General features: G+C 44.8%; 1 protein-coding gene, 1 long non-coding RNA gene and 3 pseudogenes across 4 annotated transcripts; 4 read left to right on the top strand and 1 right to left on the bottom strand.

Moving 5' to 3' along the window:
* Nucleotides 1-58,373: 58,373 nt before the first annotated feature.
* Nucleotides 58,374-58,725, bottom strand: LOC144315220 (peptidyl-prolyl cis-trans isomerase A pseudogene; annotated as a pseudogene).
* A 30,163-nt stretch (nucleotides 58,726-88,888) lies between these two features.
* Nucleotides 88,889-108,425, top strand: LOC144316182 (uncharacterized). 3 transcript variants are annotated; one of them, XR_013382024.1, is made up of 8 exons: nucleotides 88,889-89,056; nucleotides 89,854-90,046; nucleotides 90,822-91,007; nucleotides 101,576-101,795; nucleotides 104,628-106,843; nucleotides 107,141-107,297; nucleotides 107,625-107,685; nucleotides 108,141-108,425. It is a non-coding gene; the product is annotated as an uncharacterized LOC144316182 (long non-coding RNA). The 3 variants fall into 3 exon arrangements; XR_013382023.1 differs by having other exon boundaries at nucleotides 104,628-107,297; XR_013382025.1 differs by having other exon boundaries at nucleotides 88,889-89,119; nucleotides 104,628-107,297.
* A 29,201-nt stretch (nucleotides 108,426-137,626) lies between these two features.
* Nucleotides 137,627-547,117, top strand: TNR (tenascin R). Its single transcript, XM_077901774.1, has 23 exons — nucleotides 137,627-138,071; nucleotides 346,350-346,448; nucleotides 458,506-459,070; nucleotides 462,014-462,490; nucleotides 468,540-468,803; nucleotides 472,056-472,171; nucleotides 474,647-474,797; nucleotides 479,860-480,129; nucleotides 486,865-487,050; nucleotides 499,100-499,189; nucleotides 500,256-500,519; nucleotides 501,123-501,392; nucleotides 502,540-502,659; nucleotides 503,581-503,727; nucleotides 506,322-506,441; nucleotides 509,108-509,251; nucleotides 509,948-510,078; nucleotides 510,988-511,120; nucleotides 527,682-527,833; nucleotides 529,252-529,348; nucleotides 533,532-533,693; nucleotides 537,787-537,950; nucleotides 539,083-547,117. Exons 3-23 carry the CDS (start codon nucleotides 458,569-458,571, stop codon nucleotides 539,200-539,202), a joined length of 4,080 nt encoding a protein of 1,359 aa, XP_077757900.1. The 5' UTR covers nucleotides 137,627-138,071; nucleotides 346,350-346,448; nucleotides 458,506-458,568; the 3' UTR covers nucleotides 539,203-547,117.
* On the top strand, nucleotides 496,385-496,452 carry LOC144316642 (U4 spliceosomal RNA; annotated as a pseudogene).
* On the top strand, nucleotides 537,201-537,675 carry LOC144315322 (NADH dehydrogenase [ubiquinone] 1 alpha subcomplex subunit 3 pseudogene; annotated as a pseudogene).
* Nucleotides 547,118-576,716: the final 29,599 nt, after the last annotated feature.

Raw genomic sequence — 576,716 nt, 5'->3', positions numbered from 1 at the left:
ACCTTGACCTTTACGTAGCAGTCACTGATCCTTGGAAATGGAGCAGAAAGAAGGTAGAGCATCTCTGGAATTTCAGGGCAGGTCCTTGGGGAAAGGTTTTTTTTCAACAGTGATTCGGTGTGAGTAACAACCTTGAAGGATGGTTGCCTCTTGTGCAAAATGAGGGAGCAGACACAACACAGAATGTTGAATCAACCTTGTTGGTGGATTGGCCACTCCTCCCCCAGGGCCTTTGCACTGGCTGCTGCTTCTGCTTAGAAACTCTTCCGCCACATACCTGCCTAGGTGCTCCCTCGCTGCCTTCAGGCTCTATCCAAACTCCAGCTCCTCAGAGAGGTCTTCCCCGGCAAAACCTAAGAGCTCCTCACACATCCTCTCTCTCCAGCACATGTACACGCATGAGCACACCTACAGAGACACACACATACACACATTTTTTCTTGTCAGTGTGTATGTCTCCCAATACTGGAGTGTAAGCTTCCTGAGGCCAGAGACTGTGTGTCTTTTGCTCATCACTGTACCCTCAGCATCCAGAACAGGACCAAGTCTCCAGGAGGAGTTCCAGAAAATGTGTTAAATCAATAGCTGCTGCCAAGGTAGGTTTTTCCTATCAGGAGCTCCACGAGTCGTGTTCTCATGGGTCCCTGCGAGCTTCCACTGAGTGTTAGCCTGTCCCCATCTGGTTTGCCAGCACTCCGTTCTTTATGTCATGCCGTCCTTGGGAAGTCAGAGTTGCTGCCAGTTGCTATAAAGAGACACATGGGTGTCAGTGTCTGATTCCACCACAGCCTGGGAGGGACCAGAGCTGAGGCACCCCGGTCCTGCAGACTCATGGCCCACTAAGCTTCACACTTTGAGGGGAGCTTTCCCTATATACACACTTTGAGGGGAGCTCTCCCTACATACATCACCATTTATTGTCTTGTTTTCTTCCCCCTGCCTGCTGACTGTCGGACTTGGCACAGAGCAAGCACTCACAACCGTTTTGTGAATGAGAACCTACGGGTCCTTCTTATCACACACCAAGAGGTCTGCTCCAGCCAGATTCTGGGAGCACTAGGGCCACACCGATGTCCTGCTGGTCCACACTGTTGGCTCCTCCCCTCCTTCAGAGTGGATGGAGCCTTCAGGAGGAGTCTCTCACCATCCCGCCATGGAACGCCTTGCCTCCCAACACACGTGCCCACACAACATGCACACATGCGCACACATGCACACACTCACCCCTCCCAGGGTTTCCTTCAAGCACCTTCTGTTGGCTGAACTAGCAAACAAGACCTTCCAGATCGGCTCACCCACTTTACAGATGGAACCTAGGCAGGTTAACATCCACTTGCCACAGAGACAGCGTCACTCACAGAGGAGGAACAAGAAGATGTGTCTGTCGGGAGGCCTCCTTCCTCCACACCCCGAGACCAGCACACTGGCCCCTGGAGGCTTCAGGGATGAGAGGTGCGAGGCGGGTCTCCTCAGGCCAGGGCACTTCTTGGGAGGAGTCAGGAGGGAACGTCGGTCTGCCCCTGGCCAGGGCTGGGACCCCTGGGGCCCAGGAGAAAGCAGGTGAGGTCAGCAGGCCCAGAACCCATTTTGGCTCATACCTCCTCATGGGATCTCTCTGACCGAGTCTGATCCACCCGGCAGAAGAGACCACCCTCTCTGTCCGTGTGGGACCACCACCCCAGCTGTGATTTGGTGACCGTTGGGCCAGCTGTGTGGCCTGGTTCAGTCACCTGCAGCAGGGGAATCAGGGTGAGGGTGGAGTCTGGAGACTTCAGGCAAGAGTGGGCCTGTCCCTCTGGGTGCTGAGCACATGGGCTCCCTACCACCCCCAACTCCCGCCTCCCTCTCTCCCTCCTTGACTTAAGGAAAACAGGTTCTGAGCACTTGTCCCCAGTCTCCCAGGCCTGTTTTAGGAGCTCTAAAATGGAAAGAGCCATCTAAAAGTAAACCCAAACTCAAAGCACTCCTGGCTCTGATGATTAATATTCATTGAGGGCTGTCTCAATTTGTAACTCCCAGATCCAGGAACAGCACAGTTTACAAGCGTTGCATGCAAACCCATCATTAGGGCCATTACATCCAGGAATACTCGGCTGCCTTAGAGGAGCGGCAGTGCCATCCGAGTCTGCTCAGGAGCACAGAAGCCGAGCCGGGAAGACAGAGCCCTGCCTCTCTCTGGACCCCGCAGGGGCCCCATGGCTCACCGCCTGCCCTGCCCTCTCACCAGAGCCCCAGATGGGCTCACGGAAGGCTATTTGAAGACCCTCATCATCGTCCCAGCGCCTCCTCAGTGATCCCCACCCTCACCCCATATTGCCCACGGCATCACATGGACAGGCACTCGGCCTTCTCCCTGGACAAGCCGGGACACACTGAGGAAAGGCACCAGAGTAGTGACAGCGACCCCGTTGCACAACCAGGCTGAAGAGGCTCCGATATCTTTTAAAGCAAACTTTGTGTATGTCTGAAATATTTCATAATTTTAAAAACATCATTGCTAACTTGGGCTTTTTTTTTTTAAGATTTTATTTATTTATTTGAGAGAGAGAGAGAGAACACGAGTGGGGGGCGGTGGGGAGGAGCAGAGGGAGAGGGAGAAGCAGACTCCCTGCTGAGTAGGGAGCCCGATGCAGGGCTCGATCCCAGGACCTCAGAGATCATGATCTGAGCTCAGGTCAGACACTTAACCGACTGAGCCACCCAGGCCCCCTAACTTCGTTTCTTTGACAATTTTTAGCAGCTGCTCATTTGGAACACAATTCACAAAGTTGAAGCCTCACAGTTTGGTTGAGAAAGATGCTAGAAAGGATTTCTCGCCCCAAGGACAGAGAGGATACAGTTGAGCTGCATTCATGCTTGTGAGCCTCATGCTCACGAGGTGTTGGTGAGAAAAAGAGAATGAAGACTGTGCCTGCCCTTGGGGGAACGCCCTCCTGAAGTGTGAAGTTTGGTGGGAGGTGTCTTCCCGTGCTCCCAACCATATAGAATTCCAGTTAAGCGACGCTATGCCATAAAATAACAAATAACAAAATGTAAGTCTGCTACAAATGGAGCAGCTTCTTGGAGGGGAGCTCTGGCTTTGCTAGATGCGCATCTTTTTTCAGTAACTCAGCACTGGTCCAGACTGTGGGCTTGTTGGGGCCAGGAAGTGGGGTTGCGAGGCCCTGTGACTCATAGCAGGTCACCTCCCCCAAGGCCTGGCATGTGCCATGTGCTTTCTACATCTTTTTTTTCTTTTTTTAAAGATTGTATTTATTTATTCACGAGAGGCACAGAGAGAGAGAGGCAGAGACAGGCAGAGGGAGAAGCAGGCTCCATGCAGGGAGCCTGATGTGGGACTCGACCCTGGGACTCCAGGATCACAACCTGGGCCAGTGACAGGCACTTAACCACTGAGCCACCCATGTGTCCCTGTGCTCTTTACATCTTTGAGGAATAGAGTTGAACTGATTGCCCCTGAGTGGTTGGAGCTGATGTTGGAGGGGAGATGGGCTGAGAAACCCTCTTCCCATCAGAAACCCATCTTTTTCTCATCTCTGGATGTGAGGAAGTAAGCAGTTACAGAGGGGCTTTGTATTTAACTCATTGGCACATTTGCTGGGCACCTCTTATCAAGGGATGATGTGGCTGGGTTCACCGTGGACCACTGCCACAGTTCAGTTGAAGCAGGACCAGATGCAACATCTCTATCCCCCTCTCTGCTTTCCTACTCTTTGTGGCTTCATCTTAGTCTTGAAAACTTTTGAAACATTCAAGCCTCTGAAGGAGGCAGTGCCTTAAACTTATTAACTTGCACTTTAGGTACAATAACTCCAGCCAGGGTTAGAAGAAGGCACAAAATAGCATGACAAATAATGTAGGGTGGCCGACCCAAACTCTATTTCCAACCAGTGCCCTTTCCCATGGAGGAGTGAGGGGGTGGGCAGACCATGAAACATAGTTCTAGCTAATGAGACGGAAGGAAGGCTGCTGTGAGGTTCTTGATTCTTTCTCTATTCTTCTTGTTGTGAATAAGAATTTGATGGCTGGTACTTCGGCATCCATTTTGTAGTTATGAGGGAATGATTAGGAGAACCTCAGAGGTTTGAGGTCTGACTTCTGAAGTCCCGACTGCATGGTGCCACTGAATCAGTGCCAGCAGCAACTGCTCTCTAGATCTATTGAGAAAAATACATCCCTATTGAGAAAAATATATCCCTATTTAAGCCTCTATCATATGCTTTCCATTATTTTCAATTGAACATTACTGACAAACTTATGTAGGTACCTAGTATGTAGGAGAAGAAGAACTCCCATAGCGATGCTTCCCTATAGGATCCCAAAATAGCCATTCCCAAAGTAGTTTCTTGGTTCAGACTTGCTGGATAAAGGCCAAGGTCCTGAGTGACTCAGATCTCCCCCTTCAGGACCTGGTTTCCAGCCCAGCTTAGTATCCTGGGTGCCTGGGACATAGCTGGTGCCTAAAGATGTATTGCTATGAAGCAACGCTGGGACGCTTACGGTTGGGTTTCTGAGCGGTGTCGCTCACTTTCTTTTTTTGAAGTTGTTGAAGGGAGTTATGTAGACCATAGCAAAAATTCTTAAGTAACTTTTCTTCTCCTCACCTCACTCTCAGGTTCATTTTCTCTTGCCCAACTCTCTTGGGGTTGGGGGGAGGGAGAGTCTACATTTAGCCCCAAGTGGGACTGTTACCCCTGTCCCCGCAGGTCCTTTTTCTCTGTACCCCCTGTAGCCAGGCAGGCCAGTGTTTGGGGAGTGGGGTGGGGGGATGAGTGGGGTGGGGGGACGACTGTGCCCCACGGCAGAGCCAGATTCTCCCTGGAGGGCAGGGGATGGCCGGGTCGGAGGCAGGAAAGGAGAGGCAGGAGAAGGGGACGAAGGAGGAAGGGGGTCTGCTCTCCCAGTGACCCTCGTGAGCCCTGTACTCTTTCATCCTCTCCACAGCTCTCGGGGCAGGTTGAGAAGAGACAGGGACGGTAAGATGCTGGGTTTGGCGTCAGACTGCACGGAGCCAAGTCCTGGTTCCTCCACTTGCTGTGTGACTTCGGACAAGTTCCTGAACTTCTCTGTGCCTCGGTCCTCCTCTGTAAAACAGGGATCTTGTGGCCTTCTTGGGGGACAGGCCACGGAAAGCACAGAGAGCAGCCCAGGAAGCCTCTGTGGGTGCAAGCTCCGACTGATGGACGAGCCGCAGGCTTGAGCTCTCCCCGTTTCCCTAAGGTCTGGGCTGCACCCTCAGCAGGCTCCTGGGGGAGGAAGGGGAGACGCAGCACCAGCTCCACCCTCGACCGGCTGCAGGGGCTGCAGGGGCTGCAGGGGCAGGAAGACCCCTGGTCCCATGAGCAGAGGGGCTGAGCATCTGCGGGGCCAGAGGTAGGAAATCTCTTTTGCAAAAACAAGACAGCCACATTTTGAAGGCTTCCACACGGGCCCTTATCCCCAGAAGGGAAAACGTTCTGTAAAGAAGCATTTTAGAAAAGCCATAAAGTGATCCGTGGGGCCTTGTTTAAATAACCGATTTATCTTGATTATCCTGTCTAATCCAACTTGTCAAAATTTCTGTAAGACAGGAGGAAAATAATAGACAGGAGGCGGACCGGAGGGGGTCCCAGGAAGCCCCTGCTGCTCATTCTGTGCCACACTGGGGGTGAGGACACCCCGGGCTGGCCCCTGAGGTCAGCAGTGGCCGGGGCAAGGTGGGGTCTGTTGGCCCACACATTCACACTACAGTACCAGGTGGCTCCGTGGTGCCAGCCAGGGGCCAAGGCACATCTGGGTCTGACCCTACAGAGCTCACATTCCCATGAGTGGAAACAGACAGGAAGGGACAGTTGCTAACACCCCCGTTAACAAATGCTATAGGGGAATAATACAGTGATACTAGGGGTAAATAGGGCTGGGGAGCTCAAGCCACTGAAAATAGCCCAGTGGAGGAGAAAGGGGGTGGCTTTTGGAAGAGGTGTCCCCCAAGGAACCAAGACGTGGAAGACAAGAGGGAGGAAATCCTTGGGGAAATCTGGAGGAAGAGCTTTCTGGGCTCAGTGAAGGGCAGGTAGCAAGGCCCAGAGGCAGGAATAAGCCTGTGGGGCTGAGGCAGAGACCGTAGGCTGCTAAATGAGCACAGCCTCCCCCTGAGCGGGGCAGGGCAGCTTCCAGGGGACTGCGTACCTTCGGGGACAGGTTCTGTACTGTGACCGCCCCCCGCCGCCTCCCTCCTGCATCCTCAACCTCTCCCTCTGTACAGGTCCTTCCCTCTGTATGGAATTCTCCCCAGATGTCCTGCACCCAGAACAGTAAACACAATAACCAAATTGCTCCGCTTTGGCCCCTGCTCTACTTCTCTTCCCCTGATGGCCACACTTCCTGACAATGTCACCCGCCTCCTGGATCTCTGTTCCCTGCCCTTGGCCTCCAGGGGCCCTCAGGCCAGGAAGCAAGCAGTGGACAGCATGGCTACATCAGGCAGGTGCCTTGCAGGCTTGCCTCCTCAGGCTGTCACCTTCTCGAATGTTCCTCCTCACCATGGCTCCACCGCCCCCACCTGCCTCTGCCCTGTGTGCAGCACTGCTACCGGAACGCACCGAGGCCTACGGTACTCTCCTGGTCTCTGCCACCCAGCCCCGCCACCACGGGCTTGTCAGTCCTGGGATGGGGACCCGTATCCCAGTCTCTAGCATTGCTCCTGGCACATAGTAAGCGCTCAAAAAATGCCTGTGAAATGAATTGTGATGGAAGCCAGGCTCTCTGCTTTAGGGACTTGCCTTAGCCTGGAAGAGACAAGCTGGAAACCCGTTGTTGCAAACGTATGGAGGGGGTCAGAAGTGGTCGGATCCTACACAGGCGCCTGCGGGGTGCGGAGAAGGCAGCCCGGCAGTGGGCCTGACCTGCTCGGGGAGACGGCCCTGTTTCTAGAGGAGGCCGCCTGTTGGTGGCCGTGCACCAAACGTCCCCCAGGACACATGGCACTGGCAGCTGGCTAATGCTCTGTCAGTACTTTGAATGTAAATGTATCTGTGTTTGCATGAATAAATATACAATTCAACGGTTACATAGGACACTGGAGAGGGAACACGGCCCGTTGGCACGGCCCATCTGGCAGCGCCAGCACCAACAAATGCACTTGTGCCATCTTCTTCCCCATATAAGTAGTCCAGGACCCATTTTTAAGGAAAACAAAGCCCATGTCCCAGGCTGGGGACTTGCTTTCCTGCCTGGGCTCGGCCTGGCTCTGCTGCTCCCAGCTGTGTGATCTCACTGCTGTGTGCTTGGGTCCCTCATCAGCCGGGGTGGTAATAGCAGTTCCCCGTGTGGTTGTAAGCATTCAATGCGTTAATATGGGTCACAGAGATCCACACTTAGAATAGTACCCAGCCCAGAGAAAGATCTAGAAGGCACCGAGTGTTAGCTGTGAGTGTGCTTCTACAATTTCAAATCTCTGAGATTTGAGGCATATTTCTTTTAGGAGATGCATTTTACTTTATTATTTTTTCCTTTTAAAATTAAGTTTAATTTTATTTAAATTCAATTAATTAACAGATAGTGGATTATTAGTTTCAGAGGTAAAGGTCTGTGATTCATCAGTCTTATATATGTGCTCATTACATCACATGCGCATTACCCAGTCACCCCATTCCCCTACCCACCTCCCCTCCAGCAACCCTCAGTTCATTTCCTATGATTAGGAGTCACTTTAGTCCTCTTTCCCTATGATCCTCTGTTTTGTTTCTTAAATTCTACATATGAGTAAAATCATATGATTGTTTTTCTCTGACTTATTTTGCTTAGCATAATATCCTCTAGTTCCATCCATGTTGTTGCAAATGGTAAGATTTTGTTTTTTGATGGCTGAGTAATATTCCATATACATGGAATATTATGGTATATGTGATATATATGTTCTTTATCCATTCATCTGTCGATGGACATCTGGGCTCTTTACATAGTTTGGCTACTGTGGACATTGCTGCTATAAACATTGGGGTGCAGTTGCCCCTTGGAATCCCTACTTTTTTTTTATCTTTCAGGGTATTTGTTATATTTCCTGAGCAGCACCTGTCTCTGTACCTATGCAAACACTCTCTATAGCATTTGGAAAATGCAGGCTGGTGGCTTCCTGGGGGAATATGGATTAGGAATGGGTGCCTCTTGAAGGTAAGGTTGCCAGATGTAGCAAATGAAAATACAGGGCATTTAGTTAAAAATTTTTAAAGATTTTATTTATTTGAGAGAGAGAGAGACAGACAGACAGAGTGACCAACCATGGGAGCCACAAAAGAAGAGGGACAAGCAGACTCTCCACTGAGCAGGGAACTCTATGTGAGGCTTGATCCCATGACTCTGAGATCATGACCTGAGCTGAAGTCAGAGGCTTAGCTGACTGAGCCACCCAGACACCTCAAGTTAAATTTTAATTCTAGGTAAATTTTTTAGCGCGCGCGCGCGCGCACACACACACACACACACACACAACACCATGCAGTATTTGAGATCTATTTACACTAAAAAAGCCACATCACTTGCAAGATTTGCTCAGGGCATTGTCCTCTGCCTGGTTGTCTGCAGTCAGCCCAAAGCTGAGGAACAGGTAGGAGCAGGATATAAACCTAATGCTCACCCCAGAGTTTCTTAAGTGGAGCTTCTTGGCCTCTGGCCTTGGCCAGGACCCTTCACTGTGTCTCCCAGCACCCAGAACTACCAGAAGAGACCGTGGAGACACTTTGAGTGAGTGAATGAAGTTGGGGTGGGTCTGAGGCCTGTGCGGTGTGAACAGAGGGGCCTTGGTGCCAGTCCTCAGCATTTCCTGCTCAGGGTTCCCTGGGGGTCTGCAGACTTTACCCAAGGGCACCAGTACTCTGAGCTCTCTGGCCCTGGAGCCTCCTTCAGAGTGGAGTGGCCCTGAAGAGTGGCCTTCTGCATACACCGAAGCCACCACCGACCATCACACAGTGACAGGCCCCAGGAGTCTCGTATGGTGAGGTGGAGCCCTGGAGACTCCAGGTCAGAGATTCTAATCTGGGCCTTTGGGCTCCTGCCTGTAAGTCCCAGCTCCACTCACAGAACTGGCATTTATTCTCCTTGTATTTTCCCATTTCCCATTTCAGCCTGGCGGTCTCAGAAGTTGCTCAAAGCACCTGCTCTACATGCTGTGGTGCATGATTAAACATGTGATGAGCCTGTGCCATTGAGGTGCTGGGAGAAGCAGTGCCCCCAGAGTGGACTGGGCCACAGTGGGGAGCTGGGAGCTAGCTGGTGAAAGCAAATGGGGAAAGATAGCCAGAGCTTAGAGGAGCTTTCTGTCTTCTTCCTGAAGATTCCTGGATCTTAAGAGTGATGTGAGGGACGCTGGGGTGGCTCAGTAATGAAGCATCTGCCTTTGGCTCAGGACATGATCCCAGGTCCAGGAATTGAGTCCCACATCAGGCTCTCTGCAGGGAGCCTGCTTTTCCCTCTGCCTATGTCTCTGCCTCTCTCTGTGTGTCTCTCATGAATAAGAAAATAAAACCTTAAAAAAAAAATAAAAGAGTGACATGAGCCTGGAAAGATCACAAGGGCAGGGAAGTGGTGTCTCAGTAGTAAACAGTACAGACTAATCAACAATACTGGCAACATTGGTTGAGTGTCCTATGCTTGGCGCTCTTCTACATGCCTTAATCATCACTGCATCCTCGCGGCAGCGCCCCTGTCTCCCCTCCAGAAAGCAGAGAGCTCTTCCCTCAGAAGGTCTTCTCTGAAGCCTCGGCCTGTGTCAGACCCTGGGTGAGAGGAGAAGCTGTTCTAATGACTGAGGGTGAACTGATTCAAGCTGGTGGAGAGTAGGACTTGAACTTGGATTGGAGTCAATTTAAAAAAAAAACCAAAGTGATATTCTGAAATTCAAACTCCACATACACTAGGGACACAGATGCTTTAGACTCCGCTTTGCCCCTGCCTGACCTGCAGGGAGACCGCTCTGGCAGCAGAACAGCTTCTCCCTCTCTCCCGCAGGAGGGGCTGGGGAGGGGGGTGTCCTGCTTGGCTCCGTCCGACCCCCCCTGGGCCCGGGAGAGGGTGGCAGCTGCGTTCTTTCCAGCGCCAGCTGGGAGCCCTGCACCCCACAAGGGCTCTGGCACAGCGTCTGCAAAGCCACTAGGGGCAATGTCAGCCTACGGTTGCCGGGCGGCCTCCGCTCCTGCCTGAGACTCTCGGAAGCCGTCCGAAACGTGAAACGCTGGAGATGCTCATGCAGCGGGGCTAGGGCGCAGCTCCGGGCACCTGTATTCTGGAAAGCAGCTCCAGTTGGTTCTGATGAGTTTGGGAAAAATGGATCAAGCCCCCTTTCCAGCAGTTCAGGCTTGCTCTGCCCCTCCCAGCACGCCCCCCCCTCCCGACCCCCCACGAAGGCTGGCCATCCAGCCTCAGCTTGAACACTTCCCACATCAGGGAGCTCACTGCTTCTCCGGCTCCTGTGTCAGGTGTTTCCCCCTGCGCCCCCGGCCCCCAGCACCTGCCCCCTGCCAACCCTTCACCTGCCGGGGTCCAGGTGGGTCACCGCTTTCTGCACAGGATTCCCAGACGGCCGCCAGGTCCCCGTCCACTGGACACGTCTGTTGACGTTCCTGTAAAATACACACCCAGCCAAGTCCGAACCTTACCTCCAAGAGGTCTGGCCAGAAGAAGGGGCAGACACCGTCCTTTCGGTGAGGCATATTTAGGCCGAAAAGCTAATACAATGAAAGAGAAAGTGAAGCACAGAATCTGTCCCAACCTCGCTCCCACACCAGCCTAGTTCCATAGTTGCTTCAGCTTATTTTTAAAAATGACTATAACATTGTTATTCAATGGCAACCAGAGTATGTGTATTGCTTTATACTCCTGCCATGTTCATAAAGCACCATCTTCTTCTTTTTTTTTTTTTTAAGATTTTATTTATTTATTCATGAGAGAGACACACACACAGAGGCAGAGACACAGGCAGAGGGAGAAGCAGGCTCCATGCAGGGAGCCTGATGTGGGACTCGATCCCGGGTCTCCAGGATCATGCCCTGAGCCTAAGGCAGGCGCTAAACCACTGTGTCACCCAGGGATCCCAGCACTGTCTTCTTACATGCCTGCACAGACTTCTTACTTAGCAGTGTCATACCCACACACATGGTGCCCCGTGGCCTGTGTCCCACGCCCCCTCTCCCACCTGGCACTGCTCCTCAGCATCAGCTGGCCACATTCCCACGTGCCTGGCCCTTTGTCCATTCTCTTGTTTTATCGTCAAGCAAGCACCTGTGCTCTTAACCACACATCCTTGCCCCTGGGGGCAGTGGTAGGGTATCACAGCTCATGATACTATACACGGGGGCCCACAGGGACAGTCATCTTAGATGTTACCTGTTAGATCACCCTTTGCCAAGAACCACCGTTCGTGGAGCCAGGCTACCATGAGCCGGCCCGGGGCGGGGCATGTGGCATACGTTATGCAGGCAATTCTCAGGGCAGCCCGTGAGAGCGCCATACAAAGCTCCACATTACAGATGAGAAAATGAGGGCCAGGGAGGTTCAGCAAGTTATCCAAGATTGCACAGCCACGACACGACAGAGCAGAGTTGGGACTCAGATCTGTTTAACTTCTGGGCCTCTGCTTAGGCCACCTCCTACGTTTCAGGAAACATGATCCGGCTCACTGGGTATCTGAGCCCTGGTGGAGATGAGCTTTGATATAATAGAGTTGCAGCAGACCTTGCTCTGTACTTCCCCATGCCAGGCTTAGAGACACGCTTTTTCTCTCCTATGATGTGTGAAAGATGCAGACTTTCTCAACCCACTGTGCAGACTGAGCAACTGAGGCCCAGATATAGGCCACAGGCCAGGGAAGGATGGGGGACCAGACCCACCCCGCACAGGGGCAGGAAGCAGGTGGAAGGCCTGGGAGAATGAGGTCACTGAGGTCATCGTAGAGAGAAGGCCCACCACAGCCAGGTGCATTTGCAGTTCAGCTCCCGAGAGCTCCTGGCACCTGGGCAGCCACCCCACCCCCGGCTCGCTGGGGAATAGCCTGAGCCCAGGCCCTGCCCAGCCCCACGCTGTCCTCGCCGCGGCCTGGCTCACGGGGCCCTCCTCCCGGCCTCTCCTGACCATGCCCGCCCCAGGCGATCATGTGCTCCCCCGAACTCCTCTGCAATTATAATTTCAATAATTCATTTGGCAATTAATCATCCCCTGCCTTGTGACATCTCTCCTATTCCGCGTCGAGCTGTTATTTAGAAGTGCAATTGTTTAACTTCCCAGGAGCAGCATATGCCGCCTCGCTAATCTAGTCGGGGCTTTGGTGGTTTATTTCCTGGCAGTCAATCAACCCCGGAGGAGAGGCTGGAGGCCCACGCTGGGGGTGGGCAGGGGTGCTCACTGAGGGGCAACGGGAGCCGAGGCCCGGGGCCCCCGGACACAGCTTTCTGGGAGAGTTAGCCCATCACACTCCCCGGCCTCCTTCCCTCCCAGCTCCCCGCTTATGAAACAGCTCTGCATACAGCCGGTCCCGGGGATTTTCCGTGCATTTGTGCCGTCTCCTTGACTGCAGTACATTTCCTGTGGGCAGGGACCATTCATTCTATTTTCACCGAGACTGCTTAACATGAGGTGGCAAACTGCAATTAGAGAGAACCGCTCCCGATCGGCCTCTTGGCTCTGCTGCCTCCTAGCTGTCAGCCTGGGGAAGCCGCGTGGCTCCTTGGCCTCTGTCCCTCATCGCTGGACAGGGGTGCAGGTGCCTCTCTCCTGAGACGTGACATGGGAATCACGAAGCGCACACACAGGCGCTCTCACTGTATTCTGGGCGCCTCACAAACACCGACCCCTTTATCTTCACAAAAACCCTTTGAAGTAGATGCTTTCATTATTTCCATTTTACAGAGATGCGGGGTTGAGGAGCAGAGGCCTGGAGGGGGGCTCTGAGAACACAGGGGGGCCCCTAGGAATCACAGTGAAGGCATGAGTTCAGGTCTGCGAGTGTCTGGGTGTGGATGAGGGAGCACGGTGGAGGAAGGAGGGGTGGGTAGGTGGGGGGACAGGTGGGGTGGTCTCTGAATGTTCCCCAGAAGTTTCCAGGCTTCAGGTCAGACATGGATTGTGAGGAGTGGTAGCAAGGAAGGTTCCAGGCTTAAACGAACTCCAAGATCCACAAATTTACTCGAGATAAACTTGACCAGGAGAAGAGGACCAAAGGTCTGGGGAGAGTGAAAATGAAGGAAATGTGGCTGGAGAGGGTTTTTTGGAGCTCATTGCTTTCTGGGCTCCACATCCTCCCAAAGCCAAGGATTAAAAGGGGCCACTGTGATATAGCCCAGGTCTGGATGGGAACCATCACTCTGAGCGTCATGAGGTGTGGAAGCTGCACAAGCAAGAAGGTCATCCTTTTTTTTTTTTTTTTTTTTTTTGAGAGAGAGAGAGGGAATCTCAGGCAGGCTCTGTGCCCTGAGATCATGACCTGAGCTGAAGTCAAGAGTTGGTTGCCTAACCGACTGAGCCACCCAGGCACCCCAAGAAGGTCATTGCCTGCAAAAGACCCTATTACTTTTAGATGTTCTCCTGAGGCCAAGACCAGTTTGGGACCTGCAGCCCCATCTCTGCTCTACCCTCAGGGTTAGAAGTGCTGTATTTTCCCTCCCCAAATGGAGTAACCTAACCAGCCAAGAAGACAGGGACTGCCACCACCTGCCAGGTGCTAGACAGGAGCAGACAGGCTCTCAGAGGAGGAAGAGAAGGGATTAAAAGGAGGAGAGGGCCTGAGGGAGAGGAAGTGGAGAGGGGAGAGGGTGGGAAGGAGAGGGTCTGGGAGAGAGGGGAGGAAGGGATGGGAGATGGGGGGAGAGGGGATGGTGAGAGGTAGGGTAGGGGAAGGGGAAGGGAAAGGATATAGGAAGGTGTCCTGAAGGGAGAGGGTTTGAGGGAGGAGGAGGGTGAAGGAGGGGAGCTATGGAGTTAAAGAGACGAGGAAAACACAACTCCTTGTCTTCTGGGGGCTTACAGTCTGGTGGGGGATGGGTTGAAGCTCATGCAACTGAAACAAGCCTCTGGAAGAAACAACACACAGCTTGGGGCCCCTGGTGGTTGAGAAGCATTTTTACAGGCAGGCGGGATCCAGGTAGGCGGGATTGGAGGGGCCAGGAGGTTGGAATCAGGAGGGAGGAGAGGCGGACCATGTGCTTAGAGCCTCTGGCCTCATATGATCTCCAAGAGAGCACCTGCTGCAGTCCCTGGGGGGTCCAGGCTCCGGAGGGGCAGAGTGAGCCTCAGCAGCAGCAGCGCCCCCCGCACGCCCCCAAGGGCCCTTGCCTCCCTGAAGATGCGCTATTCTCGGGGCTCTTCTCCTGACTGGCTGGTGACCCTGGAAACGTGCAGAACTTTCCTGAGCCTGTCTCCACCTAACTCAAAGGCTATGGCCAGGACTGTATGAGATGGTGAATGGGGAGTGCTTTATAAAGGGAAACCTTAACGCCCTCACGTGCGGCTCTTAGCAGATCCTCCACCATCTGCCACGTGTACCCCTTCCCCATGAGCATCTCCAGCCTGGACCTCTCCTTACTCGCCTTCTCCACTCGGATGTCCAACCTTCATCTTTCCTTTTTCTCTTCTCCACAGTTGACACACAATGTTACATTAATTTCAGGTGCCCGTATAGCATGGTGACTTGACAAGTGTATACATCACTCTGGGCTCGCCACACGTGTGGCGCCCGTCTGTCCCCTCACGGCGCTGTTACAATACCACTGGACCCCTGATGCTCTGCCTTTCATCCTGTGACTTATACATTCCAGAACTGTAAGCCTGTATCTCCTGCTCCCCTCACCCATTTTGCTCATCCCCCCACCCCCTCCTTTCTGGCAATTACCAGTTTGTTCTCCGTGTTTATAGGTTGACTCAGCTTCCAACAGGCATCTTGACAGACTCAAAATTAACCCCTTAATATCCTCTTCCAAACCTGCCCTACCTTCTAGTTGCAAAGGCCAAATCTATGGAAATGTCACTGATTCTTTTTTTTTTTTTTTTTTTGCACCCCTATCTGAGCCACCAGCAAATCCTATTGGCTCCTATCTTCAATATACATCCAGAATCCAACTGCCACTGCCACTGCCACCTTGGCCTGAGCTGCCATTGGCTCTGCCCCAGGCTCCTGGCTTAACTTCTCAGCGGTCTCTCCGCCTCCCCGCCCCCCTTGGCTCCTTGCATATATTCCATGCAGCAGATGCAGGTTGAAAACATACACCAGATCGCGAGCCTTCTAGAACAGTCCACTGGCCCCACAGCACTCGGGGTGCCAGCCAGTCATCCCAGCAGTGTGCAGGCCTGCAGGCTCTGGCCTCTTATCTCCCAGACACCTCATCTCCTGCTACTCAGCTTCAGGTACGTGGGCCTCCCTGCTCTGCCTCAGGTCTGCAGGCACCCTCACCTCGCGCCTTTCACATGCCCGTCACTTTTTTTGGAAGGCTCTGCGCCAGACACCTGCAAGGCTTGAGTGTTCACCTCCAAGTGACATTTAAACTTTTTCCACTGTCCCTACCCCAGGGTTCCCCACCCTCTCTGTTACAGTTTTCTTCAGAATGCTTAGCACTTCCAATGGATTATATAACTACTCTATTCCCCCTCCCCACATCCTCCATCCATAATGCTTAAGAATTTTGTCTGGTTGTTTTCCCCCTATGCCATAACCCTGGTTTTTTACAACAGCGCCTGGCATGTAGGAGGCTTTCGGGATAAGCTTGAATGAATGAATGAGTGAATGAATGAATGAATGAATGAATGAATGAATGAAAGATGAGTGATTGACTGACCTCCCACTAGCTCCCATGTCAACCATGCGGGCGGGAGGGGGGGGTAAGTGAAGGCACTGCAGGCCTGGGAAGGGAGGGCAGGTTGGCTACATTAAAAGCCCCGTTTGCTGCTACTAAAACCCGGAGGTCTTTCTGTTTCATTCTTTATCAGAAACACACATCTTTTCCCTTCCAGCATAATCAGTTCAAAATCAGTAAAATAGAGCTCTTTCTGTCTGTGAGAGCCTCACTCCTGCGGGAGAGGCCGGCTGTCCCCCCAGGCTGGAGGGTCTGCTCCCTCGGTTGAGGCTGGAGGTTTGGGGGACCAGGGGAAGCTTTCCTGCTCCGGTAGGAGCGGGCAGCAGTCTGCTCCCATCCTCAACTGCTAGGAGGAGCAGGGGTCCTGAGAGGGGGGCCTGGGAAGTCAGCGGAGGCCAGCGGCAGAATGGGCCTCGCCGGAGGCCGGGGCGGTGGCGGGGACAGGTGTGAGGAGGTGAGAAGGGAGATGCAGAGATGTCCCCCCACACAGGTAAGACAGTGATAAATTGGGGCCATCTGTGCTGTTGTTAGACATTCTAAGTTGAGAGCCAGACTCCCAGAACAAAGAAAACAGCTCTTCAAAGAGACAGGGAGGGAGGGAGAGAGAAAAACACAAACACAGCGGCCAGCAGCCGGCTCACACACACACACCCCTCATCTAATCATAAAAACATATTCCAAACAGGTTCCAGAGCTGTCCTTGGGAGGGATGTTTGAAATACATATATAGATAGATAGAGATCCCTGAAATTCTAACTGTCAGATCTCTCAGGAAATGGCTCTGCTTGAACAGACTTTCCTGGACCTTCATTTCATGAATGTTGAAAACAGAATTTTTATAAGACAAAGCCAAACAGAACTGGTGACAATTGTGCTTGGAGGGCCTTCCCCATTTTTTCCTCCTCTGCATCTACCCGCACCCTCATGCCCACGCCAGCTACATTTCCCTCATTCCCCAGAGGCCACCATGGCTTCTGGAAGCTCCGAGGGCCTTCCTTTCATGGCTTGGGGTCAGGAGCATGAGGAGGGGGGAGGCTGTGAGGACAGGCCCCACCTCAGGAGCAGGAGGAGAACACAGAAGCGGGGAGCCCAAGGGCCGTAGTCGGGCACCGGGTTCCAGCAGGGCTGCTGTGCTGGGCCCCCAACCATATGGGGCCTCAGTCTTCTCATCCACATAATGGGAATGATGTGCCTACTGCCTGGAGCTATGGTGAAGGATCCTTGGGTCCTTGAGAAAGGCTCTGAGGACTCTCCTTCCTGAGCATGGAGGAAACCCCAGAAGTCTTCCCAGCCAGCCTTCTGTACTTGGGCCATAGTCCCCTGGGATTTCTGTTTCAGAGTCAACTTCTTGACTAAAAAGAGGTGGGCATAGAGGCAGGTTAGAAAAAAAAAAAGCATAGGGGGATGAAATGGAGTTTGGGGCTGTTGGCAGGGAGGAAATAGACCAAGACGAACATGTGTTAAGAGGTCCCTCTGCATCAGACACTGAACATGACCCTTTACGAAATCTTAGCCCCCTGAAGCCTCCCTGCCGGGAAGTGGACACTCTCACCCCACATTCCAGAAAGGGGAGCCAAGGTTCAGACTGGAAATAATTTGCCCAGCATGACAGAGCTGGGGTTCAGTTCTGCCCTTTCTGGATCCTGCTTTCACCGAGCTGGAAGGTCATCGACACACTTGTCTCCACTGATTGCTGTGTGACCTCGGGAGCATCGCCTTCCATCTCTGGGCTTTCTTTCCCACAGCTGTGGAACAAGGGGAGGGGTGGGGGTGGAGGCTGGAGGGCCCTAGGTGTAAGGCTTTATGATGGGGCAGATTACGATACCCATGGTCCTTCCCTGAGGGAAGGTTGTGACTTGGGCTCCGCTGTGGCAGGCTGGCTTGTGACTCACTTTATAAAGCCAGTGACCCACAGAGGAGGTACTGGGTGCCTGGTCCACCCAGAAGCCTGCGGAGCCTCTTCCTGGGCCAGGTGGGGCTGCTCTGCTCGGCCCCGGAGCCAAGCGGGTGTGCGCCAGACCCGCTGTGAACGTGAGGGTGAGCAGGACGGGAATCCTAGCTGTCCTAAGTCCCTGAGATTCGGGGTCATTTGCTGCCGGACTTGGCTTTAACTGACCTATACAATGAGGAAAGGAGGAGGAGGAGGAGGAGAGGGGATTGATCCTACCCCTCCCTGAGCCCATCAAAGGATGGGAAGTGCCTGGGGGTTCCCCTGAGAGGTAAAGGGCCCATGAACTTTGCAGACTATCAGTGCAGGGGCTGGTGGGGGTGGCGGTGGGGGGTCGGTGGTGGTGGTGAGGGTGCTGGTGTCCCAGGGAGAACAGAGCAACCTGGTGAGAGCATTGGCCCCCGCCGCCACTCAGGTTAGAAAAGAGGAAAGAACTAGAAGGAGATACATACTATGGAGGATGTTGCACGATGTTCTGTTTCGAACAGGGAACAATGCTTTCAGGGCAACAGAGACTGTTGCCCCTGCCTTAGGGCCGCCCTCTTACTTCACAGGTGAAGAAACTGAGGATCTGGGTGGTTCAGGGACTCTCTCTTAGTTCAGGTTCAGGTATGGGGTCACGCTGCCAGCGAGTGTTGGGGCTGAGACTTGGGCCCAGGCAGGAGGGGTGCTATCCTGGGTTGGACCTTCTGGTTTCCTTCTGGTGATGAGTAGTAAAACTTATCCCACGGCATAGGGCCAGTTATTTGACTCTGAAGGCTGGCCAGGAAGGTGGGAGGTGCCGGGTTCCCCCAGCCCACCGGGAAAGCGAAGTCACAGAGGACAGATCAAGAGGACACCCTGCCAGTTCCTCCAGCAGGTGAGCATGAGGATTTAGAAGGAGAAAGGGCAGGACCCCTGAGTGGTGGTTCAGCTCCCCCGTGTGGAGGGCCAAGTATGCCCAGGCTTCAGATCACCCACTTACCATATTTCATCTCATGCAGATCCTAAGATGCAATTGGAAGATTCCTGTTTATTATAGGAGTCCCTTGAGGCTTAGGGAAGTTGAACAATTTGCCAAGATCTCTCGGCTTGTAAGTGGCAGAGCTGGGCTTTGCACCGCATCAGTAGGACCTTGCTGAGGGAGGGGGAGGAAAGAGGATGGGGGCGGAGGCCCCCCTGGCCCCCCCGAGCACTGACTCAGAACAGCGGTCAGACTCTCAGCCAGCCAGCAGGTGCCGGCCACGGCCTCCTGGAGCTCGCCTGCAAGGGCTCAAGCCCATGGCCAGACCAGCCTGGGGTCCCTTTGTCGTGTTACCCTGTGTGGCGTGCTGGTGCCCCACCTCCCTTGCAGCAGCTGCGAAGGAATGAGTCAGGTTGTCGGCGTCGTCGTGGCCGTGTGGGAAGATCGTAAGATCCCTGTAGCCCCTGGGGCCACCTGCTCGGGACAGACCCCAGCCTATAGATCCACCGGTACGGGGTCCTGGCGGGAGAGCTTGGCGGAACCTGGCTGTGGCCCAATGCACGTTTGTGGCTGGACATTTCCTCCCAAACTAATAAACAAACAATCATTATTTTTCTCTGGCCAAATGGAAGCTAGTCTCAGAGCACTCAGCAAGAGAGCAATAATAGCGGGTTATTGACAGACAGGGAGAGCTTATTAGGCCACAGACCGATGAGGATCCGAGATTGATGAGGGCTGCGCTATCGATCATTGGAACCCCTCCCGGCCTTCCTGTGGGGCTCCCCGCTCTATTTTCTCTCCCAGGCAGGGCTCCGGCTGTTTCCCCAGCCATTAGCTGGGTGGTGGGGGGGCTGAGGCTGGTCCACTCTAATTCTGAGGGGAAGGAACATATTTATGACCCGAGGAACATGATAACTATCAAGAATACATGGCTTCAGCCACAAATCCTGGACACACAAGCCACGGTTCTATTTTTCTTCTACAGCAGGGCAAACAGCAAACTTCATCAAGATAGAAAACACTGACCCCAGATGTAGGCCACCCCCCTTCTTATGCTCTAGTAGCTGGAGCCAAATCGCCTGAAGGAAGCTCCCTGTTGGCTGGCTGAGCCCAGATTTCTAGGCGTATCCTCTCCCTGGGAGGGGGGCAGAAGGAAAGAGACAGCTGCCCACCCCTGGTCTGCACCTGGTGGCCAGAGCATGCGATGACGAAGTGCACCTGGCAGTCAGAGCATGGAATGACAAAGACAGAGGGAACCAGGGAGGCCAGCCAGCAGGATCTAGGTCCGTGGAGCCCTGGAATTTTGGCCAACCCCTAAAATTGTGGATAAAATCTTGTACATGCGGCCCATTGCATTTATGAGATTTCCAAAGGGGTCAATGCAAGCTAAGTACCGGGACGCTGGCTATGCCTCCGCTTTGCTAACTGGGGTGGCAGCTCCTGTCGGTGCCTATCCGCATGGCCATGAGAGGAGACCCCCAAGTTTCCCCTGCCACCACCCTCTCTCTGCCCCTACTGCCCAGGGAGCAGCTGCACACTTTGTTGTCCGAACATGGGGGATCTCATGCTCAGTCACGGCAGCCTGTAGGGCCCCCTCATTCCACTGGCCCACCAGGCCATGACTTCCTGGCCCTCTTGGGGGTGGGAGGGGAGCTCTGCTCCACCCATTCCCAGTCCACAGCACACACGTGCAGACAGCTGGCCCTGCAAGAGCAGCTCCTGAGGGCCCACTGGGACCCCTGTGAGTGTCCAGCCTCCTCGTGCTGTGGACAGGCGGGGCCTCTGCGAGGTGGGCCATGTGGTCTGCAGGCAGTGTTCCCAGGTGAGGCAATGCCAGTGGCTCTGAGGATGCAGAGGAGGGCTTAGCCCCTGCTCAGGTCTCCTGGAAGGAATCACCAGAATCTCCAGAAGTGAGTTGCCAGGGTGCCTGCATGTGGTGTTGGGGGGAGACGGAGGATACACAATCAGCCTTCAACACCGTGTTGAGAGGAGGACGTCCCCGAGCCCATCTGATAACCTGACGCAGCAGCCTCACGAGGGCCTGGTCTTCCGTGGAGGGTGGAGGTGCTGGCAAAGGCCCAGGAGCTTTCACACGACCTCGCAGGAGGGAAGGGAGAAGACCAGGTGGTGTCCCCTCAGAACTGCTGCCCCGGCTCAGCCCGCACGGAGGGCAGTAGGCAGCAGTCTGCAGCTGGTACAGAGGCTGCTGTTTTCCCCAGGACCCCGAGAGCAGGGGCAAAAGCATCCTCAAAGACAAAGGATGTCTCCCCGAGAGCAGCGCCGTGTAGGGCAGCAGCCTCCACGGCCTGGCTGCATCCTTGCTGGAGGGAGAGCCGGAGAATGTGAGCAGGCTTCTCGTACCAGGTTGAACTTCACAACTTGGGCAGTTTGACAACGCTCAAATCTGTAGACTCTTGTGAGTTAGACCCATAGGTCCTCCTGCCCCTACCTTGTCCTTTCATGTGTGAATTTAATGATTGATTGATTGATTGATTGATTGATTGATTTTGAAGAGATTGAGAGACAGAAGGAGAGCATGCAAGTGATGGGGAGGGGCAGAGGGAGAGGAGAGAGAGAGACTCTGTAGTAGACACCCCGCTGAGTGCAGAGCCCAACACAAGGCTTGATCTCACAGCCCTGAGATGATGATCATGACACTTGAGCTGAAATCAAGTGTCCGTTTCTTAACTGCCTGAGCCATCCAGGTGCCCCACCATGTGGTTCTTTGTCTGAAACTGCCATCATTAGAACCCTTGCCCCATCTCCTGGTCTTGTCCAAGTTGAACAAAGGTTATGCCCTTTTCCAGAGTAGGACTTCTCCCTACCTATCTCGTTCCCAAACCTGAGCTCTGGTGTATGGTTCGAGAAACTCACCAAGAGGTCCAGAGTCAGGTCAAGGCTTCCCAGTTCATCCTTCTGTCCAGTTCTTGCCCTGGGCTTTTGTTCTGATTCCTAGATGCCACCTGGATGCTCCACAGGTGGCCTAATCTGTTATGCACCTGGCTGTCCCAGCAGGGAAGCCATAGCCAGCTTCGATGCCTTGGGGTTCCAGCCACAGCTGCCTCAGGCACCAAGACAAATGCAAGCTCAACATTGAAGCTTTGAGGACCAGAGTTCAAATACAAGAATAAATAGCACCCATTTCTCTTTCCTCCTGGGATCAAAAGGCAGGGACAGGAAGTGCCTGCATCACGCAGAGTCCACACTAGATCCAGGAGCCATGGGTGAGTAGAGCACCCGGCCATTTGTGAGTCACGTCAGGGCAGTCCAAGAGAGCTGTGACCAAGTCTCACCCACTTAATGTTTCCAGGCATGTCTCTCTCTGCAGTGATTGTCTTATCAAAGGTTTATATCTGTCTCGTAAGCATCACTCAGTCCTTGGTCTCTCGTGAGGCCTAAAGCCAAGAATTGACATTTCTTCAATGTAAATAGGAAATATTACAGAATGAGTTGAGATCAGATTTTTTAAAAATTGCTTTCTTGACTTTTAACCCTGCTGTCTTGCCAACGGTTTAATTCTACTTGCAGTCGCTCAAGAACAAGCCTATGATTTTTGTGATGCGACTCCAGGGTTTCAAAACAGACCATCCGCCTCTCCAAATAGTAGCTCAGGTTTGCTGGTCCGAGTCATGAAATGAACCCCAAAGTTCCAAGAGGCAGGAGGATGGGCCTCGAGAGAGGCATGTGGCCGTGGTCAGGTATATGGCGCAGCCTGGGGAATGAGTCTCATTTATGAACCAAAAAATCAAGCTGGGCGCTTGGAAGGCCTTCCCCAGGGAAACCCAGTTAGTGACAGGGTTGCTCTGTGGGCCAGTTCCCAGGTGCATATTAAACCCATGATGTTAAAACAACAACAACAACAACAACAAACCCATGATGTCTTCAAGATGGTGCTGTGCAACTGCAGAGCTTTATTGAACAGCTGCTCTGTGCCAATTTAGAAACATCATCTCTTCTGACACTCACAGCTGCTTGGAGCTGGTCTGAGGAGTCCCCAGTCACAAGGCGGACACGGAGGCATCTGAAGGCCATGCAGCCCCATGGTCAGCTTGACTGTGGTCCTAGGAGCTCGTCCCGGGGAACAGAGGCCCACTCGTGCCCACTGAGAGCCTGGCCATGTGCTGGTGTTCGCATCTGCAGTGGGGAGCTAGGTCCAGGAGATGGGGGTTGAGGGTAGAGGGTGTGTGGGGGGTAGGGTGTGTGTGTGTAAGCACGCAGGCTCTGGTGAGCAGCAAGTTGAGGGGAGAGGGCTCTGTAGGGTGGGAGGAGGAGCAGAGAAGTGAGGGCCACTCCTTTGCCCCTTTGCTTCTCCTTGTCTCCTGCTCCTCCTTCCCTTCCTCTTACTGCCTCTCCAACCCTCAGATGCTGCCCTGCCCAGGGCCAGCTCCCCGGGGTGCCGGGGAATAGGTGGGTGAGGGCCTCTCTGGCACCACCTGTCAGCAGCTGGAATGGCCCAGAGACACAGCCTCCTTCCCAGCTCACGGGTGGTGGAGGCCACCAGAACGTACCAAGGGCAGGGGATTCTTCTCCGATGAGGCCCGAGCCTGGCACGGCTGGCTTCTAGAAACTCACAGATGGGGCAGGTAAGCTGTGGTGTGTGTGTGTGTGTGTGTGTGTACATCTGCCTGTGCAGGAAGTGTGTGTGAGTCTGTGAGCGTGTGTGAGAGTCGGTGTTTATGCACTTGTCTGCATGTGTCCCTGCGTCTCTGTGTGTGAGCGTGTGTGCACGTGTGTGTACAGAGGACACAACCAGCTTCCTCACAGACGAGCTCACCTAGGTGACCTCAAACATGGGAGCTGGCCTGGTGCATTTAGAGTGTCATTCAAATGGCAGACATTCCGTTCGCACGCCCATGTGCAGAGCCGTACAAAGGGAAAGGGAGCTGGGACAGAAGTGAGGAGATACACGGCGGTTTCTTTGCTTTTCTGAGGCCTTTCCCCTTTCCTATCCAGGATCCACTTACCAAGGCCTTCCGGTATTCAGGTTGGATTGAATTGCCTCCTACCTCCCTTCCGAGGCGTCTCCTGGCCTGGCGCACTGCAGGGGGCGGGAGCTCAGAACACAGGGGACCAGCAAGCACTGGCCCTTCCTGCCCTGGCATTGCCCTCTGTCCCCGCCCCCCCCTTCTGTCCACCCCCCACCCCCCTGCTCTGGGACAGTGACTGAATTTTCTGCTTTGCTTCCTCCCTCCCTGCTCCTGGCTCCTGCGGCCTGTGTGGCCTTGGGGACTCCGGTGGGCAGGGGACCCCCGGCCCCGCTCCTGAGGGCCCCAGCCGTGTGCTCCCAGGGCTGCTGACACAGGGGCTGTTTCTGGGTGGGAGGAGAGCGCTACCAAGGCCGACTGGGAGGGTATTTATAGAGCCAACCTTGGAGAAGAGGGATGCTCACATCCCTGGAACCTTCCCTCATTTAGGAAGTTTCTAAAGATAGAGCTGTGTGGCATCTGGCATGAGACAAGGTACACTAATTCCTTTTAAATCCACCAAGAACATTCTCCTAATAAATGCTGACCAGTTTCCTCGGTGCTGACTTCTTCCTTTCCCTCGGCGCCTCCTCCACCCTGCTTCTTGGCTGTCTTGGGTGGATGACCGTCCACTGCCAGGGAAACTGACGGAGCCAGCAGGAGGCGACTTGCTCAGGGTACAGTGACATCTCTGCGATGGTGCCCAGCCAAGGGCTGAACTCAGCAGCAGGGGAAGAAAGGGGATGGCGACTCACAGTTTTTTTTGTCATTTGCAAACACTGTGCCAGGTGACGTTTAACCCTTGCCCGGTCTCTGTGAAGCTGGTGTTAGGACATCCGTTCTGCAGATGAAGAAACTGAGGCTCGAGGACTCGCCTTAAATTGCTCTAAACTGGTGAAGTCGAGATGCTACTCACTCAACTCAGCCGAGGACACTGGGAGGCAGGCAATTAGTGGCACTTGTCTCCAAGCGTCAGATGTGCATTTACAATCATGATCCCCAAAGCAGGCGGCTGTAAGGCTGTACTTGGTGACTACTCTTCCCTCTCATCTTTTGCCCTGGGATGCGAATGCTTTCTGCCCATCGGGCTCAGTGGGGCACAGTTTCTAGGGGGTGACAGATGCCCCCTCTTGCCCCAGTGTGGGATCCCCCCCTCAGGTACCTTATGAACTGTCCCCATCCCACGACCTGCCCATCACCCTTGACAAAATGAGGATATGAAGCGAGTGTTGAGTGCCTACCACGCGATAGATGCCACCTCTGTCTCGTGAGAAGACACAGGGCTCTATCTGCTCCCAGCGTCCTGGCAAGTCCGTGACCCAAGCGTTTTCTCTCTTGTTCACAGGCAAAGCGAGGGCTTCGAGAGGCTAAGCACTGGCTCAGTGTCCCCCAGACAGCACGAATCCCAGCCTAGACGCTGACCTCGGGAACGTCTGCCCCAGTTAGCACCTATTGACTTTCTGGCTCCAGCAGCATCTGGCACGGAAAGCAGATTCAGTAGCTGCCTGGTTGGTTTGGTATTTTTGCCGGGTCTCCATCGACTGCTCCACATCTGACAGCATTGCCTGTGCAGTGGGTAATGGGATTTGACGGCCAAGGTGACCCCTGCTCAGCCAAGCCACGGCCCATCCATCCCTGTTCCGAGCGTAAGCTGCCTTCCAGCTCAGCCTGGGAAGGGGGTCGGGGCAAACATCGACTCCTGTGTTGGGACACGGAGCTCAGCGGCCAGGGCTGCCGGGGCACGTGGCTAGAGGCCTGGGGGGCCCCTCGTGAGGCCTTGACATCCAACATCCACGTGCCTTCTCAACTCTTCTCCTGGGAAGTCAGGAGGGAGAGGCCAGGGCAGCAGGACAACCTTCACAGCTGGTCACACGAGACCACACAGGAGACCACACAGGTGGTCACAGGTTCCCTCACGAGAGGGAACTTGGGGTCTGCTGCCTCCTGGCTGAGAATGTTCCAATCTGTCCCTTCCGATGACTTAAACTCTACTCATCCTTAGGGGCCTGTCTGAGGTTCCTTCTTTCTGAAAACTCATCATTTTTCTACCTACCGGAACACCTGTTTTGTCTTCTACACTTTCTGGAGCTACAAACAGTGAACTTCAGAGAACACTGTCGATCTCCTAGCAGCTCTGGATCTCCTTCCCCGCCATCCCTCTGGCGCCCATTTTCTGCTTGCCTCCCTACTTCTCAGACCCCATTCCTTGCTGAGACAGCCCTTGAGCATTTCCTCTCTTCAAACAGAAATATGCCTCTGGTGGCCCGTCACTGAGACCTGCACTCTGGATTTGGTCTATTGGCAGCCTCCAGATCTTGAAAGAAAACTCAGAGGGCCCCACCAGGTCTTTTCTTTCCCAAACGAGACTGGGAGAACCTCTGCCAAACCCAAACAGGGTGCTTCCTAGAGGCTGTGCTTTTGGAGGACAGTGCCGCATGAGGCCTGCAGGTGCACCGGGGCACATCTATTCAAGAGGTTCAGATGACATCATTTTAGCAGCAACTCACAGAACACAGGGAGAGTCCCATTAGCACTGAAAAAATTACCAAGTTTCATCAAAAGCAAAAGCCAACCTAGGAACATACAAATTTTATCAACCAGAGTTTAAAATCTCCTTTCTTGCTAACATATTACATCGGCTTGTCAGAGGAGGGGGCTGTCCCGCGGCTCAGGTGGCATCTATGTGCAGACCCCTGCAGAGCTCCTCAGAGGCCAGGCAGGGTTGGTGGGGGCCATGCATCTTGGCCTTCCAGGGAGAAGCTGGTGTGAGAGTAACCTGGCGGGGAGGGGGGGGATCATGGGAGTGGGAGGGAGCACTGTGGGCCCGACTGTCCACTCCTCTATATGGTGGGTGCTGCACCTGTCATAGCCCCTGGCCCTGCTCAGGGAAACAGTTATCATCGTCCTCCTGTTAGAAATGAAGGACTGAGGCTCAGTAGCATGAAAGCACAGGGTACAGCAGATCTGTTGACTCCAGACGCATGCTCCCTTCTTCCACCATGGCACCTGCTCCTTCATTCTCTTCCTGTTTCACGTGTGAAAATCTCGGGTCCCCGGGGGGTTATGTGATGTCTGAGGCTCAGACACGGCCTGTAAGCCCTCCCCGCCCTGGCTGCCTACCCATGGGCAGGGCAGGTGAACAGGGCACCCAGGAGAGTGTGCTGAAGCAAAGTGCTATACGATCCCTGGGATGCACGGGAGGGAAAGCAGGGATTGGACTCCTTATCCCGCCTGCCGCCCTGTGGCTGTGGATGCCTGTCCCTGTGCCCAGCTGGACGGGGCCTTCAGAGATGGCAGAAAATGTCCCTGTCCCCTGCACCTCCCTGACCTCCCGGTGATGAAGGCATCCTTTCAATTTTCAAAGAAAGGCACCTGGGTGGCTGAGTGGTTGGGTGTCTGCCTTCAGCTCAGGTCATGATCTCGGGGTCCTGGGATCCAGTCCCACATCAGGCTCCTCACAGGGAGCCTGCTTCTCCCTCTACCTATGTCTCTGCCTCTCTCTATGTGTCTCTCATGAGTAAATAAATAAAATCTTTTTAAAAAAATTAACAAAGAAAGAGTGATCTCTGCCCCCACCCACTCCTCAGGGACTTGAGAGGAGGCTCCTTGAAGACAAGTCCTAGGTATAGTGACATCATTCTTCTTACAGAGAGTCATAATGATCATCTCAGCAGCTACTGATTTTAATGGGGCCCCGTGGTCTCACAGAAGGAGTCCCTCACCCTGGCTCTGGTCTGGAGCCTGCCACCTAGAAGGCTTGCCTGTGCCCTCTGCTTGTGGACAGGAGTCAGATGGTTCAGGAGCTCTCCCAAGAGCATCTCAGGGGGTGATCAGATGTCACCCGAGGAAGCAGATTTAACACTCAGCTCCATTGTCCTACGTGCCGAGTTTCTTTACTTGTCTCTGTCCTCAAATGCCACCCCTGCCCACCTTGGAGAAAAACAAGTGGTGGCACAGAGCCTGATGATTCTGCACCTGCCCCAGCAGAGCCAGGACAAGATCTGGCTCAGTGGTGGAGCATCTGCCTTTGGCTCAGGACATGATCCCGGGTCCAGGAATGGAGTCCCACGTCGGGCTCCCGGTGCATGGAGCCTGCTTCTCCCTCTGCCTGTGTCTCTGCCTCTCTCTCTCTCTGTCTCTCATGAATAAATAAATAATATCTTTTTTTTTTTTAAAAAAAAGATCTTGTCATCCAAGTGTCCCCATAAGCCCAGTGAAGCCAGGGCAGGGGGTTGCCATGGCTGGAGCCCCAGTATGGGTGGGTTAGCACTGCAGGGGGGTGGGCAGCAGCTGGACAAACCTACCAGTCTGGAGCCCTGGTGCCCAAGCAGATTGGGCTGCTTGATAAAAATACACATTTCTAAGCCCCTCTGCCCTAGTATTTGTGAACAACGTCCTCTCTTCCCCGGAGATTTTGCTCTGTGTGGCCTCTTGGGCACATCATCTCAGTTCCCCCAGACAGAGCTCATCTGTTCATCTTGCCCACAGAGCATTGGCTCATCTCTGTGTTCCATTAGCAGGACCGGGCAGGGAGGTGGAGGTGGGCATCTCTGCGGCCGCCCACCCAGCAACTTGTTTTTTAGATGAGAATTTGGAAATGGTCGCCATGTGCCAAGGTGTTTATATAGATTATGTCACTTAATCCTTGCAACAACTTCTATTGCCATTTTACAGATGAGTAGATGGAGGTCAACAGTTGAAAGTAGCCCAACATCATACAGAAAGTACAGGGCGGGGGTTCAAACCCAGGTCTGTGGGATTTCCGGACCTATACATCCAATCCCTACCCCATTTGGCAGGGATCACTGGAGGGCAGTGGGGAAGGGAGGGGGAAGGGAGGGAGGGGGAGGGAAGGAGGATTGCACCTGTACAACCTGAATGACCAGCCACATGCCAGCCCTGACCGGTTGGTGGGAGGTGATTGTAGGGACATATTAGGGGCAGAGACTAGCATGCTCTGGTTTTAGGACAGAGTGCGAAGGCCCTGAGTTTGCTCTGAGTTTGTGAGTCAGTGGAGGTGAGAGGGAAGTAAACTCTGAGGGTGTAGCTGCTCCAAGCACATGCTCCATCCAGCCTTGGCTCTGAAGAATGACCTTCTGGAGAGCACGGCCTATTTTGTGTTTTCTTTCTTTCTTTCTTTCTTTCTTTCTTTCTTTCTTTCTTTCTTTCTCTCTCTCTCTCTCTCTCTTTCTTTTTCTTTCTTTCTTTCTTTCTTTCTTTCTTTCTTTCTTTCTTTCTTTCTTCTTTCTTCCTTTTTCTTCCTTCCTTTCTTTCTTTCTTTCTTTCTTTCTTTCTTTCTTTCTTTCTTTCTTTCTTTCCTTTCTTTCTCTTTCTTCTTTCTTCTTCTTCTCTCTCTCTTTTCTTTCAGTAAGCTCTAGGCCCAAGGTGCAGCTTGAACTCACCACCCCGAGATCAAGAGGTGGATGCTCTACGGATGGACAGAGCCAGCCGGGTACCCCTGCAGTCTCACTTTCCCACTCTCGGAAAGAAGTGGATGCTTAGTGCATGCACACAAAGTTCATTCATTAGATCATTGTTTTCACTCATTGGTTCATTCACAGGAGGCCAGTCCTTGCTTCCACAGGCCAGCTCTTGCACAGAGCTCTCCACTGGCCACACTCCCAGCCTCCCCTTCAGAGACAGACACTCCGGCCCTCGTGTGGAGGGCACCTCCCGCCTCCGGGCATCATTCAGTCTGTGTAAGATCCCACAGTAGACTTGATTCTCGAAGTCCCTCCGGCTCTGACTTCTCCAACCTATGATCAGATGGGTTGGGCTGGGGCTTGTCCAGCTGGCTCTCTGGGCCCCACTGCTGGCCTTCCTGACCCAGCTGGGGCCCTTAGAACCCCGTCCCCAGGCCGTGCCTCCTGCCTCCGGCAGGTGACTCCTGGCACAGCTGGGAGAGTGAGCCGCTTCTTCTGCCCAGACAGCAGGCACTGGAAATTATTCAGGAATAACAAACAGGCCAGAAACATTTGCATAAGGAATCACGCAGAACAATACATGTTATTTAAACCATCTCTGGTTGGCAACAGAAGCAAAAAGCAGCTGAGATAAATCTGCAATGCAAATCAGCCTTATTTGGAGCGGAGGCTCAGCGTGTTTGGGGGTGGGGGGCGCTGCCAGAGAGGGGAAGAAAGCAAGCACCGTTGTCTCCCCTGCCCCCCCAACTCCTCCTTCTCCACCCGCCTCCATTCCCATTTCTCTCTCTCCCTCCCTTCTTCAGAGATTAATGGAAACAATTTGTCTTCTAATGTGACTACAGCTTATGAATTCTTTGTCTCACTCTAATCCTTTAAATTATCCACATAATAAAATATGTATCCAGTGATTTCAGGTCATAATTTGATCTTCCAGGGAAGGTGGGGAGGGGTAGGTGAGCCCAAGCGGGCCCTTCTCAGGCTTTGCTCCTCCTCTCCATTTGTCTGTGCTTGTCATCTTTTTTTTTTTTTTGTTTTGTTTTGTGGTGTTTGCTTAATGATCTTCCTCTTGCTCTCCGCACTCCCCTTAGTGGCCGTGGGGTTGGGATGCAGATGCGTGTGAAGTGGCATCTCAGGACCCTGGGGAGGGGGGGCGGTGGCAGATGGCCTCCTCAGCTGCAGCCACCGATTCCGGACTCCCCAGGCGCAGCCAGCTAGAGAGAACCAGGCTTCGCTGACCTAAGGTCCAGAGGGCCTATAAACTCTGGGTCTCCCTGGTCTGTGGGTGACAATGCAACATTTAGCAGTGTGGGGGCTGCCCCTCGTCTGCATGACATCAAAGGACAACTCCCTGGTAAACACACAGGCTGGTCCTTCCCGGGAGAGTCTCCAGCATTGGCTGCCCTCAAAGCCATTTAAGAGGTGCCTTCTCCACTGTGCATTTGAGAGGAGTGCAGACCCCAGCGCCCGGCCACGCACCTCAAAGCCCCACGTGTCCCACGTGGCAGTCAGGACGCCTCCTTGGGGTCACAGCATGTGATCCTTCGTCTCCTGGCCTGCATCCTAATGAGGAGCCAGGTCTTCTTGCCTGGAAGAGAAGTGTTTTTGTAATCTGTATGAAAGCACCATATGGACAGGTGCGGCCCTGTCCTCATCACCATTTCGGTTTGCACAGGCTTTGTGTCCTGGCCCCAGAGCGGGCTTGTCCCTTGCTCCAGCAACTCAGGGCACCCCGTGGGAGTCTCACCCTCGGGCCTCACTGGGTGCACGCCTGATCCACCAAGCAGGTGGTGCCAGGGATGCTCCAGTGTGCCGAGCATCTTCCCTGGTCTCCTTTGGGGATCCCTCCACTTCGACCCCTGTCTACACGCTGCTGCACCATCACCAGAAAGGTCTCTGTGTCACAGGACAAGTGATCACCCAGTGCCATGCTCTGCAGCATCTGTGCGATGAGAAGCCCCTGTGCTGGTCTGGAGCAGAGCAGCCGAGAGGGGCACGGAGCTGGCACTCTCAGGGGGGCCGGACAAGAGAAGTGGGGCAGCAGTGAAGTCTGCAGATGGAGTGGGGAGGGGACAGCTGGGAGCCGAGAGGGGCATGGCTCAGGTGGATGGTGAGGCCAGGACTAACTAGTCAGGCCCTCACTCCCTTATCCACAGGAACCAGAAAACAGAGAGGCTTTATGTAACTCATTTGGAGGCAAAACCTGCCCCGAACTGAGGCTATTTATAGTCTTTTATTTATCCCCACTTGGCGTGAATATTCATGGCTCTCCCTGCAGAAGTATTAATGTGATTGCTGGGAGTTGGCCCAGACCTGGCTGGGATGTTATATACACCAGAGGGGATAAGCATCCTGTCACCTTCCTAAAATCAGAAACCTTCCAAATTCCAGAACACACCAGGCCCCAGGGGTTTGGGGCAAGGGTTGGGGACTATGATATATGGGAGAGCATGTTCCATGTATGAGTGGGTGGCGTTGGGCACAGAAGGGCAGGTGGGCCAGGCTGTTTGAGAGGATCAGGCAATGAGGGAGAGGATGGAGAGGATGAGAGTGGAGCATGAAGGGTACGGGGTGGGGGTGGGGGGCTCAGGTGAATGGCTGGAGAGTTGGGGCCCTACTTCTGTTTTCCAGCACTGATGATGAGTTTCAAGGCAGACACTTTCTATCAGAGCCTGTCTTTAGAAGGGGTGCCCGAATGCACTGTCTCCCCTGGGAAGACAGGCTCAAGTCAGGTGTCAGGAATAGCTGCTGGGCCAGGTTATGGAACCGTGAATGGTTCGGGCCAGCAGGGTTTGCGTCTGGGGTGCCCGGTGGCTGCAGGCCTCTTGGCCTCTGGTTTCCGGTGTGATGGGGCTGCAGCCTGTGTGGAGCCCAGAGGAAGACAGATGAGCAGGTCAGGACAGCAAAGCCCTCAGGCTCTGCTCAGGGATTCTCTGCACACATGTCTGGGAAAGGCCCAGGGCCTGGGGCTCAAGGGATCCCACTTTGGGAAACAGAGCTCAGGCAATGGCCTTTCCAGAAGCAGAAATTGATCCTTCTCAAGAGCCCCACCTGTCCCCCTTAACCTTCCCCTTCTTGCTGTCCCGGGAAACATCCATGCTAAAGTGGACTGTGACACCGAGAAGCTGAAGCCGCATCATGTGATGGTGAGACCCCAAGGTCTGGTGCCCTCACAGGTGACAGGAATGCCTCAAAGGACTTTTTTTTTTTCTCTGCTTCTCCCTGAAGGACAGACAGCGCCTTGCTGCCTGATGTAAAAGCTTTTCTGGGGCTGATCATAGGGAATATTCAGTTTACTCGCCCCACTTTACAGGTGAGGAAACTGAGGCAAAGGTGGGGATAGTGGGATCTGACTTCTGAGTCCCTTCTCCATCCTGAACCCCGAGCAGTTGCTCCTCCTCAGCCCCTAGCACCCTGTCCCCTCCATTCCAGGCTAAAAAAAAATCTCCTTCCTGAGGACTCACACATTTTAAATATTTGGAGACTGTTGTCACGTCACTCTGTGGTTGTTGCTTCGCCGCACAATCCAGCGATGTATATTTAAATACTTCTTTTTTTTTTTTTTTTATTGGGTCTGATGCAATCTTCCCTGCCTGCCTCCTTCTCTCCTTGCATCCGATGGTCATCTAGCTGGTCGCAGTGCCCTCCTGCTCTGCTCTGGGGTCCTGGGAGGACAGCTGGGCCTCTGGAGAGGGCTTGGGGGAGCTGGGCACAATGGGCAGCCTCTTGCTCCCTCTGAGGAAGCTCTGGAGCCCTAGAGCCCACCTCCCCACACCCTCTACCCACATGCTGAGTAGGGCAGTCCAGGGCTCCCCAGAGGCCATATGTGGCAGCAGAGATGCTGGAGAGATGCATGGACACTGGATCCAGACTAAAGGCGATGGGATCTAGCTCTTGTGTGATCCTGGGCCAGTCACTCACCGTCTGAGCCTCCAGTGTCTCATCTATAAAAGATGATAGCAATCACCACCCCAGGGGGAGGTCAGGACCAGGACTTCTGGGATTACCCTGACCTGTGTGCTGAAGGCATTTGGACCTCCAAAGCAGGAGAGGCCTGACAAGCCAGTTTAGGGGGATCAGGGGAGAAATGATCTGAAATTGGATTTTCCATGAAAAATCTGAAATAAATACACTTTGGATTTTCCATGAAAAAAATCCAGAATGCATCTTTCCATCTGTGATAATATGTATTTAATTATAATTATTAACTAATAAAAGTAATTGCCATTTATTCAGCATGTTTTAGTTTATTTTAGTATACATATTGTGTTTTCATTTAATTCCCACAAGAATTAAGACAAGTACTTATTATTATTATTATTATTATTATTATTATTATTAAGGCTTTATTTATTTATTTATTTATTTATTTATTTATTTATTTATTTATTCCTGAGAGACACAGAGAGAGGCAGAGACATTGGCAGAGGGAGAAACAGGCTCCCTGCAGGGAGCCCAATGTGGGACTTGATCCCAGGACTAGGATGCCCTGAGCCCAAGGCAGGAGCTCAACCGCTGAGCCACTTGATGTCCCAGGTTCCCTTTCTACAGATGAAAAAGCTAAGCTTGGGAAGGCAAGTGATTTTACGGAGGTAATCTAGCAGACAGAATCGCAATCAAATCACTATGTCTTGTCTTCCAGATGAGTTAAGGCTTATTCCATATTACCCCATTCTAAAACTAGGAAGGCAAATTATTTTCTTGCCTACAGAACCCATTCTTATGCCACAATTTTAGGCCTTTCAGAACAGGAATTATCCTGGATATATTGTAGCATATACATACAACAGAATACTATGTATCAGTGCAAATAAGTAAGCTAAAGCTACATGTATCCACATGAATAAGATTGAAGGAACATATGTCCAGGGGGAGGGGAGTTGAATAAACACAGTGTGGTAGCATATGTTTTATTTATTTATTTATTTATTTATTTATTTATTTATTTATTTATTTAAGAAGGAGTACAGGAGTGGGGAGTGGAGAGGCAGAGAGACAGAGAGAGAATGAGAGAGAGAGAGAGAGAGAGAGAGAGAGAGAGAGAGAGAGGAGCCTGATGCCCTAATGTGGGACTCCTTCTCACAACCCTGAGATCATGACCTGAGATGAAACCAATAGTCAGGTGCTCAACTGACTGAGCCACTCAGGTGCCTGTGGTACCAGTATATATTTAAAGAAGTGAACCAGTGCCATATTTCAAAAATAGTAGCATGTGCTTTTCATAAAACTCAGTCATTGCCATCTCAGCCATTCACTTCAGAAGAATGAGAACTTATGTTCCCCAAAGAGCTTCTACACAAATGTTCATAGAAGCTTTATTTGTATTAACCCCAAGCTGGAAACACCCAAAATATTCTTCAATGCATGAATGGTTAAACACACTGTGGTATATCCATATAGTGGAATACTATTCAGCAACAAGGAACAGACTATGTATAGATACAACACTGAATGGATTTCAAGGGCATTCTGTTTATTGAAAGAAGCCCAGTCTAAAATGATTGTACAATTATGTATTCCATTTGTATATTATTCCATTTATAAATGATTACACAGTTATGTATTCCATATGTACATGATTCCATCAATATAACTTAGAATGGCGAAATAACAGAAATGAAGAATAGATTGATGATTGTCAGGGGCCCGAGTGGGAGGGGAAGAGAGTAGAAGGTAGCTTCGTCCATGAGAAGGCCCTTCTTCTTCTGTTTTTCTCTTTAAAGATTTTATTTATTCATGACAGACACACAGAGAGAGGCAGAGACATAGGCAGAGGGAGAAGCAGGCTCCCTGCAGGGAGCCCAAGGTGGGACTCGATCCCAGGACCCCAGGATCACGACCTGAGCCAAAGGCAGATGCTCTACCGCTGAGCCACCCAGGTGCCCCAAGAAGGCCCTTCTGATAGAACTCTCCTGTATCTCACTGTGGTGGTGGTCATATGGATCTTTGCACGAGGAGAACTTGCATGGAGCTAAATGCCCACACTCACAGGCACACGTGCATGGAGAAACACACACAAGTGCATGTAGAACTGGTGAGATCTGGACAAGGTTAGTGGGTTGTATCAATGTCAGCTCTCTGGTGGTGATGGTGCACTATAGTTTTGCAAGATGTTGGCACTAGAGGAAACCGGGTGAAGGGTGTGTGGGCTGTATGGGCTCTATTATTGTTTACCTCTGTGCATGAAGTGACACGTATCTCAAGATAAAAAGTTGACAAAATAGCGTGAAGTATAAAGACACAGGAGGAGGGGAAAGACCCAACTGAGGATGGTGGTTACATCTGAGGTAGGAGAACAGAAAGTGGGATTGGCTTATACTGTGGTTTTCCACACATTTCACTTTTTTTTTTTAAGATTTTATTTATTTATTCATGAGAGACACAGAGAGAGGCAGAGACACAGGCAGAGGGAGAAGCAGGCTCCATGCAGGGAGCCCGACGTGGGACTCGATCCCGGGTCTCCAGGATCACGCCCTGGGCTGAAGCCAGGCGCTAAACCGCTGAGCCACCCGGGCTGCCCCCACACATTCACTTATTTCCCTTTTTAAAGTTAGCTGGTGGATACATAGTTGCTTATGACATTATTTGGCATTTCTTTTGGTCAGTCTGAATTCTTCCATAATTGAGATAATGATACAAAAAAGCCCACCCTCTCTGTTTTAAGAGTATGGAGTATGGAGGACTTAAATCTGGCTGTGAGTTTGTTTCACCTTGTGTCTGTGCAAAGCCTTTCCGAGTGGAGGGCTGCCACCTTTCGCAGTTTGGCAGGTGATATTTGAGGAGCGCAGGCTCCCTGTCCTGTTGCAACGGTGGATCTGCCCCCCCCCCCCCCCCCCCCCCCCCCCCCGCCCAGCCAGGTGAGGCTGTTGCAAGCAGCGCCCGGCAGGGCGGCGCTGGTCAGCTCCCCCGAAGGCTCCCCAGCGGCAGCGGCCAGGCGCGGAGGGGGTTAAGAGGGAGGAAGGCAGCGGCCTCAGGGCCAGGAGCTTGCTGGCTGGGGACCGCTGGCGATCAGTGAGAACCGGCTGAGCAAAGCCCGGGAAGCGATGGAGTGTTTCCCAGGAGCCCTGGGATCGCAGCGGCAAGGTTTTGTTTGGAAATTGCAAGGATTTGGTGTCTGTCAATTGTCATTAGTGCATTGGGAGCTGGGCCGGCCTTGAGAGCCAGGCTCAGGTCTTGCCTTGAAGGCTCGTCAGATAAATGATTGGGGGGTTGAGACCACTGAAGCTGAAATAGCAGCAGCGGCCCCATGGTTTCTCCCTCTGGCTTGTGCTGGGGAGAAAACACCCCATAGGCCCCCGACATCCCTCTTCTGCCTGGTGGCCACTGTAGCCCACCCAGGCCCCCAAGCATCCAGGCTGCACCATATCTCAAAAATCAGCCACTGGCCCTAAAAAATGGCAAGAGACTAAAGATTCAGGTAAAGCTTGAGTGGGGGGAGCAAAGAAAGGAGACTGGCAATCAGTTTTTCCCATACTCCTTCCTGGCTAGCTTATACCCCTGAGACTCTCCACCAGTGGGGTGATTTAGAGCGGGTTTGGGGGGCAGAGCAGGTGAAGGGATGGGAAGGTCAGCTGAGAGTCAAAGGCAGAAGGGATTCCTGGAGTGGTTTGCATTCTGCGCTGAGTAAGGGGCAGGCCCTTGGCAGCCCACCATGTTTGGTGGTCATGTATGGTGGTGCAGGATGTACACTGCCCAAACCCGGGGAGGGCCATGCACATGATCCTCTATGGGCCTGGTGTTTCCTGGGTTGGGGCAGTGCACAGTCTGCATGGCTGTAGGTGAGTGGACCTGGGACGAGTGTGCATGCAGCAATACATCGCCAACATCTGTTAAGTGCTCTCCTGCATCAGGCACCGTGTGAAGTGTTTTCTGTATGTGATTTGATTTTCGCAACAATTTGGCAAGTGGGGATTTTGCCCCCTGTTACGGATGTACCAGGTAAGATGCCAAGTGTTGACTTCCCACATAAAGGTGCTCTGTTTTTCATTGACTTAAGTGCAAGTTTTAAAAGTATGTGTCCAGCTTGTTTAGGTGCCATACAGCTGTCATGTGCACGCATGTATGAGAAAGTAGGTTGAGTCTGAATTCATCTTGGGTGTTGTTTATGAGAAGCCCGAGTCCTCATCTGCTCCGGGCCTAGGAACCCCGAGCAGCTTATCTTTCTCTGGACCTGAGTTTCCTGCCTCCTTTATCCCGCCCCCAATGGCTGTGAAGCTGGGCGAGGTCGTGTCTGATGATGATAGCAGTGTTCTTGGAATCGGGGTGGAGGCCCACAGAAGATGGTCTCATCTTGCTGGGTTTCTGCATGCTCATCCACCCCCAGGAAAGAGAAACCTTCCAGCTGTCGGGCTTTGGCTTTTCTCTGGCAGAGGCTCTGGGGAGCTAACCGGAGGGGGCCGTGGTGCTGTGTATGCTGGCTCGGGCTCCCTGGCTGCCTGCACCATCGGGTCCGGTTGGGGGGCTTTCTTCAGAGACTGCTGGCCTTCCCTCAGGAGCCATGATGACTCTTGTTCCCTAGATGAGGTGACAGGCTTAACTGAAGTTAAGCAACTTGCCTGAGGATATCTAGCTAGCACATGGCAGGGACTGGACCAAATCTGAGTCTGAACCTTTATGACATCTCGCCCCTCTCCGAAGCTGTGCTGGTGGCTCTCATTCCCAAACTAGAAAGACGGAGGAGCTGGACGTTCACTCTGTGTCCCTGGAGCCACCGCCTTGGGATATTAGAACACTTCATTCTTGGAGTAATCACCTGCTTCCACCTGCCCTCCCACCTGTGTTCCCATTTGGAATACTTAAGGGAGGAACCATGTGCAGTAATAGGTTGCTAACACCTGTTAAGCAGTTATTCTGCATCCGGCACAGCGTGAAGAGTTTCATGTAGGTGATTTAATCCTCACAGCAATCCTGCAGGTTGAGATTCTGCTCACCGTAGAGATGCAGCAGGAAGATGCCAAGTGTTTGCTTCCCACTTGGAGAGACTTCCTGACTCAGCCTGCCTGACCCGCTCATAAGATGCTGGGAGACAGACCCGGGGTGCTTCTACCACCTGTCAACTGCAACTCAAAAATCTACCACCCACCAGCAGCCCTTCCTCGAATGTCCTGGAATGTCATCGGAGCCTGTGAGAAACCTTTGGAGATACCCTTAATCCGGAGGATCTCTGCAGTAGTTAGAGGTTCTTGGCACGGGGAGAGCCAAGGAGAAAGAAGGGTTCCCTTCTGCAGAGCCTGTTCCTGGGCCGACACCTTATTCTCACACTCCTTTTCCGGGTGGAGGTACCCCAAATGCTGACCTCTGAGGTGCTACTTGGAAAGCAGGAAGTGTCTACAGAGTCCAGGGAGTCCTGGGCGGGGGCGGGGGGGGGGGGACAGCCACGGGGGCCTAGCAAAGGACAGGCATGTGGAACTATTGACCCATTGGCTCAACTGACATCCCTCTGGAGTTAACCAGTAGGGCTCCCTCTCAGGCTTTTCTAGCAATTCCAGGCCCTTTCTGCCTGCACTCCAGGTGGATCCTGTATAGTCAGAGGGCTGACTGTCCCCTTGCTGGATGCTCGCGGCCTATCTGAGTTTCACAACAGCTCTTCTTTAGCATGTTGTCCTCACAAAGTAACCAAATCCAAACTTCCAGCTGGTCCGTGTCCTCTTGGTCCCACCCACACCTTATCTTGGATTTCAGACACCCCAGGGTGTCTGCTCCTGTCATTCTACCTCCAGTGAGCAAACCGCTCTTCTCATTATGCACACGCAGCGCTTCTCACACCCACAGGACAGTGGCCTCCCACAGTCACAGCTGGCTCTTCCAACGAGTTCAAAACAGCTTCTCCCTGTGAGGTGGGGAGAGGCAGGCAGGAAGGGCCAAGGAAAGATTTGTACTTTTGCAGCCTTGCTTGCCAAAGCATCAGTCAGTTATTTGACTCCAAGTAACATCGTAATTAATAATGTAATACAGTGCAATTTATAGGCACTCATGCCTGAAGGCCTCTGGTCCCCAGGCCCTTGGTAAAAGGTAAAATTAAAAAGCATCCATAATCTCAAAGAGGACATGGTGAGCAGAGCTCACTGCAGCTGAAGATGACAGTGGTCCACACTCCGTGGACAGCCGCCTAGGCGCTCAGCTCCCGGGGCATCGCCGCCCCTTGAACTCTAGACTCAGCAGGGTAGGTGTTGAGCCGTGTGCACTTGCCTGCTGACCTCCCCAGCACAGATTCACAGCAGACCTCCTAAAAAAACCTTCTGCTCTTTCTCTGTCTCATCGGAAGGGGAGGGACAGGAGCGTAATAGGTGGGCATAAGTTAGAGTCCCAGCTCTATGGTTTACTGACTACTGCCCTCGAATCCCTCGGCGTACCTCAGTTTCCACTCTACAGGATCTACAGGGGAGCGTGATGGGGAACAGCTCCGTACTTATTCACCTGCATCATCTCCTGTCATTCTTTAATGACCCTCTGGGGTTTTACAGCCCAAACTACCTGCCCAATATCTGCTCTTATCTACTTCCTTCCTCCTTTTACTCTATGGCAGTGTGCAAGATTAGAAGACATTTCCCAGCCTCGCTTCCCCGACGGCCAGGGATAGTCAATGAGATGTAAGCAAAAGCTTTTGGGAGGGGGAATGGGAAGGAGACCCAGGAAACTCCTTGAAGGGGGCCGCCTCAGCTGGCCAGATGTCCTTTTGTCCATCCCTTCTTCGTTCTAATTTCTACCTGGGATCCAGACACTGTGGCTGGCATTCTGACAGTCCTCTTGGATCATAGGGTGACCTTGAAGTTGGAAGCCACGTGTTCCAGATGGTGAAATAGTAAGATGGAAAGAGCCTGGAGTCTCCCATGGCTGTGGAGCTGCCATGGTCTCTTGGGACAACCTACACATGACAGGATAATAAACCTCTATGTTGTTGAAGTCCAAACCCGCCTTGTATGGTGCAGATGGTTATCCTGCAGCTAGTGAAGTTAAGCAACTTGCCCAACGCCACCCTTTTAAATCAAAGGGGCGACGGTCACATTCCTGAAAGAGAGAGCATTGCCTTTCCCCATTCCGAAACGTTCTTCAGTTTGCAGAGATCTGCAAACACTAAGAATCAGATGCTCTTCTTTTGCTGGAAGATGAAAGCATCTTGCTGCCTTCTGGAGCTGCCATTTCCCGAGGGCTCTTTTTTATCTCTCCGGCTTTCTTTTTTATTTCTCTATCCTCTTTATCCTTGGCTCACTGCTGTTCCATCCTTCCCTAAGCCATTTTACCTACCAGTGGGAGGATACTGTTTGGCAACCCCGAGCCCCGAAGCACAAAGCAAGTGAGGCCTAGGACAGGGGCTTCCCTGCTTCCCCCTGTCCCCGAAAACCCAGACTGAGCCATTCTGTTCTTGGAGCTCTCAGATTTCACAGCCTCGCTCCCCAGGCTTGCCTGCAGGAGCACATGTCTTCTAGCCCTAGACCAGCCTCTTTCCCCACTGAATGAATAGGAGTGGACAGGGATGCTTGAACTTCTGGGAGGTCTGTGAGAAGCTGGCAGGGGGATGACAGGTGGCCTGTCACAGGATGGGGAGCTTGGCTCACTGGGGGCGCTGGTGTGTAGTGGCAGACAGAGGAGCAGAGATTCCATGTCCTGGGGGGATTCACAATTTAAGAAGGAAACACCAAGTTTCACAGTGCCCTCCAAGTGAAGCTGGGACAAAATGGACTTTCGGCTTTTGCCATCCACCAATCCGTATGCTGGTGCAGAGAACCCTGATTGTTGGTCTTTAGTTTGGCAGGATCGATTCACAAGTGCTAAGTCAGACGGGGGTATCCGGAGAGAGCCCCCGAGAGTGGAGCTGACAGTGGGCACCACATGAGGGGGAAGCTCCCATTTCTGGGGCTGTTGGGGGGTTTTTAATTTCCGAGTGAGCAGAGAGGGAGGGATCAGCAGAGATGTCCTCAAGAACTGGGGACCAAGAAGATACAACAAGAGATTTTTTATTTCTTTGTTTGTTTACAAAGTATTCGGAAGGGAGAAAAGAGATTCGTATTAAGTTTCTCACTCCTTCCTCAACCCCAAAGCAGGGGAGCCTGGAAAAAGGCTTCTCTCTCCCCCTGCCCAACCAGCGATAGTGAGAGGCGACACCTCCACACCACCCACCGCACAGGGTGCTGCTGTGTTTCACATATATTAACTCATTTGATTTTTACAATAACTCTCTGTAGTAGGTGCTGCTATTATACCCACTTTGCAAAAGAGCACACGGAGGCACAGAGCAGTTTAGTGACCTGCCCAAGGTCCCAGAGCTGGAGAGTGGTGGAGACCAAGAGACCCTCTGTGTTCTTAGTCATTGCAGCTACTGCTTCTCAACAGGTGCTGAACTTGGGGGTCCCTGGAAAGCGTGGAGACGGAGCCACTTCGGTTCAGCCCCCGGCTCTGTCACTCACTAGACTGGTTTTACAACTAAATATCCTAGGTAAGAGAATTAGGACATTCAAATCTATTTCATATGAGGAATATATGGGAAATGCCTGGCCCCACTTACTCCATGATAATCCATTACTTTTTGAATATGCTGTCTCTCTCTCTCTTCCCTCTCCCTCTCTCTTTTCCCCAAATATGTGTTCATTACTCCTTTAATGTATTCAGTGGAACCTCACCACCTACCTCCAGGTCAGACCAGAACAAGGTCAGGTGCAGTTATTCTCACTTTATATATGAGGAAAATGAAGCCTAGCAATGCTTCCCAAACTCCTTCCAGAACATTTAAGGTCTCTCTTGCCTTTTAAATATTAAGTCTTCTAAATGATTCAAACAGTACAGAAGAATATATGGAGGCTTTCCCAAGTTTTCTTGGCATTTCTCCCTATTAGTATTTTAGTATGTGTCCTTTTAGTCTCTGTTCCAAGCACAAAGCATACTCATGGGTAATTTTGAAGCAGCATGCGTGTGCTCATGCTTATTAATTGCTGCCTGCTATGCTTCACAACATGTCCCTCTCTAGAGGTCCACTCCTTTTTTTCTTTTCTTTTCTTTTCTTTTCTTTTCTTTTCTTTTCTTTTCTTTTCTTTTCTTTTCTTTTCTTTTCTTTTCTTTTCTTTTCTTTTCTTTTCTTTCTTTTCTTTTCTTTTCTTTCTTTTCTTTTCTTTTCTTTTCTTTCTTTTCTTTTCTTTTTTTCTTTCTTTCTTTCTTTCTTTCTTTCTTTCTTTCTTTCTTTCTTTCTTTCTTTCTGTGGCTCCATGACATTCCCTAGTATAGATATATCTTAATTTATTTAGCTGCTCTCTGATTGTTGGACATTTAGGTCATGCCCAGTTTTTTATGATTGTAGTAAATGTTGCAATGATCACTCTTACTCATCTATTTTAGTGCACATGTTCAGTGGGTTTTTAGATTTCTAGACATGTAACTACTGTGACAGTTGATAGGACAGATATTCAAACATTTTACATACTACCATATTGCAATCTAAACAAGTTTTGCCAAATGACATAACCAAGGGGCGCCTGGGTGGTACAGTCAGTTGCATGTCCAACTCTTGGTTTCAGCTCAGGTCCTGATCTCAGGGTTGTGAGATTGAGCCCTGTGTTGGGCTCCATGCTGGGCAGGGAGTCTGCTTGGGGTTCTTTCCTTCTCCTTCTGTCCCTCCCTGCCATGCTCACTCTCTCTCTCTCTATCTCAAATAAATAATCTTTAAAAAATGTCATGTCTATTGACAGAGTCCAGGAGTAACCTTTCTCTCCTCTCTTGCCAAGACTAGGTATGTTCAATTTTCTAAATTTTTATTTTTCTAGTGGGTGAAAAATGAACACTGTATAGTTGTTTTCTTTTTAAAGATTTTATTTATTTATTCACAAGACACACACACACACACACACACACACACACACACACACAGAGGCAGAGACACAGGCAAAGGGAGAAGCAGGCTCCATGCACCGGGAGCCCGACGTGGGATTCGATCCCGGGTCTCCAGGATCGCGCCCTGGGCCAAAGGCAGGCGCCAAGCCGCTGCGCCACCCAGGGTTCCCTCTTTTTTTTTTTTTTTTTTTTTTTTAAGATTTTATTTATTTATTCATGAGAGACACACACACACAGAGGCAGAGACATAGGCAGAGGGAGAAGCAGGCTCCATGCAGGGAGCCCAATGTGGGGCTCGATCCCGGGACTCCAGGATCACGCCCTGGTCCGAAGGCAGATGCTAAACCACTGAGCCACCCAGGGATCCCCCTGTATAGTTGTTTTATATTGAATTTTCCTGATTACAGGATGAGCATCTTTTAAAAATCTTTATTAGCCATTTGTATTTCTTCTTTATCAAAATTTCGTTCATGTCCTTTCCCTCTCTTTCCATTGGTTTTGGCTTTCCAAAAACTTTCCGTAGACTAGATATTGATTTTTTTCCCATTGACTATATCACAAGCATTTCCCCTCTGGTCTTTATCTCTTGCCTTTTCACTTTGTTATGTGATTCTTTTGATGTATAGATGTTTTAAACTTCTAGGTATTGCCTCTCTTAATTTTTCAAATTACCAATTGTTCCAAACTTGGAGACAAATATAAAGAATATATAATGTATACACTCACCACCAGCTTCATAAAACCTTAATATTTTGCCATACTTGAATATTTTCACCATCTTGTAATTTTTACTTGTAGTTTTAGTTTTACCTTTTTAGAAACAAAAAAATAATATTTATTTTTTACAGTACATTGCAGTGGCACTCACAGGCATGTTTTATACCTTGCTGTGGTCCCAGTTGCTCCTTGTGGTCCATATCTTCCCTCTGGGTTTACTTTATTTCTAAATGAAGTACATCCTTGATAATACTTTTAGTGAGAGGCTATAAAATTCGTTTGGTATTTTTAAAAAAGATTTTATTTATTTATTTGAGAGAGAGGGAGAGCCAGAGAGATCACAAAGAGAGAGGCAGAGGGAGAAGCAGACTTGCAGCTAAGTGGGGAGCCCAATGTGGCGGCTCCATCCCAGGACCCTGAGACCCTGACCTGAGCTGAAGGCAGATGCTTAAACGACTGAGCCACCCAAACACCCCTGTTTGGTTTTCTTTATGGCCAGAAATGTCTTTATTTTGCTTACACTCTTAAATAATAGCTTTGGCAGTGACCGCTAGCTTCCCAGCCCACATTCTTGTCCTCCTTCTTCCTTAGAAACAAAATTGGAACACTAATTTTATTTGGGGCAGCTGTGTGCTCAGCAGAAAGACTACATTTTCCAGACAATCATAGTCATGAGTGGCCAAGGAGATGTAAAGCAGGAAACACTGAGTGAGGGAAATCTTACTAATGGGGGTCAACTTAGCTTAGAGGGACACACTCTCACCCTTGTCCTTTGGTGGGACACAGAAGCCTCCATGGGACAAGGAAGAGAGAAGCCATGAGCTAAGGAGAGCAGAGCAGGAAGCAAGGGGAGTGGGGCTCTAGGTTTTGTGACAGCCCAACCCTCTCCTAGGCTGCCCCTTCCACTCCTTTGATTTGAGACAGTGAGCATTTTTTAAAATATTTTATTTATTTATTTGAGAGAGAGAGAGAGAGAGAGAGAGGGAGAGAATGGGGGAGGGGCAGAGAGGAGGAACAGACACCCCGCTGAGCGTGGAGCCCATGGGGCTTGAGATCATGACCCTGAGATCATGACCTGAGCTGAAATCAGGAGTCTTATGCTTAACCGTCTGAGCCACCCAGGCGCCCCAGACAGTGAACTCTTTATTTGATTTGTTTAAGTCTCTGTTCTTAGGTCTTTGATGCTAACAGCAAAATTCAATCCTAGGTTTATATTTATTTTCCTTTTGTCCTTTGAGTGATATTCTACTGTCCTTGGCACCTGCTGTTGTGGAGGACAAGACTGCTATTAGTCTAACTTTTCTATCTTTTCTGGTAATTTTTTTAAAAAAAATTATTTATTTATTCATGAGAGACACAGAGAGAGAGAGTGAGGGGCAGAGACACAGGCAGAGGGAGAAGCAGGCTCCATGCAGGGAGCCTGACGGGGGACTCGATCCCAGGTCTCCAGGATCACGCCCCGGGGCTGAAGGAGGTGCTAAACCGTTGAGCCACCCAGGCTGCCCTTCTCTGGTAATTTTTAAAATTTCCTCTTGATCCTTGTTATTTTTTTAATGTGTCTGTGTCTGGATTTTTTTTTTAAAGATTTTATTTACTTATTTGACAGAGAGAGAGCACAAGTAGGGGAGCCAGCAGGCAGAGGCAGAGGGAGAAGCAGACTCCCTGTTGAACAGGGAGCCTGACTTGGGGCTTGATCCCAGGACCCTGGGATCATGACTTGAGCCAAAGGAAGCTATGTGACAGACTGAGCCACCCAGGTGCCCCTGGATTTGTTTTTATTTATCTTACTAGATACCTTGAATGTATTTTTCATTTAAAGACTCATGTCTTCATCCAAATTTGGAAGGAGTTCAGCAATTATCTCTTCAAATACTGATTCTCTGCCATTCTTTTCATTTTCTCTTTTTCTGGAATTAGATGAATATAAAAACCTCTCTCTCAATTGTTCCTTCTTATCTCTTAACTGCAGTATGTAAATTGTGTATATCTCTGTTTCTGAGTGAATTCCTTGGTTCCATCTTCCAATTTTAGTATATGTGCTGCTGAAGCGAGCACTGGTTCCATCTTCCAGATTATAAATTCTTTCTTTAACAGTGTCCTGGCTGAGTTTTTATCAACTCTTGAGTTTCTAAAATTTCAGTGACATTTTTCTTTAATATCTCAGATTTCTAGTGGGTTCTGTTTCTTAATAATTTTTTTAAAAAGATTTTATTTACTTATTCATGAGAGACACAGAGAGAGAGAGTCAGAGACATAAGCAGAGGGAGAAGCTCCCCACGGGGAGCCTGATACAAGACTCAATCTCAGGCCTCCGGGAACGCAACCTGAGCCAAAGGCAGATCCTCAAACACTGAGCTACTCAGGTGCCCCTGTGGGTTCTTTTTTAAAATTTTACTATCCTTATTTTATTGCTGCCTAGTTTAGTTTAATCATTTCTTATTCTTTTCACTTTGGAAGTTATGGTTTCACTTTTCTCTAAGGAGATAATAAAGATACTGTACTGAAACATCTTTGTCCAACTGTTGTGTAAAATTAACTTTATTTAAAAAGTTCTCATCAAATAAAAAAATTTGTGAATACATGTAGTGATGGATGTTAGCTTGACTTACTGTGCTGATCATTTCACAATATATACACGTAGCATGTCATTATATCATGCACCTGAAACTAATATAATGTTATATGTCAATTACATCTCAATTTTAATTAATATTCACAAAAAAGGAAAGCCATAGCTAATCATTAAAATACTGTTGGAAAAATTCAAATAGATGGATAGTTGCTAAATATATACATCCACTTTTGCTTTAAACGATTTACAGCTCTTTATTACACATAGAATAAAATTACAAACCTAAGTAAGGCTTGCATGAACTGGTTGGCCACTGACAACTGCACTACCTCATATCTCACTGATATCCTCTTCAGTCCAGCGATTCTGGTCTGTATTTAGTTCCTTAAACATAACAAGACCTTTCCTACCACAGGACCTTTGCACATACTGTTCTCTATATTGCTCTTTGGAGAGTGCTTGATAAGACTGACTTTCTTTTTGGTTCTGTCTTTCATATCTTAAGATAAAAGGTACCAAAAAGAGAGTAGTGGTTATCTTTCTCTATATGGTACAACTTGATAGAATTTACTTATATTTCCTTCTTCTTTATTTATTATTTATATTTTGGCTTGAATTTTTAAAATCTTTACTCCATATACATTATTTTCCAAAAGGAAAAAACCAATAAATTATTTTAATCTTTAGCATGCTTGACATGTTTGGTAAGAAACAACATAACTGATATTGCACATCCCCCCAAATAAATATTAGTCTCAACGCTATTTGCCAAAAAAAGAATTTCATCTACGGTGAATCTGTGTTGCAAATGCTTTGCTGGCTTTCTGTGTTAGTTTTTTTTTTTTTTTTTAAGATTTTATTTATTTATTCATACGAGACAGAGAGAGAGAGAGAGAGAGAGGCAGAGACACAGAGGGAGAAGCAGGCTCCATGCAGGGAGCCCGATGTGGGACTGGATCCTGGGCCTTCAGGATCACACCCCTGGGCTGAAGGTGGTGCTAAACCGCTGAGCCACCTGGGCTGCCCTCTGTGTTAGTTTTAATTTCTTTACGTATTTTGAGATTTTGGTTTGAAGACTTATTTTGAGTGGAAAGTTTGGGGTTCTTGTTCTTTTCTCTCTCTCCCTCTTCCTTATCCTTACCCCTCTCTCTATCTAGCTGTTTTGTGGTTGCCCTTACCGGACTAGAGTTGTCAGATAAAATATAGGATGCTCCGTTAAAATTGAATTTCTGCTAAACACCAAATAACTTTTCTTAGTGCATCTCTCAAATATTGAATGAGATGTGCCTATACGATAAAATTATTTGTTGTTTAGCTGAATTCTAAATTTAAATGAGTATTCTCATTTAAATTTAATTAGCATTTTTATTTGCTAAATCTGGCAACCTTATCCCTGACCTTCTGTATTCCCATCCAGATCTTATTACGGGAATTTGGATTGATACTCCATATGATATTTAGGTTACCAACTAAAACAAAACAAAGCAGCTGCCTTTTTTAGGATCACAGAGAAAAATCATGCTACCTGAGATGAGAATTTCCTCTTCTGGGACAGGAGCTTCCTTTCCACTTGCAAAATATGAAAGACCAGTGCTGGAGGTCTAGCCCTCCCTCAGCCCTCCCTCAGTTTTCCCAGTAGCCTCAGGGGAGCACTTTTTCTCTGGTGCCATTGTCCACCCCATCAGCAGAGCATTGATGTGTCTCGTACACAGGTCAGAATAGTTAGATGATGTGAAATCATGATTTACAAAAGAAAGAGAGAAAGCAGTTCCTGTCCCCCAAGAGTTTACATTCTAGTTTGAAGTCAGAGCAAACACAAGAAGAAGCACAAGATAAAGAATTTCAAAGCAGAAGCAACAATAGACAGTACCAACCGGTGAGACTATGGCTGCTAGCTGAGGACTCTGTGACCGGAGATGCCGTTCCAGAAAAGGAAGCAGATGTTTGCTGAGCATTTATTATAAGCTCCCAAGATGATCTCACTAATTCTCAGTACAGTTTTATGAGGCAGAATTGATCAACCTGATTTTTAAAAAAGTTTTATTTATTTATTCATAAGACAGAGAGAGGCAGAGACACAGGCAGAGGGAGAAGCAGGCTCCCTGCAGGGAGCCCAATGCAGGACTCGATCCCAGGACCCCGGGATCATGCCCTGAGCCAGAGGCAGATGCTTAACCACTGAGCCACCCAGCTGACCCAATCATCCTGCTTTTATAGAGGAGGAAATTGAGGCTCAGTATGATGAACTGTCTTGTCCTACATCACATGATTAATAAATAGGTCTTCCATCCGCGCACTCTTTGCCCAAAGCAGTGGGTCAGTGCCACTTAGCTCTGGGGAATGTTGGAAATGAGGTCAAATAATAATGGTCACATTTTAAAACCTTAAAATGCAAAGTTGGAAAAACACTGCAGCAATCTTGTTCTAAAAGGACTCCCTGGCCACATTTTCCATCGGTTTTTCCTCTACTTTCCTGCAGACAGACCTCGGCTGGATCAAAAGATATTGACCAAGGTCGTAGCAGAACAGGAAAGGAGTTCAGAACTATGGCTATTGATGTTTTTGTTAGTCTGTTTCGATGTCTATACCCTGACTTCTTTGAGCCCTGGACGAATTCTGGAGGCCTTATAGTGATGGGAGTCACCACCCCAAACGCCGCGATGACATAAACTGTGGCTGGGTTTTGATGAATTCCTGGGGCAGGTGAGTTATGGGGCTGAGAGAGCGGGATGCTATAAAGTTTTACATCCCCGAGTCGGGGACGGCTATGTTTCCTCGGAGTGGCAGAGACGCCAGTAACTTATTTCTGTCTTCTCAAATATGTGGCAATGAAGTTTACGGCATCACACACCATCAACCTGCACGCACTCACAGCTCTTCTGTAGCATCTTCTCGCCTCTTCCATGGCACTGGGGGGTGTCTGCCATGGGTTGGGTTGAGCTTGCAGCTGCCTGTGAGTAAGAGGGCAACGTCACTGTGCTGCCAGTGCAGAAAGTGACAGGATTTATGTGCATTACTCTGAGCCCTGAAGCGGGGGAGATGGTTCATGGCTGGCACTGGAAAGCAAGTTCGGAGACGCAACCGTGAGTCTGGGTGCCTGAACCGAAAGATTGGGAGAAATTGGGGAGGCGGGGGAATGTGTTCCCCTGAGCCTGCCCCTCCTTCCAAAAGGCCTTGAGAAAAGCGATAGGGAGGAATGGGCCGGCAGAGTGCAGACTAAATTATCCACCCCACTGCTTCTCAGTGTCAGCAAGCATGATCAGGAGATGCGACTGAACCTCATCATCGCTTGCGTAAGGGAATCTTGTGTTTGTGTTCATAATTTTCCACTTCCATACAGCCATTGTCTTGTAAATGCATTTATTCAGTACGTGTTTACTGAGTGTCTACTATGCATTGGGCATAGTAGATTATTGAGCCCTGGGATGCAATAATGAATATATACTAATATGGTCCCTACTCTGACAGTTTGTAGTTCAGTGGGACAGGTGGAGTGTAATCAGTCAAAAGCCACAGTGATATTATTACCAAGAAGAGGTCACTGTCTTCTTTCTATTTTTTTTTAAAGACTTTATTTATAAGTAATCTTCATGCCCAATGTGGGGCTTGAACTCATGACCTTGAGATCAAGAGTCATGTGCTGTCCCAACTGAGACAGCCAGGTGCCCTGAGTTCTGTATTCTGAAGATCCATTCTGTGTGTCAGGCAGTGTTCTCAGGGTTGAAGCCATAGCAGTGAGCACAGTGACATACTACCCTCATGAGACTTGTGTCCTAGCACAGGAGACAAAACACAAGTAAACATGTCCTTTCAAAATAAACATACAATGTAAGCTCAGGTATTTATATGTGCTGTGATAAAAATAAGGCAGGATAATTGGTCAGAATGTGACTGGGTGGCCTCTTTAGGTCAGATGGCCCAGGAGGGCCCCTCTGGAGGGATGAGTCTTGAGCAAGGAACTAGGAGAACTGGAAGAGGATCCCACAGAGATCTGTGGGAAGATCATTCCAGGCCAAGAGAACAGCACGTGCAAAGGTCTTGAGGCAAGAATGGTGGGAATGAGGTCAGCAGGAGGCTGTTGCAGGATCTTAGAGGGGAGACACTGGGCACTTGGACCAGTCGTCGGGGATGGAGGGGGTGAGATGGTGTGTGTTTTTGAGTTTCCTCTATCATAAGAGGATTTGACCTGGCCAGGGAGATCGGGAGAGACTTTCCTGAGGAAGGAACATTTGCATGAAGATCTGAAGTCTGAGTAGAGTAACTAGGTGAAGATAGAAGGATAGAATATTCCAGCACATTAATGAGCAGCCCCTGTGGAGGAACAAGTCAGGCTGGAGACTCTGAAAGGAGATTGGTGGACCTTGGGGAAAAATGAGGAGTGAGGTGAAGCTGGAAAGGTGGGCAGTATAGGTCATGGGGGGCTTTGTGAGCTCTGTGGAGGACACTGGCCTTTTTTCTCAGTGCTGTGGGGGGCTCATGGAAAGGTTTTCAGCAGAAGCAACCTAATCAGGTGTGCGTCTTGAGAGAGTTTCTGAATGCAGTGTCGGGGAAGCTCCATTTTCCTATTTTCACCTTCTGAGGAAGGTTCTCCTAGCCCTAGCCCCATTCTCCAGATAAGGAAACTGAATCTCAGAGAGTTGGTGGCGCTTAGCCAAGCACACGGCCATGACTGACCTTGGAGTCTGGAGCCGTAGCCCTTCGGACCTGTTTACCTTTATTACGCTGCCCCTCTCCTCCCCAGCAATCTGCCCTCTGCCCCCATCCAGGCCACTCCCCAGTGATCAACACAACTGTGGTTGTTTCCACCTGTTCCTTCTTAGACTGAGGGTCACTGTATCCCCCTTTCCATCTTTCCAGGGTTGTGACTTCTTTCTCTGGGTTGGACAGTTTCTAGGATGCACTCGTGGTCTTCATTTCCCTGCCCCAGTTAGCACTTTGGAATTAAGCATTATCTTTCTCACGGAGTCTTGGAAGGGTCACTTATTGCCAACTAACATTCATTTATTTCCATCACATCGTTCCTTCTCTTTCCCTCTCTCCCTCAAACTTGCGGTGGGCTCTACGGACACACTAGGCTCCAGGTTTACAGGAACAATCCTTGGCTATCTGGAAAAAAGAGATACACAAACCAGCCATCACACGCTAAACTGATAAGTTGACTAGATGGATGCTTCCCCTTGCTGGAGACCCAGGGGAGGTCAGGGTGTGTGGAGGGAGGGAAGGCCTGGGCCGTGAAATGGGAACAAGGAGACAGAAAGAGCTGCCCAGAGAAACTTAGCAACTTTCTTGGCCATTCAGTCCAGGAGGAGATCCTGAGTAGGAAAAGCCTCTGTGAAAACGTTCTTGGTCCTTCTGGTCCTCACAGACTGTGCTAACAGGAAGGATGTGAACTGACAGGGAGGCTGACAGTTTTCAATAACTTTGGCAGAAGAGGCCCAGAAATGGGGTCTAGAGCTCCTTGAGACCACCGAAGGGGAGAGACCAATGGATACTCTGGGGGGGGTCCCCATCCTCCCCCCATACCCTGCCTGGCACAGGGGTCAGTCGGTCTATCGGGGTGAGGAGGGCTGCTCGGGTATCATTGTTTTGCCTTGCTCTGCTTTGTGTTTATTTGTTTACTGATTTATTTTGCCTGTCAAACTCGGGTTTATTGACAGGGCTCAGCCTGCCCCTGGGTGCTTCCTGCCGACCGCAGCGCACAGAGAAATAATTAGTTGCTGAGGTGTCGGGAGCAGATGTTGAACTGACATCTTCCCTTTACTAGTGTCAAATTCAGCAGTTTTCCTGCCTCCCTATAAATTACCGGCTGCTTGCTGCCGTCCTCTGGCCGCGGCCTACCTGGTGGGCTTTCCTCTCTCATTAAGAGCAGAGCCGACCCTCTCCACGCTGACCTCGGCCTCTACTGTGCACCCCCCCCCCCCCATCAGCCTTCTGCATTTTATTTTTTCCTTTTTGGTGGACATGGGAGGAGGGATGGGGGGCTTGGGTAGGCTGCTTCCCTCCTGGCTGAGAAAAGCCTCATTGCTCTCGGAGACCTGGGGGGCCCCCCTGGAGCAGGGCAAGCCCATTAACTGCTTCCTATAGGGCGTGACCTTTGTCTCCTTGGGGCAATCGGAGGCCTTTTGTGCAGGTACTCTCAAGGTGGGCGCGCTCTCCAAAGCCTTGCTGGGAGACTTCTGTGTTCCAAAACCGCTGGAGAAGGCAGGGTGAGTGTTAGCGGCGTGTCGGGATGGCCCAGGTCGGGGGCTGGGGGAAGCTACGGAGAACACTTCAGAATACAGAGGTGAGCTAGGCCTTGTGCTTGAGATTGCTGAGTGCGGCTGACACGGGGACTGCTACCAGGGTTGGCCGAAAATGTGTTTATTCATTCACTTGGCTGATACGCAGGGAGGTCTTTTATGTGCCAGCCGGGGTGCTAGGTCCTGGGGGTGCTTCAATGAGCTGTGCATGGTCCCAGCTCTCAAGGAGCCCACAGGGGCTGACTGGGAGGCTGGTGGGCCATACTAAGGAAGCTGACCTTTATCACGAAGATGCTGGGAGCCTCTGAACCATCTGAAGCAGGGTGGTGATGTGATCCAATTTGCATTTTAGAAAGATCACTCTGGAGGCCGAGGGGAAGATGGATCGGGTGGGATGCTGAAGGACACCAAGTGTCTCATTAGAAAACTTGTAATCGTCTGGCTGAGGTATGAGTTGGGTCCAACAGAGGCTGAGACAGTGGGTATGGAGGGAAGAGGAATTTTGGAGGTACAGGTAGTAGGACTTAGGGATTCGGGCTAAAGCAGGTTTAAATCATGATCTCACAGCCTGGAGAAAGATACAGGAGCTATATGCCAGGCCACGTGGCCGAGGTTGGTCCACTATACGGACTGCTTCCTAAGGCTCCCGTTCACTCCTTGCGAGCAGCTACTGCCCCCTCCAGATGGAGACTTGAAAGTTGCCTCACGTCACCTAATCTCACAGAACTTCGGGTTTGGAAGATGGTCTTGAAAGTGATTTTGTCCACCAGCTTATATAATTAGCAATCCATGTATTGTCTTCCCACCAAAGATGAATCCGGCACGTGGACTCAGGGAACTCAGTGTCCCCCGTGCTGCCCACTTTATCCTTGGAGGGCTTCTTCCCCAAATTATACCCCCATCAGTATAATGGTACTGATTATAGCATTATAATGGTATAATCCAATAAGGTCTGTTCACACACCCCCCCCCCCCCCCCCGCCCCGCCACATGCAGCAGAATGGAAAGCTCCCGATGGATAGTGAATTCTCACCCCACAAGCAAAATCTCTCTGGGCGAAGCATGTGAGCTCAGCCTTTGTCAAGCATCAAACATCTGGGGTTGGGGACCATGGGTAAGTCCCACTTCTCGCACCTGTCAGCTGACTGAGCCACTTCTAGCAGTAGGGGAGGACACTTGTCATCTGGGCAGGTCAGGAAACGCACGGATGCTATCTCTCTCTGCAAACCCTGGATCACTAGGTGCCACACCTAGTGTCTCCCATCGCCTGCTCTCCGTGATGTACGTATCGATCCACTGGGAACTGTGAACCACTCGCTCGTTCTCTTCTCTGCAGATGAGGGGTGCGCCCACCCGAGATCTCAGAGCTGCAATCCTGTCCTGTTTCCTAATACTCTGCAAGCAACCTAATTATCTGATTTATCGGCTCCAATACAAATGACCATGAGGCTCCGTGCCTAACTTTTAATTGGCTGTAAAGCAGTGGACCACCGTGACCTCTTACTAAACTCTTCCCATTAAGCTCTCATGTTTACGTAGCACCATAAATTTGGCTCATCAGTCCTCCAGAAATTTCCCCAATTTCCGCCTGTTTCTGTGAAGGCAATTATCTTCCTGTTTGTCTGGCGGATCTGCTTGAAGCCTGAGATTTCTTCAACTACAGACACAGGGTTTGTGAATCTGCTCTTCCCTCTGCCCCCTGCCCTGCCTGGAGATGCTCCGGGTCTCGCCTTTGCCCCAGCCACTTACTGTTGGAACCATCCTCTGGTTTCCTCTTTTTCACGCATCTCTAGTTCAATTAACCCACCTCTCCCTTTGACCACCTACAAATTTGATTTTTTGGACCTCTTCTCAGCCAGGCAATCACACATTACAACATTGGTCAAAGGACCCCATGCCCTCCCTCCTAAAGTACCCCAAATTTATTAATATAATTTTTGCAGCAGAAAAGAAAGCTGTAAAATCCCAGGAAAAACATGATTAGTGACAGAAGTGAAACAAACATACACCCAAGCCACACAGTCCAGGCAATAGAGGAAATATGCCCGGAAAAAATGAAAGAAAATTTAAGGCTTAACAGTAATAATAATAATAATAATAATAATAATAATAAGCAGAAGTAGATCAAAGCTGTAGTTGCCTGATACATATCAGGTCAAAAACTAAATATTATTAGAAATGAAAGAAAGACAAGAACCAACTGGAACAACAAATGAGTGAGATGTAAGTGGAGCTGGAGAATTAAGAACACAGCAAGATTAAATAAACGACAAATGGAAAGACTCACTCTCTGGCCAATAGAAAGCAGGAAAGCTTAATAACCCTGGAAATAGTAAATAAAGACATAATAAGAGAACGTTTCCCAGAACTTTTTAATATAGAATTTAATCTGTATAGAGTCCTTTTCAGAATTAATCACCAGAGAAATATGATCAGAAAATGCCACTACAAAGCTTTAAAGACAAAGAAAGTATATATTAAGGAAAGAGAAAGAGGAGAAATAGAATTTACAGGAGCTGGGATCTTGCAACTCAAACAATAGAAGTAGAGGGGATTAGGGGGAGTGTGTAAGATTCTTACAGTGTCATGTACCTACATTCTCATATTCCAATAAGAAAGAAGAATAACCTCCCCCTGAATGACAAGGCTGTGTTGTCCAGGATTCCCCAAATTATCTTGCATATCTGCTCCTATTAAATAAATAGTGAAAATACTCTATAGAATTAAACAGACGTTATTGCAAATTGTGATACATGGGAATAAAAACAATTTGGAAAGCTTTGTTTATTCCTTCTGCGAACATTTAAAGAGCCTCTAAGGTATGTCACGTACTGGGTCGGTTGCTAGAAATTTGCCCTTCCAGGAATTTTTGTTTCATAGTGACAATTATTAAAATGCTATGGCATTGGCTTAAAAACAGAATATAGGTCATTGAGAGATAATAGAGATTCCAGATGGAGGCTCTAAAGAAGAAATATTTTAAAAATATGTGACAAATGAATTATAAGGAACCACGGAGAAACATATAATTGTATGTTTCCTAGTGATCGCTAGAAGCTACATGGAAAAAAATCAAGACGCATAATTTATACCATAGAGCATTGTAAATCTAGGTGGATTCAAGACACAATATTAAAAATATAATAAAATGGAATCTTATCCTTACTAAAATGCGGAGGGGAGCTAATTTCTTCCTTGTTTGAATTGTAACATTTTCAGTAATAAGGATGACAGGTTAAGATCCAAGATCCATACAGATTTAAAACTTGATGAGAAACAACAGAACCCGATATAAAGGAAATGAATAGGAAATGCGTATTCCAGCTATGACAAAGAAAAGTCTGAATTCAAAGTATATAGAAAGCCTACACATATCAATGGATGAAACCATGTGTCTATTGAACTTGTGTCTGAAGAATGTAGGTAAGTAGCAAATGCAATAATAAAGTTGGTGAGGAAGATAACCCAACTTATATGCAATTTTTAAAAAAAGGAAGAAAGAAAAATAAAGCAACTGTGAGTTCCCACTTCACATTTATTGGCAAAACAAAAACAAAAACAACAAAAAAACCCCAACAAACCAAGCTAAAATAATAAAACCCAGTGCTGGTGCAACTCTCTGCAGACTGGAGTTTTCTCCTATCACCAGTGTCAGCATTAATATTCTGGAGGACAGACCATGAATAAGTAACCCACACAAGAGCACATACTTTGAGGCAGTGTTTCTCCTTCTTGGAGAGTCAAGGAAATATTGCTGTTAGATTAAAATCTGTTTTTTTTTTTTTAAAGATTTTATGTATTTATTCACAAGAGACAGAGAGAGTAGCAGAAAGATAGGCAAAGGGAGAAGCAGGCTCCCTGCAGGGAGCCCAATGCAGGAGTCGATCCTAGGACACCGCTCAACCACTGAGCCACCCAGGATTCCCCTAAAATCTGTTTTAATACCAATGTTCATGGGAGCATTGTTTATAACAGGGAAGGCCAAAATACAAACTGGGGAGGGGGTTAAGTGGCACCTTATCAGTACAAAGGAATATTATAAAACCACTGATCACAAATTACAAGTTATTCACATACATGGAAAGGGTATACACAAAAACTATAAGACGAAAGCACAAAATGTAAGATCAACATAATGAATTACAAATTAAATATATTTGTGGAAAATTTTAGGAGACTCAAAGAACTGGTAAAGGTTATGATGATAATAAAAGCCAGCTTTCAGTGTGTGTGGTGGGCTCAGTTAGTAGAGCATGCGTCTCAGAGTTGAGTTCAAGCCCCACATTGGGTGTAGACCTCACTAAAAACAAAAAACAAAACAAAACAAAAAAACCCAGCCACCTCTCATTGATGAGTTATTTTTACCATGCTCTGTGCTACGTCCATCATGAACATTATCTCATTTAATCTTCTCAACAGCATGTACAGGAGGTATTTTCTCCAGTGAAATCTGATGCATGCCAAGTTAAGTAACTTGCCTCAGGACACACAGCTAGCAAATTGCAAAGGTGGGGTTTGAGCTCCAGAGTCTCAGGTAATACACCACGTAATACAACCTCAATTATTTCTTGAGATCGACATTCTACATGTTCTCTGAATTTTTTCATAGAGCAGCCCCCTGCTGACTTGTGGTGAGCTTTGAGTATGCTCCCCCAGGTGCTAACAGGGCCTCACCTGGATGGGGGTGGGACAGTCTTAGCGGGGCACTGGAACCACTCTCTTAATCCCCTGCAGCACTTATAGCCTAGGTCCACATGGACTAACTGTTCTGCCCTCCCTTGTTTCAGATTGCCCCATGACCATGGAGTTACATGTGGGGTTCATTTGCCTGTGACCGCCTTTTCCCGCCAGGCGACTTCTAGAAAGGGATGGGCTCCACATCATGCCTTTCTAACTCACTTCTCTCTCATACATCTTCTTTCCTGATTTAGCACCAACCTTCCTTAAAATAATTCCAAAAGCATGGTTTTATTTTTATTTTTATAAAATTTTATTTAAATTCAATTAACTTAAAGTATATTATTGGTTTCAGAGGTAGAGTTCAGTGATTCATCAGTCTTATATAATACCCAGTACTTATTATATCAAGTGCCCTCCTTAATGCCCATCACCCAGTTACCCCGTCCCCCGCCTTCCCTTCCAGCGACCCTCAGTTTGTTTCTTATGATTAAGAGTCTTTTGTGGTTTGTTTTCCTCTCTGATTTCATCTTGTTTTATTTTTTCCTCTCTTTTCCTATGATCCTCTGTTTTATTTCTTAAATTCCACATGCGTGAGATCATATAATTGTCTTTCTCTGATTGACTTATTTCACTTAGCATAATATCCTCTAGTTCCATCTATGTCGTTGTAAATGGCAAGATTTCATTTTTGATAGCTGAGTAATATTCCATTGTGTGTGTGTGTGTGTGTGTGTGTGTGTGTATATATAGCTGTCTCTTGGGATCACTACATTTATATCCTTAGGGTAAATACCTATTAGTGCAATAATTGCTGGGTCATAGTAGTTAAAAGTAGCTGTATTTTCAACTTTTTGAGGAATCACCATACTGTTTTCCAGAGTGGCTGCACCAGCTTGCATTCCCACCAACAGTGTAAGAGGGTTCTACTTTCTCCACATCCTTGCCAACATCTGTCATTTCCAGCTCAAGTGCCCACCTTTCCTGACTTATTAATTTTAACCATTCTGGTTGGGGTGAGGTGGTATCTCATTGTGGGGTGTGTGTGTGTGGTTTAGGTTTTATTTCATCATCATAAACTGAACTCTGCAATCCAACTAGACCTGGGGGAAGGAACCATGGAGCCCACAGAACCGCAGTGAGAGTGCAGAGACTGGGCTATTTCAAGCAGGTGGGGGTGGAGGGGTGCTCTCTTGAGCTAAAGGAAGGTCTGGAAGTTCAGATAAAACACGAGTTAGATCTGAACTACCACGAGTTAGATTCATCAGATCTGTCTGCAGTCGGCAATGGGGATCTTCTTGCTGGTCTTGCTGTTCCTGGACCCGGAGCGCTCCATGGCTTCCACGATGTTCATGCCCTCCTTGACCTTGCCAAAGACCACACGCTTGCCGTCCAACCATGCAGTCTTGATGGTGCAGATGAAAAATGAAAAACTGGGAACCATTTGTGTTGGGTCCAACATTGGCCATGGACAAGATGCCAGGCCTCGTGTACCTCAGGATAAAGTTCTCATCATCAAACTTCTCCCCACAGATGGACTTGCCGCCAGTGCCACTGTGGTGCGTGAAGTCCCCACCCTGGCACATAAATCCTGGAATAATCCTGTGAAAGCAGGAACTTTGTAACTAAATCCCTTCTCTCCAGCACTCAGGGCACGAAAGTTCTCTGCTGTCTTTGGAACTTTGCAAACAGCTCGAAGGAGAAGCGACCCAAGGGCTCCCCATCCACGGTGATGTCAAAGAACACTGACCATGGCTGAACGGCAAGGGAGGCTCCGGGGTGGTGGTGTCTGCAAGGCCCTCACTGTGGTTTTGATTTGTATTTCCCTGATGCTGAGTGATGTGGAGCATTTTTCCATGTGTCTGTTGGGCATTTGTGTGTCTTCTCTGGATAAATTTCTGTTCATGTATCTTCACCCATTTTCTGATTGGATTATTTGTTTTTGGGTGCTGAGTATGATAAGTTCTTCACATATTTTGCATACTAGTCCTTTATCTGATTTGTCATTTGCAAATATCTCTCCCATTCTGTCAATTGTCTTTCGGTTTTGTCAATTGCTTCCTTTGCTGTGCAAAAGCTTTTTATCTCGATGAAGTCCCAATAGTTCATTTTTGCCTTTGTTTCCCTTGCCTTTGGAGATGCGTCTAGCAAGAAGTTGCTGCGGCTGAGGTCACAGAGGTTGATGCCTCTGTTCTTTAGGATTTTGATGGATTCTAAATGCATTGTTTTATAATCAGTCTCTGTGTCTGAGCCAAACATCTCCTTGAAGGGCCTTTGTCTCCCTCCCTCCCCTCCCCCATGTTTTAATCACATGCCAACAGGCAGAAGAGAAGAATTTTTGAACACTTACACGTGATTTCCTTGAAATAATATTCCATTTGAGGGATCCCTGGGTGGCGCAGCGGTTTAGCGCCTGCCTTTGGCCCAGGACGCGATCCTGGAGACCCGGGATCGAATCCCACGTCGGGCTCCCGGTGCATGGAGCCTGCTTCTCCCTCTGCCTGTGTCTCTGCCTCTCTCTCTCTCTCTCTCTCTGTGTGACTATCATTAAAAAAAAAAAAAAAATTCCATTTGAGACTAGGTGGCAAAAGAAGGCTGAGCTGTGATGGAGCCCTCCCAGGAATGGCAAGTTGGCCAAGCCCAGTGTTTGGACAGCTCCGTTGTGCATAATAGCAGTTCTGGGCACTGTGCAAGTGCCTGAAAGACTTGGTCATTGAGCCCCGCCTGAAGCAGGGGCTGGAAAACTAAGGCCTGCCACCTGTTGTAATACAATCTGCTAGCTAAGAATTGAAAATAAGGCAAAAAGAGTATTTTTTTAGTGACATGTGAAAATTATGTGAAATCCCCAAATTTTAAGGATTTATAAAGACAGCTTAATTGAAACATGGCCACATCCACCTTTCATCCATGTGACAAGTTATGACAGAGAGGCCCTCAAAGCCTTGAATGTCTACTCTCTGGCCCTTTGCAGATTTGTCTACCCCTTGTCTAAAGGAACATCTCCTTGAAGGCTGCCCTGCCAGACCTATCAGCTCGAGCGCCCACCTTTGCAGGGCAGCAGGAGCCGGAGCTGCTGGGGATTTACTGTGCCCCTGTTCTAAGCCCTCATGGGCAGGGCTCAATGGAAATACTCCTGCTCTCTCAGATCTGCACAAAAGACCTCTCCTCCCATGTGACCTCCTTGTTCATTCTAGGATGATGGAATGAGTCTCTGCAGAGGAAAAATGACATTTGTGACCAATGTGACCAATGTGACCAATATCCATGGCCCAGAGTGGGGGCTGAGGGCATGATGGAAGGGTGAAGGCTATCTTCAGAGGGCTCTGATGTTGTCCCCACTGGTAGAAGCAGAAAGATTCTAGCATATTCTCAGCACTAGAGATATGAACTTGGTCCAATGAGAGCTGAGTCAGAAGCATCAGAACACAGCAAGCCCACTTCCTTCACCATGGCACTGGGTCCACCCACGGGGCTCACTGCACGAGAGGGCCATTCTCTTTTTTGAATCTTCTATCTCCCAACTCCATCCTTAGAACTCTCAAGAAGGAATTTTCACTTAAAAAAAAAGAAAAGAAAAGAAAACCAGTTCATTCTCACTCTCAGCCTAGAGAGTTTATCTTACTAAGTTGTCTCAGTGAGAGAATGGAGAAGTATTATGATTCATTGTAATAAGGTAGATATTGTGACAAGAAAGATGTTAACATCTTAATAAAAGCCCTGAGGGGAAATTTGCATAACACAGTCTCTTTGTTGCTTAAAAAAAAGCCACTGATGCCTTATTAAAAAAAATCAAAACCCAATTTTGTTAAATATTCAGTCTGGGAATGAGTTGGAATATTCCTTTTATCTCTTGGGTGTTTTTTTTTCCTGACAATCACAGATGCTCTGGGTTGGAGACGCCCATCTTCCCTCAGCCCATCTTCCTTGATTCCCTGTCTGCTGCACTGTCTTATTCCTTCCCAGAGCCTCATGCTTTCTGAAGTTCAGGAACAACCAGAAGGTAGAGACTGGAAACTCTGAAAGGGTAACAAGAAATCCCGTTGCTCACGTCTCCCCCTATTCTTAACATTCATCTGTGCCTTTAATTTCGTTAGAAAAATCTCTTAGTTTTGTTGATTGTTTCCTTTGCTGTGCAAAAGCTTTTTATCCTGATGAAGTCTCAATAGTCCATCTTTGCTTTTGTTTCCCAAACCATAAGAGACTCTTAACTCTAGAGAACAAACTGAAGGTTGCTGGAGGGAAGGAGAGTAGGTGGATGGAATGGGCATTAAGGTGGACATATGGTGTAATGAGCACTGGGAGTTATGTGCAACTGATAAATCATTAAATTCTACCTCTGAAATGAAATAATATAGCAGATGTTAACTAAATTAAATTTAAATAAAAAATTAAAAATAAAATAAAAAATATCTCAGTTGAGTCTCCTGAAATCCAATTCTCATCTCGAAATCTGTCCAACATTTCTTGAACACACTCACTGACAGGGAGCTCACCACTTCTTCAGGCAGGATACGCTACACTGGGCTGGAATCTGCCTCCCACTAACCTTCCCTACTGTTCTAGCTTTTCCTTTGAGATTAATAAATGACCTAATCCCTCTTCTTTTTGTCAGCTCTTCACAAGGTTGTAGACAATAACTGTATATATTCTTCGGGTACAATAGCAATTTTTTAAAATCATAGAGTAACATTAAAAAGCTGCACTAAGCCCCACTCCTCTGGCTGGTTTGTGGTGGCGTCACAATGTCAACAGATTTTCCATTAGAGAACATCTCCATCCATGGAGCCAGATGGTACTCTTCTTTATGCTGGTACCTCCAAAAGGAAAGAGCAGGAGCTAGAATTGAATTGCCCTTAACAGTTAAGGCAACTCGTCACAGGGCAAAAGGTTTTAGCTGCAATGACATCAGTTGCTCTTTTTAAGATGCGTTGAATTTAAACTCTGCCCCCTGCTGGGAGATATGTCAAGTTCCACACAGTGTGTGTTCATGCATGTGTGAGTGTGTGTGTTTGTGTGTGTATGTGTGTGCGTGTGCATGTGGTGAGGGGAGCACGAGGTGGACTTGACAGCTCCAGCTGACATCAGGCATGATAGAAGATTTGGAGGAGATGCTTGTATTCTCCTGGGTATATGATACCCAGGAAGGGAGTTTTACTGAATGCCAGGGGATAAGAAGAGCAAAGCATTATGGGGCCACTTGGTCAGTGGGGACTCATTGGATAGGAGGAGGAGGTTCCTAACTTAACCAAGTCAAGGTTACTGGCTTTGCCCAAGGTCACTTAGAAGTGAGTGGTGAGCAGAAGTTTCTTCCCTTATTTGTTCAGCTGACCACATCCCCGTCTCTGCAGTCCAAGGAAGTCTCATGTTCCTCCCCAGAGCAGCAGCAGCACCAATGGCAACCTGAACCCCACAGGCACCCAAAATTTTTGCTGTGTTACCTGCCTCCTCACACTGCAGCAGCCCTGCATCCTGGCCTGTGGCTGCAATCACTATTCTTGGCAGAGACTCTAGTGGGGACAAGAGACAAACAAAACAAATGGCCAGCCCTTTAGTGGCCCAGTTTCCAAGGTAGGGCATCTATATATAGCCGTTGCAGAGCAGGTCAGCTCCAGGGTGAGAGCCCTGTTCCTGAGGCTCAGACCCAGGCAGAATGGAGAGGAGAGGTGAACTCCCAGGGAAATATTCTGGGCCTCACTGGATGTCAAGCCAGCAGCCAATCTCAGAGTGATTTTATGGATAAGAGAAAAAAGCCCTGTAAGAATTGTCTTTTTTCTCCTACGTCATGGCCCTCCTTTGCTCACTATACTGTGAAGAGAGTGCCAGTGCCGTAGTCAGAATTGAGCTTTACACCTCCATTTCTTTCATCCTCCTTTTTATTAAATGAGTATTCGGGGGCTCACAGGGCATGGACGGTTATGCTTTGACAACTATGACTCTAGTGCCCTGAGGGGTGGCTACACTTCAGTGGGCATGGACTCCACCTTGTGTTTTTTCAAACGAGAACAGACTGTGCACACAAGAACAGAGCCTCTTAGATGTTTAGAGAGACCTGGGCCACTTCTATCTTTTGTGGCTCCTCGTGTATTAAAATAAAGGAAGCAATTAAAAATGAATTCTACAAATCGAGGAATATCTTGAATGTTTACATTTTACAAATCAGAACTCTTTACAGAAAAAAAAATGCAGTCCAGTATGTCTTAATATCTTAATCAAAATCTAGAAAAATAGTGGTGTGCTATAGGCAGTGCTGTATAGTCACAAACTTAAGGTTGAATGATGAAGTCTTCTTTCTTCAGTCCCATGTGTCTTTAGGACTGTTTGAGTGACTTTATTTGGGGGAAGGTCAAAGGTCGTATTTGAGGCCACAGTGAATGTGGAGTCTATCTGGCTCTGCTGCCCTCTTTGCCTCTTCTGAGCTCTTCTAGCTGTGTGATCTGGACCGCTCATGTCTTCATCAGGCCAGAGGGCATAACTTTGTGTTTTTTTTTTCTTTGATATTATCTTATTAAAGATCTGCTTGTTTAAAATACATAAAAGTCAAAGCTTTCATTTCATGGTGGAGCCATGAATGAAGCAAATTTAAGGGCAGAATGAAGATCCTGGTCATAGCAACCTACTGGCATTGTGGTAGTCATTTTCAGGATGGCTCCCAATGATGCTCCCCTACATATCCTTCTCTATTGAATAGGGCTAACCTTGCAACCAATAGGATACTGTGGAAATGAGGGAGCGTGACTCCCAAGGCTTGGTCAGTGAAGACATTGTGACTTCTGCCTTGCTTGCTCTTGGACTCTGAATGAACCCAGCTACTGTTTCCTGAGACACTCAAATAGCCCAAGAAGAGGACCATATGGGGAGAAACTGAGGCCTACTACCAACAACTAGCATACAGTGGATCCTCTTGCCTCAGTTGAGCATTCAGATGACTGCAAACTCTTGAGACATCCTGAGTCAGAACCATCCAATGAAGCCACTCCCAGATTCCTGATATTCAGAAATGAGTGTAAAAATAAATGTTTACTGGTGTTATAAGTTGCTAAGTTTTGGAGTAAATCGTGGTTCAGCAATGAATGACTAACGTTGTCATTTTATGTAACAAACATAGTAAAGAACAAACCTGGGTCACCCAGGTCATGGCCTATAGTTATTTACCACCTTCTCCTTGTCTGGCCTGGTGTCTGAAATTCTTGTACTCGAGGGTCATTCTCTTCTAGATACATTTTTCAAGTGTGTCGTCCTAAAAGGCAAAAAGCTCTGTACGTGTTTTTATCTTAACCCTTAAACTGCCAGGTGTTAACCCCTGAATGGACACAGTTCACGGTCAGCTGGGGGGAGAGTACTCCTGAGAGACAGGACTTGTGGGTAAGGGATGGGAACAAACTTTTGCTGTTGATGAGAAAGGCAACAGAATACAGACTCAAAGTTAGAGAGCTCAGCTTGAGTTCTTGCTTCATCTGTGTGATCAGGGGCAAGCTATGTCACCTCATGAGCCTTTGTTTCTTCTTCTGTACAATGGGAATAATACAAGTATCTAATTCACAGTATCACCCTCTCCCAGACCCCAAAGAATAAGTAATAGCAAGACGCACAAAGCAGTTTTTATATTCTATTTTATTTTTTAAAAGATTTTATTTTAACATAATCTCTATACTCAATGTGGGGCTAGAACTTACAACCTTGAGATCAAGAGTCACATGCTCTACTAACTGAACCAGCCAGGCACCTCACACAGAGGCATTGTATGAATCAGAAAGACTTATACAAAAGTTAGCTTGTAAAAAAAAAAAAAAAAAAAAAAAAGTTAGCTTGTTTAAGTACAATCTGTAAACAAAAAAGTCAGCTTCCCAAGAAAGAAATGCGTGGGCTCTCCTCTCATTTGTTCGGTGTCTTTTCTATGCCATGAATTATTAGGAGTGGGGACATACAAATGAATAATATAAGTTTCCCGACCTCGGGGGGTTCACAGTATGTGGAGTGAGAAATAAGAAAACAGGCAATTACGATAAAATGTAAAGGTGCTAAACACAGGGTAATTAATGCCTTTCTTCATCAGACATTTATTGAGTGTCTTTCCCCACAAATCAAAGTGCTGGATGCTATTGATACATAAACAATGACTAGGAAGCCCACTGAGAAGGCTGCCAGGAAGAGGCATCATTGAGCTCACTCACAGAGTCTGAGGAGGAGAGAGTCCAGTGGGAAGTTTAAGAATGAGGGTACAGAGGCAAGGTGCATCAAGGCACAGAGGTGAGCACCAGCATGGTGACTTGGGGGTGCTTCCTCCATCTCAGCACTCTGGGTAAAGTCAACAGTATCAGAAAGGAACCATCCCTCAAGGATGACTGGCTGACCCAGAACTCTGCTTAACCCGTTTATACCAGGTAAACAGTGTGCCGCGTGTCCCCTCGTGGGAGTGCCTGTCAACTCCCAATTACAGTTATCAGTGTTATCCCAGCTCATCTCCGGGTTCTGCTCGGTCATGGGCCCTTTTGCACAGTGAGTGACTTAGAGAATATCAACAAACTTAAATATTAGCCCAACTGATAATTAGGTTAATTAAGCCAATAATTAGGAGGATAAATTTATTGTGCAAGAAGTCATCTAAAGTATGCCAAGGCCAATTAAAATTAAAATTAAAATGAGCTGCCATTTGGGGTTTCCTGTATCCCTGACCTCACTGTTGGCTCAGACCATCCATCCTTGACTGTGCACGGTAAGGAGTCCCTTGTCCTTCATGCTCAAGTCCGTCGCTCTGAGCTCCTGGCTGCTGAGACAAAGCATAGAGAGCAAAGTGTCCTTTGGGGTCACAAGCCTAGAATCTGACGCAGAGAAATATCTCGTTGCCTCAAACGACTAAAGTTAAAGATCAGCTGATTTCATTTCCTCATCAAGATGGAGGATTTCCAAGTGCCGAGACTGATCAACATGCTTAAAGCCGTTTGCTCCCAAGGCCTGGCCCCGGCAGGGTCACCTCCTTCAGCTGCTGTAGCCAGCCCTCGGTGACAAGCAAGATGAGCTCAGTGCGGATGGGCATTTAATTTGATTTCCAGGATAGCATATCCCCCAAAGGTGCAGAATTCCCTAAGGAGGTAAGATGGGCTTATTATTCACTGGGTAGAATTATCTAGACACCCCCTGAGTGTAAGATGGAACAGAAACAAGTCACATCAGTGGGTGCCAGGAGTCTGACATCTTTGCCCCAACAGGCTCACTGTTTTGAGAGTTTGCCCTCTGGGCAGGGAGCCTGAGGATTTTGTGTCACTCCTGCTTGTCTCTCACATGCAGGCCTTTCTCAATCATCACGTCCGGCCAACAAGCCTAGCTCTGCGTCATTTCTATTTAGGATAATAAAAGGGATGTGGGTCGTCATGCTGACAGGAGGAAAGGGTTCACTTGTCTCTTTGGATTGGTTCCTGCCTCGTACCGCACACGATGTCGCTGAGCTTAGCTCAGTGCTGGGTCTCTATCTCAGGCTCAGATCAGCATGTCCTTCAGTCCTCTCGCTTTGTCAAATTTCCCAGTGACCCAGGTCGCAGCCACCAGCCACTCTGCCCCTGGTTCGTCCCCCTCCCTGAGGTTCATTGTGAAGGACTCTGTTTCCTCCACCGCTTCCGCTCCCAGACCCCCTTTGCCTTCAGTTATTTGCTACAAATCCTGAGCTTTGGTCCTTAGTTTTCATTCTTGAGTGTGTGACTCAACAAACCCCATGGTGTTTGGCTCTCTCACCGTCGAATGATTCACTCGCCTCCGCGGCCACATAGCATACATGGTTGAGATTTGTGCCTCTGCAAAATCACACACCTCCACACGTCAAAGATTTTGGGGGCTGCTGGTAAATGGTGAAGGTGATGGTGTTAGCTTCTTGGGTGCTAAGGCCTGCTGAATCAGAGTGCTGCTGGGAATATGAATAGGAAATAAGGATTTAATTGGGAACAGCTACTAGTATTGCTTGTTTATGCAAAGGATAGCTGGTATGAACAGGTACCAATCTTAGAAAACTTCTCTAGTGTACCTTCTGTCCTAGTAGTAATACTCCAATCTTCTTGGGCAGCCAGCAGCATTTCAAGCCTACTTACTTCTGTCTCCAAGTTCTCTATACACTGTATTACCTGGGGTGTACATTTGTCAGGTGGTTCTTTTGTTTTATGATGATGTTGAATGTGGATCTGGTGTTACCTACCTGAGAGAACCAATCATTTGGTCTACGGGGAAAAAAAGGAAATGTTAAATATCAATGGAGAGATTTTTATTTGGAAACCAAAGATGTGAGACAAAATACAGGGAGATCTAGCAAAAGGCCTTTATAAATCCATGGCAGAGACGGGGAGAGCTTGAAATAAGGCAGTCAGTGGTAGTGGGGTTGGAGAGGAGAAGAGGGAAAGGCACTTAGTAAGTCACATAATCAGGGCTTGGGGACTAATAAGCGGGAAGAAGAATAGAAGGAGGTTTTTAGATTTGTTGGTATATTTTTTTTTTTTTTTTTGTTGGTATATTTTGAGATATAGGAGATACAAGAAGGATGAAGGAGTGGTAGGGAAATTTAAGAAGTTTGTGGATGTGGTGAGACAGGAAATTAAAGAAGTTCTGATTAATGATCCTTACATTTTTGCATGTAAATTTTTTTTTTCTGATCAGCTTACTGGACTTCTTCTTTATCTCATTAATAAATTCAGTTTGGGATATGTTTGAGCATCTTTGTCTGCACTTGAGAATTAGAAATCTGGATTGGGAATAACATTTGGAAGTCATTCATGAGTAGAAGACATTAAAGCCATAGATCTGGACTAGATCACCTAGGAAAGGTATAAAGCCTGGAAACAGAAGCAAAAAGAAGCCTGCAGAAGAGGCCCTGGGGGAAGAGGATAAGCACCTGAAAGAAGAAAAAATAAGAAAAACCAGAAGGAAATGCTGTCTTGGAAGATAAAGGAAAAAAAGTTTTAAGGAGCCGATGGCTGAGACTGTTAAATGGTAGAAAAAAATTAAGTAAAGTCAAATTGGGAAAATATGTCACATTTGGTGTTTAGACAGTTTGGGACATCATCAAAGCATTTTCAGGAGATAGCAAAGAAAGAAGTGAAAATGCATTAGGTTGGCTATGAATAGTCAAGAAAATCTTGAATAGGAAATATAAATCTTTTCAATAAGTGATGCTAAGTCAGTTGGATATCCACATAAAAATTAATTTTGGACTCCCCATGCACCAATTTAAAAAAATCAATCACAGATAGATGGTAGAGAAAGCAATAAAGCTTTAAGACATTGGATAAAATCTTCATCACCTTGATGTAAGCAAACATTTCTTAAAAACCCACTAAATATAAAAGAAAAAATGGTAAATTGAACTATAATAAAATCAAGAGCCTTAATTTATCAAAAGGTATTATTAACAGACTGAAAAGACTAGCCACAGAATGAAATAAAATACTTAATCAAATAAAGAACTCATATTTGGTATATACAGAGAACTCTTATGTATCAGTAAGAAAAAGACAAATTGCCCAATTAAAAAAAAAAAGCCCGATTAAAGGTGAGTAAATACCTTAAGAAGTCACTTCCCCAAAGAGGACAACCAAATGGATCAGTAATTGTGAATAGATGCTTAACAGTAATTAACATTCATTAGGAAATTGCAAATTAAAACTACAATAAACTACCACTATACATCCATAAAAACAACTAAAATTAAACACACTGATAATACCAAGTATTGGCAAGGATGTAGAGAAACTGAAACTACTTTACATTTCTACTGGAAGTATATATTAATACAACTATTTTGGAAAACTGTTTGCAGCATATTCTAAAGTTGGTGCCTGAGTGGTGCTGCAGTCAGCTAAGCATCCTACCCTTGGTTTCAGCTCAGGTCACGATCTCAGGGTCCTGGTATGGACACCCATGTCAGGCTCCATGCTCGGCAGGGGATCTGCTTGAAGATTCTTCTTGGCCCTCTCCCTCTTCCCCCCATTCTCTCTCTGAAACAAACAAGTAAGTAAGTAAATAAATAAATCTTTAAAAAAATAAAGTTGAGCACAGGAAGAAGTAAAGTTGAATATGAATACAAATAAGTATGTAGGTATAGTGGGGACTGGAAGTTAAAAGAGATCTTTTTCTTTTTTTAAAAATTTTATTTAATTATTCATGAGAGAGCCAGAGAGGCAGAGACATAGGCAGAGGGAGAAGCAGGCTTCCTGCAGGAAGCTTGATGTACGACTCAATCCTAGCACTCTGGGATCACGCCCTAAGCCAAAGGCACACAACCACTGAGCCACCCAGGCATCCCAAAAGAGTTCTGATTAATTATCTTTAGTTTTTGCATCTAAGTTTTATCCAGCCAATTTAGTAGATATACTTTTTACTTGCACTTAGAGTTTTTTAGTTAATTCCTTTGGATTTTATCAGTAAAGAATCATATTATCTATAGATAATTAAAACTTAGTATTAGATTAGTCAATATTTATACTCTTCAATCTTTTTCTTGTCTAATTGCATTGGCAAGGATGAAAAAAACAATAATGAATAGGAGTATTATTAATGAGAATCTTATTTTGTTCCTGACTTGAGTGCAAAGCTTCAAATGTTTCATCATTAAGTATGATATTGGTTGTAGATTTCTGGTAGATGTACTTCAAATAACAAAGAACTTATTTACATTTCCACTTTACTAAGAATTTTTTATCCATTAATAATGGATGTGGAATTTTATTCATGCCTTTTACCATCTATTGAAATGACATGAGGAGTCATTTTCTTTATTAATGCAATAATTTGCATTACTAGTGTTTTAAGACTTCATAGAATTCATCTTTTTTTTTTTTTAAAGATTTTATTTATTTATTCATTAGAGACACACACACTCACAGAGGCAGAGACACAGGCAGAAGGAGAAGAAGGCTCCATGCAGGAAGACCAACGTGGGACTCGATCCTGGGTCCCGAGGATCATGCCCTGGGCTGAAGGCAGTGCTAAACCACTGAGCCACCCAGACTGCCCCATAGAACTCATCTTTGAAACTATCTGATTGTGCATAGAGACTTCTTTGGAAGGGAATTTTTTTCTTTTTTAATTTCTTTCATGGCTGTTGATCTAATCTGGGCTTCTATTTATTTTTATTATTTTATTTTTTTATTTTTTGACATGGGCTTATATTTAAAAAATAATTTTAGTAATATATGAATTCCTTTTGATCTGAACTTTCATTTAGTGGTAAATATTATACATAATACACCTTTACAGTCTTTATAATTTCCTAAATAGCTGCAGTTATGTGCTTATGTTCATTTATGTTTTCTTTTCTTTCGTGATCATATATGTCATAAATTATCTTTCTTTTTAAAGAACCAGAATGTATTAAGTCTATTTTATCTTTTATTATTATTATTGAAGTATAGCTGACATACAATGTTTGTTACGTTAGTTTCAGGTATACAACATAGTGATTTGACAAGTCTATACATTATGCTATTCTCCACAAGTGTAGTTAACATACATAAACCATACAATGCTCTTATAACACCATTGACTATATTCTGTATGCTATATCTTTTCTTTTTTATTATATTATTTTTGACTATATTCCTTATGCTTTTTCTTTTCTTTTTTTAAAGATTTTATTTATTTATTTTGAGAGACAGAAACATTGAGAGAACAGAAGCAGTGGGGTGGAGCAAAGGGAGAGGGAGAAAGACTCCCTGCTGAGCAAGGAGCTTGATGTGGGGCTCAATCTCAGGACCCTGGGATCATGATCTGAGCCGAAGGCAGATTCGGAACCACCCAGGTGCCCTGTATGCTGTATCTTTCATTCTTGTGAATTATTCATTTCATGGCTGGGAGCCTGTGCCTCCCACCTCCTTCACCCATTTGCCCCTCATTGTTCCCTCTGGTACCATCAGTTTGTTCTCTGTGTTTGTGGTTGACGGCTTTTTTATTTGCTAATTTGTTGTTTTTTAGATTGATTCCACATAGAAATGAAATCATATGGCATGTATCTTTCTCTGACTGACTTATTTCATTTAGCATTATACCCTGTAGATCTGTCCATGTTGTGGCAAATGGCAAGATCTCATTCTTTTATATGGCTGAGTAATATTACTTACATTACTTACATATTCATATATATATATATCACATCTTCATTATTCGTCTATCAATGGATACTTGGTATCTTGACATGGAGATGCATATATCTTTTCAAATTAATATTTTTGTTTTCTTTGGGTAAATACCCAGTAGTGGAATTCCTGAATCATATGAATTTTTATTTTTAATTTTTTTGAGGAACCTCCATACTGTTTTCCACAGTGGTTGCACCAATTTACACTCCCACCAACAGTGCATGAGAGTTGCCTTTTCTTCACATCCTGCCAACACATGTTGTTTCTTGTCTTTTCGATACTATCCATTCTGACAAGTATGAGGATTATTAGGTCTATTTAAAATAATTCATTATTTTTCAATTATATTAATTCCTTCCTTCTGTTGGAAGTTATTTTGCTGTTTTTGTGCTTTCAACACCCTCACTTATTTTTAAAAGTTGAATTGTGTTTTGTATTTGGCTTTTAGCCTTAGCTCAGCATATATACTCAATTTTCTATTACTCTCTATCTTTCATGAACTCAGATAAGATGTACAGACAGTTAAATGAAAATATTTTTAAGGTATAATTTGATAGCCTTTTTGATGATTATGAAAGTCTTTAATTTTTTTTAAGTTTTTTTATTTATTTATGATAGTCACAGAGAGAGAGAGAGAGAGAGAGAGGCAGAGACATAGGCAGAGGGAGAAGCAGGCTCCATGCACGAGGAGCCTGACGTGGGATTCGATCCCGGGTCTCCAGGATTGCGCCCTGGGCCAAAGGCAGGCGCCAAACAGCTGCGCCACCCAGGGATCCCTTGATAGCCTTTTTAAAAAAATATTTTATTTATTTATTTGAGAGAGATAGAGAGAGAACAAATGGGGTGGGTGGGGGCAGAGGGAGAGATATAGAGAAGTTGAGCAGGAAGCCTGATGTGGGGTTCAATCCCAGGACCCAGAGATCATGACCTGGGCCAAAATCAAAAGCTGGGCACTTAACCGACTGAGCCATCCAGGTGTTCCTGATAGGTTTTGATAAATCTCTACAGTCAGGTAAGATATAGAACCTTTTCCCACCTTCTCATTCACAAGTATCCTGATTTCTATTGCTTTACAGTAACTTTACAATAATCTTATTTTCTTACAACAGTAACTTTGACTGTTCTTGAACTTCAGATAAATAGCCAGACAAGCAAATGTTTGAAGTTCCTGGATTAGGTCTCAGTTTTACTCATTCTGGAATTTTATCCTCTGTGGTTCACAGATCTTCCCTCTGGCCTCTTGGTTCCACTTTCTGAGTCACACCTCCTCTTTCATGAAAGGTAACCTATATTTGCAGCTGAGAATTTTCTTAGCTTGTTTCTTGTCAGGAGAATGTTAAGAGTCCAAGATTTCTTTTCATTTTGTATTTTCTCTGTCTTTTCCATCTAAGCTGGCCATGGTTTTGTTGATATAATTCTGCTGAAAGCTTTGTGGATCCCCTGGGAATCTCATCAAAATCTACTCCGTTAAACAAAAGCTACACCCACAAATCTTGAGATAAACTCTTCTCTACTTTGGGATTTTGCTCAGGGGACAACACCCTTAAACTTTTTAGAAGTCCTATTATTTGTTCCAGAAGATCTGTTAGGTGTAGCCTTGAAAATTTTTAGAAAATATTTTATTTATTTATTAATGAGAGACAGAGAGAGAGAGAGAGGCAGAGACATAGGCAAAGGCGGAAGCAGGCTCCATGCAGGGAGCCCGATATGGGACTGGATCCCAGGACTCCAGGATCACGCCCTGGGCCGAAGGCAGGTGCTAAACTGCTGAGCTACCCAGGGATCCCCAAACCTTGGAATTTTTAAAGAGTCTTGTTTGTTTGTTTATTTATTTACTTTTATAGATTTTATTTTTAAGTTATCTCTACACCTGACATGCAGCTCGAGCTTACAACCCTGTGACCAAGAGCTGCAGGCTCCACTGACTGAGCCAGCCAAGGTGCCTCAAAGGGTCTTTTGTAAATGGTATGGTATACTGAGTTACCACATTTGATATTTTGAGGTTTTAACAAAGAACACTATGGCCATAACCTCAGCTCACTTTAGAAGATGTCTTCCTAGTAATGCCCTAGACTTGATCTTTGCTCAGAAGCCATTTCTTAATTTTAACATCCTTTGTGGTCTAGAGAGGCTGAAGCCTTTTCAAAACTAAGATTTCCAGTTTCTTCATGTTTAATAGTCCTTCTTTTAGTGTATATTTCTGCTCTTATACTTCCCATAAATATTAAAAGTATTTTGTCTGTAAATATTTCCAGATAGATCACCCGGTTCATTGAGTATATTTTTTATTTTCCACATTATTGCAAGTGACAGTATTGCTAAACTTCCTGCCACTACATAACAAAGATCCCCTTCCCTTCAATTTCCAATAGCCAATGGACCATATGAAACTGCTACGTTTATACATAAAAAATGATTGGATGTTGGCCAATTTCATACTGTTCAACCTAATAACCCATTTCTGTTAGTTTCATAAGTGGGAAGGATTACTGACAGTTGACTTCTATTTAGCGCATTCCAACTTTGTCTGCACACTAAAATCACCTTAGGAAGCTTTTAAAAATCATGATGCTCAGGCTGCACATCAGAGCAATTAAATCCAACCCTCTAGAGCTTCAAAGTAGGCCTCACTGGTTTCAAAAGCTCCATAGATGATTCCAACATGTGGCCCAATTCTCTCAAATGAGAACCGTGACTTTAGGGTATATATGTAACTTATTTTCTGGGATGAAACTATCCAATGTCACTGGGGCCTTAGGTTATCACAGTACTGTGATTCTCTAGCCCTGACACTGACTTACAAGTTAAAAGTTAAATGTTAGAATTCCAATTTTAGGGGAATCTGACTGAGGTAAACACTAGAATAAGTTGTTCTGAATGTAGGAAGTTAGAAACAGCTGTTCCATCACCCAGTGATTAATTAATTTCTCTTATTTTATACTCTAGTGCCTGTGATTTAAAAGGTCCTCTGGAGAACCAATGGAGGACCCACTTTTTTTTTTTGAGAGCTGTCCTTTTTCACTTGTTGGATTCATAGCTTCCTTAGATTTGTAGGCTTTATTGTCTATCTTTTTCCTCTTATCTTTCAGAAACTTCTGATGTGGAGTGCTAGTTGGCTTCTTGACTTTCCAGTGCTGCTATGGATTTGTTTTACATTTCTTTTGCCATTTCTGTGATTATGGAAGAGAAAAGGGGCAATATTTTATGTTCCATGAGTTAACATTTACTGAGCACTTGGTGTGTGCCAACTCCCTTTCTAAAAGCCCTACATCCATCAGAGTATTGACCCAACTTGTGAAGGAGGTGTCTCAGGGTTCTCCAGAAACGGTAAACCAATAGAGAAAAGATTTGCTATAAAAAATTGGCTCACGTGATTGTGGAGGCTGATGAGTCCCATAATCTGCAGTTGGCAAGCTGGAGACTCAGCAGAGATAATGGTTTAGTTCTCTCTGAGTCTAAAGACCAGGGAACAGGACAGCTTTCCAGTCCCAAAGCTGGCAGGCTCCAGACCCAGAAAGATCCAGTTTTCAGTTTGAATCCAAAGGCAGAAAAAAGCAATGCTCCAGTTCAAAGTCAGTAAGACAATAATAATTCTCTCTTAGGGGAGGGCCAACCTTTGTGTTCCATTCAGGCTTTCAATTGTTTTGATGAGACCTTCTCATATCAAGGAAAACAAACTGCTTTACTCAGTCTACCAGCTGAAATATTAACCTCACCCCAAAATAACCTTGCAGAAACACCCAGAACAATGTTTGACCAAATATCTGGGCACCCTGTGGCCCAGTCGAGTTGACATATAAAGTTTACCATCACATTTTTTATCTTATTTTGTAGATGAAGAAACCAAGGCAGTATGAGTGGTGGAGCTGGGATTCAAACACAGGCTGTCTGGCTTGAGATGCATGTTCTTAACCACTACACAGTTTTGGGAGCACAGATGAGCCTGGAGAGGGCACAAGTGAGCCTAGAGAGAGCACAGGTGAGACTGGAGAGCTGGGATTAGTGGTGCAATTTAGCTTGCCAAGTCACAACTCTCAGGGCTGACCAGACTTCTAAAATGGGGTGGGACACAGTCTCTCTAGCTACTCTCTTCTTTGTGGGTTCTTAAAATAGACCTATAGACCTTTTTTGCTTTAATAGTTTTATTGTCAATACCTAAGGGCAAGGAGAAAGGGGTTGGAGGTATTCAAAAAACCAAACAAACCCCACAACCTAAACTGGGGGGTGGGATTAAAAAGCTTCTAGAAACTTGTAGAGTTCTCATAGGAAATTATCCTGTTTCTGAATCTCTCTCTCTTTTTTTTAAAAGATTTTATTTATTTGAGAGAATGAGAGGGTGTACGAGGTGAGGAGGGGCAGAGGGAGAAGCAGACTCCCTGCTGAGCAGAGAGCCCAACATGAGGCTTGATCCCAGGACCCGAAGGCAGATGCTCAACTGACTTAGGCACCTAGGAGTCTCTCATTTCTGATCCTTTCCTGTGTTAGTAACTGGAAGCCCTGATAATTCCCTGATTTTTTTTTCAGTTTGTGAGAGTGAACTCACCAAACCATTTTTCTTCCTTACTCTGCTGGATTCTTCAGATCAGCAATTTAAAAATATCAAGAGTTTAGGAGTGCCCGAGTGGCTCAGTCAGTCAAGTGTCTGACTCTTGATTTTGGTTCAGGTCATGATATTAGTGTTGTGGGGTTAAGCCCCAGGTTGGGAATCTGTGCTCAGCAGGGAATCTGCTTGAGATTCTCTCTCCCTCTCTCTATGCCCTCCTTCCTCTGTGTACATGCCTGTGCATGTGCACACTTTCTCTCCAAAATAAATAAATGAATCTTAAAAAAAAATCAGGGGACACCTGGGTGGCTCAGCAGTTGAGCGTCTGCCTTCGTCTCATGGCATGATCTCAGTCCAGGGATCGAGTCTCGCATTGGGCTCCCTGTGAGGAGTCTGCTTCTCCCTCTGTGTCTGCTTCTCTCTCTGTATCTCTTGTGAATAAATGAATAAAATCTTAAAAAAAATATCAGTAACTTAGTTTTTTTCCAGAGAAAATTTTATTCAGTATCTCAATATGTTAAACACATAAAAGCAGCATTTTGTTAGTATATATTTATTCAATACATTCATACTTTTACCTTTTCCTGATCATTACAAAGTTAATCAAAGAGAATCCTGTTTATTTTGACGAACACAAAAACAGGAAATCAAGGCTGTAGAAGACATTTGCAGTCTTATACAGGTCTCAATATTCAATTTATTTCTGTAAACTATTTTGGATATACAACATCAAGGAAATCCTGATTCAAACAGATAAGTAGCTTACCTTACAATCTCAAGTTTCTCTTTGATCAAACTGATCCCAAAGCACTAAAAGGGACTTGTAAGATTTTTTTTGTCCCCAAATTGAATCACCAACAATATCTAACAACTAGCTTACTTCCTTATCATAAATATAAAAATCAATCAATACATACCCACATGATAAATGCTAAGCCTATCAATTTTATGACAGTAGCACAATGAAAAGTGTTCTCATTTTACTTGTTATTTCATATTAATTATAGCTCTGTACAGGCTGAGTAAATGTACCTGAACCTTGTTCATAGTTCTATAAAAGTGCCTCAGAAGAGTCTACCACCTAGTAGGCATAAGATAAACGTTTGTGGAATGAATGAATGAATGAACAAACAAACTTTTCCTGGTATCTCGTTAAGTAATGGAGTACACATACACTTTTATTTTTACTTTTTAAATTTTCATGTGTACATTTTTGAATTTTAGAAAGATTAGCGTAATGCTACAAACTTTATAATCAATGATTCATTTACAAGACTTTCAAATATATCCCCAGTTCTAGCAATAGAAGTTCTCTAAGGTTTGCGTGGAAACAAGTTAATGAGGTGGGATGAAGTTAACCCATTGGTTGGTTATTGTCTTCAATATCAAAGTTAGCACTGGACATATTTGAAGTTGTGTTGAGTCTTACTATAGTTAAAAAAATTATGTTATAACCTTGAGTTAAGACATTTGGGAACTCAAAGCATGTCATGGAACTCAGGGTTAGCCCTTGGGTGCCAAAGAACACTTTTGAAAACTGTTCCTGAAGTTTAGGTGGGCCACCTCTTCCATGAGGGCCCCTGTCACCAGCAGGCAGCTCTGAAGGCAGTGAGGGCACACAAAGGGCAGTCATGGGCAACCATTAAAGTGCCCCCCTCGTTGTGAAGAATGTACCTATATCTTACTAAAACCATGACAATTTCATGACTGATTTTTTTCTTTTTCTACCTCTCTGTGTGCCAGACACTATTCTAAGGATTTTACGTTATTTTTTTAAAGATTTTATTTATTTGAAAGAGAGAGTGCGCACAAGCAGGTGGGGTTTCCTGAAGGCAACTTGTTGGACTTAGAGGTAGAAACTATACTTCTTAGAGGCAGTCTATGTTTAATTTATTTCTTTATTTTGACTTCAACGATTAATGACAATAATAGTAATGACAAGGGGTGCCTGAATGGCATAGTCAGTTAAGCGTTGGACTCTTGGTTTCTGCTCAGGTCGTGATCTCAGGGTCATGAGATGGAGGCCCACATCAGACTCTGTCGGGAGTCTGCTGCAGATTCTCTTCCTCTTCCTCTGCCCCTCCTATGCTCTCTCTCTCTCTAAAATAAATTTAAAGATCTTTTAAAAAATAGTAGTAATGACAAGAATACACTTTAATACTTTGGCCCAAATGATATTAGTAAATTCAGGCCTGTGTTTGCTATCTCAGGACAGTCAGATCTCAGAATGGATCAAAATGGCCAGCATGTCAATCTCCAATGCCGGTTTTAATAAGGTGTTATTTAAAAATTCTTTAAAAGTATCTTATTTACTTGAAGAAAAATTTAGTATTACAAATTTTTTTTTAAAGCAGATAAACACAGATTGGATGCACTATTGTGGGAGGGTAGATGTGGTGACTGTTCTTAGCAGCAATTGTTTTGATTTAAATTACTTGGTAACTTTGTGCTCATACAGAATAGAGAGAAACAATTCGACCTTCTGTGAGCACAAGGGTAAACATGAACATGGAATCCCATAATGCTGCTTATAAGATGACCCTTGCATGTAATTTCATTATTTTTAAGGGTGTGCTTTTAAAAAGTAAAAAAAAAAAATCATGTAGAGATTTTGAAGAATACTGAGAAAAATGCAGAAACAGTCCCATAATGAGATATCCTAGGATTCTGGTTTGGGAAGCACAGACATCACAGTGTTTCCTGGTGTCCCAGTTTTCTGCATGATGCACTGACCCCAGGTCCATGGAAAGAGAGGAGAAAAGGCTCCTGTAATGACACATTGAATCTTAATCTCCTTTCTGGGGAGGGAGCAACACTGAGGTTTATCCCCCGCTATGGAAATGGGGGGTGAGAGATGTATGAGTCAGACAGGAGCTGGGAGGTGAAAGCTGGCTGCGTCAAAGCGCTCCATGGGCCCATCTGCTAGACCCAAATGTCAAAGGAAGCTCTGCTTGCTCTACAGCTGCAAGGCGAGAAGGGCACCCTTACTCACCACCCCCAAATCAAAGAGCAGATGCATTTTTGACTTGAAGAGGCAGTGGAGAGGCTCCGAACCTTATTATAAACAAACAAACATACATACATAAATATAAAAATAAATAAATATATTTATTGCTGAGATAACTGGAGAAATTTTAACATGGTCTGAACACAATATTCTGGAATTGTATTCATTGGGATAATGGTTTTGGTATTTTAATTATGTTAAAAAATGGCAAGGAGAATGGGTAGACAGATGAAACCAGCTTGGCAAATGTTAGCAAGCTGGGTGATGAGTATATAGGGATTCAGGGTTTTTTTTTCTCCCTCTACTTTATTTTGTGCCAAATTTTCCATTGTGACGATTTTTTTTTTTAAAGCAGGAATAACTGATCTTTCTATTTGAAAAAGTTGGGAGCCACTCTCATAGAAATGATGCAAATAACTAATTCATATTCAGTGATGGAAAGCTGATTATCCCTGATTTGACAACTTGGTGTGATTCCATTGAAATAAAACCAAAATAAGGAGTCATAAGACACGATTTCCAGTAAAAGCCAGCCCCCCCTGGGCCTCATATGATTCCTCCTCCATGAAGACAGAATAACTTCCCACTTATTTAAATTAAACAGACATTTAAAAAGCCTATAACATTGAATAAGATAATTCACATTAAAACTATTTAAAATATGAAATGCTATATGAAGGGATGTGATTGTTACTGTAGTAGTTATTTTCATGAACATCATTATCATTGTTGAAATATATTTAGTTATAAGAGAGTGACGATGAGTAGATCCAGACTATTTCCTATTGAGGGTAAGCTTGTGTAATGTGTCTGGGTATTTGACAGAGAGGATATGATCAGAACAGGGTTGGATTCTCCTCTACTGGTTTGAGAGACCTACTTATTATAAGCCTCTTGGGCCTCTTGGGCCAAGGCAGCTTTTCATTCATTCATTCATTCATTCATTCATTCATTTATTCATCCATCCATCCATCCATCCATCCATCCATCCATCCATCCAACAAACACATGCCAGGTACTTCCTACTATGTGCCAGACAGTGTGCTGGATGCCAAGAACGGAAAGGAAACAAAGTTGGGTGGGAAGGACAGACATCTAAGAAGATGATTATAACAGAATATGGCATCACGAGAACATGAAATGGAGAAACCAACTCAGTCTTGAAGGGGAAGGGGAAATATTAGACAGGCTTCTTGGAGCTATGTTAGTCAGATAGAAAGAGTAGGGGAAAAACATTCCAGTAGAGATGTATGGCATGACCAAAGACATGGAAGATGTGCCTTAGGAAACGAAAAAGTGGCAGCTATGCTGTTTTTTGCCAGAGGCAGGAAGATACAAAGTTGAAAGTACCTATCAGGGCTGAGACTGAGCAAGATAACGGCTAGAAGCCAGACCAGAGGCTGCGCCAGGCATGGAGAGTGCGATCTTGAAGGATGGAGGGATAAGACTGGAGTGGCAAGGAGGAGTCTATCAAGGGTTGGAAGTGCTCGTTTTAGCAGCACATGTACTAAAGTATTAAGGGTTGGAAGTGGTGAGGAGGGAGCTCCTGGGCATTTCCCTGCATTCTGGCTCAGTTCTATTTAAAGGGCCCCCAAGGTAACACAGCCCACTTTAAGCTGAGGAAGCTGAGGGTACTGCTCAGGTGTAAGCCACTGGCCTGAGGGTGGAATAAACAGCAGCAAACTTTAATCAGAGATGCCACAGAGGAGTGTGTGTGCTGAGTGCACATTAATTTGGGCCTCCCAGGTGACCTAACAGACATACCACTCAGCTAAGTTAAGAAAAATGGTAATTACATGTATATATATAATATTTATTTTTATATTTTAAATTTTATATATAAATTTCACTGTCACTGAATATGAATTAGTTATTTGCATCATTTCTATGAGAGTGGTTCCCAACTTTTTCCAATAAAAAGATCACTTTTCCTGCTTTAAAAAAAATATTCACAATGGAAGAAAATTTGGCACAAAACTCCCCCTCCCCAAATCCGTATGTACTCATCACCCAGCTTGCTAACATTTGCCAAGCTGGTTTCATCTGTCTACTCATCATCCTGCAGTTTTTAAACATAATTAAAATACCAAAGCCATTATCCCGACTAACAGAACTAACAATAATTCCAGAATATATCTAGTGCTCAAACCGTGTTCAGATTTCCTTAGTTCTCTCAAACATTCACTTTTCTGTTTGTTTCGGTATCTTATCAGGGTCCATACACTGCACTGGGTTGACGTGTCTTTAAATGCCTGTAAATTTGCCCTCTTATTTATTTATTTTTTTATTATGCCATTTGTTTGTTGAGAAGACCAGGTCATTTCTTTTTTATTCAAAAGATTTATTTATTTATTTTAGAGAGAGAAAGAAGCACGAGCAGGGGGAGGGGAGAGAGGGAAGAGAGAGGGAGGGAGAGGGAGAGAGAGAGAGAGAATCTCAAGGAGACTCCCTGCCGAGTGTGGAGCCTGATGCAGGGTTTGATCCCAAGGCCCTGCGATCATGACCTGAGCTGAAATCAAGAGTCAGCCACTTAACCAGTTGAACCACCCAGGTGCCTCCAAACCAGGTCATTTCTGTAGCAGAATTTCCTACATTCTAGATATGGCTGATTTAATCTTTCTGCCATTTGGTATGTTCTTCGATCCCTGATTTTTCAGAAACACTTTTTAAATTTATAAACTTTTCTAGATTTTCTTCTCCCCTGTCTTAGTCAGCTCACAGACTGGGTGGCTTAAATTATAGCTATTTATTTTTTCACAGTTCTGGAGACTGGAATTCTAAGGCCAGGATCCCTGTCCAGTTAGGTTCTGGTGAAAGCTCTTTTGCTGGCTTGCAAGTGGCAGCTTTCTTGCTATGCTGCTCACATGGCCTTTCCTTAGTGCATGCATTTGGAGAGAAATCCCTTTTTTCTCTACTAATAAGGCTTCTAATCCCATTCTGTGGGTCCCTCCCTCATAACCTAATCTAAACTTAAAGATTTCCCAAAGGTCTCACCTCAAAATACCATCATGTTAGAGGTGAGGGCTTCAAAATATGAATTTTGGGGGGACACAAATTTTCACCTATAACATCCCCCAAGCCCAGCCCTCAATCTACACACAGATGTGGATGCTTTTTTTTTTTTTTGCATGTTCACTGAGAAAATTCAGAATGACAAAAAATCCCACTGTGAATTCCATAATGCTTACAAAATACAATTGTGTATTATTAATGACCATAGTGTTACATATGTTTGATTTTAACAAAGTCCAGCTTATTAATTCTTTCTTTCATGGATCGTGCCTTTAGTGTGGTATCTACAGTACCTAGAAACTGTCCTTCAAATTCATCATGAGGAATTTTGGGAGGGTCATAGGAACAATCCAGAACCATAGTGCTGAGAAGCACAATGTTGAGCCTACAGAAGAGGAAATGCTGTAAGTTTGGTTGTACAAGAGTTCAAAAGATCTACATGAAGTTGATCTAAAGATTACAGCTGTTTAAAACAACTCTATGGAGAGAAACTCCATGAACTTCCCTGCATTTAGCACCAATGATAGACAGAAAACCTGTAGGTATTTTACCATTGCTTTACTCTATTTATCTATCATCTATCTATCTATCTATCTATGCATATGAACGCTACCTTTTGCAATGCTTATCAGAGGCAATGTAAGTTCTAGAAATGGACTATAGAAAATACTTGTTTTTGCAAAACAGCTGGAGACCAAGGTCATTCTATAAAGGAGTTCTTTCTTTTCTTTTTTAATGGAAATTAGCAATTTATCTTAAGAAAGTTATTGAGAGCCTATTTCATTTATTTGCATAATGATAAAATGTCCCAGTATTTCTCCTCTTTGCTATTATCAATGAATAGAGACACACAAAACCTTAGGAAAAAGGCATAAAAGGCACCCAAGGATTCTTTGGAGCTCCTTTATGAACCAGTCTGCTTTACAAAATGAAACTGGCACCTCTGTAAAAACATATTTCTAAAAAAATCTCATTGTAATCAATAAATCCTGTTTAAAAGCATGCTAGGCAATGTACCATTTCCTTCTTCTTGTGTGGTATCTCCTTATTATGTTATCTCAACATACAGAAACACATGCTCCTCTTCTTCCAATATCTGTGTTTGACTACCCCATAAACAGAACAATATTGCATAGGAAATGGGAGCAGTTCCTGATAACTTATTGGATATGAGATTGAGAAAAAGGAAAAATCTAGGATAATTCTCTGATTCTGGCCTTCATATCTAGAAAAGCCATTGACTGAGATAGGAGAAAGCCCTAAAGCCGAATTGCCTTTTAACATTAAATACTTACAGAACAGAGCAAAATATCAGTGATTGGTTTTAAGATGATATCAAACTGAGCTAAAAGAATTTGTTAAATATTTCTAAAGCTGGCACATAATAAAAAGAACTGTCCTCTAATGGGAACACTGAACACGAAGGTTCAGGTGAGCTTCCCTGATTAACAATACTGTACGCGGGCTGTCATGCATCATTGCTTGGAGAATAGAATGTGCCCCATGTGACTCCACTGGGAGTGGACACTTGGAAGCCTGTGCCTGGTTTCTCCTGGACTTTGCCTCATGTACCTTTTCCCTTTGCTAATTCTAACCTGTGTCTATTTGCTGTGATAAACTATAAACTTGAGTATAACTGCTTTTTTTGGTCTTGTGAGTCTTTCTAGTAACTTAGGGAGCTTGAGGGAGGTCTTGGAGACCCCCTGACATAGAATCTCACAGACAAAAATTTGGATGGAAAAGATAGGTTGAAATAAACTTGAGAGTGCCTGAACGACTCTGAATTGCATAGAAAAGCAGAAGGGTTACAATAGCTCTAGGTATTGAAACAGTTCTTTTGAAATGTATCCTGAAAGTTTATCATGAGAAGATAGGTTGGACTTGAATTTGATCCTATAAGCAAAGAAAGGATGAGTCTGTTGAAAACTCTAGGGAGAGACTCTTCAAAACTTTTAGACAGCATTCAGGAGTAGATCCTGATACAGATATGACCTTGGCTCCCACCTCATGTCTGTGAATGACCTTGAGTCAGAAATAGAATTTTTGACATGTAAGTAGAGACTGGAAAGGGAACTAGCTCCATTGTTGGATCTTCAACATTGCTGCACATTTTCAAAGAGCTTTGGACAAAAGCAGAATAAGGCTAATGTCTTATAGATAAAACAACTAGATATTCCCATCCTAGTCAATAAAATCAGGTAAAGGATCCTTTACACACAAGGATTACACACTTGTAGAAGTTATAAGCAAAAAGGTTATGGGACAAACAATTGTCTTCTGCCAGCTAAGAAACTGTAGGAAAAAAAAAAATAGAGTGGGACATGGAAGGGCCCCAAACTTCAGGTTTCTTTTGAACATCTCCAAATGGATTTCATATTATCCTTCATAATGATTTTGCATATGACTATTGCTTGCTTTTTTTCAGGATGTATAAATTCTTTTCCTTGTAAGAGATTTATGGCTCTGACAAAAATTTCTTGATTTTGTGTTCCCAACCTTGGGAATTTTAATCCATATCTCTAGTAATCTATTTCTCAGGAATATCCACTTTACTGAGGGTATCATAGAAAGTCTTTCTACCTAGGGACTTTACTGTCCACACCATCCCTAGTCTTTGGAAAATTGAAAAATACAAATGGAATTCCAAACTAAAATCAATAAGACTCTCAGACCTGTGGAACATCCTTGGCCTAAGATCTTGCTACTGGTTTTAATGACAATGGAATCAACTTCTAGGGTTCATCAGCTGTCCCTTTATAAGCTAACCCATGTGTCTAAAGATATCACTTCTTTTTTTTTTTTTTTATGATAGTCACAGAGAGAGAGAGAGAGAGAGAGAGAGGCAGAGACACAGGCAGAGGGAGAAGCAGGCTCCATGCAGGGAGCCCGACGTGGGATTCGATCCCGGGTCTCCAGGATCGCGCCCTGGGCCAAAGGCAGGCGCCAAACCGCTGCGCCACCCAGGGATCCCTGAAGATATCACTTCTGATCCTGGACTCCGCTCTATTTCAATCATATTTATCCCAGTATGCAAAAAACTCAAATTACACACCCATTTTTAGCATTAACAGGTATGGGCAGCCTTTCTTCAACATCTTTCTAAACAACATTTGCATGACTTAAACCCTGAAAATGTGGTTTTCTGGAAGAGTAATTGGAGACAGATAGACTTCAAACTTCAACAAAAAGAACCTTATTAGACACTGTCAAAAAGGGTTAGCCTTGGATTTATGTCTCTTAAATAAAAAGACACAAGCCATCCTCCTATCACTGGAAGACTATCCCACTTGGAGCCTATCAACTGAGGATTCTGACAATCTTCAGAAAGGAGGAGACAGCTTCTATCCAATACCTAGATCAAGCAGAAAACAGAGTAAATTGTTCCTGCAAACTTCTACCCAAGACTCACAAAGTAAAATCCAGATTTCCAGAGCCACAGATCATGATACTTTAGTTTTTACTTCTTGCTCTTTGTTTCCCCAGCTAGTTATTCTTTCCTCTCTGCTGCTTTAAAAATCTGCTCACAGGTACTTGTCAACCCTTAAATGTGATGCCCATAATGCCTCTGTCTTTTTTTTTTTTTTTTTAAGATTTTATTTATTTATTTATTTATTTATTTATTTATTTATTTATTTATTTTGAGAGACACAGAGAAAGGCAGAGACATAGGCGGAGGGAGAAGCAGGGTCCCTGTGGGGAGCCTGATGTGGAACTCAATCCTAGGACCCTGAGATCAAAAACGGAGCCAAAGGCAAGATGCTGTGAGGGGGGCACTTGGTGGGATGAGCACTGGGTGTTATGCTAAATGTTAGCAAATTGAACTCCAATAAAAAAATTAAAACAAAACAAACAAAAAACAAAGGCAAGATGCTCAACTACTGAGCCACCCAGGTGCCCCAAGGCCTCTGTCTTAACACTGCTCTCTGTATCCTTAGTCACTTCTTGGTGAGAACCCAATATCTGGCTATGATTTTCTAATGATTTGGCTAACATATACGATAAAATCAACTGTTGGCTTTTTATTCATTTTTCTTTGGTTGCCATCTATCTTTCTTTAGTCTGGGTTCTATGTAATGAATCAGCTGGTTTCCTCAACTGCTTAGTGACTTTTTAGATGGCAAACACCAAAAAAGGCCAAAGAGCCAAAAATCCGAGACTTTCTTTCATATCATACCTTGAAAGGAAACATTCTATTTCCACTGAAACAACACTTGGGAGCCTTTTATAGGAAATGGCCTATGTAACTGAGTGTTCTCAGAAACAGATCTTGGAAAGGGACTGTGAGATATATGGGCTATGGGTCTTAGAACATCTTTGAGCAGCCCTAGTTTTGCAGACCTTAGCAGAGAGACTCACTGTTAAAGCCTAACTTTATACTTCTTTGTTTCAGATGGACGTAATGCTCTGTCTTCTATAAATCTCACTGGCTTGTGCCAAACCACTCTTGTCAAGCACTGCCAAAACCAAATTCAATAACTTCATAGGGATACTTTGGCTGATTACTGATCATTGGGAGGTTCCCAATAACTAGGATTGGATTTGTGGCCAAAAAGCCTACAACTCACAAGCCAGATGGGGATTTGTTATCTCGAAAAACTGATGCCTGCCTTCCAATAGACTCTGATACCACCCAGAATATCTTTTGGCCCATCCATTTTCCCCTTTGGAAAAAGAGATTATTAGATAACTCAAAAAGCTGAGCCTTGATTTGATGTCCCAAATCTTAATCATTAAGGAGAATTCTGAACTATTTCTTCTTCTAATTCAGACTATTTAATGTCTGAAATAAAGGCCCCAAAAGTCTGGAAATTTTTATGTTGTATTGCTCATCCATTGACAGGGGAGCTAGGCAATGCTGCTACAGTGCTGCTATAGAAGTCCTTACTCTAGAAGTTTGTAAGATTGGGCAGATGGTGATTCACAATAGAGCAGCCCCGGGATATAATATTGGCCTTTCAAAGCGGAACATGTGCTATTTTAGGAGGAGAATGTTATACTTAAATTTCTATAGATCTGGAAAACCAGCATAGAAATTAGAAAAGTAGGTAATTTAACTAATATCTCCGTTTATGGTTCTGTAAACTGCTCCCATTGGAATGGAATCTTTTCGCTTGGACATACTGGGCTCCTCACTTTCTGTGGACAACGGAACTCTGATCGCTGCCTCTCTGTTATTATTAGTCATATTGCAGTGCTCAAATACTAGTGTGCACTTGCTGTTCCATCTATAGATCTAACAAATTATCAGCCAGAAAAAAAGCCGTGTATCAGTTTTCTATCACTACCATAACAAATTACCTCTAACTTGGTGGATTTAAAAAATGCAACTTTATCATGTCACTGTTGTATAGATCAGAAGTCTGGGATAGTTTATTTCTTCCACTCAATTTTCAAAAGGCTGAAGTCAAGGCGTTGGCAGACTGGACTCCTACTGGGAGGTTTTGGGAAGAATTTGCTTCCAAGCACATTCAGGTTGTTGCCAAAATTCATTTTCTTGCGGCTGTAAACTAAAGAATTCCATTTCTTTGCTGGCTGTCAGCTGGAGACTACCCTGAGCTCCTATCTGTCCCTTCCTTTGATCCTTGCACATGGGTCCCTACATATCCCAGAGCTGGCAATGACATGTCAAATTCTTTTTGCGCTTGGAATCTTCCTGGCTTCTTCTGCTGTATCTCCTGTGCTAGCCGGAGAGACTTCTTAGCTTTTTAGAGCTCTTGAGATTAGACTGGGCCCACCAGATAACCCAGGATAGTTTTTCTATTTTAGGATCAGTAACCTTAACTATAATTGCAAAGTTCCTTTTGCCATGTAATATAATATGTTCACAGGTTCCAAGGATTAAGGCCTGGCCATCTTTGAAAGGCCATTGTTCTGCCTATCACAAACAGGAAAACCTGATGCATACAGAGGTAGAAACGACTACAATCAGAACCTGACACATGATTGTGACACCGCAAATATCAGTGCAGATCTGGGTTGACCACGACTCTAGCAGGTAATGGTTTATTCTCCAGCTCAGGCTGGAGAATGACCACAAGGGACTGAAACATCTGTGACAACACAGTCTCATAGTCTGCAAGCCAGTTTATGTAGACAAGCAGTTTTATGTGTGTTAACAGCTTTCTTAGCAGAACAATAATTTGCTTACCCAAATAGATAACTTTGTATGTCAAGCACAAGTGTACATATCAAGATTCACACCAAGGTCTTCTCTTTGCTGTATCCACTAAACTTAAACTGTTATGTCAGGAACTGCCTGATTAATCTAGGTCTTTCCCTTAAAAGACCACCTCTTAAATTCTTTGAGCCAAGACCTCAGAGTGCCATAAATATTCTTCCTTAAATTCCCCTGTTGAAACACTACTAAGACTCTGACAAGATGGTGTTCTCTTTTCTGCAGTAAGTTTAATAAACTCAATTTTGCTTGTTCAACAGATGTATCTGATGGGCTCTGAGGGGAAGTTGACCCTCCCTGTGGGCAGCCCATCTTTCCTTGATTCCTGAGTGGTGAGGGGGATACAACAGAGACTCATCCAAGGTCCAGCTGACATTCATAGGTTTAGCTTGTGTCATTGATGAGATGGAATGCCTGAGGGGCTGTGTCTGCACAGCTGATGAAGCTCTGCCATCCTGTGACAGCTCTGCACAAACTCTCAGAATCCATCTTATCAGCACAGCAGTACCGCTTTGGCCCAGAGTGAGCTTTCAATTGTCTGAGGAGAATGGTATTGTGAAACTGTGCCATTCAGGCATGGGGCACTGCTCAAGCATATCTTCCCCCACAAAGCTGAGTGAGTGTCTGAGGGAGAAGAATGAGGGAACAGTTCTGTCTTTGATCCTTTACTCTAGAACAGCACTAAGTTGTGGAGGATTGGGAGGGCATTGCTTACTGGGCTGTGAGAATTTGAAAACCTTATTGTTTCCAGCTTTATGCCCACAGGGAAATATGGGCAAGAGGTCAGAGGGTGAGGCAGAGGGGCTTAGGACAAGGCCTGACAACTTCCTAGAGGTCCGAAGTAAGGAGATAGCCATGTCTGATGGAACTAAGAACTGTTCCTCACCTCTGATGACTTAAGGCTCCAAGTTCTCTTTTAGAATGTTCAGATCTTGGGAGCAGGCCAAGATGGGTGTGTGGGTGAGGGGAGCAAGGATGGCTAGATGCTTGACTTCTGTTTGTGGACTTGAGACTACTCCCTAGAAAAGAGGAAACTTCCATTTCCCTAGTGGCCTATCACTGAGGAAACCCATTTCTTCATCTTCAAATTTCATTAGGGTGAGATTCTGGTCCTGTGGTTCCAGGCATCACAGGCAGCTACCCTGCTGGGATAGGATGGAGGTGGGTGCTGTGTGGGCCCTGCTCTTTGGGGCCTGTTCTAAGAGGACAGGAATTGACATGGCTTCCATAGCATATCTGTTATGGAGGCAGGTTCTCAGGTAGCATTGGCCCTGCACACTCTGTTTGTTACTTCACTATTCCAGAATAAATAGCCCAAAAAGGAAGAAGGAAGAAGACAAAGGAAGCAGCAGTTCAGAGATCTGAAGCTTTGAGGCTGTTATGGGCTGAATTGTATACTCTCCAAATTAAGTTCTAACTTCCACTACCTCAAAATGTGACTGTATTTGGAAGCTGGGTCTTGAGAGGCTGGGAGGAGAGGTATTAAGGTAAAGTGAGGTCATTAGGGTCAGCCCCAATCCAGTCACTGGTGGCTTGATAAGAAGAGGGAATTTGAACACAGAGAAAAGCCCAGATGGAGACTCAGGGAGAAGATAGTCATGTATAAGCAAAAGAGAGAGACCTCAGAAGAAATAACACTGCTGGTGCTTTGATCTCAGACTTCCAGCTTCCAGAACTTGAGACACTAAATCTCTATTGCTTAAGCCACCCAGTCTGTGGTATATGGTTTGGGCAGCCCCAGCAAACAAATGCCAGGGCTTGAGGCTGTGGGTGCTTCGAGGAGATGGGAGCTGAGGGGGCATCATCCAACCATCAATTATTGCTCTATGTGGGGCCTTTGCTTGTGCTATTGTGGCTTTTCTTCCTCCCTCTCCCTTACTCTTTCCTGTTCTCAGTCTCTTCTGTCCTTTTTATTACCAAAGTTCCTACTTCCAGATTTGAATATGCAACTAAGTTTTGACTCAGAGATTCAGAGAACTGATTTATTATTTATTCCTGTGAGTCAAAGGAAATGCAAAAGAAAAAAGAAAAGAAGAAAGAAAGAAAAGCAAGCAAGGAAAAACACAATAAAAGAAAGAAAGGGAAAAGGTAAAATATCACATAAAATCAAACTTAAAACATCACATAAAACTCCCTTTGAGGCTATCATGAGTCCTGGCAAATTGAATGGGTGCAGGGAGAATGGATATTTGGAATGGCAGAGGGGTAACATTCCTCAGTGTTAGCAGAGCATTTCGTTGGAGGGAATCTTAAAGCTATCAGATCAACTTTCTTTTTCTTTCTTTCTTTCTTCTTTCTTTTTCTTTCTTTCTTTCTTTCTTTCTTTCTTTCTTTCTTTCTTTCTTTCTTTCTTCTTTCTTTCTTCTTTCTTTTTTAAAGATTTCATTTATTTATTTGAAAGAGAGTGCAAAAGAACACAAGCAAGGGAGCAGCAAAGGGAGAGGGAGAAGCAGACTCTCCACTGAGCAAGGAGCCCCACCCGGAGATCGGTCCCAGGACCCTGGGATCATTACCTGAGCTGAAGGCAGATGCCTAACCAGCTGAGACACCCAGGCACCCCAGGATCCAACTTTCTTGCATATGAACTGTTGATAGGATTTTCCTCAGGTGGTTGATTGGATTTTCCTCCCTTTCCTCTGGCTTGCTTGGAGGAATACCGGTAGGTGGGTAATAGTGTTTGGAGATGCCAAGCCAGGCCAAGACCGTAGAGGCACTCCAGCCAATCATAGCAGTGCTACACGTCCCCCCAGCACCTTCCTCCATCACTGCTTTGCTCTTGGTGTATCTGAGAAGGGTATGGAAAGGAGTCAAAGGATTTGGGTGTGCTCAACTGCAGGAGTCTCATTTTGCTCTTTGTCCACAGCTGAGAGCAGGAAGACAAGAAGTAGCACTCGATGGGGGCCCAGACTTCCTTCAGTTGACTCTGATGTAAACCAACCACACCACTTTTGAGGACCCCTCCTGCAACACTGGCTAAATTGAAACCATCCTGAACTAGGGCAGGGCAGCTGTGGAATACAGATCTGAGGTCAATGTTTGCTGCTTCTAGGTCTGTCTCTGCTCAGTGTCACCTCTCTAAGCCCACATGTCAATGTCCTCTCCCTTTCCAGGGGCTGCCTTTACTCCTCCCTGGCTTTATTTTTCTTCTGAGTCCTTCATACCACCTGGCGTTTTATGTGTGTGGAGTTTTCTGTTCATTTTGTGAGGACCAGGTGGTTCCCTGAATAGAAGGCAAGTTCCATGAGGATGGGGTCTTTGTTTTATTTGCTGCTATGGTCCTACTATGTGCCTGGGACATAGTAGTTAGGAATATTTCCTGAAGGAATGAATTGACAAAATTGCAACATTTATTCAGGTTATTTCAGCTAGCGTTACAGACAAGTAACCCAAAAGGGAGGAAGGCCTGAAAGACCACACTGTAGAACTAACTCCATTTCCTCCTATCCCACCATAGGAGAGGAAAAAGTTTTCCTTGACCCTCTCAGGGTTTCTGGCTGGGTCTGGAGGTTAAACTGACAAAAGACAGATTAACTGGAGAAAAGTCTACAAATTTTGCTGAATTTGTGCATATACATGGGAGCCTTCGCAAGAGAATGAAGACTTAAAGAAGTGACCTGAACAGGAAGTTTTTACATCTTTTAGACAAAGAAATAATAAATTTGTGAAGAATTGACAAGACAAAGGGGTTTGGTTTCGAGGTAGTGAATGGTGAAGAAGTCACTAGGAAGAGGGGCGCCTGGGTAGCTCAGTCGGTTAAACATCTGCCTTCAGCTCAGGTCAGGATCCTGGGGTCTTGGGATTCTGGGATTGAGCCCCACATGGGGCCCCCTACTCAGATGGGAGCCTGCTTTTCCATCTCCTTCTGCCCCTCCCCCTGCTTGTTCTCTCTCTCTCTCAAATAAATAAAATCTTTTTTTTAAAATAAATTTTTATTTATTTATGATAGTCACACACACACACACACACACACACACACAGAGGCAGAGACACAGGCAGAGGGAGAAGCAGGCTCCATACACCGGGAGCCCGACGTGGGATTCGATCCCGGGTCTCCAGGATCGCGCCCTGGGCCAAAGGCAGGCGCCAAACCGCTGCGCCACCCAGGGATCCCTCAAATAAATAAAATCTTAAAAGAAGAAGAAGAAGTAGCTAGGAAGATAAAGTTAGTTTAACAAAGTTTGTACAGATTTCGAAGCCCCAGATTTCCTGTCTCTGGTGTTGAGAATGTCTCCCTCCCTTCTGGTGCGGAGAGGGTACCTTTTGCATGGGAGATTCATCCTTCTTTCAGGGAACAAGGGTGAAGGGCAGGAGGTCAGAGTGACCTTCCTGTACCTCTTGTTTTCTCAGACTCCTTTAGCTTAAGACACTCACTGTGCCAAGGTACCGTATTTTGGAGTAGCATGTCCTGAACCCTATCCCCACTCTATACAATTTTATGCAGGTTAAATCAAGTTAATTTAATAGTAATAATAACTATGATTCTTTATTTTAAAAAATGAAGGGAATTTTTTTAATATTATGGATCTGCATTCTTCTTGGTTGATTGTTCTTAAGTCTTGACTACAGCTTTCCTACTGACAGTTTACCGACTCATAAAACGAATGAAGGGCAGCATCAAGATTGCACCCCATGATCCGCAGTCTGCGCTCTTCTTGCTGTGTGTCAGGATCGCACCATTGCTGCCCCTCCTGTGCTTGGTCCTTAGATGCTGGAGGACACAGGGCCTGGGAAAAGCCTCATCTCATTCTTTCTTCATTTACTGCAAAATATTTTTTTGAACCTCAACTCCAGGCATAGCTTTTCCAAGAAGGATTTTTTTGTTTTTGAAAATATTTTATTTATTTGAGAGACAGAGAGAGAGAGAGAGAGAGAGAGAGAGTGCATGAGGTGGGGGGAGGGGCAGAGAAAGGGCAGAAGAAGACGGAGAAGCAGATTCCTTGCTGAGCAGGGAGCCAGACACAGGGCTGGATCCCAGGACCCCGAGATCATGACCTGAGTCAAAGGCAGATGCTTAACCACCTGAGTCACCCATGTGCCCCTCCAAGAAGGTTTATCTTTAGATTCCTACTACAATTTTAATGATGAAATGAGGTACTTTTGTGACAGTATCTTATAAACTCCAAAGAACCAATGTCTGACATTTTGGTCATCATAATATATTCAGAAAGCCAGTAGAATGGAGGGTGTGAATAAGATTCTTAGGAGTGGGTGAACAATACTCTCAAGAGAACTTCAGAGGAAAAAAAGTGTAAATGCAACCCAAACAGAGTTGCAGGAAGTGCTAATTTTCCTTCCCTCAGTTTAGGAAATGGATAGAGAAGACACTGTGGTGGTTGGGACTTGAGCCAGGCTCCAAAGTCAGGGTGGGACTTAGAAAGTCAGGGAGGAAGAGAAGAGAATTTCTCATCATGGAACAGCAAGAGAGCATCACAGAGACTATGACATGGACAATGTGTCTAGGGGACACTGAGAAGCACAACTTGGCGGTAGCAGATGGATGTGTTTTGAGGACAAGAGATGGGTATGGAGAGGTGGAGTGGAGTCTTGCTGGGGAATGCTCCTCATACCAGGTAAAGGAGTTTGGTCCTCAAGTGATGGGTAACAGACAACCCTTAAAGCTTGGAGGTGCAGGAGGGACCCTATGGAAGTGACATTATAGCAATCTGACTGCGGAGCTTATGATGGAATGGAAGGAGAAAGGTTATGTGTTAGGACCTCAGTTGCTTGCTCTAGGACTGAGGCCTCCAGAGCCAGCTGCCCTCTGCAGATACTGTTGGAATGGAAAGGGAAGCAAGAAGAGAAAGCACAAAGAAGGAATAGGAGTACTCAGGAACTGCCTCCATTTGGTAGACAGAGAGACGGATTGGGAAGCAAAGCCAAAATGACCTCAAGTCTGAGTGACTGGGTGAATGGTTGGTTTATTAACAGAAACAAGGAAGTTGTCAGGTGGCCCTGATTTGGAACAGTGAGTAATAAAATCCAAAATGAGGGATTTTGAGTTTTAATTTAATATTGGAACATCCAAGTAGAAGGGTCCCATAGGCAGTGGGAGGTGAACTGCTCAGGAGAAAAATTGTCCCTGAAAATAGGGGCTTGGACAGTATTCTTCATGGAGAGTAAGAGATTTTGCGAGAATTAAACATACTTTCTGAGTGTGAAAGTCTGAACACCACTGCTATCTTCTAAAAAAATATTTCCAAGGGAAAGGTATTTTGTATGCCGGATAATTTATAGACAAGGTCAAAATGAAGGCCAAACAGGGCTCCAGGCCCTGTTGAAAGTTGCTCTGATCACCTCACCTTCTAGCCTAGAACTCATGCCCCTGTGCGGGGTCCAGCAGAGAGGGGCTGGCCTGCCAGGGGGTGTCCAGGCTCCCAGGCACATTGAAGCTTGGTCTGTGCCTCAGGATTTGGCGTTCTCCTAAGAAGCGGAAGAGGTGGGAAAGAGGCTAGAATCTTGACATGGTGCAGGGAAGGAGAAGCATAGCAGAATAACCAGAAGCGGGTTTTTTTGTTTTTTGTTTTTTTGGAAGATTTTATTTATTTATTCATGAGAGACATGGAGAGAGAGGCAGAGACAGAGGCAGAGGGAGAAGCAGGCTCCCTGTGGGGAGCCTGATGTGAGACTCGATCCCAGGATCCTGGGATCATGACCTGAGTCGAAGGCAGAGGCTCAACCACTGAGCCATCCAGGTGCCCCAGAAGTGGGGCGTTTAAAGTCAGCACATATGTCCCCCGTGGTTATGCAACCGCCTCAAAATTCCACCCTTTTGAGGATGGGATGCATTATCCATAAGTTATTTTAGGGATAGGTCACACAGGAGTCCGTCCTCAAGACAGTGAAAGCATTTCACTGGAAAGTGGCTAGTTTAATGACAATGTGGAGCGGAGTCCTCAATGAGCAGAAAAAAAAATCAATGGGACAGAAATGACTATTTTCCATTCATTGATTTTGTTGCCCTTCAGAGTCACATTCGAGGCACTCGGTTACTTTTACACTTTCTGGGCTCCTCATGGGAGTCCTGTCAACACGGAGGCCAAGTCAGAGGCATGAGGGCCAGGACTTCTCCCCAGACAGAGTCCCCAGGCAAATGGGTGAGCTGGCCACCAGGCGCCTCTCTGCGTTTCTGAGGAGGAAGGGGCTCTCCCAAGGGATCGCGGGCCCCTCTGCATCCCTGACTTTGCTGCTCTGCTGCTTTGCCTCATCATCCCCTGCTGAGCGTGGTTCTGCTTCCACTCCGGGACACTGGGTGGCCCTGGATCACTGCAGGTGCCCGCACCTTGCTCTCAGGTATCCCCACTGCACTACCTAGCGCCTCCTCTGGCACGTTGGCTCCCTCTGGGGAGGCTTGCAGGGGCCACTCTACATTTTCTCCTTCTTAAGTCTACTATCTTTCTGAGGCCCTTGGGCAAATCAAGACCCTGCTGTGACCTCCTTCATCTCCCTTCCTCTTTACCTGTGCATCTCTGCCACATTCCAGAGGGCGTACTGATAGCAAAACTTGCCTCAAGTCTTTTCCTTCTTGTATCTGTGCCCCCTGCAATGTGACTTTGTGCTTCTTGCAATCGAGAAGAACCTCCCCTGGTCCTTGTGAATGGGAGATGGCTTTGTGACTTGCTTAGCCCAAGAGCACGGGACAGAAGTGATGGTGTGCCCCCTCCAGACTAGGCTTCAAGGCCTCTCATGGCTCCTGCTCTCTCTCTCAGAAACCCTGGGCTGCCTGGGCACAAGCCCTGGCAAGCCTGCTGGGAGCCTGCTGGGGGATGGGGGACCACGGAGAGGGACAGCTCAGGGTGCCTGGCAGAGTGACCTCAGACCAGCCAAACTCCTAGCCAACTCTGCAGCCAAAGGCAGATGTGTGAGCAAACCCAGCTGATGCCGACCAAGCCTGGTTCAGAAAACAGAACCGACCGGCCTGCGTGCGCACCTGTAATACAAATCAAATGCAGTGCTTTAAGTCACTTAGAGGTGACTTGTGACACAGCAATGGCTAATTGAGGCAGAGAATCTTTTCCTTTCTGGGGCCGATTCTGTTCTTAGTCACCTCCTCTTCTATCTCTCGGGGATCCTGGCTTTCCTGCTTCTCTGTTTTTAAACAGCGTTTCCCTGATGGGCTGTGCCTCTGCACATGCCTCCAGGAGATGCAGCTTCTTTGTTCCTTCCTTGCTTCTGTCTGTTGCTGGATTGGGGGAGGCAGTGGCGGTCTCTCCTGTCAGTCTCCTTCATCTCCAGCAGGCAGGCCTTCCTCCCCACTGTCCGCCTGAGGACTCCTCTTGAAATAGGCCTCCAAGGGCCACCACCAGGCCACTTGCTCTCCAGAGGAACTCTCAAGGTCACTGTTGAAGTCAGAGTTTGCAGGCCTCTCTGTGGGCACTGACTCTATAGCACTCCCACTGCCTCTGCTACAACACCTTCCCCGTCTCTTGTCCCCTCTCCCTAGCTATGCCTTCTCTTCTCTCCGGCCAGCCTACATCGTCTACTTCCGTAACCACAGACATCTCCGATTTTCTATCAGATGTTTCCATCTTGCAATTTAATTTACTTCAGGCAAATGGCTCACACACACATCTCAAGTCCTGGCCTTTGACCCAATCCTATAATTTTTAAAGGTCTAATTTGACACTTTTCCTTGGTTGTCTGGCTGCCACCTCTGACTCAGCATTTCTGAAGCTGCTCTTGCCTTCTCCTTTATAACCACACCCCCTTCAGTATTTCCGCCATCACCACCGTGGTCCCTGCCAACCAAGCTCAAAGTCTTTGATTTCTCCCTGTTTCTAGGCCCCGCCTCTAGCCTCTGCAGGGTCACACAGTTTCATTTGTCCCCCTGTCAGCACAGCCACCTTGCTCACTGAGGCAGTCATGATTTCTTGTTTAACTATCACAGAAGCCATCCGATGCTTTTCTGTACATCTAGTCTCTTCACTGGCACTTCACTCTGACACCCAGGCCAGATTATCTGCCTAGAAACCCTCTTTCCTCATGCCAGCCATCTAGAACCTTCCATGGCTCCTATTTTTCTTTCTCGACCAGGCTTGCTAGAACACTCCTTGGAGGGCTATTTAGAACGAGGCTATTGGAGCCCCCTACTTGGGGTAGAAGTGTAGGAAGATGTTAGCTGCCCAGCAACTCCCTGATGCACAGTCAGGTACTGAAGCCTTCTTCCCATTGTACCATCCCAGGGAGCTGAATCTCATGAAGAGGGTGGTGATCTCTGAGCTACAGACCACTGCCCTCCCTATGATGTCCTTTGATAACGAGGTCCCTATACTCTGGGCCCTCTATGTGCTCCACTTTGTCTGGACTCTTGTCTAATATTTGACTTTCCTGTAATCTGCAGGACAGTAAGTGGATCTCCCCAGCCCTCAAGGTCTAGATCCAATTTCCTCCATCTGCCAGTGCACGTTCTGTGGAATTGCAATGCCTGTATCAAGATGGCTCACCTTCTGGGATGTGTAAATTCTCATTGTTGCCTCAGCTCTGAATGTCTGTCTTTGTAGAATGAGCTCATTTTATGGATCACCACATTGTCCCATGGCATCAGCTGCTTCTCTTTGCCCTACATTGACCCAGCTTGGAAATGTGTCTGTTTTCTTTGATTCATGATCTTTGAGCATAAAGCAGACTTTGGTATCAATTTGGAAGGGGAATATGAAGGTGGTTATTTACACTGTAGCAATCCACATCTTCAAATTAAACACTAGATATTTCTGTTCTGAAAGCTTGTTGGCCATCTGCTCCTAAGGCTGTTTTTAAAGCTTGTGTGCCTCTACATAGCATCCTTCCTCACCCCTCACTTCAGATTGAACCCCTGGACCTTGAACTGTTCATTGCTCTGTTTATGCAGTGCCAGAGAGAAGGTGCTAGAGAAGGAAGCCCACCCACCTCCCCACCCATCCCCCGGGGTTTATCCATATCCATCAGATGTTCAGCAAAACTAGAGCTTTCATTTAGCCCATCATGCTGTCCTTAGAAAGCTGTGGGATTTAAATAAGTAACCCTCTCCCTACTACTCAGCAGCTCTTTCCTAGGTTTGGGGGCATTTTCTGCATCTTCCAGTCCCTTCCCTGTTAACCCTATTCCTCATCATTCCAGCCTGGCTAACACTATGGCTCATAGAATCATCTGCTGCTTGGATTCCTTGCTGCTGCCAATTATGAGAATGTTCTGGAAGTTCAAAACTTTTATGTACACCTGGGAATTTGGCCTCATGAACCTCCTCCTGCTCTTGGGCCTTGTGTGTTCCTGAGGCAAACCTGCTGGTAGAGGGGAACATGCCTTCCCATCCATAAGCGTAGTTTACTCAGATTAATTTACTTCGAGTTGATAGCAACTCAGCTCCCTGCCTCTGGCACCTGACATGCTATGTCCCTGGCAATGGGCTTGCAACATGAGCTCTCACCCCTGAGTCCCAGGCAGTGATTTTCCCTACAAGACATAGTAGTGTAGGCTCTTTAGGGTCCTGGGAATTTGGTGAACAGGCTTCTTTCAGAGTGTCCCTATGACATAAGCTTATGTTTTTTTTTTAATTTTTTTTATTTATTTTTATTTATTTTTATGATAGTCACAGAGAGAGAGAGAGAGGCAGAGACACAGGCAGAGGGAGAAGCAGGCTCCATGCACTGGGAGCCCGATGTGGGTCTCGATCCCGGGTCTCCAGGATCGCGCCCTGGGCCAAAGGCAGGTACTAAACCGCTGCGCCACCCAGGGATCCCCTAAGCATACGTTTTTGTCTTGGATTCAAAATAGCCATTCTCTTGGATGAGCTCATCTGAAAAATGGCTACCACCTTTGGAAGGCAAATGGTGTTCTCCTTCGCCGAGGGTACTATCTCATACAGAATGAAAGCCAGTGGGTTCTGAGATGTTTGTTTCCCAGATCATTGGCCTTAAAGTGAGCATTTCTAGCTGCTTTTGAAACTAGTGGTGATGTTGCAAAGGGGAGCTTACAAATTGCATATTGGAGCACGAGCTGTATGTCTGACCAATACTATAGGGGGGATATGGCCTCTGCCCATACCTGGGAGCCAGTGATGCCCTCCTCTTCCTCAGCTCAGGACTGATGGTGGAGAGGCCTAACAGCTAAAAGGTCATGTGGGCAGCTAGTTTGCTGTCTTTCCATGCTTCCCACACTATGAAAAGGATGGAAGCCCTCCTTCTAGACCTTCACGTGGAGCTCTGTATTTTGTGACACGTTTGTCTTTTTGATTCCTGTTGCTCACTCATGGGTCTAAGAAAGGATTGTCATTGAATGAGGAGAAGACTGGAACTGAGAGGGTTTTTTTTTTTTTTAAATCTCTTCAAAGATAGCCACTTATTCAATGAAATGAAGAGTCAAGTGGTCTCAAAATCAGGGACTGTGTGATTGAGCAGAGGCAATGATGCTAATGCAGGGGACATATTCTTTTCTTTGAGCCACTAATTCAGTAGAACACAGTACCAGGTGCCTGGGCACATAAGGCCCAAGGAGAAAGAGGCTCCACCCTTAGGGAGTTCACATGTGACAGGGACCCAGGGATGCAAGGGGATCATTACTGCATAAGGAGGCAAGTATGGTGAACACGCCTATGTGCCTTGTTGGAGTCTCTAGCAAGAGTTTGTAGGAGCAGTGAATTTTTAGTTTAATATTTAAGGATGAGATGAATTTTTCTCACAGAGAAGATTTCTCACACAGAATGTACAAAATTGTGCAAGCATGATGACTGCCAGTAGCCTCTGATGAGAGACAGAGACAGCAGCCTCCGATGGGGAGAACACCATGGATCAGACTGGCACTTAGGCAACAAGGAGGGACTGAAGCATCTAGGATGAAAGGAACAAAGTAAGATGTGTAGGTAGAAAGACAACTGAGGACTGGGCAGGAAGAAGGGGCCGGTGGAAGAGGAAGATGAGTCAGAGTTCAGAATGGAGGCAGTTATAATCGCCTGGCCCAGAGGTGAGGAAAGAAAGAAGGGGACACATGGGAACAGTGTCCGTGAAATTGAGCCCATGGGGCCTATTGACCCCTGGATGTTGTGGGAGAGTGAGGGCAGCGACCCAGGCTCCAGTTTGGATGGCTGACTGGCCTGAGCAAAGGCTTGGATGAGAGAGACCATGGTGTCCTGGGAAGCATGCTGGGAATAGAGAAGGGAGCTCCGCTCAGTGGCGCACTTTGTAGGAGGGAAAGTGACTAGAGGGAGAATTGGGGGCAGATTTTGGAGGGTATTACATGCTTGACTAAAAAAATGTGACATTCATTCTGCAGGCTCTCAAGTGCCACTGAGGGATTTTAAGTAGGAGCAAAATGTGAATGGATTCATGTTTTTGAATTATGGCTGAAGTTTCTAGGTGATGGTGGATAGGGCTACTTTGGAAGCAGTATAGCTTGGAGAAGAGGGTCAATCCTGAACCCTGTGGATATCCTTGTCTATGTTGTGATGTGGGGGAGATAAACAATGAGAACACTGCTGAAAGTCCAGCGTGGTGACTCTGCAAAGGAGAGGGGCATGGGCCAGGTTGGCAGCCAAGACCTGGGGAATGGAAGCAGAGAAGGATATTAATATTCCAGGCATATGGGAGGTGGAAGAGAGTTGGGGTAAGATGTTTAACTCAGGGACTGGGCCTTTTTGCCCATGACAGATAGTGTGGAGGCCTTAGAACCAGCCATCCAGGAGGCTGCCTCACCCATGAGATGATGGGAAGGGCTAACCACAGTGATGCCTCATACACGGTGCTGGATGAGGGTAGGACTTCAGGACTTTCCCAGGGAATTCAAACATCTTTTGCAAAGTAGGCCACTCCCAGCCCTCAGGACTGGCCCAGACAGACATCCTAAGTTGAAATCTCCTCCTGGGAAGACTTGGAAATATAGCAAAGAAGATCAATGATGAGTCCAAGAGAACTCTAGCTTCCCTTCAGCCTCAAGGGATGGAAGCCTGGGGCAGATCTGGGGAATAGGGAGGGGTAGGACCCATGTTATCCAGGTCTCAATTTATCCAGGCTGGTGCTGCTCCCAGGCTGTGTGTGCTCTGGCCTCGTTTGCCCCTGTTGTCTTTGTGACCTGACTCCCCGTTGGCCATTGGCCATTGCAACTCCCTGACTTCACTGCGCAACAGACAATGATGTCATGGGCCATGCTTATTTTTAATAGCTCCTTAACATTCTGGTCCCATCCCAGCACTTACACAGCTATTTCTGCTGAGTGCTTAATCAGTAAGTCCAAGATGTGAGCTGGAGCCATGCACAAAGGAGCAATCCTGTTTGTTGGCTTTTAGATGGGATATGGACCTCTGTGTGCTCCACACCAGCCCATCCCAATACCTGCCTCCCTTTACCTTAGGAGCAACTCAATGCAGCAAATATTTACCAAGAATCCCCACATACCATGGGCTGGCACTAAAAATGTACTCCCTATTGTTTGCCTGTCTTTTAGGAAATTAGAATCTGGGCAGGGAATGAAGACACACAGCTACTAGGAACTCTAGGCCTACCAGCCTCTGTCCCCTATTGTCATAGCCTGAAAAGCTCACTGAGTCTGGTTTTCTGGGTCCCTGGGCATGATTTTTAGCTGAAAAAAAGTGTATGCATATAAACATTTTAAGGAACACACATATATTACACACTTTTTTCTTTTCCTCCAAAGTGATTAGACCTGGAAAGAAAATCCTGTCGCTCAATGAATGATGAAGGAAGTCACTGCTAGAATGATGTCAAATTAGTTTGTGACGTGAGCTGGTTGTCACCTTGAAAAGCAGATGCCTTGGTCTTCAAAGGCAGAAAGATCAGGGTTCAAATCCCAGCTTTGCCAATTACCGACTGGGACGGGGGAGAGTTAACAACCTTGCCAAGCAAATACTGAGGAGGTAATGACCACTGTTATAAGTGCTATCCACAAATCATTGCATTTAATTCCTACAACACCCAACCAGGTGGATACCACAGCACTCACTGGCCTTACTGGATGGTGATGGGGGCTGAAGGTGGTCATGCCAAGAGCACCAACATACCACTTACACACCCATGGTAAACACAGTTGGTCTTCATACCACTAGTGTAGGACATAGGACACAGAAGTTCTGATGATGTACAGAGGATGAGCTGTGGGAGACTGCCACTGGAGCCTGGGTGCTTGGTTACCTCCAAGACCCGGGAGTCTGTCCAGCTTGGTGCCCAGAGGGATGATGGCTGTTGGATCAGTCTGTGCAGGCTGTCATAGCAAAGTACCCCTGGTTAGGTGGCTTAAACAGCAGACTTTTTTTTTTTTTTTTTTTTTTTTACAGTCTGGAGGCCAGAAATTCAAAATCAAAGTGCAGGTTGGTTGATTTGTGGTGAGGCCTCTCCTCCTGGATTGCCTTCTCACTGTGTCCTCACATGGCGCTTCTTCTGTGCACATGTGCACAGAGAGTGCTCTCTGGTACCTCTTCTTTTTTTTTTTTAATATTTAAATTCAATTAATTAACATATAATATTAGTTTCAGAGGTAGAGGTCAGTGATTCATCAGTTGCATATGATACCCACTCATTAAATCCTGAGCCCTCTTTAATGCCTATCACCCAGTTACCCTGGCCCCCCACTCCTCCCTTCCAGTGACCCTCAGTTTGTTTCCTATGATTAAGAGTCTCTTATCATTTGTCTCCCTCTCTGATTTCATTTTGTTTTATTTTTCTCTCCCTTCCCCTATGATCCTCTGTTTTTTTTTTCCCTTAAATTCCACATATGAGGGAGATTGTATGATAATTATCTTTCTCTGATTGACTTACTCCACTTAGCATAATACCCTCTAGTTCCATCCATATCATTGCAAATGATAAGATTTCATTTTTTTGATGGCCGAGTAATAAAGGATACAAATATAGTGATCTGTTATCTTTTCTTATGAGGACACTAGTCTGATTGAATTAGGGCCACACTCAAACTCTCACTTAATCCAATCCCCAAAGGCCCTATCTCCAAACCCCCTGTCGCATTGGGTGTTACAGCCTCAATATATAAGTTTAAGGGACAACAAGCATTCACTCTATAACACCTGGTGGTGTCAGGGACAGACCAGCAGTCAGTACCTACACAGGCTTTGCCTCTTTAGCATAAAGTAGTGGTTAAGAGCAGGGACTCTGGGGTGCCTGGCTGGTTCAGTCAGTGGAGCGTGAGACTCTTGATCTTGGGGTTGTGAATTTGAGCCCCATATTGGGTGTAGAGGTTACTTTAAAAAGAAAAAAAAGGCAGGAACTCTGAGGCTAGACTGCTAGGGTTTGTGTCCCAGCTCTACCAGTTACTCTCTGGGTAAACATGGCTCAGTTTCTTTACTAATTTGTGCCTCAATTTCCCTCATCAGTGAGATGAGGATGACCATATGATAGCCTCACAAAATAATTGTGTGGATTACATGAAATAAAGTGTACAAAAGTTAGAGCCCACCTGGGCACATAGTGAGCACTCTGTAAATGCTTGTCACACCTAAACCCAGGGGAGTGGGTCATTACTGACTCAAATGTCTTCTAACTGTTTGCCCAGCCTGTGTAGCTGCTTGGCTCCATTTTAGACTGTGTGTGTGTGTGTGTGTGTGTGTGTGTGAGATACAGATTAATTTAAAGACACAGGCTTTTACCATTTTTTTAAAGACACAAACTCTTTCCTCAAGAACCTATAGTTTTCATAGGGCCATTTATATTCAGGAAACTATTAAAGAATACTGTTCAGCATCTACGGCATTTCCCTGATGTCGCATCCAAGGGCTTTCTAACTCGGCAGAGGCCACTCTTGCTTGCACTTCCCCCCGCGAGAAAGTTCAATAGGGCTCACTTACAGTTACAGTTGAAGCAATCTTGCATTAACCCCCCGCCAGGATCCTGTGACCCAAATCCTTCCTTTAACAGTTCTTAGCAGAGGCTTTCTTTTTACCTTATTGTTTTGGTATGGACTTTTGCCTATTGCTGCATAAAGATAGTGCATTTCTATTCTAAAACCTTTCCATGGAAGTTGGAAAACTTCCAACTTCTCCACATCTTTCCAACTTTCTTTCTTATGAGGGCCACAGAGCACGGCTATCCTATGCTCACTGCCTGTTGAAATCCTTCTTGTGCTTCTGGTCATTTACTTCACTATCCTCTTTCCCCAGGGGTGAAAACATGAGTATATGGCAATGCCGGGCAATGGTGCATCCTGACTCTTGCCTCCCACTGCACCCCTTACACAACCAGGAATCTTATTCCCCAACAGGCTTATTTCCAATTAATTGATTATATGAGCACATGTTAAGCACCTGTAATGTGTTGGGCATTGTGCTAAAGGATGGGAATACAGAGCTGAATTAGGCAACTGTTACTCAAGATTTGGGGAGAGACATGGGGAGACAGACTAGGTAACAGATACAGAAGAGCATGATAGGCCCTACACTGTATGCTATGGCAAGCTATGTTTGGGGAAGGAGAGCCTAACGAGACCAAGCATTCAAGGAAGCCTCTGGCAGAGTTCATACTTGAGCTAAGTTTTAAAAGATGAGCAGTGGTTTGGTAGCCAAGGAAAGAAGTAGTGGCAGAAGTAATTGCAAATAAGAAAGCTCAGAAACAGGGTATAGGGTAGCATGGCTGAAATCAGAGTGTATGGCAGGGGGAAGAGGGGTGAGTCCGGAGAGATGAGCCCAGACTTCTTTTTATTACTCAGAGGAAGGAAAGCATTGTTCTGTTCTTATTTACAGGTGGAACAAATGAGAGGTTGCCTCTGGCCACAAAGTTGGGTTGTGGCAGAGCTGGATGTAGGCCAGAAGCATAAACCCGGATGGAGCATAAACCAGGATCCAGAAGGAGGAGGAAAAAGGGATTCACACTGCTTCTGCATTTCCATGTTTTTTTGGTGGCCTTTCTTCCCTCCTTACTTGACTTGCTTGGCTTAGAAGCATTCCCCTTGTTCCCTTCTGATTTACTACATTTTTCTCTATAAACTCTGCATCTGGGAAAGTATGAGCCAACCCTTTCTCTAGCTTGTTTTAGGTGCTGCAGACAAAGGCACTAAATATTTTTGGTGGATGTACTTCTGTTACTATGCTCTAGCTCAGCATTTGTCCTCTGGATAAGCTATAAAATTAAGGTCCTAATTGTAGTTTGGTGCTAAGAATCCCCCCTGACGCTGGTCAGTTTCAAGGGCAAATGGGTGCTTTGAATGTTCAAGCAAGGTGCCTAAGTGCCTTCTGTGTTCCCGGAGCTGTGCTAAGAGTTGGGGGTACAGAGATGAGCAAGGCACCTTTGCTTCCCTCGATGAAGCTATAGACAGGCCCATAAACAGATCATGTCCGTAAGACATTCCATCTCTTAGACAGATGGAATCAGATGGGTAGGGCTGGGTGGCAGAGGTAGTCGTGCACTCTGGATTTTGAACAAGTGCACTGGGTAATTTTTCTGCTCTTAGGTTTTGGCATCACTGCTCAAATGGCTGAATTGTCATTCAGTTCTGATTACTTCTCACAGAAGAATTACACACACGTTCTTCACTTGAGATGATGAACGTTTAAGCTCTAAAACAATTCCCAGCTATAAAAATGTTGCTAGTTATTACTTAATTTTGACTATGCTCCATATATTGAATAACAGGCTTTACTTTTCATATGGATTGATTGCTCCAACAATTTCATGACAATCTATGCTATTACCCCATTTCACAGGTGATGATTCATGATGTTAAGTAACTTCCTAGTAAATGTTCACGATTCAAGCTCCTTTATAACCCTGACCAAGGCCCTCATCCTCCTAGAGTTTCTCATCTCTGTTCTATTGACTTCAGGTCAACCACCCACATCTCTTTTCTGTCCCAAGGCCTCCTGGGAAGATGAGCCAATTAGCCTGGAGGTTGCCTGTGTGATGGAGGAACGGCGGAGGGCTCAGTGTGTGGCAGCAGTGGGCTGGAAAGAAAAGGGCCAAGCCAACCCCGGAGAGGGAAATCTAGTGACCCTCAGCTTCCCGCCTTCTCCTGCCCTCTCAGCCTTGTTTGTTGTCTTTCCTATTTCTATGTTTACATTCCACCTTGTAATTAAGCAATCAGCTTTTTCTCAGTGATTATTCACGATCTCAGCTGGCAAAAGTCACTTGATCTTTGGCTCTATGCCTTCCCATCAGAGTGTCGCCCAGTGCATGTGCTAATCACCCAGAACCCCCGCTGCCCTGCTTGGCATGCTCGCTTTGGAGCTAGCTCAAGCCACGTGCCTTCAGTTGCAGCTGCCCCACCTGGCCTGGCTAGGGTGACTGTCACCTGAAGTTTCTCCACAGGACAGCAGGGCTCTGTAGGTTTTGTCAAAATCTGTCCGTGCCCGTTGAATAAGGGGTGAGGGTGGCTGCCTCCTGTTCACACTTGATGGGGACAGCCCTGTCTGCCCCTGACTGAGGAATGAAGCCCACTTGGGAGGAGTTCTGCAAATAGCCCTCCCACTGGTGTGTCCTTGCAGAATCTGCTCTGTTGCTGGGCAAAGAACAGGAGAATAGATGGTGCCAAGTGAGCCCCTGAGAGTAGACTTAATCAGAGCCGTCCACCCTTGACATTTACGAGGTGGTTGAACAAACAGTCTGCAGGCTCAGAGCCGGAGTTTCTCACCTGCTTACTAAATAACTACAAGGTAGAGGGTTTAAAAAAAATATATATATATACACTAAAGTTCATAATGTGAACATTTTATGGCTGCAAAAGTCATTCTTTCCTCTCGGTTCTATTTCTTTTCTCTCTCCTCTCCCTTATCTGTACATTTCATTCTCCACTTTGCCAGTGGAGTCGGCTCTCATCCCTGGGCTTTCTCTCTTTCATCCCCCTTCGTCATCATACTTGGACAATCCCTCCAACCTTGTAAAATGGAGGCAGCAGTTCCATGTGCTCCTGGCCTCCTCAGGGCAGGGGAGCTCTGATAGAAGAAGAGCACCAGGAACAACCGAGGTATCTTAAGATTCTGCTCTGGGCTTCTCTAAGCTCTTTGAGGACACAATTTATTTCTTGATATTCTTTAGATCTCCTTCCTCCCCTCCCCTCCCCTGTTACTAGTATTTCATATGTGTACACTTAATCAGCAGAAGGGTGGACACAGAAGCAAACTGGAGCTCGTGTCTCGTGTACTTGGAACCAGCATTTGTCATCTCTGAAAGGATTGTCTCCAGTGATTTCTCAGGCCCCTCATTGTCTGAGGTTTGCTGGTCATTGAGCAAAGGAGTGTGGTACCTTTCCTCTTCTACGCAGGCTCCTCTCTGTGGCTCAGATAAGCCAATCCTACAGCCTGATGATGCCTTCTCCTGGGGTTTCTGATCAGCCTTCAGTGAACTCCTTGCCCGCATGCTTGTCTGATCCTGTCCCCAGTGGCAGAGGAGGAGAAGGAAAAGGAGCGGGGACAGGCAAGGTGAATGGTGGTTCAGGGGGTACAGAGGAGTTAAGGTGCATCTGGGTAGAGGACACAGTATGTGAAGTCAGAGAGAAAAGCCCACCTAGCTACCCATTCAGTTAATATTTACTGAGCATCTACTATTGGCCAGGCATCGTGGTCAGTGCTGGGACTACAATGGGGCAGAGACAGTCCCAGCACTGGCTGTCTGGAATGCGTCTTCTGATTTAGGGTGGGGTTGCTGATTCTTTAATGTAAACATAGAACAGCTGGGAGCTTGTAATTAGCATTCTGTTGAGTAGGCCTGGGTAGGGCCTGAGATTCTGCATCTCGAACTACTCTCAGGTGGTGCCCATGCCTGTGGTCCAAGGTCAACACACTGAATACCAGGGACCAGGAGAAGAAGGTGAGGCTTGAAGGGGCCAGAAATCCTGGATGGAGGAGGGAAACTCACATGGAGTCAGCAGCCACACTGGACAGGAGAATGGCTTAGAACAAACGGAGTGGTAGGCATTTGAGGAGGCAAGGAAGACGTAAAAGGAAGTGGAGGAAAAAAGGCAGAGATTGAAAAAGGAGCACAGAGAAAGAGATGGGTGGTAGGAGCAGACCAAGAGGTAGAAAGTAGGGGATCCCTGGGTGGCGCGGCAGTTTAGCGCCTGCCTTTGGCCCAGGGCGTGATCCTGGAGACCCGGGATCGAATCCCACGTCGGGCTCCCGGTGCATGGAGCCTGCTTCTCCATCTGCCTGTGTCTCTGCCTCTCTCTCTCTCTCTCTGTGACTATCATAAATAAAAATAAATTAAAAAAAAGAGGTAGAAAGTATGAATTCTAGAGGTAAACGTTCATGCTGCTCTTCCTCCAGAAACAGATTCAGCATAACCTCCAGGCCAGGATGGACGAGACCATCGCCTGCAGCTGCAGGGACTAGGAGGTCAGGAGTGGAAAGGCCCTCTGAATTGGGGGCCACCGCCTTGGGAGAAGAAGATGAGAGACAGAAGATGCGAGTTGGGCACCTGGGTGACTCAGTGGTTGAGCGTCTGCCTTTGGCTCAGGGCATGATCCCAGAATCCCGGGATCGAGTCCCATATCCGGCTCCCTGCATGGACCCTGCTTCTCCCTCTGCCTGTGTCTCTGCTCTCTCTCTGCATCTCATGAATAAATAAATAAAATCTTAAAAAATAAAGAAGATGCAAGTCAATAATACCTAGCTAACATGCACCAATTTTAGGGGAGAGCTGGTGAAGATTAGGGAAAAGTGCCAATTCTAGAGAGGAATGATACGTACTTCTATTGTTGAGGAGATCTTATAACTCAAAGGAGGTGAACAAAGACTAATTCTGAAGGGACCTCCTTAAATGAAGAGGTAAGAATAGTTTGTGGTTAACCTGATAATATACAGGTGCTATGTAAATGGCCCTTTAAGATGGCTAAGGGTGCTTGAAAACAGCTCTTCCTTACACAGCTGAAATATTCTCCTTGCTGTTTACAGCTGTACGTTAGTGATGTCTGAGTCAATGAGGGTTACTTAGAGTGCCCATCCCTGGGGTGGTTGAGCTGAGGGCGGTTCCAGGAATGGATGCACCATGGATGGTTCTGTATGAATCTTCCTTTCAGGGCTTTCCTCTCCCTATCTCACTTCTTCCCCTGCCCCGGCCTTCAATGGACCCTTCCAGCCAACAATCACACGGGGATGAGATGCAGGGTCCTGTGCTTAGCTCTCAATAATCAGAAAAGTCTATGCAACCAAGCGTGGGGTCAGTGGCTTGGAGGCTCTGGTGCCTGAACTCTGTTGCTGTTGAGAATCAGTGCATTGCTGAGATGAGGAAAGGAAATGCCATCTGTTTATGTCTGTGCCTGACCAGTCTGTCTTCCTGGAGCCCTTTGTTGTCTCCCTCCCTTGCCTCACATGTGGATTTTCTCTGGATGTCTTGCTCTTGTGATGCCATTGTCACCAGAAGGGAACCACAGGCAAGAAAGGAAGATGCCAGGAGTTTACTGTGTAGGCTGTGAGACAGGCCTCTCGCAGATGAAAGAGCAGGTGGGCCAGCTTACCTCCATTTTTAAATGAGAGGAAGGAAACCGGACAGAGACAGGTTAGATGAGAGGAAGGGATTCCATGAGACCATGAACTGTTGGGAGCATGAGAGGCCATGAGACCACCCCAGGGATCTAGAAAGACAGAGGGGATTCTCATTGCTCTTGGGGTGTTGGAGTGTGATTCCACACAGAAAATACTGGAGGTTACCTCCTTTTTTTCTGATGCTGGGTTTCTCCTCCCTCTGTCATTTGGGGGAAGATCAGGGATGCTTCACCAGCTGCTGGAATGATGGAGGCCATACTTCCCATGTCAGAGGCTTGCCCAAGTCAGCCCTTGGCCTCCCAGGTATGGAGAAGTGTTCCTTATGGGGCCCACAGTGGTAGTGCATCTAGTCCTGGGCATGGTCCTGATGTGCCTTCTGCTCCAACTGCTGAGGTGGGGCTACGGGTCCCAATGGTGGCTTCTCTGGGTTTGGGTGCCAGCTGGTCACTGAGAACAATTGTCCTTTGTCACTGCTATTGATTCCAGTTCTTCTCCTAAGGAACCCAGGATAATGTACCAACAGGCACAAGGTTTCCTCTGCCAGCCCTCCAGACTGAGTTAGGAATTAATGGGGCCATAGAGGAGCATGAGACCTCATTCTTGTGTGAGCACCTCAACGAGTATTCAGCCTCAACGAGTATTCAGCACCTCAGAGTATTCAAGACCGGAAATACTAATAGACAAAATGTAATCTGCCAAAGATCAGGAGCCCCACATTAGGACAAGATGCGGTCAGCATACGAATGCCTGAGTGGGGCCAGCTCTGGCATGAAGAATGCAGATGCCCTTTGGAGTCATCACACTTCTCTTGTATAAACCAGCTATTGGTTTGGGGCCTCCACACCCCTTGAAGTATAGATGGATTGCTTTGAATGGGCCCCCAACTCCAGGAATTATTAAAGTGAAAGCCTTTTCCAAGATTTCTTTTTTCAGATTTTATTTATTTATTCACGAGAGACACAGATTGAGAGAGGCAGAGACACAGGCAGAGGGAGAAGCAGGCTCCATCCCAGGTCTCCAGGATCACGCCCTGGGCCTAAGTCAGTGGCTTCAGTGGCTAAACCACTGAGCCACCTGGGCCGCCCCTTTTCCAAGATTTTGACTAAGCTCAGAAGCAGTGGGTGGGTAGACTTTTAGTAAAATGAATTTATATTGTCCTTACTTTCTTCACCTGAAAAATTCCATCTTTCTTGAAGGATATCTCTCTCTCCATGCTGAGCCCAATGTGAAACTCAAATCTTTGTAAAACTCTTCCTCGCAAACCAAAAAATGTCACCCTCACTAAGTACTATGCACTGGGTAGTACTGCACTACAGGTCTTGGAAGGCACCAGCAGGCAGGACTACCCTCCTCCCAAACTCCTCTCTGTCTCTGCCTCTGAGGGCTCCAACCCACAACCATCATCCCTCCCCTTCTGTAGAGCTTGCTGTTACTGGATTTCCAGGACGTGGGGAGAAGGGCTTCATTCCTATCATAAACACATGTCAGATTATATTCCCAACAAAGACTGCTCTTTTCTGAAGAGAAACTTGGCTACCAGCTATTACAGTAGGACAAACTTCTCCACCTTGCTACATTATAGTTGGATGGACTTTGGGGACCACCCCTTTTCATAAATGAGGAAGCTGAAACTCAGAGAGTTGAGTGAGATAAGAGCTGACAGCTGTACCAGGTCATGGAAAGGCAGTTTGGGGTCAGGTGGAATTAGTTTAAACCTTAACTCTGACTTCCCTAGTTGTATGACCTTGGGTAGGTAGGTAGGTAATCATTCTGAGCTTTGGTTTCTTCCTCTGTAATTCCTAGTTAGTCATCTTATTGGGAAGACAAAGATAATGCATGTGAGAATGTCTAGTCCAATGCCTGGCATAGGAGAGGTGCTCTGCTTATGGAGTATTTGGCCATGGACTGGTAGTAGAAGGCATGTCTTCTGATGGCCAGGGCACTCTCTGATGGTGGCATCCCACTGTATCAGTCAGGGTCAACCAGACAACCTGACTAGCAGGAGACATATACTAAGTGACTTATTACAAAGAATTGACTTGTCTAATTGTGGGGCTGGCCAGACAAATCTGAAATCCAGAATGCAGACTGTCAGGAAGGGCATAATGGAACCCCCAGACATGGCTTGGAGCTTCTGTCAATGGGAAGAATATCTTCTTTACTGAGGAAACCCCAGCTCTGCTCTTAAGACCTTTTGATTGATTGAATCAGACCCACCCAGCTCATTAAGAATAACCTCCCTCACTTAGAGTTCATTGATTATAGACTTCAATCATACTTACAAAATATCACTGCAGCAACACATAGGTTAATGTTTGAGTGACTAACTGGAGACTGTTACCTAGCCAAGTGTGATGCATAAAACCACATACTCACTAACCTGTGAGCTTCCTAAAGGCAGGAGCCATGAATGTTCAAGCCGCCACAGGCAGGTGCTCAGTCACTGCTAAATGAATCTGTCAGTGGAGACCAGGTTACAGAGTCCCCACAAGGGCCTTCCTAAGGAGGTTGAATTTTATCCTAAAGGCAATGGGGAGCCATTGCAGGATCTTGAGCAGGAGTGGAAGGGATGAAGCCACTGCTTATTGCACTGAAGCCCTATGCCAACAGATAGCTCCTCTCTGAGAAAGGGAGGAATGGAGTCTGATGCCCGCATCCCTTGTGGGTGGATTGCTCCTGCTCGGAAGACATTTCTCTTGAGTTCTTTCTAAAGGGTAGAGACTCCCTGGGGAATGTGTTCCAGACAGGCCGCTAAATATAGTCCTCTGCCTTTTTACAAAAGCAAACCCAAACCATGATATTTTACCCTAAAATTATGCCCAGGCTTGGGAGGAGAGTGAGTTCCCTCAAACGTGACCCTGGGGGCTCCTTTCTTTGACTACTACTTGGGGAGGGGGTTAGTTAGATCATTCCCACTGGTGGCCGGATTGTGACTTGGACAAGGCAGACTGTGGGGCATGCAGGCCTCATATGCACAGAGGAAGCAACAGCAGATGTCAGCTTGACTGGAGTCTCTGCCCTGGAGTCTTCTCTCCCAGTGCAATTAGCCATGCTGCAGTAGACAAGAAGCAAGAGCTTTTTCACATCTTGATTAGAAAACAAAGAACAAGATACCTAATTTACTGCTATGCATCCAAGCCACCGCATGGCTTCCATTGCCTCAGACCCCGGGTAAAACCCCACCAGAAAAATTCCTGCTGCACTGGAGATCCAGGGGTGCCGGCAGCAGAGCTGAGTCCTACATGTTTTTGCTGATTTTCCAAGCAAAGCAAGCTCACCCGGCCCAGGATGGAGCCAGACAAAAGGGCCACCCACAACTTTGGTATTTATTTCTTCTTTCGATGCTCTGATGAGTGAACTGCCTCATATTCTCTCCCCTCACAGAAAGATATCCTTTTTGCTTTTGAAAGAACTTAATATGTATTTTTAATCACATCACGTTATAATCCTGAATGAGATTTTAAAGGGTTTTCCTGCTGCTTCTGGGATTCCTTTAGGATGTCTGAAGATTCCCCACAGACTTCAGAGACCTGTAGAATAGAGCCTCTCACATACTGATCATACTGAACCCAAGGACCAGAAGCCCCTGAGGGGTTGTTCAGTTCATCCTGCAAAGTCCAGGGCTGCCCCAAACTAAGTGAGTTTAGCTCCAGTCAGTTCAATTTATTTATTAAGTCCCTTTCATGTCATTCTTTGTGCATAGAAGGGTGAGTTGGACATGTCCTCAAGGAATACTGCTAAGTTGGGGATACAGACCATAATGACATGGGATGATCCAGGCAACACTAAAGATGTGCCAAGGTGCCAGGTAAGCCTGGAAGAAGGCACTCCATCCACTGTGGCTGGGACAGGCTTCCTTAGGTGGAAATACCTAGACTGAATCTTGAAGGATGAGTAAGACTTTCCACGTGGAAAGAGGATGAGGGTAGAGGAGCAGGGCAGAGAAGGGTATTCAAAGCAGAGAGAATAGAATATGCAAAGTCACAGAGCTGAAAACAGCCTGGGGCAGGGCAGGAAACAAAGACTTGATTGGTGTTGCTGGAAAGCAGAAGTGTGAGGCCACACGGCAGGTATCCTGGCCTGGGAGAGGGATTGGTATGGTCAGACTTGCCTCTGTCTGCTGCAAGGTGGTTACTTTACAAGAAAGCAAAACCAGAGGCAGTTAGAATCAACTCTGCTGTTTAGGTGAAAGATGATGTGTCCTTGACCCTGGGGAAGAGAGGACAGCTTAAAGAGATATTGGAGAAAAATCATTAGGCCTTGAGAATTTGGATACCATTTCCTTAAACATTTTGAAGTAGCACAACTGATAGTGTGAAATTCTTCTCCTACCTTGCCTAAATCCTTCCTGATGCAAGGTAAGTACATTCCCTAGCAGCCTTGACTTCTTTCCAGTGAGTGCTGCCTCTTCTCTGTGTCAGGGAAATCTATCTAGAGCTCAGAGCCTCAGATGCAACCTCCAGGTCACTCTTTTGGATCAGATGCTTGTCTCTAATTCAGTATAACTCAAACAGAATGGGCTAAGCATAGTTGGGAAACTCTGGTTTAGGATTTCTGAGAGCCCTGGACTACTCTCCCAAGTCTTTCATCCCCTGTCTGGAATCCCAGCATTGCCCTCGGAGTCTCAGATGAGCATACCTACAGGTTCCCTTCAGGGTTAGGTTAGGAGGGAGGAGTATCACTCAGATGATCAACAAGACTAAATTGGGGTTCAGAAGCCCCAGTTAGCATGTGACTGCCAAAGACCCCATGCATGATGCAGGTCAAGCTCTTATCCTTGGTGGACATCTGTTTGCTTGTTTGTCAGAAGAGCTAACAATACTCTCATTGCATGATTCTCACTGGAATCTGGAGGAGCCGGAATGTGCCTAGAGATGGCTAGTGCCTAGGTAGGGTGAGCCCTGTGGCATGGGCTGTGGGGACAATGGGCAGAATTTGATCACTTTCAGTTCCATCCCCTAAAGAACCTTTCCCTGTCTCTTACATTTTTGGGAGGCCCTGGAGCTGAAGATACTGGTATAAAGCACCATCCTAAATGCCCCTCATCTCCAGACAAATGAAAAAGGAAGAGTCTGCTTTTCCCCATTTGCCAGTCCCAGCCCTGAGAGAGAGGCCATAGTATTATGAACTTATTTCCTTCCCTTCCCTCAGATGATACCTCACCCTTACTCTTAGAAAGAGTGGCCGCTTGCTTAAAGAGCTGGTCCTATCATGTGCTGTGGTAGCTACTCGTCTTCCCAGGAGGCTAACAATGAGATATAAAGGTAAAGTTTTATGGAGAGAGCTGAGCTCTAAGCAGGCAGCCCTGAGGTACTTAACATAGCTCCTCACAGCCAAACAGTAAGGAAATGGGGCTTTTGAGAATTTCCTGAGAAATCTAAAGCTCCTTTTAAATAGAAAGAAGACATTCTGATGGCAGGGAGGGCACTGTTGGGTTGCTGTGTTTCCTTTGAAGACAGTGAACCTCACTTTCAAGGCACCCACCTGTCCTCCACACCCAGAGTTGGAGACCCTTGTTATAGGAAGCCTAGAGCCTCAGCTTCCCCTTGCATATGTGAAGATGAGGAAGGAATAGTCTGAGCAGGAACAAGGTATGTTGAGAAACATCAAGTACAATTTCCTTACTCCAAGTGCTTTAGGCTCTTCTTTATGTTTTATACCCTGAGGAACCCCCTTGGTAGGTGAAGCAGATATATTTTGGTTCTATCCCTATTTTAAAGAGGAAGAAGCTGAGTCAGAAAATGGCAAACTTTGTGCGAAGAGAAGTGAAATGGGGATGAGGAAACACAAGTCCCTGTCATTAGCATGCTGAGACCTGCAAGTGTCAGACCCCTCATTTGTAGAATGAATGACTAAGGTCAGCAGCTTTCAGAATGGAATTCCTGGGACAGTGAGTGCCTCTGCACTCATGAGAGCATGGAACAGGAGCCCAGAAGCCAGAACTCAAGAATTTCTATGCCACCATCAGTCAGAGCTCTCTACTTTTATCTTTTACATATTGGAATTCCATGTGGAATTTCGTCTGAAGACAGGGTTTCTTAGTTTGAAAGTTTGAATTAGTGTCTAAGTTCCCTTCTTCCAAAAGCTGTGACTCTCTTGAGTCAGGTCCCCTTGGTCATGATCCTATGCACTCTCTACTCTTTCTCCCAGACAGGTGGGTAATGGTGGGGAGGTGGAACTTCTCCCTGAGGTAGGCAGTCTGCCTCAGGCCGGCCACCTTTACTTTGATAAGAGCATCTCCACCATGGAGATGGAGTGGGGACTGAGGGTTTTCATCTTGGCATCTCCAGCACCTGTCATATTGTAGGCAGTCCTAGATGAGGGTGGGACAGCTCCATTCCAAGTAGAAAGACGTTCAGAAGGACCTACTCTCCAAACATTCACTTGACTTGACCCCAGGTCTCTGGAGAAACCTGTGGAGCTGAGGGGAGGAGCCACTAGGGCACTGTTCTTAAGCTCCAAGATTAATGAGTTAACATTAATTGCTCCCAGTCAGTAGGTTACAGTACCATTTGTGGTATTTCTGCTAGTAAAGGAGATATGAATAGGGTAGTGGATAATGAATAGTGCAGTGAGTAGTCAAAGTATCTGCTCATCCGGTGGTTCACTGACTTTAAAATCTTTAAATTTTTTTGCCACTTGCTTTCTTCTCATTTGAATATAAAGGGAGTTATGATAAAGGTGAGATCTTTTAGATATCTTCAGTCATTTGTGACAGGCGGTGAGGGTGTATTGTGATTTCCAAATACATCTCTTTACTTACAGTGCAGTTGTTCCCAGTCTTTTTTTTTTTAACTATAAAGCAAGGCGGTGATTTTTAGATGCTGGAGGTACCCTCATGGCACCATGAAAATAAGGATCAGTGGAGTCATTGAGGACAGAAGTGAAGTGAGAAGCAGAAGTTGTTGAGAAGCAGAAGTGAAGACATCAGCCTAGACTCTGCTATGACACTGGACTGAGCTCTCACTAGAGGCCATCACCACTACCAACTACCACCATGGTGCAGTGAAAATGACTTCCAAGTGCTCTCTTTGTCCTTTGTTGTATCTTTTGTATCTTTTGTTCAAGACTCAAAGTCTGGATAGAAAATATGTGATTGGATTGTTATAGGGTTGGTCCCCATGCCATGCGTGGGGAATGGCATCACTTCCATGCGTGCTCCCATGCATGCTCTTCCATGCTCCTCTCCCTTCCAGCTGGCTGCAGTAAAGATGATCACTCAACATGATCTTGAGAGCCACATGTTGAAGATGACAGATCCACAAGACAGAAGAAGCTTAGGTTTCTGAATGACCTCCTGGAGGAGGAGAGGTGTCTGTCTCAGCTGTTACGGCGAAAAGAAACATGTTCCTTATGTTAAGTCATGGACGTTCGATGTTTGTCTGTTGTAGCTAGCATTGCCTTAAATAAATATTGAGTGCTACTAGGAAAAGGGATAGAAACTGGACAGTAAACCATTTACACATCTCTGCCTTAAAGACAGGCAAGGTCAATAAGGGTGGTTGGGATCAGACTGTGGAGGATCTTGGAGGCCTAGATATCCAAAACATAAACATAAGAAGCTGGATCCTCTTTGGTCATCATAACACCAATTGGAAGATCAACAGTGCTATGGTGGTCTCCTGCAGGAGGGTTCAGATTTATTAACTCACCAAGCAGTGCTCTTCTAAGGCAAGCAAGAGTATCAGCCAGTCACCCATTTGACTTGGCAACTTGAGAATGATCTAATAAGGGTGGAAAGCGGCTCCTGCCGGGGCTGTCAAGGTAATGTTTTGTATGTTTGATGTGTCAGTTTCTTGGTGCCTCATGGGTCTGGCATTCCCTATGCCTCTTGTTCCTGCTTCATCACCATGCATATTTTCCATTCCTGGTCACAGTTCCAGAAAGAGCACTGGATTGGGAGTCAGGGAAACTAGGTTTAAGTCCCCATTCTGCCACAAGCAGTTGTATGGCCTTAGGAAGTTTTGTCACTTCTCTGAGTTAGAAAATGAAGGTGTTGAACTAGTTGTTGTTTGGTGTTTTTTTTTTTTTTTTGTACCTATTCTATCATTCTGCCTACATGGATTTCTAAACATGCTACAGATCTCATGGCCCCAGGGAGGTAAATAAACAAGCACCTTGGCTCTGTGTGATACCTCCTTGGGTGCCTTGACCCTGTGCTTTTCCATAACTTAGTTTGTCAAACTTGCCAATTGGCAGTGCTCCTGAGCTCCTCTCAAGCTTGGCATCATGATGAGTTACAGAAGAGGAAGGCAACTCTCTCTTAGAAGAGCTCGAATTGGATGTGAGTCTCTTGATTTCTAATTGTAGTTTAGGGGGTTAGAGAATGGGCTGGTATTTATGACTATGCCATTTTGGGGGAGGGGAATAGGGATGCAAATCAATTCACCAAGAGCACTGAAACCAAGCCTTTTGGGTCCTAATCAAGCAGGTGGCTGGGTTTTTGCTTGCAGGATTTTTTTTTTTTTTTTTCTTTCTGAGGACCTCTTTAACTTCAAGTGAGCCTAAGCTTTCATGAAGGGGCATGGATGGACTTGAAAGGGAGAGATGAGAGCCTCAGCTGCCAACTTAGGATGGGGGTGGAAGGTGAGAAAGAATCAGGTGTTCATCTGCGTTAGTGGCATCCACCATCCCAGGTTGTTGGACCTGCTATTGGCTTAAGGTATGTGTGGGAGGCAGAGGTGGGGGGCGGCTACCGAGCCTCTGCCAGCTTGGAACAAAGAGATTGCTGAGTCTTTGTCCTCTGTGTCTTCTCCACTCCAGGCTGGCAGCAGTTTGTTCTCTGGGGGCTTCTTTGCTCACTTCTCAGGCACTACTGGGGCATTTCTCCTAAGCTTCTCTGTCGGTCTTAGGGTTACTCTGTCACTGGAGACTTGGCTCAAGGACCAAAGGCCCAGTGCTAAGAATGTGTGTGAATCTTGGTCAGGCAGGAAGCAGCTCCACATTTCAGCTTTAAAACAACTTCTTGTTTTCAGAATACTCTGTGTGTGTGTGTGTGTATGTGGGGGTGAAAGGGGCGGTGGCAGTGGGGGAAAAGTAGAGGTCAGGAGAGTGGAGTCATTCTCTAGGGCTGCTGTCACAAAGTACCACAAACTGGGTTAGGTGGCTTAAAAACATATGAATGTATTCTCTCACAGTTCTGGAGGCTAAAAGTCCAAAATCAGGTGGTCTTCCCCGCCTGCTGTCTCTGAAGGCTGCAGAAGAGGGCCGTGCCTGGTGTCTGGTGGTTGCTGGCAATCCTTGGTGTTCCTTGGCTTGTAGAAGTATCACTCCAATCTCTGCCTCCCATCTTCACATGGTGTTCTCCCTGTGTGTCTCTGTGTCCAAATTTCCCTCTTCTTGTAAGGACATTAGTCATTAGATTAGCAGCCACTCTAATCCTGTATGATCTCATTTTAGCTTGATTACATCTGCAAAGGCCCTACTTCCAAAGAAGGTCGCATGCACAGCTAGCAAGGGTTAGGATTTGAACATTTTTTTTTGGAGGACATATTTCAGCCCACATCAGGAATGTGCCTATCGGAAGTTCTCATCAGTTCAAAGCTTTGAGTAAGGTGGAGTCTGACTCATTGAATTTTTACTTCATATAAGCATTAACAGTGTGCAGTTTCCTGGCGCCCATGCTCTGTAACTCATTCCTCAAGGGGTCATTCACAGTGAATCAAGAATCAGAAAATGAGAATAAAGCGACTTAACTGTTTTTTTTTTTTTTTGCTGAATCAAATTCTTACTAGCACCTGAATGGTGAGTGGCTGGCTTTCCTATCTTTCTCCCTTTTTCATTCATTCTTTTTGGTGTTCCATGGGTACTCTTGGTTATTTCTTCCACTGAAGAAGAATATGGTCCCTGAAGACAAGAGCATGTCTTAAATTTCCTGTATGCCTTAGGCATGGAACCTATTGCTGGAAATGACACAGAGTGGATTCTCCATGCTTTTGAAAGGATAGATTTATTTCAAATTCTTTCCTTTCCTATCTTTGTTGTGCTTTAAAAGCCATTCCCTCCATTCAGAGTGCCCCTTCTGAGTGAAGAACAAGGGCCCCAGAGTCTTCAAGCAGATGCATGGCCCCTGAGTTGAGTGGGGTTGTGGGAGGGGCTGGCTTGAGTTGGGTCCCAACATCAATATTAGACTGCACTCCCCAGAGCTCTTCACATCTTCACAGAGACCTCTAGGCATGTCAGGCTTGGTCCCTCAGATCAGCAAGCATCAGTCCTCAGTTCCAGGCAAGGGCAGCCCAGCCAATCTCTGCATTTCACCCAGCCAAAGAGCCTGCTATAGCCTTGGGATCAGAAACAGACTTGCAGGATACTGGAGCTTCCTTATCAAAAAAAAAAAAAAAAAAAGAAGAAGAAGAAGAAGAAAGTAAATAAAAAGAACTTGATAGAGCAGCCCAGGTGGCTCAGCAGTTTAGTGCCGCCTTCAGCCCAGGGCCTGATCCTGGAGACCCGGGATTGAGTCCCATGTCGGGCTCCCTGCATGGAACCTGCTTCTCCCTCTGTCTATGTCTCTGCCTCTCCCTCTGTGTGTGTGTGTCTCTCATAAATAAATAGATAACGAAAACTTAAAAAAAAAAGAACTTGATAGAGCCAATTGTGTTCAGCCTTGGGGTGGGTTTGGTTTTGGCAAAACCAGTAGGCCACCTGCATTATAGCCTTTTATCTTATTTCACTCAATTTGGGGCATTTCTGATTGTATTAAAGCCCAGGCTCCTGCTCCCCCACACAAGGACTATGGCTGCTGTAAACATATTTGGAGTTCCTAGAAAAGCTAAATGGCAGGGGGAAAGCAAATGGGGTGGCATGGTTTCTTTCTGGTCCATTACTTAGTTCTTGTCAGACCTGTTGGCTGACTCCACCCCGGTGGCTGGTAGGTCCTGCCATTATGCTTTACTTTCATTCCTGGAAAAATACATTTTAGGCAAAAATTAAGTTTTAATTGGCATATTAAAATTTACAGTTTCAGTTTTATCTGAGTTTGCTCTAGTATCAAGCTTGTTGGGACATCTCATGAAGCAAAGCTCTAAGGGGTCTGTGACAGGAAGACTGGAGACCAACTCTTGAGTGGAGAGAGATGCAGGCACTTACACTTAATTCAGGGGCAATAAGCCATCCCCAGAATGGAGGGATAATAGTCTCCATTGAAAAATAGTGATGGTTTTCCACTCATATTGCCTTCATTCAGCCCCCATGGTCTCATGCCTGCACCATGAGGTGAGGAGGCAGCCAAACAAGCATTGTAAGTACCGAGTCATTTCTAGCTCCTCTAAGAGTCACAAAGAGCCCAGTCTGACAGTAGCCTTGGGCTGGTGTTGGCTGCTTTGGCAACAGCTTTGCTAACAGGAGTTGGAGGTCGGGCAGTGGCCTTGGCTTGGTAGGAAGCAGTGCTGGTGACATTGGTGTTGGCCTTGGTATTGTGGTTTGGCTGTGGAAGTCCTGCCCACTGGGATTCTTAATGGGTCCAGTGTTGGTGACAGCCCCTTTGAGCTTATTGGTGCCATTGTCAGAAGTAGCACCTGGGGGATCTTGGGGGACACCAGCAGTCATGAAGTGACAAAAGAGGACATCAGTGGCATTGCTGCCATTTGGGGGCAACTAGAGATACCACCAGAGCAAGTCAAATTTGAAGCTTAGGAAATGGCACAGATATATACAGCTAAGATGTTTTCTGGGAATCCATGAGGCCCCACCAGGCAGTGCCTGGGTGGAGTATAAAAGGAATGAGAATTCCCATAGAATGGAAGGGTGTGAAGTGAAAAGTCCCGTTTATGCCTGTGGTCACTGTGTTACCCAGGAAGACTGGTGGGGAGCCTCACTCTGTAAAGCTGGAGCATTCCAGCAGACAACTTGAGTGGACATAGGCACATGTCAATCAACCAGATTGTCAGTAGCATCAAAGGGAGATGCTATTTTTTTTTTAAAGGGCAGACTTTCTAAAAATGTAGAGAAGATGCTGGACATCTCTCCTTATTGGGAGGACCAGGAGACATAGGATCCTGGAAGAGGTAATGCAGCAGAAGGAGAGCTGGGCATGTCACATTGACATTGCAGGCCCAGCTGGTGGCCTCGTCAGAACCAGAGGGTAATTATTTTCTCTCTATCCCAAGCCTTTGCTCTGCTCTTAACAAACCCCTTTCTTTTTACTTTCCAAAGCCAAAGGAGTATTGGCATGATTTGTTCCCACAACTCAATTTAGTTTCATTCAGTTCAATTCAACAAATATTTATTGAGTGAAACAGTCCTGAGAGCCTGGAATGCAGAGAACACACATATAAGCCAGACATTGTTCTTGTTCCCAATAGGTCTGTAATTTCTGTGGTGATGGAGGTAGAATAAGACAAGTACAACTTGTCAACCTAACGCGCACACACCTGTTGAGGGTCATTTCCCTTGGAGGCATATTGGGAAAGAGAAAGGGTAAATGAGGAAGTCCCAGCGTCCCTCAGGGGGGGGCTTGTCTAGGACACTCTCTCTCCCCACTGTAAAGGGAGGAGTGGGGGGCAGACTAGGCTTATCCTGCTTACTCTGTCCCTTTCTCCTCACAGGGTAACTCAAGGTGTGTGAGGTTACCAGTGGGCTAGGGTAGTCAGATGATATTATGGGTTGAAACAAAAAGATATGTTCAAGACCTAACCCCTGCTACCTATAAATACAACCTTCTGTGGAAATAGAGTCCAGACATAATCAAGTAATCAAGTTAAGATGAAGAGGCCCCTAATCCACTGACTAACATCTTCATAAGAAGAGGGAAATTTGGACACTAACAGACATAGAGAGAGGAATTCCATGTGATGACAGAGGCAGAGGTTGAATTGCTTGCAGCTGTAGGCCAAAGAATACCAAGGAATATTCTGACAGCCTCCGGAAGTTTGGAAGAGGTAAGGAAGGATTTTACCTTACAGGATCCAGGGGGAACATGGCTCTGCTGACATTCTGATTTTGGACTTGTATGAGACAATAAAGTCCCCACCCAGTCTGTTATGGCGGCCAAAGGAAACTAATACGGATGGAATCACCTCATAGAATGGGAAACCTTAAGGCTGGATCCAGGTTTCACTCTTCACTTGGCTGAGGGAAGAAACTTACCCAAGGAGTTTAATCCTTCTTTGAGATTTCATGGTTGGCACACCTCACCCCATTTTCCCCCCTTGTCCTCAGGACTGTCTTTGTGAATGTTCCCCCTTATTTATTTTTCTGTTGATAGTTCTCCACACATTCAAATGTGCCCACAGGGACCCGACTTTCCCCAGGACGTGTCACCACCCCCCAGGAGTTCATTACTTCATGCTTGATATATTCACAGTAGAGTGATCCTGAGCAAGAGCCTTCAGCAAGACCTTTGTGCCTCTTTGGAGCGGGAGAGTGGCTTGGATGGACCTGCACACTCCACGTGTGGCACCTTTGGGCTGGCCCTTCAGCCTCCACTGCAGACCTCTCTCTATTTCCCAGCTGCCCACAGGTCTGTCTGTCTGTCTGTCTCTCTGTTACACACACACACACAGTAATGCTCAGAACCCCTATGTTCTCTCAGCTAAGGGCAGCAAACTCTCGGCCTCAGATTCCGACTGAATTACATATGCAGCGCTATCTCTTGACTCATCTGGAGCCCTGTGCCTCTTATGACATGAGCAACTCACAAAACAAAAAATTGTTAGTGACAGATTTAGAATGGGAGCTCTTTAGAGTAGAAGACCCTGGCAGGGCTTTAGTCTGTATTCAGGTTGTGCATTTCTTCCACTCAGCACGCTTGTGAACTGAGCAGATGCTTGGAGTTGAGCCTGACTGAGAAGTAGGGGATCCTATCATTGGACTTAGTGACCTGGGAATGGAGAGAAAGGGAAATTTTTTTTTCTCATTTTTTAAAAAACTGTGGTTTCTGTTTCCATCTCCTTTCAGGGATGGCACCATACTCAGGATGGCGATCATGGGATACCGTGGCCCCACTGCATGCTTTTCCACAGGGTACAGAATCCCAGAACTGGCAGGCACAGGAGGGAGTGGCCCATCTCCACCTGTCTGCTGTGGCAAGCTGGCTCCCCACCCACACCATGTTAAGAACAAACGCCCTTCCCACCCCCATCCTGTAGTTCAGCTCTGTTCAAACATCTCCTTTTCTTTCCAGGGCCTTCTTACAAATCCTGTTTGTCCTCCTCTTTCTCTCTCCCACTTGTTGACTGGCATATTCTTTCCACTCTGGAGTTTGGGCTCTGGCGCCCACACCTTTCCTTGCATGTGCTTACTATCTACTCAGTTCCTCTTGATACCAGATGATTTAATTATTGATTGTAGGGTATTAGATGGATTTAAAGATGTCAGTTTATCGCTTCCTAGATTACAGTCAATCCCTCTTAATATTCTGTTGTTGACACACACTGCCCCAATTTACCCCAACCAGCCCAGCCTGCTGGAAACTTGGGCCTGGCCACTTTCCTGCTTGCCCACTGCAGGTGCCTTTGGCGCTCCCTTGGCCACCTCCTCTCTCCAGACTCCAAATGGGAGGCAAGCGCAGCCTCCAGCTGAGGGTGCACCCCTGCATCCAGCCCTCTCAAGCTGACTTTTCTGTCTTGTCACTACCAAGCTTAAGATGACACATCCTGGATGACCCAGGAAAATAACATAAGGTTCCTGGAACCTCTTCTGGGCTTTGGTTCAGCTTCTCTTTGGAATAAAGAAAGTGTGCAAGGTGGGAGGTAGTGAGAAAGGGGAAGTCCTCCTTCTCCTGGGGTGGTACAGGAGCAGTGAGCTCTAGCCAGACCCCATAAACTGAGAGCCCAGAGCAAAGTATTGCTGTTGGAATGGAGTTTTGTTCTGAGCTTAGTTTTAACTTCTTTCTCCCTCAGTGTTTTCATCTATGAAATAGGGATGATAGGGCCTAACTTAATAAGGCTGTTATGAAGAATGAATTAAAAAAATATATAAATGTATTTCTTTGGCCGTTCTATATATATATTTCTACACACACACACATACATATATATGTAGATATGAGAGCACATATATAAACATATATATGAATAACTATATCTGGCACCTGGTAAATGCTAAATAAATGTTACTTATTATCCTGACTATAATCATGTAGGAAACACAGCCTTAGAAATATAGGCCCTCAGGCTCCCTAATGTACTTGTATGAATATGGCCAATTATTGATGCTATATTATCATTTATTATTTATATGAAGCTTATATTTTTTTATCATATTATTATTCTTATGGGTTAGGTGTTGTCTTTGAGGCCACACACTCACTAGGAAATGGGGTTGGAAATTACTGCTTGGCATCCTTCATGGTGTCCAGCAAGATGTCAGCGGGTTTTGTGAGAGGTTTGCAAGTACAAGGCAGCACTTCTCCTGGCAGGTATGTGCTGGACAAACAGCTGGCTGCGTGGACTTTGGCTCTTGCCCCACCAAGCCTCCTATGCATCCTCTACCCTCCGTGCCCTTACCGTGAGCCTAGCAATGGCACTCTCCCAGCACCTACCTGTGCTAGGAATCTAGAAGGACTAGTAAACCACAGTGATCACTGCTAGTCCTTTCCTACAGGGAGGGAAGACAGACACTGGCCTAAGTGGTTTTCAACCAGTTGTATCACTTTGAGGAAGTCTTCTCACTGCTCTCTGATTGGTGAGGTTCAGCCAGATGACTCATTGAATCTAAGGTTCTGATGAACATGAACATAAACAGGTTCACAGGACAGATGCCAAGTCTGACTTTCTCCAGCGTTTAGAGACTAATCCTCAATAATGACACCGAGGCCATAATCCTGGGAAAAACCTGCTGGTTGGATTGACTAGCCTGGGTCAGCAAGAGCTTTTGCCATAAGATGAGCCACAAAGACAACACATGCCAATTGCCCATTGATAGGTTAGCAGATGACTAGCAAGGACATGAGCAGTACTTGAGGAGAAACAACCTTCCATCTTGGCTGATGGAGGAATGAGAACACACTGGTAGATTTCCATGAAAGGTCCCTGGCCAAGGAGGGGATACTGGATACATCCACCTATGTCAGAATGTGTCTCTTCCCTTCTTTGGACCTTGGCACCCTCATCTATAAAATGGAACAAGCAGTGCTTGGAAAAGATCAGCTCTGACGCTCTTTCTAGCTCTGACATTCTACAAGTTCATTATTTCCTTTCTTCTAGATGCCTCTGGCTAGCAGCCCAGACTGAGGCTGGTCTCTGTATAGGAGGATCCTTTTACCTACTTTCTTACCAGGACTTTCATTCATCTTTATTCTCTGGTACAAGATAAATGTATGCTCTCACCTACTTAGGAGACTTTTTTCCTCCATTTTTCTTCCTAAACACTTAAATAAATGAAATCTAGTATGTAGAGTGCTTAGCACAATACCTAGCTCATAATAATATATTCACATGTATATGTATATATTCTAATATACGTTTTCCTCCAACTTTTTCCTGTAGCCTAAATATCTGTGTCATTTAAAATACTTTTTATTTTTTAAAATTCAGGGCTACTTAGCTTGTTCCTTGCAATAAAAAGTTCTCTTTCAGAGGCACCTGGGTGGCTAGGTTGGTTAAGTGTCTGACTCTTGATTTTGGCTCAGGCAGTGATCTCAGGGTTGTGAGGTCAAGCTCTTCACAGGGCTCTGTGCTGGTGGAGCCTACTTGAGATTCCCTCTCTCTACCTCTGACTCTCCCCCCTGATCTCTCTTTCTCTAAAAAAAGTTTTCTTTCAAAAGTAGCTCATACATTCAAGGTCACAGCATACTGGACTCCAGTTACTTTGAAGTGCCCAACACTGTATCAGATTCAGAGGCAAGGGTCTGTCTTCTGATTTGACAAAAGCCCCAGGAGCACATGTTTTCTGGAGATGCAGCGCTTGCTCAGTTTCAAGGGGATGTGGGAATTTGGGATGCTGATACACAAAGGAAAGGCTTGCCCATAAGGCCAAAGAAACTCAAAATCTGACTTTGAGTTGTTGAATGTACACTTCCAACAGTGCTTGCTATTCTAAGTAAGAAAATACAAGTTCATCTCAAATGGGGCTGAGTTTGCTTCTCTGAATTTCAGCGACCCTCAAATTGGCAAAAAACCCAGATTACAAGTGATCTGGACCCCCATTTACCTGTGATAACAGTGAGGAAAGCAGGAAGACTTTACCAACTATTTCTGAGGGTCATTCCTTCCCAGATGCCCAGACCCTCCCCTGAAGCCTCACATGTGAGCCTCAGAACACACTATCAGGGGCACAGAGCCTAAAGTAGAGATTATTGTTCTCATTTTTAGGAAGAGGAAATGTAAACTCAAGAGGCTGCTATAAACAGGTGATAAAAGGGAGGAGGATTGGCCTTGAGGAGAGTGTCAGGTCCCTGGTTGGACCCAGGTTAGAACCTGTTTTTGGTGAGCTACCTGTGTGCTACTTACAGAATTTTTACAGACTGACTCTTGAATGGGGGGTAGGAAGACTATAAAATAAACTTAGCTTGGACACAACAACTCTGATCTTCAGAAGCCTCACAGAGAGCATATTGCCTTTCTATTTCTTTTAACATGCAAGATTTTCTGCTTACTAACAGAAGGATGTAAAAAATACCATGGCAGAGCAAACCCAGAGCTTGCACTCTGATAGCTGGAATAGGGAGCAACGGGGAGCCAATAGGCTCAACTGTCTCCCATGACAAGGGTCTAATGATGTTGGGGCTTTCTTCTTCCTCTGTATCTACATCTTGGAATCACACTCTGGCTACTTGGAGAAAGGAAGTCAAAGAGGGTGGGGAGAAGGTGGGAGAAGACTAGAATAAAAAGCACTGGGTGGGGCTTGCCTCTTATGGAAAGAAGAAGAGGGCAAGAGCCATAAAAAGGAGAGAGGTAAAAACAGAAGAGAGAAGGAGAATGACTCCTGACTCAAGAGCAATAGGTATCACATTGATTGATTTGCAAATGTTGAACCCCCCCTCCCCCTTGCAGTCCAGTAATAAATCCCACTTGGTCATGGTGAACAATCCTTTTGGTGTACTGTTGGATCTTATTAGCTAGAATCTTGGTGAGAATTTTTACATTCATGTTCATCAGAGATATATTGGTCTGTAATTTTCTCTACTAGAGGAGAACATAGGCAGCAACGTCTTTGACCTCAGCCACAACAATTTTTTGCTAGACCTGTCTCCAAAGGCAAGAGAAACAAAAGCAAAAATGAAATATTGGGCCTTCAACAAGGTAAAAATCTTTTGAACAGCAAAGGAAAGAGCAAAAAAATCTAAAAGGCAACCTATGGAATGGGAGAAGATATCTGTAAATGTCTTATCTGATAACAGGCTAGTATCCAAAATCTATAAAGAACTTATTAAACTCAGCACTCGAAAAACAAAAAAATCCAGTCAAGAAATGGGCCAAAGACATGAACAGATATTTCTCCAAAGAAGACATACAAATGGCAAAAATGCTCAACATCATTTGACATCAGGGAAATACAAATCAAAACCACAATGACATACTACCTCCCACCAGTCAGAATGGTTAAAATTAACAAATCAGGAAACAACAGATGTTAGCGAAGAAGTGGAGAAAGGGGAACCCTCTTACACTGGTAGTGGGAATGCATCCTGGTGCAGCCGCTCTGGAAAACAGTATGGAGATTCCTCAAAAAGTTAAAAATAGAGCTACCCTACAACCCAGCAATTGCACTAGTCCATATTTACCCAAAGGGAACAACCATAATGCTTGAAAGGGGCACCTGTATCCCAATGTTTATAACAGCAATGTCCATAATGGCTAAACTACAGAATGAGCCCAGATGTCCATCAACAGATGAATGGATAAGGAAGATGTAGTATAATATATTATACACATATATATGTATATAAAATGGAATATTACTCAGCCATCAAAAGAATGAAATCTTGCCATTTGCAATGATATGGATGGAATTAGAGGCTATTATGCCAAGCGAAATAAGTCAGTCAGAGAAAGACAGATACCATATGATTTCACTCATATGTGGAATTTAAGAAACAAAACAAATGAATATAGGGGAAGAGAAGGAAAAATAAAATGAAAATTGAGAGGGAGGCAAACCATAAGAGATGCTGAAATCTAGAAAACAAACTGAGGATTGCTGGAGGGAAGGTGGGTGAGGGGGATGGGGTTATTGGGTGAGGGACATTAAGAAGGGCACGTGATGTAATGAGCACTGGGTGTTATATGCAACTGATGAATCACTAAATTGTACCTCTGAAACTAATAAAAAAAAAAAGATCAAAAGAGATACAGGAAGTAAATAATAAAGGTCTTTTAGGAAAATTTAGCATGAAGCCAAAGTGCCAATGGGTGCTGGTGACACCTTTCTAAAAATTGGAAAAATGTTCTTTTGGCCACTCTGGTGCCTCTGGCAAAATTTGTCCCCTATTTGTGACACTTGAGCTAAACTAGTGGTCGACCCTTGCTTTAAAGGGTAATAACTTCTCAGGCTGATCCAGATTGCTGTTGCCAGCAGGGACACAGAGATACAGACACCCTGTGGCTGAAGGATTAGCAGGAGTCCCAGCGTGCCAGCTTCAGGCAGGGGAAAGAAAGAAAGGAAAGGAGGGAGGACGGAGAGGTTGTAAGTAGGAGATCTGATAAAGGGCCAGTGCCTGTGGTCTTTCCTTCTCCTTCCTTCCATTCCTTTCATTCACAAAGGATTTAATGTACTCTTTCCATCTGTCAATCACTGTTCTAGGCACCATGGTCTCAGTTAATTTTCAAGATAACCCTTTGGTAGAAATATTATTTTCTCCATTTCACAGATGAAAAAAATGGGAGCTCAGAGTACATTTCTTAAGGTAGAAGAGAGACAGTTTAAATTTTGTTCTACCTGATTCAAAACCTTACTGCTTGCAATAAACCACACGATGAGGGGGCTAAAAAAATGGCTAGGGTATAAAATAGGCTCCAAAGCAGCAATATTTACTGTATCTGTTTGCAAGAACCAGGTACTGGTCTAGGCTTCTGGGCACACAACTCAAGCAGAGGTCCTGGCAGAGGTCCTCAAGCCGTAGGTGCCCTGGGGATTGGCCCATAAACGAACAGAAAGATGGACTGGAAGGTGTCAGCTGGTGTTAAGGGAGATGGAACAAAATAATGCCTGGAGGGGGCACGAGAAGGTGGCAACACTGCTCACCGCGTGAGAGGGTGTCAGGAAAGACCTGTCTGAGGGGTTGCATTTGAACAGCAAGGGAGAAAGGTCAGGCACAAGTAGGCAGGTGAGACAGATACTCAACAGGCAGCTGTTGAATTTCTACTGTTTTTCATCCATTGTTTCATTTGATTGATACAACAAAACACAGAGAAAGTCATTAGGATGCCCCCTTTTTTGATAAGGAAATGGAGATGTGGAACTATAAGGGACTAGCTAGAGGCTGCACACTCTCTGAGTAGAAGTTTAAACCAGGTCCAACCCACCCCAAGCCTAGGCTCTTACCTCCTTCAGCCCACGGAGGCCCCTGAAGGCAGAACCTGACGAGGTCCACGGAGCCAAAGTCATCCTGCCCTATCAACTTTCAACTAAGCAGGAGCCAAGGGGGCAGATGCTGCATCCAGAAAGGATATTTATTCATAAAGCCAGGACCAGCCAAAGCTAAAAGCAAGGAGGGCTTTTTTTTTTTTTTTTAAGTGTGTGTATTCAAAAATGTTTGCTGAATAATAGCCACCATGGATGCAGTAATAGCTAGCAGGTGCTGTTCTCTAGAGCTTTCCATGAATGAACTCACACAACCTGAATAGCCACCCTATGATGAAGGTACAATTATTATCCTTGATTTACATATATGAAAACCAAAGAGAAAGGTGCCTTGTTCAAGCTGAGTGTAAGTGCCAGAACAAGGATTCAAATCCAGGCAGGCCTGCAGGGGAACAAGTGTCTACTCTGACTCTCTACTTCCTGTAGCGGAAGTAAGGGCTGAGGAGGGGAAGATATGAGCCAGGCTGTCAGGGTTGGGAAGATTTCAGCTGCTGCAGAGTCAGGCTGAATAACAGAGGATAATGGAGGGTCACTGAAGTGTGACAAGCCAGAGAGGCCCCTGGCCGGCCACCTCTCTATCCCCATATGCTGTTGATAAGGAACTAGGGTGCAAAGCAGAAGGGGACAGATGCTGGTCAAGGTAGGAGACCTAGGCTCTTGGACTAGAGCTCTCTCATAAGAGGGAGGGTTCAGGGAGGAAGTGGGTGGGGAGGACTTGAAGTTTCTAATACGGCTAATTCAAAAGAGGATAAGACCTAAAATAAGGCCTCTATTTCCCAAAGGAAATGAAGACAAAATGAGAGGAAGGAAACCCATGCACCAGACAGAGGGGTGACAGGGCTGGTTTTGACCCGAGGCTGCCCAACCATGATGTGGTCTGTGAACCCCAGGGAAAGGTACCCACCCCAGGACTCGACGCTTGCCCTTGTCTATAGGAAAGGGGAAAGACATGAGCTCTATCCTGTCTAATCCTTTGCTGCACTGAAGGGAGACATCTGCTCTGCTCTTGCTAATTTAGTGTGGGAAGCCTGGCTCACTCTCTGGTGTAGATAACGATTCCCACTGGCTGGCAGGCAGGTTGGGGAGCCAGAGGCCCAGCCGCATCCCTCCCTGGCTAGCATTCCATCACTCATCAGCCTGCTTTCCCCAGGCAGGCTGCAGCTGGTCAGGCAACCTATATGCCAAAGCTGAGACACCGGCAGGAGGAGGGGCAGGGTTCCTGCTTCAGAGTGAGATAGTGCAAACTTGCTCATACAGGTTCAGGGCTGCAGCTTCCCAGAATAGGACTTTGCTTAGAGCCCTATGAACCAGCTGTGCCCAGAGAGAAGCCAAGGGAGTAGGAGACGTTTGGAGGAGGTGCTCCAAACTGGATATGCTAGGGGGTTTGAGGGTGAGGAGGAAAGCAGGTTTGTCAAGGATGAATGGACATGGTCCCTGGACTTGCCACCTTCACCCAAATAGGCACACCACAATCTGGGCAGCAGAGCCCTGTAATGGCCCTGGTAACAGATTTGGGCACAGTGTCTCTCCAACTGGAAAAGCACAGGTAACCAAGAACAAATGTGTGCTCTGGGGTAGACTCACCCCATGCCTCCCATGTTCCAGCATTTTCTACACTCATGGAGCAATGGTTGCCTTATCATTTCACTGGGCCTTTTCTCTACACTCTCTAAAAAAAGAACTTGGACATTATATCTGTCCCCAGCAGACTGATGAAGAAGGAAATGTTTATCTTTCCTCTCCAAGACCTAATGGCATCTTCAATCATGCCCCATCTTGCTCTTGCTCCTATGTTCTAACCATCTATCTGTTCTTATGTTCCCAGTTGGATGCTTCTCACCAGCTGAAGGCATACCCTAAGAGGAATTTGAATTTCCCTGGGAGCCTTAGAGGACTCAAAAGTTAAGCCTGCTTGACAAAAACCCAAAACAAATTAGCTTAAACAAAAAGAGAGTTTAGCAGCTCACCTAACTGGAAGATTCAGGGTTGGTTGGATCTAGGGGTGCAAATGGTGTTATCTGGGCTCTCTTTTTCCCTATCATTGACTGTTTCTTGCTTGATGTTGGCGTCATTGTTTTTAACTGTGAATGTGATTCCTCATTAAGGTCAGTGAAGATGACTATGGTCAATGCCAAGTTTACATGGTCCCTGTTTGACAACCCCATTAGAAAAACAATGTTTCTTTTCCCATTTCTAAGTAAGATTCTGATTGACCCTGCTCATAATTAGCTCATATGCCCAGCCCCAAGCCCATCACTGTACCTAGAGGGGGATCTTGGGTTGGCCAGACCTAGGTTAAGTATCCAGGTTAGTGTCTATGTTGGAGGATGGGTAGGTTCTGATTCCAGAAAACAAAAACAAAAACAAAAAGAATGAGGTTGGGAAGTAATAAATACTACAGTCTACTATAATGATGTCTGCCATCTTGTGACATACAGTAGGAGAAAGATTTGGGGTAGGGATTCCTTTCCACTTACTCTACTAACACACTGGGCAGATCCTAGCTCTTTAGTGGATTGCCACAGAAACTTGAGATTATCTAACACCTCCCCCACTTTTTTTCTCCAGCTCAGGCAACCCCTCCCTCTTCCCCCACCCCTTGCAAGGAAAAGCTCCTTTTATAGGCTTCCTCTATCCATTAGTGCTCTTAAAACTTCTTGGTGCCACTTCCTAATGCTCCCTCTGCCAACCAGTACCTGGCTGAAATTCTAGCCTTCCTGTCTGTATGGAAGTCAGTCAGCACTCCAGGATTCTTTCCAGACATCACCCCTATTGTGCATTGAGGTCACTAACGCCTGCTGAGTCAGTTTGGAACTGAGCCCGAGCCCAGCCCTGGCTTTAAGAGGACAGGGACTCCTCCATCTCCTTGTGAGGGTAAGCTTTGGAGTTATATTAATTACCCTTATGGTCATCGTTAAGAATTCCTCCTTCTACCTCCCAGAAAATGAAGCCCAAATCATGAACTTGTTCTTTGTAAACAAGGCCCTCAGACATTAGGTCAATATAATCCTATATTATCTGAGCTGGAAGGGAATGGAATGGGCAAGTTATTTATTCCAAACACCGAACAAAAGTTTGAATCTCCCTATAATGTCCTACTAAGTGACCATCCTTCCTGACTTGGACCACTTTTAGGAAATTCTCATTATCAGGAAACTCTGTTGGCAACTGTCCCTCCCTTTGCTTTCCATTCTCCATGGACCCTGGATGGAAGCAACACCCTCACTTTAAAGGTCTGGGAGTAAGTCCCCAAAGCAGCTTCTTCAGATAATCTGAGCTCCTAGATGTTGCAGAAGTTCCCTAGTTCCCACATGGCCAGGAGCTATGCCATAGGAGGGGGTACAAAGCTCCATGGGGGTCTTTGGGACATTGTCCAATTGGGACTCTCTGACTGGGTTGAGCTGTTTCTTTACTTTAGGAGAGTCAGTTATTGCCAGGGTTACTATGCCTAACACTCCTGGGCCTCCCTGACCTACAAATTGTCACTGTTGGGCCCTCTACCTACAGAATGTGGAAGTGAATGGTCTTTTAAAATTAGGTGTGAGAGTGCACAGCTTATAGCAGGGCTTTTCTGCCCAGGGAGGATAGAGTCACAATAAGACTACATGAAGTGCCCAGTGTCCTCACCTCTGTAATGGTGAAAAGATTTGGGATGAGAAGGATAAAAGAGGCCATCTGCCTCCCAAATAGTGTCTCTTAATTGGAAGAACCTTTATTCAATACACTGTACTGTCTCCTTCAAACCTAGGAGACTTAGTGGACCTTAGAAGAGCCCCTTGGTATGCGGTCAGATGCTTCCTGAAGGCAATCCATGTCCTAGCTCTCAAGGAGTTTACATCCTTATAGGAGGAAAGGGCAATAACATATAATTCTACATAACTGTGGCCTGGAAATGCACTTTGGGAAAGTGGAGAAGGCAGGGTCAGAAATTATGTAGGAGGGATGGATTGGGAAATAGGAAGATCTGCTCAGGACAAGTTACCTGTATAAAATAGGCTTTGAGAGTGGTGATTAAGAATCTAGATCTTATACATTGCTCCTCTTCTCTCTTTCCTTCTTGACCAGAGTCCTGAGGCCATCACACATCTTATTGATGTTTATGCCAGACATCCTTCCGTTCTATGCTTATTGCATAGATGTTGGCCTAGGTTAGTTTAGGAATTAAGGGCTTCCCCGTGGTTATCCTGGACTTGTCAAGTCCCAAAGCACAATACTAGGTTCTCTTCTCTTTTCTGTCAAAAAGCCACAGCTGCATCTCTTAAGTCCCCATATAGAGACCTCAAATTTAGGAATGGTGAATCCTATGGGACTTCTGGGTGCTGACCAGGGGTAGTTTTCCTTTGGGAAATTATACCATAGTGCTTAACCACCTGATTCTCTGGAGACAGCTCAGTGGTTGAGGGGATGCTTAGTTTGGTATGGCAGCCTAGATGGAGAGTTAATACTGATCCACAGAAGGACTTAGGGGCTGGAGTGCTAGGTAAAAAATCAAAACCAGGGCCAATTATTACCAGCTTCCAGGGGAGGAGATTCTGACAGAGAGGCCTTGTCTTTCACCATAGATTGGAAACTGAAGAACCAACAACTGATCTCAGTTCCAATATTAGCTTCAACTAAGAGATAATTTGAGTTATTATGAACTAATCTACAAGTGTTTGTGGATATCTACTGGATACCAAGCACATTAGCCATAGGACTAAAGAAGTATAAAACTTGGCCCAGAGACCAAGGAAATAGAGTTAGGATTCTGTCTTTAGTTTTACTAGTTTTCTTTCCCATTGATAGTCTCCGTCCAGCAAACTATCATGCAAATGGCTCCAGATCTACATCACCAGCCTCAGCTCCAGAGACATACTCCAACCATTTGCTTAGACATCTCTATTATGATATATAATTATACCCTCCCTCAATTTGACATGTCCAAAACCAAATTCATATATCAACCTGACTTCCCTCATCCCCCCCACCCTTGCTGTCCATTTTCCAAAGTTTAACCTCTTTCTGCCTATACTGATCATTGACACTCTTCTCCCTGGGTCCCACTATTTTTCATGACAACTCAGATTTTCTGCTTTCTATGTGTGAAATGCCTGAGTTCCATGGAGTACATAATTTGGCTAGGCTCGGTTTCCTGAGTCTCCATTATTTAAGGTCCAGATGAAAAGCCACTCTTCTCTGGGCTTCCATAGCACTTAATCTGAATCTCCCTTTTAGTCCTTTCTGCATTCCTTCTTCCTTTCAAATGTGAGTCTATAATGCCTTTGCACCTCTGAGATATTCCTACTTCCCAATACATTGAGTTGTTACAGTTGAAAAAATTCTGCCCTTCTGAATTTCTCCTTTTTTTGTACTGACTACTGCCTTCTTGTGGCCTTCTCATCTAACAGATCACACTTCCAGTTTTCTGCAGATGCCATGTCAGCCCTCAGTTACTATATGCATTTTACAGAAACACCCTATGTCATTGTGTGTGCACTTCTCAGAGATGAGAGAAGACAATGTGGTGCTTCACAAACAGGATGAGTTTAGAGTTAAATAGATGTGCATTTAATTTGGGTTCTACACTTAACTAGATATGTGATCATGATCAAACCACTCAAATCTGAGCTTCAGTTTTCCCTTTATAAAGAAGGGTAATGTTTGCCTTGAAATTTCCACACTGTACTCTCTCTCTTACTTCCAAGTTTGTACATGCTGTGCTTTCTGTTTAACTCTCTTCCCCACTCTTTGCTGAGATAACTTCTCATTCTTCTGGCCTCAGTTTATATGCCGCACTCCTCAGGAAGTACCTTCAATCCTCAAAGATCAGGTTGGCTATTTTCTCTATGTGCTCACTTATTCCATTATATTTGACCATGTCTCAGCACTTACATACCCTGAACTGAATGGTCTTTCGTGCCCCTCTCTCCCACTTTGAGGAGCTGGGAACTCCATGAGGACAGGAACCATGGTTTGTTAACACTCGCATCCCATCTTTGTCCTGCTCCATTCATGTTTGATCTAAAGAAAGTCAGGAAAAAGTGAGCCACATTAGGTAAGGAATTCACAATTATAAAAGTCTGAAGAAAATGTCAACAGCTCACTGAGTGCTTATTAGCCGAGTGCTTTGCAACCATTCAGCTCATCAAATTGCCAGCTCCATCTCAGTACTGTGTTAGGCACTAGGCAATGATCTCCTTTTGGTACAGAAATCAAGGGATGTGTCTTCTGAACTGATTTTAAAGCCCAGTAGTTTCCAACTTCATGAGATTTACAACCAGTTTTGTATATGTGAAACTACTCAAATCACCAAGAGAATTCGTTTTCTTAGAGAATTCTCATCAGTAATAGCAATTTCCACAGTGTGTTGGCACCCGTAGTTGTAAATAACGTATTTTAAAAACTCAGCTGCATATAAATTTATTACAATAATCTAGACACTTTATCTTAAACGAAAATAATGGTAGCTATGGTCCTTTCTTCTGTTTATTTCAGATGCTGTCACTTCTGAAGTATACATTCATTGTATATAGAAGTTAGTAACATAAGCTCCATGGTCAGATGGTCTGTATTTCAGCTCCACCTGTGCTACTCACTGACTGTGTGAGTAGTACACAGTACTACTAATTGGTAACTAATTATACCCCTCTGTGCTTCACTGGGTCCCACTATTTTTCATGACAAATAAAAAAGAACCAACAACTGATCTCAGTTTCCTGGTCTATAAAGCTGTAATAGTAGCACCTGCATTACAGGGTTATAATATATATTAAACGAGCTAATACATATAAGGGATTAGAACAGTGCCTGACACTTTCTAAATAATCTATTAATGCTAGCTATTATTATTTGTTAGGTATAAATTAAACATAAGAAAAGTGTTTTGATATGTTTACCTTTAAATTCCCTGCCAGTTCTATAGTTCTATGTCTCTATACCATTCCAATCCCTCAGCATTTCTATTCAGTAGGGAGGGGGCAGCATTATCCACATTTTACAAATAGTGAAATTGAGCCATAAAGAAGCAAAATGTCCAGTAAGCAAGTGGCGGTCTGAAACTAGAACTCAACTTTGTAGATGTAAGTACTAGGACTCTTTCCAGGAGATTGTGAGACTATACATTTTTAAAAAAGTGTAAGACATTCCTTAGGAGCCTGTGAGAAGTGACCCCTTGATGGCTCTTCTTTGCCACAGTTCTGCATGGATGCTCAAAGAGGTTGCTTCTTTCTCCATCTCTGTGATGATCTCAGGCTGTGGCTTCCAATATATTTTTCTTACCAGCTTTCAGAAAAGCCGTATTAGGGCATCAAATGAGGTGGTGGCTAGATATTTTATCCTTGGTTCCTTCTATTCACTACCTGTTTAAGCACTCCAATTCTGGGTGATCCTAAGTATAGGCATAGCTCATCTGGCTGCAGACTCTGACTATTCAAAGGGTGTCATGCTGAGTCATGACCTTAAAGCACTTGAGACCCCCCACAACTCATCTTTCAAAAAACATTCTCTCCCCAACCACTTCCCCCACCCTCATTCCACCCTTTACTTCTGCAATTTTGTGGACAAAGAATCTGCAAAAGCTCCTGACTTCTCCCTCTCCCTTTGCTTCCCCCTCTCTTCCTATCTGGGTTGGCCAGAAAGAAGACTGGCTATGTAGGACCCTATCTGTGCAAAAGCAGTCCCCAAGAGTTTGTGAGTACGAAGATTGCTCCTGTGTCTGAATCTGCACTGTTCAAGAGGACTCAGGATACTTTTCTTTTCTGTCCACTAGGGGGCTGCTTGTAGGGGGATGGAAAAAACGAAGGCTTAAAAAAAAATATCATGCTGCTGAAATTTCAGCAAGAGGGGAAAAGAGAGAGCGCGTGAGAGAGAGACAGCAAAGCAGTCCCAGGCTTCCTTGTCTCTCACGTCAGAGGCAGGAACCTACTGTGCTAAGGCTGTTGGCTCAACACGCAGAGACGGAGAAAGGCACAGACACAGAAAACGAGAAAAGAGGGGTCCCCCCTGACCCAAGGAATTACCACCAGTGGAGTAAAGCCACCTGACTTTTTAATCTTATTTTTGTTGCCTCCTCTTTCTCCTTCCACTCTAGCCCTGTCAGCTTGGCTTTCATTTCTTTCGTGGAGCCTCCTCTCTTCCTCCCAGAAAAGGAGGAAGGGAAGAAAAGGGAGAGAGGTGGGTTCTCTAGGTGAGCGCATCAGCTGGTTCCAGCCGCACAGACAAGAATTCTCTTCGCAGGAAGCTCCTCTCGCTCCCCTGCCGCCCACCCTCAGCCGGGTAAGTCCAGCGCACTTGCTCTCCTTCGATTTCCCTGCTAGCGTGATTTCAGCACCACGGAGAGCTATGAGATGCATTTTTGGTTCCTGTGTGTCTGTGTGTGTTCCTGCAAGGCGCTTGGCACTAAGGTTACATCTATCTTACAGCTGCCAGTGGAGCCGGGTTCTGCGTAGGTTTCTAACAAATTAAAGGGGGATGTGGACTCTGGCCTTCCGGGGTGTGTGTGTGTGTGTGTGTGTGTGTGTGTCTGTGTGCTGTTGCATAAGATAGGTGAGGGCTGAGTTAAATTGCCAATGGGTTCCTGTGTGTCTCTGTGTAGGGCTGTTCTTTTTCTATGTAGATAAGAGGGAGGGTTTGGGGGAATTAGCCATGCACCTTCTTTAACTCTTTCCGGACAAACCACGGAGGGAAAGTGTTGCAAATGAAGCCTGAGGGGGTTGGGAGTGGGGGTAGAGTTAAAAGTTATGCTCCTCTGTGAGAGCTTGGAAGAGGTGGCTTTTTAAATGTCAATTTCCCTAGGATCTCTGGGTTCTTGTTGTGAAGAGAGCCCAATCTGACCTTTCACTTTCTCTCCTGGTGTAAATCTGTGGTAAGTGGGCAGGTACAACAGGTGAGCATCAGGTTGGGGTAGTTTTGGGGGCTGAGATCCCCCTGACTTCAATGGTTTTAGTAAAGTGTCAATGTCTTGAGCTTTAGAGAGGTGGTCAATGTGGATTATACTACATTTACAAGGAGGCAGGACTTTTTTTTTTTTTTTTTTATCTTTGACTATGTGTGGTTGGAAAGAGGACAAAATCTGTTCTGTCCTTTTTTTTTTCTGCCTGTGAAAGACAGCTCAGGAGACAGGCTTGTCTCCTTACATCTGGGGAAGCAGAAGAGAACCTAGACCAGTCCTGACTCAAAAAGGCTTGATGTAGTGCTATGTCCTCCAGTACTTAGATTCCACAGATGGGCTCATCATTGCTTTAACTTCATTGCTACTTTTTTTTTGGAAAGGTACTGCTCTGTCTCTTCTGCTTCCTGCCCCTCAGAAATATATTAAATCAATTCCCTGCATCTGTTTTGGTTTTGCCTTGGTGACACTATCTGTCTGCACCCCCCTGCCCTTCTGTCTCACCCACAGCTGTTTGGGTGGGGTCATTCAACAAGTGGTGTTGGGGACTTCCTTCAATCATCCATGTTTCCATGAAGCCAGCATGCCAAGGGGAATTTTAAAGAGATGTGGCTTCTGGTAAGAGTAAACTTTGTCTTGAATTGGCCCCTAATCATTTAAACTTCTGGTCACTTTCTTTAAGAGTCAGAATAGGTGGTTTCCCTCCTTCCAACCCCCAGTGAACCCTAAGGTGGTGTCTCTGTGTTTTGCTTTTAATTTAGCATTCTGGGCCCCTCCTCCAAACTGAAAAAAAATACTCTCTGCCTCTGTCTGGTTGGGGAGTCTTCTGGGTGAGACACATAGTTCCGAGTGAAATGACACTGCAGTTGAGTTTTTTCTGACTATGTTTGCCATTGAATCCAGAAATCCCAGCATCTCCCTAGAATGGCAGAAAGTGGAATGCAGTGAGCAAAATAGTGAAATCACATGTTTTAATGGTAGGGAAAAAAGATTGAAATAGACAAAGCAGAGCATCAGAAACCAACATTGACTCATTGATATTTCAACTCTCCCAACTCCTCTCATCCTTGAAATTTTCCAGTTTGAAAAAGAAAGTGGATAGATTTCTGCATGACATATCCCTGAAGGTTTAAAAGAAATTCATGCCCTTGCAGTGGACCCTATCCAAAGCCACCATTTGTTACTGAAGTCACCATACTTAGTGGTCATTATCTCATTAATGCCCTTAAATTCTCTCTGAAAGAAGTGCTCCATGTCATTACTGGGCCCATTTAATAAATGGGGAGACATAGGCATTTAAAGTGCTAGGCTAGAGGGTAGCAAAAGCGGAAATAGAACTTCTGGTCTCCTAATATTTCATCACCTGTGAAATGCAGAGATGCTCATGTGAGGGAGAGCAGAGATGTATTGCTCCCCAGTGGACAGATTTGCAACCAAGACCTTTTAGTGAACTCAGTGTAGAGCAGTGGCTTCTCCCTGGTGAAGAATGAGAATCAAGAGAATCTCAAGGTATTTCTGGCCTTCAGTCCTCAACAAAGAAGATGACTAGGAGCCAGGTGAAGAGCTCTCTGGACTTACTGTAAAAAGAGAACACCCAGCTGGTGGCCTCTAGGCTGGACTGAGGTCATGCACTTGATTGCCACATTCACTTTGTCCTAGTTAAAGGCATCCTTTGAGGACACATTGCCATGGATATTTTGGTTTTAGGTATTTGATGACTTTTCTCTCTTCTGAGCCTTCTCTGGGAGTAGCATGAGTCTTCTGTGGCTCAGAATGTGGGGAGGATGACTAGGGGAGGGCTGAGTTCTGAGCACCTATAGAAACCCCAGGAGAGGAGTGGGAGGCTGGATGCAAGCCCACCCACATCCAAGAATCTCTGCTCCCCTGGTGGCTCTAGTCTTCACATCTGGCCAGCATTTTGGAGAGAAAGCCACTGTGTTTTCATATCTATCCCCCCTCATGGAGCAGAGGAGACTCTGCTGGGTTGCCTTTCAGATCTGGGGGAGATGAGAGATGTCAAGAAAGGTGGAGAAAAAGAAAAGGTTGGCATCCTGCCCTATTCTCCACAACTGTGGGTTGCCATCTTTTACCTGGAGAGTGTCAATATCACATTTTTAAAAATTCAGGTATAGCTTGCATATAATAAAATGTACTGATCTTAAGTATTGATACTAGTAAGTTTTGACAACTGCATACACCTATTTAGCTACTAAACCAAACACAATATATAAGATTTCCCTTGTTCTTCTTTCTCCTCTCTTTCCCTCCCCCAACACCATCACTTTCTGACTTCTCTCACCATGGCTTTCACTGCTACTTTTTGTAGTGGAAATATACATTGCTTAATGTGTTGTTTAATAGATGGTCATGTGGACTATAGTAGAGTTTTAAGAGAACATTTAAGAGGTCTGAGGCTATTGTTACTGGGTGGTTGAGAGAGTGGGAGAAGGGTGCATTCCTCATCCAAATTTATGGTCATGGAGTTAGAAAGTCAAGTGGTCATTTCAAGTGTGTAAGTGTGTGTGGGTGTGTGCAAGCCACAACCAAATCCAAATAGGAACCCTTGCAGGTTTCTGCCTCTGAGCTGACCTGTTATTTGATGGTACAGTGCATGGAGATGGTACAGTACATGGAGATGATGTTGAAATTTCTATTAAAAACTTGGAATTGAGCATTCAGGTGGCTGGTCACCTGATGAGTGGAGCCCATCTGGGCTCAAGGAGGGTGAGGTGAGGAAAGAGTACCTGTGTAAACTTACTAGGGAAAGGGAAAGGAAAGGTCACTGTGATTGTGCTTATGCCATGAAAAATGGATGGCTTATGCCATCCACAAAGGTCTTGGTTGAGGAGGTTGCTGTTCCTCCTTATTCAAGAGTAGTTTTAGGACCAGAAGACTCTGGGGTGACTCATGTACTATGATATCCTTATAGCTTCATTCAGGGATATCCATTCCACTCCCATCCCTGGTTGGTTGTTTTTTTCCTTAGGAGTTTTTTTTTTTTTTTAAGATTTTCTTTATGTATTTCAGAGAGAGTGTGTGTGTGCCCATTTGCAAGCATGAGCAAGCATGAACAAGCATAAGCAGAGGGAGGAGCAGAGGGAGAAGCAGACTCCTTGCTGAGCAAGGAGCCTGACTCAGGGCTTGATCCCAGGACCTTGGGATCAGGACCTGTGCTGATGGCAATGTTTAACCCACTGAAACAGCAAGATGCCCCTCTCATCCCTGATTGTAGGCCAGGGTAAAGAGTCTCTTCTAGTTTTACTATGAAGGAGCAATAAATTATCAGAGATTTTGATGACTTTGGTGGGAAAAAAATACACGCACAGGCATGCACATGCACGCACACACACAAACACACATACCTCCTACATAATTAGTCCTGTCACCCTGCCTGTCCAGTTTTCTCTGACTCTGTATCTGTAGATACTCTATGTTCAGGGAATGTTGACTGATTTTTTTTTAATTTATTTATGATAGTCACAGAGAGAGAGAGAGGCAGAGACATAGGCAGAGGGAGAAGCAGGCTCCATGCACCGGGAGCCTGATGTGGGATTCGATCCCGGGTCTCCAGGATCGCGCCCTGGGCCAAAGGCAGGCGCCAAACCGCTGCGCCACCCAGGGATCCCTGTTCAGGGAATGTTGAATATAGATGGGGCATTAGCACAATATGAATATGAGGTCTTCAACTAACAGATTAGGGTTTCTGGCAGTAAGTTAGGGACTTTAACAGGCCTCAAAATTTGTCTAAGTAGGTCATAGAGCAGTTAACATGTTTAGTGGGCAAACATGTACTTTGCTTTCCTTCACTCAGGGACTCTGTTGAACACCTTCTTCCCAATTCTGCTTGTTTGTGGGATTGCCTACCCACAAAATGCATCCAGCCAGCTCATTTATGGGAAGTCTCCTTCCTGATCGGCTCTCCCAGCCAGGATTCCCACAGGGTGGAGTGTAGGTTGCTAAGCCACTGGCCATGGAAAGTTAGAAGACAATCACAGTGAAGATTTATTAATGTCTAGGTAGAAGTTGTGCAGAAATTCAAAATTTGAATGATTTCCGCAAAGCCAATTCCAGTAGATGATTTGGGAGAAGTGTAGAGACATACCTTTGCCTTGTTAACTAAAGGCCATGTTAAAAAAAGATCAGATGAGATTCCCCACCTAAATGGAGTTTCATCTTAAGAACAAGTTCAGTGGGAAGGGGAATTTGGAATAGGTTTTTAAAAGCTATTTCCAACAGTGTATACGAATCACTACATCTTTACCTTGAAATATGACTTTGGACTAGACCTGTATTGATCTATTTAGAACATAGGAAGTAACCAGTATGTCAGTTGGCAAAAGGAGTTTAAACAGCCTTACCCTCTTCTTTCCCTTTTTTGTTTCCTTGTGATAAAGTATACATGACATAAAACTTACCATTTTAGTCATTTTTGAGTGTACACTTTAGAGGCATTAGGTACATTTACGTCGTTGTACAACCATCACCACCATCCATCTCCAGAATGTTTCCATCTTCCTAAACTGAAACATTATACCCATTGAAGAATGGATCTCCACAATAACTCTCCATCATACCCCTCTTACCCCCAGCCCCTGGCAACCACCACTCTACTTTCTGTCTGCATGAATCGGACATGATACCTCCTATAAATAGAATTATACTGTATTTTTCCTTATGTAACTGGGTTATAACACTTTGCACGATGTCTTCAACATCCATTTATGTTGTAGCATGTGTCAGAACTTCATTCCTTTTTAAGGCTGAATAACATTCCATTTTGTGTATGTAGTATCACATTTTGTTTATCCATTCAGTCACTGATGGACAATTGGGTTGCTTCCTCTTCTGCTTTTTAAATTACAGTCAATTGCTTCTGTTTTACTCTCCAACCAAGTGGGAAGGGAGACTATCTGGTAATAGCTCCCACTGGGGTTGAAATTCTTCCCTTTCCCTCTGAGGACTACACAGGTGGTTTCCTAGAGGAAAATCAAAAAGGATAAATAGAGGGTTGGTGCACAGCACCCCTTCCCCCAGCCCTTTTCAGCTGGGACTGATTTCTACACTCTGGCCCTCACTGTTAAGTGTACAACAGATGCAGTTCAAGCAGACTGGGATCCTAAACTCTCCTCTCTTCACCAGCTAAAGGGCCCTAGTCTTATCCCAGAGAGATATTGGGAGATAGGGGGAAACATAGCCCTCACTCTTATGGGCACATTTCTGGTTCCTTCCTAGCTTATGCATTATAATGGTGAGACTATATGTTGGGAGAAGGAGTTCTGGGGTCAGGGACAAATAAGCCAATAGACTCATTACAATTTCCTAAGGATCTTAGCTCTGATCTCCTAAGGGACCTCTGTCCTTAGAACAGGGCACTTTCAAGCTCACCCCCACTTGGCTCTTATAATAACATCTTATGCTGTAGCTGTAGGTGATTCAATAAAAGGTTATTGCCAGGATTCATAAGGAAGTCATGGTTTTTAAAATCTGGGTGTGTCTTTATCATATTATATGGTATAAAAAAGACAAAAGAGGAAAAGCCTAGAACACTGATCCCAGGACAGTATCAATCCAGATTAGCTAATGCTTGATAACAGTTTAGTAATGTCTCTGGGATGGAATTTGGTTTTTGATTTTAGTTCACCTAAAAATTCATACCTCTGGTCCCTGGCAACTTGGATCTTTCTATTGCTTAATGATAACACCAGCCAACATTGAGTGAGTGTTTTCTATGAGTTTCCACCAAATGCATGACACAGAGAAGACCCTTAATAAATATTTGCTATTATTGCTAACCATAAACACTTTAAACACTTTATATCATTTAGTGGTTAAAACACTGCGACATACACTGTTATCCCCAATTTACAGATGAGAAAACTGAGGCATGGTGACTTGTTCAACTTTTTACAATTAGGTAGTGATAGATCTGGTTCAAAATCTGTGCCTTAATCACTTTCTTATGTTGCCTTTATCATCCCTTTGTGGCAACGAATGATGGCTTCATTGTGATTTCTCTTAAGCATCTTCAGAGGGAGTTTACATCCTGCATTATTGCTAACCCCCCTTCTTTTTTAGTATAGTGTAGTTTTAATGAGTTAAGAATAGGACTATTCCAATATGCTTCTCTCTCTGTTGCTAATCTTTATATGTAAAAATCTAGATGCCTCTCCACCTAGATTTACTGATTCTATTATGGCTGAAAGAGCCCAGCACAGGGCCTGGCATACAGCAAAGCTCAATAAAATCTTGCTCATTTACTGTTGGTTCTGCTCAACCTGTGTATCAGAGTTCCCACATTTGTTTCTCTAGTTCAGTAATAATAATAATAATAATAATAATAATAATAATAATAAACTATTAATGGAAAGTTCACAATAGGCCAGGCACTCTACCAGCTGTACAATATAGTATCTTATTTGATTCTCACAGAAATGGGAAAAAAATAGTTCTCATTTTTGAGAAGGAGGTTGTCATGTGAAGGGCTCTGTGTTAGGTGTTGTATGTACCTTCTCTTATTTAATCCTGAAGAACAGGGGCAAGGAAAACCTCCTCTAGCCAAATGAGAAAGGGAGAACCTGATCATTGCATAACTTGACTTCAAATAGAATACAGAAGACATGAGGGCAAGAAATCTAAATTCAGAGAGTTTGAATAGCTTGCCTGAGGACACACAGCTAGATGGTGGCAGGACTGGTTTTAAACACAATCTTTTTGAAATAGAGCCCAATTCTTTTCACTGTTTTCTGCAGCTTCTGTTTTAGCCATATTCTCCTCCTCGGGGCCATACATGTGCTACAAATAGAAAGACCTGGGACATTATGACCAGGAAACTTGGCTTCAAATTCCTGCTCTACCGTGTCTGACCTTGTGCCTTTGGGCCATTACTTAACCTGTCTTAATCTGAGGTTCCTAATCAGCACCGCCTCTACTATGCTATCCTCCCACCCCCCAAAAGCCTACAGAACTCATCGGATCTTCTTTAAGGACTTCTTATGAAAATTAAATGGGCCAGAAGTACAGTACCTAGGACAGCGCCTGGCCTGAAGCATGAATGATTGAGCCACTTGCAAATTCCTGGGTCCTAGGGCTTGGGTGCAGTCTGGGGTACTTGTGTTTTAACGAGCTAACAATTATCTGGGCTGACCTGGATTTTACATTCTCCTCAAGTGCTAATGGTTGGGGTTGGCCCTTGTTTTACAACACCTTGACCTTAAGAGAGTGTGTTGGCTATTTTTTTTCTCCTCCTCCTTCAGCACCAAGAACTTGGCAGGCTGAGATTTAAAAATATCTGAAAGATGCCTTTTGCCAATTAAATTACCTGGAAATTGTACTGGACTAAAATGAATTCGAGCCTTAAGGAGACACTGGATGTTTGAGCCCCATTCTGCACTCAGCTGGGGATGGTGAACCTTTGGATTCCTTTTCTCTTGCCTTTCCCTCCCTCCAGCTTCTTCTGCCATTCTGAGTTTTATTTATGAAACATTTTCCCTTCCCTTATAATTCTGTTTTCCATAAGAAGAACATCTAACAGCCACCTCCTGGCTGGGCTAGAGTAATTGTTTGAATTTTTTGACGGTATGCAATTTCAAAGGCTTGAGTTTATATAGATTACCTTGAATTTATCTCCGCAAGTGCATCAGGAGAGAAGCTGCTGCCTGCCTCGTGAAGTATTGTAAACCCCGTAGCCACCGTGCGCCGGCATCTGTGAGGATGGTCTGTTTATCTAAATGGATTTCTGTAAAACAGATACCTTAATAAACCAGGTTTTGCCAGCCTTTCCAGCCTATCCCCAGGTCGGCAGTGGGGCCCTTGACCAAGGGACAGATGCGGAGAGGAAATCGGCTCACAGCACCATGCCCCTCCATCTGGCCAGCTGTGAGTGTAGGGGGAGGGTAAAGAGGAGATAGGGAGAGGGCAGGGCCAGGGCCGGGGAGGCCCCCCTGCCAGCAGAAGGGGCGAGGGCAGGAATACCGGATGAGAGCCCTGCAAATGGTCATGTCGGAAAGGGCAGAGGCCACGCTGTCTATAAAGGGGCTGTCTCCTCACGGTGACCCAAGTCTGTGCCACGGGGAGCTAGAACTTATAAACCCAGCCATAAAGCCTCCCGTTCAAAGCCGTCTATATTTATAGAGATATAAATGAAGTTTAATGCTGGTGAAACTCACTATAAAAGCAAAAGACTTCATCTGTATCTATACTTTAGGTGCAGAGGGGCTCAGGGCTTGCTACCTTTCTCCCACTGAGAGCACAGGTGTGCACGTACCTACTGGTGTCCACGCGGCCCGGCTGTAGGCCCAGCCGCGAGGTGGGAGCAACGGGTCTTCTACACACCTGCAAGCGCAGCCCCCAGCAACTGCACGTTCCCCTTATCTCTGAGGGCTGTTTAAAAGCAGAGAGAAAAAAGAGAAAAAGGAAAAAGCACTGCCAAAATCAAGCGGCTTCAAACAGTCAGGAGTCTGGCTTTTAAATAAAACAATTTGAGGAAGGTTGGCTTTTCATCCACCTCGGAAGCTGCCAGATTTCTGCTCCTCGGAGCTCCAGGTGGGATATGGCAACGAGACTGCAAAGCCTGTGCAGACCTGCCCCCTGCCTGGCGTGCCCCCCCTCGCCCCCCACCTGCCTTGTATCCCATCACTGCCCACTCGGGGCTGGCAGAAATGTTCAGCGACATCCTGACAAACCAGCATTTGAATCCTGGCCTTGCCACTTACTGGCTATGTGGCCTTGGGGAAGTCGCTTGACTTCTCTGAGCCTTACTGGCCTGGCCCATGAAATGCGGTAAACAGTTCCTCTTAGAATCCCTGTGTGGGTTAAATGAGATGTCATTTTGTACATCAAGGTTCACAGAGGGTCTTCAGTCCATATAGCTCTCTCTTGATGGAAGTGTCTATAGCAGAAAAGGTACATTTGGAGGGTAAAGGTCAGGTTACTTGGCTACTTTGATATCTATTCTCCCCAGGGATGGGGGAGACATCAGGGGCCTGAGCCTGGCTGCAGGGCCAAGTACATTGGGAAGGTGGGCAGTGACTTGTACCCTCCCCTCTTTTCATCTTGCTGCCAACTTTTCTCAATCTTACATGGGCTTCTGGGTCAGAGTGCCCAGGCACCCTGGGGGAAGGTTAACTGACTAAATACCATTGCCCCTGTAAGTGCGACCTGTCTGTATTCTATAACTGGCTCCCCAGAAAGCTCAGAGGCAAGAATGCTGCTTACCTGGGAGTACAGTTCCCTGGGGAGTATCTTTGGTTGCTGGGGTGCATTTCCAGACTTAACTAACCTCAAGAGATCAGCAAATCATTCCAATGGCGTGGGTCTCATTCCTGGGCCAGTCTCCCTCCAAGAGAGGGACTGAGTGGAATGTTCTGGAGGAGACGAAAGGGTGCTGTTGATCTGGACCCTGATATGTGCCAAGTGGGGGTGGGAAGGAGACCACTATCTGTCAATCTCTTATTAAAAATGGTCTGAGGCACAGTGCAAAAGTTATTAAAATGCAGAGTAAGAGTGTGCCATACGCTCCTCCCCACCCCCGCCCCTTTTTCATTTGTATTTTATCAGCTTAATTTAGTGAGAATGAAAGACTCAGGCAGCCATCCTTGGAGACTAGGAGGGGGAAAAAAAATAAAGTCACCAGAAAAGGACTGATGTGGCTTCCTTGGAAGCAATATCCCTCTGACCCCATAGGGCTCCTCTCTCAGCCCCCTGGAGCACCTCTTCTTTGTGGCTGTAGCTCAGGAGATAATGAACAGTATGGAGCCCCCCCCCGCCCCCCGCTTAGCTGCGGGCCCTTGGAGACCACATCTGACAGGTCAGGAATCCCACCTGACATCCCCAGCTCTGCCACAGTGGAGAATCTGGGAGAAGACCCTACTCCTGCTCCTTGAAATGTTTGCCCTTTCCAAGTTCTTAAAGTCAAATGTGATGAAAGGGATTATTTGCCCATGGCAAAAGGCTGCTAGGAAGGGAAAGAGCCTTTTCATTTCTGAAGATTTGTGCCTCACCCCAGAGTTACACTCAGCAGCTAGCCTGAGCAGACCCTGCCAGTGACAAGGTAGGAATTGTGGGGAGTGGTTAAGATCCGCTTCTAGGATGTTTGGGATCTCCTGGGTTCATAAATCACCAGCTGGATCCAAAAATATCTCCATGCCTATTTTTCAGTGGCATAGTAATTGCTAAAACCCACACGATTAAAACTATTGCCGGGCAATGATCTTAGTACTCCCCACACAGAAACTTAATAGATCTGTATTGTCACCTTTTGAGTGTGGGACGATCATTATCCCCATTTTACAGATGGAAAGAGTAAAGTGCAAAGAGATTACTTAATTTGTCTGAAGATGTACAATAAATGGTAGAGCCGGGATCGGAACCCAAGAACTCTGTGCACTTCATTCTGAGCATCACTCAGAAACCGCCCATGTTCCTCATTGCCAGGGAGAGAGAGAGATACAAAAAGCTGGAGAGTCCTAGTCCTCACCAGCTTTGTTTGAACCACAAAAGTTGGTTTAAAAATAAGACCAAAGCAGTCACTATTTCTCTCGGGGGCTCAGTGTTGTCACTTCTCCCACTCCCCCTCCTTTGGGGAGTCATTCTGTTTTTTCAACAAAGCCTCATCTAACTCCTTCAGGATGAGAAAAGAATCCAGCTTCAAGGCAAGAGAGTTTTCTTAAATGCATTTTCCTTCATCCAATCTCACAAGGTGGCGAAGGTGGTGTCAATTCTCATCTATCCACAAAAGCCTCATTCACTTTGTGGTTTATCCACTTTGGGGATTATCTGGGCCACAGTTGTAACTACCCATTCACTTGTGGGCTACTTCTTTTAACACTGCTTTGCTATTGCACAAGATGAAACTCCTGTAATGGATTCTCAAATATCGGTCCAGCTGGGAGGAGTATGGCAGGCAGACGCAACAAAGCCCAGTTTGTTCCTGTTGAGGTTTCTTGTTCAGCTGTGAGGATGTAAATTGCCCACCAGCTGCGACCAGGACCACCAATGATTGCAGGGGAGGTATGTGGTGGTGGCTGGGGGCGTAGAGCAGCTTGATGTAGGCCAGCTATATCTCTGCTCTGCAGTCACAGATGGGGATGATGGTAGACCATCAGCCAAAGGAGCAGGTGGGCTGTGCAGTGCTTCCCCACCCCCACAATGTACCAGACAGTGTGGTAGACTGAGCCAAGAGGCAGGTTCATCATGGAGCAGAAGCGCTGGGGACAGAGGAGACCTGGGCACTCATATACAGGCCTGGTTAGAGGCTGGTGTTTAGTTCTTGCATGAAGGCTGAGCCAGGAATTTGAGGGGGAACACACATCCCAGCTCTGAGTGAGGTGATTCAGGGCTGAGAGTCTACCCTAAGCATGGGCTGACCATCCACAGGCAGGAAGACACAGAGTTAGGGAGAGGAGGGCTTCAGTTCTGAAGACAGTGGGCCTGAGCTCAGATCCTGGCTCTGCCTAGCCTTTGCATCCTTGGCGAAGTCTCTCAATCTCTCAGAGCTTCTCATTCCTTGACTTTAATATAAGGATGGTAACACCTCTTCGGAATTTTGTGAAAATTGAATAAGGTAACATCTAGAGGGCTGCTGGCACTTTATTAGTATTCAATAAATGTTGATTACTTTTCCCCAATAGCAATAATTTATGTTGTCATTGTACTTCACATTTTTCAAAATATGATTATATATTACTATATGTTAATATATTTGGTCAACCATTTGTGAAGGTAAGCAAAAGGACTCTTATTAATTACTCCTATTTTATTCATGAGGAAATTACTATAGTTTGAGTGGCTTGTCCAAGATAGTAAGTGACAGAACTGAGATCACGAGTCTTGAAGCTTTGGATTTAATAATTTTATAGTCCTCTCTGTTGTGCTGTGATTCGGCTGGTAATTGAAATCACAGAGATCAAGAAGATCCTCTGCCCAGATACCCAGAAGACAAAATCATTTCCCATGGGCTCTGCAACATCTCATGAGAACTAGACAGGGCTTGGGATATCCCTCAGAGGCTTTGGCACCAGGTTCTCAAGTCTTTTCATTTCTACAATGTGTTCTGAGATAGCTCCCTCAGTAGATTAATGCTTAATGTTATGACAGCCAAGTTTCCTGCAGGCGAGATAGTCTTGGCTTTCCTGCCTCTGCCAGCCAGCCATCTTGGGAACCTGAGTCACTCATCACAGCCACTATACAGGGACAAGCTCCCACCTTGTTCTACTACTAACAAAAGAACATAGAGCCTGTGTCTACCAGGCAAGTAGCCTCAAATGTTACCTCCACAGAGAAGCCTGCCCTAAAAATCTTATCTAAAATAGCTCTCCTTGACACCAAAGTGAAGGCAATAAAAGCAAAAATAAACAAGTGGGACTATAAAAAAACTTAGAAGCTTTGCACAGCAAAGGAAACCATCAACAAAATGAAATGGCAACCTATGGAATGAGATCAAATAATTGCAAACCATATATATAAGAGGGGGTTGATATCCAAAATATGCAAGGAACTCCTACAACTCAGTAGCCAAAAAACAAGAAGAAGAAGAAGAAGAGAAAAAACCCAATTAAAAATAGGCACAGGACCTAAACAGACATTTTTCCAAAGAAGACACAGGTGGTCAACAGACACATGAAAAGATGCTCAACATCACTCATCATCATGGAAATGCAAATTGAAACTACAAGGTGATATCATCCCACACCTGTTATGATGGCTATCATCAAAAAGATAAGAGGTAGCAAGTGTTGGTGAGGATGTGGAGAAAAGGGAGCCCTGTGCACTGTTGGTGGGAATGTAACCTGGGGCAGCCACTATAGAAAACAGTATGGAGGTCCCTCAAGGAATTAAAAATAGAATTACCGTATGATCCAGCTATTCCACTTTTGGGTATATATTCAAAGGAAATGAAATCACTATCTCCGAGAGTTATCCGCACTCCCATGCTTACAGCAGCATTAATCACAATACCCAAGGTATAGAAACAACGTATGTGTCTGTTGATAGATGAAAGGATAAAGAAGATGTGAAATACACACCGCCCCCCCCCCCACAGGAATATTATTCAGCTTTAGAAAAGAAGAAAATCCTGTCATTTGTGACAACATGGATGAACCTGAAGGGCATTATGCTAAGTGAAATAAGCCAGACAAAGAGGAATAGTGCATGGTATCACTTATTTATGATATCTTAAAAAAAAAAAGTTGAACTCATAGAAACAAGGAGTAGCAAGGTGGTTACCAAGGGCTGGGAGGTGGAGGAAATAAGGAGAGGTTAAAAAATAAATAAACAGAATAGCTCTCCTTGTCTTTTTTTACCATTTTGTTTCTATTTATCACATTTATCACCAGCCAACATCAGATTTGATTTTTTTTTTCTTGCTGTTGGTCTCTTTCCAATAGAATGCAAACTCTATGAGAATAAGAACTTTGTCTTATTCACAGTTGGATTCCTAGCCTGTTTAGTAAATTAGTCAAATGAATGAATGAATGGGTCTTCATCCAGTATTCTCTGTTTCAACAAGCCATTACCAAAGACCTACTCTGAATCAGGCATTTTATTAATGGCTGGAGTTGAAAGAGACACGGCTCCCTGTCTTTGAGGAGGGTTAGGGCAGAGGCGAAGCCACAGAGATAGGTAACTACCACACAGCTTAATGAAGTGTTAATGTCTACAAACCAGCTGCATTGGGGTATGGAGGTGGGGGTGGAGGGACTGCTTGTGGTACCCCATTAATCAGAGAAGGAACCGCATATGAAAAGGCTGAGAGTCATAGAAGGAGCATGTTGGAGGGTAACTGAGAGATGGGATATGGTGGGATCACAGGGTCACTGGATCATGGTGCCGCCATGTAATAGGATGCAAACTTATTGCCCTATTCATCAGACAATTAAAGGCACAGCCAAACCAAATTTTAATTGCCACTGAGATATTCTTTTTTATTAACCGTATCTTTTACTACAAGCTCTCTAAGCCAGAGAGTGATGGTGGGGACTGGGAGGTGGGTGGGTGGGACTGCTAGACCCCTCATCTCTGCTAGAATTGAGGGATGCTGTTCTGCTCTCATTTTCAAAACATGTGGCCAGGTTCTCAGCCACCCATGCTGCTTTCTCTACTTCTTCCTGTAAAAATGACACCACTCTGATTGCTAATGCAGAGGTTAAAGGCGAGATTGTTTAGTGAGAATGAGGAATGGAGAATGAAAGAAAGAAAAGCCCTGGGACCAGAAACCTTGAATGCTTATTCTGTTTCCTTTAACTGTGGCTTGTTTAAGAAAATTGTCTGTTCTGTTTCTTCAACTCCTTCTCTTCTGGAAAGAGGATGCGGCTGGAAGGCTCCCATGCCAGGGCTCCAGTCCGGGAAAGTGCTTCCCTATTGATTTGTGTGTCAGCAATTCAAATGGGGGTATTTATACTGTGGCTGAGCACCTAATAAAAATTTAAATTATTGTTTAAAAAATCCAGAAGGGAGGAAAAACTCATCAAGGGACAACCTCATAAGGAAAGTAAAAAAACAACCACACACAATTCAAGGTCCTCAGGAAGGGGGCTGGGAGCCTAGGTTTGTGAGGATTGCCAAAATGTGCCTCCTGGCCCTTGCATCTCTCCTTTTAATGCCTCTCTCTTCCATCCAAACACCATTCCTGGGCTCTGCAGCCCTGACTTCAGACACTGGCTTTATCATTCATTAGCTGTGAGGCTTGGGCAAATGACAGAGATTTCTCTCTAAGCCCTCCTATTGCACAAATAGGAAGAAACAATGGCATGTCAAATATTACATAGGCAAAACTCTTGGAACAGAGCTGAACACATACTAGGTACAAAACAGATATTTATATCCATCTTCCCTTCTCTCTTTGCAGAGTCCCTATCCAGATTATTTCTTAAAAGCCATGCCCTACAGCCTATTAAAGTCTGATTGCAGCCAGCTGCTGTCTTACTTGAAAGACCCTGAGCTACTAAATCACACCTATGCATAAATGATTGATAATGATTTAATAGGTTAGGTGGTGGCACTTACGGAAAGCAGAAGGAAAGGAATTAAGGAAGCTTTAATAGCAGAATGTCATAGCCAGTTACATGCCTCTGTAGGGATATTTTGGGCGATAAGGCTCCTGCAGTATCCTTTAAATCATGCCTGTTAGGAAATGACCTCTCTGGTCATTTGTAAGGATAGATAATACATAGGTCAGGAAAGCAGGGAATGGCTCTCTCAAACTTTAATGGCAGCATCAGAGGGCCCACCCACTTGCACAACCATATTCTCGCCCTTGACAGTGCCATTACCTGTACTTTCCTCCAAAGTCCTGCTCTCAAGCTTCTTGACTCTGGCTGCTCATACTTCTCTTCTCTAGTGCTCCAAATGAAGCAACTACAGAATTGCATTGACCTCTCCAAGCCTCTGACCCTGCCTCTTTTTTTCACTATCCATTGCCTCACTTTGCCAGGCTTAGATTCTGTCCTCCATTTTTGCAGTTAATTTCTTATGAAAACGTCTCCAGACTTCTTGCTCTGTACTCACCTTGTCAGCTGTAAAACTGGCTAAACCTACCTACTGGTCATGGTTATATGTCAGAGAAAAGTAGTTGTGCAGACTGTTGTTGCTTTACAATTATGACTGTAAATCTCAAGTGGATACTGAAAACAGTTTGGCAATTCCATGACTTGTCTCTAGTATGTTTACTTTCCCACTGTCCAAAATGACAATTTCATATATCCTTTCTCCAAAGACTGCCTATTCCCTTTTAGATATCTTCCAAGCGATGAGCTTACTGATATTTTTATATTTTTACAGTCAGGAACTCCCTCGTTCTTCTGCCACTGACTCCACACCTTTTGCTATCACTGTGCTATCCTCTTGGTCTTCCCTCCTTATTCCTGGGTGCCATGCCCCTACTCCTTGCAAAGGTCAGTCCCCTCTGTGTTCTGGACCTCATCACCTCATGCTTCCTAAGGACTTCATTCCTGAAATTATCACCACTTCTTTCTTGAATCTTCAGTTTCCCCCTCACCACTTCATTTTCCAGAAGCATGTAAATGTACTATTATCTCCAACCTTAAAAAACGTGAAAGCCCCTCCTGATTCTACTCTCCTTCCAGTTTCTACCCTATTATTTACCTCTCATCAACAGCAAAACTTACTGTAAGCACAGTGACCTCATGTTGCTAAATCTTATCTCATTTCTGTTACTTTTGTACTTGACCTGTCAGCATTGCTAGTCAATTACTCCTTTCCTTAAAGCACTGTCTTCCTTTGCTTTGGTGACATGCACTCTTAGGTTTTCCCTTTGTTTCAAAGGGCACTACTTTGCTGGTTACTCTTTCTGTACTCAATATTCAAAAGTTAGAGGGCTGTAGAGTTCAGTCATGGGCTCCCCTCTCTTCTCCAGCCTCACTTTCACCTCAGGTGGCCACATACCACTTGTACACCAGTGGCTAAACAAATCCATGCCTTTAGCCCGGCCTTTTTTCTGGAACCCAGTTAGAGAACCCAACAGTCTACCTGGTATCTCTACTTTGATATTTTATAAAATCCTCAAATTAACATGTGCAAAAAGAATTAATTCTTGATTCATCGATGCCCTAAACTTGTCTCTTTTAGTTTCTCTATTCTCAGTAAAAGGTATGACACCTAGTTAGTTGCTAAAATGAAAAAACTAGAAGTCATCAGTCATTCCTCTGTCCTCACTCACCACTCCATATTCAATCCATCAGCAAGTGCTATTGACTCTATCTCTAAGGAACTTTTCAAATCCTTCTTTACTACAAATGCCTCAGCTCTTTGGACCACTGCAAAAGACTCCAGCTGTTATTCCAGTTTCTACTCTCCCCCTGGATCCAATCTACACCTAAAACTAAAGTGATCTGTTGAAAATTTGAATCAGATGATTCTCCTTCCTGTCTTAAAATCCCCCAATGATTTCTCTCACACTAAAAATAAAATTAAAATGTTTTATCCTGGTCAATGAAATCTTTTCTATCTTTTTGAGCTCCATTTTGTATCTCTCTCTACTATTCATTCTGTGCCACTCATACTGGTTAATCAAAAATGCCAATCTCAGCACCTAAGGACTTTTGCAATATCTGTTTCCTAGAATTCAGAGAAAACTTAGAAAGCATCTAATTCAATTTTCTCATTTTATAGACAAGGATACTGAGGCCAGAGTAGGGAGGTCTCATAGCAAACACATCTGGAAACCAAGACCAGCCAGATTGCCAACATGGTGCTTTTCCCATTAGAAAATACTGGGTCTTTGCTGCCCTCTGAATTCTTCATTGTTGTGAGTTGCAGAGACCTTCACCTCAGTAGACACATAGATCTGGGATTTGGTTCAGGCTTAGTTGTGATTTTAAGCAGGTATACCTGGCTAACCCTAAAAACTATTGTAAAAATTGCAGTCCTTGGAAGTTAGTATGGAGAAATTTGGGATTTTTATATTTTTAATTTTTTATTTTTTTAAATATTTATTTATTTATTTATTTATTTATTTATTTATTTATTTATGCTAGACATAGAGAGAGAGAGAGAGGCAGAGACACAGGAGGAGGGAGAAGCAGGCTCCATGCCGGGAGCCCTACGTGGGACTCGATCCCGGGACTCCAGGATTGCGCCCTGGGCCAAAGGCAGGCGCTCAACTGCTGAGCCACCCAGGGATCCCCGAAATTTGGGATTTTTAATAAAAATATCATAGATATATTGTTTCTGGGCAATATATGACTTTCTGGAGGAAGATTCATAATTTTTTGACTGCACAAGGACTGTTTAGTTGACAACAGGGTCAAGTTGTCATTAGGGTTCCTTTGTCATTCCTTAAGCAGGTCCCTTATCATGTCCTGGTCCCTTTCTGTAGAATTATTTTTGAGTAGTTTGGGAGAGAAGATATTCATTTCAGCCTAATTTAGATATGTGGCCTCTTAATGCCCTTGTTTTTGCTTGTGTGTGTATGTATGTATATATATATATATATGTATATATATATATATATGAATAAGAATATATATATGTATACACACACACACACACACACACACACAAAGCTTAGTTGTACTTCACTGAGAAACAGCCATTACTTTGAAGGATATTATATCATGTTATCATATAAATTATTTTGGGCAAATAATAATATTTTAAAAATACCCAGTCTTTTTTACAATTTCACATTTCCCCCTGTGCTTTAAAAGCTCATATTATCCTGGTTGAGTAAAGATTAGTTGGATGGCATTGGTTTGGCCATTTATTCCTGGGTAATCTTTGAAGATTGGTGTTTTAGAATACCCAATAGCACTAGTAACTTTATATGTTTTCTTTCATCATATTTACTATCATTTAAATAACCCATTTTCTGCTTCATTTACTTGGCCATTCTATGACAAAAGTGCTGGGTTCCTCAGGGTGGCTTCTAAACACTCAAAGCTTTTTGTCCTCATTGCATTTTTTATGTACTTGGCACCTCAGATGCTTTTTTCCATCACTCCACTTCCATCTCCATAATACATCTGGAATGTAGAAACAAACACATTGAAGAGTGCTCAGGTAAGAGACACCAATAGTCCAGGAACTGTCCTCAGTTCTGAATATCAAACAGTGTTGAAGACCTCTGAGCTCATGAAACATGCATTCTAGGGGAGACATGCAATAAAACCATTGCCAAGTTCTTTTGATGGCCTAACCCATCTTCATCAGTAAATCTCAATTCAGTTGCTTCTTCCTCCCAGGAACCATTTCTGGATCCCCAGAGCATGCCAGCTACCCCTGTTACATGCTTTCATGGAAACTTGCAAGTTTCTCTTTATCATGTAAAGTTTTTAAGTTGTAAAATGTAACATAAATATAGATATGTACACAAAACCTGAACATAAAATGTAATCAATAATAAGTATTCAAGTTTCCTATAACCACCCTCCAGGTCAAGCAATAGAACATCACTAAACCTGTATGTCTCCTGATCATAAACTCTTCCTTCTACCAGAGATAACTGCTTTAACTGATTTCCTGACATTATGGTCACAATTTCCTTATTTTTAGCAGGTTTAGAATTTATCAGCTTAGAAATATATATGCATATGTATGGTTTATATGTTTAATATCATTTTTATCAAATGTGATCAAAATATTAAAGATAAAAATATCAAATTTTATATAAGCATATCAAATTTATCAGTTGAGAAATAGATGTATATTATATATAATACATATTTTGCATACACACACACATATACACATAAAGGCTTAATGAATATCCAGTTTCCCAGTAGTTGGTAAGCTCCAAAAGATCAGAGGTAGTGTTTATTTTGCTCACACTGTATTCCTAGGGTCTTGCCTGGTCCCTGGTCCATGGTACGCCCTCAATAGATATTTGGGGGCTAAGTGAGTGGGGATGGCCCTCTGGTAGACTCTAGATAAGAGCTGAGATATTGCAAGAGTCTTTATAAGGACAGCTTATCAGAAAGGGGGCTACAATTCGGGGTAGGACATCCATTGCATATGAGGAACACAGTTAAAAGCACCTGCCACTTTCCTCCCAGAAACTTGAAATAAATAAGAAAGGTGATTGAGCAAAGTGTATGGGGAAATAATTATGTCTATTTGTCCATCTACTTATTTATATAACTATCCAAGTATATATCTATCTCTCCACTCCTGTCATATTATACAAAAATACAACTCTTGAAATACACTAGAAAGATCGAGCATCGTGGAAGAGCAGAATAGGAAAAATGATAACTGTCTCAAGGCATAAGTATTGGCCTCCATTCATGACCTACAGGAATAAACCCTGTCTCTGTCAGCAACTCAGACCAGAAGATGGTGAGAAAATAAACTGTGTCTCAGGAATTTTATTCATGAGGGAGAAAAAACGTGGCAGGATCATGGAAACACATGAATTATTCACAATTCAAACCAGGTAAAGAGAAGGAGGTGGAGGGAATGGCCAGGAAACACACATCAAGAAAATGAAGCTCTCCACAGCCAGGCAGAGACCCTGGAGGGGGGCAGCAGGAGCAGCCTAGTGTGAGGACTGGAACCAGGAGTAACTGGGGGGCGGGGAGGGGGTCAGCCAGTCCCTTGGAAAGGTGAGCTGAGAACACTTGGTGGGAGTAGGGTGGCTCTACAGTTCTGGGGTGGGTGAACCAAAGGAGTGACCCTACCTCTGGAAGCTAGTTACAGCTGGAGTAGCAACCGGGTGCTCATGATTGAGTTTAAAAATAAATTCTGATGCCAAGTTTATTGTTGTCTTGTGATTGCAAAAGAGGGGAAAGGCGCCATCCAACTGGAGTGGCAGCACGGTAGGTGGAGTGGGGGCATGGGAGCTTCAGGAGCTGAGAGTGGGGACAGAGAGGGATAAGGAGATGGAGGGGTTGATATCCTCTGGGAAGCATTGCTCTGCCCTCTGGCTGTGTGTGTGTGAGGAAGGTGGGAAACTAAGGAGGAAGGACATGGCTTGTTCCTCAGTGTAAAAGAGAGGTTCAGAATGGTGCTAAAGCAAGAGGCAGCCCGCTGTAAGAGACCTGGAAGGGAAGGTGAAGCTGGATGTTGGAGCCAGTTAATGCAAGAGCAGAAGGAATAGAAGCCAAGGTATCTTTAGGAACAGAACTACAGTCAAATTGCTTCAAGTGAGAGTCAAATGAGAGGCATCCAGGTGGCATGTGGGCAGATCCATCTGGTTTAAAGTCCTGGGTGGGGCAAACACAGCCAGGGTGTGTCTTGGTTATCTAGTAAGAACACAGTCGGCATGTCCACACGTATTTACTAAGCACTCCCCATGTGCCTGTCTGCTCTCAGACAGCTTACATTCTAACTCAAGGAGAGGGGTAATAAACAGATGATCAAATAAGATTATTCTAGGTACCTTAAAGTGCTATGAAAACAGGGAAATAGGGTAATGTGTTAGAGACTAACTGGCATGTTGGGAGGGAGAGGGGGATGCTTTAGAGATGGTGGTCAGGAAAGGTCTCCCTGATGAGGAGACATTTGGGTTGAGCCCTGAGAAATGAGCAGGAGTCAGCCTCATGGGCATCTGGTGAAGTACAAAGCAAGCACAATGGAGATAATTACAGACAAGATGATAACTCAAAATCCAGGTCCTGTCCCCAAGCCGAATCTGTTTCCTCAATCTGTAGAATGAGAGGGTTGAGTGAACTGATTGCCAAGTCCTGATTGGTGTGGCACATGATCTCTGGAAGTCCCATGGAATATGTGGGAATTGACCTGGATGTTGAGGGAAGACCCTCAAAGAGCTGGTGATATCGTTTAAACTGGCACCAGAACTATAATGTAGTCTTCTGAAACCTTCAACGAGAGCAAAACAGGGATATCTCCTCTCTCCCTGATTGAGATGGGATCCCCCTTCCTCTACCAGGCAGGAAGCCTTTGTCCTGAGAGGCAGCTCATGCCCAAACTCCAGTGCCTCTGGAAGCTTTGTTGAAACTAAAACCCATTACTTCCTATTCCCATTACAAAATACCTCTCTTTGGCCACTTAGTACATTATGTCTTTTAAAATAATAATCCTACCAATCTATTTATACATCTACTTCTTTTATTTATTTGTGAATGGCTTGTTAGTGTCTGAGCCCTGAGCATAGTGCCCGGCTGGGACTAGTGTCCCTGAGGAGGTTGAAGGGTGAGTGAATTGTGGATGGGGAAGTGCATTAGTCAGCTCAGCCTGCTATAGTGAAATACCATAGACTGGGGTGACTTAACCAATAGGAATTTAGGTCTCACAGTCTTTGGAGGCTCGATGTCCAAAATCAAAGTACTGGCTGATTCAATTCCCAGTGAGGACTCTCTTCCAGGGTTACTGAATCCTCACACGGTGGGGAGACAGAGAGAGAACTCTGGTCTCATTTCCTCTTATAAGGACACTAATTTGATTCCCCTTATGGGCAGAAATGTGCTGTTCAGTGAGGGTGGTCCTGCCTCTTGTCAAGGCTGGGACTTCTTCAGCAGTGTTTTTTCCCTATGACCATGTGGAGATGAGAAGGCTTAAAAGGAAAACACACTTGACTCCATCAGGATCCACCACAGGGCAAGTAAGGAGAAACAGATTCTTGTCTAAACTCTGGTTTTGATAATGGGAAAGAATGGGAGGAGAGGGATGACGAGTGGAGAAATGTAGGAGAAATTAGTCTCTTCTGGGACCATGCATCACATCAGCTCTTCTACTGTGAGATGCTGGGGCTCAGGCAGCTTGGCTGCAAGACTGTAGTCATTCCAGTGAGCAGCCAGGGCCAGGCAAGAAGAACAGCAACATTAATGAACATGTGTTTTGAAGGTTCACGTATCACAGGACTATTCTGACCACTTTCTACGTGTTAACTTATTGCATGCTCATATTGGTTGCCTTATTTTGATGGAAGAACTGAAGGAGGTGAAGTAAGCTGCCTACATTCTCACATTCTCACAGCTGGTAATGACAGCTGTGAAACTCAAATCTGAACTTTGCAGTCAAGACCCTAACTGCTGTCCCATGCCACCCCAGGACTGTGGCATCTGCTGTCATATGCACCTTCCAGTAGGAAGTGCTGCAGAGGGAGCCTAAGGACCTCTGCTAAGCAACAGTAGCTTGGTCTTTTTAGATCATATCTCAATCCCCAATATGCCCCTATCTGCAGCCTAGGAACTAGGTTGCAGCCTGGTCAGAGCTGCTACCTCTTTCTGAGGATGGGAGGCTCTAGACAGGTGGGCTACTGTCTTCCCCACATGCTCTCATTTTGGGCTTTTCCTCACCCAGGCTTCTGTAGGGTGGGAGCCAGAGACAAGGAGGGATATAAGACAGTAGGAGAATGGAGAGAGACACAAGGAAGAGAGAGCACAGAAAAGGGACACCATAGAAAGGCCTGGGTGGCCACAGGTAACCAATGGCTACAGACTCATGTGACCTCTTTCTTTGTGAGTGAGCAGGCTGCAGGCATCAAGAGAAGGGGCAAATAAATGTCCCTGAAAATAAAATCCAGAAAAGCCCTTGGTCAGGAATATTCCTCGTGTCCAGCATCCTAAGGTGTTGATGGAAATGGAAACCTAAACTCTGCTATGGGATGGTCGGCAACCGACAGAGGCACTGGGCAGACTCAGGAGACCTGGATTCTAGATCCACCTCATTCATTAATCTGTGTAACAGACAAATCATAGTCTCCCTGGGCTTCTGGGTAAAGGAAGCAGCCCTGTGATGGATTGCCAAGGACCTTTCAACTCTTACAAGGGTCTGACCCTTCCAGGTACTGGAGTCTCAGTTTATCAGTTTATTCAGGATAGAATGAAAGTGTTAATGGACTCATTAAAGAGAGAAGGAAAGTCTCTGTGGCTTTGCCAAGCCCTCAGGCCAACTCATCTCATGTGCCACTCAGCCTTGAAACCCCCAAGTGACCAGCACTATTATGCCCACTCTACCCCTTCCTTTGCCTCGCTGTGACCTTGGCCACCTCATTTCCCATCCAGGCCTTCAGTTCCTCTGCTTCAAGGAGGCAGTGGTAGTTTTTCCTGCCTGTCGTCCTCTGTCCTCTGTCCTCTCCTGGGTTTTATAGGATGAATAGGATAATGTTTTCTAATTACTTAGTGCTCCTCGGAGCTGCAAGTGCTGTGAGTCAGGATAAAGACTCTGCTAATCTAGTTGCTTTCAGGGATTATTCATCCAGAAACATAAATGAGCATTTAAAGGAGCACAGAGGCTGGGGGGTGTAGGCCTAGAGGTCACAACAAAGAGGTGCCTGGGGAGGGGGAGGGTGGAGCACTGGGGGGTTGCTTGGCAGACACCCCCTGTTCTACATGATATTTTGTTTGACCTGTGATATCAGGCTTCTCAAGTTTGAACTTACTTTGCTCCAGAATTCCCCCAGACTGATGCCCTTATCTTGAAAAATACATTTTGTTAACTCATTAGGTGGCTGGTCCCAGAGGGCAATGGCTGCTACCCACTGACAGTAAGAATTGTTGGTACTTTTAAACAGAGCCCTCGGGGATCCCTGGGTGGCTCAGCGGTTTAGCACCTGCCTTTGGCCCAGGGTGCGATCCTGGAGTCCCGGGATCGAGTCCCACGTCAGGCTCCTGGCATGGAGCCTGCTTCTCCCTCCTCCTGTGTCTCTGCCTCTCTCTCTCTCTATGTCTATCCTAAATAATAATAAATAAATATTAAAAAAAAAGAAAAAAAATAAACAGAGCCCTCTGCCATGTGGCACAGATTTCTAGGCCCAGGCTTTGTCCCTGGAGTCCCGGCTCTGAGAATGTTTGCCTGGGAAGCTGGCTTTCTTGATTATGCAGGTAGCCATGAGAGGGCAGCATAATTTATGAACTGTTTGTGTGTGCGTATGTGTGTGCACGTGTGTGTGTGCACATGTGCTTGCACTCAGCCATGAGGCCAGCCTGCATGAAGACAGTGAAGCTGTAACATCCTGCTCTTGCCTTTGACACCTGACAAAGAGGACATGGTTTAGATGTCACAGCGAGGGCTTGTGCCAAGGGTAGTTAGGAAAGCAGATGTCTTTGTGCTTGACTACACTGTAGGAAGTTGCCGGGCCCATGACCCTGGGTGTCATACTGTAGTGGAGTGATTTTCTAATTTGGAATTATTTTTAGGAGGAATAAAAAAGTCTATGATAAAAATTCAAATATATTCATTCCTTTATTCAATACCCACTTATTAAGTAGTCAATTGGTCTAAGCTACTGTTAAGCAACATGAAAGGCAAAAATTGTTAGGTTAGTTACAATTATGAGCAGTGCTTCCATAAAATAGTTAGGAGTCATGATTCCCACTTTGCAGAACAGAAAATTGAGATTTTTTAAAGAACCCTTCCAAAGTTTCATAGCCAAAGTTTTATTCATGAAGTGTCAGGATGCAAAGTGAGCTCTTCTGGCTCCAAGTCAGGTGGCCCAAGGAATGGCTTTGGTCTTTCAAGGAGGTAATGGTAGACATAGGGAATATAATAAGATCACAGACCATCACACAAGGGAGACCAAGGTGTGTATCATGAGTGTATTATGTGTAAGTACTACAGGAGTTCTGGGGACGGATCTGGAAAGTTCCAAAGAAGAGGTGATATTTGGACTGGGTCTGGAAGGGTAGGGAGCATTTCCATGTTTGGAGAGAAAAGTGGAGGCAGAGGGAGAGCGTGAGCCCAGTTACGGAGAAAGGAGTAGATAGAGGGTATTGTACATAGCAACAGTCCAGCTTGGCTTGTGAAACAGCCATGTTCAACCCTGGCTGTGTATTAGAATCCCCCGAGTAGCCTTTCAGATGACCAGTCCCTAGGTGATTCTATTGTGCAGCTTGGACTGAGACTGTTGGACTAGAACTGAGGAAGGATTGAGGGATTGCAAACAGAGGCTATCCCAAGCACCCACGTTCACATAAACCAGGTCTGAATAAAGACGGAGACAATGAACAGAAAGTGAGAGGTGGACAAGAGGGTTTTGAAAGGCTTGGCCCTCAGGACTGACTGGCCATGGTAGCGTGTTAGTGATGATGAAGGTTGGAGCCTGGGTGCCATTCTCAAGAATGAGAGCTATGGCATGGAAAGCGACATGGTTGGGGGTCGAGGGGATCGGGGAGATGGAGGAGGAGGATGTTTTGTTTTTAGACATCTCATGTATAAGGCTAATAATTATTGGACTGTCAGGTAGGAATGCCCACCTAGAGTCCTGTGAGTGTCAAGTTTGGGTGGAGACCCAGGAATGGGGAATCTTGAGAAGTCATCTCGTGCGGAAGTGGTAGTGAGGCCGAGGGAGTGCCCGAGCTCAGAGAGAGAGAGAGAGAGAGAGAGAGAGAGGAGGGCTCAGGTGGGAACGCCTATGTTTGAGAGGCAGGAGGACATAGAGAAGCTTAGGAGCAATTCCTAATGGAAAATTGTTCCATTTGCATTAACCATGCTGGGGTGGGGTGGGCTGATGGGCAACAGAGTCATTTTTCATGGGCCTGGCTGCCCACGACTCGGAAATTGATCAGCTGAGTCAATAGCTCCGTGCTCAGACTCGAAGCCCAGGCTGATGTATGTGCAGGATGTAGGGCAGTTGCAGCCTCGCTCTCCCTCACCAGGAACACGGCCTGCTCAGGCATCTGGTGGAGCAGCTGAGCTCATTTTGCCACCACCCCTGACGTCTAAGCCCCACTAACATGTAGGAAGAATCAACTCCACACCTACACAGGTTATGGATTTGCCCACCCTAAAGAAGTCCTTTATTCTGAAATGTTCCAAAGATGAACTCCTGTTTTCCTGGGGGAGACAATTCAATCAGCTGTTTTAAGGGGGATCTCAAGAGAACCTTTCTTGTGCTATCCCAGCATCATCCCATGGGACTAACTTGGTGCCTGAGACACACCTGAGGATTTCCCTGGGATCTTTCCTGTAGTCTGTAAGATTCCCGAGATGAGGGATCCCTGGGTGGCGCAGTGGTTTGGCGCCTGCCTTTGGCCCAGGGCGCGATCCGGGAGACCCTGGATCGAATCCCACGTCGGGCTCCCGGTGCATGGGGCCTGCTTCTCCCTCTGCCTGTGTCTCTGCCTCTCTCTCTCTCTCTCTCTCTCTCTCTCTCTCTCTGTGACTATCATAAATAAATAAAAATTAAAAAAAAAAAAAGATTCCCGAGATGAATGAGCTCTGACAACAGAGCTGAGGAGGGTGATCTTTAGGAGTATTTAGGGGGCTTGGGCATGGACCCCTCAGCCTAGGCAGATGGCCAGTCAGGCTTTGTCATGGAGGACAGAGGAGAAAAACTTCCCAGGTAGACAATCTACTTTCAGGTCTCCATCCACCTGTCTTTGGGAAGAGCTGAGGAAGTGGAAGGAAAAGAAGAAAGATGCCATGGAGGGAGAAGGAACATTTTAGCATCTATGGGCCCCTCAAGGCCTAATCTAAAGGAATTCTGGAAAGACTCTGTGGGCAGCATAAAGACAGGCCACAGCAAGAGCACCGAGAACACTGTCCTACCTGCCCACCAGCCCCAGCAAAGCAAACACACAGCAGTGGGATGGTAAAGCAGTGCTTCCAGATCTTTTGTTAAGCACAGAATCTGAGTTCTGGATGCGACTGCATTTCTAACAGTTCCTCGGGGGCTGCTGACACCACTGATCAGCGGACTACACTTTGAGTAGCAAGGTTTTAGAGGCAGTTGACTGAATAAACGCTAGGAGGGAGTGGAAGGCTTGGCCTCGCCACCATGTCCCCACTGGCTCTGTCCTGGGCTCCCTCCTGGGACTGGCTCCCTCACTGCTGACCAGCGCCCAGGGCGGTGAGGGTGCTGGTGGGAAGGGGGGCTGCCCGTCTCTGAAGGCTCCTCCCAGGCTGAGCTGCAGACTCCCACCCCTCGTCATCGTGCACGTTACCCAGTGGCTGGCTGTCTCAGTTTATTGGCTCCTGAGGCTTCTGGCTCGGGCAGAGTAATTACAGTTGAGGCCCTGATGAATTGGGGGCCAGTAATTAAAGTGCCTATTGATTTTCTACTTAGGAGTTCCCTGTAGCTGGAAACAAAAGTGGGGAGGGGAGAGAGATAAACAATCCGGGCAAGGTGTTTTGAAACGGGATTGTTCACTGTGCATTAGCTGGGCTTGGCAGTGACTGGGGAGGGATTGTGGGGTAATCATTTATCACTGACCCATCTATCTAGAATTTGAGAATTGATCAGCTAGTCAATAAGCTTGTGGGGCGTAGTGCCAGCAGAATAAGGGGAAGCAGAACTATCTTGTGCAAAGAGTTCATCCTTAGATCTCCAAACCATTAATCTGTCTTGTTTTGCTGCTTCATTTAGCTTATTTTAATTATGAATCGAAGCAATTGCCTCCTTTATATCATCTGCCTTCATTGGGCAACAATGGGCTTTCTGTCACTAGAAATTTGGCTTCTGGTGGCATCTAAGGCCAGACACCAGAAAGCATGGGCTTGAGAGTGGAGCATGATGGGGAGGAGAAGGCAGGACAGTGCAGGCTTGGGAAGAGGCATGATGGGGAGGAGAAGGTTCTAGAAGGAGAGGGACTGAAGACAAGTAGAGGGAGCTGGAAGGAGGATGGTTCTGGAGGCTGATGGGGGCAGAAGGGTGGGAGGAGTTTCAAAGGTAGGGTAAGGCCTTGGAGAGCAAACACTGGACAAGCAGAGGATGGGCCAGAGAACAAGGGAGACTAGAGGCCAAGAGAAGGGAGAAGGATAGGACCAGAGATCACTGTGAGGGAGAAAGAGGCAAACAAAATGGGAAGAGGGTTTTTGGTGGAAACACAAAGCACATTTAGGTCTTATTTAAAGATTGCTTAAGTTATTTTGGTGCATTTAACTCTTAATTCATCTTCCTTTCACTGAGCTAATGTGAAGTGTGAAAGAAAAACTAATGAGAAGGAGGCCTAACCGGCAATTTTATTTTAGTCAGCTCCGGGAGCTCTCTCTTCCTTCCCTCATGCTGGGTCACTTGATCAGAGATGATTCTTTTGTTTCTCAGAGGAATGTCGCTCTTCTAAGCCTTTTCCTTCTGCCTGTTCTCACTGCTGCAGCTGGTTTGGCTGCTTAATGATGATGAAGTTAGATTAGGATCTGGGTTTTGATAATGATGGAAGCTGGGCAAAGAGAAGCGTTTTAGCATAATGCATGTTGGAACACAATTACCTATTATCCCAGTCAGGGCAGACAATAGGGGTGGTGGGGAGTAGTGAGTTGTGGAGAAGCAAGTGGGCTGTGACTTGTTATAAGTAGGAGTTTTTAAAAAATGCTATAGAAATACTGAATGGATTTATTCAGGTTATTCAACCCAACTGCACAATGTGCTTGCCTCTGAAAAAAAATCTTCTGCAAGTATGCCCAACAAATGGCAAGAAAACCAGGGTGGGGGGCGGTGGTGGTGGAGCAAAAGTATTGTTTGTTGTGTTAAGTAGCTGTTGTGTGTTGATGGTCACACAGGACAATGCACACAGAAACCCAGTTCCCGCTCTCACAAAGCTCGAAGGAGCACGGGACTTGATTCTAATGTGTGGCCCCATTGATCTCGCTCGAATCTCAAATGGCTTCCTAGTCAGAGCAAAGTTAAGCTCCTAAACCTCACAGGAAAGACCTTCCCTGGTCGACCCCAGCCTACCCCTACATCACCATCTGTTCTGCTTCCTCAAATGGTCCTTTGGCACCAGCCTGGCAAGTCTCAACCCCTCTCCTGTGTTTCCTACCTCATCAAAAGGTACCACCCCTTACCCAGTTCCCCCAGAAATCCTTAGACATCATGGATTGTTCTCTCATGTTCCCACTTCAAAGGGTCACCAAACCGTGTCATGATATCTGATCATTTGGACCCTGTTCCCTCCCTCCCATCTCTGCAACCCCAGCTTGAGTTCAGTACATATCACTTCTTGCTTGGACTCTTGGGTCATTGCAGTGGAATGGCCTCCTCACTGGTCTCACCCCATCCCATTCTGACTTCTGTGTTATCCTTGGAGCAATTTACTCAACATTAATAACCTGACAGTGCTCTTCTCAATTTTCAATGGCTCCCCACTCCCTGTAGAATGAAGCTCTCCCAGCTGTGTGAGCTTGGGCAAGTTAGGCAAGCTCTCTAAGCCTGAGATTTCTCATCTGTAGAATGGGGTCTGAAATGTCGCTTCATGAAGACATCATGAGAAGTAAATGAGGTGATGTGAGTAAAGTACTCAGCAGAGTCCTGACGCATGGAAATGACCAAGAGTGGGAGGTGCCAGTGGTAGTAACAGAGAGGAGGAGGCAGCTGGTTTTATTATTATTGTTATTATTAATATTATTATCACAGAGGAAATCTTTATAATCTGTATCCAAATTTATGTTATCAGCTTTGACTTTCCCTCTGAACTCCAGATTTGTGTGTGTGTGTGTGTAACTGGCCACACTGAATTTTTCAGTTGTATGTTTAATGAATATCACAAATTTAAAAGTTCAAAACTTAACTCCTTATATTTGACCTTCCACACATGTCTTACCCTCAGTTTTTCCCTATTCAGTAAATGGTATTTCCTTCCTTCCCACAGCTCAGAGCAATCACCCTGACTGCTCTATTTCCCTCATCCTACATACCCAACCCTTCCACAAATCCCGTTGTCCAGATCATCAGAATCTACTCAGAATCCAACCTCTCTCACCACGTGAGCTGCTTGCACTCTGGTCCAAGTCACTGCCTTTCTGCCTGGATTCCTGCAATGGCCTCCTCCCCAGGCTTCCTGCTCCTGTCCCTACCCCGTTATGATGTATTCTCTCCAGGGAGGCCAGAGGACTGCTTTTACAACAGAAGTTGAATCACTCCTCTGCCCCCTAGCATCCACTGGTGCCCTTTCAAGGCACTTCACCATCTGATCCTCTACCCACTGTGAGTCTCTTACTTCATCTCCTGCTTACCAGGACCTATTCCCTCTGATCAAGCCAAAGTATGCTCCTTCCTCTTTCTTTGAATATGTCAGGTGAACTTCTGCTTGGGGCTTTTGCACTGGCTATTCTTCCCTGTACTTGAAAACAATCTTTCCCAAGACATGCCTCACTCTCTAATCTTCTTCAGGTCTTTGGCTTAGATGACACCTTCTCCATGACTCCTGCTCTGCTGGCTTTAGTATAAAATTCCATCGCTCCCCATCTCATTTACTTGGTTCTCTTTTCCATACAGCACCTTAGTACTTTCTAACACAGTATACTATCTACCTAAGTTTTTCGTCTGGTCTCCTTTCTTTAGAGTGTAGGTTCTGTGAGAGCAATCACTTTTGTCTATTTGTCCAGTTTCATTCAGCATATAGAAGAGTGCCTGGCATATGGTAGAAACTAACAAATCTTACTGAGGCATTTCACACCATCCTTCAGCACCAGTTTCTACCCCAAGTAGCTCTTCTTCATGCACATTGGGACCTTTGTTTATATCTGTTCCTCTACAGGACTTGTAGTTCCATTTTCCCTCTAGGGCTCACTCACAGTGCTTGGTAAATGTTTGTATAGATATTATTGATACATTGGTTGTAAGGAGCTTGTGTAATTAAAGATGCAAACAGAATTTTCTTTCATAAACTTCCTTCAAAGTGGATGAAGGTTCCATTTGTCTGAAGTGGTTGGTTGGCAGTTGAAATGCTTCCCTTCATATTTAAGGGCTGAAGTGTGCTCCCCACGTCTCCCCCACCAAGTCCACAGTTCATTTGTCTGTTCGCATCACAACAACAGATCTTGAAGCCTGGGGAAAAGCGACGTCAGAAGCTAGACATCTGTCTCTGAGCACTGAGGCATGTCCTCTTATTCCATGCAGTAAACCCCTTTGTCGTTTCCCCCATAGGACGTAAGAGATGGAGAAGTAGAGGAGGAGTTTAAAACACTTATGCGAGGGCACGTATATCACCTTGGATGGAGGGCAGAATAAGTAAAGGCCGCAGCAAAGCCAGCTCTTTTGGTCTGAGGCCATCTTACAGAAGGCCTTGAGTCCCAGGGTGAAGCAATTACATGTTATTTGGCAGGAAATGGGGAAACATCAAAGATTTTTGAAAAGAAAGGTAATGAGACAGGAGTCAAAGCTTTAGGCAAATTAGTTTGGCAATGATAAGAAAGGTAAATCGAAAGGAGAGAGTCTGAGACCAGTCTACCGCAGTAGTCTTTAAGAAGTGATTAGTGCCTGAACTTGGGGAGGAGGAATGCAAAGGGGGGCAGGTTGAGGGACCAGCTAGAGCTAAACAATCATTTACAGGGTCTTTGGAGGACTGTCTTGGGAGGGCTGGGGGGGGCGGGGCTCAGTACAAAGGCCTCTTCATTTATCAATATGCACTCTTCTAGAGTGATCTCAGCCATCTCCATGACTTTAGTCATACAGCCACAAATCCCAAATATTTCACCCTAGCTTTGATCCCTCCCTGACCTATGGAGGTTTCTTAAAGCAGCTCCCCATGAGATACCTCACAGAGACCTCATATTCAGCATGCACAGGACTGAATTCATCATCTCTACCCCTTTCACCCTCATGGCTTAGAAAAGGCTTTGCTGTCCAGCCAGGAATTAGGAAGTCATCCTAGGTCCCTCCCTCCCCATCTCTACTCAGTCACCAAGTCCTGCAAGTCATGCTTTATCTACCTACAGGATGCATCCTCTTCCTCTCTGCTGCCCCTACTCCAGGCCTGGCAAGCATTTTCTCTTTCGCAGACAATTGTAGTAACTTCCTACATGATCTTCCAGGGGCCATTCTTGCCACCTTCGAATCCATTCACTCTTACGAAATTTTACTTATTTTTAATCAAGCCCGAATGATATTTACTAATGCAAACCTAGTCAAACTTTTTTTTCTGCTAAAGTATACCAATAGCTTCCTACTGTCCTTGGAATAATTTGCTAAGTCCTTAATATAGCTTCTAAGACCTACCACTACAATTTCAATCTGCATTTGCTTCTTCCTCACTTGGTATTAGAGTGAGTTGCAGAGGTGTTGGTGTCACCTGAAAGTGACACTTAGTGTCTCACATATATATATATCATATGTGATATGATATATATATATCACGATCTGCTTTCTACAAGCTGAGGAACCAAGAAAGTTGGTGGTTTAATTCAGTCCAAGGTCCAAAGGCCTGAGAACCCAGAGTGCCAATGTATGAAAGCAGAATATGGATGTCCCCGCTCAAGAAAGAGAGCAAATTCACGCCTCCTCTACTTTTTTATTCTATCCAGGCCCTCGATGGATTGAATGGTACCCAGCCACATAGATGAGGGAAATCTTTACTCAATCTACTAATACAAATGCTAATCTCTACCGGAAATAGCCTCTCAGACAGATCCAGAAATCATGGTTTGCCAACTCTCTGGGTATCCCTCCTGTCAGTCAGGTTGACACCTAAAATTAATCCTCACAGGAGATGCTAAAGGAGTCACTGAAGGAAGCAGTAGGGTGTTCAGGAGGCTCAAACACTACAGAGCAGTCCAGAAGATAGGGGCTGAGCAAAGGCCCTTGGGCTTGACATGGGAATGGAAAGCAAGTCTGTGTACTGCTGCGCCATCACTGAGCCAGGGAGACCTTACTCACCGGCCATTTTAGGGGAATGAGCATTCTGGCTAACTAATGTGTTTACTCATGGTGAAGGTCCAAGCAAATTTTTTTTCAACCTTTGTTGGCAAAATGATCTCTTTCTACAACAAATATGTTTACTTTTCTCCCCGTTGAAAGTGTATTAACTACAGAAACCCAACTCGTTAATAAATGAGGTATTTTCTGGAATTTTAGGGTCAATTTGGACTCTGGTCATCTATGTTGGAAGCAAAGATAGAGGACACTTCCTAGCTGACATTCTGAATTAATTCCCGATTCCTCTTTGGGGAGTGTGTGTGAAGGTGAGGGAGGGACACCATTTTGGCTGTGTTACAGAGAAGCTACTCAGAATTGGAAAAGTCCTCCCTTTTCTCCCCAGTGAGTTAACACTTGCCACACCAACGTCACGGAACTGTTGTGAGGATCCTATGAGATGACATGCTTGAAGGTGCCCACAGCCTGGCACCTGGCATGTGATGGATGCACACTTCCGGTGTCATAGCAAGGAGCCCAAAAATGTGGGGGAAAATAATGTGAGAGTGCATATCCTTGCGGAGTACAGATGTTTAATGAGGGGGAGTCAGTTTTCTTTCCTGCTCTTAAAAGCTATTGATTCGCATTTTACTCCTAAAGCTTTTATTTTTAGTTCTCTTTCTTTAACATTTTTATTTTATTTTATTTATTCACAAGAGACACACAGAGAGATAGGTAAGATACAGGCAGAGGGAGAAGTAGGCTTCCTGAGGGGAGCCTGATGTGGGACTCGAGCCCAGCACTCCGGAATCACCTCTGAGCAGAAGGCAGATGCTCAACCACTGAGCCACCCAGGCGTCCCTTTACTCCTAAAGCTTAGGAACACACCGAAGAAATAGTTAATTATTAAAGGTGATAGCTAACCCAGGTTTAATTTTTGTTATTCCTCTCCTCATAATTATAAGAGAGAGGTGTTGTGGTTTGAGAAGGGGAGGAAGCTCTGGGGCAAGATCATTACCACTCCCTTCTAACCCAGGAGGGAACAGGGAAGCTGCTGCCAGCAGAACTGGTCCTTCTCGGTGGGAGCTAAAGAGAGAAAGGAAGGAGCTGGAGGCCTCAAGGCCAGAGCGGTTCTCCCAGGAGCCCAAGGCTGGGGCCTGTGGCTACTGCTCTGTCGAAAACTGGGCTTTCTGTGTTGCTGACTCTTGGTAAATGGGAAATAATAATTTATGCTGTGCTAACAAGTTCCCAGCATTGCTGCACTAATCGAGATAGAAAATTATACCTAGAGTTAAAAAAAATTTTTTTTTAAAAAACCAAGCAGGGCTCTTTGTACCTGTTCTTAGTCATTAAAAATGTGTTTCTGAAGTGCTAAATTTATCGTTAATTGCATAGTTAATTCATTATGTAGCACTATTTTCTTCTTTATAAAACACCAAACTAAAGCGAACCCAACCAATTACTTTAAGTCTTAGAGATACCACAAAAGGAATGACTTAATTTAGTAAATAATTTTAACTTAAGTAATTATTTAAGGAAAGAGAGAGTTTGCTGAGTGCCTCGGGAGACTGTTTGCTATTGGCCTCGTAATAAACCTTCCATGTAATTCTTGATTAATTACTTACACAAGCAACATTTTATTTACTTTGAACAAGCTAGGTTTTAAAAAGAGGTTATGAAACATCAATAAAGAGACCTCAGCAGCACTCCGTGTTCTTTTTCAGGTCTATGAACAAAAAGGAGTGGTTTCCATCCCTGTCCCCCTTCGATGGCAAGTGGCCCAAACTCCCCCATATCTCAGTGTTTCTTTGTAAATCAGGGATATTGTTCCAAACAGCTCACCTTCTTTTTGTTGTTGTTGTTGTTTTCTTTTGTTCTTGTTTGCCATGTACCTCAAGATGTTACACCCATGGTAGGCACTCAAATATCAGATAAGTGACAATATGTAGCAATGTCAGCAGCAGCGTTAAAAAAAAAAAATACATGCCTGTCAAATACAGAATAGAAAGGAATCAATAGCAATCGATGCCTTTATTTATTTTTTTTTAAAAAAGGTTAGGTAATTAAAGTATTTTGGAAATAGAAGGAAAATGGCTGAGCCAAAGATTTTCAACTTGTTTGGAATTGAGACCTGGAATTTTGATGGTGTACAAACAATGCTCTAGGGCATATATATATTTAAAAAAATCAATGTGAACTTTAAAAGAGTGTTCTAAGAATTTTGTGTAAACCAGAAATACCTTTAAGAATCAGAAAAGTCATGTGTAGGGATCATTGCTCCAATTTTTGAGCATCTCTTGGCCTCGGATGATAGGCTGGTAGAATAGTAGCAAGGCCAAGCCAACAGAAGCTCCTCTGTTTGCTTCTGAACCATGTAGGGAGGAAGGGATGACAATGGCACCTTCACCTCTGGAATGGACAGACATCTAACCCTTATGGGAAACTAGCTGAGAAAGGATCCAGAGGATTGATCTTTAAAATCAGTCCAGTTTTGGGATGCCTACATGGCTTAGTGGTGAGGCCAAGCCAAGAGAAGCTCCTCTGTTTGCTTCGGAACCATGTAGGGAGGAAGGAATGACAATGGCACCTTCACCTCTGGAATGGACAGATGTCTAATCTTTATGGGAAACTAGCTGAGAAAGGATCCAGAGGATTAATCTTTAAAATCAGTCCAGTTTTGGGATGTCTGGGTGGCTTAGTGGTTGAGCGTCTGCCTTTGGTTCAGATCATGATCCTGGGATCCTGGGACTGAGTCCTGCATTAGGCTCCCCACAGGGAGCCTGCTTCTCCCTCTGCCTATGTCTTTGCCTCTCTCTCTGCGTCTCTCATGAATAAATAAATAAAAATCTTAAAAAAAAAATCAGCCCAGTTTTACTTGGAAGGTTTTCTTGTACTTACTTACTTACTTACTTGAAAGACTATCCTAGAACCTGGAGCAGTAAGTGGAGAAGTCCTAGAGAATGAGGTTTCCATTCAGGGTAAGGATGAAGTTTCTAATAGACCAGGAAATGGTGTTTTCTCATGTGCATATGTTTGGGCAAAGACATACAACCACATTGTGGTGATGCTGTGAAAGAGCTAAGCCAGGTCCACTGAGGTGATAGGCAGGGGATCAGGGTGGGGAGGTAGGCTGACACCCTTTAAGATGTCTTGCTGCCATCTTTCCCTCTTCCTTGGGTGCTTTCAGCTTGTTCATGTTCTTCTTCCTTCTCCTATTCTTCTTCTTATTATTATTTTAAGAATTTATTTATTTGAGAGAGAGAGAGAGAGAGAGAGACCATGTGCAAGCAGTGGGAGATGCAGACTCTGTGCTGATTGCAGAGCCTGACTGGGGGCTTGATTTCATGACCCTGAGATTATGACCTGAGCTGAAATCAAGAGTCAGTTGCTTAGCTGACTGAGTCGCCCAGGTGCCCTGTTCATGTCCTTCTTAATGAATCATGTCCAGTACTGAACGTGGTAGTCCAAATTTAGGGCAGAGTATGGAGTAGGGAAATGATGCTTTTTGGTTTGGACCCCATATTTTATTAATATAGCTAAGTTCATATTAAGTCCTCCTTTGCCCTCAGGCCTGAAATAATGGCATTCTGAAGTTCGATACTGAACTGCCACTGAGATTGATCTCCAATATGCTGACCTTATAGGATGGATTCTTAAAAATTAGAAGTTTATACGGTTACATTTTATCTCATTAGTATCAAACTATGATGTTATTGGCTGAGGAGGGAGGGTAGGTAATTTTGAATGCGGATTCTATCCTCAAAAGCAGTAACTGTTTCTCCCTTTGCGTCTTCTTGGGCTTTGTAAGCATTATCTCCTACCTTTTCATCCAAATTAAGACAGACTTTGGCAAATCTTGGAAGGTCTCTTGGGGACCTTCCTCCAGATGAAACAATCATAGGACGAAGAGGCAGAGAAGACCTTGATGGGTATCTAAATCATCTTCTTGATTTTATAAACAAAGAAACCTAGATTTACAAAATTAATAATCTTGGGGCAATGCTGTTCGGTCAGCTACAAATCAACCTATATTTGTTAAAATCTTGACCATATTTTTCAACTTTGTCCTTGAAACATTAAAAATCTTGTAGATTCTTCAGCCAAATACACACACACACACACACACACACACAGCCATTGGTTTGTTATCTATTTTTGTCTTATGTTGGCTTGAATGGATCAAATTTTTCTTTCCAAAGACTCATAAGCCATCTCCTTATCCTCCTAGAATTTAGATCAATCTTCAGAGTAGAGAATACTTTTACTTTCAATGTCATAAAGTCTAGAAAACAATGTAGCTTCTAGATCAAAGTGGTTTACTGATTGCTTTAAAAATTTTTTTTAGAAAAAAAAAAAAAGAACCCACAACATTAATTCAATTCAAAAAATGTTTTAAACTCTGTACTAGAATTTGGGAATCTACAATACACTTAACCCTTGAATGACATGAGATTAGGGGCACTGAGTCCCCCCACAGTTGAAAATCCATATGTAACTTTTGACTCCCCCAAAACTTCACTAATAGCTTACTGTTCATGGGGAAGCTCAACAATAATATAAACAATCTGCTAACACATATTTTGTATGTTATATGTATCATATACTGTATTCTCACAATAAAGTAAGCTAGAGAAAAGAAAATATTATTAAGAAAACCATCAGGAAGAGAAAATCCATTTGCACTACCCTACCGTATTTACTGGAAAAATCCGCATATAAGTGAACCTATGCAGTTCAAACCGGTGTTGTTCAAGAGTCAACCGTATTTGAGTTCAAGGCTTTATTGTGCCCACCCAAGCTGATGTGTCCTTCTCTAGAGAAAGCCTTTTTCTGCCTTTCTCTGTCCTTCAGTGTGGCCTGGGTATTAGGCTTTACTGGCCAGTATGTAGCAGAAGCCTTGCAACTTGAGTGTTAGTGACCATGGGAAGTTGTTAAATCTGTAGCTTAGGGTGGACCTTGCCTTTCTCAAGCACTGGCCAAGTTCAGCCCTGGTCGGCTTTTGAGACCGTCTTGCTCTTATTCCAGCTGGAGGAGCCTCTAGACTCTTGCTCCAGGTCCACCCCCATTATACCCTTCTCATTTTTGTTATTACTTTGTGGAGGAGATAAAATGCCCTCGAGTCCCCCCACTTTCCTCCCTTGCCCGGACACACTACATAGGAACCTGAAGGAAATAATCCAGAAAAAGGAAGAGAGCCGTTGATAAGACTCTGTGGGCGTCTGCGAGGCACACATCAACTGAATGACAGGTTTGCATGTAAACAGCCGCGACACACGAAAATAGTTTTTAATCTACTTGAAAGGCATATTCTCAGAAAAAAATCAAGTTCTCTCCAGGTGCGTGAAAGCTCTTTGAAAGAGGAGCCTCTGCAGCAAAAATACGAGCAGTTATGAGATTCTACTTTTGATGACCGTTTCTTTTCTTTTCTTTCCTCTCCCCTTCCCCCCTCAGCCCTCCCACCTTGTAAACTTATCTCTGCAGGGCTTCTGGCAGGAGAGAGAGGAGTTAGGATGTTCTCTGTTTTCCAGCAGATAGAGGCCTAATTCCATCACTTGGGCACTGTTGACACTCCACAGAATGTCTAATTGTGTTTCACATCTTTTCTCAAGACTTTGCTTCCCTAGGCACATGGGCCTCCCCTTTGGCTCTCCTTTCCAGATGCGTGTGCGGTTCTCTGACTCTCCCCAGCCAAACTCTGGGCTCCTTTAAAGGCTCCACCTCTGGACTCTATGGCACAGACTCAGCCTTGATTGGAGTCATCCTGTTGTTTCATGTTATCGTATAAAGGATTTTTAAATTAAATTAGAATGTTTATTGTGGTAAAAATAGACTTAGCATGAAATTTTCTACTTTATTGTTTAGTTTTTAAAAGGTTTTATTCATTTACTCACGGGAGACACAGAGAGAGGCAGAGACATAGGCAGAGAGAAAAGCAGGCTCCCTGCAGGGAACCCGATGTGGGACTCGATCCCAGGACCCCGGAATCACAACCTGAGCGGAAGGCAGGCGCTCAACCACTGAGCCACCCAGGTGTCCTGAAATCTTCTACTTTAACCGGTTTTAAACATATGGTTCTGTGACATCATGGACATTCACATTGCTGTGCCACCAACATGACCATCCATCTCCAGAAAGTTATCATCCTCCCAAACTGAAAACTCTGTCCCCATCAAACAATAACACCCTATTCCCTCTTCCCTAAACTGTAATTATATGAGCAATAGAGAAATATATTATAAAAATAATGCAAATAAAGTTCTCTTTGACTATCACACCTCCCTTAGAATTGACTGTACTTACATCCATATATATACCTATATATAATAAAGTTTTGTATGCAGTGTTTACACAAGTGCTGCATAAATATCATGTCTTTTAAAATATCATTATCATAAATGATGTTTACAATGATATCACTGCGCTGATGGTTGCTATTTTTATTCAAGCATATGTCTTGGAGATCATTCCATGTCAATACTCAGAAATATACCTTGTTATCTTTCAGTGCTATATAGTACTCATAATTACACCATAATTAGCTAGTCTGCTATTTCATAGTTTCCAGATATCTTTCATTACATACTGCTGCATAAGAAGGAAACAAATATACTTATTTCTTAGGAGTGAGTACTCAGAAACAACTGTATAGTCACAGGATATGCATATCCTTCCATTTTGACAGAAGCCACTAGGCTAGATTACCTTCCAAAGTGTCTGTACTAATTTATACTTTAACCAACAGTGTGCAGGGGTGTCTGCTTTCTCACATTCCTCAGCACTTGGTGCCAATAACAGATAAATTTATAAGTGCTTACTTTCTGCCAGGCATGGTTCTAAACGCTTTATGTATATGAAATCATTGAATGCTTACAATAAGCCAACAAGGTCGGTATTAATATATTACCTATTTATAGCCCCGGAGAAGTTGAGTCTTATCTTGGGGCACTCACTGGCAAACAATAGAGCCAGCATTTAGACCAAGTTAGCCTGACTTCAGAGCCCTTCCCCTCCGTGCCATCATAGCCAATTGCTGCCCATTTGATGAGGCAAACGTGGTGTCTCCTGGGTGCTTTAATTTGCATTTCCATGATTGCTAGTCAGGAGGAGCATCTTTTCCTATGTTTGTCGGCCAACTGTATTTTCTTTTTTGTGTGTGTATTGCCTGTTCACATCTTTTGTTATTTTTTCCTCTATTGGGTAGTTTGTTGATATGCAGTTTAAAAATGGTTCTATGGGGCATCTGGGTGGCTCAGTCGGTTAAGCATCTGCCTTAGGCTCAGGTCAAGATGTTAGGGTCCTGGGATTGAGCCCGGAGTTAGGCTCCCTGCTCAGTGTAGAGTCTGCTTCTTCCTCTCCCTCTGTCCCTCCCCTCCACTCATTCTTTCTTTCTCTCTCAAATAAATAAATAAATAAATAAATAAATAAATAAATAAAATATTTTAAAAAGTGGTTCTGTGCTGACTTCTGTGTTGAAGTATCCTAATTAAAATGATCAGTACAGCCAAGTATTAACTTAGTCTAGATCCTACCCCAGCTGTGAAAAGTAGAATATGTGAAATTCAAATATTCCTGTAGACAGTCATGAAATTTTTATATAAATATGATCATTTATTCCTTTACTGAATAATTTTTAAAAATTGAATGATACCTCTGAACCAAGCACCGTGCAAAAGAATATCACAAATCATAGAAGGGTTTGTTAGGAGAGATCTTATTCAAAACAAAGAGCCATTAACCTTTACAGTAAATTGATATATAATGAAATCATTACTAATTGTTTTCACCTGCTTTTGCCAGCAGCCCTTTCCTAAAAATATGGAGACCATCAATTAACCAACAAAAGAATCTACCAATGTAAATATTTTTAAAGTTTATCTATTATTAGCTTTCCAGAGAGGAAACTACTTTTAGAGGATAGTTTGATCCTCCCTCCCTCTTTCCCTTCCTTTTTTCTTTCTTTTCTTCCGTCCTTTATTTAAAATATTTTTTCCTAGAATGTCAAAATATGGTGCTCTGTATACAGCAGATGCATAGCATTATGGATGGGTATTTTGGATTACTACACCGAGCAGAAAACTGTCTGTGGTAGCAAACTGAAAACTTCAGGAATAATTGTGCTTTTTAAATGAAGGCAGATCCAAAGGATTTTACGTGTTTCAAGCACATTTTTGCCATGAGCAGAAAGAAGAAATCTACATCCTCATTTGGTATTGATCCAGAACAACCCTGAAATGTAGAACATTTCATGGCTCCAGATGTTTATCTTTGTGTATTGGGCAGGTGCATCCAAATCAAACCTAACATCTCATGGAAATGTGGTGCAGACACTGCCATTCAGATAGAGACAATTTCTTCCTTGAGGCTCAGTATTGGTAACTACCCTGCATGCACACACACCTGCTGTGCCTAGGGGTAAGATTGTTGACAGGGCATTTCTGACCTTTTACATCATTTCAGCATGAGATAACCAGACTTCCCCTTTGTCTATATGAATTTCCCCACCCTCAGCTATCAAGAGGCTCAGGGCAGGCCACCTGGTCTCTTGCCAGTGATGCCTTTCTTCTTCTCTGTGGTCTGGGGGGAATGAAGATGCCCGTGGATCCAAAAATCAATGTTTTGAGGAATTCTCATTCTTTACATTACAAAGAATGCTGGCTGGGTGACAACCCAGAGGCAGCATGTCAGTCCAAGAATAGCTTGGGGCTCTGCACAGGTGTCTCAGTGGGTGGGGCAGAGCAGAGGAGAGAGTCTGTAATGCACCTGTTTGATTACTTCTCACCAAGTCCACTCTTGTGAGCAAAGTGCCACAAATTGTGGGGTCCCGGCATGTGGCCATTTGCACACAATGCAGTAATCACCCAGGAGTGCCTTGGAATCCCCTTTAGAATATCCTCCTTTGAAAATATCCCTGGAAAATGATTAACTTAACCTGCCACTTATGGAAGACAAAAATAATTAAGGGACAGGACTGTTTAATCAGGCTGTCAGCAAAGAAAATTGATTTAGCATCCATCGTGTTACAGAGAGCTCCCTGTACTCCGCTATGAATTACCCACCAAATATCATGTTCTGGAGCTTCTAATCTGAACTAGGGAGGTGTGGCTGAGGGTTTCTGCATTGGTGCTCATGACATGTTAATGTGTGGAGGAGTCACCTGTGGAAGCACAGATGGTGACTCAGTAGGTGTGAGTGGGCCCTAGAGTCTATGTTCCTTTTTTCTTAAAGATTTTAGTTATTCATGAGAGAGTGAGAGAGAGAGAGAGAGAGAGAGGCAGAGACACAGGCAGAGGGAGAAGCAGGCTCCATGCAGGGAGCCCGACATGGGACTTGATCCTGGGACTCCAGGATCACGCCGTGGGCTGAAGACAGCGCTAAACCGCTGAGCCACCTGGGCTGCCCTAGAGTCCATGTTTCTACTGAGCCCCATGGGGCTGTTCCTCCAACCAGCACACTAATGTGGTGGAGAGCCATGATCTCACCCAGGGCTGGGATTTCCTTTTAATTGGAAACATTGTCAATATGCAGTTGAAAGAATATTGGATTGAGGGTCATTCTATCTGGGTTCTAGTTCTGCTCTCCTTAGTGGTAACCTTGAGGAAACCATCTGTTGAATTTTTGCTTGAGAATTTATTATGACTCCAGTTCCAACCCAAATCTTTAAAACTCTTCCTCCTGAGGGTGCATCCAGTGGGGTCTCAGCAGGCCAGCTGGGGGTTAGCGGGGCGGGGGGGGGGTGGAGGGTAAGGCTGGTCAAACTACTGGAAGGAGCATTTTGTTTTGTCTTAAGAGAAGACAGTTTTGAGGCATATGCATTGGGGCCTTTGGGGGCCAGGGGGAGAAGCAGTGGGTGGGGTATGTGGATCCAAGAGGTGAGGGAATTGTGGAGATGGGAGTCCTAAGAGGAGGTGAGAAGGTGGGAAGGAGGAAAAAGGACAGAAGAGGGAACTACGGAGGCAGAAAGCTATGGGTCGTGTTAGCCGAGGAGGACACCTGGAGCCTGAGCCAATGGTCGTGAGCATTCACGGAGGGGCAGGGACACACTTGAGGGCACACGGATGACATATCAAGAGTCATAGAGGGATGTAGGATGGAAGGAAGTGCGGAGGGAAAGAAAAATCAAAGGTGCATGTTATGGTGAAGGTACAAACTGCCAGGGGCTGGAGATGACATTTATTTGGTGAAGAGGCCTGAGGAATTGGGCTGGGGGTTGAGGGCAGAGTGAAGGCTTGAGGCGAAGCTTCTGATGGCTGAGTTTCCAGGTGTCAATGAGCAGAGAAATATGGGGCAGAGAATTGGGCGGGACGTGAGGGATGCCAAACAGATAGAAGGAAACAGCCTTCTCTGGAGACGGGGAGCCTGCTGCTGTCAGTGGAGGAGTGACAAATGGGCTCAACGAGGCCCTGGTTCCACCTCTGTGTCTACTTGCCCTGATGATCTCCGAGTCCAGCTCCTGCTAGGCCACATTAACAGTGGCAGCATGTGCAGTGCAGCTCTCCCAAGGGCCCAGAAACAACTCTGAGGTGAGGACCGTGTGGGGAGCACCGCTGAGTGTGGAGGACACCAGGCAGCTGCACTGTGCTGACCGGCTTCTCTTGTGCAAGTTGTCCTCAGATCTTAGCAAGAAGCCCCAAGTTCAGGACAAGGAGTTTAAAAGCTGTGCCCTCACTCGTGATCTTGGCCCTGCAGCTGGAGTGTTGTGGTGGCCACAGTAATATGCCTCAGGAACCCCCATCTGGGCAGAATGATTGTCCAAGGGCGCCCACTCATGTGCTCTGAGATCCAGTGCTGCACTAGCTCGAGCCCATGCTTCCCCATGCTGCTCCCAGTCAATGACTGGCCGCGTCAGGGGTGCTGAGGCACACCCCTCCCTGGGTCCTCAGCTGGAGGACGTCCTGACAGTTTTCCAGCCTGGAAACCTTTGTTCAATTGCACAGCTCTCTAGATGCTTCCGCCCAGCCTCTCCTCTGTCTCTCTCTTTCTCTCCCTCCCTCCCTCCCTTTAATCTCTCTCTGTCCCTGTCTTTCTCTCCTTCACCTGGGGTTGGGATCGCATGGTGGTCTCACGGCTCTCCCAGCCTTGCCCAGCCCTTCTCCATTTCCTCTTACAGACATTTCCCTTAATAAAATTCTTGCGTGTTTAATCCCATGACCTCTGCTACTCAGGCGACCCAGGCTAACACCAGTGAGGACCAACAGGACAAGGGGAAATGAGCCAGATGTGTATCAGTTAATGACATAAATACCGGAAAGGGAAAGGATTCTTGGAAAATCAAATAGAAGAACAAGAGGGGAGCCCAAGTTGTGGGAGATGTCCCAGCTGATCCTGGGGTCATTCTCCCTCATTCTCTTACCCTTGAGCCTGCTGCAGCAGACTCCCACACCAGATGGCCTCCTACCTAACCTCTGGATGGTCCCGGCTCACTCCCTCTACCAGTACTGTCACCTTTCCTAGATGCACAAACCATCGATCCTGCCTGCTAGAGTCCCCTGTCCTCTACCCTCTGGCTTGCTCCCCTCCTATCTGACTCAGGTAGCACCGACCCTCTTTATCTTCTCTTCCATGAGTAAGCTCGGTGCCCCACACCCGTGCTCCGGTGTGCTGGCCAGAAGTCACACCGGACTTGGTTTGGTTAATCCCACTCCCTGCCTACCCCACACCTGTACAAATGCAGCTTACAAAAGCTAGCTAAAACAAACAAAACGTGGCCATGATGCCACTTTGCATTCACGGCCACAAACTTCTACAGAGCCCGCCCCTCTGCTGGATAATCCTCCGGGGTCTCCCTCCTCTCTTCACTCTCCTTTGTTCCCATGATGGATCCCCCCTTCTGTTTTTCTCAAACCTTCTGGTGTAGTCCCACCTGATTCTTTTCCTCTCATGGTTTTCTCTCTCTCTCTCTCTTTCTCTCTTTCTCGGTAATGGCAACTCCATCTTCTAGTTGTGCAGGCCCAAACCTTGAAGTCAGCCTTGATTCCTCTCCATCTCGAGTCCTACCTCCAAGCCGGCAGCAGCTCTGTTGGCTCTACCTTCTAGATAGCTCCAGACTCTAACCACGCTCGTCACTTCCAGTTGCCACCAGTTTGTGCCTGCGTCACTGCAGACCTCCCTCGTGGGTCTTCCTGTGACTGATCTTGTCTCCCCGCCTTGGTGTGCTCTTAACACAGCAACCAGAGTGATCAGGTTAGACCGTGTCCCTCTGCCAACCCTGCAGTACCTTTCTAACTTGCTTAGCATAAAAACCAAAGCTCTGACACCCGAAGGCCTTCGTGCTATGTTCCCTGTGTCGCTGACCTCGTCTCTTGCTCCGGGCTCACCTTGCTCTTCCACTCTGCTCTCACCTATCACACCTCCTTGACCATTCCCCTCGGCCACACAGCTTCCTTGCTGCTCCTCAGACCCACCAAGAGCTTCAGCACTTTTGTGCATCCTGTTCCTCTACCTAGACCAAATCCCTCCATCTTCTCAGGTCTGCTCTTGAGTGTCACCTTTCACAAGGCCTCCCTGACCTCTCAGCAGAGAAGGGCAGAAAGCCCCCTCCCCATCCCCACGCCCTACCCCCGTGCCTGCCTGTTCTCTCCTCCTCCCTTAGCATCCTCTGAGCATGCGACATACCTGCTGTTTGTTTCCTGTCTTCCTTATCTAGAATGCAAGCTCCGTAGGAGCAGTTCCAGGCTTCACACAAGAGATGCTCAATAAGTAGTTACTGAATTAATAAATTAGTACAGCTAAAAGAGGCAATGGGACATAGCAGATTGGAGAAACACAGGAAGGGGAGATAGCAACAAAGGAAGGTTCTCTGGGGAGAATGCTTGGATGGGGCAAGGCAAGAGCCTCAGTGACCTCATCACGGTGGAAAGGCAGGGCTCCCAAGCCAGGGCTCCTTTCCTGAGCATGAAGTTGTCTCTCTGAGACTCGGTTGGCTTATCTGCAAAATGAGGGTAGGAGTAACCTACCTCCAGGGTGCTTGGGAGGCTTAAGTGAGATGCAGCTGGCCGGAGGCCTGACACTCGGCAGGTGCTCACAGGGGTCAGTAGGCCCAAGTGCCCCTGTCTCGCCCCAAGTGGGATTGAGGCCGAATGTCAGCCACCATCTGCTGCTTGCACAGTTAATTAAATCATGGACACCATCTCAGGTAAGGGGAGAGCCCTGGGTGGAGGCGGAGGCAGGATTTGAAGCCACTGAGCCTGCCGGGGACTATGGGCTGGGCTCTTCTTTCTGTCTGTAGCCAGAGGAAGGAGCAAGCTCAAGGGGAAACAAGTGGCGATATATTTCTGTATTCAGAACACTGACATTGTTCCAGAAAGAAATGAGAGCAGATTATGCAGGAAGGGAATTGAGTCTGTCAGGAGCTTCAAGAAAGAAAGAAAGAAAAAAAAAAAGATGCAGAATGGAGCCGTTTGTTGCTTTTTGTTCAGGTTTTTATCTTGAGAGTCTGTTTATAAAAATGCTCTCTCTTGCCCAGCCTCCTTCACTCCTGCTTGGACACGCTTCCCCCCACCCCCCACCCCGCCCGCCCTCCCCTGCTCTTATTTGAGTTAAGGCTCTTTCCTTGATTAAATAATGAATAAAAGCTCTTCCCAAGTCTGGCCTTCCTGGTCGTAGGGAGAAATTACAGATATATGTACATACATATACATGCAAAATAGCCTGAGATAAAGAGGTCCAGGATAAACAGCCTTCTGGTTGTTTTTGGTTTTTTTTCTTTTAAAGAATTGTCATTCATAAACTACACTTACAGACAACACAAATTCAAACTAGGGCAAACCAGGCTAAATAGCTTGATTTAATAAAGCTCTTGGATTTTAAAGCATCTATTTTTTATTTAAAATTATGATATTTATCTTAAAAAATGGGTTGGGGCTCCCTCTTCCAGGATCACTCTGTCAGTTGCTGAGCCATCCATGCTATTGTCTCTACAAGGAAGATTATTCAATTCATAACCAGTGTTTCTCTTTGGCCTTCTTTTCTCAAGGCTCATCAATTAAGGCAAAGCTGTTTGTAGCGTACCATCTGCATAGCTGCCACATCTTTACTCCAGAAACCTTGGCCTTACACACTCCTCCCCCATATCAAACCACTTGAATCCTGTCCCACAACTGCAAAAAGGAGGAGTGGTAACCATCCTAGATGCCCTGCCCATCTACTTGTGGGAGATTTACCCTTTTACTTGTTCCAGATTTAGAAGAGAATTCCTTTCCTGTCCTCACTTATAAATGGTGTGGTACCTAACCGAATTTTGAAAAGAAATTTTTACAAAGATACTAAAAGAAGGCAAAATAATTTTAATGGCATAAAACGTATAAGCAAACTGTGCAGATTTCTGAGCCCTAATTAACTCATGTTTAGCTACAGATTGGATAATAGTGTTTGTAGGTTTACAGATGACCCTGTAACTAGGAGACTTAACAGAAGGACATTTTTGAAATGTAAGACTTGTTCCCCAAGAACAAGGATGGGCAGATATTGGCTATAATCCATTCATCCATCCATCCAATAATTATTTATTGACTGACTAAATTGTATAGGTACTGGAGACATAGAGGTGAGCAGACAGCACCATCTCTGGCCTCACGTAGCTTGTCGTCTAGTAGAGAAAACAGACATCAATTCAATAATCACCCTGAAGAACAAATAACAAGCTGAGGAAAGTCTTCTAAAGGAAAGGAGCATAGTTTAATGAGAGCATATTACTAGGCTAGTGGTTAGGAAAGATTTCCCTAAGAAATGAGTGCTTGAAATGTAATCAAAGGATGAGACTCAACTAAGGAAGAATGTAGGGGTGCATTTTAGAAATATGGGCTCAGGGAACATGAAGCTTGGTAAGAAAACCAATGGGGCTGGAGCTCAGAATAAGACAAAGTGGAAAGAGGGAAGCCTAGGAGAGGAATTAGAGTCAAGCTGAACTAGTTATCTACAGCTTTGTAACAAATTGCCCCCCAAATTAGCAGCCTGAAAAAAACAAACATTTATTATCTCATAATTTCCATGGATAAGGAATTCAAGAGGAGCTTAGTTGAGTGGCTCTGGCTCAGAGTCTCTCAGGAAGTCACAAATTGAGACAAGAGCTGTGTCACCTGGAGGCTACAGGGCCTGCAGGGTCTGCTTCCAAGATAGCTCGCTTATGCGGCCTCATCCTTAACACATGGACCCCTCCGTGAAGTTTCTTAAGAGTCCTCACGATATGGCAGTTGGTTCCTCAGAGCAATGATCCAAGAGAAAGAGAACAAGAAAGAAGCCATAATGCCTTTTAAATCCTAATCTGGGAAGCCACATCCTATTGCTTCTATCACAGTCTATGTGTTAGAGATGAGCCACTAGCCCACCCTCAAGAGGAAGAAAATTAGGCTCCACCTTTTGAAGGGAGAAATGTCAAAGATTTGTGTACATAATTTAAAACCACCCATGAGCCATGGAGGACATACAATCATTTTCTAGGGCTGGCATAACAAAGCACACAGAATGCATGGATTAAACACTAGAAACTTATCCTCTCACAATTTTGGAGGCCACAATTCAAGACCAAGTATTGGCAGGGTTTGCTTCTCCTTAGGTCCATCTTTGGCTTGTAGATGGCCATCTTCTCTCTCTGAGTTATCACATGGTCTTCTCTCTGCCTGTGTCCAAATTTCTTCTTCTGATAAGAACACTAATCATATTGGATTAGGACCCACCCTAATGACCTAATGACTTCATTTTAACTGAATTACCTCTTTAAAGACACTATGTCTGGGCAGTCTGGGTGGCTCAGCAGTTTAGTGCTGCCTTCAGCATAGGGTGTGGTCCTGGAGACCTGGGGTCGAGTCCCACGTTGGGCTCCCTGCATGGAGTCTGCTTCTCCCTCTGCCTGTGTCTCTGCCTCTCTCTCTCTCTCTCTCTCTCTCCCATGAATAAATAAATAAATTCCTAAAAAAACAATAAAGACACTAAATACAGTCACATTCTGAGGTACTGGGTGGGGGTACAGCTTTGACGTATGAATCTCAGTTCAGCCCATAACATAAGAATTTTGGTATTTATTCTTAGAGAAATGGAAACTATTGAAGTAAATTTAAAGATAGGGAATGGGTAGCTTTCTCAGATTTGGAGTTAGAAATTCCTCAGGTTGCAGTGTGGGAATCTGATTAGAGAGGGAACCAAGTGTAAATTGACTGGAGATCTTCAGTGTTCCAAGTGAGATGGGATGGGTGTTGCGATGAAGGTGGTACCACAGGGACAATGTAAGTTGGTAGATTCAAGAGACACTTAGAACACACACTTGTTAGGACTTTGGATAAATTGAATATAAGGGTAAGAACAAGGAGAGTCAGTGGTGATGCTTGTACTTCCAGCTTGTATCCTGGATAGTGGTGAAACTATTGCTGATGATGGAAGAGGTTGGAGGTGGTGGTAGGAAGGTTTTAAGTTTGTAATGGTTGTATGGTGTTGAGAAACTTGGTAGTAAGCCAAGTAGGGACACCCCTTGAGATGTTATGCGATACTCAGTTGTAAGGCTCAGAGAGGTCTGGGTTGCAAATAGAGGTCAGTGAGTCATCAGCAGAGAGGTGGTATCTGAAGAGAGTACATGGGTGAGACCGGACTGGACCCAGGTATGAGAGAGAAGAGAAAGAGGCCTGGGGCCAAGCCTCAAAGAGCTCTGGTGCATACACACACTGGATTTTTTAGCCTATTCCTCTACTTTCCACATACACTGAGTTTGAAAGTATGGCTTAACTCTGTCTTTACAGAACTTGATATAATACATATGAAAATAACTGAAGGGCAAGAGAGCACTGTCCAAGTGCACTACAGCATGGTTCATGACCTTATTATCTGAGAGTATTTCTGCCCACAGCCCTAGTGCTGGACATGTGGAGGGATGTTGGCTTCTCCATTTCATGCATGTGTGCACATGGGCTGGAAAGGAGATGAAATCAGAGTATATTCAGACCTTTTATATGGTAAATTTTAGAACAGTCACCTGTGGGATACAGGTCAAGATGCACTGTTTGGCTCATCCCCATCTCTCCTTCTGGTTCACGAATAATGAGGAGATGGAGGCACTGTGGGTGAGGGGTAGAGCTGGGGCTCCTGGGAGACCCAAGCAAGAGAGGAATGGGAAGCAGTCATAATAGGAACACGATTTTTCTCTTTTCTTCCCATGTTAGACCAGCCCTCCTCAGATAACCACATTTTTCACAAGTGTCACAGAAGACACAGGGTCTGTGGAAAAGGAACTTTAGTGTAAACAGTTAATGTGTAGAGAAGCTTTCTGTCGGGGAACAGAATTTGTGCTCCCAAACTAGGATGACTAATTCAATGTCACACTTGTGACTGAGCACCTTCTCTGGGTCTAATATGTGCATAGTACAAGTTATGGGCAGAGGAGGGCACTTGGTAGAATAAGAAAGAAGTGAGCAACTTCTAATAATAGAAAACAAAATGTGATTGTACATGATGATGTGCTATTTAAGCTACATATTTAGAGAGAGACCGTCTCTTTTACAGACTTTGCTCTCACTACCTCTAAGATCCCACATACTTTACTGTTCATCATGTTTGTAGCTTACTGTCGGAGTCTCATCACTTGAATGTTAGCACCTAAGTGCAGAGGTCTGTGTCTGTTTTGTTCAATGACCTATTACGAGCACTTAGAATGGTGTCTGCGTATAACAGATGTTCAGTACATACTTGTTGAGTGAATGAATGAAGAGTCTTAAGAATTCCGTGAAGTCGGACTGATGTGGGTCTCCCCACATGTGGTGATGGCTCTGCAGGGCCTCATATATGGACAGAGCAGCGCATAATAAATCTCTCTTTACCCGGTGTGTCTGCATACACTGGAGGAAACAAGGGCCTATTCTGGGGGCTTGCGGAATTCATGACACTTCTCATGTCTCCCGCTGACTTTTTATGAGACCTTCCACTCCCCTCCCCCTCTTATGACCCCATTCAGAGCAGAATCTCACCTGACCACTTCCACTCTCCTTACGCTGGCTTACACCTGCTTACCCCTCAGTGTGACTCACCTTTCCCCGCTGCGCTCCCTGCATTGTGTTTATGGAAATGAGCCTATTTGTTTATAGTTGCAAAATTAAATGCTTTATTCTTCAAGTGTACAGATTTCACACTCTAAGCAGGTGGGAAGACTGGTGAAGGGAACTTGGAGCGCTCTTAAGTTTTATTGCCATTGCTGGAGAAGGGTCCACATGTGGACGTTTGTGGTCCATTTCAGATAGATGTGACAAGAATGGGTCGGAAGGGATGCTGCAGTCGGACTCCCTTCCTAGATGGCACCTGCTTCTCTCTGGAGGCCCAGTCATGGCACAAGATCACATTCCAGGCACTGCTAGTGGTAGAGAGCTGGGTTTTCTTTTCCATGTCTCACCCTAGCCATGTTCACCCTTGCCCCTTCATCCGGGCTCTTCCTGACGCCCCGTTCTTGTATGTCTCTTCCCCAAGGTTAATTGTCACCTAAGATCATTTTTTCTCTCATAGCCCCTTTTCTGACACCAAGGGACACATTTCTCTCCCTTCATTGTTACTTTCACCTCTAGTAATGACGTTTTTGACTGTGAAGTATGTCACGGGAACCCGACTACTTTGCCAATATGAAGTGCAAAATTGAACCTAATTAGGAATGAAAATTAATTATATATGGAATAGTTTCTGAGGGACTGTGGTGATGAATATGGGTAGGTGTCTCAGGGAAACCCGGTCAGAGGAGGTAAGAATCGGATGAGATCTCAAGGAAGAATGTGGAGCAGTTTTGGATGGCAAGGGGCAGCCTGACTACCATACGATGTGTTTAGCCGCCAGTGAGAGGCTGAGCCTGGAGAAAGGTTTGTGTTGGAGAATAGAGCAAAATAGGAAACCTGATTGCCCTCCACAGCTGCAGACTGCTTGTCTGTCGGCTAAGCTAGCAGATTTTCCCTGATCTGAGCATTGAAACCGACAAAGAGATTAATAAACCAAGTTCGGGGCTGAAAAAGGACGGGACCTCTGGTGAACTCAGTCAGGACTTGTTTGAGGCACAGAAGCTGATTTGTAGGGCACAGAAAGAAGGAACTGGGCATTGCTTATTCAGAAGAAAGAGCAGCAATTCACTTTTAGGTACTTTCGCTGAAGCTTAGTCGTCTCACCTATAAAATGAGGGGAATCACAGTGTCTCTGTTCTCCTCCTTCTGTCATCATCATCATCATCATCATCATCATCATCATCATCTCCACCACCATCATCATCATCCCATCACATCATCATCACCTTCACCATCATCATCATCATCATCATCATCATCATCATCACTTTGAAATGCTTTAATCTCTCTGCTTCCCAGGTATGACATTCTCCAGATTTTCTTCCTACCCTGCGGCCTCTCTTTCTCAGCCTTCTCTTCTTCCGCTCTACCTCTGAATGTTAAGATGTGGAAGGGATAGAACTGGACTCCTTCCCATCTATAGCTGTGCATTCTGCATGGTGATAGCCAAAAACTCGTATGCATGTTTAATTAACATCTAGACCTGAAAATAGCCCCAACAGAACTCTTGACTCCTCATCTAACCCTCCTTTCTCATTCCAACAAATGGCACCATGATTTACCAGATTCCTCAGTTTCAAAACCTGGGAGACTTTCTCAATTCTTCACTCTCCCTTACACCTCATCTCCAACCCATCAGCCAGTCAATTTACCCTACGTCCTAAACCTATCTAGCACATGTTCACTTCTTTCCTTCCTTCAGTGACTCCACCTCTCCCTAAGTGACTATTGTAGTAACTTTCTAACTAAGTCCATCTGGTTCTCCTATTGTGTCTCTCCAACACTTCCCTACACAGAGCCAGAGGGAGCTTTAAGAAATTATATTAGATAGTGTCCAGGGAACTTCTTATCACAATGAAATTTAAACACAATGACCTTCTCTGGCACATAAGCCAGGAGGCTTTAGCTCTATACCCTTCTCACCTCTCATGTCTTCCACCTCTCACTCCCTCACCTGCTAGGTTTCAGCCCCTCTGGTCTTCCCTCATTTCCTCATACCCACCCAGTTTGTTCCCACACCATGGGGATTCTCGACTGTGCCTCCTGGGGGTCATGTGGCAGCTCTTCCTTACTATTCTTACTCAGTATGAATATCATCCCCTCAAGAGGACTTAGAGGACTTTCTGGTCACTCCATCTAAAAGTGGCACACAGTCATTCACTTTTAACTCTCTGCATATACTTATGGCGGGTAAGATTCTCTTGGATTTTCTTGTGGATGTATTCATTGTCTTACAATGTCCTTGTCTATCCCTTCAGTATCCTCTACTTCTATGGAACCTGGAACATAGTAGGTACTCAGTAAATATTTATTATACTCATTTAACTTCAAGAACACAAAGCAATATAATTATGTAAAAGAATATAGTATTTGGATCTAGGCATTAACTAAAACTCTGGTTCTTCCTGTGTGACCTTGTTACGCTTCCTGTAACCCTGGTTATGTGTAGCTGTCCCACCTTGAGCTTACTTTTCAACTACTTCAGGGTAGTTGTTAAATAGCAATTTAATGAATTGCATTCGTCTGCTAAATAGCAATACTACTTATGTCGCTGAATTCTGAGATGATCGCATGAGATAATGAATGCATATGAAATAATATCCCTTGATCATATGGATCCCCAACAGGTACTACTTATTTTTATTAACATTGAACCTCTGGGTGGCAAAGGCTACTGAGGCCTAAGGCAATGGAGATAAGGGCTTGGGGAGAGAGGAACCTTCTGGCTCTGGACTAAACAAAAGCAGGGTGAGGGAGAGAAAACACAGCCTGCAGCTTTCTCTCACTCCCTCTGGCTGGCCACCCTGTTGCAATGCTGCTGTTGGCAGTGCTGTTAAAATGTACATAAATATTGGCTCATTCTAATGGGACCAGATCGAGGCTGATAAAGGCAATGAGAGGCAAGGTTATTGATGTCTGTCTGAGGGCCTCCACAGGACCCAAGCCAGGACTATAACAAGGATCCAGAAGTTGCATCAAGCCAATTGATTCTCTATCACCCCAGGAAGACATGCATTCAGGGGAGCTGGCAGCTTGGCTAGCAAGAGTCTGTTTTAATGAAAGCATGCAAATGGCCCTACTCCCAGAGTGGTTTCCCTTCCTGGCAGCCTACAGGCCTCCAGTCTAAGAGGTATTTGGCACCTTGGATTTATATTGATGGAAACAATGAAAGAAAACCAAGGTAGGCAAGGAAGGTATTTGGCCATGCTCTCTGGTGTCCCTATAGAAACAGGATTCTTTGTGGTATGTTCTAGATAGAGGGGAGGTAACAGAGAGGCACTGGAGCACTGCTAGGGATCACCGGGGTGGCCAAGGGGCTGCATAGCCTGGTGGAGGGCAAAGGGCCACAGGCAGGAGCCAGGAGAAGATACCTGAGAAGCTGTGGACCTGGATAGGAAGCTATCTCTGGTCCTCTGTAGGCTTTGAACTTAATGTTGGTGGCAAGGTCCCCGCTGTGGTGCCATGGAGACCTCAGGCTCTGAGGCCTGCAGAGGGCCCAGATCTATAATCATCTGTGAGCCCCTTGAGCTCAGAACCGTGTTTCATTCATCTCAGGCTCCCTAGAGCCCAGCACAATGCCATGCACACTTGCTGATGTTTGTTGGGTGAATGTACAGACTTTGACAATGTTGTCTCTGGTTGTTGTCACAGAAGATGCAGCCTTGGCCTGTGGTGTGGAAACAACTCTCTCTGAGGGCAACAGAAGGAGAGAATACCAGCAACTCAGAGCTAGCATGTGGGTGGGTGGCTACTGGAAAACACTGACAGAAACCAAGGGCCGAGTCCCCACCCCACTCTGACTTTACCATATGACAGAGTGACTTGACCATATGACAAATCCTCAGTCCTGCCTCTGGAATCTGCTCTGGTCAGCCAGCTTTAAGCATTGCTTGTGGCAAAGGCAAGGCCTCCCGGGCCCACCCAATCAAGCTACTGTTTCCTCTCACCTCCCTCTGCTCCATGAACAAAACCAAACAAAATCTGCATCTGCAAAAACAAGAGACATTTGGGGCATTCTCATACTCGTTCCTTTGTCCATTCATCTACTCATCTAATTTCGCTTCTTCTTTGCTCCTGGTCCCCTCTTGAGCAGCCACATGAAAGGGAACAGCAAGCCTCATCAGAGTTAATTAGAAAACTCACCATCTCTTTTCCTCCAAGGCACTTCTCAGAGGCAGGGCTGGTTGTGAAGTGCTCATTCTCCAAGGCTGCAACTCCTGTGGGAAGTGTGTGAGCTGCAGGTGTGCGTGTCTGCTCTGTCCACCTCCAGGACGAAGGCCCCTCCCTGTGTCAGCCTGGAGTGCCCTGGAACCCCAGGAGAGAGCAAAGCAAAGGGCTGATGTGTTACAAAGCATCCAGGGCCTCGTTACTGAAATATTGAAAGGTGCCCATAAGAGTCATCTCTCTGAGATGCCTCTCATGCCTCTCTTTGTTCTTCCATCACGCTAAGAGTGGAAGCTGGGAGAGTAGGCGAGCTCAGCACTCTGGCCCATCTAATTTAATTTATAACTTCTGTCACAGCAGCAATTAGTATGTATTGTTTACATTGCTTCCCTACACTTTCCCCAAATCTCTGGGTGTTTGAGATGGCTGGGGTGTTCACGCCTGACTTGTTGGAAGATTTGAGGGTGTTCTGGGGAAGAGGAGGGGGTAGGGGGAAGGCTGGCATCAGAAGATGGGGAGGGCAGAGAGTCTTCAGCCTGAGCCATATGGGCTGCGTCTTGCTTGAAGCATGGGATCCTGACGAGAGCATCTGCCTCTCATTGTCTGTGGCTCCTGTTTTCCCCGTGCAGGGGAGGAGGGGACTTTGTCTTGACTTCAGTCCCCACCATTGTCTTCCAGAAAAGAGGAAAGCATTCCATATCTCCTATAGGAAATATGCCTGGGGGTGAGGGATCTCAGCCTCTCATGGCTCTGGTTCATTAGGAAGTTAACCCCGATCTGCCTGTGTCTAGCAGGGTTCAGAGGTGGGGGGACGAGGCAAGCTGGAGGTTGCCTGGGACAAAGAAAGGAAGGGAAAGAAAGAATATGTTGCTTTATTTTATTTATTTTATTTTATTTTATTTTATTTTATTTTATTTTATTTTATTTATTTTTTTTTGTTGTTGCTTTATTTTGAATGCAGTGCTCTTTCTATTAGAGCATATAGCTTTATAGCTTATCGAATTAGAGCTTCCTTTCGGCTGGTGTTAAGAGTTGACAGCACTAACGCGAACTGAGCTTTTGGAAAAAGAAGCGTTTGTAACAAGACTGTAATGCAGGGGTGAAGGAAGGGTGGTGGAGCCTGGAGTGGGCAGAGGGGTTCTTGAGGGACTCAAGGTACAAAAGGTGCTGCAGGAGACAAGCCAAGGCTGTGATGGAGAGGAGAGGGAGGCCTGGGCAGGTGGAGGCACCCACCCTGAGCTCCCTCGCACCTGTGCAGGGGGAATCCAGAGTGCTGGTGCTGGAAGTGAGTCTGCAAACTCAGGTTGGTTAGGACTCTCTGTGCCTGTATACAGTCTTTGAAATTAATGGTTGGTATAAATTTTGGTAGTGTTTTCTATGACACTTCTTAATGACTCTGGGGTAAGAGTTATTTGTCTTCTATGTTAGATACCCCCAGGTGTATAGGGAAACAGGAGTAGTAAGCAACATTCCACGAAAATAATTCCCCAAGGATTCCAAAAAAATTTAGGTGGATGATAATATTAACTGAGGGTTCTCTTCCTATACCTTATGTGTGTTGGTGGCGGGGGAAGGAAAGAGAGGGAGAGAGAGAAAATTCAGACCCAGTCACACATTTGGTGGGTAGTCAGTTTCTCGCAAAAAAGAACTATATTGCTGATAAACCTACTGCTGAATAGTAGATATTTTTAAGGCCATTTCTCTCATTTCTTCAGGTCTAAATGAAATCTCTGAGCAACACATATGAACCCACAGTGCCAGAGGGAATAAAGAAATAGACAGTGACTAGAAAAAAAAGATTAGATTTGTTTGAGTAAAAAGAAATAAGAGACAAATGTTAGCTATTTCCTGATGAAATAATTACGGAATTTTGCAGAGGGAGATTGTTTCAGAGATGGTTGAGAACCTGGAAGAAGCAGGTGGGTGGCTGATGTAGGAAGGAACCAAATGTCACTTGGCCATACTTAATGTGATGTTGCCTCCAATCCCAGGGCATGGACTTTGAGTGTTTTTTTCCTTTAAAGGTCACAAATCAGACCAAGCCAAGTCAGCCACATTCCCTTATTCTGTCCCCTTCATGCTCAAGGGCACACATTTGAGAGAATATTGGCCAGGATTCAAGGTCACGGGCAGAATGAAACTAGGGGGCTTAGAAGAGGTCAAACCCATGAACTTAACCTTATTCCCACGGTTCTCTAACCAGTGGAATTAACTAGGCAGAGATTGCTGGGAAAGTGGCTTTCAGTGTGACCTGTACATCAGTGTTCAATAAGTATTGTTCACGTAGATGAATGAACAGTTAGCTGGAGAAGCAAATCATGGTGGAGAAAGGTCACAGGTCAGTTATTGGATTTGTGATTTATGTGTACGAAGATGACTGGTGAGGTTTTGAGTCCTTCCCTTGACCACCTCGGGAAAAGCAAGCTTGAAGTAAATTGAAGATCAATTACTCAGGGAAGGAACAGAATGAGAAGTCCACAGACAGGATTCAGAGAGAACAAGGTGAAGAAAATCCAAGAATTCCAGGGTAGAGGGATTCCCAGAAACGTGGAGAGCTGAAGAGAATACAGAGTCAGATCTAAGGTAGCCTAGAGGGGAGGAACCAAAACTCTTTGATTAAAAAGGAAAATGGGGAAAAAGCCAGCCAGCCAGGGAGGGTGTGATGTCTCAGATTCACAGAACTTTAACGGATTTGGGATTTCCCAAAGTTCTGACGAGTGGCAGCATGTGGTGTTGAGATGTGTTAGGTAAAGAGGCCTCCATGGACGGAGCAGTCTGGAAAATGTCGCGCTAGACGATGATAAACAGAGATCTTGTCCACGGACCTCAGAGCCTTTAATACGATCATATATACTGTCAACCTCCATAAGGAAGACACAGTGCTGGCACTTTCCCAACTTAGTTGACAATAGAACACTTTTTTCATGGAGCATTTGACAGAGCAGGGACTCAAAGAACACACCTCAGGAAATGCTGAGTCTGCCCATCCCCACTGGGGCTCTCTGGATTGTGTGGCAGAGTGTGGTGTGGCAGCAAAAGTGTTAAAAAGGGAAGGGAGGTTCTAATCTTCGCCCCTGGCACCTACTACCTGTGTGACTTTGGACATGTTAGGCAACCTACCTGGACTTCAGTTTCTTCACGCATCAAAGGGTGGTGGGCTAGATGATAGAGACGTCTTATCCTGCTCCGGGCTTTAACCATTCTAGTCAGTTCCCTTGGAGTATTTGGAATCGTTCGCATATTATGGGGCAGATGGGTGAAATCCATTCCTCACTTCATTTTCTGTCTCCCTCGTTAAACTGTAAGTTCTGGGAGGGCAGGGGTCTACAGTTATTTTTATCTGCACTGTTGGAACCATAGCATCAGACCCAGATCCCGAAACACAGCAGAAGCGCAGTATGTCTTGTGGCCAGAATGAATGAGTGGCTTCATCTTTGATGGGCCATCGTGTCATCCCTGCCAGGACGGGAGCCGGAGGGCTCAGACCAGACCTCCAGCCTTCCCCCAGCTTCCCGAGTCAGTCGCACGCACACGTCTAGCACCCGGGTGCCCCATTCTCCGGGGCACTACCCCAGCCGGGCCTTGTGTCCACGGGAGCCCGTGCATCTTTGGGTCCCTGAGCCCCCCACTCCACCCTGACACTGGAGGCAGGCTCTGGCGAGACTTAGCATCTTCCTCTCTGGGAGGGGGTGGCTCCTTCCCCACAGCTGGAGGGGGGGACTGACTCCCACAATCACTCCCCTGTTGGTGCAAGAGCATGGAGCTCACAAATTGCCTTCTCACAGGGCCCAAGCTGCCCGATCGCAGAGCTGACTGCTTCATTGTCAGCTTCTGCACACTTGGTGGCTGGCAGTGAGAATCTATTTTCTCTCACTAAATTAATCACTGTTGGAAGCCGATCTCCTGGGGTTTCCCCAAACCCACACCAGCACATGCTCTCACGTGCTCGCTCCCTTTCTCTGGAGCCCCTTGCCTCCCTCGGTCTGTCCTTTCCTTGCCCCTTCCTACCTTCCTGCCGTCCTTCCAGCGTTTGGGCCTCAGCTTCCAGTGCAGGGATTTGGGCTGAGGTGGGCGACAGCTAGACAGGTGCTGTCACGAACCTGGCCTGGGGCTCCCATGGAAGGTCCAGAATCCTGGCACAGATGCCATCGCATGTGGAAGAGGGAGGAGGCAGCTTGGGAGCTCCATCTGCTTGCCCTTGGCCACTTCTGGTGCTTTCAGGATCTTTTCTGGAGGAGAGCAACGGCAGGAGAATCACTCCCGGAGGACAGTTGTTCTAGCAAAAGCAGCCCTGACTTGGAGCTTGTGGGGTTGGTCACATCCAGACTAAATTCAATCAGTATTGGTAACACATTGCCACTTACTGCCTGTAAGGAGCTGGGTATTAACCTGATTTTTCTAGGACAAGATTTTATTATCTTTCTTGATTAGACCTCTGTGGGTTCCTTACTCTCTTAAGGGAATAAGCTGTGTGTGTGTATGCGCATGTGTGTGTGCGTGTGTGTGTGTGTGCGTGCGTGTATTTGTGTCTGTCTGCTACAGACTGAATACTTGTGTGCTCCCAAATCCATATGTTAGATCTTAACACTCAATACAATGGTACTAGGAGGTGGGACCTTTGAGAGGTGATTAGGTCACAAGAGTGGAGCCCTCCTCAATTGCACTAGTGTCTTTGTAAAAGAGACCCCAGAGACTTCCCTTGCCTCATGTGAGGGCACAGTGAGAAAACAGCATCTATGGACTAGGAAGGAGGCCCTTCTCAGACACTAATCCTGCCAGAGCCTTGATCTTGGACTTCCCAGCTTCCAGAAGTATGAGGAATCAATTTCTGTTGTTTATAAGCCCCCCGCCCCCCCAGGTCTCTGGTATTCTGTTACAGCCGCTCAAATGAACTAAGACACCTATTTTAGGATCCTTTGAGCACTGGATGAAGTCGCTCATGTCAGTAGAGAAGAAAGGAAGCAGGATTAGCTGTCACAGGGATACAGACCCCTATCTAGTTGGTGCTAACTCCTTGTCTCTAAACTCATCCATTGGTCCTGGGAACAGTAGTCTGGAATAGTCTGAGTCTTGTTGCAAACAGAGAAATGGGGCCCTAGTATTTTGTGGGCTCTTCCTATCACTCTAGCTACACCTGCAAAGCTTCTCACAGCCATGTCACTCCATCACCCACATATAGTGTGTGGAGGTCTCTGGGGTGAAGGGGGCCAAGTGCCTGGATGGGTCCCCAGTACAGCCCTCTCCTGCTCTCCGCAGAGGCCCAAGTTGTTCATGAAGAAGGGGAGGAAGGAAGTAGTAGAACTGGTGTCTGTCTCTGAGTGGGCCCTTCCACAAGGCTATTGCTCTGGGCCAGAGTTCTGGGATCATGTCTGACTCATAAGGGCAGTCTCAACAGAGCCCATCATTCCATCCTACAAGGATGGAAGGTAGCAGGAGTTGGGGGGGGGGGGCAGGTACAGCCTTCAGGAGAAACAGAATTTCTTTCTTTCTCCTTCCTTCCTTCCTTCCTTCCTTCCTTCCTTCCTTCCTTCCTTCCTTCCTTCCTTCCTTCCTCCCTCCCTCTCTCTCTCTTTTTCTTTCTTTCTTTCTTTCTTTCTTTCTTTCTTTCTTTCTTTCTTTCTTTCTTTCTTTCTTCTTCTTTCTTTCTTTTTTCCTTTCTTTCTTTCTTTCTTTTCTTTCTTTTCTTTCTTTCTTTCTTTCTTTTCTTTCCTTTCTTTCTTTCTTTCTTTCTTTCTTTCTTTCTTTCTTTCTTTCTTTCTTTCTTTCTTTCTTTTCTTCTTTCTTTCTTCATGAAAGACACACACACACACAGAGGCAGAGACACAGGCAGAGGAAGAATCAAATCAGTCTCCCCTCAGGGAGCCCGATGCAGGACTCGATCCCTGAACCCCAGGATCACACCCTGAGCTGAAAGCAGAGCCTAATCGCTGAGCCATCAAGGCATCCCGAGAAAAGGAATTTAAAGAAGAATCAGACATTAATGGAAATCCATGCTCCCTATGGAAACTCGGGGGAGATTTAGGTGTGGAAAGGGTGGAGGCTCTGAACCCACCTGAGTGTAGGCATTACTCAAGGCTCTGAGCCTCTGTCTTGTCTAGAACAGGGGAATCCCAGTTTCCACTCTGTCGGGTGGTGAGGATTTAGCAGTTTATGGGGAAAAGCACCTGGGCCCTTGAAAGCCTTGCAGTAAGTGATAGCTCTGATCATAATATTCATAACCACAAGTGAGCATTGGCAGTAATTAATACGTTTTAACTTTTTCAATGTGTCCTTATGTTTGTTGCTCCAGGCTCCATTCCAGCACCAAGAGCCTGGTTTAGCAAATGGGAGGTGAAAGATACTGGATTCCTGCATTTTTCTCAGGATTAAAACCCACTTTAGGCAGCTGGAGGGTCTCACCTGATTCAGGAACTATCCCTGGTGATAAACTGCAGCTCAGTGAGTAGCACCTGCTCAGTGCAAGGACTGTGCTCAGGTTTTGCTGGGTCTCTTCTTGCAGTGGCCATACTCTGTTCAGGGAGGGTGGGTGGCAAATAGCGTCAGCCTCAGCTTCCTATCCTTGACCCACCCTGAGATCACCTGAGCCAGCTTGGGGGGCTGCAACAGAGTGAGCTTCGAGTCCCCTCTTTCTCTTCAGATCCCTCCTTCACTTCCCATTCCTGCCCCTGTCTTTTCTCCAGAAGTTGTTCAAGTCTGTAATTCTGCCCACATTCCATTTCTGCACCTGGCTTGCCACAGAGGGTCACCTTTCCCACAGGTGTGCAGGTAGACGTCTCAGTTCCAGAGGAAATCATTTCTAAAGTCCCATATTAGTTCAAGTAGGAAAAGCTTGTCCCCCTGGATGGCAGGAGAGAAGAGCTTGTGGCATGAGAGACTGCTCACTCAGGCTCCTCTGGGTCCCTCTGGCATCCCCCTCAAGTCGGCCTCCTCTCTGCAGGCTTAGAGACTATTATGACACTGACCAGAGTCTCCTTTCCTCTCCTTCTTGGCTTACGCTTCTCCTTGGCCAGCTGGGCTGGTCCACTGCTGGGGGCCCTTTGGTCCTCCTCAGCTCCAGACAGAAAGTGTGTTGACCCAAGATAATAAATGTGAAATAAGAAGTGGGCTGGCCCCTTTCCCACTGTCTTGTCCATGCCCATAGCCCCGAGTTCTTTCCTATGCCCGGGGCACTGTTCTAGGTGCTTCCATACTCTCTCTAAATGACTCTTCAGGCTTCCTGATAATCCTAGGAGGTAGGACTCACATTCTGTTCATTTGCACAGAGAGGAAACAGGTCAGATTGCTTCCTTAGTTTGCCAGAGGTCATGCCACTAGAAATTAGTGCCACCAGGATTCAAACACAGACAGTCTTCCCCCAGGGCCCATGCTCTTTCTTTACACAAGGATGCACACAAGACGGACAAGGCTGCTCATTTGTTTTTAGACACACATGGGCATCTCATCCTCATGCTCAGGCCCCATGTGCGCCCAGGGTCCCTTTATCCCTGCCCCCCAACCTCTGCAGCAGTCCTGCTCCTCTGCTGTCCCACGCCCCCTGCATCTCTACTGCCTGGGCTTGCTCTCTGACTCCCTGGGGCTCTGTCTCGAAGCCCCCTCATTTCTGCAGCCCCAGTGCTTGGCCTCGAGCTGTCTTCGTTTCCCTCTATGCCTAACTTCCCCATCTCCCTTCCCCCTGCCCTGGCTGGATGTCTCAGCTGTCCTTCTGCCAGCATCTCTTCTCTGTCCCTGTCTCTCCCTCCTTGCCTCTTTCCCATCTCAACACCCTCTGCCTTCTCGCTCCCTCCCCGCCACGCTTCTCTTTTGTCTCCCGCTCTTGTTTATTTAGTGGCCCCATTTATTACTTCAGGGCGCAACCAAGAGACTCTTTGTCTCTGTCCCTGCTCCCCACTCCACCCCCTCCGCCTTCGGGCCAAGCCTCTCAGCTGTAGATGGGAACCAGGTTCAATCCACGCTCTGTTCCTCCTCAAAGAATAACAATGAACTCAGGAACCATGGAGGCACAAGACAGAGCATCTCTGTATTTCAAGAGACATCCCGGTCTCTTGGGACAAAATGACTTCTCTTGGTTTATTTATCAACTCTGGGGCCAGGGAGTGCCCTGCATACAGATGGGACAGCTGGCTGGTGATTGGGTTCAGTTGGGGGGCCTCCATGGTGCTCGGTGAGGACCTCCTGTCAGGGCTCAGGCTGAGCTGCATTTAGGTGGAGGCTGCACACCCACGAGGTAACTGTCTTCCTTTGGTGCCCTCAGGCAAACAGAGCATGGTGGTGGAGACCCCACCCCTCCGCCCCGATTTCATGGAGGACAGTGACTATAGATACCATGTCACTTGTGCCCACATCACCGTGGAAGCAGGATGCAGGCTTTCCTGCTCCCCCTGTAGGATTCTGTGTCTCCACATTGCCCTTCCACCCAGGGCTGAGATGGCAGGGAGCTGTACTGAAGCTTGCTTGTATCTCACCTCTTCCAAGAAACCTTTGGATATTCTGGCCTTCACTCCAATCCTTTCCTCAGTAGCCCTTCATGCAGCCTTTGTCTTTAGCCTATGACTTGTTGATTGGGATCTGTGACATCATCTTGGGGGCTGGAGGGCAGCACCTCAGGGTGGAACGGATTTGCAATGGGACATTTGGCCTACTCAGGTGAACTGTAGGTATTTTGATGATGGGTATCATATCTCCTGTTAATGTTGTCCCCTCCCTTCTGCAGCAGCTAATTTAGCATGGAGCACCCAGTAGGTGTTCAGTAAATATGGTGGATGGTCCAGAGGGCCTGCACCAGTGCCCTAGCTATCAGGTCTGGCATCCTGTCCCATTGCTCACGGGGGATGCATACCATCTACCAAGCGTCAGAGAGGGGGAGCCCAGCAGCCTCAAGAGTGCTGTAGCTTTGCTCCCGGACACCAGCAATGTAGGCTGGGGCCATCCAAGCAAGACTGCAAAAAGCCCTCCCTTATTTTACCCTGACCCATAAAGGTCCAGTTTGTCAATAGCAAAATATATACAATTTGCTGGAAGAGGTCTCTTTTCTCAGTTCCTCCCTCATTTCCACCCCCTTCATCCTTAACACTGCCCTTTGGAGCCTGGCTGAGGGTAAGAAAGGAGCAGATTTTGTGTACCAGAATGGGAGTGGGGGTATAATGGAAGGGGCTGCCATGATATCTACCAATCACAGGTGCCACGAGCTGACTCGTAAGTTTTATAATTGATGCCCATTAGGAATAGATTTCCTTTTGTGATCTTCTGGGAAAGAATGAACATTTGAAGGTGCCTAATGCATTTCTCTGTGGGGAAGCATTCATTTCCTCTGGCACTTACTCCTAACCCTCTGGTTCTTTCCTCCTCTTTCTCTGCCACTCTTGATCTTCCTCATTGTACTTAATAAAAATACCTTTGTTTACCTTTCATTCTGTAGCCCTTTATAGCTTTCAAACCTCTTTCCTATGTATGATTTCTTCCTGGCAAGAATCCAGAGAGGTGTGCAGATATTTTTAATTCTCAGTTAATGGATGAGGTTCAAAAGTGCATGATGGCCACTGGGCTAAGGTCGCTTTAGTGACACGTAGGAACTATGCACTCTGTTGGCTTCACCCAAGGCTCTGCCTCCTGCCACGGCTCTGCCTCCTTGAGGCCCTTCCCTGGACTCCTTTCTCTTCCTGCCACCTTGCCTTTTTCATCACCAGATCAAGTTGTCAGACTAGCGACTGTTGAGAGGTTTTCTGCTGCAGTCCAAGGCCTAGGACACAGTGACGGGAGGGCCTGACCCCAGCATGGCCTGGAGCCCGGAGTGGGTGATGTGTTCTGACGTGCTGCCCCAGCCAGGCCATGAGTTTTCCCTCCTGCTGCTGCTGCAAGAGAGAGACAGAGAAAAACCAGAATTTCAAAGAGGGCTACTTTTTCTACTGCCTGGAAGCAGGCAATAGAGAGAAATCAAAGAAAGGCACCTAAGAAGCCAAGGGGAAGGGAGAAGAAAACACACAAGAAAGCCTCACTGGGTGGACTCAGGCCACACTTCTGAAACTCTTGGCAGCTTTGCTTAACAGCTAAGGGGCTGGTGTGGTTCCATTCCTGCCCACATTCCCAGTCTCCTTTCTCGGGGTCCCCTCAGGCCCCAGTGAGGCAGCCTGATGTGGGGAAGTGGGAGGGCACGCCCCTGGGAATCCACAGGCTGAACCCCAAGTTCCATCCCTGTGACTTATGACCTGAGTGGCCTTGGCCGCCTCTGGTCCACTGACCCGCAGAGCCTCGGTGTCTTCCCCAAGGAGAGGAGTGGTAGTCTCATCCCATTGCTGTGGTGGGTGGAAGTGAGATGATGTGCAGAGCAGCTAGTGCTTGTCTGGGATCCAGGAGGTCTGGGGGCTCCACTTCTGATCAGCTCTGTGGGCAGGAATGCCCCAGGGTTTTTCCTGACATGAGTATGTAACAGTTTCATATGTGTGCAAGGTCCTGGGAATGGTAAGTGCCATACAGATGTCAGGTCCATGAGTCTCTTCTGAGTCTTATCAGGAGACCTGTCCTTTGTTTCAGACCCAAAGAGAGAGGCCCTGCCAGCTATCCCAACCAACCCCAGCACCCAGCCCGGTCTGCGTGCCCTGCCCCACTTGCAGATCCTGCTGTTCCCAGGTTGGTACTGAGCGGCCCTGGCTTCTCCATCAGTGGCCAGTTACCACCACTCGGCCTCGAGCCCGAGCCGCTGGAGCTCAGTGTCCTGCCCTCCAGGAGCTGCCGTTCCAGAGGCTCGGCCTTCCCTCTCCTGAGACAGAAGGTAGCTCAGTCCCACCCACCCACCTCCGCTTTGCCGTGGGGATTAAGGCAGACAAACCGTGGCTGAGCCTGCGTGAGATATCAAGTAGCTCCGAACTGCAGAATCATAGCTTTCTTGCCCTAATCTTATCACCTGCCATTAAAGATCAGAATATGAAAGCCCCACATTTGTAAAGCTCAGTGCGGTACCTGCCACTGTGCTGCAACAGAAACACACTCAAAATAGTTCTCCTTCCCAGCAGTTACTATGGCACCACGCAGATCAGAGATTAATATTCCCCCCACTCCACCCCCTTTGAAAGTTAACCCTGACACTGAGCCCTCCCTTTTGCCTCCACCCACAATCAGATGCCATGTCAGCTGCATCCAGAGTTCCCAAGACACCTTTCCCTACCCATTGTTGACATGACTCACCCAAGAACCCAGCCCAGGGGTCTTCCTCAGACCCCTCCTTCCACTCCCATGCGTGGAGCCACCTGCCAGCATGAAGGCGACAGCTGTCTCACAGCTAGGACCCTATCCTATCAGGAAAGTAGGCGTTTAGACTTCAGGAGGCCGGTGGGATGTCTCTGCTCACAAAACAGCAATGCCTGGCAGGAGATCAGCTTCTGTTGCAGACAGGGGGGGTGCCCACTGACCAGCCATGCTTCCCTGGGTGTTGCACGATGCGCTGCATTTGCATATTGGCGCAGATGATTTCATCTCTGTGTGCAGCTCACGTGCATGGGCGTGCACCTCTGCTGGGTGGACCCGTGGGGACACCTCCATGCTCGGGTGGACAGCTGCATGTGGGAGCACGTGTACGCTGCACACTCACGTGATACTTTTGGCAGTGCACCTGTGTGGTGGAGGGGAATGATGAATGTGATATTTGTGTTCCAACTCCTCTCTGCAGGACCCTAGGGGCCCAGAGGGGTAAAGGGGCCTGCCGGCTCTGGGCTGGCGGTGCCGAGCCAAGCTACCCTCTGTGAGGCAGGTTCAGTAAGCGGGATTGTAACACTAGGTGGTTATCTGTACAGCTTTGGAGGATCCACAAAGCCCCGTGCGCTCAGGCATTGCTAACAAGCCGGCGGCGACAATCCGATGAGCACAATGGGACCGAACGAGAGGCTGAGAAGCGAGGTCCTTGTCCGCCTGGCTGCTCTGCAACTTGTCGACATCCTGCTCCTCCCTCTTGAGCTTGATGCAATCTCCCTGTGTCATATGTCTGGAATCCTTTCACCATGAAAAAAAACAAAAACAAAAAAAAACCCAAGACCGATAGTCCTCTTCCAGCTCTAACCACACCAGCTCCCCAAACTCCACTCCCTGCTTGAAGCTCTCCCCACTTTCTTTCTGAGCTGCCACCGAATTAGATTAGTCACATTCTTAATTAACTGTGCTGGTAAGAGCTCTATTAGGTATTAAATGTTTGTCACAATCCAATTAAAAAATCCATCACAGCAGGACAGGTTCTCCAAGGCCTAGTAGATTGATTGGGGGTCCTGTTGCTTTCCTTTCTGCTAGGGGACAGGGAAGAGGAGCAGAGCCTGGGAGGCCAGAGTGGCAGGTGAGCTCAGAAGGCAGGGGCTGCTCGGGAAGGCCACCTGGCCAGGTGCAAGGACAGCACAATCTGAGCATCCCTAATGGATGGAGTCTAAGCAACCCTAATGTACGGAGCACCCAGACTACTATAGGGTGACCAGCTGTTCCAGATTGTCCAGGACTGTCTCAAAAGGGGTGGTTGCTCATAGCCTGTGGTGTCACAGCTTCCCCTGGCCCCATAGGCAGGGAAGGAGGGCCAGTGAGGATGTGCATGGACGCACAGGGGTTGGACTGTGCTAAGATGGGGCGGGGCACGATGGAAGCTTAAGTCTAGTGGGAAGCTTTTTGGCTGGAGTATAAAGAATGAAATTTGATGGAGTTGGGCTATGGTTTCCAGGGGTCCAGCTGTAGGCCAGGGCTGCCATTCAGAACCGTGTCTTTCTATTTCATTTTAAAGAGACTGGCTCAGGAGGGGAGCGGTCTCTGGTAAAAGGAAAAGAAAATGTGCATTCATCCCTAGATCCTAACTTTCCTTCCTGCAGTTCATTGGCCCTTTCTTCTTTTCCTTTAACCTTTTCCAGGGTGTGAGCCCTCCCTGCACCTCCTCCTTGGCCAGGCTGGACACACACAGAGCTATTTGCTACTGGACAGTTGAGTGGACGGCCAGTTTAGATTCCCCTGGTTCCTGGCACACCATAGCGTGTTTCCCCCTGCCTTTTGGCACCAGGATGGGAAAGAGAGGGGGTACTCAGCCTTGTTACTCCAGAGGTGGGCCCTGGGGTGAGACAGGGAGAGGGGGAGCTTGGACTTCGGTGCAGGCCAGTGCGTGGCCACAGTAAATGCAGGGTGCACCCCAGGCTTCATCCTGCCTCGTGCTTTGTCACTTCAAGCGTCCTGATGTGTTCTCTGAGTATCTTGTTTATTGGGTAGATCTTCTGCAGCTTTGTTAACTAGTGATAACCATGTAATTACTGATTCTTATTATAACTGTCTCACCAAAAATGTCTTTTCCATCTCAGTTCTTTCTAGTTCTACCCTCCCATTCCAGCGGATCTTAAAACCCAACCTTCTAAGAAGGCTGAGTTTTAAGATCTGGATTTATGTCGCCCAAGAGAAGCGTTTGCTCCCTTGGTTGTGAGATAAGGGGTAGGAAGGTCTTCTCCGTTGGTACACACCCCAGCGCACAGCAGGGAGCTGAGATTCACAGGTGGTGTTGCAAAGCATTTGTTGATTGACTAAATGGATGAATTCACATTCACAACTCTCCTTTTCACTCTTTTAGGGCCCCAATATACTTGCCCGTTTGCTTCCACATAAAGCAAACGTTTGACTATTGATCAACATCTTCAGAAGGCTTCTACATTCTCTACCAGGCACTTTGTCTGCCTGAACTTGTAAATCCTTGAGGGGCAGGACTCCTGCCTGTTAACTTGTCTCCCCACAAACCATGCTTCTTCTCTGGACAGATGACAGTCCTCGGTGCTGGCCCTTAGTTCTCTCACTTGGCCTCTCACCATCTATTGAGAGCTTTCTCCTAGGTTAGGACAAGCTCAGGCTTGAGGGGGACAGGAAAAGAAATGTCACGTTCTGCTTTTCCTTCCAAGAGTTTGCAATTTGGTTGAGGCAACAAGACATTCAGAGTAAATAGGGAAGTAGCCAATCAAGGCAGATTTGAATTAAGGACCCCCAGAGAATGATGGGGATGCTTGTGCTTTAGCACCCACTGTGGATCCAGTGGTCAGAGGACAGCCTGAACTTTCCCAGCCTGAGCTGGAACTTGGAAGGAGGAGGCTCTGGGTAGTGCTGGGCGGGATGCTATTTCCAGGCTGAGGGAAAAGCATGAGAGATACAGACTTGGAATCAGAAATAAGTGTGTTGATTGTGGGACAAGAATGGAGACTAGCCTAGTGGGAAGCAGCATTTCAGAGGGCATTTCAGAATTGAAAGGGGAATATGAATGGAAGCTGATGACAATGATAAATCAGACCCAAACCCTGCAGGATGCACCTGCTTCATCCTCCTTTGCAAACCTGAGCTAGTTGGGAGCTGAGGGTCACCTGGCATGAGGATAGGTTTGGAAGGTTCTCAAGTGTTGCTGGAGAAAGGAATTATGTGGTGACTTATGACCTGATCAGAATTCAGGTCTCTGAATTCATGGGTTGTGAGCCTGGGCACAGGCTGGCCTTCCTGAGAAGACATGCAGAAACTGCCTTTGGAGGGGCAGTGATGGGCTGTCAGCCAATGGATATTAAATGACAAAGATAATTTATCCTCATGTAGGCAGAAGAGAAACACTTAGGATTGCCCTACCTTCTACTTACTGCATGAAAAAATTAAAATAAAATCAAGCGGTTGAAGTCAGCTCATCTCTTCCCTTATGGCAGCACCAGTCCCAAGATTGTCCCAAATCATAAGCCAAAGGCAGGCAGGTTACAGAATAAGGATGCTAGCCCCATAAAAATCTCCTTCCCATCCACACTGGCCACACAATATGACTGAAGGATGGGAACCAGCAGAGCAGGTGGGCAGGGCAGGCAAGGAGCATTGACACTTGACCAGAGTTATTTCATTAGCTCTTCACAACACATCTGCAGGAAGGATTTATTATCTCCATGTTACTAATGAGGGAATGGAAGCCGCAAAGCTTAAAGGTAAGTAACTTGTCCAAGGTCATTCTGTTTCTGGAGTCCAAATCTTTCCTTCCATCTCTAGTCAAATATTTGAGGGTCTCCTAGGAGCCATCCACTGTGCTAGGCCACTGCACTGATGCCGTTTAGTGGAAGATCAATATTCCCTGCCACATACAAAAGCATAGTTCTCAGGCTTCTTTGGATAAGGAGAATCCATGATAGGGCCAAAAGATCTGTCCAGGACTGCCTTGAGTGCTTACTTTGCTATGAGAATAAGTATACATTTCTGGGCTTAGTAAGGTCAGTATCTGGAAGGGGGTCCTATTTAACCCCCTTGTAGGGTGGCCACATTTAGCAAATAAGAATACAAATTAGAAGTTCAGAAAAAATACTAATTTTTTAGCTTAAGTATAGCCCATGAGGTACTTGGGATATACTTATACCAAAAATGTGCTGTTTATCTGAGATTCAAATTTAACAGGATGTCTTATTTCCCCTAAGGCTATACTAAAAACAGGACTTTAAAGTAATAATAATCAAATAGCAATTCCTGTTTAAGACGATTAAACATTGTCCTCCCAAATAAATGATCAGGCCTTGAGGAAGAGGTCAGTGTACCCCAAGTGCCCCAGCTCTGTGCCCGCTGCTGAGAAAATGTTCCACTGCTGCTGGACACTCAATCGCCCCCTGAACATGATGATGATCAGTTCTTCTTGTTCTTTTTTTTATTAATTTTTAAATTTTATTCCAGTATAGTTAACATACAGTGTAATATTAGTTTCAGGTGTACAATATAGTGACTCAACACTTCCATACAACACCTGGTGCTCATTATGCTAAGAGTACTCTTTAATCCTAGCAGGATATCTTTTTATCTGGCACCCTTACCTCCCTGTCACCTGTCACTGCCACAATGCCGAGTGCAGGACAACGTCTCCATGTCCAGTCAGGAGTCCAGGCCAGATGGTGGAAATGCTAGGGATCCTGAAGAGCCTCTGCCAACTGAGGAGTTGAGAGGGGAGACCACACTCCCTTGCTCTTGGATAATCAGTGCCTCTCAACATGGCCAGCGCTTCTACAAGACAACCAATCTGCTAGGTTGTGCAGTGTTGTGTCCTGGATGGGGCTCTGCTTCTGCTTCTCCAGGCTTCTGAGAACTGAGCATGGGGGAGCTCAGGGGGCACACCACATGGGTGGCCACACCACATGGGTGACCAAAGACTCCTCAAATGGCAAATTCAGCATGTGTAAACTGACCCATTATTGTTTCCTCAAACTCCCACCTCTTACCTCATTGCTTGTAGTAGTGAGTGCCACTTTCTCTTTCTAGAACATCCCCAGATATTCAGGAACCCCGTGCTGTCTTTTTCCCCCTTTATGCCCCCATCCTGTCCTTCTCTGCTCGTGTGCAGGCTTAGCCTGTGTTCCAGCCACCATCATCCCTCACTTGAATTATTTGAATAGCTTCTAACTTATATTCCTTCTCATCCAGCAACTATGGAGGGCTCTCAGGGTGGATTTTCCAAGATGTAAAGCTGATTCTCTACTCACCCGGATCCAGATCGTCACTGGCTCCCCGTCAAAAAAGCATTGAGATCCCTTAGCTTAGCATACAAACCTTGATGATTTGTACCCCCTCACCACTTAGACCCATCCCAATGTTCCCCCATCTACCTGAATGGGAAGTAGTCCCTCTCTCCATCTGCCTGAAACCACTGTACTTTCCCAAACATATCATCCTTCATCCTTCCAAATTGATCTCAGTTGTCCCTCTCCGGAAACCTTCTCCGGCTCAGAGCTTATGTAGAAATTCCTCTGGGTTCCCCAGTACTCTGGGCAGTATGCTCAGCCAATCACTTCTCACACTGTTGACTGAATAAGTAAATGGAAAGTAACTACAAGATTGAAAACTTACTTATTTACCAACTCTCTGAGTTCACAAAATGCCAACTTAAGCTAAAACCACTTCCTTTTCCCTCTGTTCAGATGCAAACCCCTTCTCCTCTTTTTTGACTGCTCTTTTCTAAAAAAAAAAATTATTTATTTATGAGAGTGAGAGAGAGAATGAGATAGGGGAGGGGGAGAGGGAAAGATAGGATCTCAAGAAGACTCTGTACTGAGCACAGAGCCTAAAGTGAGGCTTGGTCTCATGACAGCCTTGATCATGACCTGAGCCAAAACCAAGAGTCAGACGCTTAACTGACTGAGCCACCCAGGTGACCCTTGACTGCCTTCAGTGTGAGGCAGCGGGCCTGCAGCTCAGCAGATTTCTTATACCAGGCTTCATGCTCTGGATTGAGACTCTCAGACCCTGAATGGCTAGATCCTGATGTTATTGCAACCCTCAAATGGGCTTTGATAGCTCTCAGGGGTTAATGATGTAACCAGCTTTGTGTCTCTGGAAATAGGAAATATTGTTGGGGCAGAGGTTGTGGTATAAGTGCGATGAATTTCATGATCTCAATCTGGTGTCCATGCAGACATTTCCCCCTCCTCCTGAAACTCTGAGTGGTATGTTACTGTTGTCTGTGCCCAAGAGAGAGGAGAAGATCACTGGAGGAAGCAGGCTGTAGGGTGGACTAGAAGGTCCAGTAGGCATGCTACTGTGACATGCAGTGCTAGAAGGTCAAGGGCCAGTCCTACCCCTGAGATTGTCCCTCTCTAAGTGCTGGAAGACAGATGCTGGGAGAGTTCCTGAGCAGGAGATGCTCAGATGCAGGAAAAGCAAGAGGCAATGGATCATTCCTTCTGAGAGCATTAAGCCAATGACTCAGATTGCTGTGTTCTAAGGGAATGAGCCCATTCTCCTCTTTTCTTGCCCACCTCCACAGCCAACTGTAAGACTCCACATCAAAGATGGGGGGGGTGGTCTCCTCTCCACCCTCACAGCTTATGCCCTCCCCTCCAGAACCCAGCTCAGCTAGTAGTTGTTAATATTAACACTTCTGTAGAGCCTCTTTTTAAAAACTTAACTTGGGTTTCTAGTAGAAAAAAAAATCCAATGGGGGTGATTCCAAACCCTATGACTGGAGCACCTATAGTTTTACTAAAAAAAGATTGTATTACCCCTGAACCAGGGTGCAGGGTATTGTGTGGAGGAGTGCAGAAGTGGGACATGAGGTGTCCTCACAATGTTGACCACTGCATGGCTACCCTATTTTTATGTGGGGGATGGAGTATGGATTTGGAGGGCAACCAAGAGTGGGATTAGACAGGCTTTGGTATTTTCATTTAGCAAACACGCTGAGTGCCAGACACTGTGCTTGGCAATAGACCTTTCCAGGGAACATTTCCTACTCTCAACTGAAGGGTAGAGGGGGTTCCAGCCGAAGCAATAATTATAGTGGTTACTGCATTTTATCTTTCAAGTGCTTTACTGTCATTATCTTTTTAGCACTCATAGGCCCTAGTGAGATAATTATCACTTACTGCTGCCTGCTGAGAAAATGTGGGGAAACTGAGGAAGAAGCTGGTGTGTTGGCTTCTGACTAAGGGGGAGAGGGCCATGGGAGTGGCTGGCCAAGCTCTTGGGAGGGGCTGACCCCCGTGCAGGCCTTCTCAGCCCTGGGAGCCCCTCTGTTGCAGAGGCTCAATGCTTTGGGACTGAGCACATGGATCTGCCGTGCCAGGGAGGCTTTGTGCACCAGGCCAATGAGGCTAGGGCTGTGGAAGATGTGGAGGCTTTGGTGTAAAGAAAGAGATCTGAGTTCCAAATTTCCACCCTATCTCTTGCTTTCTGCATGAGCCTGTGTTAGTCACTTGCTTCCTTTAACCTCAGCTGTTCACTTTTTAAAAGGAGGTAGTGTTACTTTCTTTGTAGAACGGTTCAGCTCATTAGTGAGAATATGTGTAATATTAGCACAGTGCCGGTCATGGTAGGTGTTCAATAAATGCAGTTATTATGCTGATTACAGCCGTGTCCAGTGTAGATCCCTGACTTTCTGAGATGCTGGGGGCAGCATCCACAACAGCAAGATTTGTTTCCCCCTTTGGTCGGTCCTAGGGCAATGAAGTCACTTTGTCAGGGTAGATTGCATGCCAGGACCCAGTGGGCAAGTCTCAGGACGGCTGTGGTCAGGGAGGGGAGGGGAGGGAAGGGTGAAGGGGAGGTATGCTCTTTGCTGTGGGGATGCCGCATTGGGCATCCAGGAAGCAGATACTGGCCTGATGGTGACACAAGACAGCTCTCCTCAAACAATCAACCTGGAAGTCACCTGATCACTTAAACTGAGGTCCAGCAAAGGGTGGGATCTCCCAGTCCTCCTTGTGCCCCATATTCTCTCTCTTCGTTTCTCGGGTAAGATGTCTCATACATTAATTTCACTTGTACAAACCTCTTCACTACATGGTACAAGCAAGAGGTACCTCCAGACCTATTCCTATGAAGAAGGACCCTGAATCTGCAACCAGGAAGGCATTTTGGAAGGCATGGATCAGACCAGTGGTTTTCAAATGTGAATAGTAAGTATATAATTACCTGGGACTCTTGTTGAAAATACAGCCTCTGGATTTAGTAGGTCCAGGACAGGACCCAAGATCTGCATTTCTAATAAGTTCATGGTGATGTGGATGCTGATCCATGGCCACCTTTTGAGTAGTTATGATGGATGGACTGGGTCTCCTGGGCTGATCTCCTGCTGACTGGTGCTTTCTCTCCAAGTTCCCCTGGTTTGTCCTTCTGTTCCCACAGCTAGGGTGACTGGATCTCTCTGTCATATACAAGAAGTATCCGACCAAGAGTATGTGGGTAGGCAGGAGGGCAGAGGCCCGTGGTGTGCAGGGACAGTCAGGCCAGTGCCAGGGGAGGGAAGTAGGACAGGGAGCTCTCTGTGTGGTGCATCTCGAACATCAGCTGCTGTCAGCAGTTTCCTCAATGTTATTCTCTTCTCTCTCTGCCTCACCTCCCCGGTGTGAGTTGGGGTTGCCTTCTTGGCACTTCTCTATGGGAATTCCTTGTTTACTAGTGTGTCTAGTAAACTAGACTGAGAACCCCTTCAGAGAAGGACCTTATTCAGCCTTGTGTTCCCAGTATGTGGCATAATGCTCAGCATGTAGTAGGTGCTCAAGAAATATCTATGGATGAATAGGGAGGACTCACTCACATACAAGCTGGATGGGCGTCACTTCCTGGCTCTCTATTCACCTATACTCTGTGAACATTGCATGAGAGGTGGGCTGAGATATGTCTCAGAGGCTAAAGCATGGTCGTTGCTGTCACGGGGTCTCCCAGCCAGAGGGAGACTTGCTGTCCATGATGAACCGTCACACAGACCAGACGGTTAAGTGTTGTGTTGTGGGGGTCTTGGGAGGGCACAGAGGATGGAGACACAAGATCTGGCTTGAGGAGTGGAGGAAGAGGTCCCGGTCCGGCTTTGAAGGATGGGCAGATTTTCAAAAGGTGAAGAATAATGGGGAGGATCATTCAGAAAGAAGGAATAGTGTGGTGACAAGCGTGGAGCTGGGCAAATTTTGATTCAAAAGCAGGGCAAGTTTTTGAGATGTGAGTATTCTGGTAAGGGCAACCTCAGGCCCAGCCACCCAGACCCCCTTCCTGCCAGGAATGAGGAAGCAGGCTTGATAGTAGGCACCTCCACTTCCTGATTTCTCAGCTGTACTTGGTTAGGAATGCCAGGCAGCCACAAGCAGCTCTCTGGAGCCATGAGGATCCAAGATGAGGATGGAGGGGAGGGAGCAGAATAACCAGCCTCACTCTGAGGGGCTTGGTGCTTCCTCCAGACACCCAGAGACGTCCTAGAGCAGTGGGCTTTGGAAACTGGGGTTCTAAGAGGAGTTAGGGAGAGACAGGAAGCTGTAGTTCCATGGCAGAACATCTGGAAAGCTCTGATGTTTTACACGCAGCAGGAAACCAGCTAACCCATAGCTGGAGTTTGGACCATTCAACCAGAACATCAGGACCCAAAGAAACTATAGAAATCAAGCAGCCTCCTGCAACATGCTAATGTTAAAAGAAGCCATAAAGGGTAATGCAATTTTCCCAGCATCATGAGGACAGAAAATAGTGCCACAAATATTGCTTAATTTCAAAACAATGTCTCATATTTAGAAGACCAAGCTGGTTAACGTTGACATCACGTCATTAATGCTTCTGCTCTGGTGACCATTAACCATGGCATTTCCTCTCTTAAATCATAGGAAGTTTTAACAACCTGCTTCAAATTCACCCCTTTGACAGTTGTATATTTCTGTCTGGAAGTTTTGTTTATCTTCCCTAACTTAGGTATGTTATCTTTGGGCCATCCCTGGGTGTTTTCTCCTTCCTGTTATATTTTCTCGTTTTTGGTATTTTAGGGCATGCTACCTGTCAACCCCACACTCTAGTTTCTTTGCTTTTGTCTTTGCTTTTTGGTGATTTGTGCCAATAAAATTTACAAAATTATATTCTGAATGCTATAAACAGAGGATATAGGGTTAGTCGAGCCTCTATCATCCATTGATTGTTCATCAAAATGTTGACACCCTTTCCCTGTGCTCATTAGAATAGATGCTTTGTTTGGGAAAAGTTCACACAATTGTAGGGAGCCTTGGTAATTGCAGAAAATAGAAGTCTCACAAAGACTCCAGATGGTCCAAGAAATTCTGAGTGCCCTGATTTCTTCAACATAGCCCACCACACGTCAAAGCAGCTCTGCCCCTACCAACTCACCTTCCCCTCCCACTATTTCCCCGACTCAGAAAGACTCAAATCAGCTGTTAAACCAGTTACTCCTACTGCTCTGTCCTTCTACCCCTGACCCCACCCATGATGTCACCCCTGACACAGTGAGTGTTTGGCAGAGAGGCCCTTCTGGTGTCTTCCTGGACTCCATGCCTCCCCCATCTCGCCCCTTTCTGAAGGAAGCTAATTCCATCCAGGGTAGATAACCAGGGCAGCCTCCTCCCGCAGGGCTGTCTGGTCACCCCACATATGGAGGAAGTCTGGGTCCATGCTTCTGCCCAGAGGCAGGCTGGCTACAGCTGGTCAAAGAAGAAGATAGTCTAAAAAATTAATTGCTAAACAGAAAGCTACTGAGGATTAGGAAGGACTCCTAAAGCTGTGCAGTCAGGCCTCTGGACTCAGAAGCAACCACCTCTCTCTCCTCACCCTAGAGAGGTCCAGGGTCTGTGCACATGCCACCCATGTGAGTCCACTATCTTCCCCAGAACCCCATCCTTAGATGGTTCTAGAGACTGGTGAGTTCACCTTTATTTTGGACAGGGGTCCATCTCTGTTTGGACACCCACCACCCCAAATCAATTTATTGTCTAAGATCCCACAGAAGAGTGAGATCCCTCTCCTAAGGCATCCCTTCAATGATTTAACATGGATGCCCTTGGACTCCAAGTCTACAGCTTCTCAGGCTAGAAATGTTTCATTCCTCCAGCTGGCCCTGTGAGTCACAGTTCCGGGTCCTCTACCATCCTGGGTGCTGTCTCCTGAGCATACTTCATGTTCTCCTCTGCCATTTAAAGGATGAGATCCGGGCTTGAGAACCACAATCCAACACTACTCTGTCACCTTGTTTCTTCTAGTCGCTATAAAACATCCCATCTAGAACCTTCCAAGCTCTCCCCTGTCCATAAGTTATTTTGTACAATATATATATGTTTATGTATATCTATATCTATGTATTTGTCATCACATCATTGGTTCATAGTGAACTTATAGGCAACGAAACCCCTCATGTCCTTTCTATGTGTGCTGTGGACAAGCCTTTATCCTTACTTGAACATTTTGCTTTTCTTTCTTGGACTGCTAGTAAATTAGCAGTCCACAGCAGCTGCCCATGGACGGCAAGAAGCTCCACTAGTAGAATCCCACCCCTGATCCTAGAGCAGTTTTCACTTCTCCTTCATATTCCTCATAGACCAACCCTAGCTATGAACTGGCCTGATTGGTGCTAGAGTCTCACTTGCAATTCTCTGAGAGGTAAGGGAGGGTTGGGGCAATGCTCTGAGGGAAGGGCCAAAGCCCAGATGGAGCAGATCCTCTGCCTGGGTGGCCGCCTGGGGAGTGGGAGACCTCTCCAGCTCCTGGATTCTAATATCCCCTTCACAGTAAGGGCAGGCAGTGTGGAGCCTAGTGAAGAAGACTGGATTAACAGTATCCATCATTTTTCTGAGCCTTTGACAAAAGCCAGGTACTGTGCTGATGGCATCATATAAACTACATCATTTAATTCTTTTAACAAATCAGTGAGGTAGAAATTAAACCCACTTCACAGATGAGAAAAGTGAGGATTGAAGATATTGCTAGTCCAACTGGAATTCGAGCATAGTTCTGTCTGAGACCAAACTTCACATCTTACTCGTTCTACTTGGGACATTGTTAAGTGTTCACTGTGTGACATGACCTCTATTCCAAGTAGCTGAGCAAGGTGAGCCCTTGATGAGTATAGGCATCCTGGAGGAAACCTATCCTAGGCCCTCTTGGCTCCCCCCCCCGCCCCCCCCCGTCCACAACAGCCAGACTGTGGCAAATCTTACAGCATCAATGGAATAAATGCATTCCTTGGATACAGAGAACAGGTAAGAGATACCCCCAGCTCCATTCTGTTCAGCATCATAGTGATAGAAGAATGCCCATCCTGCCTGCCTCACAGTCCTGCATGAGACTTCTAATCAATTGATCAATCATATACTACTGACCCACTACCAGATGCTTAATACAAAGTCAGGCCCAAACCAATTGTATAAAAAGCACTAGGCCAGTCTGGCCCCTGCAAGAGCCCTACTTAGGGTCAAGACTTACACACCAGAAACAGCAAGAGAAAGAGATAATACAGTAAATTATCAGGAGCCAAATTGTGAGAGGTAGATGCTTAGTGCTGTAGGAATTAGTTCATCAGATTTTGTGGAAGGGTTGGGACTCACAGGAGGTCCTCATGGTGGGTGGATTATGATACAAGGACTGGAGAATTGGGGGGTAGATCTTACAGGAACAGGGAAACAGGACATACGTGAGTGGTTTGAACCACTGAAAGAGCTAGGTAGGAAGCACAAAGTGTTACAAAATGTCATCTAGGATCAGGGTTATTCTTGTCCAGATCTGGGTCTTTTGACAACTACCCCAATATTCATGAGCCCAAATCTATCTTCTCTCCTTGCTCACCTGTGGTTTCTGGTTCTAATGCTTCAATCCTGGTCTCCTCCTCCTAAAGCACGGAGAGGGCAAGTCTCAGGAGATGAGGTTCTTCAGGACATTTGCCTGTAGGGCTGGGTGGTATCAGAGGCCGGAGATGGAAGCAGGAATGTCTCCCTGTGGGCTTGTCAGGAAAATTGTCTCACCTGGTCCTAAGCTTATAAACAGTGACAGTATCCCTTCAAGGCCAGAGAGGTGCTATGGAGAAAAAACCTCTGCAGGTGGAATGTGGGGGTGAGACATCGCTGGCAGGGGCAGCAGGAGGCAGGGGAAAGAGAATTGTGGGCAAAGAGGCACAGAGAGGGGAGAGCTGCCTGGGGGGTGAGGGGAGTGGGGAGGCGTGAGAGAGGGACAGAGAGAGGACCTGCAGATGGAGAGGGGAGAGAACAGAGAGAGAGAAAAGTAAAGTCAGAGGGAAGAAAGATCTAGCAGAGGGGAGGAAAGGGGAGACGTGTGCAGCCCAGCAGCTACCTTAATCTCTTTAAATTTTTCCTCATTGATTAGGGATTTGCAGCAAAATCCCTCGCTGTGGGAAGGCATTTGCTTTACTGGGCTCTGCTGTCAGCTGGAGGGAGGCCTCTCCGTGGGTGGGGCTGGCTGTGCAGTGGGAAGCATGGTGAAGAGAAAGCCTGGGAGTTCTGTCTCCAGGCCTGACCCAAATCCCCTTTGTCAGTGAAGTCTTCCTGATGTCCCTGAAATAAAGTGTTTCTCTAATGCCCCACTCGCTGCTCTGAGCACCTCTTTCATGACCTGTTACACCAAAATTTGGTAGCTCAGAACAGGTACTACTTTATCATTTCTCATGAGTCCCATGGTCAGGAATTCAGGCAGGAACAGCAGGAACAGCTCACCTCTGTCCCATGGGATGTCAGCTGGAGCTGGAAGCATGAGATGCTTCTTCACGCACATGCCTGGAGCTTCCAGGAGCATGACCTCCCCAGGTCACATGTGGGGACCTCCACCCCTACAGCTGGCTGCTTCTCTGGTTCTCCTCCATGAACTCTGGTGGCAGCTGGCAGGAGGGCAGAAAGTACAAGCTGGAGGAATGACCAGGTGACAAAGAAAGAGTAAGAAAGAACACTGACCCTTTTGAGGTACCACCCCGATCCAGGGACTCTGAGTGTTGTGAAAATGTCCACGTACACCCTGACTTGGAGATGTCCCAGCTGCAAAGGGAGATGGCTCAGTGTCTTCTGGGCAAGCTGTGGGGGTGAGTGATATCCATGCGTTCCTGAAAGCAGGCCTCTCACATCCGGGGTCTGCACCCTCTGGAGTCTCCTTCCATACCCCCACCACTGGGGCTGATTCTTCTGGAAGCCTCTGCTGAGTCAGCCAAGGAGGGAGTGCTGGGAGCACTCCCCTCCACCTCTGGGAGCACGCTGTGGGCTCGGCACCCCAGTGCTTACCCCTCCCTGCTGGAACCTAACGGGAGCCCCAGGAACCCACCCTCTTCCAGTTCCCTTCCCAATGTCGGTGACAATACTCAGCTTTATTGAGATTCCCATAAATAATGAACAGAAGCCTGCTATGTGTGGAAGGTGCATACATTTTGAAGGTTTTCATTACCATCCTCAAGTGACCACCCTCAACTCAAGTCTTGGGGGTCTGCAGGCATTGTACCCACAGCGCTTGGAGGGCACAGAGAGTACTTGCTCTAGGTCACATGACCCATCCATGACATTCAGGGGATCAATCTCCAGGAGAATTCTCTCCAGGCTGGTTGGGGGGGTGCCCTTCCCATAGGACCCAGGGTGATCCCAGTCCCCAGGGACAGTCCCTGGAGCTATTCCCTATGCACAGGGCTGGCTGGAGGAACCCACTAAACACCTTGTGACTGAGAAGCTGTGAGTGATTTGGTTCAGGACATCCCTGTCTCTAGTGCTGCCTCACGACCCTCGTCTGTCAAGAGGTCTGACTCACAGGTCATGGTTCCTGTCATCAGAGCCTCCTGTGAGTTCAATCTCCTCATTTGAAAGGTGTTGGAAACTGAGTCCAGAGAGGAGTCAAGGCTGGCTCAGGTCACTCAGGCTGTTAGAATTGGTGTCAGGGATCCCTGGGTGGCACAGCGGTTTGGCGCCTGCCTTTGGCCCAGGGCGCGATCCTGGAGACCCGGGATCGAATCCCACATCGGGCTCCCGGTGCATGGAGCCTGCTTCTCCCTCTGCCTGTCTCTGCGCCTCCTCTCTCTCTCTCTCTGTGACTATCATAAATAAATAAAATTAAAAAAAAAAAAAAAAAAAGAATTGGTGTCAGGAGGAGAAGCCAGGTCTCCTGCACACTATGTGCATGTAGGTCAGGAGTCACCAATTTTCTAGCATCCTGTTTCAGTAAGAAGGGACCCCAAATCCACTTCCAATATTAAATGCAGTGAAAGAAAAATTAAGAGTTGCAATGAAGGATAAAAAAAGCTACCAAAAGATTTTATGTATGACTCTAGCTTATTTTTTTCTAGCCAAGCCCCCAGTGGCTTCCCCCTGGAGTTATTACCCAGTGGTATAAAGCTGCTGCAGTGTGGCGCATCTGGGTCTTTCTAATAATCTGAATCCCTTCACCACAAGCACAACCGTTTGGCGCCAGCTCCTTTGGTCCTCACATGACTGCTGTGAGAGAGGCAGGGCAAGGGCCACTCCCACGTGATGGACAGGGGATGGAAGAAGCAGGACTTGACATTCCTGATCTCAACTGGCTTTCACGGAGGGATCAGCCTGGGGATGGGGAGGTGGCAGGTGTTGGCGAGTTGACATGAGCAAGTGGGAATGCAGTGGGGCCTGCGGGGCAGTCTGCCTGGCACCTGCCTCACCCGGAAGAGGGTCTCATTCTGGTTTCTCTGTCCTCACTGGCACACAGGGTGTCTAAAGCGTTTTTCCCTGGCAGATTCACTCATCCTTGGCAGAGCCTTTGGTCTTACCTGCCATCCACAGTGAGTTGAGGAGGATCTGCTGTAGTAGGGTTCTGACCCACTCTTCTGTCCCTGCTTCCTAACCCCTTCCATCCGTCCGGAAGAGCCACAGCCCTGGGCTTCAGAGGGAAACCACATTTCTTTGCCAGTCTGTCTCCCCCAGTATGGGTGGTTGACCTCAGATTCTAATCAGCTCTGCCCAGCTGAGGCCCGAATCAGGGGATTGGTCTTCTGATGGGCTGGGACTTCTGGGGCAAGGCCTGGCATCTTTGAAAGTGGAATGGGAGGTGGGCAGACGCAGAGATGGCTTCCAGCCCCTACCCTTTTCTCTGCCTCTCCCAACATGCAAACACAGTTAAGTTGAGAACCCCTCACTGAACATTGCCAGCTTCCTCTGGTGGTGCTCAGCTCAGGAGCGCCTGGACAAGCTTTGTGAAAGCAGGCAGGACAGCGTCTCGTGCATAGCTGGTGCTTTAGACTTGCTGGGTTTCTTCCCTCTAGTCTGGACTGTTTCCTGAAATGGTCTCCGAGGATTGGCAGTAGAGTGAAGGAGAAATTCTGTCTCCTTTTATCGATTTTGGGGAAAAGAGAGTTCCCCTGTATGTGAGCTTCTGCTTTCGAGGAATCAATGGAAATGTGTTTAGGAGAAAGTCAGCCTGATATGAGCAGGGTTCGAATGATGGAAACCAGTGGAGGAGGAGGAAAACGAAGAGGTGTGGCCAGATCTGGGGCATTGGCTCTAAAAAAATTCTGGGCGCTGAGATCACTTGAGAATGTTAGGTTTATTTGACAGAAGGTTCCACACGTTGCTCAGCATCCCCCTACTTGAATGTCCTGTTCCTGGCCAGGTGTCTGCAGTGCATGATTCAGCAGGTGTGCACCAGTGGGTGGACAGGGATGGGGCTTTACTTTGTCTTCAGCACGGTTCCCCTGGACCTCCTGGCAGTCCACACGGAGCACACAGAGCCGACTTACTGACCTCAGCGCTGGTCTCCCTACTGAGAACCTGAGACCCAAACCCTCTCACCTTTTCATGTACTCAGGGATGACAGAGGAGTTAAGGGCTTCTGGTGAACCTGCTTACCCCCTCTGGGCCTCAGTTTTCCTCCCTGTCAGAGCAGAGGGAAGCAGCATCTCCCTGCTGCACCACGCTGGCCCTGATCCCATGACAGCTGGGTCCCTGGATCTGGAGGGGCAGAGGCAAGCTGTCAGGAGCTGAGTTCCACCACCTGAGGGGCTCTTGACCTGGCCATTTGGGGTCAAGAGTGTGGCAACCTTGGTTCTAAACCCGGAGGTGCAGGGGCATCGGCTGAGAGCCAGAGCCCAGGAGCTGGGGCCTTTGAGCGCAGGGGGCTTGTGACCCCAGTCTTGGAGTGTCAGTAATCTGCATGATGCTGGGGCACCTGAGGGGGGCAGTAGCTTTACTGTCACTTCTGCTTCCCTTCAACCCCTCATTAACCTGGGATCTTAATGAGGACCTCAGAATGTCCACCTGGGAAAGAACATTCTAGCTCTTTGCTTCTGGGAACCAGCCACCCCTAAAGGACAGTCTCTTCTCCTGTAATCACTCCACCTCTTCTACCTGCATCTTTTCTCCTCCTTCCCTGCACCCCCTTACCTTATGTGTCCTCCTCTTTCCCCCCTCCTTCCTCACATGTTCTGTCTCGTCTCACACATAGCACGCACAGCCTCCCACAACACACATATGACAACAAACACACAACCACACATATATTCTCATCTATACTCATATTAATACCTAACCACTTTACATCCTTTTGCACACAACCACACGCATGCACCACATACACACTTCAGGCTCACACAATTACAGGCACATACGCCTCCACTTGCAAACACCCCCTGCCCATGGAGTCTTCATCTCCTTGCCTCTGTCAGCTCCAATGTAAGGCTGACATGACCAACAGCTCTGCGCTGATAAGCTGTCCCAGGACGGCAATGAGTCACACCTCATCCAGTGACACTGTCACCCCCAGCCTGGGTTAATTGGGACAGGAAGGAGGGCAGGCAGCAGCGTGAGTCAGCTCAGAGCATCGCTTAGGTGCCTGAGCAGAGCACTTCAGTGAATACAGGATCCCAACCAGTGGTTCTGCTTTTAGGACCTAACTCTAACCAGGAGCCCGGCCCTCAGGAGGCAGAGTTAATGGAACTAGGAGATTTTTACCGAGATCACTGGTTTAGACTCAGCTCCAGCCAGCAAGAACTGAAAAATATTTTTATCTGCCAGCTTCTGGTCACCATTAGCTGGCAGAGGGTCTCCTGCCTATTCCCCATGCAAGCAAGGTCATCACTGGTCTGTGTGGTATGACATGGTTGGTGCAGGGCTGGCATAAGCTTGGCAAGCTGCTGGAGGCCTGGGACAAATTAGAAAACACACACACACACACACACACACACAGTGTAACCTTCCCCCTCCCTTCCCTCTGCAAGGACAGATTTTTAAAAACATACCCTGTCCAAACAAATAGACTGATAGCTCAAAGCTTTACGGTGATTTTCTCTCTTTCTCTGGGAGGTCGCCATTCCGCACAGGACACATGGCTTAGTGAGCAGAGCACTGCCTGGATTCTAGCACCCTTGATCCCTGGGGCTTGAACAAAAATTGCACACCCCCACACAGCAGCCCGGAGCAGGCACCCCAGACCATCACCCTGGACCCCTCTAATGAGCTGCCTCGTTGTGCTTTTTAATGACATCTCAGAGCCAAAGGGTGACAAATGTCTCCTAGACCTCCCCATTCCTTTGCCCTCACTGGAGAGAGCCCTGGTGAAGTGTAATGCCTGAGCTGCCCCTGCTCAGTGAATGACTAGAGCAATTCACTCATGTAAGGTCACAGCTGGCTCTTTGCTAACAGCAGCGAGAGAAGCCGTGACAATACTCATTATAATAGTTAAACTGCAAATAATTCTTCACAGTTTCCAAAGCACGTGTGCACGCATGTCCCATCCTCCTTGAGAGAAACTGTGAATTGAGGGTTTCCTCCACTCATCGGCTTATTCTATTTTGAGGGACAGCCCAATGTGGAGGCAAGAGAAAGGAGTTAAGAATCAGGCTGATCTGAATGTGAGTCCCAGCTCTTATCTATTACTTTCTGAGTGACAGTTTTATAACCTCTCAGAGCCTTAGTTTATTTGTAAAGTGGGATAATATACCTACCCTATATGCTTTTTTGGAAAAATTAAAGGAAATATATATTTTTTTGTCCTTTGGTTGGACAAAGAATGAGTTAATAAAAATATGGAGCCCAAATAAGGAATTAATTTTCTGGAAGGAGCAGAAATATAACAGGGCAGGTCTAGAAGATAGTACATTGTGCTTCTGACCTACCTCGTGGGACATTCGTGGGACACATGATGCCTATCAAGTACTACGCCGTGCATGGACTATAGCAGTGGGTAAGCCACCACCCTGCACTGCAGGGTCTTAGAACTGACAGTCCCAGCGCACCATAACCCCAAGTCAGTCATCAATGTCCACACAGATGTGGAAGGAGAGACCATATCCACTCAGAGAAAGAAGAAATCGTCAATTGAAAATGGTGGCAGAGATTTATTGAAATCAATCTTAAAAGGCTTGACAAGTGGAGCCTGGATGAGAGGAAGGAGGTAACATTTCAAGAAGAAGCAAGAACATTTTATTTTATTTTATTTTATTTTTTTTAATTTTTTATTTATTTATGATAGTCACACACACACAGAGAGAGAGAGAGAGGCAGAGACATAGGCAGAGGGAGATGCAGGCTCCATGCACCGGGAGCCCGACGTGGGATTCGATCCTGGGTCTCCAGGATCGCGCCCTGGGCCAAAGGCAGGCGCTAAACCGCTGCGCCACCCAGGGATCCCGAAGCAAGAACATTTTAAAAATATTTTATTTAAATTCAATTTGCCAAATATAGTATAACACCCAGTGCTGATCCCATCAAGTGTCCTCCTTAGTGCCCATCACCCGGTTACCCCATCCCCCAACCTCCTCCCTTTCTGCAACCCTTTGTTTGTTTCCCAGAGTTAGGAGTCTCTCATGGTTTGTCTTCCTTTCTAATTTTTCCCCACTCCGTTTCCCTCCTTTGACAGAGGTACTAAATATGGAGGAGGGAAATAGTCCACTTTTGCGAGATCTTGGGGTATGTAGAGCATGTCATGGTCTTCACTGCAGCGACTAGAAACTTGTGGTCCCCATAAAGAGACTAGACAGGAGAGAGCATAGTAACCCCTCAAGTCAGGGTGCAGTATTCTGATCTAGTTTATACAGGCCACTTAATCCCCTTCTCTCCAAGATAGAGTAGGGTTCATCTTTTCTTGCATTCATGCATTCTTTATATTATCCATGGCAAATCCACTCTGAGAGGCTTTCCAAACAGCTAGGACTTTATGTAGCTAAAATTAGCATCTTGCTCTTGAAGAGTCTCATTTGTTTTATTTTTAAAGATTTTATTTATTTATTTGACAGAGAGATAGAGAAAGCCAAAGAGTACAAGTGGGGGGAATAGAAGGAGAGAGAGAAGCAGGCTTCCCGCTGAGCAGGGAGCCCAATGGAGCTCGATCCCAGGACCCTGGGATCATCATCTGAGCTGAAGGCAGACACTTAACCAACTGAGCCACCCAAGTGCCCCTGAAGAGTCTCATTTTAAGACATCCCTTACATGTACACATCAAAGGGGACTTGGGGGCCTCTAGGCCGTGAAAGGCAATAAGAAGGATTTGGGGGAATTCACAGGAATGCTCTAAAATAGTTAAGGAAGGAACAAAAAGAATATCTAGATGTATTGGGGCATCAAACCATCGTGCCTTAAGATAACACTCAAGTCTCTTGAGGTGGTGAAGAGTCATACTCCTCAAGTGGTGTTTCCCATACTAAAGAGAAAATATTCTCTTGTAGCGAAAAATATTCTCAAGGACCCTAATGTGAAATTGCTTTTATTATAATGGTACTTAAATTTATGTAAACATAAAGCTAAGTATACATTCTTAACACTTGGAAATCTTATGTTAATTATAACATTTAAATACATTTATAAATTAAATTTGAAAATGTAAAAACTCACCTTCACATTAATCACATAACTTTCACATGACATGCTCCTGTTTTGCTCAGAATAAATATCTGCTTACAAAGTGAATACCGAGTCTGACTACCAAGTAACACTGCCAATCCTTCTGACTTGAAGGTATCTGTATACATTATAAAATAACCCAATGTTTCTACCACATGTCGTTTTCTCCTGTAAACCCAAGATATGGAAAGCTGAATTAATTACATTACCTAAATCATGGCAAACTATCACAATTTGTCAGTACGAGGCCCCTTTCTGGTATTGTTCCATTACATTCTTCTCCGTCATCCCTCTGCCTCCCCAGGCCCCTCCCATCCCCATAAACACCCACTTGAGTGTGTGTGATATGTGTCCTTGGACATCTGTTTTTTTGTTTGTAAAATGTATAGTGTTGTTTTGTGGTTTGGTTTTAATTTATGATGTTGAGCAATATACTTCATCCAGTTTCTTACCTTTTTCATGCTGCCATGTTTTTATGAATGACCGATGTTGCCAAGCGAATTTCTAACTATTGCTTCTGACTGCACAGTGCCACGGCCGTGCACTGGCTGCATTTTCATTGGCTACTTTCCTCGGGTGAACACACCTCGATTGCCTCTCATTTCCAGCTGCCACAAATGAAGCTGTGCAAATCTCCTCATCTATTTGTGTCAAAGTTTCTCTAGAGCGTGTCTTTGGGCATGGGACTGATGGTTATAAAATCCCTGTACATAGATAACTTTAATAAGGTTGCTCTCCAGAGCCACTGAGCCAATTCCAACGAGACTATTCTGGTTCTCTCTTTTCACTTCCTCACCAAGCCTTGTTGGCGTCTGACTTCAATGTGTTTGCCACTTGGATAGGTGTGACATATTGTACATTGTTTTAACTGGCGTTTTTTTCCAATTAATAAGTGAGTTGACCATCTCTTCAAATATATGTTAGCCAGTTTGTTTTTCTCTGCTATGAATTTTCTACCCATAACTTTTGTCCACTTTTCTATTAGCTTTCCTTTCTTATTGATTTGCAGTGTCCTTTTATATCACATATATCAATTTTTTACTGTTGTTTTCTTTTATGTGTTGAGACCCCACCTCCAAGTTTGTGACCTATCTATTAACTTTGTGAATTTTGTCTATGTGGTCACCATTGAATAGAAATCCTTCATTCTGGGGCACCTGGGTGGCTCAGTCAGTTAAGCGTCTGCCTTTGGCTCAGGTCATGATTCCAGGGTCCTGGGATTGAGCCCCATGTCAGGCTCCTTGCTCATAGGGAGCCTGCTTCTCCCTTTCCTCCCTGGTTGTGCTCTCTCTCACTTATCTCTCTCTCTCTAATAAATTAATTAATTTTTTAAAAAAGACTCATTTTGTGGCAGTTAAAGCTATTAATTTTTTACTTTGTTGCTCATGTTTTTTAAATCTTATTTTAAAAAAGTATGTTCCCAACTAAGTGGCAATTATATTCTCGTGTATTTTGATGTATTAACTTAAAGATATGAGGTTTGCTCTGGGTTTTTAGTATATTGCCTTTATCAGGTTAAGAAAGTTCTATTCTTAGTATTTAAAAGTTATTTCTGGGTAGATTTGTACTTTATTAAACACCTTTTCTGAATATAGTGAAACAACAATATGATCATTATGTGAGTATAGTGTTTTAGAATAAATTTCAGATGTTAAACTATCCTTTCTTTTCTGGCATTAATCTTACTTGACTATAATTTTTTAATTGCTTCAATGCACTATTGTTTCAGTGAATTAATATTTTATCTAGAATTTTTGTTTCCTTGCACAGCAGTGAAATGAATCTATGATTTTGTTCTTGCCCTATCCTTATCCAGTTCTAGGCTCATGGTAATATTAGCCTCAAAATATGAGTTAGGCATTTTTCTTTTTTTTTTTTTTTTAATATTTTATTTATTTATTTATTTATGAGAGAGAGAGAGAGAGAACGGTAGAGACACAGGCAGAGGGAGAGGCAGGCTCCATGCAGGGAGCCCAACATGGGACTCGATCCCGGATCTCCAGGATCAGGCCCTGGGCTGAAGGCGGCGCTAAACCACTGAGCCACCAGGGCTGCCCAGGCATTTTTCTTTTTATATTTTCTGGAACAACTGACATAGTATAAAGTATATCTGTTGCTTGAACACATACAAGAATGTACCTGTGTAAATGACCAGGCCTGGGATTCTTTGGAAGGAGTTCTTTGAATACCTGTTATAAATATTATATTTAACATATTTTAAAGTTTACCCATTTTATGTAGTTTTTTCAATTTTATTAAAACATAGTCATAATATAATTTTATTATTTGAAAAAAATCTCCATTGTGCCTGAATTTGCCTCCTTCACATTATCCATCTATTCATTCATTCATTCATTCGTTCCGCTTAGGGCAAAAAGCCTCTATGTTCCTCTCTGAGTTTGATCCTCCATCTTTGCCACCCCTTTCTTCCTTCCCTGCAAAGGTAATTCTCCTCTCTCAGAGAGTATGCTGAACCCTCTGCCTGAGCAAGGCTCTTTTCCAATAGGTTTTGCTTCCAAGAGCCTAGCCCCAGTCTTTGTGAATGTGGTGCCAGATGAGGAGCTAATAACTAGGTGGGTGAGGGGCAGTAATGAGGTGGGGGAGGGTTAAAAATAAGATGGAGAGGTGTTAGTAATAACAATAATGGAGGGGCAATAATGAGGGGGTGGGTTAGTAATAAGGTGAGGAGGGATAGTTGCTGTGTTGTCTCTACTTATTAGCCTCTGTCCATTAATCCAGCCCAATTTGTTGCCAAGGTTATTGTAAACAATACAAACACAGATACTGCCGTCTCATCAAAGTACTCCCCTATGAGGGGGCCAACTCAATAATCCAGATTTTATGATTTCCTCAATTAGCATGTGTTAAGATTATAAAAAATTTGTATTAAAAATAAACAGAGCAAAGCATATAAGCAAGCAGAAATCCTTCAAAAACAGTGCTTCTCAAACTGAGATCAGCAGAACCTTAGGGAATTCTTAAATTTTGTGCTTTCATTTTGATATCAATCTGTATTTTTTTTCTTTCTTTTTGTAATTGAAGTCTAGCTGACACACAATGTTACATCAATTTTAGGTGTACAACATGGTGATTTGACAACTCTATATATCATGCTGTGCTCCCCACAAGTGTAGCTACCATCTGTCACCATGCAATGCTACTACAATACCACTGACTATATTTCTCATTTTGATACCAATCTTTAAGAAGTAGTTAAGAGAAACATAATCTGGATTAAGCTGACCTGAAGGCAGAGGGAAAACATGAGAAAATGCTTCTGGGTTAGAAGGAACAGCAAGGAAAAAGCCCTGAGATGTAGAGGTGATGGGTGCACTCAAGAGAAAGCTGGAGAGAAGGGAGTGCTTAGAGCGGACAGGTGGGCCTGACTAGGGGGAGCCTGGGTTTGTCCTGGTGTGACCAGGAACCATGGGAGTACATCCGGCAGGGAGGAACATGGCCCACCAGTGCTTTACCATCCCTCTGGTGATGGGATGGGATGTTGATCATGGAGTAAGAGTAGCTCCCACTGTGCTGCTCCAGGCAGGAGATGAGGAGGAGAAAGGTGACAAGCTGTCAAGCAGAGCTGACAAGGATAGGCCACGCATGGGACATGAAGGAAAGGAAGAAAACAAAGATGAACCTGAGGTTTTTAGCCAAGTGACTGGGTATATGATGATATGTTTACTGAGATGGGAGGACTAAGGGTGGCATAGGTTGTGCAGGTAGGCCGAGGAGCCCTGCTAGTGACAAAAAGGAGGATGGTGGCTTTATTTTATTTTTTTTATAAATTTATTTTTTATTGGTGTTCAATTTACCAACATACAGAATAACACCCAGTGCTCATCCCGTCAAGTGCCCCCCTCAGTGCCCGTCACCCATTCACCCCCACCCCCCGCCCTCCTCCCCTTCCACCACCCCTAGTTCTTTTCCAGGATGGTGGCTTTAAGGAAGGGGAAGATTGCTTTCTTGTGGACCAAGACTGACTTTGCTGGCACCCCAAGGAGAATGGCCACTGGGCAGGAAAAGTTGAAGAGGCAAGTGGGAGGAGGGATAGCTGATGGATGAGGGGGAAAGAGGACTGAGGAGTAATCTCTCAAAGACAGGAGCACTCCCTTCTCAGAGATGAAGAAAGAAAGGGGGACAATATGCAATGGTGGAAACTGAAATTGCACCATCTCCATCTTAGGATGCCAAGACATCTGCTGCCACATGATGGTGGAGTGAGGGGCTGGTGTGTGGGCGAGAGGCTCCCTTTGGGTTGTGGGAAGCTGATGGAGAGACCCTGGACTGCGTTCCTATGACTGACTTGCATCTTGTCTTGCTGGTATGACTCCTCACCCAGCAAAGCAGCTAGTTTCTTTAAAAAGTAGAGCCCTATAGTCATTAAACATCGATTGGGGCTTACTATCACAAAAATTCTGAAAGCTGGGGGATCCCTGGGTGGCTCAGTGGTTTAGCGCCTGCCTTTGGCCCAGGGCGTCCTCCTGGAGTCCTGGGATCAAGTCCCACATCAGGCTCCCTGTATGGAGCCTGCTTCTCCCTCCACCTCTGTCTGTGTGTGTGTGTGTGTGTGTGTGTGTGTGTCTCATGAATAAATAAATAAAATCTTAAGAAAAAATTTTTTTACTTATTTTCATGAGAGACACAGAGAGAGAGAGAGAGGCAGAGACACAGGCAGAGGGAGAAGCAGTCTCCACGCAGGGAACCTGATGTGGGACTCGATCCCGGTTCTCCAGGATCAGGCCCTGGGCTGAAGGCGGCGCTAAACTGCTGAGCCACCTGGACTGCCCAAAATAAATAAAATCTTAGAAAAAAAAATTCTGAAAACTGGAAGGTAAAACATAGCTAAGTCACTGTTCCAAGTCTCAAGGAACTCACAATCCAGTTAGGGATGGTGACAGCAAAACCAAGCAGAACAAAGTAAGAATGAGGAAGGAATTACAAGCAATAGCTACCAGGAGAGGAAGTCAAATATAATTCCTATAGGCACAGGGGACCATGGATCAGAGATGGACTCATGGAGAAGAGAATTTGCTGGAACTGTGGCTAAAGGTGGAGGGGAAGGGAGAACCAGGTGAGCAGAAGCCAGTTAGCTGTCGGCACTGCACACACAGTTGGGGAGGGATAGAAGTAGAAAAGATTTGAAAATCAGGCGTTCTGCCTTGGAAAAGATACCAGCCTAGAAGAAGACTGATACGGCTGGCATAGAAGAAGAGGACTGACATGGCTGGCACTTTCCCGGCTACCCTGGGGCTCCTGACCCCCGCACCTGGGATCACATAGCTTCCAGGTTAGGAAGGTCCCCCCACCAAGAACACCTGAGTGTTGGAGGACTCCTGTCTGCTTAGGACTTGACGCTTTCCAAAGCACAGTTGGGACTGATTTAGGGCCATTTTCATTATTGTTACCATCATAATTGGCATTTCATACATTGCCTGTTATCTCCTTCTGGTGTTTAGCAGCTTGGAAATGCTCTGCCTGTGATTTTTTTTTTTTCATCTAGGCAAAACCATTTACTCCAATGTCTCCCTCTTCCTTTACTTTGCTTCTTTCTCCTAAAAGAGAGCTCTAGACCATGAACTTTTTTTTTAAACACAAAATAGTGACAAGCATATTTTCGAATATTATAACAAAGAAAGGCATTATGTGACTGAAAGAAAGGCTCTTAAAGAATTAGATAAAAACCTACATTCCTAAATTTTAAATCTGTCTCTCTCCCAAGAAAATACACTTGAGCAATTTTTTTATGTGTGCAGTGAACAATTCCACTTGTTCATAGGTTAGGAAGAGCTTTAAAGAAAACACAATGCTCCCTTTTTTGCATATGCCAAACATTTTCACTCAAGGCAAAATCAGTTGCTATTTTAAACAAATTGATTTTTCTGGAGGATGCTGTAAAAATATTATTGCAGGCAGAGCCAGCCTGGGGCAAAACAGTGTGAACTGAGCAAAGCTTATCTTTGGTGCTTTCCTGACTCCTCTTCCCTGATCAGGGGTTGACCTCCACTGGCACCCATCCTGTCATGCCTGCTGAAGGCTTAAATCTTCAATGGAGGGAACAGGGGAACATGGGGTCACCTCTGTCTTAGACAGTAACCAGATGTGCAACCTTGAGCAAGTCCCTTCCCCTCATTGGGACATAAATTGAGGGTATTAAGTCCTGAGGGGTTGAAAACTCAGATGACCCCAGGATAAAGCAGGTCATATAAATGGGTGAAACAGTCCTGGCAGAGAACAAAAGGGAGTGGTGAGGACTGGAACAAAGTGGATAGAACCTGTTCCAGCTGATTACTGCCATAGGTAGTGTGAGCCTGGTGTTGCCAGAACTTCTAATTTTGTAAGAAAACTAAGAGATGTGAATTTTATGTGAAAATTTCATTTTTAAAACTGCTCTTCAACACCACACAAACAGATCTGCAGGCTGAATTTGGCTTGCAAGATAGTAAACTTGTGGTCTCTGGGCCAGGTTCTATCTATATATCTAGTTCTATCAGTGTTTGGTCAAGGATTAATGTTCTATTGTCTCTCTTGTATATCTCAATCATGACCCCTTAAAGATGAGAAGCCCAAAAAGTGAGTATCTAATGGTGGATCTGGAGGCTTTATAATGGGTGGTTGGAAAAGTTACATGCAACAAGAATTTTACCTGGTTCTGCACCTGTTCCCCTAGCACATTATGCCATCTTGGCAGCTTGGTGCTCTGCCTACACATAGCACCAGTACTATTTATGTGATTTCTTTCTCATAAAAAGTGACCCAGTCAGTGCAGTCAAACCCACATGCAAAGCTGGCCTTCTGTCTTGAGTAACATTTTGCCGGAATAACTACCTGAGTCAAATGAGAGCCCCTTCAGTGGCTGTGACATCTACAAAGAGATCTGAGTTATGAGGCAGGAGGGGGAAGCTACAGGTGAGTCTTTGATCATGTAATTGTATGCCACTAGAACATCTTTATTTTACCTCACTGCCTCAAATATGTTCACCATATAATATACTACCAAAATTCACCTTCTTGCCCTGGCACCCAGGAATTAGGAAAAATTTAACCCTGTCCAAAGCTCTTCTTGTGGCCTTTAGTCCAGGCAAGAATACTGGTCAGGCTTCTTAACTTTCATAACAAAATTATCAGCATTGTCATGTCTACCGGTCTGATATCTAAAGCATATAACTCTCTCTTCATTCAACATTCTAGTATTTGCCAGTATTCAGCAGTAAAGACACTGCTTTTTAGTTCCAGACAAAAGCTTAGCTGAAATAACTGATACATTTTAAGTTAGATCAACATATATGCCAATCATTTATTGCTTACTGTTTATTGAGTTCTCTCCCTGACTCTTGTTGGGTTGTTCACAAAGCTATATTCCTGGACCACATTAGCTTCATTCCCTGAAGAAATATTTTCACTGAGTCGTGGTGGTTATCATGCCCATGACTTTTATGGAAGGCCATTTTAAGAATCAGCCAAATGAGGAACATTTCTACATTTTCTCTGAAAACTGTTGTGGAAGATATGTCCATTATGTTGTTCAATGTTCCTGATACAATGATCCACATTATAAATTCTTAGAATTTAATACCAGGAAAATGTTTGCTTCTCTTGGCTCCAGAGAATGTTTCCTCTTAAATGATCACAAAGATTCTAGACCTCATAATTCTTCCTTTCTATTTTTGCCTTGGCTGCTAGGAATCTTAAAAGCCTGTCTTTGTGCTGTGGCAGCAGCCACATGTTTCCAATTGGGAGCACAATTATCTTTCTGTTTCATTTTCTTGGTGTTGACTTGTTTTTAATGTTTTCTGCACACACATATATATATGTTTTATTATATGCTGATTAAAATAGTTATGAAAGTAAGCAGTACATAAACTATACATAAATTTCATGCTCATTTAAAAACATATACCATTTTATTGTTTTCAAATTACTTCATTTTTACCTCTTTAACCTTCTGAGCTGGAATTGTAATTTTTTAAAAAAAAAACCTTCAATTGTACTTAACATAGAACTTTACATCCAGTTAGCACTCAATAAATACTTGCTAAGTTTTAAATTCACCATTGACTAATAGCTCATTCCTAAGACACTGAAAGAAGCAAAGAAGCATACACCATATAAAGAATGGAAGTTTATCCATAAATATAAAGTGACCGAATAGACTGGTTTCACATACTTTCTCCTTCCTGTCTAAATGAAGAGGGCATCTGACATAGAAAGTAGAAGTGTATTTTACTGAGTGATTCCTGGATTTCAGTAAAAATTCCTAATGTGCAGGGACACTTGAACACCAGAAAATGGCTTCTACTTGTCTAAAGATTTCCTGTATTTAGAAAACATACATTGAGTATTTACTATGTGCCTGGTGCTATGATGGGGGTGGGGTGGGGTGGGAGACAGAGATGACGGAGACTAGTAGTAGTTTAGTTTCAGAGGTTACATGGAAAAGGAGACAGATATCAGGGCCACAATTCACAAGATGGCTCCAGGACATTGGGTCCATTAGGATCATCTTTCTGTTAGAATTGTCCAGCCTTGTGGAACTGTGTAGCAATGACTACTGGTCTACATAATATGTATTCTCATACAGCTCATCTTTCTTCCAATAGCTGGACCAATGAGTCCAATGCCACCATGTTCTTGACCCTTCTGTCCACAGCCATGATCTGGCTGGACAGAGGTATGATAGAGCTCACACCAGAATTAGAGAGTGCATACTTGCTTGCTTTGGGGGATTATGACGAGGTGGTACTGATTGGTCTGTAATAAACTGTGACCAAGTACCTCAGAGCTAAACAATTTGTATCATCAAAGGAAGAATGGCATGTTGTTGGGCAGTTTGTCTATTTCTACTGGTGCACGTTTACATAAGTTGTTTACTGACCCTGTGGAGTAATGTGACTACTTTGTTGTTAACACATCCCCCAATTTGTGGTAACCGTCTCTTATAACATGCATACTATTAATTCTCTAGGCGATACATATTTCTGTACTTTGACTTTTTTAGTAATAACATTCTTGGGAAAATAGCAAATGATGGTCACAATGTATTTCAAAGGGTGTTTGGTAATTTAGCATGCATCTGTGAAATGTTACTTAATCCTGGGTGGTCTGTGTGCATAATTATGTTTTAATTTGCACATGACTGCTGACTCTCATATCATTTAAACAATCAGGATGCATCAAATGACTGGTTGTTGTCTTATAACATTTTGTTTTCTCCTTTGGTACTATTGGAAAGAGACCATCACATCCCACAACCATCTGCAATATTGCATGTGTATTGCTGAATATTGAATAGATATTATGAGTATTGAATTTGGCAGCACTTCTGTGGCCATATTTGTATGTATTTTTCATTGCATACTGAAAAGAAAATGAAAAGAAGGAGGGAAATGATTAAAAAGTTCTCTGGGCTCTGCAGAACTGCTGTTGTATTTCTAGATCCCTTTCTTACTACCATCCTTTGTTTAGTTTTCCCCTCCTATAGTAATAACTACAGTATCTTACCTTTGCATCCTATACATATTCTAAAAACATTGTCTAATAAAGTACAGTTGACCCTTGAACAACAGGAACTGTGCAGGTCCACTTGGATTTTTTTCAATAAATGCAGTACAGTGCTATAAATGTATTTTTTTCTTATGATTTTCTTAATAACATTTTCCCTCTACCTTACTTTATTATAATACAGTATTAATAGATATAGCATACAAAATATGCATTAGTCAAACATTTATGTCATCAGTAAAGCTTCTGATCAATAGTAAGCTAGTAGATAGGTATTTTTTAAAGATTTTTATTTATTTATTTGAGAGAGACAATGAGTTTGCAGGAGGAACAAAAGGAGAGGGAGAAGCAGACTCTCCACTGAGCAGGGAGCCCAGTGCAGAACTTGATCCCAGGACCCTGGGATCATAACCTGAGCTGGAGGCAGATGCTTAACTGACTGAGCCACACAGGCATCCAGTAGATAGGTTTTCAGAGAGTCAAAAGTTACACATGGATTTTGTATTGCATGCGGCATTGCCCCTAACCTGTGTGTTGTTCAAGGACCAACTGTACTATGTTTAGTTTTTACACTGACTGTGAGATGCATAGACAGGGCTTGTCAAACATCCATTGTACATATGAGAAGACTGGGGCACAGACAGTTGGTGATCAATATTCGTGTTACTCTGAAATAGCTTAGGAGAGGCCACGAACTCCTGATACTAACCTTCAAACACTTCCCATTCATAACACTGCCTTCTAACTAAAGGCTGATGTAGTGGAAGATAATTTCTATCACAACCTAGAGCATTTCTCCAGGATTTTGAGAGTGATTATAGAATCAGGGCATGAGGGGCTAACATCTATCTTAAAATTTACAGGTGAAGGGTCAGAAATATGCACAGGCTCTCATTGATGCATCATCACCCTTTAGAAATAGGAGAAATATCTTAGACTTGTATCCCTCATCCTTTACCCAATAGACTACAAAATTCTGTTAATGTTTCTTTCATGGATTCTCAAAACCATCCCTTTACCCTCTTTCCAATTGTCATTGCCATATTTCAGGTCTCCATCCTTCCCCATAGACCACCAGTCTCCAGGTCTTCACTCTCCTCCTACCCCACTGGCTGCCAACCCCAATCCTTCCTCCACAGCACTTAAAGGGTAATAGAGGATGCAAATATGGTCAAGTCCACCTCAATGACCCCTTGCAGCTTATAGAAAAAGTCCAATCTTTTTTCATGATTTAGCCTCTGGGTACTTCTCCAAATGAATCTCCTGCAACTTCTTATCTCTAATCTTAGATTTCAGTAACATACCAATTTTCTTGCAGTTTCATGCTTGCTTGCTTTTGCATATTCTGTTCCCTGGTTTTCTAGCACCATTTCATTCCAGCATGTACTCCACAGACACTTAAATGCCACCCATATGTACATGCTCATACACTTGTCCCATACTACCTTTTGTGGACTGGGGGCAAGGATAATGGAATTATTCTCCAAGATTCAGTTCATGGATTTCCTCCTCTGGGTTGCTCTTTCTGCTCTCCGTGCTGGGTTAGAGGCCCCTTTACTTTGCTGCCAGAGAAACCTTAAGAGTTGACTGGTCCTGGGTAGTGAGTCTACCTGTCTGCCTCCTCTGATTATGACCTACTTGATAGCAGGGGCAAGGTTTTAATCTTCATGGCATTAGCTTAATAGTTCCTAACACATATTAGGTTTTCAATAAATGTCTATTGAATTGAAGTGAAAAGAATGGGGCACGAAAATTCCATTTTGTTCCTATAGTGATAGACTCCAGCACCTTGGATAGCTCATCTCTTTAACCTGTGCTATGAGGCTTTCCTGACCAATAATTCACTAACACATCCTCCCCTCTGTTTAATACAAAGGACTCTCAGCACAATCTGGAGCCTAGAGCAAAACTATTTGTAACCTAGCTTCATGAACAAAGGGCTACATAAGTAAAAAGCAGTGTTTTATTCCAGTGTCAGACATGAGGAAGATTTTTTTTTTTTAAATCCTAGCAGAAGACAAAAATAGATAAGGAGGGTCACTGTACTGCTGAGCATCCTCCTTTTCCTACCCATGGGGTAAAAACTCCTTGCCCTATGGGTCATTCCACGCCATTATACCCTTCCTACAGTGAGCAATGGAGGATGCTGTTGAGTATGTTAATCCTTATATTACTGTGTTCTACCTAAGAGGATGCTTAGGAGAATTTATTCAGTACTGTCACCTAAATACTTCTCCTGGATAGTTCATTTATTTTTTACCTTATGGACAATGCACACCATAAAACTGATTGTGTCTCTATCTCAAACTGGCTATAAGAAGCTTGAAATCAAACTTATGGTTGGCCTCTTTCTTGTGTATTAGAGCTTAAAACATGAATTTTGTCTATGGTCCTTACTTCTAGACACATCTTTTTCCCTACTTCATTTTCCTTTGACACATCCTTACATTTTATTTTATTTTTTGCTCTATAGTATGTGTCTTTATCAGCTATTTTGGATTCTTTTGTTATCAACTGTGTCAATAAATAAAAGCATAAATAAATATCAATAGTTAGAATGAAAACACATATAATTTAGAAAACAGAATGATGTGGAAGTTCCACATCAAACTACATTGTCATCATCTTTTCAACTCCACCTCAGCCAGTTATATGATCTTATGCAAAGTACCGCTACTTGGTAGAGCAAGGGATCGCATGTTTAATTCTGTGAAGCCTAATTAGCTTATTTTTTGCTCCTGGTGCTTTATGATAATTTCAACTTTTGTCATCCACTTAAAAATATGTATATTCCATTGGTTACAACATACTTTTGATAGGTAAAGTATGTGAACAATTAATACCAAGCTCTGGAATTTTAAGATATGGCTGAGAGCATTATCTTGTGAAGGAGACAATATGTATACAATCTGAGAGCTTCCCTCTCCACCCCCCTCCTATGAACTCAAGGGAAATCAAAGGGATGTCAGAAACCTGATCGTGCACTCTTCCAAATAGCAAAGAACCACTAAATACAGGTCCTTAATGAAGTCTTCTGAAGATTATAGGGCACAGTAAGCTTTAAGAATGAGGATTCTTAGTTAGATGAACATTCAAACTTTGAATCCAATATCTATCAAAAATCTTGGTGGCACTGGTGCTAAGGGTAATGGTGCCTGTACCTGGCATAACAACCAAGTCCCTCTAAATTCTCTCTCACAGGCTGTTGCCCAAATGCTCAGGGAGCTCATTGCCCTTATGCCCCACAGTGAGAATTCCAGAAGGATATGCTCATAGTTTGCCTGGAACACATAGACCATATACAAGAAAGGGAAAAAGGAAGTTTGAGGACCAATGAACTCTTCTTCAATGGCCTCAAATATTCACCTGTATCTAAGCTGAGTAAAATGCATACAAGGATAAAATCTTCATGCTCTCCCTTTAAAGAAAATGTTTATCTCTGGAAGTTCATGTGTATTCTATCACCTTCCAAATATACAAGAAGTTTTATTTCACTGATTTTATTTTTTCAGTCAACATATATTTATTGAGTGTACACTACCTACTAGGTACTGTTCTAGCCACTGGGGATATAACAGTGAAGTGAATTGTAAAAATCCTTACACTACTGAGGTTACATTATTGTGGGGGTGTTAGCTTCTATGGAGAAAAATCAGCAAGGTGAGGGGAGAAAGGAGTTAAATTAGTTAGGAAAGCTTCTCTGATTAAAAAAAAAAAAAAAACATTTGAAAAGAGACCAAAATAAACTGAAGAAGGGAACTAAGTGAATGGTAGGAGAAGAGCATTCCTGACTGAGGGAACAGGTTAAATTTCCCAAGTTGAAAGTGAACCTGGAAGTCAGTGTGGCTGGTATGGAATAAACCAGGGATTCTGGGTGAAGTTGGAAAGTTAGCTTGGACAATATACAAAATGTCACAATGAGGTCCTTGCTTTTCACTTTGCATGAGCTGGAAAGCTAGTAGAGGGGTGATATGATATGACATGAGATTATGGAGAGAATGGACTATAATGAGGCAAGGATGGATACAGGGACATTGATGAGAGATGCTTGCAGTTTAGGCCATGGTCTGTGCAGTGGAGGTAAAGGTATGATCAGATTCTGCATGTATTTTGAAGGTAAACTTGGCAGAATTTACTGATGGATTAGATGAGTTGTTGAAAGAAAGAGGGGAGTCAAAAAGATCATATTTCATGTAATAAAACTGTGTTCTCTAGAAGGAGTAGGTTGAGAGACAAAAATAAGGAAAAGTGATACTTCTGTTTAGAAAAACAATATTCTAGATGCAAACAAATACAGATTGTGGGCTAATATAGCTCTATGGGTGAGTGATTTGCTGAAAGATGGACTTGATCATTAGTTGTTGGAGTCTTCCAATCAATGAGGGGAGAAATCCTGCTAAAATGTGGAAGATGGTTTCGGTGGCATTCTAATCTCAGGTGGAGGTCTTTGATACCATAACTTTCCCTTCCCTCAATGTTCCAATATACCAGCCTTTGTGACCTGTAACCAACTAGGTTCAATACCAGTTTTGCCCCTTTCCCTGGGGCTGAGGTCCAGGAACAGCATTTTGCTAGGTGGTCTTTTTTTTTTTTAATTTTTAATTTTTTTAAAAATTTTTTTGCTAAGACCTAGCCTAAGCTCATATGCACAAGAGCCTAGTCACTGTGAAGCCATCTGAAGAAGAGTTGGTCCAAGTGGGTTTTGGGGTCTTACTACAACAATAAGAGGGGAAAAAAAGAATGAGAGAGAGAGAGAGAGAGCTCATCACTTTCCCAGGAAGGAAATTAGATATTCTCTGGAAGTCATCGAGGAGTATCGCTGCCTAAGAATGTCACAACTGGCTATTGTTAATGACTGAGAGACCTCATGTAATTCATTCTCCTGTCCAGTTAAACAAGATTAGATTTGTGAGACATCTCTTCCATCAAAACTTCCACAAAAAGAAGTTTGTTCTTGCTGTCTCAACTCCATCTGAAGAAGATCTCAGCATCAGGGTCTTAGGGACATTACTAGAAGGTCTGCCCTCCCTGCTCCACAAGAACCCTACTGACAGCAACCTAGCTGCATGAGTTATGCTTCCACAGAGAAGAGCAATTAGATGCTTATATGCAGCCTGACAAGTAATAGAAGAACCCTGGAAACCCGGGAGTCTCTCTTAAGCTTCACTAGAGGTGGGAGTGGGGAGAATGAGCTTGTCACCTCTGTGGAGGATGCTCATTTCCCCCTCATTATATTCAGAATCTCCTTGTCTATAGAGCAATGTCTGATGGTGATCATGAGGCCATATGTACAGATAAGAAGCCTTAGCAAAGAGACCTAATCCAAAGTCACAGCTGAGACCAGCTTTAGACGATGAAAAGTTGTCCAGATTACATTAGATTTGACATTTCCACCTTAGTGGAAGATTTCTTCTTGTAGCCACACAGAAGTTCATCCAACACTTAATTATCAGGCACTGATTAGCTGATGCCTGGCTTATTCTGGCCACTAAAGATGAACCTATCATGAAAATATAAATGTATTACTTCTCACTCATTGTCACCCAGGCATGATTAATCAGGCCTTGGATTACTGAGGGCTTCTCTGTTTTTTTCTTTTGCTACTCTATCTTTTGAGGATTCTATAAATTGGCCCTGTCTCCCTCCATCACAATGTAGGTAAGAGTAAAAAGAAGTGTAGCTCAATGTAGTCCAAATATTTGTGAGTTAGGAGAAAAGATTTTGTGTGGGAGAGACTAAATGGCTTAAAAATGATATTGGATTCTCTTTAAGTTTTAATTATCCATATTATCTCTGCTTTCATTATTATGGATCCCTAAACGTCAGCAGTAATGGCTGCACAGTTGACAACTGACAACTGCACCAAGTAATAACTATGTCTGCACTGTAATCATATTCTAGCATGTTATTTATCAGAGACCATTAGAACTCATGATGTTGGAGAGCAACAGAAATAAGCAGAAGACAAGCCCAGAATGCTGTCTTGAATGTCCCAGTCATCTTTCATTATTGCCCACTTCCTTAAACATCAGATTCATATGGTCTAAGTCTGTTCTTTCTTACCAGTTTTCAGAATTGAGTCTGTAAGATTCGTGATGGAACTGCACTATCATTCTTTTCCTTATTGGTATAAATTGGTTTAAAGCCATACCCAATGCAGGCTAGTTACAGAGGTTCCAAAATGAGCTCATTGTTGGACAATCTTGCCATCTGGGATTATTTTTTCAGACTCTGACCTAAAGCATAAGGTAAAGGCTTGACATGGACCTACCCCAACCAAGCATGGGTTTGCTAGGGCTCGTGAGGTTCAATGCCCAAATAGAGAGGCCATCTTGGTGAGGAATCATACAGCAGAAAGCACTGCAGTTCCAAGGGCAAGGGGCGGGTCTCCAGCAAGCCCTCACAGAGGAGTTTTAGAAATAGGGCAGAAGACAATATTATCATTATCTGGTAATTCTATGCCTGGATGACTGATCCTAGCTCTCAAATTAGGGTTCAAGGGAAAATCTCTAGTCCTAGAAATACTAGAGAATTGGGTAGTTAGCAAAGAATCAAAGGTGCCTGGGATCAGGGGGCTTTCAGAGGTGGACTGTGACTCAGCTGTTAGTGCAAGAGCTTCAATGTGCTTTTAAGTGTAGAGGGCTTAAAACACTGCCCAGAACATAGGGGTCATTTTTAAGTGTTAGTTATTACTATTATCATTAACACCATTATTATTTTAATGCAACTATCCCAGGGATGCTATATCTTGATTCTGATAATAGAGGAGTCAGTGGTCAATGTTGAGCACCTAGATATCAGTTCAGCAAGGTAATGGATGCTAACCACAGCTGTTGCAAGGGAGGCTTTCTAGATTCTATCTTTCATATCTTTGTATTGATCTGGGAATCAGAGCAAGAATGGTCCACTGAGTGGGGGGAACAGAAAGTGCAGTTTTGGGGATCTGTATAGCGAGGAAATGAAGATTGAGGCTGGCACGCATGGGGTGGCCTGACAGTAGCCTAAGTAGGTGACTCCCAGGCAGTAACATGTAATAAATAGCCCTCAAAAACTGAGCATGCCTGATATCTGTGTGGGGAAACATAAATCTGCTTGGATTGAAATTGATTTTTTGTATTTCTAAAATAAACACTCGGGAATCCAAATGTGGATAATGCTAACTCTCTTCTCAGTAATCTATAGGCCTCTAAGGACTGTAATAGTCCAAGATGAATAAACTCTATTATTTGATTGAGGGTTTTCTGCAGCCGAGATGAGCACAGTGTCATACAGAAGGTGAACAATGGGATGATTGCTAAGGGCTCCTGTCATTAATTCAGCCTCTATAGAGTTAATTCAGTCTGAAGCACACACTACCAATTCCACCTATATCAGTATATATAGATTCCAAACTGGAATTTGGGGGAGGTTTTATTAAAAATTCTCAAATCAGTCCAATACAAGAGAATTACCTCTTTGCTATACCATATCTCCTGCCAAGTACTTGATAAAATGTGTTCTACAAATGTCGATATGGAGTCCTGATAAGAAAACTCACTCTTGCTGAATATTGGAATCATTGGGCCGATGTTGCAGGCAAACCTTAAAACCAGGACAAATTCCCACTGGAGAATTTCCAAACTGCTAGCGATCATCCATTGCCCTGGGGCAAAATTTAAAGGGGAAAATGAGAGATTCTTCAGTTTACCCACATGTTGGTGAACATATTCAAGATGGAACTTTCCAGGCTGCCCAAAGTCAAACAACTTCCAGATATGTTAGATCTAATCAAGGCTTCTAAGTCAGGGCTGACCTCTGAGTCAGACCCATCATGTACTAGAATCAGCTTCTTGAGAATAACTGTCTAACATACCTTTAACTTTAGGGTGGGTGGGAGGATGCAGTAGATCTCTTGTGTTCTGGGGAAACATCTTGTTAACAGTCTAAGGGAGCAGACCTCCTGTCCTGGGTGCACATTGCTAGCCTCATCAGCACCGACAAAGGGCCAGAGAGGGTGCTGAGCAGGGAGCAGTGACAACAGGGTATCGGCATGGGAGCATGCCATTGGAGAATAGGGACAACCTAGAATTGCCATGGCAACCTCTTTTTGAGTTTTTTTGTTTGGAGGGGGGGAAGCTGGTAAGAAGTAATATTGTATACAACTGTAATTTGCCATGAAAAAGCAGTGGTTTATCACAAAGAGAGCATCTAGATGAGATTGTGAAACTTAGGACAGGCTTCTGGTGCTGGGTGAGCACAGGCAACTCAATTTCCATTTCTGTGCCTTAGTTTCCTCACCTGTACCTTAGGATGGGGGAGACAGCAAGCACTAGGGATGAGTTAGGACCTTTTCAACTAGAATATTTCAAGTCCATGAGTCCTGCTTATTGACTCAATATACTAAGTCCCAACCAGCACCCACATTTCCACTCCACTGAACACATTTCTCTCTGATGTATTCCACTCTTCACACACGCTTGGGTTATTGAGATAAAACACTTACCTGAGAAGGACAGACACTCATTTAAGCCAGGAAAGCAAAATGTGAAAGAAGATGAAGCCCCATCAGCAGGACAGATGGCTCAGCACACAAGGCAAAGCTGGGCCTCACAGGTGAAACAGAGGGCAGGGCTGATGGAGAAGTGGGATAAGAGGTGTCGGGCAGCTGGGTGGATGGAATGGAGGAAGGAGACTCGGCCGTGACAAGTGGAGCCAGGGTATCATCACCACTGGCATCATCCCACACAGGAAGCTGATCGTTCAGGGGAATCTGAAGTGCAGGGCATACTGCTCTGCCCTCCTCCCCAACTTCCTCCCTGCCCCCAATTTAAAGAGCAAGCAGTTTCCAAAATAAAGAAGGGAATTGACAGTGGCTGAGGGTACTATGGGCTGCTCACAGTGTCAAGTGGTTTACATTTACTAGTTTATTTCATCCACACGGTTGACCTTATTTTTATTATTATTATTCCAGTTCAGTGAATGAAAATAACCAAGTCAGGAAGGTCGCTCAGCTGGTAACTGCCGATGCCGATGCCGGGCTGAACTGGGTCCCGCTGATTCCTAAGCCCACATCCTTTGCACGGTCCCTTGCTGCGCTCAGAACCAGTTCTGGCACATTTCCCTAATTCCTGCCTCTTCTCCCTGGCCCCTCATCCTGAGATAAAGACCCCAGCAACCTGGAGTATCAAGAGGCCTTTGCTTCTTTCTCTTCTCTTCTTTTCTCTGCCTCCCTTCCTCCAATTTCTGGCCAAGAGTTCCATTTATAACATGGAATGTACTGAGAGGCCATCCATTTACTACTTCCCTCATTTTTATGGCATTTGTGATTAAATCAACTCTGAGGTTGTGGGAAGCTTTGGTAATTAAATAATTTGGGTAACAGAATATTTAATTAATTGTAATTACACAAGCCATCTTGAAAGCCGCTTCTATTTTAATTTTAGCACAAGCTAGATTGTACAAAACATGGTTTTTCTTTGCCACCAATATCTCTTGTCTCTTTTTTTTCCCTCCTTTCCCACCATTCTGCTAGCCCTGGAATCTTTACTTCCTCCTTTCCTTGTATTTGGAGGGACAGGCAGACAAAGAGTGCCAGCCATACCGTGGTTCCATGTGCTATGAGTAGGAGGAACACAAAAGGGACATAAGACAAAGTCTTGGCCTACAAGATGCAGATGGTCTCATTGAGGAGACAATCCATAAACACATGAATATATCAATAATACAAAGAGCCCCCCAGATGATAATCCCATGGCCGGCATGGAGGCGTGTTTGAACAGGCCTTGAGATATATGTAGCATTTTTATTGATAAAAACAGGAGCAAGTTCCTAGGAACCTAAAAAGGTGATCATTATTTCTTTTCTCTGTATCCTCTTTTTCGTTTACTCATGCATCCATTCACTCCACAAAGATTTTTGAGCACCTGTGGATGCCAAACAGTGACTACTGAAATGTCTATTCTGGACCCAAGGAGAGCCCCTGCCATACTCCGTGCCTCCTCATCTGAGCTTGGTGAAGACAACAGAGCTATGGCCCGGCTTTCTAGGTGTTTTAGGCTGGCCTAGCACCGCAGAGCCTGGCTATTCATCATGTCAAGCTGAGCATGTCTTCTGCCGGCTGTGACAGTCCTGGCTGTATCCTCACCTGACCGGGCAGGACCCTGCTGAAAGGATGAGGGCTTAAATCATCATATGGGGGACTCAGTAGGGGAAGCCTGCCTAGTGGTCCCCAAGCCTCTTGCTCTTTCCATCCCCTCTGGGGCTCTGATGTTCCAGGACCCCAGAAAGTACCTTTCCCTAGAATGCTAGGAACCTGACTTCACATCTTGGCTGCCATGAATTTCATTTCAAAGTTGGACTTTTAAATCTCCTCTGGGGACTATGTTTTCTGACTTCTATCATATTGTGTCTCTTAAGTCTTTCAATCAGGAGGAATTCTGATTTTACTCTAATAGGGGACCTGAAGGCAGTGGTTATTCATTCATTTGTGGTTTATATTCAGTCATTTGTTCATAAAACATGCATCGAGCAGCTTCTCTGTGTCAAGCATGATGCTAGGCTTTGTGAGACATAAATGAATATATAATTCTGTTCTTGAAACCCTGGTAAACAAATGGAGTTTACCAGATGCAAAAAAAAAATACAACTAAGGTAAGTTCTACAACATAGGAAGTTACAAGTAAGCTAAATTCTGCAATACAGGAAGATGGAAGATTTGTCTCAATTTGAGAAATTGAGCCAAGTCTTGAGATGAGCAGTAAATTACCTTAAAGCAGAGGAGAGAGGTAGGCATAGAGACAGGGGACAGCTTAGGATAGGGAATGATGTGTCTTCCCTATAAGGAGTTACAGGACTGAGAACTATACCCATGACTATTTGTCCTTTTGAGGGAGTCATCATAATCTTATATGGGAAGGCAGCACAGTACACTGAAAAGTCCTAGTTTAGTCTTATATGTTCAAGGTTTGTGTCACGGACACCAGGTGCTCTGGGTTTGAATTCTAGCTGTGCCACATACTGTCTGTACAGCCACAGCAGGTCAAAAGTTTTCCATCTTGTTGCCATCTGCACAACAGATACAATAAGAACTTGCAGAGCTATTCTTGGGACTTAAATGAGATAAGTCCATGCTAAACAGACATGTCACAGAGGTTAAAAATTTATATTGCTTTTATTTTTAATTCAAAAACCTTTATAAACTATTAGTTGTTTCATAAATATAAAGAATTATATTGCCTCTGCAGGGCCCAGCAAAATGTCAACCCTAAATTCATTGTGCCCAGTGTTTGCAGATCTCGGTTTCTTGGTATAGGTTTCTCTTAACCTGATAGACCCAACTTTCAAAGTGAGATAAAACAATCCATTGTTGAAATAAGATGACATCGACAATCATGTAGTAAAAGCCTAGATGTCCTTATTTTTCAGTCTATACCATGGATGCCTGCAAGAATCTTCAGTTCTTTACGGGGAACTGGCCAGTGTCGGAAACTGAGAAACCAGCTCTGCTCACACCATCTTAAATTATCAGGTTTGCTCAGCACTTTTGCCAGAGCTGCTTCTGCTTTGTTGTTAAAGTTGCTTTTTTTGGTTTGCCTTCAAAATTTATCAAGTGAAGTGGCTCTGTGGGTAACGAAGCTGCCCAAGTATGCCCACTACACAGCAAGAACACTGTCAGAGCTTAGGTGATGTTGCCCTTGGAGATCCAGGTGGAGATGCTGTCTCACAGGGTCCATTGGGGCACCTTAGTGCTCATTTACCTCATCCCACCTCGTCTCCTCTAGGGCAAAATTGTGTTAGTGAGGATTATATATTAATATTGCTAGCAAGGATGGGCAATAATGGCCCTACACAGCTCCTGGTTTTTCTAAATAGTGTGAAATATAATTTTATATTTAAAATTTTTTAATCAAAAATTCTATGTAAAACAGTATACAGGTGTATAAAGAAAGTGCTAATAACTTTCTGACCCCTCTAATTCCATGCAACTGAGATGACCAATGTCCACAGCTTAGTGCATACACCCTTCCACTACTTTCTCAATGTTTGCACACACACACATACCTACACACACTCGCGCACATTTTCTTGTTTGTTTGATTTGGTAAATGGAATCATTCACTACATGTTACCCTATAATTTGCTCCCAGTCTATAGAATTGTAGATATAACTGACATATATATATATATACATATATATATTTCTGTAATAAAGACTTATAATCAGGGGTTGCTGATCAGACCCATGCAATTTTAAATTTATCAGGACATTCTAGGTCATGTTCTACAAAGATTGCATTGTCAACATTTGAGAACACCCACTGATCCACATTCTTCCCAGTCCTGGATAGCATCAGTCTTTTTTATTGTTGCCAATCAGAAGAACTAGAAATTAATGAAATTAACTTCCTTGGCCCCATCCCTTTCCTCCAGAGTAACCACCTGACCACTGTCTGGGAGCCAATGTCCTGACCCTCTTGTTGGATAAGAATCGAGCCTGTTATTCACAAGCTGTTCAGCTTACCTTTGTTTTGTCAGCAGAGCTCCACTGAGTTCTCAGGTAGAGTTAGGAGCACAAGTAAATTTAGTGTGAAATAGCCCTGACAGCTCTAAAAGGTTGTGTTTTATTCATTAAAAGGAGGCCTAACAGTGAAGCTAAATACCGTGGTAGGAAAGGGATTCCCTAAGCACCTGAGGAGGTATATTTGAAACAGAGGCCAAAACCCTCTTATCTGACAAACCTTCCTATTTGCAAAAGATGAAAGAGTAAGACAAAGACAGAGCGAAGGAAAGATAGAGAGTCCATGTCTTGAAACCTTGTAGGATGGTTGTAGGGCTAGCAGTGAAGTACACAGAGCACTGCCCCCGTGCCTGCTCCGTGGGGAACACCTCATTATTTTGATGGCTGCTATTATTATCAACTAACAAAAGCAACATAATTTTTGCTAGTGATAGGCACTTCCTTGATAAATTATGATTTCAGGAAAGTTTCCACTAAAAGACTTTACCAGCTTGCAGCTTTTTGGGATAAGACAAGGGTCCCTCTTTTCAGGTATGCCTAAACCAAAGCCTCTCTTCCCCACAAGCAAAATGGGACCTTGCTACTCTTCAGACCTGTCCTCTGAGTCCAAGGTAACCCTTTACTTCAGATATCTGTGCTTGTTTTTTTTTTTTTTTTAAGATTTTATTTATTTATTTGAGAGAGAGAGAGAGGGAGTGAGAGATCACAAGCAGGAGGGAAGGACAGAGGGAGAAACAGACTCCTCGCTGAGCAGGGAGCCCAGTGTGGGACCCTATCCTGGGATGATGATCTGAGCTGAAGACGATGCTTAACCAATTAAGGCACCCAGGTATCCCCAAGTATCTTTATTTTTTGAGCCATGGAACCCCTCGAGACTTCCAGCTCAGAGACCCTGTGCCCACCCTTGGGTATGCAGTTCAGCAGCTGAGGCAGTGATGCTGCCTGGCCCGGGACAGCTCTGAGTGGTGTAGCAGCCCTGGGAAAGGACCTCTGAGCAGAGGCTTTATCAGGAAGTCCCTCTTCCCTAGGACTTAGTATATATCTGAAGTATCTGAAGTTCATCCCTAAGAGCTGGTAACTTATTTACAGGAGGAACTATGTGCTCAACTGCTGTCACTTTTATTCTCTACAGTTTTTATGTGTTTCTCTTCATTCACCTTCCTCCTGATTGCCCCTGCTCTACTTTAGCTCTTTAAAGATCATGTAGCAACAAAGGTAAACTTCTCATACTCCAAGGCCATTTTTTTTTTTTTTTTTTTTTTTTTTTTTTTTTTTTTTTTTTTTTTTTAGCAATCATCTAGCTCTTGCTTCTAATCCTATTTCCAATCTATAAGATTCTTGGCTTCCAAATCTCATCTTTGGCCTGAGCTGACTTTGGTCTCTCCGTGTTAACACTTAGGCTCTCAGATTCTTGCAACCCCTTAGCCCCCTAGCTCTACTCTTCTGATGCTCAGTGCCTGACCCCCATCTCATGGCTGCAGCAGGATGAGCAAGGCCAGTCCCGCCTGTCCCCACCCTCTCTCACCTCCATTTCTCTACAGCAAGGAAAATTGTTCTTGGTGAGAATGCGCATTGACCATTTCACTGTACTTAAGTTTCTGCAGCCCTTCCTCCATATTTCTGTATTTCTTGTGTTCCTTGGTTGCTTACCAGCTGTCCTTTACCATGCACCATATCAGCTTGATGTTCCTGCCTGCTCTTGGAAGCCCCAGATGAGGGCTATGAGCCTGGCATCATTTCCAGTGGTTAGAAACCTTAAAACAACCCAGTTTCCCCTGGGAACCTAGAATAGAAGCATGTTGGCCTACCTCTGTAGGACTTTTCAGTGCTTCAGGCCCACTGACCATATGTTGAAGCCAAGGGATGGCAAGATCCGTTGTAGGAGATGGAGAATAGGCAATTCCTTTCCTCTCAGAGTCCCTGAGCTCTGCAGACAGCTGGGACCGGATGTGCCTGCCACGCGGGAGCTCAGGGCGCTATCAGAATCCAATCTGATCCCTCCAACTGGGCTATTACACTCCAGCCCTGATAGGATCACACTCTCAGAGTACAGAGTAAAATTAAATTTGAGAGAAAATGAGATTTCTTTTGTTTTCTGCAGAGTCCGGTAGATAAGCGTTACGACTTGATCTTGATGGCCATAGAAAGCCTGTTGTGGGCTCAGAGGAATCTGATAGACAAATTGAATGAATGGGCAGTTTCTTTGCTTTCCTCCTTGGCACTGCCCCTGGGGATAGTGGACTCCTCTTTCCATCTCCCTCTAGGGCAGCATGGGGCCAAACTACAAAGCACTAGAGAGGAAGCTTGTCCCCATGCCCTCTCCATCCCCACTCTGTGGCTCCTCCTCCCTCCCCAGTCCCTGCTCTTCAGTGACCAGAGGATGGCTGCAAGCTCCCAATCCTAGCCCTCGCTAGAATCCACATGATCTCATTTGAGCTGAAATGTTAACAGTGGCACAAAAAAAAAAAAAAGGTTAACTCTGTACCTTTTCCATTTAAGCCCTTTTGAGTAGCCTTCCAACAAAGGCACATCTAAGCCACAGATTTCAGAGATCCTGATGAGGCTCTGGGAGATGTTTCCACTGCCCCAAATCACAACACTTGGGCCCACTCCCCTGGGGAGAAAGAAGCTCTGGGAATATGTTTTCCTTGCCGGCTCCTGCCAGCATTTCTGAGCGTGGGCTGCAGAGTCATTGCATCAGAATCACCTGTGATGTAGGTGCCGGGTGTACTTTCAGTCCTCTGCCCAGAATTACTAAGTCAGAATCTCTTCCAGGGCTTCCAGGGAAATAGCCTTTTTAATGTGCATTCTATGAGATTCTCAGGTGCCGTTTGAAAGCCACTGACTAGGAGGCATTTGCCCCAGTGATCCTGGTTCTTTCAGACCATCACATGTCTGATGGGTTATCCCTAGAGTGACAGAGAGAGTCAGCTCCTTTGGCCCTTACTGACCTCCCAGGGGATGTGATGGTCAGGGACAGGGGCTTCTTAGTCCCCTAAGGCGCTCCAGCAAGAAAAGCTGAGTTTTTCCAAAGAACATGTCTGGACATGTAAAAATGTTAGGAGAGTCTCAGGTTAATCTGAATATAGGACTGATCTTACTTATATTATAGGTGGGCAGTGATGAAGGTAATTATAATTTCAACCGCTATCTACTGGAGGTCTTTCAAGTTCTAGGCCAGGTGCAGATTATTCATAGTTATCATTTTATTTAATCCTTTCCATGTTCTTACATGATATCATCTTGCTCTTTTAATGCTTTTTTTAAAAAGTTTTTATTTATTTATTCATGACAGAGAGAGAGAGAGAGAGAGAGAGTGAGAGAGAGAGACAGGCAGAGGGAGAAGCAGGCTCCATGCAGGGAGCCCAACGTGGGACTCGATCCCAGGTCTCCAGGATCACACCCCGGGCTGAAGGAGGTGCCAAACCACTGGGCCACTGGGACTGCCCTCATCTTGCTCTTTTATAGATTAGGACATTGTGGCACAAAGTCATGAAACTAGTGACAGTTACAGTAGTAGAATATGAACTTGAACTCAGCTCCATCTGAATCTACTAACTCCTTCCAGGTTGATGCAAATGTATAGAGCCAAAGCCCTTTCTCATCCACTGTTCTGAGTTTTACACCAACCCTATGAGGAAGACAGAGTAAGTTTACAAATGGGAAAACATGGAATGGAGCCATTCCCCTTTCCAGGCCAGGTGCTGGGAAGAAACATAGTTGGGATTTGACCTTGGCATTTTACTCCTAATTCAGAGCTTTTCTTTCTTGATACTCTGCTCTGACCTCCTGCACCATGCATATCAAGTTACATACAAGAGGAAGCAATACTATTGCCTTGAAGTAATAAGTCTATGAGTTTCCTAGGGCTGTCATAACAAATTACCACAGACTTCATGGCTTAAAACAAAATGTTATTGTCTGAAGGCCAGAAGTTCAAAGTCAAAGTGTTAGGAGGATCTAGCTTCCTCTGCAGACTCTAGAGAAGAATCCTGCCTGGCCTCTTCAGCTTCTAGTGGCTTTGGAAATTCATTCCTTGGCTTATGGACACATCACCCCAGTCTCTCTGTGTTGAGTGGCCTCCTCTTCCTCCTCTATATCTCCACACTCCGGGAGTATAAATACACTAAACTGATAAGAAAGCATACACAGTTCTTCAGTTTGATTGATATCTCAGTTGTTTTCTCCCCAAGTCCTGACTGAGGGCTGCCATGGGGAATGATTTTTGATGAGGGTAAGGAGCAGGAAGGGATACTTTTGGAGGAAAAAATTTTCAGATTAGAGCAACCTGAGTAGGTAACTCTGAAAGGAAGATCAGAACCCAACCAGAAGGTGCAGAAGAGAGGATACAATCTGATATCTCAGGTACCTATGGAAAGGGAGCTGGAGGTGGGTGGAATGGTTTTGGAAGCCTCTAATCCATAGCTATAGCCTGCCTGGGTGGGATTTGGGGGGCTTTTAAACAGTTGTAGGTATTGAAGTCTGTTTCTGTACTGGGGGAGGATCAAGGGAGAAAAGAGAAATATCACCATCTTAGTCCATTTGCAGATCATGTACATCTATGGGGAGATGAACAAGGGTCGGGTTGGGTGCAAACAGGTTAGAAGCCCCAGGAGTCCCAGAAGCCAGTGCTGGGCACAGAACCAGGATCTCCACAGCAGCTTAGAGCTGCTCTGGCTCTGCCCTTGCCTTCTCCACACCCCTCCAGTGAGAAGGCTGGAAGAATGGAGCAGCCCTCTAGCAGCAGAGACATTCTCTAGGGAAAAAGCAAGGTTGCAACTCTCTTGGAGAAGCTCTACTGGGCTCAATGTTGCTCCCACTTCTTGTAGCACCTGCCAAGCACAAAGACTGGGCAAGGACAGGGGGGCAACTTGGTGGCACTGAGGCCTCTGGTAATTCCTGATCCAAGGAAGGGGTGGCCTGCAGGCCAAGAATATTGCTTTCCTTAGATGCTACTGGAGACCCAGCATGAACCCGGGCCAGAGAACATTCCCCACCCCAGCCCAGAGCTGTGTCATCCCTGGGCCCCCTTCACAAGCACTTACACATTCCTACACATTCCCTTTCACCATCCCAGCTTCCAGTTCTGATACAGTTCTTGCATCCATGGTATTTCCTTTTCCTGACACTTGGGAGGGATGTCTTATAGACAGAATGGGCAGAAAAATCACCCTGTTGTTTTTCATCATTGTGGGTTATTTGAGAAGAAATAAAAAGACATCAAAAAGGATTACCAGGGCTGAGGTGGGAATCGTAGAAGCCAGGTTTGCAGCTTCTGGTGGCTCCTGGGAGCTTTCCTAGGTAAACAGTGGTCTCTTCCTCTTAGGGTACAAAGGGTAGTTAACTCCTTGGTGCCAGGGCATCAGTATCTTTGGTCGAGCTGAGGGTGAGACCCCCTGAACTTGCACCCATCTGACATTGCCACAGAAAGCTGGGGAAGTGCTCAGCTGTAGGCTGCTCCCCGCTCAGGACTGGAGAACAGCCATCACACAAGGGGCTCTGCAACTCCATTTCCTCTGTATGCTTCTTGGTGGCTTCCCCCGTTCCCCGCAAGGAACTACTACTGTTCGCTTTAGCTTCCTGTGTGAGCTTCCTGTAACAACCATGTGGCCTCTGATTCCCACCCCACCCCACTCCACCCCACTCCCCCACCCCCCACCCCCAGCCATATTCCTGTTTATATAGTTCTTCTCAACCTGAATGAGCACTAGGGATGCCACCTGTCCCAGTTGGGCCACGCACCTGCAAGTGCCTGATTCCCTGTCACACAGCAGCATTCCTGTAGGAAAATAAGAGCAGGGAAGACTGTTCTGCCTCACATGCTCCTTCCTCATCCTAAGTTTCTAAGACTCGTTTATCCTCCAAATATTTGTTTAGCATTCAAAGTTCTACATGAGGTATGTAGGATACAGAAATGTATAATGACAGTAACACTTAACATTTACCCAACACGTATTATGTACAAAGCACTACGCTTTAGTGCTTTACGTGGGTGATCTCACTCAGTGCTCTTCACAACCTCATGGATCGAACAACATTATTATCCCTATTTGACAGAGGAGGAATCCAAGCCTGAAGAGGCTAAATAGCTTGCCTTCAGTGTTTCAGCCAAGAAGCTGTGGGATGGGGATTTGAACTAGGGCAAAGACTCAATCAGGAACCATACTCTTAACCTCTGGGCAATACAAATCTGTGCCTCCAAGGTGCTTATAATGTAGCAGGAAAAGATATGACAATCACAACTTGGCACATGCTGAGGGTTTCTAAATGCTTAGAGAAGGGATAAGGTGACCTGGGTATTAAGGGTGGGGAGCAGGGAAGGGAGGGTGGCAGGAAAGTTTTAAATGAGGTAAAATTTGAGGAAGACATTGAAGAGTGGGTAGTAATATTAACAAAGACCTTATCAAGCACTTGCTATGTATCTAATGTTGGGTCAATGATTTATATAACAAGCCTGTGAGGTAGGGCTATGATTAACTCATGTAATAGGTTTGGAAATTGAAAGCATAGAAGAGTTGAGTGTAATTTGGATAGATGCATCTGGGAGTAGGGGCAATGAGTGGGTAGGGGTAGGGAAAGTATCCTGAAATTCACAGAGCTGGAAACCTCAGGGGTGAGTTTGAGGGTGGTATGGAGCACAGTTTGGTAAGGATGTCAGCTCCATGCAGGGAAGCAAGAAAGGTCAGATGGCGATGCAGACTAAGGGTTTGGACTTAATTCAGTGGGCAGTGAGGAGGCATCAGAAGATTTTAGTATATATGCTGCCAAAGCGGGCACGGCATCAGAAGATTTTAATCAAGAAGATGAAGCTGGCAGCAGGATTCAGGCTCAAGTGAAGACAGGGAGTGGAGCAGGGGGCCTGTTACAGTAAATCATGTCCATCGTTTGGTCAACAATATATATTGAGTTGCTGCAATGTGCCAGAATAGAGTGGCCAGCCAAGAAGAAGAGTTCTTGGCCCTCTCACAGTTGACAGTTGAGGACAAAGCCAGGGAAGGCCTGAATCAAGGCAGAGCAACAGCAGAGGGAAGAGGGCTGGGTGGTAATAGTATTTCATATTTAGAACCAGCAGGACAGTTGGGACATTCAGGCTGCTCTCAGCAGGTGGAACACGGAACATGCCTGGGGGTTAGGGGCCAAACCATCTGGAAATGACAAGTCAACTTACAAAGCGAGTTAGAGTTTAGAAGAGATTTTTTTTTACTCACACAAACTCATTTGAGGTTGAGTTCACATAAAACGGCATTTCACACACCTGGCAGCCCCGGTGAGGGGCTCTGAGCCCGGGCTGCAGGAACACTGGACACCAGAGGCTAGCCTCGTGCAGAGCATGACCCGTGTGACTGAATTTCATGAGCACATCCTGGGCTCTTAGTCTTTGAACCACCTACTCAACCACCGCTCTGCCAGACTGGGCAGGTGTGGCTCATTCAGCTGCTCTGATTCTCTCCTCTCTCTCTCCTGCTGCTTTGGACTGTGGCTCTGCTTATTAGCAGCTCTGCTGGAGGGTGGGCAAGGGAATAGGAAGAGCTCCAGAATTCAGACTAGTTTCTTTGGCTCATCTTGGTGACTCTGATGAAAGCTGGGTTGCAGGAGCAGAACAGGGCGGGGTGGGGTAACGTTGCTGGGTCAAGCCTGGGTGTTACACATCCTCTGTCAAGTTCTCTCTGCCTGTCTCAGGTCTATCAGACTTCAGGCATCACAGTCCACACCCAGTAGAGGCTCTATAATGGGTTGGTGATAAAGCTGAGAGCAGTCCTCCTAGCTGGAAGTCCACACTCATTGCTCTGAGCTCCTTAGGCTCTTTGCATACATTACTTATTACTCTCATACAAGCCAGGGGGTGAGGCTTCTATGCCAGAAATTCCCTCTGGGCCCCTGAAATCACTTTATGGACTTTGGTGCCTATACAGCCAAAGAGAGAGTTATTAGCAAAAATGACTCCATCAATGTGAAATTGCCCATTGTGACAATTACACAGCACTCTACTTTCCATTTAATCCCCCTGTTTCATTTCATTGGTGAGGTAGCATTTATTAGTCCCATTTTATAGATGGGCAAATTTCAGCTGGATGATTTACACAAGACACTGGGCTACTAGGGAAGAAATGAATTGGAATGAGTGTCTTCTTAATCCGAAGCCACTGTGATTCCCACCCCGACACACAGTTTGTGTGTTTGCACTGTTTTAGTGGTGACTGGCTCTGTTTACTGTATTTTTTCTAAAAGGGCAGAGAAGGGACATGCATTTGATTTCCACCAGTTTCCTGAGTACCACAGACCTGGCTACTCTCCTAGTTCAGCCCTAGGCAGTGTTGGGTCTTGAGAGCAAGTTCCACAACACGCCCAGAGCCTTACCTCCTCATCTGTAAAATGGGATTAGGATTGGATAATCTTCTAAGACTCTTCAGGTTCTGAATGCTGTGCTTTCACGGCTACTATGAGTTCACTCCCTTCTTAGATTCAAAGCTAGTTGTAGCGGGTACTTGTTTTCTCCCCAACCAGGCTGGCCTTCGATAGACTGGTTAGCTCACTTAGATTTCTCCTGTCAATACATCAGATAAATTATCCATGTGACTTTTCTGGTGTCCCCAGACTAAAGAGATCCTGCGGTGAAATGATGATGATGATGATGATGATGATGATGATGATGATGATGTACTTGCGCTCTGAGGAAAGTGCTGGAGGGGCCAATCCTGGGCTGGGGCTCTGCACGGTTTTGTGTGCTACAAGCTGGTAAAGGCTCTATAGGTACTAGATGTTCCCTTTGGCCCTTTAGGCAGCAGGTGTCAAGAGCAGTGGCTGCCAGTGGGGATGCTCTCATGGTTGAGCATTGTGTCTGTCTTCTTTTAGGAAGCCAGACTATCTGAGATGGCCCAAGAAGGATGTGGAGTAGACTACTATGGAGGAGGGGCCTGAAGGGAATGGGTTCTTGGTCGTTACGAGACCCTCCCACCATCCCAGTGCAGCAGGGTCTTCTTTTCATGGAAGCCACTTCTTCTCTAGTTGCAGAAGCAGCTGCCCTTCCAGCCTAACCCAGCTGGGCCATGAGGCCAGTGAGGCACAGCTGTGCACTAATGAACAGCCAGATGGAAAACCAAAGAAGCACGTCAGTGCCTGATGAAATCCTCAGCTCTCTAAGATGAATCACAGCCTGTATGCTGGGTGCTCCTGGGCAGAAGATGAGGGCAGTGTTTGATGAATGGCAACGCCCAAGTGGAGCTTCACATAGTCTTTGCACCCAGGTCAGTGGCTTGCCCAGGCCATATGTTCCTGGAGGTGACAAGCAGCTTTGGGCTTGTCGGTAGACTACAAAGCAGGTGTATTCATGCCAGCCAGGTTGGAGACTCTCACTTCCTGCTGTAAGCAGTGACCCTATGGCTTTGGGAGTGGGTTCTCCTATAGCAGCGCTCCCAGTCTTGAGAAGGGCATCCACTGGCAGGGTGGGCAAAAGTGAACAAATGATTTCCTCTTAACCAGCTGGGATGGAGATCCCCTCGTGAAACAGAGATGCAGTTTAATGGCATGGAACAAAAGCAGCTAAGTGGCTGCCAATACGCATCCAGCTGGCATCCAGTTGAGTCCCAGAACCATAGTAAAAACAAGGGGAAGAGGGGAGAATAACCCGCCCTGCCTGGTTGATTTGTGGCATCTGCAGTGACACGGCATTTGTATTTGCCATTTCTCTAAAGAGGAGGTGGGCTCCAATGATCTCACTTTTAATCTCAAGGCCAGACATGTAATTGCCTGCCATTACTCCTTAATTACATGGTAACTACTACACCATTACTTTCTAACTCCAGTCTAATTGCAACTCACTTCTGATTAGTAGCAATAAAAACACGCAAACAGGGTCCGAGATCGATTTCCATAAAACTTACTGGCAGCCTAAGACAAGGAATGCAAATACACAAATTGGGTGACTGCAGGGAGCCTGCCCCAATAATCATAAAGAACATTGGTTGAGCTTGAACTGTCCTCCCAATTAAGGAATAAGAGTGATTTGCGTGTAGAGGGGAGGCATAGGGACCTGTATTTTAGTAGGCAGAGTGCAGGAGGTGGACATGGAGGTTTGGAGCCCAGGGTCTTGAGATCAGGTTCTAACTCTTTTATTTATGATTGTGTCATCTTCCCTAAGCACTACACCTTCTTAATCTAAAATGGGTAAAATACATAAAAATTACTTCACGAAAGTAAAGATTGAAAAAGATCATATTTATGAAAAAACTGTGAAATAAAAGATGTTGAGTAGTTAACTGCTGCTATTATTTTTAGGAAGAGGAACGCCCCCTTGATAGTGAAAGAATGTGAAGCCATTACTTCGAGGCCCCCAGCCAGTTCTTCTCTGACTTTAACATGCATGCAAATCTCCTGGGGAATCTTAGATTCTGATTCAGTAGGTCTGGGTGGCACTGAGATTCTTCATTTCTAACAAGCTCCCTGGTAATGTTGTTGCTACTGGTCCCAAGATCACACTATGAGTAGAAGGCTCAAGGCCATTCTGACTCAAGGAGCAGCTGTGGCCCATGACAGGAGGTAGGGCAGGATGAACACATGGTCCCTGATGGGAGCCAGCACTTGTGGCAGCCTCTCCTCCTGGCGCAGACAGCAGCATTGTCTGGAAGCACTAACACGTTAACGCAATGTAAGTGCTCCATATCCAGTGGGATAAATCTTCATGGGGAGAAGACAACAGGAAGGTTCTGAAGAAAAGAGGGGTGTTCCTATATCAGAAAACTCTCCACATATGAGACAGCATGGTGATCCTGCTTAGGGGCCCCAGATGGACCTCTCCCTCTTCAGAATCTGACCGCAGAAGGGGGCTCAGGTTACTATTTGATGGAAGGAAGAGGTGAGAAGAGGAAAGAAGAATGGAGGAATGGAAAGAAGAAGATGGGAGGGAAGGAGGAAGACAATTCTTTGGAGGGTAGTGGGAAGAGTATACACTGCCTTCTTCACATTTTTGTTAATGGCTGACACTGAGAAGGATGCCAGAATTATAGATGGTTGAAGCTAGAAGGCATCTGTGAAGTCATCTTTTTCAACCTCTCATTTCACAGTGTAGAAAACAGACAAAGTGCCTTTCCTGCACTCATACAAGGACTCAGTGGCAAAGCTGGACTAGATCCTAGCTTCCCCGGTTCTCAGTGCTGTCTTATTTCTCATGCTCCTCATACCAAATAAATGAAACTTGCTTCATGTAATATCCTTACATGCCAAATGCCCAGGAAGAATGGAGGCATGGCAGCTGGAACACAGTTGGAGCTACCATGGACTGTACCCCCCCACCTTTGACTCTTTGCTGAACCTCTTGATGCCCTCAACTCTGAATACCACCTATTTGACTTCTGAGAGAAGGCTCTGGGTTTCTTCTGTTCCCATACTATATAGAGGAGAGGCCAGTTACCCCAGGACCCCAAACCCTCAAAGTTCTGTTTCAGAATGGTGGCCCCTTTCACATGCCTGGACCCCACAGCATACCTGGAATCACCTGTCAGTATCTGGAAGGCATGGGCACCTGTCAAGGGATAAGGGATAAGGGACAGTGCGAATTTCTCAAGGAGACATCTGGTATCCTTAAGTGTTACGGTACATCTCAGGCAATGCGGTCACAGTGGGCTGGTGGAGGACACAAAGGCAGGGCCAGCAGGAGAAGGAATATATCGGCAGTGAACACAGGGGCAAGGTGAGAATGAGGGGCAAAGTGACCTGATAAAACTGTCCTTCTCGGTTCTTCGGAGCAGAACCCTTAAAATCCAGAAATACCTTTCTGTGTGTGTGGAGAGAGGTGACAGACTTGGAAGCCAGCTGGCCTGTGGCATGTCTCCTGGCAGGCTCTCTGCTCCATATAGGAAGTCAGGAGCCCATGGTGGAGCAAAGTATATCCACATGCCATTCTCTAAGTCATTTTTAAAAATAACCCTAATGTATGACCTATGCTACGTACATTAGGTGAGCAAATTTAATATAAACTCATATTACAACATCAGTTGTGAAACTCCTAGCAGTGAGCATGGAAGTTATTAAATATCCTTTTAGCAAAGACACCGGTGAGATTCCTATTATATAGAATAAAATCTAAATCTACATGAATGTGATGTGTTTTAGAAGCCTAATTTAAGGGTGCATGCTATGTTCATGAGACAGAGTATAAATGAGGTGTTTAATGTCTCAGATTTGTTTCTTATCTCTATTTAGTACCACTAAACATGTCATCATTGGCGAGGCTGGCTTTATGTTGATGCTCCTCTTTATACACTGGCTTCATGGTCAGCTCCTTGCTAAGGAGGATGCTGAAGTCAGAGAGGTTAGGAGACTGTCCAAAGTGACTCAGTAAAACAGGGTTGTCCTGGCCTGGGGCTCCCACATGCCTGGGTTTATACCAGGACATAGACCAACTGAAAATAGAAGTCGATGGCAGACTGTTTAGGCTCTGGGTCACACCAGCCTCATCCAAAGATGAAAGGTTCACGATTCTGTTAGCAACTCTCGTAGCCCTCATTGACCTCTGCTGTCCTTTCTTTGTCTCCATTAATGTAAGCAAGCCATTTCCCTGCTGCCTCTCTTCCTCTCCTGCAGCCTCAGGAAGGCTGGCTTCTCACCGCCCTCGGTTACATGGTGGGGTCCCCTGATGAGTCCAGATGGTCCCACCTCAGCTACACTCCAGGCTGCCTGCTAGAGGAAGGGAGCCCATGGTCCTTTTCTACTCCATATTTTTGCCTGTGGCCCCACTGTGCTGTGCATACTACATAACCTGCAACTACACAAGAAAGCCTGAGTGCTGAGTGTCTGTGTTGCCCACACATGGTCCAGGTGACGGCAGGGTGAGGCGGGATTTATCCTGAGGAGCCCTGTGACAAGGTCTCCCTTCTAAGAGGCAGAAAATACCAAGGAGAGGTATTTAGATAGTGACCTTGCAGAGGGAGGCCTGGAAGACACCTGGTTGCCAGGGCAGCTGCCTCAGGTCCCTGCCAGAAGCAGTGATGATAGTGTGTGCTAGAAAGAGACAAGGATTCAGGCCCTAGGGAAAGAAGAATATTGGGAGAATGTCTCTAGGTGCCCCAACTTTTTAAACTAACCAGATCTGATAATGATGGAGACAAATTCCTGGAAAAGTTGGAAGAAACAATCAAGAAAGAAAAAGCATAAAGAAAAAGAAGATTCCCCAGAGGAAGCAGGAAATTGAAACCTCTTCCAAGATGGTGAGAGGGAGAACATGGCTGAGAGAGGAGGGGAAACAACACCTGCTTCCTCAGGCCAGAGTGTCTGGCTCACTCAGCCCAAGTTCAACATCAGCTCAGTTCGCTCCCCCACCCCCACTCCCAGGCTCACCCCCAGCACACTGGGCAGGATGTTCTTTTCCCCAGGGTCCCCCTCTTCCCCACCATATTGCAGCTGATAACAAAGGGATTTGGGTACAGTATACCAATTCTTTAGTGAGACAAATGACAAAATGAACATAATATGTGAGATGTAACAACGAACACTGAGTATGCCTGCTACGTACATCATCTCTAATAGTAACGGCGGTCATGCAGGTGAGGTTTGGAAAAGTTAAGTAATTTGCCCAAGACCACACAGCTAGAAAGTGACAGAGTAGGTTTGACTGGGTTCATGTTTCCTGGGCACTTGCTTTCTTGTAATACAATAAAAATCTCTCCGATGGAGGTGGTGGAAATTGAAAATGGGCACAGGTAGTCATGTTCATCTCTGTAGGTTTGGGTATAGACTGAACATGCAGGATGCCTGATTCCGTTCCAGTCTCTCTTGGCTTGGCCGACATTGTTTACTCCAGAAAGGGAGAGAGTACTGGTCTGACTCGAAGTCCCTAAGTGGACGTCAGAGGGCCACCTGGCCAGGAGCTGGTAATGAGACTGCAGTAATGGCAACAAAGCAAGCAACTGGACAGAGAAATAGGACCTCCAGCCCCAGAGAACACAAGAGCAGGCAGGCCGTGCAGGATAGGCCCAGTGGTGACAACGATATCAGCTGCTTGGTTGAGGCAGCTCTGCTGCCTCGCCGGCTCTGGAGCAGGGTTGGCAGGGAGGGGTTATGTGTACTGACTTAGAGGATTTGCCAGTTCCCACATAAATGGTAAATGCTCCCATCATGGTCAGTTTCAAGCTACCAATGTGATGTCAACTGGCTCACAAAGTGTCCCCCAAATTTGGCAGTTGGCTTTTACCACTGGACCCAGGAAATGCTTCATGAAGGACTTAAACCCTGGGCAGCAAAACAGAACCTACCTACAGAGACTCCGAAGTCTGGACCGGAATCATGGGAATTTGGAGAGATCATGCCTCTGTATTAGAGCACCATTCTAGAAAGATAGTTCTACTTAAACAATGCCCAGGGGAGATCCTTGCAAAGTTTCTCCTGGCAGCTCTTTCACTGGTTTCCAACTCTTATCAACATACATACAGATCTAGGTATGCAAACTGAATACCTCCAGTCACAAATTATCGATCAATCCATTTGCTTATCAAACATTTTTTAAAGACTTCCCAAGTGCCAGTCCACTGTGTGGACCCATAGATTCTCAACTATGCACGTCTTGAGGGAGGGGTCATGTTCATACCTCAGCACACACCACAGTGCCAGGCACATAAGAAACATTTGTATATCTGTTGAGTAAATGATTGGGATGAAGCTCATTAATGGAAAACATAATTTAAAGAAAAACAACGTATCTTTAGAGAATGAAAGAGATTTTATTTCCCTCACACTGACTCTTCTCCTGTCTTTCTCAGCCTTTGTCTCATCTCATAAGTGGTTTGGGATTTTAAAGACATCACAGAAAGATTAAAGATACATTTGTCAAGGTCAGGAGGTCCTTAATTCATTTGTAAAATAGCTGCATTATTTTATATGTTGAGAAAGGTGGGCTTTTTTTTTTTTTTTTTCCTAATTGAAAAAAAAAATCCATCAATTCCAGCAGTAGAATGCTCAGGGGGATGGAAAGTCCCAGTGTTTGGCCCTGCCTGTGGATCCAGCCTTTGAATAAAAGGGCAGAGGTTGGACCCATTGACTGGTGCTGGTCCCTGCAGGGCATTTTTGAGAGAAGGCCATTACCCATGACCCAAACTTCCCCTATGGAGTTCCTAAAAAGTCACCAGATATGCAAAGACAGGGGATCCTATAAGAAAGAGACTCAGATATCCTGAGTAAAATTATGGGGTAGTTTAGAGCCTTAGGACCATCTTTGCTGGAGCATCCTTTAAGACAGAAGAAACCAATGGGTAGGGAGAGGTGGGGTGGGGTCCAAAGGTGACCCCCTGGCTGGTATCTCTGTGCTCTCAGGAACCTCAGGAAAGACAAGGGTGGATGGTAAGGTACCTAGAGCTCCCCCTGTCCCCAAAACCCACCCTGGAGGCTGCTTCTCCAAAATCAAGATTGAGAGTGTTTATCAAGCTCCTTCCTAGGAAGGACTCTAGCTGGTGCCTAACAGATGAAGAACTATATTATGTAGTCTGTGACCTCTAAGGAAAGAATTATCTCAGGGCCCCAAGGAAGGTTGGGTATTAGATATAAAACATGAAACATTTTCAATTGCTGCTTGTCTGCTCTTTGTCGTCGTCTCCCCCACACACATTGATTTAAACTCAATCTACGGCACTATTATTTTCCTCATATCGCTATTACAGGATTAATCGTGTTGTGCTATATTACTTTGTATGTCTGTCTCCACTGCTGTCTGTGAGCTACTCAGGGGCAGGAACTGTGCGCTGATGTGTTTCCAGAGCCTGGAACAACCCTCAATACACAAGCAGTGTTCTAAATATGCTTGTGCAGTGAACCAATTAATTCATTTGTTAATGGGTCAGCACGAGGAGAAAGAGAAAGAGGTTAAGAGAAGAAGGGAAGGGAATGGAGACCAGGATAGATGCTCGGAGAGCAAAAATACACCTGAGACAAGGGCCTTTGGTGGACATCACTCCACATTGAGATGACAAAATGAAGAATGGTCCCAGGTGATCACAAGCATTGGAAGATCAAAGTGGTGCTACTGTTTTCCCAAATGGAGGGCCAGGTTAAGTCACTCTGCAACTTTTTAGGTTTAAATAAATAAATGCCGTCAATGAAGAACCAAGCAAAGGGCAAGGAGGAGGGGATTTCAACAGACACATCAAAGAGTGACCTTTAAAGTAGAAGCTGGGTGAGAGCATCTGGGTTTCCAGGCCAACAGGGAACATCGAGTAGCCTCGGTGATGAAATGATGTAATATTCCCACAGGACGGGAAAACACCATTGAGGCACCTAGCACATAGTTAATGCTCAGGAATCCTGTCCTTCCTCCCTCTCTTCTTCCCTGCCATTCTTAAGAGTCAAGATGGAAACATTTCCTCCAGGGCCCTCAGAGAAGCTGGAGGAGATAGTCTCTGACATGTGTCAAATTTTAAAAATCCAACTTAGTAAGGGGACACTACTAGAAAGAATTATTTGAAGAGTTGAGAAAGGAGCTTTTGCAATAGGGAGACCTCTGTAACATAGATCCGCAAGCATTCTGCAGAGACTAAAGAGTGTTCTCATCCAGGGAGGAGCAGACCAGGCTAGAGAGAACCGGGGCTGGGGATGTGGGCTGGAAGGGTGGCATGAAGGGATGGTAGAACAGGGGATGAACCTGAGAATGAGCTAGGCTCCCCTCTGCCATTCTTTTACCTCCATAAGCAATGAGCCAGGCTCATTCTCAGGGGCTTTACAGAGCTGAATGCTGACCAAAGTTCAGGGACATGGGGGAGAGAAAGAAGCTTACCCAAAGTTGGGTGACAAGCATTTTGTTCAATTGAGCAGTGGGGAGAAGCAGTCCAGGTACTCGGTTACGAGGAATCTAGAGGATCTGTGTCTAGTCCTGACATAGGTAAACAAGGGGGGGCAGCTGCAAGTCTTAGTTCAGACATTTGGAGAAGGTTCCTGAAACAGCAAAGGATGGGGTATTTCTTACCTTCCTTGTTTTCCAGGACCACAGGGCTCAAGTAAAACTCAGTGCTGCCAGGTATAAGAAGGGTTCTTTACATTGGCCCTCATCTGCAGAAACCAGGAAGGTTTTGCTCTTAGTGGTATTTTTCCGAAGGTGGTTGATTATGTAATTTGTCTGGAATCAAAATTCTGCTTAGGATCAAGCATCATTTAGGGCTCTGCTTGTAGGACAATGGCTTTTCGTTGTAGCTTAATCAATTGGCCTTCTGACCTTTACCTATGTCTCACATGCCATCTCCATTAACACTGGGTCGGCCCAGTGTCACCCGGCCAATGACAGAGATTGTCTCTATGCCTGCCAAGTAAAAGCCAAGTCCCAAAAGAACATGGGGACATCTGCAAGGTACTCCTGAGGATGGACACCTTAGATGACACCACTGCTAAGTCCAGCTACTATTTCTAAAAGCCTCAATTCTCTGCAGCCAAAGACTGTTGAAAGATCTATCCCCCAAATCACCTCAACTCCTGCAGTTGTTGTAAAAAAGACAGGAAACATGGATCCCTTTCCCAGTGTTTATTTTTTTCCTTCTTTTTTTATTGATTTATGGCCTTTTATCCTCATTTCCCTCTGCCATTCTTTTACCTCCATAAGCAATGATTCTAATGTGTTTGATGTATGTGTATGTTCTTGCAAACTATGTGTATTATCAATCCATGTTTTATATTTATGTAAGTCAAATTGAGTAATAAATTTAACTCCAGTTTTTACTTCCTTTACTTCACACTGTGCTTAAAGGCTCCATCTGGGCTACTATATGCACATTTAGTCTATGGCTTCCTCCTGGCTGCAAGTGCTCCATGATGAGCATGTACTATGTGTGACTTATCCATTCCCAAGATCAAAACTCAGAGAATTCCCACCACACCTCCCAGCAAACAGTGCCGTGAGGAGGGGTCTAGCACATGCCTTTTTGTGGACCTCCAGGAGAATTCTTTGGAATGTATGCCCATAGCAGATTGGCTCCAGTCAACTGAGGACTACCAGATTGTCCCCTGAATGGCTATACCAAACTACACCCCCACCTGGGGGGTTGAGGGTTTCTATAGCCCACAGCAGCCAATACCGGCTGTTATCTAGCTTTAGAATTTTTATTGCTCCACCAGTTTAAAATGGTGTCTCATTATTTTACTTTGCATATTTCTGATCACTAATGCACTTGAACAGCTCTGCTTTTCCTTACTATACTTTGGGGCTTGGTCTTTTTATTTCTTATTCTTACCCTCTGCCTGCTTTTCTGTTAGATTTTCTGTCTTTTTGTTGTTGATTTACAGGAGCCCCTTATATATTTTATACATCAGTCCTTGTAATTTTCAGACAATACAATATTTCCTCTCAATATCATCTGTCAATTTTATACACATTATTCGTAAATCCCTTTTTTCAATCAAATTCAACTTCTTTTTTTCCCCTATGCCTTATATTTTTGAAATTTTGTTTAGGAAGTTATTCCTCTATCCCAAGATCACAGAGTGATTCTCTTACATTTTCTTTTATCAACCTTTTACTAAGCATTGCATTTAACCCTTTAATCTACATGTTCTACTTTGTGTGATGCTCATTTAAAGGAACAAGTTGTTTTTCTCCAGAAAGTTACCTGCCGCAAATGGTTAAGATAGGTCCATGAAGTTGACATTATCTTGTAAGCAATCTATCTTCTCCCCCTTGATTTCTAGCTCCACCTTTATTGTATATTACATTTCCATAGCAATGTGTACTATTACAAAGTTTCCTGATTAGATCCACTTGTTAGAGAATAATAAGGTGTCAGAAGATTTCTTGAAAATGGAATCAGCAAAGGCCTCCTAACCCCGTAGTGCTTCCAGGGTGAGCTGCACTAGAAGGAAGGCAGTGCAGACTGCAAAGCTCCTTGGAGTCTTCTAGTAAGGCACAAGGGCTTCAGGCCTGAGAGCCTCTGCTGTCCTTCCTCTGACTATAGGACCAACCAGGCTCAGCAGGAGCTAGTATTAGTTCATTGGCTGCAATGTGTTTGAAACTTTCATAAATCCTCTAAGGAAAATAGCTTCCATGCCTTAGGAAGATCTCATGAAGTACTTAGTATTGTCTCAATTGTATAGGAAATGGGGGGAGGGGGAAGGACAAATTAACTTGTACCAACCAGTCTGCCCAGAGCTCGATTTGACCCTAGGTATGCTTAACTCCACTACTGATGACCCTTCCACTCCATTATACTGCTCTTCATACACATTTTTCATTCTTTCCAACAATGTTTATTGATTTCTGACTGTTATAAAATGTTGTGCTTGGGAAGCTATGTGCTTAGATAAGAATTCTGTCCATAAGGGACTTCCAGTCTAATCTGGAAGATAAGATGTATCCACAAGTACAATATAGGTTGGAAAAGCAGAGGGGCTTTAGAGGACCATTAAATCCTATGGTTGCTCAGAGTTGGGAAGAATGTTTCCAACCTATGTCTTTCCAAAGAAAGTACCCATCCCATTAGACTTCCATGTATGTTGTAGTCACAAGTCTGAATGTTGTTGACTATTGGATTGCATAAATGCTTAGCAAAAACCTAGTCCGTCTAGGCTTTTAGGAATTAAAGGAGATAGCATCAATCTTGCCTGAAATATCTCTCTCAAGCCACTTGCAAGTTTGACATTTTGCCTACAATCCCAAAGCCACTCAGTCTCAACAATTCTCCACCACTGGCCAAAGGAAAGTTTACATAGAGGCCAGAAATACTAGAGATATAGAAAGGAAGGAACAGGAAGAAAAACAATAGGCAGATATTTTATTAATAGAATGAACTCTATACTAACTTTTCAGATTTGAAAGATGTCATAGATTGGGATCCTCAGAGGCAGAGCCCAGGACAAGGACTCATGTGAAACTCACCCAAGAGAACCTAGTATGAGAGGGAAGGAAGCAGAACAGGGAGGAGGAGGAAGCCAAGCAAGTGATATTTCAGGCAGAGTTCCAGTCTCAGTCTGATTCTTCAGGGGAGCTCTAGAGTGTGCAACTCAAGAGTTTGTTCAGACTTGAAACAAGGTTGCTTTCATGCTCCTGCATGCATTAGGCACTGACTAAGGGCCAGGGAGAGATGAGTGATGGAAGGTAAACTCCCAGGCAGCCCCTGTGGTCCATGGGCTGTCCTCAGAAGAGATACAAGCACAGAGAACTAGAGGCTTATGGAAACTGAAAGAGGGATGGAGCCTGGGTAGAGCATCAACAGTGCTGCTGCAATAGGGTCTGCAGTGTATCTAAGTTCAGGAATTCTATCAGCTTGTAGACAGTCCTAGAGAACCACAGAGTCCCTCCTCAGTTTACAGGTGAGGTGAGTCATTAACATTCATTAATGTATTTGCCCAGAGTTATGTAAACTAATTTGTGATAGAATTAAAATTTTGGTTTCCTAAATTTGACCAGGACTCTTTCAAGTACATCTTACCACCTCACTTCCTTGCAATGACCACAGCCCTTAGAGCAATAGAAGCACTTGCCAACACAGTAGGTCATATGTTTTATTGCAGGTGTATCACTCTCTGCCAGAGTCTGGCTTCTTTTAAGCCCAGCATCCATCCTTGTGGTCACTGCTGGTCCATAGAGCAGCCCAGTAGAAAACAGACTGATCCCCTTGACAGCGAACCCAGCAGTCATCTGGAAGACTTATCTGAGTAGTTAAGGAGACCTTGGTGCCTGAAGAAGGCACTCAGAAGATGACAGGTCTGAATAGTCTGACAAATTTTTATTGCCCCCAAATCTCCAGTCCCGTAAGTCATGAAATAAATCTCAGCCCACATCAAATAAATGATTGTCTGTTTAAGAAGGAATGGGTGGATGAAGCAAAGAGTGCACAACATGCCTTCGCCTCTTCTTTCCCTCAGCTCTGTATCAGGGAGTCTTCGATTCAGGACTTAGCCTAACCCTTTCCAACACCGAATCTCTCCTGCCAACTCCCCTGATAGATAGCCAGGCCAAAGAGCAGAGAACAATCAGGGGTTAAGCCTGCTTTTGAAGAATTGTGAGGACAACCAGGCAGGAAAAAAGAAACTCTGAAGGATGAGAAAGCTGTCATGCTTGCTGGTTGGGCAGGTGAAGTGACCAGCAATTCCTTAGAGCACTAAGGATTTATCAGCAAAAGGAAAAACAAAAATCAATTGGCCAGATAATCTTAAAAGAAGGAAGAAAAAAAATAATGCAAGTGACTAAAGCGATGGGAAAGGAAATTTTAAGATGTCTTCTCTGGTCTGCCTTGGCATAATCTGTGCTTCCTTCATCTTTGCATTTAACAGACTGAATTGTAATTGTCCATTTGCTTATCTGTTTTCCTGGCTACAAATGCCATGTTCCTGGTGACAAGGACTCTTTTTCATTTACCCTTGATGTATGCCAGGCCTAGCACAATGTCTAGGACATAGCAGATCCTCGTTATATATTTGTTGAATGACTAAGAAAAAATAAATGAACTGGCATTTTTCTAAGGGCCAATGTTGACCAAGGCACAGTGCTAGACACTTGACCTCCTTGAGTCATATCAATCTCTCAACAATGAGACAGATTTTATCATGGTCATTTTGCAGATAAGAAAATTGAAATTCAGAAAGGTTAAACAACTTTCTTGGGGTCAGACAGCTAATAAATGGAAGATCTGGGATTTAGAGTCAGGTCTATCTGACTCTTTTTGTTGGATTTACTATTTATTTACAGACAATTCTTTATGATGTGAAGTCTGACTGCCCAATTTGAGAATGAGCTATTATCGTCTGTTCCCCGCCATTTTGTCATTCCTCTCTTTGCCTACACTTCCTCCATTTGGTGCACTGGAGAAAGAAAAAAGAGGAAATCCAAGTCAACCCATTAATTACATCTTGTCAAGCTCTTCTCTCTGGGTGTTTCATTCTGTATGGCTTCTCCTCCACTGTAGGCTGTAAACTCCTTGGGGGCAAAAGCCACATTTTGCGCATCTCTGACCACTCCTCCCTCAGGCACTTATAGGTATGATTTGGGTCACAGGCGGTCATATCACCCTGGTTGGCGCCACAGCAGAGGGTGACAGAATGAGGGCGCCAGGGACTCAGGGGGCTGTGGCACATAAATGGGAGGTGGACAGGAATTGCCTTTGAAAGCCCCACCAAAAACAGAATCAATCCATCGGTTGTACACAAAAGAGGTTGGTTCTTAAAGGACAAATGGAATGTAAAGGGAGAGGAGGGGAGAACATGGCATAAACGTAGGTTCTTGAAAAACTGGAGCACAGTGGAGGCAGCCGGTCTGCCTCCAACTCCTTTTCCTCTCTGGGCAGCCAGATAACATCGGCACCGAAGAGTGTTGTTTTTTTCCCCCCATTATGCCCTGTCTTCCTCCTGTGATCTTGGGTGACCTTTCCCAGCCTGAGACTTCCCAACTGCAAAAGGAGTGCTGAGGCCAGCCCAATTCTCTAACCCAGGGCTCTTGGGAACCCCATGCCAGCCTTTGATGTACCTGTAATCTCACAGGGTTGGTCAGGCCCTGGGATAGAGAGGAAGGTCCTGTGAAGATTAAGAAGTGCTGAATTAAGTTTATTAGTAGCCCCGCACCTGAACACTGGCCTGCTGAAGGGCCATCCATCTCACTGGGCTGAAGGAATGGAGCATGATTAATGCAACTGGTTAGCGGGCTGGCCCGCCTCTGCCCATATCCTCCACTGGATGCAGTTTGAAGAATTCATTAGGAGAGGGGCAGCAGGAAAGGGGCAGGGGTCTGCCGTCCTAATCCACACTCCCCCCAGCTCTTCCTGTTTGATTTCCTTAACCAAGATTGTCAAGGTTGATCAGGTCCTCATGGTGGGCACAAGAGATAATCAGTCGTGGTGGACCACTCCCAAACCAAGTAGCTACGTTAAATCTTCTCAATGCTCCTTTATTCACTTGAAAATAAAATAATGAGAATAAAAAGTGGCCTGGCCCTCTGTGCTGACCCTGCTGGAATTTTCTCTGGCTGTCCTGTGAGAGAATCTGCAGTATAGCCACATGGACACTGGAGAAGGTAAGTTTTCAGTGCAATGTGGTGAGTACAGGGCACAGAGTGTGCTGGGAGCTCAGAGGAAGGGCTTCCTGACCCGTCTGGGCCTCCTGGAAGGAGCAACTGCCTGCTGGGCTGCTTTGAGGGTGCTCCACATCTCGCCACTCATAGGTACTAAGTCCAGAGTGATCCACACAGACTGCCAATCCACTCCCACCCCCTGATTTAACCCCTGGCATGTGGGCTATGTGAACAGTGACTATTACATAACCATTAGAATTGTTCTACACTGTCACCCTGGGATTTTTTGTTTGAATCTTTTGAGGAATCACTTCAGAATTCTGTAAAAATCTAACCCTTGTTGCCCCTACCAGTGTCAATTTATTGTTACTGCTGAGAGGTGGGAGAAATTAGCAACCATCTCCCAAATTAAAAAAAAAAATCCTTTATTAATGATTAGGCCATCTTTTCAAGATTTCATAAATTCGTACTGACACCTTCCTATTTCCTTTGGGAGCAGGAGTGTCTGGGCTCGAAGCAAACTCATTTTATTGATTTTTCAGGTTGGATAACTTGACACCAAACACCAAGGCAGGAGCCCAGTTATCTCAATGCTTTATGTACAGGAAGAAGGAAAGACTAGAAAAAAGGTCTCTGTCACTGGAGCAAGAAGATTTATACTTTAGTGCCAGGTCTACAGCATATAGCTGGTGGATCCTGGGTAAATCACTTTTGTTACCTACCGCACTAAAATAGACAAACAACACACGTTTACTGACACCAACTTCTATTACTCTGCTATTTCTTGTCCTCTTAGGACTAGTGCACATAATTCTCACCATTTCTTTATTTCATTATTTATGCATTCATTTATTCTTCCCTCATTCCAGGAAGGCTTTGAGAAAGTTGACAAAAGAAAAAAAAAGAAAAAGGAAGAAGCGGTTGAATGAAAATATATGACTGTGAAGATTATTGCCCTAAAATAGGGGCCATAAGTTTTTCTTTATTAGAAATAGGCTGTGTGTTTGTCTCAGAGTTTCCTAGTGGCCAAATGAAGTCATATGACCTGGAAGGGAAAAGCATCCCAATCATTCTGAAAAAAAATTTTTTTTTTCTGCTTCTGAGAACTAACAGAGATTTCTTTCTTGGATCCTAATAAAAGAGCACTGGGAGATGTAGCATCTGACATCCTCCACACATCTTCACAAGAGTGAAGATGCCAGTAATTTCTTCAGACTGTTACTTGTATTACTCCTCATTGCAACAGGAGGACACAGGGTCAGCAGGGATACTCTAGCCCTGGTCAGTGAAAGATACCCTACAAGTCAGAACTCAAAACAATGTGCTATGAGTATGTATTGCTCTGCTTTAGGCTAGACCTGATAAACTTGATATTCTTGAGACTACTCTTTCTCAAAGTAGCTCTGAATCTACAGCATCCATCTCACCTAGGAACGTATTAGAAATGCAAAATTTTGAGCTCCACCCAGAAACAGAAACTGAAGGTAGGGCCAGAGAATGTAGGTTTTGTTGTTGTTGTTTTTAAGATTTTACTTATTTATTCATGAGAGACATACAGAGAGAGGCAGAGACATAGGCAGAGGGAGAAACAGGCTTCCTGCGGGGAACCTGATGTAGGACTCAATCCCAGGACCCTGGGATCATGCCTCGAGCCAAAGGCAGATGCTCAACCACTGAGCCACCTAGGCATCCCTTGTTTTGTTCTGTTTTTTTAAGATTTATTTATTTATTTGAGGCAGAGGATGGGAAAGAGGGGAAGAACAGAGAGAAAGGGAGCAAGAGTCTTATGCAGACTCCACACTAAGCATGGAGCACATGGTGGGGCTCTATTTCATGACCCTGAGATCATGATACTCTGACAAGAGTCATCAGAGGCTTAACCAACTGGGCCACCCAGGTGCCCCCAGGGAATCTGGGTTTTAAAAATGCCCCATGCAGTGCCAGGACCAATGCCTCAGGAAGAACTGAGCAGATTGCATGACCTTCTGACAATTACAGGAACACTACTTTTTGCTTCTGATCCTTTGATTAGAATTAGGCAGCAGGTAATTTGAGGATATATATATATATATTTTTTGGCAAGAGCCTGGAAAGCAAATAATTATGTTAGTAATTAAAAGCAGATCCATAAACTTTCAAAACCACTCAGAGGAAAGTCTGCTTGAACTCCTCCCTCTTCTGCTTGCTGTGTCTCCCCAGAGGTCTTCAGACCTCCCTGCTTTGTGCAGAAGGGTGCCAGGGCAGACCAGCAGGGAGGCCAAGTGTCTCCTCCCAAGACAGCTTCACTACACTGAGTGCATTTCTCCTTGGCTCCTTTCAAATTGTTCTTATGTGTTTTGGATGTATATTTGTTCTTTCTTTCCCATTGCCCCTCCCAGCTCTAAAATCCCATCATTATTCCATTTTATAGGAATAGAGTAAGAAAGAGCCCTAAAGCTGAAAGGGACTATTGAGATAATGTAGAATAACCTCTTCGTTTTACAGATCACAAGCGAGTTGATGGCAGGAACAATTTCCTTGTGTGTTGCTTAGCTCAATACGTGGCACCTACAGGTTCTTGGCAACTTTTAGCTGGATCTGCTCGTTGACTGCATGTAGCACTTCATAGTTTTCACATGCTGTATAGCATTTTATCTCCAAGGACACTCAGTAAGTATCACTATCCCCATTTTCAGACCAAGAAACTCTAAAGTTTGAGCAGCTGGATGTTTATTGAGATTTCACAGCTTTTATGATTCCAGATCCAAACTGGAATCTAAGCCTCTTGACTTCCAGTACTCTTAACTTTCCCCTCTGCCATGTGGCATCTCCTCATAGTGATCAGCTGTGATCATCATGCCTGGTACCATGCTGACCACACACTCTTCCCACCCCCAGACACACAAACATGTGTCCAACTGAGTATAAACAGTGGTCAGCTTCAGTCAACTCAAGGAGCCAAATGCAAGGGCCTCAGCATCTTCAGTGACTCGAGATTGGTGATACGACCTTGTCAAAACTCGGCTCTCTGTAGAGTGAATTCAGGGAGAGGCGGGTGGTTTACCAGACTCCTCGGAGAGGTGTAGCTACTGAACTATCAAAGTAAGCTAAACACAAACTGAAGATAAAGGGGATAAAGCCATTTCTGCATTTTTATGTTTTGCATCTGTAGACATATTTCTGCACACATATAAATATGGGTAAATATGTAGAGACTGTATGTCATTTCTCATATAGGCCAAGTGATTTGATCTGATCAGCAAAATTAATCTAAATGAGCACTGCATAAGGCAGCAGAAAGAGGACAACAAAATGTCAGATTAAGAAATTGCAAGAAATTGTTTCAATCAAGACCAGAGCACAGACTCAGAAGTTCCTTTGCTGCGTATTTTTTTTTTTTATCAGTACCTACACTTGAATAAAATGTCTTGCCCCCGACCCCTGCCCCCCCCCCCACCTTTTAGGTCCAGGTTAGCATTTTCTGGGACTTTCTCAAAGTTGTAAGGCTGCTGGTAGTCCGTAGGGTGCTTCTGTATAAATTAAAAGATGCTTCTTTCGCCAGGCAGATCAGCCCCAACGGGGGGCATGCCTTAGAGAGTGGAGCATGAATTGAATTTCAACTCCTACTCACCTGTCAGGTGGTCGGTCTTGTGCAAGACACAACCAGCTCAACCCTATATGGCAGCCCTGTCCTTACATGCAAGCCTGTGTGTACTGTGGCTGTGGTGTCATTCAGTCCAATAAGGTCAGCATCTGGGAGTGCAGCTCACATATGAGCACAAGCAGAAGCCTTACTTTCTGCTGAGCCAAATTGGCTTTAAATCAAATAGATACCGGTAGCCAAGGATGACATTCAAGACTATGTTTACAGAACTATCCCACATATAGTCACGACCATTTGCTCCAAACCCTCTTATTTTATAAGACATCTCATTAGGCAAGTCCGGATTGATACTAATAATACTAATGATTCTACTAGTAATAGCTAGCATGAAATGCTTACTATATATGCCAATCATTATTCTAAATACCACATGTATTAATTCATGTAATCGTCACATCTCTACATGGTAGTTGGTATTATTCTCCCCATTGTACAGATGCAAGAGTTCTCTGAAACACAGAAAAGGCAAGTCCCCTGCTCAAGGTCACAGCAAATAAGTGGCAAAGCTGAGATTACAACCCGAGTCCAGCTCCAGAGCCTGTGCTGTTGAGCACTATGATATCTGTGTAAAATGCGGAAGCATAAAGGATGCCACTATAGGTAGGTAGGTGGTCAAGCGGAAGTCCTACAAGGGATTCTGTGTCACCTGGCCCAGCACTCCGCTCTCCTGGTAAAGCAGCCCCATGCGCCAGCCTGTATCAGCCTATCCAGGCTGAGGGGTTGCCCCCCTCCTTCCTGAATGGTACCAACCTCTTGCCATGAATCCAAACCACCCTTGGTATTTGGGAAGTGAGTTTTCTGTTTTCAAGTAGCACAGACAAAAAAGTTGTGAGAACAGTACCTGGTGGTAGGGAACTCACCCCCCGGAAGAAGGCTGGGCTGTTTGCAGACTTCATCTTCCCACCTGGGTTGCACCTTAGGCCTTAGAGGAGGAAAAGGAAGAAGAGGAGGAGGGAGGGCACATACTCCTGCCTGCACAAGGGTGGGCCGAGCCCATTACCACTCACGCATGGCAGGTGCACAGTGGCACGATGGCTGAGACCCCATCAATCCCACGCGCCGCTAAGCAGCAAGGGGGATCTACAGACCCCCAAGTCTTCACGTCTTTCTGTAAAGCTCTAACAGCCTGCTTCCATTGCCATGGCAACACCAACAGCTCCTCGGAGCCCTCTAAGTACCTGAGATGAAAGCAAAAGGGGCATCTTTGCCTTGGCGGGTCATTGTGCATGTCAGCACCAGGGGAAGTATTGTGATGTCTCTGCGAGGCAAACCTCAGAGGGCCTGAAAGGGAGGAGCCTGGAACTGGGGACCCCAGCCTCTGAGCCATCCCCAGACCTTGGCAGTGCAGGCTCCTCCTCCCTCCTGCTCTGCGACTCCCCCCAGACCAGCCTCACAGCACTCCTGGGGCTGCAGCTCGCCCTTTAGGGTTCTCTCTGGGTAACGGAGAGGCTACTAGGGTGGAGTTACTGGATGTGTGACCTTGGGACAGCCCTTTAGCTCCTGTGAGGTTGGAGACACTGAGCTCAGAGTGCATCAGGTTTCAGGACACATCTCTCTGTCCAAAAACACTTACAGTGCTCAGTGTCTGCCCACCTGGAGCTTATAGTTCCTTAGAATGTTCTAGAAAATGTGAAGATTTGTCACAGAGTGACAAAGTGATTCACATATGCTACTGAGTGGTTGGTTGCCTGGATTAATGGGTCTTAGTCAGAACTTGGCTGTTTGAGTGTCTTCCCTTATGGTGAATAATACGTGGACAACACTTTACTAAAATCTCTGGACTAATGTCATATGGGAACCCATATTCTGTCCTTGTATGACAGACTTAGAAACTAAATGCAGAGCCCATTACTTCTTTAAAAAAAAAAAAAAAAAAAAAAAACTGTCTCTCTATTCATTTTGGCCTACAGTTTTAGGCTCGCACAGTCTTTTAAGATTTCATTTCCAACAGTTTCCATGCCCTGGTTCTTACCTGCCTGCCATCTATATGGTATTTGTACATTTGATAAGCATATATCCTATGCTCGTGCCCAAAGCCTTCAAAGCTTACTAAAAAACCATGACTATTTCGTTAGCATGAATTCATGCATTGCTTAATAAAAACTTTATTTATGTCCCATGAAAATTAGCAACACTAATTCAAGTGAGTTGATTTGTTTTTATTTTTTCAGTGATGAAACTTAATGAAGTGATCTTGACCAAGTCACATAACTTTGTTTGGCTTTAGTTTTGATGGATACTCTATAAATAATAGTTTAATTGAACTGAAGTAAGGAATTGAACTTAATGAGGTCTACAGTGAAATCACTAGCAAGAAAACACCTTGCATTTGCGTGGTGTTACTTTCTGAGAAACCTTCCTACATGTGGCCTCCTGAAACTGTGACTTCTGTTCCTAACTACAGTGTCCTGTAGTCCAAGGACTCTAAGCAAGGATGTTGTAAACTGCCTTATATACACTTATATATACTTCTATACACTGTGCCCTGTAAGAATTACTGGATGATAATAAACGTGAGGTCCAGAAGGGATGACCAAAGATAATCTGTTTTCTTGAGAATTCCTTGAAAAATTGGATGTCAAGATCCTAGCCAGCCCAACGGTCTGTTCAATTTTTACTGGCCCTACTATTCTGTTCTTTCGGGAGGACACTTAGAATAAAAAGGAGACTTCTGAGCCTAGAGGAATAATGTTACTTCAGAAGTCAGTAGTTGCCATTCTTATTAAAATTCATCATTCCCCCCCCCCCCCCCCACACACACACACTCCCATCTACTTTCTTTTGGGGTCAGGCCAGTTGCTCTGGATGTCAGTGTATCACTGCTAATTTACATCATTGGTCCAGTTAATTACCCCCTTTCCCATATAGAAACCCCCCAATACAGCCCTCAGCAAGATTTTTGCCTCAGTATCCCAAACAAACAGGGCCCTGCCTCCACTAAAAAACAGCACCAAGTATAGATATTCCACTGTTTGAAAATGAGCTCCAGTGTCTCAAAAGTAAAGGGGAGCCTCTGAAAATTCAGCTCTTGGGTATAATTGAAAGGTTAGCACAGCCAAGTGCAGCTGGACGTCTTGAGACTAAAGTGGCATTCACGCATTCAGTAATATTTACTGAATGCCTCCTCTGTCCACAGTACCCCCAAACAGTTTCCAGATGGGAGGACCCAGACATGGTTTCCCTTTGCATGAGCCTCTGGAAGCCGTGCAAGGACGTGTGGGGAACAAAGTCCCTGCTGACATCCCCTAGGAGACACTACCCTTCTCAGGAAGCTCCATCCGGTGTTCTAGAGACCAGAGCTCCATTTCCAGTCTGGTGGGGACTCGGCCTGGATTATGGGCAGTTTGGCTCATCCCTGCCCCGCCCAAGGGAACCTTGTACCTCAGGGATAATCTCTCTTGTCATTACCTGCCTCACACGGAGGTTGAGAGGATTTAATGAGATAATGTTTGTAAAGCTTTTTGAGCTCCTCAGAAGAATGAATGGTACAATAGAAATGCAAAACATCATTATTGTAGTGATCACAGAAGCATTCACTCCAGTTACAGGCGAGGGGGAGAAACCCTGATTCCATTATAATCTCTTCTTTCTGAGAGCTGATAACATTCTGAAATATATTTCCTTTTCCAACTGAAATTCTTCACCTTTATAATCCGCTCAGAGGTAAAATGTTTGGGGAAAATTTTAGAAATTTCTCTTTAGTCTCCTTTGAGAAGGAAGAACATTAAATAACATACTTTGCCTGCTTACAAAAGAGCTGTTTTGACCAAAATCATTCAAAAAGCCTGAGCCTTATGACTTCAAATTTAGCTGGTCTTTAGTCCCCACTGAGATAAATGGAGCAGTGTTAAATCTGAAAGGGGAAAATTGGTTTGGCAAGGTTCGAATGTTCGAAGCTGCCATTCCAGGGTTGCTGAACAGAGGCCGATTTTTCCATATAACAAAATTATTTCTTTCTAGAGAAATTATTCCAGCAGTTTTTCCCACACTGGAAAATCAGGTTTGTTTTTTTGACAATAATTCATCCTTCCAATTTACAAAGATCACTGATTTTCAGGAGACCTTTAAAATCTTTTTTCTTAATGTAGAAACAGTCCCACCCTGAGTAGCAGGAAAGATACCAGCCCTCACTGTAGATATGCACTGTGGGTATCTCAGACTGAAATGATTCTGGGGGTCAGGCAGGAAATGTCATGGAGGGAAGTAGGCCAGGCATCATGACAACCACGTGTGGCCTCCAAAGGGGAGGGACATCTTTGTCCTTGTACTCTATTGTGTTCCTGACTGGGACCCTGCAAACTAAACTGACAAAAGATGGATTAACAATAGAAAAAAACCAACAAAAGTTTATTCATATGCCCACAGCACACGCACAGAGGATGCTTAGGTGAGGAATAGTTCACAGGGTTAGTTAGAACTTGGGGCTTCTACTGAATCTTAAAGAAGAACAGTAATTTTGTAGAGAAGAGGCAAGACAGAAGAAAAGGGGTTCAGGCTTTTAGGGGTGGCATACCATGGAGAGGTAAATATATGGGGGAAGCTAATGGAAGATAAGGGTTATTTAATAAAGTATGTTTGTGTAGACTCTTTCCTGATGCTGGCTAGTTATAAAATTGCTATGAGAAGTGTGCAGGGTGATACCTTCGCAAGGGGAAGTTATGTTCTGCTGTTAGGCAGCTAGGGGGGAAAGCAGGGAGCTCAGCCGGAGCCTGCTTTTTCTCAGTTGCATTCAGCTTAAAATAATCCTATTTTGGTGTGGCATATTCTGAACCTCTTCACCTCCGTGCTGGGGAGAGGTAGGAAGTGAATGGTATTATGGGGAACTGGACAACCTGCCAGAAGGACCTGCCACTCCTCCTCTCTTGCAGCACAGAAACACACTTCCAGATTTCTACCAGTTTTGCAAGGGAAGTAAAAAAATCAATAATTCTATAAACCATCTCCTAATTCTAAATGTTATTCACAAATTTTTTTTTTGTCCTTTTTAGCACTGTGTAGCCAAACTAAACATCCGGCCCATATATTGTTTTCAACCTTCGATAGAAACTAATAGAAAATTTCCAACTATGGTGGTGGGGAAAAAATGGGTTTTTCTGTATAAGACCCATAGATTCTTTTGTTAACAGAAGAATCGTAGAATCCTGGCAATTTCCCCGTCTTCATCCTGGTGTTTCCCTTCCTCCTCCATGGGCTGTTTAATTTTTCTCTGTGTGCCTCAGTCTCCTTGTTTATTAAATCCGTGTAATAAGGGCACCTGTCTCATAGGGATGCTGTGAGTAATAAATGAGAGGATATATATAACAGGCTAGGACCCCGTCATGTCACAGGCACTCAGTAAACCCTATCCTTTATTATTGTTTCATTTTTTAATTTTTAATTTTTTTTTAGATTTATTTATTAGAGAGACAGAGCATATATGAGCAGGAGGAGAGGCAGAGGGAAAGAGAGAGAATCTCAAGCAGACACCCAGCTGAGCATGGAGCCCTATGCAGGGCTTTATCTCAAGACCCTAAGATCATGACCTGAGCTAAAACCAAGAGTCCATGCTTAACTGACAGAGCCGCCCAGGCACTTCTATTGCTTCATGTTCTAACAAGTGGGACCAAGGAATGGGAATCAAGTTCACTGTGTTTCTTGTCTATAACAACACTGTCACCATTGAGTCACCTCAGTCCAATTCAATCTGATAATTCTGCAGGCTTACTACAAACTTAAGATAAAGAGGATGGGACAAACTTTTAAAAGCCAGCATTCTCAGGACCTGGAAGAAAGGACATGGGTGGGAAGCCAGCTGAGTCAGTGTGAGAGTGTCCTGATTTTACACTCACAGTCATCTTCTGAAAGGGACCTGAGAAGTTCTGCTTCCGCACACATCTGTTTTCCAAAATGTAATCTTTGATGCTAAACTGTTGCTGTGGGGGAGGCATGGGATGGGGAGAGAGCTCTGAGATGGGGCTAAATCTGGGTTCCAGTTTAGATACATACTTGGGCTCCTTCTGTGGTCGCTTTTGTGGCTCATTTATAAAGTGAAGGGATTGGCCTAGACAACCTCTAGGCCATGTTCAGTCTTCATGTTTTTTGAGCAGTGAATAAAACAAAATCCCTGCCCTCATGGAGCTGACATTTTTGCTTTAATTCTCTGAGTTTGTCTTCTCTTTGCATCTTCTTCTGAGGAACACATTTCCTATTGGGGCTAAGGCATTTCAAAATATTTATTGTTGATAATAATTTCTATCCTCAAGGAGTTTGTAACTTAGATGGAAAAGTAGTATTATATACCTGAAACAGATAGTGATACAAGAATAGCAGTTAACATGGAAATGCTTTAGGAGGTAGAAAGGGAAGCATAACTTAGAGTAATGATAAAAAGAGAAAGATTGAATAATGAGTAGATTTCTGAAGGTCAGGACAAATGAAGGATGGAGAGGGCATTCCAGGAGGGGGCAAGAGCCAAGAGCAAAAGCCAGGAGGTGGGAGAGGATTTTAAATGTATGGGAAGACAACTTTTTCTCTATATAGGCTGATATATAAATGCAGAAGAGTGAGGAGGAGAAAAGGACAAAGAGGCATAATTCCTACAGACCCCAGGATAACATTTCCAGTCCCCACAGGAGGACTGGACACATACATGATATAACCAGCACACTCAGCTCTTCCCTGTTTCTTTAGAACGAGTGCTGTGGGGCTCAAGGGACTCCAGGGAAATAAAAAAAAAAAAAATCACATCAAGAAACAGGAATCTCCTAAGAGATACTAAAGTCACAAGGAGGTATATGAAAAAACAGAGCCCCTTCTTCTGCTGGGCTCTCCCAAGATCCCCTGTAACTTCAGGGGTGAACAGTTGTCACTGACATTAAGTCTAATAAAAGAAATGCAGCATTGCTGCCAGTCCTGAGTTCTGGAGTCATGAAAGTGAAATATTCTGCTTGTACTTCATCTGTTTGGGAGGATACTCAGTGCTGCAGAGGGGAACTCAGGGAACATTTCTCTATCACAGAGGAAACAAATGATCCCGGGCCCTACTTGCCATGCGGAAGACGCCTCTGTACAGACAAAGGAGCAGAGGACAAAGGCCCATGAGGACCCTGGGGTTGCCATGGACAGGATCTGTGAAGGACAAGCTGCTTTAAAATTCTATTTTATTGATTTCTGTTCAACCAGTAAAGGGATCTCACTGATAAGAGAATTGACAGCCAACCAAACAATGCCAGTTCCTTAAACTTGTAACTCCTAAAGCTTGGGCTGACAGAGATGCTGAGTTTCATTCATTAGACTCTATTTTTGCAGGAGCCCTTTGCCCATGACATTGCTTGGTAGACATCAGGAGAGCCCGACATGGAGGAGTCTCTACATCCTCACTGCACTTTGAGGGTCAGATTGTTGGCTTGGGTTGGGTTGGGTTGGTGCTCACTCCCTGACTTGTCTTTTTTCTCCATTTCCTGCCTCAATATGGGGCTTGGTTCACAAGAACAATGTGAACAGTGTGAAGGGTTAAGTTGGAGGATGGTGGAGGGAGGGGCAGGGTACTGACTCTAGCTCTGCCATGACTTCTAACACCCCCCACACAACTGTTGCAAATAAAGCCACTAAATAAAAGTGAAATCTGAGGCACTGGGGTGGATTAGCCAGTTAATCATCTGACTCTTGGTTTTGGCTCAGGTCATGATCTCAAGGTTGTGAGATTGAGCCCTGCAGCAGGCTCTGTGGTCAATGGGGAAACTGCTTGGGATTCTCTCCCTCTCCCTCTGCATCTGCCCTGTATCTGCTCTCTCTCTTTCTCTGAAATAAAATAAATAAATAGAATCTTAAAAAATAAAAATAAAATGCTTTCACTGCAAATACTTTGAGCTTCAAGAGGAATCCCCACACCTGCTGCTTTGCAATCACACTGCTACCTTTAATTCCTTCCCATAGAGAAATTCCACCACTATCAATACTCTTTAAAAGAGATTCAACAGGGACCCCTGGGTGGCTCAGCGGTTGAGCATCTGCCTTTGGCTCAAGGCATGATCCCAGAGTCCCGGGATCGAGTCCCATATCAGGCTTCCCGCATGGAGCCTGCTTCTCCCTCTGCTTATGTCTCTACCTCTCTCTCTGTATCTCTCATTAATAAATAAATAAAATCTTAAAAAAAAAAAGATATTCAACAGGTGGTGTCAAGGGAGAACACTAGTCAGAAACGAAGTACAATGAATAGGTGCTTCCTTTCCACTATAGCCAAAGACAACATGGATGTGTCTTCCAGGAACTACATAGAGAGATACCCACTAAACATCAGCCAGAGGCTCCCAGAAGAGTGAATACTTCTGAAGAATTGTTTGTTTGAGCACTAAGGAGGAGCAGACAGGAGGCAAGGAAAAGGTGAGACTTTAAAAAATCACATCGCACCTGAAACTAACAGGATTTTTTTTTTTTTTTTCAATCTGGAAGACTAAGCACAGAGAGGAAGAGAAGCTGGGCTCTCCTCAGGACTTCAGCCCTGAGCTGGGACCTTGAGGGAGTCACTTACCTCAATGAACTTCAATTGCCTCATCTGTAGCACATGTGAGGCTCTACACTGATTGATGGTTAATAGCAAAGTGAAACAGTGATGTGAAGGGCAACAGTGATCAACCCTTAGGAAAGTGCTGCCCAGGTGAGTGATGGGGAGAGAGTGAGCACGAAGACTATCTCATGCAGCCTCACCAGGGAAAGTGAGAGCACCACCAGCTCCTCCAGGCAGGCATCCTCAGGTTCCTGCGGGGGTGCAGTTCCCTACGTGGAGGGAGTGTCATCCATTGGGTGCCATCAATAATCACGCCGATGAAATACACACACTGGCCCTAGCCCAGACAGCCTGAGATATGGGAACTCCTTAGCTATCTATCACTGCAAACCAGGGAAGGGAAATCCTTGCTGCCTTGAGTCAGAGAGGTGTGGTGAGCCCGGAGGGAAGTCCTACTCCAGCAGGTGTTTTGGAACAGAGGAGGGCTGAGACCATCTCTGCAAGCTGAGGCCCTATATGGGGTGTAGACATGCTTCAGCCACACCCAGAACAAGACACTCTCAGAAGGACCAGAGGCTCCACTTTGCTCTGGCAGCTTCCTGAGCTCATCCTCCCTGAAGAAGTAGAAAAACCCCCAAGCAGACAGCTTCTCTCTCTTTCTTGCTCATCTTCTCTTCCCCAGGGACAGAGGACTTGTGCTTCTGAGGACTTTTCTCTCTCGACCAAACCTCAGGAATTATGATGGACAATGCATTGTCCTAGGCACTGAGGGACCCAGGGGAAAGTATGAGTCCAAAGTCTGCCTTCATGTTGCAGACAACTGGGACCAGGAATGGGGAGATTGGAGTGGAGGGGCTTTGTGACCGAGGCACTAGAGGATGTGAGATAGCCCTGTACCATATTCTCACACACTGCACCCACTGTATGTACTCAGAGGCCATCATACAGGCTTCAGAGGAGAGAGCCCTCCTGGAGCAGGTAGGGAGTGGTTGGTATGTCCCAGAGAAGGCAAGACTTCCACACACCTTGCACACAGTGAGACCTGGGGAGATAGAGAAGGTAGGCAGGGAGGGGCACCCCAGGCAGAGTAAAGGCCAAGGGGCCAGCCACAGCTCCAGGGACTTGCAGGGTCAGTGAGAAGAAAATGAAGGTGCGCATTCCTCTTCCTCTACTCGCTACCTGCCTTGTTGACTCAAACACATTTCCCCTTTGTATACTTTAATGAGTTGAGAAAAATCGAATAAACAAAGTATTTCCCTACACAGTCCTTTTTGTCCATACTGACTAGTTTTCTATTTTTTGTTTTGCATTAAAAAAAAAAAGAAAAGGAAAGGTTTCTCATGTAGTCTTTTCCTATAAGATTACATTTATTCTTGGCCTTGGAGAACACAAAGGGATTTTGTGCCACTTGGGCTTGGGTCAATGATTTCATGATATCATTCATTCATTCATTCATTCATTCATCATTCAGTAAATGTTTTCTGAGAATCCATTGCATGTCAAGCTTTGGAACCAAGAGTATGAACAAGTCATAGTTGTTTCACGTACTCTGGAAAAGTTAGCAGATAATAGAAACTTTTGCAGTGGCTGCTGCAGCAGCCAAAAGGAAAGCTACCCTGGGAAGCAAAACAAAGATGCAGCAGTCACAGTTTGTCAAGGGATCAGTAGCCAGGGGTCAACGCACAGTCATAGACTGACCAGAGCATGATAATGAGGCCTGGACCAGGATGGCAGGCCAGGAGGCAACATAGCCCCAGTGGGTTTCAGGGACTGGGTCCCCAGCTATAGGTATGGGACAGCTACATGCCAACTTAAGCTACTAGGAAGGTTGCCAGGGCAGGCCTCAGACACGGAAAGTAACATGAGACTCCAGTGACCATTTCCGAGGCACAACATGGGCAAATGGCAGGGCAACAGGCAGTTGGAAGAGGCCCAGGCAACCAACTGGAACAAAGCACAGAAGGACAGTTCTGTGGGGAGGGGCCACATGAGATTGCCAAACTAGAGCAGCTTCGAACCTACTTCTGATGGATGTGGTCTTAGTGCCTGAGAGCAGAGCTACATGAAGGACAAAGGCCTCCATCTGGAAGAGAGAAGAGCTGCAGAAACTGGGGCCAGGTAGAGCCTGAGAGGTGTCCCAGAAAATGTGATAATAATATGGCAGTCTAATAACCAGCCCCTGAGCCAATAATGAGTGAGTACTGCTAATGGGCTGAGTATTTGCTAATGATTTTATGTGAATGATTTCTTATAAATCTCACTATAACTCTATAAGAAAGATATGATTACTCCCTTTTTGCAAGTCAGGAAACGGAGCCTTCCATAGTTTGAAAAACTTAACTTGCCTCAAACTAGTTGGTATCACCTACGCTATGCTGTGTAACGAAAATATTCCAAATTGCAGTAACTTAGAAAAACATTTCATTTCTCATTCCTGCTGAAGACAAGTCTGCAGGGATTTCTACTTATCCTGGTCACTTAGAGTCCCTGACTAAATCAAAATTGACACACGTGTCCTTCACTGCTGTGGTGAGCTGGCGAGGGGAGTAGGGGAGGGGTGGTGGTGGTGGGAGGGAATATGGTGAATTTTGCGCTAGCTTTTAAAACCTCCACTTTTACATCACTTTCCTTCATACTTATGGCCAGAGCAAGTCACTTGGTCACATCTGAGTCCAAAGGGGACCTAGAAGTCCAGTTCTACTGTGTGCCCAGTTAAAGAATGGAGGTATTTATATCAATAGCCCTATTACTGTCCACACAGTAGGTGAGGAAACCAAATTTAAACCCAGGTCGACTGACTCCAGAACCCATGTTCTATCCTCACACTATTTTAGAAGAGAAATTCAGTCAGCAGGGACAGTCTCCTGTCCCCTTCATGCCCTACCCCTCAATGTCCTTGCTGAGCCTCTTCTCCTTTCCCAGGCCTTGGGCGAAGAGACAGGCATGGGATGATTGATGGCTCCCAGCAATAGTCTGGAGAGATTATCTAACAGCATGTGCTAAAGGAGCCATGGCTGGGAGCCTGCTCATAATAGCAGTTGAAGCACTAGTTTCTGCAGGGCGTGGAGTGCCAGGGTCTCAAGGGCTTATTAATCCCGCAGCAGTCCTGGGAGGGGTTCATTGCTGCTGTTATTTATACCTTTTGCTGTGCTCATCCGGCAAGGACAGTCAGCTGGGATTATGTTGCAGGGACACAGAGCCCTGGCTGCCTTCCAAGGTAGGGCTGCGGAGGGCTCTTCCTTCTAGGTCAGCTTCTAGGCTGCATTCACAAAGAAGACTGAATGGAGGCAGCTATGTCGTGGAGATGCAGACAGATACATCCCATCGGAGAGGAGGATGTGAAATCTCAGGATTTTGCAAACCCCTTTAGTACTAAAATTAAGAGTTACCTCCTCTTGATCTCCCCTCCCAGTCCAGAGGGACTGACTACACCTTCCTTGAAATCTTGAAGTCTACCCCTACACCCCTTGTTAGTTGCCTGGTTTTATTGTTTCATTTCATATGACATGCCCTGTGTGCTGCAATTAAAATGAGTTTTTCAGAATGCAGATTATGACTAATGCCTTGTGAAGATACTCAGAGCACTGAGCACATGGAAGGTATTCGGTCCATGTTTGCAGCCTTGGCTCCTGCTGGCCTCTTTGAGCCTACCTGCCACCGTTCTCCCTATGCTCTCACACTGCACTTCGAGTTGGAATGAAGGGCTCATCCTGCCATGCTTGTGTGAGCATGCACTTTCCTACCACACAGAGTGGCCTTCTCCTCCTCTTTGCCAACTACCCATCCCAGCAAAATGGATCCATCCCTCCTTACATCGACACTGTCCCTAGCACATAGTTCCATTGCAGAAATCATTATATTTCAATTAATTGTTACCTGTCCATCTTTCCCACTGGCCTGAGAACTACTTGAGAAAAAAAAAACCCTATCTTATTTATTTTTTGTACTCCTGTGCCTTTACCAATGCCTGGACAGGACCAGTGGGAAATGAATGGGGTGCTTGCCTAGGGCACAAAACTTAAGAGGGCTGTGGTGCCAAAAACCTCAGTAATCAAAATAAATAATACTTAATACAATATGTTTAAAATCCAAACATGATGCAAAATAATCTGAGATGAACAAAACATTTAAATTTTAAATAAAGATGGGATCAATAACAGTTTCATGCCGAACCATACTGGAGCCCGAGGCAAAAGGAAAAAATCAAAAATACTGATTTGTCTTTATTGGAGTGAGTGTGCAAGTGAATAGCTATATGAACTTTGTAGAATGAACCACCAATTACCCAAAGTTTACGTATTTGCCGTTAGAATTACCCTTGTGTCCTTACCAACTCTTTTTTCATTCTATTTTCTGCCTTTGGTGCAATAATAGGCATTTCTCAAGTTTAGAGAAAAAGATGACTTGCAAAACAGTGCCCCAACTCCATTCAGTTAAATGTATTTTGCTCAGTTAGTGCGAGCACCTTGCAATGGCACGAAGACTTGGCATCCATCTGTGTGGGCCAGTTGCTTGGTTTGGGCGCAAAGACAAAGAACCACCTCCATCCCCACCCCCAGCTGGTCACTATGGAAACAGAAGGCCTTGACCACTGGGGACACGGAATAAGAAACTAAATGTTAGAGCAAATCCATCTCTACTATTGGCAACACAAAATGTATACCCCTGGGGGAGAAAGCTGACATTTTTGGTTGAAATTAGTTTTTTGGGTCTTTTACACATCATTGTTGTCACAGATAAATGCCCTAGAACCGGCCATACAGCCATGTCTGGAGGCACTCTTGTCGTAAGGTAAGAGCATTAGGGTGGGCAATTTGGAAAGGCACTGGGCCCAGGATGAAGAGCTTGGGTTTGGGCCAGGTTCTGCTCTAACTAGCTCTGTGACCCTGACCATGCTATTTAACCATTCTGAGCTTCAGTTTATTCACAAAGAGAATACAAAAAGAGAAGGTTAATCTCCAAGGTGATGGTTTTCAAACCCTGTACTATGGGACCCTAGGACTATGAGATGCTCTCTTAGGGATCCCCGATAAAATCATAAATTTAAATCATAAATCCCTCTGCTTTATTCAGAGCTGCCCCAATTTTAGTCATTTGCTAGAGTCCCATGTAGGAATTGTTTTAAAAAGTAGGGAGAGTTTCCACTGCTTATAAAAAAAAACGCAGTAAAACACAGGTTTAGATGATTTAATAATCCTACCAGCTATCTATCTGATGAGTTATGTTCTGTTGGATACAACTTTTAAGAGTGCCAAGTGTGCTCTAGCTGTGTCTGAAGTATATGTTCACTTAAACCTGCGGACTAAGAGGGCCCAACATAGACACACACACAGAATGATGGCTTGAATTTTTTCATCCTTTCACATTACAAGTGTCTTTGTCCTAAGAGTTGCTCAAAATTAATTATGCTGCTATTGCCACAAAATTTTGAGAGAGGCCATTAAGATTTAGCCCAGGAACTTATTTAATGCTTGAATCTATTCCTTTCCATCCTCATCAAGTGGTCAGGCAATGTCTTCTTGAACTCCTCCCAGTGACTGAACTCACCACCTTTGGTCATATCCGACTTAAATCCCTGATTCATAGAGACTGACATTTTCAGACCATGTAAGATAAGCCTAACGCCTCTTCACAGAATAACCCTCCAAATAATTGAAGAGAGTGACCATTGGCTCCTCATCATCTTCAATTGGTCAAGCTAATCACCCTGCCCCTTGAGTTCTTGTCTTTCTGGCATAGGTTTCACTGTGTAAGTGGTCCTCATCCTTTCTTCTCTTACTGGAAATTCACCAGGACTGAATGCCACATCCTATACAGCATCAGAGCAGAGTAGAGCAGAACAGTTTTCTTGTTCTGGTTCAGTGCTTTTCAATCCTGCTGCACATTATAATCACCTGGGCATCTTTTGAAAAAGTATTGTTTTTCAAGCTCCATCCTGAACAATTAAGTCAGAAACTCTGAGGGTGGGTTTGGGCTCTGAGATTAAAAAAAAAAAAAAAATGTATGTCCAAGTAATTCTTTTGTGTGGCCAGAATTAAGAACTACTACTTTTGACACCAGGTACAAACATCCTGATTCTTGCTCCAATTGGACAATAATCTATTAGAGTGTATTATGCAGCTTGGTTGGTCAATGGATTTGAAGGAAGAAGAGAAGAGCACTATTGTTTGAGTATCTTTCAGACATAAATCTGGGCTGGAAACTTAGGTACATCATTCAATTCAATCTTCATCTATGAGTCAGATGGTTTTGCCCCAGTTTTACCAAGGAGAAAACTAAGGTTTAATGACGTTGAGCAATTAAGTGACGAGTGGTCTAATTGGGATTCCAATCCAAGTTCGTTTGAGCCCAGAGTCCACTTTCTTGGTATCATGCTTTTCTTAACTCAATTAATTTAACAGTTATTTATGAAAAATCAGTACCTACCATGCACCAGACATGTTGGAGGCCAGCAATTTTTGTGAGCTGGAGTTTTTGTGGCAATCTGCCAAGCAGTGCCAGGACACAGAACATTTTCTTTTTTGATTCAATGATTTGTTTATGGGTACGTTTTCTTGAAGGAAAAATCATGTCGGTGTAATGCAGGGTTTGTAGAGAAATAAGTCTTTGGTATTTGGTTGTAAAATAAATGTCAGAATAAAATGTTTGAGAAAATAAAGAGCTGTATATGAAATCACTTCCCACGGAGCTGTAGAATACTGATGGACTGTTGCTGGTGTTTCATTATTTAAGGCAAATTTGGTACATGAGGAAGGAGCTGCTATACCTTGGCAGTCATTGATCCCCAGAGCTCTGGTCTCATTGCCAGCAGTGATTGAGGAGTGGCTTCCCCTTGTCTTAGGCATGACGTTTAAACACTATCCCAAACAGCAGAGTGGCATGACCAGCCTTGTGACTCTTCTCACCAAAGCCTCTGGAACATACTCTATTAAAGATGTTGGCCACTGTTTCCATCTTAGATTGACCAAGCGGGCCATTTGTGGGGGCTATTTATAGGCTAAAGGTACCATCCAGGGAAGAATAATAAGATAAGAATAAGGAAAGTGGCCCAGACAAGAGAAGGAGATAGAAATAACAGAAGTAAGATAGTAAAAGGTATGTATGGAGCACCAACAACTCTAGATAGGGTTCCTCTGGCCATAAATGGCCTCCTATCCAGCACCATCTCTATCCCAGACTGAAATCAATCCATCTTTCAGACGATAGCCTAGAATGTCCTTCTTCCTTAAAGGCTTCCCTGATCATCTAAGATTGGGTCAGTATCCCTCTCATGTTCTCCTTGTCCCTTCTTTTCATTGAAGGACACACAATCCTCTATTAACATTGACCCATCACTTACCAATCTCCTCTTCCAGACCAAAGCTTCTTAACTATGGCCTCCAGGTGAGTTACAGGCGTGTCCAAGCTTTTGTACAGCTAAGCACTTAGAGCACCCCCACTGCTGGAGCCCTGAGCAGTTTAGTCTGTCTGGCCATATGTGGCAAAACTACTTTTTGTGTGCCATGATATAGAAAATGTGAGGAAATACTGTTTTAGAGTGTTCATGAATACAGGGAGGGCCGGAGAGAGGGAAGGAAGGAGGGAGGGAAGTAGGGAGAGAGAAACAGGTCATCCAGGTGGGAATAGATTTTTTCAGCAACTGGAGATACTTGAGAACCACCATACCAGGTTATTATGCAGGCACTTGTTGTCTAGGTAGATAGGAGGTAATAATGCATGACATTTAAGGAATCTCCCCATCTAGACTGCTGCTGGAGGTCTGAATTCAGAAAGACATAAGTTTGAATCCCAGCTCTGAGAGATGGTCTGTAGGACCTCACTGATGTTATTAAACTTCACTATGCCTCAGCTAGCTCATCCATTAAATGGGAATAATAATAATATTGGTTTTAGGCTATTATGAGAATTAACTAGATAATGTTGCACAACATTCTTGGCACATGGTAACACATGGCCATTCAACACTTTTCCTAACATTTAAAATTTTCAGAACCACTCCAGGAACCACTTTCACGATAAATGACAGTTAACATGGCTTTAGTGCTTCAGTTTGAGGAATTGAATTCCAATTCTGGTTCTGTATTCATTAGTTCATTTGACCTCAGAAAAATTATTTAACCCTCCCCCAGCTCCCATGCCTCTATGGTGTAATCTGTAAAAGGTGAATAACTGCACCGACTTCATGAGTTTTTGTTCAGAGGATGAGATGAGTTACATGGGTAAAGTCCTCAGAACATGCCTGCACATCGTAAGCACTCATGTTTGTGTTTGTTCTCATCCACGTTACCCAGTAGCAGGAGCCGACCGTAGCCAGTGAGCTGAGGACGTGAGCAGGCCCACTGCCATCCCGCATACTGCTGTGTGGTTGTGGTGGAGATTCCAAAGCATCTGCAACTGGGGCTCAGTGCTGATGGTTCAGAAAGTTCATTTGCAGTTAATATATATTCAGCTGTACTAATTAGCACAAACCCCAAAGCCTAAAATGAATTAAACCAGTCTTTAAGAAAAAAAATGAATTAAACCAGTCTTTAAGAAAAAAAATGAGGCCGTAGGCTAGAGAGAATGTTGGGAACTTCTTTTTGTTATTCTTGTAATCGCTATAACTGAAATGAAAATGTTCTTACAAACTAAGGTTGTCTGTGAACCAGAGGATCCTGGACCCCTCTGTCCAGGGTCATAAAGGGATTAGAGCATAAGATAGCAAGTATTTATTATTGTAACTTTCAGGTTTACAGAGTCGGCTTTGTGGCAACACTTCACATGTGGCACACTCGCCTGTACCAGCTTCCTAGGGCTACTACAGCAAAGTGCTATAGTAAATCAATAGCTTGAAACAACAGACACTATTGTGTCATGTTCTGGAAGCCAGAAGTTCAAAATCAGGGTGCCTACAGGCCCAGGTTCCCTGGGGGAGAATCCTTTGCCTCTTTTGGCTTCTGGTATTTGTCAGCAATCCCTGGCATCCCTTGGCTTGTGGATAACCTGGCTTCCTTCTCCCTTGTCTTCATGTTGTGGTCCTTCTGTGCATGTTTATCTTTATGTGCAAATTTTCCCTTTTTATGAGGATACCAGTCGTATTGGATTCAGACTCATCTGAAGGACCTTATTTTAGTTTGATTATCTCTATAAAGATCTTGTTCTAAATAGAGCCACATACTAATTAATAGACCAGGGCTTAGAACCCAACATATCTTTTTTGGGGAACATGATTTACCGCATACCATCACCTTTTAAGATTTTTTTTTTAAGATTTATTTATTTATTCATCAGAGACAGAGAGAGAGAGAGAAAGAGAGAGAGAGAGAGAGAGAGAGAGAGGCAGAGACACAGGCAGAGGGAGAAGCAGGCTCCATGCAGGGAGCCCGACATGGGACTCGATCCCAGGTCTCCAGGGCCACACCCCGGGCCAAAGGTGGCACTAAACAGCTGAGCCACCCGGGCTACCCCATGAGCCACCTGGGCTGCCCCACCTTTTAAGGTTTGTATTATCATCTTGTTTTACAAATGAGGTCGTGGAGCCTCAAGGGGACAAGAAATGTGTCCAGGTCACATAGCTGGCATTTAGAGAAAGTTGATATCTTCCAGACCCAGGATTGAGGACCCCCACGTCCTTGATCTCTGTGTGCCAGCTTTTTTGGTGTGTCACACTGAAGGTTGAGCTGGCAGTTCTTATGACACTGGCTGATCCCACACTTCACCTGAGCATGTATTTGTCGGAATTTGCTTCATCAATCCTGTGATCTCTGCATGAACTCTCCACTAGAGATGTCCCGTTCCTTTTTGGGATCCTGAGCAGTGGCTGACTCCTGCTGTGGCAGCCCAGGCACAGCCAGAGAACATCCTGGAATGCAGCTGGAGTGAGTGCAGAGGTGCATGAGGAGAGGGGTACTTGTTCCCACCGAGGAAGCAAGCTGGTTCCTCCTAATCCTTGAGCATCAGCTTGTGTCTCTGGGGCACCTTCTCAGTTGACCAGTTTATGTGATCTCCCTGTGTCCTGACCCACGTGGCCTCTCGGATCGACCTCTCGGGGGTGCTCTGGGGTCCTGGGTGTGGGCAGGGGTGAGAACTGTGAGAACTATGATGTCTTGGCATCAGGGGAGGCGGTTCTGATCCAAGTTCTCTTGTCCATTTGGTGTCATATCTTACTTGTGACGGGTTTGTTATGGTTCTGGGCCAACTTGGCAGGCTCCTCCAGCTTCCTCCAACTCTTGCAGGCAGTGTGACTTTCTCAGGCTCCACTCCTGGCTCAGCCCCCACCTGGGCTTTCCTGCTTCAGGCTCTCTGGCAGGCCTCCTGACTCTCCAGTTGTAGCCACCTTCTCTGTTCTGCTCTGGTACATAGAACCTCCTCACCTTTCAGGAACCACCAGAGCCCCATTAGGGGGTGGTAGTGGGTGGGGCCACTCCCTAGGGACCTCTCACTGCCCACATCTATCCTGCCACCCCTCCCATCTACATAACTCACCCCTGTAATGGTGTGGGCTGCTGTGTCTAGTGGGCCAGGCAGGAATCATAGTAGGCTTCCACCCACTATGTAGTGGATCTCCACCACCCCTCTCCCAGAGTTTCAGCCTCAAAGTAGAGCCTAGAGCACAGCCCACCCTCACACTGAAACTCTTTGTACACTCCTTCACATCTTCTTCAGCACCACCCCCCAAAACCCAGAGAAGGTTCTTATCTTCTCTCTGTATAAGAGGGAAACTGCCTTTACTGCCTTAGGCGTTCCCCCCTTCTCCGGGTTATGGTATTAATTCCATGCTTGAGTCCTCCAGCCTTTGCTCTTGATAGTCCAAACTAAGCTGTCGGTATTCAAACAATGATGCAAAGATAGCTACAAGGAGTCCCAGCTCTTGCAATAGCAAGCCTTGACTTTTAGGAACTCAAGGTCAAGAATAAGTCTCAGGTCTCAAGAGGTTCTTTGGTGACCTGGGGCAATCGGTTTTAGCTGGTAGTCTAGTTTTAAAGGGGAAAGAGTTGTAGGGTAAAAAGGAAAATTCATGAGGTAATATTTTAGAATACTGCCCTAATTTTATTTTAGCTTCGAGATTTTGCTGCCAAGAGGAGGATCATTTCCTGGCACCACCCAAAATTTGTAAGTTTAGTTGGTAGAAGCATCCTTTTCATGAGTTCTAAATTCTGACCTGTAGGAATTGATTGGTTTTGCTCTAGTCCAGGGCCAGAGATAAGATCTCTAATTCTGGTTCCCCACATCTAAAACATGTGCTCTCAGCCCCCAAAATGTGAATATAGATAGATTAGCACAAGATTGTCTACAGCTAGAACATGTTGGAAATATAGTGAGTTGTCCCTGAGTTACGAGCTTCATTTTTCTTTATTAGCAGAAAACGTGTCACTTTACTCCTGCCACCAACACCATTACCTGATCACTTTGTCCAATCTCTTGTCATTTTACAAATGTAGAAACAGAACCCTAGGAAGGTAAGAAAAATTGCCTCAAAGATTCCAAAACTTCATTGCAGTGAAGCCAAGGCGAGGAGCCCTGAGCACAGATGAGCTCCGGGGAGATTAGCACTCCCACGTTTTTCTCTCCACCACCCCATGCTGCCACGAGGATTCTTTACTCTTTCCAACCTACAGATTGTTTTTCCACTATAAATATCCAGTTTGGAGGTGGAGATGGACAAGTACAAATGCTTGACCCCAAGAAGCCCCAATCCATCTGCTCACGGCTGCCGGAGACAGAATTTCTGATGAGCTAGAACTTTAGTTTGTTGGCCAAGAGCCTTCGGCCTGCTTGCCAAGGAAAGATCAGTTCTCCGCTCAGATGAACCCCCGTCTGGAGGTGTGGAGATTACAGTGGAGGCTGCTCTTGATGTGTCCACGGCACACCATCACAAAGCCCTTGGGCCACAGGAGGAGGCCCCGCACAGACACAGCCAGATGGCGAGGATGAGGGGCCCCGTCTCCACTTCCAGTTGACAGCCCTGCAGTGGCAGCAAGCTCCACACAGCCTGGGTCAGTGCACAATTTTTGTGGATTTTTACAAAAGCTGTGGATTTTTACAAAGCAGTTGTCAGCTCCCACTTGCTCCACCGAGCTTTCTGTCCTGATGGCTAGACTGGCAGGATTCTGACTTGGAAACCTGGAAGGAAAACTTACCTTCATTCATAGCTGTGCACCTTTTCGCTCAGTGTTCATTTTCCAACAGAAACCTCCAAGAAGGCTTGAAACACACCGTCCTTTCTGTGAGAATATGCAGAAACTCCCCCACCTCAGCGTGGAAAGACAGTGGCTAGAGTTCACAAAATGATTGGGGCAAATAGGTCCACATGCCACAATATGAGAGGGTGGGGACCTGGAATGGTGTGAGCTCTCTCTGAATGGAGCCCCAAACACACGTGCATAGACACGCACGGCTCCCCTCCTCCCTTTATGCAAATAAGATCAGGTGAAAATAAACATCATAGACAATCTTGAAGGTCAGAAGATAATAACTGAGAAAAGGCTTCTTGGGAAGGGTGTAAAAAGAGTCTCCGAGCTTTCCTTTGCTGAAAGTTGCGGAAGAAGGGAAGGTGTATTCCTGGTGCACGGGGTTATTATAATGTAATAAGACGGCTATTCTTGTGTGGCTCGTTAGCTAGTCCTGAAGATAATTCTAAGAGAAGTTCAAAGGATGTTTGAGGTGTGGGGGAATCCGTGAAGGCATTACTTTGAATGACAGCCCTCCCTCGGATCTCTGAACAAAGTTAATCACGTTTCATATGCAAATAGACACCCCCTAGGTATAAGCATTAGGCTTCATTCATTTATTCAAATGGCAGTTCTGCACTCCCACCCTCTGTGCAGCACTGTGCCGGTGGAGGTGGAGGGCAGACAGAACAGGTAGCCTGGATCTCCTGCCCCTACTCTGCTCAGGGAGAGGTTTGGATGGGCGGAATGGAACATTTAACCCACATGGCAGACAGAATGATGGACAGAATTGTCAAAATAATTGGCCATGCCTCATGTGAAAGCATGAAGCTGTCTTGGGTCAGCTACTAGAGCCACCTCCCCGCTTTTGCTCCCCCAGAATTTCTGTCCCTGAATCAATGTCTAGATGTCAGGTGGGTGGGATTCTTAGGGGTCAGCTCTGCAGGTGAGTGTCTTGTCCTCGTCTCAGCTTTCCTTTCCTTTCCTTAGGTTGTTGGGACCTCAGCATCTTTGAAGGGGTCTCTGATGTGTCTGAGTTTCAGTGAGGACCAATATACTCCTTAAAGACTGAAGCTGCCCCATGAGGGGGAGTGGAAAGGGAAGGGAGATGAACAGAAGGATAAAAGGCAGGGCCTGCAGGGGGATAGGACCTAAGTTGGCCATCCCAAGGAGAAAGAGCTGCTGGAAAGAAGAGGGCTTGGGGTGTGCTGTTGGCAAGAAGGAAGCATGAGCAGTGTTGCCCCTCTCTATTTCCAGATGGACCCCAACAGTAGCTTCCCTGTTCCCAACTTCGTGTCCTCCCCATTGCTTTAACCATCACCACCCCAAACTCTGTCTTTGTTTCTACTCCCTCAAAACCCTCACTGTGTTATCACTGATGCTGGTAAAGTTCAAATTCCTGACCTTGACGCCTCATCAAGCCAAACCACTTTCTACCACTCTTCTCCCTGAATCTTTTTCTCCTGCCACCCCAGTCTACTTGGTGTTGCCCAAATGCACCATGTGTTCCCTTGGCTCAGGCCTTTGCCTCTGCCTGGAACGCCTCTCACCCCGGCCCTTCCTGAATCTGTCCATGCCTCAAGCTCCCCCCAAAGCTCACCCTGCCTGCCTTTGAATTCCCATCAACCGTACAGCCTGGAACCCTCCCATAGCCTTGATATAATGCCTGTTACAGAATAATGGCTATATGGCTCATAAATCTTAAGTGCAGGCAGGCAGGCAGGAAGGAAGGACTAAATGGAGGGAGGGAGGGAAGATTCCCTTCATCCGTTACTCTGAATAAACAGGACTTACCCTAGGAAGTGATGAAGGGCTCTGAGTCAGTTATTTTGCTTAGTTGAGAGTGTTATATGGATAAAACTTGAGGTGTGTGTAGGAGGGCTTCTTGACACTTGGTACCACAATGGTAAAGGCAAAGAGCATCTGACCTTGGGGTGAGCTAAGCCAGGGTCTCAGGTGACAGCAGGGGTTCCTGGCAGGAGAGGAGGGGGCTTCTGTCCAGAGAAGGGAGTCCAGATCTTTGGGGGATGGATACAGCCCTGCACCTGGCCTGGCATCGGAGTCCTCAGAAGTCCTTCGTCCTCCCAGCCAGCCACAGGATGGCACACTAATTGCCAGGCTGGCTCTCATTTAAATTCCTCTCAATGGCAAGTGCAGAAAAGGTGACAAAAATCCCGACAGGATTTCCATTTGTTTTAATTCTAGTTCAGCTTCAGGGATCTCCTCATTAAGCCACATCACCTGAGCTATAAGGGGCCAGAGCACAGAGCTGGAGGCAGGAAAGCAAGGTGCGGCTGTGGCTGCGGAGCCCCCCACCTCCCCATCCTCCACCCCAACTCCTGCCTGGTTGCCTTCACTGTCTCCTCACTGTTCTCTGTGCTGGTCTGTGGTCTGCGGGGCAGCTCCCTGGGTGACACTTCCCACCTATCCCCCTGTGTCATTTTCATATTCTATCCATCAGGCTACTTATACTGTTTTTATTTTCTATCTGTTCTGTTTTATGGCTGCTTTCCATCCACAGACCTAGCCTGTTGATATTCTGGTCTATTTATATCTCCTGCCCAGCCCAGCCCCCCACAATCTATTTTATCAATCTTGTTCACCTTCTTCATTGCCATTCTTCTTGCTATTAGCTGGTCACCTATCTAGTTTCTAGTTAAATGATCTTGCCCCTCCCTCTCTATTTCCCACTTTCACTTGATTCCACCCCAGGTTCCCCTGGTGAGCCTGCTTGCTTCACTCGTACCCCCACTACCTGCACTTGACAAGTGAGCATACCTGCCCCACCCCCGACCACAGCCCCACATGGAACACCCCTGTGGGCAAAGCTTGCTCAGCAGGACACCCACTACCACATGCCCATAAGTTCCCTTCTTGCACCTCCCAGTAGAAACCGGAGCTAACACTAGAGAGCATCCAGCAGTCCAGCATGAGTCAGGCCCTGAGCTGGTCTTCATTTCCTGCCTACCACAACTTTTCAAGGCAATTTCCCCATGTACTAGAGGAGGAAGCTGAGGCTCAGGGAGGTGAAGTAACTGGCTCACACAGTTAATATGTGGAATATTGACAACACACTCTTAGCTATCTGCATGAGCAATAGCACGGATAATCTCCCCCTGCAGAAAAATGTAGACCTCATTTCTAATAGGCTCTGAAATATTGCATTTGGGGCACTACTGGTGCTGCTCTGCTGTGGTTGATAGTCAAAGTACAGTGCAGGAAAGGCCACTCTACGGAATGGTGCTCTGCCACAGATTCTCCACAGAAATGATAATGTCCACAGACAGCTTTGTTCCCTGGAATGGGGCGAGCCCGTGTGATTGATGACTGCCAGCCTCGGCCCCAGACCCTCACTTCCAACACCTCATCTCAGCCCCATAAGCCATTTCTATTCCCTGAGCAGCTGCACTGACCTAGACTTGTGCTGGGTGGTGTCAGATGCCTAATAAAAAACCAAAGGAAATCCACTCAGGATTCCAATATGGCCTTGGCTCCGTAATAGAAAGTAACTGAGTGTCTCCCGTGATTCACGACAGGGATATCCCTAAAATGGAGCTGCCATGGGATAGGGTGGATGTGAGTGAGTCCTCAGGCCAATTGGTTAAGGGGGAAAAAAAAAAGTCTACACTCCCAGTTGGGGTTAACTTCTAAACCTGGAATCCTAAGGACAGGAAACAGCCCCTTAGGCAAAATACAGGGGAAATTATTGAGCTCCTTGAAAGCAGTGGCCTCAAATTATTCCTGGGGTCCTCTTGCCTCTAGAGGTGAATCAAAACTTCCAAGCCCGATGAACATGGCCCCTATAACCTACCTGTCGTTCATTGTCTACACTTCCTCCTCTTCCAGATCAGAATATGCACACCTTTTCCCATGGGGAGATGACGCCCAGGGAGCACGTGTGAGAAAGAATGGATGCTTTTTCTTAGGCTCATTATTAGGGGTTTATACTGGTCCTTCAGGGTTTGAGAGTCCAGTGGTGGAGTAACACATGCCCCTCAATTGCTACATACTCAGTGGGAGGTGATCAGCACTGAGCTAAAGGTAATTCGTATGATTTGGGAGCACAGAGGGAAAGAGGCAGACATCCTGGCACGGAACGGTAAGGAAGGCTTCGTGGAAAAGGTGACATCTAGCTGGGTTTTGAAAAATAGGGAGAGTTCGGGGTGCCTGGGTGGCTCCATCGGTTAAGCATCTGCCTTCTGTTCAAGTCATGATCCCAAGATCCTGGGATCGAGCCCCACATCGGGCTCCCTGCTCCCCAGGTTGCCTGCTTCTCCCTCTGCCTCTGTTGCTCCCTCTGCTTGTGCTCTTTCTCTCTCAAATAAATAAATAAATAAAATCTTTTTAAAAATAAATAAATAAAATAAAAATAGGGTTTATGCAGACATTTGAAGTGGAAAATGATGATTAGCAAAAGACAGGAAAGTGCAAGGAGTTTACACGCCTGGGGTGATAAGCTGGGGTGGTGACAGGGGTAGAGAAAGATGATGCCTCTCTGTGGGTACCTGACTTCACTAACTGTAAATTCCATGGAGGCAGTGGCCGTGTCTCTGCAGCTGCGGTGACTATAACACGGTCACGGCTGGTGCTCAAGGAGTGTTTCTAATCGCTGGCAGTGTAATGATGATGCTGGTGGCGTGTGTAACGGTGATGCCGGTGCTGCTTTACGGGACTCCAGCCACTGTCATCAGAGCCGTGAGACTGAGCATCAGGGACCAGAGCCTGGAGAAACTGAGTGCATTTCTCGCTGTGCTTCCCCCTCTCCTGCTTCTTCCTCAAGCTCTCTCCATCTGACTTTGCACCTTTTTTGGGAAAATGAGGTGGGGTGTTGCCCAGCTGAGGACCCCCTGCCCTGGGCCAGAGACCCTGTCACAGAAGAGTAATCTCTTGAAACTTCTGCCGGGTGAAATGGTGCTGCGGCACACAGCAGGCCGGCGGGGCCAGCACTGCCATCCTGCCACCACTGCAGTGCCGGGGAATAAAGGGAAATGGTTAGCATTACATTTCATGTAAATCAGGCTTTATTTGCTCTGGTGACAGGTTATTACCATCTGCAGGGAATGAGGGGAAAAGCGGCTGCTGGCTGGAGAGGTGGCTCCCCCATACGAGGATGCCTCCAATAGCGGCCTACAGCAGCGTGCAGGCAGGCAGGGCAACCCTCCTTCCACCATCCCAGGCACCTGTCGCATTCCCTAGCTCCCTGGGTGCAGCAGTACCATCTCGGCTGCCTCATCTTCTCACTGCTCATGTGGGGCATCTCATAAAGGACTGCTTCCAGCCGTGTCTCCTCCACACTGGGCTGTAGGCCCTCTTCGGACCAGAACAATCTATGCACCTAATGTCCACTTCGCTGACCTGCATCTAGCCCTAAAGGACCACCCAAGGATAAAACCTTCACGAAATCTTTCCTCACCACCCTCCCCCCTCCCCACAAAGGCTCTCTCTCCCCTTCGAGTTTCCTGCAGGCTTAACCTCTGTCCCCTAAGCTAGCTTATCCCAACTAACGTACACCCATCAGCAGCCAAAGTGGGGTTCACACCTACTAGGGGATCTACTACGTGCTAGGCCCAGTGCTAGGCACTTAGGGGTCAATGCCAACACGCATGGTGAAGTCTCCCGCTTCAGCTGTTCACAGCCTGCTTGGGCAGCTAAGTTATGCACACAAAGAAGCCAACTGTTACTTTGAGCACATAGTAGATTCTTTTTTTTTTTTTAAGATTTTATTTATTTATTCATGAGAGACACACAGAGAGAGAGGGAGAGGCAGAGACGCAGGCAGAGGGAGAAGCAGGCTCCATGCTGTAAGCCCGATGCGGGACTCGATCCCGGGACTCCAGGATCAGACCCTGGGCTGAAGGCAGCACTAAACCGCTGAGCCACCTGGGCTGCCCACATAGTAGAGTCTTAATAAATGTGTTGGTGGCTCTTAGGAGGGTACCAGCCAGGAGAGTCTAGGTTACACTAAAGCAATAAGCAACTCCTAAACCTCAGTGGCTAAGATGTATCTCTTCTTCCTGCTATGTGTCCATTGTGGTCATCCAGCAGATGTTCCTTGTGGACATCCCGAGACACAGGCTGATAGAGCAGCCACCAACTTGGACTTTGCACGGGAGGACCTCACACCAGATGATGAAATAAAGCTTGGTCCTGACAGAGATCACTTCTGCCTGCAAGCCACATGACCCCACCAAACTAAAGGGACCAGAAAGTGCAATCCTACTGTGTGTCCAGAAGACAGTGAGCTAGACTACCTGGTGAATAGCACCAATGCCTTCTCTAAAGTCTTAGTTACTAAATTCCATGACAAATGTGCTGTGTCTCTTTTGTCACCATTGAATCCCTGGTGGCTGACACATTGCCTGGTAAGTAATAAAGACACACGAAATACTTAAGTGGATGATCTGCTTTGGCTCTGACCTTTAATCTTGATGCAGAACTGAGCTGTGTTTTATTGGCCTCGAATCTGCCTTCTGTACTTCTGCAAACCACAGGCCCCTGGTAGGAGGCAGCTGTGCCTTCACTGCCTTGCAGCCCTTCCACTTGAGGATCAGTGTCACTTAGGCATACCCCTTCTGCCACGGGGACAGGCAAGAAAGGGGGCGGCAGAGGAGAGGCAGGAAAGGGGGACATCATCATCTGTTGCGACTGGTACTATTTGGTAAGCAAGTGCTTTGAAAAGTGTGCATATAAAGGCCTGTGTGCGTCTGTTTGTGTGTATAAGAGGAAACCCTGGAAGGTAGGCAGGCAGAAGGCGGCTCCCTATTTTATTGCTGCACACCTCCCAGTGGTGGTTAATCAGTTTGTGTTTGATGTAGTACTGGGTTGTGGGGGTTGGGAGGAAAGATCTGGGAGATGGTGTGTCTTTCTTTTGGCAGCTTCATTGGCTTCCCTACTCATGGCTGACTTATACTCCCATCTTTTCTTCCATTCCATCCTCTCCTCTCCTCTCTTCCTCTTTTTTTCCCCCTTGTCCCTTTCTCTAAAACCACAATGGCAGAGAGGAAGAGAGGATGGGGTGAAAGGACACCCTGAGTCGGGAGCATGAGAGCAGGACTGGGGTCTGGCTGCAGATTAGCCGGCATTTGAGGCCACCGTCACGGGTTGGGTGTCCCTGTCATGGACAGTTTTAGGTATACTCGACCGGATTAGAGAGGCCTGGCAGAGGACGCTGGGAGCAAAAATCCTTCCAGGTCCTCTCCACCCCTCCCCCTCCACTCCTCATCTTCCTCTTTAAGGAAGATCTTCCTGTTTAAGGCTGGAGGCCAAAAACAGCTAGGATCTGATCCCACGACTCTTGGCCAGGGATGGGCCTCCTCTGCCGCTTCTCCCACAGCCAGGGAAGGGAAGAAGGCTGGGGTCTTCCACCCATCGGCATCTCCGATGAGGACTGCAGCTCAGAGAAGGCAGAGCGGGTCCAGCAGCACTGCTGCTCCACAGCCTCCAACGCTGGACGTCCGCCAAACTCACCATCTGTACCCTCCGGCCAGCGGGAGGCCTCGCCAGCCTCTGCAGGGAGCCCTCCCCCACCCCGCCCCCGCCCCCAGCCTGGGCTGGGGATCTTCCAGCGCCCCAGACTGCATCATGCAATCAGATAAGCTTTGCCAGGTTTATGGCTGGTAATTTATGGCCTTCTTTAACGACATCTATCACCCTGTACAGTCATTAATCCCAGAGTCTTTGCCCACTTTGTAGCAAATAGCTTTTGTAATTCCTTACAATGTAGCATTTGCGAACTCACCTGTCGGGCTGTCAGGCTGGGTGGGTGTGACAAGCCACTCTCCAGTTGCTTCTTTCCATCTTACATTGGGAGAGCCAGGCTCAGGTGAGCCAAGCCTTCTTCCTCCAGAAAAGCACAGCAAAGATCTTTATTACCCAGCTCCCAGCCTGCTCTTTCCTGTTACCCCTGCAGTGGCAACTCCATACCTACCACCCCCCCCCCCCCCCCCCGTGCTTCCTGGAAAGGCAGTAGGGGTGCTGGTGGTGGGGTGGGCTCAAGACTCTAGTAAGGACAGAGCCTTTCACCGCTACAAAAGAGACAGCAGGTCCCAGGCAACACAAACTTACTCCTTCCTTACTCAGTGTCAGAGGGCAAGGGGGTGTGACCCGACACTTGTACACAAGTACGGGTTGTGTGCAACGCTTTTCTGGTCACACCTAGCTTGGGCACACTAATCAGAGGATCAGTTTGGACTGTTGAAAACTTCCAACAAAGGCAAACAAGATGATAATAACTGTACCTGGTTCAGGATGAATCACACGGTTTTTCTCCACGTAATAAACTTAAGTTAAGCTATGCCAGCATTAAAATTAAGTCTCCTTCTCTTAAGGGATGTCTCCCTGAGTGAAAGAGGAGATAAATGGGAAATTCTAAATTATGGTGAGGAAGGGCAGACAGGTGGGCTAAAAAGATTTGGACTGTGATCATATGACACTTAGAGTATATATTGATCAATTAAAAATTTTTTTAAAACTCTAGGGAAAGATGTAGTGAAACATACTGGAAGGTAATATATCAAAATGATAAAAAGGTTAAATTCAGATGTTGGGACATATGTACATATTTATATATATATATATATATATGCCACATTTATTATATATACGGATATATATATATGGTTCCCAATTTATTATTTTTCTATGTTTCCCAAATTTCCTACAATTAACATGCATTTTTATACTTGGAATAAATATAAACACCACAAATGAATTATAATGCTCATTGTGATTGACCAATTGATGAACGCGACTAACATCAAAGGTGTTCGTCCTCTCCTATACATTCCTAGGACCAGGAGAATACCTAGAGGCATGTTACCAGCCCATTTCCTCTCCTTGGGCCCATTCTCTCTCTCTCTTTTTCAAAAATAATAGGTAATGTTTATTGAACACTTACTTTATGCCAGCTAATGTGCTAAGCACATTATAAGCAACTCAGAGATAATAGTCTTCAATATTGGTATACTTTTCTTCTGTTTTTTTTTTTTTTTTTTTTTAATAGACTCTGTTAGAACAGTTTTAAATTTACAGACACATTGAGATGCCTGGGTGGCTCAATGGCTGAGCATCTGCCTTCAGCTCAGGGCATGATCCTGGGGTCCTGGGATCAAGTCCCGCATCAGGCTCCTCATGGGGAGCCTGCTTCTCCCTCTGCCTATGTCTCTGTCTCTCTCTGTCTCTCCTGAATAAATACATAAAAATCTTTAAAAATAAATAAATAGTTTTGCAGACAAATTGTGAAGATAGTACAGAAAGTTCCTGTAAAACCTGAAGTCAATCAACCCTATTATTACCTTCTTATACTAGCACGATACATTTGTTACAATTAATGAACCAATATTGATACTATGCTATTTACTAAGATCCATAGTTTACTTAGGTTTCCCTAGCTTTTAGTAATGTCCTTTTTTGTCCCCCTCCCCATGTTACCACATACTGAATAGCCATCATCTCTTTTTCGAAGCTCCTCTTAGTTGCAATAGTTTTTCCACTTTCCTTTGGTTTGATAACCCTGACAATTTTAAGGATGCTCCTTAGAGATTTTTTGAGGTTTTAGTCTTGATAAGACTACAGCAAGAATTGCTTTTTTAAATCTGTTTTAATTATTGAAGTATAGATGAAATACATTATCATATTAGTGTCAAGTGTATGACATAGTGATTCAACAGTTCTGCACAGCATGCAATGCTCCTTGCACCCATTCTCTACTACAGTACCCAAACCTCTTTGGTTTTGTATCCAATTTTCTCATAGTAAATATGGGAAGGAAGTCTCCATTACTGAGGAACTTAAATATTTCCCAGGGCAAATGTCATATTCTTTATGGCATCCTCAACTGCTTCACTGATGGTGCTCAGGAAATATTTGTTTGAATGGATGGATGCATGGATGGATGGCTGGGTGGATGGACAGTGGCTGCTTTTCATTTCAAATAAGGCAACTGAGGTGCCAGTTGGTGTCATTTTGCTGTTCCTGCTGTGGGCTGTTCAGCCTTAGTCCTTGTTCTTGTCCAATCAGGGTGTGGATGGTGCCAACACAGCACTATCCTCGAGGTTGAGGACACTTCTATATTAGGACTGCAGGCATAGTCAGGTTTTCCACCTCAGGGCACTCTTCAGTGGAAGGCCTGGATATTCCTGCAGGACCAGAAGCAGACACAATGCTGTCTCTTGGACTCCACTGTTGTGGCAGGGCTGCTTTGAGGTCCATCTCCTGCTTGATATTCTGTTTGCAACTTGGCCTCTGAAGACACTCAACTGAAGTGGTATTGACATTAGACTCTGAATTGGGTGTGTGGGGGAGGGATCTTTAAGTGAGTCTTTGTAGCCCAGTCCTTTAGGGTATAGTCAGCTACAGCATTGAATAAAGTCATAAAACTCATTCATTTCAACATGTCTACCCCTCCCATGCACACATGCATGCATCTACACCTGCACACATACACTCTTTCCAAATGGCAATGAAGGCAACTCTCTCAGCCACGTATGTACAGAGCCCCCGCCTCCTTCTCCTCCCCATCCCAGCTGCCCTCAACCATCATTTTAATTAGGGAGGATGAGGAAAGTTGTGCAAACAACCCTGACAAATTGAAGTGAGTTTGGAAAGTTCATCCTGGGCCTCTGGAGACCTTCACAAAAGATCACAAAGCAGCAGTTTGGTCTTCCCTGCATAGGGAAGAAAGAAGTCAGGAGACTGTATGTGCAGATCTATATGAAATTGAGACAGGGAATTCCTAAGATTCCTACTTCTAGGACTTGCAGAAGATCCTTTCTATCCATTACTGAGGGTGAGGCATAGGGTGGGGAGGAGGCAAAAGGTTAGCACCCTTGCCTCTGGCAAACCACGTTAACTCCTAAGTTTATAGGGTAGGCTGGCAGAGGGTCCACAATGATAGAGGAAGCTAGAGCCTTGGGTTCCCAACGTAATAACCCAGGGGCCTCGAGAAAACCACTTAACCTTTCAGATCCTTATTGTTCATCTCCTATAAACTGCCTGCATCAAACGAGTCGGTGTTTGTGCAAGTGTTTTGCAAACTGTAAGGTTCTTTACAAATGCAAAATATGGCTAGAGTTAAGTGTCTAATAAGCATTTGTTGAATGAGTGAATAAATGGAACTCCGTTGTGGTGTGCTATTAATTTTGATGACATATTGATATCACTAGCAAGCATTTTATCGATCGATGACAATCCTATGAGTACCGGTCAAAACAAAACTGCAAAAACCACAAATTTCATCGCTGAGTGATATGCAGCTTTATAGTGGTTTTCTTTGTTTCATTTGTCTGTGTCTTGTCTCTGCAATTACATCGTATGCTGCTTGATAGCAGAGATCTGGCCATACCCAGCTTGCCTAGCATCAGCGAGGCATAAGAGTTGACCTCAGTGAATATTTGGGGTTAGATCTTGGATCTTCCATAGGCAGACTTTGGGATGCTGTGGATGTGTGCAAGCATGGGATGGTCATCTGATAGTTGGCCTGGAGGGGTCAGGAAGAGTCAAGGCTAGTTGGAGGGTACTCTTGCGGACCTGCCTGCAGACCCATTTATCTCTAATCAACATAGTTTACCTAGAATTAAAGAAGAGAAAAATGAGACGTCTGCAGCAAGTGAAATTAGCCGCAAATTTCTTCTGAGCCTTTTTTGATTGATGTAGTATCAATTCCTGAGAGGGTTAACTAGGTTTCTGGCTGTGACTTCTCCCACCACCCCTTTAAATGCTGTACTTCCTCTCCTTCTGACCAGCCAAGAGCCCTTCCTTGGCAGTCCCTGCCTGGAAAGTAGCAGAAAATTACTGAGACTTGGTGGGGGGAAGGCTTTTACTAAAAAAAAAAAAAAAAAAAAAAAGGCAAGTGAGCAGAACAGGGCAAGAGAAAGGGAACTTTTAAAAGGAGCTTCTATTTAGTGCTAGCATCAAAATGAAGGCAAGCTCTTTCTTCTCCACTTGGCTCACACCAAGGAAAGTGAAATTGCTCTCTTTCCATTTCATTACCGGGAAGCCTGTTCCAGCTTCCTCAAGAGTCTTGAGTCCCCAAGAAGAGTGTCACTGTGAACTCCAGCGCCCGCACATCGCTCTTCTCTGCATTGTGCTTTGCAGTAGAGACTGTGAACAGAAATGAGGTAACTTCCAGGGTGTCCAGCAATTGATCCAGGACTGGGCAGGAGGCAGAGGACTGGATACAGGTCCAGACACTCAGTGAAATTAAAGCCAAAGGGCTAATGGGAAGGAAGAGCATGTTGAGTACCACAAAGAAGAGATAAAGGATATAAACAAGGCTGATGGGTGGAGAGAGACAGAGACCATTTCAAACCTGAGCACTTTTTGTAATATGAAGGAATCGTCTCTGCGGGAAAGGCTATTAAAAGGGTGAATTGATGGCGGAGCAATGCCCACCAAGTTTGTTCAGTGGACCCAAAGCTCTTTAAACAATTATACAAAACAAGTAGAAACTAGCTATTAACAAGGAAAAGAAAGCCCAGAGGTCAGGCTTGTTTGTTTAAAGAGAGAACAGCAGTGATTCATCATCATACTTCAGACGGCTAAATAAATATATTCTGAATGAGGGCAATTGTAAACAAAAGGGAACCTGGAAGAGGTCTGAAAAGGTGCCTCTCTACAGCTGGGGTTCAGTGGGACTTTGCTCTGGGACCATAGGGGCTTGGCCTTGAAGGGACATGTTGGGTGTAGGTTCTCGTGTCACCTTCAGCAAATTCATTCAAGCAACCTGAAAGTTTTTGGTCAGGTTCATGTTATTGCAAATATACCTGCTAATTTGTTAGCATTCCTGGTTTATGGGCTTAAAATTGAAGTAAGGAAATACCCATACTGCATTTAAATCATGAATTTCTTCAGTCACTGTATTCCTTGATGAGTTTTTTTTTTTTTTTCACTTAAACTACAGGAATTTGGGGACTGAAAGAAACCCAACAAGATCATTCATCCCATTCCATTTAGATGAAAGGATCAAAGAGTCCTGGAATGGTCAGCTGGGAAGGACTTTGAAATCCCTAGTCCCATGGCCATTTATAACAGAGCCAAACAAGTCCTAGAGCAGTGAGGGGCTTGTCCAAGGCACACAGGCATCTCCTTCCCACAACCACGATCCCTTTAGTAGATCACACTTTCTGTCCCCTAGGTGGAAAAGTTCTTGATATCCTTGAAATATCACACAGAGATGTTTTCACGTGGCTATATTAGACTCATGGATGCCAACCACTGTCTGGCTCCGAGGTGTTTTCTAAACAGCACAGGACCTGGCTGCTCGAAGGGGCAACACCGATTCCCCTGTAAGCAAACCACAGGAAGAACTCCTGGGTGGGTGTCACAGTCCTTTGTGACCTTCCAAGTGGCTACAGTGGCACCTGGGCTGCACTCACGCAAGCATGCGAGTCTTCAGTATAGTTACCACATGGGTGCCTGCTCCGTGATTCACACGGTGGACACGGCTCCCACAGGACACCTTTCTCTCTTCAGCCCACACATCCAAGTCTCTCCTTTCCTCTTAGGGAATTTAACCTTATTGCTCTAAACATCATTAAACATAATCACACCCACCATCGATCTTTGGGAGAGCTGAGGTTTAAATTTTTCATGCTATTGCTTGAATAGGAAGAGTAACGAGAGGTTAATGGCTGAGGGTCTTGAAGATCTTGAGAAGAATGCTACATTGGCTGAGAGAAACAAGATAGAAAATAAAAACTGATGTAATGGCTTTGTGGAAAAGAAAATAAGACCATTGGCATTGATAGCAGAGAAGATGTACCACATTTCAAACAGGGACAGTAGCTTGCAAACATAAATTCACAATATGATGCATGATGTCTTCTTTTATATTTTTATTCCCTAAAGAATACTTTGGAAAATAACAGTTTAGAGACCACAGTTATCAGAGTTGTTTTCTGCTTATGAAAAAAATGTAGATTTATATTCAAATGGGTAAAGGATCGGAGAATGGAATAGATAGACCATAGATACAGTGATGATTGAGTCTGGGGAATCAGAACAGGAGTAGCTATTTATGTGCAGCCTTAGTATAACTCAAAGACCTTAGAGGGACAGGAGGGGTCACATTTCTGAAGCGAAGTTCAGAGTGGGGGTCAGTAGAGGACGATCCCCTTCTGGTCGAATTTTTTCTTGGTGGAAATCCCAGGAAATCTGCCTCAAAGCATGTGGTTTGGGGGCCTATAGCTTTGAGCTCTAAGAGCAGATTCCCTTATTCAGGACCTATGCAGTGCCCATCACTGGGGGCCTACTGTGTGTCAGACACTGTTCCTGGGACCTCTACTCCAAGCCACCCAAACACCGTGTTAGATCCTCCCTGCCTCCACCACCCGCCCCAGTCCATCGTTAACAAGTAACAAAATTGATTCATTTGGATTTTATCTCCTTTTTATTTCTCCTACTCACCCCATCTTGGGGTTGCTAATAAACTACATCATAGGGTAAAAGGCTGGCAGCCCGGGGGGTGGGGGGCGGGGAGAGAAGGAAAATGCAAGTGCTGAGCTAATGAATTAATTGGATTTTGATGTACTAAGAGTCCATAATGAGCTCTCGATTATTCAGGGATATGTTCCCAACCTAATGTAGTCTTTCTTTATTTTCCTTTTGCTCTGCTTGAAGCTGGGTAATTTGGAACTTGTATAAAACAACAAGGATTCTTGTGGAAATGAAACAAAATAACCAACCATATCTAATTTTCTTTTCTCTTCAAAGTCTTTTCAAGCTTCTGCTTGTCACCCATTCCCTATTAAAATGCAAGCTTTTTGAGGGCCAGGGTCTAATTTATATTCACATCCTTCCCGCCCTCACAACCCCACTCAACAATATTTATGAATATTTTTTCATGTTAGCAAATACTATTCCTTTTTAGTGGTTTTATAGTATTCCATCTTATGATACTTCATAATTTATTTAACCAGATTCCTTATTGGACACTTAGATTGTTGTTAATTTTTCAATATCCCTATAGTACCTTATAAATAAACCTTGTGCACTTTCTTAACACCTTTGTGAAGATAAAGTTCTGGAACAAAAGTCTGAGTCAAAGTGGATGCATGTTTTTAAGGATTTTGACTCATCTTGCCAGGTATGCTCTAGAAATATTGTGCCAATAGCGTTTGAGAGTTCTTATATCCCCATACCCTCATTCCATGCTTCCCGGGAGGAGGTTTCCTGACATGAGAGACCAGAGAGAAATAACCCCTTTACATGGGGTTGCTCCTGGTGGGTAGAATTATTATTCAATGCCTTTACCATCAGCAACTGGCACTGAAGTTTAAGCTCTTTCAAATCCAATAGTGTATATTTATAAAGGTCAGTCTATTGTTTTCACCCTCCAGTGGTTTGTCTGACCTCATTTGTCGACTCACCATTTCCACCCCTGAGTGGGCGTGGGGGTTGAGGAGGGAAGAGGGTAAGACAAAAAAGACAAGTACTCCAGAAAGGAGTGTTGATTCCTCGCAGCTCTTAGAAAGGCAGCACCCTCCAAAACAAAATGGCTGGCTCCACGGGGTCCTCCTGTTTTTTTCCTGTTTGTATAAAATGGAAAAGAAATGAGCACTTTGACGATTCTCTTAAGATCCAGAATTCTTTATGGGCTGAACCATCTAAAACAGTGGTTCTCAAAATAGAAGAGTGAGCGCAGCTTTTAGCCTTGGATCTTATATCATAATTCTGGTTTTATGGCAGTCCCCTGGGTGTTCCTGCCTTCCAGCCAGTCATTACTACAATGAGATAAAGAAAAGGCAGATTTTGAACAAAGTTGGTGATGAGGGAATGGGCAAAGGTAGAGGTGCAGAGCCGAAGGGGGGAAAAGCACTACACAAAGGAGGCAGGAGATGGGGAAGTAGGAGGTGAGGGGGGTTGTTGGGGGGGTGGGGGTGAAGAGCAAGAGGTGGGGCGGGGGTGGAGGGTGGGGGGGGAACATACATAGAGTGTACAATGGCAAAGCCACCTGGGTTTGCAGGGTCTGCTACAGAGCAGTGAGAATGCAAAGGGGCTCAGAACACAGCAGGGTTTAGAAGCAGCCCGTATCTTCCCCTACTTCCCCTCCCAAAAAGCCACCCCAAATAAACATTTAATCTCAGTTATATTCCTTTAGCCTTCCTTCCAAGCAAGTTGCAGCCTTAAGCCCCTTCTCTGTGGAAATTCTGCAGTGGTCTCAACGAGTACCTAGAATCACCACCAAAACATGCAACCGATACAAAATTCCTCTTAAACATTCTAGGCCTCTAGGTACCATTTGATATATTAATTAGGTAATTTACTGATTAAGTGGATTAATAAAGAACCACTACTCACTAGGTTTTCTAAGGCTCTTGACACAACATTCCTCTCTGGTCCTGTAAACCACAGAAGGGCCCCAGAAAGCATAGCAGCTGAGTGCTAACAAGCGAGACTTTGGGGCCCAGGACAGAACACAGAGGCCCTCTTCTCAGCCTCCCCCGTCTTCCTGCAGTGGCAAGGTAAGCCGTGAACAGGGAGAAAGGGCGGGAGGGAGGACAGAGGCCCTGATGGAAAAGACACAGGTATATCTCAAGTGTCATAAGCTGCTGAGTGCCTTGAAGAAGTCAGGGCTGTGGAGAACAGAGTCAGATTTCTGCCATTTAGCTTATTATTTACAGGTCTCTTTGAGGGTACTTTTAATGGTAATAATTGTGCCTTTGCTAATTTCCTATCTAAATCAACGACTGTTTTTCGGGTTAGAAAGCCTTACTGTGACTTTGGTCTAAAGAATGATTCAGTATATACCAGCCTCTGAAATGACAGAGGAAAGTAAACAAGCTGAGTTCTTTGGGAGGGTTTTGTGAATTTTGCAAAAGAGGGGACAAGTGTTAGAGAAAGCACTTTGCCTCAACACATGGATATAAGAGAAAAACCCTCTATCACTAGCCAAAATGATAGACAGGGCACACTCACTCATAGTTGATTAGAAAATAACAGATCCCCTTCCTGTGACTCAGCAGGGCAGTGCCCTTGTGGGCGCTCCCAGCACTCATGGGTCTTCTTTCTCATGCATTCAGATAGCAATGCATTTTCCCAGCAAGAAGTCTCCATGTTGTTTCCTGCCAAAACTGAGCAATGAATTTGGAACTTGGGCCAAAAGAGCTTAGTATATATGTCAACACTGGACAGAGCTCTGTAAAGCTGCCCTTGCTTAACTAATAGATGCTCTCTTCATTAGGGACTGGGGGCTCTCAAAGTAGGCTTTGAGGAGGTTAACAAAGCAGAAATTGTGCTCGTGTTGTCCCTTTTGTCCTCAAGACTGGTAAATGGTTTGTTTTTTAATACCCTTTGATAGGCTACTGGCAATCCTAAAATAGACAATCATGAGGTAAAGGCTGAAGTGCTTACAAGGGGGACTGCTAGAATGCTGTGTTGATGGGCCTTGGCCAGAAAACAGGACAAGTGATTTCTGTGTTTCAAGAAATTTTTTGACCAATTTGAAAACTCGTTTAATCCCAGTTTATACCCACTCATGCTTTTTTACTGGCTTTCCCCATTCTCTCTTTCTTTTCTGGTGTGATCAACGTAAAAAGGAACAAGTCCCTGCTCTTGTGTGAACTGTAGGAAAATATACTTTAAATGAAGGGAAAAGAAGAGTCATGTTGGATGTATTTGAGGCTCAAGCCAATGCTCTGGGCTCTTTGCAAGGCAAATTTGCAGACTCCTAAGAGATCCCTTTATGCTTTAATACAATGTCTTATTTGGCTGAGGTTCTGTGGGGCAATGGGACTAATAATGCTCCCTGATTGGACCTGTCCATTTGGTCAAACAAAGGATTCTATCGATCTCTTTGTGGAAGTTGGCCAGACATTTGATTGAATTAACTAAACTGAGTGGCTGGTTTTTTCTGGTAGACACAACCAACGCCTCAGGTTATCATTAGACATTTTACTTCTGGTGTTTGGGGCCTGGCAGAGAAAAAGCAATATTGACTCTCTCCACAACAACAGCTAAAATCTGGCAGCTTCACGTTGCCAGCCAAATTCCCCTGCCCCTTGTCAGCCAGTCTGCACCAGGAGAGAGACATCCCAGCAGCAGCTTCCATGGAACCCAAGCAGCTCTCCTTTGGCTGTGCCGTTACGTAGCATCCATTCCCTTCTCTGCAGAATCCACCAGGGACTTGTATTTCTGCAAGAATTCCTTGGGTGTGTTGTGTGTTCTCCCTGCTTAGTCATTCAGCCATAACCTTTCCATTTAGAATCCTGCCCTGCTGATGGTTCAGCTCCCTAGTTCAATATTTTACATTTATCTCTATTGAATTCCAGTTGCCTTCTGTTACAAGAGGCACTTAAATTATCTGAGCCTCGCTCCACAGGCTCAGCCTCCAAGTCCAGGACAAATCTGTTTAGCACTTAGGGATCATTGGCTGTGTGAGGGGCTTGGGCATATAAATGTATCTGAATTGGGCATCTCTTAATGATGGCGAAGGCAGCAGACTTGGGTAGAAAGCATAGGAGCCACTGATATAAAATCTCAATCAGGTTTCCTCAGGACTTTGGGAAAATGGGCTAGAAACGTTATTTGGAGAGTGGGGAAATAAATAACAATAGAGCCTTGTAGTAAAGGAGCTGCTAGCGTATTGCAAGCACCTGTAGATATGAACACCATTACACACATCAAAAATATGATGTAGCCTTTCTTTATCAAGTACATTTACAATATATTATGCCATTAGCTCCCTTGTTGCCCTCCCACTGATGATTGCAATCATACATTTTTTCCCCATATTTCAGGGGTGGAAGAGAGGCTCGGGAAGGGGAAAGAGTTTGTGATATTCTGGGAGCAGTCCCCAGCTTAGCTCGTCTATTCTAATTTCTTGCCAATGGATTATGGCCACTGAAAAACAGAGAAAACAAGCACTCGGGATAAGGATCCCCAGAGATAAGGACTCTAGATTGTGCTGCTTTGCATACCTAACTCTTACAGAAAAATCCCAGCTCTAATGTGGGTGGAAATCGATACCAGGTAATTCCAACCAGCTTCTTTCCCAGGATACATACCTAACATTTTGAAATCCAAATTTTATTGACTCTCTAAGGTCTGAATGCAGCAGTTTGATGGCTTCTATAGTTTCTCCCTTTGGGATCCAGTGAGCACTTCTACTCCTATAAAACCCTAGAAAACTGGGGCACCTGGGTGGCTCAGTCAGTTAAGTGTCTGTCTTAGGCTTAGGTCATGATCCCAGGGTCCTGAGACTGAACCTCACGTCTGGTTCCTTGCTCAGTGAGTAGTCTGCTTCTATCTCTCCCTCTGCCCCTCCCCTCTGCTCATTCTCTCTCTCTCTCTCTCTGGCTCTCAAATAAATAATTTTTTAAAAACCATGCAAAACTTTAAAACCCTACAAACCATAAGGCCCAAAAGCTCAAGAAGGCTGAAAAGTCCCTTACATTCATGAATTGATGGTTTCTTTCTGATTCTCTAAGATCTTTTGCATCCATAAAGGTTAAAGGAATATAAAAGAAGAAAAAACCAACCATAGGAAGTGGATCTGGTATGGAAGGAGACATATGGAAGGCAATGACTATGCTGTTTCCTAATAGCTTGTCTGTTGGTCCCCTTTTTTTTTCTCTTTAGAAGTAGACAAAGCAATAGCATTGTTTCTGAGGAGAGAAGGAGAGAATGAGGTGGTATCCTGTGCCAGCAGTAAGGTTGTCCAGAAAGCTCTTGATTAACTCATATTTTAAAAGGTCATGTATGAAAGATGGAAGGAGAAACACATTACCAAGGACAAATACAAAAGAGTACCACAAGCCTGTAAGAATAGTGCCAGCAAGACTAAAGCTCAGAATGAGCAGAGGCTTCAGAAAAATGCCAGGGACAACACAAAAGCTTTTAGTAGCTATGTTCAGAATTAAAAGGGACAGGCTCACTGCGTGGGGAACAGGAGCAAGGTTAAGGATGAGAAGAAAGAACAACTCAAATATTTTGTTTCTTTACCAAAAAGCAAGATCTTTTAGCAGAAAGGAATCAATATTGTTCAAATAATCTTGAAACTCAAGCTAGACAAACAAAAGTAAGTGGTCACCTGGAGGCTTTAAAAGTTTTCACACCTGACACTATTTCATACCATGATTTTGAAGAAACTTCTATAAATGTTTATAAAACTAATGTTTAGAAATGATTAAGGGAAGAAACCAGAAGACTAGAGATGAGAAAAATCTAGATTTCCATAGAAAGAACATGAGGTTTCAGATTGTACAGCCTGGTGTCTTTGATACTGATCAGCAGGGGCACTAAGATTAATTAATATTCAACTTGCCTATGTACTCTTAGAAGGGAAGTGGCAATCACTGGAAACCAGCATGGGTTCACTGGAATAAGGCATTTTAAATGGACTCCTCCTTAAAATTTTGAGAGACAAGTGAACAAGCATGAGATACAGAGAGGGCATGAGTAGGGAAGAGGGGTTGAGGGAGAAACAGACTCCCTGCTGAGCAAGTAGCCCGATGTAGGACTTGATCCCAGGACCCCAGGATCATGACCAGAGCCGAAGACAGACGCTTTACTGACTGAGACACCTAAGTGTACTTTTTCTCTTTTTTTTTCTTTTTTAAGATCTTTATTTACTTATTTATTTGAGAGACAGAGCATGAGAGAAAGAGAGCATGGGCGGGGGGAGAGGGGAGAGAGAGAAGCAGACTCCCTGCTGAGCCGAGAGCTCGATGTTAATTGGACGCCTATATTCATTTTGTACCAGATTGCTAGATTTGTAAATAAGCTGAATAGTCTAGATATGCCAAGGTCTTTGGCAATGTTTGCCTCGATATTCTTGTGGATTGAATGGGAAATTGAGGAAGGTATAATACTGTTAGTTGGCCAGTCATCCCCAGGTATTGGTAGAGTGGGAACATACTATATATTCAAGGGCTGCTTCTTTAGTTCTACTCTTTTTATTTTATCAAGGACTTAGATGGAAGATATAAGCAGAAAGTATGCTTATCAAATTTATGAATGGGATAACAGAGCCAGGATTCAAAATATCTCCACAGACTATAGGAATGGCTAAAACTAACAAGGTAAAATTAGATGGGGATAGAATTAAGCTCTGAACTTAGGCTTAAGAAAAATCAGTGATGCAGGTACATACTGGGAATACCTGGTTCAAGAATAACTTAGGGTTTATTTGGGGATTATTATCTGACTAAAATGCAAATAGCAGTTATACTATATAAGGCTTCCAAAACATTTTCTGCAATCACAGAGCACTGTAGAGGTATTCTGTTTGGGACAAAGGAGGCAGCCAGCTCATTGTCCTGGAGAATGTCCCTGACAAATTAGAGCTGTTCCGGGGAGAATAACATAACAGTGAGGCATCTCACAACCTTGTTTTGAGAGTAACTTGGCAATGGCTGGTGGAACTAAAGTTCTTGCACCTGTGCGCAAATAGACATAATATCAGAATATTTTTAGCAGCATTGATTGTGATGGCTAAAAACACAAATAACCCAAATATCCATCAACTGGAGAGTGGTAAAGGAAACATGGTATATTCACAGACATAATTAAAATGGAAAAGGGAAGTTGAATAAGAATATATACATTATGAGAGGCTTTATTTACTGTTAAAAATGTGCACAATACTATTTATTGTATAGTGATACATAAACAGAAATAAACCATAAAGAAATACATGGGAGTGAGAACTACCAAATCCAGGGTCATGCTTACTTTTCAGTGGAAAGGAAGGGTAAGGCCATATATAGTGGAAAAACAGGACTCTTCTATTCACAATGTTTCTTTTTAAAATTGGGTTTTGGGTGAATGGGTATATGTTGTTTTCATCTTTATACTATTTCTATGTCTAAAATATCCAAAATACTTTTTTTGGACTTAAAAAGATGTACTGACGTGAATTCATATAGCTTTAAATTAATCATTTAAAAGTGAACAATTTGGTGGCATTTAGTACATTCACAATGTTGTGCTACCATCACCTCTAATTCCAAAACATTTCCATTACTTCATGTAAAACTCTATACCCATTGAGTAGTTTCCCCCCACTCCCCTTTGAAAGCATTTTGGTTTTTTGGATAGTGGGAACTCTTTTTTTAATAAGCTTTTTTTTTTTTTTTTTAAAGCAGTTGTAGATTCACAGCAAAATTGAGAAGAAGGTACAGAGATTTTTCATATATCCCCTACCCTCATATACACATAGAGCCTCCCTCATCAACATCTCCCAGCAGAATGATGTATTTGTTACAACTGATGAACCTGCTTGACTCATGATTATCACCCAGAGTCCACAGGTTACTTTAGGATTCATTCTTGGTGTTGTACATTCTGTGGTTTGGGACAGATGCATAATGACATGTATCAGCCATTATAATATCATATAGTATTTTCATGCCAGAGGATTTTTTTCCTCTGTGCTCCACCTATTTATATCTCTCCCTAATACATTTCTAAGGAATGTGCTTAAAAATAACTCATAAGAAAGAAGAAAAGGGGGATAATGATAACTATCTTTAAACATTTAAAAAAATTTTCTGTGAAAGAGAAATTCAATCTTGTAAAGCTCCCAAGGGATCGATGAGTGGATATTAGAAGAAGGAAGAGTTTGGTTTAACATAAGGAAGAGCTTTCTAACAAAATAGGAGCAATATTTCACAGTTGTTCAGAACATGGGCTTTGAATTCGAGTCAGGTTAAAATCTCTCTGCTGCTTTATTAGTCCTGGGAAAGTTGCCTAACTTCTCTGAACTTTCATTTCATGTTTATGAAGTGGATAATAATAGTATCGACCTAATAGGGTTATTGTAAGGAATGACTTAAATGAAGTATAGTGTAGTGAATAGCACAGAATAAGTGCTACCTAAATATAAAAAGTAAAGGAAGAGCTGTCCATAGATAAAATGACTATCCTGTAAGACACTGAGCTTCCCAGTGCTGTCAAAGTTCAAGTTGAGGCTGGATGATGAACTGTCCAAGGTGCTGGAGAGGGAGACTATCAAAGGGAGGCTGTGCACCCTATTGTTCTCCTTACACATTGTTTAATCTAAAAGTCTTTGTTTCAAACACTGAAGAGACTTGTTGCGTGCATCTATGAACATAACATATTAGTTCTCTATTTCTGTAATATTACTACAAAATTAGTGGCTTAAAACAACACACATTTATTAGCTCAGTTACTGAGGTCCAGGTTTAGTTAGACACTGGTTTAGGATCTCAACAGAAGATTGCAAGCAAAGTGCTGACCATGGTTTTGGTCTCTTTTCAAACCTCAGTCTGCTTCTAGTCTCACATGATCATTAGCAGAGTTCAGCTCCTTTTAGAGTATTTCACTGGTGGCTCTAGTTTTATTCTGTCTGCTGGAAACTGCCCTCAATTCCTAGTGATCGCTGGTGGGAGCCATCCCCAGGTCCTTGTCACATGAGCCTTCACAACATGGCTGCTTGTTCCATCAAAACTAATAAGGGAGGGAGTCCATCAACAAGAAGATGTTATGATCTATGAACATAATTGTGAAAGTGGCATCCCCTGGCTTTTGCCATGTTCTGTAGGTTAGAAGCAACTCATAGATCCTGCCTATACTCAAGGTGAAGGGATTATATGAAAGTGTGACTTTGGGAGGCAAGGGTAATGAGGGTCATTTTTGAGTCCATCTGCTATAGGCTGGAAGCTGCATGAGGAAACAGTAGTACAAGTGCCCCCCTCATACTGTGGCAGGCACGACAGAGGGTCAGACACCGGCATAAAAACTGAGATTGAGAAAGAACAAGAGGAGGAGAATTAGGGAAGCTGGCAGGCTGACTAACCATCACAGCAGAGCTCAGGGAAGGCAAGTGGTTGTGGGGACCTCAGGCTGACTAAACAGCCATTCTGGCTACTGGGGGCCCGCCTGGTGTGAAGGCAAGCTGTGCCTGGAAGTCTTGCCAAACATTCCCTGTTTTCATAAAGCATAGAGAGACATATTGTCAGGATGTATTTAGGTACAAGATGGATTTAGAAAAGGAGAAAAGATGTGTGCAAAGATCCAGCTTGGTTTTGTACCAAGTGCTTGTCAGTCCCTTGCCCATTTGCATCCACTTCTTTCTCTTTGGGAATTATTTAGTGCTGTATGTGGCTAAGGCTGCCTGCCATCAACCTCAGTATGTTCAGCTTGGTGCTGTAGATCCTTGACCTTCTGGTGGGGAGGTGGAAAGAGTCTAAGGGCAAGGGGCTGAAGATAAAGCCCCAGGACACAGCCCCGGTGGCCAAGGAGTCTCCCTTCAGAATGCCCTGCATCTCATCCTATGCAAGAGAGATATATTTACAAAAAAAGCCCCAAAACGTAGTTACAGTCCTGGTTAGCCCCCAATTAGATACACAGAACTTGACATTTTTCTTTGTGCTCTTTTATCGTAAGTGTCCAGTGGGGGTACAGAGTGTACCTAGCTTTGAATAGGGTCTGGAGAAACTTCAAATCAGTGCATAATAGATGCATATAAAGCCAGCAGCATGGTGGCTGGGATGCTCTCAGAGCCACACTACCTCAGGGCTGGAAGAAACCTTTTTGCCTAAATTCTTCCATGCAAGGCTGAAATCAAGAATGACTCAGCTCAGCAACTTCTGACTCTTCATGATTTTATGCCTCTGGTTTTGGATGAGAGTAAATCAAAGAGAATTTTAAATCTCTGGAAAATGAGAGAGTCCTAGTATGAGTTTGGGAAATGGGTACAGAAGCTTGAGTTCCAGGTCAGATCACTTTGACAGCACGTTCCCTGGACAACCAGCCCATAGTGTGTTCCAATGATCCTTTCCTCAGTAGAGCTGATGTCTGTGTCTTGTGAGTGTCTCCATCTCCAGCCAAGACCTGAGGAGGTGGCTTTTACTGCTGTGTAGGTGTGAGTGAGTCAGCATTAATGTGTCTATGAGTCAGATCGATGTGGGTGAGCCATGAGTTCATCCAATACCCAGGAATAGAGGGGCAGCAAGAGGCAGTGATACCTTCATAGAATACTGGGGAATTCTTCTAGGCCTGGACCTGGCCTTGGAGATTTTATTCTGGAACTATAAAATGGGATTTTTAAAAAATATTGTATTTGTCTATTCATGAGAGACACACAGAGAGAGGCAGAGACATAGGCAGAGGGAGAAGTAGGCTCCCTGTGGGGAGCCTGGTATGGGACTCAATTCCAGGACCCCAGGATCACAATATGAGCTGAAGGCAGATGCTCAACCTCTAAGCCACCCAGGTGCCCCTGGAAAATGGAATTTTGAAGAAATGCTAAGTGTTACCGTTACTCAGCTCCCTCCTGACTGTTACTGTTACTTGTCCCTCAGCTCTTCTCCTGACACCTGCAAGAACTTAACTAGTTCAGGTATCTGAGCTGTTTCCCCCTTCTAGATGTATTTTTTGGGGAAGGAGAGGGCAAAGGGAATGAAAGCTGGGGGCAGAGGAATGCCTCCCCTGGGCACTGTGTAAGGTCCCTTCTGATGTAGGCTCATCTGACATCTACTGTGCCCTCTACTTTGTGGCTTCTTTGAACTTGTGGCACCTAGCATGGTGCTTAATCCATATGAAGAATTCAGGAATGCTTGCTGAATTCAAAAGAATTAAATCAACATAAGGAGGAGGATGGAGCCCTGGCTTGTAAGGAAAGAGGCCTGTGTTCTAGCCCTAGCTGTGCCCTGCTGCCAGACGACCTTGGGATAACTATCCACTCTGAGCCTCAGAGTCTTTATTCATAAAATGAAAAAGTTGAATAAGATGATCTCTGAGGCCCCACCAACTCTAACCCCCACTGGCTTTATGATTTAACAGGCATGGAAAATCCTGGACTTAACTATGAAAGGAAAATAGCCAATACAATTAGAGGCATCCTGCACACCAGCTCAGCCTTCCCAGAAATGAACATGCTTGGGGTGGGGACTGGAGATGTCATGGAGCCAGGAGACTGTCCTCAGTAGAGTTAGCAGCCCCCCTAAGCATGCACACAGCCTTAGTCGTCCAAGCACACACAACTCCACCTCTTAGCAAACCCAGTTCTGCTTGAGGAGGCATACAGTAACTAGTCATGGGAGAAATAATCACCAAATTGCCTGAAATAATTATAGTTTCCAAATAAATAAAGCCCTATGCTATGTGTCAATTCCTTGAAATATAAACACACACACACACACACACATAATTACAAGAGATCTTGGCCTGAACTCTGAGGAGCACCAACCTCAAAATATGCCTTACTTTTAAAAAATCATAAGTGCAGACAGGATATCTTTTTTATTATTATTTTTTGTGATGTAGAACATCTTTTTGTTAATCCCTTAGGAGTACACATAAGCATGTATTTGTGCACACAGGCACACACCCAGAGTTTAGAGATAGGAGTACCATCTCTAAAGTGGAAAGTACAGCACTGCTAACAACCTGGGCTCAGCCTACAGCACTAAATTTTGTTTGGCAATGTGGAGCTTTGACTCCCTTCCCTACCATGCCGGAGCAAAAACCAACACAGGGTGAGCATATGCAGCAGGCCTTTGAAGAGTCTTAAAAATGCTGGATCCCTGGGTATTTGACCAGAGAGAAAATGTGCCCATCTCCAGCCATCTAGTGAGACAAAGGAGGTGGTCTCTCCCTGGGCATCTTTTATCAGCGCTCAGCTTACTGAGATCCTTCTTTTTGTGGGGCGCCCAGGGTTTAGGGTGATGCATTTATTCTGCTCACAAATGACATTTCCATTAGTGTATTTTGGGTCTCATTTCCTTCAGAAATGAGTGACTATTCTTGTGTGTGTGTGTGTGTATGTGTATGTGTGTGTGTCTGCGTGCATAAGTGTGCATGTGTGCACAAAAATGTACTGTTTATATGTTTATAAGCATGCATAGACATGTATGTGTGTGCACCATGTACTGTATGTGTGTACACAATCACGTGTATATATATATGCATGTATAGACTGTCTGTATGCATGAGTGTGCACCAACATGTACTGTATGTGTGTACAAGCATGTATGTGTATGTATGTAGTAGACATGTAGGTATCTGTGTGCACTAAAGTGCTGAGATTATTTAAAACACAGCCAAGCCAGCTGACAGAGTCATTCTTAGATTCCCTTCATGTGATTGTTGTATTTTTCTTTCTCTCTGAATCAAAAATGCTGCGCAACTGTGGAACTGCTCTCATCTTAATTACCACAGAAATATTGCTAATTAGAAACCAGGGAAGAAATGTTAGGGATTTGTCTCCGAATCAAAGACGGCATTATTTTCCAATGGATTTTAAAAGACTTGAAAAGAGGCTAAGATGGTGTGGTAGATAGAGCTGTGAAGTGTGCTTAGGGCCTCAGTGGTAAACCGGCTGGAAGGGGAAATTAAATATGTGGGAGGGAAATGTTCTCAGATGTTGGAATTATGCCTGCAGCCGTAACACTGGATGCTGTGATCCTATCTACCTCAAACACAAAATGGGATCAAGAGATCTCCAAGGAAACTGAGGGTGGGAAAGGTGTTGGTGACTTGCACAGGGGCCCCTCTAACCGCCTCAGCCCAGCAGACATGATGGTGGACACTAATGCAAATAGGTTGAATCTAACATCTTCCTTCTGCCCTGCTTTTCCCATCTCATTGTTTTCCCACCAATTCTTTAGACTCAAACTGAGTGTGTGCTTGAGGAATGAATCAAGAGATTAAATCATAACGAGATGCCCACTTTGGGGTCGATTCCCTGTGGCAAACAGCCTGTGTGTATGGAAGTCTGAACTTCTAGATGAGCAGAGAGCTGAGGAGATAACGGGGGAAGTGCTGGCTGCCTCACGGTTTTGCTCGAGTGGCCTCCAGGTGTGATCCAGATTCCAAGGCTGAGACACAAGATGGTGCTTTCCTCTAACCACAGAGATGCCACCATGATCACGATCTGATCCCTCTCAGTGTTTCAAAGGCTTCAATTCCTGAAGCCAACAACGAAGTCTGGAGGCATGAGGAAAGGGGCAGGGAGGAGAATCAAGCTGTTGCGCGAGTGTAATTCAGGAATGGGAAGGAAAAAACGTAGGGACTGGCATGGTGAAAAGATGAGGAAGATGAATAGAATGAGTCAAAGTCCTCAAATTAGGCGTCCCAAAATAGACAAAGTACCAGAGAGAGAGAAATGACTTGTTCCAATCGTAGGCCTTATTTCCCTTTGCTTTAGATAGGTTCATGCAGCAGCAGTTGGCTTGGAGTCTAGGCTGTGTGGCCATGGATGAGTCACCCAACCCTTCTGAGTTCCAGATTCCTTGTCTGTATGTTATTCCCTGCCCCGACTACCCCACAAGGTTGCTACAAAGATCAAATGAGGGAATGTGTGTGCAGGGGCTTTGTAACTTGAACGGCACTGTATGCGTGGTAGGCATGATTATAATTGTGTCTCAGTGCTAGACAGATGGGCTTTGCCACCCCAAACTCACAGTTAGCAGAGAGAACCAGGGGTATATGCTCACATGCAAAAACTTGGCTTTCAAGTCATGGTAGAGGTATCAGAAATAATCTTTTCTCCACCACCCACCCCAACCATGGGATAAGAAGAAAGCATTGTTAGCGTGCTATGTAAATTAAAGATAGCTTTCTATGGCCTCTTGATTGCTGACAAAGAGTTTAAAAAGTCAAACCATACTATAAGGCTCATCACAGAAAAAAAGCAATTTCCTGGCTCATCCCTTCCAGCTCGGAGGGCTGTTCTTCAGAGGCAACCACTTTTAGCCATTTATTTTAGTATTTGCCTAAATAAATGTAGATAATATATTTAGACTACTATTTCTTGAGGTTATTTTTTTCTTTCAAATTTTAGAAATCATATGTCGATTTACTCCTGTGGAAGGGACAGATTTGGTTCTCTTACAACCCTGGCTTCACTCCACCTACCACACACACACACACACACACACGGACGCACACACGCACACACAAATGTTCGCACATGCACCCAGACATTTCCCCTACCCATCCTTTCAGTATAGTTGATCACAACCATTGTTTAAATCAATATTTAATATTTACATTATTTTGCCATTGTAAATATCATCCCCAGCGAAGCTGTGTGGGGTATGATGGTCAGGACTGATCTCTGGTGTAACTTCTAGAATCATCTTTAGAGTTCAACTTTTCATCTTCTTATTTTTCTTTGTGACTAATTACAATTCTTACCAAACTCTTTGACGGACCCACAAAATTTAAGACCAGCGAGGCACATCAAGCAAAGTATTACTTTTGTGTTTTCCTGGGAGATCACCCCAGAGGTTTTATTCTTCCTACCCTGTGGGCTGGTGGTGCTCTGGAAGCTTCCTCCGCTTACATCTCAGGAATTCCCTTTTCTTCTCTCCTCCATAAAGCCCTGTCTCCTGCATCCAATGCCCTCCTCCTGTTGACAGAGTTCTTCGTTTGGTGGCAGACATTCTTTTCCAGCTTCCTGGGATGGGATGTCTCAAAGGTAAATTTTTTAAGACTGAGAACTTAGACATCTGGAGATGCTATTATTCTTCCCTCAGTCCTGATTGGTAGTGTGGGTACAAAATCATAAATGGAAAATTACTTTCATCGGAACTCGGAAAGAACTACTCTATGTCTTTTGGAATCCCATGTTGCCCTTAGAAAGCTAATGCTATTCTGATTTCTGATATTCTGCAGATTACCTGCCTTTTCCCTCTGGAAGCTTTTCTAAGATATCAGAAGACTTCTCTATCACTGATCTGAAATTTTATGATGACGTGCCTAGATGTGATTCTTATTTTCACTTATTTTGCGGGGCCCTTACTAAACCCATTCATTCTGGAAAATCATGTCTTTCAATAAAAGAAAAAGTTATTGTGTATTTCTTTAATAATTTCCACTCTTTGATTTTCTTTGTTCTCTCTCTGACTCCTGTTAGTTGAAAGTTGGACCTCCAGGGATGAATCACCTAATTTTCTTATCTCTTCCTTCCTATTTTCTATCTTTGTATACTATTTTCTGGGAGATTGCCTCACTTTTATCTTCTACACATTCTGTCGATTTTTACATTTTTTTCTGTTATCTTAATCTTTACTATCCAAGAGATTTTTCTTGTTTCCTGAATGTTCCTTTGTAAATAGAATCTTTTTTTGTTGTTTCATGGATGAAATATTGCTTTCTCAAGGTTTTTCTGCTCCCCGGATTTTCTGTTCCATCTGACTCTCATTTCCTCCTTTGTTTTTATCCCTTCTATACTACAGTTTTTCCTCAGATGCCTGGTAATTCTTCTCTGCCTATTCATATCTTAAATACAAATGAGCCACTAGAAAACAAATTAGATGCTGTATGCATACACAGACACGTGGGCACACACACTGTGTGGGGGGTGCTTGTACGACTATGGAGTAATTAGTAAGGTAATCATTTGCGGTCCAAGTCACTTAATTAGGAGACATTTCATTTCTTCAGAGACATTTTTCCAGTTTTCTTCCCAGAGGATGTGAGTAATACATGCCTAACTGAGAGAGGAAAAGAAATAAGAAGCAGGGCAGTCTCATGGTCCAGGATATACATTTCATTCAGTAGCCCTGCTTTCATCAGCTTTCAGCGGTGACTGGTGTCAAGTCCACAGCCTATCTGATTCTGCGTCTCTAGAGAGTAAACTTGCCTTCCGTAAAGGTGAGGGTAGGAAGTTGCTTCACTGGATGGGGGAGGGTAGAGAATCCAGGGGGGTCTAACAGCTCCTGAGGCAGACCTTCACCCAGTCTTCCTGTCTGCAGTGCCACCTGTATGCACTCGTCTTCTGAGGCACCTATATATCTAATGCCTGACTTTCTCCTGAATTCCAAGTCAGTTTACTACTTTTTTGGCTTCTCCTTCTGCAGGTGCTTTCTCTGCTCTTCTAAATTGATGATCTATGTCCTTTTGCTTCCCATCTTTCAACATATTGTTCCTGCTCCTCCTCTGCTTTAAGTGTCTCTTCTATGAATTTAAATCTTAACTCCTTTTAAAGAGTACATTAGTTTTCTAATTTGCATGACAAATGACCACAAATGTAGCAACTGAAAACAACACAAAGTGATTATCTCACAGTTTTGGGGGGTCGGGAATCCAGCATGTTTTCATTGGGTCCTTGGCTCAGGATCCCTGAAATAGTGATGTTGGCCAGATGTGTCCTTATCTGGAAACTTAGTTAGGGAAAGACCCACTTCCAAGCAGCCTCAGGATCATTTCCTTGCAATTGTAGGACTGAGGTCTTCATTTTCTTGTTAGCTGTTTACCTTGCCACATGCCGTCCACTACCTCAGCAACAGAAAATTTTATGTGCATTAAATCCTCCTCATGCCTTAGAAATCTCACTGACTTGCCTTTCTGCAATCAGCCAAAACAAATCTCTACTTTTAAAGAGCTCATGTGACTAGGACAGGGTCACGTGGGTAATTTCCCCATCTTAAGACCAAATGTGCCATATTACATACCTTGTTTTAGGAATAAAATCTCATATTCACATCCCAGGGATTATGCAGGGCATGTATACCCAATGGTGGGAAATCTTGGAGGCCATCTTAGAATTCTGTCTACCATGGTGAGATTTTTTTTTAAGAGGGAGCAGAAATAACCACATGTGGCTTAATATAACATGTTCACTAGAAGTCTCTCATGCCCTTATTAACACATATTACTGTTATAGGCATTTTAGTTAATATCAGGGCTCTAGACATAACAGCAATCTTGACCTTCAACTCTTCATATGTGAATGCCGCTCCCTATAGTTATGGCTCAGGAAGAATGAGCCTTCTGCCTCTCTCACCCAAGTGGATGAGCTTTATGTGCCTAAGAATCCGAAGGAGATCCTGAGTGGACTCCCACATTCCTCTCTGGAACATGAACCTACTAGGAGCCTTGAGGCCTGTCTGAAGAGCTGTAATTCTGATCTACTCTGAGTGGTCCAGACACACAATCAGGTGAGGTCACTGTTCTGGCACTTGTATGGAAGTTGTGTACCAGCTGTACCCAGCTGCATGAAGACGGTACTGATGAGAGACATCTTGGCAAAGGGACATGCTGATTTTTCCTGGCTTGGTAGATCCCAAGGGTGGTTGTTTTATCCAATGATGAATCGCTGATTTCTAGAAACCTTGACTGGAACCTGAAGGGGGAGATAAATGTGAGTGAGGTATTGCTCTGAGCATTCCAGCAAACAAATGACTAGTCATAACTAAAAGATGGTTTTACATTTTCTGAGTGTAATCAAGTGAGATGTAACCAATATTCCCTAGTTCATTAGCCTCATGTCTCCTAACCTTCACTGTCACGCGCTCCCTTGTGGAGAAGCTTTCTGTAGATCTCACATTTTGTTGTTGTTGTTAAATTTTAGCTTCCAATAAAACTGGGGGGAGAGCCACTGCAGGGAACCAGCAGAAGGAGGGCGCTAAAGGGAAGAGAAGTTTGCACACGATATGGTCTTAGACTAAAAGAGAAAAGGGAAAACAGGAAGGCAGGAGTAAGGAGAGAGTGAGAAGCAGGAAAACAGGGCGATTTCAGTATCTTTCTGATGTGGGTGTATTTCTCATTGGAACCAACTGGGCAGAAGCAAAGCAATACAATGTGTGCAATATTGGAAGAAATTCATAGGGGAGCCTCTTCTCGCTGCTACTAGATAGAATGGGGGTGGTACATACCTTGCTCTCTACCCATGCGGCCTTCATTCCAACAAGGGTCTCTAGGTTTATTTTTCAGAAAATCGACTTTATCCTGTGAAAAGAGAGTTAAGGAGACAGGGTTCTGAGACTATCAGAACCCTGATAGGGAAGATATGAGGATATGAGAGCCCTTGTGTGAGAGCCTACCTTGCCTCTGCCTATTTCGTGGTCTGCCTGGTCCACCGTGGAAAGCAATGGTAAGAGCCTGGCTGTGGTCTTGGTTGGGTAGGATTTCAATGGCTTCTCACCAGGCCTCTCTCTGCCTTGTGTTTTTGCCCACCAGCTCCACCTTTCATGCAGCCACATTTAGATTTCTAAACCTTAAATCTAATCATATTGGGTTCTTGACTTAAAAACCCTTAGTGGACCTCAACTGTCCACAGAGCCAAGCCCAAGGCTAAATTTCTGATCATGATATTCGGTGCTTTTTACATGACTTCAATGGTCTCATTTGTAGCTGCCATGCTCCATACATAGGTGTGTACTTTAACCTTGCTAGGCTGCACCTCTCCCAGAATTCACTGTGTCCTGTCGCACTTCAGTGCCTTTGCATATGCTGTTCCTTCTGCCTAGAGCACTCTTCCTTTTGTTGTCTATATGTCAGAAAGTATGGTACCACCTTCAAGTACCAGCCCCAATTTCACTTTTTCTGAAGTTCTTTCCTTACCAACAACTTCTACTTCATCTTTTCCACTTTAAGGCACCCAGGGATCAGCAGAGTGGGCTAGCTGCTAATTAAGGAGAAGTCTATATAGGCTCAAGACTGCAGGTATGGCATTGACATGGCTATGGACTCTCCTGAAGAGAATGGCTACAGTCAAGCACAAAATAAATCCAGGGACACATGACTTCAATGTGATGCAGGTGGGAAATGTCAGTCTGATGTGGAGGGCATTGGGATAGGAGATGCTGGGATCAGAGATGCTCACAAGAGCTGTATCTGGTGCTCTGGGGTCAGGACTCCACTAAGCAGATTTGCAGGAGGCAGACCAGACTCTCTGGGAGACAGAGGCCCCCTGGCACACATAAGCCAGTTAATGTTGGTGGCGTGTTTGTTTGGACAGTAGTTGCTCTTAAACAGAGAGTCAGGAGATGAACTAGGAAGACAAAGTAAAGTGCAAAGGAAGGAAGTGAGAGAGACAAGGACCTTGCAGAGTAGTACCAATTGTTCATTTCACTCCAGTGCAGCAACAAGCTTTATCGGGCAATAAAACAAACTGGCTGACTTGAGGTGAGCCTCTGACCATTTGCTCACACTACCATCCTGGGAAATCCACTTCTTCCTGGTGTGTATATGTCTTTACCTACTACAGAGGGAAGTCTTTAGACTTCCCAAGGGTCTAGAGGAATCCTTTCCAGTTCAGAGCATCCGCCACACACGGAGGTGACACGGGGAGACCTGACAACTCACAACGTGTCCCGCAGACTCAGTAGTGATGAAAGGCCACTCACGCTTTGAAATGCCTCCTAAAAGGCATGCCGAGCTTGGGTACTTACATGTGTGGTATCAGTTTAGATTTCTCCAACTTTGAACCTGAAAAGCAACTCTGCCCTCATGGTCTTTCTGCCTTTAGTCCAGGTTGGAGGGGAGTTCCACATCCCATTAGCTGGGTCCTGATCTTCACAAAGAGAGTGAAAAGAAGGGGCATCCATAAGATGAGAGATGCTGACAGTCTGCTTCTTGCTCGGTGCAATCTTATCCCAGCAGATTCTGTCTCTCTGTGCCCACTTTTCACTAGCCTTTTGTGCACACCACATGTAACCTCACCCCAGAGTCAAATCAGCCTCTTATGTTTGTCTTCCCATTATCCTGGGGAGCTCCTCCAAGAAAAGGCTGGGTCTTCCTCTTGGAAGCTGCAGCCCCGCACAGCACCTGGCACCTAGCTAGTAGTGAGTATACCACAGAAGTGAGCCTGGCGTCCTCCCCTTTGATTCTTCTGCACCTGCTTTTATCCTACTTATTTTCCTTCTCTTTTTCCTTTTCACCTTTGCTCACCTCCCAATCCCAATCAGATGGACAGAGGCTTAAGACCAACTAAGGCTTAGGACCTGTCATTTAAAACAGGTGGGTACCCAAAATGGAAGGCTCAGGGCTCATAACTTCCCAATTCCACGTTTGAAGCAACCAGAACTTAGTCCTTCTCGGGCACTCCCTTTATACCCGTCTGCCGCATCCCTCATTCATGGTGCCTCTCTGGCACACCATCTTCCCAGGCAGTGCTTATAGCTCAAATCTTTCTGTACTTCTGGGAGAGATGTTATGCCATGGCAGTTAGGGACCTGCTCCCTGGAGCTCCCTGGAGCTGGCTTTAGTTTGAATTCTGGCTCTGCCACTTATTAGCTGTGTGAACTTGGATGAGCTAATTAAACTCCCTATGCCTCAGTTTACTCATCTACCTAATGGGAATGATGATAATGGTACTTACCTCACAGAGTTGCTGTGAAGATTAAATTAATACACACAGGGCAATCAAAGCTGAGCCAGGTACTTGGTGAGCATTACAGAAGTGATTGCTATCATTATTGTTCATATTATGAGGAATTCACAAATCCAAATATTTTCAGGAATTTAGCCTCAATACTTACACCTTCAATCTCTCCATTTCCGGCAAATCTTCCCCTTCAGTCAGCAAACTGTTGCAAGTTTCTTCTCTCCTAAATAAAATTCCCTCCTACTCTATCTCCACCTTAAGCTGCTTCTCTCTCTCTCTCTTTCCTTGTTTGCAGTCAACACCATTAAGTGAGAAATCTACACTACAACCTCCACCTCCTTACCTCCCATTCATGTCACCAGCCATACCAATCTGGCTTTAGCTTCCACCACACCACTAAAGCTGTTCCCCCCCAGATCACCAATAACTTCCCTATGGCCCCATCTAATTACCTCACTGTCCCTGTGACCTTATTGACCACTCACTTTTGCTTGAAGTGTTTCCTGTATCCCCGAGACACTATTCTTTTCTGGTTGTAACAGCTTTTGCTGTTACGCTAAAGTGATAATCCCCAAATGTCAGTGGCTTACAGCAATGAAGGTTTTCCTTTGGGCTCACATTCTACATCAGCTGAGGGTTGTATGTTGCTCCAATTCCTGTTCTTCATCTAGGAATCTAGGCAGAAGGAACAGACAGATGCTCTTCCAGCAGAACCATGCAGTGACTCCTAAGACTTCTGTTCAGATGTAGGGTGCATCACCTGTGCTCATATTCCACTGGTCAGAGCAAATCACATGGCCCAAGCCTGCTAATTAGAGAAAGAATTACATTCCTCCTGCCTGCAATGAGCAGGGATATACAATGATCTTCCAGGAAAGATAGTAAATAATAGGAAACAATAATTCAATCTACCATACTGATTCTCCTTCTATCTTTCCAATAGCTTGTCTTTAGTCTCTTTCACTAGATCATGTTCATCCATTCAATTCCTAAATATCAGTGTTCTCCAGAGCTTCTCACTTTACAGGCCCTCTATAAGTAATCCTACCCATGCCTTTAACTTAACTATCTTCTTATGACTTCCAAATTTGTAGCACAAATCATGGCTGGACATATTGAGTGATCCCTTGAACTTAATATGTCCAAATGCAACTCATTTTCTTACTTTCCTATTCCTTCATTCTCCCTCTGGGCTAATGGCAATGCTGTCAATCCAAATCTCTAAATCAGAAGCCTGGGAAGCTTTCATTATTCCTCCCCTTTATCCCATCCAATGAGCTAATTACAATCCACTGTACCTTGAAGATAAATCCCTGGTCTTTTCCCCACTTTCTATTGATTCTGCTATCACCTGGCTTTGGACCTTTCCTATCCCTTGCTTGAATTTTAGTGATCACTTCCTCCCCAACTGGCCTGCTTGCTTCTGTCTCTTCACTCGAATCCATCTCTGCATTTCAAGGAAAGATATCTCTCCCTCCTGTTCCCCTAAATCTGACTTTCTTTACTTAAGAAACTTCAAGGGTGCTTCTGCTAACCAGAAGTAAAATCCAGGCTGTGTAGTATGGCATTCAAGTCTCCACATTACCAGGATTCTGCTGTGCTTTTCATCACACTGTCCCAGTATTCACCATCTCACACCCTCTGCTTTGGTTATAGTGGACTTCTCATTAGTATCATATGCTCCATGATACTGTGATGTTTCTCCTCCCCAATGTATTTACTCACACTATTCCCTCTGTGCAAATGCTCTTCTCATTGTCTTTGTTTGCTGACCTACTGACACTTTGAAACCTAGTTGTAAGACCTTGCATAAAACCTTCTCCAACAGTTGCCCATTCCCCTAGCCTCTACTCTGCAATATGTAACAGCAACCTTTGCTATAACATTAATCACACCATGTGATCATTCACATGCTTTTCTCTTCTATATAGATTAGGAGTAGCCCAGAGCAGGGACTGAATTATTGTCATCTTTGAAATTGCTCACAAACTAATGCAGTACATACACATCAGATACTCAGTGGGCACTGGTTAAGGGAATAAATAACAAATGAATGGCATACCCCAGTCTGTGTCACATTAACACAACAGTCAGATATTTCCAGGTACTGGTTTTGCTCTCTGGCTGCTTGCCAGCTCAAAGAGACACAGTCTCTTTCCTGTGTTGGAGGACTAACTTCTTGCCTTCGTGTTAAAGTGATCTCTGTAGCCCTGACAGCCTGACAGTTCTAGCCTCGTAGGACTCCTTAGCAAATCTGCCTCTTCTAGCGTCCTTCTCTCACCCAAGAAGGTTCCTCTGATGTTGCATTCCCTACTCTCAGCCTTTCCAGAAAGTGCCCTGCTGGCCGCCTTGGCCTTCCTCAGACCCTCCCGTGAAGCCCTCTGCTCCTGAATTATACCCCTCCATCTCTGCCAACCCTGGCTCTGTGCTTTGCAGGGCCCTGTGCACAATGAAAATGTGGGGTGGTTTGTCCAGACATTACTATGAATTTTGAGAGGGCAACAGCAAAGCAGTAAACCAAAGATGGGTCACTGGGAACACATGCTTCTCTGCCTATAAAGCTGACCCTTGTTTTTGTCTCCCAGTTCCAGGACCAAGCCACATGTGGGAGAGCAGAGGTGGGTATTAAACCAGGCATAGATTAGTTTTCCAGGAAAATGAGTCAGCTAGGTGAAGAGAGGATGCATTTTTGCCTCATGAGGACAAAAGCATGGGAGAGAATTTGAAAGAATAAAATAAATCTGAATATGGTCTTTCCTACAGATCGAGAGTTTAAAAAATTATGTGTGTGTGTGTTATAGAGATGGTTTATGTATACGACTATTTGGTGAGTAAAGGGTCTAGACCAATGTCATGTAGAAGTTCTTTTAAAAATAAGAATAAGCAGTCTCATTAGAAGCATTTTGTGATTATGAGGAAATTGCTTTGCCATCGTTTGCATCAAATCAAGAGATGTAGAGAGATGCTAATTCCATGGCTTGGGGATGTGGGCATGGGTGGTGTTTATCCTCTACCAGGGCTCTGTCTGATGGCAAAAGGACAGGCCACAGGCCAAGTGGGGTTTGAGAGCTCATTCACCCCATCTTCCTTTTATTCCACTAAACACATTTACTGAGCACTCATTTCATGCTAGTGATTCAGACTCTGAGGCTTTCACACAGCAAGGGTCGTGAGAGATCAGGTTAGGGGGTGACCCAGAACCAGAGATGAGCTAAACCTATCTGATACCAGACAGCCTCCCCCCACCCCCAAAATGACTGCAAATTCAAAGTGAAATAGCCTCATTTAGAGTCCTTTAAAAAAGTTCATATGAAGTAAAGTTCACAGTTACAAATAAAATGCCAGCATGGGTGGCGCACAGCATCCTGGTGGAGACCAGGCTAAGTAAGAGAGGGTCTGACTTGGGAGCTGGAGCAATTCTTTTTTACCTCTTCTGGTCTTTCTCTTTGCCCTTCCTCCAACTAACATTAATTAATGCCAACGAGGGAGTCTCTTGGTTCCTGGGATTTGCCCCAAGCTGAGCACCAGGCTGCCGTCACTTGTCACAGTGCTGGTCTCACGCTAATGCTGGGAGAGACTTCCTGCCAGCCTTGCATTTACAGAGTATCTTCCAAGTTACAATTGTTACTTCATTTTGATCCCCTAGAATAGCCCTGTTTGGTGACTATAAGTTTGAACCATATGAAATTGCCATTTTAGTAGGTCAGATAGAGCCAAAAGTTGGCAATTTCTTATACTGTTCAATCTAATGGTGATGGTGCTAATCCCCCCATTATTACTTTCGCAGAGGCAGACAAGGAAGGTTGGAGAAGCATCCCCAATCTCACAGAGCCAGGCATGGGGTTTGGATCCCAAGCCGAGTTTGTACTCCGATACATGCCCTTTCTGACCTTTCGGCGCCCCGTTGCCATAAAATGGCAAATCCACCCTGTGCAGCCACTGGTGCACAGTTTGGGAGTCTCGTGTTAATGTGCTTTAACTGTCTTTTTTTTTTTCTCCCCAGCCCTAGATTCAGTAATGGTTCTCTGTACAAACTCATTCATTTTTAATCAGTTGACTGTAATGATTTGTTACAAATGATCTTTAATTCTCAGCTGCGGTTAATCAGTACTGAAAGGCACTTTTCCTGTTATTTTATTTGGATAGGACTCTTAGTGAAATACTTGCCTGCCATTACTTAATCACTTGTTTGTTTTGCCTCTGCACACAGTTTTGAGCAGCGTACAGAAGTATAGAATGTAGGCATATTCCCTGGGCTGGTGGAGTTGAGTTCTCCAGGCCATAGTGGGGGGACTGGAGCCGCAGTGAGGACCCATGCCCAGAAGGTCTCCTCAGAATGTCAATGATGCAAATCAGAAAGGTTCTGTTTTTCTCTGCAACCTCACTGTGAGGAAATGGACTTCAGATAAAGATTCAGGATTCATCAGGACTCTGCACAACTGGCTGTTTCAGGGCTACTTTAGAAACAGCCCTCTGGGGGTGGCTTGGAGAAGGCCTGGAAGGGGCTGAGAGAGGGGCAGGAACCCCTGGGAGAAGGAGGAGAAGAAGAGGAGCCAAAGGAGGAGGAGGAGGAAGAGGAGGGGGTGGGGGATAAGGAGGAGGAGGAAGAAGGGGCAGGAGATGAGGGGCTGGAGCCGAGTGAATGGCCACAGGGTGGGGTGGAGTAGGTGGTGGGGAGTGAAGGTTGGTCTGGAAGGAGGCTGGGGGAAGAGGAAGGGTTCAGAAAAAGAATTTCTAGTCTGTCTTTCAGGGTCAGGCAGGGGCACTTGTTTGCCGTGTGGGAGACTCAAGTTTCCAGCTCCAGGCCAGGGTTCCCTGCAGGCAGGTGTGGGCAGCCACCACAGGCAGGGCGGAGAGCAATGCTCTTCCTGAGCCGCCAGCTCTCTTGAGGCAAGGAGGCTGGCCTTGTGTAATCTCTCAGCAATGCTGACCAACGGAGGTTTCCCTTGGAAATCCTTCCTTTCCCCTCACTATCCCCAGGTTCTGGCATTTCTGGCCTTCCTGGGAGTCCAGCATGACCACTGAAAGGTTTGAGTCGCATCCTGGAGCGGAATGATCCAGAAGGCTACCTTTCAGATTCATTTTGTCCGGAGATGTGATCCAGGGTACCTCCAGAGGGCAAGCCCCATGCTCAGCTGCAGGGAGAGGTGAAGCCTGCCTAAGGCTTCTGCCACAGTCCATCCGAGGGAGGGCCTGGGGCTCCCGAGTGCAGAGGCTCCCATGGAGTTTCTATGATCAGAATGGTGCTTGTCAGGGTGACAAGGGCAGGGCTAGATGATGCGGGGATCCCTGTGGCAGTACTGTGATCTGAGAACAAAAGCAAGGACCAAAAACCAAAGACTGTACTTGTTCCATCCCTCCTCTACATTTGAGACCCATCTGTCAGCTGCTGACTCCTTTGCTCTTTTTTATCAAAGCACAGAAAGTATGAGATAGACTTCATTTGTCTTCATTGTCTCCTTTTTTGATAGCCTTGCCCTACTCCTTTTATCCTTCTGATGGCCATTATGATGGTCGTTAAGTACCCCTTTTCTCTTGGTGTCCCAGACCAATAGCTGAGGAGACTAATTCATGCTATAGTGTGAGTGACTTATGCTTTGATTTAAAATGCAAATATGTCTGGAAAGGGCAAACAGAAAGACAAAGGGATAAATCTAATTATAGAAATTCAAGTTTCAGAACAGGGACTTTGAGGGTTTTGTGAAGACTTTCCAATCATACCTGTATAAGCAGCTGCCTGGCTTAAGGATGGGCTTCTTGGTTCTGACCCATGCCCAGAAGGTCTCTTCAGAACGTCAATGCTCAGAAAGGTTCAGAAAGGTTCTGTTTTTTTCTGCAACCTCACTGCAAGAAAATGGACTTCAGAAAAAGATTCAGGATTCACCAGGACTGCACAACTGGCTGTCTCTGCCTTCAATGGTCTCTCCCATTTCTGAGACTTGGCACTTCTCTCTTCCTCTGATTCCTCTCTGCTGGGAGCCCTCTCAGGCTTCATGCTCAGGGCTCCAGGGTGCCTTGTTCATACATCCATTAAACTCTTGCCACAGAAGTCTCAGGAATAGATCTTTCCGTACACACGACTGTGTCTTCCCCATGGATTGTGATCCTCTTTCTCAAGGGCCAGAATCAGTGCTTATTCATCTTTTTATCTCTAGTGATTTTCAGTTCTGGGAGATAGTAAATGATCAGTAAGTGGTTCTAGTTTTGGTTGTTCTTTTCGGTGTTGTTTTTCTTTTCTTTTCCCCGGGGAGGGGTACAGATGGATGAGTGTAACTCGGAAAGCAGAGTGGGATTTGGTTTGGGAGCATCGCTCCAGACTTTCTTAAGGTTGTACTGCCATATTGACCAGGCACTCTCTGGGGAGATGAGAGGAAAAAAGTCACTATTTGTGCCTTTGAGGAACTTACGATGTCAGTTCAAATGTAGATGTGAGAGAATCAAAACATTGAAAACATAGTCTTCCTCCTAAGATCAGGAACTTCCCTGTAGGCCCAGAAAAGTTGCATGAGCTAGAGGTGGTCCTGACTTCCCACCTCTCCTCTTACCCCGGGGGCATTTGGAAATGTGTGTATGGTAGACAAAATGAGTGTGTGGTGATCAAAATGTTTGGAAATACGTGTGTGGTAGGCAAACTGCCAACATAGGGTGAATCGAGGCTGAGACCTGAAGATCGTTCTTCAATCTCATGGACAGTATCTCCCAAAAAGCATCAACTCTCCCCAAATGACACTAATTTAATCTCTAACACACAAGGCTAGACTACCTTGGCTCATACCAAGGATTTTATATCAAAGTTTAATTTTTGAACACCTAGGACAATTAAAGAAAGCAAATCTTCATTTTCCAGGACCTACTTCATGTTAACCCACCATCGATACTCCCCTGCACTGTATTGAACTCCTCCGGCTCCATAGGTCATGCTAAGACAGAAAATTCTACGCAAGGCATGGTAGCTGCAGGTGCAGTAGCCTGGTTGTCACGCTGCCAAGTGGCACATTGCTCCAATCCCGAACTTCCTTTTCCCATTTCCCACAAAGTCATCCTCTGAGCAGAGCAGGTTTGGACACTCCAGCCCTGGTTGTGGCCCCAGGGGCCCCGTTTGCCTCTTTCTAGTCTTGTACCCAACTTCCTGGTCTGCTCCTATATGCACTAAGCTCTTGACTTCTGGCTTTGCCTCCCCTATTTTACCCTGGCTCAAATATCTTAAATGTTTATTACTTCTCCAAATTTTGATCTCGGACAATCTCACCCAAAAAAGAGTAATCCTCCTCAAAATGACAATACCTCCACTGGGTTTATACTAGACTATTGGTTTAATCCATTTCTTGTCTGACTAGGTGACTCCCCACCTGCTCCCCCAGTTCATAGGCCCCAAGAGCAGGTGCTGGTCCACACAGGAGCCTGACCTGCCCCCGATGAAAGAGAAGGACTTGGGTGCTGTTTCTTCTGGCCAGAGGTCGAGTCCTGTGTCCTCCATGCTCATGTTGACCGAGGGGGAAGCCACAGAGCTTTGGCTCACAATCCAACTGAAACCAGAGGTTTCACAAACCAACTTCCTCATATGCCTGGGAAGTTGACCCTGTGTTACTCTAGCAACTGAACCTCCCTAAATTGTAGATCCAAGGGACACAATGACATACAATGAATTTAAACTGTACTTATCCTGAGAAGATGGGAAATCCTGGGCCAGTTGTACAGTTGAGCCCTCTGGGTCAGGTCTTTTGAGGAGAAATTGGCTATCTTTGAGGAAGACCAGAGAGCTGCCATCAGAGAAAATATACTCAGCCTCTGGCCCTGAGGGTCACAACTTTGCCAGCCACACACTGCTTAGCCAATGAGATGCCCACAGGAGCCATTTAAGGGAAAGAAGACATATTTCCCTCTGTCCACAGCCAGGCAAGGCAGGGATCTATATCAGATAAAGAAAGGGCCAGGGCTCACCTTAGATCCAAAGCTTTATCCTTCTCTTTTTTGGACTCATTTTCAGCTCTTTTCACTGAGAAGAGCACCCGCCCTTAGGCAAGAAATTACCCTGGTGATAGATGTCTAGCAAATGCAATTAGGCTCCAGTTTAGTGTTCTTCAAGGGGTGCCCTTCCAGGGTGGTGTGTAGAATTTGGTGATCACTCAAGCACTGTACACGCAAGGCCTCCTGGTCATAAAGCTTTTGTCTGTGTCAGGCTTTGGCCACCAGAACTTCCTTCCCACTCCCTTTAGATGCAGGGAGGCTGTGGGCAAAGAGGTAAGGATGGCAGATGGGGCAGGGAGAGGGCAGAGCAGATGCTGGGAAGGGGGCATTCAGAATAAGAACAGCCAGGTTGGCCAAAGAGACACAATGACTCCCAATGTGAGCCCAGAACAGAGTTGCAGGGCGGGGATGCCTTCAGTGGCTGAAACTCTCTAATATTTGCTAGTCAACCTAGTGCTTGAAATATAATCCCTTAATTCTACTACCTTGGGGACTTGAGAGGGATAAATAAAGAAAAATGTCGTAGACCCTGTCCTTGCAGTATTTGCATTCCAGTTGGAAAGGTCAAACATGCACCATCAAACTTCCAGGCAACACGCTTCCATCGGGGGTGGCCACACACAAGCAAATGAAGTAGCACAGGCAATATTGACCCATCTGTGAAACAAGGGAAGGACAAGAGTCCATCTGCATTCCACCTGCCTGAGCTTTTAATCAGCTCTGCCACTTAGAAGCTGAATGACCTTGGGCAAGTTACTTAACCTCTTTCTGTCTCCATTTCCTGACTCAAAAATGGGGAGAGTAACACTACTTTGCTCATAGGCTTTTAGGGAGGATTCAATAGGCAGGGGATCCAGCAGGGCGATGCACGGAAAGCCTGGGGCCTGGACTCTGGCTGTGCCAACACGTGCCAGTGCCCTTCCTCCTCCCTTAAGCCAGGGCCAATGAACCCTTCTCCTGTCACGGACCCTTTTGGCCTGGTGATGCATATGAACCCTTTCTCAGAATAATGGTCTAAATGCATAAAATAAAATATATAGGGTTACAATGGAAACTGCATTTTTATTGATGTGCAGTTATCAAAATACTAAAAAAACCAAATTTGCTGCATGGTAATATATGTGTTTCTTTATTAACGCAGTAAATAACAAGATCTGCTGGCGGCTCCAATAAGTACTGTAATTTTGAAATAGTAATAAGCTTAAACAATATTTCAACAGATCTGCAACAACTGTAATGAGATATAAAAATATCTGTGATTTCTATTGGTGACAAAATTACAGCTACGGCTAAGACGATAGTGACTTGTGGCCCACATTTAAAATTAGAGGGACTTCTAATTTTTGCTAGAGGTCGGTGAAAAGATAAGTATAATTCTTTTTCATCTGAATTGGTGGACTCTTGAGGCGCCAGGGTGGCCCAGTCGGTTAAGTGTCTGCCTTCAGTTCAGGTCATGATCCTGGGGTCCTGGGATTGGGCCCCACATCATCCAGCGCCCCACTCAATGGGGAGTCTGCTTCTCCCTCTCCCTCTGTTTCTGCCATCACGCACTTGAGCGTGTACGCACACTCCAGCACTCTCTCTAAATACATAAAATCTTTAAATTAATGATTTAGCTAATTAATTAATTCACAGACTCTCCGTGGACTTCATGCTAAGAATCATTGCTGTAAGACTTGATAAAATAAGTTATAACCATACTTTCTAAATTTTTTAAATAACACTTATTTTCACATTATTAAAGCAAAATATAAACAAATATAATAGAAAAGTTAAGAAATTTAGATTAAGTGGGAAAAGACAAAGGGAATTTAAAAAAAGAAAAAAACACCACGTGATCTGGAGAGAATCACTGCTAACAGGTTGGCTTTTAAGACACAGAGCTCACTGCTAATCCTTTTTTCATGCACTGAATATGCTCTTCCTAAGGTTATTAAATTGCTGTGTCACTCAGAAGGATATCAAGGAACAGGGACTGCTCAGTAAAGAACCAACTCAAAGTACTATGAATGTAGGCCAGAAACTATATGAAGCCTGGTGATAGAGAAGGAGCCTTACCCTTTACAGCACAGCCACCCACAGGTAGGGCAAAGAGACAAGAAACAGAGTTAGGGGGATGCAGGGCAATCTTCAGCCCCACAAACAGAAGCTATCCCACTGATCTCAAATCTTGCGTTAGACCTGATGAATTATCCCAAGTTGGAGCTATGAATTGTGAATAATGCAAATTACCCAGTTGGTGTGGGATACTGACTTTACTCCAAACCTGCCAGATGCTCAGACCAGATCCCTGAATCGTGTGTAGGCAGAGCAGGAGGTCTCATCCAAAAAAAAAAAAAAATCCACTTGGGAATAATAATAATAATGAGGTAGCACAGCACCTAAGAAGGGTTTGTCTGGTCCCTTTTAATGCCCACAGAGAATTACCTGTGTGTGATTTCAGAATAGAGCAAAGTCCTAGCTCCAGATAACTTTTCCTGAGCCTTCTGAGCAGTGGCCAGGTTTGGGACTCCTGACTTGCCAGGCTTCCCATGTAAATGTGAGGGTGTGAAGCCATTAACCACCAACTTAGTTTCCAGAAGGCCCTTCCATGAGACTGGGGCCACCACCAGTAGAGCAGCATTACAAAAATCCCTCCCTTCCCTTCTCCACGATCTTAGACTAATGTCCTTTTCTGACTTCCAGAGACCTTTCAGGGAGGGCGGCGGGGAGAAGCGTGTTAATGAAACGCTGCCAGCACCGTCCTCACAATGTGATTGTGCGCTTTCCTGGAAGGACCCTGCCACCCCAAGGCGGCACACCCTGCTTCCTCTATGCCCAGCTAAAGATCACAGCCCAGGATAACAGGCCAGCAAAACTCCTGAGTGCAAGGCACCGCCAAATTTCAAAATGTTTTTAATAAAACAATGTGGAAAGGGCAGATTGCTCATTTTGATTCTCTACTGGGTTGTTCAATTAAAGCTGAAATTCTGGGGAATCTTGAACCACCCTGACCATATTTTCCATTAGTAATAATGATAAAAGATAATTATTGAGCCTGTCTGTCAGATATTCTAGACACCCGCACCTTCACTTAATTAATTGCTAATTAAGATGTGAAAGAACTGCAGTGTCTCTCACACATCCTGACTTTATTAAGCTTCAGCAAATCTTCCTCAGGGAAAACAAACCTAAACCGCAAGGCTGAGTCCCTTCCTTGGGTTTGGAAACTCATGGCCAAGTGTCGGGAGTGGTGAAGCAGGGATGAAGGCCTACTCTGAGTCAGGGTCATTTAACCATCCTTCTGATGGTACACGATGACCCTGAGGGGAAAGAATGAGGGAGAAAGAGAGAGAAGCTAATAGGATTTGAGTTCCTACCTTCTGCCATATGCTGAGCTAATAAGCCTTTCACGTATATTATCTAAGTTAATCCTCCCAGCAATCCTGTAAGGAAATATCCCAACTTTACAAATTAGAAAATGTGTGTTTGGAGGAATTCAGTAAATATCTTTTCCAAAAATGTGTAGCTGGTAAGAGTTAGAATTTGAGCCAAATTCCACATTCTTGCATTTCTTGTTCCATGGAGGTATGAGAGATGAAGATGCTTTTTTTCTATAAAGTATTTACCATTACTGATAAAGGCAAAAAGGCACCATGGCAGCTAGCCTTCAAGATGAGCCCCAATTATTCCTTGCGTTGTAGTATTCATACCCTTATGTTGTCTCCTCCCACATCAAATAGCGCTAACCTATGTAACCAATGAGATATTGCAGAAATGATAAGGAGGGTCATAAAAGAGGTGGTAGCTGCCTCCTGGCTCTGTCTTGGATCACTCACTCTGGGGAAAGCCAGCCATGCTGTGAGGACACACAAGCAGCCCTGCAGAGGCCACTGTGGGGACACCTCCTGTAACAACCAGCCTCATCGAAGTGAGCCCTTGTGTAAACAGGGCCACCAGCAAGTCTTCAGGTGATCACAGCTTTCACTGACATCTTACCTGAAATCTCATGAGACCTTGAGCTTGAACCACCCAGGTTTCAGTTCCTGACCCACAGAAACCATGAGATAATAAATGTTTATTGTGTTAAGCCAGTGAGTTTGGGAGTCATCTTTATACAGCAATAGATCATGAATTTATTAGCTTTCCATATCCTTCTGAACTACAGTATCTTGGCAGTACCAGTTGTAGGAGAAATCCTTATAAGAAACCTTCACATGTATAGGCCTGAAAATAGGAGCTCCAAGTAGTAGTCATTCAAATTCCCTTCTCTTAGAAGACTTTGGGAGTTTAGGAGCTGAATTTGGGTCAGATCACCAACAGTTGCTCCCATTTTCTTATTAAGATGACTAAGTGTAATTTGTTGGCCATTGTACTGAAAATATGATCCAGGTTCAGCAGCCAACTGCAGGAAGAGAAAATATATGAATTGACAATACTTTAGCACACCGGATGGTCTTGTCTAGGACTGATCAGCATCCTTGCGATCACATGGCTTTTTCTGGGACATCTTCAGCAATTTGCTGTAAACAAACCCAAATCACCCAAGTACCTAGGTTTATGCTGATTATCAAAATAAACTGTGTTTGTGAAATCTGAAACCTCTGCAGGTGCATCTCTCCTGTCCTGGTAGTGTCCTTCTTCTGCCCACGATTTACCTAGGTCAAAAGAGAAAAAGACACAGGGCTTTGGAGGAAATCTGTGCTTGGGGTCAATAGGGCATCATGAGTGCCATGCTCCAGACCACTCATTCCCCCAGATTCTGCCTGGGTGGTCATGGGCAGGGAGTCCAAGCAACAAAGTCCAGGCCCAGCCCCTCAGGTCACTAGACTCACATTCAGTAGAAGAGGGGTCAGTACTTGATGTGGAGAGAAAATATAATGCACATTTTTTGGACATATTTAATAGGTAAACTTATTTTTTCAAAGAGGATCTGTTACAAGCTGATCCCAGAAAATGCCTATCAAGGCAGTGTTGGGCATAAAGAGCAGAAGTGCAAGTAGATGAGTGGGTTGAGAGAATGAACAGAAAGAACACATCAATTTGCTGAAGTTGCTGGGGAGTCATGTCACCATGCTCCTTGGTTGTATGTGCATCTACTATGGTTCCCTCTCCCTCAGTCCCCCACACAGTGTGTAGGCAGGAGGGACATAGAAGCAAGAGCCCAGCACTAGGTATTGATCCAACAGCTTTGTCTCAGAACTCATTACATGTTACACTTGCTCATGTTGTGACCCACCAGTGTCAATTTCTATTATAATAATCATTTGCCTTGTCAGCAGTTGTATGAAAATGTACTCTAAGATGGAGCTTTTGTGTGGTCTCTTTAGGACTGTCTGGCCTGTTAAATCATAGGTGTCTACTAGTGAGGTCACATGCATCATGTCATATAAGGGCCATATATCAGGTTCAATATGATCTTCTAGAACACAGTGAGTAAGCTCATGACTTCAAGAAGACCAGCCCACAGGATTGCTCAAATTCAGTGTGGTCGTTGCTCAGCCTGTAGTTTGAAATCTGTTAAAAAAAAAAAAAAAAAAAAAAAAAGTAGTTAAAAATAATAAAATAAGTGTGTAAATAAAGAAATAAAAGCTAGTTAAATGGAAAGGACTAGAACACAGGGACACCACATTCTAGCTCTAATTCTCGAAGCAACTGTGTGTTTGGCGCCTGCCTCTGCAAGTGAACGTCATCTGTTGTACCTCCTGTCCAGTGTCTCTATCCCCCAAGGGCAGGAGCTCCTTCATGGCAGGGGCTGTGTCCTCCTCTTGTATCCCTAGTACTTGCCATAGACCTGGCTACTGAGAAGGCTCTTAATAAATGGTTGCTGCCAATGACCAAAGCACCAAATCAGAGCATCTACCCATAGTCATATATGGATAGATGCGGTTAGAGCATAAAGGAAAGGACAGAAGTCTGCATTTCATGCTGTCAGCATGCGGGTTGAGGGGAATATGGTTGGTGCAGGGGGGATAATGGGTGGAGAGAGGCAAGTAATAGAAAAAAATAAGGACATGGCACAAAAAAACCTCGATGTATAATACCATCCTTTTTGTGAAAATATGTGTATGTATGCATAAGTAAATTAGGGAAAAACTGGTGATGCTCATATGTTAAGTCAAAACAAGTTGCAGAGAATTTCAGTTAAAAACTATAAAAAACACCCCATCACGTATCTGTGTATATATATGCCTGATTGGGTTTCAATGAGCATGAGAGAGGGTGTGTGTTGTGGGTGCTGTGAGAGACCACCCCACAGAGGCATTTGCCCCCCGGGTGCAGGACGTACTGGCAGCTCAGAACTCACAGCTGGGTTCCTGTCCAGGATTCACCCTCAGTCAGAGGAAGCTGCTTTGCCCAGCGTTATGCCTGCTGTCTCCCTAGAGGCAGCCAATGACTGGTGGGGTCTAAAGTCCTGTCCCTTCTCAATGCAAGACAGCTCCAGAGCTCCCTCTGGCCAATTCTGCTTCCTGGACTCCCCCACGAGTCCCCCCACACCCTCCCCAAGAGTATGTCTCAGTGATCCTTCAGTGTACATAATGTATTTCAGTCTGCTTCCTGGAAACTTGACTCATGACAGTGGAAAAGTACAGACTGGTCTAGTAAAATGTGACATCAAGGGTCTGAGTTTGGGGGGAATGATTAGCTTTTTCTGTATGCATCTTCATATTGATTTACTTGGTACAATAAGCACATATCACTTTTATAATTTTGAGAATATCAAAGATGTGTAAAATGTTGTAAATAAATATAGGTTCCTTAAAAGAGTGAATGACTATGCTTGTACCTGGTTGGAGAAATAGATGATAAAATAGCACATCAAAGGAATCGATTTTTAATCAAGGAAACTGAAGGGGATTTTGCTAACACATTTGGTGACTTTTGACTTAGTTGGTTCAAAAAAGATCGGGCCAGCTTTCCAAGAGTAAAGTCGTCAACTCTTAGGGTGAGACAAAAGGGGTCAATGGGTAGAAGCAGAAAGGAGACGAAGTTTTAATTTCACGGAAGAAGAACGTTTCTAACATCAGAGTTGTCTGCCGGAAAAACGGGCTGCAAATTTGGGCAGCCACTGTGCGAGTTGCACGGACCAGAGGAAGTGTAAACATTCCAATTGGTGAGCAGTCAGATTAGAGCAGGAGGAGGAAGACACCTGGCATTCATGTCACTTCCAACACTTCTCCTTCCTGGGCACTGGCAAGTCCACCGATAACCGCTCTCCTTCCCGATGATACAGCCTCAGAGTCTTTCCCAACCCCATGCTTCAAGCAGCCGCTACTGATATAACGGAGGGAGGATTCACCAGAGATGAAATCTATTTGCCCTTTCAGGGCTAAACGATCTTTCCACTTCTACCAGCTCTCAGGTTCCATGGGGTCTTCTAGGGAAGGTTAATTTATTCAGGAAGAACTTAAATGAGCAAGCCTACACCGTAGCCAAAGGCTGGCTCTTTCCTCCCTCCAGGGTTAATTGATTTTTGCAAGTACGTATGAGCTCCCTAAGGCTCAGTGTCCCCTTTGGAGAAGGCTCAGAGGATTTGTGGGAAGCAAGCCCAAGAAGACATAATCATCCTGTAATGGATGGTGTCGATGGGCCCTGGGAATTGCATGGGGAGAACTGGTCCAAGTGTTGCATGGGAGCCATGCTTAGACAGATTGACAGACTGCTGACACAGAAGCTCCTCGCCCCGTAATAGATGCTTCTGAAAGGGGTGCTTCTAGCCTGAGGGGATTGCCCTTTGCCCTGCTGCATCCATTTACTCAATGAGTATATGGTGAACTTCTCTGTGCTGCATTGTGCCTGGGATGAGAGCCAAAGCAGTGAGCAGGATAGAGTCCAGAGGGAGGACAGCACAGATGAAGAGCCTTACAATAAGTGGTGACTTTTATGACATGAGGACGCAGGAGTGATGTGGACATTATGCCCAGAAGAGGGGCTCTGGTTTAGGGGTAATAGGTGGCTTCCTGGAGGAAGTGCCGGGCATCTGTCAACATCAGATCACCGAAGCATGTTACTATAGCCACCTGCAAAGATCTCAGAAGAGTTTTGTCACATTAAACACATGTCTGGAGTTACATCCATTCTGTAGAACTTTTTCCTTAAATATTTACTGCTTTATGGCAATGCTAGGAGAATGAACGAGAGACAATGAAAAAACGAATAGAACTCTCTGCAGAGGAAACAATAGCTTAATAAGTAGAGTTTTCTTTGCTTTCGACACCTGCATGGTGTACCTCCAAGTTTACTGGAAAGGAGATATGGCGGCTGGGTTGGAAAGGGAAACTGAGACTCCTTATTTTGAAACCATCAACATACTTCTTCCCTCCCTATTCCTGTTTCAGGTGGACATATCATTGCACCTGCACAGAAGCCAGGCCTCTTGGAGCTAGGGTTGAAGAGCGTGTGGGAAAGAGAAGACATTGAAGACACGGTCACTAAAGGTATGATCTCCTGTGAACCTTATACCATCCATCACTGTGATGGCCCGTTTGAGGCTCTTGCTTATGACTGCAGGGACTGAGCCTCTTTGTCACTGCAACAACAGCCTGGGGGACAGCTTCCCTGAAATGAGGTGCTCAAGAGCATTAGCTCCCTTGGGCTTCATGCCATCTCGGAAAAAGCCGGGGAAACCAGGCACCAAGGTTTTGGCGTTTCATAAAATATTTCTGAAGTGCATTTCATGATGTGGTTGGTAATAAAAGTGTATTACTGCTCTCAGACCCTCCAAGAGACTAGGCTTGATTCCCAGCCCAACCGCGCCTGCACTGGGCCTGCAGGAGTCAGTGCTAAATTATTCACCAGCCCGACTCAAATTTCTGGAGCTCCAAAACCTCTAATAAAGTATTATGAAAAAATATCCATCTCTTTATCTCTATCCATAACCATTTATATGGCTAGAGGAAAAACCTGTCGTTTTATTTCTTTTAATTTAAAAGCTTTCCTAATTCCTTTTCTATACCACATATATATGTCTAAAGAATTTTCAGGTTGAAATAATAACCTTCTGAAAAATGGTGCATGGGAGAAGGCTCTCAGGATTCAGAGTTGACAGACGCAGTGAATATTTTGCTCCCTTAATAACTTTCCCTGGCACTCAAATTTGACACACTGAATTGGAAACTTTTCAAGTAGGTGTGGCCCTTTTTTATTGTGCAACACAATGATAATAGACCCGCCAGCCTTCTTTCTATTTGTTTATACGGTTGCTAAAATTTTTTCAAGAAAAACTCATTTCCAACCTCAGACTCATAATGCTCTCATTATCTATCATGGTGCATGCTGAAGCCACAACTTTGAATCAGTCCAGGCTACTCCCAGCAACACCCTGCCTTACTTGGGGACATTTGGCGACAAAGTACCCCGGGCTGTTTAAGACAACCTTGAACATAGAAACTCACTGGAGACTTGAGCTCATAAAACTGGCTATCAGCCATTCACACTTTAGAGCAATTTGGTTAATTTGGTGCTTTTAGGCGAACAGCTGGTTGAGAGCAAGTTCTCTGCAACCAAGCAGAGCTGAAACAGGGTGGACCATCTGGGGGCAGCTAAAGGTAGCTGCCAAGACACCTTCCCAGGAAATGTATTAAGATGAAGACATTTGGGGCATGTGGGTGGCTCATCTGGTTAAGCATCTGCCATCAGCTCGGGGCGTGATCCTGGTGGAGTCCTGGGACCAAGTCCCGCATTGGGCTCCCTGCAGGAAGCCTGCTTCTCCCTCTGCTTATGTCTCTGCCTCTCTCTCTCTCTCTCTCTCTCTCTCTCTGTGTGTGTGTGTCATGAATAAATAAATAAAATCTTTTAAAAAAAAGAATATTTGACAAACCACTTGCATTACAAGATTAGCATCCACCCCCCAAGCCCCTGCCAAAGAAACTTGTTCAAATAAGCAATGTTGGTTTCTAAGAGGAGTTCTGAATGAGGTGGGTTCAACAAAGTATGAGATCCGGGTGCCCGTCATCCTCTTCTAACTCGATGTTGAATAAATATTTAAAGAATGTTGATTTAAATGTAAGATAAATCATTAGCCTGACAAGAGCCCCCACCTATTTTCATCAGCCCTGAAATCTGAGGCTTCTGAAGGAGGGGGTGTAGGGATGAAAGAGGAAGGCCCAGGACCCCGCCAATCAGAATGAGACTCCATGAGGGACCTGAGAAGCCACCTGAGAGACGCAATGAGAGAGGGATGAGCCATGAGGACAAGCATCACATCCCACCCGGTGCTAACTTTACTCCAGCAACTAGAACCCTACTCTGGTCTGACCTGGGGAAATCAATCCTCAGCCTGAATCAGAGACTGCTCATGGAAAGTGAGGATGAGCCTGATGATTGAAGCAGGCCCTGGGGATGCTGCTTATGGTTTTGTGATTTGTAATAAGAAATATATATTTGGTCTTCATCCAGATTCTGGCCCAGAGCTCCTAAAACTTTTGAAATGTCCTACGTGATAATGATGTAGTTTTAAATGTAGGTGAGTTTTGGTGGGGTGAGTTCTGGAGCCAACGACCAAGAGAAAATTGTTGAGACATCTTTGGTGCAAAATGGTGGTTTTATTAGAGCTTGGGAAGTGAGCTCTGGGGGGGGCAGAAAAAGCTGCTTCCCTCTGGGGTTGTGAGGGGTGACTGATTACATACTGGGGAGTTGGGGTAGGTAAGGTAAAATGAAGTTTTCAAGAGAACTTTTGTATGTTAAAGAGGACCTACAGGATGTTGGAGGCCTTGCTATTGTGAAGTCAAGGTGGTTTTCCCCTCTAGTAAAGCATTAACATTAAGATAGTTGGGAGCTTCCTGGGGGAATGTTATACTCTGCCTATCAAGAGTCCTCCTCAGCGGGCTGCAGGTTATAAGGAAATTTTACTGTATTTACTTTCCCTTCTATCCTTCTTTCCCACATCACTGTGGATGGATGGGTGATGTTAGGGCTCCAGGAAATTGAGTCTTTGGATCTCTGGAAATTAGGCTAGTGATAAGAAAGCTTTTTTCTTGAAAATAACTAAGACATTTATAAACTTAGGGAGACTCAGGTCTTTCTGGGCTGTGACCTCTATTAACTAACCATTTGTTTTTCCCTTCCCTTAGCTTTAGGGCAGCCTGGAGTACCTGAGGAGTGTCACACAGATCCCACCTGGGGGTGTGGGGATCATGAGGTGTCAGCTTATGTTTTGTCCTTAGCTTGCCTCTTTTCCTTCATCAATAGGAGCTATAAAGGTGTCTTGATATTCATAACAAATCCCTTTCAACCCCTCCCAAGTTTATGCTAATGTGGGGACTTTGGGAAAGCAACTAAAATGGGGGCTGGAGACCAACATTGAGATTGGAGTGTTGGAACTTTCAAATCCACCCCTCCACCTTCTGAGGAGGGGAGAGGGTTTAGAGATTGAGTTCGATAACCAATGGCTAATGACGTAATGCATCATGCCTGTGTAATGAAGCCTCCATAAAACCCAGAAGGACTGGGTTCAGAGAGCTTCCGAGTTGGGAAACCAGAACCTTACCACATGCCACCATGCTGGGCCCCAAACTCCATAGAGATAGAAGCTCCTTAGTTCAGGACCTCACCCTGTGTAGCTCTTCATCTGGCTCTTGATTTGTGTCCTTTCATATCCTTGGTAATAAACTGGCATTCTAGTGAATAAACTGTTTTCCTGAGTTCTGTGAGCTGCTGTCGCAAATTAATTGAAGCCAAGGAGGGGGGCGTGAGAATCTCTGATTGATAGCCAGTTGGAAGCACAGGTAAAGGAGACTTGTGATTGGCATCTGAGGTGGGGGCCATTTTGTGGGTCTGAGCCCTTAGACTGACACTGTGGAATCTGTCTCCAGGTAGGAGCATCAGAATTGAGTTGAATTGTAGCACACATAGCTGGTATCAGAGAATTGCTTGATGTGGAGAAAAAAACCCACACATTGGAATTGGTGTCAGAATCAGAATCATAATTCCAAGCCACATCAGAGCTGTAAACTCATCAGCCTCAAGCTCCATTTCGTTGATGGCGTTGACGAAGTTCTTGGCACCAGGGATAGTCAAGCCACTGCTGGATGTGAGGGGTCTACCTTGAAGCCAGTGAACAACTATCCAGGCAGGGGTGTTGGATCCTGCTGGCCCTCCTGAGGGTAGAAACTCTCAGAAGTCTACAGGATGCAGTATTCAGAGGTAGTTCTCAGAAACGCCAGCTGCTCTGTTGATTAAATCTCAAAGCCACCTCCTGGCTCAGAGGCCAGTCCATCTTTCCCTGCCAAGACTTGTCACATGTGTACGATTGACCTCACAGGAGAGCGTGGACTTCCATGTTAGCCCTCTCCCCCCACGTACTTACAAATAACTCTTCACCAGGATGGGTTGGTGTTAGAATTGCAGAAGTCCCACCTGCAGGTCGCCTCATGGCTCTTTGGCGATTCAAACAGAGGTGCATTCACCAGGCTGGTCTGAACTGCCTAACTTGGCCTGCTTCTATCCCACCTTCATTCCCTATGCATTTGAAAGCAGCTTATTTTAAAAGCTGATTAGATGAGGCTTTAATAACATTAGAATTTAAATGGCCCCAGATAGGCTTTCAGCCTCTTGCCAAATTGAGATAAATGTGATATTTGGGGAGCTGAGCTCCCGGCTTCATGGCTGCTCTGGACCACAGACAGGTTTTGAAGCACTGCTTCTCCCATGCTTTTCTGCAGCTTGAGACTGGGTTTGTGAGCATCTGTAAGGTCCCTTTTATCTCTAAAGGTCTAGGATTCTGTGTGGAGTTGTGTCTCCATGATCATGCATTATTAAGGAAAGGTAAGGTGGGGACAGGGCCACCGGCCAAAGTTATAATCTGTGTGTGATATGCTGTGGGGAAACTTCTCTCTGTGACCCCACACCCTCTGAACTTTCAGTTCCAAGGAACAAACCTTTATAGAATGGCTACTATTTGGTCATTTAATTGAATGTTACTGTTGTTAATACCGGACTTTGGCTGAGAATAATATAAAATGGCCAGAAGTAGGAATGTTTCATCTTGGCTAATAAGGTCAGCCCCCTCTCTAACTCTTCGGGTGGGTTTGGTGCTGGGAAGGGCATACATATACTTGGGAAGTCATATAGGTGTGACTGCCTCCCAATGTAATACTCTTTTGAATATTTTAGGAAAAATCAAGAATGGAACGGGGTAGGGGGCAGGGTGGGAACCCAACCAAAGGTGAACATAAACACCGACAGTTCAGCACTGAGGTCATATTTTCAGTTTCCATGGGAAACATGTACCCTTTTGGGTGTGTCACCTGGGGCTTACCTGCAAGTTCACCTCTCCCTGTGCTAAGCCTGGGGTCATGCAGAAAGAGAGTGGCTGGGTTTTTCTCCTCTTCTGAGAATGTTTCTGCACAGCCATCCTCCCCAACTTGCTTTGTTCTGTCTCTCTGGATGGGAAGGATCTCTCCTCCTTCTAAGGCTCACTCATCCCCTGAGCGCTCAGTGCCTTCCCCTGCCACCTCCTCCACTGCCCTTTTCTGTCAGTTTCTCCCCTACCATTTATAAACAAACCTTGGTCTCCACTAAAGTGAGCCAACAAAAAGAGCTTTCACTTGATTTTGCAACTCTCTCCTGTTATCCCAAATTCTGTGAAGGAATAGCCTAGATTCACTTATCACTATATAGTCACTCCTTAATCCATGCATAATAGGGCATCGCATCCACCCAAGCAACAAGTTCAACTTAATTCTGCAAATGTGCATGAAGTTCATACTGCGTGCTGTGCCCAGTCTGGATCCTGCCCACAAGGAGGATGCTCTTATAAGGTAGGCAAGCCTGCTGGCTCCGTCCTCAAATTACAGAGCAGGTGGCAAGTGAGCTGATGGGCTTACACACTGTAGAGAAGCAGAATGTAAGTCATCAGCCCTGTGTTGGAGGCAGGGGGCAGCAAGGAAAGTGTCACAGGTGTTCTCCAGACAAATGAAGGACACAGGAAGGGAGAGTAGAAAGGAGTTGGGGGGGGGGGGGCAGTCCAGGTAGAAGGAGCAGCGTGGCCAAAGTCACAGAAGCCACCGAGGCAGCACACAAGTATTTAGACACATGTATGTACATGATGAGATGAGGGGTGTTGGGGCCACAGAGGACGACAGATAGTCTTCAAGTGTAAGATCCCGAGGGGAATCCCTGGGTGGCTCAGCGGTTTAGTGCCTGCCTTTGGCCCAGGGCGTGATCCTGGAGTCCCGGGATTGAGTCCCACATCAGGCTTCCCGCACGGAGCCTGCTTCTTCCTCTGCCTGAGTCTCTGCCTCTCTCTCTCTGTCTCTGTCTCTCTCTCTGTTTGTCTTTCATGAATAAATAAATAAATAAAATCTTAAAAAAAAAAAGATCCCCTGAGAAACCTCAACTTCTTGCAGACGGTGGAGAAGTCCAAGCCAGGAAGGGACATGATCAGATTGCCTTTTAGAAAGACCCCTAGGAAGCATTAGTTGGCGGGGGGGCGGGGGTGCTCAGATAAGAAGCTGCTCCCATTGTCCGGATAAGACATGATAAAGGCCTGAGCTAAGACGGGATGCTAACACAGTCTTCCCCATCCCCCACATATGTCACTTGGGGTCCATCCGAACAGAAGTTCCTTTTCTGCTCTAAACCGTGAGCATCTATGATGCCTTTCTTATTGTACTTACTCCACTTGTATTATAGCCATTTGAATATTTCTCTGATTTTCCTTATCAAATTATATTTTTGTCTCTCCTTCCTCAAATTACAGTACCTTGCTCATAATAAGAGCTGAAGAAAAGGTTATTTAGTTGAATTGAATTTTCAAGAGCTTCAAACCATGAATAATTGAGGAATCAACCATGTATAAGTGCTTATCATTTACATAATTGTGTAAACAAGCTGATAAGGATTTTTTCTCCATTATTTTTATTATCCCAGAATGCCCCACTATCTTCTTGATTCTCTAGATTTTAAGGAAGTAGTAAACAAGTATTCTGTAACACACGCAAGTGGCAGAGGCGCTGCCTCACCCTCACCTCCTCTGGCAAGGGAAGCTGTCGCAAGCAAGGAACAGATGATTGCATTCATTGAAAATGAAAGCCATGTATAAATATTGAGAAATCTGCTGTCTGAAGAGACAGAGAATCGCGGAGCACACTGCATGATGGGACCCGTAAGCAGAGTCCCGAAGGTCAATGTGCAGATACAAATTGATTAAGCTAAGTACTTACTGAAATTGCTTTCCAACACACTGATGAGAATTGATCATAAGCAGGACCCATATTTACAGTGAAAATGCTTATGTAAAGTTACCCTTTGGTATGGCACCAAGGCAATTTTAAACTGTCCAGATTGTTCCCCCAAGTGAAAGTACCCGCTGTGTAGTTAACGAATGTTACAAGGCGTCCATCGGCACTTCCAATTTCATGATTGAGTATCTTTACACATGGAGCTGATTGGCCCCGGAACAGCTTTATTGGGGCATCTTTTTATAACCTGACGTTAGCCTCTCTCTTCTTCTCTTCCATGCCAGACTAAAGGACTCTGACTGGCCAGGAATTAGCCCTACCTGATATAGTACCCACATGGCCACTCTGAAACACAACCACCAGCTCCTAGAAACCAGGAGGCAGAAATCTCCTTACCTGGACTGCATCCAATAAGTAGTGGTGCGAGTGCCACCAGCCACGAGCACTCCAGCAGTAAGGAAGAGAAGGAAAGTGAAGCAAGTGGTCAGAAGGAAAGACAAAGCAGAGGCGGAGAAAATGAGAGCAGGGAGCAGAAGGCCCAGTTAGTGAGCCTTTACTGAGTAATTTTTATGTGTCAAATACAAAAGTAATGAGCCATGGGCCCCACAAAAGGAGTACATATCCTGGGCCTTGCACCCAAGGAGCTAAGAATTTAGTCAGGAGGGCAATTCTAAACCCAGGAAACAAATAATATACCAGTACATAACAATAAAGTGATATACTAAAAAAAAAAAAAAAAAAAATAGTGTGTGTGTGTGTGTGTGTGTGTGTGTGTATAATGATGTCCTAATACTGCACCCTGGCATTGGTTGTGCTGTTACTGAGAACCAAGATAAGAGTGAGTGTCCCAGGTTCAGGGAGGTGGAGAAGAGCAGAGAAGACCTCATGGCAGAGGTGGTGGACATCAAGCCAAGCCTGGAAAGGAGAGGTGGTACAAAGCCAGCAAGGCAAAAGGCTCATGACACCTCAGACTTATGGAAAATAGTAAGAATCAAAGGAGAGGATGAAAGAGAACTGGAGAAGGGAAAAATTGCTGATGATGGTGAAGTTAGAGTAGCCTCATGTCTTTTGGGCACCTGTGCCAACCTTTGGATTGCCTTGGCCAAAGACGAACAATTTAGAGGCAGAAAATATTTCTGAGGTCTCATTAGTCTCTGTAGACCTGGACTGGTGCCAGCCAATTTTTGTTGTCTCTGCAATCACAAAGTGAAGCCTATTCTTCCTCATGTTTGCTCGAGAGGAATGCCATTCACAATGAAAGCCTCACACACTTCACACTGATCTTTGAAACTTGAATTCTCTTGTTACTAGCAATTGAGTGTAAAGAACCCACAGAAACTCCACAACAGATGAGATGACTTCATTAGCTCAAGTTTCCGGGGGCCTCTGAGAAATGGAGAGATTGGTAAATTAAAGATAATTTATTAGATGCATTTCAAGTGGGTTTTATAAAGACAGCAGGACTTTGCCCACAAAATATATTTTGATTGGCACAGGGGAATCTCCCTGCACCCACAATCACTGCCACACTGCACCCTCACTCCCTTTCAAATTTTAAGAAAATGAAATTAAACAAAATGCCTGGTTTTGCCACACTGTCTGAACTTCTACCATTTGAGATACTTTCTTGCTGAGATCTTGTCTCTCCAAGATGTCCCTTTTGAAAGGCAAGTGTCAGGACCCTAGGTGGCTCGGTGGTTGAGGGTCTGCCTTTGGCTCAGGGTGTGGCCCTGGGTTCCTAGGATCGAGTCCCGCATTGGGGTCCCTCTCAGGGAACCTGCTTCTCTTCTGCCTGTGTCTCTGCCTCTCTCTCTCTGTGTCTTTCATGAATAAATAAATAAAATCTTAAAAAAAAAAAGGCAGGTGTCCCTGGAGAGACCTATTTATCCACGCTAGAACGCTCATTAGTTTATTAGGTGATTTTCTAAAATTCTCCTCTAAAGAAGGAGGAGAATGCTTAGAAAGGAGGAGGAGAAATGGTATTTTTTTTTAGAACATGGGGTCCTGCTTGGGAAGGCAGGATTGAAGGCAGTATCAAGTGCAAGGGACTGATGGTCTGGATAACTAAAGAGCAGAAGGCGGGGTAGAAAAATAGAACCAGAAAAGGGGAGGGAGAGACAGAGCAAGAGCGAGAGAGAGAGCGAGAGAGAAAGAGAGACAGAGAGACAGAGAGAGAATCATGATGGAACAAAGCTAAAATCAAACCTTTCTCCTCTGTAGTGTGGCCTAGAGCGGCCCTGATTGATGGGATGGATAGCTCTCACAAAGCTGGACGTATTCAGGTGCCACCTGTGAGCTCAGCATTGCCTAAGAAAGCAGAAGGAAGGGGAGAAATGACAAATCCAGCAGGGGGTTGGCTACTTGGGAGGCTTTGCCAGGTGCAGGCTGGATGTATGCGTCCACAGCTAAGTCAAGTCCATTTGCGGCAAAACCACAGTGCATCTTTCAGTAGGTGCAGAGAAGAAATGCCTAGAGCTCACCTCGATGCAGAACAATGGTGGCTGTGGGCCAAGGGAGTGCCGTGATTCCCAGCTGAGTCAGCACACTACTATAAGCTGGGGAATGATTTAAGAACTTTGGTGATAAAACTGCAAGAACTCTGATAGTCTGATACCAAAAACACACACCCACCAAATGGTCAGTCTAGGACTTTAGCATTTAATCTAGTCCAACCCTCCTCTTCTAGCTGAGAGAAGGGGAGCCTAAGAAGAATTGACATTTGTTGAGTGCTTTCTATCTGCGAAGTGCTGTTTCAATTGCTTTTAATGTATCAACACCTCCCAACAACCAATAACAGTCAATATTGTTATTTCCTCCATTCTACAGATAAGGAAACTGAAATAGAGAAAGACCAAATGATTTCCCCTGGGTCAACCACCTAGTGAGTGGCAGTGTGGGAATTTGAATCCAGGCAGTGTGTGCCCAGAACTCCTCCACATAAGCCCCGCTCTGAAAGATTTGTCTAAGAGCACAGACACCAGCAAGGAAAAGCCACCTCTTACAATGTGAGGCCTGGCACAGTGAGGTGAGAGTGTAAGAATCATTCGTGCCACAGTGACGGCTGATCCTGGAGAGGCTATAACCCACCTGGTGATTCCTTGTGGGAGCTGAAGCCCATTCTGGAAGGAAGCAGGGCATGGCAGTAGGTCGACTATCTCTCCTTCATCAAAGAGAGGTAATGGATTTGTAATGGAGCCACTGCAATTGAAGCTGTGATAATTATTGAGAGAATGGCCCAGAAATGGAGGAGTAGATGTCTCTCTCCTCGAAGAGGAAGAGTTTGAGGCAATGAAATTGTAAAGAGAGTATTGATGAAGTTTTGATAGTGATCAATGTCATAGCAATAGACTGTGAGGGTGAAGATAAAAAGGAAGGGCGGTGATGCATCTAGTCACTCGACCAACCTGAATGATGACTTGGGCCAGTAGTTGAGTGTGATGGAAAGGGAATGAGGTCTAGTCCACCATGAGCTTGCAATTGGATGGATAAAACAGGGCTATGGTAAACAACTTGCCTCCTAGTACATACACACTGAAATATGAGAAAACAGATGTACATCACCAGTTATACAAATATGGCCTCAAACTGCTTTGAGAAAGAAATTGGTAATTAGGATTCTCGGAGTCAGGGAGACAACCATAACAGAAAGCCATGCAGATGAGATGTTGGCATCTTTGGATGAAGATTATCACTATCTAGTTTTTATGGAGCAAGACATGAGGATGGAGTGGTGAGTTGCAAATAGGTGACAATGGCCAAAATGAGGCTGCCTTGGCAAGTGGCAGATCTTTTGTATCCACCTCGATCATGGGCAGTTTGATAAAAGAGAAAGGGGGAGACCTAACATTAGTGGAGATGTTGAGTACATGCCCAGCGTGGAACAGACACGCCTATAGCTTTATCAAAGCTGAGCAGGGTCTTGTATCATAGAGGGGTGGATAAAGATGCTGGAATTGTTATGGGAACGATTATGACTGTAACCAAGGTAATGATGAAGATAATGGACCTGTAATGAAAAGCTGGTGGCTGTAAAGGGGAAGGTGAGGGCAACTGGAATGTAGAGGGGCTGATAAGGGAGGTAATGGTGGTGATGCCAAAGCTAATGGACTTATAATGTAGATGATGTGAAAGGTAATGGAGTTATAATGAGGTGATGCCTAGAGTAGGGTGGGGGGAGATGATCACCTTAATGGAGGCAGGAGGCACTGTGTGATGCAGGTGAGAATTGTATGCAGAGCATGCGTCACGATGGGTGCAGCTGTGGGTGACCGGGAAAGTAATGAATAGCTACACCCAAAGTTCTCATTACAGCAGGAGTTCTAATGTACCCTGGAATAAGATAATGATGTTAATGGAAAAGATGATGACCTCCATGAAAACTGGGAGCCTTGTGACGGTATTTAGAAATACCTATTTAGCCGGAGAGATGAGAGGAGGAATGGGAGTAAGATGGAGGGTGGACCGGTGTGGACATATTTGCATGTTCCAGGGCTGAGGTTTCCGAGGGCTGTTCACTAGACTGGTCCCCCTAGGTTATTTGGCTTAGTGCAGCTGCTCCTACTTGCACAAGGCATTTGTCATGCATGAAGCAAGTGTGAGATGAACAGACATGGCTGCAGCAACAATTCAAGCTTACAATCTAAATTTTGTTCTTAAATTAGGCATGACAACACACTAGCTCAGATATAGTACTTCTGTGAGCAGATGTGTAAACAAAATGTCTGGGAAATGCATGAGTTGCAGCAGAAATAAATGTATACAGAGGATTGTTGTTTTTTTTTTTTATATTTTTTAACCATTAATGCCTCTTCCAAGTGAAGAAGTGGGAACCTAGTTCTCCAAGATTCAGTGATTAACTTCTGAGACCTTTAGATGGGAAAAGTGTTTGTGGCAGTTTGTGGTCTTCATCTGGCCAGGAGGACTCTGATGTGAGCTCTGCAAAGGGTTCTGGGGAATTGGAATTCACAAGAGTCCCCAGTGCTGCTTCGTTGATGCATCAAGCAACCTAGAGTTGTATGCAGAATGCAGACCATAGACCCAAGAACAAGCCGATGATCCCAGACCCACATCAGGCATCCAGGAAACATAGGCAAAATAGCCAATGAGGAGAGTGGACATAGCCAAATAGACTCATTGTCTATACAAGGAATTCCTGTGCATGGAGCACAGTTGTTCTCTGCCTCCATCTGGTATCTAGATGGCACCTCTCAAACAAGCTGTGTCCAAACCACTGGAAAAGCTTCTACAAAAATGCAGATTCCTGGATCCCATCTCATGGACAGTCTGATTCTATTGATTAGGGGCAGGGACTGTGAATCTGTATTTTAAAAACTCTCCTGGAAATTTCCCCATGTACTCTAGTGTGGGAACTACTGTCTGTCAGCCTGTGGCCCTTATAAGGAGAACGTTATTCAAGAGGTGTGGAAAGCACAGTTCATAGGGATAAGCCAAACCAACCTTTTGAGTAGATTTGTCCTAACAGTGGGATCTGAGCAGCACTCAGAAGCCTCTTCTTCTCAATGGAAAATTATCCTCCACCTGCCTGCCCCTCCACTGCATATGGAGTGTACCTTTCTCTCAATGAAGATGAGCACAAATGACTTAAGCAGCATCTCAACAAAGGACTCCAGAATGCCACTATGGCAATAGGCAGCACTGGGGAACTGGACCCTATTTCCTCTAGAAAAGACCAAATGAAGCAGTATAGGAACTAAAATATATGTGTGTGTTGGATGGGGGGAAGGAAATAGAGTGGGGAGGAGGGAGTAGAATATCCAGAAAAGATGTTTCAAGTACTTCTAGTTATGGAAATGGGTGTAGATATAGAGGTAACAGTTGGCACCACCATGTTGTCTTTTGAAGGTCTCTCCTGTCCAGCCCTCAGACATACCATTTTGTTCTTCAGAATTCCTAGGGATTAAAAAATGTCAATATTGGGAAATATTCAATTTATGTTTTGGGAACTACAATTTGCTTCTGTACTTACATAGTATAGAAGTTGTGTACATGTACCTATGTCTACACCTAAGTAGACCAAATTAGAAAATGGGTATAAAGGCGCCCGGGATCGAATCCCACGTCGGGCTCCCGGTGCATGGAGCCTGCTTCTCCCTCTGCCTATGTCTCTGCCTCTCTCTCTCTCTCTCTCTGTGACTATCATAAATAAAAAAAAAAAAAAAAAAGGCGCCCGGGTAGCTCATCCCAGTAAGGGTTCGACAATGCCTGGTTTTGGTTCAGGTCATGATCTTGGGGTTGTGAGATTGAGCCCTGAATTGGGCTCCAAGCTGGGTGTGCAGCCTACTGAGGATTCTCTCTCCCTCTCCCTCTGCCTCTCACCCACTCATGCATGTGCTCTCTCTCAAAAAAAAAAAAAAAAAAAAAAGGAAGGAAGAAAATGGGTATAAATACTAAACAATTCGGTTACAAAGAAAATGTATTCTTTCAATTGCTGAACAAAATGATAGGCCATTCCTTAATACCTTGTGTCTTAATTCTTCCTGCCCCTTCAACTTGAACTCTTAAAGAGACCAGCAATGACCTGAAAGACTGTAGTACAAAGCCATAGTCATGGTCTTCTTTTCTTTGGAGGAAAACCTTAGTCCATTACACCAGCTTGCCCAGATCTGTCTCAGGGACAGAAATCCAGAGCAATTACTCATGTTCCCTTAGAGGAATAGTGAAGTTCAAGCCCTACTTGATCCACTTGGGGCTAATTAACAAGCAATCAGATTGAGACTATGGTGGAAAGTGAGCTCATGGGCACAGTGTTGGTCTTCACCTCAGCTTGTCACTTCTGTTCTCCCTGGTCACCACCCTTTTGAGAAAATGCACCCCACAGTCCTTTCAGAACTATGCCTCATGTTCCAGGGATGCTGACCCACCACTTGAGAAATGCCACCTTCCTCCCAAGCAATGTTGTCATTTGTTAGCTGCTAATCATTCATTAACCTCCCAGATACCTCCTGGAAGCCAGGATCTCACCTTCATTTGTAAAGGTGTTTCACTGGGTCCCCCTTTAATAAAATTACAACTTCAGGAAACAGATCATTTGTATCAAATACAACCCCATGGCTTCCTCTTATGTTAATCATTTCAGGCAGGTGCTATTAGGTAATTCAATCACTGGGCTACCAGAAAGCAGCCACTGAATTAATGAGGAATGAACTCAAATTCTGAGTAAGAGATTTTCTGAATAAATGGCTCTGAATGAAAAACCAGGAGCCAAGCCTATAATCACAGCAGATGACAACAATACAAAATTGCATATTAAACACAGTCCCCACTTCCATCTATTCTCAGTCCACAAACTCTTTTGGAGCCAAAAGAACATATTGCGACTGCCAGCAGCAGCCTTCCACATTTGCCGCTTTTCTAATATTTCCTTAACGCTTTTTCAGGTGAACAGAATAAATTCTGTAGCTCTCATCCCAATTTAAAATAAGCCTTAGTATATCCCCAAGCCCAGGCTTTTGTTCAAAAGAGCATCTTTGTCCATAGCCCCATTCAGACTTGAAACCTCTCTGGCCTCCCATGTGGTCTGCCTGCATTTGTCCTCCCTCCCTTCTGGGATGCTTTCCCTCCAGCCACCAGGATGATCTTCCCCCAGCTCAGATCTCACCATATCACATCCCTACTTAGCACCCTCCATTCACTTTCACTGTCCTCATTTGCTTTAGCATGTCCCCGCGAAAGCTTTGATGACTGGGCCCCAGCTTGTCTTTCTAGCTCATTCCTGGTCTGTTGTGCTTACAGGAGTGCATCCTGAATTCCAGCCACACCCAGGCTCCTGACATCTCTGCACCTCCCGTGCTCTTTCAGAGTGCCACATGTTTCTTCCCCTGGAGTGCCTACGCCAACCTAATTCTCATCTTTTAAAATTCCCCTTGAGTGATGCCCACTCCGATCTCGGTACCTCCATTTCTACACTGAGCCAGGTGCCCTTTGTCCATGCTTTCTCAGCACTAGAAGGCAGAGCTCAATTCCTGAACATAGCTCGCAATACTACAACAGCTGGAACATCAGTTTCTCTCTTCGGGTGGACTGCCATCAACCTGAGAATAAGACTACATGGTGTTTAACCTGGTATTTTCAATGCTGGGCATATGTAGACACATCATAAATATTTGATGAATGAATGAACCAGTAATAGAATAAATGAAATCATGGTTGAATCAATGAATGAACACAATGACACAATTTGTGCCAATTCTAGCACCCACCTTTCCATTTCCCAACTCTGGGCAGCTGCATTTGAAAAGTGTATTTTCATACTCTGAAATTTGGTCAGTGGAGACCTGGCACAGAATGAGTGAGTTTCCCTACAGCTAGTGATGTCATCATGATGTCTTCATCCTCTCACTCTTCAGTAAATACCTTACAAACTAGATTCTGCAGCAGGGACAGGATGCTCCCCTGTGGCTGAAAACCACTGATGGGACAAACCACACGGTGACCCCATTGCCTTCCGTGGGCCCAGGCTTCCAGCTCCACAGGAAATCTCCCCAGCTCTGCACACGGCATTTGGTTCTCACAGAGCTGTGGTTGCCTGGCATTTATCATGCTGTGCTTCATCAGAGATTTAATCAGGTTTGAGTTTTTAACAACGTGCTCGTCATGCTCACTTAACTTAAAATCAAGCCTGCTAGAGCATTAGTTGGTCCTATTCGCACAGTCTGGTAGTTTTGGCATTTAAAACTCTAGAATTTTTCATCAAGGAGCACTGTACATTTTTACGAAGAATCCCTGTACATTTTTATGAAGAATCCCTTACACACAAACCTCGCAGACTGGCTCCCTGGTTGAAATGTTCCAGCCTTAGGGATCATTCTACAATGAAATATGTGCCTGTATAGTAGTTTCCTATTGATGCCATAACAAATGACCACAAACTTAGTGGCTTAAAACAACAGGTGTTTATTATCTTGGAGTTCTGGAGGTCAGAAGTCTGACATGGGTCTCATCAGGTTAAAAATCAGGAAAGGGGCAGGGCTGCATTCCTTCTGGAGGTTCTAGGGGAGAACTCACTTTCTCACCTTTTCCACCTTCTGGAGGCCACTCACATTCCTTGCTCTGCACCAATTCCTCCAGTTTCAAAGCTGGCACTGGCTGATGCAGTCCTCATGTCGTATTACTCTGACCTCCTTTTCTGTCTCCCTCTTTCCACATTTAAGGACCCTTGTGATCATTTTGGGCCCAACTGGTTAATCCAGGATAATTTCCCTATTTTAAGGTCAGCGAATTAGCAACCTTGGCTCCATCTGTAATCCGAACTTCCCTTTGCCATGTAACATAACATATTCTCAGGTCCCAGGGATTAAGACATGGATGTTATTGGAGGTTATTATACTGCCTGCCACATCTGTGTGTCTCTGGACCTCTGGAAGGCATCCTTTGCATAAGCTTGTGGGTCCAGCATGGACATCCCATCAATAGCATTGGTGCCACCTGAAAGCTTGATAGAAATGCAGACTTACAGCCCCATTACAGACCTTCAGAATCAAAATCTACATTTTTCACCAATTCCCAGGGGATTAGGTGTCTGCATAGTGGGTATGAGAAGCACTACATCAGAGTGGCAGAGGAAAGAGCTGGCACTTGGTGTTGGACAGACAGTGGTATTATCTGGGAACATGTGTGTTAAAATGGATCTGGAGGCACTCAATCAACAGACTTCCCCCAACTCCTGTCAGAGCTCTGAGCACATAGAGACATAAGACAAAGAAGTGGGTCAAGTGGGACCAAGATATCATCTTGATCAGCTGATATCTGGTAATGTAGCTTTACTGCAAATATAACATTGAATCAATGAAGAGAACTTCTCCCCCACCCCCCCAGCCAGAACTGCACCCCGCTGGGGAGGGTCTCCCTGACTGCAGGGCCCTGCCAGCATGGGCAGAGTCTGCATAGGAGGATTTCCAGCAAGGACAAGTGCATCTGGGAACACATGCTCTCTGCAGACAGGCCAGGTCGCAGGAGGAAGAGCCTGGGCTATATGTGCCCAGTTTCTCTTTCCAAACTCAGCAACCAGACAGAGCACTAGTGAGTAAGGGGATAATAAGACAGAACTCTCACAGCTAATAGAGCTGCCTCCACATGGAAGGAAACATCAGAAGAGAAAATCAGCATTTCCCCTAATAAATAGTGTCTACATTACAGGTCAATGCAAGGAAAGTATTACAGCATGTGTTGTGGCACTTGGTATATCACAGTTCAACAACAAGGACTGTTCAGTTACCCAGCAGTACTAATATCTGGCAACCCATTAGACTACCCTAATGGCTTTGTTACAAAATGTGAATTCCTGAAACCCCTCTCTAGGGGACTCTTTGGACTTAGCAGGTCTTAGATGGGGCTTGGGAACCAAACAGTTCTGAAATCCTGATTGCACACAAGTAAGAAAATAGCTTATATCATGGTCCTTTCAGTCATTTAAACAGAACTTTACCTCAACCAGAGAATGAGTATTAGATAAGATTCTTTTGGTTGCAAGTTACAGAAATCAAGTTGAGCTGGTTTACCCAACAGAGAGAATGTGTTGCAGGACCCATGAGTGTCTTATAGACCACAAGGGCCAAGAGCACGCATGGCGAAGAAACTGGCCTCAGGAACTAGGCACTTTTGGGAACTCGGCAGTGCTTTCTCTCTGTTTCTCACGTTTGCTTCTTTCTGTGACCAATGCTATCTTCTCTCTGTGGTGTCATGGGTGTGGTGAGTAGAAGATCCACTACACACCTCTTGAAGGTGTTTTGTTCCTGGACACTGCAGATAGATGAGCTCTCCTTTAATTCCAATTCTGAATTCCCAGGACAGAGAATCTGATCAACCCAACCCAGGTCAGCTATCCCCACCAGGTTCAGAGGCTTGAGGTCATAGAACCCATCCCTCCATCTTTATGGGGATGTGTTGCAGGGAGGGCAGTTCTCAGAGAGAAGAAGTCATTGCAAACTTAGTCAATACTCAATAGAGTCTATTAGAGGCTGCTATCTCATTTCTATATTTTGAAAATTGCTTTCTCCCATAATAAAAAATTTAAAAAGGAAAACCTTGTAACATTGAGTGTCTGACAAAATTTTTTAAACATTTCTAATTTATACTTAGAATCAATCTCACTAAAATATCAGCTCTAGTGAAATCTTCAAGATTATACCTCCTCAGACTTGAAATAGAGATCTCAACTCTGTTGGAGAGGATGCTCCTACTTCTAAGTGGGTTCACTCTCCCAGATTATTCAGGGCCCTTCTACAAGCTTCTTCCTGGTGTGAAGAGGGTTATTTTCCATGAAGACATTTTCTAGGAGTGACTGCCAAATCCACTTATGTTGTAATTATTTTTTATGAATGTGTCCACCTACCAGACAATAGGTTCTTTCAAGGTCAAGATCTCACTCATCCTATATCTACAGTGCCTATTAGAGTAGCTGGCTTTAGAGTGGCTACTCAATATGGGTTTATTGACTTTAGGGATGAATGAGTCATTGTCCCTCAAAATGTGATATAATAATGTCAAGCTTAACAAGACATCTACATATACCAGAAATGATACTGGGAAAAAGTTCCAAAATTCAGGTTTGCTGTGCCATTCTAAGAGGAGAGTCGTGGTCATCTCACTGGGGGGTCTAAGGAAGGAAAGGAGAACCTCCAGGGATTTGGCTGAGTGAGAAGTAGTCTGTTCAAATCCTTACCCTTCACACCAAGGTGTGCTAAAAACCAGAAGTGTTACTTTTTAAGAGATGCAAATGGCAGCTGTCACAGGTCATCATGAGGAGAGGGTGTATAGATATTGTCTATGAATGTTTATTTTAAATACAGTAAAAAAAAACCCTTAGACTTCATAATCCATCATTCTGCTATAAAATCAATATTACAGGGTTCAAATATCTTTATCATGACAATGTTTTATTCTAAAACTGTATTTTTCTACACCTTCTAACTTCTAAAATAATAAAAGAAAGCTTTGGCATAACATAAATGAAAACACAATTTAATGAAATGGCATTTTGTGAATTTAAACCGAAGCAAATATTTGACATGCTTTATTTAAATTAATTTGCTGTGCATACTCTGCCATTTTGAGAGCCGGCAAGCTCTATAGTATTATACATTTACTGCACTGGGCTCTGAGACTCGTGTGAAGAAGCAGAGGCTGAGGAACCCAATGGGACCCAATCCTGAGGGTCCCACAGGCCCACACTCAGGTTCCACTGGCAGTAAAAATTGACTAGATGGCAGGAAGTTGTCTAACAAAATTATTATGTCTACTCTTGCAAGGCAAAAGTGCGATACTCACTTCCATATTGGTAGAATTTTTGCCATATAAATATTAATTTGCTTTTAGTAATCCTAAATGAGTCCTAATGTGCATTCTGTATAAATTGTAAGCTAAACAATTTTGTGTGTGTGCATCATAAATACCATGCTTTCCTAAACTTTCTAGAAAAACTACCCACCAGTTCTCTTGATGCTCATACTGTCAGTTTAAGAGAAAAACTCAGGCATATGTTTAGTAAGTTACTATCTGGCCCTTTGTGAAAAAGTATGCCAACCTCCGGATTTATAGAATATACTTCACTTGCAATGACTGATTAATACTGGTTTTGATTTGGAATCCTAGATACTAACCCAATTTCCTGCAGCCTCTCAGTGGATCTGATTAAGAGTTTTCTGGTAGTTTATAGTTATAGAAACTGTATTTGACTATGGTTATTATTTGGTTTCCATAACCAATAACCTGGAACAATGACTCTATCCCATAAGGGGGTCTGAAATGATAATAATAGTGCTGGCGACCACCAATTACAGGTCCCAATCATCACAGGATTGATGTTATGAACTGGTGTGAATCAGGACAAAAATATATTTAATATAGAGTTTTTACACATGTGGATAGCAACTTGTGGTGTCTTCACTTTTGTGCAAAGGTCTTCACAGCTCTTAAGACCAAGTGCACTTTGAAGATGAGGATATAATTCACAAATCAAATAAAGAATTCAGACTTATGGGATGAAACTGAAACATTTTCAACCGAGATTTCACACACACACACACACACACACACACACACAAACACACCATAGAGTCTATCTCCATCGTTTGGAAAACTTTAGCTCTTTTCTCCATTTACAGGAAAAAAGAAGAAAAATTTTAAAGTACAGTACAAGATGGCCCCTGATCCAGAAATCTCTACATTTAACAAAGCATCCATTCTTCATTAGTTAGAAAGAGTTTAGACACAGCCCTTTCAAACCAAAATCAGACAGGGTGAATTTTTAGCTCTTTAGGGTTATTGCTGGGCCACACCATTGAGTCAACTGGGAAAGTTCCCCTTTTAAAAGCCCACTCCTAGAGTCAATCATCAGAAGCAAGGCAGTTTGTGGAGTTGCCATGAACAAACTTGAAATGGGAGTGAAGAGAGGAGTTCTTTAGGTACCCAGGGAACTGTAAAATAACAAAAAGGAGATAAGAACCAACAAAATCAAGAAGCAGAAGAAAAACTGGAAGCAACAGAATACAGTGGATTACATTTTTTCTCAAAGATAACCAGGTACAGGCTTTATCATCCAAGGACCATTTTCTCTCTCATCTAGGAACTCAAAAAGAAGAGTGTAAAGAATGAGTTCTACAGCAAAGTTTGGCTTAAGTAACCTTAGAAGGTAATTGAAAAAAAACCTTTCAGGTGTTTGGTTATTTTTTTTTTTTAATTTTTACTTTTTCAGGTAAAAACTCAACTGGTAAGAGAAACCATAGTCCCTATGCAGGCTCAGAAAAAACAGACATTGATGAACAGAAACAATTGCCTCAGTCAAGTAATGACTTCTGGTTTTCCAATAAGAAACCAAAGCCAATCCAAACCAAAACAACAACAACAACAACAACAACAACAGCAACAACAACAACAACAACAATCTTCTCAGTTAATTCAGAAAATAGTGTCAAATGTCTATTTACTTTATAAGATACAGTCCCTGTACCTTCATTCAAAGAATATGTAATCTACTTCTGGAGCTAGGGCTCACCCACATCATTAGAGAACAGCATGAGATGGTTTTATTCATGCACTCACTCTAACAGTGCTGTAGAAGTTAGAGAGATACAAGGGAGTAGTCTGGGGCACATAACTGTATATACCGTCTAGTAAGTCAAAACAATAATCATTATCTCACAGTTTCTGTGAGTAGAGACTCTGGAAGCAGCTTAGTTGCTTGGTTCAGGTTCAGGGTCTCTTGTGAGGTTGCAATCCAGCTACCAGCTGGAGCTGCAGTCATCACAAGGGACAACTGGAGGGGGCTGTGCCTTCAAGCCTGCTCACATGGTTGTCAGAAGTCCTCAGCTTCTCACCATGTGGGCCTCTTCACCAGTGTGTAACAACATGGCAGCTGGCCTCTGCCAGAGCTAGCAATCTGAGAGTGTAGGAGAGAGAAAGAGAGATTGCTCCCAAAAGGAAGCCACAGTGTTTTTATAACCTAACATTGGAAGTGATATTCCATCATTTCTGCCATATTCTATTTGTTAGAAGTGAGTCAAGGGGCACCTGGGTGGCTCAGTGGTTGAGCATCTGCCATTGGCTCAGTTCATGATACCAGGGTCCTGGGATCGAGTCCTGCATCAGGCTCCCTGCAGTGACCCTGCATCTTCCTTTGCCTGTGTTTCTGACTCTCTCTCCCTCAGTCTCTCATGAATAAATTAAAATCTTAAAAAAAAAAAAAAAGAAGTGAATCAAGAAATCTAGCTCACACAAGGGTGTGAGTACCCAGAGGAGGGGTTATGGGGGACCACACTAAAGGCTTTCCATTATAGTAACCAAAGGTGTTGAAATGGAGGGGGGTGGTCAGAAAATTATAGGTAGAAGGCCTGACACCTGACTTTTGTAAATAAAGTTATATTGGCTCAGAGCTACAACCATTTATTTGCTGGTTGTCTGTGGCTGCTTTTGTGCTAACAATTGCAGAGTTGAAGAGTTTATCAGAAACTTTACAGAAAAGTTTTGCTGGGCCCTCCTCTAGAGCAGTACTTCTCAAAATTTATATGCATATGAATCACCTGGAGATCTTTAAAATGTGGCTTCTGATTCAGTAGGTCTAAGCAAGTTTTGAAACAGCAGTTCTAACAAGCTCACAGGTGATGCTGATGCTGCTGGACCACAGACCATACTTTGAGGAGCAAAGCTTATAGGCCTTGAGGGATGAGATGGTCTTAGGTAGGTAGGGGAGGGCCTCCCAAGTAGGAAGAAATGGCATGAGAAAAGACAAGAAAAGGAGCTGGCAGGGATTTGGGAGAGAAATAAGAAGATTGGGCTGTCTGGAATAGAATAGAGGACATGACCATATGTTCCCTCGGAAGAATAATTGCAAAGAGCAACACATAGCTTTGAGGCAATTGAGAAAGCAATGGGGGAAAACTACATTGATTTGAAATAAGATACACATTCTTTTTTTTTTAACTGATCAGAATAGAGTCAATTATTTAACCAATCAAAACACCAGAATTGAAAAAGAAAATAAAAGAAGGAAGGAAGGAAGAAGGAAGAAGGGGAGGAAAGAAGAAAGAAAGAAAGAAAGAAAGAAAGAAAGAAAGAAAGAAAGAAAGAAAGAAAGAAAGAAAGAAAGAAAGAAAGAAAGAAAAGAAAAGAAAGAAAAGAAAAAAGAGAAAGAGGGAGAGACCAAAAGAAAAGGAGAAAGGAAGGAAGGATCTACACAGACATTTGTTTAGCGTCTAATTTGTATTGCTGATGTGCTAGGTCCTGCAGATAAAGATGATAGAGAACCTTCTTACCTCTCTGGCTGGTGGTGGACAGAAACATATAAATACACTGGAGGCCATGCATTGTGATAGGTATTTTAATAGAAGTATCTGGTATTGCAGGAAAACAATGAGAAGGAACAGGGTCTTGAAGGGTGAGTAAGAGTTTGTTATGCTGGATAGATGAAGAAAGCATTCAAGGCTGAGGAATGTTATAGAGACACAAGAGGGCAGGGACTTGTAGAGGTTGTACAGGTCTAAGGTATGGGATGTGCATCACATAGGGGAAAATGAGGGACTCAGAAAAGGTGGAAAGGTAGAGGCCAGACATGAGAGAGGTGGACATACAAGTAGAGAAAGGCTGCCACTGGCCTCACATACCACATGAAGACTTTCAGACTCCATCAGGTGTCCCATGTGAGCACAGAGAAATGCTCAATCACCACTAGTTGTGGTTCTATTTTTGAAACTCTGATGGCCATGTGGAAGATTTCATACTTGGGAAAGCAGAAGAGGGAGGATCATCATTCATTTGGTCTGCAGGTAAACTGATTTTCAGAATCCTTGAGATCAGGATTCCCAAGCAACCTGCTGAATGAAGTTCCTGTGACATCTGGGTTAAGTCATAGTCCATCCATCCCCACGCCCTGGCCCTGCTCACTTCCAGTGGGGCACCCCACCATTGCAGAGGAGGAGGCAGCTGCTCAGCTAGCACAGCTATCCTTATCCATGGAACAATGGCAAGGTCTTTGCCCACACGAAGGGCTGGATCTACAGGGAGACTACATTTATCCCATTCAGACGTGGCTCCATTACCCTTGGCACCACTATGGTCCTGTAGAGCTCACACTCCTCACCGTGGCACATAACCCTGCTGCACCGTTATGGTCTATTGATTTGCCTGTCTCCATTGCAGACAAGTCCTCCTGTCTTTAAGCTCTCCAAAGTCAGAGGCTGTGTCTAGTTCATCATCACATCCTTGGCACTTAACTCAGTCCTGAGCTCAAAGTGGGCACCTAGCAAATTTACATCAGATGAATAAATGAATGATAATGGGGCTAATATTTTCTACCTCACTATTCATTGTGAGCATTGTATTAGTTTGCTAGGGCTTCCGTAACAAGTGGTTACACACTGGGTGGTTTAAAGAACATGTACTATTTCCTCACAGTCCTAAAGGAAATAAGAAAGTCCAAGATCAAGGTGTTGGAAGGATTAATCTCCTCTGAGCCCTCTCTCCTTGGCTTGCCGAGGGCCTAGCTAGCTTCTCACTGTGTCTTCACATGGTCTTTTCTCTGTCCATGTGTACTCCTGGTGTCTCTCCGTGTGTCCTGATCTCCTTTTCTCATAAGGACGGTCAGATTGGATTACAACCCATACTAACAGCCCAATTGTAGTGTAATAACCTCTTTTAAGACCTTATCTTCAAATACAGTCATGCTCTGAGGTAATGGGGGATTAGAACTTCAACATATACATTTGGGATGGGGGTAGGGACACAATTCAGCCCATAACAAGGACTAAATGAGCTAATACAAGTGTCTAGCATGTTGCCTGGGATATAGTGCCACCACAGTGCTCACGACTACCATGAACAGTTTGGAAGGAACAGATAGAGAACACTTTGTCTCTGAACCAATATTACAGATGGACACACTAGACTCAGCTCCTTTTCAAACAGTGTTTGGGAGTTTCAAGGTTTATTCAGAAAGTTGGAAGAAGAGTTCTATAACTTTGTATTCCTTCATAGGATCATCCTTGCAGGGCAACATGGCCCTAGTAAGGGTGGTTCCCAATCCTTCTCTACCTCCCATCTTACCCCGTGGACAGTTATTGTACCCATTGTTCACAGGATGCATTCCATCTACCGCTTCCTGCGTGCTCATACAACGATATGAGGCAGGAATTATAATTTTGCAGATCAGAAAAACTGAATCCCAAGAAGAGAAGGAACTTGCCTAAATCCACACAGACAACTCATGGCAGAACCAGACTCAAATGCAGGCATTTTCACCACAGCACTGTGCCCACTGATGAAGCGTTGGCTCAGGTGTGGGCACCATCGTTACTGGATCTAAACTTCTGCTTCAACCTATGAACATGACATCTCTGTGACATCTCTGGCCTCTGACACTGAGGTGCTAAGGCTGAGGTCCTGACTGGCTTGCCTGTTGTGGAAATGGCCCCAGCATATCCTAGATGGAAGGGACAAGGGATAAGAACATACACAGTGGGATCAGTTCCCCCACCTGTTCTGAAAACCCTTTGGTATCACTCAGCTGCCTCTCAGCTGGTCAGTCATTCTTCTCCCTGGGGAGCCAGAGATAACTCCAGAGTGGGGATGTTTCCTGTTACAGTGTGGAGCAAGGAGCTGCTCTTTCAGCATCTAGATGGGCAGCAAGCAGCAGCAGCAAAGGAGCAAAGGGCAGATGTGCAGACACTGAGCAGACCTTGGGACCAGCAGCACAGGCCAGAGCTTGTGCTCAAACTCCAGAGCAAGAGGTGGATGAGGATCTGGGTCACAGCCCAGGCAGGTCAGCGTCTAGGACACACTGCTAGGACACACAAGATGGTGGCAACTGCACAAAGGGTTGATTCCAGTGAGCTGTTTAACTGCTGACCTGCCTCTTCCTCTGGGGCAGAGGAATTATCCACCCTTTTGAAGTCTCAGTGTACATACTTATAAATCAGATCTTTACAGTATATACCTTGTAGTAGTGTGAGGAATAAAGAGATCATGTGTGTAAAGTGCCTAGCACCAGCCTTGTAAAAAGCAGTCATTCCTTCAGCACTAGTTGGTTGCAAAGTGACAGCTATAATCACAATAATATGAAATATTAAGACACCACTTGAACCCCTGAACCCAAGGGAGAATTTTTACCCTAGAAAATGAAACTCCTTTCAAAGACCAGTTTCCTCTAAGACCAGCCTCATCCTGGGTGAAACAGTGTGAAATGTGTAAAGCATTTCAGATATCGGCCCTCTCAGTACACTCCACTGCAAGGCCCTCACAGCATCCACCATCAGGACTACACCTTATGATAAGCCTTGGAGACGAGAAGCCCCATGGTAACATGGAACCCTGACATCCCATCCAGAAGGGCATCCCACATGGGCACGGTTTTGCCTGGGTCTGATTCCCAGCACAGTTTTCATCATGCAACAGACTATGGAAAAAAAAAAAGAAAAAAAAAAAAAAAGAGAGAGAGAGAGAGAGAAGAAAAGAAAAGAAAGAAAAGCTAAAAATTTCTGCTTCCTCCTTCTACCTCCTCATCTCCTCCCTCTTTCCAGGATCTGTTACAAAAATTTTATTCCCCTTAATTTACTCTGCAAATTGCTCAGCTTGAATGCTGTTATTCCACAGCTCTGTGAATGGAGCGTTGTGAGATTTCAGCCCACCCACTCTGTGCACAGTGCTCATTCTGCTGGGAGAGAGCTGCCCTTGCAGAATGGAAGCCAACCTGCCTGCCCCAGGCTTCAGGTACCTTGTGAAGTACCTAATCATGCAGCTTCTCATTTGTACAGGAATTTATAGTTTCCAGAACACGGTTATCCCCATCGGCTCATTTACATAAATACCATAGAAGAAGACATAATACCTTTCATCTATACAGCTCTTTTTCCATTTACCAAGTACTCTCATATATATTACCTAATTTATAGATAACATATAATAATATAATACTCCAAAATGTATTGATTCCTTCCATATGAATAGTGCTATTATAACTCATTACTGAAGAAGAAGACGGGCCTGCAGGTTCCAGAGTGCCAAGGCATAAGCCCTGACCCTCTGTTAGAGCTTACACTGCTGGAATGCAGCCTACTACAAGCCTCTTGAGCTGGACCTTCTCATCTCAGAAAGCCTTCCATTCTTTCAGCCATGGCCCAGGGTCTCTGTCCAAGGCTCTGGTCTCCCCGTCATCCTGAGCAATGGCACCGAGCCTGTCTGTAAAGACCCTGCATGCACCCATGCACAGCTGCGACGGGGCATCCTGCTCTCTCTCACTCTCACTTGTGGCCACCCGGGGAGCTACATGAGCAGATGTTGATTACATTTCAAGATTCTGTGACTGGCACTGAAGCTGTGGCCTAATATTTAGGGAATGATTGTAGAACACCTCAAAAAAACTTGAAGGATGTCCTTGATTTATCTAATATGCCCAATCCATCTGCAACCTTCGTAAACTTTATCGAGGGCATATCTGATCATGTCCTCCATGCCTATAGTTTACTCTTTGCTACCTTCAAACGCTCCACATCTTCATCAGCACCTGTTATGTCTTGTCTTTTTGATAATAGTCAACAGTTGTAAGGTAAGATCTCATTGTGGTTTTGATGTGCAATTTCCGATGATTAGTGATGTTGAGTGTGTATCTTGATAACTGTTATTCATTGCTTTAGATTGGTTTTCCTGGAAACAGACTTTGAGCCAGAGAGTTGCATGCTCAAAGTTTATTGGGGAGAACTCTTGGGAGGTAGGTAGATCTTTACAGAGGTGAGGAAGGCAGGACTAAGCCGGGAGAAGAGGTGACAATGTGGTCTTCAGTGAAGCATCAGTTAACCCTTCAGGATACTGTGGAGCTGGAATAACTCATTGAATTGTCCCAAATTGAGGCAAGGGGACAGACTTTTGTGTCCCTGCAAAGGACTGGAAAGGGGAACCTGGTTGGGGAAATGTCTTGTGTCCCAGGGCAATGTTCAGTGAAGGACATAGCTGTGAGCCTTCAGCAGTTAGTATTCCAGCTTGGGGGACTGGATGTGTCTGAACAGAGTACCTGTAGCATACACTCTACCAGAGTTCCCAAAAAGGAAATGGGAATGCTGGAGGCCATCTTGGAATCTTGGTTAACCCTGGAGCACAAACCTATTGCCCTTCTGCCTGGCTCAGCTTTTCTTCTTCGCCCATCAGGACTGGATGATAATATCTTTGCCAAGAACCCATTTAGCTGGCAGTACTAGCTAAAAAGGGAAAGCCAGGCAAAGGGCTAGACGGCCTTCTGCTCCACACCTCTTCTGTCCAGACTCTTTGAATTGGGCAACTTCCCTTCTGTGCCCTGGTCTTAATCAGGCTTTTCTAGGGCATGCTGCATTCCTTGCCCTGCTGCCTCCCTGCATGGAACCTTCTTTTCCTAATTTATTTTCAGCCCTGAAGCTGATCTCAGAGGCAGCATCTGGTTCTGCTTTTAAAACAAAGATCTGGCTGAGTCGGGCAGAGAGGCACAGAAGTCAAATGCACGCTTGTCCCCAAGGTCACCCAGCAACAGCGCAGCCTTGGTTCTTCTCTGCCCACACTGCTTCCTCCCAGCATCCTTTGTTGTCAACACACAACTTTTATTCACCTGGGCTTATTACAGGGTCCTGGGGTTATGGAATCTGCAGCGAGGTCAGAGCCGCCGGGCTTTGGAGGCCCTCCCAAGCACCGATGCACTCAGAAATTCTACATCCATATGAGGAAAACAGAAACTGAGGAGGCCGAAGCTTCCTGTTTGAGCTTTCCCTTTGGCAAGTTAAGAATCTGCCTGCTACTCCCTGGGCTCAGTGTTCAGTATCCAGAAACCAAAGTGACTGGTCTGTCACGGAAGCTAAACTACCCCCGGCAGCCCACAGGAGGTATTGACTCATTCATGACATGCAAGTGATGTGAAGGCAGCCTTCGAGCTCCACGAAGGCCATTGCTTCCATTTCCGTTCAAGTCTCAGCAAGACTGAGGCTGTCATGGAACGAGCATCGTCACCATGTTGGGGGCAGAAGAGACATGTGGCAGGTCACTTGTGCAGTCAGAATTGTCCTTTGTGGTGGAAAAGGCTGCCGGCACCTGCATAGTGACCACAATCAGAGGCACGGTATTTTCTGGGGTGCTTTTACTCTCAACTGTTCTGTTGTGTTGCACCATAATTTGTGTTTGTCAAACGAGTTCCATTATAGTTCTGAAAATATGGTCACGGTAGCTATGTAGTGGATTGCCTGGGAGTAGAGGCGGGATGGAAGCAAGAGGTGGGCAGAACCAAGAGGTGTGCTTCCTGCTGGGATGCCATTAAAATAATATAGGGTCTTCCTTCACCCAAGCTCATATCCGTATCACTGTGCCACTCCAGAAGGACTTGGAGGGCACACTAACAGGTCACTGAAGGCTCTAAAGGGAAAGTGACAAGAGGTAGCTTACTTGGTTAGCTCATCTCTCCTCAGAAGAGCCTGTCATGGAGGAAGGGCCTAGCACAGAGGCAGACTCTCAGAGTATGGGCCGTAGGCTTACCAAGGAAGCCTGCCATGCCTGCAAAGACCGGGGCACAGAGGTAGGGCTCCTGGAGGGAGGATATGAAGGGAGTTGAACAGGGCAGCAAATACAAAACTTGCCCAGCTTTTAACTTCAGCTGGGAGTACAGAGGAAACAAAGATGATAGATCAAGCGTCAAGGAGAAGATGGGTCAGCACCCACCCGCCTCTCCCTACCCTCTGTCGCCCCTGCATGGAGAGCCCGGCTCCACCATCCCGCATTTGACAAATGTAGCTCTCAGAGCTTTGCCAGGCTCACATTAAATACTCAAAAATGTCAGTTATTGTTACCATAATTATTATTATTACTCACGAGGCATGTTTTCCTTTGTTATTTTTAATTGGAGGGGAGGACAGTGCCATTCCCAATTTCTACTCCGAAGAAATATTTTTCTGCCTCTTCTGTATATATTTGGAAAGGGAAGACCAACCACAGAAACAAACAAAAAAAACTCCACACACTAAACACGCAATTGGAGATTGTGTTCCACACAATTTCAACCCTGAAGGAGCTAGAATCCAAGGCATGAGCCCTGTGGAGTGTCAGCCTGTGTAGGTTTTGCTTCTGGTTTATGTTTCCTATGTTGTTGTTGTTGTTTTTCTTTTTAATTATGATCAGATGACCTTGTTCCATAAAGTGTGGCTCGAATATGAGCAACAGAAGGTTGAGCAAACAGAGTTTAATGCTATAATCAAATGCAACCTACAACCTCGTTCTTATGGTACATATTAGTGATAGACGATGATACTAAGAGTCATTTGTGCTGCGTGGTAATTGGCCACACCAGACAGGCAGTTCACTTAAGTTACTACTCAGATTTTAACTTTTATGTGGTCAGGTTTTATATATACATTTTTAAAAAGATTTTATTTATGTGAGAGAGAGAGAGCAAGCATGAGTATAGGGCAAAGGGAGAAGGAGAAGCAGACTCCCTGCTGAGCAGGAACCCAACAAAGGATTCTATCCCAGGACCCCAGGATCAAAACCTGAGCTGAAGGCAGATGCTTAACTAACTGAGCCACCTGAGTGCCCCAATATGGCCAAGTTTTAAATCCCTTTTTCCCTGCACTCTGCTAGCTCCCCAGCATCCACTCGCTCCCCGGGTGGTGAATTCTCCCTCACCGCAACCCTTCTCTGCTGAGCTTCAAACTAGGGCCTGGAGCTTCCCCTGCCTTAATGAGGAAGAAGAAAACAAGAGGTGAAGGATTGAAGAGGATGCCTCAGTTAGGGTGACACAAGGTACCAACGCAAGGAGACACCCCATAATAGAAGTCTATTTCACACTCTCCCAGCAGCCCAATGTGGGTATTCCTCATCAGCCCATAGTCTTCCTCCTCATGGACATTGAGCCTCTGAGGCTCCCCCGTCTATGGCTCCGCCACCCCTCAGTCCTTGGAGTTTCCTGCACCCAGGTGGCACATAGAAGACAAAAGGGGGACAGACACAGCTACACACCCTCCCCGCCCTGGCAGGCTCCCTGGTCACCTAGGCTCATGTACCCTCAGTGAGGACTTGCTAGGCCTATGGGGATGGAGAACACATGGGCGGTGCGGCAGCCGCTCCTCACAACAGCTGCATACCCCAGCAGTGCTCACACAGGTTTTGGGTGGGTGGGCTTTGACAAGACCCTATCAGGACCTGTTTGGTTTAAGCACTAGTGATTATTACCTAATGCGAGGGCTGAAGGTACCAAGGGACCCTCTAATGGTACTGATGCCAGACTAGGGCAGAGAATGCATGTGAGCCCCAGGGATCCCCCAGAAGCATGTATTCTTACCTAAAGTGGAAGCCTATTTCTCCCTCAGGACCCCTCCCATCAGCAGCTGGCCCAGGTATCAGGATCCAGGCCTGGAACCCCATGACACACAAAGACCTATTTGATCACCCTTTACAGAAAAACCTTGTTAAGCAGATATTGGTTTATCTGAGAGAATGCACAAATGGAAGCAACTGTTGTTCCCCTGCTAACTGGACACCCTGTCATGCTCCAGTAAAAATATCAGATTATTGGAACTAGTTAATTCAAAATCCATTCTTCCTGGTCCCTTGCCTTTCAAATTGATGACATTTGCTGAAATTGACAGTGAGAGAGGGGGTGGCAGGGCTGGTGGGGGAGCACATGATTCCCGGGCGTTGGTGCCTTCTGCTCCTATAGGCCTGATACGGAGGAGAAGTGGAGGAAAAGAAAGGGGCGCCCAGCAATAGTGGATGTATTAGAAAATTAGATTTTAAGTACTATTTTTTCCCCCAAAGGACTCTTGAAAGGAGCCAAGGAGGAAAAGAAGAATGCTCAGGCAGCTGAGCAATTAGTGTCAGAATTAAGAAGTTCAGAGAAGGGGGGGGGTCCTTCTGGTGAGTTTTGTTCCATGGGAATCCCCCCTCCTGGAAGTCCAGGAGCTGAGAGGCAGCTGAATGTGTGGCGACACCATTTACCAGCTGGATAAATGTGGGCAAGGCGCTTCACCCCTCTGTGCCTCAGTTTCCTTATCTGTTAACGTCAGACAGTATCTACCCTGGAGTATGATTATAAGGACTAAATGCATTAATATTTGTAACATGTTTTCAGTGGCACCTAGAACCTAGTAGGCCCTTTAGAGATGTGTATAAAATTTAAAAAGGCTGGATTAAAACCCCTGTTCCTTTAAATAGCCCTTTAAATAGCTAGGAGAATTTGATCCAGTTTATTTAAGCTCTGAGCCTCAGTTTCTTGTTTGCAAAATGCAGATCATTTTTCGACTCACAGAATAATCTCACGGGTGTTGAGATTACTGAGACGGTGAGTATGGACGTGCTTGCCCAGTGCCTGGCACAGAAGTGGCAGTTAATAAATGCTAAGTGCTACCTCGAGCTGAATGTTTAAAGTATTCCCAGATCCCAGCAAGACAGAAAATGAGAGATATCAGTAAACAGTGCCAGGGAAGCTCCTGCGTATGGCAGCCCCAAGTTACCAAGAAGACCGTGTGCCAGCCAACACTCCAATCTTTGCTTATTTCACAGAATAAGGAGAGCCTGCGTGTGCCGAGCTCCCACCCAGGTTATTAGAGAGACATATGTAGCACATCCACACAGATTGGCAGGGTGGGAAAACAAGGAGAAGTCAGGGAGTACCTGGTGAAAGGTATTTAAATAAGTGAGATGGATTTGCTCCCGCAGACTTTAGTCACATCTATATGGGAGTCTAAAAATAGCACAGAGACACGGGATCCGTGAGAATCAAGGCACTCAAAAAGTAAGAGCCGTGAGCCTTTCTATTTTAATAGCAGGAAAATGCACCAGAACATGAACTTCTCTATGTGGAAAAACAATGCAAAGACTTCCGAAAATTCATTCCAAAATGCCTTGAGGTGGGGAGGATGTTAAACATCAGCCAGGAGGAATCAGCCAGCATGCTCGCCTGAAGTGCAATCCAGTGTCTCTCGGTGGCTCAGTGATGGGCCCTAGGGAAGGAACACGATGTAATATTCAGGACTGCGGCGAGATTTCTTAATTCTGCTCCTTTTCCTGGGTGAGTTCAAGGAAGACACAGTTTGGGGATGTGAGGATTAATGAGGCCGCCTGTGTAAAACCCCTGATGCAGGCCCCGGGTCACAGCGGGCATAAGTGGCACTTACGACGTCATGGTCATCACCTGGTCTTGTGTGAGCTCAGCCAGCCAGCCCGCAGTGACCATGCAGTGCCCCACGGGATGGCTGCAGGTGGCGCTGTTCTCAGGTCTTGGTCCTGAATCTAATTGGGGAACGTCGTAATTAGTGACTTTATATTTTGTTCCCCCAGTACCATTCCCAGTACATCAAAGGGATCATCTTTCACATCCTTGTGTCCTAAGAATATCTTCATTCAGTTACTCAATACGCATTCTAGTGGCACTTACTGTGAGCCACAGGCGCAGTGCCGGCAGCAGAGCTAAAAATACAGGTATGCCAGGGTCCTTGCCCTTGAGGGGCTCATGGTCCAGCCAGAGAAGCAGACAACAAACATGTAGAAATGTTTTGTGGGTGCTGTGAGGCATATAGAGAGGGAATTCAGATGACCTCAATGAGGAGGTTACCTTGACTTGCTTGCATAAGGAATGGCAAGTGCCTGTGTCAATATGGTTGTTTACTTAAAATCAAAAGTATTTATCTGTGTGTGAGAGAAGGAGGGATGGAGGGATGGAGAACAGGAAGGAAAGAAGGAGGGGGAGCAAGGGAGGGAGAGGGGAAGAGGAAGGAGGACAAGGAAGGGGAGAAGGGAGACGTGAGAAGCTATGATATTTCAGGCCATTCAGAAGTTTGCCTGCCTTTGCTTCCACACCCTGGGATCCAGCAGGTAATACACCTGGGTCCTCCATGGATGTAACAGACTCAGTGTTTATGTCTTCCCAAAATGCACAGTGAAGCCCTACCCACTATTGTGGTAGTATTTGGAGATGGGGCCTTTGGGAGGTAATCAGAGTTGGATGAAGTCATGGCCGGTGGCAGGGGTCCTCATGATAAGTTTAGTGAAGAGTGACACCAGAGAGCTTGCTCCTTCTCCCCACCCCTAAGGTCCCATGCCCACCCCCCACCTCCCCATCTCTGCGCACACACACAAAAGAAGTCATGTGAGCACATTGCAAGACGACAGATGTCTACAAGTTGAGGGGCGAGCTCTCATCAGCAAGCAACCAGGCTGACACCTTCATCTTGGACTTGCAGCCTCCAGAACTGTGAGAAAATCAATTTTGGTTGTTTAAGCCACCCAGCCTGTGTTTTTTTTGTTTTTTTTGTTTTTTTTAAGATTTTATTTGTGTACTCATGAGAGACACAGAGACTGTGAAAGGCAGAGACATAGGCAAAAGGAGAGGCAGGCTCCCTGAGGGGAGCCTGATGTGGAACTTGATCCCAGGACTCAGGGTTCACGACCTGAATCAAAGGCAGACACTCAACCACTGAGCCACCCAGGCATCCCCAGCCTGTGGTATTTTGTTATGGAAGCCCAAGCAGACTACTACAGGGATGAACGCAATTCTTGGGTACATCAACAAGAGTAGACCCTGTAGGAACTGCAAGAATAACCCCTCGTGATCAGCACTGTCTAGAGCCCTTCTCTGGAGGATCTGTGTGGAGGGCTTACTCAGCAAGGAATGTAGAGTGTGGAGAGGAGTCGGCCAAGAGCCACTGACGGGTTGACCAGTAAGAGCTATGCCGAGTCTGGAGGGACCAGAGTTATTTGGCAGAAGATAATTGCCACTGGCCTCATTTTCTGTAGGATGAGATTGAATCACGTGAGCTCCTTTACCATCTGGCCCAACTCTACCTCCAGCTTGATAACCACTCCTCACGCACACAATCCCCAGGCCCCAGCCATACTGATTTCTTCACAGGCTCCTCGAACATCCTGTGTTTATCTAGAGGCAACACAGTAAAACAGTGAAAAGCCAGCCTGCCTGGGTTCAAATCCAAGCTCCGATACTTACTTAGTGTGATCCTTCGCCAAGTCATTCACTCTTACCATGCTTCAGTTTTCTCCTTTATACACTGGAGGTAACAATCTGACCTCATAGACTTGCCATGCAGGGTAAATACACATTAATGTCTGGAAAGTGTTTAGAGTAGTGCTTTGTACTCGGTCAGTGACAGATAAAGTATTTGGTTCTATTCTCTCCACCTAGGAGATTTTATTTCTACTAAATATCCCTCCAAACATCTTCTCTACCGTGTGGTATCATCACTCCTTCCTCTGGGTTCCCATAGCTCTTTGACCTGACTAATTAGCACAGTCCACAGTGTATTTGTCTCTGTCTACACTGACTGAATTCTCAAGGGCAGGCAGGGAAGCACTGCCTGATAAGAGCTCTAGGGAAGAACTTCCTGCCTCTGAAATGTTTTAGACCCTGAGAACAGTGTGTCCCCTTCTTCCAATGATCTCTCCTCAAGAAAGAAGCTAGATTTTCCTCCGTCTGCTATCACTGCGGTGCTGTCCAGACTCTGTCAGGACTCCCAGGTGTCAATGGCCAAGATGAAGCAGGTACATGGCACGTAATCCTTAACAACACAGAACAAATGGATCGCTAGCTGGTGTTTAAATAGCCACAGGACTTTTTAGTATTCAGGACACAGCCGGACATATAAATACAAAGGTGATAAAGAGGCAACCAGGAGCCTTGCAGCCGACACCCATGTGTTCTACAGGTCTGCCCAGGTCCACCGGCTCCGCGGCAGCAGTGCTCTACAAATGCCGTCCTCCCCAGGTGGATGGGTTGTCCCTCTGGCCAGAAGCCTCTTCCCCACCTCACCCCACCCCCCCCAAAAAAAGCAAATGCAAAATCAATGCTTTTCCACTTAGGCCGACCTTTCCTGACCACTCTGCTGCCACAGTCACAGTGGCACTGTGTGCTCCGCTGGGGATGAGGAATCAGCTCCCACCCCAGATTAACATTCAGCCAGAGGCCCTGGTGATGAATATTTTAATATAATGTTTACTGTTTACCCACATGAATGGAAAGAACTTGCATCTGCCAGGGCCACCTGTGCCACAGAACTGCAGCCCAAGCAGCCGTATCCCCAGAGAGCCCAGCTGTGCAAGGGCTGATGGGGGGCTGCAGGGGGAGGGGCTGGGGCCCTCTGGGGCCAGGCACTGGGCCGGGGAAGCAGCTCAGACCCAACCAGTGAAGGGGCACAAGACAGAGGAGGAAGGAGGGAGGAAGAAGCTGGGGCAGCGGGCTGATAGCAGAGGAAAGCTGCAGTTATCAGAGCCAGCCCCCCCCTCCAAAAAAAGAGAGGCAGTTGCCACCCAGCCCCTGCTCAGGCTGTGCCCCTGACACTAGTGTGCACAGCGGGCTTCAGCATTGTGGGCATCTCCTGCAAATTGCCACTGCTGTCTGCAGCCATGCAGCCATACGCTCTCCCGGCAGCTCAGCAAATGCTCTTACCTCCTTCTCAGACCCTGAACCTCGAGTATGTCTCTCTGTAGGAAAGAAGAGGGGGCTCACCCTGGAACCCGATTGGCAGTGGGGAATGGAAAGGCTTAGTTCAGAGTCTTTGTGCTTTTGGAAAGGTCGGGAAAGGAGCCTGGCAGAGACTGTCCTGGCTGGAAATGTAGCCATCACTTCTCCCATTAAGGGTGTAACAAGCCAGAGATGGCCTTCGCTTTGTGGGTGAGGGCAGAGCCAGTTGCATAGAGGGGCCAGGCCTGTTCCAACAGCCGAAGCACGCAGGCTCACCTCCTCTGGACCTAAGTAAGTCAACGGCCCTGGTAAGCATCTCCCCGGAAGATGAGCACTTCCTCCAAAACTGCCTTGCTTTGTGTTTACCTTGTCACCTTCTCTCTGCCACCTTTCTCTCTTTCCTGGTCACACCTTAGATTAGGGTGGGGGCTCTGACCTAATGTGGCTTTGGTGCACATTCGATTTCTACCAGCCCCTTTTCTGGTCATATTTCATGAAACCACAGGCTCCCTTCCTCAGAGTGACTGCCAAGTGTTTGGGGACAAACGTGATGCAAGAGAAAAAGGTGCCTGCTTCCTAACAGGTACAGTAGAGAATAACATGCCGCAAGGGAAGTAAGAGGCCAAGTCCATTCTTGGCTTTTTCTTTCCCTTTCTGCCTCTCTCTTGTCCCACCTTTCGCCCTTGCTTTGCGAGCAGCCCTGCACCCCGTCTCTCGCTTCTCCTCCTGCCTGCATCCATTCCTGCACGCCCAAAGCCATCCACTACCTGGAATTAATAAAAGGCCTAAAAATATGAACTGTACTTCTGGGTGCCCATATGCAGGAGCAGATTTTGTTTTTAACTTTTTATTACAGAAAATTATTTAAATTCATAAAAACAGAGTCGTCAATTGGTACAACCCCATGTACCAATCACTCAGCTATAAAAATCATTGGCCCTGTACCTCTTTTCCACTTGTAACCCCCACTCCCCCCACACACCCTCACACGACTTTTTTTTTTAAAGAAATTCCAATTGGCTATTCAAAGTCACCATGAATATTCATGGGAGCAGTTTGACTAACCCTCCAGACCGTCTCAAGCCTCTGAAACTACCTCGGGCCTTGGCACACACCTGCCTTTGAGGACTGGAATTCTGTGACTCCCCTCCTGTTTCGGCACGTGTAGCTCATCATCTTGCCCAACTGTTCTCAGAAAATCTTTGTTAGAGACAAATCAGTGCCCCAGCTCATGGACAGCTTTGTCTGAGGCCTTAGGCAATTTCTTGCTTTCATTCCCAGAAGAGATCATTCTGTACGCAAGTTGGCCTATCAGAAAACACCTGCATGCCAGATGTGCACAGCTGTATGTGAACAACTGCCGATCCATCTGCAAAACTATCTAAACAAGGGAGACATGCAATCTGATCACCAAATGACTCTTGTAAATGATACCAGCACTATTGCAATATTCAAAAACAACAGACAAAACAAACTCGGGGTTTCTCCAGAAAGAAAAACTGAAAAATAAGTGCTCTTTTCTCGTCCCCCAAAATTTGATGTAATTTGTTCGTTCATTGGGCAGGAAAACAAATTTAGTCCTGAAAGTGGTTACTGGGAAGCCTACATTTGAGGCCCTCATGGGATTGTCATCAATGGCCCTTGACCCTCAAGGAGTGACCTTCCTTTATGCAACTTTTAAATAATTCATGGAACCAACTATCAAAAAGCTTACAGTTTAAAAATCTAGGCCTGGAAATTTAGACACAATTATGTGGATACTTGTGCAATGGTAGGATGTGCCATATTTAAACTCAGGCGGTCTGGATGTGTCTGCTAACTTGTGTGATCCCAAGGCATTTGCTTTCCTACTCTGGGGTTCTATTTTCCCAGATGGGAATGGGAGGAACTCACCAGAGCTCGGTCTCTCTCAGCAGTACACAGGTAAAGTCAGGAGACCACATGCTAGAAGGATTTTGTGACAAAATAGGAAATGAATTATTTGAATTTATTATGTTATAAGAAACCCATATATTGTGGATTGAAAATGTGTAGTTCAAATAATTAGCTCCCCTTGAGCTTCCAGGCCTTTGGGTCTTCCAGGGTGGTCAGTCACAGGGTGGAGAAGGAGCTTACTCGTGTCCCCAGGAGGGCACTATTTCTACTCCTATTGTAGCCCCTCCTAGGTCAATGGTAACACACAGTTCAACTTGGCTCAGCAACCATGTTTACTTGGGGGTTGGGACAAGCACATTGTTTGCACAAACCCTGAAGAGGACTGGAGGAGTCCCTAGCTTTTTCCCAGCAAGGACTGCAGCTCTGACCCTGTCTAACCTTCATCTGTAGGATGCAATGGTCATCCTTTGTTTGGGATGGTAAGGTGCCTGGGGACCACATGAATAGTAAGTGGACCTGGCCTTTGTGAGCAAGGTGGAAGGGGGAAGGATACTATGCTGGCATTCAGGAGAGGTTCTGGGTTATTTCTGCTCATCCTGGGTGACCTGAGCTGTTCAGTTTTTCTGGGATAGCTTCACTTGCCTACGCATTCAATGGAGATAATCATATCATTTCCTTACACCTTCAGAGTGTTGACAGGACTCTAAAATATGTGTGAAGATACTAACAAATAAATTACTAAGGTCCTCCATGAATAGAAGTTCTAGGGCCGTGGCACATTCCATGCTACATTGGATGATTTATTCACTTTCCCTGGGATAGACTTTACATTTACTTACAGGGTCAAATTCCATGAACTCCAAACACCCCTTTGTCCTCGGGATTCCTGTTCCTTTATCCTAAGTGTTCCATCTTCTTCTTCCTTTATTTTTTTTTTAAAGATTTGATTTATTTATTCATGAGAGACACAGAGAGAGTCAGGGACATAGGCAGAGGGAGAAGCAGGCTCCTTGGGGGAGGCTGCTATGGGACTCAATCCCAGGACCCCAGGATGACAACCTGAGCTGAAGGCAGATGCTCAACCACTGAGCCACGCAGCTGTCCATAAATGTTCCATCTTTGGCCTTTCCTCAATACACTGGCACCCTTCCTTCCCCACCTGCCCTATCCACCCTTTGAAGGACCAGCAGACACATAACCTTCTCATTCCCTGCCCTACATGTCATCTGCGAGCTTTCCATAGTGGCAGGGGATTGAGAGTTTCTTCTTCTCGTATTTCCTTGAATGACATGAGCACTGGCCCATGCTAAAACGTTGGTGGTAGCTGGGGATCAATAATCAGTGCCCTAACCCAAGTTTCATTCTTGAGGAGAGATGCCTGGGAAGCATGGGAAGCTGGGCTCGGTATCAAATCTGCCCCACTTTCCACCAAAGACTGTGCAGGGTCTCTGAGGATCCCCTGCCCAACTCCCGCTAAATCAATTTCCCAGCCCAGCAGAAAAACTGGGCAGGGTTGTATTGAATCTATTCTCCTTCAATGCCCCTCACTGCATTCCCAAATCACATCTGGCTTCTAGTGCTTTTTTCCAACCAGCATTTAATCCTCAGTGGTGATCCTTTTAAGAAATTTAATTTCATTCTCCACCTTTCTCTTCCCACCCAACTTTGCCCATAAAAAATAGTTCTGGGAGTTTTCAAATTCTGACATCACATAAAAACTTCTTTGTTCTGCAAAGTACTTATTCTCAATGCTTAATCCATCTCCCGGCACCGTCTGCAGTGATGCACTGTGTGTTCCCAGGGTTTATAGATCTCTCATTTGCTGGCTGCCTCTTACAACAGCCTGGAAGTTCAGCCTTTTAAAAATCAATCTGGCTCTCTGTGTTCCCCCACCCCACCTCACAGTTTGCACAGACTGGCAGTCTGTTCACTGAAGTCTTTTGAAGATATTATTAGCTCTTATTTCTGAACTACCTTAGGCCTGCAAGGAAACACCAGCTTGATGCCCTCAACCACACCCCACATGGACACCTTCACAGCCATCCACACACTCAACTCCAGCCTTCCCTCCAGCAGGAACATTTCCAGAATTGTGGGTGGAAAGATTAAAATCCCAGGTACTACCAGAAAGCCATAACTAGAACCCTGTGATTCCATAAATGATCAGGAGAAAAAATATTAATGATAATAACAAAAGTGGCAATCAAAATTAGTATTAGAAATAAGGAACACTTTTTTTTTTTTTTTTTTTTTGGAATCTCACCCTGTACCAGGCACAGTGTTAAACACTTTACCTGAGTTATAACCCCCAGAAAAATCATGGTGATAGGTATTATATCCTCATTGTTCAGATGCAGTAGGGGCACAAGGCAATGAATGAGTGAGTGACCTGCTCAAGATCACACAAGCAGGAGCTAGTGGAGTCTGGATTAGGCTTAGGCTGTCTGGCTCCAAAGCCCGTGCCCATATCCACTACTCTGTACTGCTTTCCTGAGACCAATTTGAGGGAACCAAAGCAAATGAGAATAATTATCATAAGAGCACTGGGGTGGGCACGACTGGCAGGGAAGGAGTCACAAAAAATCACAGCCACTCCAAAAGTAGCCATGTGGGTAGGGCAGAGGAAAAAGGAAAGAGCAGTTCCCAGAAGGAAAGCAGTCAATTTCCCAAAGGAAAGGATGCTGGGAAGATCATCAAACAAGTGTGCCTTAGAGTGACCTTGGGTAGGTCAAATCACCTAGGATGGTGATGACAACATGTTTCTTCCTTACAGAACTGTTGTGAGGACAAAATAAGAAATTATATATAAAATGCTTGGCATGGTGCCTGGCACATGGTAAATAGCCAATAAATGTTAGCTATTACTATTATTAAGTCTGAGCCATTGCAAGCGCTCGGTGCCTGGCTCAATTTTATTCCTTATAAATAAACATTATAATACTAAATCCCTTGGCACACAAAGTTCTCATAGCCAGTTCTTTTTCCATCTTGGAAAAGTAGAGAAACAGCTAAGGCAAGAGGTGTGATGTCCCCAGAAGAATCTGCTCTAGGATGACAATGGATCCAGCAAGCATGATGGGAAAGCAGGGAATGGAAAGCTTTAAACGTGTCTTTTCTGAGTCCTTGCCCTTTATGCATTTCATGGCAGGCCAGAGATTTGAGGGCTCTGAAGTTGGTTGGGAATCCTCCTTTCCTGACAGCGCTTCCTCCTTGCCAATGGTCCCTGGCACATTGCTCAGCCTCCCAGAGGCTGAAGCGGACAAGGCCAGAGAGAGCTGGCAGTCCCTGGCTAGTGAGGAAAGAAGACAGATTCCTTACTCCTTCCATCTTAGCCTACAAAAACGTTTATGCTTCGGGAAACTTCTAGCGCTGTCAAGGCCTCTCATACCTGCTCTTTATCTCTTCCCCAGACTCAGTGAGTCCAGCTTAGAGAACATTCTTTGGTTGGCAGATTGGGGGCTGAAGGAAGGAATCAGACATTTGGAGCCCTAAATGCCAAATGCATCAGTCTAATTTATTCAGATAAATTTTCATCTGGGTATTTTCTATACTATCAAACTCTGTATCCTTCAGTGAAGACATTTGTCTTAGCTGAATAAAATCTCTTAATGGTTTAATAAAAAGCACTTAACTCAGTTTTCCTAGTTTTATGAGTGCCTTGAGGTCCTTTAGGAGAGCAAACATCTTTGCTAGGATCATTGAGGGAAACATAATTATTTTTCTGCCTTCTGATATATTATTTTCTGGAAGGAACAGTTCCAGATGCTCATCATATGCTTGCAAATCTTCCAAAGCTCCATTGAAGGACAGGGTATTCTCAATGATGAACTCAGTAGTGTCTGTCCTTCCTTCCACAACTGACCTGCCGGTTCCTTCAAAGACATCTTCTACTTCTTTATTCCTTTCTTTGCTGAAATAGCATCCATGTTATTATCATTGCCAATTTGTTCTGTTCAGAATAAATGGAGAGAAGAGTCTGGAGGTCAGTTAGAACCAAGTGCCAGGAGCAAAAGCCAAGCAGGAAATTAGGTTAGTAGAAATTTCATGAGGACAAAAACAGTTGGGGAAGGGACAGAGGAGCAAATGGAAAGAAGCAGGGGGGAGTCAGAGGGAGGGCCAGGAAGCAAGGAAAGGGCAAAGGAGTGTGACCTGCAGAGGGAGAGAATGCAGAGGTGAGGGGAGGAAATGTATGCAACAGGAAAGTCTGGGGAAAACAAAGAACTGGGACACAACATAGGAGTAGGAGATGCATGAGGGAAAGAGGAGACAGTGGGAGCACAGGGAGGAGAGAAAGGGAAGGGCAAGAGGCTGTGGGGGAGAGGGAAAGTAACACATTAGGGACTGTAGAGGGTTGTAGTGAAGAGCTTCATAATCAGACTGGAGCACAGAGATGGTTTTCATTTTCCCAATACCCCAGTGAAGTAGATAAAGGCTCAGAGAGGTTCAGTGACCTTCTATCCACCATTCTGCCCATTCATCTACTCCTTTGGTCATTGAGAGAATATTTGTCGAGCAGCTTCTATGTGCCCTGCTCTGTGCTATACATCGGGATGTCGAGGAGAACAAGGCAAAAGGTCCTTGCCCTTTAGGAGCTCGTGGTCCAGTGGGGGCATATGGACAAGTAAACTGGCAAGTACAGCACCATGAGATGACAGTCACAGGGGTGCATGGGCCATGGGGTCTGTAGAAGAGGTCCCTGAGGGCTGTTGGTACCAGGCAAGGTACCTATAGGTACAAAGGTGAGCTGCCAAGAGCCCTCCAACTTCAGGGGAGATCAGTGACTGAACTAGAAGCCCAATCTCCTGGGTGCCAGTCTCCCACATTCAGCTGCCTCTGGGATCTGGTTTTGTCCCCTTCAAAATCCAACATCCTAACAACTTATCTCTAAACTAATAGCAGAGGATCAAATCCAATAACAACCCCCCTTCTCTACCCATTAGGAAGTCCTTCAGTAGCTCACTCTTCCTTTCAAGGTCAAATCCAAACTCTTAGCATCCAGGCCCTCCCTCCTTCAGCTGTGTTTACCCTGTACCCATCTTCTCCTCCTTTCCCCCTTTTCCCCACTGTGTTCTAGCCACGCTTCCTCTTACAGGTGTAGGGATGGACCTCCACTGTTTTACAGCTAAGGCCCTTTTTGCTGCTTCTGCCCCATTCTATTGTCCCAAAGCCCTGGGTATAATCTTTGAACTCATCCCAGACTCAGCTCAGGCCCTACTTCCTCTCAAAGAGCCCTCTCCCTCTAATCCCCCACTCTGAGCTGCTATAATTAGATGTCCCCTCCTGTAGGCTCCCACTGCATCTCCCTCATAGCAGTTACCACACAGGACATCTTACTCATCTCCTGATTTGTCTGCCACCCCCAGTAGAAATGTGAGGCCTTCTGAGGCAGGGATGGTAGGTAGCCTATTCATTTACCTGTTTACCACTGGCAATGGGCATAAACTCTTTGCTTACACACAGTATTTAGTAAATCCTTGGGAAGCTGACTTGAAATGAGTGCCCAGTGAATTAAGTTGCAGGCACCCTCTAGCTCAGTTTGGAGTGATTGGTCAGGGCGATCCCTGGGTGGCTCAGCAGTTTAACGCCTACCTTTGGAGTGATTGGTCAACTTCTCCTCCCATAAGAGACAAAGCAAGCTTTGATCTGCAAGACAGAATTGTGGATTTCCCTATGAGAGACCACTGGGTGAGATCTCTATCTTGTGAGGTCTAGGTACCTCTCCTGGCTGTGTCTGTGTGCACACACAGCCTAAGGAGAGTGGCAGATTTGGATTTTGGCACTCTTGGGGCTAGCTCCACATTTATAGAACCTTAGAGAAGTTTCAGTGAGTTTGACTCCTGTAATCGATTAAGAAGTGAACAGAGGGATCTTACCATCTCCATTCATTGCATTGTTCCTAACCAGTTAATTTTTTCATATGTTCAACTAATAATTATAAAGTACCAGGCTAGATACTCACCTTCATGGTGTATCCCCTCAATGTACGTTTATTTTGCTCTGCTCGGAGTACAAAGTGCTACTGTTCTTTGCTGAGTAAACTTTAATCAGCATTTCCCTCATTAGCTTATGGTAGCACATAAGCTTATGGTTCATGCAATTCGTTTCATCTTTTTAAATTTAATAAGCCACAAGTTGGATGGTCATTAAGGGTCTCCTGTTGTGCGTGAAGAACCGAAAATAAACATGGATAAAATTAACTCTGGTTCATTATGTTCAGCAAGAAAAGTTTTATCCTCTCCAGTCATCATAGTGAAGGCCAAAGGCGAAGTAAGGAAAGTGCTGTTTTCATTTCCTCCCCTTTCCTGTAACTGTGTGACATAAATAACATGACAGTTAAATAGTAGGTTAATTTGGTCATCCTAGTAGCTGATTTGGATCATCACAGTGCAGCCTAGTGGACTTCCATCACTAATTCTTCTGAGATCTAAAGATTTAAAAAAAAAAAAAGAAAAAGAAAAGAGAAAGGAAAAGAAAAACTGTCTTTTCCCTTGAAGAATGTGCAGTGACATACCCAGAAAATGTCAATGAACTGACTGCTCAGTGTATCTAATGTGATGACACCTGGGGCAAGGTGCGTGACTGGGAGGCACAGTGTATCAGGAAGACCTCACAGAAGAGATAACCCTTAGACCCTATTCAAATGGTTCTGGTACAGAGGAATGCCAACCAGGACAGCTATTACCCCCATTCCCTACCGGACTCATTGGAACAGTGTTTTTTGGACAAAAGGCTATGATTGTTCCTAGAGAAAAGTTCTGGTTCATCTAGATTCCCAGATTCCTATCTGAGTTACCACGGTGAAGGTTTGAATCCGTGGTTGATCTGGAATACTGCCTTCTGATAGTGCTCCAATCAGAAAGTTATATCAAAAAGCAAAGACCAACATTTAGCCAATGCTCAATAATCACAATCACCATCCTCTTTCCCTGAGCCACCCACAAATGCCACTCCCCAATAAGGGAGTTTTTGGCCATTGTCATTCTACTGGGGCTGTGACTCAAGTGGACTTGTCTCAAGCAGCACCAGTCATTCTAGGGAAGGGTAGGGTCTTGCCTTCTTTCCAGGCAGCAGAGAGAACTGTCCCTCATCTCTACTTCTGATGAAGGGCTTAGTGAGAGGAGAGAGCACATTGAAATTCATCTCAGAATTTTATCTCTACAATCAACCTTTAAGATAACAGAATTTTCATGCCCCAGGCTTTCCCTGCAACGATTAGTACTAGCACAGATGTTGGAAAATGTTACTAGTGGCCTCTACTGTCCAGACATAGTATTACCACACACTTAAATCTTGTCTAGATATTTTCATATTCATTCATGCATTCATTCACTCATTCATTCATGCATTCATCCATATAGTCATTTTTTCGATAAACATTTATTGAGTATTTACTATATGTCAAGCTAGTAAGATAATGTGATTCAAAGGGTACAAAGATGAATGCTCCACTCCCCTTTCCCTAAGCTCAAATTTTCTTACTGGTTCAGACATAAAGCCTGAGATTTAGAAATTTCTTTCTCCTTGATGTTAAGGTAGAGTAATCAACTGTGACAATGCAGAGGATCTTCAATTTAAGATAACATATTACTCTTTGGTAGTCATTAACACTTTAGCAGAAATTAGTTTATGCTATCAGAAAGAAGCATCCAGGGCGAATAAATACAGAAACATGTAAGTGTGGATTAATAGAAGGATAAGAAGTAGTCCAAGATATGCCCCTAGGAAAGATAGTGCAATGAGATCCAAAAGGTTAAAAGGAGGGTTGGGGACATTAGTCCCCAGGAGAAAAGAGGGAGGCCAGAGTAAAGGCAGTATAACTAGTGGCTTTGGGACATGTGTTCTGAGTTCAAATATGACCTCTATAATTTACTGGCATTTGATTTCATGTGAGCTTCTTAAACTCTCTAAACTTTCCTCCGAATTTCTCATATTGCATTGTGGGAACTGAGCTGTATATTGCTACGTGAAGTACTTAGCAAAGTGCCAAGTATAGTGTAAGCATTCAGTAAATATTAGCCATTATGATTAGAGGGGAAGAAAAATGAGGCTGTAGAAGGCAGTGGGGATGAACTACTGCTCATAGTTTTGACTAAATCCACCCTTCTCTCTGCTTATCACATTCTCCAGGTCAGTTGTTTGTGCTGCTTGCTTAGTTTTTCACAGAGCTCTCCTTCAAAGGGCATAGCCCTGAGGCATATGCAAACTCCTGACCTTGCAGCTGGAGAATGGAGCTAAGGATCAGTCCTGCTGGAGGAGTGCAGAGGTCACTGTCAGTCCTGGGACTGCTATGAGGAAGCTGAGGGAAAGCCTCCGTAGAGATTTCCAGAATTTAACACATGAGGGCCGATCATTCCCTGTGACCCTTGCAGCCTCTCCTCCCTCTGCTCCTGCTCCTATTGGCTAGTGCCACTACCTATCCTTGTTCCTTCAGAGAAAAACAAAAACAAGAGCTACTTCAAGAGGTCTCAAATACCTTAATATCTATCTAGAATCTGACCAGAATCCTATTCCTGGAGATTTCAAGTAGATCTGTCAATAGTTATACATCTTCCAAAATTAGCATGCCTCATTAGCTTGGCTCAGAAGTAACTGGAGAATGCAGCTACCCACAGCAGCTGGGAGGGTTTTCAAAGGAACCAGCCAGCCACAAAGCATATCAGAGGGGTGGCACGAGATCCTTAGAAATCCACATCTCATATTCAGAGCTCAGAGCTCAGTGAGTCAGTAACCAATGAGTGATCAAACTGTACTGTTATTTTAGTGTGGTGTCAAGAATGGTACATGGGGCTAATTCGAATTCCAACCTCAGGAACTCTGGTTGCCAAGTCCAACCAGAAGACCTAGATGCAATAGAAGCTGACAGGCTCATGTAGAGTTAGAGAAATTATGGGGCTGAATTTGGGGTAATGGGTCCCAGGATTAAAATTCTTAAGGAAAAGAGGAGGATAAAGACTACTCTACCCACTTAAAGACTCCCTAGCGGAGTAGCCTAAACACTTTAACATAGAAGAGTTTGAAACAATAAAGGCTTCTCTGGGGGATACTGACTTGTTGGTGGGAGGACCTTTTTTAGGGAGACCTTAGGTGAGGCTTTCTGAATGTATTCCAATCCAATGCTAGGAAAATAGGTGCCCTGATGTTTTCAAGGAAACCAAAGAGTTACACTATGGGCAGAGAAGGTGTCCTTCCTATAGCAAAGAAGCATAGTTGGGCAGCCACTCGGCCGCCTCTCTAGAATTATCATGAAACAAAGTGCCGCCTGTGGTTGGGAACAAATTTTCTGGAACTTGCATCCCAGCTCTACCTGTGTGTGATCTTGAACAGGCTTTTTTTAACTCTTCTGAACCTTGCTTTTTTCACCTGACAAATGGGGATAATAGTGTCAAGCTGCTGCAGTGAAGATGAAATCATGTACAGAAGAGGCTTGGCATAAAATAATGCTCAAAGTATAGAGGCTAATATAATCCATATGCCCCAGAACCTACTAGTTTATAACCATAGCAGGAAGTTCTATTTCCTTTTGCTGGCTGCATTTGTACCATATGAGCCCCAGTGGCCTAATTGCCAGTGGTCATAAGTGGAATTTAACAGAGGCTACTGACAGTTTAAGCGCCATTCCAGGAGAAGCAAGAGCAGGTCCTACCAAAGGGAGGCAGCCAAATTGTCTTGTGTCACCAAGGTCCCTTGATGTCCTCTCTTCCACAGTGGTGGGTACTTTGAGCTGAGTATCAATCTCCTTCCATCCTTTCTATCATCAAGTGCAGATAATGGACTTGTTAACAGAGGGTGGATAGGTGTTGCCAAAGAATGCTGGGCTCGATAGAATTCATTCCCACACACAGAGATGAATCCAAGGATTGGATCTACTCTACCTCTTGAACCACAAAGGTAACTGAATGTTTACAAAATACATAATTGGATGGAGAAATGGAAGCACAGAGAGGTTAAGTGATCTACACAGGTCAGACTCTGTGCCCATATTCACATGGCAACTCATCTCTGCTCTCTATTGCACTCTGCCTTTTCCCCCCAAATTCATGCAACTCAGTCCTGCCTGCTCCATTCCCTCTCTTTCTCTGCTTCTCTTCCACTAATTTCACCACTTGCACTCCATGTGGACAATGTATGCATACATATTGAAAGTTGGTGCAAGTTTCCTCACCCAAAACTGTGTAGAGCTGTGTATATAAATTAAACCAGGAGTTTCCAATTATCCACTCTAAAGAGAATCGCCAATGAAGTGAAGAATCCAAGAGAGCAATTACATATAACCCCAAATGGTTTATTTTTAATGTGACGATGAACTATATGCTCCTCTATTTGCAGCGCATTTAATTTCTCCATTGCACCTGTGATCACTAATACGCAAGTGAATTTGCATTCTTTGAGCACCCAGCCAATGACAGTGTAGGCGAGCCATCCAGAAGCATGCTGGGTGGCAGAGGAAGCCAGCTGGAGACTAAACACTTGCTCTGCAAAGATCTGCACTTAAATGACCTGTCTCCACCCTAAGGGATGATCAAGACTGAGGGACATGGCAGGAGGAGAGAGAAGAACACACTGGGAGCACTGGGAGATGAGAGAACAGACAACTTCTACAGGTTCCTTCCAACTGTGTGTGCGTGCGTGTGTGCATGTGTGTGTGTGTGTGTGTGTGTAAGAATGGACTCTGTGTGCCTCAATTAGAATAGCCTTTCCCTCCAAATTCTTTCCTTTCCTTCTCCACATCCTCTAAGCCCTGACTGGCCTTCCCCAATTCCCAAGCCAGCAGCATCTTTCGTCTTGTATTTGTATGATTTCCGGTGTGCTGGGCTTGTCTATTTTCATTAGACGGTGCTCTCCACAGGGCAGGGAGCTGGGTCCGCTCGCATCGGCAAAGCACCGTGTGTGTCCAGCACCTTATAAACAATACAAACAGACAAGAAATTGGCTAATGCCTGAGATAAGCAGTTGACACAAAAATCCACGTGTAGATGGCATCGCAGAGAGAAGTAAAAGCACAAACCTCCACGTGGGGTTATAGGAAGCAAGCTTTTCAAAGAGATGAATGTTACAACCCAGAAAATTTCATCAGCAAAAATATTCCAAGCAGGTTCTCTGAGTATGTGTGGAACATATGAAAATGGCACATCTCCTTTTATGCCGGAGCTAGGAAAGAAAATGTTATTAGCAGGAATGACATATGTGAGCTTCGCTGTGAATAAATATACAATGTCTCTCTATATATTATATGCATAATAATAACACCTCAAATCTATATGGTGCTGTGCTTCCCAGGAACTAAAAGTGATCCATGGTTATTATCATCTCATTTATCCTTATGGATTTTTTCACTTATATTTTGCTAATGTGTTACCAAAATATAGAAACATTTAAAAGCCATTCTTCTAGCACTCTTTTTTTCATGCAGTCCTACCTTTCCATTATCCTCTCCTTAAATGCAGTTAGGGGAAGGAGCTGTAATCCCATTATGGGGTCCTGCAGTTTATTCATAGGTTTGCATAGCAGATGCCTCCCTTGTGCTGTTAGCAGGTCTCTAAGGACCAACAATCTTGAGTTTGCTCCCCCAACCTCCCATCTTGAGCCTCCACAGAAGTCAGATTCCCAAAAGGGCCACCATTTGGGGTTGGAGTATCTGTCAGGTAATATGTCTTTTACTTAAGAGAGGAGGGGTCATGCACAAAGTTGTGATTACTTGCTAATGCTTTTGCAAAAAATCAGTCAGCAGATAAATTCATTCACCTTCCAGTAAGCCCAGAAGTAGAACTAGAGGTTCTTTGACTGGGAGGTGTGACTTTGGGGAGCTGGGGTGGGAGTGTGGAATATAAATTGTTTCCCATACCTCCAAAGAAGAGCAGCCCAGAGGGTACAATTTGGAGGCAGGCCTTGGGAAGTCACTGAGCAGCATGAGAACCCTGGGGGCTATGGACTGGGTGCTCAAATGAGCTATCGAGGCAGGAAAGTGAGTGAGGAGCACTAAAACCACCTATAGAGCATTTCTGCCCCAAAGTAAGGCCTGAATCTGCAGTGTTCTGAGTTATAAAAACCCTTTTGCCATCCATTGTTTACATAGACCTCTGGGTAATCTTATAAATCAGACCATTTTATAGATGTGTCAACAGATGTTCAGGTGGTTTTCCTGAGGTCTCCTTATTCTGTGATCATGGTACGCGCTAGCTTGCTTCTAGGCTCTGGGTGATAGGTATGTGGTCACCAAGTTCTCTGTGCAAAGATTCAACAGAATAAGAATGAGACAGCAGACTACCCCGCACAGGTGTATTGATGACTTTAAGGTCCATGGGCTAAAACCAACATGACACTCCTTTGATTCTCCCATCTGAGCTGTGTGTGGTCTTTCTGTGCAGCTCTTTAGTCACCACAGAGCTCTTTACTCTGTTGACCCACATGCCCCTTCTGGCTGCAGAGCTAGCTTGCTACTTAAAATATCATTTTATTATAGCACTGTTGAAGTTTTGAGGAGCAGCCAGGTACTCTGGAAGAAATGCCAGTTGTAGTCCTTCAGTGATTTCAAATTCCTGCTTATTCTCTGGATTCTCCTTCTTATATTTATTTATTGATAGTAAGTAAGCTGGATAGGAACAAGTTTTGTTTTCTTATCCTGGATAAGAACAGAATGATTCGGGAGCTCTGAATCCTATTTGCACAGGTCTTAAGGAGGCCTTTTTGACTTTAGAAGATGAACACAAATTCATCAAGATTAAGAATATAAAGGACAAGAGTGTACCAGGGCACAGAGCATACACAGCGTAGAGCATGTGCAAAGGCACAGCAGCACCGACCCAGAATTGCATGTTCCCACAACCGTACATTTGGCATTTGTGTGGCATAAACTATGAGTCATGGGAAATAAAGCCAAAGGAGCATACTAGGATCAGATTATTAAAGACCCTTTTTTGTACCAAAGTGCTTGATTTTATCCCTCTATTCCCCCAAAAAAACTAGCATACTGACCATGCTTATCATATTGTTTTGTATAATTTCTTAACCAACTCAGCGGCACCCCCTCCCACCTCCCCAAGCCATCAGGTCATGGAATAATAGGCAGAAATGTGCCATAAATTTTTAAATATTGCTTGGGCAGAACAGTGGAAGAAATCTGGGGAGAAGGCAAGGAGGGCAAGGAGGGCAAGGAGATCAGATGGAAGACATTAGGGAGAGTCCAGATAAGAGTCAATGAGAATCTGAAGGAAAGCAGCAGTGGGGCACAGAGGAGACACCAAGGCAGCAGAGAGGACTTGGAACTAGGGTCATAGAGGGATTGCTGCCTTGGGCATCCTGCCCTGCTTTTGCATGGGCAGCTGCTGCTCTAGACTTCCTCATGTCGAACCCAAGCCACTTACTTACTTGAACACAGCACATTCTCATGCGCTAGGCATTGCTTGAAGCATGTTAAAAAATAACACTAATTTAATTCTCACAGCAGCCCATGAGGTAGGTACTACTGTGACTGCCATATCACAGATGGAAAGATTGAGGCATGAAGAGGTCACGTAGCTAAGGTCTTAGTGCCTGTGCTTCTAGCAACGTTACTGTCTCTCAGCCCATTCAGTGACATTCAACAAATACTTATCTAGGAAAACTTTTTGCTAGCTATTATGAGCACATTCCCCTCACGCAGCGCGTTCTAAGCGTATTCTTTCTTACACAGGGCAGCATTTCAGGCATCCAAAGACAGAGATGGCCCCTGCTGCCAGCACCCTAGTTCTCTGTTTTCCAGAAATTTCCAGACAGCCCTACTGGCCTCCAGGGCATACATGGCCCTGGGCTGTCTTCCTCTTGTGCTCTTGAATCACTTTCTTCTCTCAAAGAATGAACTCAGAGCCCACTGCTCCAGTCTCCAGCTTTGGGTCTTCCATTAGTCTGCTAGAACTACCATAACAAAATACCACAAACTGGGTGGTTTCAACAGCAGAAATCTATTTTCTCACAGTTCCAGAGGCTGGAAGTCCAAGATCAATGTAGTGGCAGGGTTGGTTTCCTCTGAGGCCTTTCTCCTGGGTTTGCAGCCAGCCATCCTCTTGCTGCCTCTTCATGTGGTCTTTTCTGTGTGCACACAACCTCCTAGGGTCTCTCTGTGCATCCAATCTCCTCTTCTTGTAAGGACACCAGTCAGATTGGATTAGGACCACTGCAACAGCCTCATTTTAATTTAATCACCTCCTCAAAGACTTGAACTCCCAATATGGTCATCCCATTGTGAAATATGGAGGGTTAGGACTTCAACATATAAAAATTTGGGGGGAGGGAACACAATTCAGCCCATAGAAGGACGCTTCTCTCGATCCTTCCACCATCTAGCTCAACTTTTTGCCAAATACACATCTTTGGAAAGATACCATATTGTGGGGATATAGTGAATTAAATTGAAACATATGCATCAGTAAAATGGATCTTTCCAGAAATGGGGAATTTGCATGTACAGTGATTCCTAATATGACATTCTTCTGCTTCCATCCCAGAGTGGCTTGTGCTCTGACAGCTCAAGGGGAGGCAGTAGTGATAAAAGCACACAGGCTAGCCATGAATCATCTCATTTTAATGCACTTCATTAAAACCAGCATTTTTATTACAAAGACCTGCCAAAGTGAATATTAGACAGAAATGCATGTTAAGCTGTCATTGATCTTTCTGGTTGGATTGTACATTAAAGAGTGTACTTTCTCACTCTGTTAGCCGCTCAAACATAAAAGGGAAGTAAGAATCAAAGGTAAAGTGCCTCAGCCTTATGCCTCCAACGTCACTATGGCTACCCAGTGGGGCTGAGTGGGCAGGACCAGGCAAGTGGTAGGAGCCACCGAAATCTCATTTCTAAAGCTTTTTAGAAATATGGGCCTTGGGACCCCCCGGGTGGCTCAGTGGTTGAGCGTCAGCCTTCAGCTCAGGACATGATCCCGGGGTCCTGGGGTTAAGTCCCACATCGGACTCCCTGCATGGAGCCTGCTTCTCCCTCTGCCTGTGTCTCTGCCAATCTCTCTGTGTCTCTCATGAATAAATAAATTAAAAAAAAATGAAACATAGGCCTTGGCCATCTTCTCTGCACACCTCCTGGCCTTCTTCCACAACTAGAAGGTCACTGCAGTTTACCAGGTGGCTGTTTCCAACCTCTGTTTCCCAGGAAAGAGTCTGGCTTATTTCATGCCTTAGCAAAGACAGTTCAGCTACAAGTCTGTACAGGGTGATGTTTCTTCCCAAGAGTTTCTGCATCAAGAGGGCAGAGTTAATTCAAGATGAGGGCCGGGGATATTAGAGGGTCTCCTAGTGATTAGCACGTGCATTTTCCTGCATGTGTGTTACCAGATAGACCACAACAGAAAACAGACATTTAATGGAGAGAGGACCAAAATGCATTTGGCAGCTAGAGAAGAAGTTGTATAAAGAAATTGTGTGTCTGGGGTTTACTAGAACCCGAGATAGAGACAGGACTTGTCTGCAGATAGTTGGACAATTCTCACTAGGATTCCTGTCTGCTAAAATACAGCAATCCCAGAGGAATGAGTAGAGCTTAAGTGCTAAGGGCCAATCCTGCCAGAAAAATAATTTCTTTCAGGACCACCACTTATTTTTAAATAGTCACCTCTCCCATTACTAGTATATTCCCCACCACTGCTCCAGACCTTCCTGTCCCTATAGCTAGTCTTAACTTGTATTTCAGTATAATCTTCCAAAGCTAGAGATCCTTGATCCACCAGCACAAAGATGAGCAGCAAGACAGACCCCCGTGGTGCCACCTCCACCCCAGTGATGGTTTGGAAGGGCAGATAGGAGGCCTGACTCATCATCAAAGCCAATGGGGGTCAGTATTAGAAATCAGAAGTTCAAGCACCCAATAGGGATCCAGATAACCAGATACTCCCTTCCTCCAAGAGATCACCTCTTCCCAACTTAATGGCTCCCCCAATCATGGCAAGTCAGCATCAGAACAAATTATTAATATCCCAACACCTACAGCCTGACATGATCAGTGGCGTGTCAAGGACTCCACGTAAAGAAATGTACAAGCCATGTGCAACAAGTACGGAGATGGACAGGGAAGGACATCAGGGAGTTCATCACTTAGACTGGTATGTTAGCTTCAGCCTGTTGTGCCTCAAAAGGCAGTTCTTCTGTTTCACGAATCGCCCTGTATTTATTGCTCTTCACTGTCCACTGCCCAGTTCAGATATGCCAAACAGGAGCAATGGACTTCTTGTTCCTGACAGCACAGACTCGCTTCTTCCTTCTGCCCACAGTGGTCCAACCATCCCAGCACCATCACATAGAAATCCCAAACTTTCTAGTGTATCCAGTTACCTCTGTCTCTTCATTTTACCTGACTTTCCACCACATTTGGCGGCACTGACTCTGTATTCAATTATTTGGCAAACATGCATAGAGTTCCCACCTTACGCCTAGCCCTTTGCCAAGTTTTCAGCCAACTGTGACATGGGGCACGGAGGCTGGAGTTCAGGAGCCCAAAGGCTGACAGGGGAGCAAGTGAATAAACAGTTACAAAGTCTAAGATACACCTTGTGTCTGAGAGAGACTAGAGGATGCATACAGGTGTCTGACATCCCAGATATTTCTTTAGACTGATTCTCTTTTGAGTCCTTCTCACCGTGGGTCTCCTCTTTCTACAAATTGCCCTATACTGGCTGGCCCTTGCACACTGGGGCTCCCCTGCTTCATCTGCCTTTTCATTCCATTCTATACGTTCCCTTTGGATGATCTGATCCATTCCCAAGGATTCGACTATCCCATGTACACTGGTCGCTCTTAAATCTGAACCTCTCTCCTCGGCTCCAGATCCACACACCTGCTGCTCATTAGATTTCTCTTCCGACCCCTTAAGGGCAACATACTCAAACCCGAACCCACTCTCTGCACCCCCACCTCTCCTCAGTTTACTCCTTCCTTCTCACAGTGAACATCCCGCGTCTCAATGTCAATGAGAAGCCTCTTGAGCATCCCTGCCCCTCCCCCGTACACCCACCATTCTGTGCCTGTTGTATTTTTCCTCTGAGGAGTTCTTGCATTTGCCCTTTCTGTCCTGCTCACTTGTGCTAATGGAACAGATGCCCGCTGCATCTCCCACTTGGACCAGTGCAGTTGTCTTCATCTGGTCTCTCTTCACTCCAGTCTGTGAACCACATTGATGCCAGAGAAATGTGTCCTAAATCCAAGCTTCCCATTTTTGAGACTGTTATGCTCCACTTCTTGGGAACTGTGCTGGAGCTCCTTAGTCAGCTTTCCAAGTATCTCAAATCTCCTGCTCTTTCAGGTAACACCGCAGCCCTCAGTCTAGCAGTAAGAAGCCATGCAGTACCTCCCAAGCCCAACCTTCTACCTCCTCTGTGGCTTTGCATGTCTTTCTCAGCTGTTGGGAAGCCCCACCCCATACATCAACTTTGGCCCCTGCTTGGTGAGTTTCTACACATCCATTAGGGTCTAGCTTGAAACTCTCCTTCTCTCTGAACCTTCTCTGGCCAACACACATAATCAATCACCCTTTGAGTTGTGTTCTTCCGGCAATGAGGCCTCTATCTGCCTCCTGGGAGGACCAGGAACTGTTCTAGGGCCAAAGCTATGGTTGTTTGTGGTTGAGGTCCCAGAACATTGAGCAAAGAGCCAGTGTCCATTTCCAGTCCTGTTCTGTATATCGCCCTATGTTTGCTGGCCATCCCAGCCAGCAGCCTTATAGGTCCATCAGACTTGATAAGCCCAAAGCCAAGCTCTGTGACTTTCTCATCAAAAGCTTCTCTTCATGGATTTGCTGTCCATTGGTGGCAATCTCCAGATGCAAGTCCATTTTGACTCCTCCCTCAGACCTGTTCTCTACCCACTTCACTTACTGAAACTGTCTGGAGACTCTGCCCACCCCACCATCCCCATCACCACTCTGACACTCTATTTCTGACCTTCTTCCATTGTCACCTTGACTAGCAGAGCAGGAGCCTCCCAACCAGCCACTCTGCCCTAGCCTCCCCAGGCCAGCCTCTATATACTCTGAGATCCACTGCCACCTTTCTGATAAGAACCCTAACATGATTCCCTTTTACTCCTCAAAATACTCAGAAAATGTTCACCATACTTGACACAAACCCTCTTTAGTCTGACTGTTGATGGCCCGGTTGGCCTCACCTGCTCTGGTCCCCTGACCACCCCTCATCTCCTGCCCCGGCCATCTGACCCCCCACTTCCTGCCCAGCCACGCTGAAGCTCTAAACATACCGTGCAGATTCTCATCATCATGCCTTGGCTCTTGCCCTCCACCCTGCCTGAATGCCCTCACCTTGGCTCTTTCTTCTCACACTTAACACTAAAATGAGTAACGTTCTCAATTTTCCTCCTTCTTCCTCAGATAAGATGAATTCCTCCTCTTCTGTGTTTTCATGTTTTCTCCTGCTCTTACTACAATATCCTATGCTCTTTGGGGTCAGGAGCCATGTTGTACACGAAAGAAGCTCAACAAATGTGTAATAAATGAACATATTTTGTTAAAGAAAAGTCTAAAGGTAAAAAGAACAAACTACTATATATGCCACATGTTTAATATGTAGTATCTCAATTAAACCTCGCATGAACTCAATGGTTAAGTATTATTCCCATCACTATATGACGGAGGAAGCCAAGACTCAGAGAGGGCAAGCAACTTGATAGATAACCAGGATGGATCCAAACCCATACTGACACCTTTGTACTCATGCTGTTTCCTCCACTGCGTGCAGTCTCCTTACTAGTCCAGCAGTAGCAAGTTCTAACCCCCTCAGAAGGCTTTCAGCAAGGAAGGTAGGCAGCCCACATTCCGGGGGACTGAGATTCCCTGCCCCAGTACAGTGGCTCCTGCGGCTCGTGAGCGGCCTCCTCCGGGTCTGCATGTCCGCAGGCACAGGGCTGAGAGCGAGCTTTCTCTGCTGCCATATCATATTGCAAACTTCCATCTAATTTGCCATTCCTTCCCTCCCTAAGGACACATTTGCGTTAGTACTTTAAAGGCAAGCTTCTCTCTATGAAGCAGGCACGAATCCATTTTTCACTGGCATTCACATTATGGGAAATGCAGTGCTTTATATATTAACGAGTAATTTTCTTTGCCCAATGCAGTTCAAAATCCAATAAATGTCGTTTAAGCCCAATTTTCCCACTTGTAGGTCAGAGAGGAGCCTCTTGAGGTAGGGGGAAAATTCCTTGTCCTCCTCCCTGCCCTCACCACCACTGTCCCCTCAGACACCGTCCCACTTGCTATGATCACATTAGTAGCAGGGCAGCTGCAACCTCCAGTCAAGGGGCCTCAGGACTCACCATATCATGCCGTGTCCCCCTCCAAAACTCCTAGCTGTCTCCAGACATTCTGTCCATGGGCGAGCCCCTCAGGCATCTATCTCCCCAGTGGGCTGAAATCCTAAGTCAGAAAGGCCATTCTTCTGAGTTCAGTATTGCCTAAATTCTCCTGTTCTCTTTTAGGATGGAATACTCTATTAAGTCATTTACACCTTAGATCATTGTTGCATCTTGCAATCAACCCATGGGTTGACCTGGTTTGAACTTGAGTTTGAAAGGGTTAAAGGACAACCAGGGGGCAGGAGGCAAACAGCTCTGTTTGTTGTTCTTGCAAGGCTGGCCCTCTGTGGCCCAGGGCGGTAGGGCTGGGGGTCGGGCAGAGCAAGAGGCTACCTCTGGCCCCACACCGGCAGAGAGTGGACATCACACTCAGGCAGGGCTTATTCCCTCAGCTCTGAGCACAGGACTCCTGGGACACTTAGGAATATGAGTCTAGGTCTGCTCTCTGCATCGAATAATAAGTCAGTAAAATCTCAATTAAAACCAAGTCATAAATCACATTTAATGTTGCCCTGACGGGTCGAATCTAATATGCCAGACCTATTAATCATCTGCCAAGCCCTGGGATCCCAGCCTCCCTCTCCTGAGGATTCAGGGGTTAAGGCCTATTTCTTCCACCTCTGCTACCACTCAATTAGACCCCAGGGAGAAGGTACCAGTGAGTTCTGGGACTGTGTTCTGTCCTGAATGTGGGGCTTGGCAGCCTGCATATGGCTGGGGAGCCCAGATTCCTAAACAGGCTATTCGTCTGTGAGAATGGAATGCTGTGGACCATTCGGGTGGGAGTGGTGACATGCAGCTGCCATAGCTAGACATACAACCTATCATGTCAAACAAGTTCCCCACCATCTCTAGACAATGTCAGGTGGTTATTCCAACAGGTAGTGGGCATCAGAGGTCTGGGGGAAGAAGTAAGGCTTCCTGACATAAGCAGATAAATGATGGGAGCCCCATAGAGGGAGCTGGTGGGCACCCTGGCCAGCCCAGGAACATGGGCCAGGACAACCATGATGTCAGGGCCTAGTGACTGCACAGAAATTCAGGATAGGACTTTGGTCCCTGAGAGAGTACGGTTCAAATCTGAAGTGATGGGGGCTGCATCGTACAAATCTCCTGGGAGCTACACAGTGTTTAGGTGAGATAGCATCCAACTGACGAACTGGGGGATCTGGGTTCCATGGACCTAAAATGGGGGTTGGAGGGAAGGAAAGGGGGTCATAGGACCTCCATCCAGAGCCAGCAGGGATCCTACCTTCCTCCAGGATGCCTGGCCGCCATCTAGCACTGCCTGCCTGAGGCCTCAGAGAGCTCTGAGAGGCAAGTGGATATCCACTAAAAAAGCCAAGGCTGAAGAATGACTAAAGCATGAGATTTGAAGCCAGAGACTGGCATTTGATTCCTAGCTATGTGGCCCCGAGCCAGACACTTTATATGTCTGAGCCTCAGTTTCTCCATCTATAAAACAAAGTTCACAAATTTTAATTCCCAGGACTGTTTGGGAGGTTAAAGGACATACTAACATCGAGGTTGATGCCCACATATGGCCAGTAGGGGTTCAAATAATGAAAACTCGCTTGTTAGTGCAACTGTGGGAAGTCTCCTTCTGTACAGCAAGTTCAATAGACCAGGGGCAGAATTGAGGTCAAGGTTGCAGAGCCAGGGTCCAGGTCAGTAAAACAGGGCTAGTGTATAAAAAGGTGGGGACCAAGTTAGAGCTGTCTTAAGCCACTCCAAAACACCTTGGAATCCCACCAGTGGTTATGTCAACCAGTAGGTCTGCTTACTGGGGGACCTAAGGGACCAGAAGCAGGTGGGTGTGGGCAGATTGCTACACTGAATGTCCAGTTCAGGGGGGCAATGGTGGTTTCAGGTCAGCCTGGCCATGGGCAAGCTTGCACAAGAGTGATCCTTCTTCACTCCCTCCATCCCTTCTTCCTTTTTTTCTCTACATTCCTTCAACAACATATATTTCTAGGTCTCCTACTATGTGCCAGGCATGGAGGCTTGACTCTAAGAACACAGACAGAGCTCAATCTGCAAGAATGCAGAGTGGGAAGCAGGTTGCACCATCCCCAAGGGGGGAAGCAAGCACCTTCTTACTTTTGAAAGAGCTCGTATTAAAAAAAAAAAAAAAAAAAAAAAAAGTGAAAAACACATATGGGCACTTAGCTGCTTTACGATCAATATGCTTTGAAATCTACTTAAGCATTTGTCATCAAGTCTCATTTTAAACCATTGACTGACACAAGATAATAGTTGGCATTTATGCATTTATTGAACACTTAGAATATGAGCTAAAAACTTTGCCGGGATTACCTATTTTAACCCTCCCCTCTAGGAGCGTCAGTAGTAATATCATCCTGTTTCTAAGTCAGGAAACTAAAGCTAAAAGAAGGGAAGGGATTTCCTGAGGTGTTTCAGTGAGTAAGTAGCAGAGCTGGGACTGCAATGATGGCCAGCCGAGCTTTGAACAGCCCCATGTCCTAGGACCTCCATCTGGAGCCAGCAGGGCTCCTGCTCCTTCCTCCAGGATGCCTGGCTGCCACATAGCACAGGACCTTGACATATATTGATGTTTGTCCAGTCTGTGAGAGCTCAGGAACTAATAACCTCATCTGTGTACTCGCTTTCCAGTCATGCCCAGACTCAGTGCCCTTGTCGGTAGGAGCAGGGCGGGATAGGTGTCTGTCAAGCCAACAGCTCTCTGCCCTCTCCCCTCCAGAAAAGACAAAGCCTTGCAGGTGGCAAAGCCCACTCTCCAGCACCAACCTGGTAGCTGGATTTCTCAAGCCTTGCATTTGAATAATTGTGTTCATTTTTAGTGCCCTTTCCATGGTATTACAACAGGAAACAAAAAATCAAGTCGACCGGTAGGATAGAAGACAATAAAAAACAAATGTTATCTATTATAATGAGCATTTTTCTAGCCATTGTTAAGGCAATATGACAGTGCAAGGTCCCAAAAGGGCTGCTTTTCTACTCTAGAAAATGACCACAGTTTACATGAACTGTTGTTCACGTACATCTTTTTGGTTTATGACATTTATTTGCTCAGCCTTTTGCTAAGGGATGGTCCAGTGTACAATCCAGAAATCAGCCTGTGTTCCGGGTATGATTACACCTGAGGTGTGTGGCTTTCCTAGCAACTTCTTTTTTTTTTTTTTTTTTTTTTTTTTTTTTTTAATTTATTTATGATAGTTACAGAGAGAGAGAGAGGGAGGCAGAGACACAGGCAGAGGGAGAAGCAGGCCCCATGCACCGGGAGCCCGACGTGGGATTTGATCCCGGGTCTCCGGGATCACGCCCTGGGCCAAAGGCAGGCGCCAAACCGCTGCGCCACCCAGGGATCCCTTTCCTAGCAACTTCTGACCTAATTGTCAATCCCTGGTTCTCCACTTTGAATCCTTTGGCCAACTTCTCATCCTCCCTGGAGCTGGCAGTGTCTTCTAGCTCTGTCCCATCCACAGGCTTTATCGCTCTTCTTCAGTGACATTCACATTTACTCCATACTATGATTCTGGATATTGGATTTCTGATGCCCTGGGGCTCCTAAGACAAAGGTTAACCCATGTCTATTTAACCTGATGGACAAAATAGATTTGCCCCTCATTCAGAAGTCCTGAGTTCAGTGCATTTGAGATTTGCCCTATTATCAAATAATTCTTTTCTTTGATTATGTCTCTTTGAGTTCAAAGCTTTCTATCAAGTGGTGGCAAGAAGAGATTTGTGGTTTAGACTTTGTGAGGGATGTGTTTAGTCATGTGAGGATCAAGGGACCAATTATACAGAATTAACAAGCCTATTGTGATAATTGCATGATCTTTTTGACAGCACTAGTGCTTCAGATTCAAGAACGCTGAGACAGGTCAGACCAGAGAAGAGAAGAACATCACTCCTTGGCAACCTTCTGCTTTATATACTCCTGATTATGTTACCAGCTCCCCCAAAAAGCATATATTCTATGGGTGTCTGCCCAACAGCCTTCTTTCATTTCTGCCCTGTAGTGGAATTCTAATTCAACTCAAGTGTCTGATGAAAATCCGTTTAGGAGGAGGCTGGGTCCCATCCCACTCCAGCCATTGGTGGGAAGAGGGAAATCTTGATCAATCTAAACCAATGATGGTAACTCTGTTCTCCTCTGCAAGGAATTGTCATGGAAATGGGCACATGCACAATTATGGCCAATGAGCTGTCAGACAGCCTCTGGAAACTTTATCACTTTCAAAAATGGATATAAGGAAGGGAGAACTCCTTTTATTCCACTTCCAAACTTTGGACTTTGCTAAGTAAAAGAATGTGATCACAGTGAGCTATGGCAACTATTTTGAGACCAAGAGGAATCGAGCCTGAAAACAAAAGCCAATGTGATGATAATGTCAGTGTAAGAATGCAGAAATAACTTAATAAATAACTTAATTCCTTGGTGATGCATAAAGCTGCTAGATGAACGGGCTTTGCCCATGCTTTGGATTTTGACAAGTGTATACTTTGAAAGGATGTCAAAAGGAGAAACATTGAGGGTGCTGGCCAGAGCTTATTTAATGGAGTTTATGAAATAAAACCAAAAGGTTGAAATCCCTGGGAAACATGGAGGAATTAGGAGCTCTTATTGAAACCTTCAAGTAAGGGTGTCAGTGAATCTAATGAAGCCTTACCTAAAGGTTACCCGCTGTCTCCAGACTCTTGCTTCCTACTCTAGTTTCCCTAGAGATGAAAACAGATATACAGTCTTTTAAGGGAGAACTTCTCCAGTGTGACTCAGAGAAAACTACCCTTTCGCTCTGGTCCCTGACTTCTAGAAAGTTACCATTGGCCTGTTTCTTCTTCTAATAAAAGCACCATAACACATTTCTACATTCTGTAGAAACAATTTCTAAACATGGTCTATCACTACATCAAAAGAATAAAAACAATCCTGTTGGCAAAGCTGATTATTAATCAAAAACCTCCTTACCACTCCATCATGCATATTTTTGCCCTTCCCACAAAGTCCGTTCAACCACTGCTCATGTTCTCTGACCGACAGTCTTTGTCTTGCTGCTGTTGCTATAATTTGCAGGGGATGGGTATTGGTATTGTGGATAGGGGTGGAGCTATTGGCAAAGCATCAAACTTACCCTGTCAGCATGAATTAACTAAGTTTTAAGGCAACAGGGACATTCCAGTACTTAATCATCATTACAATTCCAGAAATGGTTCCCAGTGAACCCAAATATTGAGACTGCTTATTTTACTGCAGAATCCAAATACACAAAATTAGCAAGATCAGCTCTTGGAGTGTCGGCCGTTGCCAAATAGGAACTTGGGAGAATGCCTATGTATTTTATTAAATTGTGCATAATGATGGTGTGTATCTAGAAGCTGACTTCCCTGGACGAGTACATCTTTATCTTGTGGGCCATGACAGCTCGTTTGAACGGAGGAACACATTTTGATTTTTCTTCTTCCCCATTTATCAAAATGTTTTCAGAACACACAGTGTGAGGGGACTGAGCTGCTGGCGCATTTCAGACTCATCATGTCTTTCCTTGCTCAAGTTGCTTCTGTGTTTTTATTTGAGTTGGTATCAAATCAGACCTGTCTTGTTTGGAATCCTCCACATATACTAAATTAAAAATATGTCTACTTTTATGTTGCCTGATTTACTCATGCAACTTGAACTAGGTAAGTTAATGACTCAGAAAAGGACTAGAATTGGATATATTTTCTGGTCGAAAGAGGAAGTGATGAGGGCAGCTGGATGTTCTGTGGGCACCTGCTCTGTATCAGGTCCTAGGATCTCACTGAACTCTCAAAACCGCTCTACATTCTAGATACGATTACTGTATATTTCAAACCTAGAAACCCAGTCTCCGAGAGCAGCAGAAGTGGTTTGCCAAGGTCATGCTGCAATTAAAGTGGTAGAGTCTAGAGTCAAGTTTATGTCCACCCCAATCCCAAAGCCCTCCCTCTGCCTAGGACACCCCGCTGCACAGATTGGAGACCCAACACAAGGGCAAAGATAAGGAGAGGCTCAGGGCCCCAGGAAAGAGAAAGCAAAAGAATTGACAGAAATAAAGGACTATCTGAAGGAAACCATTACAAACTCATGGGGGTGGGAGGAAAAGGTCTCATTGAAAAGAAAACTAAGAATTGACAGGGAAAAAAAAAGTATGAGCAGAAGCAGTAAACACTTGAAAATAAGAAAGTAAGATTTCCCAGGAGATGTTGCAGAAAGAAATCCAAGTAAAAGATGGGAATAAACAGGGGCTCAGAGGGGAAAATATTAGATGTAGAGAATTCGTTTTCTGTGATTTCATGGAAAGTTTCTTGTAGGTTATTTGAGTGGAGAATCAAGAAAAGAACCTTTGAGAAAAACACAATTCAGCTCTGACATTAATGTTATCTAATCTTTGGGGAAGTGCATCTAATATTTTAAATTTTAGACACTTTCACCTCTCAGAGTGATTTCTTAAATCTAAAGGTGAGCCAGGGGAGGAAAACATTTTCTTGGGAGTAAAAGTTGTCCCTCCTGTGAGGTAAATTACATCTTCCTGGACACTGAATGCTACAAATCTCAGTCCCAGCAAATTGTGGCCACCGACTGCTATGAACCCCAATCGGAGGTCAGTGGCTAAAAGAGGCTGTGGATCATCATTCTCCAGAATTGCAGACCCCCACAGGGTAGAAATCATTTCCTGGGGCACCCAGGCTGCTCGACCCATCCATCTGGGGCCAGGAGGAGTGATTCTTGAGGCTTGGAGTGATTTTTTTTTTACAGAAGTAAAGGAAAACAAACTCAGTGGTAGAAACCCTCCCCTACTGGGAATGCTCTTATGGCTTTAGCTGCCCAACTATTTGTGTGTGTGTGTGTGTGTGTGTGTGTGTGTGTGTGTGTGCCCACCTGAGTATGTATGCACATGTGTGTGCACATGCATGTGTATATATACCCATGTCAGCATGCATCCACGTGTACACATGTGCAGGTGTGTGTGTGCATGTGTGTGCACATGTATGTATATATATACTCGTGTCAGCATGCACCCATGTGTACACATGTGCAGGTGTATGTATTCACATGTGTGCATGTGTGTGCACGTGCATCTGTATATGCATCCATGCTGTGTGAGTGTATATTTCCCCGGTGTGCATGCCACCCCCCTACACACACACAAACAACAAGGTCTCTGCAGAAGTATCTCTAGAGAGGCAGCCTTGAGTAGCAAATGCACTAAACTTAGATTAGAAGCCTTAACCTGGAGCATAGCTGAGTAAACTCTTCCTCTTACCCACTTTGTCACCACGGACAAGTTACTTAACCTTTCCTAACCTCAGTTCCTCTTCTAGGAAACAGGAGTAACAACTCCTGCCCATTGTTGTGAGGATCGAATGAGATAACATGTGTGAGGAGACTTTGGAAGCCAAAGCACATTGTAAAAACAAGTGAGTTCTCCTTTGTTTGGGGGCAAAATGGAAGGTAATGTGTGATCAAATTACTAATTTCTCACCTCCAGTCCAGTGTTTGTCTCCTTGACATCCAAGGGCTGGCTGAATCAGGAAAGTTTCCCATATCCTGGTGTTTCATCCCTCATGGGAGGAGCGAGGGGCCTTCCCCTGGCCTCCAGGAAGTCCACCAGGAAAGCTTCTCTGCACTCTTTCCAGCACCCAGTGGGTGTCTTGGACTTGCTGTGACATTAGGAGAAAAGAAGCAGGCAGAAGGCAGCAGAGCAAGGCTCTCAAGACTCACATTTCCCTGCTTGCCCGTGTCTTGGTCCCTCCACCCTGGTGGCACATGTCATCTTCCTCCCACCCATTCCTAGGATCCTAAGACACAAGTTCTCCACCTATCTCCTACCTCCCATCCCACATCTGCACTGAAAGGCAAAGGCACCCTGCCCCCAGCTCAAGGGAAAAGCCAGATTAACCTTTCTGACACTACAGCAAATGTTAACAGTCTGCCCTGCCTTTCATAATGCCAATCCAGACACCAGTCATTCACCGTCTGTTAGAAATACAGAGAATATATGTCAAAACTCACCCGCACATGCTGAATCGGAAAAGAGCAGTTATTACTGCAAACTCTATATACATTATTTATCAAATGAACTCTCTGCAGTAGGAATACAATTCATTTCTACTCTCTCCCTCTCTTGTTCTTTCATTTCAATAGGAGATGAAAGAAACCATATATAGAATCTTTCTGGGCATTACTCATGCAGCAGTGTCCCTGGCTAGGGTTTGAAGTCAGAGCTGTCTATTGCCTGAAGGGAGTGGGCTGCTCCGAGTGGGAGAGAAACAGCCCCTGTCTGCCAGGTTTTCTTAGGCTCCCTTCCCCATGGCCGCCACCACCACCCCACCTCCTGGAACTGTGAATAACTGGATCTTTCTTCAGCTCGCCAGGCACACTTGAAGGAGGTGGAAATGTTGGCTCAGAATAAGGCAAGTAATTTATAAGTGCATTTTCTTTGAACAACAACTTGAACAAATTATCACAAGGAGGAGAAGATGATTCCAGTAGGTCTATTTGGGGTCAAAACCAGCTCCCAGTTGGCTTCACAGTAGAGAATAGAAGAAATAAATCTCTTACTCAGGTTAGGCTGATATAGGCCTTAAAGTGAGGACCACTCATTTTCAGAATCACCTTGGCTCAGAGTTAAGAGTTTTGCCTGGTGGGGATGGTGGTGGTTACAGTGATGGTAGTGATGTTGGAAGTAATGGTGTTGGAGGTGTCCATCGTGATGGTGGAGGGGATGCTACTGCTGGGTATGGTAACAGGTGCTGGAGGTGCTAATAATGGTGTTGATAGCGGTTGTGGGGGTGATGGAAGGGATGATTGATGCTGGTAGTGGAGGTGAGGATGGTAGTAAGGGGTGGTGGGGGTGGTGATGATGATGATCATGATCATGATGATGGTAGTGGTCTGTTGTGATGGTAGAATGTTACAATATAATCTTCATATTAAGGAGAATTTTCAGAAGGAAAATTCTACTTCTTTTGCTTCTATTTCAAGTCAGACCTCCATAAAACCCCTCCCTAACTCATGTCCAATTTTGTCTATCTCAGAGTAGAGGTTGCAAAATGGAAGTTCCACATCTGAGGGACTGATGGCCTGCTGGTGCCCATGGAACTTTCTTGACTTTGAGACTAGATGTCCTGACCATCTTCTTTCCTAAAAGCCAAATCTTTCTTGTTTTTAGAGCCCAGCTTAAGCTCACCTCCACACCTCTGGCCCATGGTGACTGCCCTCCCCAAACCTTGGTTATTTGGCTTAGCTCATTTATTGCCTTCATTATTTTATCTTTTTTTTTTTTTTAAAGAAAAGACCTTATTTATTTCTTTTAGATGAAGAGCAACGTAAGCAAAGGGAGAGGGGGAGAGAAAGAGAGAAGCAGATTCCCCTCTGAGCACAGAGCCTGACACGGGGCTTGATCTCAGATCTCATGATCCTGAGATTATGACCTGAGCTGAAATCAAGAGTCAAATGCTTAATTGACTGAGCCACCCAGATACCCCCTTCATTATTTTACCCTTTGTGTTATGTTACAATGAGATCGTAAGGTCCTTGAAGACGAAGTGCGTTTCTTGTCTTCCTTAATTCTCATGCTCTTTAACTGAATATATACTGAACAAATAAATGAATGGATTGGTGAATGAATGTATGGTGCTACCATTTTCTCCCCCAAAATACATAGATGGCATAATGGTGCCTACAATAGTCAAGAAATTAATTTAAGCATAAACATCTTTTTTGGCATTGCAAGAAAGGGGGAATTTAATTACTACTAGTACTGCTGTTGCTGCTCTTACAGCTAATGTTTGTGGAACTCTGTGCCAGGCTCTGCGCTAAGCAGGGCATACACATTATCTCGTATAATCTTCTTAACACAAGCATATGAAGTGTGTACTAGTTCCCCATTTTACAGTTGGAAAACTGAGGATGGGAGTTTCAATAGTTTGTACTAAAGCTTCATGATTAAAAGTACTAACTGGATTCAGATGGACCCAAGCTCAAATACGTTATTCAGATGGACCCAAGCTCAAATCTGTTATTTACCAGTTGCATGGCTTTTATTAAATCAATAGTTATCGCAGGACCTTCATTTCTTTATCTGTAAAGTGGGAAAATAGCACCTACTTGTACAAAGGAAACTGAATGAGGAGAATCATTTATATATATATAATATAAAATATATATTATAAATTTTACACACACACTCGTGTGTAAAAGACACAGTGTCCATGACAAAATAAGTTTTCAATAAATAGTTGCTCTTTTTCTTTCCTTCTTTATTTTTCTGCGTGAGGACTTATAGCTGTTAAGTGACAAAAACAGATATATATCTGGTTATAAAGCCCATGGTCTCACATACCATATGTTCAGCCTCAAAAATAAGCTATTTCCCTGAAGACTGAGGCTGAGTCACAAGATATCTCCAGGGGTGATGATGCCACATGACCAGTTCTGTGAGAAACCAGGCCAGTTTGGGGGCCATCCCAGTAGTCTCACACCAATAGTAGTGTATAAAGCCAATGTCTGTGGCCATCCCAGTAGTCTCACACCAATAGTAGTTTATAAAGCCAATGTCTTGCTCAGCAATCCACCTCCATGTGGTCCATCCACCATAGCCTCGGATCCCACCATCATCTATCATACCGCTGGGAGCAGCGCCTATGGAAGCGGAGCCCCTCCAACACAACCAAATGGTGTTGTGGGCCAGCCTTTGTGGGAGTCAGCTGGTCTGGGCCTCCCTGACAACCCCGCAGCCCACGTGGGGCAGCTCTGGGGGCACATTTCTCTTCTGCTGCTTTACCCAAGTGTTAAAAATTAATTTAACTCTAATCACACTGACAGGGGAAAAGTTAATAGAAGTTTTATTTTTAATATATGAGGAACCTTAACAGGATTTAAAGTTAATGCCTCAAAAATGGGAAGGGCTGCTGACAATTTATCTACCAGAATCTGCAGACTTTAGTGGAAAGCTAAGGAAATGGAAGAAGTATGACTCCAGCAGCTAGAGGCAGATTTGAACTACCCCCCACAGCAATTGGGAGAAATCCCAGTAGACTGCCAACCCAAGAAATTGACTCATAAATTGCCCAAATCCTCAGTTTCCCCTTACTACCTGACCTCCAGTTTTCTTTACTATCCAGAAAAAATATCATTTCAATTTTTTAAGATATAATAGAGTTTTTCACTTAGAATCATAGAATTTTAGAGCTGATTTCTTCCAGCTATAATAATTTATGATACTAAGAGATGTGGAGGCAAAGTTTATAACAGAAAATGGTGCTGAGCGTGGGCCATACATTTTGTTTTAGACATGGCTCTTGGCTATTTTCAAAAGCTACTAACTTAAAAAAATCTCTCATGCAAAACATTCTTTAGCACTCTTAGACCAAGCTGCCCGAACTATTCATTGTCAGACTATATTTCATTCCAGAGACCAGCCCACTACTTTCACTTAGGAGTTCTTTCACCAGATGTTTATTGCGAACCTGCCAGGTGTCGGGTGTTTTTCTGGACATTTAGGTATATAGCAGCAAATTAAACAGACAGAAATTCTTGCCTTTATGGAACTTGCTTTCTACTAAAGAGAGACAAAAAAAAAAAAACAGTAATAAAATAAATATTTATTATATTGTTGTATAGTGTATCAGAAAGGGTTCAGTGCTAGGAAGAAGACAAAGCAAGAAAAAAGGAAGGTGATTGAGAGAGTCCATTTTCAATAAGGTGGGCAGGAAAGGCCTTACAAAGAAATGACGTTTGAGTGAAGACCTGAAGGAAGTGAAGGACTATGAGACCCATGACCATCCAGGGGAAGAGCATCCTAGGCAGGAATCAGAAGTGCAAAGAAACTCAGGTAGATACTTGCCTTGTGTAATTAAGAATCATCAGGGGGAAGGGGAGGAGGGCGGGGGTGGGGTGGGGGTGAATGGGTGACGGGCACTGAGGGGGGCACTTGACGGGGTGAGCACTGGGTGTTATTCTGTATGTTGACAAATTAAACACCAATAAAAAATAAATTTATTATAAAAAAAAAAAAAAAAGAATCATCAGGGGGCAGCCCGGGTGGCTCAGAGGTTTAGCGCCGACTTCAGCCCCCGGGCGTGATCCTGGAGACCCGGAATCGAGTCCCACATCGGGCTCCCTGCATGGAGCCTGCTTCTCCCTCTACCTGTGTCTCTGCCTCTCTCTCTCTCTCATTCTGTGTGTGTCTCTCATGAATAAATAAATAAAATCTTTAAAAAAAAAATCATCAGGAAAGCTAACATGGCTGGCCTGGGGTAAGCGAGGAGGACAGAGAAGTAGGAGATGTGGCCAGGGGCCTTTGAGGTGGTGGGTAGAGATAGGATATAGAAAGCTACCTGGGTGGTGACTGTACATTCCAATTGCCTAGAATGATCTTGAATTACATCGGTTGTCCTGGTAGAATTATTAATAGAGTCACTGCTCATTCTCAAAATGCCCCAATTTGGATGATAAATTATTGTTGAAGAAGGTCATCAAGATGAAGTGACTGGGTTGACCGGTGAGCTCAACCTGGGCAATTAGAGGCTCCTCCCCACTGCCCTGTCCCTGGAATGTACATTCTGCCCCCTGGTCCCATTCTAGGAATCACCTCAAGGACACAGCTTTGAGAGAGAAAATGTTACTGAAACCATCTGGAAGGTATACATGAGTGAACCCCGTTAAGGTCTCTATATAAACTTCTATAATGGGGGCAGGTAGATGTGAAGATCTTCTCTTGCAGCCACCCAAGACAAGCCTCACCTGTGAGGTCCCTTGTTATTAAACCTGCCACCCACCAATCCAGAGTCACCTGCCTCTTTCTCCATTCCCACCCTTCCACCGCGTCCAGGAACCAGTTTCAAACTTCACCCAAGGAACCCAAAGGTTGCAAACCATCGATTGTATAGTCACTCTACTCATGGACTACCGCTAGGACTTTGGTTTTTACTCTGAGCACAATTGAAGCCATGGGAGTTGAAACAGAATGTCAGGACCTGACTTACATCGTCAAGGACTCCCTGGCTGTTCTGTTTAGAAGAGCCTGACCCTGGGGCAGACGTGGGAGTAAGGAAACAACCAGAGGATTTACCAAACTCCAGTTGCTCCCTCTCTCCCTGGAAGGCCCCCTCCCACTTTGTTTGCAGTCTTTCAAGGCCTGATTTAAATGTCTTTTGAAATTTCCCCTGACAGTCTCACATCCCCCAATCCTCACAAAATTAAATTGTTCCTCGATTGATTTTTTGCACTTTATTTTCACATCCATTATAATGTTTGCACACGGTATTTAGTTATTAGTTGGCATGCCTGCTTCTATTGATAGACAGTGAAGATCTTTCCTCTGAAAAGGGAAACCCCTATTTATTGGGATTCTAATACTATGGTCTGAATGTTTGTGTGCCCTTGAGATTTCCGTGTTGAATTCTAAACCCCAAAGGTGTTTGGAGGTGGGGCCTTTGGGAGGAGATTAGATCATAAGCTTGGAACCTTCCTAAGTGGAATTAGTACCCTTATAAAAGAGACACCAATGGAGTGCCCTGGCCCTTTCTGCCATGTTAAGATACAATGAGGACTGTGCTACCCAGAAGATAGCCCTCATCTGACCGTCCTGGCATCCTGATCTTGGACCTCAGCCTCCAGCCCTGTAAGAAATAAATGCCTGTTGTTTATAAGTCACCTAGAGAGTGGTATTTTGTTATAATAGCCCAAATAGAGTAATAGTATAAGCTAGATGTTTTGTATACTTTTTTTATTTTCCACTTAAAATTTACAATAATCCTAAAGGATGTAATATTGGCCATGTTCTAGTTATCTATGCAACAAGCCACCCCAAAACCTATCGCTATAAAATATCAGCCATTTCATTAATGTGATGGATTCTTGCAACCCTAAAGAATGATTCTATCACTGGGCCAGGAATTTGCACAAAGCATAGTGAATGCAGCTGGTCTCTGGTTAGAGTCGAACAGCCTGAGGCTAGAAGAGTCCAGGCTGGAGCATCCAGTGCCAAGATGGCTCCACTGGCATATCTGGCCCAGGCCCTGGGATCATCAGCAGGCTGGTGTGCCTCCCTGTGGCCTCTCCAGGATGGTGGCTTATGTGGTGGTTCAGTGTTCCAGAAAACAAGGAGGAAGCTCCATGGCTTTCATGACCTGGCCTCACGAATCACATGGCATCACTTTCACCATAGTCCATTGATTGAAGCAATCATAATCTGCCCATTGAGGGGAGGTGACGGAGACCCCATGAGGAGACCTCTCCTCCATGAGAGGAGCCTAGAAGAATTTGCAGCCATGCTTTAAAACTGCCACAGGTCCCACTTTGCAGATGAAGAAACCACAGCTCAGAGAGTGTAGGTTACTTGTCCAACATCATTAAACATGAGGGAGCCAGTACTCAAAGTGCTCCGTCTGACTGCGAAGCATATGTTCTTTCCAAAATACCAGATGCCCATTGTGGGGAGGAGGTAATGTCTTAGTTCTATCACCCTACACTTAGCATAGTTCAGCACATTATGGATGACTGACGGAATGAATGAATGAATAAATGTAACACGACCAGCTGCTTTTAAGCATTTTCTGCTTGCAGCCCTAAAGAATGATTCCATCACTGGGATTTCAATCACTGTGGCAAGAGGTAGGGGAGCCATCTGGGGGTATGGGGAGACATTTCAGGTAGAGCTCTGTCTGCTAAAACCCTCTTAACTGAAAGGCATGTTCTTCTTACTTCCATTACAGCCCCAAAAGACAGATTGCTAGAATCATTTAGAAGATGGAAAAACTGAGCAACGTTCTGGTGGTATCAGTAGTTAACAGGCCTAAGCCTGTCTTCCTTTCCCCTTAAGGGGAAGCCTGAGAACAGGGAGACACTATCCATCTCTGAGAAACCAATCCGGCCCACCTCTCCCTCACCAATCGCCTGACCTTTCCATAAAGGTGAAAGCTGGCTAAAATGCATTACCCCTTGATAAAGTTTTACCTTTACCAAAAGCTGCAAATGTGTTGTGCTCACATTCTGGCTCTATCATGAATTCACTGTGTGTCCAGAAGAGCTCACCTCACCTCTCTGGGCCCGGCTTTGCTACCTGGGGCTCAGTGGTCTGCAGTTTGATGGCTGCCCTTCCTTAGCCAGCTTCCTGTGATTCTGGGGAAGGGACTCCAGGTTTCTCTGTCCCTCAGCCTTCATGCCCAGACCATCATGAAGTCAGGCTTCACTTTATTTCTGAAATATTTCACCAAGCCTTTAGGTAAAGGGTGACAGGGAGTTTTTGCTTATTCTTCCCACTTTTCTCTAAGTTTGAAATGATTTCCATCCTTCTCTTTCTTATTCCTCCCATCCAGTCCAAACTACCTGGGCTGTGACAACTGTCTCTTAACTGTTGTTTGTTTCTGCTTCCACTTGCTCTCCCACTATTGACTGTGCACACAGAAGCCAGGATGGTCTCTGTTTTCTATTCATTTGTGTGTGTGTGTGTGTGTGTGTGTGTGTGTGTGTGTTTAAGAGAGGGAGATACTGAGAGAGAAAGAGACAATCTTAATTAGGCCCCATGCCCAGGGCAGAGCCTGACCCAGGCCTCAATATCAAGACCCTGAGATCATGACCTGAGCTGAAAAGTCAGGTGCTTAACCAACTGAGCCACCCAGGCACCCCATGTTTGTGTTTTTCTTAATCATGGTAAAACATGCATAATATCAAATTTACCATTTTAACCATTTTAAGTGCACGATTCACTGACATTAAGCATGTTCACAGTTGTGCAACCATCATCACCATTCATCTCCAGAACTTTTCATCATCTCTGATTGAAACTGAGCCCATTGAATATTTCCTCCCTTAACACTCCCCTGCCTGCAGCTCCTGGTCCCCACAATTCTACCTTCCATCTGCCTGAGCTATCTGGGAACATAGGTACCCCTCTCCAGGTACCTCATGTAGGTGAGATCATATATTTGTCCCTTTGTAACTGGATTAATTTCCTCCGCTTTTCCAGGTTCACCCATGTTGCAGCAGGTATTACAATTTCCTTCCTTGTAACACTGAATAATATTATGACATACTTTGTTCCTCCATTTATCTGTTGATGGACATTTGGGATACTTCTACCTTTGGGCTATTATGAATAATGCTACTGTGAACATTGGCTTATGGGATCATCTTCTTAAAAATACAAATCAGTTCCTGTCACTCTCTGCTCTCTTAAATCTCTCCATAGCTTCATGCTAAGAATAAAATCCAAACTCCTTTCCCTTGTCCACTAAGCTCTAGGGGTCCTTCTATCTGTTTTCTCCCTCTGCTTCAGGCTCCAGCCATATGAGCCTTCTGTCCATTCCTCAAACACATCAATCCCGGCCTCATGAGAGCCTTTGCCCGTGCCTAGAACGGTTCCCACCAGACCCAAGCATGGCCAGCTCCTCTCCTCATTCAGGACTCTGCTCAGATATGTTCTCTTTAGGGAGGATTTCTCTGTGCACCAGAGCTGCAGTAGTCCATGTGCCCAACTAGTCACCGGGTCCTGTTTTGGAGTGTGTTTACTCCATAGCAGTTGCATCCCTGACATCCTGTAACAACCCTATTGAGAGCTGTCTTCTTCTGTTGAGCAAGCTGTAGAGCAAGCTGCCTTGTTCTCTGCTGAATCCCAGAGCCCAGACAAGGCCTGGCATACAGGGAGCACTCAGCATTTGTGGGATGAATGAAATCTGAATATGTGACTTGACAGTCCACAGTTAGTCACAAGACACCAAAATGATTTGCTAGAAGAGAAATGCAGGGTACATGATGTTGGTTCCCATTACATTGTTGTCTTGGCTGAGAACTGTTCCTTCAGCTGCTACTTTGGCTACCTCCAAGTGAGGACGAGGACAGATAAACCTCAGCATGACAGGGTATACTTGAGATGCTATTACCCAAGGCACATGTCCACTCCCATCTATATCAGGCTTTGTGTTCCCAGAAAGCCCAGAGATGACAAGGGAGCCCTGGATAGGTCCAGTCAGAGCAATTCTTTACAGACTTGCCCCTAAGTCACATCATATATATAAGGAGAGAACCCATTAGTCTATGTCTCTCCAACATTCAAAATGCTAAGTCATTTTTCAGGCTTGGCTTGATATCTCTTTCATCAATAAGAGTTACAGTCCTGCCAAGCTGGGAACAGATAGCTCTACCTGCTGCTGAGATAGGCAGTTGTGTAAAAGGTGAAGAGAATGCTAGTCTTATACTCAGTGGGTTCCACACATCTGCTCTTAGGGGCTGTCAGAGGCTCTCTTCCTAGGGGGCTAGGGGATGTTAACAGGATGGCCTATCTTAGTGTCACAGTGATGAAATCCCCCACTGGAGAGACATAACCAAGACTTCTCCTGCTGTAAGCAATGTAGCATGGTGGATAGGGAGTATATTGGAGTCCCGGAGGCCTAGTTACATGCCTTTTGCTAACTAGGTGGCATTGAGAAGCCTTTTAACTCATTAAGCCTCAGTTTCCTCAAGTGCAAAAGCAAGAAATTAGCCAGATGATCCATAAGATTCCTTTGAGAATGAAAATTCTAGAGCCCTTTGACACAGCAAAAGGGGACTGAGAGAGATGCAAGGGGCAAAGGGGAACCAAACACTGCTTAAACCCCTTAAATCCCTTGCATCAGCTTATAGTTGGTTGTACTGTCAGGACTCCAAGCCAAGGGTGAATTTGTCTTTGTGGAGGAGAACAGGAGAGGAAATTGCTTCCCCTCCCTCCAAAATGAGCAGTTAAAGATCTATGGAATGCCAGTTGATGAGAATTGCTTTCTTGTTCTAAGGATGTAACTGGCTGTGCCTCTGGATCACCATGCTGCAATAGCTTCTTGGGACCTCTAGGATTTTTGTGTCCCTTTACAGAGGTCCCCTGGCCCTGACTACTGTATGCCATACAGTCCACCTGGTCAGGGTTTATGTGTCCATGAAGGATGAGCTTCATTCATTCATTCATCAAACAAAAAAGTGCTGAGCACTTTCTTACTTTGTGTGGGCACTCTAAATTCAGAGATAAGGTATAGTCCATGTTCTCCAGGAGCTCCCCACCCAGAAAGTCCAGTAAACAGAGTGAGTTATAGTCTGGCATGATAAGGGCCATGGTAAAGAGAAGGACATGCTGCCATGGAGGCCCTGAGCAGAGAGCTTAAGGTAGAGTTGGGAGGATGGTTTCCCCGGAGGAGGTGACAACTGAGCTATGTCTTACCTAAATATTTCTATTTTTGTCATCCCTAAAGGTGAAAATCAGCTCATGGCTACAAGGGACTATGGGGAGATAGTGATACCAAGGCTGGGAGAGAAGAGGGAAGGTCTGATGAAGGGACAGAGAAAAGGATTATGAAGCCCTACTTGTGCCCAGCTTCTGCTGGAGGTCATGAATCTTTAAGGGTACAGATGACAGATTGGGGATATATTTTTCCCCATAGTGCCTGGGAAGGTAGATGGATGCCTAGATGGAATGTGGAAGGCTATCTTGGGACAGGCAGGAGATGAATATGAGAAGCAGTGAGTTAGCCCTCCTGGAAGGACAGTGGTTTATAGGACAGGTCATAGGTCCAAGCCAGGTGGGCAGAGGGAGGGGTAGCAGGAGGGAGTGGGCCCAGGGGAAGATGGAGACCTGGAGAGATCAGTGAGCCAGTGTTGGTGGATGAGCAAGTGTTGCAGAGCCAATGCAAAACAAGCTGAAGGCCGTTGATGAGGCTGCAGATGAATGTGACCTGTGCCTGCAGAAAAATTAAGACTCTCTGGGCTACAGAGAAGGAAGTTTCAGCAACGGAGGGTCTGCATCACAAATATCAAGTGCAAGGATTTCTCCGACTCTCTGGACTCAGAGGCCTCCCCTGTGTCCTACATGAGCAGATAAGAGAGGATCCTCCTCAAAATTCAGCCCATGTCAGTGGGGACTCTGTCACAGAGATGTCCTCCTTCTTCTGACACTTTAGTGAAGCTTTAACATTCCTTATAGCTCCATCTTTTTTGTCACCCTTTCACCTTAACCTTCACAATGCTTCTCAGGACAGATGGCAACCACAAGAAACTAGTCTCCAGGGCTACTCATTTAGCAAGTGACCCAGCACAAATGCGAATGTCTCCTTGCTGGTGTTCACAACTCAATATATTCAGGAATCTCACATTTGCTAGATTTGCTAGAGCAAGGAAAAGAAGAGGGGAAAAGGAGAGGAATACCCTTAAGCAAGCCCTGCTGCAGGCTCAGTGCACTCCTGACATGTTCAGGGTGTGTGGGTGCCTGGGACATTGCTGTGGGCATGTGTGCATCTGTGTGTACGTGCATGCATGTATATTCATGTGTACATGTGTGCTCACATGCTGTGCATGCATCTGTGCTTATGTGTGGGAGTGAGGAGCAGCAAAGGTCTCTGGGGAAATGGAAGTTTTGCCAGCCATTCTATAGATGTTGTGCGATCAGGCTGCTTAGGCAAGCAGCTTTTTCCACACAGTGTTTCTACGACTTCAAGTGGTCTCTGCTATTTCAGATGAAAAACAGCCCAATGTCCTTGCAGAACTTCCCCTGGTTTGCCACCACTTAAATGTGTTAGTAAGTGAAATACCAGCAGGCTGATCACTGGGTCAGGTGCTAGGACCTAACAAAATAGTAATCCTCTTAGTTTGGAGCCAGCCCCAATGAAGGACTAAAGCAGGCCCAAGCAACATCAACATTTCCTGGACCATCCTTTTGTGAAGTGCAGTGACCCTCTTGGCATGGATGGAAGCAGGACAGCTCAAAGCCACAGCCGACTCCCTCTCTGGGCTCCTCCACCCGCCTTAGGGGTAGCAAGAGCTCCAGGCTCAGTCCTAGACTCTGGGCTTGCCAGTAGACTTCCAGGGACTACCAGTGTGAACAGGAACATTGAACCTGGTAGCTCTTGCTTCCCACCAGGGGAAATATATGATGGGTAATTCTCTTTCCATGACTTTTAATTACCTCTGCTGCTCCCAAGCTAAGTCAGCACACTTAAGTCTCTGTGTATCTCATGTGACCATATATACCTTAGCCCGGTCAGAGGTGGACAGAGGAGCACAGTGGGCCACTGATTACCAGACTGGGAAGCCAGTAAAACTCCTGAATGCTCCTGAGAGTAAGATGTAGTGGGGGCGGGGTGGGGGGTGGGGGATGAAGCTAAAGTGACCATGCCAGGGCTCAGGAGCCCTCCCAGGGTAAGGAAATCAGGTATGGGGAGAACAGCACTTGTGCAGGTCACTGGAGCTCTGATGTGGCTTCAAAACCCCTATGTTCACACTGGGGAAGATGAATCCAGTCCTTTGTTGTCTTTTCCCAGTGGAAAGTAATGGGCAGCATGATAATAATAGCAATAATAATAGATAACATTTATTAAACCCTCACTATGCACCAGGCAGTGTGTTAAAGGTTCTCACGGATTATTTCATTAAATCCTCATAATAACCTTAAAAGATAGGAACATAATTGGTCCCTTCTTACATGTGCTGGAATTAAATTTGATGGTATTAACTGAGGAATGTTCCCTTACTGAGCTCCACACACCTCCCTCCCCACATAGGGCCAAAGCCTTCATTGCCTCAAAAGCAACTCCTTGCCCACAAGTGAGGAGAATACAAAATCAAGAACAGAAACCAACCAACCAATAACAACAGCAACAAACCCCCCCAGAAAAACACAGAAATTGATTGTGTCCCCAATACACATTGAAAAAGTCACGGTAGAGAGTACTATATTGAAATCTCAATGGTTTTGATTGGCAAACACACTGGAACTTTTGGATTTGATATTTTATAGAGAAAATATTTTCTATGTTCCAGAAGTTTGACTTTGATTATCAAGAGTCAGAATTGGGGGGGACTTAATATTGAAAGTGTCTGCCATAAACAGGGGCAGGGAAGAAGGCAGGATGATAAATGGTTCAAGAACCATGCCCTCCCCTCCAAAAACAAAAGAAGAAAGAATAAACTAAAAAGAGAAGGGAGGAAGACGCAGAGGAGGGGAGGGAGGACAAGGAGGAGGACTAGGAAATGGGAGCAGGGGAGGAGCATGGGGGAGAGGTGGACAACCTACAGAGAAGCAGGGGGAAGACCAGGAAGGGAGAAGAGCCAAATTCACTGCTGCTGTGGGTCTCTGAGAAGGAACCTCCCCACCTCCTCAGTGACCACCCCTCCCCCTTGATGCCACCACTACTTCCAGAAGATGATAGAAACCCACGTGAAATATTCCCTGAGTTTATGTCACAGGGAGCAGCACAAGGAGGTTGTGCCCTCTGGAACACACGCACACCCACATACTCTCAGGCACAGACACATGGCAAACGTCTGGGGCACCCACACCTCCTGGGTGCCTCAGGGGCCGGCTGGTCCTGAAGGCTGTCTTAAGGGCTATCACTTTTCTCTTCCCCACCCCAGCTCACTGTGACTGCCAGGTCCCCTCTTCTGGGCACCAAGAATGAACAATTATTTTCTCTTTGCTTTGATTTTTTATTCCATAAATAATTAAGGTTAACATAAACCAAATAACATCCATGGCAAAAAAAAAAAAAAGTTAGAAAATACGGATAAATAAAAGGAAAAATCATTAAAATCGCACCATGCGGAGATGGCTACTATTAATAACTTGTATATAAGACATATCTACAGATCGACACACATTCTGTATCTTCATAGCAATATAGTTTCTAATCGGCTTTGCCATCAGTTAGAGAAGGACTGGCTCCATAACTTAGACTATGTCACCAATACTTACAAAGCTGCTGTTAGTTCAGGAATTTCTATCTAGTCCCAGAAAAAGAAAAGAAAAGAAAACATCATAGCCATCTGCGGCTGGAAGAATGTGCCTTGAGGGAAAGGAGTGACAGAGATGAGCTTCTGACCCAAGATTTAGGGCAGACTGAGTCAGCCCCGGGGCTTGAATTCTGTTGCAGCGGTTCCCTGGGTGCCGGCCGATGTCAGGCTGGGATGTCACTCTCCCCCTGCTGGTCATCGGGCTCTGCTCATTCAAAGTATGTGCTGTGCCTTCTTGCAACATGCCCTGAGTTAGAAAGCCTCCTTTCAGGACCAGAGAGATCTGTGTTGCAGAGCAGAAGGGCCAGTTGATCCAAAAGAAAGTGACAGCCACAGCTCCTTGGCCCTAGACAAGGTTGGAGACACATTTCCAACCAGAGACTTCGAGATCAGTGTGAAAAGATTTTAAAAGCCAGACACACAGGAACCATGAGTTCCCTATAATGGTTCAGATGAAATTATATTGGCCAGAACATTTTAAAAGCAAGCAGCTTATTTCAAACAGGGGCACACACAGGCTACTGGTGTGCACAGTGGAAACTCAATAAAGGAGCGCATCTAATGAAAACAGATAAAACGTACAACTGCAATTGCAGGTCATGCGTGAATTATTAACCTCGGGGAGTTTTCTATCAGTTCTGGGAACTATGGATCGTGTCTCTGGTATATAACTTGGGAGATATTGGATCTCCATTTCATAAGAGACAACTTGAGGCAGGAAATGCAGTTATTTCTCCTTTAAATATATACTGTAATTACCAGTCGGCAATGACTAAATGTTATTATCCATCTGTTGGTTGTTCAGGGACCTGTAATGAGTAAACCTTAGCAGCTTCATACCATTTTCTGCAGCATAGTGTCTGGAGCATGTACACACCTGTACATATTTAGAATTTGTTTATTGAAAATTTTTATAGAGACCAAGAAATAAAAAAATCCTTGAACGCATTTAAGACTTCTGCTCAATATCTTTTGATGAATGCTCATTGCCATCAGAATCAAACCTAAACTCCTTTGTTTGTTGTGTATAGATCTTGCCCAACTCACTCCCCAATTCTGCATCACGCCTCTTGCCTCCTTATGAACTATGTATCAGCCATTTGGGTCTTCAAGAGTCTTCAGAGGTACCAAGTTCTATCCCAACACAGGCCCTTTGCACATGCTTTCCCCTCTCCCCAGGCCATTTCTTTCTACCTCCACACTCTGTCTGATTTTCTCTTTCTCATTCTTTAGGTTCCAATGTAAATATCACTTCTTTGGTGAAGTCTTCCCTTAACACCTTTTCTTAAGTAGCTTCTGCCTGCCAGCAATATTCTCTATCTCAGCAATCTCAATTTAGGGTTGTTTAGGTATGGATTTACATGCTAAGCTTCATCTCTCCCAGAGGACAGAACAGCAGAGACTGTTTCTGTATTATTTACCACTGGAATTCTAGCAATAAGAATGCTACCCACTATCTATTTGTTGGATGGATAAATCATGCTATTTGTTACTTCTTGGATGTGATTTGTAAACGATGGATTTGAGTCAGAACCTATGACACATTCACAGGGTCCAGGAAGCTCTGCCAATAGACCAAAGGGTAAGGCACCAAGTGATGGGCCAGTTGCACATCACATCCCCTACATTGCATTGTTCATGTGTGCTTCTCTTAGGCCATAAACCCAAATTCCCCTTGGCCCATTCAAATCTTCTGATCTTCTAAAGTCCCCATCATGTTTCACTTCTTCTGTTAAAAGGTCTTAGATTCCTTGGTCAGAAAGTGAAGCGACTCCTTAAAAGCCTTCTTCATATTACAAGGCTCCTTCGTCCCACTCTGACAACCACAGTCCTAACTTTCAAATCACTACTTTTTTACATTCTGTCTCTATCAGACAGCTTGGCTTTGTATGCCAGTTTTGATTTTCCTAGCAGATTGTATTTTGATTAGAGTCCCTGATTCCGGTTCCTCCCTATCTTGAGAGATTTAGACTTCATGGACACACACGCCCAAGTCTATGGCCAGATGAAGACTGACACTCTCCCACGGGCTTATGTTTTTATGAATCCCTCTGCCTCAAGTTCATATCGGCCAGAAATTTAGTCCTCTATTAGGGTTCTCTGAAGAGGCCTTCCCCACAAAAAAAAAAAAAAAAAAAAAAAAAAAAAAAAAAAAATTAACTCTCAAATAGATCATTTGTAGGGATAGTAAAGTTTCCTAAAGGTTTTGCAAGCTGCAGAGAAGGAAATCACAACTTGTATCATGGAGCAATCAATTTCAGAATCTGTCTTTTTGCATTCCTTTCTTCTCAAATCCTTCCCAGGAACTCCATCATCCTTTCTCATGGTCTTCCCTTCCTTCATTTCCCATCTCTCCCCTACCCCTTCCTTCTCAGGGACAAGATAGTTCTCCTTGGCTCAAATGCGGTTATCATCTAGAGAAGCTGAAGCATGCATTCATGGTATCTCACTCTCCTCCTCAGGCTCACTGTAGCAAAACTTGTTTTGAATTTCTTACCCCAGATTATAATCTTGCTTCAATATCTCCCACAGTCCTTACCACAGGGCCAAGCACATAGTAGGTGATCAGTGAAGACTTGCTCACTTGCATTTACTGAAGGAGCTGGTTGGCCTGAGAGTCATGAGCGCTTGGCAACGGCAGGACTTCCTAGGCCAGTGTTCATGTCCCTGATCCTTCTGGTGTGTGGAATAAGAGCTCCCTTCTCCAAAACTATAAGGGCAGTGCCATCCGGAGACAGGAAATCCATAGTTCAAATTAAAATAAAATGGCAATAAAGTGACACACAAATATCTAGTTGTAAACGCTGAAAGGACTTAACTTAATCAAGCAAAAGGGCACAGCTTTTCTATTGCCGCATAATGTAAAGGCATTTTATTACTCTGGCAATCGGCAAAAAAGTCAAATGACTTTATGGGGCCTTTTCTAAATTACCTTTATTAATGCACGTAATATTATTGAAAAATTATACTATAGAGTAAATGTTCCATTGAGCTACAAGCTGCCTGCAGGAATGTGTTGTAAATATACATGGCGAATATGTTACTATCTTTACAACGGATTTCACACCTTTTATAGCCTTCTGAAACCAGACTAGCACAGAGTACTTGAAAAGGTATGGCTAATTTTACAACACAGTACACAGCACGGATAAATTCACAGAGCCTGGAAATACACCAATTGTCTGAGAGCGTGATACCCTGTTTGGGAGTTACTTCAAGGCTCCTTTTTCCTAGATGCTTTGCATCTTTCTGATATGTTGGTATTTATTTTGAGAAACCTATTCTGGCTGATTTGAATAAGGATGGTCTTGGGCAGTTGACAGGACTTTTCATATTTATTGTACTGTAACACTTGGAAACAGAAGAGCTAGTGGCTGAGGTACTCCAGGACGGATGCGGGGGAAGGCTCTCATCCCTTCCCTCACCTTGCTCGGTGTGGGATGGACCTTGATAGACAATGCATCTAGTTATGGTTCAGAGGTTCCAAACGCAATTGCTCTTCACCTCCCCTGTCGGCTCTGAGACCACCCTCTCCCTCTCCATGTTCCAGGAATCCAGCCGGTGTAACTTCAGAGCCGTGAGATGTAACATCAGTATCTCAACTCATCTCTCCCCACTGTCTCACAGCCTCCCCTCAGGCAGGACCCCAGGCTGCTCTGTCTTCATTCACTATCATAAGTCTCTCATCACTTTCCTGGTTCCAGCTCAAACAGATGGGAGTCGTCTTGTCCCAATTTATGAGGCTGGTTTACATGTCCTGCTGCCTACTATTCACAGTGAATTCTGTGAACTGGTTGAAGGAGAAAGGAGAAAGGCGGGGGGGGGGGAAGCCAAGAGAAAAATAAGATGTAAAAAAAAAAAAAAAAGAAAGAAAAGAAAAGAAAAAGGTAGGTCAGTGAGACAAACTAAAATTTACTGTGCTGCTTACCTCATAGATTCCTCCAGAGCTCCCACTTTGGAGAAACGTGCCGCTGCTCTGCAGGCTGAGGCCACAGCAGTCCCTGAGAGCACACCGTCACCCAACAGACGTCAGGCACTGCCCCCTCTGTTCCCACTACCGCTGGTTCCGGGCTGGGAAGGCTTCCAAATGCAAAATATGTTATATTTACACGTGACTTTGAAATTCTGGCTTTTAGTAACTCACACTCCCTTTCCTTGCTTACTTAACTCCATTTTCTTATTATTTTATTGTTGTTTAAAACCCATTTTCATGTTCTTCTCTTGCTGACACCCATAATTAGGACTAGGTGCATGAGGTGAAGTGATCTCTCTAATGCAGCCTAAGGGGCTGTCTAGAGATCCCCTTCTTCCACAGCTCTTTCTCTGGCCTCCCGTGGACCTGACTCCACACAATCTTTTGAAAGTAGATGTATTTCTATAGCTGGCGGGATATTGCCCATGTCCAAAATAGAGAAGAACAAAGTTCTAAGATGGGTTAATCTGGTATTTAGTGATTGTTAATGTCTACAAATTGGTGTCATTTTTAAGTATGTATATATAATAGATATGCATCTATGTATATACATATGTATATTATATATGTCATATATAAATATGCACACAAATTTTTTTATCGAATCAGAATTGTGTTTCTACCATGGCATGCCAGCTTCTTCTCTTACGCAATTCCAGTAAGTATTCCAAACAGACAAGCAACACAAAGCTAGCGTTGTGTTACATTTCCCAGACAACCAGAAGATGCCAAGTCATTGGGTAGAGCTTCAATTTGTCCACCACGTGTTAATGCCAATCATGTGCCAGACACCGTGTTAATTGCTAGGGATCCAGAGATTAATAAGACCTGTGCTCTCCCCTTCGTTTCAGTTGATGACCTGGCTTCCTACTTTGAGAAATGGAAACAATCAGAAGACAAATCCATCTAGTTCCACTTTCCTATCTGTCAACCCACTTGCTTCTATGCTGCCTCCCCTCCAGTGAGGAGGCTCTTCTCTAAAACCAAATCTTTCCATTTGATTATCAGATCCCACCCCCTCTTGCCTACTTAAGGACATCATTTCACCAAACATCCTTTTTTATTCTGCATCATCTATTTTCCTCTGCTCTCAAGTCAGTTATTACTTCCATTGCTAAATCCAGTGATTTAGGCCTCATTTTATTGGATTGATACATAACTCTTAACACAGTTGAATCCTCCCTACACTGTGAAATACTGTCTTTACTTGGTACTGATAAATTCGCTCTCTGCTGGTTCTCCTTGAGCTTCATAGGTGCTCTTTCTCATTCATCTATGCTGGCTCCTCATCATCAGTGTAATCTTTAAATATTAGTACACCAGAGGGATCAGTCCTCAGAATCCTTCTGCTCTCCTACACCCACTCCATTTACTTCCACAAACATTCGATAACAACTTTCAGAATTATATCTCTAGCCCAATTTCTTCCTTGAATTCCAGACTTTTAATCCAACTTCCTCCTCAATATGACTTTCGGGGGTTCTAACAGCTATCTCCAACTTTATACACCTCTATTTGAGCCTCTGTTTCCTTCATCCTCTAAACTTGATCCTCTTCTCCTAGTTAATGGCAACATTGTTCTATTTGCACGGACCAAAAATCTTAGGGCCATCCTCTATTTCTGTTCAACTATATTCAATCCATCAGCAAATCCCATTAGTTTTTCCTCCAAGATGTCATATATGTCACACTCCTCTGCTCATAACCCTGCAATGGTTCCCCATCCTACTCAGAGAAAAACTCATAGTTCTTGCCATGGTTTCTAAAGCTCTGCTCTCAGACACTCCTCTGATCTTTCTTTGTGTCACTCTCCTTCTAGCTCATTTGCCTTCTTCTTGGACTATTTCAAACATAACCCCATGACAGGATTTTGTACTTGCTGGTCTCTGACTTAAATGCTTTCTACTTATCTGTGTGGCTCATTGCCTCACTTCCTTTAAGTAGATGCTAAAATATTTTCTCATCAGAGGTGTCCTTAGACCTCCTAACACTTGTTTGCTTCCCCCATTTTACTCTGTTTGAACTTTCTTTGCAGCACTTAGCATTACTTGATGTCTTTATTTCTCTTTTCTCTGTTCCGCCACCAGGGTATAAATTCCTTGGGAGTAATTTTGTTTATTACAAGTGTCCCCAGTGCCTAGAACATACTAAAAAAATATGAGTTTGTGAATGGAATTAAAAGCTCAGTCCTTGCCTTCAAAGAACTCGTAGTCTTAGCAGGGAAAACAGAAATATAAAAATACATTCATAAGGCAATATAGAAAGTGCAATGCAGAAAACTGGGAATAAGAAAGAGAAACAATTATTAGTCCAGCCTGGGGAGGATCACAGAAAGCTTCCCAGAAGAGATGATAGTCAGTCTTAAAGTTAAGGAGGAATTGGCTAGGCACAGTGCTTTGGTGGGAGGAAGAGGTAAGGAAATAAGGAATAGAAAAGAACTGAACTATCAGGAGCATATTTGGCAGAGGGACAGTAAGAGCAAATCCAGTGAATTCAAAAACCCCATGTTGCATGCTGGAACATGATAGGAGCAGCAGAAGTAGAAATATATTTCCAGGCACAAATCAAGAGGTAAGCAGTGGTGAGAGGTGATGTTGGAGACCTAAATAGAATCATGTCATGAAGCAGCTTCAATGCCAAGCTAACTAACATAGCATAGAGATGGCAGGGAGACATTGCAAGACTGTAAGCAGAGGTACGATGGTGTTATTCACTCAGAAACTCAATAAACTTCTTTTGAATTAACATAGGCAATATGCCAACTATTGGGCAAATGGTAGTGAGGTCAGAGTGTTATGGTTAGCAGGGAACATCAGTAATAGGTATAGCTCAGGGAGAAATGGAGTATGGTGTAAGCCAGCTCACCTCCCTGGTAGTATGGAGGGTGGCAGGGAAGGAGACACACAAGAAGCAGTGTAAGACCAGTTGGAGGACTCATATTTCAATTCAGGCAAGAGATGATAAATTATCAGGCCCAGGGAAGGAACAGTGTTTCCAGAGACAGTCAACACCACATGTGTTGTCATCATAAAAGGTAGAGCTTATCTGGAGTCTCCACTCTTCTTCCAGGGCCCCACCTCACACCTGCTCTCTGGAAACGAATGTGTGTTACCTCACAGGCTGCCAGAACCTTCCTGGGAAACCAGCATGTGGATGCATCTTGAAAATTCAATCTGGCTGCATCCTGAGAATTTCACATGCTGGTACTCTGGGACCACACACTGAGACATTTTGCAAGAAAATTGAACAGAAAACAGATGGCAAATGTCGTGGGGCCTCACATAACTGAGAAGGCAAAGGAGTAAACCAAAAAACAAAGTGCTAGGACCAGAGTTCTTAGAATAGGCAGAGAAGTGGTCACCTCTGCTCTGCTCCCTGACAGGGAGGGGATGCTGACCTCCTGTAGGAGCAACTGTAGTTTCCGTAACCTAGTAGATGGACTTGATGGTTAGATTGATTGAATTGTCCCACATCTCTTCCCTCTGTTCGTTCACTCTGAATATTCTTTGGGTTTATTACAACAGCTCAGAATGAACACTCTAAATTTAGACCCTAACTATTTCATGTTTCCAAGGGAACTGTAAATTACTTTGTGAATGTACATACAACACAGCCAGCAAAATCCACTTGATGAAGCCCTCTCTTACCTCAGTCTCTGAAGGCGCCTCGTAAATTGTTGCCTTGTCCAGGCTCCTGGACAACTGACAGCCTCAGACAGATTGCCTTTGCTTCCCTATCTGACATTTGGTAGGAGACTCTGCTGTGGGTACTCAAACCTTCAAAAGCTACAGCTCCAAACTCCCCAAAGTCCCATGTTATGCCTATTTAGGGTTTGCTGGATGGAGAACCAAGTCAGGGATGCCTGACTACTCCATATGACTAGCCATGTAACATTAGAGTGCCTAGGTTACTCCTCACCACATGAAGTCCTGCCTAATAGTGAAGACAGAAGAGTCAACAACCCGAGAGGAAATAATGGAGCATGGGAAACAGTTTCAATGAAGTTAGCCAATCTCTTAGGACTGAGTTCAGCTATAGTAACAGGGAATGGAAATAACAAGGGCTGAGACAATGTAGAAATTTAGTTTTCTCCCATGTATGGGAAGTCCAGAAACCTCCAGTCTAAAGGCTAGTCTGGTGGATTGACGGTGGCACCACGAGCCCAGCCTCCTTCTATCTTCTCTCTAATCTTCTTATTGTGAAGTTGCCATCTTTAAGTTCACTGCATGGTCCAAGATGCCTTCCAGAGGTCCAGCTCCCATATCCATGCTCTGGTCAGCAGGAAGGAAGAAGGTGGAAGAGCGAGAAGTCTGCAATTATCAGCTGGTCAGTTTCCTACACGCATCATTCCCTGAGTCCCACACAATATTCTGTTTACATCTCACTGGACCTACCTTGATTGCTTAGCCACATCAAGCAAGAAAGACTGAAAAATGTACGTGGATTTTTTTTTTTTTTAGTGGATACAATATGGTCCCAAATAATATTATGTGTTTACCACCAAGAGGGAAGAGGAAAATGATTAGTGGGTGGAGTCCAGCAGTGTCAGCTACCGTGAGGTTGTAATTATACGAGAAGCAGAAGATCCTGTGCCCCTGATTTGATACCATGGAACTTAAAATAACAGCAAATACTCAGCAGAAGGAACAGATCTTTTTTTTTTTTTAATTTTTTTTAATTTATGATAGTCACAGAGAGAGAGAGAGGCAGAGACACGGGCAGAGGGAGAAGCAGGCTCCATGCATCGGAAGCCTGATGTGGGACTCGATCCCGGGTCTCCAGGATCGCGCCCTGGGCCAAAGGCAGGTGCCAAACCGCTGTGCCACCCAGGGATCCCCAGAAGGAACAGATCTTAAAAGAATGGAAGGACTGAGAGAAGGAGACACAGAAGAGGATTCCTCAGAGAAAGGAAGGAAAAAGAAATGAAGGAGGGAAAAAAGGAGAACTGAGAAGAATGGGCAATAAGAAAAAAAGAAGAAATCAAGAGGAGGCTAAAGAAAGGAGGGAAAGGAGAATGCAACCCAGGTGTTACAGGGTGCCTCAGACTTTTGCTATCTGGGGAAGTTTTGGCTTCCTCTTTCTCTAGCCTGAGATATTCTTCTGTGCCTTCCTAGGAGCAGGGCTCCCCTGCCTCTGCTTGTAACCACAGTTGTTCCAGCCCCTTCTACAATGCCTGGAAAATAGGACAAGCCAGGTCCTTCTATCTCTGCACTGCCCCTGACCATGAGTTGTCACCAGGCTAAACACTCTGGAAAATAACGTACACACTCAGAATTCTTTACTATAGGATCAGGCATATATCAAGTGTAGAAGTTGCTGCTAACTGAGATGGCCCCTTCCAAACCTGCCTCTGCAACACGGCATTCCCTGTGACTGCTTTCTCCACCTGAGACATGCAGCCCCTGCCTCAAGACTCATAGTTAGCCCCTGCCCCATCCCCTTTCCAGCCCTCCCCAGAGGAGAAGACTCATTCCTCCTCGCACCTTGCCAGCTGGGGCAACAATATCTCAAGCTTTGGCAGAAGCAGGAACTCTCACCTCATCAGTAGCCTGCAGAGAGAGATAGATTATAGTCCATAAACAAGGGAATGTGGATCCCCAGTGAGAGCTGGAGATTGGCTGTTCTTGTTCCTAGGTTACCTAGGAGGTAATCACCTTTCACAGAAGCAAGCTTTGGCTTTTCTCAGTTTTTGACCCTGCTGTTTAAGAACCAGAAGACCACCAACATGGTCCTCACCCCCTCTCTATGATTGTGTGAGAGGCACTACTTTTTTCCTGCTCTGCTGAGGCCTGGGCTCAATACAAGAGAAATGTCCTGTGAGTAGAAGCTCTCCTGGCCACCTAGGAGGAAAGGTACCCACACGAATTAAATTCTTTTTATTCTAAACCTTCCTAGGAAAAAATAAATAAATAAAAATAATAATAAACCTTCCTAGGACCTAAAGCAGTGGGTGGATGCTTGTTCATTCCCTGATGGAAGGGAGGAGGGAAAAGGGGACTGTCACCTATGGAATCACCTCTGTTAGAGTTTAAGCTTCTATAGAACAGAGAATGTCATCTTATATCTAGTTTGTATTACCCTCAATACTCAACATGGTGTTTCCCACATGGCAGATACCTGATAATACTTTTTAGATAAATATATGAGAAGACATCTATTGTTTTTCAGCTCCACATAACTGAAACAAAAACCTTAATTTTTAAATTTTTTCCAGATTTTATTTATTTATTCATGAGACACACAGAAACAGAGGCAGAGACAGAGGCAGAGGGAGAAGCAGGCTCTTCACAGTGAGCCTGATGTGGGACTCGATCCTGGGACTGGGATCACTCCCTGAGCCAAAGGCAGATGCTCAATGGCTGAACCACCCAGGCGTCCTTAATTTTTTTTTAAATAACAGATTAATATGAAAAACTCCCAAGGAAGATGTTCATGTTCTGTTTTCTCTCCCAATTGATGCATTCCTCCCTAAATGTCCATTTGGTACAGGCCCCAAACAAAAAGGCAGTTTTGAGGATGTCCAAAGCTGAAGGTCATGTACATGATTATGTGAAAGGCAGGCTGCTCCCTGGGCTCCACAGGGAGCTGTGAACAACTCAGTTCCTGAAATCAGTAGTCTTCTGAGAAAAAGCAGATGATGGAATCAAATAGCTCCCCTTCTCCATCTATCCACACATGCAAAATAAAGGTGCTCCAACTGGGCCCCAGAGAAACTCCACAATACCTGGAGTGGGGTAGATATAAAATTTTCCTTCTTTTTGTGAAAAATCACATATTTTTTCACTCCAAAATGGAAGAACCCATTATTGCAGTAATAATTTCCCTTTAGGTAGTGATGTTTCACCGGGCCTTCTTCTCCATCTGGTAGGTAGAAACAGCTTTTATCTGAAGACAGTGAAACGGAAGTAGAGAAGTAGAGAAGTAGGAAGTAGAGATGGATCACCACAGCCCTCTGCGGGCAGAGAGGAAAACCCTGAGTCAGCACTGAAGAGGAGGATTGTACAGTGCACAGAGCAGTGCACCAGGAGTCAAGAGACCAGCACCCTGGTCTCAGATCTACCTCTGAGAGCTGGGGCTTCTTCCTCCCCTGCCAGATACAGAGACTTAAGGTGAGCTCTAAATCTCTGTGTCCACCATTTGGCATATGTACCCACTGGAAGTACTCAGAGATAAGAGGGGAGGACAGGAAACTATCCTTGGACATGACATAACTTCAGCTGTGAGGATGATCCTCCCAGCCTGAGGTATGAAGGAACAAGTGTTCTCACTAAGACATCTGTCGAATTTTCGCTTCGGGAACCCTGACTTAATTCCTTCCTCAGAAGTGAATCCCTGAAAGTTGTCTGAGCTGCCATTCAGCCACCTCCCAACAACTGTCTTTCTCATTGACTACTACCAACTGCCACAACTTTTGTTGCTATTTAACTTCTCAGGCTCTCAACCACCCTGGCTGAAAACATGGTAATTTGATAGGATGAGCTGTCCAAGTCGAGCCCTGGGGTTTCAGCAACCAGCTGGGGTGAAGTGCTGCTGCTTTCTTCACCACCTAGTGATGACCGACTTGGGGTTATGAAGTAGTTTTATCTCACATGCAGATTCCATCCTCCATGCAGGGTTGCATGATGTGCTGTGTTGAGAAGGTCCGTAGGAGAGAGCATCATAACCAGTTAATAGTATCTGTCATGAGGGAAGAAAGCAGAAATGATGATGATCATGTCATTGACTTCCTATCCCTGCCAATCTGTGCCCAAGATGATAATGGTAAGGACCCAGTTCCTCCAGTGGTGGCATCCTTCCTCAAATGGTGATGTCATACAGCATTCTCCCCCTATCTTCTAGAAGATGGCTCCCAGATCCTACCTTGTTCCAACCTGTGCTCTAAATCCCTGAGAAGCATCTTAGAAAGAGTATCCCATGTAATACGAATCCCATAAGATGTTATTAAAAGAAAAGTCTCTGATCCTACATTTGGGAAATGGGACATGCTAAATATAGCTAACATTTTCATCTACTAGTTATTGAGCATTTATTATCACAGGTTCTAAAGGCTTTACATATTAGTTAAGTTAACCTTCATAATAACCCCAATGTAATGTCCATTTCATTGGTTCAATCTGGCAATCCAAATCTAGAATTTATTCTTTTAACCACTATGTGATGCTGCCTTTCATTTCTATATCATCTATTTCTTATCTGTCTATCTAAATCTAGCTAATGTTGTAATCTGTGTCTTCACCTCCAGATCTACACTAAATCTATACCTACATCTATGTCTAGATCTATATCGATGGTTCACAAATCGCATTGGCATGTTAAAGCCTCTGAAATTTTCTTCTGTAAAGAAATCTATTTAACTCCATTTAATTAGGGGATTTCTAAATTTATTTGACACAAGAAATCCTCTAGAGACACTTTCTTTTCTCTTTGCTTAGCTTCTACTAACAATTCACACCATAGAATGTTCTAGAGCACCATGAAAATATGCTTTTGAGGATTTTCTGAAGGAAGAATGAGAATTTTGAATCTCAGATTCAGCTCTCTGCTTTATTTAGGGCAATATTAGTATAACCAGATGACTCAAAATCCACATGAAAGTTACCCAATTCTTCAGGTCCTAAATGAGTTTAAAGGGAGTCAGTAAATGTAGAGAACAGAATGGACTCTATACCTAAATATTTGATTAATTGTTTAAGTAATTGATGTTAAATGATAGACAGCTGAGTCAAGTCAAGCCAAGAATAAGGTAATAGTAGATGGCAAGCATTTCCACTTTCATAAAATGAGAAAAGCACAGAATGGCATGAAAACCTTGAAATTTGGATTACAGATTTTTGTGCTGGAACCCAAATTCAATCAATAGCTAGAACTTTATTCCGTATTATATGCTCAACATATCACACTGTGGGTAGGTTCTCAAGGAAATAGGTTGTTCTAAACAAATGTTTGATCTAGAAGGATTTACCTACCTTCCCTGGATCTTAGTTTCTCATACACACAATGAAGACAATAATAACAATTTCAATTTCCAGGGTTGCTGTGAGTATTAAATCAGAGGATGTATTTGTAAGCAAGTTTTAATTTTAAAGCCTGATCTGAGTATCTGCTGCATGTGCTATTATCATCAACAGTAATAAACCCAGTTGGTTAGGAAGCACAGCCATTTTCATTTACATCAGTTCTTTTAGCCATGACTCCACCAGACTTATGCTCTGAATGGGGATGCTGGTCAGTAGTCAGCACACAGGGAGGAGAAGCCCATTGCATAGAGTTACAAGAAAGGCCCCTCAGGACAAAGCAGGGACGACCCTTAACCAACTCAGCCTCTGGCTCTGAAGAAAGATCCCCCAAAATACCCTTCGATACTGAGACATTCGTTTACTATTGATACACAGTAGCTGCTTAATCAGTGTGTGCTGGATTCAGCTTCTATCTCTTCAAGTTCAAGGAGGTGGCACACTGCTGCCATTAACCTTTCCCTCAACCATTCCCCAAAGTGACAAAAAAGACACAGTTTCTAATAATAAATCTAGATCCCAACCCCAAGTTGATTGTGCTATAATGTTTTTCTTGGTGCTAGGGCAGGGGGACCTGGGAAATGTAGCTTCAAATGAATAAGCAAACAAACACACAATTTGTCAGTACCTCACATCTCTGTAAACACCATCATAAACACTGGAGTCTACTTCCCTGAATTAGCCTCTAAAGCTATCCTGGCCAAAAGGGAGTTGCCAGCCCCATGTGACTACTAAGCACTTGAAAAGTGGCTAGTTCTGAGATGTGGCTACTACACTGTGAGTGTACATTTCAAAAATTTGTTGTTAAAAAAGCTCATTAACAGTTTTCTTTAAAGATTTTATTTATTTATTCATAAGACACACATAGAGAGGCAGAGCCACAGGCAGAGGGAGAAGCAGGCTCCTTGTGGGGAGCCTGATCTGGGACTCGATCCCAGGACCCCAGGATCATGCCCTGAGCCAAAGGCCAATGCTCAACCACTGAGCCACTCAGGTGCCCCTCATTAATAGTTTTTAATATTGATTGCATGTTGAAATGATACGATTTGAGCTATATATTAAGATATTATTAAAATTAATTCTACTTGTTTATTTTTACATTTTAGTGTGGCTACTAGAAAACTTTAAATTACATATGTGGCTCCCATTGGTGACTTTCATTGTATTTTTATTAAAACAGTGCTGCTCGAAAGCAGTGATTTTCAGACTGTAGCCTGTGACATCTTAGTGGAGCACAAAATCAGTTTAATGGGTTATAAGTTGTATTGTTTCTTAATGAAGGAGAAGAGAATAAAATAGAATGGATTAGAACACATTCAAAACAGTGAGTGCTGTTTTGTGAAGTCTTGGCTTCCATTTTACATATATATAGGATTTACATATTACATACTGGGTTGCAAAGTAAAAAATATATTTACTGTCAATAGAGTAAAAAGTGTTTGAACACCCTTTTCTAAATTATCCACAATGAGACAGTGCTTCCTTGAGTCAGAATGTTCTGACATCAACAACAAAGGCTGTATGATTTGTACCTGACTGGTCAGGTCAATGCTATAACTTTTAAGTTCTGCCCAGGGAAGCTTCGCAGCCTCTCCTGATGTTGTACCAAAGTAGGAGAGGAGGGTGCCTGCACTGCCTATTTATTCCGTCTGTGAGTCACGCATGTACAGAGAGGCTGGAGTGGAAGGCAGCCAGGCATCTCTCGGCGACCTCCCCAAGAGCCTCTGGGCCCCTGGTGGCTGAAGACAGGGGGGCAAACAGCATCCCCGTGCCCCATAGAGCAGGAAGCAATCCCCTTTTATAGGCAAATTAGACCCTGCGTTACTAATTTTATGCAGAGAGATCTGCTTCTTCCTTCAGCACACCCCTGGAAAACTTTCTTCTCCAGACTAGTCAGGGAATCCACAGCTCCGAAGAGGTCTTCCCTCGAGATAATTAAGTTAGAAAATGCAACCTCTGCACTTTCTGGAGGCTGAGCCTCAGTGATCTCAGCAGGCTCCCAAGGCAGCTTTTCCTGGGAAGTCAAAGGCTTGCTCCAGGTTGATTTAAGACCCCACAAAAGCATCGTGGTGAGCTACAGTTTGAATAAGTCTTGCCTTACAGGTGGCAGACCCAAGGGGGTGGTCCTGCCCTTAGACCAGTGTACAAGGGCACGGAAGCCATGACAGTTGTGGCTTCCCATAGCTGCTTACCCCAGCACCACCTCAGAGCCTTAGCCCTGGGAGGAAGGGCTACACGGGCTCTACGTTCCCAGGCCCCCATCCAGGGAGTGTTGAAGAAACGGTAGCTGCTGCAAATCCAGGTGTAGTGGTTGTGGCAACGTGAAAGGAGAAAGGATGCAAACATGGCTGCCAGCTGCCATTTTGCTCCGCTAAATTGTATCACAAGTTTTGATAAAAACCAACTCTATTCCATGCTCATGAATTACTCAGGGTACTTGTAGTGAAACGCCATGGATGGTAAGAACTCATTCAGCTTGAAAGACAGCAGCTTCTGTCTTTCACTCAAATGTGGCCACTTGCCAACCCCCTCTGGTGGAACCTGGCTGGTGCAGAGTGGTGCATGGGAACCCGGGGACTTCCATCCCCCACCTGTCATGTCTGCTCTGTGTCCTGCCCCAGTCATTCCCACCCCTACTAAAACTTCTTTTCTCCAGAGCTTCCCCTCACCCCTGCCTGAGGGTCAGCTGTTCAGACCGGTCAGAAATCACAGGGTCAGGAGAAGAGTACACCCTTCTCTCCCACGGGGCTCTCTCTAGTAGACCTGGTTCGTTATTCTGATCGGGACTTAAACACCATGTTCTCTGCAACAGCTACGCGTTCAGACACAATTCTACACGCACGTTAATGAGGAGAGGCGCATAGAGGAAGCTAGTCAACCTGTCAACACTTGCCTGGGCTCCCCACTGGCAGAGAAGTGTGTTTGGTGCCAGGGGGAGAGGGAAAAATACAGAAGCTGCTCCCTTGTGGGTATCCGCCCTGCTCCCCTCACTGTCTTACCAGGCCTGGCATCTGCCTCACCTGCCTTACCATGCAGCCTGGCAGCCGATGTGACCCGGGTGGGCCTTAGACCTGCCTGCCCAAGAGGGGGCAGGGTCACGGGGTCGTGCTTCCCCAAAGACAGCAAGCCCAAGGAATTTTGTTAGTCTGAAGTGTCTATACCACTAGACTATAAAGTGTACGGTCTCAATTATATAAACAAACACAGAGAAAAAAAAATTTTTAAATACACCAAAATCAGTAATAACTTCTGCTGGGCCAGTGTACTAAGAATACTACCTTTCTGTGTGTTCTGGCCATAATATGTATGAATTTGCTATAATATTATAATGAATATGTACTGTTTCTCTAATCAGGAAAAAAAACTTTAAAAATACAGATTTGCTGGTTCAGCTTTAGGCCACTAATGTAGGTATGCTAACATATAGTGTTATAGTTTATAGTGTTTGGCTGGCACTATACCCACCTTTATCCCTGGGAAAAATGGCATCTCTATCTTGGTTCTGCTGATGTGTCCTCTCCTTTTGGTTCTGACCCCAGTGGTTTTAAATAAGCACTGTGAATTTCAGTTGACCCTGGCTGCACCCCGGACATGTCATATTACTTGCTTCAGTTTTTCCCAGAATCATGCTCTAGTACAGCCCCCCTTGGCCTTGGACTCTGAGGCTGGCCTCCTAGGCCTCATGCCCAGCTTCTATTGCCAAGTGAATAGCTTTGACCCTGGTGCCCCTCCTGTTTTTTAGGGTCCAGTTTCAGGGATCCAACCCAGCCCAGGAACAATCAAGGAATAATTCAGGAATCCCTGTGATTCCCAGGGTGCTGCATTCTGCTCTTTCTCACTGGGGAGAGTAGACCATTCCCTCAGAGTTACTGATCATCTGCATGAGATGATAGTCCTCCTCCATGTGTGTGGGTCAAGAAGATGCACCATAAATGCTACCATGGGATATGTCACTCGTTGCCAACTGAGCATCCTCAATTACATTTTGCTCATTTCAACTCTTACTAACTTAGCACCCAATGATGATGCACCATCCTGCTTGTGCACTCTCTAACTGCTGGGACTACAGAAGATTGAGGAGGAAAGATATTGTTGTGGCTGAATGTCCCGTGACAATCTTGGGTCCATGCAGAAATGGAACCATGTGCTCCTTTATTCTTCACACGTTAGTGATACTGATGGCATCCCGTGGATTATGTGACACTTCATAGTTTCTACAGCATTTCCACATAGACTTGATTCTCGCTATAAATAATTCCCACTTCACAGATAAGGAAACTGAGACTCAGAGCGATCACATGGCTTGCTCAATTTCATAAAACCAGTGATGGGAAGGGACGGAGACACAGAAATGTGTCTTCAAGGCAGGTGTCTTGCCTACCAGGCAATGACCCCTCTCTAATGTCTCCCTGAGGTGGCACCTGGAGGGGTCCATCTATGACCCGGCTCACAGCCAACAACCTCCACCAAACCCAAGGGCAAAGAAGGCCACAGATCACTCCTTCATTGCTGAGAAGAATCAAATAAATCCATGAAACTGACAGGGCCTGAGTAATCAGAGAAACCAGCTTTTCAGCGAAGATGGACATGCAGCAGGCAAAGACAATTAGGGGGTGTGAGTGGTCTGACAGGTACCAAGGTCAATAATAAGAAACAATGTGACAGGCATCAGTAATCAAAAGAGAAGTGAGGGGGAAGACCTATAATCCTGAAGCTATCAGTGAGAGCCTGGAAAGGGATAGGCAGGACATTTATTACCCTAACGATAAACTATACTGAGAGCTAGCAGGACAGCATGTCCCTGGTCCCCTCCGGGTCACCTCATACACTCCCAGAGACAGTTAGCTCTTGGTAATAATACAGCACAGAGGAAAATTTTGGAAACTCTGGAAACAGGGAAAACCAATTTGGGGGAAAATGTGGACACCTAGGTAGGTAAGGCTGGCTGGAACCACATGACATGTGTATGTCCATATATATTTAGATAAAAAGCCCCTTAGACTACAGCATCTGTACTATATGCTGGGGCAAAAAAAATAGGTAGATGATAGACTTGCCCTCTGGGGACCCTCGGCTGGGGGTCAGGGGCATGGAGGAGGCAACTCTACAGATAACTATCCTGTTAAGTGTAGTAACCAGTTCTACTTGAACTAAGAGAGAGATCATTGTCACAAATTCCTTCTTGCGTGAAAGCTTCTAGGTCCACTCTTAACATTCAAGAAGTTTGAATCTTGGTGCCCTCACTTAAAGGCTTTGTGATTTTTTAGATAAGTCACTCAATGTCTCCGTGATGCAATTTCCTCATCTATAAAATGGGGACAACCATAGTAGCATATATGGTTGCTCTGAGGATTAAATGAGTTAATATGCAAAAGCCTTAGAAGAGTGCCTGGCATGAGCTTGGAATATGCATGTCAAAGAAAGCCCTCCTTTTATCTCACAACACAGTCCTGCACACATATCAGGTGGGGTACAATGCACAAACCCTGGGTGGTATGGTTCCATGTGACTAGCTTCGCTGGAGGAGGTGGGGAGTTTCCCGTCCTAATCAAATACAGCTGGTTTGGACAAACCCCACCATATCTTCAGTCTTCTAGGAAAAGCCCAGAGATCTTACTATTTTAGAGAAAGGGCAATAAATATCCATTGTTAATTAATCACTATGGACTCATCTTGCAGATCAAAAGTTTGGGTCATTCTAGACACATTTGTGGGTCTAGACTAATGAAGGTGTCATATCCCAGACCAGTACCAGGGCATGTCACTGCCTACCTCATAATTATCTTCAAACATAGCCCCTGATGGAGAAAGGCATGAAAATTCTCAGCGCTGGCTCAGGAAATGGTTCACCAGCTTTCAGCTTCCAATTCAAGGAATCAGCTGGTATCTCACTCAGCAGGGGGAACTCTTGTAATGATTTCCCTGTAGGAATCCTGTTTGATAATGCAAACCAGGATCAAAGGGATATGTTTTCCTATTTACAAACCCCAAAGAAAGGATCCAGTTTTGATTTGTTCTTAGGGAAATCTGAGAGCCTCTTGGGGGTGTGGCCCCCGCAGCCCTTGAGGAGAGGAGAGCTGTTGAGTAAATCCACAGAGAGAAGCACGGGAAGTTCCTTAGGCACTGACTAGCTTAGGTTTCTCCACTTACTCTGCACCTGGGCTGCCAGGCCGCCTCCCACCTCCAGCTCTGCAGCTGACATCAATGCCGGTGAGCCCGCTGCCCCTACCCCAGCCAGCTGCTCATTAAAGCACCTGTAAGTGACCAAAGTGTAGATAAAGTAGAAGGCTGAATATTCCTAATTTAATTTATAGGACGTATTTTTTATGGAGAAATAAACCCATTCCTTTATTTTTTTTTAATGTCACTGTATTTCTCCAATTTCCCTGAAGAAAAACAAACCCAAGGAGATGTGAGCCAAATTCCTTTCAACCCCATAAATAACAGAGGTTTACCCTCAAAACACTTGATTTCTTTAATACCAGCCTCACAGCATGCTATCCATAGAAATAAGCCTCAGTTTATTCCTCTGTAAAGTGGGGCAATATATCTACCTTCTGTACTTTATAAAATTCACAGAAGGATGATCCAAGATTATGTTTACGAAAGCATTTTGTAAAACTATAAGGAGCTCCGCGAATGCCAGGTGTTTTGGTCCTCGGGCTCCTTTTAGTACTTTTCAACAGGGGAAAGGTAGAGAGATCAGTGTGAGAAAAGATGCTGAAACCTTTCACAGGCGATGAATCTTATTCTCTGTGACTGCATGAAACCACACTGAACCATGTCCACCGTTAGGTTAGATGAGGCTGTTGTTCAAATGAAAATGTCACTGTTGTTTATGGTCTAAGGCCTACCTGTCTCCAAATAGGTTTTCAGAAGGTGTTAATTTATTGCCAATACTGTACCTTGTATTACTTTGGCATTTGACTACTGATAGAATGAGTCACAGAGGACAGGTAAATTGTAAGCAGAACTGGGGACAGGAGGAAATGCCTGGGGTAAACCTCTCTCCCCAGGAAGCCGGGTCTCTGTGGGTCCCTGCAGGGAGGAGCACTGGACAGCCATGCTCAGTCTGTGAGGACACTGCATCCAGACCTGTAAGATTAGAGCTGTTACCTTCATTAAGGCCCAAAGGAGGTGACGGGAGCTGGCAGAGAGGTTACTAGAACCTAGAAGAGAGTCAGTGGTATAGAGAAGGTCACCTTGAGAGGGGCACAGCTGGCCCGAGCCACCTCCCAGGAGGAAGCCAACACCCTGCTCCTCCCACTGCGGCTGTGGCTATCCTCCTGGGCCTCCCTCTCCAGCTGAATGTGAAGATCCAGGCCCAGGACCAGGGAGCCTCTGGGGAGAGAGATGGGGGATGAGAAGGGTGGACAGAGGGTCTGGAGGGGACCATGGAAGCGCTCTGGAACTGTGTGTGCTGGGAGAGGGAGTCAGCCCCGTGGTGGTGGAAATGGAGGATCCTTCTCCTGTCAGGGAGGAAGGAGAGTTCCGGTCTAAGGGAACAGGATACCATGCACAAGTTATTGCAGGGATAAACCCCAACGTACCAGAGACATTCTGCACCCTCAGTGGGCCTTGTACTTTTCTGTACCCCGTATGGACCACACACGGACTCTGGCATGTGTTGCTCACCAAAGCCGTGGCAGTCCGGCCACGCCCGGAGCCCACTCAGAATAGCAGCTGCTTGTAGCTAAATGGTCACTTCTTTTCTTTATTCAGATAGAAAACATTTAAAAGCCCAATATTTTACAATACATATCCTGAATTTAGCAGTTAATAAAATAACACTGCAATTCCACTGGAGCCTCCTTTTAACAATAATGAACAAGGACGATGCTGTATAACTTAATGGAGAGCAAAATGTGTTTTGTCAAGACAGAGTGAGAGCAAAGGAATTTAAGAAATTATGTACCCTGAAAAACCACTCTCAAAAGTAATGAGGAAAGCTAATCTGAGCCTTACTGACTAAATAACTGCAAAATAAGATAAACGACAAGCAAACAATCTTTTGAGTTTGGCAGATTAGTATTCATCTTTGGCGCCAATTGCAGCAGCAGATGTCAAAGGGTTTCTTAATCACGTCAAGGCCTGCTTAAAACACACTGATGGCTTGACAGGTCATTGCAGAACAGGGCAAGTTTCTACAGATGCCACTCAAGGCTCTCTGACCACTGTGTACCCTGGTCCCTGAGCACATGCGCACACACCCCTGTGCCAGCACCTCGGAGATGGTACCCTGCCTCAAGTACAATCTTCCTTGTTCTCTTACCCCTCTCTCCCCACAACTGCCTTTTCCTCTGCCCCCTCCCTTGAAAATCCTTCTAATTTTTCAAGGCCAACCTCCCCACTGAGCTTTCTCTAGAGAGTCTTGCAATTGAAATGCTTCCTTCTGCTGGGCTCACCAAAGGATGTCCCTCAGACTTCTAATAGGGCACTCATCATAATCTCCTGTTTATTCTTGGTTTGTGAATACCTACCCCCCACCCCAGGTATGAAGAGAGTTATCGAAGAATTCTTTAGCTCACCCTTGACATCTCAAATGGAACCTAGCCCAGTTGCTGGCATGCAATCAGCATATAACTGAATTTAATTAAGCCAGATGTGCTCCATATACCAGTACTCTCAGAGCTTCTTCAAACTTTGGTTAGCAGATAATGATGTTATTTCATGCTCTAGAAAATATAATTCACCTGTGTGTAGTCTTTGGGTCAGGGTGGTGCTATTTCATGCTCTAAGAGACATAATTTATACAACGAAGAAAATAACTCCTTTAGACCTCTAGAGCTGAACTTTTGTAAGTTGCCACCTCCAATATACAAGTCATCTGAAGAAATTAATGGATATCCGATATGAAAGCAATTATTCGGTCCCTGCTGGAAGGATTGACTCCAACATAGTTATGTCAAATAATTGGAAACAGCATGAATTTGATATTTGAATCTGTCATTAGGCATTTTTAGAGTGGATGAATTATCTAGTATTGTGGATGTGGGTGAGTATAATTTTTGCAAGTGACTACTCCTAAGATATGTTTGTTTCTAAAAGGTTTCAATGCCCGAGGCTCAAGCAAACAATTCCTACACTTACAGTTATAATTAATTAGAAGTTCAGAGCTCACATTTATAAATTGGCACGGCCCTGAGTTGGCCTCCTGGACCCACTGGTCCATGGACGTCAAGCCCTGGAATCAGTGCAGACATGGCCAGTTCCCTTATCTAAGAGGCACACAGGTGTTCTTTCCATAACCTGGTTTTAATTGATTTTAAGTTTTTGTAAAGACTGAAGATGATCTCCTCAGAGGCAGAACTACCTGGCCTTTGGCCTTGGGGCTCCAATAAACTCTGCTTATGCTGTGCCCTTTGACTCCTCTGCTCTCCCTACGGGCCCTCCACACCTCATATCTACTTTTGAACCCCTTGTTTCTATCTGGACTGGGACCCCCACTTCAGGAAGCCTTCTTTGGGACACCTGGGTGGCTCAGTGGTTGAGTGCCTGTCTTCGGCCCAGGGCTTGATCCTGGAGTCCTGGAATCGAGTCCCACATAGGGCTCCCCACAGGGAGCCTGCTTCTCCCTCTGCCTATGTCTCTGCTTCTCTCTCTGTGTCTCTCATGAATAAATAAATTTTTTTTTTAAAGGAAGCCTTCTCTGGCCACTATTCCCACAGTTAACTCTGTGAGAGACACCTGTTATACTCGACATGAGGATCTTCAGTGTAATAAGAAAAACAGACTGCCTTGCTTTTTCTTTTGGTGCCATGTGTACGAGTCTAGTCTTCTCAATCAGGTTGTAAGCCCCATGAGAGCAGAGACTGTTCTTATGTGTCAAACCAATTTCTCTCTCTGTCCTCAGGGGTAACTTAAGTAGGAAATAGATATCATTGATTTGGGATGTAGTTTGGTGGGAAGATTCTCTCACAAGGTAATCTTCTTTCCATTTTTATTTATTTAAAAGATTTATTCATTTATTTTAGGGAGAGAGAAAGAGAGCATGAGCCAGGTGGAGGAGGAGCAGAAGGCCAGGGAGAGAGAATCTTCAGCAGACTCCCCACTGAGCACAGAGCTCCACATGGGGCTCAATCCCACAACCCTGAGCTCACGACCTGAGCCAAAATCAGGAGTTGGACACTTAGCTGACTGAGCCACCCAGATGCCCCATCTTTGCATTTTTATTAAATGTAAAGAAGAGAAAAATGAAAAGTAGTATGACTCTTCCAGAAGAATAACAACAGCAAATGGTGACATGCTGTTCTCTCGGCTCAGGAAACATTGATGAAAAAATAGATATTAATGATAGCAAAAGGTCAGACTCTTGGAAGAATTTGTGACCAAAAGGCTGGAAATTGATTTGGAATGTATTATTTATATTCAACCCACTTCCAAATGATAGAGGCAGGTGATGAATTAGGGATGTGACATCTATGACTGAAGTGGTAGTCTGGAAATATGACTCAGGAATTAGCTCAGCTCTAACTGAACTATGTGTAATTAGGCAAATCATTTCCATACTTTAAGTTTCATCTATAAAATGGGAATACTTGCATGGACTGTTGTGAGAATTAAATGGGATTATATTCAAAAATAAAAATAAATATAAATAAATGTTTTATTATATAATATTATATATTATTACACTCTATTCATATCAGTAATAATATATGTTAATCGCAGTACGTATTAACATGGAATATATTAGGTCATCATTAATGTTTTATATTATATGCTTTCAAATAGTCTACCGATGTTATAATATATTGTTTATGTATTAACATAATATATCACTAAGTTATAATCTATTAACATATTATATACATTATTATTAATATTATATTTATATACATATATTCAAATACTCCACAGAGTTATCTAATGTCTATAAAAATTGAATACATTCTCAGCTAAGTGAAATCTCCATTTAACAAAAGTTATGGGCAAGGCTGGACGGCAGACTGTCACCTCTACCTGCCCAGAAGGGAATGAGTGCCTTCAGGTGTAAACTTTGCCCTGCCTCACCAGCTGTATTATAAAGTAGGAATTCAAACTAGGATAACCTCCCACTCGCCTCTGATTGGGAGATTTTATTTTATTTTATTTTATTTTATTTTATTTTATTTTATTTTATTTTATTTTATTTATTTTATTTTAGACTTTATTTATTCATGAGAGAGAGAAAGGCAGAGACATAGGCAGAGAGAAGCAGGCTCCCTGCTGGAAGCTTGATGCCAACTCAAGCTAGGGACCCCTGGGATCACGACCTGAGCCAAAGGCAGACGCTCAGCCACTGAACCACCTAAGTCCCCCTGCTCAGGAGATTTCATTACTTGCTTGGTATCATTCGTATGGCTGATATTCAAGACCCATTATTTCGGATGAAGAAGGCCTTGCTCTGGGAGGTCCAGTCAGTTAGAGTTCTCAGAGGGAGTGCAAGATGGAGCCAGGCAGGGGACCAGGAGCCGGACTGCCTGTCCCGCCACCTTGGTTTCACTCAGCCACACTCACCCAAAGCCACCAACATACCCGGTGACCATTTGTGCTGAAAACTGAATGTGGCCGCATTGGAGCCTGAACAGCATGGGTAGGCACCCCAAGGGGAACGCCGTGCAGGAGCAGGCAATGGCCAGGCCTGGTGGGGGTGGACACCCTGGCCTGGCCCTGTCCCCTCCCACAGCACTCCATGTCCTTGCTGACAGCTCGGGGCCAGCCACGGGACCTGTCTGCGGGGAGTTTTCTGCCCTCGGGTTCTTTTCAGAAATCTGACAGGCCCAATAAAGGCCCAGCGCTGAGGCAGACAGCGGGGCCCTGAGCCCTCCTGGCAGCCCCGACGAAGCCTCCCCTGACACAATGGGGCCGGCTGTAATCACATTACACCCTCGTCTTTCATAATTACCCTCTTTCTCCGAGTGACAGAGAATCCCAACAGCAAGGAGGGAACTATTTTTAAACTAATTCTTACTAAAAAAAAAAAAAAAAAAAGGTACCAAAAGAGTGTCATTTTTCCACAGATACAATTCTGGTTTATAAATCACCCCCAGGGACAGGGTGGGGACTAAGATTGGCAGAATCCAAACAGAGCTCTGGCCACCCACCCCTGGAAATCACCTCTGCTCACCAGCCCAATGACCTACGTGCTCATTTTTTTCTCTCCTGTTGTTTTTTTCCTGAGGTATTTCTGCCCGTCTTCATCTCTTGCATCTCCTCTCTGAGTCTTGGGGGAAAAAAAAAAAGGAAAAGGAAAGAAGGAAAGGAAAGGAAAGGAAAGGAAAGGAAAGGAAAGGAAAGGAAAGGAAAGGAAAGGAAAGGAAAGGAAAGGAAAGGAAAGGAAAAAAGAAACACCCCAAAGGCATAGCCTCGGTTTGAGTGACTAGTGGCTTTTACTGTTGGTCACCGGCCCGGCCTTTCCCACCCCGCACCCCCACCTTCTGGAGCCCAGCTCTCCTCTGCCTTCTCTGGGTGTGTTTTCCCACAACCACAGCAAAGCTCTTTCAGATGAAGCAAGCAAGCCAGGAGAAGGCCTGTGCAGGAGGCCACGGGAAGGAAAAGCCACCGAAGACCATCCTGAGCTGGGCCAGGGGCTGCTGCCCAGTCGGGTGACCGGCCTCTGGCCACTGGGCCCAAAAAGGAGCGAGCATGCCCGCCACAGGGCCGAGCTCACCGGCAGGGCCCCCTGCTCTGTGCCTCGTTCAAATTATCCGGAGACACCTCCAGGGCCGGCCCCGATAATTACACTGATAAAGAAGTGGGGTGGAGGAAATGAATCGATGTCCCCACACCAATTTCCAATCAATCTATCGAATTACTACAACTCTATTGCTTTCTCGTTTGGAGGGTCGTTAGCTGTCTATCTTGCTCACGAGTGCTGGTGTCTCACTGAGGCCCGGGTGTTTACATTTGCTCTCTCTGCCTGTAGGAGTCTTGTCCAATCCACTAGCCAGCTTGGCACACTTTGGGTTGTTCCTCCTCCACCTCCTCCGCCTCCTCCACCTCCTTTTCCACCTCTACTTCCACTTGCTGTCCCCTCCTGTCCCCCCGACACACATATACACATTGCCGCTCTGGTTGTCCCTTCATGGCCCGCGTCCTACAGTCTCATTAGTTGTAGTGGGATGAACCATCTGAGAGGTAGGAAGGCCATGAGGGGATGGGGAGGCTCTGCTGGTCCCCTCCATCCTGGGTCACCTCTGATGACAGATCCTGCATCTAGCTTACAAGTGAAACCATCCCATCGCAACGAAGCCAGGTCATGGGTCCCTGGGCAAGTGAGGCCCCTTAAAGATGGCAAGCATATCAAATGCAGCGCTCCTGGATATGCCATGGGATGCGGCCTGGCCTACCTCAGAGGAAACTGCAAACTTCTGTCTACCAGCATCACTGAAAAGCGCCACAGAGAGAGACCACGTGCCGAACAGTCAACATTCTTTCTTGGGAACAGAGGTGGAGGGAGAGAAGGAAGCCAGAAGGGGAGGTTTCAGGGACTTGAGAAAGAAAAGCCACTTGGAAATAATTAAGTGACATGAGCTTAGCACAGCAAGAGCACATTTATTCAGTCAGCATCAAATAAATGTCCGTTTCATTCCCCTTCCCCTTCAGCAACATCAGATGAAGTGAGAAAAATGGGGCCCCTCATGCCATTCATTCCACCCTCCGTCTCCGCCAGCCCCCAGCGCAGCCACCTAAGCCACATGGATGTGCAGACCCAAGAGAGTAAAGAGGCCTGTAGTGTGGTCAGGGGTGGGAGGGAGAGGGGGGGCTTGTAACTGAGCTGGGTGGGGGCATGTCAGCGAAAGCCTGTGCAGGTCCTGGTCTCCATAACTACTTTGAAAGGACACATTTTTAAAATGTCCCCCAAATCCTCTTAAGATCAAGGTTTACTGGTTTAGAATTGTTCTTGATTCTTTGGGACACTGTGGAGGCTGGGCACTTCTAAATAAAGAGCCATCAGACAAGCCTTCCCTCCAGCAGGAGAGACTAACACAGTTTCTCTGGTAGCCGCCTGCATTGGTGGAGAAAACATTAAGCTAAAAGTCATTGCTGTCAAGATGTCCTCAATCTGATCCCAGGAGAGGAGAGTGTTGATTTTTAAGAGCTCTGAGTCTTTTCATGAGAGTGGTATGTGGCCACTAATTAAAGCTGGCTGGATACAGCAGTTAGGAGTATAGACTATGGTCAGCAAGATCTCGGTTCCGTCTTGGCTCCTCTGTTCATTAGCTGTGCAATCGTGGTCAAATTCCTTAGCCTTTTCTGAAGCTCATTTTCCTTGTCTCGAATAATGGAAAGAAAGAGGATCTAGCAGGAAAATCACAGCAAAGCCCTCCCTAGTGGCTGTTTACCGAAGGGCTGATTGATTGGTGTCTCCTTCTGATTGGCTATGGCCCAAGCCACGCCAGTTGCTAAATATCTTGACTCCTAAATAACATTCCTTCTTAGTTCATAGGATTGTTGTCAGGAATGAATACAATAATGTTAGAAAAATGCTTAGCTTGATGCCTAGTAAATGCCTAATTAGCTGTTGGTTTTGTTCTGGGTTGAACTGTGTCCTACAAAGAATATATGATGACATTCTAACCCCAGTACTCAGAATGTGACATTTTCTGGATATAGGGTCACTGCAGACATAGTTAAGATGAGGTCATACTAGGGTGATGGGCCTCCAACCCAATATGATGACCATGTGAAGACACAGAGACACAGAAAAGACAAGATGACAAGGAAGGTAGAGACTGGAGTGACCCATCAGTAAGTCAAGGAATGACAAGGACTGCCAGAAGCTAGGAGAGAGTATAGGATAGATTTTCCCTCAGAACACTCAGAAAGAACCAACCATGATGACACCTTGATTTTGGACTTCTAGTTTCCGGAACTGTGAGACAATAAAGTCCTATAGATTTAAGTTATTCAGTTATGGTGACTTGTGACAGCAGCCTTAGGAAACTAATACAGTTTTATAGTGAGTAGACTCCTCAAATCCACATGAGTTCATAAAGTATCAGGAAGAAGAAGAAGATTGTAATGTTCATTCTAGTCCATCCTCTCATGTAATGCTTGAGAGCCCATCTTCAGGGCTTTCTGCTTGTGCTTAAATACCTCTGGTGACAGGGAACTCAGTAGTTCTGTTAGAAAAGCTATTCTTTATACGGAGCCAAAATCTGTTTCCTTGTACATGACCCCTCTTGGTGGAAACTACTTCCCTTGGACCTTTTGCTGTATAGAAGTCCAATCTTGGGGATCTCTGGGTGGCTAAGCAGTTTAGCACTGCCTTCAGCCCAGGGCATGATCCTGGAGTCCCGGGATCGAGTCCCACACCGGGCTCCTTGGATGGAGCCTGCTTCTCCCCTTGCCTGTGTCTCTGTGTGTGTGTGTGTTTGTCTCTCATGAATAAATAAATAAAATATATTTTTTAAAAAGTCCAATCTTTCAGTATTCTACAGCCTTCCAAATACATTGATTGAGCAAGCACGTGCTTGCACATGTCAGAGTTCTAGTAAATGCAATGTCCTATGTGTATGACACACTTCTGCTTTTTCTACCTAAAGAATAATCCGTTAAAATCCAGTTTAGAATCATCTCCTGAAAGGTTAGGTTATGCTGTGGAGAAAAAACAATACCAAAATCTGTGCTTCAAAAACCAAAAGATTATTTCTCTCTCCATACTGTTCATCCACTCTGGGTCACCGGGGGCGCTGTGTTTATTGTCGTCACTCGGGGACCCAGACTGAGAAGACAGCTACCTCCTTGAACAGTGCCAGCCACTACAGGAGGGCGAGAACCCTGGAGGGTCTCTCATCACCAATTAATGCACCAGCCCAGAAGTGACACACATCACTTCCAGAGAAGTGATCGCCAGTCCTAGTGGCATGGCCACCCGAACAAAAAGGAGTCCAGAAAATGTAGTCCTACCATGTGTCTAGAAAACTAGGTTACATATAGTTGGTGAAGGGCGCTGACAATTATGCCACCTCTTCTGTGTAGCTGTCCCTGCTACCTCTGACTGAGTTGTATTACCTGCAGCGTTCTCTGGGCATTCTGTGTATTTGTTGGTCATGGCAATGATCACATTGCACAGTTATTCTATTTATGTGTGTTTTCATCTCCCCCCAAAACTGAGAGTTTCTCAAGGATGGAGAGTAGGTCATAAGAAGTGTTTGGTTGAGGATGCATTTTAGAACCATAACCATATAGCTATAGTAAAACCCAGAGTCATTAAAGTGGTTTACAAGGCCATATTTGATCTGCCCCCATTACTTCTCTGACCTCATCTCCCCATATCTGCTCCTTCATTCACTTGGGCACAGTCTTACTGTCCCTCCAACTCACTAGCCCAGCTCCTGACTCAGAGCCTTCACACTTGCTGTTCCCTGTGTCTGAAATGCTGTTCCTCCACCATCTGTTTGGCTAACCACTCCAGTTCTTTGAGGTCCCTGCTCAGCCACCACCTTATCAGAGAAGTCTTCCCTAACTGTGCCCTGTAATATCGGCATGACTTCTCCTACACTGTTATCTCCCCTGCCTCTCATCTTATATTCTTCTCCACTTACCACTTGCTGATACAAACACACAAATGAATGTTACATTATCATACATTAAATATCATCTGATAGGCATTACATGATACATTATATATGATATATAGGTTTCCCTGCTAGCTGAAAGTACAGTGTTCCTAAAAGCTTTCATAAGTTGAAATGGCATAAAGAAAAGAAGCATGTAGCATTAATTTATATGGAAAAGTTTTTGAGCATTCCCAGACCCAAAAAATAACCTTTCTTAGGCTTTTCTAATACCTTAGGACACATCTTGCTAATGGATGCCCAAAATAAATTGAGATAAAGCACAAATGCTCACAGACACACTTCGAAGCTCCCACAACTTGATGCTGAGCTGATGACTGTCGTTCCCAGGAAGGAGCCTGGCAGGGCCACACTCCCTGCTTGGGGTGTACATTGCCTCTATAATAGCGCACTACAGAATCAATGCTGAACAGTATTTTTGCTTTTTGCCTAATTTCCTAAAAGCAAAAACCCTTTTCATAACTAATATAGGTCTCTCCTAAGTGCAAGGTGGCATAATGCAAACTTTCAAAAAGCCAGAGATTACCTGCACACAATTCTTTTTACTATTTATTTATTGTTTGTCCTCCCCTTGACACACACATTCACACACACACAAGTGCAAACCCACTAGAAGGCAACTTCTATGAATGAAGGAACCAGCATTTAGTAGGTATTCAATAAATATCTGTCAAATGAATGAAAAAGGAACCAGTGTACCTCCTGAATCTGCACTTCTCTGGATCCAAATTTCAAATTCCTCCCTCTCATATGACAAGACTGAAACCCTTCAACACCCCTAGCCACCAGAAGTAATCAATGGTCAGTGCAGTACAGAGCAAAACAGCCCCCTGCTTGTCCTTCATTGTGTATTTTAATTCATAAAACCTAAATTTAAATAAGATTTCAGAGATTACAAATATCACGCTGTCAACTGACTCATAGTAAATTTGGTTATTGACTAGGATCTTAAGTGTTTTTCACACATGAAGCTAAATCTTTCTCTCCATAGATCCTTTTGTAGTTGTTGCTTTGGATCTAAGTGTAGGACTTGACATTTTTCCTTCTTGATTTTCCTGTCACTTGTCTTCCTTTCCATTTATAACATCATTTATTCTTTCACTTATTTACAGAGTATCATCTATGTGCAAAAAAAATGTACATTATGTGCTATGAATTTTGCATGATAATTTTACAGTTCTCAGGTTTAAAAAAAAGTTATTCAACAATATCAACATGGATCACACAAATCAACTTTAGTTTAGTAGAAGAGATAGCTAAGGCTCCTCAGCCTTCAGGTAAGGGTGAGTGTCAATGACCAACAGCAGAGCCTCCTGGGAAGCATTCAGTGACAGAGGGGCAGAAGTGGCCCTCCAAGGAGGCAATGGCTGGAGAACCTGGAAATGAAAAGCCAGTGATACTTCACGTTGAAGGTCTTGGAAAGAGTTTACAGCCATGAAGGCAGTTTGGTTCAGACACTTCACTCTTGTCTATCCCCTAGGTTGATTTACCTTATCTGGATGTGACCAGTGGATCGCCACTTCCCACCTTACTCCAAGATCCTCACCCTTCTTTGAACAAGGGCATGCTAGGTTTGGGCTTTCCTGCCATCCACTAATAGATGAGATTTCTTGTGCCTTCCAGTGATTTCAGGGTAATCTTTGGATAGGGGAAGAATCAGAACAATTATTCCACTGGTCTGCAAACCATATTTATTTATTTTAATTAATGCCAGGTACTAGGTTAGTATTATACAGATAATAAGTCAATCATCACTACAATTCTGTAAGGTAGTTACTCTTATAATCCCCATTGTATAGATAGAGAAACAGAGACACATAGAGGCTGAATGATCTTCCTACAGCTAAAAAGTGAAGGAGCTGGGTTTGAACCCAGCCAGTCTGGCTCCAGTGTCAATGATCTTAACAGTTCTGCTCTGTTTCCTCTTCATATTGGAAATAGGGACAGATTATATGGTCCAATATATAACATAAAGGCTGAGTAATGAGACACGGTTTTTGTACTAGTCACTTCTACAGATTACTCCTACCAAAATCAACCCTCAGACATTGTCCAGTTGAACTGAAACGGACAACAATAGGGCATAACTTGAGGGTAATGGAAGGAGATAAAATAAGTTGGAGAATGATTCAGGCCCTTTGTTCAGTGGGTGTTTACTCATTAATTCATCTGTTTATTCATCCTTCCAGGCGTCCACTCATTCATCCAAACAGCCACGTACTGAGCACTTTTGCTGCCCTAGGCACACATCAGATGCTGCAGATAAGTCATGGTCTGGTCAGAATCTATTTAGCAGTCCGGGTGGGGAGAAAGAGGTGAAGGGGACGCAGGTCTAGTGTGGGAAATGCTGTCAGAGGGGCTTAACATCGCTTCATTAGGGAGAGCAGATCAAAGGACAGAAGGGAAAAAGTGGGAGGGGAAGGCTTCACAGAGGAAGGGACATTGGATCTGACCCTAGCAAAACTTCCTAATCGCAATATTCCCCAGGAAGATCCTAGAATTAACACAATTTCCATTAGAGACAACAAAAAATTGAACATGCTTTTCAAGGAATGCACTAGAGCATGGCAGTTAAGGAATACAGGTGTTCAGTCTGTGAGGCAGAACTGCCTCCATCATGAGATGGGGATAATCACCCGGCCCCCTCCGAGGGCTGTCCTGAGAGCCAGGAAGATCACGTGCAAGCTGCACAGCATTGTCTGGACACCGAGCACCGTCAGTAGGTGTTAGCCATCATTCGTGTCTTCTTCAAGTGAGAGCTAGCCGTACTCCATCAGTCACTTTAATCCTCTTAGAAGCTCTAACACTACCTTTAGAACCAGAGTTTGTAAGCCTCTTTCCTCTTTTACATGGAGGATAAAAAAGAAACATTAATTTCTGTAAAACTGATTTGCATTATAGTAAATTTATCGTTGGCTCTGGTTCTTGGTGACTAGGTAATCAGCAGAGGAGCTAATTCATTATTTTAGCAATTTAAACAGGACCTCGGAAGAAAGGCACCCCGTGGTCACAAAGCACCGGGACTAAACTAATGAGAAGATTAAAAGAAAGTTGGGCTCACACAGTCCCCGATAATCACAAATGTACCCAAGGATTATTAACAACCACAATTACCTGGAACTATATTATCTGCCTGGTTGGTTATTCTAAAGTCAACTTGTATTGAATACATGAGCTTAGAGGAGTTAATAAGTTATTTTGAAGTGGCCGGTGGGGCCCTTGCTAATAAATATATGGGAAAATATGAGGGTACGCCTGAGGTTCCATGGTGCCATTCCTCGTACTTCTCACCCAAACCTGATAGCTCTGAGCAATCCTTGAAGGAACAGCCTATACCCGGAGCCCCAGTCAACATCCTTCCCGGGTCCTATGTACTGGGCCCACTGGCCCCCCTTGAGGGTCTGATGCATGCATTCTAGATAAGCCTTTTGGGAAATCAAAATGTCCTTCTGGGGGAATCCCTGGGTGGCTCAGTGGTTTAGCGTCTGCCTTCAGCCCAGGGTGTGATCCTGGAGACCTGGGATCAAGTCCTACATCAGGCTCCCTGCATGGGGCCTGCTTCTGCTCCCTCTGCCTCTCTCTCTCTCTCTGTGTGTGTCTCTGCCCCTCTCTCTTTTTCTATGTCTTTCATGAATAAATAAATAAAATCTTTTTTTAAAATGTCCTTCTGCAGAAGCAGTGTCCATTTTCAGGAATCCATCCCTCTCGGGGACAAAGCGCTGGGTTTTTGTGACCCTGGTATAGCCACTATCCAGGCTTCTCAACCTCCCCGTGAAGAATCTTAACTGCCTATTCTCTAGCTGTGTAGGGTTGTCCCCAGCCGTGGTGCTCGGCACAGCTCTCAGGAGTCATCTCGCTCCTCCATCTCTCTTGCAGATTCCCCCAACTCCGTGTTGTGTGCGGCAGGCTGCTCTTGAACCCTGAGCTCTGGCGGAGAGGATGGGGGTGGACGGGGAAACGGTGGTCCTGAAGAACATGCTCATTGGCGTCAACCTTATCCTCCTGGGCTCCCTGCTCAAGCCCTCCGAGTGTCAGCTGGAGGTCACCACCGAAAGGGTCCAGGGACAGGCGGTGGAGGAGGAAGGAGGGGCGGCCAGCTACAACGCCTCGGGCAAAGAGCAGCCGGTGGTCTTCAACCACGTGTACAACATCAACGTGCCCCTGGACAGCCTCTGCTCCTCGGGGCTGGAGGCCTCGGCCGAGCAGGACGTGAGCGCCGAAGACGACGAGGCGCTGGCGCAGTACACGGGCCAGACGTCCGACCGCGACAGCCAGGTCACCTTCACCCACAAGATCAACCTCCCCAAAAAGGCCTGCCCGTGCGCCGGCTCGGCCCGGGTGCTGCAGGAGCTGCTGAATCGGATCGAGATGCTGGAGAGGGAGGTGTCGCTGCTGCGGGACCAGTGCACCGCCAGCTGCTGCCCAGAAAGCGCCGCCACAGGTAGGGGCTGGGGCTCGCAGAGGCTGGGGAGGTGGGGGGTGGAGGGAGGGACAGGGCGCCAGGGGGGCAGCCCCGCACCCCGAGTGCAGCTCGTCCCCCTGCGCGCTGGCTCGCTCGTCTGCAGCTCTCCGCCACTGTCTCGGCTCTAAATGCAGGCCTTCCCCGGGGACTCGGGCGGGGACTCTCTACAAGGCTCAGCCGGTTTGAAATACATTAACCTGATTTGGGGGGGATGAGTCCGGGAATGGTACATCGGTTCAGCGCAGCAACTTCTGTGGCGAGCAGGGAATTTGGTGTCTGTCTTCATTTATCTTTGGTTTTCACAGGCTGTTGGATTGATATCTCTCCATGTTCACCTCAGGGACTAGAGAAGGCAGGCGCTCTGTTCGCTCAGCCTCAGCCTCGCTCCCGTCAGAGTTAAAGGATAGTCATTAAGGTCGCGGAGGACCTGGCCCCATCTTCCCCCGCCCGCTGGAGGTGCCAGCCCCCTCCACAGACACACACATGGGTGTGCATGCATGCACACGCACCTGCTCACATGTGCCTGCATGCGGACTCACACCTGCTCGCAGAGCTGATTCCGCGCCCCCAAAGGCTGAGTGTCCAGGAGACTGACCTCTGGCCTCACCCACCCCCTGACTAGAAACACTTACCAACTAGGGAGCTGACCTCTCTGGGAGAAATCATTACATCTTCAGAGCCAGACTCCCTGAGTTCAAACCCTGGCTCTGCTACTGACTAGCTGGTGTTTAAGCAAGTTACATAGCCCCTGCCTTCCTTCCCCACCTACAAATGCTGATAGACTACAATGACAGGGATTATTACATATAAAGTTTGGGCTTTTCAGATGAAATCCTGGTTTCTGGTAACCACCATTTAAGCAACAGCTACCAGCTAACCCCCTTTTTTCAAAAGATTTATTTATTTATTTATTTATTTATTTATTTATTTATTTGCGTATTTACTTATTTACTTATTTATTTAAGAGAGACAGAGCACACAAAGGGAGAGAGAGGGAGAGAAGCAGACTTCCAACTGAGCAGGGAGCCTGAGGTGGGGCTCAATCCCAGGACTCCAGGATCACGATGTGAGCAAAGGCAGACATTTAACCAACTGAGCCACCCAGGCAGCCCTCAGCTGACCCTTAATAAATAGAAATTATGTTAGTCCCCTTTCGTGCTCATCCAGAAGGCACCTTAGACCCATGCCATTCATTCCTTAATGGGAAGAGGGATTCATCTTACTCTCTTGTAGGGTGAAAACTACCTCAAGGTACCTCACCTCTGTAGGGTGAAAACTATCTCAAGGCTTTCACAGGGAAGAAGCAGGAGGTGGCAGGGATGACACTTAGCAGAGCCTGGGCAGCCTGCACGTCCAGAGGGGTATCAGACATGTTCATCCTGAAGCACACCCAAATTAGGGGCAGTTTCTGAGGGGCAAAATATTTCACAAGTTTTCTCACCTCTTTCTCATCCTCAAAACCAAAACTGTAAATAAACAATGTGAAGAAGAGAAGATAAAGTCCACTTGTTCAGTCTCCCATTCTTCCCATTCTTCAGTGAGAACTTTCAGGCCAGTTTGCCTCTTCGGTGGAGCTGAGGAATACAGGGAAATCATAGGTGTCCGTGGACATGAACTCTTGGCTGCCCAGGGCTCCCATCAGGCTCCCCGGCAGAGGTGAAAAATCCACAAGCAAGAACCGTGTTAAACCGAGTCAGTGCAGTGTCCTTACAGACTGTGGGGCTAGGTAAAGTGGCAGAATTTAAAAAGGATATAACTTGGGGCACCTGGGGGACTCAGTGGTTGAGTGTCTGCCTTCGGCTCAGGGTGTCATCCTGGGGTCCTGGGATCGAGTCCTGCATCAGGATCCACAGAGCCTGCTTCTCCCTCTGCCTGTATCTTTGCTTCTCTCTGTATGTCTCTCATGAACAAATAAATACATAATTTTTTTAAAAAAATTAAAAATAAAAAAGAATATAACTTACTTGACTTCAGATCCCCAGAGTCAACTGCAGAGAAGGATGCCAAGCAGGTTCTGGGCTCGTATATGCTTAATTAGTTTATTTCACTCATATTAGACAGATAAATTAACCACTGCATTCTAGCATGGGAAGGGCTAGGACAGAGACATACAGAGAATCCAAAAAGATCACAGCAAACAGTAACTAAATGATACTGAAGTTATGAGAAGCCTTAGAAGTGACCCTGGTGCTGAGCTGTGATAAATGAGCAAGGTTAGTTAGAAGGCAGAAAGGAGAGGGAGCAGGACTGGTCTGTAGCGCATATGACCTTGGCCTGCATAGCAGACTCGGTGCTCAGCCTACATCCCCTGGGGTCTCCATCAGTCTCCACAGCCAGCTCCTGGGCATCTTTGTCAGGGACCCTCCTTGGGCTGAGGGAACCTCCGTGGCCTAACCAAGGAGACAGGGGAAGAGGTTGAGCACTTATACCACCCCAGGAGAGCCCTCAAGCCATGGTGAGGTGTGACCTGCACTGTGGCCAGAGTGCCCTGCAGGATTAAACCCAAAATCCTCCCAGGGATTTTGCCCCCTTGACATACCCTGGCTTGGGCTCCTCCTTCCCCAATCTCCCCTTCTCCCTGATGGGTTTCTCCTGGGAGAACTTTCTAATAAATCACCTTGACCTAAGTCCCCAACCAAAGTCGACTTCTAAGGGAACCCAAGCAAAGACACACCGAAGGTGAGCTCCTGGGGAACAAGGGGCCAGATCTCATTCATCCTTGCTCCCAGCACTGGGCTAGGCACAGGCAATCCAGATTGGGTGAAAATATTTATGGAATTGGTTATGTATCAAAGTTGAGCCTGACTCTCAGCCATACAAAACTGATCAGAGAGAGAGGAGAGGTCTCTGCCCACCTCTCCCCGTGCGCCAATTACGGGATGTGCCGCTGCTGCCCTCTGACCTTCTCCTTGACTGTTCCAGGACAACTGGACTACATCCCTCACTGTAGTGGCCACGGCAACTTTAGCCTCCAGTCCTGCGGCTGCATCTGCAATGAAGGCTGGTTCGGCAAGAACTGCTCCGAGCCCTACTGCCCGCTGGGCTGCTCCAGCCGGGGCGTGTGTGTGGACGGCCAGTGCGTCTGTGACAGCGAGTACAGCGGGGGCGACTGCTCTGAGCTCCGGTGCCCGACAGACTGCAGCTCCCGGGGGCTCTGCGTAGATGGAGAGTGTGTCTGTGAAGAGCCCTACACAGGCGAGGACTGCAGTGAGCTGAGGTGCCCCGGGGACTGTTCGGGGCAGGGGAGATGCGCCAATGGCACCTGCTTCTGCCAGGAGGGCTACATGGGGGAGGACTGCAGTCAACGGCAGTGTCTGAACGCCTGCAGCGGGCGAGGACACTGCCAGGAGGGGCTTTGCTTCTGTGAAGACGGCTACCTGGGCCCTGACTGTTCGGCAGGTAGGAAGGGAGATAGGAAGGGGGGCTGCAGAGGGCATGTGGTGAACTAATCGGAGGTGGGAATAGAGATGGGAGGAAAGGTGGAATCAGGTACTGAATGATTCCCTGTCAGGTTGTGCTCATTTGCTTTAACAAGAGAGCCGATGTCTTGAGTCAATCACAATTGATGAAGTGGACTTAAGGGAGAAAGGGCAGAAACCAGAAAAGGTCAAGTTTAGGCTGAAAGTTGGATCTTACCCCTGAGACTGGAGCAAGGCAACACAAATGATGTTGACAACATTCCACTGTCCTTGCGGTGGAGGAAAACAAAGAGACACCATGGGGCCCCCACTCTCCAGTTCAGGGGGCTTCCAAGGGCTCCACCTGCCCCCAAGCACCCTCCTTGCCTATTGCCATATTCCAGGGACACATCCTTTTCCAATGCTACTGCACAAGAGAGTGGATAGTTTAGTCTGTGATAAATGGACTAAGTAGCACTCTGGTTATTTCATAACTCACATATTACAAGGGCTTACTATTAATGAAATGATTGAGTGTCCTCACAGGAAAAAATAAAAGTATTTCTAGAAAGAAATTAAATGTAAACAGGAATAAAATCCTAAAGGCATCAAGCAACAACTCATATCCTAACAATTAGTACAGATTATTAAAAGGCTGTGACTCACTTTGTTCCAGCTGACATCGAGCAAATTGGAAGCAATGCCATCCATAGTCTAACGCTGTGGAAACTGATACAAAAGCGATGTCCTGAAATGAAGATCTAAATCCAACAGAGGGAAAAATATTAATACCTCACTGGAGATTTTTGTTTTACCTAAAATTAGATGATTATTGCTCATCCTCTTCTGATTGAATCAGTGATTCTTGCTGATACGTTTTGTTTATGTATAAGGTTAAGTGATTGATTTTGATCCTTTCCATTTATGATTGAATCCATAACAGTAGGTTCAGAGTGCCCACTGGGAAGATTTAAAATAAAAAAATAATAGCAATCAAATATCTTTAAACCTGATGGGTTGTCTCCTGGAAGGCCAGCTTCCCCAGCTTTCTGTTCTTTAGCATCACCAGTGATTCCCACCTAAATAAGTGGACCAGTCAGACCAGGTCCCTACACCGATAACTTCAATTTACATTCTTTTAAAAGATCAATGTCAATAATGAAAAAACAAAACAGTGACATACTGCTTAGGAAAATGATTCTTTTCATGTTCCTTAATTTTTTCCCATATTGTTATTTTATTTAGACTCTCAATTTTGTTTACTGAACTGAAATGCCTTTCTAAAAACACAAAGAGTTGTTATACCAATTGTTCCAAAGGAAAATCCAAACAGAAGTTAAGCCTCATCACTAAGTTAAGTCTTGTTTGAATCCAATCACTAGGGAGTTGCTGGCAAGGGGAGGCTGAGACATGTCCCTGGTTTCCAGCCTCAGGACGAGGCTCCATGTGGCCCCATCACAGGATGCTAAGGGTTAGCTTGAGCCATTGTTATGGATGGCTATTCTGTAGCCCACAAGCTTCTTAATAGAAAAAAATCTTTGTTGGGCTATATAAATCTACCATATTCCTGATCCAGCTTTTCTACAAGAATGGGTCCATTTGCAAACAAAATCTCAATCTGATCCAGACTGAACTAGAGATAAACCCACCTGGTCACTCAGGGAAAACTCAGCAGCTGCTGGCGTAATCACAACTGTGTTGAGTTCCCAAACCATGAATACATGTTACCTCCAACACATTACCTCTGTGCTGTTTGAAGAAGACTTCTGGAGGCCCAGATGAATTACTTTACAAGTTCCAAAGGCATGTGAGGAAGGACAGTTGCATAACCTCTACCTGTTTCTATAGCAACCCTGGAGCCATCACTCATTGCAGGAGGTTCTGCTCTCAATGCCTGCCTTTTAAACCAAACACCACAGGTCTCTTCCAGAGAAGTATCTAGGTCATTATCTAAAGTGCTACTTTGCTTGCTCTTTGTGAGAAGGCTGTGGGAGAGGGGACAATTTACCCACTGTTTGACATTTCTGGCCAGATGCACACACCATGGCGTTACTGCTTCCCTCGCCAGCAGGAGTGAGGACAGGAGAGAGAAGAATAAGGAAGGTGAAATCATGGAGAGCCACAAAATATACCCCAGCACGAGTCCTTCTTTTCTCTTTGGCAAGGCCACAGCATATAGCTGCCCATCGTGTGGGCTTCATTCTGAGCCCTCTAGACCACTAGCGCTTGGATACAACTGAATAGCCTTGACAAGGCCACTATATTTGACTCCAAGCCTTGATCTTTGCTCATAGCATGCCATGGGACAAAATTTCAACCTTTCTGCCTCTGTTCTCTGGCCATGTAAAGATAATAGAACAAAAAATTTCATGAATATGAATGCTCAAAACAAGCCATAGAAAGAAGCTATCCTGGGCTTCTCATTTTACAAATTTAAAAAGCAGCAGTCCAGAGAGACAGAAAGATTTTTCCAGAGCCAGACCACTAATGAATGGCGGAGCAAGAATGAGAACCCTGGTCTCCTACCAACTTCTAGCACTCTTTAATCCTCTCCGGGATGCTAAGTAGAGTGGAATGAAAATTTTAAATGCCTCGTACGCAAAGAAATAATAGTCTTTCGGTGGGAAAGCCAAGCCCTGTCAAATGATTTTTTTAAAAGGCATCAGAGGTAGGGTAGAGAAGCATGTTGAACTATTTGTCCACATCTGTCCCGAGTGAAGGAGGTTAGCACAGGATCTGTCCAGTGAACTGGCCCAAACTCCCTATGAGTCAGCAGGATTAAAGAACCACCAGAGCGGGGACTTGAAACAATCCAGATTGCTGTTCCCTGGACTTCACTCAGACCTGTGGAGATCCATCAACGTCAGCCTCTGCCTCTGCCCGCACTACAGCCAGCCCAACCTTTGGCACCTGAAATTACTCACTACTTGGAGCAAGGCACTTTATGGAACTCATTCCAACAGCTCTCAGCACATATGTGCACAACTGACGCAAGATCTAAAAAGTAAACAGCATGGAGTCTTTGCAGATAAGCAATTCCAATTCTTCAAACCACAATTTATTCCCTTTTAACTGCCTACTCTTCCCCAAAGTTCAAAGTTGGAACCCCAAAGAAAGTAAGACTACATATACTTTCTTCTGTCCTCAACTCATTGAATCAGGCATATGGCTCCTCTACAGTTTTTTTTTTAAATATTCAATATCATTTCATCTTATGAGAATTACTGACACCTAATGTACACAGCTGCTGCTAAGTTATAGGGCAAGGGCTGGTGGTCATGGCTTCTTCCATTGAGCTACAGGCCCCAAGAGTACTTTCACCACAAACAACACTATTGCTGCTTTATCATCACAAGTGAAGGCAGTGTTTACCATCAGGCTCTGGTCTCAAGATAAAAAATTTGCCAAGTTAAGCTGTCAAGATAAAAAAAATCCTTCTACACTCCTTTTTTACTTTAAAATCCCAAAGTTCTCTGCTTGAATCATTATTAGCTTCATTTTCTGGAAGAAGGAACCAAAAAGAAATACACTGACTTGTCCCAAGTGCCCTAGGAGTTGTTGATGTCTTGAAATTTGGCATGGCCATTTCTATGACTATGACAGGAGAAGTCCCACATAGGAAAGTTGGAATCAGCTGTGTTAAATCACAAGAGGCAGGCAGTAGCGAATCCTTTTTAAAATAAGTTTCTTACCTCTAGGATAAGCACCAGTCAGGAATCCATATCTTAAAGAGTTGTCTGAATTCCCCTTTACTATAGTTTACTTAAATGGTTGTGAGTAAATAAAAAAGGCATCTGGCATAATCCGTAACTTGTCCTACAAACTGTAGGCTAAAAGAACACTAAAGCATAGAAGACCTGGGTTTGAGAACCAATTCTAACCCAAATCCCTAACTTTTAGCAAGTCCCTGGGTCTCCGTTTCTTCATTTGTAAAGTTGGGATAATTATATCTACCCAATCTATCTCTTAGGGCTGCCATTAAAGGACTCTAACATTTCACATACATGGTGTGTCTGAACATATTTTATAGACTGTGAAATGCTGTGCAAATGTAAAGTGGAATTGTTTACTGGGTAAGAGGTTCTAGAGCCATATTGCCGGGTTCAAATCCTAACTTCTGTGTTTGCTGACTATGGGATCCTGTTTCCTCATCTGTAAAATAATCGTAATAATAATAATACCTATCTCACAGTGTTGAGAGGTGAGGGGACAAAATGAAATAGTCTGCCTAAGAGTGGTTGGCATTGTGCCTGGTGTACAATAAATGCTCAATATAATCATGCAGTACTGACAGATTCTATATATAAATTGATCTTCCCTTAGCCCAGGGCCTGTGTGCATTATACAGGCTGTCCCAAAAATCTTAGTGCAGTTCAGAACTTTAATAATGTCAGAATTAGAAATGGTATAAGCTTCTAAATGATCATTTAATTATTTAAATCTCATTTACATACATTTAGTTTTATCAATTTAAGAAAAACAAATGTTTAGGTTTTTTTTGTTTCAGTCAGCAGTTGTTATCTCCAATCACAGGGAGCTCTGCTTTCTAGACTATTTTCTACAATGAATGGTTTGGGCAAAAACAGTCGAAGCAAATGACCAAAGCTGCAAATATATGATCCTAATTTCCATCCTATGAGTCTGAGTTAAAGGGCTCATCATTCCTGCCTCTGCTGATTATTTGAAGGCACTTGTGTGAGCACAACAGAGAAGACAGGCATTCTCCACACACACAGTCCTGTGAATAACAGCTGGCTCAGTCTTATGCTCTTGTGAAGGTGAAAGAGTGAGGACATCCAGAGGAAACATTCACAAAGCCAGCGACAACTCTTTAACCTCCTAACATCTTCCCTACATGTAAATTTATAAGTTAATTACAACTATTTCAATATTGTCCCAATTTTTTATTTAATCCTGGGCAGGTCCAATGACTGGCAGGCAGGAGTTAGCCTCCCAGTGGGTTTAAAAGGTTCAATTATTTAACACCCACACTCCTGGTGAGTCTTCACTTCCTAAAGGAACCATACATGAAAGACTATGTCAAGGAGGTTTATTCTTGGGTGATACTTTGAGTAACATTTGAGATGTGGGACAAGACAGAAAAATAAGCCCTCAAGAATGCTTCTTTATCATCATCTCCAAGATCAAGGCTCATAAAAATTAGTCTAAAACAAGTTACATTTCTTTCAAAACTTAAATGGCCTCTTTTTAAAAGGGAAAACAATACAATAAAAGGTTTTTGAATGTCTTCATTGGGCAATGACATCCAGGACTTACTGTTTTGACTTCTTATATTTTGCAAGATAACCAGGAATAAGCCTTTATTCCCACTTGCCAAATCAAATATTGGTTCCTCAGGTAATCTGGTGACATACCTTTATTAAACTACCAAAAATGTTGGCCAGTGGTGTGCTGTTAAATAGGTAATAATTAGCTCTCTGAGGGAAAAAATTAAAAACCTTGCTTTGTAGCATTTGTCAGTTTCTGTGGTGGAAATACTCGTTCCACGGCCAATTTCAAACTACCAACATGACATATGTCACTAAACACAGGGTCGGGAACAGCTGTGCAGTAGAAGGCGGTTCTACAGTATTTCTACCAGAGAGGTACAACACATGTAAATTACCTCAAGGGCATAGATAACAGTAAAATGTAGTGAAATAAATTAAAAGTGATGAGTTTTGAGTATTTATCACCTTTGTTTTTAATGCAATTTACTTAACCGTAAGTTTATAAAATTTAATCTTTAATGATGGCTATATTTAACAATGGTCTTGAAAGATTCCTGAAAATTTGACATTCAACTTTCACAAGCTAGCAAGAGCTGGCTCCGGCACACGATTCACTCATGGCCCTATGGAGATAGAGGTACTAAGCACAGAAAAGACAAGAACCTGCCCACGAAAGGAGTTACAAATCACTCAAAGCCAGTGAGCAGAGCAGGACATATAGACAGGGTATATGGGGTGAGAGGTGAAGAAGAAAGTTGAGTCCAGGATGGGGAAGGCAGTCCTCTGAGCTCATGCTATCTGTGTATTGCCTCCCGGTAGTTGCCCCTCCAGAGGACTTGCGAGTGGCTGGTATCAGCGACAGGTCCATTGAGCTGGAATGGGACAGGCCGATGGCAGTGACGGAATATGTGATCTCTTACCAGCCGATGGCCCTGGGGGGCCTCCAGCTCCAGCAGCGGGTACCTGGAGATTGGAGTGGTGTCACCATCACGGAGCTGGAGCCAGGTCTCACCTACAACATCAGCGTCTACGCTGTCATTAGCAACATCCTCAGCCTTCCCATCACTGCCAAGGTGGCCACCCGTACGTAACATTTCCCCATCCTACTTCATTTTTCTTTTCTCCTACATGAGATCATGGGCATTCATGATAGTAGTGTCTTTTCTTAATTCTTCCGGGATGCCTGCAATAATCACTGCTCTTCAGGGGAAGGACTTCCAACGTGCCCTACTTGGAAAGGATAAATCATTAAAAAGGCACTTCCGCTTAAGAGAATTTCCAGATTCAGGCAGCTCTCATCCATTAGAGAACCAAAGGGACAAAAAGCAATTATTGAGTTCTAACTTGCTATAAGCTCGAGTCTGATTAGAAGTCAAAGAAAGTATGAGGCTTATACAGACTTTGAATCTAGTTAAGGATTTGAAATCAGAGATATGAAATAGGACATATAATAAGCAAGTGCTAAATGGTATGTTACAGATGGTAAGGGTATAGCAGAGTGGGGAAAAAAATCTTATTTAAAACTGCACTGACGACACCCACTTCTCCTCGTAGAGAGGTGGCATAATTTCTTCATGGTCTTTTGTTTAGCGAAACATAGTCTATTTTCATTATAAAAGTTGAGGCTCTAGAGGATAGTTTAGAAAGAGTCAGTGGAGAGAAAAGAAAGGTTGAGACAGAGACAGAGGCCAGATAAACTGCTCTCTGTAAGAAATAGTTTTCTTTTTTTATGTAGAACAGGGAAAAATTCCTGTAGCTGCAGCTCTGTATTTTACATGTTTTTATTTAAGCATAGAAAAATCTTGAAAGATTGCATGTCACGTATTAACATTGGCTACAGTAAAGAGTAGCCAATAGGAAGGCGTTGTTATTTCTTTATATACCTCTGGTTTCTTAAATCTTTTCCAATATTTCCCCTCCACCTCTCAGATGCCAGGTAAGTGACTTACAATTCAACTCTGACACTATCTACCTGGAGTGAATGTCAGATCCCACAGGTTAGGGCCTGAGTCTCACAGGATTGCTCCCCACCTCCGGTGTCAGTCACAGGTCCAAGGCGGTCACCGGTACTTCTGAGTGAACAGCTGTAAATTCAAGGGGTTCCCAAAACCCTTCCTTAGGTTTGATAATTCCTTAAAACAATTCACAGAACTCGGGAAAGTGCTTTACTTACCAGTACTGTCTTATTACAAAGGATACAACTCAGAAACAACCAAATCAAAGCGATGCATATCGCAAGGTACGGGGGATGGGGTGCAGAGCCTCTGTATCCTCTCTGGACACATCAGCCTTCCAGCACCTCAATGTGTTCACCAACCTGGAAACTCTCCAAACCTTGCTGTTTAGAGATTTTTATGGAGGTTTCACTATGTAGGCATGATTGGATGGATCGCTGGCCATTGGTAATTAAGTCAGTTTCCAGCCAGTCTCCCCTCCCTAGAAGTGGGAAGTTGGAGCCGCAAGTTCTGATCTTTTAAGTCATGCCGTGTTTTTTTTGGAGACCGTCTAGTTATCTCACAACCATACAACAGATAATCTTATCACTCCGGAGATTCCAAAAGTTTTAGGAGCGTGTGCCAGGAACCAGGGACAAAAACCAAATACTTTTTATTATATCATGCAGATATTTTAGTGGTAGCAGGAAACTAGCGCAGGAAGTGACCGTGAAACAGGAGCCCCTGAGTCAGTAAGTGGGACTTACCACCAAATAAGGGATAAGACATTTCCATCCATTTTATGTAGGTCTCAAAGGACAAGATGGTATTTGGAAAACAAATGCCATGAAAGTTCAGAGAAGGGAGAGGTCAAAGGAAGAAGAGCTGGCCTTGAAGTCCTCATGGACTTGAGTTGCACTCTGAAGGCTAGGGATCAACTGGCACAGAGGAAAAGATTTAAGAAATCATCCCATTCCTTTGCTTTCCAGGTGACAGAGATCCTTATAATACTGGATTCCCCCTATGAATGCTGACTGTAAATATGCCTATAATTATCTCTGTTTATATTTGACCTTTTTTAAAAAAAATTCCTCTGGTGCCTCAGAACCAGTTTTAAATATCTTCGATGATTGTGCAGAGAGGCAGGTCACCATCTGCCGCTTTTCCCACCTTGCTCTGGGATGAGTCACCACCAGCAAGTGCCTGGCCCGACTCCCAGGCGTCTCCTCTCTCATCCACGTGCACGCACAGTGATGAGGTTTCCGTCCCCCATGGCGTGTATATTATGCCAATCCAGGGCATCCCCTCAGGCAAGCTCCCAGGTGACAAGGACAAAATCATGTAAACTCACCTGACATGCCTTTCAGTAGGTTCAGAATCAGACCTGCCTTTCAACCAAGAAGCATGAGGAAGCTTCCCAACAGGAAGGATGAGAATCTGTCTGTTTTCCAATGGAATATCCCACAAGAGGCAAAGCTAACATGGGAGTGGGCTCCCTGGAGAACTGAGAAAAGTCATGCTGTCGTATCTCAGGGCTGGTTATTGGAACTCCATTAGGACAAGCATACCTCCACCTCACCGAACCTGTGCATGCCTGTGTGTGTGTGTATGTGTATGTATGTGTATGTGTATGTGTCTGTGTATGTGTGTGGGTGGGGGTAGTAAAGGAGGAGATTAAGCAAGGAATGAAAAGCAAGATAAGTGAGGCAAAGGTGAGTGAGGAAGAGAAGAGACAAATGATGAAGAACTGGAGAAAAGAAGGAGACAATGGAATGAGAACAAAAATCCCAGGATCTACCATTGTGCTTTGAGTGTGCCTTCGCTTGCTTCATGTACATAAAATGGAACTCTTAAACCATCCTAAACACTGTGATTTGAGCTAAACAAAATATTCTGATTGCACATGAGATGATCAGAAAAAACATTCTAGTCTTTTTTCTGAAGTTGGCCTGTGCCTTTAGCTCATTTTGTGCCTCCCTCTTCCTGAGTGTGAAATGGGAACATTTTATGGCCTCTCAGGAATCCTTAGAGCCTCCAAAGATAGCATTCAGTCATCTGAGAAAGACATCATATTAAGTACCAAGATTTGCCATATTAGTAAGGGAAGAAAAGGGTGTCTCTCTTGTATTTTAATATTAACCTATTATGGAATAGAAAGCATTTTAAAAATATTGATTGGATTAGATTTAAGTTCACTCAGGTAAACCAATACAGAGCAGAACCAGGGCCCCCACAGAGCAGGCCAATCCTGCACCTGGGACCCATTGTGTCTTCAGTAAGATTGGGATGGCCCACTGCACCCAAGGTGTGGAGGGATCGCACCCAGGCAAAGCCCCAGGTGATGCTCTCTGCCTGTGCCAGGGATAGCCATGACATGGTGACCCATATTGCTGTGTTCCAGATCTCTCCACTCCTCAAGGGCTACACTTCAAGACGATCACAGAGACTACCGTGGAAGTGCAGTGGGAGCCCTTTTCATTCTCCTTTGATGGGTGGGAGATCAGCTTCATTCCAAAGGTAATGTCCACCTGTCACACTCCTAGACAGCCTCATTTGAAGTATTCATATCCTCAGCTTGGAATCGGGGGCTGCAAGGACAGCATTACCCAATATCTCTCTCCACCAGTAAAGGATGCAAAGGGACTTTTGGTGGTGTCTGGGCTATAGAACATCTCTTTCACAAAGGCATGGTGGCCTGACTAGCAAGAGTAGTACTGAGCCTCGCAACCTGGCTTTGAAAGACAGAATGTGGGAAGCAGCCACCAGGCCCAGCTCTCTGCTCAGAAGGCTCTAGGGTTTGGCAAGCTATGATTTTAACAAGTCTGAAAACCAAAACTTCAAAATGTTGGGACTTCTCTTTAGGACATAAGGAAAGCCAGACTGAATCAGTCACATAGCTCCGTTCTGTGCAGAAGATACACCAAAAGTCAGCGTGCATGGCCTCAGTCTCTAAAGGTCAGAGGTATAACACAAAAATACTTTTCGTAACCTATTAATTGAGAAAATTTTCCCTTAAACAAATTATGTTATTAGTTTTTGAGTTAAAAAGTATCCCAATTCATTTCTATTCTTTAAAGTAGCATTTGATTGTGTTAATATAGAACTAACTTTTCCAAGTTGCCAGAGTTGCCTGCCTAGTTTTGGGTTTCCAGAATTTGTTGACCCTACTGATACTCTCCTTAACTCCACCACTCATGGGGAGTATAATGTTTAATCATATGCCTTATTCCATCTTCATCTTTCAATATCAAATAGCATTTTTTCAGTCATTCGTCAGACTTAATGACACATGACACATATTTGGCTAACAAGCGAGTGATCTCACCATTATTTTACTTCAAAATTCTTCGAGGCATGGACTATTGGAGCTACAAAAGACCTTCAAGTTCACAGAGTATGACCCTTTGTTTTACATCTTGTTTAGTTTAAAGAGACTAAGACTAAGACTCAGCAAACTTAAATAACATCAAATTGCTAGCTAGCTAGCTAGTTAGTGGTAGGCTTAAAACAAGAACCCAGGTCTCCAGGGTTCTATCCACTAAACCAAGACTTCCCTCTCTATGTGGATATAGGGGTGTCATGGCAAGCTAAATACAACTAAACAGGCATTCTGTACAACTACCTTCTTTTTTTTAAAATTTTTTTTAATTTTTATTTATTTATGATAGTCACAGAGAGAGAGAAAGAGAGGCAAAGACACAGGCAGAGGGAGAAGCAGGCTCCATGCACCGGGAGCCCGACGTGGGATACGATCCCGGGTCTCCAGGATCATGCCCTGGGCCCAAGGCAGGCGCCAAACCACTGCGCCACCCAGGGATCCCTACAACTACCTTCTTATGTGTCTTATCTGCATTAATATGGCCACAAAAGTATGGTAGGCAACCGGTATATAACAGGGCAGAGAGAATCCTATCACCTTGATGCTGAGGTAGAAAAACAACTGTGCTAGGTTGCCTATTTTACATCTACTATGCAAAACTCTAAATAAGACCTTGGCCAGGGCATGCCAAGGTTGAACACATGGCCACATAGAATAACTGTGTCATCTGTAGGTTGTAGCCACTGGCTGGTATGCAGGGGTACAGAGGGGCATGTGTCATATTGATTTATGGGTATGGATATAAATTACATATAGGGCACTCCAGCTGACATAAACAGGGTCTAAAGAATAGGGAAGAAGGAAAGCGACACAAAAAAGAGTCTTCTTGTCCCCTCCATGGGACACACATGGAAAATGTATATATAATAGACAGACTGAGAGGTAGATAGCTAGATGATCCTGGACCCGACATCATCAAATTAATCCTTCTCATTTCCTCCTCTACCAATTTGTCTCTTTTCTCTCTTCTTTGTGTTATCCTTTGTTCCATGCTTCCTTTTTCTCTTTGTACTTCATAGCTGGTTGTGTCACTGACTTCTAACTCATCTGGGTGAAGGGAAAATAAGACATTGACAGATTTGCACCCAGTGTAACACCGTGAAAAACTCCAGACAGAGCAAAATAATAGCTCCAGCTCATTCGAACACTGGGAATGTTTTAGTTTGAAAAATGTTGTATATATACATAAAGATGTTCACAGATATACACAGACACAAGTATACTTTTCTAAAGAGCCAAGGGCATGCTCATCATAATGAATGCCCCAAAATCTGATGGATAGTAACTGTAACCATCAAATATTGACTCTTTGGCAAAAGTCACTCTACATCACCTCATGACCATTTTTTATTGGCAAACTCAATAGACTCAGGAAAGGCCAAAGAAGTGTTCTTGAAAGTTGATTCTCTACTAGCCAAATCCACATAGATTGGTAAGATTCTTACTGAGTCTGCTGGGAGTTTTTCCTGGCTCCAGACATTCAGCTGTCAGCATTATGGGAACAGATGTGGACCCCATTATTAATTAACAATTTGTAATCAGTGTTCCACACTTTTTTCTCCTAGTGATTTTCTCTTTTGCTTTTTCTCCTTCTCCCTTCCCCTGCCCTCCAGAATAATGAAGGAGGGGTGATTGCTCAGCTCCCCAGTGATGTTACATCCTTCAATCAGACAGGACTAAAGCCTGGGGAGGAATACATTGTCAATGTGGTGGCTCTGAAAGAGCAAGCCCGGAGCCCCCCTACCTCGGCCAGCGTCTCTACTGGTGAGTGCTTCCAACCCTTCTCTCTATGCCTACCCTATTTCACTCTGGAATAAGGACTGCAGATTGCCCAAGAAATAGATAACAAAGGGTGCTAGGTTTTATCCCAGAGCTGAAAATGATTTGGGTACCTAGAGATGGAGCTACTCCACCAGATGCTTAGCTGGACATCTTCCCTATTGCTAATCTTTGCAAGCACAGAAATCTGGGAGAGTATTATATGGGAAAAATTCTTTGTTAAGATTTCCAGTGTATTTCTTCTATCTTATTCATTAAGAGGCTTGATTTGTCAGTCCCAAGTATCTTGAGCTTAGGAACGAGCAAGAACTAATTCATCTATTGTGAGATTTGGAGAAAGCCATCCAACCCTTCACAAACTTCCCATCATTTTCCTGTGATGAACAAAAATACCTTTTTCTCTGAGCTGACATGAGGATTAAGTTAGAAAAAGCACACAAAGTGATTAACACTATGTTAATGAGAGAGAGTACTCAATACCTAGTGTATACATATGTACTCAGAGAACAAGATAACACACTTAGAAGTGAAAGCAGGCAGAAACAAATCGTTCAAAACCAGTAGTGTGGTTTGGGTCACTGTTCAAGGTCATGACTTAAATTGATTATTAGTTCATCTCCACACTTAATGTTATGCAAGATCATTGTTTCTAGATTCAACTCAGTAATGCATCATATTTTGCCATATCATTTTCTTAGCTAACAAAGGATGGCCAACTTCAATGCTGTAAATTCGCAATTATGACACATATGTGTATGCCCTCCCCTAAGAATTTCTCAAAAGTTACAAATAGTAACTGATATCATTTTCGGCCTCATTTTATTTATGGGAGAGCTGAGACTTGAAAACTAAGCACTTTTCTCTTTTTCATTAATAGAAAACTGAGATAGGTGAATATTGGTACAGCTTTATTTTTCATAAACTGACATTGACACCTAGGAAAGCCAGTCATGGGTTAGGACAAAGGCCAAGTTGGCTAGGACAAAGGCCAAGTTGGCTAGAAAAAAGAACCACAAGACCATGTAATGAGGACCATGTTTATGGATTAGTGATTCATAGTTTGCTAATTGGATCCAAACTAAATAGCATCAGGTGCTGAGGCTTATGCTCAGTCTAGAAAACATTGGTTTTAGACTATTGTGGCATTAGATTATGTTCCATTAGAGCACTAGGGCTCCATGGCAGTGGCTCAAGGCAAAGCTGAAGGGGAGATTCAGGCCTCTGATTACACCCACACTCATGCCCAACACAGCCTCTTACCAAGGCAGCTCCACCTGTTTTGTATTTTGTACGGTCACTTAAGATTTTGTTCTTTAAAAGAAAAGAATATAATTCCCCTCCCCCCAAAAAGGCTTTAAAACTCCTGTTCTAATGCAAATATGTTTTAGAAGACACTCCATAGCCACAAAACCTAAAAGTGCTCTGTAGGAATTTCTTCAGATGCCAGTGACTAGAGTTTTCCACAACTCCATTCCCCAAGGTTATGCTGGAACCTGACATTTCATGACCTGTGTAGATGTCCCTCCTCTGGGATGGAACACTTCAGCATCTCCAAGTCATTCCTGTGAAATGATATTAAGAAAACATGAGTGGAAAACAAAAGCCTAGATGAAGAAGATGGTTCAGAAGAGGGCAGAGAAGAGCGTTACAGCTGTAGAAAGTTTTTCCTCCAAACTTGGGGAAGATAGTTTAACCCTGCCTCAATCTTCTCCTCAAACCACATTTTTATGAAATTTGCAATATTTTTTGGTTTGGAAGTTCCTTATGATTCAAATTCCAGATTTAAAAATGTGTGGTAAAGCTAGGCAGATTTTTTTTTTCAATTAAGAAAAATGTCCTAGTTAATATTTTGGCATTGCATACACAGTCATGAAGCAATGGAAAGAAAAATATTTATCCTAGTTTACTTTCTGAGTAGAACTTGTGTTTGTTTAGAAATTAGGACCTAAATTGAAAGCAAGCTGATACCAACTTGACTGGAATGGGGACACACTACTGAGTGGCCAACAAAAGGCCAGAATCCAAGGGTGGCTACAGGAAAGAAGATTGTCTCCTAACCCTGTCGGCTGTTTTCAGGAAATGATTGTTTAATTATTTCCTTCTGCTGAGGTCTGACAGACACCAGCCCCTTCCTGTGAAGCTCAGAGTCCTCATGGGCACTCAGACTGGCTTCTTTATGGAATGCAAATTACTAGAGGGCCAGTACCCTCTCAGCTGCACGATTATATTCCAATATGGACAATCCATTATGATTAGGGTCTTGGGGATTTAAAAGACAAGGCTTTGTCTTTAAAAGACAAAAGCCTTCCAATGTCATTTGAGCTTCTATGACATCTTTTTTCTCAAGAAGCTCCAGATCTTTGAAATGTTTCTCCTTCTTTCTCATGGATACAGAGGATATTCATTTATTTCATTTACTCAACACTCATGTACTTAGTGTCTATGTTTCAGGCTTTATGCGTATACTTCAGCTAGAAGACCATTTCTCCCATTTTGTTATTAAGTCAAATTAAATTTAAAAGTCCCAGGTTACCTAAAACCATTAAATTCAGCATGCCGAAAACATCTGGATGTGTTCTGTTAAATCATAGTATTACACCAAATAGGAAAAACAGAACTTCGTTTTAACTCCAAACCAGGTGGCACCAAAATGGCCTGGTGATTTTCATTTTGGCTGGTACTCAGCCCAAAATCCTAAACTGCTTAATAGAGAGTAAGACCAAACTAGACCTAGAAAGGGTGGGGTGCCCAGAAAAAGGCACTGAAAGACTCTTTCAACTCTGAAAGACTGAGAAAAGCTCAGTCAGACTAAGTCCATCCTAAGGGAGAGGCCCCATTTTGGAGACAGTAGATGGTGGTCCAGAGTGGATTGGTTTTTTAAAAACACTTAGTCAAGACTCTCAGGTAATAAGGAAGAAAAAATTTAACTTAACTAAAGCAAAAAAAAAAGAGAATTTACTGAAAGGACATAGAGTGTCTCCTGAAATGCATCTGTATATCACGAAAAACTGGAACCAGAGAATGGAAAGCAGGTTCACGATGCTCTGTTTTTCTAGAAGCTCACAAAGTCACTCATTTCTCCTTCTCTACATATATTTGTTCCTAAAATTCTGCACCTAGTTCCTGGGTGCGTACCTCTGTGCGTATGTGTATGTGTGTGTGTGTTGAAGAGGGAGGTCCCCCCAAAGCAATTCTCCGGACATTAGTTGGGTATTCTACAAATCCCACTCAATTCTGACACTATCTACCCAGAGACATAAACAGATTCCACAGTTTGAGGGCTCAGTCCCACAAAACTACCTTCTGCTTCAGATGCCAATCGCAAGTCCAGGTCATTACCTGTGTTTCTGACCAACTGGGTATAAATCAGAGGTTCCCAGAAACACTTCTTCAGGTTTGATTAATTTGTTAGAGTTGCTCCCAGAACTTAGGAAATCCATTTGCTCACAAGCTTACTGGTTTACTCCAAAGGATATTAAAGACTACTAATCCACAACCAGAGGAAGAGACACATTAGGCAAAGCCCTGAACGAAGGAGCTTCTGCCTCTATGTAGTTTGGGGCCCAGCATGGTGGTATGTGGAGGCATTCCGGTTCCCCAACTTGGAAGCGCTCTGAATCCAGTCCTTTTGGGTGTTTACAGAGACTTCATTACAGGCAGGAGTGGGACCAAAATCTCCAGCCCTCTAATCACATGACTCACTCTCCTGGCAAATAGCCCCTGTCCTCACCTCATTAAAGTAACAAAAGACATTATTACTCTCATCACTTAGGAAATTCCAAGGGTTCTAGGAGCTTTGTGCCAGGAAAGAAAAAATATGTATTTATTATAAATCACCCTCTCCCCTCATCACTCCCCTCCCTCCTTTTTTCTCTCTCTCCAGATAAGATGTTCTCTATTTATGTGTGACTATGGTAGAGAATGGTCATATCAGCCACGGCTCTACATGGTCCCAAACCGGCCAACTCGAGAACTTGAGCCTCTGGTTCCAATTCCAAATCCTTGAAGAACATTAATATTCATTTTAATCAGCTCCAGCAAGAGAGGCAGAGTCATATTATTAATGCAAACATGGAAGCTGGGCCTACTCTTTTAGAAAGTAATGAGTAATTCAGAAAGGACACATTGGCCATGCAGGCCTACCATGAGGAGTTAAGGATAGCATTTTCTATTCTCCTCACTAAGTTCTTTCTTTATCCATTTCTATTCTACATTCTCTCTCCTTCGCCAACCTCACCATTGTCTAAATCACTATGAACAGGACCCCAAGTGGGTGCTGGAATCCCTGAGACACCAACCAGCTTTACTAGGTCACATCACCCCACAGTGATGCTCCTCTCGGCCACTCAGCGCCAGAGGCCAGGCCTCAGGAGGGACATATGCTGAATAACCTTGCGGGATTTTGTGTGAGTGCAGTGCCCTTCTAGCTCAGGAATATGCAAGAACAGGCAGGAAAAAATAGCCCACAAGATGCTCTTCCTAAACTAAGGTCCTTTTTTTCCCCCAGAAGAGTAAGTTTTCCCAGAAGGCATGTTTAACGTCCACACTGCAAATGTCTGTTGGGTTGTGGTACTGTCTTAGATTGACTGAGTTGTAGGTGTGGCTGAGCAGGGACATCTCTTGGACATTCATGATGCCCGCTTTGGCAACCGAGTTGGAAGTCTCAGACATTTCAGTAGGATTGATAATCGTATAGATCTTTCCTCAGGGCTCCAAGGAGGTGAGAGAAGGACAGGATACACACACACATACCCCTTCCCTTGCCTGGATGGGGAAATGCCAGCACTGTGACCCCATAGCCTGGTGAGAGCTGGATTCAGGGGAAGTGACGCTGGAGGTGACACTGGAGGTCACTTCCCCTGTTGCCAAACCATGTGTCCTTAGGAAAGTGATTTCATTTCACCGTGTCTCATTTTCCCCCTATCACTGGGATCATAACACCCATCCTGTTTTTGACAGACCCAGCTCTGAGGAGGGAAGGAGAGAGCCGATTTCAACCAACCATTTCTCAGACTTTTTTTTTCCTATTTGATCCTTTTTCATTCAGTCATTGATGGACCCACACAGATCCTGGTTCGAGATGTCTCAGACACTGTGGCCTTCGTGGAGTGGACCCCACCTCGAGCCAAAGTCGATTTCATTCTCTTGAAGTACGGCTTGGTGGGTGGGGAAGGTGGGAAGACCACCTTCCGGCTACAGCCTCCCCTGAGTCAATACTCAGTGCAGGCCCTACGGCCAGGGTCCCGCTATGAGGTGTGGGTCAGCGCTGTCCGTGGTGCCAACGAGAGCCAGTCCACGACCACCCAGTTCACCACAGGTAGGCTTAGGGGGTGGCAGGTACGGGAGGGAGAGTGGGTTGAGCCAGCTTTTGCCATGGTCACAGGAGGGAGTTGAGGGGGGAGGTGACATTGCTCAAGTGCCCACGTCATCACAGACCCTGCAAGAAGGGAGCAAGGGGCAAGGTCCTCAGTGAAGTCACAGGACAGCCCAGAGGAAGGCAGTATACCAGTGTTTGAGGGAACTGGGTGCCCATCCTGCCTCTGCTGTTGGCTGGATCTGTGACCTGATCTAAGGCTCTTCTCTGTGGCTCTCAGGTGTCTCCTTTGGAAAATGAAAAGTTTGTCCTGAAGGCATTGACACGTCCACATTGCTAGCCCAAATGGCAATTTTGTAAGAGTTCAGCAAAGGTGCCCTCCCTCAAGGCACTCTACTGCTATTTGCAGGCAATTGTAATAATTCTATAAATCCATAATAACTACACAGCATGGTGGCCCCCCCAAGGAGTCACACGAAGCCCAAACTGTGTGGCTAGCAGGGGGCCTTCTGCTTGAGACTCTGCGACTCATTCTTCCCTTTGCAAACACTAGCAAGAAGGCTAATGGGAGGCCTGCTCCCACATTGCCTCACTGTGATGACCATGCAACCCTCTCCCCAAGACTGTCAGGACTCTAAAAGAGCTTCCCTCATGGTCAGGAAAGGCCAGACGTCCGATGACCTATTCCTGACTCAGAGCCCGTCAGACTGACCAGCTAAGGGGCAAATAGGATGGGCACCAGCCAAAGACAGGCTTCCCAGCTCTCTCACTGGGCCACCAGGGGCTGGGATCAGATAGTGGGTCTCCATTTGACCCAGATTCTCAGTCTTGGTCTCTCGACCTTGGGGAGGTCATAGGTCAAAGAACATCTCTGCCAACTCCAAGTTGTTCAGGGATCAAGGGAAACTGCTAGCATCTATAGGATCTCAGAACCAGCATCTTCTGAAGGGGTAAAGGAGGAAAATCACTAATTCAAGCAACCTACTGTGGTGTGGCCCAAGAGCTCTTACAGGATGGGATAAACCAGTTGAAAGGCTTTGGGGTGGTTCAATCAATGGTACCATTATCCTCCACCTATGTTTAAAAGCAATTGATAGAAAAGGCACAGAATAAAACAGATGGAAGCCAAAATACCCCCTAGATTGGAGTGTGTAGGTTAGTATTAGAGCCAGATAGGTGCAAGGGGATGCTCCTTGTGCACCTGAGCCCGTCCTCCCACGCAGCAGAAGTTGGGAGACTACTCAGCTTAGTATTTACGCCATGGTGGTACACCCAGGGGTCTGACCCCAGGGGCAGCTGGCTCCCACGAGAGGGCAGCAGAAGGGCCCTGCCTAGGTCCTGCTACAAAACTCACCACTGAGGGAAATCCACCTTCCCCAGAATTAAGAAAAAGGTCAAACTCTTATACTGGGGCTCCCTCAGCACAAAGAGATTCATTAGGACTGGAAAAAGCATCCCTGCTGAAATCCAACAAGTGTGGACGCAGACTAAATGGGGACAGCAGGGTTTGATTCTGAGAGAGAGGTTTCCTCCCAGCTCCTGGGCCAGACTCCACCCCACCCAGGGTACCGGGGTCAGATTGTTCACTGATCACATCTTGGGATCCCCAGTGACTGATTATGCATCTAAAAAAAAGGGGGGGGGGGACTAAATTCTGCCCGTTTCTCTTCCTTCTCCTCCTCCACGTAATCCACATTGCTCAGGGCTGAGCCTGACCTGACACCATGTCCCTTCTTGGTGAATTCAAGGTCGGCCGTTCCCCCGCCACCCCTCGCACCCCGCGACATCGCCTTCTCAGGTCATGAGATCTCCTGGGGGCCGTGAGTCCTGCATTCTGTTCTGAATTTCAAGACAGTTTTTGTTTGAAAAGTGGTTTCTTTGTGCTCTGCTCAGATAAGGAGTTTGAAGAGGCAGAAGAGGAGAAGAGCGCTCTCGAGCAGCGAGATGAAAGGCACTTTCTTGATGTTTAGGGCGACAAGATGGCAGCAGGATTGGCTGGGGGCCCAGGAAAATTCTAATCAAGACAATTACATTACGCCTCCCCGGAGCTCCCCCTGAGTTCCGCTCACTGCTGCGCGATTCTGTTTCCGGTCGCCTGGCAGATTGGCAGCTGTTAGGAAGCTGCCTCCTGGCCTGCCTGCGTCTCTAACCTGCTCGCCTCCACTCGGGGGTGGGCAGGGGCCAGCAGCTCTGCAGGGAGCTCTCAGGGCCCGGGGCTGCCAGCCAAGGGGGGGGGCACCCGAGCCTCGCAGTAGGGCCCTCAGTCATTTCAGAACTCCGCTTAAATTCAAATTAGCCAAAGTGCTTTTCCAGGTGATGTCTTTGACACGAGGAGCGCACTAATTGCACTGGCAATTAAAGCTGAGATTTGTTTCCTGCCTGGTGAGCGGGATATTTGCTTGGGCCTTACAGCGGCTCCCAAAAAGGAAAGAGCCCTGATGGAAGCACGGTAGTTAGAGAGGAGACAGCCCGAGGAACCCAGGAGGCCACTCTCGAGAACCTCCCTGCCCTGATTTCAGTAACCTTCACGAAGGCAGCCCTAGGACTCTCTCCATACAAGGCCCTCTTTCTAACCACATCTCTCAGGGCACCAAACCCGGCCTCCAGGGCATTCGGCCAAGCAGAGAGGCTGCTGCTTGAACCCCAATGCCCCAGACCTCTCTTGAATGCTGTTATGAGTTGAATTGTGTTCCCTAAAAAGATGTTGAAGCCTTAACCCTCAGTGCCTGCATATATGACTTTATTTGGAAATAAGGTCTTTGCAGATGACCAAATTAAATAAGGTCATTCAATCTGTGTCCTTATACAAAGGGGAATTTTGGATACAGAGGCAGGTACCCAAGGAGGACACCATGTGCAGATAAAACACAGAGACTGGGATGATTCTTCTACAAGCCAAGGAATGCCTAAGATTGCCAGTGAACCACCAGAGAGAGGCCTAGAACAGATTCTCCCCTGCAGCCCTCAGGAGGAAGCCACCCAGCCAACCACCCAGCCAACCTTGATCTTGAACTTCTGGTCTGTGAGACACATTTCTGTTGTCCAAGACACCCAGTCTGTGGCAACCCTGGAAACTAACACAAAGGCCCACGTCACAACAGTCGGGGCCCCGGCCAGCCTGCATGGCAGCCATTCCACACTGGCATTCTCTCACAACACACAGGCTGGATGGCATTTGCCACTCCAGCCAAGACCAGCTGCCCTCAGCCAAAGCTGCTTTTCCCCACACTACCTCACCCCAAATATCCTCATGGCACCCTCCACCCCGCCAAAATATTAAACAAGACTTTTCTAAAGACAAGACTGGAAACAGACAATTTTCATTCAAGCACTTCTTATGTACCCATTGAACACCTAGTAGCACTGTTCTAGGCACTGAGGCTACAGATTAAACAAGATAGACAGGAACCCCATTCCCGCGAGTTATATTCCAATGGGAGAAGAAGCAAAGAAACATCCTTCCATCATGAGTACTATGCTCGGAAGTGAAAGGGGTGCTGTAGAGGCAGGGCCACGTGAGATTGAGTCATTCAGAAATACCTCACTGAGGAAGTGATGTTCAACCAACGTCTAAGTGACTGAAGCCAGGTAAGGATCCAGGAAGAGTATGCCAAGCAAAAGTAGCAGCCAGTGCAAAGGCCCTGAGGTGGCAGTAAGTTTGATATGTTTCAGCAGTAGAAAAAAGGCAGTACAACTGGAGCACAGGGAATTAGGGTAGAAGTGTTACGAGATGATGTCTGAGAAGCAGAGAGCTGGGTGGGGATGATCAGGAGGTTTGTAGTAGGAAGCCACAGGCAATTAAGCAGGAGAAATGCTTGATCTAATTTATGTTTTAGAGACGAGATGTGGCTGTTACTGGAGTCCACAGCCCCAAGCCCCTCTGCAGGGCATGCCCTGGACATCGGTCTTTGCCTTCTCCCAGCTTGCTGATGTGTTGCAGAGACCAGCCCAGCTCCTACCTAGAGGGAGGGGTGCCCTTGAGCCATCCCTCCTACAGTTCAGGCTTCAAGACTCAGGGGAGGGACACCTGGTAGCTCAGTCAGTTAAATGCCCAACTCTTGATTTCAGCTCAGGTCATGATCTCAGGGTCCTGGGATGGAGCCTTATGTCAGACTCCACGTTCAGCAGGGCATCTGCTGGAGAATTTTTTTCCCTCTACTGCCCCTACCCCCTGCTTATGCTCTCTCTCTCTCTTTTTCTCTGTCTCTCTTAAATAAATAAGTAAATAAATAAATAAATAAATAACCCAGGGGAGCAAACCATTTCACTCTACCCCATTCCTAAGACCTTCCTGCTGTTGCCAGGTGGACTGGGGAGACCTCAGACCCTAATGTTGACCCAGTCTGACCAAAGAGCATCACCAGAGGCTCTTGGTGTCACCTTGAGACAGAATTCAAGGACAGATACAACAGAGCAATGAGCAGTACACCAGGAAAGTTTATTAAAGGGAATGTACACTCTCGAGGTGTGAGAGTGGGTAGACTCAAAGAAGAAATATGCCCACTGGGGTTTGGGTCTCCATCATTTATTGACTATTGTTAACAAGGGAGTGTAAGTAATATTCATTACTGGGGGCAGGGATTTCTTGGAGGCAGGGTGGTTCCGGTCACAGTACCCTTAGGGAGGAGATTTTAGGACAACAATGTAGTCTTATGAAGGAATAATGTGAACTTTGGCCTACTTTGTCAGCCATCTTAGGCCTATCTGGTTTGATCCAGTTTCTTATGGTTTTTGTACTCAAATGCTGCCCGGTCAGGTCAGGCCTCTGACCTTTTCATACTTGGCCATGACTTCCCTTTTGCTGGTCTCCAGGTATCATTTAAGAAACTAGCTAACTGGGGATCCCTTGGTGGCTCAGCGGTTTAGCGCCTGCCTTTGGCCCAGGGTGTGATCCTGGAGTCCCAGGATCAAGTCCCACGTCAGGCTCCCGGCATGGAGCCTGCTTCTCCCTCCTCCTGTGTCTCTGCCTCTCTATCTCTCTCTCTCTGTCTATCACGAATAAATAAATAAATAAATCTTTAAAAAAAAAAAAAAAAAAACAACCTAGCTAACTGCTGCTCTAACACTCCCAACCCCTCATTCCCCAGCATTGACCTCTTCTGGTATCACTGACATGGAAAGTGTAACAAGGCCCTTATCTACAGTGCACAGGTTCTGAGGCCAAGAAAATTCCAGAAAACAAAAACCATAGTTTCCAAGGTCTGGAATGTTTAGTATGAAGAGCAATAGATAGGTACAGGACTCAACCTACACCCTAACCCCAACTTCTTTTTACTCCAGTCTCATTCAGGCCACACACCCCACAGCTGGTCAGGTCCCTTATCCCAACCTCTGCTCCTGTGTGAGATGGAGTGGCATAGGGTCCTGCACATTCTTCCCACATGCCCCTGTATCCAAGCTCCTCTCCCTCCAACCCCTCTCTCCATCCACACAGCACATCAAGAAATGCAGAGAATCCGGCCTGCTAAATCCACACTGAGTACAGAAACATTTGTCAGAAAAATAAGCTGCAGAGACATAAATCCGCTAAAAGATTCGCCTAATTTACATCACTAAACAGAACACTTCTCACTCTGAAGCAGCTGCACTCAGATTGATTCACAGCATTCTCGTCTTCCCTAAGAACAATTGTTGTATACTTGCCTGGCATTTGCAAATTAGAAGTCTCCTAGAGGTTTTCTCTGAACAAATGGCTGGTCCATTCCAAAGTTAAATTCAAGTCTCAAAGACAAGACCTATTGAGAAGTCTGTAAGTGGCAGCTTTTCATGGTTGCACCTCCTTCCCTGCAAGTTGTTTGTGTTGTTTGTGCCAAAATAAGGGGGGGGGGGAGAATCAGCCCCCCCCAGGATTGTGAGAGAGACTGTGTGCCAATGGTCTCTCCTTTGCACAGGAATCTCTGGAGCTCCAGAGAGCCAGCATTAGAGGTGCCATGTTGTTGGAACTCAGGATGAGCTTCAGAGGCAACAGAGAGTCCTCCTAGGGCTTGGGCCCCTATATTTGCACCAGGCATCACACCACACATTTCACATGCATTGTCCTCTCTGTACAATAACCTGAAATGTTGCTATTACTAGCCCATTTTACAGATGTGGCCATCAAAGCCCAGTGACACCTCACTTGACTGAAGACTTGACCATGGTTCTCTTGCAAATATGTGGCAGAGCTGGGGCTCAAACTGAGGCCTGACTCCAAAGGTCATATTCTTTTCACTACATCCCGTCCCCTATGTGTATACTTGATTTCCTACGAACCTTGCAGCAGTGTCTATGCAGGTAAATCCAGGAGAAAACAGCTTATACTTCAAAATCCTGCAATTAGTTGTCTTCTTGTAGCCTGGTGGCCAAATTTGATATTACTATATTCCATCATAATCACTTGGAAGTCATCTCTGATTTTTTTCTTGCTGAGATTTCCCTTACTAGTTTCAAGCTTATGATAACTAGCTCATTTTTAAATTTCTAGAGTACCACCATGATCATTCAGGAAATATTCTAGAACATTCCCTCAATGGAAATGGGACAAGTGTAAAGCATGTTGATATCTAACTCCCAAGTAAAAGTCTCCAAACTGCCCATGGAATCTGGCAGGGCAAGAGCCCAAGGGCAGCCCTGGGGTTCACTCAAATGAGGCAGAGGGTCAGGAGATGTGGGCTCTCACCCCAAAGCTTGTTAAAGTTCAAGATACATAATAAGTGCATATTATCCCATGTGATTTTGGTGATGACTGACTCTTTTTAGAGATTGATGCCCCCAAGAACCTGAGAGTGGGCTCCCACACGGCAACCAGCCTTGACCTTGAGTGGGACAACAGCGAAGCAGAGGTCCAGGAGTACAAAGTTGTGTATAGCACCCTGGCGGGTGAGCAGTACCATGAGCTGCTGGTCCCCAAGAGCATGGGTCCCACCACCCGAGCCACACTCACAGGTGAGTATACCCTGGCTCCAGGGACACTTTGGTCCTAAGTCCATACCTCACAGCTCTCTCTCCAGTCCACCCCCACCTCCACCCCCACATCTAACCATCACCAGATCCCACTGATTCAATCTCTCAAGTACCTTTCACGTGGCTACTGCTCTCCTTTGTCTGCTGTCAATGCCTAAACAAGTCTTGCCTTAACCACTACAAATAGCCTCCGAGCAATCTCGCCCGGCCCCCACAATGTCCTCTTCCCACCTTCAGTGATCTCTTCAACTATGCTGTCCTGTTCTGCACAAATTGCAGGGATTTCACCTTTGCTCCTGGGATAAACCCCAATCCTAGTACAGCCCACATGCTCTGCCTGGTTTCCCTGCAGTCTTCTCCTATCCCCCATCCCTCCTGCATCCCCTGGTGCTCCCTATGCTCCAGGACCACAGGTCTGCATTCGACAGCTCCTCAAACACCTCTTCCCTGCTTCTACGGGGCTTGGCATATGCCCTTCCCGCCACCTGTCAGCCTCTCCCACCACCCCTTTGCCCAGTTATGTCTGCTTCCCTTTCAGTTTTCCATTCACTTGTCACTCCATGGGGAAGCCTGTGCAGTCCCCAGGAGAGGTCAGGCCATCTTGTCTTGCTGCCTCCTCTCACTGGTACCCCCTGTCCTCACAGCGCCACTCAGGTTATCACTGTATGCTTGTGGGTATGATGATTCCATTGTCAGTCTCTACCCTAGATCTAAAGCTCTGTGAATGGGACCATATTTGGATTTGCTCATTATTGTCTCCCAGTGTCCAGAGCAGTGTCTAACACCAGGTCCTCCATAAGTGATGAATGGATAGGTGGATGGATGGATGGTTGGATGGATGGATGGATGGATGGATGGATGAAAGAAAGTGCAAACATTCACTGTGGGGCATAGACTACAAGATAGGGTGATTCCCCTGGAATCAGAAGGTGAGCTGGTGATGGCATGAATGAAGTCAACATCCTAGGTCACCATGATACTCTGCCAGGGAGCACTCCCTGTCCCCATGGAGATGTGGGTCCCAGCCAGCGCTCCTCCTGGGCCCTTAGACACACCCACCCAGGAAAACCTACCCGCTGGACTTCACGAAATATGGGCCATGGTTTCTAGGTGAAGGAGACCATGCAAGCCAGCTGCCCAGGGGCTGCCAGTGTGCTCACAGAGACTCTATTTAACTTGTGTATTGGCTTACTGCAAAAGCATTTGCCATCTTCATAGACAAGGGATACATAGCAGAGTGTGCATACAGTAAACAGGGGCAGTATAATCAAAGCTGTTTTCCTCCCAGGCCGCCTTGCAAAATGAGGCCAGTTAAAGTAAATATAATAAATGCTTTTTCCAGACAGACGCACTCCTAGAAGCACAGCAAGGAGATGGAAAGATATGCTGACCAAGCAGGTTAATGGGGGTGAATTAAACATAGCAGGAACACACCAGCTGGCATAAAGGCCTCTACAGAGAAATGGAGACATTCACAAAGATTAAGCTAAACAAAAAAAAATCTGAAATGATGCAGGAGGGTGCTGAGTCTAAGCACAGCCCATCCCTTCCTAGAGCCGCAGGCTGATTTGGCAATTAGCAATTTACAAAAATGATGGCTAGTTGTTCAGATGGAGGATATACCGTAAACTCATGCATGATATGGAGAAGAATCTAGTCATGTCCCAGTGATTATTTCCCACGGCTGGCAAAGAAGCTTCTACATTCATTGGTCATCTATCTTATTCCAGGCACCTTCACGTAGTTACAGCTTATTTAATCTTTATAACGGCCTTGTGACAGATGTTACCATCCCCATTTTATGGATGAGGAAACCAAGGCTCAGAGAGTTTGGGAACTTGCCCAAAGCCAGCAAGGGGCCCAGCTGTGGCTCAAAGCAAGATCTTCTGAGACTTGCCAAAAGCCTCCCATTCCAGGGCTGCTCGTACTAAAGAACTAAAATGTAAAGTACAGTCAAAGCACAAACGCTGTAGACATATAAGGAATGGAATAATGATCATTGAGGAGTGGGCTTAGGTAGGTCAATTTTTTGGTTAGAGTCGGGCTTGTGAAATAAAACTATAAATATATATTACACATAATTATCCTGGGGAGCTCACTGCTGAGGAGATTTATAAAGGCAAATAGCTTTATGTGATTTAAGAAGGAATTATAGGCATGTAAGGAAATCAAGTATGTCTGTACTTGCTGAGATGCGAATTACAAGGGTTGTTGGCTCTCTTGCTGTGGTGTCTGGGGAAAGAGAAGGACCAACCGTGAAGGAGGGCAGGCAGAAGGAGGGAGAAGTTTGATTCCAGCTCTAGATAACTTGTGTTTTTTCCCTCACTCTCCAACTTGGACCCTAAAGAGGAGAGTTTTTCAGCCTCCAAGGCTTGTGTTTTGCTTTGTTTTGTTTTGTTTTCTGGTTCCAAACAGGTTATTTGTTTGCATGTATCAAGAAAGACTCTGGCCATGGATGGGAAGGGCGTTTCAGGGTCACCTGTGGGTTTGTCCCTGGCCAGAAAGAGAACATAGAAACTTCCAACTCTCCCTGTCCCCACTTTCCTATCTCCTAGTCAAGAACAGCTGGGGAACACACAGATACAGAGAACAGATTGGGGTTGCCAGGGATAGGGGATTGGGGGGAGGTGGGCAAAATGGCTGAAGGCGGTAAAAGGCACAAATTTCCAGTTGTAAAATAAGTCATGGAGATGTAGTGTACAGTGTAGTGACCATAGTTAATAATACTCTACCGTATATATGAAAGCAGATCTCAAAAATTCTCCTCACAAGAAAAAAATTTATAACTATATGTGGCAATGGATGTTAACTAGACTTATTCATTTACTAATATTGAATTATTATGTTGTACATCTGAAACTAATATTGTATGTCAACTGCATCTCAATTTTTTAAAAAGAGAAAGAAAAATAATAACTGAGACTCCTAGAACAAGGTTGCTTTGTGTCTTCCCCCAGTTTTACTTGAATGCCTGTTCTGTGGAACCTGTTAAGAGCCAGAACTTTGGACTCTGCAGCCACTTCCTGTGTGGTTTGGGACGACTGACTTCACCTTTCTAAGCCTCTGTTTCCTCTTCTGTAAAATGGGAATAGTACCATTTACCTCGTACTGTCGTGATGAGGCTTTCATGAGATCATGTGTTCAATGAGCGTAATGCAGTGCTTCTAACATAGCAAACTCCATATATAGCTGATGATGTGATGAATAAGGAGGAGGAGGAGGAGAAGGAGGGTGAGCTAATGGACAGTTTAGGATTTCCTGTAATGGGTGTGGCACGGAGCAGAGACTGTGCCTTTCACTGTGGAGTGTGCGCACCAGCAGCAAGGCATCATGGGGGGAGGGGTTTATAGCCCTCTCCCCACCAGATCTCCCAAATCAGAACCTGCATTCTAGAAGATCCCCAGGGGATTTGTGCACACATTAATAGGTGAGAAGTGCTCATTCAGAGCATGGCTCCTGAAGTTGCCCACTTGGGTTTGAAACCAACCTCAGAGACATGCGTGTGGGGCAAATTTCTTAAATTTCCCATGCTTCAGTTTCCTGGACCTGAGGACATCATGTCTTTGAGAAAGACATGGAAACTGAAGCATGGGAAACCCCTCCTGGGGTTGTTGGGAGGATGAAATGAAGTCATATATATCTACATATACCAGCTCTGCATGGAGACTGGTTCATAAAGAACATTCAACAGCCATTTGATCTTCTGTGGTTTTGAATCCCCACAAAGCTCAGACTGGATGCGTGGCAACCTGGCCTTTCCCTGGTACAAGTTCACACTCCCGTTCCTCTAAGGGCTGACTCTAAGCCTTGACATCCTGTGGCATATGTATTTGCTACTCCCTGATCTTCACAGCCACGTTTACCCCTCTGCTGTGGGCCACTGGCCCTTGCTGACTCTCTGGGCCTCTGAGCCAGGCAGAGGGCTTGCAGCAAGTGGCCCCTGGCATAGCTTTCCCCTCACATACCTCCTCCTCTGCAGCCCAGAGGCCAGGCTCGGGCACAAAATGCCAAGCATTTCTTTTCCATTATTCTCTGTAGGCGATGCCCAGTGAATTCTCTCGGGAGTATGAATTTGTTTCTGAACAACAGACTTAGTGTCTGCAATGGTTTGTTTTTTTTTTTCCCTCTGCTCTGGTGGCTTCTGTGTCCTTAATGATAACTTTTTAGGCTCAGCCTCTCAGGCAGGATGATGTGTGCTTGGCCTATGTACCGTACCTGGAGTCTCAAAGGGGTCCTGAGTGTTATGTAGTTTATAGGTGCATCAAGGTACCTCTTGGTTAGGATGGGCAGCACTTACCAGGGACAGGCACCCCTAGGGATTTCTGGGTAGAAAACAGAAAACAATCAACCCTGTAGAAAACTCTGAGTGGAAGGAGGGAAGATGTGGGGGGCAGTGAAGAAAGAAGGAGATTCTCATTTCTTGATCGGGTCAAAATATTGGGTCAAAAAACCCTGCCTATGACCAATGCAAATTATAAACAGTGCTCTGTGTCTGAGGTGACTCCTCTCTATCTGTCCTAAGAAAGGCCTGTGGCTGCAGTGTTTTGCTAAGAGGGTAAAGGGATTTGTCCTCAGCCACCTACACTTTCTTGCCTGGTGCTCCCCCATGAATGGAAGCCCATACTTGAGGAGAGAAGTGTGACCAAGAGAAAGGTAAAAGCAGCCAGCCTCTATGGCCATGTGAGCACTGGGCTCTAAACCAGCGCCCCCAGAGCCAGTTCATCACTTCCTTGAGCAACCCCATGGGGTGCCTGCCTGGGAGCCTCCTGGTGGCACTTCCCACCCAGCCACCTCTCTCTGCATTGTGCCTACCTCCATCCCCAGGGCCACAGGCTGCTTGCTAATCAGACCAATCATCCACTGGACTTAGGAAACCCAGGGCCTTGAATATTCCTGCAGACTTCACAGTATGACACAGGATCACAAGGAAACAGAGACTTACAGCCAGCCACACACAACACACTCACTCACACATGCACACATTCATACACACTTACACGCAAAAGGCTGACACCACAGGTCGGGTGTGTGTGTTACCACCTTCAAGGCCACTGGTTGCTGAAGACTTGGAACAGAAGCCTTCTACTAAAAGCCGTACTTTCTCCTGAGGCTCAAATGGGGGTCTAGTGGTGAGAAGGTGGGTTCCTCAAGGTGCAAAGGTAGCTGTGCTTGTCCACAGGAGGATTTTCCATGAAGAAATCTGAGCCTCCCAGAGAAGTCCAGCTGGCAAAGTGGTGCTGACCAAGGCACTTGATGTTCACTTCACCCTGCTCGCACACCCTGCCAGGGCACAAACACCAGACTAAGTGCCAGACCTTCAACGCCCTGCAGGCTCTTCTGAAGAGGAGGAGTCGGGCAATGGGCCTGTGGCCTGGCCAGACTGTGCTCAGCCTCCTTCAAGTGATGTCACAGCGCCTCCAAGTGGCCACTTTGGTTAGGTGCCCTCTGAACAAGGTGCCACCTTCCAGGGGCCAGAAAGTTGGGGAGTGGGCTGCAGAGACCCAAGTAGAAGAGAGGAGAGAAAGGGCAGAAGCCTCCACACCCCTCCTCCTCCTCACAGAGCTGGCACATAAGGGCATCTGTCCTCTTATTTGCGTTAAAAGACTGGGCCCAGGGAACCAGGAGAAAAGCCAGGTGGGAATCTTTCACCTCCTACTTTGTCTTCTTCAGCAGGAGAGCTTGTTTACAGTGAAGACCCAGGGATGGGATGTTCCTGAGGGAAGGGGGTGATGAGCCATGTTTCTAATTAATCTCACTGGCAACAAGAGAGTTGCATTCAAAACCGTTCCTTAGTATTTTTAACATAGTTTTGTGGGCCCAGTCCTTTCCTTAAAGTCAGCATGGAATTGGCTGCTTCTCTTGATGCTTGAACATCATCCACATTCAAAACAAGGAGGCAGATATCCTCCAAGGCCTGATTCATTCAGGGAACCCTGGAAAACCTCATACCATCACTCAGGAAAATAAGGATGGGGAGTCTGGAAGCTTAGACCTCCATTATATTAAAAAGTAGATTGCAGCCCATCTGGTGTGATTTCAGGGGTTCTCAGAAGATCCTCTGTCTGTCTCCAAATATGTCCCATCTATGAAATCTCTAGTACCCAAATTCCACTGCTGGAACTTTCCCTATGAGTGCCCCTATATTAGACCCCTGGTTTTCATGAATTAGTTACTAGATACCCCTTTGCATCTATTATTCCTTCTGCCTGTGATGCCCTATCTCTACCCAAATACATCTGATTCTTCAAAAACCAGTTCAGACATCCCCTCATAAGTCTTCCCAACATTCCCATCACCCTTGCTATGCTGCTTGCATGAGTCACATATTTCTTTCACTATGCTATGGACTGAATTATATAAAAAATCAAACCCCTTGACCCAAGACCTAAGAGTCTAGTGAGGAAGCCAACCTGAAAACTAACAGTAACAATATAATAACATGATTGCTGTAAGACCCAGGGATGAGAGACGGACTATAAAGTCCTTAGGCAAAGGGTCTTCAGGTTGCCCCTCCCTTTGATAGCAGATGTCCTGTAAATGCACTAGGGCCAACCAAACTCTCATCCCCGTTTGGAAGACTTGAGGTTCTTGGGAGATGGAAAGGGTCCCTATTTCTATGGTCCACCTGAACCCAACCAAGCCTGCAGAGCCCGGGTGTCTTATTCATGTCTTTGCTGGCAGGAGGTAGCAATCTCAGCTTCTTGGGCCTGCTCCTCCCCCACAACTTCCCTGCTAGCAGCAGGAAGCTGGAAGAATAAGTCTCCCAAACAGGGGGAAGTGAGTCATTCTACCTTCATCGCCCATGGTCCTTGCAGTACGAGGGGAGAATTTGCTCGTTCCTGTTGCTCTTCGGCCCTAATTAATCTCTTCCTGCTCCCATGCCCCATACTACCCACGAGAATTCCATATCTCCTTCCCTCTCCTTCCCTAATCTTGGCTAGCTTTCAAGTTTTTCTAGATATCTTCCTCTGGCCATTACTGTCCATGATGATCTCGTGCCTCCTCTGAAATGATTTCCTTAGCAGCCCATGGTGTGGTGCCAGATTACTTAAATTCCAATCTGCCACTCCACTCCCCTCCACTAGCCTGTAAGATTCTTAGGGACAGGGACCGTGCTATGACAGGTCAGAAAAAAACAAAGGACTTGAGTTCCAAGGCCAGTTTTATTGTATATTAGCCTCATGACCGTAGTCAAGGTATGGACTTCTCTGAGCCACTATTTGCTCAACAGTAATGCCTTCCTAGCAGAGCTGCAGGGGAATTAAATGAGAAAATAGGTACAATCTCTATGAGACTATAGCTAGTAGTAGTACTCTTGGCCATCAGACACTCAAGAGAAATTGCCCTCAATTTTTATCCCTCCTCTCTTCCCTTCCTTTCTTCTTCATAATTCTTCTAGATTACCTACTGCATGCAGCTCAGTGCTTGGCATATTGTGGGTGCTCAATAAATAATGTCCTCCTTCAGTACAGATTTTTTTATGTCATTAAGGGAAGAGCAAGGGTGACATCCATTCAGCTCACCCTGGCATCCCCTATGCCTGGCACAAAGGAAGCCCTCAATAATGTTTGGTGAGTGAATGAACTGCATGCTTTGGGAGTTCAGAGAAGAATGGGTGTGCCATGAAAGAGTTGAAAAAAGTGTTAACCTCTGAGCTGAACAAAGGAAGTTCTATGAGGCATGGAGAGTGGTGGTTTCCTATGGGATGAATTTTCTGAGCTATTGTGAAGCAAGGCAACAGAGCCATTCATATGCCACCACTTTTAGGAGGTGGATGGAAAGATAAAGGGAGCATTGATAGAGAGCAATGGGGTCTTTAGAAAGTGAGAAATCCCTAGGAGTCCACAGAGTGCTGATGTATTAGTGTGCTGGATATGCTTCGGATACACATTTTCTTTTCCAGCAGAACTGTATTTTACCTGCTGGCAAAGAGCAACAATTCACTTGTAGCATAGGAAGAAAGCTGCAGAAAATCAAAGGGAAGCAGCAGGCAGGAACCTATAAGAGAGTCCCACTTTCCCATCCCCTAGACAGAAAGCCTGGGACGAGAGTACTTTAAATTCTGCTCTGCAGTTTTCTGGGAAAAGATGATTCTGTTGTAAATTATTGAACATTTCATTTAAGCTTCATAAATAAGAAACTCAGATGAAAACGTTACATGTTAGATCCGTTTGGCAACATATAATTTCTGTCTTACTCCATCGAACTGTCACCCTTCATCTACGTCAGAGAATTTCTACTTCATTATAGGCAATTGAAGGTTTCAATCAGATGCCTAAGAAAAGTAGTTTATGTCCCAAAGGTAATCTAATTTCTCCAACCAAGGATGTACCTGGAACTCGCAGAACATATTGACGGAGATAAATGTGTGCTTGGAACGGCTCTGGGGGCGTTGCAATCACCCACTCAATCTAGTGACAGGTACTCCACCCAGCCAGGGGCCGGCTCCTCACTGACAGCTGAACTCCCTGAATCACTGGTTTCGTCGGAGCCAACAAGCTTAAACATCAGCAAACTGATGACAAGTGTGCCGAGGACCAGCCTGTACCTGCCTGGGGCATCCAAAAAAAGGACTCAAGATCCTGGAATAGTCCTCTGAGCAAGATAATAATGATATTGGCTACTATCAGGACAGGCACTGCACTTCATTTCATCCTCACGATGACCTTCCAAGATACAGATCATTGGTCTTCCCATTCTACCAACACTGAAGCTCAAGGACATCAAGTATCAAAGTTACACCTGTAGAAAGTGGCAGAGCCTGAATGTTATTAATGTAAGCACGGCTGACCTCAAAGTCTGTCAAACTTTAAACTTTACTTCCACAGGTAATGACACTGTAGAGAAAGAAAGAATGAAGAGTTGAGAAGTGGAGGGACCTGGTTTGAGAAAGGGAGAAGAGGGCTGGCTGGTTCTAATATACTCCTTCAAGGGAGCCTGGTCAGTAAGGCCTGGTAGCTTTTACCATACTCAAGTATGGGGGCATTTATTGCATCGACTGTCCTAAAGCCATACTGAAGAGGTGGGTGCAGAACCCTCTGGCTACTGTGCAGCATTCCCCTTCATTAAACCAAGCCATTTGTGGGGCACCTGGGTGATGTAGCTGGTCAAGTGTCTGACTCTGTTTCAGCTCAGGTCGTGATCTTAGGGTTGTGACCTCAGGGTCCTGAGATCAACCCCCATGTCAGACTTGGTGCTCATTGGGGAGTCTACTTGAGATGCTCTCCATCCATCTCCCTCTGCACCTCCCCCAGCTTTAAATAAATAGATAACTCTTAAACAAACAAAAATACAAGCCATTTGTTAAGGAAAGGTTAGCTTTGTGCAGTGGCAGTATCATAGCCTATGAGGTTTATCTGAGGCATGATTGTTGCTAATTGTTAAGGAAAGGTTGCTCAATGCATTTCCTGTCAAAATCATTCCTATTACCTCAGGGATCCTGGGGAAGTCACAGCTGCTCAGGCAAGGGGATGACATTGGGGGCAGGGTAGGACATTCCAGTCCTCCTAAAAGGCCTGAACCTTTGCCTGAGTTTCTTTTTATAATATGATGGTGTACTGGTTTGAATAGTGTCCGCCCCAAAATTCATGTCCAACTAGAACCTGGAATGTGATCTTATTTGGAAATAGGGTCTTTACAGATGATGAATCAAATTAAAATGAGGTCATAACAGATTAGACGGGCCCTAAATGTAATGTGACCAGTGTCTTCATAAGAATGGGAGAAGACCTAGACACCCAGGGAGCCTGCCATGTGTTACAGACTGAATGTTTGTGTTGCCTCATTCCCATTGTGATCTTAGCTGATAGGGCTTTTAGGAGGTGATTAGGTCATGAGCTAGGAACCTTCATGAATAGTATTGGTGCCCTTATAAAAGAGACCCCAGAGAATTATCTTGTTCTTTTCATTGTGTATATTCACAAACATAGCAAGAAGGTAGCCTCTATGAACCAGGAAGTGAGGTCTTATCCAATGTCAAATCTGTTGGTGCCTTGATCTTGGACTTCTCAGTCTCCAGAACTATGGGGGATAAATGTGTTTTAAGCCATGGTGATTGATGATAGCAGCCCGAGCTGACTAGGGCACCATGAGACAATAGAGGCAGAGCCTGGAGTGATGCAGCTACAAGTAAGGAAAGCCCAGCTGGAAGAGGCAAGGAAAGATGCTCCCTCTTAGAGCCTTTGGAAGGAGCCCACCGACAACTAGATGTTGGCCCTCTAGACCCTAGAACTGTGGGAGAATAAATTTCTGTTGTTGTAAGCCATCCTGTTGTCATCATTTGTCACGGCAGCCACAAGAAACTAATGCAGGTGGAGAAAAGACTTCCCATCCCACCTTCCTCAGGTTGTGGTGAGGATCAAAACACATTCAGGTATTTTGAAAAGAATAAATGTTATGTAGAATAGCATGATCATCAACCAGGGCTCTTGTGGACCCACACAGAGCACCCACCACCACCCACACAGAGCACCCACTACCAGAAGAACTCAGACTCATCATGGGGGGCCCCACAGGTGATGATTTGATCTTGTATTTTTCTACAATCCCACTTCTAGTAAATGAGGGTGAATTAGATGCTAGTTATGCCCACATTCTAATCCCAGGAGCATGTGACTCTGTCATCTTACATGGAAAAAAGGAAATTGTAGATGTGGTTAAGTTATCCAGGTGGGGCCACTGTAAGAACAGGAGTTCTTATAAGAGAGATACAAGAAGATTAATCAGAGTGGAAGATGAGGCAATGGACAAAGAGGTCAGAGGGAAAAACAGGTTTGAAAATGCTATGCTATAGATTAAGGAGCCATAAGCCATGGGATGCAGGCAGTCTCTAGAGGCTGGGAAAGGCAAAGAAATAATTTCTCCCCCAGAGCCTCCAGAGGCTGCAACCCTGCTGAACTATTTAGACTTCAGACCTGCTTAATGCTGAACTAAACAATAATAGACTTGTGTTGTTTTGAGCTACTACCTCGTGGTAATTTGTTACAGCAGCAATAGTAAATTAATATACCAGTCAAGTCAGTTAGTCTGAAGATGAATGTGGGAGAAGGTAGGGAAACACCCCAGATAATTGCAGATATCCTAGGAGGCTCCCAACGATTCACTGTATTAAATCCCCAAAGGATTTCCCCAAAAAACTTGCATCCTTTATAGTTGAACAGTTTTTGCATCTTTTCCATCTTCTGGAGTCCCCCAGAAGTCATCCTAAGATTGAACTCATAACTCCAAATACCCTGGGGTCTGAATTATTGACCTTGGTAGGCAGCCCACAGCAACAGGGCTTCTGTCTGCCCCTACATTAAAGGCCTGACAGCCTGTGCTCAGAAAGTCCAACCAGTGTGTCTTCCCCTAAGAAGGGATCCTGGAGTCCTCATATGGTTTCAGTCCCTTCCTATAAAAGGTGTAGATTGATGCTCATACACAATGTTTAAGAAATGCTTTAAAGGCCCACGTCCACACAATCCCTCTCGATTACCTACTCCTCCAATTCATAGCTTATACAAGGACTCTCTTCACTAGTTGTAACCATCCTAAGACTCTAAGTACCACAGGGAGAGCTTCCAAAGGAAAGCACATTTCTGAAGATTACTGACAGGGGCAGCCTCACTGCCTTCCCAAAATCAGCAGCAAGAAGGAAGCTCTGCACTGAGTACTTCATCCTGTTGACTTGATATGGATTTCCTAAGTGGTAAAATTGGGATTTCTTAATAGATAAAATTAGAAGACGATTCAGGAAGGATTAAACATAAGATCTGAACAGGAGGGGCACCTGGGTGGCTCGGTCTGGTGTCTGCTTTCGGCTCACGTCCTGATCCCAGGGTCCTGGGATCGACCCCCAAGTCAGGCTCTTTGCCCAGCGATGAGTCTGCTTCTCCCTCTTCCGTTCCTTCTGTGATCTCTCTTGCTCTTAAATAAATAAAATCTTAAAAAAAAAAAATCTTAAAAGGAATCTAAGCTCATTTGCTTCTCTCCTTTCTGGCTTCCCTACCATTGACACATATGGAATAATGTTTGTTTCTGCATCTACCGACAGATCTGGTGCCTGGCACGGAGTATGGAGTTGGAATATCTGCTGTCATGAACTCACAGCAAAGTGTGCCAGCCACCATGAATGCCAGGACTGGTGAGTAGGAGGATTGATGCAGAAGAAGACTAGGAAACTCCGTAGACCTGAGAAGCCATGGAGGCTTGTCCTGGAAAGGCTTGGTCAGAAGGCAATGCCCCTTCATTAACAGGTCCCTGGATTACAGTTACCAGCCTAGAAACAACATCTACCTGCAGATCTCTGATCTCTGTGCCTAATCTCTGACATCAACATGCAGGGTAGTCTCCCTCTCTTCCCCACAGATCTGTGCACATCTCCCATGGTCTGAAGGGCTGCCCACAGAGGTGTAAAATTCCAAATAGGTTGGTGTCATAGCAGGTCATATTTTTTTCTAGACCACCCCAGAATAGGCAATAGTGTGATGTTCCTTACGATGCATGACAGAAGCTCTCATAAAGGCCACAGGGATACAGGTTTAAATTTGGAAGCAACCCATTAAATCTAAGGACAGTGGAAAAGTCCACTGGAGACCCTTGCTACTCTGGATCCAACAGATTTGCTTCCAAATTCTGGGTAAATTTTAGTCACTCTAGTAATAGGCAGGCTGGACTGAGCTGGGGATTTTGAAACAATCCCTGTCCCAAGACTCATTCTAGTGTACACAACCTCTCTAGAGAACCACAAGGACATGGGTCTCAAGGAGTTCTCAGACTTGCACATCCATGGCTGGTCAACCAAAATGGCCTCAGGAACAGGGGTAGCTACTGTTGCCAGGAATGTCATATCCCTACTCGATAGTGACTCCTATTTTACCCTGGTTGGCTTGCTGAGAAAGGCGGAGAGAAAATGAATATAGAGCTTGACAATCAGCAGCCAGCTCTTCCCCAGAGGTGGAGGAATTCCAGTGGTGTTGGAGCTACTAATGCCTTTATGAAGATTGTCCATCTATATACCAAGCCCCTGGCCACCTTTCAAAGGGAAGGCACTTAACAAAATTGTGAGATAATTGTCAGCAATGACAAGCTAATCATCATGGTCAGCAGGCCTGCTGATAGCTTAGTTATCCACAGGGAGGTCCAATTCCAATAAATATTGGCCAATCTATGGAACTTGTGTAAAATAGGCCACTTATGTTGATCCACAGAACTTGACAGTCCCCGGGACCTCATGGTGACTGCCTCCTCGGAAACCTCCATCTCCCTCATCTGGACCAAGGCCAGTGGCCCCATTGATCACTACCGAATTACCTTTACCCCATCCTCCGGGATCGCCTCAGAAGTCACTGTGCCCAAGGACAGGACCTCATACACACTGACAGATCTGGAGCCTGGAGCAGAATACATCATTTCAATCACTGCTGAGAGGGGTCGGCAGCAAAGCTTCGAGTCCACTGTGGATGCCTTCACAGGTACCAGGGTAGCAGAAATCCCAGCTGGGCTCAGGTTTAACGGGGATTTTAGTGCCAGAAGGTCATCTAGGTAACCCACTCTTCCAGTGCACCATTTTGTTTAGAGAAGGAGGAATGTGGGTAAGGAAAAGAAGAGATAGAGGAGAAATTAATAAATATATTAAGATGGAATAGTTGGAAATGAGGGGGAGAGATAAGCAAGTCTACCTACGTGTCAGAAAATTTGTATCTGGTTTCCTACAGCCTGGACATAGGGGTTGATTCTATACATCTTCCCTTGTCTGCACTAAATCAGTGGGCATCCAGAGGATCCATAGGATCATGTTAAATTTCTCCCAGAATAAAGATTTTAAACCCTGGATGAGTATTATGAATAACTCACAGAGGCTTTACCTTGCTGAGGGCATTCATTTTTCAGTATGTGACTTGGAGAAAGGAGAGTAAACAGGACTGGTGAGTGAGGAGGTGGAAGCTCTGAGTCAGCAGGTAAAGGTGTAGTCCTAGTTTACAAGGAAAGCAGATCGCTTTAGTCAGTTGGCTCTTCTAGCCAGGGTCCCACCACCTCATGTATGTTTCAGAACCATCATCTCCTCTGATTTGCAGGCTTCCGCCCCATCTCCCATTTGCACTTTTCTCACGTGACCTCCTCCAGTGTAAACATAACCTGGAGTGACCCATCCCCTCCAGCAGACAGACTCATTCTGAACTACAGCCCTCGCGATGAAGAGGAAGAGATGACAGAGGTCTCTCTGGATGCTACCAAGAGGCATACTGTCCTGATGGGTCTGCAGCCAGCTACTGAGTACATTGTGAACCTGGTAGCAGTCCATGGAACAGTGACCTCTGAGCCCATCGTGGGCTCCATCACCACAGGTGAGGTTGGAGGACTTGACAGCAGGTGGTGAAGGGGGTTCCTACAGAGATCTTTAGCAAGTCAATGAAATTTACAAAGAGAAATTCCCAGGAAGTGGGGAACTGCCTCACTTGGCTAAAGAGGGTCTGTGACCTGTTCCGAAAAAGCCACCTCTTCTAGGACTGCATAAAATGTGTAAGATGGGAAACTTCCTTTTGGAAGGTAGGACAGACTCAATATCTTGAGGATGACAGCACTTGAATGCTTTGGTTGAGAGGTTTTCACACTACCAGCCCGAAGAGAGTTAGCCTTCAAGAAGAAACTCCATCTCTTGATGGTGCAATAAGGTCACTCATACAAATGATACTTCCTCAAAATTATATAGGACTAGCACACAACCATGTAGGAACCTGAGACTCAGAAAATGTGGTTGATTTGTATATTTTTTGGAAAACACAGGCACTCTGAGATGTACTGGATCATTCTTTTCTCATCATTCTCAAATACAATCCCAGATATGAGTGTTCATGTGGGTGAGGACATGTGTATTTGGGTCATTTCCTACATACTAACTAGAACTCACAAACTGGATAAGTGGATGAAGCACACAGCTGGTTTTGGCCCTGTGACCCCCCAGTAGTCAAAGAATAAAACACCTGGTACAGATGAAATACAATATAGGAAAGTGGATTTGTTCTGGACTTGTGCTCTAAAATCCATCTAGACTCAATAGGCAGTTTTTCCAAATTGAACTATAGGTGGCTGCTAAAAAATAAGAGAAACAGAGTTGAGTTTGTCCAAGAGAAGTTGCTTCAGAGAAAATGACCATATTATTTACTCTCATTTCAAAACAAAACATATGAACTTAAAGGGTAAGTTCCCAACTGGCTTTCACGTAGGTAATGGTTGCTGCACAGCAAGCACAGAGCTTGCCAACTTGACTACATTTGTTAAAATATTCCCCATGAACATGGCTTTAGTTAATACCTATGAGATTTCATGTGAAACTTCAGCCTGACCATGGCTTTAAGGAAAAAGATCGAGCACAAAGATCTTGTCTGTCTCTGGCACACCATTAACTCTTGGTCCATATGAAACCGAGGATAGGAATTGCTTTTTCACACTGTGCTTTCTGTATTTTTCCCACAACTACCTGGGTCCTTGTAGGAATTGATCCTCCCAAAGACATCACAATTAGCAATGTGACGAAGGACTCAGTTATGGTCTCCTGGAGCCCTCCTGTTGCACCTTTTGATTACTACCGAGTATCATATCGGCCAACACAAGGTAACAAAGTTATCTGATTTATCACAAATGGATGGGATTTGGAGCTAGGTGAAGATTGCTATGGGAGAACTACATGTCCCAGAGGATATCACCCCCTACCTGCATTCTCCTCCTCTCTGTGGCATGTTCCATCACAACGAAAGTGGGTTGAGGAGAAGCAGCCAAGAAATCTTGAACTCACCAACTCCTCTGACAAAAGGCTTGACTATATTCACCCAGAAAGCAGGCCCTCCATCCGCAGAGTGAACCACGGTAACTATGGTCACTTTATCTAGGCAGTATAGTGAGAAACAAAGAACCCTAAGTAATTCTATCAGGATCCAGAGTCACGTTCACTTTCCTGAGAGAGAAGTCCAACACTGGAATCCTGGGGAATGCCTAAAGACTCAGCTGAGACACACGGAGCCTTAGAGGGAGCCACAGTGATGGTGGTCCTATTTCTGCCACTACAGCCAAGTTATGAGTCAGAAAACGTTGGCCCAGACCTCCCCTGAATCCTGCCAGTTCATGCTGGTACATGTCACATTGTTAAGAAAGTAGAGGGCCTGCCCACTTCCTAGGGGGCCAGTGGGATAGTTTTCCAGACTACCCTGTCTCTGGGCTTCATGGACCACTCTCTGCAGCCATGATCTCTAAACTGCCTTAAGAAAACTGGCTTGTAAGAAAACCGCCTAACCACCTTTTTTCTTTGCTCCAAGGAACCTATAAAATGAGGGGGTGGGACCAGTATGCAAGGCCTCATCAAGCTCCAACATTCCCAGTCTGTGAACCATTTCTCTTCCTTCCCTACTGAGTGCTGGGCCTTGAACCCATCTCTGCTTCATGACAAAGTGCTACCAGAAGCTTCTATGTAGACTGTACCATGAGCTGTGTTGATGAAGGATCCACCAAACTTTAACAGTGGCTTCTGCTCTTCCTTAGTTGGACGACTGGATAGTTCAGTGGTGCCTAACACAGTGACGGAATTCACCATCACCAAACTGTATCCAGCCACTGAGTATGAAATCAGTCTCAACAGTGTGCGGGGCAGGGAGGAGAGTGAGCGCATCTGTACCCTCATTCACACAGGTAGGCATGTCTCCGTGTCATGAGCCAAGTCAGGACCCTGGCTGAGGATCTGCAACAGACAAAAGAAGCAAACAGTGGAGTTGCTCTGGCTAGTACAGAGGACACTGGTTCTGGGCTCAGAAGCTCCCTTCCTGGGTGCTCCTCTGACTCACTGTGTCATGCAAAGCCTCTTAACGATTTCTCTCCCCTCTGGTATTCCTCTCTAATACCGGTTGTTTAGAGAGTAGCCCTCTTCTAAGAGTCTTACTGGTTTAGGTGGAAAATGTTCATGGAATTTTCAATAGGAAAGGTGACCTTTCAAAGACACATTATGGAAGTGAATTCCAGAACAGACATCTAAATCATCTCACCTAATTTTTTAAAAAGACTTAGCCAAGTAAATATTACCTCAGAAAAGGAAAAGGAAAAGGTTATTCCAGTAATAACCCTTGGGGTCCTGAAATTCCTCATCATGGTCAGAAGCCACCAAGTGGTTGCATTTGCTCTTTCTTGCTTTATGCTCAAAAGATGGAGGCCTTCCTTTGGAAAAGGAGCCCCTTGGATACACCTGAGAACAGAGCTCCTGCAGCAGCTCCACTGCTTCTCCTGCTCTGGCCCCTCAGTCAGCCCACCACGCAGAGCTAGGAAAGATTAGTTATAGAAGTCACCAGAGGGGGCATCCAAAGTTTTCTGTCCCCAGACTCCAGACCTAACCTCCCAATTAAGTTATCATTCCCATAGCACATGGGAAGGATCCAGCTTGCCTCATTAGGAGAAGAATACCCAGATTTCTTGAGGCTGCTTAATTTCCTCAGAGAATAGCATTTCTTGAATGAGGAAAAGGTAACTTGGAGTTCCTCATTGTTTTTGTAGATGCTCTCATAGGCCCAGAAACATCTTTAAAGTAATAGCCCAAGAAACATGCCTTCAGAATGTTTCAAAATCTAAAAAGGTTATTCTTCCAAAAAAAAAACAACAAAAAAAAACCACCACAGAATATTTTTCATCTTCCCTAGTTTCCTTCCAGGCCTGTAACTACACATAACCCAGTCATGTTTTGGTCCAATCTTTCCTTTCCATCACATTACCTGTGACCATTAGGAAATCAAGAAATATTGACTCAAAGTGATGCCCAGTGAGTCAAAAGAAGTCCCCCTCTCACTTAACTGAAAGTCTCAGAAATTCATGGTAAAGATATTAGATGGTTTTCTCTTTGAGGGCAATAAAATGGGTTTCAAGAGCCTCCTACCCCTAAGGTAAAAGAAATCAGCAACTTAGGTTAAAAAAAAAAGAAACTCATTCCTTGGGTTCTTGGTTATAAACAGCAAGTATCTGTAAAGCAGATATTCAGCAGTGCACCAACCCAAACCACCCCGTTCGGGTTCAGACAAAGCTATTGTGGCAACTCCCAATAAACAGATTGCCGACAGAAATGTCTTCTTTTGTTGTTTTTTTAATGTGAGGTCTATGATTTTACAATTCGGGGAAATGAGTACTCCTTCAGGGTCTCATAGTCAATCTCTGAGAGATCATGCTAACTGTAGTCTCCCAAGACTTTTCTTCCTTGTCTCTTTTCATAAGGTTCCATTTGAAGAACTTGTTAAAGATACAGATTATGTATACAATTCAGATATTAAAATCTTAAAAATATTTCAGTTGTTGCTTCCAAATAAGGAACATAGGCAAGCAATAGAACCTGCAGTTAGAGAACAGGGCCCATTTGACAGCACATCTTGGTCCCCAAAGGTAAATTACATGACCCTTAGATTGAGTTGATTCCTCAAACTATTATAATAACATCAATTTCTAAAATAAATCCTAACTTTATAGAAGAGAAGCATAGTAGGAAACAAAGACATAGAGCATGGGCAAATAAAATAAGATGAGGAAGCTGGTCCCATAATGAACAAACTTTGTTCCCCCCAGTAGGCACTATTAGCCTTTAGCCTAGAAGAATCCTCTTGACCTTCTAGGCCACAAAAGGGATACCTGGGACTCAGTACAAAGGGAGATTATGAATAGCAAAGCAAGAATGCACTCATCATATGTGGCTTCAGAGGCAATCTGAGTCCCATTCAGTCACTCTGTAATCACTTATTGAGAACTTTGAAAGTTCCAGGCGCTGAGGATACTCTGACTTCATGGGTCTCCCACCACACTTCCTGAAGTTTGTTAACAGAAATCATTCCACAAGGCATGCTCCTTATATTCATGAAAGTACAAGGAGCCTGGGAAGCAAATTATCTCATTAACTAAAGAAATTTAACAATTCCTCTATGTTCTTAGTTTCTCCATCTAGGTTTAAATGTGTAAAACACAACAGCCATACCTTGGAATCCCCTGTAGCACATGACAGTGCTCTGCACATAAGTTAGTGAATGAATTAAAAGGAAGATCTGCGGCCAATAAGGAGAGAACTGCATACTGTGGAAAAGGAAGAAAGGGAGGAGGATGAGATCAGAAGGGAAGAAAGGAAAGAGGTCTCCACTCACTTCATTAGTTCATAGGGCACACAGCTGACGTGCATGATGGGTGAAACTATAGGAGATAGTTCACTGGGATTCCATCCTGTAGTATCTCCTACCTTTACCTGATATTCTCTGGTTCTGTTTCAGCCATGGACAACCCTGTGGATCTGACTGCTACCAACATTACTCCAACAGAAGCCCTGCTGCAATGGAAGGCACCAGTGGGTGAAGTGGAGAACTATGTCATTATTCTCACACACTTTGCAGGTGAACATCTACAGGTCTATGCATCAGGCAGGTGGGAATGGTGGGGCCTGGGGCTGAAGACTATTATGAAATTTGGAAAAAAAAAAAAAAAGGACATTTAATCAATTTGAGGAACATAGAAATTGTCCTGCTTTACTTTCACTGTAAAGCTCTCAAGATATCCCCAAACTCTGTAAACTATATCAACAATGGGAATTCAGAAAGCTCAATCTGAAAGGTGCAAGAAGGGCATGTAAACAAAAGCAAATACAAAAACTGAGAAATAGCACTTGGAAGATAAAATTCAAAACTGAGTTGAGAGTCGCCCCCAAATGCTATGGGCAAAAAAGCACAATTTTCTAGGTATTTATATAGTGAGAAAAACACTAAAGCACCATCCTTAGAACAAATAATACATGGTGACAAAGGATCCAGAGCAAGCAAACTCCTGTTGCTTTAGTCTTGTGTACCATATCCAACCCAAAATACTGAGCAAATATGAAATCTTGAGTTTCAATGTCTTACCATGCTTGTTCACCTTCTGCTATTTGAAATTGAATAGAATACCCCAAGGCAAAATAGTGCTGAGTAATTCAAGTATCTAGGCCTAAGAAAATTATTTCCTTGCCTAAATTGTACATGTGATCACAGGATGTAATTGTGGATTACATTCAGGAATCTAGAGAACAAAGATACCAGAAGACAAAAGATAAGCAGATGTCTTAATTTTCAAAAATGACAGAGAAAGCCAATTTTGTAAGCTGCAAAGTAAACTGATTGTAAAAGCTTGGGAAAATAAAAACCAAAACAGACTATTAAATAAATTGGGAAAAGATACCAGTGTAGGTTCACTAAGAATTAGTTTTACCAAAACCACTTTATATCTTTTTTTTTTTTATTGGCAAATCTGCTAGCACACTTGGATTTCAGCAAGGCATCAGAAAAACCTACTTATCACTTAGATGGAAAAATACATGATGGATCATATTTGGAATTGCACAGAATGGTAGCTGATTGAATAGCTCTCCTCAAGGAATGAATATCATGACTATGGATACATTATAACCCTTCTATTGCATGCACAATCTATTTCGACTCCTACTACCCCTCCTTGCATATGTCATGGGCCTGCATTTCTTAACTCTCACCATCATGCCTTCCCAAACCACCATGCATTTGCATGTGTTGTTTCTTCTACTGGGAAATTCTCTCCCCACTTGTCTGCCTAGACAAACCCATCTTCTAAGTCTTCGTTTCAACACTGTATCCTCTGTCAAATCCTCTGCAAAGCACATGGCTCCATCGTGGCAATAAGCGTCCATTCAACAAAATTTTTGGAAGTCCTCCCAAGAGCCATACACCCAACAAGGCTGTAAGGATTAAAAGACAAAACACAGGTTCTTTTCTTCACAGAACTCACTTTTAGTGATGATGAGACCAGGACATTGTTACAACCCAATGTGAGTAGTGTCATGACATAAGCAATCACAAAACAGCTCCAGCCACATCCGAGAGATCACTCAATGGGGGTGAGGGTGTTGAGGGGAAGAAAGGAAGCAGATCTTAGATAAAGTGAGAGAAGGAGAATAGAAGAAAAGAAATTCTAAGACAAAAAGCAGCCTGAGTGCCTTTGTAGGATGTAAGAGAATGTGAGGATTTTTGAGGAACTGCCGTGGTTTGATATGGCCAGAGTAATGACTGCTGGCAAGATGTTGCAAATGAGGATATTCAAAAGATAGAGTCCTTATGTTTGCTCTTTCAAAGAGCTGGTTTGGATTTTTACTTCTTTGCATGCCTTCTATGTTTCTATGCACAAGAAACCTGAAACCTCAGACCCTACCTACTTGGGGAAATTGCCCAGTAAACTTTCTTAAATGCTAAATGATTCCAGAGTATTCTAAAGACACCAAGCTCTAAAGAGCTTGGCCCCGCTCTAGTGAACAGTTTTATTGACAACATGAATGGATACAGAGAAGACATGTGTACCACATTTGTATGTAAAACAAAACTATTTAAGTCAGTGATATTGTAATAGCACTGTGTGGTGAGAGATGGTAGCTATGCTTGTGGTGAACATAGCATAATGTATGGAGAAGTTGAAGCACTATGTTATTCACCTGAAACTAATGTAACACTGTGTGTCAACTCTACTTAAGTAAAAAAAAAAAAAATTTAAACTGTGATTAATAGAATTCAAATATATTTTAATAAACTCAAACAGTGGTCCAAAACTCAATCAACAAGGCAAAATGCAGTAGAAATAAATGCAAAGCTCTGCCCATGGCTATAAAAAAAAATCAACAGTTTTAGAATTGCCACATACATGTCATGGTGATTGGGGATAAATTTTCTCAACCTAGAGGAGAAAGAACTTGATTAGGGGGTGTGGTGGGAGCCAAGAGCCATAGAGACAGAAGATTCAGCTTATTCTTTTTAACCCTGGAGGCCCAAGTAGAAGTCAGGGAAAAAACAATTTGGCCTCTAAATAAGGACTATTTTCTCAATTACGATGCAAAATGAGATGAGAAGGGATGCTTGTGTGGAATACAATGCTAAGTTAATGACCTTTAAGATATTTTTTCCAAAATTCTCTAATATTGAATCTTTATGAAATGCCATTGGATTTGGTAAGCTTCCCCAGGTTCAATAGCCTTATTCAATTCTTATCTATGTTCTTCTGATTTCAGTTGCTGGGGAGACCATCCTGGTTGATGGAGGCAGTGAGGAATTCCAGCTTGTTGGCCTGCTTCCTAGCACCCACTATACTGTCAGCATGTATGCCGCCAGTGGGCCTCTCACCAGTGGTACCATCAGCACCAACTTCTCTACCCGTGAGTTCGTGGTTGGCTACATATCCAGCACCTGGATGCTTATGTGGATCCTAAAAATTACCAATCTCCGTGTGGTTCCCTACATTATAGTCTATAGGCTTTGGACAGTGCAGCTCTGAGCTGTTTGTATTTCAGTTGACTGCTGCCCAAAGGCCAGTGAAAGTGAGCTGCAGATCCCAGGCAACAGACACATTTCTGTTTCCTGCTCTCATCCTGGGCCTGGCTGACAGTAGTAGAACCAGACCAAGAGAGCCCAGTACTGGAAATGCATCTGGCCCAGAAAAATCTGATGCACATTACAGGGATTGATATCTGGGAGACAGTTGCTGGGTACAATCGTGGCCAGAACAGTAGACAAAGATTAGACGTGGGAATGAAGTAAGCTCAAGAGTAAACTCATAGACATGTAGATTTAACAAGGTCATGATTTCAGACAGAAGTCAAATTGGAAGATGTCACACCTATGTCCAGAAGCCCAGGTGAGAAAAGAGGGGAATAGTTGCAGGAATAATCATGACACTGACTCATTATCTTCTGACCCGGGAGCACCCTTTCTGCTCCTGTCCAAGCCAGACCTAGGGTCAGCATGTAAGCAGCCCAGAGACCACATAGGTGGGCAAAGAGATACATGTGCCTGGAATCAAACAGAGAGGAGCTGGAGAGGCAGGCACTCCTGGCATTTTCTCCTCTTTGTAGTCCTGGACCCTCCTGCAAACCTGACAGCCAGTGAAGTCACCAGACAAAGTGCCCTGATCTCCTGGCAGCCTCCCAGAGCAGAGATTGAAAACTACATCTTAACTTACAAATCCACTGATGGAAGCCGCAAGGTGAGATTTCTCTGTAAAGGAAATTTTTCTATCCAGCAACCCGAAGGGAGAAAACTGGGTTTGCCATGATGGATACATACACGCTATTGAGGAAAGAGCCTGAGTTTGCAAGCCAGAGACTTTGGTGCTAGTCCTGGCTCGTTACGACTCTCTTTACAAGTTGAAGCAAAACACGAAACCTCTCTGAGCCTTCGTTTCTGCTCTGGATAATGGGGGTGTCTACTTCTACAACCTCACTTGCTGGTGCTGGTGCTTTCAATATGATGATACAAAGCACATTGGAAACTTCCAAGCCTTTATAAATACATAGTTTTGGGGAAAGAATTTCACTAGCAGGGCCAAGCAAACATGAGCTGGATACCAAATTCAACAGTGTTTTATGCTTCTTGATAAGCATTATAAAGGCTACATCTGTATAGCCTGCAGTGAAGAGATGACAAATTTCTGTGTCATATGATCAGTTGAAACAGTACTTCTAGAGCACTGGTTGTCAAACTTCTGTTCACAATGAAATCCTTTTTTTAAAAAAGTGAAATCATATCCAGAAGCCAAATATACACAACAGATTTAAGCAGAGCTAGTCTGCTGGAGATGAAGTAGGGAGGCCTAGGATTTTGCCTCCCTGGGTCCCGAGGAATCTTGTACAGTCAGCAAATCACTGGGTTTGATAATTTACATGCCTATTTTTATGCCAACCTGCATCTGTGAGGTAGGAGCTGCTGAAATCTCACACGGGAGCTATCCTCTCTGTATATTGGCTCGGGTCTCTCCTTGGTGTGGAATGGAGAGCACACAGTGGCCATGGCAATACTGACTTAGCTGGCCGTGGGCTCTGGGATTCCCTTTCCAGCTCCTCCCAGTTGTGTGTTGGTCATTCCCTTCCACCTGCCTTCCCTGCTTGTTCCACAGGAGCTGATTGTGGATGCAGAGGACACGTGGATCCGATTGGAGGGCCTGTCTGAGAGCACAGATTACACAGTGCTCCTGCAGGCAGCGCAGGACACCGCCCGGAGCAGCCTCACCTCTGCCACCTTCACCACAGGTGAGAGATTCCACCCCTGTGATGCCTTCTTCCCTGTATGATGTCTGGCTCCTCAGCACCTTCTGCTGGAACTTGATCAGGGAGGAACCTACCAAGGAAACTCAATTGCCTCTTCTGGTAAAGGAAAATAAAGGTTTCCTCCATTCCCCCTTTCCCCCTTCCAAGGCCCTGCCAGGAAACTTCTTACTACCAAGACAACCATAGGAACCAGCAGTACAAATCCCTGGTCCACCTGGATCCACTAAATGCACCAAGTAAAGACATCAGATTCCTGTTCAGATTTTCTATAAGTGTTTTCTCAGCAAGGTTCATGCTTCCCTCCTTCTTTCCATCCTCTGCTGCCTGTAATTAGAGAATCATTTCGTAAAAGTACCAAGAGTAAACCCTCCATATTAAGTCTAGGGTTCTTCTCCATACACAGAACAGTTTTGCATTCCTCTGGTCTCAGCTCAGTCCTTATAACAACTGGTGAAAAGGGCCTTATTATCTCCAATTCACAGATGATGAAACAGAGTGCACGGAAATCAAATGATTTACATGGCTAGTAAGTGGCTGGGTCAAACGAAAGCCAAGGTCTTCTATTTCTAAATCCAGCTGCGCCTCCTGCCTTCCTCCAATTAATCAGCAGAAAATACCTGAAAGTGCCCATAAGGAATAAGAGTGTCCTAATGTGCATAACAGGAAATAAACTAATAGCAGGCACTGTTCTGACTGCATTACATGTACTAATTCAATCCTCATGACAGCCTATGAACTATATTCTATGATCCCTACAGATGAGGAAATTGGGTCACCCAGAGGTGCAACTTACCCAAGACCCAATAGCTCTAAAGTCAGAGAACTGGGGTTTGACTTCAGTTGATCTGGTTGTGGGGACTGTATCTGTTAACAATCCTTTCTACCATGTCCCACGGTATCTCTCTATAGCCTGTAATGTGGGACTGCCCAGGCCAGACTTTGAACTGTCTTCCCACCCCACATTCTGGGGGTGTGGCTATGCACACGTGTGGAGCAAGTGTAAGCATATCTCTTATCCCTAGATGTATGTCTTCCTGCCACCTCAGAGTACTAGGGTGACCAGAATCCTACCCATACCCCAGAACCCATCCCCCCCCATCATGAGAGAGAGGTGATGGAACATTCCCCCATCCCTACCCGGGTGCCTCTCCTTGTAGACTTCTTCTAAATGGCAAAGCAGGACACTGGATCAAACGCACTAATGGTTCTTTAGGGTAGTGAGATTATGAATTAGTCCTCTTTTCCCTTCTTTTTTATATTTTCAATATCTTACAAAGCGTCTACAATGAGCAAATTAACTAGAAAAAAAATTTTTAATTAAAAAACAAAAATAAGCTTTGGTCACATAACCAAACATGAATCTAAGACCTGTCTTTACCAAGTGGAACTCGGAGGACACTTGATCCCTTAATGGGGCTGAAGTCAATTACGCTCATGCTCCATGCTCTTTCACAGAGTGGCTTATCTCAGTATCAAGAGTGGCTGCCCTCTCTTGTTCAAGCCCATCTCTGCATATTCACAAGTTAAAAGGTCCTCCGTGCCTCTTTTTCAAGCTACCCCCCCACAAAGACCCATGGATTGAAGCTTTTCACTGAATTAAGAATTTCTTCCCCATGAAAAGGACACAGATGAGGGAAACATAAACAGAGCTCCCAATTTGCATATTTATTAGGTCTAAAATAATCATTTCATCCTCCAAATGCATGGGTTTCAATGCTTGCTCAGTGTAGTATGAGCTTTCAATCCCCATCCTTGTAATGCCACAGCTAATGGGTGTGAGCTGTATGATAATATGCCTGAGGTTTCTGCGGTACCTTGCAGCTGTGCCTTGCTCCAGATCCACGTGGGCTATAAAAGTATGCCAGCTTCTGTGCCTACCACTGGCCTCTCTTACATGAAGCTGCCCCAGGGTGTGTAATAGTTTGGGTCTGGGATCCAAAATCCAGCTGGAGCCTCAGCAAGATCGAATAAGCAGAGGTAAACAATTCATGGAAATCTGGAGAGGAGGCCAGGGTAATGGCTTTGTTGGGTGAACAGTGCAGAGGGGCCATCAGGATGTATTTAGATCTTTGTTTCTTTGTTTTTATGAACTCCAATTGACACTGGGCTCCTGAGGCATGACCAATACCAACCCAAAAAGGAGAAAACTGAAGAGCCCACAATCCTGTATAATGAATGTAGTTACTGGCTGAGCTGCTCTATATAGTTTGGGGTAGCAGAGAAGGACTTGCCCCCACTACTGTGGTACATGGCAAAGATGTGTCCATGTTTGGAAATCTTTGCAGAGTTTTATTTTAAAGCTCAAATTTAAATTTAAGTCATGTATATGTATCACACCCTGCTGGCTTTGTCTTAGAGATTTATCAGAACCCACTGAAATGACCGGTTGCAGAATGAAGTTTGTGGACAGAGGTAATGCATATGAAAGTACCTTGCACAAAGCCTGACAGATAGCAAATATAATAAAGGTTGGTTTAATAGAATAGTTAAATCCCAGCTATAGAGCTCGGAAGAGGGGTTTCTGGTGAAACAAAGCTGTAGAAGGAGATTTTCAACATCTATCACAGGGAGGGGACTAGCAAAAGAGGTACTTCCTACAGAGTCTAATACCCAAAGTCCCTCTAATTTGAGGTTCTCTCTGCCACCCCAAATGCAAATTTCCCCGAATAAATTACACTAAGCCTACACAGTTATTGGCATGTCAACATTAGTGAGTCTACACTGCCTGTGCCATGCCCCTCCCCCACTTTTCTACCCTGCCCTCCAACTCCCCTGCCAAAAGCTTATTTTATTAAGGAGAAAGAGAATACAAGAGTACCAGCTTCCTAAATGTGGGGATCAAGATGTTATCAATAAGGGAAAGATTGGGGTTTGCCTGATGGGTGGCTTGAGCCAGATGCCTTGAGGAGTCCAGGAGAAGGGGCCTCCAATGTACAGGGCAGGTGTTACTCATCCCAGGACTCTCCTGTCATCTCCATAGATCTCCTAAAGATCCCTCAAGATTAGGCTTCCTCTAGGGAGAGTAGTCACAGTGGCTGTGCCTTGAGCCTGATTCTGCCTCCCTGACCCTAAGCACATCCCAGCTCATCCTCTTCCTGCCTCTCTAACAGGACCCTCCCTGACACCCCCTCCCCAACGACACACACACATGGGAGCCACATAGTTCACCATGCATGCTCCATCTGTGGGCCCCTCTTTGCCTAAAGAGAAGAAAAGGAGGAGAAAGGGGAAAAGAAGGAGAAGGAAGAGGAGGAGGAGGAAGAAGAAAAAGAAGAGGGAAACAAAAAATGAAGAGCAGAGAATCCTTTCACTTACTTAAAAAATTGGAGTGCTGCCAGTCTGAACCCCATGAATTATTCCTGCTGAGCAAGAGGTCTGAAAACACCAGAGCATCCTATGTGACGGCAAATCAGGGCTGATGGATTTAGAAGCTAATTTCATTCTAGTAACCGGCATCCTTTAAGACTTTATTGACAGTACCTGAGCTTTCCACTTAGCAGCATCCTATTCTTAGGATGGGCTGATCTCAGCTGATCATTCTAAGCATTTTTTATGCCTTGCCTTATGGAACAAAAGAGCCTAAAGCCGGGCCCCTAAGTGGCCTCCATCCACTGACGAACCTTCATCTTGCCTTGGGTGGGCCAAAGTAAGAGACTCATTTCAAGCAGATGTCTACTTAATGGTCTGGAAAAGAGTTGCAATGTTTTTAAAAATAAAAGGGAAAGAGAGAACTAAAAGAAAAGAACTCACACCCACAAAACATCAAAAACTTTCTTCGATCAAGATATCTTCCCTTGCTGCTTTCCTGCCATATAGCATAAACCCATTTCATTCTTTCCATCATGTTAATAGCTTCCTGTCCTCTTGTCTCTGGTGTTTGCACAAGACTCTGGGGGGAATTAAATACAAGTAGTATGGAAGAGAAAAAATATGGATACATTATTTATAATTTACTGTCGCCTAAAATTTCATTCAAGGTCTACTTGTCTTTCAGAGACATGAATATAAATGAGGAAACAAATATTCCCCGTAGAGCAACAGAGACTTGGTGAAATGATCTTCTGAGAGGCAGATTTCATTGTCTCCTTTAATACTATAAGAAGCAAACAAGACGCTCACTAAAGCTTGTCCTCAGAGACAGTGAACACTATAAAATACTTTGTCTTGACCTTGAGGTTAAGCGAAGACAACCGTTTGTGGAGGTGCCCAGAGATGAGTAATGAGAAGTTTTCTTTATTGCCTTTGCTCCAGTCCTGTCCCACATCCAGGCTGAGCTGCTCTCTGGGGCTCTTCACAATAACTCTGGGAGTCTACTCTAACGTAAACTTCAGTTTTTGAAGCTGTAACGATTAATAAAGATTGGCAAATCCTGGGTCCTGAGACAATAGATAGCAGGTCATGCAAATCCACCTAATTATCAGTTGGGAATTCCAATGACCACTGTCCACTGCTTTCTACTCACTCCTATACACCACATTTCCCCCTTCATCAAAGTAGGGAATGAAGGGGTTCTCTCTACTCCACTACTTAGAAACAGCTGGACTGCTAGCTTCATTGAAATAAGCAAACCCTTCGAAGGACAGGTCCACTTTCTCCTTTCTTTGACACTCGACCATGTGGAAGGAGGCAGGGCACTAATCACCTCATTTGAACGAAACATTCCCATCCATGTCCAACAAGGATGGATGGGTGGGTATAAGAGGAGACTTCTGAACTAACCATACTGCTCAGTTTATCTCACATCGCCAATGTCAATCTCCAACAAGGTCCCTCTCTGTACTTATTTATTTCCTCCTACTCTCATCTCTTCTTCTGCCTTCTACATGCAACCATTCTGAGGTACTGAATCTGTGCCCTCTTATTTACATGTGTTTTTGAAAAATGTGTTCTTGAAAATTTTTTTAGTAGAAATATTTTAAATAGATGTAAATGGTATTGGATTACATAACTCATCCCGTTCTCCTATTTTCTACTCAGCACTGTTTTTAAGATCCATTCATGTTGTAAGTGCATCTAATCTTTTGCTTCCAACTGTTGCAAAATGCCGCATGCTGTTCACCCATCACATTTTACCCCTCCATTCTTCCAAGATGGACATCAGAGAGTCCCCAACCTACCACACCATAAAATGTACTGCAGAGAATACTTTGTATTTGTCCACTTATGAATCAGTGAGGCAATACCTTTGGGATATATAACCAGAAGAGGAATGACTGGGTTATGGGTATGTGTTTACATAGTTTAACTGAGTATTGCTCTTTGGGATGGCTATTCCATTCTACACTCCCTACAACACTGCAGGAAGGCTCCTGTTTCCTAATGCCATGCACCATTCCTAATGACCTGACATGATACAGCTTTGTAACTTTTGACACTCTAATAGGCATAATCGATATTTCATTTTCTAGATGAATTTCTTTAATGACAAATTTGAGTTCAAACATCTTGTCTATGCTTGTTAGCCTTTCAGGTTGCCTTTTTCTGTAAATTGTCTGTTCATATAGTCTATCTTTCCACCAGACTTCCTGTGCTAAATAAGTACTAGCTATCATTATTTGAGCTTTTGAAGTCTTTATGTCTTTCCCCTCCCATGGGACACAAAGATACTCTTCTATATGTACTTTATTAACTTTCTGGATTTTTAAATATTTAGTCTATTTTGTATGCGGTATTAAGTTAGGATGTAGTTTTCTTTTTCTTTATATGGTGAGCCAATTTCCTCAACATTTACTAAAGAATCCATCTATTCTCCCTAGATTTGTGGTGCTTTACTGTATATTAAGTTCCCATATGTACCTGGATCTATTTCCCAACTCTGAACTCCATATTCTAGTCCATGGTCTATTTATCTATTCTTTTGCCAACACTATATTGTGTTTTCATATCTATTACTTAATATCTTAATATTAATATCTCCATAACTTTTCTTTTTCAAAGTCTACTTAGCTCTTTGGTGACCTTCATTTTTCCATATGCATCTCAGAACAAGTTTATCAAGTTTCCCAAAGGAAATCTCAACTTGAACTTAGACTGGAATTGCAATAAATGTATAAAGTAATTTGGGGAGAACTGACATCTTTAGAATACTAAGTTATCTCTTCTAAAAATACACAATGTATCTTCATTGAAATCATCTTTGTCTTCTTTCATAGGACTTTACATATTTCTCTATAACCCTTATGTTCTTGGTTAATTTCTAAACGTTTTATAATTTCTTATTGTTTGGTGACTTGTATTGAATTTAAAAATTATTTTCTAGTTGGTTATTGCTGATATGGAAAAATGCTGTGGATTTTTGTATATTGATCCCATACTCAATAATCTTGCTAAGGTCTTTCATGAATTCTAATTATCTATTATTTCTGTTAATATTTTACATAAATGTTTTATATCATTTACAAATAGTGATGGTTTTATCTATATATTTCTAATCCTTATGCCTCTAATCTCTTTATCTTTCTTTCCTTGTCACATTACCTGGGACCTAGAACTTTGTTTAGCTAAACAGGGGTATTAGGTAACCTTGACGCATTCCTGTGCTTAATTTAAAGGGGATGTTTAGTTGCAGCTTCATGTTGCATACTTTTTGCTAAGTCTTTATTTTTAGACCTCCTTTTAATAGGGGAAAAAAGCTATTTAAGCTTATTCAAAATAAAATAAATATATAATTGGCTAATTTTAAATACACCAAGGTAATATTCACTTAGATTTGAAGTTTAAATTATATGTTCTCATTCATTTGGGGAATATAAATAATAGTGAAAGGGAATATAAGGGAAGGGGGAAGAAATGTGTGGGAAATATCAGAAAGGGAGACAGAACGTAAAGACTGCTAACTCTGGGAACCGAACTAGGGGTGGTAGAAGGGGAGGAGGGCGGGGGGTGGGAGTGAATGGGTGACGGGCACTGGGGGTTATTCTGTATGTTAGTAAATTGAACACCAATAAAAAATAAATTAAAAAAAAAGATTTGAAGTTTAAAATATCTGTCACAGAATTTTCTTCTATTTGAAGCTAAAAGCTCTTGTGATAAACTTCGTTGCTAAACGTTATCCAATGACTTTTTTCTGCATCAGTTGAGTTAATTATGATTTTTATCTTTTATCTTAATAATGAGATGAAGTACACTGATAGATTCTTTGATACATTTCTTTACATTTCTCAGAGAAACTTCACCTGAATGTGATTTTTTTTTTTAATGCACTGCTGGGTTTGATTAGCTGAAATTTTGTTCAGCCTATTTACATCTACAATCATAAGAGAAAATGACCTATACATTTTTTCATTATATACGCCCTTACTGAGTTTTGAAATTCATGTTTCACTAGCTTCATTTAAAAGAAAAAGCTGGACTGCTTTCATGCTTTTTGATGCTCTTTTTGGAATAACTTATGGCAGAACTCATCACTAAAACCACCTGGGCATATTTTGTTGTTGTTTTGGTTGTTTCTCTTTGTTTTAGGACTGTGAGGTGTTTGCTTTTACCTTATCTATCCAAGGTCTCAGTTTCTTATTGCACCAGTTGTGATGCTTTATAACCTTCTAGAAATATATTCGTTTCACCCAAGTCTTACATTTTAGTAGCATAAAAGTCTTCAAGAGATTTTACTTTGGGGACACCTGGGTGGCTCAGCAGTTGAGCATCTGCCTTTGGCTCAGGGCGTGATCCCAGAGTCCCGGGATCGAGTCCTGCATCGGGCTCCCTGCATGGAGCCTGCTTCTCCTCCCTCTTCCTATGTCTCTGCCTCTCTCTGTGTGTCTCTCATGAATAAATAAATAAAATCTTTTAAAAAAGAGATTTTACTTTTAATCTCTACTATATCTGCAGCTCTTTCCCTTTCTCATTGTAGTTTTGTCAGCTTCTCTCTTTATTTCTTAGTCTTATTAATATTTCCAAAGAACCAGCTTTTAGACTTAAGATCCATATTCCTGTTTATTGGTCCCTGTTGATTTCTTTAATAGATCAATAGACCTTCCTTGAAGCAATCCAGGTACTTGAGCATGTTCTCAAACCCCTCTGGACTCCTTGTCACTCCCTCTTTTCACCTTTCTCCATAGAAACCCTGTTTAGATTTGTGCTATGGGTTGTGATAAATAGGCTTTCTTTTTTTACTCTTCTTTTATGATAATCTCTTATTTAAGGCAAAAATGAGACATTTTAGTCAAGTATTTAGTCACCCTCTTACTTTTAAGATCTTTAGCATTTATCATTCCTCTGAATTGTGTGCTTACTCTAGATATTCCATAAAGGATTTTTGTAAGATAAATCTCATGAAATCTCATATGCTTAGAGCATTTTGTAATCACACCCTCACATCAGAGGTATAAAATGCCAGCTTCAAGTATGTTTCCTTCCTTTTTCAAAATATTCCATTGCCTTTTTAGATGCAGTGTTGCCACTGAGAAGTCTGATGTCAGTCTGGTCCTTTTTCCCTCTGGAGGCCATCTGCTCTTTCTAGAAGCTTTTAGAATGTTTTTCTTTCCATTTTATAGTCTTCCACTTCACTATATGTTTGGGTTTTGTTTTTCTTTTTATCTTTGGTCTGACACTCTGAAAGCCCTTTACATCTAAGATGTTTTATCTTTAATTCTGAGATATTTATCTTCATTATTTCTTTAAACATTTCTTTCTGTTTTTATTTCACCTTTTTAGGACTCCTTTAGCTAGATGTTGGAATGTGTATTCGCTCCTCCAAATCTCTTAACTTTGCCTTTATGGTTTCTTTTCTTTACCTTTACTTTTAATCTGTTTACAAAGTTCCTCAATCTGATTACCCAACTCATTTATTTGTTCAGCTGAATCTAAATCCCCCATTCATTCCATCCATTGTGCTCTTACCTTCAACTATTATATTGTTCATATATAATATTTTTACTAATTACTAATAATTTTTGTTCTTTTTTCATATTGTCAATATTCCTCCCTTACTTCCTTAAAGAAAGCTATCATGCTTAATTTAAATTTGGACCCTCTATTCTAGTAGTTCTGCATCAGGTGATCGGTGTCAGACTGCCTGTGGTCTTTCTTTCTGAGTAGTCTTACTCTCTAATGATGGATATTTTCACCAGTGGGCTCATGTTCCCTTGTAGTTCTCAGCTGCTGTGTCTGTTATGGGTACATTAGAGAGGAACCAAGTACATGTGAAGAGATAGGTGATGATTAGTTCATGACAATGTGGTAGAGAAGCAAAAAAAGAACCTCAAAGTTTTCTAACCTACACTTTCCCTTTTAATCCTGGCCTTATTGAATGAGGTGGAAATGTTTCCTCCTCTTCTATTTTCTGGAAGCTATTGTGTAAAATTGGTGATGTTCCTTTTCTAAATGTTTGCTAGAATTAATAATGAAGCTAGCTGGGCCTGAAGATTCTTTTTATAAAGGTTTTAACTACAGATCCAATTTCTTCAATAGTTATATTATTCAGATTATCCATTCATTGTGGGTGACTTTTGGTAGTTGGTGATTTTCGAGAAAATGGTCCATTTCCTCTAATTTTTTACATTTATTTACATATAATTGTCTATACTATTTAGTAGGGTGGGGATGTGTGATCACTCTATAGGGAGGGCAGTGAATTTTGTCAATACCCTCTGCCATAGGTTGTAAGATGGCATTGTGAATGTTACAGAAGGACTTTATATGTCACTATACACAGGATTTGATTGGGCCATTTTTAATTGTATTGTCCCTAATACTTTCAGAAAATCTAATTTTAATTTCCCTTTTCATAATCATAGGGGTGGATATAGTGCTCACATGGTATGATATATTTAACAAATGCTGATTGAGCATCCACCGTGAGTCAAACACTGTTCTAAGTTCTGAAGATAAAGGGATGAACAAGGTGAGCCAGATGCCTATCTTTCTTAAACTTACATCCAAGGGAATGAGGCATTTGGGAATAGACAAAGGAAGGAAGTAGGGTAATTTTAAGTAGTGATAATATTAAAAAATAAACATTAATGGAATAGGGACAGATATGAAGAGCTAAGTTCTAGGACAGTTCATACGGGAGGAAGCATTTTCTGAGTGTCCCCTCCTTCCCTCCTTCCCCTATCATAGACTCTGACCTTAACTAGGATGGTCAGGAAAGGCCTCTCTTTGAGCTGAGATATTTGAGCCAGGACTCAAATGATAAAAGTGAATTACACAAAGAGCATTCCAGACATAGTAAGAATAGTTACTATACCCCAAAGGAAGAAAAAGTTTGACATATTCAGCAGATTGGAAGAAAACCAGGAAGAGAGAGTGGGAAATATAAGGCAGAATAAGAGAAGAGCATGCAGGGATTTGTAGGCCAAGATAAGGATTTTGGATTTTCTTCTAATTGCAAGAAGCCATTGCAATTGGAACGATTGCATTGAAGCTACTGGAGATTTTTTGGCAAGGGAGAGATAGAGTGAGACAGAATCACAACTACATTACATTAAAAAAATGGACAATGGATATAAGTAAGTTCAGAATGTCAGGAAAAGACCAGGCAGGAAGCATTACCATGACCCAGGCCCTCTCCTTGCCATGTCCAATCAAGAGCCACAGAGAAGGGTTAGGCTGACAGCTGACAGTCTGTGATCAACTAATCTGCCATGGAACTGAGTCTCCTGATATAAATGAATCCAAGAAATAAGGCAAATTATGTCAGAACATTTCTCTATCAGAGTGCCTTCAGCTGATTTTTGAAAGGGAAAGTCAGAAGCTTATTGCATTTGCCCATGGTGGGCAGAAGGCAGGTGGTCTGCAGAGCTTGAGAAACTTCCTCAGTAATCCTTCAAACAAAGGTATCCAAGTTGTCTATTATTCAGTTGCTTCTCCATTTTTATTACATCCTTACAAGCTTTTGTCACCTCTCCTCCCAGATTCCCTCCTGAATGGGTCTTACCTCCAATCCTACCCCCATCTAATTCATTCTCCACCCCACAGTAAGAATAATCTTGCTAAAAATCTGAGCTTAAAGTCTGTCAATGATCTCTTCATTCTATTGCCTGCTTAAGAAACTTCAACTCCTTAAGTGGCAATATCTAGTCCCTGCTTACCTCCCTGAGGCTCTCCCTCATCCACTGAACCCAGCTTCTGGCTCACTCTGCAGTTTCCTAAATAGGCCATGCTTTTTGGGACACCCTTTTCCCACCAATTTGTGGCTAATTTTACATCAGTTCCTAAAATAAAAAATGCTTTCTGATTAGCACTTGCTAATCCTGCCCCATCCCAGGCTCCATCGCTCATCCCACCCTCTGTAGGCTCTGTCTAGTTTTCCTGAAATCAGGGCCACTTGACATTCCTGTGCCTAAGACACTTTGGTCTTCATAGACCCCTTCCTCCATAGGGATAATTACCGATTGTATTTATCATCATGTTGGCGTAAAGACAAATATATTCCTTTTTTATATTAAAACATTTCTTTGGCCTAAAAGTTTATCTTTAATTTTGATGTAAAGGATATTATAACATGTTTGTGGACCTCTGAAAAAAAAAAAAAGCCCCAACCTTTACTGCACACCCACTGCCATGTTTTGATAGCTCTCTATGTTTGTCTCTTTCCCAAAGCACTTAGAACTTGGGAGTATAATTGTCTGTTTCTCCCACCAAAGTGTGAACAACCTGAAAGATGGGACTGCATCCTTTTATTTTTTATATTTCTATCTCTTAGCCCAGTATTTAGAACCCAACAGATGCCCCCTATATGTTTGTTGAATGAATACATAAAAGAATAAACAAATAAATGAATTAGAAGATGCTATTAAAGAGGCTAAAGTGGTAGGTTTTCACAGCCCATATGGGCTGAAGAAGTAACTTTGCCCTGTCCATGACCTCAGACTGCCCTCCACGAACCTGCCAACTAGAAACACACTTTTGGGAAGAACAATTAAGTGCTGGTGACCAGAGGCAGTCACCTCTACTTCAGTGGAACAGCACACTTTCATCTACAGTTACATGGAGATCTGCTGAGGCTGTCCTCAAGAGACATGCTGGCATCATGGCTTTGGTCCTGATGCTAAGGTTTTAAGAGTGGGCAATAGGCAGATGCTCTCCAAAACCATCAACTCTGACCATTTTAAAGACTGCATCCAAGAAACGCAAAACTAGTAAGGAATAAGGCAGGGACAGAAAAGTTTCTTCCTTTACTCCTAGCCAGCTGGGGGTTATCTGATTGTGCTGTGTGTCACGTAGCTCACTTCACCCCACTCAGCACTCAGCCTTCGGATGCCCAACACAAACCAATTTCTGAGCAATTCTTCCGGTGAGTGCCCCAGTCCTGTTGATCTCACAATTACATCCAGAAACACTTAACCATGAGACATTTCAGTGTACCAATCACTTGGCATTGCTTTCCTCTTAACTTGGTAATCACCACAGCTTGTGCTTTATAAAAAAAAAGGAAAGGCCTTTGTCAGGCCAGGCCCCAGTTATTATACCAAAGGAAATAAAAGCCTTCCAGTTTTGTTCTTGGTCCTAAAACTTCTGCCTTGGAAAGAATTATTAGAATGATCTCTATTAGGGTTATATTAGATGGCATGATATCCAGAGAGCTAGAGATGCCTGAAATCTGTCATGATAATCTCCTAAGAATGTATAAAATCACAGTATATACACAAGGAACACAGAAAAGCAGGAATCAGTGTGTTCTTTATAATTAACTAAGCCAAGGTCTAACAGACCTCAAAACAGAATTTAATGGGAAAACAAGGCTTAAACTCAAGGATAAACAGGATCTCTTATTCCCTCTCTTTCCCATGGCACCCACTCTAAATCTTTGGACCAGCCCACCTAAGACATACCTACTGGGTATGTCTGGTAGCCACATGGGTGGCTCCGTCAGTTAAGTGTCTGACTCTTGATTTCTGCTCAGGTCATAATCTTGGGGTCATGAGATCAAGTGTTGTGTCAGGCTCTGTGGTTAGGGGGGTGTCTGCTTAAGATTCTCTCTCTTCTCTCCCTCTGCCCCTCCCCCCATGCTCACTCATGGTCTCTCTCTCTTTCTGATAAATAGATAAATCTTTAAAAAAAACATACCTACTGGGAAAGATAGGAGAGGAAAGAGAGAAAGGGAAAGAAGAGAAGGAAAGAGGGGAGGGAGGGAGAGATAGAGAGACCAAGACATTCAGTCTAGTCACTAAAGCATAAGATCTAGGAAGAGAAAGCAAACCTCTAGGGGCATCGGGAGCACAGTGTAGCTTACCAATTCCACCTCTTGACTTCTATGAGAAGAGGAAAATGTACCAGAGAAAGAGTGGGGTTCAAATCCAGCTACTCTTCAGATTCATCTGAGGAGATCTAATAAGACACCAATCCCCTGCCAACCACCCCCTCAACATTCTGTTCATCTGCCACAGAACCCCGGAATCTGAATTTTAATAAAGTCCCTGTGTGGGAACAGTTAGTGAGTCTCTGCCTCCTCTCATCTGGTGAAAAGGAATAATGATTTGATTAAGGACTAGTGCTGTCAGGCCAAACTCTGGCAATACTGAGGACTAGAGAGGGGTGGAGAGGAGTGATTTTATTGTAGATGTGTCTTCTTCAAGTGCCCAGGATATTAAAATCCCAGTCACTGCTCCTGATATTCTGCTCAGGCAAAATGCTTGTGGATTGTCTTTCCATTAATGCCACAGACTAAATCAAATCTAGAAACAATTAAGTGGCCTTGCAATTTGTCAAAGGTAAGACAAGTGCACCCAGCAACTATGCATCAGTCCTGAACGCATTTGGTAAGCATCTCCACCAACCAGCCCAGTGTGGGGGCCTAGCAGGATGAAAACACAGCCCTTCCTCTCTCACAGTACAGTCTGGGAGTTTCATCTCATACAAACTTTTGACACCACTTGAACCACCTTTTTTTTTTACATTGATTTTATTCCCATTTTCTGATTAAAAACCATGAATCCCCTTTTTTTTGTCTGATATTCTTTCAGATATTTAATAATTTCCCCAGGCAAGTCATCTCAATTACTATATTTGTTTTTGGTAGGTCTACATTTAAGGCAACTAATGTGCTTGAACCTTTTTAAAGTCTCAATAACTTAATATTAAGTAATCTACATCATCAGGATGAAGAAACCTATAAAACATCATTTACTTGCCATTCTGAAGTTTGGTTTGGTTTCATATGGGTATTTATACAAGGTCGTCATTTGAGGTTTGGAGGAAGACATTGGATATTGGCGGGGGGGGGGGCGGGAATGGGAGTTCTGGCCCCTTTAAGGAGCTAAATTAATTAAGAAGAAAGGGGCTATTTAATGCATAAGGTAGGAAGGAGTGAGCTGAAGCCCAAGAATATTTTGTGCTGATCTTATAAAATGAGAAAATCAAGCAACAAGAGAAGAATGGAAAAAGGAAGGTAAACAGGTAGGTTGCTGCAGAGACCAAGTGGAGAAAGGCCTGGGATCCAGGACGTGATCACAGTGTCCCAAAAGTAACAGGGGGAGAGGAAGGAGCTCACTTGCACCTGTCCCCTGAAACATAATTGTAACCTCTAGGAACACATGAGATCAAGAACTCCATCAGGCTCTAGGATGTCCTGCAGATGAAAGCTTAGAGATTTTCTGCAGCTATTTCAGAAAATCAGTTTGGGGGATAAAGATATTCAACCTGAACATAGAACTTTTTGAGGTAACTTTAACCTTTGCAGTTTCAAATGCTTGTCAGATACAAAAAAGACATCAACTAATCCTTTACTGTATGGATAGATGTAGCTCCTGCAAACCGTATGCATGTTACATTCCTTGTTCAGTCAGGTGCAAGTGGCACTTAACTTGTGGTCTCACAACTTGAATTCAGGTGACTTGTGGAAGTTGTGCGATCTTGCTGAGTGCAGTTTCCTTGTTTGCAAAATAATAATCTGATCTGTAACAATCTGCCTTTCTCTCCAAGTTTCTTGCAAGAATTACATAAAACTAAAACACACCCTGCCCAAGTACAAGTTCTACAGGAACGTATTGTTACTCCCTGGTGCAACCACACCTGAAATAGGCAGTGCCCTTGTTCTAAACTACCTTACGTGGGAGCAAGCCTTGACCATGGAATGGCAGCATGTTGGACAGTCCCGGTGCTTGGAGTTAACAGATCTACTGAACCCTGACGACCTCTTCCTAACACAGGATGCTTCACAGATGATCTGTGACAAAAACCCTAGATGATCAGGGTGTTCAGTGAGGATGTTACATCGCCTTCCCTGTGTGGCATTATGCTGGCCCCTTGGCTCTGATCCCCCTCTCCATCAGTGGACTCGATCTCCATCAGTGGCCCTCCGGCACACCTGTAGTGCACCAGTGCTACCACGAGGGGACACTGTAGTGACTGACACACGAGATCCCTACCCAGCCTCTTCAAAACTGAAGCAGTTCAAGGATGTGAAACCACATCAACCGCATTTCATTGACCCTGAACATCATTATATCTACAGAGCACCCACACCGCTTTTCTTTACACGGCAAGCTCTGCCTTTTACTCGCTCTTTCCACTCCTGCAGTCCAGAAATTTCCTCCAGTGGGATCTCTGCTTCTTGGCTTGCCTGCTAAGCATTAAAATTTGCCCCGAAGCTAAGCTCTTCAAGACACATGATTTAAGCTTCTCTTTTAGCTAATTAGATATTGTTCTACAAATTGAGCTGTTCTCTCTGAAAGATGAGCAGCAATTTATTTCCCCTGCCCTTTCCTTAAACTTAAACTGAACTGTGTAAAACATGGCCATTTGATTGTTTAGTCCAATCAGGAAATTATTTTGTGCAAGGAGTAGAGATCCATCATCTTGCTAACTCTGAACTGGTTTAGGTATTCCTTCACGCTGCTGTGAGGATGACAGAAGGATTTTGCTTAATATCTGTCATCCTTTTGAAAGGGGGGGGCATACTGGGGCGCCTGGGTGGCTCAGTTGGTTGGGTATCCAACTCTGGATTTCAGTTCAGGTCATGATATCGGGATTGTGAAATCAAGTCCTGTGTTGGGCTCCACACTCAGCATGGAGTCTGCTTGAGATTCTCTCTCCCTCTCCCTCTGCTCCTTCCTGGTCATGCACACACTTTCTCTCCATAAATAAACAAAGAAACAAACAAACAAATAAATAAAGTATTTGAATAAATAAATAAATAAATAAATAAATAAATAATAAATGTGGGCCCTACACTCATCTATTATGGCCCATGCATCTGTAATCATCATCTGAGTAACCCTACTAGCTGCATTTCACCAAGGGTGAAAGTGTGTTGGGGGATATTTTTACTAGGCCCATTTTACTGATAAGAAAACTGATACCCAGGGAAGTCAGTACATTTACCTAAAGCTAAGCAAATAGGTAAGAGAAGGAGCCAGACTGTGAGCCCAAATCTTTGGTCCTCAGATACTGTAAAACTGTATATTGTATGATAAATCCAACATCAGAGATGGGGAATGTAGGACGATGCAAGGTTCCCAAGCACTGCTTGAGATCCAGTGAAGATTCCTTACAGCTCTTAATGAAGTACCACAAGGTTCTCTATAATCTTCCCCAATCCAAGGAGTCATTACACATAGTAGGACAATGGATCCTTTCTGGAATTGCCTCTTTTCCTATGCAGGGGGCCGAGTGTTTCCTCATCCTCAAGACTGTGCCCAGCATTTGATGAATGGAGACACTCTGAGTGGGGTTTACACCATTTTTCTCAACGGAGAGCTAAGCCGGAAGTTACAGGTGTACTGCGACATGACCACGGATGGGGGTGGATGGATTGTAAGTATATATGGCTATTCTCCATGCACACAAACATCCTTGGTGTCTCATCCATCTGGCTCAATGCTTATGGATCCAAATCTCACCTTCCTCTGGCCAGTCCTCCTCCATCCCCTATCTGTCCATGTTTGGGCTCTTCATTGCTTCTGGGCCTTTGTTCAGCAACCCAGTCAGAGATGTGGCCAAGCACTGTAAGGATTAAGCATATCGAGGCAGCAGTGGCCTGGCCCAATGAAGGGGCCCCTTTTGTTCCTTCTGCAAGAATAGTTAATGCAGCAGGCTGCCGGGGAAAGGGAGTAGTGGCTCAGAAAAGCTCAGGGGTCTGGCCTGCTGAAGGCTGCAGCAATCGTAAAGGAGTAGAGGGGGTGGATTCGCTGTAGGAGGGGGGTCCTCTACAGGAAGAAGTGAGCCTTAGTGGAGAGGTCTATGGGAGGACTGCATATGGGGGAGCAGATAAGGGGCAGAGCACGGATAGCCATCTCTAGTTACAAAGGCCACCCCTGCCCCCATCTTCCCTGGCCTCCTTGGTTCTTCCCCAGAGCTGCCACAGCCTTCAAGATGCACCAGTGGTCAGGGAAAGAGAGAAGACTCTCCTTCCACGTCTAATAGGGCAATACCAAGAGAAGAGAAAGGACAGCTTCACAATGGCCCCACTGAGCAGTGCAGCCCACTATGCGTACAGGAAAGTTCCCACAACTTGACCCTAAAGCAGCCCAGCATTAGCTGAGTCCCTCCATGCATGCAGCCCCACTGCCCTCCTGTGGATCCCCCTCTGGCACTCCTAACACACAGCACTGGATTTTTTTCTTGGTGCAAAATGGATAGATTTTTAATGGAGTTAAATGGTGGCTGTGCTCATAAGCTACTCTTGGGAGACATTTTCTTTTATGTTTCTGACATATTTGTGCCCCCTTCTTAAAGCATAATTGGAAATTGAAGCCGAGGCTGATGCATTGGAGGTTAGATGAAATCAGCACCTAAACAGCTCGGAAAGCGAATGATATGTAGTTGCTTTGCCTGCAATAGGATGATGACAGTTACTAGCTGATTTTGAAGTTAGTCCTGTGCTTTTGGTGAGAAATGCTTTCTATTGCACTCTGTGCTACAAAAAAGATTATTTGAGAGTCTAGCCGATTTCCCCTTGACTATTTGGGGGCTTGATACGTATCCTGGATCCTTCCTACATTGCAGGGGTGCATATTAGTGTCAACATCGCACCCTGGCCTATTCATCAGGAATGATGCACTTCAAGAGAAGAGCTCTGAGCATCTCCTATGAAAACGGCCGTGTGGATACCGCAATGTTCCTTATCTGAGCATCTTTGTCATGGCAGATAGAAAACTCGGTTACAGCGGTTTTACTCATGAGATTTTATTTTCTTTAGCATCACTTTATTTCTGCTCCTTTCTCCCTCACAGGTGTTCCAGAGACGACAGAATGGCCAAACTGACTTTTTCCGGAAATGGGCTGAGTACCGTGTTGGCTTCGGGAACCTGGAGGATGAGTTTTGGCTGGGTAATCCTCCTTTGTGCTTCCCCTTGGAACCCCGCTCTGGCTTTTTGTCCATCTCTCTCCTTTCTGTGTCCATCGGGGATGATCAGAAACACCGAGTCTGTTGAGAACTTGACAGCTCGTGAATTGCTTTCAGTACCTCTTGCTCTGTTTGGCTCCACTATTGATCTGTTTTTATCTTCTTGTGGTGTTTTCCTCTTTGCTCTGTCTCTTCCCATCCTCATTAATAGTCTCTTATGCTGATGGGTCTTGACAGAGGAAGTGAGCTGCCTGGTGGGGGCTGGGAGGGGGGTGCAGGCCACAGCCAGCTGGCCTGTCACTTCTCAGAAACCGAGGACCCCCAGCCAGCCTGCAGCTCAGGAGAGAAAGGAGGCAGTGACCCTGCCCCAGCTCCCTGGAGGAATGTTGTTACCTGACTTGACAAGGGAAGAGAAAAATGAAAACAGCCTTGGAGGTGTCCTGCTATCTCCTAGAGGTCTGACACAAGCAGGAGGTACACACTGAGAACTGAACTGGGGTGAGAAGGTGAATACACACCCCGCCCAGGCAGGTGGCAGAGGTGCCAATCCTGGAAAGCAGTATATAGATTACCTGCGTCTCCCTCTTGGTTAGATTTCCATATAGGGAGGCAGGAGGACAGGTGAATAACCGGGTTCCGTTTTTGTGGTCTCCTCTCTATGTCCCTGTCACCATGTCACCTGGGCCTCACTGTCTTTCTGCTGGATGCTCACACGACAGCTCCCTATCTGATCTCCCGGCCTCCAGGACTGCTCCATTGTCCACATGGCCATCTTCCTCACACCCAAAATCTGAGCAGTGGTTAACCTCATTTGTAAACCCTTTCAGTGACTCCTAATCACCACCAGGTGAAAGCCGAACACCTTAGCAGAGCTCCAAGGCCCTCTCTAATCTACCTCTGGAGCCTGCTCCCCACCACCAAGTACCTCATTCCTCTCACCCCACCCCCATACACACACCAACACCAAACTCCAAACATTCAGAATCACTGATGCTTCCGCTGCAAAGAATACCTACCAGCCCACCATCTCCCTGTCCTGTACACCCGGGTGCCCATCTGTGGATATTCAAAGACCCAACTAAACTCCTCTTCCTCCATAGAACCTATCCTGCCCAATGTTCTCACCCTTTGCCTGTGGGAGAAATGGCACAGCATCCATTTTTCTCTCTGTCTCTCTTGACTATACTATGTAAACTTCTTTCAGGAGTGGGACCATATTTTAGTCATCTTCTAATCCCATTGCCTGTTATAGTGCCTGAGATGGTAGGTACTCAAACTGTAGGCACCAGTCAATGTTAAGAATCTATTGAGTATCTATTAGGTGCCCAGATCTGCTTTGGCTGACATAGGTAATAAAACTGCAGTGTAAGAACATTGAGAGACAATATGAATAGGAAGTACTTTTACCTTCTAGGAGTTTGCATACAGCTTGAGAGACAAGTACAGTGTGCACAAACCGGCAGACAGGGCTTGTCCCCAGACCTCAGCCACGATGCACCGCTACCATGATTTTTCCATTATCTGTGAAGTTAGCTAAACTACCGTGCACTTAAATTTTCTCTATATCACTTGCTTTATTTAATTAAATCTACTGTTTTGTGAAAGAAACTTTATAGCATTTCCCAAAACGGAAACCTAATTATTTTGTGCCAAACAAAAGGGAGCCTTAAAAATTAATACAATGAAGAGGAAAAAATATTCATACTAATAAATGATAGGTATTTTTAAAAGACTTTATTTATTTATTTATTCATGAGACACGCAGAGAGAGGCAGAGATATAGGCAGAGGGAAAAGCAGGCTCCCTGTGGTGAGCCTGTTGCAGAACTCAATCCCAGGACCCGGGGATCATGACCTGAGCCAAGGGCAGACGCTCAACCACTGAGCCACCCAGGCATCCCAAACAACAGTTAAATCCGGGGGCTCCAAGCTTGATGTTGCTGTAGGTGGTACAAATGAAAGTTAGCAAGTGTTGGGTGTTCACCACAAAGTACTAGAACCAAGCTGAGATGGGGAGTCAGGGTTAGGATGCAAGTTAAGATTTCTCCTTCAACTATTAAGAAGGAGAATTTGGAGAACACCTTTCTCCCAATATGTTTAAGGTTTGTTAGTCCTTATTCCCAAAATATTTCTCAGATCATGAGAGATGCCACCCCACACTGAGAAACACTGGACCAATCTATGAACTACCAATGAAAAGGCACAGATACTCAGAGAGGGGAGAGGTCAGCTTTGGAGGAGGCACTGGGCAATGAGTCAGGAGAATGCAGGAGGGAAGGGGACAGGAAAAGAGGGAAGGCGGGGATTGTTCTGACATGTGTAAATGGTCTGGTAAAGAAACCATCCAACCAGAGGAAAGGTGCAGGTCAGGGAAATAAGAAAATGAGGGTGGGTGGGTTGAATGAAGGCACATTGTGGTACCTAAGGCCAGGAAAAGAAGTCTTGATATAATGTCATAGGTAATGGGGAGCCAGTGAGGACTCTTAAACAGAGGCATGGCCTGGTGATCTGTAGTAGGGCAGCAATACTCAGGTTGAGGGTAACTATGACCCATGGTTTGTATCCTAACTTGGGTTCCCCAGAAGCAGAGCCAGAAACAAGGATTCTTGTTCAAGAGATTTATTCAGGGAGTGTTCTCAGGAGCAGGGGAATGGAGGAAGCTAGATAGAGCAAAGAAAAATGTGCAAAAATGTGGTTTTGGTAAGAGATGATCTTCAGTACGATCCTCAGAGAAACTCTGGAGCATGAACTGCTCCTCAGAGTTGGTTCCCACCAGGGCAGGGGGCTGGCCTTTTGTACTCCCTATACCAGGCATTAATAAAGAAAGGTCTGCTTCAAGGCACAGGGGAAGAAGGTAGCTTCCAAGGGGAAGTGGCTCCTATTTAGTCAAGGGCAATTATCTAGGAAGAAGGCAGCCGTGAGCTGTTAGCAGCCAACACATGTAGCTGCTGGGGCATATGCCCACCATCTATTACGGGCATCTGGCCAGGCACCCTCAGGATTCACTACATCCACACAAGCACAAATCTAGGGTAGGTTTTGGGTCAGCAACCCAGCAAACAGCAAACAGCCTTCAATTTATAATCAATGTGAAGCTTTAAATCTCAAACAGGATAGGGAAACAGAAAGACCCAGGTGGTCCTTAGCTAATAACATTACTTCTTTTCCACAAAGAGATTAGCCTAAGTAATCTCTAAATTCCCTTTCATCTGCACGATTCTTTTATTCTCATCATGGGGTACTCTGATAGATATCAGGTATGACAGCAAAGCAAGAGGACCTCGGTTCAGTAGGCAGATAGAAATCGGGAGGAGATCAGAGATCACCAGCAAGGCAAGGTGAGTGGTTCAAAGTCTGGACAGGTAGGTCAAAATCAGAAAGTCCCGGAGTACAGCCAGCCGGGGCAAGCGGACAACGGAATAGATAGGAGAAAACATCACCGAGGAGGATGTGGGCTCACAGAGGTTTGCACCTTATGAGGATTTATTAGACCAAGGCCCTTGGAAGCTTAGAGCCCAAAGAGAAGCAGAGGGGTGAAAATAATCACCCAGAAGACCAGTGCAGAGGTGGCAATGCAAGCTGCAGCAGGTAGGTTAGACAAATGGCAACATCCCCTGACTTGGCTATAGGAACCCCAGGAAGGCTGGAGGCTGAGAAAGGGGGAGGCGGTGTAATGCAAGACGAACAGAAGACCCTTTGCAGCCTATCTGCAAACGGCGATGATGCCAGGATGCCTGGCTCTCCCGTGCTCCTAGCACCGGTCCTGAACTCCTCTGATCAGTGTTTCTACCTCTGGCCTCCTACCACCCACACCAAAGGCTGCATGCCCACGTAATGCCTCTTGTCATTTTCAGCCAACACCATGGTCCGGAGTGGAAGGTGGGAAGGGACAGGGCCGGGAATCCTGAGGCTCAAGGCTTGTCTATTCTTGAGTCAAGACTGGCTGTTAGGACCCCCGAGCTGACCTGCGGTAGAAACCCATCAGCAGACCAGGGCTTGTCTTTTTGCAGGAGGAATTTCTGAGTCTGGCAAGGTCTGTCTGATAAACGGCCTGAGACGGGCTGAGGGCAAAAGCAATCCGCCTCCCCTTCCTCCTCCATAACATCCAGGACTAGGCCACGGTCCCGCCTCCCTCCCATCCACCTGCATCCTCGGCTCTTCCCCACAGGGCTGGACAACATACACAGGATCACATCCCAGGGCCGCTACGAGCTGCGCGTGGACATGCGGGACGGCCAGGAGGCTGCCTTCGCCTACTACGACAAGTTCTCCGTGGAGGATGCTAGAAGCCTGTACAAGCTGCGTCTAGGAGGCTACAATGGCACTGCAGGTACCCTGGCCCCTGAGCAGACCCCTGGCCGGGGGCACCTGCAGTCTAGGTACCACCCTCTGCCACAGTCTAGGCCTGAGCTGCCCCGGGGAAGTGGCCGCGCCCACCCAGCAGGTGAATCCCCTGCCAGCCTCAGGGCGCGGGTGGAGGGCTGGGAACCACCGGCGCTGGTTCGGGCTGTCCCTTACCCACCCCGGTGACCCGAAACCAATTTCTCAGGATTTCAGTTTCCTCGTCTGAAAAAATCACGATAATGATGCCTGCCCCACTTCACAGAGTAGTCAGGACAAAAATGCAATCAATGCAATGAAAGTACTTTTAAAGTTCAAAAAAAAAAAAAAGTGCAGTGTGAGGGCAAAGGATTATTTTTCTTGTCTAGATTAATCAATATGGGCTCTTATCCAACGACAGCATAATCATCTACTGTCTGGCTAGAAATCTCCCCCTGCGATGACATCTAGGAAACCATCTTGCAACTAATGGAAATAAAGCAGACTCCTCCATACTCTGAGAGGACCCCTCCCCTCAGCAGTCAGAAAGCAACGCCTTGGTCAAAGGCAAGTCAGAGAGCTAGAATGACCCTCACTGGCCACATTTCTTCTCATTCCTCCACAAGAACCAGAAACATGGTCATGTTTCCTGTATAGATTTTTATGACATTTCTACTAAGTAGAACAACCATCTCTATAAGCTCTGTTGCATTAGTAGTTTTATCAGAATATAATATCCAGTCTGCTTTTTAGGCTTTGCCAATCTGTTTCCTGGGTTCTATTATAGCACTTTTCATAAAGCCTGTTTTGCCGAACATTCTACTGTTTGGTACATGGACTTATTGGTCCTTTCATTAACCCTAATTTTGGGGCTAAATGCTAATGTATAATTTTAGCAGCGTTTTTATGCTTTCTGGAATTAGGAAGATTATCATGGTGTTGCCCTTCGAATTACTGCATCTGTCCAAGTATTTCTCTTCCCAGCCAGGTATTCTTACTCTGTAAAAAGACACACTGTGTTATTGTTCAAATCGGAGATTATTCCCAACAGCAGTGGGTCAGATCTGCCCGGAGTGCCCTCAACGAAAGTTCCAATTTACCACACTTTGGACATAAAAAGAGCCACTGAAATGGAGTATATTAAACAACATGTCAGACGAATCATTTTTTTAAAAAACCTGATACAATCCACTCCCTAAGATTGGAATTGTGCCTGTAGAAAAGCAGTTTTTATTCTTCCCACAGGAAGAAAAGCAAGCCTTGCCCCTTGCTACCATGTCCTACCTTCCTCCAAATCCCACCTGCTCCAGGCTTCTTCTCTCTGCCCCCTATAGGTCCAACCACTATTGCCTTTACCGCAGCTCCATCTTGCTCCCAGGCCCAGTGGAGGGCAGGACTATGGGACTGCATCCTACTTTCATGTCTCATAGGCAAATGGAAATCCTATGAGCAAATTGGCCAGTCATTATAAATTAATTACAATCTGATTCTTCCCTTGAAATGTTCAGTTCATCTTCCTCAGAAAGTGAAAACCTGGGCTTACGTAGGCTGCTCCTTCCTCTGGGCAGCTCTACCCAATGGTTACTTTTTCTAGACCAGAAGGTCTCCAGTGGGGAAGAGCCCATCCTTTCTTTCCGACATTTAGCATCACCCAATTCCTCTGGCTTTTATCTTAACTTCCTAGGCCAATGAATGCCCAGTAAGGTGGAAATGAGTACCATTTGGCCTTAATGGTAACAATCCATCCCATGGCCTCTAAATCAAGTTCAGTCCTTTCTCCTGTCCCCATTTCTCAAGGCTACAAATATCTAAGTCTCTAATCAGGACTCTAACTGGATTAGAACTGAAAACTCCAAATCAAGTTAGAAATAAGAGGTTGTTGAACAACCCTTAGAAGTTCATTGTACAAGTTACAGGGACTCAAAAGAAGCATAAGACTTGGCCTTGGCCTCTGTAAGAACTAAACAGGTATTTTTAAAAAGAACCACAAAAGAAATGGTACTCATTTCCACCTTACTGGGTATTCATTGGCCTTGGAAGGAGCAACATCTGGCTGGGATTCCAATGGTGAGGGAAGGCAAACCCTGGATGAGAAGTCATGAAAGGAGCAATTTTTGTGGAGGGAAGGCAGGCATGAAAGGCTTGGCTCCCTAAGGCAGGATGTGAGTTCAGAAGAAACAGAAAGAAGATTGGTGGAGTAGGGTGGAGCTAGACCCTGAAGGGCCTTGAAACCAAGGGAGTAGTCTTACTATGGTGAGCAGTGGGGAACCGCGGTAGGTCCTGAGTCTTTTGGGTTTGAGGATACTAATGTGACAGCCATACACTGGATAAAGTAAATCTGAACGAAGAGCAGAGATCGGCTGGCAGATGCTGTGTTAATCCTGATAGGAGATAACAGGAGACTTGACTAATGTGAGGGATTAAGAGAAGGGTATAAATCTGAACGGTGGCTTGAGAGAGAAAAACCAAGACTTAGACAATGTACTGAATATGGATATGAGGCAGAAATGAGAAGGGAAGCCAGATTTTGGAAGGAGATAAAGACTAACACCAAGATATATCCAAGGCAGTAGCAGGCAACATCGGAATGGAAGCTGGAGAGAATTATTCCAGGGCAATTTGAGAGGAAATTCTAGAATACAGAAGGATAAGCGGAAGATGAGAAGATGTGAGATGGGTAGAGGTAACAGAGTCAAACTGATATAAAGAAAGTAACGGATTAATCCAAGAAGTTTTAAAGATAAAGGCTATGAATATTATTTAGGATTAGAGGAGGTAAAGATGCTAATATATATATTAATATATATATATATTATATGAAAAAAATAAGAAATCTTTCCTGCCTTCTTCTGGATCTGAAAGAAATGGGAAAGAATGAGTGTCAGGTACTGGGATTAGCTCTCAATGGACACAAAACCGGAATCCTTGGAACCTGGGAAGAGAAGATGAAAAGGATGGGACAGAGACATGATATGTTGAGTTACAATCCAACTGACCTGAGGGGATCAGGTTTCCTCACAGAATAAAGTTCATCCCCTCACAGTTAAGCTGTGGTGGGAAGCAGTAGGGCCATTGAGTGGCCACCATGAATGTGGACTCATATACCACAGATGACCCAAAACTGTGGTCTCTCCTGGCTTAAAGTAACCTCAGAAGCATCTATAATAATGTTCATTCAATAGCATGAGCTGACATGATTAGGATTTTCTCATGATGTTTTCTCCTATGGACAGGAACTCTAGCTTGCTGAGGTCCCTTTTTACATGTGGCATCAAGTTCTGAATGTGAGGTTTTGGGTGAGGGTTGACCAGGCCAAGTAAACCATGGAGAAGGCCAGGCCATAGATGCATGGTGGTAACCCAGATTGACTCAAGTTGCCATGTCTCATCACTGTCTCCTCTGGAAATAAAAGAATCATGAATGCTGGTGCCCAGTGCAGGCCCAGAGGCAACAGGTAGGGAAGGTAAGGTGGACTGAGTGGACAGAGCTCGGAGCAGAAGGTCAGAGGGATGAGGAAATGAGTTGCAGAGAGCAGTATCGAAGAGCTGACCCAGGGGATAAGGTGGAGTTAGAGTTCCATACAGTCTGGCTGAGGGAACAGGTGGAAATGGGAGAAGTAAATGGAAAGTTCCTTAAGTAGAGGGTAGGTTTGTTGGGAGTGGGCCAAACGTCCAGAGAATCCTGACAAAAGATTAACAAATCAGGCTGCTGCCACCACAGAGACCAAGATGGTCAGGACAGTGACCCTCCTTGCCTGGGTCTCAACGCCTTCCTCAAGGATGCCTGGACCAAAGAGCCGGTGCTGGTCGCACCCTTCACCATTGGGGGCCTCGCTGTGATTCTGCCCACCCTCAGTCCCTTCACCAAATATGCCACCATGATCAACCAGGCCACGCCCTACAACTATCCGAGATGATGGGAACATGCCCGATGTGCCCAGCCACCAGCAGGACCCCCAGGGCCCCAGCCTGGAGTGGCTGAAGAAATTATGAGTGGTGACATGGAGGTGGCCCCTCCCCTGTAGCCCATAAAATGCATAGAGTGGAAAAAAAAAAAAAGACTAACGAATCAGATGGCCTCACAGAAGCATCCCTTTTTTACAGGGGACTCTCTCAGCTATCATCAGGGGCGCCCTTTCTCCACAGAGGACAGAGACAATGATGTTGCTGTTACCAACTGCGCCATGTCTTACAAGGGGGCCTGGTGGTACAAGAACTGCCACCGGACCAACCTCAATGGGAAATATGGAGAGTCCAGGCACAGTCAGGTACGTGAAGCTCGCCACTGTTATGAATGACCCAGACCTATGGAACCCACCATCCCTTAGCTTTATGTGTTCAGTGCACAAGTGAGTCTTACATTTCCCTTTGTAAAAATAAAATACTAAGTCTTAAGAAAGGACTATCATGAGTAATGTAGGCCCTGGGATAAGGACAGGACAAAGCAGATGCCAGAGGAGGGAAAGAAAAGCATCTGGACTCAGGAGCTAGATAGAACTCACCCAGAGAAGCCCTTGACCACCAGTACATTCCATTTCCTCACCTAAACGATCCCATGGAGAGTTTATCAATTTTAGAGTCAGCTTCACAGGCTCAACTTTCTCTAAAGAAGGGTCCCATGGAAGGAGAGATCAGATAAACTGGATTGTAATTCCCCATTAGAGACCACAAGTCCACAGGCTGGGCTGGGTGATAGGGTGACCAACTGGACCAACTGGACCAACGGAGACTTTCCCATTTTGGGCACCAAGGGCCAGCAGCCAGGGAAACCCCTCAGTCCTGAGCCAACTGAGATGGCTGGTCACCACAGGTAGATACCACCCGAGTCTCCCATCAGGAGTGAGCAGTCAAACACAATCATTCTCCACAAAATGCCCGTAGACTATGGGGATTTTGAAATTCAACACAAATAACTGGTGCGTGCAACCCCTGACAGCCAAAGACATAAAGCTGGCAGTTAAGAAAGTGACCTGATGTGCAGTCCTGATGCACACTCAGGCCATAGGCATGCTTAAAAAGAAAAGCTGGGGGGAAACTGGGTGGCTCAGTGGTTGAGCATCTGCCTTCGGCTCAGGGTGTGATCCCGAGGTCCTGGGATCAAGTCCGGCATCGGGCTCCCGGTAGGGAGCCCGCTTCTCCCTCTGCCTATGTCTGTGCCTCTCTCTCTGTGTCTCTCATGAATGAATAAATAAACATTTTTAAAAATTAAAAAAGAAGAGCTGGAAAAAGACTCTATTCCTCCGACCTTATCAGAAGCTGGACCACAAAGCTTCATGTTAATAGAATACGGCCAGATTCTCATCTTGGATTCCCCACTCCTGGTGTTCTCCCTTTTTCAAGTTGGGTGTTCCCTCTGGCAGGGAGGCAATGGCCTGACGTGCATGTCTTTCTCCTTCCCAGGGGATCAACTGGTACCACTGGAAAGGCCACGAGTTCTCCATCCCTTTCGTGGAGATGAAGATGCGCCCCTATAACCACCGTCTCCCAGCGGGGCGGAAACGGCGGTCCTTGCAGTTCTGAGCAGCGGTGGCCCTGGGCCGACTGACCCTTTCTGTCATTTGTTTGTATTTTATAATATGAGACAAGGGGTGGGGGGTAAGAGTACTGTGCTTTGCAACATTTGAAGGGCGTTCAAGGAAGCAGGACATAGCTGCTTGCGGTTTCTGCTGTCCCGGGCCTGGGCCTCGGTCTCCACGCTCCCTCCCACCCAGTCATCCCTAACCTTTGCCTCCCTTCCCACTAAGGAGGGAAAGTCGGAAACATTTTAAAGAGACCCATGGAAAGGCAGGTCCCAGAATCAGATTGCTATGGCAACAGGCCTTCTTTTCCTGCCCTCCTAGGAGTTGCCTGGCATTCCAGGTATCCGTGCTCAGGTTACCGCCTTGGATGGTCAGATTCTCACAGCAGCCCCTGGGAGAAGCCTTGGGAAGAGAGCTCTGCCATCCACACCCCTTGAGAGGAAGCAGATGAACCTCACCCCATCCCAACAACCCAAGTCCTTTTCAATGGGCCAAAGATTCTCATTGCCTGACACTCTTACCAGCGAAGTGTCCTATTACCTTTTAAGAGCAGTCGCCTCCTTCCCCATCCCAAGCAATTCTGTGCCTACGTCCATCTTACCCTTAGACCCCCATGGTCCCACAAGCCCAAGGCATTGTCCACACCTGGCCCCAAGCTCCACAGTGGCCGTGTCCCTGAGGGTCCTAAGTCCTTGCTCCCTCTCTTGGGTCAAACGGAAGAACTTCCTTTTGTGGGCGAAAGGGTCTCGGAGATGGTGGCAGTTTTCACCCTTTGGGGTCAGACATTGAGGAAAGGACAATAGTAGAAATCAGGGCATCTGCCATTTGAGATTATGGTCCCATGGGAAACAGAGATCTTACCTGGCTCTATTTTCATGTTTCTAGTCCTATCTGTCATGGATTTTCTTTTCTTTTCTTATTTCTGAATTGCAAACAGAAGGCCTCATTTCTGTCTTCAGCCAGGCTCTCCTTAATGTGGGTGGCTTATTAAGAGTCAGAAGAAGTTATGTGATCAGCCAGCCATTCCTTTGACTGACAATTCCTGGAAAGAGGTGAAATTCATGGGGAGTTGTTTTTGTTTTTTGCTCCTTTTTTTTTTTTTTTTTTTTGGTCCTGTGGGAAATAGGAATGACCTCTCTAATGAGTTGGCATCATGAGAAGCCTTTCTCCATCTTCTTTTATTATTCTGCCTCTGAGAGGAAAAATGAAAAGTGCCAGAGGAAATTACATCTGGAAATCCAAAGGTGAACAGGGGACGACTGTGGGCCTACCTCCCATTTTATGAGATGTGCTCTCTTCACTACCATGATTTGATTTTTAAGCCCAAGAGAGCTGGAGGCTCTAGAAACCATGACCCTTTGACTTCTCCAAATCAAATGTCAGGTGCAGCCATCCCTGCAGCCTCTACTGAAATCCATAGCCAGCTCCCCAGTTGCCCTCCCCTTTCCCCTCCTCATGGTCCTGCAGGTCCCACTTTTGTTTTCTGTAATCCCCGTGGTTAGCCAAACTAGGGCATCGTGTTCCTTTCCCAACCAGTTGCTGGAAAAGCCTGAGAGCTAGCAATTTCCTAATGGAAATAGCTGCACTCTAACATGATTCTGATCCCCAAGAAAAGATAGTCCCTTGGGCTGCTGATCACACTTTATGCTTACAAACCCCGGGGCTGGGACGTGGAGGCCACATAGACACTTCCTCAGGTTAGCTTGGGCTTCAAAAGAAACCCAAACCCCTTGTCCTACTAGAAGGAGGACAAGGAAGAAAGAGAAACAGTCCTTTCAAGAAATGTGTAAACTGAGAGATTGAGCTAGAGAATGGAACACACCAGTGATTACTAGGAAAGGAAGCAAGGGCTAAGGTATAGGCCCCTCCTCTACCATGTCATTGGCTCTGTGACATCATTGTTTTCTCACTCTGTGTGGGACTCAGTTCCCCCTCCCCCAGGGGGTTGAATGAAAGTTTAGACTAGACTGGCCACCAACTTCCTTTTCAGTTTTGATGGTCAGTAGTGCAAGTTTCCGACCTGAAAATCTAATTAGAAATTGGCATTGATGAGAGAGTGCAATTAAGTAATGAAAATTCACCAGGAGCCCTGCTTTTTTTAGGGAAAGAGAGACGGAAGGAAGGAGGGAAGGACGGAGGAAGGAAGGCTGAGATCATAAATAAAACACACACACACACACACAGAGGAAAAAAACATTGCAGAAAAGGTAATGTCACGTAAGAGGCTGAGTTGATTTTGCCCATAAAAGCAGATTCCAGGGGCCTGGGTGGTGTCAGGACAGCCTACCTCATCAAGGCAACTGACACACAAAAAAAGATTATGAGTCCTTATGTGGTCAATTCAGGTGAAAGCTAGGAAGTATCAGAGGAAACCAAAACCCACCTTCCTTTCATTACAACCATTTTACCCTATGGAACATTTTTATAAATAGTATCAGCAGCATTGCCTGAATTCATTTCAAAAACTTTTAAAGCAAGAAAAAGACTTCAAAGATTAGCTCACCCAACCTCCTATAAAAGGATGTATACATTGCTTTTATTAAATTGAGTGATTTTCTCACGAGTTTTCTCCATCTTCAAGAGGCACTGTGCCCCGTTCTCTCCTCAAGATCCATGATCAACTAAACTCAAAGCTTTTTAATTTTACTCACTGATTCCTGCTTATTTTGTTCCTCCAAATTTATATTCTTCCCAAGGGTGGATCCAGTAAACATACTCACAAAGCACTGACCTACACACACCACTTTCTCTTGCGGGACTGACAGGGCAAGAAGTGGACCCTGCCTAGAGGCAATTTAACTGTGGGATTAGGATTTAATCCCAATCCTAATCACAGGTGTTTACAAACAAAACCTCCCAAGAACTGCAACAGATCCACTACCTAGATCCAAGATCCAGATAGTTTTCCCTTTTCTCATTTCGCCATTAGATAAAGATAGTTCCCAAGAGAGTAACTCACATTCTCCAGGGTTCTTTCTGGACGGTGGGGGAGGGAGATGGAGACAACAAATCTGTTGGCCTTGTAGACTGGATTTAAATGGAGGGAGAGACTTGCTAGGTGTGGCCACAAGGTGGCGATCACCCCCCCACCTCCCCCCACCCCAAGTGAAACCTGGTGGGGATTGAGGACTGCAAGCCCCTCAGGGGGTTCCAGGAGAACTCACACCAAAACAAGTTTCAGGAAAACCAACCAACAGATTTCCACAGGAGGTTGAACTGTAAAAGAAGAACAATAAAAATGGCAGCGAAGAAATGCAGAGCCAATTTCCATGAATAGTTAAATCCACCCTACCCGTCTCCCCTGGGCTGCTCCAGAAGTGCTAAGACCCCTCCCACCCGCTTCCCTGGAAACCAACCAGCAACCCTCACATGGAAAACTGTTATTTCAAAGACAAACCTGAAGAACCAAGGTTGCCAATGAGCTCAATGCCAAACCAAACAACTCTAATCACATTTATAGTTTTAAAATCCAGTCCCAGAACAGAGCTGTAGATTAAGGAACACTAGGTCATTATGGAATTTTTTCAAAGAGCTCTTTTAAAAGCATCAGTTGAGAAACGATTTATGAGCTCCTCTTTGTCCCTTCCTCTGGAAAGAAAGTGGAACCTGTGAGCAGTAGATGCCCCAAGCTGGGGAGGCTGAAATAGACCAGCCCATGATCTGGACTTGCAAGTATTCCTGGGGCATGAAAACATTTTTTCTTCCTTTTTCTTTTCTTTTTTTCTTTTTTCTTTCTTTCTTTCTTTCTTTCTTTCTTTCTTTCTTTCTTTCTTCTTTCTTTCTTTCTTTCTTTCTTTCTTCTTTCTTTTTCTTTTCTTTCTTTCTTTCTTTCTTTCTTTCTTTCTTTCTTTCTTTCTTTCTTTCTTTCTTTCTTTTTTAACTTTATCCTCTACCCAGAATTTCAAGAAAGGAAGAACCACTTTCTTACTCAGGATATGTGCTTGCTTTCGATCACCTGACTCCTACAATTCTATCTCATTCCTACTTCCGTTTCTTTCCCTCCAAAGGGCACACTCCCCTTGTATCTCACTGTCTATTCCTAAAACTTTGAAAAGGAAAGATTCACATGTCAGTTTAGTTCCAATGATCCCACAGAAGATGGAATAATTTGTTCATTTGCTTCAAACTTGCCAAGGCCTTGGGACCTCAGACGCCTGAGGGGGAGGAGTGATCTGTGTAGTTTGGGAGTCTGCCTCTTATACAAAGCTCCAGATGCCAAGAGCAGACTCAGCCCCACCCAGCCTCTCTGGGTGGCCCGTCTTTCTCTAGATAACGATAACAGAAAGGATCCACGCTCGGGAAAGGTGAGACACCAGGCTGGCTTCTGCGTGACGCCTGTAGCCTCTCTCTGGCTTTATCTCCAGGCCCTTTGGCCACATTCCTGAACATCGTTGACTAAATGCTCCCCCATACTTTTGTTTCTTCTGTAACCCCACCCCACACAAATGTGACTGAGTTTCCCTCAACTGTACTCCAGCATTTTGGAGCCCCACCAGGCCAAATGAGAATTCACGGACTGAAGGAGACCTCCAAAAGTAAATAGGGGGAAAAGCCCTAGGATATTTGAAGTGGGTGTGTTGTAGATTCAGGTCCCCCTTGAAAGAATGGCTCTGGTTCATCCTAATTGTAGCCACATTAGATTTGCTTATGTCCATTCTGTGTTCTTCAAGCTTTGAGAAATAGGGAAGAAGAAAACATAAAACGTAAAATAAAATAGCAAAATAAGAGAAGCTGACAGATGATTGGAGATTGAAAGCAAGCCTTCCACTGATGGCCCACAGCAGAGGTACAGAGAGCGAGGGTGAGGCAAGAGGCGCTGGTCTAGGGACCTGCATTAGTTCCTTGAGTTCTGGTCTCACTGCCCCCCTGAGCTCCTGTCACTTCACACACCTGACCTGAGGAGAAACTAAGGTACCAGAGGCCTGTCACCGCAGAAAACGAGAAGCAGAAGAGCTTCCTGTGCTTGCTTAACTGGTTGAGCCCAGACCTCACTTTTCCTTCATGGCACTCACAAGCCTGATTTGTCATCTCCAGCATTTCTGATTAATTTTTCAAGGTCACCCCTTGCCTGAACCATGACTTCATTGCACCTGCAGCACTTCATTGTCCAAGTGTCCTTGGCAAACCTCAGTCTTTGGACAGTGTTGCATTTTCTCCAAACCGGAAATCCTCCCTCCTTCCCAAGCTTAACAAGGCAATTGCAGAGTATCCAAATAACACAGCTCTTGTTCCTCAGACGAGCTCTGCGCTCTCTGTTAACTTGACAAAACAGCTCCTCCTTGTCCACTCTGAGCCTGGACTGATGCTGAATCTCCAGTTCAGAAACATTTAATGCCTTTCTGTCTCCCTGAATTGACCCTTCCGGGTACTGACATTGGCTCATTGGCACCATGAGCTTATGGGAGGCAGAGCAAGATCCCAGGAGGCCTGGAATACCTAAGCCACAGAGAGGGTTTGGGCCCACATGTGTGGCCAGAAGGCAAGTACATGGATGAGAACTATTGTTTTCTTCCCATCACTGGTTTAAAAGCCCCAAGGACACCCTGTGTTGCTCTCTAACATCCTGCCATTGGACGTGAATGTATTCAAGGCTGCCTCCAAAAGACAAATATTGGGAACATACCTTCAGAGCTGGAGGGGACTGGGGATCATCTAACCTGACCCTCTCATTTCAGACTTCAGAGAAAAGATGCCCAGAAGAGTTAGGCAACTTGCCCAAGTTCACACAGCTAATTAGTAACAGAGCTGAGGTCAGATCTGGCATAGGCCTTTTAGTATTTCTCTTCCCAGATGAAGACTAAGAGAAATGGTATTTACTGCAGTCCAACTACTTTCCAGATACTGTGCTAGGAACTTCACACGTATTGCTTCATTAAATCCTCACCACAACCCTGATTCAAGTTTAACCATTTTACAGATAAGGAAATGGAGATACAGAAAGGTTTAGTGACATGCCCAAAGTCACACAGGTGCTAAGGAGAGCCATAATCGGAATCTCTCTGCCTAATTCTAAATCCCTTGCTTTTGCCTTTTCGGGAGGCTGCTGCCCTTTCTGCTTGTTTAGTCAAGTGGCCGCCATCTTGGATTTACTAATGTTTGCACAAAGGGACTTCTGATGCCACTTCCCTCTATCTTTTAAGAAAAGGGAGTTCTTGTGTTTTTTGCCGCATACGCCAGGAGACCTTCCACTTCACCATCAAAAGTAAGAAATATCCAGACAGCTCTTTCCTTTTCCTTGTCTTTTTTTCTTTCTTTCTTTCTTTCTTTCTTTCTTTCTTTCTTTCTTTCTTTCTTTCTTTCTTTCTTTCTTTTCTTTCTTTCTTTTTCTTTCTTTCTTTCTTTCTTTCTTTCTTTCTTTCTTTCTTTCTTTCTTTCTTTCTTTTGTTTCTAATTGGGAAGGTAAGAAAAAGTTCTACAGCAAATTGGTAGCAGTTTAAAAAGACCAGGACACAAACACTATGTCCCCAACCCTACTCCTTTGGGAATATAGTGGCCTCTTCCTCATCCAACATTAGAAGAGTAGGGAATTCCAGAGTCATTCTTCTCAAACTAGGTAGACAAGGTTGACAAGACTGGAGAGAATAAACATGACACATGTTCCTGGAGCACCAATTTTATTTCAGAATTTAAGAGGAAAGGAGTTATATTATTAATATTTTGAAACCAATACAGACGGTATCAAACATAGAAATCCTATGAATTTTTAGGCTAAAACCAGCAGGCTACAGACTAATTGGGCTTTTTCCTCCCAGACTTTCATGGATACCATGAGAGTGTCCCTGTAGGGGTACATCAGTGGGAAAATTGGGGAATGAGGCTAGACAAAGGCAGGAGACTAATGTTACTTATTCTCCTCTTCTGACCCACTCCCACCTCCTCAGTGGGGATGTGCGTGTGTTGGAGGTAGGTGGTCTCAGAGGATAGCTAGGCACAATCTCAGCTCTCTTGGCTGCACTGAGGAATTAAGAAGGAAATTTGTACTGGGTAAATGATATTTTTGTCTGTCAGGCCCAAAATCCAGAAATGAATCCCTTCCTCTTAACTGAATGCCACTTATCCATAAAGGAATAGATTTCCCCAAGAAAGAACTCCGCATTTCATGGTCCTCTTCCATGTGGAGGCTGCTGAGGGTGCTGACATGACTCTGTGTTAGATGCCATAAAAGCCAAGTTTTCTACAAAACTGTCAGCCAAGTAAGAGCCCCCCTACTGAACCCCGTTTCCCCACCCATGCCCTCTAGACTCACACCACAGTCCCACAGACTCAGAGTTCAGAATCCAGATGGGTTACTGTTAACACCAGTCTCCTCCTTCCCATCCTGCACACACACAGGCATCCAGCCATCCTGACCTCGGATGCGCCCCAGGTCCATAGGAACTCCTAGGTACCCTGGGCAAGTCGCTGTGACTTCGAGGAAGCTGTTACATTGGGCCCGGGCAGCTGAAACCCACCTCGGTGGTCTCTAGATTGTTGTTCTCAGAACCCATAAACACTGAATCCTCCAGTCCCCCTGAATTTGAGTTTTTCATTTTAACCTTTAACGGCCTTTTCAGGTAAAAAAATATATATATAAATAACACCGACCAATTTACTGCCTTTGTAGTTACATTGTGCTGGGGAAAAGCATTTACTTAAAAGAAAGACTAGAAGGAAGGCAAAAACAAAAACAAGAAGAAAATGGAGTACACACTCCTGAGACGATGTACACTGTACTAGACTGGAATAAAAGTATCAACAGAGGACGGGAGGGGGGAAGCCAACCTCCTGGCTCCTTTCATGGCACTGTAGCTCAAAGACCGGAATCTCCGCTTGTTAACCATTGTTAACCAGTATTTTTAGTCCTGATTGCTTTTAGCTTCTGTATAGTTCCTTTTTTAAACACATTTTCTATACGTCAATAAAAGATCCAGAAGGAATGGTGTGCATCTTCTGGGTCCTGTGGGGGCACTGGGGAGGTGTGCCTGCCTCATCAGCCAGCTTACCTCTTGATTTGCTCGGGGCCTCCTCCCCTTTGAGTTTACCTGCCACTGATGCTTCTCTGCATCCCCTGTTCTCAGCCCTGAAGGTCCTGCTACTCCACCTGTGTCCCTTGCCTTCTTGATCCTGTTCTCTAGTTGTAGCCTTGATGCTCCTACCCTTCCTCTCTCTGCCTCTATGTCTCTCTTTCTCCTCTGCCTCCCTCCCACTCTGAATTCTTCACCCCACCCACTGCTTTTACCATCAGAAGAGGTCCCTGATGGGTGATAGCCTCTGCTGGATGCCCTAGAACCACCCAGACTGCTCTGCTCCATGGTGGGGAGCCTTCCATCAGCCACAGAGAGTGAGTCACTGTCCAGCTCCCTCAACCCTGGAGTGCCCAGTGGTGGCTGGATCTCCAAGGCTCTAGTGCCATCTATGGGCACTGGTAGAGAATATTTAATTGTCCTGACTGGCCCAGCCTGTCCACCCTCTGCTCAGTTTCTAGCTCCTGAGACCACCTGCCTCTCAGGCTTGGTCACCTGGGAAAATATTCTTCCTTTCCCTCCTTTGAAAATGAGCATCTTGTAAGATCATCTCTCACCTCCAACCTATACAGGCAAGACTCAGGCAGGTAACAGCCAGTAGAGCAGGGGTGTGAAGGAAACTGTCATCCAGCACAGCATCACAAGCACAGGAGGCAGGAGGGTAGAGGTGACAGTAACAGAGCAGAGTTGGGGCCCTGAACCCAGACAAGCGCTTCCCCTTGGAAGCTTGGGGCGGGGGTGGGGAGTATCCAGGAGACTATCTGCGGGTGGTCCACCTGGCTGTGTCTTAAGAGGATAGGAATTACCCAAGGGGGAAGAATGTGCAAGCACGAGTGAGACAACATCTCCCATAGGAGCAGGGCCAGGAGTGGTAGAGTGTTGCAAAGTGCTCGGCTCCCTGGCACCCCGGGAAGGAATCTGATGACAGAGCTCACCACAGGCCAGGGATAGATGGAGCCTTATGAAATTCCAAGGCCAAGAGGGAGCAGTGTTTCTCCATGTCCCCATGTCAAAAGGGAGATAGAAAGAATACTTTTAAAGGAGACATAGAAGGTTCTTTAAAAATTTGGAGATAAAATTGTTTTTATTTTATTTTATTTTTTATTCATGAGAGACAGAGGAAGAGAGAGAGAGGCAGAGACACAGGCAGAGGGAGAAGCAGGATCCTTGCAGGGAGCCCCATGCAGGACTCGATCCCAGGTCTCCAGGATCAAGCCCTGGGCCCAAGGCAGGCACCAAACCGCTGAGCCACCCAGTGATCCCTAAAATTGTTTTTAAGTTTCACTCCTCCTAGTGTTTTATAGGCACCAGCAGTCCTCTTCCCAAACTGAGGCCATGTGAGAAACAGGGATGGAAATCCCAGCTTCCAGCCATGTGAGTGTCTACCACAAAAGTACCTGCCCTGCACCCACCCTGGGGCTCATTACCTCTTCCTCCTAATTTCCAAAAGAAACATTTCTGGAATAGCAGCAAGAGAAGACCTTTTAAAAACAGTCACAGTTCCTAGTCTTATTTCAAGTAAGCCATTCCGGAAACCCCTACCTCAGGACGGTGTTACCTGAGGAGTGATCTCAGTTAATATGCAGAGAAAGTCCATCGCCTGAATCTCATCCTGCATGCTATCTGGGAAATGGAAACTAAACGTATACAGTGGAACTTAAAGGAATTTTCAGTAATTAGTATTTATTCCTGAGGTGGCTGAATACTAACATTATGTCTTAACTTAAATGAGTATGATTCACCCATTGCTTAAGACCTCTGGGTGCATTTACAACGATCTGAACACAGATTTAATTATTGCTGTGTTGTGGGAACTACGGACTGCCACGGGGAAAATTAAAAGTGGATTATTAAGCAAGAGGAATGTTAGCAGCATTAGTAATCAGTGCAATTACCAAGAACCCAACCTAAACATAGTAGCGTTTCTCTCCCGTGATGACCCCAGTGGCCCTGGGGACATGTGCCTCAGCCACCACCTTCTTGCCAGTTTGCAGAAAGACATCACTAAGGACTAAGGGCTCCTGGGACCTGTATCTCTCCCCTCATGTGATGTGCACGTGCACAATACACTCCACTGCTCAGGCTTTCAAAGAATCATAAAAAGAGGAGCATGTATTAGACTCATAAATCCACACATAACAATGTCCCTTGTTCCTCTTCCCTCACGACCTGAGTTCCATGAACATCTACTATGATCCAGAGGCAATGCTGGCTCTGGATGGACAGGGATGAAGGTTTGGTCCCTCTTTGAAGAGATAGAGTCTCTCTTTGCCTCGTTGTTTCTATCCACTTGCACCAAACTCCCTACTCCTCAGCCCAGAGATTCCACACATCTATGGATAAAACCCTTCACTTCAAAGGTTTTAAAATAGGTTAGCATATATTTACGTGTTTGTGAGCAACTGGGAAGACATGTACAGGAAAAGAATTCAGTTAATTAGGATGAGGGTTGTCACTTCAATATTGACGATATATATACTTTTTAAAACTCAGACACATTTCAAACACTTCAAATACTAAGAGAAATGGCAATGAAGGGGCTCCTTGAATCCAAAAAACTAACAGAACCTTCTCAAAGGACTGATTACTATTGAATCTTCCTTGGTTGGGGGAGCAGAGCAGTGGGAGGCAATTCTACAAGGTTCTGGCCCTTTTAGATGTTGATGCCTTTTAGTGCCTTAAATGAGACTTGCTCTGATCAGAGATTGCAGCTAAACACTCATTCATAGCTTGTGTGAAAGCTTTGGGTCTACTCTTCATGACAAACAATAAGCCCTTCTGAGGTTTCTGGGAAATGAGTATAAATTCCATGAAATGCAGTAACAATTATTAAAATTCAATACGCTAGCTGTACAGGAAATTTAAAGATCCAAGAAAAACAGTGAGAATGATGAAGAAATGTATAAATTACTTCTGGGTGCAGGCGGTACCCACCATGATTTGTGGCCCACACTCACTTTTTATGACTTTTTTTCCATAAATAAAACCTACAGAGTAATAACCAAAACTCATATTTACAACCAAAGCTACACAGAAACAATGACAACCTGGGTTGCTATCAAAGACAACTCAACTGACTTACTGATACCAGAGAGAGGAACCATTGAAGAAGTCACGGAGGAACCACCTGTCCTCGTCTTCTACCCTTCTCCAATGCCATCTTGTGCACATTTAAAGACCTTGAGAGGTATTCATGTAAATGTAATCTTCAACATTTTCTCTTTTAAAGAAAAGACCTGAATTTTAACTCAATTTGAAATGTCCATGCTTGATACAAGGTAGGGATTTAATACAGTAGTGCTATTGGCATTTTGGTCAGAGAATTCTTTGTTAAGGAAAACTGTCCTGTTAATTTGCAGAATTCTTAGCAGCACCCTTGCCTCCTCCCTGCAAATTCCAGGAGAACCACCACCCCACCGTCCTACAAGTTGCAACAACCAAAAGTATCTTCAGACACTGCCAAATGTAATTTTGCCCTGAGGGCGGGGGGGAGCAAAATCTCCCTCAGTTGAGAAGCACTGTTCATAAGGAGATTTATCACAAAAAGATGACTTCAATCCAGACATCACTGAAGCAACATTTTAAGAAGCCACTTCATTCCAATCCAAAACACAAAAGAGCTCCCCAAATGGAACACTGCTATAGCTTTTCTATTGAATTTCTTTTTATATAGCTTCTAAATGTTTGAAAAGCATATATCTCTGTTTTATTTTAGTTATTTCACTGGAATCTCTCTGGGTGTTTTGGTGGTATGAGATTAGATTCCAAGGTAGAGAGCAGAATTTCTAAGATGGTGCTTACAGAAAATGAGAGTTTGGCTCTGGTTTAATTTGTCATGGCTGTCCAGGGGGCAATTAAGTTTCAAATCAAGGGTCACTTGTAAACTAGACCTTTTGGCTCTGTTGCTTCACCTGATGGACAGTAATAAACGGTATTGATTGTTTAAGATCTCCAAATACCTCACAATCTCATATGTCCTAAGATTTCTCAAAAAGAAAGAAAGAAAGAAAGAAAGAAAGAAAGAAAGAAAGAAAGAAAGAAAGAAAGAAAGAAAAAGAAAGAAAGCAGATAAGAGGAGGGAGATGGAGCATGTTAGACAGGAGGAAGGGAAGACCTTGTCCCAAACTTCAGCCTTGGTTCAGGATTCTGATCATCTGAACAGGGAAAGCCAGTATCACTGTCCAGGCCCCCAGGAGAACGTGGGTATCAAAGTTACGTCCCTAAGAGAATGTTCCATGGTGTTAGGGAAAGCAAAGGGTTAACTTGACACCAGCCCTCCACTCCCCCCACTTCCACCACCAAAAGAAAGCTTTGGAACAAAGAGAAACTGAGCAAAAGAAGAAAAGAGATAGCTGTCCATAAAAGAAACCTACTGCGTGCTCAGCACAGGATAGAGAAGGACATCTGCCATTGAACACTTTTGCCCAGCTCACCCTCCCAAAGAAGTGCTTCCAGGATCCAGAAAGGGGGATGCAAGGAGAGATGCCATTTTTACTTCTAGCATTTCAAAGAAATCACAAAGTCAATTTTTCTTTCCTATTTTCCAGCCACGCCTGTGGGGCCACTTGGCCTAGTTTTATGCTCAGAAAATGCAGTCACCCTAGTAGGTTTCTGCAATGTTCTGTTAGCTGTGAAGGTCGTCAGAGATCAGGAGATGGTCAACACGCAGATGTGGCTGGCCATGGGTGCCCTCACGTTTGCTTCTCCTGATCAGATGGAACATCTCTGGTTCACATCTGACAGTCCGATGAGGTCCTTTCTTGGACACATGAGCGTAGCCACAGAACTCAGAACAAGGGGAGAAAATTGAGGGCTCACATTTTGGTGCCAGAGGAGATGTCCTGCTCTGGTTCATGATCTTTTTCTTCCAGATCAAGAGCCACTGAAGCAGATCAAAAAGTGCCTCTCCAACTAGGGTCCAGCTGCACCCCATTATCAGATTTCCAGAATCACTTATTTCTCTTCTAAGACCAGACCATTTTGAGAAGTCAAGACCTTCGGTTGGACAGAGTAAAGAGCTTATTTTCTTTTCTTCAGGTAGGAGGGGATTGGGAAGGCATTGGGAAAGCCCCAGTGATGTGAGTCTTCCTCTCACCTGTGAGCACCTTGAGGGCAGAGCCTGGGTTTGCCAACCCATTCTCAACAGACCCAATGTAGAACTATTATAAACTAAACTGAATCAGTCCCATCTTATGTCTGTGGAAGAGACTCAGTTAACTGCTTTAATTATGTTGAAATTTAGGATAGATCCCTAAAATACCATACTTTGAGACTATCTGAAGAACAGAGGAGCGAATGCTGGACTTTAGGTCAAAGGCCTATGTGGCATTTCTGCCACTTACTGGTAATGTGCCTGAGGGGAAGTCGTCCTGCCTCTCTGAAGCTTAGTGTCCTTGTCTTTAAAATGGGAATAAGAATAACTGTCCTTCTACTTCACAGACTACTGTGAGAGGCAAACTTCAACGTGCAGAAAATGCTTTGAAACGGGTATCGTCACTATGGGGAAGGTGCTAATTTGGTGAAAGTTAAAGGATGTTGACAATCGTCCTCCAATCTCAAACACCTTCCCAGCAGTGTTATGACCTCCAATGTCACTAACCTGGTTCACTAAAGCAACTTATTGCCTTTAAAAAATGCCCCGGGCAAAGTAAGAGCATGGGCTCACTATCAGGGATTAGCTGATGGCTACCAGAGAGCAGGAAGGGGTCAGGGTGAGGAGGGAGCAGGTGAGAAGCCAGAGAATGAGGAAGAGAGGACACAGGAGTGGAACAAAGCAGCCATGCTGAGGCCAGCCTCATGGGTGACTCTTCTAGAGGAGAGAGATGAAGAGGACCAGGCTGCGTTGAAAGATGGCCCAGTACACTCCAGACCTGCAGGCTAAGGACAGTATGGTTACAGGCCATTCTCCCACCCTTCCCTGGGATATAGAATGAGGACCAGAGGGACCCCAGAGTACTCAGCAGCCACTGCAGAGATGCTTACTGGCACTCTTTCAGATGGTTAGGGTGAAGCTCCTCACTGAGACCCAGTATTTATCAAAACTCCCACCAGGACACCACACCACACCTGCTAGCTTCAGACATGAGCCACCTGATGGACAGTAAGCTTTTAATAGCATGAATGATGATTTCTAGGAGGGGGCACGTATCTGGCTTCTAAGGAGCTGTGGACTTCGGTTTATTGAAGGGTAGGGTGTCTGGGGCAGGAGCTGAACTGCTCAAGGTACAGAGGCTGAGCACAGCCATCGGCACACCCTACAATCCCCCTACAAGGGCTCCCACACTTAATCCCACTGCTACATAAATGTGAAACATGTTTAAAGAATGTTCATTTGAAAAGACAATTACTCTGGATGTCCACATGTCTCATCTCAGCCTGCCCCCAAATTTGCACAGAAGCCCCGAATAGGAAAGAGCATCTGTTTCTGCCCCTCAGAATGGACCCGAAACCTCCCACCAACAAAGAAGGTTGGTCTCCCACAGAAGGCCCTCATCCCCACTCCACCCAAGCTAGGATCTGGGTATTTGCCTCTCCTTCAAACCCCTTCTAATGGCCTGGGATTGGAGGAACAGTTTGTCACACTCAGCCCTGATTTGGCCTGGTGCTTTAGGGGGCAAAGGGCTCATAGTTACCTTCTGAGCCACTCACCTACCCCAGGTCCTGACCTATAAAAAGAAGTAGAATAGAACCACCACATTCACACTTAGTCCTTGGCTCCTGGGGACACAGACAGATTGGCAGTTCATTGGGCCAGTAGTTTTCGTGCCAATGTTGTCACATGGATGATGACAGATGTACTGGGGGCACTGGAGCCTCTCTGCTGCAATTTTCCCCATCAAGGCATGACATTTACCCTGAAAGCAGGAGAGCACCTCCTCTCCCAGAGCACCCAAGTGCCAAAGAGCCCTGCAAAGGTGGAGAGGAAACCATATCTTTCAATGAAGCTTCTCACCTGAGTCACCTCAGAGTTCTTGCCCTAGAGCATTCATTCGCTCACTCATTCTCTTGTCCATAAAGTCATTCAATCAGTCACTTAACGAAGAGTCACTGAACACCCCCTAGCAGTCTGCGCTGTGCAGGGAACTGGTGGAAAGCCAGGGCAGCTGGAGCACAGATGGGTGGCTGGTGAGTAACACAGATGCAGCTGGGAAAGAGGGCAGGACCTACTCAGAGCTCTGCAAGCCATGTGCAAACTTTGTTCTATTGTAAGACTGTCAGGAAGCCATGGGAGGACTCTAAACAGAAGAGTGACATGACCATATACACATGTAAAAGAGTTGCCTGTGATTGTTGTGTAAATGGTGAGGGAATGCAAAATATCTGGTGGGGTGGGAGAGTTCAGGAGTGGCTCAGATGAGAAAAAGAGTAACTTGGACTCAGGTGATTTCAGTAATATCGGAAAAATAGATGTATTCACAAGATGTTTAGGAGTTAACAGAAATTGAACATGTGGATGAGGAACAATACACAGGATGATGTATAGGATTCTGGGTGGGCGGTGGCCACCCAAGAAGGGAAAAGTCACCAAGTGCCAAAGGCAGGAACTCTATTTTGAACATCGGCTGGAGACTCTGAAATATCCAAGCAAGAGGGCAGTTGCATGGGCAAGACTAGAGTCCAAAGGAGAGCCCAAGGTGGACGTCCTCAGGGATCACACACAAAGCTGTGTTGTGTAAATGGTGAGGAAATGCAAAATATCTGGTGGGGGGAAAATTCAGGAGTGGCTCAGATGAGAAATAGAGTAACTTGGACTCAGGTGAGTCCCCCAGAAGCAATCCTTAAATAATTAAGGAAAGGAGGTATTGGACATTCCCTAGCTTCCTTGCTCCTGAGCAGGATAGCTCCCAGGTGTGTGCTCCACATGATTTCTCAGGGGGCCTCCTGGTGCCAAGCGAGATGGCCGCTTACTAACATTCCAGCCCTCCTCTTTCTCGGCTCCCTACTACATCACCATGCTTCCTGTGAGCATCTCAAAAAAAAAAAAAAAAGCCTTGTATTCACGGTCTCCTAGTTTGCTTTTGCTGCTTTTGACTCAATCCACATTAACATAGAGATTTTCAATTAAAAATAAATAAATCCGGCCTGGGGAAAGCCTCAGTGAGAAAGTCACATTTGAATAATATCCCCTGAAGAAGGTAGGGAGCCAGCAGTGGGAATATCTGATGCTACAGTGCTCCAAGCAGAAAGAAGAGCTAGTAAGAAGGCCTCACCAGCGAGGCTGGTGTGGACAGACCCCGGGAGAGTAGCGGGAAATGAGATCCGCTCTCTAATGGGAGGCCAATGGAAAGAGAGTGAGAGCCACATGTATAATTTTAAACGTTCTTGCAGTCCCATTAAAATACATAAAATGGATTTAATAATAATGTTTTAACCTCATATATCTAAAACACTACTTTGCAACAGGTAATCAGTATAAAAGAAATTTCAAAGATATTAGAGTCTTCTTTTATATTCATCTCCAAATTCTGGTATGTATTTTACACTTACATATCTTTTCAGGGGATCCACAAAATCCAAACTAGTTTTCTAAGATTACTAAGATAATGTTTACCTTTTTCATTGCATTGACATTTGCATGGGTGGTGCAACTGTCAATGCAATGAAAACCACAGGCGCCTTATCACAAATCAAGATAAATGGCAATAAACTTCACCCATAACCATATTTTTTCTCGTAGTGAAAAAAAAAAAAAAGCCAGTTTCACCTAAGAAGATAACCTTGATGAGGGGCGCCTGGCTGGCTCAGTGGTTGAGCACCTGCCTTTGGCTTAGGTTGTGATCTTGGGGTTTTGGGATTGAGTCTTGCATCAGACTTCCTGGTGGGAGCCTCCTTCTCCCTCTGCCTATGTCTCTGCCTTTCTCTGTGTCTCTCATGAATAAATAAATAAAATCTAAAAAAAGAAGATCCTTGATGAAAAAGTGAAAATTATTAATTCTATTACATCGTGACCCTGAGTGCATCTTTTTAATTGTGTGTGACCAAATGGGAAAACCGTTTAACTTAACTTACTTGCAAGTACAGTCATTATCTTCAAAAAAAAGAACTTGGACCATTGTTTGAGACACCAGCTGAACTAGTTGCTTTTTTCATAGAACATCATTTTTACTTGAAAGAACAACAGACAAAGTATGGGTTTTTTGCCATGGGTATTTGGCAGAAATTTTCTCAAAAGTAAGCCAAGTGAGCCTGTCATTTTGAGAAAAACAACTGACTTATTTGTTGGTAGTGATAAAATTTGAGCTCTCAAAAGAAAATTAGAATTTAAAAAAACTCGTATCTATCATGCTAAGCTTGACAGCTTCCCAATACTTAAGAACTCTCCTGATGAGATCAGTGGTGATGTTAAAAATGTGATTTTTTTTATTTTATAATAAAATATATCAAATTGGGAAGATCTACATAACTCACTGCACATTTTTCTCTATTCATTTGCCTGTCATTTTTATATATTTTAGAAGGAAACATTTGTTCATATGTGCATTTTAAATATCTGTTGTTTTTTCCACTCCTTTAATGGTATCTTTGATAAAGAGAGTTTCTGGTTTCAATATAATCAAATTTATCAGTCTTTCCCTTGATGGCTAGTGTCTGTTTTTTTTTAAGATTTTATTTATTTATTCCTGAGAAACACAGAGAAAGAGGCAGAGAGAGAAGGAGGCTCCATGCAGAGAGCCTGATGCAGGACTAGATACCGGAACTCGATCCTGGGACTCCAGGATCATGCCCTGTGCTGAAGGCAGGCACTCAACCACTGAGCCACCCAGGTGTCCCTGTTGGTCTTGTTTTCAGATGTGGAAACATGAATGTATTCTCCTGTGTCATCTGTGATTTATCTTTTGCATTTAGATTTTTAGTCTACCTGGAATTTTTTTATTAGAATTATATGAAATAGCTTATGTTTGGCTGTTTTTGACCTACAAAATGAAAGTTCTTTATGATGTGGGCAGGAATATGTTTTTATTTTTTTTCATATGAATAATAAATTTTCCTGGTACTATTTATTTAAAAGTTTGTCCTTGCCCACTGATCCCTTTGCAATGTAAGTCATTTTGTTAATTCCAGCCCCAATACCACATCATCTCAGTTAAAATAACTCTTGATATCTGTAGGGCAAGACCTCTCACCTTGTTCTTTTTCTTCAAGAGTTTGACTATTCTTGACTCCTTGAACTTCCAAATAAATTTTAGAATCAGTTTGTTAAATATCATCCAAAAAAAATGGAGGGGGGGGGGATTTTTATTGAATTACATTGATTCTTTTTTTTTTAATTACATTGATTCTATACATTAATTTGGAAGAATGGGCCTCTTTATAATGCTGAGCACTCCAGTTGAACACAGAATATCTCTCAACTTATTATAATTTCTTTAATGTCTCTCAATAAAGGATAATGATTTTCTCCTAAAAGGTTTCACACATATTTTATTAGATTTACTGCCAAGTTTTTGGGTGTGTGGTTTTATTTTATCCTACCTCCAAGCTAATAAGCTAGCTTGTTCTTGTTTCGTGAATGCTAGAAGACACGAGAGACTCCTGCAGAGACCGAAACTCTTATTTCCCACAGCAGGAAGTAGGTGGATTTATGTTCCTTGGTCCAAGTCCCATAGAGGAGCCCAGATGAATTCTATCCACACACATAGTGGGTTTACTTTACCACTCAAGGATCCCCGAGCTTGGGAAACCCATTATTCTATTGCAAGCAAGCAATAAACAAGCTTCCTCTTTGTCTCAAAGGAAGACATTGCTTCCTGCCTCAAGATTTCGTGGGGCAAAAACAACCTTAAGATAAGATCCATGTAAACAGTTGTCAGGACATTGCATTCTTGGCATACCCAGCAAGATACATAGCAGAAGTTAAGACTCATGGAGGAGTATCTCCCAATAGCATTTCACATAACTTTGCAAAAAATTACATTTTCTAATTGTTTGCTGCTATTTAAAAAAAATAGAATTTTGTTCATCAATGCTCTACCTAGCAATTTTACTAAACTCATTAATTCCAATAATTTATTCATGGATTCCATAGAATTTCCCACGTACAAAATCATGCCATTTTTGAAAAATGGAGTGTGTTTCTTTTAATTCAAAACCTGTCTCTTTTATTCCTTTTCCTTTTCCTACTTTAGTTCACTGGCTAAAGTGTTTCACTGGTTTAACTAGAACATAGGTGAAAGAAATAATAATGGCACTCTTATCTCATGCTTTATCTCAAAAAGAAAACTTTTAATGTTTCACTATTATAAATGATGCTGACTTTAGTCCACTTCCTCTTTTTTTGCAAATATCCTTTATTGGATTAAATATTTCCTTTCTGCTTCCAGGTTGCTAAATGTTTATAATAATTAGATAACTTTATCCTACGATTATTGCATAATTTCCCTTTATTGATCTAGTAATGCTAGAACAAACTTGATTTTCTGATGTTAAAACCTTGCATTGTTGAGACAGACTCAACTTTGTCATGATGTGTTATCAACTTTATACTCTTAAATTTGTTTAGCTTTTCTTTTTACTTATGTTGGCATTTTAGTTATAAACTTCTCTTTATATCCATGCAATATACATGCATATAAAGTACTACTTTACCTTCATCTCACACATTTTGATTTGCAGTATTTTTTTATTATCATTCAGTTAAAAATATTCTCTAATCTCCATAAGCATTTCTTCTTCAAACCAAGGATTATTTAGCAGTGTGTTTTTAATACTTAACATACACTTTTAATTATGATTTATCATTGATGTGAAGCTTAATTGTATTGTTCTGGAAACGCCCAATCTACATTATTCAGCCTCTCAAAATTTGTTTGGGTGTGCTTTATGGCTTAGCATATAGCTATTTTTGGGCAAATATTCTGTGTATTTTGAAAAAAACACACTTGCTAGTCAAGTCAATGATACGTGCATATTAAATTAAGTTTTTTCATCATGTTCAAATATTCTATATTCCTACTGATATCTTTATCTGCTTGTTCAACCAATTACTGAGAGGGGGATATTTAAATAATCCACTATAATTATGGATTTGCCTATTTCTTCTTGGAGTTATCGATTTTGGCTTGAATATTTAGAAGTCCTCTTATTAAGGTACATATAATTGTAAATTTTTATATCATTTTTGGGAACAGAATTTTTTTCATGAAGTGAATCTCTTTCCCACTAGGAAGGATTTTGGTTGAAAATCTATATATTTTCTGTTCTTTAACCACATTAGCTTCCATTTGGTTAGAATTTGTTCAATATATCCTTTTTCACTTTTTTCCTTTTATCTTTTCTATATCCTTATATTTTACATGTTTCTTTTATAAATCACATACAGTTGGACTTTTTTAAAAAGATTTATTTATTTATTTCAGAGAGTGGGGGCACAGAGGGAGAGGGAGAGGGAGAGGAAGTCTCAAGCAGACTCCTTGCTGAGTGAGAAGCCCATCACAGGGCTTCATCTCATGACCCCGAAATCATGACCTGAGCCAAAACCAAGAGTCAGATGCTTAACCAACTGTGCCACCCAGGTAGTTGGATTTTCTATTTTATCCAACCAAACGTCTTTTTTTCTCTTAACTCTACAGTACATTTCCTTTTTTAAAATTATTAATAGACTTTATTTTTTAAAACAGTTTAGATTTATAGAAAAGTTACAAAGATAATTCAAATAGTTCCATATATCTCACATTCAATTGCCTCTATTATTAACATCTTACATTGATATGGTACATATTATAATTAATAAACAAGTATTGATATATTATTAACTAAAGCCAGATTTCCTCCCTTTTTTAGATAACATCTTTTTTTCTGTTCCAGGATCCTATCCAGGATACCACATTACAAGGGGTTCTCATTTCTTCTTTGGCTTCTCTTGGTTGTGATGATTTCTCAGACTTTCCTTGTTTTTGATGACCTTGACTGGTCTGACATTACTCCTTTGGCCCCATCTGTACCATATCTTTTGGAAGGAAGTCACTATGTGCTGTCCACACTTACAGAATAGAGTTATGTGTCACCTCCTTGAGAGTATCTACATAAATCAATTGAAATTTTTTCTGCATGAGAGAATTGTCTCTTCTCTCCCATTTACTTATTTATTCCATAATTTATTTATATCAATACAGACTCATGGGTATTTGTTTTATAGTTTGAGTTATAAACCAACACTACTTTATTTTGTTGCTCAACCTTCTCCAGCTTTGCCTTTTAGGAGGCTCTTGTACTCCTTTAATTTACCTACATCATTATGAGGTGTTTATTTATTTGGAACTTGTTTTTTGAGCACTTCCTTACTTTCTGACACTATAAAATGCTCTAGACTTATCTTACATGTTTCCTGCACCAATCCTAGAATCAGCCATTTCTCCAATTCTTTTTATTGGCTAATGGAATTACAATCCAAGATCTGGGCACTACATGTGCTCATTAATACCATGTGTCATTGTTTTTAGGCTTTCTCAGCTCCCAAAGCAAAGGAATTCGTGTGTGAGTATTAACTAGTGTTAATTGTATGACCATTTGCATCTATATTAAGTTAGACATGAGTTCTTACTGATGTCTCCAATTCTAATCTATTACCATATGCATGACTCTAGCATCCTCCCCATGCTTATTTGAAATTCCCATTCTAACAGTGAGAAACCAAGCTGCCACCGTGGGCCATCATTTACTTAATTGTTCAAATCCAATATACATGCATAACAGTATCAAAATTGCTAGCCTGTACCTCCATGGGAAGCAACTTTATCAACTACAGTACAATATGATGCTCAGTTGCTTCTGCATTTGGTCTCACAGATGCTATTCATTTCCAAAAGTACTTAGGACAACACTTCCCACCCCCCCTTCCTCTTTAGTGAAGTCTTTTAAAATACATTTGCAATACAGTAAGATTCTATTTCCATAATTTAGATTCTTCCCTGGGATCCCCAAGACTCCCAAATGGTGTTTTCTAATTTGCCTGCATTGAGGTTCAGTGTTTATGTTTTGAAGTTTATGTTTTTCTATTACATGGATGTACCAGTTTGTTTATCCATTCACTTATTGAAGGACTTCTTGATTACTTCCAGTTTGGGATAATTATGAATAAAGCTCTTATAAACATTTGTATGCAAGTTTTTGTGTACATATAAGTTTTCAGCTCAACTAGGTGAATACACAGAAATGTGATTGCTGTGTATGGTAAGACTATGTTTAACTTTGTAAGAAATTACCAAACTGTCTTCCAAAGTGGCTGTTGCATTTTGCATTCCCACCAGCAATGAATGAGTTCCTGTTCTTCTGAATCTTAGACAGTATTTGATAATGTCAGTTTTTTTGGATTTTGGTCATTCCCATGCCATGTGTAGCGGTATCTCATTGTTTTTTAATTTGCAATTTCCTCAAGACATATAATGTTGAGTATCTTTTTATATACTTATTTGCCATCTCTCTACCTTCTTTGGTGAGGTGTCTGTTAATTTCTTTTGCCAATTTTTTAATTGATTTGTGGGTTTTCTTATTGTTGAGTTTTACATGTTCTTTGTATATTTTTACCTATTCTTTTCACATTTAATGAAATTACTGATATACTTCTGTATATATTCCTTCACTTTCTTTAGTGCTTTCTATTTTGTTCTCTTTCTCTCATTTCTTATTTTTAAGTTTTTTTCCTTTTTTTTTTTTTTTGGCTTAGGTTTCTTCATCCTCCCATTTTTTTTCTTCCACTAGTTTGGAAATTGTACATTATATTCTATTCTTTCAGTAACTTGCATAGAAATTGCAACATGCATACTAACTTCTCAAAGTCTAAGTTTAAACAACACTTTTACTCTGTCTAGACAGTATTAGGACATTATAACACTTTAATGACATTTACCATCCTCTAGACTTACTATTTTAATTAAGTAGTTTATTTTTATGTTGTTTTAGGAAACACACAGACACAAGATGTTAGTGAGCTTATTTTATGTAGTATTTGGATTTACTCCTGTATTTACCACTTTTTCACTCTTCATTCTTCCTTGATTATAAACCTTCCATCTGGGATTGCTTTCCATTTGCTTGAGGTTCAGCCTTTAAATTTTCCTTTACAGAGTGTCCTCTTGCAGCAAATTCTCTTGGTTTTTGGTTTTTTTGAAAACGTGTTTATTTTGTTCTTATTCTTGAAACATCCTTTCCTTGGGGACATAATTCTAGGTTAATAGTTATTTTTTCTTAGCACATTGAAGATTTGATTTCAGATTTCTATTATTATTTAATCAGCTGTCTGACTGTTGCTCTTTTACAGGTAATCTGTCTTTTTCCCCATGCTGGTTCCCTTTAAGATTTTTCTTTGTTGTTGATGGCCTACCATTTCATTACAATGTGCCAGATGTGCATTTTTTATTTATTCTCCTTGTGATTTGCAGGGATTTTTGAATCTGTGGGCTTTAGTCTCTAATGAATATAAAGATTTCTCGTCTATTATCTCTCTGAACATTTTCCCTATCCTATTCTCACATCTCCTTCTAAATTCCAGTGAAATTTTTGTTAGATCTTCACATTCTGTTCTCCAAGGCTCTTGGTATCTCTTTCATATTTTCATTTCATGTGTGTGTCTCTATGCTATATTGTGATAATTTATTTGACCTATCTTCAAGAGCACTCATTTTCTCTTCACCTCTGTCTAATTTGATGTTAAACTCATCTACTGGGTTTTTAAATTTTATTATTATAATTCTCATTCTAATAAATTATATCTGGTTTCCCTCAAATCTATGTTAAATTAATTTTAAAAGGAGACCATTATATTGAGGTGCTCTAATGCAATGGTTGCCTATGCTGGCAAACTAAAATCTAAGGCTGTCAAAGCCTCAAGGTTACAAAATCAGAATGCCAATGGCAACCAATGACAAACAGCCAAGTGGGCTTTAAACTGTAGCCAATTAGCAATTTCCTTATTTTGCTTTTGTACTTTTTCTATGTAAGTCCTGCCCTGGCTTCTCTCAGAAGAGCACTTCTAAACACTTTTGTTTCGATGTTGCTAGATTTGAATTGATTTTTGCCAAAAAAAACCCCAACCCCACTTTTTAACATACCCCAGTTTATCTTTTAACACCTGTTTAGACCCTCATTGTAGATGTGAAACTAAACGTCGCCTACAGACATTTTGCTTGTCTTTTATTTCTTTAAACATAGTAATCATATTTACTTTGGAGTATGAGCTTGATAATTGCAATACCAGAAACCTGTGCAGATCAATTTCTTCTATATATTTAGTAAATGTTCATTGTTCACTGCTCCTTTTCCTTTTCCTTATCCTTTTCCTTTTCCTTATGAGAATTCTTTGAAACCTTGGCTGGAAGTAGATTCCTTCAGAGATGCTTTGTACTTGCTTTTTCCAGATGGTTGGGGCTTTGCCATTCCGGGATTACTTTAAAATCTGACTTGAAGTTTTTTGGACCACCCAGGTCACACAAATTTGACTTACATGTCCACACATATGTCAGTCTTAATTAAATTAAGATTTTAATTATCAGAGAGTGATTTGGGCTTTTTAAAAAAATCCTATTTTGTCTAGTGCTTAAGGAAATTGCCTTGAATTTCCTGCATGTGGAAGAGGTGCAGGTGGGTTTAGTTCTGGCTCACATGGACACTTAACACGTCACTGAATTTTCCTTTCTTTCTTTCTCTCTTTCTTTCTCTCCTCTCTCTCTGTCTAACACACACACACACACACACACACACACACACACAGGGATTTGTCCTAAAAAACTATAAAAATTGAAGCTCAGGTTCATCAGGTTCAGGTTTAGCCCTCGGGATAAAATTTTTACTTACATCTCATGGGTCCTCCTTTCCCTTGGATGTTGGGCTGATAAATCCTTACTGCTATATTTTACCTGTTCTCCGATGTTTTTAAGAAGATTTTAAAAATATACATTAACTAGCTTTTTTTCATTTTTATTAGCAGGAAGATTGTTCCAGGTGCCTTGCCATTATATTACCAGAAACAGAGCTATGCATTTTCTGAACATGCAAGTTTGCAGCAAGGAGATAATTCAGATTGAATTCCTACTAAACAGAACAATGCAGAGATCTGTGGCTTGACAATATTTCAAAGGGAACTTAGAGAAATATGTGATGATATTTGCCTTTATATAACACATTTATATCAAACCAGAAGTTTCAGGCTGGTAGGGATTAGAGGCTCAACCTCTGTTAGTGAGGCCCAGCAAAACTAGTTCTTCTCTAAGGAGACAGATTTTATTAATTCTACAAATATTTATAGCACAACTATTCTACATCCTGGGGATACAGCAGTGAAAAAATTAACAAGTCCCTTTCCTCATTGAATATAAATTCGAATGGAGATTCATGCCTGTGCCTTTCTCAATACCGTGTTCTAACCAGCAGAGTTCTGTAGCACAATTGGAATATAGTTATCAGTGAGTGTCATATTTCCGGGGGCTAACTCAGCAGGTGAAAAAAATAATAAAGTGAAAAGTGGTTTTTTTTTTTTCCTTTAATAGCCAGTGTCCCACAGATGATCCATTATTTTTCTTTTCTCTGTTTTAAGTCTCTTAAAATCTCTGTCCTTTTCATACTGGGCATAAATGGAAGCGAAAAGTATACTGTGTGTCTATTTGCATGACAAATCCTCCTGCAGTAGGTCTATTGCACTTGAGTTTCTTCCTTTGAGGAAAATCAAGTTTTCTCTTTCTTTATGTCAAATCACTGTGGAGGTCTCAGCCCTAAGCTTGTAGAGTGGATAGGAAATTGGATATACTCATTAGAGAGTTTGAAATCCCCCCAATAAATGTAATTTATTTCAGGATTAGAAGATCTTGGCCCTAATTTCAAGTCCTAACAACCTTTTTCTACCGAATATACATAGCAGAGACCAAGTTCCAAGACTCTAGCTCAGGACAGGGGTTTCCACCAACTCACCTGCTAGATGATTGATGGTTCACACTTAGAGACCACAGAGACAAAAGGAGAGACGCTTCTTCTATGCAAGATGTGCCCTCAAAGTCTCTGTAATACAACAGAAAAGAATAAAACAGAGCACAAAACTAGTGTCCTATGAATACCATTACACAGAACATTTGCATATGCACAAGAGTAAAAGGCAGCATTTTATAGCATGTGCACCTCAAAATCTTTCAAAATGTTCCCAGGAGGGAAAAATGTAATTGTTTGTCTCTTTCTTGAATCTTCTCAAAGAGAACTAATATACTAAAGAATTTGAGATGTTAAGGATTGAAATAAAAAAAAAAAACTATGTAGTATTATCAGAACATCTTACAAATTTGCAAAAATCATTTGGTGATGGCACTTTTTCTGTCCACCTGACTTAAGGCCATGGAAACACTCTGGGAAAGTATCATGAGGGAATCATAAAGTCATTATTTTTGTGTTAAAGTGACGATTTATGGATACCTTTTCCCTCCTTTTCAAACATTTTACAATGTTTGATCATTTTGCTTGTTTATTTATTTTGATGTCAAGATTCTCAGTTGTATGCTGGATGAGTGAGACAGAAAGGGAATGATTAAAGGCTATTGGGTTTGTTCACGGAGGCTTCAGGAGAATCTGAATCAGGCTTAAATGCATCTATCCAAGAAAACAATCCGAAATTCTCTCTGAACTGATTCTGTGAACATGTAGTTGTTGCTTCTACTGGACGGAGTTGCAACTGTTCATCCCAACAACAAGACTGACTTTGGAGGCTGGACCCTTCTCTAGAACCGTTACCACCATGGACTCTGGAAATTGGATTTAGCTTCCACTAGGGCCATTAGCCCCCCAAGATGGTGTCTATATAGCCCCAGCTTTTACAGATTCCTAGCTTTCAAGTCAAAGTCCTCTCCTGGTAAACCTGATACATGAATCATTAGTCATATGACTAGGGTTTGCGGTAAGGAAAGCTGAAATGCTGAAAAGCTAAAACTAGATACTATCTAGTTTTAATGGAAAGAAGAGGACTCTGCTCTTTTCCCAGGTAGAGAATGCCTCAGAGATCAATATGGGTGGAGGGAGTTGGGTAGGCAGCCAAGACAATGACAAATACCCTCTTCCCCCTAGTATTTTTTTGTTCCCCTCAACTTTCTTACTTCATATTAAATTATACTTTGTTCTCCTGCACACATTCCATCTCCACTAGCTGGTACATTTTTTAATACAAATATGAAAAGTTTCAGAAACTAATCCACAAATATCTGAGATTTTCCGGCAAGCTATAATCGCATGTTATTTAATAAGCCAAGCTCTCTCAAACCTATGGAGCTGCTACTGTTTGCAATGACTTGGGTTTGAAAGTTTTGGCCAAAGTTTCCTGTGGTTTTTTTGTATGTCAACTTCACCACCCCCTACTCCAGGGAGCCCTTCAGGGCTTCACTATACACATTTGCATTTTTAAGAGAAATTCTATTGATTTCCCATGACACTGGAATAAAAATGTGCCCTCATCCTATCTTCTCCCTTACCTGCACACACAGCTGGTTGGATCTGTGTTGTAAAGGTGGAGAACACCCTCTCCCAAGAAGTTTTTGGGATTCTGTGAGAATGTTCAGGGGACTTCCTAACCACAAGGAAATATTCATGGACCCTAAAACAACTGCCCCAGTGATATCCTTAGTATGCCTGGAGCCCAAAACAACAACCAAACCATGACTGAACCTAGTGGTACAATGAGCCCAGAATTTGGAGAAGCAAAGGTTACAGAGAGATGTGATGTGGAGCCTGACATCACTCAATAAAAACCCTCCTAGATAAACCATCCATTCTGGGAAAAGGAGCTGTAGAGAAAGAAAGACTGTGTTGCTGAAGTCCAATAGCTCTGCTGTGCAAAACACCTCTGAAAGAGCTGGTCAGAAGAGAAAGATATTTCCCAACTGACCCAGAGGGAGTAGAGTTCCAGAGGCCAACAGGCCATCTGGATATATATGCAGGCTTCCTGGTTGGCAGATATGTGTGGCCAACCAAGCACAGGGATACCAGAGCTGCCAGCAAAGGCTCTGATTACAACTGAGAAACTACTGACCCTTACATACTCTCTACCTAGGGTAACCTGAGGAGACCAAGGGAACAAACAAAACCTGTGAGGGTGGACTCAAAAATATCTAAGGAAAGAAACTCCTGGAAGCAAGAGGACTTCCTGCCTGTCAAGGATGGATGGCCTCTGAGTAATGATATTTGGGTATTACTGTAAATCTGATCTGATTTCATAGCCACAGATCTAGCTATACCACAATAACAACTTGACCTTCCAGACAGAAGGGCTGAGGCTCTTCCCTTATATTTTAATACACCCTGAGTACTCAGCAGTTCACAAGTATCATTTTCCTCATGCACTCCAATTCACAATCCCTTTATGGGGGGAAGTATTGTCACAAATCCCAAATATAAGCTTTAGGTGGAACCTTGTCTTCAACCTCTCATTATACCTATGACCCAACTCTTCTATCTGGAAGTAGTCCTATAGATCAAGAGTTCACAACACACAGAGCTCTGGAAAGACTGAGGTCACACTCAGGTCAGGTGAAGGGCAATATTAAAGCAGAACAATCACACACTTCCTAGGAGACCGCATTTCCTTTTTGTCCACCCATGTATGACTGGTTTGGATAGAAGACTCCTTAAAAATAAGTTTCCTTAGCCTTTTTACCTTGTACTCATGCTATTTGGACACATGAACCATCCCTTTGACTCTACCACAAGCTTCTTGAGAGTCAATCCTTATTTGCTCTTTTTTAAATCTCCACAACTCTTAGGATAGTGGTAAATATTTGAATGAATGAATGATAAGTATTTACTGTACCACCAAAGGTTCCAGTGACAAATCAACTCCATCCATTCATATTCCAGGAGACTTTTACCTTTCTGGGTGAAAAGTTCTTGGCCCCTGCTAAGGAATCACTTGAAGGACAAGATAATTCCACACACTTTTCCCTCATCAGTTTCAGCAGTTCAACCTGTTTAAGGTTTCACATTAAAAAAAAACCACATAAAAATAACTAATCTAAAGAATGCAATAATAGGATTGGCCAGGGCCCATGAATCCCTAGAAATGCTCTCACGAAGTCATTGTAAAAACCCAATGTTGTGTGTCTAAGTGATCTCCTGGGTGAAACACAGTTCCCTCTCAGGAGATGTGACTTGGAGCATAAATGAAGTTTTAGCTTGGGTTAGAGAGGTGGACATTAAGAAACAAGTAGTTTCAGCTGACCAATTCCTGGGCCCCAAGTACAAACTGCAGTCTGGCTTCTTAATACCACTACTCCGATAAAACTGCTCTGAGATTGCTGACAACTTACTTGTAAGTAAAACCAATAGCCTTCTTATTGTTTTTATTTCACATAATCTTTCTGCAGCTTTTGGCACCTACTTGCTTTTTCAAATCTCTTCTTTGCAGTTTCTGGATTCTCCAGGGATTTTCATTACTATTCTAGTTGCTCCTTCTTAGCCTCTTGCCCTGCCCATCACTAATCTGTTAATGTCCTCTAGTGGCCCTCATCTAGTTTCATTTAATCCTCTGACAATGTCTCCAAATCTTCATTTCCCACCCTACTGATCTAGATGTTCTCAGCTTCTACAAGGCTATTAAGCTCTAGCACCCTTAGGCATCCATTGTATATAATTAATTAACTTCTCTCCTATGTATCTAGAATGAGGATAGCTATCAACCATCTTGGGGGAGAATTGAGAAAATAATCACTTGGATCATTTTCTTAATGAACTTAAGGTTCTCCAAGAACCCTTGCTGAGGCTGGCTGGCACTGGTCCCATACAGCCAATTGCCTAGGAGATATCTCCACTTGGCTGTTTCATAGCTATTTCATAGCTATTTTTGAAAGTAGCTTTTTGAAATAGCTATGAAACAGCAATTGTTCCCTCATAATTCTTCTTTTTTTGTTTTTCCTATTTTGATAAAGACCATCATTATATTACTAATTCCTGATTTTTCTATTGATTTTCTACTTTGGGAAATGAGGAGAATGTTCTCTTACATGCCTGTTCCCAACATACATTTTCCATCCCTCCATCTTATTTATAATTTAAAATTTTAGTGGCGTAAATATTCTGTGTCTATATTATTATAACTACATAAACATATTTCATAACTGAGCCATGTGATATAATGAATTTTCCTTTATGGCACAACTTTCTGTTTTCCTAGGAGTTAACAGTTTTTTTTTTTCATTTGTTTATTTGCTTGGATTTCTATGAACATACCCTTAATCTTTTCTGTGTACTTATCTGTAATTCAGTTTCAGAGTCTCCTTCAAATGTGTAAACATATTTAATAAATTAGACTTCTTACAAATTTTACTTCCTTGAAGTAAGTATCTATAGATGGACTTGTGGTCTTCATTATTGATATCTCATGGGGCTCCCCATGGAAGCCCTAATGTCAGTACATTTATTTATGTACTTATTTTCAAGTAGGCTCTATGCCTACTTAAAGTGTGGAGCCCAGTGCAGGCTTGAACTCACAACCCTGAGATCAAGACCTGGACACATAAGATCAAGAGTTGGACACTTAACCAACTGAGTCACCCAGAAGCCCCTATGGCAGTACCTTTAAATCATTTTTCTTCACTTGGTCACATTTTCGAGAAAGTTCTTTCCATCTCTTTCCTGGAAGATAAAGATGTAGTTGTCAAAAAGAAAAGATATAGTTGTCAAAATTTGGGAGCCTGATAGGAGATCAAAGACTGGAGTTCACATGCCTCAGTATGTAAACTTTCATTAACTCACTGTATGATATCCCCATACTCAACTCTATATGGTATCATTTTTACCCCTCAAGAGAATAACCCTCTTGTTTTCGTAAGAGTGGAGGTGGGAAATCATCTTCTTCCACAGATGAAAAAATGATTTGATGGTCCAACTCTTTCTTTAAAATAATTTGAAATGATTCTTCTGGTTTTAGATCTTCCTTTACCTCTACTTCCAGAGTGTCCATTAACTCTGATCCCTAAGATTTGGAATCTTGGTTTAAATCATCTTCCTATTTGGTTCTCACTGCTTACTTAAGATTAAAACTCCACTTTCTCCAATCTGCTAAATCAGTTTCAATCTTCCATATATTGCCTAGCTTCTAATACTCTGTAACTGTTGTGTTTCTACAGCTGTTTGTTCTCATAGTTTATGTATTTATAAAAATCCCACTATCATCCCTTTTATATAATATATAAAATATATTATATATTATATATATAATGCATTATATATTAAAATATATTACATATTTTATATATATATATATATATATAATGCATTATCTTCTTTAAATAAAAGCCCCTTGGCCCTTTAATTATGCCACTTGTTACACTTACAAACACACTTGCTTATGGTTCTTCAAATGTACTTATTCTTTCAGTCTCTCTCTCTCTCTCCCTCTCTCTGTCTCTCTTTCTCTCACACATACATCTTTATGTAACTCTCTCCCCTAGAATGGCTTTCTCACTCTCCATCCTCTACATCTATCTGGAGAACCCCTGTTCATCCATCTTTCACCAGCAGCTTTCACTTCCAGACATGTTCCAGATCCCCTCCTATAATTCTATAGCTCCCTGGACATTACCCTCCTCCATCACAGCTACTTATCTTCTCTAATAACTGCTCACTTTTCTGTCTTATCCACTGGACTGCAAAGACACACTCACATATCTCTTGCAAGACCTTCTTCCTCCAGGGATGCCTCTGGCAGAAGGAGAGACTATATGAGATGCTCCCCTAAAGGCAGTGTTCCAAACCAAGAGAATGCTTCATTCGGTCCAAACCATTAAAAATTATTATTATTATTATTATTGTTATTATAATAGCCTCTCTCCTACTCTCTTAGAATAGTTCTCAAAGTTAGACCAAAAATTAACTGCCCTAGAAATTATGTTTAGTGCTTTGTAGTCAAAGCACTTTAGCACTCATCAATTAATTATGATAATTTACCATCATTAGCCAGCTAATTAAATTTGAAACTGAAGCTACAGAGGAGAAAGACCAATTTAGAAATATCACTCCAGGCAGATGTCCATAGGCCCAGATTCTCGTTTCCTGACCTTCCATAAAAAATAGTGGCCTCTGGACTGGAACTAGGCCCAGCAACCATTTCATAGGTTCCTCCTTCTCATTATGCAGTCCAAGCCCAATGCTTCTCCTCTTAGACAACAAAACCCTGAGAGTATCCTCCCAGGTGACAAACTCATCAGAAACACAACATTCTTATTCTCAGTCAGTAACAAGAGGCTGTCTCTAACACACACACAAACTGCAGAACTTCTCTGGCTCTCTTTCTTGCAACAAAAGGAGGAATAAAATGGCAAGAGCTATAAACCATGCAAGTTTTGCGGTGTTTAAAGGCTGCTTAAAAAGTGGTCTTGTCGGGGCTGGGGAGAAGATAAAAACAATGGAATGGAAGAAAGCCCTTCATAAATTTCTTTCTTTTTTTTTTTTTCCTTTACAAACTTCTACTTAAGGAACTAGTATTCTCATATACTGTATAGTCAGGCTCCCAGATTTATTTCTTTTCCATATATCAAGGTCATGACCTTTCATTTGAAATCTGTGGAGCTCTCCACTTCTCAATGCAAAAGAAAGTGGAGGGGAAAATGATCTGGTATGTGCCGTGCCCCACATATGCATTGAAATCACTGGAAACAAAAAGTTAAAAATTAAAATAAAATAAAATAAAATAAAATAAAATAAAATAAAATAAAATAAAATAAAATATAGAAATCACTGGAAACACTGTCATGGAACACTTCCCCCCAAGCAGATGAGCCCCCTCTGCTTGTCGTGAGATGTTGCTCTCATATTTTATTAACAAACTCCCCCACCCCAAACTGTAACCAGCCTGGTTTTTCTCATGTTCCCTTAGAAAAAAGGAAAGATACAAGTGTCTCAGGATGCAGAGACTTCCTAGAAACACCAACATTGTCATTGCAGTTTGTTTATGATGGACCCAGGTATAATGCTATTATTATTATATATCACATAATATTAATAAAGATAACAGCAATGATAGTTAACAGTGACTTTCAGGCATTTTCACAGTTTATATTAGAGCTTGTTAATGCCTTATAAAGTCATCCTTTTATTATCTCCATTTTTACAAAGAATAAGGTTAATCAAAAGTAATTAATCATATGGTCGAGATTTCCATCTTGGTCATCCAATGTCAGTTTGGATTGAGCTACTCTTAGTCTCTCTCTATCCATTGGGGTGCTTTTGACGGCAAATAAAAGAAAGTCGAGCTAAAAATTCAAAGGAAGAGCAGTCTTGGGTTTGGTTGATTCAGTGGCTGAGTGACATCACCCAGGCTCTTTTCATTTCCCTTCTTTACTACCCTCATTGTGTCAAGTGTCAACCTCTCACAGTTTCAAGATACTGCCATGGTTCTAGGCGTCATCTGTGTAGACAAAATCTAGAGACAGAAAAGTGACTATGTTTGTAACACATCCCTTTTTAAATGCAGAAGCAACTTCCCTTCACATCTCATTGGCCACAATTTCATCACATGCACTTATCTCAGCTTGCCAATCATTTGGCAAGTGATACACACCATTTTGATTAGCTTAGATCAATCAAGATGCAATGCCTTAAGACTGGGAAAAAGCATACTCCTTGCTGAAGAACATGGACTCCTAGAGGAAGATAAATAAAATTTGTCAGCAAAGTAGAAAAGGGAAATGTTCTGGGATTGGCAATGAGCAATGGCTTCACTCCTACAAATACGGCAGATTATTTATTTCCTAAAACATCTTTCTATCAACTAACAAAATAAAGCATCTGGTAATTCTATAACCATAATTAATATGTAAGGTTAATGGAACATGAAATAAAAGTCAAAGTCCAGTACAGATAAATACATAGAATGCTAGATACACACACTGTAAAGGGAACTCCACTGACTAAAGGTGAAGACACTTGAGTTCTAATCTGACACTAACTAGCTGGGTGGTCTTAACCTGCCTAATCTTGACTTCTTATTTTACATTGGATAATAATGCCTGCCTCTATCTACCTCACAGATTTTTTCTTAATATACATGGTTTACTAAATCATTATTGCCATCAAACTAAGGTCATTTTCCAATGAATAACTGCATTAAGGAAGATTTCTGGTTTTGAAGATACACTGAGTACTCATCGTGCTGGATCTTCCTCAGCCTCTCTACCTCCTCCCCAATTATCAGACAAATCTTGAAACTGTGTTGTTAGATCCTCCAACCCTGGTGCCTGGGCCTAAATCAAGGACCAAGATGTCTGTCAGTCAGTACCTGAACCACTTTTCTGAATTCATTGCAATGTACACATTTAAACCCACTGCTTTTCTTTGCATTTTAAAGAAGCTGGGTGAGCCAGGAGGAAGGTCAGTGATCATAGTGACAATACGTTCTCCAAATGAAGCCAGGGAGACCCAGAGAGAACTAAGAGAGGGCTAATAGTCCTCTGGCTCTTTTAGTTCTTTTGCATTATGAAGGATGATTCATCAAGCACTTTTACCTCTTACAAGATTCCTTGGGTATCTCTCCATTGCTCTTCTCTCTCTCTCTGATCACATCATTTGGACTGAGATTTGTTCCCTGATTTTAACTAGGTTCTGCTCCTCTTACTCACTGAGTCAACCTTCATTGCCAGATCCATTCTACTGATGTGTAGAAAATAAGAACACTTCTTCCTTATTTACTACAGTAGTTCTGACCATTGCTTTACCTTCGTTCCTACAATTTAGAAAATTTTTAGCTGATTGCCTGTGTAAGAGCATATAATAAAACCATGTTTGATTGATCTGGAAGAGACATAGAGATCATCTAAAACTCTTACTACTCAAAGTGTCATCTGCAGATCAGCAACATGGCTTAACCTAAAAGCTTATTAGAAATGTAGAATCTGAAGCCTGCCCCAGACCTACTGAACCAAATTCCACATTTTAACAAAATCTCCAGGTGGTTCACATGCAGATTGAAGTTTGAGAAGTGCTGATCTAAATCAACTACCTTATTTCACGGAGAAGTCAAATGACTTCTCTAAGGTCTCATAGCAAATTAGTAGCTGAACTGGAATGGATCTCAAGTATCCTGATTATTTAACTGCACTGCACTACCTTTTAAATATCATTGATTCATTTATACTTAGCTACTTTATCCAGCTCTCATTTCCATATACAATAGTAAGCACTGACATAAAAGTATGTTAGTATTTGGCATTCAAATTTCCTTCTTTTACCTGGTACTATCATTTTTTATAACATAGCTTCAGAGTTTTCTGCAGCCTTCTTAGCTCTCATTTCTCCACTTAATTAATTCACCAGGGCATGCTTTGGTCTAAGATAATGACATGGGCAGAGTTTCTCTCTCTTTTCTACTCACCTCTTTCTTTCCTATCCCCTTTTAGGACTCCATCAATGGGATAGGCAACTAGTGTATCTACTAATATTTTATTTAAAGATTTCTTACCTACTTCTAAAATGAAAATAATCTAAAGCTTGTTTTCTATTTTAGTTTTTGGTGAAGATCATGAGATTAAAATTATGATTGTTTTGTAAAATATATTGGGGGATTCATTAACTGATAGTTGATTTAAAAATGGAGATTTCCTAATGAAGGATTTGGTGGGTCATACTTTGTACTCACCTATATTTTGAATATTTTTGCAAGATGATCCTATTTGAAGGATCACAACTACCTAGAGTCAAAAGTCAAGTAATGTTTTCTTAGACAAAATATACTGCCATATTTGCACCTTTGAGATTTCTGTTAGCCCTTGAGCAACTTGGGGCAAGGATGGAAAGATGGAGAGGGGGAAATATATCCTTAAGTCCTCCCACCCCATCCCCCATGGCTCCCATCTTGAAATATATAATCTCATGTTTTTGTAAAGCTGTTTATCTGTCTATTGCTTCCATTTATGACACTTCCATTAACATTCTCCAACTCCTTTTATCTCGTACCAAGCAGCTAAGGAAACTGGGTCCTATAAGTCTTAGACTCCACTGCAGTATTTTCTTGAGATTTTTCCATTTCAGTGCCCTAAAAGTAGGGAAAGATCATTTGGACAGCTCACGGTCACACTCAGGCCATCTGACGAGGCACATGTCAGCATGCACGGGAGCATCTATGGGTGACTCGAAGGCCCTCTCTGATCTGGAAAGATGTGGTCATGATTCATGTTTCTGCAGCAAACGACAAGAGGAAGAATAGAATCTGACACTTATTAGCAAGTGTCCCTGCTGTCCTTGTCCACACACACTGTATTTTCCAGTTTGGTATTATCTCTTAACCTCAGGAAGAGTCTGCATTTAGAAGTTTCTGGGTAGCAAAGAAAAACCTTTAATTTAATCACTATACCACTCCTGCCCCTTCAGTTTGCTTTGAAAATCTTTGTGATTGGTAGAAACTAAGGAATATGCAGGAAGTCTGAAGAATCTTCAAGTGTATTGCGCAAAGACAAATGTTTCTCTACCCTGATTAACAGGTCAAGTAGGCAATTGCTTCTGTAATGTTGTCTGAAGACATTAATCAACAAAAGGTCGGCCTACCTCATACATTTTCTTCTTGCTGACTTGAAATGCTGCCATTAATTCGCTGACAGAAGGTCCTCCTTCTCTTTCTATGTTCAGGGATGGAGGGTACACGAGACAATACATCTAAATTCATGTATTCCACAGTTTTCCCAGGACTAAACTTGCTCTGGATTTTTCACATATGTTCAGGACGATAGAGGGAGTACCACGTTGGTACTGGGGGATCTAGGGAGGGTGGAGTGGGAGATGGAGAGTAAGTGTCAGAGAGACCAAAACATTTTTAAACTGGGAAAGACTCTCATCCTAATTCAGTGCTCTGTAAAATCCAGGAAGAGGCAGTATGCAGTGTCTCTCAGCCTCCTCCAGCTCCAAAAATTTCCTGCTTTTAACGAGGGATCTCTCTCCCTTCAGCAACTGAGTAGAAGAATAAGGAGGTATAGGAGAAAAAAAAAGAAAATCAGCAAACAGCATCCTCTATGATAGCTCAAAAGGAAACACAGCAGTTTATTTACATACATGTTAATTTTATACAAGTAATCCCAGAATCATATGCTGCTTTTACTATTTCCCACATCTATATCTGTGGAGAAATCTCCTATTATTCCAGCTCCAGAGGAGTGACATAATAATTTGAGAGTTACAATAGGATGTGAAATATGGGAACAGCGACAAGGTGGTCTCAGAGGTATCTGTAGGCACAGTTGTTAGTTCACTCCTCAAATTCTGAGTTGAAGCTACAGAGGGAATCTACACAGACAGATTCAGGAGACTGAACTCCCTAGAGGATATGTTTATTCATCCATTTATTCACTCAACAAATATTAAGGAACCTGTACTATGTGCCAGAAGTCCCTACTATAGTCTGGTCACTGGAAGCCCAGATATTAATAAGACTGCTTTTGACAGCCATAAGACAGAAAATTATAATGCAGTGTGGTAAACTATAGTGGTAGAAATGGCAGAGTCTTGTAGTAGAATTAAGAACTGGCATCCAACTTACAGAATTAGGCAAAGGGCTGTGTGTGTGTGTTGA

This window comes from Canis aureus, chromosome 6, assembly GCF_053574225.1.
Source record: "Canis aureus isolate CA01 chromosome 6, VMU_Caureus_v.1.0, whole genome shotgun sequence".
NCBI lineage: Eukaryota > Metazoa > Chordata > Mammalia > Carnivora > Canidae > Canis > Canis aureus.
The sequence above is the reverse complement of the archived record's forward strand: the minus strand, read 5'-3'. Positions and strand labels throughout refer to the sequence as shown.

Bases quoted from the DNA above. Each gene is read 5' to 3' on its own strand.
- TNR (XM_077901774.1), top strand. From the start codon at position 458,569: ATGGGGGTGGACGGGGAAACGGTGGTCCTGAAGAACATGCTCATTGGC. The intron at 501,393-502,539 runs GTGAGGTTGGAG...GGGTCCTTGTAG, and splicing joins CGTGGGCTCCATCACCACAG to GAATTGATCCTCCCAAAGAC. The intron at 502,660-503,580 runs GTAACAAAGTTA...GCTCTTCCTTAG, and splicing joins ATCATATCGGCCAACACAAG to TTGGACGACTGGATAGTTCA.